The 557,594-nt window shown below is 41.1% G+C and overlaps 2 protein-coding genes and 1 pseudogene across 5 annotated transcripts; 1 reads left to right on the top strand and 2 right to left on the bottom strand.

Moving 5' to 3' along the window:
* Nucleotides 1–98,976: 98,976 nt before the first annotated feature.
* Nucleotides 98,977–282,372, top strand: EPS8 (epidermal growth factor receptor pathway substrate 8). Of its 3 annotated transcripts, XM_056134553.1 has the most exons (23): nucleotides 98,977–99,192; nucleotides 149,277–149,337; nucleotides 211,012–211,091; nucleotides 212,660–212,736; nucleotides 225,089–225,139; nucleotides 226,659–226,726; nucleotides 228,324–228,485; nucleotides 231,136–231,285; nucleotides 234,217–234,299; nucleotides 234,722–234,858; nucleotides 239,940–240,013; nucleotides 241,664–241,790; nucleotides 244,228–244,316; nucleotides 244,662–244,736; nucleotides 249,900–250,048; nucleotides 253,241–253,424; nucleotides 258,693–258,823; nucleotides 261,378–261,474; nucleotides 262,313–262,456; nucleotides 273,564–273,786; nucleotides 278,093–278,273; nucleotides 279,044–279,173; nucleotides 281,106–282,372. In XM_056134553.1, the coding sequence occupies exons 3-23, from the start codon at nucleotides 211,033–211,035 to the stop codon at nucleotides 281,217–281,219; spliced, it is 2,505 nt and encodes an 834-aa protein (XP_055990528.1). In that variant the 5' UTR covers nucleotides 98,977–99,192; nucleotides 149,277–149,337; nucleotides 211,012–211,032; the 3' UTR covers nucleotides 281,220–282,372. The 3 variants fall into 3 exon arrangements, with proteins under 3 accessions (XP_055990528.1, XP_055990530.1, XP_055990529.1); XM_056134555.1 differs by lacking the exon at nucleotides 225,089–225,139; XM_056134554.1 differs by lacking the exons at nucleotides 98,977–99,192; nucleotides 149,277–149,337 and adding an exon at nucleotides 175,076–175,260.
* Nucleotides 128,830–128,925, bottom strand: LOC130042495 (uncharacterized; annotated as a pseudogene).
* Nucleotides 282,373–295,556: 13,184 nt separating the features above from the next.
* PTPRO (protein tyrosine phosphatase receptor type O) lies at nucleotides 295,557–542,547 on the bottom strand. 2 transcript variants are annotated; one of them, XM_056134615.1, is made up of 27 exons: nucleotides 542,324–542,547; nucleotides 411,607–411,880; nucleotides 403,184–403,342; nucleotides 399,996–400,148; nucleotides 396,634–397,077; nucleotides 393,772–393,933; nucleotides 388,454–388,650; nucleotides 382,382–382,502; nucleotides 381,854–382,047; nucleotides 380,604–380,715; nucleotides 373,217–373,368; nucleotides 370,560–370,680; nucleotides 355,228–355,367; nucleotides 351,097–351,229; nucleotides 348,648–348,768; nucleotides 344,987–345,055; nucleotides 342,570–342,653; nucleotides 335,042–335,077; nucleotides 331,467–331,548; nucleotides 316,098–316,188; nucleotides 315,285–315,361; nucleotides 314,298–314,432; nucleotides 313,952–314,074; nucleotides 308,103–308,257; nucleotides 305,804–305,939; nucleotides 297,140–297,259; nucleotides 295,557–295,979 (listed from the first exon to the last, which is right to left on the bottom strand). In XM_056134615.1, the coding sequence occupies exons 1-26, from the start codon at nucleotides 542,399–542,401 to the stop codon at nucleotides 297,155–297,157; spliced, it is 3,654 nt and encodes a 1,217-aa protein (XP_055990590.1). In that variant the 5' UTR covers nucleotides 542,402–542,547; the 3' UTR covers nucleotides 295,557–295,979; nucleotides 297,140–297,154. The 2 variants fall into 2 exon arrangements, with proteins under 2 accessions (XP_055990590.1, XP_055990591.1); XM_056134616.1 differs by lacking the exon at nucleotides 335,042–335,077.
* Between the last annotated feature and the right edge of the window lie 15,047 nt (nucleotides 542,548–557,594).

The raw sequence follows: 557,594 nt of genomic DNA, 5'->3' as shown, positions 1-557,594 counted from the left end.
CATAGTCTTCATATATATATACTGGAGCAATAGCACAGTGGGTAGGGCGTTTGTCTTGCTAACCTGGGTTTGATTCCTCCGCCCCTTTCCGAGTGTCCGTCAGAGCCTTGAAACTCCCCATGGCATATTTGTTATACCAAAAACAGCAACAAGTTTCACAATGGAGACGTTACTGGTACCCACTCAAACCAATTGATGAGTAATGGGAGGACAGTGCTACACACATTGCTTATATATATATATATATGTATATATATATACCACAAATGAATGCAGGCATTCTATATCTGTCCCTTTCCTGACTCATTTCACTCAGCATGATGTTACAACCGCGTTTTCTTTCTTTCTTTCTTTCTTTCTTTCTTTCTTTCTTCCTTCCTTCCTTCCTTGCTTTCTTTCTTTCTTCCCACCCTTCCTTTCTCCTTCCTTTCTTTCTTCTTTCCTTTCCTTTCCTTTCCTTTCCTTTCCTTTCCTTTCCTTTCATTGAATCACCATGAGATGCAGTTACAAAGCTTTCATGTTTGAATTTCAGTCATACAATGATCAAATACCATCTCTCCACCAGTGCACATTTTCCACCACCAATGTCCCCAGTATTCTTCCCCCTCTTCCATCCTACCCTTCCTCTTGCCTCTATGACAGACAATCTCCCCCATACTCTTTCTATTTTTGAGCATTATGGATTGCATAATAGATAGTGAGAGGCCATCGTGTTTGGTCCTTTATCTACTTTCAGCACACATCTTCCATCCCGAGCGATCCCTCCAACCATCATTGCCCAACCCTGCTGCCTTCTCCCCCAGCTCATGAGACAGGCTTCTAACTGTGGAGCAACATTTCTGGCCCTTGCATTTACTGTCCTTGGGTGTCAGTCTTATGTTATTTTATATTCCACAAATGAGTGCAGTCCTTCTATGTCTGACCCTCTCTTTCTGACTCATTTCACTTAGCACGATACTCTCCATGACCATCCACTTAAAAGTAAATTTCATGACTTTGTCTTTCTTAGGGCTGGAGTTATAGCACACCGTGTAGGGTGTTTGCCTTGCATGCAGCCAACTGGGCCAACTTGGGTTCAACTCCTCCGCCCCTCTGGGAGAGCCAGGCAAGCTACTGAGAGTATCTCGCCCGCACGACAAAGCCTGCCAAGCTACCCGTGACATATTGGATATGCCAAACACAGTAACAAGTCTCACAAAGGAGCCATTACTGCGCCCGCTTGAGCAAATCAATGAACAATGGGAGGACAGTGACATCTTTCTTAACAGCTGCATAGTATTCCATTGTGTAGATGTACCAAAGTTTCTTTAACCAGTTCTCTGTTCTCAGGCACTCAGGTTGTTTCCAGATTCTGGCTATTGTGAACAGTAATGCAATGAACATACAGGTGTAGATGTCATTTCTACTGTGCTTTTTTGCACCCTCGGAAATATATTCCCAGCTTTGGTATTGCGGGGTCATATGGAGGCTCAATTTATAGTTTTTGAAGTAATGCCCATACGACCTGGTTTTCATTATCATTTGTTCCACTCCCTCTTGGTGCCAGCTTCACCCCACTGTTCATCAGACTCCTCGTGGGCACACTTAGGATCTCTTCAGTGGCTTTGTCTTATCACTGCCAGAGGTGAATGTCACTTAGTCCAGTGGTTTAATACGTTAGTGCATTACCGATGCAAAGGAACAAAAGAACTGAAAATCACGTGACTCAAGCAGGGCATATGGCTTGCATGTTGAAGGCCCTGGGTTGATCCTCTGCACAGTTTATCCCCAAGATCCCACCCTGTATAAAATCAAGAAGCCTGAAAAGAGAAAACAAACTGATGGTAAAACAGAGAAAGAGGAACATTCATTGCTTTGCCGCCTATGTGTGTGGGTGAGGATATGCTGGTAACTTTTTGTTCTCAAGACTCCCCTGGTTGTTCAGATATTAAAATGCTCAAGAGGATTGGGTCACAATCAGTTACTTAGCCTGCAATTCCAATTTAGTATCATGAATGCAAGTAGTTAAAGTGACCACATTGAAGAAGAAAATTTCATATCAGTAAACTTTGTGTGGGTCTAGAGTCTCTCCAGCTGTGCTGGGCTATCTGGATTCCTTTGTGAGGTTTCCAGGTGACCGTGGGGGGTGCAGACCTCAAGCACAGGGGCCCTGTGTATTCCAGGCATTGAGCTCTCCTCTGTGCTTTGTATATAGGTTTTGTTTTGTTTCTGCTTCTAGGACACACCTGGAAGTGTTCAGAGCTTACTCCTAGCAATGCTGCTGGGACCACACAAGATGCTGGGAATCGCACTGGAGTTGGCTCCTATGCAAGGCAAGTGCCTTAATCCCTGTGCTATCTCTCTGACTCTATATGCATGCAATTTTAAAAATAGATCTCAGCATTTCTTCCTTCATGATAAAAACTGTTAGGTACTAGAAGTTGAAGAAATCTTCCTTAAAATATAGTATCTGCATATTCTGTTGCCTGACAGAATTGGTGACTAGGTCAGGTTTAAGATGGGAATGTTTGCATATCTCAAAAAGACATAAGTGATGTAAAGAAAATTACAGGACTGTGATTAAGACCATGAGACTGTGAGATTATAAAAAAACAATTTCAATAAGGCTCCTAAAGAAATTGGGAGATAGATATTCCTGATATACTGAAACTCTGAGAGAACAAGTTGGGAATGTTTTAAATCATAAATGCCATGGTGATTGTTATCAGCAGTAACAGACTTAAACAATTGTAAAGAAAAAAATAGTGAATGAATATTTGTGAAAATCCAAATATTTTACATATTGGCTCTTCAAGTGGAATAGCCATTTTTTTAGCAAGTCATCAGAACAGAAGCATGAAAGCATGATAGGGCTAGAGAACTGTAACATAATTGAATTAACATGTTTGCTTTTATTTGCGGCAGAGTCTCCTGCCCCCGTGCCTGGCTGTCCTCACTGGGGCCCCTTGGGGGGGGGGCGGCGGGTGGAGTTTCCCTTCCTGCCCTGAGCAGAGCCCCGGCAGCTGAAGACCTCTGGAACTAGCCACAGCCATGCTGAGACCACTCTCCACACGTTCGGATGAGCCTCATGCATGACGGAACCAGCAGAGGAACCTGAGCATACGAGATCCGGGGCTGAGATCTCCAAGCCTGTTCGGATCGGGACTCAGCCTCCTCCACCCAGATCCCCCATCTTCCAGTAGGTAAGTGTTACACCCACCAACTGCCCCCGGTGCCGTGTTATCCCATCAACGGCCAAGACCCAGAGACTATAAAACACAGCTCCCAGAAACGCGGCCACAAATAATAATAACTTATTATCTAATTCTTACCCTTGGAGAATCCGGCAGGAGACCGAGAGTATCCTGCCCGCATGGAAGAGTCTGGCAAACTCCCCGTGGCTTATTCAATATGCCAAAACCCAGTAACAATGATGGGTCTCATTCCCCTGACCCTGAAAGAGCCTCGAATGTGGCACTTTCTAAAATCTCAGGGCTAGGACAAAGGAGACGTTACTGGTGCCTGCTCGAGGAAATCGATGAACAACAGGATGACAGTGACAGTGCTTTTATTTGCAAGATTAGCACTGTAGCACTGTCCTCTCATTGTTCATCGATTTGCTGGAGCAGGCCCAGTAACATTGTGAGAGTTGTTGTTACTGTTTTTGGCATATCGAATACATCAAGGGAAGCTTGCCAGGCTTTGCCACGTGGGCGTGATACTCTCCGTAGCTTGCTGGACTCTCTGAGAGGGGCGAAGGAATCGAACACAGGTTGGCCCGGTTGGCCGCATGCAAGGCAAACGCCCTACCCCTGTGCTAGCAAATACAATATCAATAATAATTGGGATAGATAAACACTGGACTAAAGCGAATTAAGCAGTCTACTTTTTTTGTTTGTTGTTTTGTTTTGGGACCACAGCGTGCTCATGGCGGTTACTCCTGGCTCTGCACTCAGGAATTACTCCCGGCAGTACTCAGGGACCATATAGGATGCCGGGGATCGAACCAGGGTCTGCCGCATGCAAGGCAGTTGCTTCACCCACTGTACTATCACTCCAGCCCATAGGCAATCTACTAATCAAAGTACTCACAAGAATGAGACAGTGTGGTCAGTTGGTATTTCATAGTGTACACTGGTTGGTAATGGTATCCTATCTTTAAATGAAAAAAAGAAATCATAGTCGCTGTGATTTACACTTCTTTCAGTAATCGGTATCCATGTGAACTTCCTTCTGAAACCTCACCCCCACCAGTGACCATTTCTCCCCTCCATTGTCTCAGAGAAGCCCCTCCCCCCACCAATTACTCCCTTCCCCTCTCTTGCTTCCATAGTAAGCTCAGTTCCATAGACCAACTTGCAGCTTCTGTTGCTTTCAGCCATTTGTTACCCGTCTACTGTGCTTTTTTACGTCCCAAGTAGGAAAGAGACCATTCGGTATCCGCCCCTTTCCTGGCTAGCTTCACTCAGTATGAGTTCCTTCCTTAGCAGCAGATGACATGATTTCATCTGTCTTATATACATCCAAGTGATGTTCCATTGTGTATTCATACCCTAGTTTCTTTATGCAGTCTTTTTCTTGGACTCTTGGGTTGTTTCCAGGTATGGGCAATTGTGAATAGTGCAGCAATGAATAGAGTAATGCATATGTACTTTCTCAAGAGTTTTTGGGCCCTTGCAGCATATGCCAAGAAGTGGAATTTTCTGGGCCAGTTAGAGGCCTAATTCTTATTTTTTTTTGAGGAGTATCCAGGTTAAGGAATTGACTCCTTAATCAGTGTGAGCTTGCACTCACAGATTGCCATTTTACATGCACACAGACGTATTTCCTTGCCACCACTAGATGGCAGTCTCTCCACATGGATCGCTCCATCTAGAATTTGCTGCCTCTCCTTTGTAGAGATTTTATGTGTAATCTGTAGGGATTGATAAATGGACATTTTCATTTTTCAACAAATACATGAAAATACATGCTTATGCTTATAAAGTATTTTGTACACACTCATGAAAATGTGGTATTTTAATTATAAAAAAAAACCATTTAATTTCTTTATTAGCGCCTCACAACTGTGGATAAACATCCCAAGCAGTTTTATTCTGATCAGCTGCGTCTCACTGTTTTAAAGGAGGCAGAAATTTCCTGCACCTGTGAATTTCCTTTTCCTTTTAAGTTCTTGGAGGGGTGAGTGGTTTGGGCCACACCTGGCTGTACTCAAGGGCTGCTCCTCCCTTTGTGCTCAGGGGATTGTATGCAGTGGTCGGCTGGGAGCAAGACAAACACTTTAGTCCTTGTGCTATTTCTCCATCCCCCTATCCTTTTTATTTTTCAATCATAAACTACTGAAAGACATGCTCTTGAGAAGTCTGCACATAGAGAAATAATCACACCTATAGCACATTGTTTTGCTTTTATTCTTGATTGAGATCTTCAGGTCTGCACATGTTATCCACAGAAATCAATGTATTGGAGGAGGCTGAGGGTCACACCCAGTGGTGCTCAGGGGTGGCACCCGGTTCTGTGCTCAGAGGCTTGGGGGGATCATCTATGGGGCTGGAATTCAAAGCGTTGTGGTGGCCCTGCAAGGCAAGAGCCTTAACCCCTTACTAGCTCTTCAGTCCCATGGCATTACTTACTGTGCAGATCGCTACCCTCCCCTGATACAAATGAGCTCTACCTTAGCGAAGACCGAAGCATTAGCCAAGAGGTGGTGAGAGAAGGAACAGACCTGGGAGGAATGTGCATGTATGTGTGTAGGCATGTATGTATGAAGGCATGTATGTGTATCAAAAAGATGCAAAAAGTCTGAAATAATGACTCTGGGGATGTTGATACATTTTTCTAAGATTCTAGAAAACAACAAATCTGGGAGCCAGAGTGAGAGTGGGTAGGGTGCTTGCCTTGCGCGTGGCTGACTGGGGTTCGATCCCCGCACCCCACATGGTCCCCTGAGCCCCACCAGGAGTTATCCCTGAGCACAGATCCCGTAGTGAGTCCTGAGCATCATGAAGTATGTCAAGAAAATAAAAATAAATTAAATTAAATTAAAATAGCAAGTAGCACAGCGGTAGGGCGTTTGCCTTGCAAGCGGCCAACATGGCCAGCCCGAGTTCGATTCCTCAGCCCCTCTCGGAGAGCCTGGCAAGCTACGGAGAATATCTAGCCCGCACGGCAGAGCCTGGCAAGCTACCCGTGATGTATTCGATCTGCCAAACACAGTAACAACAAAGTCTCCAATGGAGACGTTACTGGGCCCGCTCGAGCAATTTGATGAACAATGGGAGGACAGTGACAGTGACAGTGAAAATAGCAAGTCCTGTGGCAAGATTAAGAAAAAGAATTCTCTTTCTTTAAAACATCATAATTTGCAAAGTTGTTCATAATACAGCTGTCTCCGTCATTCATCCAATACTCCAACAACAGTCCCACCACATGCATACAGACATATTTCCTTGACACCAGCGTGAGCTTTCCTCCTGCACGATCCCCGGTTTCCCACGTACCCCTGGCCCCCAAGCCTGACCACTGAGCAGGTACAAATTTACTTCAAATTGCATGCTATAACAAAATGGAAAATGGAATTAGCAGAAAAGAGATCAATAAAAGTCAATTTGTGATCGTTGCTGCGTCTCACAGTGGTGTGACTGAAGTCACCCACTGAGGATTTCCTGAGCTGGTTGGTGCTGGTTGAGCCTTTTGTGTTACTGTTTTCATTCAGTGAGTTCGGTGGGTTTTCCCAGCAAATTTGCTGGGCTCCTACTGGACTGTTAGTACCGTGAAACATGCAGGAGGAGGCGTCTGGCCCCAGGAGCTGTGGGGTTGGGCCGTTCATATGTGGGAGGAGGTCAGGAGTGGGGCTCCTGGGCCCCTCTGGAAGGGGGGAATCTGCCCGCCCCCATGCCAACAAAGCCTGCGTTGTTTCCCTCTGAACCATAGGTGAGTGTGGTCATCTGTCCTTCTTGTCTTTTTCCCTCAGGTTTATTTTGCTCAACACGATACCCGCCAGCAGCATCTAAGTTCCACTTTTTGTCATCAGCTGTCATCACTCAAGGTTGGCAATGGCAGAATCTCCTTTCCTTCAGCCATGGCTTTTGACGTCCCCCTGGAGAAGGGACACTTGGCGTTTTTCACTGCTCTTAGCCTCTAACATATTACAAGTGTCAACACATCTTAAATCTCCCCAGTTGTTTTCTCTTCCTCTATTCCTTTCTTTGGTGAGCTGCATGACAAAAACTGATTCCTCTCCCTCTTCTCTCTGTTTCATTTTAATTAGAGGATGACTTATCCACCTGGCATTACGTTTTCAATTTACAATACACAGAATTCAGGAAGTGAGTCAAATGTGTTAGACTCAGAGATGTTTTTCTGTCAGATCAAGTGGGTATTTTGCTTTTGAACATGTGAGGTACATATCTAATGTCTAATTTAAGAACTGAGTACGATGTACTATATATATTAAAGAAGAGGGGGGCAGAGCGATAGTACAGTGGATAGGGTACTTGTTTTGCACACAGCTCACCCAGAGTTGGTCCTCAGGATTCCTTAGGGTCCCCTAAGCATTACCAGGATTAACTCCTGAGCACCGCTGGGTGTGACCCCAAACAAAAACAAACAACCAAGAAACCACCTATATATATGCACACTGTAATTATTAAGAATTTTAACCCACAAAATACAATCTTTATAAAAAAATTTTGAAGAAAGGTCAAAATTTTAAGCCCCAACAGTTTTCACCTAGGAGGTATCCTATATAAGGGTTTGCCTTAGTAGAGTCTAAAACCTCTGCAGGCAAAGAAAGATGGCGGCCGCACAGGAGCCTTGTGGACAGCAGGTTTGAGCCAGGGGTGGGCGGCGGCAGGGGCCTCATGGGAAGGGGGGCGTTCTGGGCCGTCCTTCACACCCGACCGGGGTCACCAGCTGCCCCCCACGAGCAGCTCTCCGGCACGGCCACGGCCCCGGAGGCACAAGGACTTAGCACAGAGAGCCAGCCGCTTGGAGCAGAAAAACAAATGGACTATGTGTTAAACCGGCACGGCCACGACTCCAGAGCACAGAAACCAATCTCTTAACTATCTAACTTTTAATAGAAATTCTTCCAGGGTTAATAAGTAAAACAGCAGAAATCCAAAACCGCGCGGCCGCTATTGTGGCCGCGCGAGGACATCATTTTATTCTTAAACCAAGCTGTAGAAAGCAAATCATTTCACAATGCTGTTTCAGCATATCTGATTGGGGGCGGGGGGGGGTCGTAAACTCTAAACAATAATTGTACATCATCTATCGAAACAATGTATCTAGTCAAAAGTAGATAGAGTATAAACTAGAACACATCTGCCTCACAGGAATTGGGAGGGGTGGGAGGTGGGGTTCTATTGGGGTTCACGGTTAAAAAATAAGTATTGGTAAAGGGAAATGTGTTTGATACTTACATGACTGAGACCTAAACCTGAAAGCTCTGTAACTTTTCCCACAGTGATTCAATAAAGAAATAAACTATTAAAATAAATAAATAAATAAATAAAACCTCTGCAATTCTCATCAGTTTTCCTTGTGAGGTTTTATTATTCTGAGTTCTCTTACTATTGTGATGGTGCTCAGGACATAAGCAAAAATAAATAAAGTGTGTTTTTGTTGTAAACTACCCACCGATGTCAACTTTCATCTAAAAATTTTTTTTATTATTATTATTATTGTTTACTTTCTTTGCATTGTGTTTAAGGTTAAAAGGTTAAGCATTTTTCCTTTTCATTGACGTGAACACTTGGAACTGCAGATAGACTTGGAGGTTTGAGCCCTTGGTATTTCAGGGACTTACTGGCTGATTAAGAGAAACTCCTAATGCTGCTGTTGCTGGTTCACAGTTTTCGTGGGTCCTCTGCAAGTTCATTATCTTCTTTGTGCCCTTAATCCTCTTAAAGCACAGCCCTCACCACTTGTGAATGCCAGGCCATTCTAGGAGGCTGAATGTTTCCCTTTATCTGCTGCCTATAGGAGTGGTGGAGAAAAAGAGAATTCAGCGAAGAGTGCAGGGAGTCTAAGTTTTACACCAACCCAAGAAATGCGGGTACAGTTTTAGAGAATTAAGTATCTTCAATCGTTAGGACATTCCAGAGCATAATTTTAATTTAAAACACTGGAAGTCAGTGTTTAAAATGAATATCAGTTGCTTTTCAATTATTTTTTCTCATCTATTCAAACTTAAAAAATAGCACCATCTGCGCCTTTTAATTACTATTTGGTGTGAGTGTAATGTGAATTTCAAAATAAATGCGACTGTAGATTTCTTTTCAAAACATTTCCTCTAGTCCAGTCAAAGAGCATTTGTGGCACACTGAAATAGAGACCTTTGCTTAGAGTCTGATGACGCAGTCAGAGAAACACACAATTATGATCTATCAGAAAATCGTTTCTTTAGTGCTTCTGTGTTCTAGGAAGTGTTTTTAGAGGTTGGGGCTAGAGCGCCCTCTTTTCTCTCACCTCCTCCCTCCACCCCACCCCCCACCCCCACACACAGGTTCACCAGTCTGAAAGAAGTCAAAATCTTTGGTCCAAGTAACATTGTTAATTAATGAGAAACTGAATTGATATTTTTGTACTGTGACACAGACCGTGTAATTTCTTTAACACTGAAGTCATAGAGTTGTGCTCAAAAGCATTTTGTTTCTTTCCAAGTTCTAATATATGCCATATGTCATATAGTTGGTCAGGCTTCCCATAATTTTCAATAGGAACAAAAACCCCTTGTTCGGGATGATCATTAGCGCTAAACGTGATCGCTTGTCAAAGACCCTCTCTGGGTCATTCACCGGACCCAGAGAGAACTTTGAGGATGAGCCAGATGGAAGACCAGTTCTCTCCTTATTAAAAAAAAAAAAAAGTCATTCCAAACGTGTATTACATGTATTACATCATTAGAGAGTGCAGTGTGTTTGCTGTTCTCTTGTGATTCTGGAAGGCTTCAGTTGCCCGTCCTGAGGTAACACTTGCCTCAGGAGTATTGTTCAGCAGCCCCTTCTGTGTAAGCAAATCTCGTCTGATGCCTCCAGGTGCGGTTGTGGCCTCTTAACTCTGCCTCATTCGTGACTTCAGCAACTGCATAAGGCTTTCCTTCCTCATATGTGACTGATTTTGGGGAATGCACTTGGGCTTTGCAGGTGGGGTTTTCTCTGAGCTCCACTAGCTGGGGATGGACACAACAGAGGACGTGGCAAAACTTGGCATATGTTCCTGAATATCACCTTTAAAACTTTTCAAAAATCTGTACTGTGGTTTTTTTTTCTTTTTGGGTCACCTGGCAATGCACAGGGGTCACTCCTCATTCATGCACTGAGAAATTACTCCTGGTGGCGCTCAGGGGGCCATATGGGATGCTGGGAATCGAACCTGGGTCAGCTGTGTGCAAGGCAAATGCCCTACCCACTGTACTATCACTCCAGCCCCAAATCTGTACCAAATTTACCAGTTCTTCAAATACGAAATAATGGGGCACATCACTTCTTTTCACTTGAGGGCCACCTCAGCGGTGCTCAGGGCTTACTCCAGCTCTGTGCTCAGGGCTCATTCCTGGCAGGACCCCAGGGTTCATATGTGGTGGCAGGGATCCAACCTCACTCCACCATGTGCAGAGCAATCCACTACTTGCTGTGCTATCTCACAGGCCAGGGAAAATCGCTTCTATTACCATTTCATATCCCAACCCTTCCATGGTACATTTAGGAAATGCCTCCTCAGCACTTAATTGGAAATGCACAGGCCAGGGGTTCAGTGGTGAGCAAGTGCCGATTTTATCAGAAGACACGCGTGATCAATAAGCACTTGTGAGAGTTAAATCATTTCTTCCGATATTAAGAAATGTGAAAGAAACGTAATGGAACAGTTGAAAGAGGTATAAGAGCGATGCTTCTTTAGAATTGATGAACGGAACTGACATTGGATGTGAAACCTTGAGGATGAGAAGAAATGTAGCACTTTTGCTTCAGAGCATCCGTTTATCATCCAGTATACAGAAACCTGGTGATAGGTATTCTGAGAGTATATAGAGAGAAAAATAAGGTCAACACACTTGATCCTTGCCCTCTGCTACCCAAAGTCCAATGAGAACAAAGAGGCAAGTTAGTAACTTTCACTCACAGGAAGAATTAGGTCAAGAAAATGAAGAACCTTGTAGTCGAGGTGACATCCAAGTGTGGCTCAGTGACTTCCTGACCTGTGCGTGTGTGAGACACTCTGCTCACAGGGGTGCAGGAATTGCCCGCTCTAAATCCTACTGACACCAGGGAGCACTGCTGGGCAGCCGTTAGCCTCATATCGCACTAAAGATCAGCTTGGGTTTCAACATCTAAGCATCTAAATTCATTTTCTTTTTGTGTTTTTGGACCGCACCTGGTGGTGCTTAGTACTCACTCCTGGCTCTGCACTCAGGGATCATTGGTGGTGGGGCTTGAGGGACCATATGCAGTGCTGGGATCAAATCTGGGGTCTGTCATATGCAAGGCAAGCTCCTTAGAGCCACCTTGCCATGCTACATCCTATCACTCTGGCCCATGAACTCATTCTTTTTTGGTTTTTTTTTTTTTTTTTTGCATCACACCCAGCGATGCACAGGGGTTACTCCTGGCTCAGGTACTCAGAAATTACTCCTGGTGGTGCTCGGGGGACCATATGGGATGTTGGGAATCGAACCCGGTCGGCCGCATGCAAGGCAAAAGCTCTACCCGCTGTGCTATCACTCCAGCCCCCTGAACTCATTCTCTATGTTTTATCTTTTTTTACTTATTATTTTGATCTTGTGTTTTCTCTGAACTATATCCACCACAGAATACTGATTCATAATATCATTCCCCATATAGAGGCACATAATACAGACATTTAAGAATAGGAAAGATGAGCCAGAGAGATAGTACATGGGTTAAGGCACAGCATGTGGCTGACCCAGGTTTAATCCCAGGCAGTGCATATGGTCCCCTGAGAACTGCCAGGAGTGAACCCTGAACACAGAGCTGGAAAACAACCCTGAGCACAGTCTATGAAGGACATGGTAGAGCTCTTCATGCTTAAGAATGTCCAAGTTGGTGTTTTGATCTGCGTCTCCCTGATGATTTTATCATGTGCCTTTTAGCCATTTCGATTTCTTCTTTGAGAAAGTTTCTGTTCATTTCGTCGCCACGTTTTTTGATGGGGTTGGATGTTTTCTTCTTGTGGAGTTCAACCGGTACTTTGTATATCCTTGATATCAACCCCTTGTTGGATGTGTATTCGGCGAATATCCTTTCCCATTCTGTAGACTGTCTTTGTATTTTGATCACCGTTTCTTTTGAGGTGCAGAAGCTTCTTAGTTTAAAATAGTCCCATTTGTCTGGGAGGAATCAACCTCCCTAACTTCAAACTCTACTACAAAGCAGTAATAATTAAAACAGCATGGTACTGGAACATAGGCAGAACTGCAGACCAATGGAGCAGGGTTGAATACACTGACATCTCCCCTCAATCATATGATCATCTAATCTTTGATAAAGATGCAAGAAATGTGAAGTGGAGTAAGGAAAGCCTCTTTAACAAATTGTGCTGGCATCACTGGATGGCTACATGCAAAAAAAATGGGCTCAGAACTCTGCCTAACACCATGCACAAAAGTAAGATCAAAATGGATTAAAGACCTCAACATCAGATCAGAAACCATAAGATACATTGAAGACAAAGTTGGCAAAACCCTCCATGACATTGAAGCTAATGGTATCTTCAAAGATGCCACGCCACTAGCCGAGCAAGTGAAAACAGAGATAGATAAATGGGACTATCTTAAACTAAGAAGCTTCTGCACCTCGAAAGAAACAGTGACCAAAATACAAAGACAATCTACAGAATGGGAAAGGATATTCGCCGAATACACATCTGACAAGGGGTTGATATCCAGGATATACAAAATACTGGTTGAACTCCACAAGAAGAAAACATCCAACCCCATAAAAAATTGGGGCAATGAAATGAACAGAAATTTTCTCAAAGAAGAAATCCGAATGGCAAAAAAGCACATGAGAAAATGCTCTACATCATTAATCATCAGGGAGATGCAGATCAAAACCACAATGAGATACCATCTCACACCTCAGAGACTGGCCCACATTCAAAAGAGCAAAAGCAACCGATGCTGGCGTGGATGTGGCGAGAAAGGGACACTCCTTCACTGTTGGTGAGAATGTCGACTGGTTCAGCCCTTCTGGAAAACAGTATGGACGATTCTCAAAAAATTAGAAATTGAGCTCCCATTTGACCCAGCAATACCACTCCTGGGAATATATCCCAGAGAGGCAAAAATGTATAGTCGAAGTGACATCTGCACTTGTTTGTTCATTGCAGCACTCTTTACAATAGCCAGAAACTGGAAGAAACCTGAATGCCCAAGAACAGATGACTGGTTAAAGAAACCTTGGTACATCTACACAATGGAGTACCATGTAGCTGTTAGAAAAGATGAAGTCATGAAATTTACATACAAGTGGTACAACATGGAAAGTATCATGCTAAGCGAAATGAGTCAGAAAGAGAGGGATAGACATAGAAAGATTGCATTCATCTGGGGGATATAAAGTAACAAAGTATGAGATTAATACCCAAGAATAGCTGAGATCAGCACCAGGAGGATTACTCCATAGCTTAGAGGCCAGCCAGGCATTCTAGGGGAAAGGGCAGCTCAGATAGAGAAGGGAGCACCAAATAAAGGGTGTTTGGAGGATCCTCCCAGGAGGGGAGATGCATGTCGAAAGTAGACTATGGACTGAACACGTTTGCCACTCAATGCCTCTTTTGCAGACCACAAGACCCAAAAGGAGAGAGAGAACACAAGGGATTGCCCTGCCACAGAGGCAGAGGGGGATGGGGGATGGGGGTGGGGGGGATATTATCCATAGTGGTGGAAAATGGGCACTGGTGGAGGGATGGGTATTTGATCATTGTATAATCGAAACCCAAGCACAAAAAATTGTAAATCTACAACTGTACCTCATGGTGTTTCACTAATAATAAAAAAAAATGGTCCCATTTGTCTATCTCTGTTATCACTTGCTTGGCCAGTGGTGTGATATCTTTGAAGATACCATTAGCTTCAATGTCATGTAGGGTTTTGCCAACTTTGTCTTCAGTGTACCTTATGGATTCCAGTCTGATATTGAGGTCTTTAATCCATTTTGATCTTACTTTTGTACATGGTCTTAGGCAGAGATCTGAGCCCACTTTTTTGCATGTAGCCATCCAGTTTTGCTAGCACAATTTATTAAAGAAGCTTTCCTTGCTCCACTTCACTTTTCTTGCCCCCTTATCAAAGATTAGATGATCATATGTTTGGGGAGAGATGTTAGTATAGTCAACCCTGTTCCATTGGTCTGCAGCTCTGCCTTTGTTCTAGTACCATGCTGTTTTAATTATTACAGCTTTGTAGTAGAGTTTGAAGTTAGGGAGGTTGATTCCTCCTGTTTTCTTTTTCCCAAGAATTGCTTTAGCTATTCATGGGGGCTTATTGTTCCATATAAATTTCAGGAGTGTTTGCTCCATTTCTTTGAAGAATGTCATGGGTATTGTAATAGGGATTGCATTGAATTTGGAGACTGGTCCACATCCAAAAGAACATAAACAACCTGTGATGGTGCGGATGTGGTGAGAAAGGGGCCCTCTTTCACTGCTAGTGGGAATACCGAGTAGTTCGACCCTTTTGGAAAAGAGTTTGGACGATTCTCAAAAAATTAGAAATTGAGCTCCCATTTGACCCAGCAATACCACTCCTGGGAATATACCCCGGAGAGGCAAAAAAAAGTATAGTCAAAGTGACATCTGCACTTGTTTGTTCATTGCAGCACTTTTTACAATAGCCAGAATCTGGAAAAAATCTGAGTGCCCAAGAACAGATGACTGGTTAAAGAAACCTTGGTACATCTACACAATGGAGTACTATGTAGCTATTAGAAAGGATAAAGTTATGAAATTTACATACAAGTGCTACTACATGGAAAGTATCATGCTAAGCGAAATGAGTCAGAAAGAGAAGGACAAACATAGAAAGACTGCATTCATCTGGGGAACATAAAGTAACAAAATAGGAGGCTAACACCCAAGAATAGCCAAGATAAATACCAGGAGGTTTACTCAATGGCTTGGAGGCCAGATGCACACTCCAGGGGTAAAGGCAGCTCAGATAGAGAAGGGAGCACCAAATAAAGGGTGTTGGGAGGATCCTCCCAGGATGGGAGAAGCATGCTGAAAGTAGACTAAAGACCAAACATGATTGCCACGCAATTCCTCTTTTGCAAACCACAGGACCCAAAAGGAGAGAGAGAACAAAAGGGAGTGCCCTGCCACAGAGGCAGGGTGGAATGTGGGTATGGGGGGTGGGAGGGATAATGGGATCGTTGGTGGTGGAGAATGGGCGCTTGTGGAAGGAAGGTACACGATCATTGTATAACTGAAACCCAAGCACAAAAATTTGTAAGTCTACAACTGTACCTCATGGTGTTTCACTAATAAAAAAATTTTTTTAAATGTCCAAGTTGGAACTGAAGAGATAGTGTAGTAGGTGGAGCACTTGCCTTGCACATGGCCAACTTTGATTCAGTCCCCAGCAGCCCATATGGTCCCCCAAACACAGCCTGGAGTAATCTCTGAACACAGAGCCAGGGGTAACTGCTGAGAACTCCTGGGTATGACCCCAAAACAAAAAAAAAGTGTAAGTCGGGTCAGAGAGAGAGTAAAGTGAGAAAGGCGCTTGCCTTACACATGGACCACACTGGTTCAAGACCAGGCAGGACTGCCGGCATTGATCCCTAAGCACAGATCTGGGAGCAAGCCCAGAGCACTGCCAGGTGTATCCCAAACTTCTACAACCTCCCCCCCCAAAAAAAGAATGTTTAAGTTATTAACAGTGTGTATCTTAAGTACCTTGGTCTATTGATTTTTCGTGAAATTTTCTTTCACCCACCCAAAATCAATAGCCCAAAATAAATGCATATGCCTATACAAAAGGTAAATCATTTGATTAACTTAATTATTTTTTAGTGTTACAGGTTTATTTCAGAATAGTGGAGGCAGGGTGGACTCTGCATAGTCCACTCTTGCCTGCGTCCCCCACCCAGTAAGGGAACAGGGCAGACTGTGACCCAGAATGCAGAATGGTTGGGGCTGGGGTTGGGCAGAAGGCAGGGATACAGGGAACATAAACTGTATACAGGGGCTGGAGCCCAGGCTAGGCCAGATCCCATGAAAATTTCTGCCCTAGGGGTCCGGAGCAATAGTCCAGTGGGTTGAGCACCTGCCTTGCATGTGGCTAGCTGAAGTTCTGTCCTTGACACCCTCATATGGTCCCCCTGAGCCCTTCAAGGAGGAATCCCTAGGTACCACCAATGTGTATACCGCCCTCCCCACCCACCCCACCCCCAAATCCCCAGAAAGTCAAGCTAAAAAGAGCACACCTATTACATCCTCAGAGACTACAAGAGGTTCATAATATGAATCTGGTTCCATAACAGATAGAATTGATAACCATAGAAGGAAGAGACCGTAAATAGAATTCGGCCCCTTTATTGAAAATCAAATATGTGGGCTTTACACTCAGGCAGATCTTTCTCGGGAAGACCAAAGAATAGTTTATATAATTATCATTTTAAGGGAAATGAAATAAAGCAGGTGCATAGTTTTGCCTTTTACTTTTATCAAAGAGGAATGCGGTGGCCCTGGAGATATAAGACTGTCTCATGTAGATTTTTTTACTTTCTACATCTGATGGAATATCCTGAAAGCTCTGTTCTGCTACATTTTAATAGTAACACTGAGACTATATCAAGAATCTCAAAACTAAGCCTAGATCCAATTTTTAAAATGACACATTGAGTATTAATTTTGCAGGTCTCTGCTTTAAGCTTATCGCAATATTAACTGTGATTGTTTCCAATATTTTAAAAGTTATTTTCCTAGCAGAAATAAATTGAGGATCACAGTTCATATTCTAGGAAATTGATACCCACTTCTAAAAATCCATTGTCTCGGCAGAAAGGCCACGACTGAGTAAAATTGTCTATTTGATCATTTCCCTTTGAAAATTGTTGGGGAGTTTTTGTTTTCTTGTTTTACTTTCTTTCCTCCTTAAGGACAGAAAAAAACTAATGACACACTGACAGTAGCTTAGATTTGCCTGTCTAATCGGCATTTTACCTATACACAGGTGGTGAGCTCATTTGATTCTATAATGCATGAGATGAAATAAATTATATACATTATTACATAAATGTAAAACATATGCATTACAATATGGTGTGGTGCGAGTTATTATGCCATACTGTATGTCTATGTAATATATGAATAAATTATACTAAATAATTATTTCACCGTATAATGTAAGAAAGTGATTTCTTATTCCCTTTAAACATTTGAGGAGAGTTAAAAAGTTGCCTGATTCAAAGTTTTATGAATTGGGGCTGGAGCAATAGCACAATGAGTGGAATATTTGCCTTGCATGTGGCTGACCTGTTTTCAATTCCCAACATCCTATATGGTCCCCTGAGCACCACCAGGAGTAATTTCTGAGTGCATGAGCCAGGAGTAACCCCTGTGCATCGCCGGGTGTGACCCAAAAACAAAAAAAAAAGTCATGTGGATTGTCTTTTGAATTAAGTGGATGATCCCGAATTAACAGATAGATACTGACTATACACTAATCACTGAAGCATTTTAAATGCATTTTCTCTCCAAGACCCTTTCACTCCCCAAGGGGTAGACTTTTGGTCCCTTTCTTTGACCCTAGACAGATCATTGTGACTTTTTCATGTAAAGGTCATAAAATGCTGCCCATATTCACTTCCTTTTTCTTGACATTTCACCATTGGTACTTTGACTGTGCTAGGAAGAAACCCAAGAAAGTGCTGGCAAGACCTCTGCAAAGAGGAATCAAAGGCCCTGGCCACAGCCAAGCTCTCAGCAGACAGCCAGAACCAAGTTCTTCAGCACAAGCATGAATGAGCCACAGTGAAAGTGGATTGTCGGGGCCAAAGCAATAGTACAGCAGGGAGGGCATTTACCTTGCATGCTGCCTTATAGATGGGGATTTGATCCCCAGCATCTCATAAGGTCCCCTGAGCACTGCCAGGAGTAATTCCTGAGTGCAGAGCCAGGAGTAACCCCTGAGCATCACGGGGTGTGACCCAAAAAGAAGAAAAGAAGTAGATTGTCCATCACCCATGCAGCCACCACTCTTGCCACAGCACAGAGCAGAAATGAGCTCCCCCAGCTTTGTGAGTGGAATTATTCATTGTGTTCTCAGCCTATAGGTTCTGACTTGGTTTGTGATGCTGCAACAGATCATTGATACCGTGACTTGAAAGTTATATATGTGATTTTGGGAAAGAGTTCTCTGGGTTCCTTTAAATTATCAATCAGGAAATTCCAAAGAAGTAGGCATTTCCTCTGCAGATAGTATTGTTGGAAACCCTAATATTCTCACCCTGCCTAACAGAAATCTGACATTATTGTTGATTTTTGTTTGTTTTAATTTTGTTATTATTATTCTTTTTGGGCAACACCCAGGGATGCTCAGAGGTTACTCCTGGATCTGCACTCAGGAATCTCTCAGGAACCACACTTGACAGTGCAACAGGGGACCATATGGAATGCTGGGGACCATATGGAACGCCGGGGATCAAACCCGGGTCAGCTGTGTGCAAGACAAATGCCCTACCCACTGTACTATAGCTCTGACCCCTGTTTGTTTTGTTTTTGAGCCATACCCAGTGATGAAGTTCAGGAGTTACTCCTGGCTCTGCACTCAGGAATTACTCCTGGCAGGGCTCAGGGGACTATATTGGATGCTGGGGGTTGAACCTAGGACAGCCACATGCAAGGCAAGTGCTCTACCAGCTGTACCATCTCTCCAGCTTGATGTCGTGCTTTAAAATGTCCTCATGGGATAACCACACATGTTAGGGGAAGGGGGAGCTCAGAAAGAGAAGGGAACACCAAATAAAGGGTGTTGGGAGGATCCGCCCACGATGGGAGAGCATGCTGAGGGTAGACTGTCGACCAAGCATGATTGCCACTCAATGCCTCTTTTGCAGACCATGGCACTCAAAAGGAGAGAGAGGGAAATGCCCTGCCACAGAGGCAGGGTGGGATGGGGGCTGGGGGGGGAAGGGATGCTGGGGTCCGTGGTGGTGGGAAATGCGCACTGGTGGAGGGATGGGTGTTTGATCACTGTATAATCAAAACCCAAGCACAAAAATGTGTAAGTCTACAACTGTACCTCATGGTGCCTCACTATTAAAAAATAAATAAATACAATTAAAAAAATTTAAAAAAATAAAAAAATAAAATGTTCTCATGAGGGCTAGCGAGCACAGAAATTAAGATGTTTGCCTTGTACTTGGTCAACCCCTGATCCATCCCTGACACTCCATATGATGGCCTGAGTACTGAGCAAGAGTGATTCCTGAGCACAGAGCTAAGAGTAAACTCTAAGCACTACCAGATGCTACCCCCAAACAAACAAAAATAACAACAAAGAACTTTTACATTGATGGGGAAGACGAAGCTGCAGAAGAAGAGATAATGCTTAAAGTGAGAGCTATTTGAAGAAAAGATGTAGAGAAAAGTCCTGGGGAACCCTGATATTTGAGGGCTATGTTAAGAGCAGTGCTTTTTAGGGTGGGTTTTTTTTTTTGTTTCTCTTGTTTGTTTTTTGGGCTACATATGGCCGTGCTCCAGGATCACTTCTGCAGGTGCTCAGGGAACCGTATGTGGTGCCAGAGGTTGAACTGGAATGTACGAGACAAGTGTTTCACCCACTCCAGGTCCAGCAATCTGCAGCGTTGGCAGGAAAGAGGAAGTGGTGGAATAAACAGGCTTGGTGGGAATGAGGAAGCCACAGAAAAGGGCCAAAAGATAAATAGTGGCTGAGCAGGTTCATTTCCAATCCCACACGGCTCACACAGCTGGGGCAGCACCGTGGCCTTGGGCCCAAGCATGGACCTACTGCCCTGAGTGGTCCAGTATCACTGGGAGTGGCCCCCGACTTGTCTTGCCCGTGGCTGACCCAGGTTCAATCCCCAGTATCCCAAATGGTTCCCCAAGCCCCACCTCGAGTAATTCTTGAGTGCAGGAATTTCCCTTAGTACTACTAGGTATGGCCCCAAAAACAAACAAAACATTTTTTAAACGTGTATAGAAAATGATGTATTACAGAATCAAGATAAAGATTAATTTATTTTATATAGGATACATATTTAAAAAATAGGGTATAAATCTGCCTTTGAAGAGTTTACCAGGATAGTTGAGAAATAAACCATATGCACTTTGGTACAGCAGTAACAGAAATTTCAATTATATTTGAGGTAAAGGTAAAGGTAAAGGCCCTCCCGTTGATCGTCGATTTGCTCGAGCGGGCCCAGTAACGTCTCCATTGGAGACTTTGTTGTTACTGTGTCTGGCATATCGAATACTCCCGGTAGCTTGCCGGGCTCTCCGAGAGGGGCGGAGGAATCGAACTCGGGTCGGCCATGTTGGCCGCTTGTAAGGCGAACGCCCTACCCGCTGTGCTATCACTCCAGCCCATTTGAGAATATATGAAAATTGAAAGACAATTATTAGTTGCCTAAGTGAGGTGGCTGGATCCGGGACTCAATTGTATCAGCTAGAATGTTAGAGAGCAAGACAGGGACAGAGGGATCTATGTGTAACTGAAATGCATGTGTATAGATTATTGTTCATCACTGTCACTGTCACTGTCCTCCCGTTATTCATTGATTTGCTCGAGCGGGCCCAGTAACAGTGTGAGACTTGTTACTGTATTTGGCATATCAAATACGTCATGGGTAGCTTATTCACTTGATCACTTGACTTCCTGTTAATCATCGATTTGCCCGAGCAGGCGCCCGTAATGTCTCCATCTGTCCCTGTCGCGTGCTAGTGTAGCCCAGTGGTGTCTGTTCATTCTAGGAACACGAAGAGCCTCAAACCGATCGTTCATGATCTTGATGAAGAAGTCTGACCATCTGGTAGGTGGGCGGCCACGTGGTCTTTTGACGTCTCGTGGAATCCAGTCGGTAATGGCTCTAGTCCAGTGGTCGTCTCTAAACCTCATTACGTGACCAGCCCATCTGATTTTTGACGCCTTGGCAAATGAGACAGCGTCCCTGTTTCTTGATTGTCGACGGAGGTCAGAACTCTGGATTCTTTCTCTCATTTGAGTGAAACGTGATACTCCAAGCATAGCTCTTTCAATTCCTCTTTGGGAGATCTTAGGGTCTATTAGTAGCTATTAGTAGCATTCTCATCCTGTTTGCATAGGGTAGCTTATTATTTATATAATATTAGCTCTGTACCCAATGGAGCAAATAGTATCATCAAGATCAATACAGTGACAAAAGGAATGGGGATGTGCTGGCAATTGTAGAGCCTGTGGCAGTCATAGTAGAGCATCTCTGAAGGCATGTTATTCAGTTGGTTGATTACCCAAAGGGTTTAAAAACAAGTGGGGCCATAGCTCACAGGGCTGAAGAACATTTTTTTTAAAAATTTTATTAGTGAAACACCATGAGGTACAGTTGTAGATTTACAAATTTTTGTGCTTGGGTTTCGATTATACAATGATCAAATACCCATCCCTCCACCAGTGCCCATTTTCCACCACCATGGATAATATCCCTCCCACCCCCATCCCCCCCATCTCACCCTGCCTCTGTGGCAGGGCATTCACTTTTGTTCTCTCTCTCCTTTGGGGTGTTGTGGTCTGCAAAAGAGGCATTGAGTGGCAAACATGTTCAGTCCATAGTCTACTTTCAACATGCATCTCCCCTACTGGGAGGATCCTCCAAACACCCTTTATTTGGTGCTCCCTTCTCTAGCTGAGCTGCCCTTTCCCCTAGAATACCCGGCTGGCCTCTAAGCTATGGAGTAATCCTCCTGGTGCTAATCTCAGCTATTCTTGGGTATTAATCTCATATTTTGTTACAGAACTTTTTTTTGTATGTGGGATCCTGGGGCACATAGTATAGTACCCTGAGCACCACCAGGAGTGAGCTCTGAGTCAGGAGTAGTCCCTCAACACCACTAGGTAAAGTCCCAAAGCAACAATAACTTTTTTTTTTCTTAAACCTGAAGGGTCAGAGAGTTAGTACAGGGTGTACAGCACTTGCCTTGCATGTAGCAGACCCTAGTTGATCCTTGATACCACAAATGGTCTCCTGAGCACTGCCAGGACTGATCCTTGAGGACTGCTGAGTTTGATATCAATACCCCTCTCCCCCCAAAAACAATACTTGGAAAGAATTGAATTTTAAAATTCTACAGAGAGGTAAATTCAAAATAACCATGAGGTATGCATTGTTTCCAAAAATGAGGATTTTAAACATTTCGTTAATAATCGTGGTGTTAATGAACCATCAACTTTGGGCAAATCTAGACCAAATATCTGGTCATTTTTCCAGATATTTTATGCAATCCGGATATTTTATACGACCCAAATTCTCCATGTAATGTTCAGCCCTTCGTTTCAACTATTTATATATTCTTACAATCATTTTTACAAACTTCCTTAGCACTTTCATTCATTTTTACTGTGAAACCCCCCCCCCCCAGAGGTTATTATTTTTTTCAGCCTAGCATTTCTCCCATGGCACCATTCTTTTTACAGATGCCGGAATTAATCTTACTGTCCTTCGGTTTAGCTTAGCACCGGGATGTGATCCCAGGACTTGTCTGACTAAGGGAATCTCCAGATTCATTGGCTCCCTTTCAGAAGATCAGCAGATGTTTCTGTTAACATTGTTCCTTAATCTCTGGAGTCAAAGGCAGAATAGATAGAGGCAGAATTAACTACATACTCAATTACTAAACCAGTCTACTGAAAAAGAGAGAGTAAACAATTCCTAAGAATGTGAAGAAACACAAATCCCTAGAGTTAAGAAAGGCTTACCCGTGCAGTATTTTTCTTTAAAGTTTAATTTTAGCATTGGGTGGGAGAGCTAGTTCAGCAAAGTGGAGCCTTTCCATCACTGTATCATCCTGTTATCCCAGCTAGCAGTGATTCCAGAGCGCAGAGCCAGGAGGAAGCCCAGAGCATGGCCAGGTGTCCCCCCACATCCCCAAAGTTTAATTCTAACATCTTAAGCAATGCACTGCCGTAACTTTGGTTACCAAACCAGTAATTGTTCCAGTGCATCGACTTTTCAAGGACTCACGTCAACAAGCCTGAAAACTATAATTGCTTCAGTGACTCAGATGCTAGCTTCATTATAATATTGATTAGGTGATTCTGTTTTGATTGGTCCTAAGCCATGCATCTTTAGAGAGCCTGGATTTTCTTTTGAAACAGTATCAAAGGATCTTAGCTTTATCACTGCTTACAACAAAATAAGGCCTTCAGCTAGGGAGGGGGTGCTAGGGAGTGTGTGAGTTCTTGGGTTTGTTACCCAGCCTTCAGTGATTTCTAAACTTATTATAATATGCTGCAGTGGATGGGCAGATGTCTTAATGTCTTTACATATATACATAATTGCAACTGGGGCTGAGCAATAGTACAGTGGGTAGAACGTTTGCCTTGCACACTGCTCACCCGGGTTTGATCCCTGGCATCCCATATGGTCCCCCAAGCACCGCCAGGAGTAATTCCTGAGTGCAGAGTCAGCAGTAACTCCTGGGCATCGCTTGGTGTGACCCCCCCCCAAATAATAATTGCAACTTATTGAATTTATTTTGAATTTATTATTTGGGGGGGTTAGTCATATATTTTTCAATGTATTATCTTACCTGTGTATAAATATATTATTAGTATTTTTAACGTTAAAGCACTAATACTGCTCAAAAGTTTGTGTTTGGGATGACACCTGATTTTGTGCTCCGGCATGTCTCTCCATGCTACAGGACTTGAACCTAGGCCTCCCTCATTTGTGCTCAGCCCACTAGGCCACATCTGTAGCCCTTCTCCAAAGTTTTCAAGAAGTGGCTGGAGGTCACTGAAGAACAGCAGAAATGGAACTGCAGCTTTCGGAGGGATTGGAAAATTTTAAAAAATGTGAATCACTAAGAATCTGCATCGCATCAAAGACTGTTCATATCTGGGGTTCAAACTCAGTGATTTATAACTCTGACATATTTAATGGGGCAAATATCTCAACCCATGAGAGTTTTTTGTTTTGGGACACACCTCGTGGTACTCAGAGTTTACTCCTGGCTCTGTGCTCAGCAATCACTTCTGGCAATGGAGTGTTGAGGAATGAACCCAGGCTGGCCACACGTCAGGGCAGTGCCCAGCCCGCTGTTTTGTCTCTCTGGCTCAATCATGTAGCACTGTAGCACTGTCTTCCTATTGTTCATCGATTTTCTCAAGTGGGCACCAGTAATGTCTCCATTGTGCAACTTGTTGTTACTGTTTTTGGCATATCAAATACATCACAGGTAGCTTTCCAGGCTTTGCCATGCGAGTGGAATACACTTGGTAGCTTGCCGGGCTCTCTGAGAGGGGTGGAGAAATTGAACCTAGGTCGGCCAGGTCGGCCGCATGCAAGGCAAACACCCTACCACTATGCTATCGCTCCAGCCCCTGGCTCCATCATAAGTTTATTTTTTCATATAATAAAAAATTTTTTTTAAACCAGCAAGTTCGTTCTTTATTTTGCTTTTTGAGTCACACCTGGCAATGCTCAGGGGTTACTACTGGCTCTGCACTCAGGAATTACAACTGGCAGTGCTTGGGGGACCATATGGGATGCTGGGGATTAAACCCGGATCTGCCGCGTGCAAGGCAAACGCCCTCCCCACGCTCCAGCCCCTCGTAAGATTTTTTTTTTTAAACTGGGGCTGGAGCTATAGCACAGCAGGTAGGGCGTTTGCCTTGCACGTGGCTGTGCCCAGGTTTGATTCCCAACATTCCATATGGTCCCCTGAGCACTGCCAGGAGTAACCCCTGTGCATCTCCTGGTGTGACCCAAAAAGCAAAAAAAAAAAAAAAAAAAGATTTTTTTTAAACCATGGTTTCCTTTCTCCAATTCTATTGGCACATGGCCTATTGAGCATTTCTTTTTAAGTAGTTGTCCTACTCCATGGTGTTCTGAGAACAGCCTCTCAGCAGAGACGAGACAGATTTTGTACTTGCTATGAGCTTGCTGGGCAGGGCTGGCACACAGCCTCTGTGCAAGTCTGGTCTGAGGACGGAGAGAAGATGGGGAGGAAGGCAGTTTGGGCTTGGAGCCTTATCGACCACAACGCAGCTGAGGGAAGAGTCATCCGGGCAGAGGGGATGGATGGACGTCCTTGAGGCTCCGTTGTCTGGGAAGGGAGTCCTTTGTCTTTGCAGGCTGCTTTTCTGAGCATTTCCGCAGCACCTACTCCTTGGACGGAAGCCACCTGGGAGGTGCAGGGCCTCAGCTCATTTAGGGGGTGGGGCGGACTTGGAAGTCCGGCACTGAACCTGGAGCGTAATTTACTGCTTTCCCCATAGTGAGAAATTCTGTGGGACAGTATCCCTGCCACCTCCCCCAAGCCTGCAACCTCAGAACCATGAATCGGCTTTTTCTAGATAGAACGTGTCAGTCTTGTCCTAACTCCAGCTTGCACACACCCTTTCTTGCTGCCTTCTGCCCTCCATATCCAACTCTTCCCCATCTCCCCTCTTTCGTCCCTTGTACTGGCTTTTGGCTTTGCTGCCTGTGGCAAAGACTCATTCTGTTTGTTTATGTTTGGGGGCCACACCCGTGATGTTACTCCCAGCTCTCAGCTGAGGGGTGGCTGGGGTGGGGATCCCTCCAGGCAATGCTCTGAGCCACTGGGTGGCTGAACCGGCCTCCTGCGGGCACATCCTCTGCTTACACCTTTCTTGCAGTTGCTCCAGCCCAGACCAGCATCACTTTTGGCTTCAGGATCTGCAGTGTTGGACTCTACAAGGTGCCCCTCATGTTCCAAAATGCTGCATGTAGATCAATCTTGCTTGAAAGGCAGGTGTGATGGTATTATTTCAATGAAAGAAAAGGAAGGAAGGAGGGAGGGAGGGGGAGGGCGGGAAGGAAGGAAGGAAGGAAGGAAGGAAGGAAGGAAGGAAGGAAGGAAGGAAGGAAGGAAGGAAGGAAGGAAAGAATTCCACTTCTAGTGACTTCCAATGTCACATAAAGGAAGCTTTTTGTATGTTCTTCTTGTTCAAGAGATTTCCGGATCTAACATCAATGTGACTTTCAATTTTTTTCTCTGCAAAATACTCTGATACACACTCTTAGTGTCTTTGCAAGTAACAGAAGGACGCAGTTCTGTTCTGAAGTTTTCTACCTCAAGGAGCTTCACTCTAGTCTTGCATTTATCTTCTCAGTCACGTGTGCTTCCAAACCCTCTGTCTCAGCTCCAAGCTCCGTCATATGTTCCTTCCTACATGGAACCTTCCTCAAGTCCCTAAACTGGACGTGTGCTAACTGCTGACATTTGCTTATGACTGAAATATGCCTCTGGTTTGTTATGAAATCTGTGTTAGGAAGGGTAGAGATAGGAAGACGTTAACGATGTATTTAAATAGGTTTTCCAAAGAAAGATATGTTATTTCGTTCATGTTGACACTGTATTCTGTAACCCAATTGGAAGGCATAAATTCTGACTATGAAGAACTCTTAACCTTTAACTTTGAAAAATGGAAATAATAATTTCCAAAGAAATGTTCTGGTGTCATGCAGTTGTGGTATTATAACAGTCAGCCATACAGCAAATGTACTGGCTATTGGAGATGATAAATAGAGAAATGTGAATGTCACTGCAGTATTTCAGGGAGTGCTTTATGTATTTTGGTTTTTGAGCCACACCCAGCTGTGCTCAGGGATTACTTGGTGCTACACTCAGAGGTCATTCCTGGCAGTGTTGGGGGAACCATATGGGGTTCCAGGAATCAAATCTGGCTTGGCTACATGCAAGGCCATGCCCTATCTGCTGTAATATCACTCTGACCCTTCAGTGAGTACTTGAAATAAACACAAAGGAAATGGTTTATTCATGCTGAGTTACTGTATGAATAGCCAAAGAACACTTAGAGTCTTTATGAAGATTTTTATGAAGATTCTGAACCAGAGAAAAAGCATAAAACTCTACAAGTCTGCCAAAGAAAATAGTAAAAGAAACAAAAAGGAAGTAGATCGTGTATACAGGATGATATAACAATGCCTTTGTTGCGTTTGTTAAGTTATGGCTCTGTTGGCACTGAACTTAAAGTAAAACAAGTGTTAGAGGAGAAGGCAGTTGGGATAGAGAAGGAAGCACCATGACAATGATAGTTGGAAACAATCACTCTGGATAAGAACTGCATGCTGAGGCGCATATGCTGCCTGAGCTCATGTGCTGCTTGTGCCCATGTGGCCCAGCACATGTGGTCCCTGAGCACATGTGTCGCCCGCATCTCCCCTCTTGAGATGTGGACTTTCATGCTTTTGTGTCTAATGCTGGGATTTGTGTAGAGGCTCTCTCCGCCCTTGGAGAAGCCCGCGTTCTCTCTTGAGCGCCTCTCTCTCTCTCTCTCTCTCTCTCTCTCTCTTCCCTTCCACACCTTCAAAAAAACCCTCCAAATAAAATCTGTTTTACTTTAAAAAAAAAAAAAAAAGAACTGCTTGCTGAAAGTAGGTAAAGGAACAAACATGAGGGGGACATTGGTGGTGGGAAATGTACACTGGTGGAAAGATGGGTTTTGGAACGTTGTTTGACAGAAACCCCATCATGGACAACCTTGTAACTGCATATCTCACAGTGTTACCATTTTTAAAAAATATGGTAAAATATTTGGAGAATAAATAAAACACTATTGAATCAGTCGCTGGCCATGGCTTTTAATTTTCTGTTGAAAAAAGATGCCAAAAAGGGCCAGAAAGCTGGCACAGCTGGCAAGGTTCTTGTTTGCCTTGCTTGTGAGTCACGTGGGTTCAGTGCCTGGTACCCCGATTGTCCCCTGAGCACTGTCAGGAGCGGTCCCTGAGTGAAGAGCCAGAATAAGCCTTGAGCACATCAAGTATGGGTACAAATCAAACGAAAGAGATGCTGAAAAAATTAAAACTACTTTTGTTTCCTTCCTCTGAATCTCAGCGGCACAAACCCACATCACTTTTCTAGCTGTTATACCCCAACCAAAGTCCAGGGACACTGGACTCCTAAGGGCTGGTCTCCATTGATTAGTTTTATGTCACCCCAGCCCCTTGTACATGGACGAATGAGAGAAAAAGGATGGAGAAAGCAGTCATGACAAATGGAAGGAAAGGCAGTGATCAATCAACTGGAAAGGGGAGAACAGGGAACTGGAGCCTGAGAAGAGCTCGTAAGAAAAAGCATCCAAATGTGAGGGGCAAGTTTGGGATATGGAAGAACCGTGAGAAAAGAAGCTGAGCCACTAGACGCCAAGTCCCAAAAAACTTCTAATGAGCTTGGACCTCACTCTGGAGCCCTGGGCTGTCGTTCAAGAAAATGGGAAGATAAGACTTGTGTTGAAGAAAAGTCCTTCTAGTGGGGAGTGAGGGGCTGTTAACATGTGTCAGACAAGATCCTATCAGGGCTTGTCCCAAAGCCAACCAGCAGGGATCAGATGGAGCAGGGCGGGGGCGCCTGCCACGGGAGTGGAAGAGAAGGCCAGGACAGCCACTTATTCAAGTGACAATCCAGCGTGACAGCAGTCCCTTAGGAGAGAAAATGAGTCCTGCATTGGGACTTAAAAGGAGGAGAAAGAAGGGACTTGTAAACTAAAAGGAAGAAATGTAATCCAAGAGTGAGTGAGTAGGAGGCAGAGAGAGCTGACAATACTTTACTCTGCGCTGTGTCTTTGTGTTGGGTTGGGGGGCACCTTCCTTTTCAATTGCTTTTCCAGACTTTCAGGATCTTTTAATGTTCAGGCTGTGGGTGAAGAGCACTTTGAGAATCTTCTCTCTTTTCCCAACCAAAAGGGCCCCTTGATCTGGTGGTACATGTTTGATGCATTTTTTTTTTTTATCCCACGTAGTTCATTCTCATACCCTTTACCCAGTTAGAAAACTCAGAAAGAAACCCAGTAATGCCAGGAGGTCATTCTAGCAGATTCTTTTTTCAACAGAAAAATGAGACTAGCTTGGAGATTCCAGAATTCTCCAAGGGAAACACATTTTCTCTATTTGTTGTGTCAAATTGTGAATGTACCTTTTTTGATTGAATACCAGTATGAATTTTGTAATTGGGAATTTGCAAATTCCTGGGTACTTATCAGAATCTCTGGGAGGAGAGAGAGAGAGAGAGAGAGAGAGAGAGAGAGAGAGAGAGAGAGAGAGAGAGAGTCTGATAGTAGGTTTTGGGGCCCACCAGACAGTATTCATGGGCCACCTCTGGCATTCTGCTAAGGGATGCCTGACAGTGCCCAGGGATCATATATGATGCCACAATTTGAACCAGGGCTGTAGCCACTGCCACACGCTTTTGTACTCTCTCTCCAATCCTCTCGGGCTAGAGTGATAGCACAGCGGTAGGGCGTTTGCCTTGCACGCAGCCAACATGGCCAACCCGAGTTCGATTCCTCCGCCCCTCTCGGAGAGCCCGGCAAGCTACCGAGAGTATCTCGCCCGCACGGCAGAGCCTGGCAAGCTCCCCGTGACGTATTCAATATGCCAAACACAGTAACAACAAAGTCTCCAATGGAGACGTTACTGGGCCCGCTCGAGCAAATCGATGATCAACAGGAGGGCCTTTACTTTACTCCAATCCTCTGCATGGAAAAAACGGGAATGGGGGAGTTGGGTCCACACTCAGCAGTACTCAGGGCTTACTCATGGCTCTGTGCTCAGGGATCATGGTTCTGTGCTCAGGGATTACCCCTGGTGAGCTCGGGAGACCATTTGGGTTGCAGGGGATTGAACCAGGGTCACACACTGCATATAAGGCAAGTGCCTCTCCCACTGAAGTATCTCTGAAAATGTTTTTATAGACAAATGAAGCCTTGCTTCTGAAAAGAGTCTCTCTAAAGCACTATACTCTTTGAGAACAGTGCTTTCTAACGGAAGTAACTAGAGTTTTGGACAGCAATGGTAGTTGATGTCTAAAAGTGAAAAAGAAGAGAAAACATTTTTATTTAACTGAATAACAAACATTTTTCCACTCAAAAAAAAATCTCTGCTTGAAAAAAATAAAAAGGTTGATCCCCAATACTGAAAGAGAAAAACAGACAGGGAAAGAAGAAAGAAAGAACTATGATAAGCTCATAGACAATACAGAGCATATCAGTACCTCAAGATTTTTTACTTTATCTTATAAAAGAAACACTTATCTCTTGAGGGTTGCAAGTAAAATATCCACATGAATACAAATTTCAGGACATCTCACCCATTCTGCCCTCTATCAGCACAACTTTGAGAAAGTACCTTTGTTCATTGTTGAAGTGTGTCAGATGAAAAAGGACTCTCCACAAGGCACTTCCCCCAGTGCTCATGGGTGACCCTGCCATAATTGGCATGTGACATGCTGAATTGCCCTTCTCACAGTCAAGAATAAATTTTAAATGCATTCATTCTAATCATAATATGGGGATCCTGCTAGAGTCAAGATCACTTTCTAGTTTCAAACACCCAGATATTCAAGTGCCCAACAAATACGTATGTGTGAATTTTTTTTTTTTCCCAGTCCTGTGCAACCACTCTGGGGAATATCCATCCACATTTTGAATAGTGCCAACTAGATGCCTGCCTTCCCTCGAGGCAGAAAATGAGATGCTTTTGACGATAGGAAACTTTCTGTTTCGGACAACAAAAAGCTTCCTTTGGAATGTATCTGAAGATCTCGAGACCAATACTCAATTCATCTACGACACACAGTCCAGAATTTCATCATATGAATTCTTAATACAGGGATCATCGTCTATAGATGACAAACAAAGCCACAGCTGCCAAGTTCTATGATTCAGTCATGAGACAATTTGTTGAAACCTTTCCCATGATCTCAGTATTCTTGGACTTTACAAAGTGAAAGGCTGAACTGCTAGAGAAATAAAATGAACTAATTTAAAGACAAAAAATTCAAATCATTCTTAAATGCAGGATGGTAATTGGTTTAAATTTAACAATGTTTTGAGAGTTCTTTGTATCTTAGGTCTGGATCACAATCACGATCACAACCATCCTGTTATTCGTCAATTGCCTCGAGCAGGCCCCAGTAACGTCTCCTTCGTCCTAGCCCTGAGATTATTTATTTATTTATTTATTTTATTTATTTATTTTTAATTTTTATTAGTGAAACACCATGAGGTACAGTTGTAGATTTACAATTTTTTGGGCTTGGGTTTCAATTATACAATGATCAAATACCCATCCCTCCACCAGTGCCCATTTTCCAACACCATGGATCCCAGTATCCCTTCCACACCCATCCCCCCCATCCCACCCTGCCTCTATGGCAGGGCATTCCCTTTTGTTCTCTCTCTCCTTTTGGGTGTTGTGGTCTGCAAAAGAGGCATTGAGTAGCCCTGAGATTTTTTTTAAAAAGTGCCATATTCAAGGCTCTTTCAGAGTTAGGAGAATGAGACCCTTCATTGTTACTGGTATTTGGCATATTGGGTACGCCATGGAAAGTTTGCCAGACTCTGCCCTGTGGGTAGGTTACATTCGGTAGCCTGGTAGTTCTGGATATGAAAGTAAAATTTACCAACATTTTAATTTTCTGTATTTTGATTCCTGAATTATTATAGATGCTAATAAGAGAGTCTGGCTGTGCTGTGTATAGATGAAGTGTTGTATAGTATTTTTTCACTTGTTTTGGGTAAACAAACGTTACCTGATCACTCTGACAACAACAGAAGAAATGATTTTATTTTATTTCGGGGTTTGGGAAGCATACCCAGCAGTGGCCAAAGTGCCATATGTGGTAACAGGACCAAACAAGGCAAGTGCCTGTAACCCTTGTACCATCTCTCCAGGCCCAAATTCTCAGTTTTAGAGCTTCACTAGGAGAGAAGTTTCACAAATACTTAGCATCTTTTACATCCGAGTCGGATGTAAACACTATACTGGTGGTTCTTTTTCAATTTAGGTTAATTTCAAATGAGAAGTGGATTAGATTTTTGCTTTTATATATCAAATTAAACAAGTTACCATGGATTTAGTGGCTTAAAATGCCATCCATTTACTTACTCTCTATTTTGTCAGTCAGAAATCTGGTCTTGGCAGAAGAAAACCTGAGTTCTTTTCTCCATTTTATGAAGCTAAAATCAATGCATCAACTAGGCTGTGTGCTTATGGGGACCTACAAGTTCTTTTCAAGGCGAATTCTGTTCTCTTGGCTATAGGAGTGATTTTGCTTTTTCTTGCTGTCTGTCAGAGGGAAGCTGCTCCCAACTCCTAAAACTGAATGTTTTGGCCACATTCATCTTCAAGGCCAGCACTAAATCCTCTTTACTCTTCCAATATTTCTAGAAAGCTTCTATTCTCTTGCAGTCTCATCTGATTAGATGAGGACACCTTGGGATAACCCCCTGTCTCATTGTCAACTGATTTGAAATAGAGCTGCAACTGCAAAAGTCCTTCAGAGTACTCCCCAGATTAACATTTTGTTGAAATAACCCAAGAAGATGTGTGTACACCGGGGACCAGGAAATCTTAAAGACAGCCTTAGAATTCTGCCAATGGGCTCACCAGTCTCCAATTCAAGTGCTTTCTGGGCTGTGTTGTCACGTGCAAGTTTGACTGAGGAATTAATGTGCTTCCAGTCTGGTTCAGGTAGCTGACAGGATGTACCTTCCCTTGGGTCTCGAGGACAAAAAGATTTTGGATTTTTGCTGACTGCCGCTAGTTGTCACCCACTGGTATCAGAGATGCTCTCCAATCCCCTGCCAGGTAACCCTCTGCACAGGCAGCTCAGAACATAGCTGCTAGCTGCTGCTTCTTTTTCTTTTTTTAATGAATCACCATGAGATACAGTTACAGACTTATACACTTTAATGATTATGTTTCAGTCATACAACGATGGAGTACCCATCCCTCCACCAGTGCCCATTCTCTACTACCAATGTTCCCAGTATCCCTCCCACCACCCCCACCCCATCTCCTCACCCCTGCCTCTGTGGCAGGCACATTCACTTTTACTCGCTCTCCTTTTAGATATTATGGTTTGAAATACAGGTACTAAGTGGCCATCATTTTTGGTCCATAGTCTACTTTCAGCATACATATCCCATCCTGAGCGAGTTGTCCAAGCATTATTCACTTAATGGTCCCTTCTCTATCCCAGCTGTCTTTTCCCCAAGCATGTGAGGCTGGCTTCCAAGCCGTGGAGCTATCCTTCTGACTTTATCTCTACTATCCCTGGGTATAAGTCTCCCATTATGTTATTTTATATTCCACAAATGAGTGCAGTCCTTCTATATCTGTCCCTCTTTCTCTGACTCATTTCACTTAGCATGATACTCTCCAGGTCCATCCACTTATCTGGAGGCCATGAAGAGGATGTCTTCTGCAGTTCTGCCAGCGCAGACTCTTAGAGGACACAGAGTGACCTCATGTGTAGTCTTTGGTATAGAGGCAAGTTCATTGTCTTTTCGTAGTCAAGGATGGAGATTATGTAAAAGTTACAGAAAGTGACTCTGAGGGTCACTCAACTGTGTGTCTGCCACAAGTCTATGCCAAGAGCAACAGTGCAAGAAGTGATGAGTAGCTTTCAGGTTTAGGAGTGAGAGAGGAGGTCTCTCACACAGAGCTCAAAGGGTCTGGGTTCTCTCCCAGCTGTCCTTGCCCAACGGGGCCAGCGCTTCAATATGAGGGTCCGAAAATGCAGGTTTGTTTGGGCCCTGGTGTACTGGGGATGATCTGAGCCATCCTGGTCAAGTTCGGGGGTCTCTACTTTGAGATGCTCCAGAGTCCTGTGGGGCAGGGATGGCCTGGGGGTCGGAGGCATACATGACAGGTTCCTGAACTATCTCCCCAGTCCAGTTTTTTTTGTTTTTGTTTTTGAATGCAGTGAATGGGGCTGGGGGCATATATTGAGGTCCAAGTTGCTGCTGTCAGGACATTAGCCAGTGGTTCAGAGTATCTGAACTCAGACTCTATCTGGTCACAGGTGGTCTGGGTTTGAACTCCAGCTCTCTCATGGATTGACTTTCTAGCCCAAATTCCTCTTGCTAAAGAAAACTTTAGTATTTCTCTCAAGGTTCTTTGTGAAGATTAAGGAATCCTTTAAACTGGAACCTGACTTAAGAATTCAGTTAGCATGAGATATTATTTTGTCATCTTTAAAAATTTCTTTCTCTATAACTAAATGAAACCGATATATTTTTCTTTTTTTATTGAATAACTGTGAGATACACAGTTACGTTTTTCATCATTGGGTTTCAGTCATACAGTGTTCTGAACTCATCCCTTCCCCAGTGTAAGTTTCCCACCACCAATGTGCCCAGTTTCCTTCCCACCACCCACCCCCTGTCCTGCCTCTATGGCAGACACTTTCCTTCTCTCTCTCTTGTGCTCTCTCTTTTTCTTTTTCTCTCTCCTTTTAGCCAAAACCTATATATTTTTCTTGATGTGAGGCTTTTGATAAACCTACCCACTTCTTGCAGCCTTATGGCATCTTCTTACTTCTTTAAATAAGTACAAAGTAGTCCCATTTAATCTCTGTTCACAGATGATCGTGCATATTATGCTTCTTCCAATACTTATGTTTTTAAACTATTAATAAATAACTTAAAAAAGTATACATTAGCAATAAATTTGATGATTTTTTTTACTTATTTCTTGTTCTTTAGCTGAGATGAGTAGTAACTGTGATTTAGAGATGATAGAATCTGGGGCCAGAGATACCATACAGTGGGCAGAGTACTTGCCTTGTATGAAGCTGCCCCAAGTTCCATCTCTGGCACCTCAGATGGGACCTGAGTCCCATCTGACACCTGAGCATAGAACCAGGAGTAAATCTTGAGCACCCTCAGTTGATGCTCCCAAACAAAACAAAACAAAAGCCCATGATAGAATCTGATGTGTGTTGATTATTTAAAGGAACATTACTTGTGTGCACATGTACAAATATATGTTTATATATACATACATACTATATATGCTGTGTATATGTTTACACACATCTGCTTACACATATATACTTTATACATAATTCAACTGTATTTATAGGGGGTAATCATTAATAACATAACCAAATATCCAAACAGACTGGGAATTTCAACCGTCTGCATATTGGAGAGAAGCTGAATCAACTTTATGGAATTAAATTGAGTTGCACCAATTCTGTGCTCAGCTCTACACGAAGTTCCGTACAGGAACAAAAATGAGATAAGCCTCATTTTCTATTCTGGGAATTACAGTGTTGCTAAGGAAACAAAACTCATCCATATTAGACAGACATAATATAAGATGACATAGGATTGCATTACAATAATATAAATGGGTGTATGGGTATAAATGATATAGGATCCCAAGGGAGGGAGGGGGTTAAGGGAGGGATTGCTTGAGAGAGTTGAGATAGATTTGGATTATTAATAGAATTTGGAGAGGGAGAGAGAAAGTAATAAAACTCAAGTTCAAGGATGGGACATGTTCTGAGGTTTCAGTTAGGACTCATTTTAGCCTCTTCATAAGATAACAAGGAAAGCCGAACAAAGGATTTATGTTAGGGAGAGATGAGTCAACTGTTTAATCTCTCAAACGTTATCTAGTTTCTCTCATTTCTCACAGTCTATGAAAGAGTGGAATGCAAGTGTCCATTTTATACAGGAAAAGAAATTGTACAAATGTGAAGAGATGTGTCACATAGTAGCATTGTTGTACCGTGAAGTACTAACATAGGAACCATGGGATCCATTTTTTGTTTTAATCAGAAAATCCCACTAAAAGCTGTTTCACCGTTTTACAACGTCAGAAAATTGTGACTTACATGAAGTTACAAACAAATCTTGGCAATACTGTAACAGGACATTAATTTCTTAATTAAAAGAGATTACAAAATATTAAATGCTTCCCCTCATATGACAATTATGTCAAATTGAATTTTTTCCACCCTCCTTTGGACTCCCACAACAAATATTTGAATAGAAGGCATGATGTATAGGTAGCTATATTCTCTTTTATTGTTGTCTTGGGGCCACATCCCATCACTGTGCTCAGGGCTGACTCCTGGCTCTGTGCCCAGGGATCACTCCTGGTGGACTTGGGGAACCATATGGGATGCCGGGGATCTAACCTGTGTCTGCCACATGCAAGGTAAATGCCCTACCCACTGTATTATTACTCAGCCCTGAAGAATGTATTTTCAGTTGTTATTTATTTATTTTTTGATTCATGTTTTTGGCCTGGCGGTGGTCAGGGCTGACTCCTGGTTCTATGCTCAGGGATTTTCCTGGTTTAAGAAGAAGCACTGGGGAATGATCCAGGGTCTCCTGTGTGCCAGTCAAGTGCCTTATTCCCTGTAATATTTCTCCAGACCCTTAAGTGGATGTTTTTATGTTGGGCCAAATAATATAAAAGAATATTATTAGTTGAGAAAGATAATGAATAAATGTTATTATCCAGTTGTTTATGATCTTCTTATTTTTAAGAATCTCTCAGAAACCAATATTTTTGCAATGAACTAGTGGAGTCGATAGATTGAAATGGTTAGGTGCTGAAATCAACTTCTAACTGTAACTTCTTCGTCTAGTAAATACAAGCCCATCTAGTTGGCATAAAGTAGGGCATGCCATATCTTTTTGGCTGCTTTAGTGCATCTTGAATGTGTCTTCTAGCTGCAAAAGAATTCAGCTCATAAATTCTCCTTGAAGCTGTGAAAGCCAGAGTGAGAACTGCCTAATTTATTCCTGTGATCAATATTGATAGTGACATCAAATAAATGAATTTGATCTTTCCTTTTCAATACTCAAGGATGCAAGTGATGCAGTCTTAAGGAGTCAGAGGAAAAATAACTATGGAGGTAGGGAATCCAGGTTTCTATCTCATAGTGCTAGAACATAGATTAGCTGTCATTTGAAGTCCTGATTTGTTTTTAAATCAGACAGGAGAGGGATGGCGCTCCCTGCCACGTTCACTTTATATGAAGGTTGGCTCCAGAGGGTTGCTTGGTTTTTAGTGCGGGCTGTGGACTACCCCAGAGTACCAAGCTAAGGAAGCAAGTGGGATTAAATTTACTTTTATTTGATTGACAGTCTACATGTTTATGTAAGACTGTAACATCTGCTTGGGGGGCATAGTGATAGTACAGTGGGTAGGGTATTTTGCTTGCATGCATCTGACCTGGGTTTGATCTATGATACCCCATATGGTCCCCTGAGCCCCTCCAGGAGTGATCCCTGAGCACAAAACCAGGAGTAAATTCTGAGCCCTGCTGGGTGTGGCTTCTCTTCTCCCTCCCTGCAAATATATTTCCTTGTATATTCTTTCATTTTTCATTCACAGAAATGCTCTTTGTGGACCGAGCTATTCCTCCACTCCTGACCATTCTTTTTTTTAAAAGCATTTTATGAAATACAATTATTTTAACTTTGCACTGGCATCTGTGTTACAGGTTAGAACCAAACTGAAGTACGATGAAGGTATGGAAGGCCCAAGGGGTGAGAGGTAGGTTGCCATAGTTATTGACCAGCAGTGGAGGTCTGGAGGTGACTGGAAAAATCCACAGGTTTCCTTCAGCATTTTAAAGCTAAGAACAAGGAGCATGTGGGAAAACAAGTTAGGACCCAAGAAATGCCACCATAGTTTTGGACACAATAGGACCCTGAGGCCAATGTGAAAATCAGTGGATGAGTTAGAGGTTAAGCTGGAGCACAGCACTGGGGCCAGAGCAATAGTACAGTATGTAGGGCGTTTTGCCTTGCACATGGCCGACCTGGGTTCAATGCAGGGCATGCCATATGGTTCCCCCAAGCACTGCCAGGAGTACACTCTGAGCATCACCAGGTGTAGATCCCACTACCTTCTCTCCCCACTAAAAATAAAGATGAAGCATAGCAGGTTGGAGATTTTCTGAAGTTCCATGTTTTGCTCTGGCTGAACCTAGATGAGTGCTCTTCATTAAAAGTGTTCATTTCCCTCATCAGTCCATAAGCTACTTGGGGGAAGACATTATGATTTACTCTTCTATATGGTCTAGTGCATGATTTTTATCTAGGGACTCCAGCAACTATCTTATCTGTTGTAGATTCAAAGATAAATTAGTTTCAAAGTTAAATTTGTGAAACCCATTGAGAATTTAATTTGGAGATATGGGGGTAATGGGCTTTCAAGGCATCCCGGAGGAAAATGGGCAGTAACTGGTTGGAGTGGAAGATCCAAGATTTAAAGGAAGTAGATAGGATGACAGATATATTTATATAATATCCAAATAAAGGTAAAAGGCAAATAATTATGTGTAAATTTTTTTTAAAAAAGCTAAGTATAGGAATGAATATAGATGGGTACTAATTTTTATTGAATCAACATATATTAATCATTTACAATGTTTTGTTAGCTACAAATTTATGTAGAAATGCTAAAGTAATAAGCATTTCTCTCTACTATTAATGATTTTCAGTAGCGGTGAGACACCAGTAAGGAAAAAAAATATATATATACACATATATATACATGTATGTATGCACACACACACATATATATATATACACACTTATGAGAAATAAGTGTCTCTAAGAAACTGGGTATGACTTGCAATACTATAAAATGCTTTTTAGAAAATTAGGAGAATCCAATTGCCACCATGTTCACGACTGGACTCCACAGGCTTGACAAGACTCATCCATGAGTGAATCTGTTGAAAAACTCAGGTATGGGGATTTTGTGACAGAAATCTCCAGGCTCCGATGGGGTCTGGGGTGAATGACCTCCTCCCTTCCCCCTGTTCTTTTGGGAGCCTGGCAGTCATGCCCGTGAACTGCCTCTGGCACCGTACAAGCTCATTAACTGGCCATGATTCAGAAACTCATTAATAAATCTCGAAAGAGATCAGCGAGCTGCAGAGATGCTTCTGAACTCCAAAGTCACCAGCAACTTAAAAATTTAACCTCAGATGTATCACCCCATTAAAATTTTAGAATACCTGGACTGACATCTCATACTCTGCATCATTGATATACCAGGAGTAGCACACCATATTGGAAGGAATGTAAAGTAGAAGGCAACCAATCTTGAGATATACATATATATATATATGTATATGTATATATATATATATATTAACACAAAGGCTTAACCTGTAACAACATGTTAGTAATCTCTTATGCAAGAACTTAATGACTCTAGGATGTGTTACAACAATCTCCACACACTTTTTTTAAGTAAATCTTTTTTGATCATTTTTAGGTTGACCTTGAGACCACTCACTACTTTAGGGGGCTGGAACCATAGCACAGCCAGTAGGGCGTTTGCCTTGCATGCGCCCGACATGGCCGACCTGAGTTTGATTCCTTGCCCCTCTCGGAGAGCCCAGCAAGCTACCAAGAGCATCTCGCCCGCATGGCAAAGCCTGGCAAGATACCTGTGAAGTATTCGATATGCCAAACACAGTAACAAGTCTCACAATGTTACTGGGCCCGCTTGAGCAAATCGATGAACAACGGGAGAACAGTGACAATGACAGTGATCATTTTTAGCGAATCAACCATAATAAGCAATACTAAATAAGTCATTTGGGCCTGCTATTGGGGTAGGCTTGGGTGTTGGTTGGGAAAATAGGAAATAATGGTGGTGAGAAGGTGTAATGATGGTGGGATTTGGTGTTGGAATACTGAATGTAATAAATCACTGTGGACAACTTTATAGAAAAAAAATTTAATTAAAAATGAGGATAAAATAGGGTGCTGGAGAGGTGGTACAATGGGTAAGATGCTTGCCTTGCATGTGGCAGACCTAAGTTCCATCCTTGGCACTTCGTATGGTTCCTCAGCCTTCCAGGAGTGATCCCTGAGTGAAGAGCCATGAGTAAGTCCAGAGCACTGCTGGATATGACCTCTCTCTCCCAAAAACGAGAAAAAACAAAATAAGACCATCTTGCTTATGGTAAGATCATTGATCATCTTTGAAAATGCACTTTTAGAGTAGAAGTAAAGCAGATTGTGTAATGTGTGCCCTGTGCTAACAGAAAATACATATGCATTTATATATATTTATATATTTTTGTAAATCTGTTGTTATTAGGTACAACACATGCTAGGAAAAATGCATACATTTCCATGTTTCTTTTTCTTCAGAGAGAAAGTATTGTTTTTGCCAAATGTAATCTAAGCTAAGTAATAGTAAATATTTAATAGAAAATAGCAAATGTGAGCTAAGAAATCTAAATATTTCATTCATTATTTATTTATAAAGATGGGCCTTTATGGCCATGTTAGTCTATGGTTGGAAAATCCTGTGTAAGAAAATTGTTTGGAGAGACACTTCTCTTTTTTTTTTAAGAAAAAAAAGTCACAGAATTATCTACAAGGTCCCATCTTATTCACTATTATTATTATTATACTGTCTTCCCGTTGTTCATCGATTTGCTCGAGCGGGCCCAGTAACATGTCCATTGTGAGACTTCTTGTTACTGTGTTTGGCATATTGAATACTCTTGGTAGCTTGCTGGGCTCTCCGAGAGAGGCCGAGGAATCGAACTCTGCTCTGCTGGGCTGGCTGCATGCAAGCCCTACCACTGTGCTATCGCTCTAGCCCCCTTATTCTCTATATAATAAAGTAATTTTAGTTCTTGTTTTTATTTTGTTTTGTTTTGGGGTCACACGCTGCAGTGCTCAGGGCTCACTTCTGGCTCTGAGCTCAAGGATCACTTCTGGATGGGCTTGGGAGAACATCTTGGGTGCCAGGGAGCAAATATGGGTCAGCCACAAATGCTATACCTACTGTACTATCTCTTTGGCCCAATAATAAAGTACTTTTTATCTTCAACATGGACTTAGTTATCCAGGAGGATGCTTCAGTAGGATTGTTTCGGGTGAATCACAATTTAAATTTTATTTATTTATCTATTTATTTATTTTTGATTTGTGGGTTACACCCAGCAGAATATAGGGCTTACTCCTGTTTCTGTGCTCAGGGATCACTCCTGACAGGCTTGGGGGACCATATGGGGTGCTGGGGATCGAACCTGGGTTGGTCATGTACAAGGTAAATGTACTACCCACTGTACTATCTCTCTGGCCCAACAATCACCATTTTTAAAGATTTGCATCAAACACAGAGGATCCATTTGGCTCACTGAAGTTTGAATCCATTTGGCTAATTGCAGTTTATTGTCACACTATCTGACATGAAAAGGAAGTTCTCCATTTCAGGTAGAAGAAATTCTATAACCTCTCAACGGGGAAACAAAAGCCGCCTTTTCCATAAATTACTAGGTATTTGGAAAGGTGTGGAACCTGCATGCAAAATGGATTGCAGCACACTGAGAAAAATAGAAGTTATTTTTGTAGCTGCCACACCAGCCCATGCTTAGAGAGGTTATCTGTCACTGCACCTGAGAACCTGCAGCCCAGATACGGGTGTGTGCCCCGTGCCCTGAAAATACCAGCAAGTCAAGCCTTTTTGTGTATATGAATGAGGATCCTCTTTGAGGATATCATGAATTAAAGGCTGTTTTTGGAGCTTGTGGAGGTGGGTTTTGGGCCACACCCAGTGTTGCCTAGGATTTACTCTTGGTTTTGCTCAGGGATCACTTCTGGTGGTGCTTGGAGAACCATCTATGAGGTCAGGGACACAACCTGTGTTTGCCTTAAGCAAGACAAGTTCCCTTAGCCCTTGTATTCCCTTTCTTTGCCACACAGTTGTGTCCTGAAGTTCTGCTTTGAGCAGTGATCAATCAGGGAAAGAACAAAGTTTGTCAAAGAGTTAACCCCAATCTGAAGATTTTTAAACACTCAAAGTTTCCATAAGGGGAACGTCCCTTCTCTTCAGCGCTCATGGTAGAGCTCTGATGTTATGAGCTAGAGACCGGAAAAAATAGAAGAGAAAAGGAGGGAACCCAAATAAAGCTTATTCTCCGCCCACAAATAAGGTCACGTGTGTTTATTTTTCTTTTTGGGTCACACCCGAGATGCACAGGGGTTACTCCTGGCTCTTCACTCAGGAATTACTCCTGGTGGTGCTCAAGGGACCATATGGGATGCTGGGAATCGAACCCAGGGCGGCCGCATGCAAGGCAAATGCCCTACCCGCTGTGCTATCACTCCAGCCCCGGTCATGTGTTTTTAAAATAAGTATTTTGAACTCTTTCCTGAAGTCCAACTGAGTTCCCACCAATAAAGTGCTTTGTCTTAAAGCTGTTACAGGCAGTAAATGAGTAATAGCCATATTTACCCTACGCTGTTGCTAGAGATGAACTTGAGAAAAAAAAAGAGGGAGGGAAGATTTATAGAACAGAGAGAAGAATGTGTAGGTGGATCTGTATATTGATGCTTAAACCAGCAACCGTTCATTAATATGTGTGAGTGACTGTGAATGAATCTGTATAGAACTGATGGTTTAAAGATGGTTATATATTTGGTCTATATATGTACAGAGACATCCACATTTATGATTGATAGCTGGCCTCTGGGATATTAGGTCCAAGGTATTATCCTGGGTTTATAAAGCTGAAACAGTTATTTCCTTACTGGCTGCATTATGTCATATAGAAATAAATGTTCTCTTAGGGAAAGGAAAATTGTTGTATAGGCAAAGGAATTTGTATGAGAAAGAGACTCAAAATCTGTGTCTTAAATGAGAGAACGAAGTGACATTCTAATACAATGCCCTTGTCAGGATGCATTAGAGAAAATTTATGTCACTGACAAGCCCAATAAGGAAGCATTTGTATGCTACTGACTGTTGGTACAATAAGTTTTTGGAAATGAATTTAAGAGTGGGGAGGGGAAGAATGAGAAAACTGAGAAAAGACTATAGAAAACAACCAATAGGAAAAATGAAGTGCTTCACCATGTGTAACGATTCCTGAGTATTATACCATTCGCTTCTCAGTGATGAATCTTAACCGACATAGTCTCTGGTACTTTATTCAGAGCATTCAGGTGCTCTTTTGATGAAAGTCATTACCTCTGACTTAAGCCAAGAGCTCGCCTCCTCTGTGGCAATTCAGCTGTTAGCATCACGGAGTGTAGGTAAATGCTATAGAAAGAGAAGATGTCCTGGCTTCAGAATAAGACGGAAAATGCATGGAGCTCCACGGAGATCATGCTACAGTTGGAATGGTCATTATTTGTTGAGTAGATGGTTTAAATGAAGTTCCATGCCCAGAATCCTCATGCTACTATGAGTTAACGGAATTAAGAAATCTAAACGCATTTCAGAGAGTTTCAGAATGGAATTGATAGGTATACTCCCTACCACAAACACCTGGCTTTTTAGGGAGAAGCTGTTCTTCTTGGAAAATGAGTCTTCTCAACCCTTTCCTGCCTTGCTCACTGGCTACAGTTGGCCGCTCTGGGAGTAAGGCTCTGGCTGGAGCATTGGACCACTTAGAGGAACTCCCTTCCGGAGAGAAGAGAAATTTAAGAGGGAGCAGAGTTATGAGTCATATTTGGCACAGTCCAAGGAGTGCTGCTAGGAAGGTGGGTTTTGTCAGCCAAGAAATGAGGGAGATTAAGTGAGAGTCTCAGCAGTTAAGCGTTGGGGATTACTTGGCCTACATATATGAGCTCAAGTAAACTGTTGATAAATGATTGATTAACTCATTGATTGGGATTTTCTCTAAGTTTTAGAAACTGCTCATAAATTGTGGAAGTTAAGACTGGATTTGGGGACCAGAGATGATATAAGGGTTAAGATGTGTGCTTTGCGTGTGTCCAACTCCTGTTAAATTCCTGGCCTCACATGCTCCCCTGAGTATCACTGGGCATAGCCTAGAGTCCCCTAAACCACACCAGGTGCAGCCCAGGGAACACCACCCCCCACCTCCATCCCCAGCACTGCCTAGCTGGCCCAGGTAGTCTTGACATCAAAGGGCCCAAGCACTGCTGCATACAGCCTTAGGCTTCACTTTGAACTGCCTAGAATCATTGGGGGGAGGGCAATGATCACCACTTGAGAGACTTCTAGAAAGCAAAACAGAGCAAAGCACAAAATTACATTGGGAGGACACAAAGGTGCATAGAATTACTGCCTTGAAAATGTATGGTCATGAGTTCTGATTCCTGGTGGCCCACACGTGGCACCTGATACTTCTACCTGTCATCTTGGATTGTCTGCCAGCCTGGCATCACGAGTGCTTTGTAGCCACATCACAGCCTGGTACATATAAGCACCAAAAAAGAGGGAAATGCTTCCCGCTGAGTACCACAGCTGAGGAAGAGGTGTGTGAGCACCACACACAGGCAGTGTGGTCTCTGAGGGGCATGTGATAGGTGCCACAGCGACCCCTGGGGAGCACCACCACCAGAGGTTGTGAACCTCAGCTAGGAGTGACACAGTTCATGTGCAAGATCCACAAAGAAAGGAGTACAAACCTGGGTGAGCCCTGCAGATGGGTGTGTGAGCACCACAACCCCGCAGCTGGGCGTGTGTGAGGCGCCTGGTTATCACAGCAGCAGCAACACCCTCGACAGGAGACTTGTTGGGGAGGGAATGAAAGAGTAAACTATAAAAAGTAGATTTGGGCAGCTGGAATAGAGCGGGGATCACTTAGTCAATGATGGTTGGAGGGATAGTTTGGGATGGAAGATGTATGCTGAAAGTAGATAAAGGACCAAACGTGATGGCCTCTCAGTATCTGTATTGCAAACCATCCTGCACAAAAGTAGAGAGGAGGATGGGGGAAATTGTCTGCCATAGAGCAGGGGGAGGGTTGGAAAGGGGAGGGGGGAATACTGGGGACATTCGTAGTGGAGAATGTACACTGGTGGAGGGATGGGTGTTTGATCATTGTATGACTGAAACTCAAACATGAAAGTTTGGTAACTGTATCTCATGCTGATTCAATTTTTTTAAAAAGTAGGTTTGGGGACTGGCATGGTACTACCACAGGAAAGACACTTGCCTTGTATATCGCCAATCCTGGTCAATTTCTGGCACCACGTATGGTCCCCTGAGCATCAACCAGGAGTCCAGCCCTAAGCACAGAGGCTGGACTAGTCCTTGATCACTGCTGGGTATGGCTCAAAACAAAACAAAACAAAACAAATTTTTAATTAAAAAACAAATTAAACCAAAACTTTTCTTTAATTAAAAAGAACGAATAATACACTATTGTTGTTATTTATACACTACAGTGCTCAGCAAACAAGTAACTTCTGCTAGAAAGGTATAAAACTTCTCTAAATGGTAATGATAAAAAGAAATAGCAGAAACTACCCTGTCACTAAGCACTTATGTCTTGGGAGGACAAGACATGCCCATGAGGGGAAGGAATACTGCATGATAGCCCTCCACCAGCTCCAGTTACTACTTTTATTTCTTTTGTGTGCGTGGTGCTGGGCTGCAACCCAGAGCCCCCAGTGCTGGGCTCTGTCCCTGCTCCAACCCCAGATTCATTGCCAACAGATTCCTACTCTCCAGAGACTTGAAAGGCAAAACTTTTGCTTTTGAACTAGCTTCAATTTCCTCTATCTTTCTTTTGTCTTCTCCTTATCCTTTCCATCCTGATGGTTGAGATGAGAATGTGTGGAGTCTCATTATCATTTGAGAAACACAATCTAAGCACCTGTGGCCGTTAATTGTTGCTGGCCCTCTGGGCAAAAAGGCAGAACTCAGATTCACGATCATGTTTACGATCATCCTGTTGTTCTTGTTCATCAATTGCCTCGAGCAGGCACCAGTAACGTCTCCCCTAGCCCTGAGATTTTTTTTTTTTAATTTTTATTAGTGAGACATCATGAGGTACAGTTGTAGACTTACAAATTTTTGTGCTTGGGTTTCAATTATACAATGATCAAAAACCCATCCCTCCACCAGTGCCCATTCCCACCACCACGGATCCCAGTACCCTCCCACCCCCAATCCCCCCCATCCCACCCTGCCCCTGTGGCAGGGCATTCCCTTTTGTTCTCTCTCTCTCTTATTGGGTGTTGTGGTTTGCAAAAGAGGCAATGGGTGACAATCATGTTTGGTCTATAGTCCACTTTCAGCATGCTTCTCCCATCCTGGGAGGATCCTCCCAACACCCTTTATTTGGTGCTCCCTTCTCTATCTGAGCTCCTTTTTCCCCTAGCATGTGTCGCTGGCCTCCAAGCCATGGAGTAAAATTCCTGGTACTAATCTCGGCCATTCTTGTAGCCCTGAGATTTTAAAAAGTACCACATTCAAGGCTCTTTCAGGATTAGGAGAGTGCTCCTAATCCTGAAAGGACTCAGATTATAAACTAGATATGGGTTGAATACTGCAAGAAGAAGGTAATGTTCTCTGAGGCCATTTTTGGGTTTTTTTTTTGTTTGGGGGCCACAACTAGCTTTGCTCAGGCCTGACTTCTGACAATGTGCTCAGGGATCACTCCTGGTGGGCTCAGAGACCTCGTGGGGATTCCAGGGGTTCTGCTCAGGTTGGCTGTGTGCAAGGCAGGTGCCCTACCTGCTATACTATGGTTCTAGCCCTCACGCCATTTTTGAGAAATGAATGAGGAGTCCAGTTCTGCTGAAATGGGTCCTCAAGGAAATAAAAGATATTGCAGAGATAGGAGCCGGGGTAGTGGGCAGATTGTAAAGGAACTTTAGTAGGATCTTACTTAACCTGTAAGCAATGAAGTCTTTTCTACTTAAAGATATAATTCATACTAAGCAGGCTTTAAGAATCCTGGATTGATGTATAATATGGCAGGCTGGATTGAAGATGTGATAAGGTAAGTAGACTCTGCATTGATCCTGATGAGAACTAGAAATGAACTGACCATTCTATTCAACTCATTCTTTCTTCTCTCTCTCTCTCTCTCTCTCTCTCTCTCTCTCTCTCTCTCTCTGTGTGTGTGTGTGTGTGTGTGTGTGTGTGTGTATGTGTGTGTGTTGGAGTACAGGGTGAGAAAGTATGACACAGAGGTTTCTTTTGATGACAAATTCATAGTAGAGGCAAACTAGAACTCAGAGTTCTTGCTCATGGTTTCGGACTGTTTCCCTGAGGAAGATGTTGCAATAGCCAGAACTGACAAGTATGGGCCTGACCTAGACCCTGCTTCAAATGACATATTCAAGAGGAACTGGCTGGAGAGCAAGAGCAAAGGAAGGTGTGGATGGCAATTCAGAGCACACTTGTTTCCTTTTGCTGCTCTCACAGATCGCCACAAACTCTATGACAGGCCAATTCACATTTATCCTAATGTTCGGGGAGGTCAGAGGTTCAAACAGTTTCCACTGAAGGTGTTGTCAGGGCTACTTTCCTTTGGGATTTATGGGAAGACGTTTCCTATTTTTTTTCCAGTGTCTAGGGGCTTGTCTTTGGTTCTTTGTGGTTCCACTCCATCTTTCAAAACCAGGAGTGGCCGATTGAATCTCTAGGTATAGCATCATGTACCACAGACACTTCCATCTCTCTCTTGGTAGTTATAGAATCCTAGTGATTACTTTGGGTCACCTCTATATATGAGAATAATCTCCATACATACATACATACACACACACACATATACACTGCACTGCACTGTCCTCCCATTGTTTATCGATTTCCTCCAGCGGACATCAGTAATGTCTCCATTGTGAGACTTGTTGTTACTGTTTTTGGCATATTGAATACGCCACGGGGAGCTTGCCAGGCTCTGCTGTGTGGGCGGGATATTCTTGGTAGCTTGCCATGCTCTTTGAGAAGGACAGAGGAATCAAACCCGGGTCAGCCACGTGCAAGGCAAATGCCCTACCCACTGTGCTATCACTCCAGCACAAGATATATACACTCATATACAAAATATATACACACATACACATATAAGTATATGTATGTGTATATATACACATATGCATATATATGGCACCTACATATTATACATTATTATAGATATATAATATGGTAATAAAATTGATTAAGGATAACTGCAAGATTTAAGGGAGGTGGTGGTGGTAGTAGGGGCAACTCCAGACTCTGCGTAGGGTTATTTCTTGTGCCACATACTAGATTACTTTCAAGCACTTACTTTAAACCCTGTACTATTTTTCTCACTCTAAGACTGTTGTACCTAAAAACAGTAAAGACAGTGATGCCAATGACAGAAATAAGAACGTTGAGAAGGGAAACTGATATGTGGGCCCATCATCTTGAAAAATGTTGACTTTCAGTTAATGATGTTCTGTTCAAATAAAATTTTCCCAAAAAGGCAATTATTGAGAACTTAGAGTAAGAAATGTTACATGAGTAGTGTAATGATGACTGTGATAAGATCTTTTCCATAAAGGTAAAGGTAAAAGGCAAAGGTAAAAGGTAAAGGTAAAGGCCCTCCCGTTGATCGTCGATTTGCTCGAGCGGGCCCAGTAACGTCTCCATTGGAGACTTTGTTACTGTGTCTGGCATATCGAATACTCTCGGTAGCTTGCCGGGCCCTCCGAGAGGGGCGGAGGAATCGAACTCGGGTCGGCCATGTTGGCCACTTGTAAGGCGAACGCCCTACCCGCTGTGCTAACATCTTTTCCATGTTCTTAACTTTTCTATTTGCATATTTCAGTGTCTTCAATGTTTTGCAGTAACACATAAAGAAGATATGGATTTTTGCTATGCACTATAGAGACTCTTGTTATAATGACTATGTCTTACCATTTTGGAATTTACTTTAAGATATATATGTAGTTTTTGGACCACACCCAGCAGTGCTCAGAGCTTACTATGTTCTCAGGGATCACTCCTGACAGGGTTCGAGGAACCATATGGGGTGCCAGGGATCGAACCTAAGTCGCCCATGTGCGTGGCAAGCTTCCTCCTCATGCTACCATCTCTCCTCCAGCCCCTTTAAAATAATTTTTCACATGCACGTAGTTTTATATTATTTATCATACATAAAATAAGGTTCTAATGTAATGGCATCAATATTTTAATGAAGTCCTTTGCAGCTTCAGATAAAACCCTTTTACATTGTAGATATTTTAAGTCCAGAAGCAATTTTCTTTGTAAACTAAAATCATAGCAGTTGGCCGTGATTCAGAACATTTTCAGATAGTTCACATATCACTAACAGGCACCACTGTAAATGTTTTTATTATTCCAAATAGCATTCCAGAACCGATGCCAATACCTTATCATTTTGAGAAATTGATTTCCCAAGTGTTTTGAGCCTCGGTTTTCTCCATTTTTTGTTTCCTCCTGTAATTGGCCAAAGCAGTGCTGTCTGGATGCAAGAAAAGAAAAAAAAAGTGAAAAAAGAAGCAGTGCAGTAGTGAGGGCTGAAGTGGGGAGGGTGAGGGATGGGACCCGGTGGCTGAGCACATGCTTGCAAATGTGAGCTCCTGGGCTTGATTCCCAGCCCCACAGAGACACACATGGCCTGGGAGATGATTCAAAGAGCTTGAGTTCATGCTTTATGTTATTGTGCCCAGGCTTGATCTGCAGTGCTGCCTGGTATCCTCAAGAGCAAGAAATACATAGGTTTGAAGTGTATTCACAGAGATGTCACTGTCACTGTCCTCCCGTTGTTCATCGATTTGCTCAAGCGGGCCCAGTAACGTTTCCATTATGAGACTTGTTGTTACTATGTTTGGCATATCGAGTACATCACGGTTAGCTTGCCAGGCTCTGCCGTGCGGGCGAGATACTCTCGGTAGCTTGCCAGGCTCTCCGAGAGGGGCGGAGGAATCGAACTTGGGTCAGCCATGTTGGCTGCGTGCAAGGCAAATGCCCTACCGCTGTGCTATCACTCCAGCCCATTCACAGAGATGTACCATAATCAATTTTCAAGCACTTTGTGACATTATTAATGGCTAATCACCATTTCCTCCTCCCTTTTCCCCACAGGTCTAGATATTCAACAAACTTTCTATCTATAGTTTTGTCTGTTTTGGACATTTCATATAAATAGAATTAGACAAAATATATTCTGGTTGGCGTTTTCACTTAGCTTAATAATAAATATAAAATATAAATATATAAAATAATAATTTTTTAAAAATTGTGTGTGGTGCCAGGGACTGAATCCAGGGCCTTATACGTGCAAAACAAGTGCTGTACCACAGAGATACATCCCTGGCCCTTCTCTTAGCATAACGTTATCAGCGTTCATCCATGTTATAGTAGGCCTCGGTACTTCCATTTTAAAAATAGCCAAATATTCCCTTTTTGTGTGTATCACAACTTATTTATTCATTCCGCAGTTGATATGCATTTGGGTTTGACTTTGGGACATTAGAAAGTCATGCTTCTGTGAACAGTCTTGTTCTTATGTGGATGTATATGTATGTTGGAGTAGGTTGGCTCTATCCCCTGTTAACTCTATGTTTTGTATTTTTAAGTCCTAATGAGCTGTTTTTCAAAATGGCGTCATCATTGTCCATTCCCTCAAGCAACGTGCAAGCATTCTAATTTCTTCACATGGTCACTACCACTTGCTATTTTCTATCATGTTAATTAGAGCCATTCTATTGAGTTGAAGGGGCGTCTCCTGTGGTTTTGACTTGTCTTTCCCTGATAGCTAATAATGTTGAACATCTTCTCCACATGTTAGCTATGTCTGTGATTTATTTCATAATTAGAAAGAAAAAAAACTTTGCAAATTTAATCTTCATGTAGATGCTGATGGCATACAGATCCTGTTAACATTGATTTAGGTTGGTGTTGAAAATATTTTAAATGTACTTTTTTCACATAGTTGAGGCAAAGCTGTACAGAACGTGAATTAAGAACAGTGTCAATCAGTGGTAGAAGCTGTTAAGTAGAGTGTTAATGTAATCATAGAAAAATATAAAACTTTCATTTCACAATTAGAAGGAAAGGATGTCAGCTTCATTGATGGGTCATTATGCATTCCACTTTTACTCAATGAAATCCTAGCAAGGCAGTAGAATTAGAACACAGTGAAACAAGAAGCTGGTGGGTGCTCTTCTACAAAATTTTAAAATTAGTGATAAAATCTGGAACAGAAATTCCCAGTGGAAAACTCTGTGAAATTTAAAAAAATAATTAATTTAGAGGCCAAGTATTGATTTTTATTACAGGTTGTTTTGCTTCAGATTCACTTAATAGCTTGAGAAAATTTCATTATTAGGTCAAGAATTACATGAATGCTATCTTCTGTTCCATGAGTAGAGTAACAATGTCAGAAAATGATATGATAGTTGAACTTACAGAGAGCTTTGAAGTCATCGTTGGTATATTTGGGAAAATTCAAAAATTCTTGGTTTTCTGAAATACTCTCATTTATTTCTGATATTTTTCCTGGAGTAAAGGAAATGTGCCTCTTTTCCTGCATATAAGAAAGAAACATTAGCACAAGTATTGATTATGGTAAAATCTCCTTAGCATATGACAAAAAAGATACTTCCTTTACAGTTATGGATGCAAGAGTAGCATGCCTACATTTGGACATGTCTAAGTATCATCAGTTCAATTCATATGAAACACACATAAAATAGTTATTTGCATCCTGAATATGAATAAGGAAGGAAGTAAAATGCTGTCATACTTTTCTTTGGAAGATCTTTCCTGCTCTGCTAACTAATGTCTGCTTTGGTCAGATGTACTTGCAGATGAAAGGAAGAACCAGCCTCCGGCTTATTTGTCTGATAAAAGAGAAGGCCAGCGCAGGTCCAGGTCCAGTGCAGAGTCAGGACTCAACACGACAAAGAAGATGGATTGCTGGCCGCTCAACCAACGCCCCTGCCTTCAATCGGTGACATTTACTGCAGGAGAAACAGGTGAATAAACATATAACTACACAGAGTGACCAAGTCTAAAATCTAAACCTCTGGGCTGGAGTGATAGCACAGCAGATAGGGCATTTGCCTTGCGCGCAGCAGACCTGGGTTCAATTCCCAGCATCCCATATTGTCCTCTGAGCATTGCCAGGAGAAATTCCTGAGTGCAGAGCCAGGAGTAAACCCTGTGCATCGCCAGGTGTGACCCAAAATAAGCAAAAACAAACAAACAAACAAACAAACAAATAGAATCTAAGTCTGTGGGGTTTGATGAAGTCAGAGAGAAGGGCACCAAAGCTCAATTCTAGTTATGAAAAGCTTCTGAAAATACACAACTTTCAAGTGTGGCAAGGCAATAGTACAGTGGTTAAGGTGCCAGGCTCGCATACTGCAGGCCTGTGTTCAATCCCTGGCATCTCATTTGAACCCCTGAGCCCTGTCAGAAATAATTCCCGAGTGTAAAGCCAAGAGTAACTCCTGAGCATCTCTGGGTGTGGCCCAAAAACCAAAACCAAAAAACAAAGGACAATCCTGTGGAATACCTCAAAGAGTGAGTTTCAGAGGCAAAGGCAGGTCAGTGTGGAGAAATGCTCATCATCTGATTCATTTGAAGTTGAGAGGCTGTGTGTGGTGACACAAGGTGCCCGAGAAGACGTTAGTAACAGGGCTGTTTCTGATTTGCCTCTGTGTGCTCTACCACTGATCCACATTCCCGGCCTGACTTTCTTTGTGAAGATGATAGGAAGCTATCAGAGATTTTTAAAAGCAGAACATTGATGTAAGCATTGTGATTTTAGATAGCAAGATGCCAAGAACCCACGAATTAAAGTAAGGTCATATTAACTTTCAGTGACCAGATTATGGGGACCATAATGACAGATGTTCATCTGCCTGATCTGTGTGGCAGCTGGTGTTCTTCGTCCACACTCTACCTGGACTTTTCTACTTGGTGTTTGCGGCCTGGGCATGTTGCCAACCAACCGTCACAACGTACCTGCCTTGTTAGACACAGCTGCCTTCTGTTCACAGCTTTGGCAGCCCTGAGAATGAAGTACAAACTTCTGCACAAATCCCAGTCCTTGTCTTTCCTGTCTGATCAGACGGCACCTAGGTTAAACACATGTTCCAGAAGCTGCTTGCCAATTCCCACCAAAACCATTTCACATGTCTCCTTTCTTGGGAAACGAAAGTCACCCACTTTCAGCCTGAGAGATGGGAAAGTTCCTTCTCATCTCCAGCTCTCACCTGCTGTCCTCTCAGTTACTGATCTGCAATTTTCCTAGTGGGTAGCTGATCAACCTGGCAAATCTCTGTCCCTTTCAGGGAAAACACCATTCCCACTGTTGTTCTCAAGGGTATAATCACAAAATTTAGTCTCATTTGACTATAAAAATGGTTCTGATGTGGCCAAGCATGAGAACTTCCAATTGTAAGTCAGACAAGATTGTTAGGAGGATAGAATGAATGAACCAAGGGTGCAAAGAAGATTGTGAAGAAGTAAGAAGGAGCCTTGGGACAACGGTGCAGGAATATTCATAGGTGGTAGGGGTGATGTAGTTACAAGTTCAAATAGAAGAGATAGTTTTAAGGATAGAATGAGGTATGATATATAAGTCCAAATCAAACCAAATCAAATCATGAATGGCCCCTGAGCACAGAGCCAGGAGAAAACCCTGAGCATTACAGGAAGTGACCCAAAGAACAATACAAAGATCTATAAAGTTTTGTTACAGTGCCTACCTATGTATAAATAACACTATTAGTGATGATTACTATTACTGTCATTTGTGAGTTTGTTCCCTCCTTTTCTGATGTGTTTTGCATTGTTCTTCACTATTATTTTCCTAATAATATCAAAGTATATCTACAATAGTAGTGTTTTTGTTTGATTTTGGGCCACATTTGGTGATGCTCTGGGATAACTCCTGGCTCTGCACTCAAGAATTACTCCTGGTGATGCTCCCAGGAGTAATGGAATGTCAGGGATTGAACCCGGGTCTGCTGTGTGTGAGGCAAATGCCCTACTCACTGTAGTATCTCTCCAGTTCCATACTATAGCAATTTAAAGTCTCTTATGCCTCTATCGTAGTTGGGACTATCAATTTGTTTGCTTTTTTTCTAATCCTGTTTTCTGAACATTTCTGACTTTGTTATATCAAAAAGGATCTGATGTTAAAACCTGAAGCAAGTTTTTAATTGTAACTGCATTTCCGAGTGTTACTTTTGGATATTTGAAAGCACTCCTCGCCCTCGATGCATTGTCATAAATTAATAAGCATTCTGTACTTCATGTAGCTTGCCTTCCCATTTCCCCTTCATTAATTTCACGCAGCTCCATTGGTAGGCTTTGCAGAGAGCTTTGCAACTTAATGCAGCTGTTAACGAGTCCTCGCTCTGCTTTTTGCAGAAGATAGACATGCAGATGGTAATAGGAATATACAATCTCATAAGTACTGTAACACCATCTCTATTTGATTTAGTCAAAACTGGTAGCATAATGCATTTAGTAATAAGTGTAGGAAGGGTGGGGAAAAACTTCATGAAGAGTGTTTGTTTAAAGCTAATTCTTGGCCAACAGAAGCTCTGTACCTATTTTTAAAAAATACTTTCATGCATTAACTTTTAATTAAAGCACCAGGTTTTGCAAAGTTATTCATAGTTGAGTTTTAGACACAAGTGTTCCAGCATCAGTCTCAGCAGCAGTGCCAACTTTCTTCCACCCATGCTCCCAGATTCCTTCCCCCAAACCCCCAACTCCCCAGCCTGCATCTTAAAGTCTGAGTGTTCAAGTTTGGGTCTCATGATTTCAGTGTTGTTGACTCTGAGATTTGACTTTTTACCCATGTCATTCCTTACACTGCCTCTCCTTGATCCCTGCCCCCAATTCTTCCCATCTGTCTCTTCATCTCCACCACCTCACTTCAGCGTATATCCTTGTCTGTCCTTTTACTCCCTGCACTTTGGATACAGAAAGCTCTGTACCTGTTAAAAGCGGGGAGGCAATCCATTTTTCTCTCTCCCTCTCCCCACCCCTCACCCCCCATTAGTGTGTGTAGGTGTGGAGACGTGATCAACATGATGGCTCTTTCAGGAAACAGAACAGCTCAGGAAGAAGGGAAAGAGAGAGGAAGGTACAGGCCATGCCGGGGAGGACTTTATTATATCTGACCTTAGAAACTGGACTCTGCACTGGAAGCAGTGAAGGAAGGTATTCAAGGGGCCCGGTCATGTGACCTCATTTGTGTTTAAGAGCCAGCTTGTCTGACAGCAGTCTGGGTGGGTGGGTGGGTGGGGTTGGCTTAGAGTGAAGCTGGAGATAGTTTGACCTGTAAGGAGGGCTATGTAATGGCACAGCAATGGAATGAAGATGGCCCAAAAAATATTTATCGATGGCAATGAGAATTAAAAGGCTCTGACAAAAGAAGGTAAAGGATATTCATTTTTTTTGCTTTTGGGGTCACACCTGGCAATATACAGGGGTTACTCCTGGCTCATGCACTCAGGAATTACTCCTGGTGGTGCTCAGGCAACCATATGGGATGTTGGGAATTGAACCCAGGTTGGCTGCATGCAAGGCAAATGCCCTACCTCCTGTGCTATCACTCCAGCCCCTGATAAGGGATATTTCTTTCTGTATCAATATTGCAAACCATAGTGCCCAAAAGGGGGAGGGGAGAGCGAGAGAGCAAGAGAGCGAGAGAGAGAGTGAGAGAGAGAGAGAGAGAGAGAGAATAGAGACAGGCAGGGGAGAATCAGGGGATGGGAGGGAACCAGGGACACTGGTGCTGGGAAATGTACACTGGTAGAGTAACGGGTATTGGAACACTATTTCACTGAAACCCAATCATGAATAGCTTCATAATGGTCTATCTTACAGTGATTCATTTCATTTCATTTCATTTCATCATCCTGTTATTCGTCGATTGCCTCGAGCAGGCCCCAGTAATGTCTCTTTCATCCTAGCCCTGAGATTATATTCAAGGCTCTTTAGGAGAAAGAGACCCATCATTGTTACTGGTATTTGGCATATTTGGTACGCCACGGGGAGTTTGCCAGACTCTGCCCTGTGGGCAGGCTACATTCGATAGACTGCAAGTTTGTCCAAAGTAGGAATGAGATAATAAGATGTCATAAAAAGATGTCTTGATAAGATGTCGCACGGCCGCGAATGTGGCCGCGCGGTTCTGGGAGCTGGATTTTATAGCCTCTGAGTCTTGGCCGTTGATGGGATTACACGGCGCCAGGGGGCCAGGTGGTGGGTGTGACCCCCGCCTACTGGAATTTGGAGGATCTGGGTGGAGGATGCTCGACTCCAATCTGAGTAGGCTTGGAGATCTCGGCCCCGGAACCCGCGTGGCTTTGTCTCTCTGCCAGTACCTTCATGTGTGCGGAGAGTGGTCTCAGCATGGTGGTGGCTGGTCCTGGAGGTCTTCGGCTGCCGGAGCCCTGGTCGGGGCGGGGAGGAAAGCTCAATCCACTCCCCTCCAAGGGGCTCTGGCGAGGAACAGCCAGGCGCGGGGGCAGAAGACTGCACCGGTCTCGTCCGGGAGCTGGATTTTACAGCCTCTGAGTCTTGGCCGTTGATGGGATTACACGGCGCCAGGGGGCCAGGTGGTACAGTGATTCAATTTAAAAAAAAAAGGCTCTGGCAAACATGAGTATATTTATAAGACACCCATGGGGTCTGTTTACCTGTGAGGTGGGTGAAGGGGATCAACCCTGAAGGATTTAGGAAGAGGGACAACGATTCAAATTTGGAATGGGTGAGTTTGAGGCTCCTGAAGGAGGGCCGGATAGATATGTTGGCTCTTAGGAATGGAACTCAATAGAGAACTTTGACCAACCTACCAGGAGCTGTGAGGGGCAGAAGCAACCTTATCCCAATTCTGTCCACATAGAAAAAGGTGGCAACGTTGTGGAAAACATGTGGACACTTTTGTGTGGGTTAGACAAAGCCCTGGGGCGGGGCAGAGAGAAGCAATATCGTTACAAGGTCCAAGGAGGGAGTGCCCCTTTGATGGAGAGTGCTAGAAACTCGCAAGAGTTGATTCTGCGGTGGAAAGACATGGCCAAAGCAAAGATCTTGTCATATTTTATTCTCTTTATTGCTCCGACTGCTCATGCCCAACCTTGCAGGTTGTTGTAGAACAATAACCGACAAGCAATATTAATGATGCTTGTAAAACCAGAGAACAGAGAGCTCTCTCACAAATCAAGGAAATAAAATGGCCTGTTCTTCTCCAGCTGCAAAATGATAAATAGGAAACAAATCTGCTAAGTTAACAGTATCATGAAATCTTTCGATTTCTGCGAAATCTGAGTTCAGCCTCCTCATAAAAACAGAAAGTTAATTGAAAAACACCTCAGTTGGCCTTATGCTGAACTAGGACTTTATTACCACTGCATAATCATTTCTATTGGCTTATTAGAAGTTATCTGCTCAATTCCATTTAATTCTCAATAGAAATATTTCCTGTTATAGGTAACTTTTATTATTGATTTTTACTGCACTGAGGAGGGGGGGTGCTCAAACCTGGGGTCTCATGCATGCAAGGTAGGAGCATTGACCTGGACTTCCATTAGCTTTTTTTACAGAGACATAATTGACATATATTGTTGTATTCATTTCAGCTATACAACATATTGAGTTGATATTGGTATGGGCTTGGAGTGATTATCACAAAATTTTTAGTTGGCATCTCTCACCACACAAAGCTAACTCTTTTTTGTGATGAGATTGTGTGTGTGTGTGTGTGTGTGCGCGCGCACGCACACGTGCGTGCACGCGCACTTACACACAAACCACATTTTGCTGTGCTTAGGGCTTTTTCCTAGCTCTTCACTAAGGGATAACTCTTTGCAGGCTTGGGGAACCTGATGGGGTTCTGGGGCTTGAACTCAGGTCATCCTTGTGCAAGGCAAAGTGGCTTACCCATTATATTGTCTCTCTGACCCCATGAGGAGAACTTTAAAAATCTCCTCTCTTGTGAACTTTCACCTGTGATTTTCAGAATTGTTATCGCTCTGTACAAAATATCCCATGACATTAATTTCAAGTTGGAAATTGATAACCTTCTATCTTCTTTGCCCACTTTGGTTACCTCTATACCCACCATCAATCTCTTCTCTGTATCATCAAGATCCTCTGTGAGCTGTATTGTGGATTCACTACCAGGATCTCACCATTCTACAAAGAAGTAATCATTGATGTCAAGAGAGGGGTTCGGCAGGGTGATACCATTTCACCGAAACTCTTCAGTGCTATCCTCGAGAACATGCTATGACTGGAATGGGAAGGAATGGGAGTGAAGATAGATGGTCGGCAACTACACCACCTCTGCTTTGCTGATGACATTGTTTTAATAACACCAAACATCAGCCAAGCAGCACAAATTCTGGCCGACTTTGACCGTGAGTGTGAAAAGATAGGACTACAGCTGAATTTTACGAAGACAATGTTTATGAGAAACAGCCTTGTTCCTAATGCCCCATTTGCTCTCAATGGAACGACCATCTCCGAATGCAACAGCTATGTGTACCTAGGTCGAGAAGTCAACATGACAAATGACCTGGCACCCAAGCTGTGCAGGAGGAAGAGAGCGGCTTGGAATGCCTTCAAGAGCATCGAAGAAATAGCTAAGCGGACGAAGAACCTCCGCCTCTGGGCACATCTCTTTCATTCCACTGTTCTTCCTGCATTAACATACACCTCAGAGACCTGGACCCTACGCAAACAGGATGAGAACGCTATTCGGGTCTCTTGAAAGAGGAATTGAAAGAGCTATGCTTGGAATATCACGTTTCACTCAAATGAGAGAAAGAATCCGGAGTTCCGACATCCGTCAATGATCAAGAATCAGGGACGCTGTCTTGTTTGCCAAGGTGTTGAAAATCAGATGGGCTGGTCACATAATGAGATTTAAAGACGACCGCTGGACTAGAGCTGTTACCGACTGGATTCCATGGGATGTCAAAAGACCGCGTGGCCGCCCACCTACCAGATGGTCAGACTTCTTCATCAAGATCATGAACGATGGGTTTGAGGCTCTTCATGTTCCTAGAGCGAACAGATGCCATTGGGCTACACTAGCATGCGACAGGGACAAATGGAGACATTACTGGTGCCCGCTCGAGCAAATCAACGATTAATGGGAAGTTAAGTGATTAAGTGAATCTCTTCTCTGTATCTGTGAGCTCTTAAAAATGTTTCCTGTGTATAAAAGAGATCACATGGTATTTGTCTTTCTCTGCCTGACTTTATATTCACTAAGCTTAAGATCCTTAAGATCCATTGTTGTTATATGGGGCTGGAGTGGTGGTACAACATGTAGAGCATTTGCCTTGCATGTGGCAAACCCAGGTTCGAGTCCCGGCATCCCATGGCCCCCTGAACACTGCCAGGAATGATTCCTGAGCACAGAGCTGGGAATAAGCCTTGAGCACTGCTGAATGTGACCCAAACAACAATAACAAAAATAACCATTGTCATTGCAAATAATACGACTTCAACCTTCTGAGTAACTGAATAATATTCTATTATGTATGTATATATTTCACATTTTCTTTATCTATTTGTCTATTGATCATCACAAGTTGTTTTCAAATTTTGCCGGTTGTAAATAATACTATAGTATATATTGGTGGTGATAATACCTTTTGAATTATTTATTTTCCTCTATGAAATGCCCAGAAGCAGGCATTTTATACAGTACAGAAAGTAGGGTGTTTGCTTTGCATGCTGCTGATGTTGGTTCAGTTCTTGGCACCCCATATGGTCTCCCACCCCGCCAAGAGTGATCCCTGAGCACAGAGCCAGGAATAAGCCCTGAGCACCTCCAGACGAAATCCCACATCAAAACCCAAAAATGCCTGGAAGCAGAATTGCTAGATGATGTTTTTGTTCTATTTTTGATTCTATGAAGAACCTCCAGAATGTTTTCCATAGCGGCTATACTAATTTACATCCCAACGAGACACAATGGTTCCTTTTTGCTCATTGAAAATGGTTCTCTTTTTCCCTTGTCTGCATTCTTTAATCATAATAGCCATTCTAACAGGTGTGAAAGGATATCTCATTGCAGTTTCAATTTGCATGTTTTGATGACTAGCGATGTTGAGTGCACGGTTTCATGTATATACCTGTTGACCATGCACACAGGTCTTCACTGGACAAAAAGGTCTATTCCTATATGAACAGACTGGGTTATCCTTTGCTATTGAATTGCATGAGTTTGTTATATGTTTTGTGTATCAACTCCTTTACAAATATGACTTGAAAATCATGATCATGATCATCCTGTTGTTCGTCGATTGCCTCGAGCAGGCACCAGTAACATCTTCTTCCTAGCCCTGAGATTTTAAAAGAGCCACATTCAATGCTCTTTCAGGGTTAGGAGAATGAGACCCATCATTGTTACTGGTATTTGGCATATTGAGTACGACATGGGAAGTTTGCCGGACTCTGCCGGGGGGGTGGGGGGGGACGGATACTTTCGGTAGCCTGCCAGGTTCTCTAAAGTAAGAATGAGATAGTAAGATGACTTAAAAATATCTTCTCCTATTCAATAGCAAGTCTTTTCATTATGTTGATATTTCCTTTGCTGTGTAGTTTTTTATTTAGACATAGCCCAACTTGCTTAATTTTTCCTTGATTTTCCTTGCTTTGATGTTAGATCCAAAAAAACCATCATCAAGACTAATGTTCTTATTGCCTATATTTTCTTATAGGAGTCATAGGTTTTAGGTCTTACACTATTTTTTTTAGTTAGTTTCTATGTTGTGGTATAAGATACTTGTCCAGTTCCATTCTTTTGCATTTATTTGCTCTTTTGCTATAAATCAATTAACTACATATGCACGAGTTTTTATCTGGGCTTTCTGCTCTGGTCTGTTGATTTGTGGGTATGTTTTCATCCAAATACCACACTGTTTTGATCACCATAGCTTGAAAATAGTGAGTATGAATGCCTTTTTTTAAATGTGGGGGTCCCATTTGGCAGTGCTCAAAGATCACTGGCAGAGCTCAAGGACCATATGGAGTGTTGGGGATCTAATCCTGTTGGCCACGTGCCAGGCAAGTGCCCGACCCACTGTACTATCTCTGTGGTCCCTTTTTTTTTTTTTTTTTTTTTTGCTTAACATTGGTTTGGCTACTTGGAATCCACATCATTTTTAGGATGGTTAATTATTTGGAAAAGTACCATTGAAAATTCCATATGGATCGCTTTGAATAAGTAGAGTGTTTGGATTTAACATTTCTTTAATGTTTTACCTGTTTTTTTTTAATTTAATTCCCCTTGTCCTCTCTCACTGGCCAATTATTTATTCTAAACGACGAGCATGAAATATCTTTTTGTTTTTTCCTATCTTCCTCAATTTATCGTATCATATCTTATAGTTTTCAGTGTACAGGACTTTCACCTGTTTTAGTTAAATTTATTTCTAAATATTTTATTCTTTGTTTCCTTTTGCAGTGCCAGGAATTGAAAAAATTGATACAATTGGTAATAAAATGTTGTTTTAATTAACTTATTATCATTTGTTATTGAGATATAGTAATATAATATTTATATATTGATTTTACACCTTGCAACATCATTGAATTTATTAGTTCTAAACAGTTCTTCTGTGGTCTTTAGGGTTTTTCTACTTGCAAATTTATATGCTATATAAACACATGAGAGGAGCAAGAGTCGAGTCCTGCTCCTCTCATATTTAGGGCCGGAGCGATAGCACAGTGGTAGGGCATTTGCCTTGCACGCAGCCAACATGGCCGACCCGAGTTCGATTCCTCCGCCCCTCTCGGAGAGCCGGGCAAGCTACCGAGAGTATCTCGCCCGCATGGCAGAGCCTGGCAAGCTCCCCGTGACATATTCGATATGCCAAACACAGTAACAACAAAGTCTCCAATGGAGATGTTACTGGGCCCACTCGAGCTCGAGCATAAATATAATTTGCAAATAGTGTTAGCTTTTTTTTCCTTCTGTAACCTATACATGTCCTTTTTTCTTTATTTGTTCTAGGTAGGCTGCCAATACTGTGTTGAGTGAAAGTGGTAAAGAATGGGCATCCTTAGAAGAAAATTTTTTCCATTTTTACCAGTAGGTATATTTGCTGTATACTTGTAATTTATGTACTCTATTATGTTAGGGCACATATAATATCCTTTATATTTTCTCTGGTCATATAGACAAAATGACGAATTTGTGTTAAGGTGCTTTTCTGCATATATTTGGATGATATATTATTTTTTCTTTTGTTTTATCAGTGTAGTATATCACATTATTTCATTTGTTGTTTTTGAACCATCCATGCATCCATAAAATAAATTCAATGATCATGACTTACAATTCTCTTCATGCATTTCTAAATTATTTGCTAGCATTTTGGGTTTTTTTTTTCTGGGAGAGGATGAGTGACCTACTGTGGTCATAGCTTACTCCTGGCTCTGCACTCAGGGGTCACTCTGGCATGCTTAGGGGACCATATGTGGTCCCAGGGATTGAACCTGGGTCAGATGTGTGCAAGGCAAGTACCTTTCCCTGTGTACTATCTTTCTGGTTCCTCTTTGCTAACATTTTGTTGAGCATATTTTGCATCTGCGTTTATCAAGGACAGTGTCCTATAATTATTTTTAATTACAACATTCTTGGGCTGGAGCAATAGCACAGCAGATAGGATGTTTGCCTTGCATGCGGCCAACCTGGGTTCAATTCCTTCCCCCCTCTAGAGAGCCCGGCACACTACTGAGAGTATCCCGCCCTCATGGCAAATCCTGGCAAGCTACCCATGACGTATTCGAGATGCCAAAAACAGTAACAAGTCTCACAATGGAGACATTACTGGTGCCTGCGCAAGCAAATTGATGAACAATGGGAGGACAGTGCTACAGTGCTACAACATTCTCATCTGGTTTTAGTATCACCACTGATTAGGCTGATTGAATTGTGCATAAATTCCGCCTTACTTTTTTTTTCCCATTTTTTATAATTTTATTTATTGAATCACCGTGAGAGCAGTTACAAAGCTTTCGATTTAAGTCTCGGTCATACAATGAAACACCTGTACCTTCACCAGTGCCCACTATCCACCACCAGGTTGTGGTGTACCCCCATCTCACAACCTCCCCCTACCTGTGGGGCAAATGATTTCCAAATTACTCTCTCTATACTTTGATTACACTCAACATTTTGACACCACACCCACCATTATTAGTTGGGATGTTACCCCAACACTCAGATCTGCCGAAAAGGCAACAGTAGACAATTTATTTTCTATTACTGGTTATGAATAACATATGATGCTGTGTGGCTGTAGTAGTGGCCATGCGATTTTAAAATTCCGAAGTTGCAACAATTAAATCTGGAGGGATTTCTTGCTAAAACCTGCTAGGTTCTGAGATTTGTTCCTGAGTCTTTGGGATTATGGCCATTAAGCAGCTTGATTAGGAGCCAGAGAGGCCGATTGTGGGTGGTGACTCGGGGTCTTGTAGGGATGGGGAGGAAAGGGCTGGTTCCATCCCCATTCCATGAGGCCCCACGTGTCTAGTCACTGAGGGCCCAAACCTGACTGTCCAATGACCTCTGGCAGATGGCGGCCACCGAACCATCAAGAGGGAGCAGGCGGAGGGACAGCACCCTTTCCCCCCTGGGGTGGCCCAGCGACAGCAACCTACAGAGCAGTTCAAACGCATTTCTGCCAAAAGCTGCTGGATTTCGAGATTTGTTTCTGAGTCTCTGGGATCATGGCCGTTAAGCAGCTTGATCAGGAGCCAGAGAGGCCGTTAGTGGGCAATGACTTGGGGTCCCGTTGGGGTGGGGAGGACAAGCCCGGCTCCACCCCCATCCCATGAGGCTTCACGTATCTCATCACTGAGGTCCCAAACCTCACTGTCCAATGGCCTCTGGAAGATGGTGGCCACCAGGCTGTCAAGGGGGAACAGGCGGATGGACAGCACCCTTTCCCCCCTGGGGTGACCCAGCGACAGTAACCTACTGCATGGCCCACACGCATTTCTGCCAAAAGCCGCTGTGTTTCGATATTTGTTTCTGAGTCTCTGGGATCATGGCCATTAAGCAGCTTGATCAGGAGCCAGAGAGGCCTTTCGTGGGCGGCAGCTCGGGGTCTTGTTGGCATGGGGAGGAACGGGCCAGCTCTACCTCCATCCCATGAGGCCCTAAGTGTCTCATCACTGCGGGCCCAAACCTGACTGTCCAGTGGCCTCTGGAGGATGACGGCCACTGGGCTGCCAAGGGGAACAGGCAAGGCATAAACCTATTCCCACCTGGAGTGGCCCAGCACCAGTATTCTACTGCAGGGACCTGACACATTTCTGCCAAAAGCCGTTGGGTTTTGATATTTGTTTCTGAGTCTCTGGGATCATGGCCGTTAAGCAGTTCAGTCAGGGACTAGAGAGGCCATGCCTCCAATTATATAGCTGAGTCGGAGGTGGTTTGTGGGTGTGTCTCCCACATACCTAACTTTCGGCCATTTACTTTCTTGGAAAACTATGCCCTAAGGTTTTGGGGTCTGGCCAAAGGCACAGCAGCAATTGGTATCTAGAAGTCTGAAGGCGCCATGAAGCTGCTGATGCACTCACCTCACAGGTACAGATTGACCTGCTGGCGGCACCATACCTGCCCCTGGAATATTTCTTGCTGAGAAATAAGAGTTAACCTTTACTAACTACATTATCAGAATGCATAATAATTGATAGATTAATTTTTCACGTTATTTTATGCAATATTTCATACTGTTTTTGGAGGGAGCCCTCCTGGCAGTGATTTTGAGTCCCAGCACTTCTTCTGGAAGTGCTTAGTGGTCAGAAGTCACTAGGGCTATGTCTGATAGTAGTTCAGGGGCCAAATAGTGCCAGGAGTTTGCTCAGTGCTCCACACATGCAAGGCATATTCCCTGCTCCAGAACATATTTTTTAAATAGAAATTCCTGTCTAATTAAAAATACTTTAATTAAAACAGGAAGCAAAAGGAAGAAACATTTCTTAGTCCTTATTAGCATTTTAAATAACACACAGCTATTGTTTCATGGTGAGTTTGTTATGGCCTATTTTCTAAGTGAAAAAACATTCCTTGAACACATCTTTAGTCTTAATTCTGTTGCTAATCTTATTGATCTTCAAAAAGTTATCTAATATACTTAAGCTATAATTTTATTGTTTGAAAAATGTAACAAAAATAACTTTTTTGGTACACATTGTAAGGTAAAGGTAAAGGTAAAGGCCCTCCCGTTGATCGTCGATTTGCTCGAGCGGGCCCAGTAACATCTCCATTGGAGACTTTGTTGTTACTGTGTCTGGCATATCAAATACAAAGAATATGTCCCAGAATAACTAGGGATATAACTCACGGGTCAAACACCTTGTGTATGTGAGTCTCCGGGTTCAATATCTGGTACCATACATGAAAGAGAGAGACCGTATATGTATTATAAAACCTTCTTTAAAAAAGAACACAATTCTGGGTTCAATTTTTTTCTTTTTTCCTTTTGAATCACCATGAGATACAGTTACAAAGCTTTCATGTTTGAGTTTCAGTCATACAACGATCGAACACCCATCCCTCCAACAGTGCACATTTTCCACCAACAATGTCCCCAGTATTCCCCCCACCACCACATTCCACCCCTCCCTCTGCCTGCATGACAGACAGCCTCCCGCATATTCTCTCTCTACTTTTGGGCATTATGGTTTGCAGTACATATACTGAGAGGCATCACATTTGGTCCTTTATCTCCCTTCTGGAACGATCCCTCCAACCATCATTGACTTAGTGATTCCTGATTCTGGGCTCTATAATTAGAAATCATTATTGATCTGAGCTCCAAATTAGTAAATATTACCAACTAGCTTTAAAGTTATAACTCTTGTACTCAAATGCTCTTCCCCCAAATATAAAAGAATATATGGAAGAAGTATAATTTGTCAAATATAAATTTGCAGAATTTTTTGTTTGTTTAAGGGAGCAGAAATATTGCTTTTATTTTTTTTTTGCTTTTTTGGGTCACACCCAGCGATGCACAGGGGATACTCCTGGCTCTGCACTCAGGAAGTACTCCTGGCAGTGCTCGGGGGATCATATAAGATGCTGGGGATCGAACCCAGGTCGGCCGTATGCAAGGCAAACACCCTACCTGCTGTGCTATCGCTCCAGCCCCAATATTGCTATTTTCAATTAAGGCTGTAATATAGGATATTTTTAAGGTCCCGAATTTTGGTAATTTCTATTTTTAAATGGTGTATATTTTCATTGTAGTTTTTTGTTCTGGGGGGGGCCACAGCTAGCCATGCACAGACTTACACCTGACTCTACACTCAGAGTCACTCCTGGCGGAACTTTGGGAACCATGTGGAGTACCAGGGATCAAATCTGGAGAGAGAACGGTCAAGACAAGCACCTTACCTGTTGTACTATCACTTTGGTCCCATTTTTTGTTGTAGTTTTTAGTTACAAAAACTCATTATCTCTAGGATTCGCTGTGTTACATGATAAAGAAAATTCCTTGATAACAAAACATGGTAATAGGATAAAATTGTCTTTTTAGTTTTGAGGATTCAATATGACCACATACTTTGGACATTTCTTTTATCAAAAGGAAAATTTTCCAGGTTTTTGGGCCAGACCAGGCAATGCTCAGGGGCTCACCCTGACTTTGTGTTCAGGGATCACTCCTGACAGGACTCGAGGAAGCATATGGGGTGATAGGAATCATATTCTGGGTCTACTACATGCAAGCGTTTTGAGACAAGTGGGGTGGAAGTAAGAGAGAGAGAGAGAGAGAGAGAGAGAGAGAGAGAGAGAGAGAGAAAGCGAGAATACTCTCAAGAAAGATCATAGCATTCTCCAGATTGGTAAAGACAGTATTAGTGCTTTTTAAAAAATTTTTTTTAATTAAAGAACTGTGATTTGCACAACTGTTAGTAGCTTTGCGTTTTAGACATATAGTGTTCTAGCACCAATCCTACCACCTCTGTCAACTTCCCTCTACCAGTGTTTCCAAGTTTCCTCTCATCCGAGCTTGTGTCTTTTGTGAGGTTATTGAAGCCCTGTCTCTATTCTTGAATGACCTACTTTCAGGCTTCTTTTTGAGGGAAATTATTTCAGCAGATTATAATAGGATATTTTAATACAGCCCAAAACAATCCTAATTGATTCAGTGATCTTGTAAACAACCTACACAGTGCCTGAAAACTAGCATGTGTTTAAAAGCTTTCGTTATTACTTTGGTGAAGAAAAGAATATAAATAGAAGTTCATTGTAACAGTCATTGGCTCCCAATAGCTATTTGGAACCCTCCTTGTTTCTTTGTAGAGAAATCTAAAATGTTTTGTCCCCTTTTAAAAAAATAGGGACCACATATGACTTTATGCATTTATGTATTTTATGGAACCCAAGGAAGGAAACACCTGGAAGGAAAGTTCTTTACCACTAAGGTATGTCCCAACCTTCACAAGTGCTTAAATGGAATAATTTGTATGCCTAATTTATGTTTTTTACTGGACTGTGATTTTTCTTCTCTACTTCGCATAGTCCAGTAGAGAGTGAGTAGCTGCTAAAAACACCAACGGTCAAGTCAGAGTATCTAAGTTGCTATGATCTGAAAAAAAGTAGTCATTACAATTTCTGAGGACTGTTCCCTTTTGGAATATGTTATGTACTTAAGGGGGCTGGAGCGATTACACAGCAGGTAGGGTGTTTGCCTTGCACGCAGCCAACATGGCCAACCCAAGTTTGATTCCTCCATCTCTCTTGGAGAGCGTGGCAAGTACCACACAGCAAAGCCTGGTAAGCTACCTGGGACGTATTCAATATGCCAAAAACAGTAACAACAAGTCTCACAATTTGTTGTGAGATGTTACTGGTGCCCGCTTGAGCAAATTGATGAATAACGGGAGGACAGTGCTACAGTGCTATGTACTTAAGGAAAATAATACAAAAATCAGTGAAATTTATGGTACTTTTATTTATTTTTTTCACTTTTGAATCCTACCATGGAATATAATTCTAACACTGACTTAAAAATGAAAGTAACTTAAAAAATTTGAAGGCGTTGGTTTATCTTTACCGAGATTCCTCTTGGGAAATAGAAGTTAAAGAAGTCCAGTGATGTTTTTGTTCAAAGGTAATAAGCAGGCTGATGCCAAGGTGATGCACAAAGCTTTTATTCAGTCTAATTAAATTTAATTTATGTGATTTAAATACTTGCAGAGACATTTCGAAATCATGACAGATAATTCAAGACTCTTCAAGTTTTGTACTATTAGGGGAGAATGGTTACCCGATTCAAAATATTCTTACTTCAAAATATCACATATTCTGAAGCAGTGAGACATGAGGTTGATGAGGGGAAATCAGACATTAGTAGTAGCTGAGGATAGCTGAGAATACAGCCCAGGATACTTAGGGAAAAGAGGACATGGAGGTTGATTGGCATGGACAAGTCACAGGGTTTGAGTTCTAAATATTAGGTCTTTTTTGTTTTTGTTTATTTTCAAATTTTATCTTACTAAAGCACCATGATTTACAAAGTTATTCACAGTTGGGTTTTAGACATGCAGTATTCCACCACCAATCTTGCCTCTGTGTCAACTTCCCTCCACTAATGTTCTCAGGTTACCTCTCCTAACCCCCCACCCCACTTCTACCCCAGCTGCCATCTCAACAGGCACCCTTTAAAATTTGGTTGGTAAAGTTTGAGTCTTGTGATTTCAGTGCTGTGACTCTGTGGTCTGGATATTTAGCTCTATCAGTCATTAGCACCACCAATGTCCTTGAATCCTCTAGATCCTGCCCTGATTGCTTCTCATCCATCTCTTCCCACACCCACACACACACTCTCTTTCTCCTCCCTATGCTTTGGGATCAAGTAGATCATTAGATCATGAAAATGTGGTATATATATACACAATGACATACTATGCAGCATAAAGAATGTGAAATCATGCAATTTGCTACAACATGGATGGAAGTGAAAGATATTATGTGAAATGAATTAAGCCAGGAGAAGAAGGATAAACACAGGATGACATGATACTTAAGGGTAACTGGATGATGAAATCCAGTGGTTTAAAGGGGAATGCCTATGTTACATTCGGGGCACCTCAGAGGGGGTCAGGTAAGGCCCTCCTTGCTCCAGGGGACCCAGCCCCGGCAGCCAAAAACCTCCAGAACTCAACTTCCTCCATGCTTATGGCTGCTTTCCACATGCTTGGATCGAGACTCACCCATGAGTAAACCTATCCCTGGACTGCGAGGCTGCAAAATCTCATACCTCACACTACTCATACTCCAAGAGTAGCGTACCACATTTGATGGGGTTTAAAGTAGAAGGCACTCAATCTGAGAGGGAAATATATATATGTATATATATATGTATATATATATATGTATGTCTACACACACACATACACATACACATACAAGGTTCAACCCTTAACAATAGATTAGTGATAGGAGGGCTTAATGGCCCTTGGGTGAAATCTAACAGTTTTCACCCACTCTCCCCTAAGGAAAGTTTTTTGGAGCATTTTCAGTGGTTTACTCATAATAAACAATACAAAATAATTTATTTTGGTACTGCTTTGGGGCAGGGGTTAGGGTTCAAGAAGGAAACATCCAAAATATGGTGGTGGGAAGGTTTGTAATGGTAGTGGGATTGGTGTTAGAATATTCAATGTAATCAAATATTGTGATACTTTATAAAAATAAAATTTAAAAAAAAATAAAGGGAATGCCTAAACATTAGGTCTTGAGGGAAAGGAAGGATCTGAAGATCAAGTCTATTCTTTTCCCCTTGTTGTTCTTAGTGTAATGCTTGGGCAGTGCACATGCATGCCGGTGTTGTTCATACTTCTTGTTGTGTGGGCTGGAGCGATAGCACAGTGGTAGGGCATTCGCCTTACAAGCGGCCAACATGGCTGACCCGAGTTCGATTGCTCCGCCCCTCTCAGAGAGCCGGGCAAGCTACTGAGAGTATTCGATATGCCAGACACAGTAACAACAAAGTCTCCAATGGAGACGTTACTGGGCCCGCTCGAGCAAATTCTCTTGATGGCATGTATCTGGTTGTGATCTTTGCATCCTCAGCCTCATTGATCCCTGGGGATCGCACACTTGAGTTACAGTGTGCGCTCCTGTGCTCTCTGGGGTCAACCTTGCTGAGTGTGTTCATGACCATCGTTGGTGGGAGTTGTGGTTGTGTTCACACATGAAAGCTGGGCTTTGTCCTCCTGACCTTGGTACCGTTAGCAGTGATGCTTACCAAGGATTTATTCAAATGGTTGCTGCACTCACATCTGCCTGGCCAAGGGAGGTTAGAGACCACAGACTCCTTTGCAGCTTCCAGCTTCCTCGACAACAGAGCTTCCAGAACCATCCTCAGTGTCTGTGGACAGCACTGGGATCAGACTCAATGGGTTCACTCTCGCAAGGCAAGTGCTTTTGCCACAGAGTCATTTCTCCAACTTTCTTCCAGGACACATTGAATTCTATGAACAAGTGTTCCTTAGGACTAACCAGGAGAAAAGGAAATGGGAAAGAAAATAATTTGTTTGGACCATGTTTCTCACTCAAAACACTCACAAAAGCCTGTTTGGGAGCAAAAATAACTTGCAATTTTCTACCTGCTTAAATTTGTATAAATTACTTCCCCCTCTCCCTGCATTTCTGCTTCCTCAACTATAAAATGAAGATCATAAGACACTTCACAGTTCTTATGAAGCTGACATAAAAAATGAGTATGGATAATATGCCACAGTATAATGTGATATAAAAATCACATGTGCACATTATGCATAAATATGATACATTTAATGTAATCCTCATGTATACACAGAACATCTCAGACTTATTCAACAGATGGTAATTGAGTACTTCTTTGTGTTTCTGCTTTAGGTACTAGGAGTACATAGGTGAACTAGATGAAGGCTACATTCTCGGGGATGATTTTTTAAAGTGTTCTTACTAGATTACCTTTAGCATACATTTCTTTGTGTGCTTGTCTGTTTGAGGACACACCAGCATGCATTGGCACTACTCTTGACTCTTTGCTGAAAAGGAACTCCCAGTGGTACTCTGGGACCATGCAGTGCCAGGGATCGAACCAGGATCTCCCATATGTATTACACACTCAGCATGTTGAGTAACTGCACCAATTCTAGCATAGATTCTTATTTATAAACTTAAAAAGTATAATTTGAAATCATGAAATATATAAGGAAGAGTACAGGATACTGAAAGGTGATAAAGTGATCTGTATGATACAGTGTGTCAGAACAGTATTGTAATCTACTGTGTCTAATAAGAAAAAAAAAGTGAATAGCGCCTGCCCTGTAGGCAGTCTGGGAAGCAGGAAGGGGCATTGGTGAGGGGAAGTGGACACTGGTGAAGGAATTGGTGTTGAAACTGAAACTGAATCATGAATAATCTTGGAACTTTATAATGCACGGTGATTCAATTAAAAAAAGAAGTATGTATATATATTTATGTACATATATTTATGTATATATACATAAAGGGCTAGCAAATATTCCTAAGGGGAAGTGATTACTGATTTTAATAAAGAACAGGTTGATTCCACTTTATTTAGAATTTCCTATGAAAATATTTGCATTTCTTGGTTGTAGTGGACATGAGACTACCATTTTAGAGAATTTTGTAAAGAAAAAAGGAGAAAAGTTGAGTAGAAAACATAAAGAGGTATAAAACATGAAAGATTTAGATCAGAACAGGGACAGAGTGAAGTCATTAGGGGTAAAGCAGGGGAAAAAATCATTGTATTACTTGGCAGAAATCATAAAAGAACAAAATTAAAATTGCCTCTTTAAATTATGCAAGTATTAAACAAGCAAATAGCAGTAACATAACAGGAGCTAGAAGCTTTCGAAGAGGAAATAGCCTCAGTAGGAGCTAATGAAGACTGAACATTAGATACAATTAAATGCTTTTCGTAAGAGTCTGAAGCTATCGTATGGTGGGAAGGCGTTTGCCTTGTAAGCATCTAACTCAGGTTTTATCCCTGGCATCACATAGGGTCCCCCAAGTCCCCCAGGAGAGATTCCAAAGCACAGAGCCAAGAAGTAAGCCCTGAGCTCAGCCAGGTGTGCCCCTCCCCGCAGAAAGAAAAGAAAGGAAACAATTGGACAAACAAACAAAAACACTATTTAAAAGTCTGTAAAGAAAGTTGAATCAACTCTGTGCTGGATGTGCCTGTATATTTCCAGGATATTTATTATTTATGAAAAGTCAGTGAAAAGCTTTGGGAAGAACAAAGGAGCATAAATGGTCTTGCAACAACAATTATTTACATTAAGAAGACAGGGAAGAATTTGTTACCCATATTTTAATCCTTTCAAAACACTATATTTATATATATATCAGTATAGATGTGGTAGAAGTAAAAAGTAATCCATAAAGTGACACTAAATCTAACCGCGTCGAAAATATTTTGGTATAATGGACTGGTTCTTTTTGTTTTCATTTATGCCTCAAACCTAAATGTTTTTTTAGCAAGTCAATTTTTGAGCCTGAAGAGATCCAAAAGGCTACAGTTGTTTAGAACTTTCAGACATCTGGAAAGTTATTCTGGCAAGTACAGTCAGATCCATTAACAAAACAGATGTTTTCCACTGTGGTGAGACTAGCACAACTTTCTTATGTGTATGGCATCTGGTCCAAATATATTTCAGATCTAAGATTCCTCCTCTTCCAGGCTCCTGAGACCACAGTGCTTTTCTAAACTGCCAATGAGAGCATAGCTCAGGCCATTTAATTGTTTGAAAGTCAATGTTTCACCATAATCTTTTAATCTCTTGTTTTATACAACGAGAGAGAAAAGTTATAAAACTGTAAGTCGCCTCTCCAAACCCCTCATTAAGAAGCTGAAGCTGGATTAAAACCAACTGTTAATCTTTGGCAGGAGCTCTGGGAGCTAAGACTGGGGAAGGACAGGAGGTCACTGAAGAGAGTAGCAGCATGATGTTCGGGCCTTTTCTCCTAGAAAAAGAAAAAGGGAGTTTCTTCCCACTGACCATTTGGAATGAGAGTTGGAAGTGCAGGGAGATGGGTCTTGTTAAAATGCCAGAAACTCCTGTGCCCAGGCCTCTAGGAAATGGACTCATCCAAAAACTCATTCAGAGAAAAGTGTTCCTTTTAAAGTGAATGAATGTGCTGTCCTCACTCATGGATAAATCCTCACTATTAGAGCATGCATTGCAGATTCAAGTTTTTTCACCTTTGTAAAAATAGAAAAACTTACACATAGGAGAAAACTTAAGGGAGCTGCATCTTGGCATCACTCTTAGAGATGTATTTGGGGCCAGCTGAAAGGAAATAGAAGCACATCTAAACTAGGGCAAACAAAAAAGTCCTGTAAAGCAAAACAACAATATCAATGTACATCAAAATAAGGACAGCCTGCTGAAATGGAGGAAGGTATTTGTATGTCCTATTTCATTGAGGGATATAAAATACACAAAGAATCCACAAAACTCAACCAGAAAAGAAAATGGAAAATGTGAACAGAGGATCTAAACAGAAACACAACCAACTGACATTTCCATGAAAAAGGTGTTCATCCTCTCCTGTGTTGAGGCAATGCAAATCAAAACCACAGTGGACTATCACCTCACGCCCATGAGAGTGGCCACGTGTTTAAGAGCATGTGGAGAGAAGGTTTTGTTGGGAATGGAACTTGGTGCAGCCCACTATGGAAAACTGTAGAGAGATTCCTCCAAAAGTTCCATTCCTAAAGATAGAAATTCCAAGGGATTCAGTTACCCTACATTGGTGTATTTGCCCCCCAAATAAAGTGATATAAGACATTATGAGTAAGTCCTTGCAGGGGACCTGGGTCTAGCTCAGATCCAGCTCCTGCCGTGGAGGTACAAAGCCCAGGGTTGAATCCATAGCATCGCTTCCTGGAAGCGTGCAATCCTGACGCACTGCCATGGGGACCCCCAGCACCACAACTAAGTATGTACCCCCCAGGGAGCACCACAGAAAGTCTGTGACACTCCCACCCTCATCATTGAAACAACAATAAAGAGAAGGGAAAGGAGGAAGACCAAAATAAAGTGAATCATTTGCAGTCATCACTTGGCAATGAACTGTTTTATCCTCAAAGATGGTATATTCTCAGACCATGAACCATTTTCTTGGCTTGCCAATGATATTTTCAGCTTTCTTTTCATTAAGAAAAAGTACAACCTTTTTGGTGAACAATATGGACACTTCTCAAAAGACTAAGAGTTGAGCTTCTATCTGACCCAGCAAATTCCTCTTCTTGGCAGCTCCCCTAAGGGCCTAACACACTCTATTCAGAAAAGATATTTGCTCCCGATGTTCATTCACCATAAATATGGAAATCTGGAAACAACCAAGTGTCCCAGAAAAATGACTAGATAAAACAACTCTGCTACATATACACAGTGGACTACTACTTGGCTATAAGAAGAGACAAAATCCTGTGCTTTTCCAGTTTGTTGATGGAATGTGAAGGGGGTCATACTCAATAAAGGCATCCACGAGAGTGACAGAGACTGAATGATCTCTGTCATGTGTGGGATATCAAGAAACAGAGTAGGGCAATAACGGCAGGCCAAGAACAACAGCAGCTGAGAAGGAGTCTACAGATAGGAGGTTACCAGGGCAGTGAGAAAGAAAGGGAATGTGGGGAACCCTGAGCTAATAGTGGAGGGAAACAAACCCTCTTGTGGGGGACATGGTATTGGACTGTTTTATATATGAAACGCTTTCATCGACAGCACTCTAAAACGTAAATCATGATAACTAAAATGTAAAAAAATTAGGAATTTTTCAATAGTACACAGGTAGGACACTCACCTTGCGTGTTGCTGACCCAGGTTTGATCCCTGGCATCCCATAGTCTTCCTGGGGTACCACCAGGAGTTATCTTTGAGTGCAGAGTCAGGAGTTACCCCAAACATCCCTGGGTAAGGCCCAGAAACAAAAAAAAAATTTAAAAACAGCATAAATTAAAGGGAAAGCAAAGGAGTTCTTTGTACCAAATCATATAAAAATGTCAAAAAAAGAGCAAAATAAACAGTTTAAATTGGATTAGAATCAGTCAGTGGCCAGAGCAATAAATAGTAAAGTGGATAGGCTTGATCACCTATGATCCTCTACCATAAAATAATAAGTGAGTCCCACCATAAGTGATCTCACCATAAATGAGTCTCACCAAAAGTAATCCCTGAGTGCAGAGATGGGAGTAAGCCCTGAACACTTCCAGGTCTGGCCCTCAAACAAAGAAACAAACAAGCAAACAAAATCATTAGTCACTATGATTTGAAAGTGTGGCTTAACTACATAGAAAAATGCTTCAGTGGCCCTATGTCACAGCTGAGTATTCCAAAACGCTTTATCATTCCAAAGCACAGTCTGTAAAGGCAGAAGGTACCAATAGCCATTTAGCATCAGAGACCCAGAGATTGCTGCTCCTTAGAGAAGGGTCCCTGTGGTCACAGATGTTGGTGAGGTCTCTCCTTAATGGGAGTCCATCCAGATCGTCCAGGCTCAGGAGTGTTGGGAATGTTCTGTCTGGGTGCTCTTCCTTTGTGTACAGTTCATCGACTTGCCCGAACCACCACTATTTTAAACGTTGGGACGTGGATTTATGTGTGTCAGGAAAACAGGTGAACAGAGTCCGTTGTTGATGCTAGGCAGCCACGGCTTATTTTCAACTTCTTATTAACATTATAACCTGGTTCGCTTATGATATCATCGCCAGGCTTGCCTGCTCTCATCTCTGTCTGAAACTTGCTCATCAGGAATTTTGGAGAGAACGCCTTTGAACCTGAAATGCTTTAATTATCACTTGGCTGCAGAGAATTGTAAGCTCGAAAGATACCCTGCTTTCGTGAGGAAAATAAAGATCTCTTTAGGAAGATTATTTGCATTTGTCTAAGAGCACGCTGTTCATCCATTGTGGGGGGAGTGCCCAGAATAGAAATGAGCAAGGAGAAGAGATAGGTGGAGTGGACAGCTTTCTAATTTCTTTTGAGATGGGTTCTCCAAGTATAGCTTATTTTGAAGTGCTTTTGATTATCCAGAACTGGTATCTACCAATTTGGTAAGTGTGAAAGCACAGCCCAAAGCCAAAAAAAGAAATGAAGTTGGTCCTTTCTCCAGCCCCCCTCTCTCCCCGTCTTAGAGCCCAACTTAGAGATAATTGAAAATTGTCATTGTGAGGATAGGAAAAGGGACAGCTATAGATAAAAAAGGTGTGCAAAAGAAGAGGGTGTGGGGGGCTGGATGGAGGTTAGATGAAGTTCAGATGAAATTTCCGGGATTTCCATGGCACTTGCTTTAGAGCAGAAAGAGGAAAGGAGGGTGAGGAACAGAAAGACAGAAAGTTGGGGCCCAAAATGAAGTGAGTCTGTATTAAATAGAAAGAATTCGGGAAGCAATATTGGTGATATTATATTGGGATGTTTTTGTTGTTGATGATGATTTGGGGCCACACCCAACAGTGCTCAGGGGCAACTCCCAGCTAAGAGGTTGAAGTGTGCAATGGTGTGACTCAGCTTTAAATCTCTCTGTTTTTGGTGTGTGTGTGGGGGGGGGGGGCACATTCGGTGCTTGTGGTGTTGGGGTCAAACCTTGGCCATCACATGTAAAGCCTCGGCTCAGTCCTTTGTGCTAGTCTCTGGCCCAGATAGATTCTGAAAGAAACAATGCATCTTTTCTCTAGTTGACTGCTCTTTTAAAAATTTGTTTTATTTTATTTTTATTAAATCACCACAAAGTTGCTCATAATTGGGTTTCGGTCATACAATGTTTCAACACCTTTCACAAGTGTATATTTCCCACTATCAAAATCCCCAGTTTCCCCTCCTTCTCCCCCCCCCCCCCGCCCCAGTCTGCCTCTACAGAAGATATTTTTCTTCTTCTTCTTCTTCTTCCTCTTCTTCTTCTTCTTCTTCTTCTTCTTCTTCTTCTTCTTCTTCTTCTTCTTCTTCTTCTTCTTCTTCTTCTTCTCTCTCTTTCTCTCTCTCTCTCTCTCTCTCTCTCTCTCTCTCTCTCTCCTTTTAGGTATTTCAGTTTGCAATACAGGTACTGAGTATTTATCATGTTTGTCCTTTTACCTACTTTCAGCACACTCAATTCCTGTCTAGAGTGATCATTTCCAATTGTCATTGTCATAGTGGTCACTTCTCTGTTCTAACTACCCTTTTCCCCCCACTTGTGATAAGTTTCCAACTGTGGACGAGTCCTCCTGACCCTTGTTTCTACTGTCCTTGGGTAATAGGCTCATACTTTTTATTTTATATCCCACAAATGAGTGCAGTCATTCTTTTTTTTTTTTTTTTTTTTTTTTTATTTTTTTTTTTATTTTTTATTAGTGAAACAACATGAGGTACAGTTATAGATTTACAAATTTTGTGCTTGGATCTCGGTCATACCACGATCAAATACCCATCCCTCCACCAGTGCCCATTTTCCACCACCAGGATAATATCCCTCCCCCCCATCCTCCCATCCCCCCATCCCCCCCTGCCACTGTGGCAGGGCATTCCCCCCTGTTCTCTCTCTCCTCCTGGGCGCTGTGATCAGCCAAAGAGGCATTGAGTGGCGAACATGTTCAGTCCAGTCTACTTTCAACCGAGTGCAGTCATTCTATGTCTGTCCCTCTCCTTCTGATTCATTTCACTCAGTATGATACTCTCCATGTCCATCCACGTATATGCAAATTTCATGACTTATTTTTCCTGGTGGCTGAATAGTATTCCATTCTGTAGATGTATCCTAGTTTCTTTATCCAGTCATCTATTTTTGGGGCACTTGGGTTGTTTCCAGATTCTGGCTATTGTGAACAGTGCTGCAGCGAGCATGGAGGTGCAGATTAGTTGCTTGTTCTTAATTTTTTTCTCAAGGAAGGAGGATAGGATAGAAAAGAGAAAAATAATTGAGATGAAGGGTTTGAATCCAAGTTGACATCTTTCCTAATCTATGAAAAAGGAGCCAAAGCCAGATAAAAACTAAAGGATATGAACCTCATAAGGACAAATGTCTCAGACAGCTCTGAGAAAGGGTGAAAGATCTGTTGGATTAAACACAAACAAGAATAAATCAGCCCTTCATTCTTATTAAATAGCTCCTTAGAAGTGTATTAAGTTAATGTTTCCACCTCATTTCTGGTGTGCACTCCTCCATTTGTCTGCCCCGAGAGAAAATTTCCAGCGTGCAGAATTGTAGCATCCACTGGAAATAACCTTCCTGACTCCCCACCCAGCCCCTCACTTTTCTCCATGATTGATTCTCCAGGATGATGGCAACAGGGTTCCAAGAGCCCCCCAACCCAGAGGGCTCCACTGGGGTGCTCTCTTTCCCTCGTCCTGGTTCAGCTTCTGGCAACAGCAGCTCCCTGCAACATCCTCTCCTGCCTGCTCTTTGTGTGGGTCTTTGCCCCCTGCAAAGGCCCCGAGATCCCTCCCTAAAAGTGCTCTTCCCTCTGTGCCCTTGTGACTTCACAGCAGGATGACTGTTCTAAATCTCACTTTCTGAGGAGGATGGCAGGGACTTGGGACCATGCCTGACTGTGTTTAGGGCTTACTCCTGGTTTCTGTACTCAAGGATCACTCCTGACGGTGCTCAGGAGACCAAATCCGGTGCCACGGATCAAACCCACAGGGTCAGCAGTGGCGTGCAAGACGTGCTCTATCTGTTGTTCTAATGTTTCAGCCCCTACATGTCACTTTTCTAGTGACTTGCTAAGACACTGGACACTGTCACTCTATGCCTCACATTCTCATCTAGAAAGTGACAAGAAGAACCCGAAGTTTCCTGAGGTGGAACAGGGAATTGAGCTTGCCCTGGTGTCCTTAGGAAAATGCACTTGCATCAGTAGCTATCATTATCTTTCTGGACACTTTGGGAGTTCGACTGTTAACCTACTCCCTCCTTCCAAGATTCCACCCGTGCCTCCCTTTGGTCTTCCTGCCCCACTTCTCTTTCAGCCACTGTGTGACTGTCTCCCCTCCCGTCCTAGGGTCCCCCCTACAGTACTGAGCCTGCTCTTTGTGTGGGTCTTTGTTTTCCACTTGCACCCTCACTTTTCTGTGATGGAAAATTTTCCTTTCTCTACCTCTTTTGGTTTTGGGGCCATACTCAGTGATGCTCAGGAGTTATTCCTGGCATTGCAATCAGGAATCACCCTGACGGTGCTCAGGGACTATTTGGGATGCTGGGGATAGAACCTGGGGTACCTGTGTGCAAGTAAGGCCCTTACCGCTGTACTATCACTCCAGCCCTCTCTTTAACCCTTGACCTCTAACGTTGTCCTTAGTGTTTGCCTTCTTCTGGCCACCTTTCCTTTCTTCTGTTGTTGCAGTGACCTAGCACCACACACACACTTGCTCACATGCTTTAGTTGTGACATTCACACACATGCTCACTGCAATTTGCACTCACTTAGTTCTTGTGCTTGCACATCTTTTAGTTACGGTGCTCATCCAGAGATGAGGTAGAGTATACCCTTTAGGTGTGCTTTCACACACCTGGCTTCCAAATGCAGGAGCAAGAATATTTAATACACTATTTAATATTTAAACAGTATTTAATACTTTAATACACTTTGTTTTGACCGTGCAGCAGAAAGACTATGACTGTGTTTGGCGCATGTGGGCAAAACCAGCGATTAAACTCATGACCTCATACTCATTAGGCAGATGTGTTGAACCATAGAGCCAGTGGTTGGCTTCAGCATTTTGATTTTTAAATTCACAACTTTGTTATTTTTGGATGTGTAGAATATTAACCTAAACTATCTTCACTGTCTGCTTCTGTCTGACCAAACTATGTCCACATATTTAAGGAAACAAAGACTGATCATTAGTTCATTTGTACTTTTTACAATGTTTAATGAATACCCAATGCCAAGCATATATTTTATTTCTACATACTTTCAGAGGTACCCTGATATTGTCCTTTATGTTATCCTTTATACCCGGGTGCATGCTGGGTCCTGCTTCACCATTTCTTTGACAAATTGTTACCTATGCTTTATAACTCAGCTCAAATTTCTCCTCATTCCTATATTCAGTTCTGCCAGCACCAGGGAGAGAGCAATAAATTTAACTGAAAAATCTCCCTTTCGCAAAATTTACATGAAGAAAACAGACCATGAATAATTGAACAAGATGATTTCAGATTGTGTTAAGTGCTGTGAAGAAAAAGGCAATGGAAGGAAATAGGGAAAGAGAGACCAGAGAGGAGTGAGAGGGAGAAAGAGAAAAGGGGGGGGAAAGGGAAGAAAGAAAGGGAAAAGAGAGAAGAATAGAGAGAGGAAAGAGAGAAAAATTTTGGGAAGCATTCATTCTTCAATAGAATGAATTATTGGCTAGAGCAATCTTGCTATTGTTATTGGACCACACCTGCCTGTACATGGGGCTTACTCTGGCTCTGTGCTCAGGGCTCACTTCTGGGAGGATTCAATGGACCATAAGGGGTCCTTAGAATCAAACCAGTTGGCTACATGAAAGCAAGAGCCTTACCTGCTGTGACATTTCTTCACCCCCCAGAGAAATCATTACTGGTGAGGTAGCATTTGAACCGAGACCTGAATAGTGTGGGAGAGCCACAAGTCATGCCCAGAAGAGCATTCCAGGATGTGGCAACAGCCAGTGCCAAGGTACTGTGGTAGAAGTGACTCACAGCACTCTCTCGAGGAACCCTGGTGGTGGAAAGAAAGGCCTCCTTGGGGCTGGCCTCCTCTGCATGTGGGGTGGGATCCTGTGTCTCTGAGCTCTGATGGTGCCCAAGGGGGCTGCCATGTTTGCTTGTATCTAATTTCTATGACCTGGCACCCCAGCTGCGCAGGAGAAAGAGAGCGGCTTGGAATGCCTTCAAGAACGTCGAAGAAATAGCTAAGAGGACGAAGAACCTCTGGCTTTGGTCACATCTCTTTGATTCCACTGTTCTTCTTGCATTAAGATACACCTCAGAGACCTGGGCTCTACAGAAACAGGATGAGAACACTATTTGGGTCTCCCAAAGAGGAATTGAAAGAGCTATGCTTGGAGTATCATGTTTCACTCAAATGAGAGAAAGAATCTGGAGTTTCAACCTCCTTCGAGGATCAAGAAACAGGGACGCTGTCTTGTTTGCCAAGGTGTTGAAAATCAGATGGGCTGGTCATGTAATGAGATTTAGAGATGACCGCTGGACTAGAGCCATTACCGACTGGATTCCACGGGATGTCAAAAGACCGCGTGGCTGCTCACCTACCAGGTAGTCAGACTTCTTCATCAAGATCATGAACGACTGGTTTGAGGCTCTTCCTAGAACGAACAGAAGCCATTGGGCTACACTAGCACGCGACAGGGACAAATGGAGATGTTACTGGTGCCCGCTCGAGCAAATCGATGATTAACGGGAAGTCAAGTGATCAAGTGATCAATTTCTAAGGCTTCACCTCAAGGAAAGACTATTATTCTTCCTTTTCATAGCTCCAGAGCCTGGCTGTTGCATGTGCTTGAACCTCTGCTGAATGGATAAGGGAGAGGCCATGAAGATGCTTTCTTATAGCTGAGTCATCTGGTTGAGTTTCTGGCTCCCCGCTACTCTCTCTGCACGTGCTATTGATCTTTTATCAGCTTTAGCTACTCCCCTCTTGGAGCCTGGCAACACCGCCTCCCCTATAGTATTGATTTCCTGTCTTGATCCTCCATGCTGGCCCCCCATTACCTTACATGATCCTGCATCATCTGTGAGGTCACGCCCTCCCAGGGCCTTCCTTGGGGGACCAGGGGAAAGACTCGTACTGGTAGCACTAATAAATGAGGCAAATGGGCAGGGCGGGGAGTCTGAATTCACAGGAAGCTGGAAGGAGATTTGCAAGTTGAGCAGCAAAGAAAAATACTGGCAACTGATATGATTATCTAGAAATGTTTCTCTGAAATTGCATCTTGGGGTTTTAGAAATGCCTTAATATCCGTTGTCAAAACCATTTTATTCTTGTGCAAAACTGAATAAACTTTATGGATCGTTTCCACATGCCCGAAATTTCTTATGTCAATAGAACTTGGTTTCACAATGTCTGCCTCTGAACGAAGGTGACATTTGTCAAGTGAAACTCTATATTTCTCATTTTTGGGTTTTCTAGATCATGAAGTAGGAGAGTAGAATTTAGGTAAATTGTAACAATCTCTGGGGCTGGATTGATAGTACAATTCATACAATTCATATTTTTCTTGCACGAAGTCTACCTGGGTTTAATCCCCGGCATACCATGTGGTCTTCTGAGCCCACCAGGAGTGATCCCTGAGCACAGAGTCAGGAATAAACTGGGTATGCCATGCCTCCTCCAAAAAAAAAAAAGAAACACCAAATTACAGAAATCTTATAAATGGTGAATATAGGTGGAAATCTGAAGAAAATATTCATTCCTAAAATTGTTGAAATAGGCGTCATTAAGAATGGGAGTGACCACTTGGGCATAGTCCTTTGTTTTTAAGGGCCACTGTCATTAGATTGGGACCAGACAGACATAATTTCCTTACATTTTATTATCTTAATCTCACCTGTAATTTATACTGTAGGACATAATGTAGCATGTTCACAAATTCCAGGGGTTGGAACATTTGCGCCTTTGGAGGGTCATTCTGAGGACCGTTTTGACTAAGAAGATAATCACAGAGGAAAGCAATCAGTTTCCAATAAACACTTAAGAATGAAAAAAAAAAAAAAGAATGGGAGTGAAATCTACATATCTAATCCCATAATAATTTAGGGGCTCTTTGTGTAAAATATATTTACTCTCATTTTATGTGAGATTATGACCCTTTGGTTTTCTATATTGGTAAAGTCACAGCAGATGAAAGATGCAGAAATTATCAAGGTAGGGAAGCAGGAAGAATGCAACTTGCAGGAAGAAGGCAGAGGGCTTGACGCGTGGACTTGGCTCCTCTCGTGCCCCACAATCCCGGGCAAATGGCACAGTTACCCCTTGGCACCACTGGCAGGCCAATCAAGCTTTCTCTGCAGGCTCACATTAAAAGACTGCAAAACCCGAAGCCCTTCATTTGTTTTCCGAACTGCATCTGGTGGCAAAGCCTGGCGTGACTTGCATTCATTTGTTTGGTAGCAATTCTGTTTCCCACTGATAGGAGGCTACTCAGGAACTTCACTCTAATTTGTGTGAATATGTTTGGTTGCAGCAATAATATGTTCATTATAGGCCCTGTTGGGGTGTTATGAATCCGTAAGCATCATGCTGTCTCTTTAGAATCCAAACAGCTGGTTGAAAGAACGGGAGAGAAGGGTTGCAAATCTGTTTAGGTTGTGTATCCGAAATCCACGTAAGGACAGTGAGGTAGTAAAGGGGTTAAGGCGAGTGCCTTGCACATAGCCAACCCTGGTTCATTCTCCAGTGGTGTCACATGTTGTCCCCTGAGTTCTGCCAGGAATGATCCCTAAGCACACAATCAGGTAAAAGCCCTGAGCACCACAGATGTGGCCTCCAAATAAACAAATGCATATAAAATAAGACATGCTGTCCCTAATGAAGTGGGGGAAAGAGGAAATGACCAAGAAGTTTTGCATTTTCAGTTGTTGTAGTGTATCTGAGGCCTACAGAATAAAATGCCAGAGGCCAGACGACCCTATGGCCTCCTTTTTAGGAAAGTAGAGACTAGTCACAGACATCACCCCCAGATACACAGTGAACTCATTCCTCTCAGCTTTTTGCCAAAGATGTCACTGTCACTGTCACTCCCGTTGTTCATTGATCTGCTTGAGCAGGCCCAGTAACGTCTCCATTGTGACACTTGTTACTGTGTTTGGCATATCAACTACGTCACGGGGAGCTTGCCAGGCTTTGCCATGCGGGTGTGATACTTTCAGTAGCTTGCCAGGCTCTCCAACAGGGGTGGAGGAATCGAACCTGGGTTCCAAAGATGAGAAATGGAAAAAATTGTGAAACGGAAAAAGTTGTGTCTGCTTTTCATGCTGCCTGACTTAAATAATAAAACTTCCAGAGGTTGCATAGTAAATTCATTCCTCTCCACAGTGACAATGGACTGGAACAATAGCACAGCAGGTAGGGCATTTGCCTTTCACATGGCCGACCTGGGTTGGATTCCTCCATCCCTCCAAGAGCCCAGCAAGCTATCGAGGGTATCTCACCAGCTTGACAGAGCCTGGCAAGCTCTCCATGGCGTATTCAATATGCCAAAAACAGTAACAACAAGTCTTACAGTGAAGATGTTACTGGTGCCCTCTTGGGCAAATTGAAGAACAATGGGATTACAGTGCTACAGTGCAGAGTATCTCACTTTGTGGTGATGGGTGGGGAGTTCACACCAGAGGTTTTGCATTTTCGGTTGTTGCAGTGTATCTCACTTTGTGGTGGTGGTGGTGGTGGTGGTTGGGAACTGAGGGTTCGGAGGTCACACCTGGTGACCTGGGGCAGAGCCTGATATCAAACCCAGTCTCTCATTCATGCAAGGTGAGTTCTTCTCGACTGTTTCGAAATATTTGCAATTTGTTGTTGTTGAGGGGCCACACAATGGGGAGAGGGGGTCTCAGGAGGACTTGTGCCAGATCAGGACTCAGACTCCGACATAAAAGGCATGGGCTTTAATAAATGAACCACATTGAATATTTTTACTCAAATGTTCATTGTAGAAAAATTCTCATGAAGGCAAGAAGCATTCACGGTACATTTAGCAATTCTCTGTGTATGTGTGTGTCTTTGAAGACAAAATTAGACTTGGGGGATTTGGTTATTCTTGCTGTGCAGGATTTGGACTTTTGCAATGATCAGGGAAATTAACTATAAGGTAGTTGCAGTTTTCTTGTGCACTGATGCTAGCTTTTCAGAGATGTGAATTTGCTGGCCAATGTCGAATTCTGAGTTAACCTACAGAATTGGGTTTATCAAGCTTGTGGGGTTGGGAAGTTGGAGGGGACATCAACATTGGGGAAGGGTGACTGATCCTTGGTGGTGAGTGTGGTATCAGAATAGTATAGGAAACTTTATTACTCATGGTATTATAAATCACAGTGTCTAGATAAAAATTAGAAAGGAAAGCAGGTTCTTTGCATTTCAAAACTTTCAAATATATAGTTGGAGTATTCCCCACCTCCAGTTTATTTTAGTTTGGGGACCACATCCAGTGGTGTTCAGAGGCAACTCCTGGTGAGATGTTCGGGGATCACTGCCAATAGTACTTGGGGGAAATATGTGGTACTGGGGATTGAACCTGGACCTTCAGCATGCAAAGCATGTACTCAGTCATCTGAGTCATGTCCTCAGCCCAATATAATTGGAGTTCTATTTTTGCTTCACCCACTCTTCCCCATGGGTACGAGGCTCTGCTCTCAAAGAAGAAAACTCAGTGCCAGCTTCAGGAGAGTGAGTCTGTGTGAGCAGGCCAACAAGCATACCCAAGGGGAACAGTTAACCAGCTGAAGGGTTACTCTAGCTCATAAATCTAGACATATGATACTGCTTTAGACATAAGAGGTATGAGAATATAAAAATTAGCTTCACTCTAGCAGGAACAATAATGAATATTTACAATATTCATAGTAGATTATTGTCTATTACCATGTTAATGTTTTGTGTTATAATATAAGACTATCTAAAAGTTCAAATCAGAGAAATATTTTGACTGAAATAGTGACAGTAAACTCTAGCCACACAATACCACCTCTGCCCCTAAAAATATGCTTAAAATGTTGTCTAATTCCCCCCTCCCCCAGATTTTTATTTGTTTGCTTTTGTTTGAGGACTAAACTCAGCAGTGCTCAGGAGTCATTTCTAGCAGTCGTTTCTGGCTGGGGTGGTGGATGGGGAAGCATATGCAGTGCCAGGGATTGGACTTGGGTCCTTCTGTGTGTACTCCAGCCTGCTGAGTTATCTTTTTGCCCCCTTTGCTATTCTTATTTATTTTTTTTAATCAATTTCCACTGGGGCTGGAGGATAATACAACAAGGGAGTTTGCCTTGCATGCAGCCAACCCAGGTTCGGTTTCCAGCATCCCACGTGGTCCCCTGTGAGGGACAGAAGTGATTCCTGAGTGGAGAGCCAAGAGTAAGCCCTGAGCACTGCCAGGTGTGGCCCCCCATAAAAAAAAGATAGATTAATTTCCATTGAACATTGGTTTAGAATAGTTTGAGCTGTACATCATTAACATGTTGATCTAGACAAGCACCTTTTTCTGACTGGGACCCCCTCTTATCTTGTTTCCTTCCTGTGTGTCCCTCCCCCAGGTCCTGCCAGCTGCCTCCCCCCACCCCCAAGCTCTTGGCCCTCATTTATGTATTTTTTCCCTTGGAATATGCTGGGGAGTCAATGGGGACCATATGGTTTGTGACTGTGATTTGTGGGTCTGGGTTCTAGTTTCCATCCTACTCAACCTCCAAGGTTTGGTTTCTGTAGACCATACCAGGAATCCCCTCACCCGCCCAGCAATCTTCCTCTTCCCTCTGGTAAATTCCAAACTGTCCTCTGCGTCTAAATGTTTTTGTTTTCTCTGCTCATCTGCTGTTTATATTCCACAAGGGGTGAAAACAGGCAGCATTTATCTTGCTCTGACTTAATTCACTTAGCATAATACTCTTAGGGTTCATCCATATTGTAAATGGCAACACTTTGTCTTTCTCTTTTCTTAAAAAAAGAATATAGGTGGGTCCAGAGAGATTCTACAGTGAATAGGTAGCTTGCCTTGCATGTGGACCCTAAGTACAGCCAGGAGTGATTACTGAGCACAGATCTGGGAGTGAGCCCTGAACCTCTCTGGGTGTGACCTAAGAACAAAAACAAACAAAAGACTTTAGGAAGGTAGAATTCCATTGTGCCTTCTTTATCTTCTGGGTCCGGCCACACCCTTAGAGGCTGTTACTGTCTCGCTGCTTTGGACTGACCCGTGCAGAGTTTGAAGAATCTATGCATTGCCAGGGATTCTAACTGGGCTCAGCTGCATGTGATGAGGCAAGTGCATTATCCTGTACTATTTCTCTGGTTCCTTCTAATTCATTCACTGTTACTCTTTTTTTTTTTTTGGATAAATCAACTCAAACTGCTTAAGGCATTGCAACTTGCTGCTTTCTGTCCCTCTCCAAATAAGAATTACACACCTTGATGTCATCTAAGTTTAAAGTTAATATCATTTATATATTTTTTCCAACCATGAGATAGAATTTCATTGCACAACTATAACATAACTTAAAATTTATGATTGAGGGAAGATTTATTTTTTCTCATGGTCATTTTCTCTCCCCCCCTTGATTTACATATCTGCTTTGTTTCTTAGACATAAGTATAAAAAATTGAAAAAAATCTCTAAATTTCATTAGAAAAAGCTGTAAATAACAACAGAAGACCTAATTAAAATGGCAAATGTTCTGTTTTTCAGAACAAGCAGTACAATTATTTCAAAAAGATAAAAACAAGTGATGTCTCTTTTGCATTTTAATATAATTGGAGTATTACTAATAAATAGACTGGTGACTCAGATTTGATAATTCAATCTCCCTCAATTGTGCAGAAGCACTAGGATTTCTGGAGGAAATAAGCCTTGCCGTAAAAATAAACTTTCACATTTGAAATCAAGAGCCATGTACCTATTTCTTGTTCAGACAGAATCGATCTATCTGTATAGAGTTCACTGGTAATTCAAAGGTCAGAGGTATTAGCAAGTAGGCATTACGGGAACTTGACCCCTGGTCTATAAGAGAATGCAACCTGATTACTTTGACCACAAATTAGAGCAAACCATTTTCTTGTCGTTCTATCCTTCTGCTTAATCTTTTTCATTCTTTCCCTAGATTCCCATTTCTCTTTATTAGTATTCCCCTACTTTCTATTTTCTTTCTTTTTATAGCCCTTTTCACCTGCCGGAACTAGACTAATAAGTAAGATGAATGTCTCTCACCCACCTTTCTATAAGACTGCGATTTGTTTGTGTTAGTTTCCTTGTTCCATCCTTCTTGCCCCATACAGGCAGCCACAATCCTGGATTTTTTTGGATCACTGTTTCCTTTGTTTATACATTAGTTTTTGACTTACGCGTTCCTAAATGTATAGCACTGTCATCCCATTGTTCATAGATTTGCTCCAGTGAGCCCCAGTAATGTCTCCATTGTGAGGCTTGTTGTTACTGTTTTTGGCATTTCGAATTACCCCACGGGTAGCTTGCCAGGCTAAATATATATACTTCAATGGTTCTTTGTAAGAGTGGCAACTTTTTGTGCATAATGTTTTGTGGCCTTCATTCAACTGTTTCTCAAAGTAATTTCTACTGGTGAACATCACTTTTTTCCTCTTCTGTAGAACATTCTGTGATCTGGGGGCCAGAGTGATAGTACAGTGAGTAGTGCATTTGCCTTGCATGTGGTTGGCCTGAGTTCGATTCCTGGCATCCCAGATGGTCCCGAGTACCACTCCCCAAAGTAATTTCTGAGTGCAGAGTCAGGAGTAAGCCCTGTGCATCCCTGGACATGACCAAAAAACCATAACAAAAAAAGAATATTTCATAATCTAAATATAAAGAATTATATCTTCTTTTCAAGTCTGTACGTACTTTAAAATTTTCACAGGTGATGTCTTCTTTAATCCCTGAGTTACATGAAAGTTGGCTTTTACATTCCTCTTATTTACGTAAGTGGCAACTTGTTGTGCATAATGTTCAAGTTAAAATTTTTTACATGACCAGCCCATCTGATCATGTAAATCAGATGGGCTGGTCATGTAATGAGATTTGGAGACGACCGCTGGACTAGAGCCATTACTGACTGGATTCCACAGGACGTCAAAAGACCATGTGGCTGCCCAACTACCAGATGGTCAGACTTCTTCATCAAAATCCTGAACGATCGGTTTGAGGCTCTTCGTGTTCCTAGAATGAACAGATGCCATTGGGCTACACTAGCACGTGACAGGGACAAATGGAGACGTTACTGGCACCCGCTCGAGTAAATCCATGATTAACTTGAGTGATCATCGAGTCAAGTGATCAAGTGATGAATTTTTTTTATTTTAGTTTAGGTCATTATGGTGACAGGGTTATTTAAGTTATTTAAGTTTTATCCATATTTATCCATATTTAGTATCCATATTTAGTATCCATATACCAGGTTACTGTACACCACCACCACCAAAGTGCTCATGACTTTCCCTCACTATCCTTATGTCATTTCAGGTCTGATCTTTATTTCCTTCTTCTCTCCCTCACTGTTTATTAATAATTTTGTAATCCAAGGGCAAAATAAATATACATATATAATCAAGGGGCCTGACAGATCAGTACACTGACCCAGGTTAGTGTCTTTGTTCACTACGATCTACTTCTTTGGTTTTTTTGTTTTGTTTTGTTTTGTTTCTTTTTGGGTCACACCCAGCGATGCTTAGGGGTTACTCCTGGCTCTGCATTCAGGAATTACTCCTAGCAGTGGTACTGAGGGACCATATGGGATGCCGGGGATCGAACCTGGTTCAAGGCAAATGCCCTACCCCTGTACTATTGCTCCAGCCCCTACTTCTTTGTTTTATCTATTACACAGAGTGACATCATCCAGTTACATTGAAATCTTTAAAACCTTGTCTGACATTTATTTCAAATTCATTGTCTTGTAAGTAGGGACTATAATGCCTAGATTAGGGATCAGCAGTCTCCTACCACCTTTTTTTTTTTTTTTAGTGGCAAACTATGAATGATTGGTGCATCTTAAATGGCTGTAAAACATAAAAGAATATTTGGGGGCATGTAGAATTATAAAAAATTCAAATCCAGTGTATAAATGAAATTTTATAGGATAGATGACCACAATCACTTGTTTCATTATGATCTGTGTTCCTGAAGAAGCAAACGGTCATTGAAATTATCCAGCTGTACATCTAAGACTGTGTTCTTGCTACAGTGGCTGTATTGAGAAGTTGGAATAGAAATCACTGTCTATTTACCATCTGGTCCTTTACAGAAGTTTTTCAACTCTGATCTAAACAATAAAAATTCTTTGAAATTTAGTAAGGTATGCTGGTTAATTTTATATTTCTAATGGATTTGATGAGATTGTGTTCTCTAATTATTGTGTGGCAACACATTACAATATCCAAATTTGTGTCTATATTTATATTTTTATAATCATGGAGTCATCAATAGTCATTTAATTGTGTTGAAATATTCAAACTGATGGTAGATTTATTAATTTCTCCTTGTGGGTTTTATCAGTAAGTGGTGACCCACATTATCCTCAATAATACTATTTTTATTACAGTCCATTGTGTATGATAGCAATATAGTGAGACCACTCTCCTTTTTATTATCATATATGTGATTTATCTGTGCCTTTCACATCTCTATGTTTACAATATATAGTTTTGTATATATATGTATATATGTACATATCTTTTGGCTTGGTTTTGGTGATTTGGGGGCCACATTCAGCAGTGCTCAGGGCTTATTCTGGGTTCTGTGCTCAGGGATCACTCCTGGTGGTTCTTGAAGGATCATACATGATACTGGGTCAGTTGTGTGCAAGATAATATTCTCTTGCTATGCTATCTCTCTGGTATCTATCTATCTATCTATCTATCTCCTGTTAGTGCTTAGAGTGTACCAGGGAATGCAATGCTAAGAATTGATCTCAGAATCTCACACATGCAAGACACATGCTCTACCAGTTAAATTATATTTCTAGTCTTTTTCTATATTATCTGTATAATCTATATATTTTTTAGCTTTTGGGTCACACCTTGCTGTGCTTAAGGCTTACTCATGACTCTGCACTCAGTAATCACTCCTTACAGGCTCACAGAACAATATGGGATCACACTTGGGTCAGTGCACTGATCTGTCAGGCCCCTTGATTATATATGCATATTTATTTTATTAAAATTTTTATTAAATAACCATACATTACAAGGTTATTCATGATTGAGTTTCAAACATACAATATTCCCTCAATTACACTTTTAATCCTGCAGATTTGACATTTTCATACTATCATCAGCACTTACATTGCATACACACTATAGCACTATAGCACTGTCCTCCCATTGTTCATAGATTTGCTCGAGTGGGCATCAGTAACGTCTCCATTGTGAGACTTCTTACTGTTTTTGGCATATAAAATACTCCAAGGGGAGTTTGCCAGGCTCTGCTATGCAGGCGGGATACTCTCAGTAGCTTGCCAGGTTCACTGAGAGAGACAGAGGAATCGAACCTGGGTCAGCCATATGCAAGGCAAAATGCCCTACCTGCTGTGCTATCGCTCCAGCCCACTGCTATTGCTCCAACCCACACAGCGAGATTCTTTAAATTATTCCAAATGTTTATCAATTTATTTTTTCACCATTTTTTTCTTGTATCTCAAAATTACATTTGGGTCACTTTCTTTATTTAAAAGTATGCTTTAAAAATCACCTAATGAGGTCTTCACCGGGGCAACTCGGAGAGGGGCAGGTTGAGTTTCCCTCCCTGCCCCAACAGAGCCCCGGCAGCCAAAAATCTCCAGAACCCAATCGCCGCCAAGCTCACGGCTGTTCTCTACAGGTTTGGACAAGCATCACCGATGAGTGAATCTGCAGAAAAACCCAGACATGTGGGACCCTTGACTGAAATCTCACTCAGAGCAGGAAAGAGCCTCCTCCCCACGTCTCCCAAATTTACCAGTAGCTTGGCAGTCGCACCCACAAACTGCCCCTGGTGCCATATAATCTCATTAATGGCCATAATCCCAGAAGAGAAGAACATGAGTGAATCTGTGTATAATCATATTCTAAATTTTAGGATTATTGGATTTCTCATACTCTACACCACTGATATACCAAGCTTTGGGGGGCACAATTTGGGATTTCCGACGGAAACATTTGAAATGTGGTGGGAAAGTGTAATGGTGGTGGGATTGGTGTTTGAATATTAAATGTAACGAATTACTGTGAACAACTTTTTAAAATTCCACTTCTGAATACAATTTCTCTGGATACAAAATTCTAGGTTGACAATTACTTTTTTGAAGCTGGTAGAAAATATCCTAAGAAAATTACTTGGTCCAAAAAAAAAAAATTACTTGGTCCACTCATCTTTCCTTTGTAAGTAAATTTCTTTTTTTTAATTTAATTTTTTTTATGAATATGGCCTTTTCCTCTGGTGTTTTGCTGTTGCAGGATAGCATGTTTTGGCTTGGTGTTTTTTCACGTATGTTATTTGATACGGATTTATGTTATGCTTTCTTAGTTTTTCTTTTCAGGTACTCTATTTGACACGTGTATATTGCAGCACATCTACTCTTGGAAAATTCTTTTTTTACATCAATCTTGAAACATTAGCAGCCATAAGAAATAAAGTGTGATGTTTCTTCACCTCTTGCCTCTACTCCATTCTTAGAAGTTTCTCATTCTGAACTTCTGATGAGATGAATGTTATCTTCACATTCTGCCTTCTTTATCCCCTAATCTTTATTCTTTTCCTATTTTCACATCCAATACTATGTTCTGAACATTTTATCCATCTCTAACTTACTCTTTCCCCCCCTTCAGTTGTGTCTATCCTACTGAATTAGAAATTTAAACATTTTTTCCATAAATTCAGGTGGATTTTTAAAATGTCTACCCTCTTATTTTATTTATTTATTTGGACACATCCAGCTATCTCAGAGGTAACTCCTGACTGCACTCAGGAATTACTCCTGATGGTGCTCAGGGGACTGTATGGGATACTGGGGATTGAACCCTTGTTAACCTCATGCAAGGCAAGTGACCTACCTCCTGTAAGATCGCTTCAGGCCTTGTGGAGTTATTTTTAGATAAGCTTTGCATGGGGGAGCACACTTGGTGGTGCTCAGAACTTATTCCTGGCTCTGTGCTCAGGGATTTTTCCTGACTTGGATGACCATCTGGGGTGCGAGTGATTGAACCTGGTTAGCCATGTGCAAGAAAAAACGGCCTACCTGCTGTACTAATGCTTGGGCTCTATTTTAAAATAACCTCTTATTTATATTTTTTAATTTACTTAAACAACTAGATCATAATTTTTTTTGTCTCATGAATCGATATGTTTGTTCTTTTGACTTTCACTCATGGAGATTTATTTATTTTTTTCTTATGCTCTTTGATTATGATCTTCTGCTTGAATGGATTTTAAATTGTCAGAAATTCTGGGACAGAAACTTAAAGTTACCTTTTTCCAGAGAGGATTTGCATAAACATCTGTTAGGATCAGGGACCCAAAGACCTGACCTTAAGCTGATTGCCTTTTTGGTGGTTGACTCCCATATAGGAGTTTAAAGATTAGCCTGCAGGTGCTTTGATGCTTATCTAAATGATTATTGCTCACCTCACCTTTTCCAGTGAATTTTTTGTTTTGTTTCGGACTGTTAGATATTTTTTTCATTTCTCAAAATGGGCAGTGTATATCAGAGAATGTTTTATGCTGAATCAATCTAAAGAAGTTTTCTACAAATATTTTGTAGCTGGATAAATTTTTGGATAGTTTTACTTTTCTGATAAAACTTAAATAAAATTTTATTACAACTAGTATAATAATATACACATACATGCATATATACATATATAATTTGTACATTATATATGTACCAATGTCCTTTGTTTCTATTTTATTGATTTTCATTCATTTTCTGTCTCACATTCTCTCTTTTCTGTTTTTATGATCTCCTTAGAGTTGTTCTCATCTCTGCTTAAATTTAGACTCAATTAACACTTTTAAATTGTAATTATTTGACTCCAAGAATATTTGTTGAATGAATGACCACCTCACATGGAATCTCTAAAGGAGTTAAGGTCTTCTTTTTAAATATTTTCCTCAAATAACAGTGGTGGAGAATAAATTCCATTTAAAAAACAGAACTCCCAAATCCAAAAGATTTATCCAAGCATAATCATTGTTGTATATATTTATTCACTTATTTTTAATTAAGACTTAAATTTTTAAGAGTATTTTTAGGTTTACAGGAAAAAAAAGGAAGGTATAATGTTTTTCCAGGTACACCTTACCCCAGTACATACACAACCACTATCAACATTCTCTACCAGAGTTGGATATTTGTTACAATTGATGAGCCTGCATTGACACATATTGTTGTGATTATTTCTGTTATAGAAGCTTTCTATTTTGTCATCTTTTGGGAGTTGGGTCAGCTACATAAGACATAAAACATAAGAAAGGTCATCTGTGAACAAAGACAGTTTTTTAATTTCCTCATCTGTATTCTATTTTCTTTTTTTGTCTTATTGCAGTATTAAATACTCTAGTAGAGTGTAGGGAAAAAGTTGGATGGTTCACAATCCTCTCCTTGTACTTAGAGCAAAGTTTCATGGTTCTCTATAGTAAGTATGTCAACTATAGAATAGTTTATTTATATTAAGTTATGTATATTAAGTATATTAAGTATAACCTTTTTATTAAGTTATGGAACTTCCCATCTATTCTCGTTTAGTTTTCTGAGTGCTTTCTCCTTTACCCACCCCCTTGCCCCTATCCCCCATTGGGATTAGTCAAATGATTTCTCTACATCGATTAATGGTCAGCTTTCTGTTGTTGTTAGCTTGCTGATGTGATGGATGATATGAATTGGTTTTTAATGTTGAACCAGTTTTGCATATCTGGATTAAATCCCACTTGGTCATGTTGCATAATTCTTTTTTTTTTTATAATATTGCATTCAATTTCCTAACATTTATCAGAGATCTCTCAATCTATGTTTACAAGAGATATTGGTCTGTAATTTTATTTTCTTGTAAATATGTTTATAGTTTTTTCTTTTTTGTTTTTGGATGACACAGGGCTTCCTCATGGCTCTGCACTCAGGGATCACTCTGGGGGTGATATGTGGTGGCAGGAATTAAACCCAGGCTGGTCTTATGCAAGGCAAGTACTTTACCCATCATATTTTCTCTCCATCCCAGTTTTTCTTTTTCAATTGCTTTTGCTTGGATTTGGAATGATGGTAATAATGGCCTCATAAAATGAGCCAAGAATTACTGATTATGCATGCATTTTAAAGAATTACTATAATTTCTTCTTTAAACGTTTGATGAAACTTACAGGTGAACCATCTGAGCTGTTGTTTTGTTTGGAACACTAGTTATTCATTCAGTTTCTCTGAGAATCTGTTCTTCAATTACTTTATAAACCTCTTTGAATTGTATTTTCCCTCTTTTTCTATTTTTGAGCCACACCTAGTGGTGCTCATGGCTTACTCCTGGTTCTGTTGGTTCACTTCTGGTGGGTTTGGGTCTTGGGGATTGACTGCATGCAAGGAAGATGTCTACCAGCTGTACTATTGCTTTTGTCCCCTATCTGTTTCCTGTTATGGACTGTTGATTAATTGTATATTTGAAGCACTTGGTCCATTTCATCTACATGGTCAACTTTGTGGACCCAAAGTTACTTCGTAATATTCTATTCATTATTCAGTTATTGTTCATTGTAGCACTGTAGCACTGGCCTCCTATTGTTCATCGATTTGCTCAAGTGGACACCAGTAACATCTCACAAAAAATTTGAGACCTGTTGTTACTATTTTTGGCATATCGAATACATCATGGGTAGCTTGCCAGGCTTTGCCATGCGGTACTCTCAGTAGTGGGCCGGGCTCTCCGAGAGGGGCGGAGTTATTAAACTCAGGTTGGCTGCATGCAAGGCAAACTCCCTACCCGCTGTGCTATTGCTCCAGCCCCAGAGATTTCACAGCATCATAAAAATAAAAAATATTATATTTTTTATCTGGAATAATTTGTGATGATTCCTTAATGTCATTTAATATATAAACAACAGTTAAATTTCTTTGAAAAATCTGAGAAATCTCTTCGGAGTTGACTTATTTCGATTCTTTGCTCCTTCCCTCACCTACTGATGATCTGGTCACCATTGCTTTAATTGTTCTTCAGTATATCCTTCTGGACCCAAGAATTTTGGGTTGTTTTCTGTTTTCTTTTGTATTGCGAAGAGAAGGATTTGATGGCATTTAATTATACAGAAAGTGTTAATCATCGCATTAAGTATGGAACTGACTATCGTGGAGATAAAGAATACCTCGAAGTTGACTCTCTAGCCCTATCGATTGGTTAGTGTGCTTTGGAATTTGAAACTGTGACAATTATTATTTTTTAATTTTAGGGAATCTCTCAAGCAGTGCTAGGTTTTCCAGAGTGGGGTCTTCACTCTCTCTCTCCTGATGATACTCAATCAAGCACATCTGACAGGTCAATAGACATCCTTGAGAGGCAGCCTTGCTTGTACCTTGTAGTGCTGTGCCCAAGCAGGGGCCAAGCAGGGATAAAGCCCAGTTTCTGCTTCATTCATGCAAGGAATGTTTCCGCAAACATTAAGTTCTCTTCATTGCCCCTCAATAAACTTTGTTACATTAACCCATTGATCTCACACATACTTTGTGTCTTTGTGTATATTTCCCCCCGCCCCAAATTCTGTGATATGATTTACTAGTCATTTGGAAACTATTGCTTCACTGAGTTGTACGGATCTTGTAAGTGTTGACACATTTCAATAAGCTGTTTTTATAAACTTTTCATGGCATCAGTAGTAAAGTCCAGTCTTTCATTTCTGAGGTTAGCAATCTGTGTCCTCTTTATTTCTTAGTTATCTGGCTAGATATAATTGTACTACTAATTTTTTAAAGAAAAAAATTTTGGTTTTAATGTTCTTCTTTTTCCATTTTCACTGATTTCTATTTCACTTTCCTTTTTCCATTTTCCCTGATTTCTATTTAAATTTACTATTCTTCTTTTTATAGTTTCCCAAGGTATAGACAACTTATTGCTTTTTTGATTTTTCATCTTTTCTAATTCGATGCTATTAATTTTCCTCTAGGTACTGCTTTGGCTGCAACCTGCCAATTTTAATAAGTGGTATTTTTGTTTAGTTCAATATATATAATTTTGTTTTTTTGGATCATTTTGTTTTATCTTGAGATTTATTTTTTGATCCATGTGTTATTTATAAGTGCTTTATAACATTAGTCCCTATGTATTCTTGAACATTCAAGTTACCTTTCTGTTAGCGATGATAGTTTATTTCTATTGTGGTCTGAGAGCAGATATCATGTGATTTGTGTTCCTTATTTTCATGAATGTGTGTTTTTTGAGTCAGAAAGTGGTCTACCTTGGTGAATGCTTTCTGTGTGCTGTTCTTAGTACTCTACATAGCTCAATTAGATGTACTTGTAGATTGTTATTAATTTCAACCATATTCTGATTTTCTACTTGCTACATTTACCTGTTATCTTAGTCCATTTTAGTAGAGTGTTAGAAGATTACTTAATATTTTGCTCCAAATATTTAAAGGCTTTCAGTATCTATAAGACATGAGATTAATTTGGGGGTTATTTCTAGGAACAGAATCAGCACCAATTGTATATGTTAAGGGATGTTGACTTGTTATTCAACCAGTAATAGAAGCTTTAGATATATCAGACCTGGTTCATAATTCTGGCATCAGTGTTGGCTTTGGCAAAAGGAAGGAAACACCTGAAAATCATTTTCCTAACATTGAAAGAAACTAATCTATAAAAACTGTTTGGTTCTTGGCATAGTTAACTATCCCATAAATAGTTACATCACTTGATCACTTGACCTTGGACTCCAGACTCAAAGGGACCGGAAACAAAGATCCTCTGCATTCTTCAACCAATCTCCAGTGATCCAGGGATCACACCCAGAAGGCCCACCCTGCTGGAGCCAGATAAATACCTCATCAGCCGACCTCCACTACCTCCACTATCCAGCCTCCTCCACGCTCCAGGCTGCTTTCTGGACACTTAATACCCATTTTTCATTATTACTGCACCATATTTGATGGTGTTCAAATATGGTTTGAACCATGGGGACACTTGGAAGGGCAATTAGAGGCCATTCTAAAAGCCTCTATCCCTCTCGAACCCAGCAAGCTACTGAAAGTATCCCGCCTGCACAGCAGAGCCTGGCAAGCTACTCGTGGCATATTTGATATGATAAAAACAGTAAATACAATGGGCTTCATTCCCCTGACCCTGAAAGAGCCCCCAATATGACAGCGTTAAGAAGGATGAGGAAGGAGAGGCTGATAAAATCTCAGGGCCGAACTAGGCTGCCAAAATGAAGGACTAAAATGACTGTCTGTACTTTCAACGCACATACTGATTAGCATGAAGATTTTAATTTCCATCTTGAATGGTGCAATTTGTCCTATGCTATCTTTTTCTGTGCTTCACAAAGCAAGTGGATACATTCTGTTTCAATCAAGTTTACTGATAGCCTTTCATGGACTTCTGGGCACCAGTTGACTTCAAAAAGTTGAAGCGATACAGTTGTGACAAATGAGGTTCCTTTGAGTGAGAAAATACCGTGTTCACTGAGAACAAACGTGCTCTGCAGACGCTCGGAGGGCTGCCTGGGAGGAGGATTGGTTCGAGTCCATTCAGCATCTCTGGGTGAGGAAACCTAGGCTACCTCTAACCACACCAACTCCTGGGCCATACAGTTTGCTTCCCAGGCAGGAGTGCAAAGTGGATCTGGGCTTGCTCTCTGGAGTTGAAGACCTGCAGTTGGAGGCACCTAGGAGTAAGGGGGAGATCTGGGGTGCCAACGGCTGACGCGCAGGAGTTGAGGAAAAGTTGAGGGAAAGGAACTGAGGAAGGTTGAGGAAAGTGAATGGGCATGTGACTGGAGAAGAAAAAAGGTGAAAGGGCTTGAGATGAAAGCGGGAGGCTGGCCTGCGGTCTGGGGCGACAGATGTCCAGTACTCCACGCCCTCTGCCCCCCACCCCGGGCTGCGGCCGGGAGTTGAGGAAAAGTTGAGGGAAAGGAGCTGAGGAAAGCTGAGGAAAGGGAAGCATGTGACCGGAGAAGGAAAAAGGTAGAAGGGCTGGAGAAGAAAGGAGGCGGCTGGCTTGAGGTTTGGGGCAACAGGTGTCCAGTCGCCCGGGGCAGTGGCCAGGAGTTGTGGGACCGCGGGCGTTCCTACCCGCGGGGCGAACCTGTGCGCTCTCGCGGCGGCCCACCGGCCCTGTACGGGCACTTGAGGGAACCTGGAGGCGGCTCTGGTGGATCGCGGCTTCGAGTCCTGGTCGCTTCTCCCCGTCGCCTCGGGGGGCCCCGCGCGGGGGGTCAGCCCCGTCAGCCGGGCGCTCGGTCGCCGCCGGGAGCCGGAGCGCGGGGCCGCGAGGCGCGCGCTCGCAGTGGCGCGCCGCCGTACTGAGCATGCGCGGCGGGCCGGGGCTAGCGAGCGAACGAGCGAGCGAGCGGGCGAGAGCGCGAGAGAGGAGCGCGCGGGCGGGCGGCAGCTCCCGCACTCCACAGGCGGCGGCGGCGGCGGGCGAGGCGGGGTCGCCGGGCGCGGGGCCGGCTCTGCGCTGCGCTCGCCCGGGAGAAGAAGCGCCGGTGCGTGGCGGGGCGCGGACGGCGGCGGGGCCGGGCGCTGAGGGGAGGGCGCGGTCCCGGCTCGGGGGCGGTGTCTCCCGGTCGCTCCCGCCGAGGCGCCTGCGGGGGGGAAAGCCGCGGCCCCCCGGGGCGGATCCGAGGTAAGACGCGACCCTCGCCCGGGGCGCCCCCCGCGTGGTGTGTGTGCGTGTGTGTGTGTGTGCGTGTGTGTGGGGGTGTCCCCTGCGGCTGCGGGCGTCGGGGGGCGCGGCGGCGACCGCCTTTGTGTGGCGGGGCGCGGGGCGGGGAGCGGCACCCGCAACTGGTGGCGGGGCCAGGTGTGCGGGGCGCCCCGGGGCCACCTGCGCGCGCCGCTCTTCGGGGAGGCTCCCGGCCGCGGCCGTCCCCCTACTTCGTCCCCCTCATCAATCCCACCCACCCCGGGAGGCGGCGGCGGCCGCGGCGGGGTCCCTCCAAAGTGACACTCTGTGCCAGGGCCCCGCCGTCGCGCCTCCCCGCGCTCGCAGGGAGCTCGTGGATTTTTGCAGAGTTTCTCAGCCCCAATTCCTCGACTTTCCCAGCAGGGCTTTGCTCATGCACCATCATTATTTATTTATTTATTTATTTTTTTACTTTTCGGGAGATGATGGCCTTTCTGGGTGTCTTATGTCAGTGAGCACCTTCGGGGGGCCGCGGAGGGCGCCCCAGTGTAGAGCCTGCTGCCTCTATCCCCACCCCGTCCCCACCCCGAAGCCCACTCCCGATCCTTTCCTCTGAGCGACCACCTGTGTGTGAGATTCGGGCACCAGCTGCTGCGTCTCCGGGTGCTTTTCCCTGTGCTGTCTCCAGGTGCATTACCCTGTTCTGTCTCCGGGTGCTTTGCCCTGCTCTGTGTCAGGGTGCTTTACCCTGCTCTGTCTCAGGGTGCTTTTCCCTCGTCCCTGCCCGCAGTGCCGCTGCAGGAGTCCGGGTGGGTAATGGATGGGAAATCCACAAACGTCCAGGGCGCTAGAGCCGCAGGCTTCGGAATTCCCTCCTGCTCCAGAGATTTCAGTGAAATGCATCCATGCAGCTCCGGGAAGCGTTTCAATTCCAGGCTTCGGGATTTTCAGAGAAATGACAGATATCTTAGACGACTAAGAGAAGAATCTGGTTGCAGATGCAAGTGCTTAGATTTTTTTGGGGTTGGGGGGGGGGGGGCTTTGTTCTGTTTCCGGGAAAGGGTGATTGAGGCTTCTGAGAAGGCTTCCTCAGGTGGAGATAAATATATGAAACAAAGTATTTGTGTTGTGGACGCCTCCATCGAAGAACGGCAGTCTTAGCACAGTGGCAGTGGTGTAGGAGTGTGCACGCTAGTGATTTGTGTCATTTAGATCCTGTAGATCTAGTGATTGAGATCAATGTGGTCTTTACTACACTCCATGTTATCCGTTCTCACCGAGCGTACAGTTTTCTGTTTAGAATTGGAATTTTCTGGACCTGCTGAGCTCTTAGGTTGCTGAGGTGGAATGCTTTTTGCTCGTGAGCTCAAACTTTTACTCAGAATTTGAAAAAAATTTTTTAATGCGATTTATAGACTTGCCACAATGAAGTGTGATAGAATGTATCACACCTTTCATGGAAGCATATAGAATTCATAGACTTTTTAAAGTTCTTCCAGTCATTCACTTCATAGGAAGAAAAAAAGAAGAAACTTGCTTTTAATTTCCTCATTCTGAAAATAACCATTGTTCACTTAGTACATTCTCTTTGTAATATTTTTTCTCCTCCCACTTTCCAATGTCATTGAATATATTTATGTAGTAATTTTAAGCCTTTCATTAACAGTGGGGGCACTTTAAGTTTAAAAGATATTTAGGGCTAGATCTCTTTAAAATGCTTTATTCTTATTTGTCTCTGATTAGGGAGTCCAATGTCTCATTTTGAACACTTGTTTTTAATCAAATTTAAACATTTAATTGTTTTTATTCCCAGCATTTCCTACTTGATTTATAATTTATGCCAGTGTTTTTAAAAATCAGTTTTTTTCTATGCCTTGTTACTTTTTGCTTTCAGTATTATAGATACTTTTCAGATTTTTGTTTTTTTCTTATTCTGTGGCTCACCTCCCCCCACTCTCCAAATTCTGTTCAATATACATGTCTACCCATTACTTTATATTCTTCTTCTGGCTTTCTGTTTGCTTCCTTTGCTTTAATTCTGTAACAGCTCAGTTGAAATGCCATCTATATTAGAATGTAGTATACAGAAAATTTTTTCCCTAGTTTTCTCTTTAAATACTGAAATTGGATTGGATAAGTATTTTAGCTTTGATTTGATATTAAATATGGTTTAGTTTTGCTGAATTGCATAAACATACTTGATCGTTATTTGAATCATCCCAATGCCTAAGTTAATGTTAGCTTAGAAACTAAGACATCTGCACTATAAGAGGAAAATGTGGAATTTCAGTTGAAGTACTGTAGCTCTCACTACATGCCTGCTGGGAATTACTGCATGAAATTGTTTGCAGCTGTCAGTGACTGAAAATATTTTCTTAAGAAAAATTCTGTAACAGAATAGTTGCAAACATTTTAAGTTCTGTGTTTTCTCGCTACATTGTTAAGTGGAATTTTAAAATTGTATTTTTAAATTATAGATTAATTTTAGATTTACAGACATGGTATAAACAGTGACTTCTCTTATATCCTAGAGCCAGTTTTTTTGTATATTAATTTACCTTATGTTAGTATTGTTATGGTTAATGAACCAGTATTGGTCAGCACATTGTTATTAACTGAAGTTAATTTGTTTTTAATCTAATGTCCCTTTTTAACTTTTCTTTAATTTTAAAATGGAAAATTTTGTCCCTCTCCTTTTTGTTTTTTCCTGTTGTGATGACTGATGGTTGCCTACTTGATTGCTGTGTATAGGACATCACACTTTGTGTGGCATTGGGGGAGTCACAGATAGCAGTGTCTTCAGATTGTGTATAGCAGGCCAGGTGAGTCAGGGATCAAACTTGCACCTCATGCCTGGGTCCCTCCGATATCCTTTTTTTCCCCCTATAAAAAAAAAAGTGTGTGTGTGTGTGTCCAATATCCTTTTTTTACCTTTTAAAAAAATTGTGTGTGTGTGTGTGTGTGTGTGTGTGTGTGTGTGGTGCCAAGATACAATCCACAAGAGTGAACCTTGCATTCTGCCCCATCTCTGACTTCTGAAGTTCTTTTTCTAGTCCAGCTTTCATCATGTAGGATACAGCCTTAAATTTTGTGGTCATGTCTTCTTCAGCTCCTCTTCTTGGTGACAGTCTTTAAGTTTTTATTTTTTCAGTGACCATGACAGTTTTGAAGGGGACCAGTTGGGCAGATAGCCATCCTATTGCATTTAGTTCATTAAACCCATTCTGTAATCTTCAGGAGGGTTTATTGTTTTTTTTCGTAGTGTGCTTTGGTTTGGAGTGGGGGGGGGGAGGTGAGCCACAGAATAAAAATGCGTATCATCATAAAGGACACCTTATACCAACAGGATTTTTACCTTTGCTCTTCGTCACTGGCCGAGGTAGTGTTCATTAGGCCACTGTACTGAGAAATTACTCTTTCCTTCTTCCTTTTCAAATTGTACTTGTAGCAGGAAGTCACTGCACAGACAGGCCATCCCACACTTACGGAGCGGAGTGTTCCAGTACTCCTTGATAGGGAGTATCTATAGCAGTTACTAAGAATTCTTTGTCATAGCAGATTTCTCTCTTCATTTATTTACAGAACCATTTTGTTTAAATTTTAATTTGAGCTCATCAAAACATTTTATAGTTTGAATTATAATCCAGTATTGTTTTATTTTAATTATTCCAACTTTACCCAATGACCTTTTTTTTTACTCACTTTCAATCATTAAGCAATGACCTAAACTCATGGTGTATATTTCCATTTCCCCTACCAATTTATATTTCAAAGGAATCTGATTCATGGGGTTGATGATGGTGGAAATGGCATTGGAAGCCAAGATCTGGGTGCTTAGTGGATTTGTAACTTGTGGGGTGCCATTGCTTCTAGACCAGGCCACACCAATGTGTGCACAAAACTGTGTGTGTATTTACACAGTTATGTATACAACCATGTGTATTTATATTAAGCGAGGTAAGGGTTTCTGTAGATGACTCTTATTCATTATCAGTAGTTTTCAACCTTTCTACACCTGTGGATTGGCTCTGTCTTTTGAAAAACCACCGAGATCTGTTGAAAACCACTGACCTGTGTCATTTTGCCTTCTCTCCGTGTTTATGATTTCTAAACACATCCAAATTTGAGAATCTGGGTCTCTACCATCTTCCATCTTTAGAACTTAGTGGCTTAATTCTAGTCACTGTGTGTACAGTACTGTAATTGACAACTTATACCTCTTCAGTAGAAAGTGGAACATCAACTTTATCAACTAGAGTACGGTGTATGTGCAATTCCTTTTGTTCCTGTGAATGAAACTCCCCATTCTCTGCCCTTTAGGGAGATGTTGTTGATATTTGTAATATATTTAGATCCTTTTGTCATAATCTGCATTCCATTTTCAGTGCTTCTGACCGTCTAGATGATTTTTAAACATTAACATGCACTAACCTTCATTTGCTCGAGCAAAACCTTCATTATTTGTCTTCTGAAGTTTCATGGGTATAGACAAACAAATAATTTTATGTGTTCATCATTATACTATCACAGTATCATATGCAAAGACTTCAACACTTTAAGATGCCTTCTAGAGATGGAGTGATAGTACAGTAGGTAGGACGCTTGCCTTGCACGAGGCTGACTAGGGTTCAATCCATACGGTCACCCCAAGACCTGTCAGGAGTGATCCCTGAGTGCAGAGCCAGGAGTAAGCCCTGAGCACTGGTGGGTGTGACCCCAAGCCCAAAATAAATGACACCTCTAATTCTCTTATAGCACACCGGTAGGGCGTTTGCCTTGCACGCAGCCAACATGGCCGACCCGAGTTCGATTCCTCCGCCCCTCTCGGAGAGCCCGGCAAGCTACCGAGAGTATCTCTCCTGCACGGCAGAGCCTGGCAAGCTCCCCGTGACATATTCGATATGCCAAACACAGTAACAACAAAATCTCCAATGGAGACGTTACTGGGCCCGCTCGAGCAAATCGACGAACAACGGGAGGGCCTTTACCTTTACCTTTACCTTTCCCCACTTTTACTTTATCTCTATTTTTTTTTTCTTTTTGGGTCACACTCGACGATGCACAGGGGTTACTCCTGGCTCTTCACTCAGGAATTACTCCTGGCAGTGCTTGGGGGACCATATGGGATGCTGGGAATTGAACCCAGGTCAGCCACATGCAAAACAAATGCCCTACCCGCTGTGCTATTGCTCCAGCCCCACTTTATCTCTAATTTTGCCTTTTTATAATAAAGTGGAATCACACAGCATCTTCACACTGGCTCCTGTCACTTAGCAATATGCACACACAGACAATATTCTTAGTATATTCATTTTTTTGTCTCAATCCTATATAAATGTATCGTAGTTTGTGTATCTATTTTAGTTTGTTGACAGTCTTCTTGGTTGCACCCGGGTTTTTATAACTGTGGATCAGGCTGCTGTGAATGCTCATGGGCAAGTTTTGGTGTAAGCATTATGCTTACTAATTAGTTGGGCATAATTTAGGAAGTGCATACAGGGTCATATGTAAAGATTATGTTCAGAATTGTAGGTTAGTGACAAACTGTTTTTCATGGTGGCATATCAACTTGCATTTTCACTAGCAATAAATATTTTCTGTAGCTTGTTTTCTTCCATAGCGTTTGGTATGATCAGTTTTGTTATCCATTCTAACAGTTGTATAGTTCCTCCACTACTGCTTTTTTTTTATTTTTTATTTTTGTTTTGCTATTGGGTCACTCTTGGCAGTGTGTAGTGTTTACTCCTCCTTCTGTGTTCAGAGATCACTCCCGGTGTGCTTGGGAAGACTATATGGGGTACAGAGGTTCAAACATGTGCCAGTCTCATGTAAGGCAAATGCCTTGCCTGTTCTACTATCTCACTGACCCCTCTACTATTGCTTTAATGTGTTATTCTATGATCACATTTGATCACGGTATCACGGTCCTCCCGTTGTTCATTGATTTGCTCAAGCGGGCCCAGTAATGTCTCCATTGGAGACTTTGTTGTTACTGTGTTTGGCATATCGAATACATCACAGGGAGCTTGCCAGGCTCTGCCGTGCAGGCAAGATGCTCTCGGTACCTTGCCGGGCTCTCTGAGAGGGGCGGAGGAATCGAACTCGGGTCAGCCATGTTGGCTGCATGCAAGGCAAATGCCCTACCACTGTGCTATCGCTCCAGCCCATCACATTTGGTATTAGGTATAATTTCACATGCTAATATTTCTCTATGTTTTCTTTAGTATGATGCCTATTTTAAAATTCTGTCAATTTTGAAAACAAGATCATCTCTTACTGAGTTTTGGGAGGTCTGATATTTTGCTATAAGTATTTTATCAGATATTTTGCAGGTATAAAAGACTGGTTTTTCTGTTTTTCTTTACAGTGTTTTTTTCAGAACATGTTTTTAATTTTGTAAAGGTTATCAATTTTATAGGTAAGTTTTTGATGTTGCATTTAAAAACTCAACCTAGTGGCTGGAGTGATAGTATAGCGGATAGGGCGTTTGCCTTGCACATGGCTGACCTGGGTTCGATTCTCAGCATCCCATATGGTTTCCCAAGCACCGAGCACTGCCAGGAGTATTTCTTGAGTGCAAAGCTGGGATTAACCTCTGTGCATCACCAGGTGTGACCCAAAAAGCCAAAAAAAAAAAAGTAAAAACTCACCCCAAACACCAAATCCACCTAGATTTTATTCTGCTTTTATTTCTCCCAAGGACCTATAATGATTGCATATGGATGTTTAGTTGTACCAGTACCTAGTAAATGGAATTTTAGAGTCAACTTCTATAAATTTGGATTGAAATGAAAGTGTCTTTTATTTGTTTTAATAAGAGAGTGTGAGTGACTGTTTTCTGACAATTTATGTGTTTGCTCTTTTTTTAGATCCACTTTCACTGGTGCTCAGGGGACATTGTGGGGTCCAGGATTGAACCCAGGGTTCTTATATGCAGAGCTTTAGCCCTAGTCCTAGAAACTATCTGTGAGAACCTGGTTTCAGGAGTTGAATCTCTTGATTTTATGTTAATTAGTGTATGTATTAGATATGCCCAAAAAAAACCAGTAACAACAAGTCTCACAATAGAGACATTCCTGGTGCCCGCTTGACCAAATCAATGAACAAAGGGAGGACAGTGCTACAGTGCTACAGTGTATGTTTATTAGACATTTGTTCTGACTAAAATCTGTATCTTTTGGGGCTGGACTGATAGTACTGCAAGAAGGGCACTTGCCTTGCATGTGGCCAACCCCAGCACCCCATGCGGTCCCCCAAGTCCTGCCAAGAGTTATCCCTGAACTCGGAGCCCCCCAACCCCTCCTCCACCCCAATAAAAATCTGTATCTTCTAATTGTATTATTGCTACAAAAATCTTAAAGGACATTGCAGAAGATCCATTTTTTGGTTTTGTTTTGTTTGGGGGCCATGCTGAGGGATTATACTTGGTTCTGCCCCCAGGGATCATTCCTGGTAATTTCTCAGGGGACCATATGGAATGCCAAAGATTGAACCTGTGTTGGCTGCCCGGAAGGCAAGCTCCAGCTCCAAAGACCCACTTTTTTTTGTTTCAAGTGGAACCAGCCATATAATTGATTGCAGAGCTAAGGCTAGTTTACTCTCACCCAGAGATATGATTTTACAGCAGTGCACTTCCACTAGATTTATACCTTTGGGAAGTTCAGACTCAGAAACGGAAGTTTCTGAGTCATTCTTGGTTCATTTTGCATTCATTTGAAAAATGCTTATTAAATATGTACTGTATATTGTACAAGATGACTGGGAGTGAAGCATCATGTAGTGAACAAAAGAAGGCAATTCCCAGTCTCCTGAAATTTGTAACTATGAGAGAAGTCCTAAGGTCTCCAAAAGATTGCGTGAAATCCAAAACCATCTACTTTTTGTATTGGACTGTTCTTATCCAGGGGACCCAACTGAATTAGACTCCTAAGTGACACTCTGTCACTTAACCAACAACCCCTATAACCAATTTCAACTCTAAAGCTAGGGAAGTCCGGGAAGAAATTAGAAAGTAACCCAGGCATTCCTCCCATTCTGAGTCAGAACTAACAAGGGCCATAAAGAATGTTTGGGATTCATCCACCAAAATCTCATAAAACTTAAGAGGGCCGAGGCGTCTGCGTACTAAATTCATCTTCAGATCTTGTATTTGTAATTTGCCCCTGTTGGATTCCTGATGAATTCCTGGAGATTCTTGGTGAGTTCCTGGAGATTATTCTTTGTGGAAAATGGAATGTTGGTAGGAGGTGACACTTATCAGCTCTTGAAAGCTATCTCTGGAGAATTGTCACTGTCCTCCCATTGTTCATCGATTTGCTCGAGCAGGCCCAGTAACATTGTGAGACTTGTTACTGTGTTTGGCATATCGAATACGTCATGGATAGCTTGCCAGGCTTTGCCGTGCGGGCGAGATACTCTTGGTAGTTTGTTGGGCTCTCCGAGAGGGGTGGAGAATTGTAAAGCTTTATTTTTCATAAAGAGGATTTTGGAATAAGAACTGGCAAGTTTTATGCTGAGAAGAGGTAGATGATAGATGATGTATCTCATGCTACTCCTGTGTCACAGGTGACTTTTTTGGGGATACAGTTCTTTTGACAAACACTTGTTTACTGACACTGAGGCAAGATTTATTTATATTGTACACCACAGTGACCATCAAAAAGCATCTAGAGAGATCTGACAAATCAATCAGCAATTTTTTTTTTTTTTGGTGCCAGTTGTTAGATTCATGATCTCTTGTAAATCTTATATTGAGAGTGTTTGTGTGGATGGTTTGGGCCACACCAATTGGTGTTCAGGGGATCAGATGCAGTGCTGAAGATAGAATTGAGGTGGTTGAATTGCTTTTTACCTCCTATGCTCTCTCTCTCTCTCTCTCACTCTCTCTCTTCCTCTTTTAACTCTTTTTATTTTGTGTTTTTAAAACACCATACACTGCTTTAGATGATTGCTGGCCTAAATGGGAGTAACCCAAGGTTGTGTGTGAGAACCATAAAAATCTTATAACACTTTAACTTTTTTTTTACCCCCCACCCCCATTCCATCGACTCCGAAGAATGAGGTATTAGAAGTTGTTTGTGGTGAATGAAGTTTCTTTAAAAAGTGGAAACTGGAAGAGATTATAAAAAATACGTAATGGTAGCTCTAACCAATTGAACCGTTTCCCCTTCTTAATTATCAGTTTCTTGGGGGAACTTAATCCCAATTATTCATAAGCACAGCACATGAATAGACAACACCATTATAAAATGGTTATTGAGCAAAGTTGGCTTTTCCTACCATCCAGTTGGCAGGGTTCTGTTTAGCCTTTGTCAGAGGGGTAGAGTGCTTCTTCACAGAGCCTCTCTGTCCAAGTTTTCTTATCTAAACCTGAAAATGATAATAGTACCCTTTGACTCAGCTGTTGCATAAGTATATATATGTAAAAAAAAAAAGAAACAAAAACATTCATATCCCCACACAGAGGAGAAGAAAGACTGACTGTGGCTGGACTGTGGATTCAGAAAGTGTTTATGAGGGGATGTGATTTTTGGGTTTTCTAGGATCAGCTTTTGAGGTCAAGCATGAGACCGTGAGATGGGACTCCAGGGCGTTCCAGGCAGGAAGATCAACTGGCTTGTGGAGTTCCCAATGGGTGGGCAGGTTGGTCAGCAGCAGAGCCCCGGGATTCTTAGAAAGGACTCAATGACCCTGTGTTTTGTTTTTATTAGTTACAGTGGGGCATTCATCACGCTATCGTAAAAGAGAAAACAGATAACAGACCTGTTTCAAGAATTGCATGGGTCTTTAAAAAAAAAAAACTCATGTGACTTTCTAAATACGGTCCTTCATGTAGTAGATACATTCTTGTGTTCTTGTTCAGTCTTGTGATAATACTCCAATGGTCTTCCTAAGAAAGCGGACTCATGGCAGTGGACTCCAGCTTAGCTGTAGCACACTTGCTTCGCATGCTTCTTGGTCCCTGGGGTCCATCTCCAGCCCAAAATGAAATAAAAGAGGACTTGTGTGTTTGGGGTGAAATCAGAAGCCCTGTCTGAAACTGTTCTTTTTTTTTTCTTTTTAAATGTAGGAGTACTGCTATTTATTCAGCCACTGATTAGCTGATTGAAATGGGCATGAACTCCACCTTTTTTTTTTTTTCAGATTTTATTGAAACTGTTCTTACATTGCATAGGATAGCAAGTTCAGAGTGTGCTGCCCTGCAGAGGAGACAATTAGAATTGACCCAATTAGAATTTTTATCAAAATCTGACACTTTAGGAATTGGCTAAAATAATTAAAATGAGTTGTTAAGTGATCTGAGTTCCACCGCTGAAAATTTGAAGCTTTAATATAAAGGAATAGGAAAAGGAACGAAGAAGTGAGGGAGAAAAATCTGTAGAAGGTGTTTTTACTTAGTAAGAAAAAGCCCTCTAGGGGCTGGAGCTCAGGTCCTGGACATCCTTATAGTGTCTGCTTCTTGCATGGAACCGCTCACTGCCTGAGAATATCAGGGAGGGCCCTGGGCTCCTAAGCACTGCTTGAAAGTACCCCCCACCCCTCACCCCTAGCAGATGAAGAAATATTAAAGTTTAGAATCGTTTGATATTTTTGTATCTTCGTGATTTGTTATCTTTGTAGAATTACAAAATAAGTGTTTAAAACATAAGCTTTTTTGTTATTTTAATTTTTCAATTTTTTCTTCAAATTATTAAAATGTGTTTTGTTTTTGTGTTTGTTTCTGGACCACACCCAGAGGTTACCAGGGCTTACTCCTAGCTCTGTGCTCAGGGAATCACTTCTGGAGTGCTTTTGAGAATATCTGGGGGGCCAGGAATTGAACTTGATCTTCTCTGTGCAAGGCAAGTGCCCTATCTGCAATAATATCTCTCAGCCCCCAAACAGAAAGGTTTTAGTGCAAGACTGGAGCAATAGCACAGTAGGTAGGGCGTTTGCCTTGCACGTGGCCGACTAGAGTTTGATTTCTGCATCCCTCTTGGAGAGCCTGACCAGCTACCGAGAGTATCCCGCCCACACGGCAAAGCCTGGCAAACTCCCTGTGACATATTAGATATGCCAAAAAGAGTAACAAGTCTCACATTGGAGACATTACTGGTGCTCTAGCAAATTGATGAACAGTGGGAGGACAGTGCTACAGTGCTACTGTAACAGCCTGATGCTTGGCTGTGTTTCCTATTGTTGAAATTTATTCTGAGGTTTTCCACTTTCCAGGGTGTCTTGAAATAAACAGTTTAGTTGACTTCGATCTTGAGCAGATCAATAATGACCATGGAGATTTTCCCTCTCCACCCCTTGTCTTCCTGTTTCTCTCCTCCCTGCCCCCTCCCTCTAGTTCCAGCTTCTGGCATTTCCCCGCCAACTCTCAAAAGACTTCCAAGTGAAAAAAAAGTCTTTCTTAACTTTGTTATCTTTCCAGTTACCATTCTAACTCGTTCTCACTACTTGGTGAGATTGCAGACTTGGCCAGGGAAATCAGAATAAAGGAGACATTCATGGTGAGAGGACAGTGAAGGTGATGTTTAGGCTGCTAGGAGATTTCAAACAAAGGAGTAATTGAGGCGCTCATAACCTTCATTTTATTTGGGTTGTAAGTTAATTATTTTGGAAATAGTAAAGGCTCATTATGAAGATAATGAAATCTTGTCCAGAGTAAATACATTTGGAATGACTATAACTTCATAACACCATTCAGTTTTTGTACTAAATAACAAAGATCTATCCATCATTGTTTTGCTTGTGTATTCAATATATGTCATGTTTCAAAGGTGGTAGTTAATGTTGTAGGGAACTTTGTGTGATGAATCCAAAATGTATGTCAAGGAAAGTCACATACTTAAAAAAATTATATAGAACTTCCCTGACTTCCTAACCGTGTCTTCATACAGAAATGAAGTCCTTTCGTTTTCATCTCCTATGTATTCTTACTTACCTCTGTTACCTCTAGTTACCTCCATTTTCTTTCTTTGCTAGTGAATGGAAAATTTAAAGTATGTTTTGTATTACAGAATAAGACTTGAAGTTATGGGATGATTTAACCCGATGATTACCAGCAAAGTTTTGTATTAATTGATATTTTTCAAAAGCTTTTAGGTGATCAAAAGAAAAGACTTCAAGCAATTGGGTAAAGAAGTAAAATGATTAGGAAAACTAGTTGGCAGAATCTGATAAATAATAGAAAAGAGCTTTTTAAGAATGCCTAGCTGTAATGATTTCAGTTTTCCTTTCTCCCTTTGCTAATTACCTTCCTCTAAGTTTTTGCTGCTGCTGTCAACTGCAGCAGTCATTGAGTAGTTTTCTTGTTAAAGGAAAATTGTAGATGATGTGTACCAGATATGTAGGGAATACAAAAGAATGTAGATTGAATTGTCCTTTGCAGAGGAGGATAGTTTTCTTTGTTATGGTGGTGACATAACAAAGATCTTACTTGTTCCATTTCATACGAGACAGTCTAGAGGACTAGGGTTTGGCTAACCTGTTATAGGCTGTTTCACTTAAGTCAAACAGCCTTATCTAGTAGAGCTATTTGCTTCTGTAACTATATTAAATAATACGAATATTGCTTAGTAATGACGGTAGACTGTAAAAAGATGGGCGGTATTGTTTTTGATCATTATTCCACAGTATTAGAACCCTAAGCTAAAAGAAGCATAAGGTAAAGGTAAAGGCCCTCCCGTTGATCGTCGATTTGCTCGAGCGGGCCCAGTAACGTCTCCATTGGAGACCTTGTTGTTACTGTGTCTGGCATATCGAAATTAGCACTTCTTTTAAGTTTTTATGCTTCTTTTATTCGATTCGATAAAAGAAGCATAAAAACTTAAAAGAAGTGCTAATTTCTTGGTAAAAGGTGAAAGAGGAGAGCAATAAAGGATACTTTCCTTATCTCTCCCTTCTTCCTTTCTTTAATTTCTCTAATTTCTGAGTGAGAATATTGATAATTTTGTATTTCTTTGCAATTACTGACAGTGGATTTATAAAATAAATCTTTCCAAATTATGCATAATTTTAGGAACATTTGTTATGCACATTTGTTATTTATAAACAGCTTTGGGAAAATTTATAGTTTACCACTACTTTTGAAAAACTTTCAGCTATTAAGGTTAATTTAGGCTCAGATCAGACAAGTATGGTTTGTGTTACTTTTATAGACACTGCTTAATTTTTTTTTCTTGGAAACTCTTAGGAATGAAGAAACTATTCATAAAATGAAGTCATACTAAAGATTTAAGTCTGGTTGTAAACTTTTAATCTTCACAGATGATGAAATATCTCTTATCTTGTATTTGGAATGTGGGTAACTTTAAGACTTTCAAATGAAGTATACTGCGTTTGCATTTTACTTACAAGGAAGAAGAATGAGGACTCTTTCTCTTTAGTGCAGCCAAATGCTTTCTAACACACCTCTCAGATTACACACCATTGAAAGGAGCCCCACAATGGGGTTGGCTCATGTGCTTCTAGTTAGCTACTATGAATGAAAGATTCATAACTATTTTCAAAATCATCTTTATTTACATTGCAGAGAGCTTAGTTTGTTTGGTAACAGGATCAAGAATCATCTTAAAAGCCTGAGCTGGAATATGTGGATTGGGCCATGTTCGACACTATGTAAAAAATAATCATTTCTGTACAAAGAAGGCGCTTTGTAAATATACATCAGTGCGTTGATTACTCTGCTGGCTGTAGAAAGATAAGAAAGCCCGAGTTTCCCCCGTATTTGGTGATTTGGTTTAAATATTTTCATAGCTCTTATAAAATACCCTGCTGACCTTTCCTTGATCTTGCATATTGCTAGCGTATTACATGGAGGAGGAAGCCATGGAGCTTGCCAGACAGATGATTGGATTTCCCCGGCAACCCTGTGACCTAATTTTCCTAGCTCTGTCTGTCTAACTGGAGAGTTATAGCCATATGCTGTTAGCTTAAGTAACAGTAGATTTGTGTACAAGTTTAGAGGTTGGGGAAAGAAAGAAGGAGGGACGGCCATCCATAAATCCATCTCTGTGGTTTGGCCAAATCCATACCATAGAACTAAGCATTCTTGTCTGAAAGAACACTTAATTCATTATTTCTCCATTTAGTTATTTATGTGGCTTAAGCTAATTATTACCAAAGTCTTACTTAAAAACAGAACAGAACTAAACACCAGTATAAACAGCAGGTAGCACTGTAGCACTGTCCTCCCGATGTTCCATCGATTTGCTTGAGTGGACCCAGTAATGTCTCCATTGTGAGACTTGTTACTGTTTTTGGCATATCAAATATGTCACAGGTAGCTTGCCAGGCTTTGCCGTGTGGGCGAGATACTCTTGGTAGCTTGCTGGGCTCTCCAAGAGGGGCAGAGAGATCGAACCCAGCTCCACTGGGCCAGCTGTGTGCAAGGCAAATGCCCTACTGCCCTACCGCTGTGCTATAGCTCCAGCCTCCCCCCTCCCCCCCAAAAAAAAACCCATCGAAACAGTATTTTTGAAGACTTTTAAAATACAAGATAGTATGTGCTGGAAAAGATGGTGAAACCATTTTTATGCTTTTCTTCTGTAGTAAATTAGTTTGTGTTTTTGGTACCATGTATCCAACTATTTAAATAAGATGAGGTGATTTTTCTCCTGTTAAGTAATTACGAGTACATATAATTCATTGTTGATTAAAGTCATATAAGATTTTCACTCTTTATTAGAAATGTTACAAATGCTACTGCAATCATGAGAATTTTAGATACCGAGATGGATCCATTTGACTGCACACTGACTTTAGCTTGCCATCTTGTCTCTATAGGCACTAGCTAGACATAGATAGGAATATATGTTTTCTCCTCATAGTTTATATATGGTCCATGTTATATACTGTGTTGAAGTTTGTTGTACTGAGGGGTTGGAAATGCAGTATGGTGGACAGGGCACCAGCCTTGCATGTGGTAAACCCAGGTTTAATCCCAGGCACTGGGGCTGGAGCCATAGCATAGCAGGTAGGGTGTTTGCTTTGCATGTGGCCGACCCGGGTACGATTCCCAGAATCCCATATGGTCCTCTGAGTACCATTAGAAGTAATTCTTGAGTTAATCCCAGGCACCACAAAAGGTCCTCGTGCCGACATTGAGTAAACCTTGAACTTAAAGCCACGAGTAAGCCCTGAGCACTGATGGGTATAGCCCCCAAACAAAAGACCCCAAAACATAAAAATATTATGATTAGATTTACGAAACTGATACACATTTATGAATGACAAAACTGATACACATTTGTGTCAGCTAGATTTCCTTGGATCCCACTTTTTTTTTTCTAAAAAATACATCATATAATCAGAATAACTTATATGGTCCTACAATATCATGCTTTTCCCCCCCCACCTGTACCATGTTCTTACCACACTGTGTCAAGTCTTGAGTGGGCTGTTAATCCTAGTTCTAAAAACATTTCACTTTATCCATTTTATTTGAACAGGTAGTTGATCTGATTCATATCTCTAGTAGTACTAGATTACATGAATGTATCTCATGCATTGTCTGTTTCCTGAGGATGATAAAGAGAGCTTCTTTGACCTCACCTTCACCTTGTAATGTTTTCCTTGTCTTAAATCGTAGTAAGAGAATCGTTAATACTTTCAAGTAGTAACATTGATTGCAATGTGCTTTAAATAGTTTAGATTGTTGTCTCCTTTTAATATGTGTCATGGAATCAGTTTAAAAATACCATTCTTGTGTGTCCATGACTATATCAAGGCGTGTCCACTGTGACTGATCTCTTGGAAGTTTATTTGACCCTTGTTTTGGTGTTACGCTTACTTGGACATTCCTCTTTTAATGTTATATGGCTGCTAAGACTCTTGACTAGTTAGTGACTTTTGTTTCCTCTTGCTCACTTTCTTAGTCAACTCACTGTTGTCTAGTATCTGAGCTCCCAGGTTTAAGTCATCTGTAATCTTACAAAAACCAGACGAAAAGGAAATGTTTAGTTTTGTTTTAAAATCTTAACTTGATTTTGCTGTAGCATTTACTTGTAAGCTGTTAGAGGACATAGATAATGTCTTTTGCTCATTATTGGATTTTTATCATCTAGAGTTTCCAGTATTTAGTATATTGTTTATAATAATCATGACTGTTTTCTCTCTCTCACACACACCCTCTCTCTCCCTCTCTTTCCTTCTCTCTCTCCCTCTCTCTCACTCTTTGTGTGTGTGTGTGTGTGTGTGTGTGTTCCTTTGACTCTTGTGGTGCTATTTTTCCTGATTTACGTAGTACTTTTACTGCATTTGCCATTTATTGTTTCCAGGGGATGATTTTCTCAAGGAAGTTCTAGCTCCCTATATTGATAGCAGAGTTAGTCACTGTTTTCTGTTACCACAGTTAATGGTTTTGCTCATAACCTGAATCCTCACAAATGGAAAAGTTTCTCGGTTTTCTCGAGTGCCTTTTTTTTTTTTAACTCCCATATTATTTCAGGCTTTATCATTTTCCAAGTTTACTTCGCTCATTCATTGTTTCAACTAGAACACTCACTCACTTCTTTAGCTGATACCCTTCTCTTGAGCTCCAGCCTGTTCTTTCTTTCTTTCTTTCTTTCTTTCTTTCTTTCTTTCTTTCTTTCTTTCTTTCTTTCTTCCTTCCTTCCTTCCTTCCTTCCTTCCTTCCTTCCACCTCTTCCTTCCTTCCTTCCTTCCTTCCTTCCTTCCTTCCTTCCTTCCTTCCTTCCTTCACCTTCCTTCCTTCCTTCCTTCCTTCCTTCCTTCCTTCCTTCCTTCCTTCCTTCCTTCCTTTTTTCTTTTGACCGAATCACCGCGAAATATAGTTAACAAGCTTTCATGTTTGAGTTTCAATCATACAATGATCAAACTCCCATCCCTCCTCCAGTGCACATTCTCCTCTACCAGTGTCCCCAGTATCCCCCCCTCATTTCAAACCCTCCCCCTGTCTCCATGGCAGACAGTTCCCCTATATTCTCTCTCTACTTTTGGGCATTATGGTTTGCAGTAAACTGAGAGTTTATCATATTTAGTCCGTTATCTACTTTCAGCACATAAATCCCATCCCGAACAATTCTCCAACCATCACTGTCTTGGTGATCCCTTCCCTATTTCAGCTGTCTTCTCCCGAAGCTCATGAGACAGGCTTCTGACTATGGGGCAGTATTCCCAGCCATTGTGTCTACTGTCCTTGGGTGTCAGTCTCATTATGTTATTTTATTTTCTACAAATGAGTGCAGTCCTTCTATGTATGTCCCTCTTTTTCTGACTCATTTCACTTAGCATGATACTCTCCATGTCCATCCACTAATAGCAAATTTCATGACTTCATCTCTCCTAACAGCTGCATACTATTCTGTTGTGTAGATGTACCAGAGTTTCTTTAACCAGTCATCTGTTTTTGGGCATTCAGGTTGTTTCCAGATTCTGGCTATTGTGAACAGTGCTGCAATGAAGATATAGGTGCAGATGTCATTTCTACTGTGCTTTTTTGTACTCTCGGGATATATTCCCAGAAGTGGTATTGCGGGGTCATATGGAAGCTCAATTTCTAGTTTTTGAAGAAATGTTCATATTGTTTCCCAAAAACAGTCCATTATTTCTCACTGTACTCAAACATAGCTATTTTGCTTTACATTTCTCAAGATATATTTGTTGCCTTTTCCCTAACCTGCTTCCCTTTCTTTACCTGTTCCTGTCATTAGGACCACAGTTTGCCAGATCTTAACATCAGGGATCTGTGAATCCTTCTGGGCTCCCTTCTCTCCCATATTCAGTATAAATAACCAGTTTTCAAGCCCTCTGGTCTCTTATTCTAAAATTACCAACAAGGCACTTCCTCGTTCCTTTTCTCACTGTTAATCGTAAGTACTTCGTTTAAAACTTCACTGGTTCCCTTATATTTATTATATTCTGATGCTCCCAAGGGAGTGGCACCCAACCCAGACCCAAACCCAGGTGTTTTCCAACCTCACCCTTCCTACGTGTTGCTAGAGTGAGCCAGGGATACTGTTCATAGCCTACTTGGTTGGGAGGCACTTTGTTTGCTTGCTTAAAGAAAGTAGATTTCCAAGGGGTGGGGCTGAGTAATTTTTTTTTAATTTCATAAGGGGGCGTAGGCCAAGTAAGTTTGGGAATTGCTTTGGACAAAATCAACAACTGTCCAGTTGGTGTACAGGGCCTACTTCTGCTTTAGTGCTTAGGGGATCATATGGTGCCCAGGGGCGCATACATGCTGGGAATCAAACTCTGGCCTCCTGCATGAGCATGTGCTTAGGCCATTGAGCTCTCAGACCCCTCACCCTGTGATTCTTATAGTCCACAGCTGCAGTCAAGAATCATCGTTCCCCTGCCTTCACGCTCCTGTAACTTGGCACATGCTGTTCCCTCTTTCTGGCACTGCCTGCCTGTGCCATCTTATCTATACTATCTTTCATTTGGTTTAAAGGTCACATTCTCAGAAAAACCAGCCCCTTCTTTGTGTCTAGTAGTGTCTCATGTATACTTTAAAGTACTAACTGTTACCTTTTTTGTATTTATTTTCCTCTCTAGTCCGTAAATATTGAAAGATAGAATAAGTGTCCAAATAAATCATCTTTGTAGTTCTTGTGCCTTCACATAACTTTGGGTGCCCTGTTTGCATTCAGACTCTGCTTTACTGTATTCATCGAAGAATATAGAATTAGATTCCTTTGGTCTAGTGAGATTCTGTCTTTCCTCTGTCATACCAGCTGTGCTTGGAGAGCCATGTAGCGTTGGGGATTGAACTGGGGGGTCAATTGCATTCAAATCAAGCTCCTTAACCCCTTCTCTCTCTCTCTCTCTCTCTCTCTCTCTCTCTCTCTCTCTCTCTCTTCTTTCTCTCTCCAGCCATTCTATTTACCTCTCTTTTGCCATTCCTTAATGTTTTGTGCCATAAAGGGCTCTTGGTTGACCTCCAGATTCTGGAAACATGTCTCTTAGCATCCCTTCTATCATTGTGAAATTTACCGTATATAATTTACAAGTATACCACGTTGTACTTTTTTAAATAATGAGCCTTTGGGTTTTGATAAAACTCTGGCATTGGGTTATAATAATAATTCTAATCTTTTGCTTCTTGATACCACCCTTCACAACTCACCTTCCCACTTTAAAAAAAAAGAAAAGCCCTACGGTGTTATCCAATATTTTTATGTGCTATTAAGATGACTTAATTTGTTATCTCAATTATTTGAAAAATCTCAGTTATTATAAAGTGACCTGTGAGTAATCAAAATAGATGATAAAGAACATCAAAATATATTTGATTTATAGGTATAGACGTCAGCAATTTTATTTTGCCAATGAATAAAGTAAAACCAAGATAAGTCAAGTGATTTGTCCTTAGTTCTATAAGTAACTCATTGCAGACAAGTCATAATATCTAAAAAGTCTAAGCCTTTGAATATGACTATACTGATATGCACTGATGCTCTCTTAAACTTGATTGGGCAGTTGAAAATTTATTCATTCAAAATGATTAGCAGTTATTTTTTATTAGTGCTAGTACTAGACTTTGGGGATACAGATGATAGTAAGGTGATCTTCCATGGCCAAAATAAATTAAGGAATGAGGGAGGTGTATAAAATGATTAAAATGATAACTACAATAATTGGTTGACATTGCAGGTACAACACTTGGAAGGCACAGCTTTAGAATGACCTTGTTTAGGTTTAATTTAACCCCAGAACATACCAGAAGGAAGAAAATAGAAGGTTAAGGTGATGTACAAAGGGGCATTTAAACAGTAATGTCAGCAGAGAACTGACAGGCTGGGAAGAGAAAAAAGTATATGTGGGCGGGAGCGATGATAGCACAGTGCTAGGGCATTTGCCTTGCATGGGCCGGCTCCAACAAGCCGGGTTCGATTCCTCTGCCCCTCTCGGAGAGCCTGGCAAGCTACCGAGAGTATCTCGCCCACACGGCAAAGCTTGGCAAGCTCCCTGTGATGTATTGGATATGCCAAACACAGTAACAACAAGTCTCATAATGGAGACGTTACTGGGCCCGCTTGAGAAAATCAATGAACAACGGGAGGACAGTGCACATTTTATGTACTGTGAGATTTTATAATACATACAGGGAAGAGAATGCAAAACCTAGCATAAGGGGGGGAAAATTGCTTCATATATCAGTATACTTAAAGAATGTTATTACGCATTATACTTGATATTACATTATCTAACCATGAACCAACCCCTGAAATTGGTGATGAGTCACAACCAAAGGGTGTTGGAAAGTGGGGAGATGATGTTGGGTGAAGGGCACAAATAGCTATAGGATAGATGAACTATATGGTTCTGATAGATTATATTGATTGTTGTTAACAATATTATTTACACTGAAAGTTGCTGAGAGTCAGATCTTAAATATTCTCACAATACAACCAACAAGGGTAATGGTATGAGGTCATTTAGGTATATTGTTATTCTTGTAGGCAATTTTCATATATGTGTGCTTTATGCTGTATAATTTAACAAAATTTTATGTCGACTATATCTTGATAAATCTGGGAGAAAAGGAAAATGGTTATGTTTTATTCAAAATTGGCAGTAGAGACTTAAAGAAGACTGTTAACTGAATGTTATTCATGTCTTATAAAATACTGTACTAATAAATGAACTATTGTGGCATGTATTTTAAATTTGTGTACTGCATTGTCACTGTTACTGTCCTCCCATTGTTCATCAGTTTGCTCGAGTGGGCACCAGTAACATCTCCATTATGAGACTTGTTGTTACTGTTTTTGGCATATCAAATACGCCATGGGGAGCTTGCCAGGCTCTGCCATGTGGGTGGGATACTCTCGGTAGCTTGCCGGGCTCTCCGACAGGGACAGAGGAATCGAACCTGGGTTGGCTGCATGCAAGGCAAATGCCCTGCCCGCTGTGCTATCCCTCCAGCCAAATTTGTATAGTAAGGGAAATAATTTAGAAAATGTTCTTTTAAGAGCTTCTCTGTGAGTGTGTGATAGGAAGTGAACTCGGGCCTTACCCACATGAAGCTTCTGCCCCACCCCTGAGTCCAGCCTAGCTCAAGTACTACTTCTATCAAAAATCAATCATTTATGTGGAAAAACTGCATGAGCAGGATGATTGATTTTATGACTTATAGTACTGATAAGCTATTATTTGTTTAGTTACATAACTCATCGTATAAACATATGTGTGTGTGTATATACATATCTTTGAACTTATTTTTAATTGGGGGGCTTCATGGCATGCTTGGAGGCTTGGGAGCTCCATCTGAGAGCCTTAGCAGGTGGACCTGAGGATGCAGGGCTCCCTGGACATATGGTGTTAGGAATTACCTGGTTCACTTTAGCAGCACTCAGGGAATTCAGGGCTGTCCCTGGTGATGGTGCTCAGAGGACCTTATGGTATTGGGGACTGAACTGAACCTTTTCACTATCTTTCTGAAGCCCCCCCCCCCCAAATAACTGTTTTAGAACAACTTTTTATCTAATGCTAAGACAGGACCACCTGGCTCATTGTAGAATCTATAACATAACTGTCCTGAGTGAGTATTGAGCAGAAGTCTTACAATGAAAATATGTTATCTCAAAACATTCTAAAATACATGTCCTCAGTCAACATTGCAGATTTGATTTAATCCTCAACTGATCTGAATTGATGTGGAATTATAGTGGCTAAGGTTTTTAATTTTCATAATAGGACTGAGACATAAACCCATCTGGGAATGCGAGAATTATATCCTACTCATAGGTTGTCATAACTCTTGAGTACTAGTCTTTCTACTTTTTTAGGTTTAATCAATCCTTTATTCCTTCCCCACGAGATGGTACTGTTTAAAAATGTTTTAAATCTCCTTTCTTTTTTTTTCTTTTGGTTCAGGTGTAGAAGAACTTCTCTTCTTCCTAGAAGATATCTATCTTCTTTTAACTGTCTGACCTTACATTTTGTGTTTTTAAAGTTTGTTTTGTGTGACTTGTAAATATTCTAACTATTCCCCAAAGTCAAATTGTTGATAAATTGATCCCTGTTTCAGTTTGTCTTCTATGATCTGAATTAGAGAGTGATGGTTACACATTTCTGAAGTTAAACCAAAAAAGTGGAATGCATGCAGGTCAAAAGTTATACCGTGATGGAATAGTTTTGCTCTTTTTAAGGTGACAAAACATTATTTTGATTTGTTGGATTAAAGCTTGCACTTTGGTTGGTGTCCAAAAGCCAGAGCTCTCAGTGGGAACTGGATTAGAATCCACAATTTAATGGAAAGCAAAGCTTTTCCCTGCCAGAATGTTGACCCTATGCTTCGTCAACCCTCATTTGTTGTTTGGGTAAAACTTACTCACATTCAGTGGCTTAATGCATGACATTTGAAAACAAATTGTGATCTGGTGAAATTTGAGTTTTTTAATTTTTCTGTCACATGAGTAAATTGAATTTGACAGAGATATTTTCTTCAAATTCATTTTCACTGGTTAAACAAAAGAGTGGAAAGAATTTGGGATAACTTTTTTGTGATATGTCATTTAATTCATGATTAAATTATACAAAAATGGTATTTTTATCTCTATTATATTTTGAATTTACCTCTTCATATTGGTACAGGTATTGCATACAGTGAGTTAGCTATGTAAGTAATTCAGTTCTGGAGAAATTTTCTATCTCATTAGAAGGCTCCTTTACTTCCTATCTTAAGCTGTTGGCAGGCCTGTTGCTTTTACATTATTAAAGTTAACCCTCACCTTACTGTTATTTGCTTAATAACAGTTCTAGAAGCTGTTTGCCCCACTTTCTTGTTTTGGGATAACTTTATTATTTTCCTAAACTGTTAACCTCCTCGGTGATCTCTCCACCTGCCTCAATCCTGCTTCAGTTTTCAGTTCATTTCGATTACTTCTTGCAGGTCAATTCTGCTTGAGAGAACTCAGGTCATATCAATCCTTTATATAAACTACCAACAAGAGCAGGTTCCACTAGAATCTCCGTAGCCTGGTTGCTTCCTTTCATTTGAACTTTTATCCTTGCTCTCTTCTACAAGTTACTGTTAGCCTACGTGAAGTAAATACTAACGCTTCTACCTAAGTTTTTTCAGTTGATTTTTTAATTGATTGAAGTATTGTGATTAACAGTATTGTTAATGAAGGTTTCCTGTGTACATAGTTCCAACACTACACCCATCACTAGCTCACCTTCCTCTCTCAAGCATTCCACTACGTCTACCTTTCAACCCCTTCACCCCCCACACCCCCACAAATTTAGTTGTGTGGATCATTTCTCTAGGTGCCTTGTTTTTGACCTTTTGCTACCTTTCTGTGTATCATTAAGTGTCACAGAAGAGAGACATCATTTGTTATCTATTTCTTTTCTTCTGTCTGACTTATTTAACATGGCATACTCTAGTTTCTTCCGTGTCAGGTCTTTGTAATTTCTTACTTTCAGTATGCAGATAGAATCTATCACTCAAGGTCCACTTTCTCTGCCATTCAAGAATGTTTTCCTTTTCTAGTATTTCTTCCATGTGCTTTCTCGGAACATTTTTGATATTTGTTTGTATCATGATACACACATACACACACACACACACTCACACACACTCACACTCAGAATAACAGTTGTCTTACCTCCTAGGTGTTTAAGCATCTCCAAGGAAATCTGCATATCTTTTGTATCAGTCTGGAATGGTGCTTTTGTGTGAACTGGAAGCTTTAGATATGCTTGTGAAATACTGGAATAAATGCGTTTCTGTCTTTTGGATCCTGTCATGAGTTTTGTACCAGTGACCACTCAACTCTCCATCTGAAGAGGGAAATTACTACACTGGCCACAGTTTTTACTCAGCCTAAATTTGAGATGCTCTGAGAAAGTTTAATCGTGGAGGACAATCATAATGTACTCTGTCATTTAGGATAAAACCTCTTGGCAAACATGCCTGTTTTTCAAGTTCTTAGTCTTTCAAATGTGGGCTATGATTATTCCCTTCAGACATCACACCAATTTAATAAGTGAACCATTGTTTTAAAGTACTTTATAGCTTACTGCAGTGTAGTGAGAATATTTCAGCTTCAGATTTTCCTTCTTCATCCTTTCCATTCTGTCATTCGAGCAGAGTTTTCATGGTTTATTATGCAACACATAAATCGCTGAAGATGACAGATCTGTCAGTTATTTGTATTAACTGCACCCTTATGAAAAGGTCCCCAAAGCCATGCTTCAGTGTGTTGTCTTACCAAGATCTCTTGTAGTTATGAATATTTTTAATGATGTGAATAATGCTATCCATTCAGTTCTAATTTATCTTTACGTACTTTTCTTTGGTAAGATGAATTGGGTTTACTGGTGTTTGTTAGAGAATTATTCTGTATTCTTGATTTTGGTTTTATAATGATTAAAATTGAATCAGTCATATGAAAATTACAAAAATTATGGCAATAGATTTTGGGTTATTATTCAACTCCTAATGCAAAAACATATATGTAGGTATATATCCCTATAAAAATATTTGAAAAACAATGAAATGTGGGTTAGTCAGAAAGCTCAGGAATTTTGTGCTGTGCTCAATTTTATTTTACTCTGTACTAAGATACTGGTGGAGGATGCTCAATAGACAAAGGACTGAAAACATGTAATTATTATTTAGAGATTTCTATTGTATAAGGAGAAATTCAGTAGAATCTTGAGTGTCCTCATGGCATGTGTAGAATAATTTTATAAAAATTATTTTGAATCATACGTGCATTTTATGTATGAATGTCTTGAAATTATTTTGCTTTCCTCAGGATATTTTTTTATGAAAATGCTTTATTCGAAGTTTTGCCAACAAAGTATTCATGCCATATTTATGTCATTTTTTGAAAGTTGACCAAAAACTGTAATATTAGACTACTTATTTTACTTATATTCAGAGTGAATCTCTTATTTTCATGAAAGTACATTTTTTCTTTTCTGTCACATGTAAACAAGTATGCCTTTTATTTTAATAAGCGCTAATGAAACTTACAAAGGTACAATTGATATTTCATATTGATAGAGGAATGGCATAACATTTTATCTGATTAGTTCTTATTTTCTGTTCATCTTGATAACCTAACCATTCATCAGTTTTGGACCAAAAAAATTCCATAGGAAGAGAATTCCTGTTCTTTCTTGCTATTTCATGCCATCTTGGTTAATGGAACAGAAAAATGATATCTGAGGTGACAGGGAGAAGTTAGATTTAAATTGGGGGAGGAGGGACTCTGGCAAAAAAAGTCTTTTATTAAAAATATAAATATTTTATAAGGCAGTGTTTTTTAATCATTTTACATGTTTCAGTTGAAAACTTTGTATACAAAGAACTCTTTTTCATTGTAATTATGAGCAAGTATAGCTATGCCTAATTTTAATTCTTTAAATGCTAGGGACTTAAAATTTATCTGTAAAATGTTAAAAAATAATCTGACTTAAATAGTATGTGTCTAAGGAATGGATGTGGTTCCTTTAATTGCTTTTTCTTTTTCTGCACACTGAGAGATGTGTGAACCTCGAAATTTTAGTCTTTCCTCACGGTTGTATCTTATTTTCCTTGGCATCATTGTTAAGGTGACTTCATGAGGCAACTGTCAGTACTGCTTAATGTTGCCATCCACCTAATAAGGTCTGGGAAAAAGAAAACATATTTTTTTTTGGTTTCTCTATGGCTCTATATTGATGGCCAAATTACCGCTGTGATGAGAGAGATTATATTTGCTGCATATATTAATACAATAAATTATTTTTTATCCCTTTAAAAAAGCTGACTTCTGAAGATTGTTTCTTGAGGTATCAAGAAGCCAAGTAGTGTTTTGGTAGGGGCTTTTGGGGGGGATGGGCTGGGGATACCCAGACCCTTCCCTCCCCAGCAGTGCTGGAGTCCTCTAGGGCCACACTTGGTGGTGTGTGTGGGCCTGTAGGGCTGCTCCTGGTGATGCTTGGGGGATTCTTGTGGTCCTGGGAATGGAACCCAAGTCAGTGATGCTAGGCAAGCACCCTACTTCCTTTCCTCTTGCTCACTCATTGAGGTACACCCAGTGGTGCTGAGGGGGTCCTAGCTCTGTGTTCAGGGGTTACTCTTGGCAGGTGGTGCTGGGGATCTAACTGGGGGTCATTGCATGCAAGGCAAGCCCTCAGCCTGTCTATCATCTCTTTGGCTCTCCAATTGGCATTTAAAATGCAATCTTTGGGTGGCCAGTGTAATAATATAGTGTTTGGGGCATTTGCACGTGAGGGCACATAATTGGCCCTCATTCATCTCCTGCACCATATATGATTACCCCAAGCCCTTCCAGTGTGACCCCTGAATGTAGATCCAGAAAGAAGCCCTGAATGTTGCCCTAAAACAAACAAATAATTTATGAATTCCAACCATCCTTTATTTTTCCAGGATTTTGTAGCTACTAATTATGTAATCCAGAATAGTCTCAAAATTGGGTATCTCCAAGACACTACCAACTCTCCTGTACATTAAGGTTTTTTATTTTTTTCTTTTTGGGTCATGCCCGGCAATTTACAGGGATTATTCCTGGCTCTGCACTCAGGAATTACTCCTGGTAGTGCTCAGGGGGCCGTATGGGATGCTGGGAATCGAACCCAGGTCGGCCATGTGCAAGGCAAACACCCTACCCACTATGTTATTGCTCCAGCCCATATGTTAAGTTTTTTGTTTTAACTTAGGTCAGTTCTGAACTACAGTGGCAGAATAGTATTCTAAGCTGTAAAATGTTTGCCTTTCCTTGAAATACCTTTTTAATTGGATGTAAATCTTAATTTCTAAAATAATAACTAAAATTAGTTAGATTTTATTTTCTGTGGGATAGATCATTCTTTAGTATTTTTTTCTACTTGAAATGATTTTACATTGGGATATCCTCGTGGGAAACTCAGATTTTCAGACAGCTTAAAATTGACAAATAGGTATTCTGACAGATATTCCTGAAATAATTGATAAATTATTACAACTTCCACATTATCATGGCCATGTTTAATAGAGAACAAGACATTACAATTTAAAACAAGTAGTCTTGGGGGAGAGCTTTGTTTTTCAAAGTCCTGAGCATGTAATCTTTATGATTTATTATAGATTTTTTCCCCTCTTTTTCTTTGAGGAGTACATACCCAGCTGCACTCAGGTATCAGCTCTACCTTTTTGCACTCAGATATCAGCTCTACCTTTCTACCTCAAGGCATCACTCCTTGAGCAGGGGTCCCTAGGTGGTGCTGGGTATTCAGCCTTGGGTTCGGTCCCCAACATCACTGGGTTGATTATGTGCAATGCAAGCAACCTTACTCTACTCCCCAGCTCCTCATAGACTTATATAGAGAAAAGGTCTTTAAAGAGCTGATGGTTTACAGTTTATCTAAAATTAAATCTTGAGTATGACCCTTTCTTTGCTATCTGGCCTCTCTCCTACTGATGATACCAGGATATACTTTGATTTGCTTTTCCTTAAAACCTTTTTTACTTAAGCAGATTGGTGGGGTCTGGGGGATGGGCCATAGATACTCAGACCTTTCCCTCCCCAGCAGTGCTGGAGGCCTCTAGGGCCACACTTGGTGGTGTGTGGGAACTGCCAGGGCTGTTCCTGGTGATGCTTGGGGGATGCTTGTGGTCCTGGGAATGGAACCCAGATCAGTGATGCTAGGCAAGCACCCTACTTCCTTTCCACTTGCCCAGCCACTTTTAACTTTTTTTTTTTTTTTGCTTTTTGTGTCACACCCAGCGATGCACAGGGGTTACTCCTGGATCTGCACTCAAAAATTACCCCTGGCGGTGCTCAGGGGACCATATGGGTTAGTGGGAATCGAACCCCAGTCGACTGAGTGCAAGGCAAATGCCCTACCCACTGTGCCATTGCTCCAGCCCCGCCACTTTTAACTTTTAACTGACAAAATATTTTTACACTGGAGATTTGTACATGTACTGTGCTGAGTAGTATTATGAATTAAAAATGAATGTCATGGTTCAGTTTCACTGTAGTTTCACATGTTCAATTTCACTTGGGCAATTTATATTAACTTTGATAATCAGTGGTACAATACATAAATAAAGATGACATGGGGTAAATGTGTTGTATATATGAAATAATGAGTCCGGATTTTGTGACTGAATTCTAAACCAGAACACTAGGAATCTGCAATAGAAAAGCTGCACTAAAATATCATTCCAGACTGAGCTGGAGAAGGGAGAGTGCTACACAGCCTATGCCTGTGTAGTCCTGTGTATTTATTGTCCAGTTTTATCATCCAGTTGAGAGTAGCATCAATCCTTTTAGAAATACTGCTTCAAGTTTAGAATCCCTGAGTGGTTTCCAATAAGGAACAGAGGCCTCTTTTTTTGTGAAGCCAGCACAGTTCCTGTGTAGCAGGGTGGTTCATTGCCTTGCATGTCAGCTCTCTTCCTGCGTCTTTGCCCCAAAGATTCATTGTTGAAAGACTAAGACACTGGTCAGGCTCTTCCTACAGAGTTGGGAACCCAACCAGATGTGCAATCATTTAGAGTTGTCAGGTACTGGGTTACGTATTTCATTGCTTTACCATGTAATTATTATTTGGAAATTTTGTTGTTTGAGCCCAGTCATCACTGTCTTATATCATTAGTATACATATATGCCCCCATTTATCCTTATATTTGACTATAATTATATTTCCTTAAACAACTACCTTTGGGCTGGTGAAGAGGTTTGAAAGGGAGAGAGCTCAAAGTACCTTGCAGACGCTTTGTTTGTAGGAGGTCCAGGTTCCATACTTGAACTTCATGGTCCATTGAGCGCTGCCTGTACTGACCTCTCCCCTCACCCCACCCCCAAATGATGTGCTGGGAATTGCCCTTGGCCAGAATGCGGCCCCCTTCTGCTGTCTCTCCTGAAATTTAAGAAAGCACGAATTTCAGTTTCCTGCGATTTAATTTGTTAATGCTGCTATCTTTTAAAATTGGTAGATATTAAACACAGTAGTATTTATTATACTGTCTTTTTGTTCTGTGTTGAATCAGAGAGCTTTATTTGGTAAGAGATAATTCTACTTCGCAATTAAATTAATAGATGTTTCTATTTAAACCTAAATAATTATTTAAAACATAAAACATGTTTATTGGCACAATTTTTGGGTATCATGACCTTCTATTGGATCCTGTGAACTCTGGTAAAAAATGTAGTAGCAATGTAATAATAATTCAAATTATAAAACCACAAGCCACTTCCAGTAACACAATTTATATAAGAAGTAAATTAGGTAGCATAGAAAGTAATTTTTCTACCTTTTATTTAAAAAATACGAATATAAATAAATACCATATAAATGCTTCTTTATTTGTCAGCCACTCATACATGGTAAGCTGTGGACATGCAGGTATTTATTTTCTTTCATTTTCTTTTTTTGTCCACACCTGACGATGCTTGGGGCCTACTCCTGATGGGCTCAGGGACCGAATGGGGTACAGAGGATCACGCCCAGGTTGGACACATACAAGGCAATGCCCGTCCCACTGTATTGTCTCTCCAGCCCCCATCCAGGTATTTGATCACTGGTTATGTGTGACACTTAAGAACAGGGACATTCTCCTACAGAACCATTTTCATATTACAATTGTTTTTCAAAAGAAAATGAAATTTATTCAGTAACTTAATTTAGAAATCCTATAAATCAGAAATTGTGGTGACAATTTAACACGCTCCACTGAAAAATATGGAATGGTTCACTAATTTGCATTTTAGGCCATGCTAATCTTCTCTGTATGGATCCAGTTTTAGTCTATGTGCTGCTGAAGTGAGACACCATAAGACAATTTTTTTTAATGCTGATTTAATTTTATTAGTACTTATCTGGCCCATTGTCAGATATGTACACATGGACTAAAAGTGCCTTTGATGGCTTTTGTTGATTGTGCTGGGGTATATCTAGATATTTGTTTTGCGTTTGGTTATCCTGCCTCTTCAGGATTAACATACTCTGATCTATACCTGTGCTATTTAGTATTGGTCATCACCAGCTCTGTGCGACTATTTAAATATAAAGAGATTAACTTTGAATAAGAATAGTCATTTACTCCCTCCAAATTAACCCATTTCAAGTAGTCAGGAGCTATTTGGGTCTTCTGGCTTGGATAGCAAAACTTACATTATGACATCAAGTTCTACTGGACAAAGATAATTTGCCTCACCTTTTACTGTCTTTTATGAAATGTGTCTTTTGAGGAGTTTTGGGCGTCTGCTGACGAGTTTACATTATGAACTTGTCTTTTTTCTGAGTCATTAGATTCTAGTTGGGACAAATGCTTTCTTCCATGAGTTTGCTCTAATTTATTTTGCCCATTTCCATCCTTCTTTTAAAACATAACAGACACATATCTGATAGAGAGCTGAAGTCTTAATTCCCTGCCCCTGGGATGTAGACAAGGGTTGTGACAGCTAGCCAGGAAGTGAGGAGGAAGGTCAGGCTATATGATTTCAGACTTGATAATTTTTTATTGGGGTGCTTACCCGTAGATGCAGCCAGTATAGTTTTGAAGCGCTTGCCCACTACCAGCGAAGTTACATTGTTCATCCGGCCAGAACAGTGGCTAAGACCCTAGACAGATTGGTGTAGAGACATGCTGAGCTGTGTGTGGTCTGAATGCACCCAAATGTGAGAACCAGCACTATATTACTGTTCTTTTAAACTGTTCAGTTCTCAAGGAATTAGTACATAGCAATAGATAAGGAACACATAGGGTGACCACTTTTGATAGAAGTACACAGCGGTGATATATCAAGAGCAGCACACCGCATATGATGGGGTATAAAGTAGAAGGCAACCAATTTGATCTACCTATCTACTATCTGTCTGTCTGTCTGTCTGTTTATCTATCTGTATGTATGTATGTACACAAGGCTCAATCTGTAGTAACATGTTAGTAATCTTTTATACAAGGGCTTAATGGCTCCGAGGTGAGCTATAACACTTTTCACACACTTTCCTCTAAAGAAAGCTTTTTGGATCATTTTTAGAAGATTCATAACAAGCAGTGCAAAATCAGTTATTTAGGATCTTCCTTTGGGGCAGGCATGGGTGGTGGTGGGAAAATTCTAAATAATGGTGTAGGGAAGAAGTAATGGTGGTAGGATTGGTGCTAGAGTATTGAATGTAATAAATTATTGTGAACAACTTTATAAAAATAAAAAATATTGAAGTACACAGTGGTGTGTGCATTCAGAGTGGTGTGTACATTTCTTATTGAGTCACATTAGGAACGGTGGTTTTTCAGATTGAATGACATTAGGAGGTCTATACCTTCAACTGATTTTTAGATTTTTTTTTGTCTTTTGTTTTGCTTTGTTTTGTTTTTGTCCTTACCTCGAGTGTTGGGATACTAAGGGCTTACTTCTGGCTCTGTACTCAAGGATCACTCCTGGTGGGCATCTGGGGACCCTAAGTAGTGTCGGGGACTGAACCTGGTTGGCCATACACAAGACAAGTGCCTATCTCCAATTCTCAGGAGCATTATAAAGTGTCAGCGCGGAAGGGGTGACTTTCCCAAATCCCAGAAGGCATTGACTGAGAGACTTTGGAAAGGCTCTGCACCTGTCCACCCGGGTGATGTTGTCCACAGGCCCTGTGAGATGTCCTGTGTGTATATCTTAGCATGGCTGCTCACCTGACATTTGTGACAACAGCCCACAGACCTGAACTCTGGGTAGCTTCTGAGCACGTGCTCTTCAGGCCGAGAGAGAGGACCCCGGCTCCTGAGACCTTAGTTTCCAGGACTGGGAGGAAAGAAGTGGGGTGCAAAGTGTCTGAGTAGGCTCCCTTAATGATCCCCTGGTCTTGTCACATCACCGCATCTGATAGCATATGCGCAGCCAGGCCTCAAACCAGGAATGATATTATTGTCCTCAAGATTTTCTTGGTGGGAAGGAGATTTCATTCAGATATTTTTATTCAAAATTTCAGCAAAATTTTCCAGGCAGTTTGCTTGGAGCTCGCGGGGTTGGGTGTTGAGGGAAAGGCGTCGACTCATAGTTCTGGAAAAGGGTGTGAGAGTTAATGTGGATATCTTTTCCCCCTGTTTGCATACACGGCTGTTGCTGTTTGCTCAGGATCTAAAGATGGATGTGCATGTTCCTACTTACTACCTAACCAGTCTAGCCAACTACTCGCTCCTCACCCAAGCTACTAAATAAAACAGGCGTCTGTGAGTGAGCGAGCGGGTGACTCATCCCGGAGTGTCTCCCTGCCATCCCCACGCAGTGTTTGGGATTCAGAACGATGTGGTGTGAGCAGACCCAGGATTTCCATTCCTGCGTTTCCTTTTCTTGCCAAGCACATGACCCCTGCCAACTCCATCCTTCCCTTCCGTTGCCTGCAGTTCTGCTCTGGAGCTCCTGGGAGTTTATAGAACGGGAGACTTTTAAACCTCCCCGCTCCCCCCGCCATCCCAAACGGGACAAGTATCTTAATTGAGGTCAGGCTGACAGCTATTGTGACAGCATCTTCCCCTCATCCTGCTGGCACAGGGAGAGGAGTCATACAGCAGAATGGTGTGAAACTGTGTACCCAAACAGAATCCATTGGGATAAAGCTAATGACCGGTTGGAGGCACAACGCAGTGACTCCTTTGCCAAGCTCTGTTGTTCTGCCTGGTTCCAAGCCAGATGGCAACCTGGTGGGTGAACCTTCACTTTGGCCTTTTCCCCAGCCCCCCCTCAAGTGCTGAATAAAATGCCCAGCTGTCCCTTCTCAGGCAGGAACTATCCTGTGGAAACAAATAATTGTCCTCACTAGTTCTTGGTATTTTTTTTTATGATTTTGTGTAGATTTATAATGATCACACCATATTGCTAGTTTCATTGCGAGTATGAAAGCATCCATTGGTTTTTATAATTCAAGAATGAAATCTATTTCACGCCCTCATTTTAAGTAGCAAAAGAGCTTCACAGGGGAAGTGGAGAGGTTTGAATTAGGTTGAGGTAGTGTAGTTCCTGCACTGCTCATAGTTATTTTGATCCCTGGAAGCACTTCCACTGAGGTTTGCATTAAAAATGGTGTTGGTACCTTTTTCTTTTTAGCTACTCCCCCCCCCCCCCCAAAAAAAAAATCATGGAACAGAAAAAAAAAGCAACCAAGGTCTCAATCAAAGAGAAAAGAGCCCACTGCTTTTGAGGTACTCCAAGTTTTTATGCCTGAAATATGCTATATTATTAATATGCCTTACCTGAATAATGCCAATAGCATTTACAGTTGCTCTGATTTGTTTTCTGGTCTCGAGTGTAGTTGGAGGTGTATGAAGAAGGAATATCAAGAAGGAATTCTGACAAAGGAACAAAGACTGGTCATTGCACAGAGCTGCTGTACAGATCCCAGCATTAATACTAGTTTTTCTTTCTGTGATTATGGTACATCACAATTTTATCATTGTTACATTGAAAGCATTGTTCTAATTTTATTCTTTGATTTTTGCTTTAAAACCTTTTGAAAGTAACAGAAAAAGTCTCAATTTTTTGATGTTGTTTCTGAGATACATAAATGTTTCTTTTTAAACCAAACTCAATTACTTTGGCAAATGGGGTATCCCCCCTTTCCAGATTTTGTTCATTATGAGAACAAAGTCCTGTATTCCCTTCCTCTCCCCCTCCTCCTCCTTCTCCTCCCCCTCCCTGTGCTCTTCCTCCTCCTCCTCCTCCCCTCCAACCTCCCCTCTTTCTCCTCCCCTTCTTCCTCTTCCTCTTTCTCCTCACCTGCTGCTGCTTAGGGCTTAGTCATGGTTCAGGGATGAGTCCTCACAGTATTTGGGATAAAGCTAATGACTGGTTGGAGGCACAAAGAAATGAGAAATATTGAGGATCACACCAGGGCCAACTGCATGCAAGGCAAGTACCTCAGCCTTCGTACCATCTCTTAGTTCCCTTTCCTGATTTCCTAAAGATTCAGTTCAAACATGTATTTGCATTTCTGTAAGACACATTACTATAAATAAATGGTTACCTTACAAATACCTCTTCCATCATGAAATAGATGAAATGAGGTAACTAATATTGTTAATACAGTTAGAGAAGGAATGATAGCCTTGCATTACAAGATTATGCAATGAAATAGGAAATTCAAAAGTAGTTTTTAAGGTGTAAAATGATTAACAAATGTAAGAGATTATGAATACTGCTAAAACAAATAACTTTTGATATTTTACTATTACAACATATTATTAATGTCTTCACAGTATTAGCTTTGGTCACCCGTGCTATGTTACACATGGGATAAATCATGGGTAAACATTTCCCTATATTTTCCCTATTCCAACCCCTTGATAATGTCCTGGATTTGCTGGTTCTTTTTTCTTTCCTTTCCTTTTTTTGGGGGAGGGTGGGGGGGTTTGGGCCATACCCAGGAATGTTCAAGACTTGCTCCTGGCTCTGCACTTAGGGATCCTGGTGGGGCTTGGGGAACCTTATGGGGTGCCAGCAGTCGAACCTGAGTTGACTGCAAATGCCCTGCCCGCCATACTATCACTCTGGCCCCTGAATCTGCTGGTTCTGAGTTTTGCCTTTTCACATTCCACAGTTCTTATAGAGAACTGTCTCTGTGTCTGGCTTATTTCACCTGGCATAATGATCACCAAGTTCATTCATATTGACACAAGGGGCAGGATTTATTTCTTACCATTGATTGAAAAATTTTTCTGTGATGTGTGTGTGAGAGAGAGAGAGGGGGAGAGAGAGGGAGAGAGAGAGAGGTGTATACACACATGCTTATTTCACATTTTCTTTGTTCTGTCATCTAAAGCTGGACACTTGGCTGTTTCTTTCCTTTGTGAATGGACCTAGGGGTGCTGCTCTTTTAGATGCTGATTTTATTCCTTTGAATCTATATTGAGAAGTGGAATTTCTGGCTCCATTTAAATTTTGCAAGGAAGTCCGTGTTATTTTTTGTATGACTGCACTGATGTAAGTGAAGTCATACTTTGTATACTCTCTCCCAACAGAGTTAAGTATTCTCTTTTCCTCCTCGCTAACACTTGTGTTCTTTTTTTTTTTCCTTCCTGTTTTTTGGACCATACCCAGCAATGTCAGGTCTCACTCTTAGCTTGTGCTCAGAGATCACTCCTCACAGTGTTCAGGGGACCATGTGGGATAGTGCGGATCAAATCCATGATGACTGTAAGGCAAGCATCCCTTGTACTGTATTATCTCTCCACCCTCTTCTTAACCTTTTTTATAGTTTTAATTCTAACAGGTATGAAGTGATATCAAGGTGTGATTTTTCATTTTCCTGATGGTTAGTGGTGATGAACATCTTTTTCTTAATCTGATGGTCATTTGTATATTATCATTGAAAACAATATATTTAGCTTGCATGTATTTTGGTTATTGATGTCTCATCAGATACATGGTTTGCAAAGATAATTTCCTTTGCTACCATATGCCAGGGATATTTTACCTCTGCTTGAATGCTCAGCCCAGTCCAGGAGGACCAACCCTGCTTATGGGAGACTTTTAAATGCCTCGATTCATTTGCTTCTTATAGCAAGCTTCATTTGTGTTGATTCTCTATTAACTTTGTATCTCAGACTCATTTCTAGGTCTCTATCTTGCTTGCATGGTGAAAAGCTTAAATAAGAAAAGGGAAAGTATTTGAAGTCACAGAGGAGAGAGGAAAAGTGATTTGAGCATGCATACAAGTAGGAGGGAAAGAAAATATTTATTCACAAAGCTGCAAACCTTGTGCAGGCATATCTTGTTTTGTTTATAGCTCTCTGCACTGCCTAGCATTGAACCTATCTAGAAAACATTTATTGGATGAGTGTTCTGGGGACACACTGAATTGTCTGCTGAGGCTGGAGAGCCACTTTTATGGGACCTTCTAAGGACTGGAATCACTTTGGTTTTGTTTTTTGCTGTAATCCATATTTTTTTTTCTGGATAAATTACTTGGGTTAGTAGAATTGAGGTGCTGGTGTTAATTTTGTGGACTCTTGAATGTGTATCTAAGAATTTAGTCCTGGAATACCCTTTCTCTGAATCCTATCAATCGTATCACCTCCTAACTCCCCCTTTCTCCCCACCACACATACACCTCACTGGTTCTAGAAGCCCCCTGGGGGCAGTATCACCTACTCAGGGAAAGACTGGGTTAGTGTATAGAGCCAGGCTTGTTTATTAAGGACAGTTGCTCCTGCCAGCTCGCAACTGATGCGGAGTTGGAATTAGGGCAGGCCCTGGCAAAGGCTTACCCAGCACCACAGTGACAGGTGTGTCCTCTCCAGGTGGAGATCACTGTCACTCTTGGCTCCCTGCCTTTTCCTTATCTGTATCCAGGTACACAGTGGGCTTCAAAAGATAGAGTCCAATTCGCTAGGTGATTGTCCTCAGCAGGAGGAAGCAGGCAAGTTATCATGTGAAATCCTGGATGTAGCAGGCAGGAGGCCAGACTTGAGACTTGAGGTGCCTGAAATGTGAACATCCTCCGGTAACAGATTGGTTTTCCTTAGATGAATTGCTGTGGTCAGTCTTCATTTTGTTTACCTGGGGAATGAATTCTTTTAGGCTTGCTGGTGTCTGAAACCGCCACTAAAATCCGTGATTTGGGAAATGTAGAAAACACAGAGGAATAACCACCCATAGCCTATGTAAAGGTAATCCCTTATTATGCTTGTCTTTGATTTTACTGATCAGCACGGTGTTACATATTGCCATGATGAGAATTGTTCTCCTCCCACTCTTATATTATGCATTTTCTCTTTGTTATGATCTTTAATTCCCTGCTACTAGTATGGCTAAGTCCAGAAAGAGTGGAAGAGGTAAATGAGAGATTTTTTTTTTACGTTTCTTAAAAGGAGATTATTTGGGATTGAATCAATTGTACATCCTAGAAAATATAATTATAGTGTATAATCTAGTCTTCTAACAAATGGCTATTGAATACCTTAATATGCCGGTACTTTAGAAACAGTGGTGAACAAAGTCTATTTTCTGCTCTTGAACTTTCTCTCTAGGGGAGGTAATAGAAAAGCAAGGAAGAAATTTAATAAATCATATGTGAATGCCATCAATATAAGTGCTACAGTAAGATATTCTTTTGAAAATGCATTCAATGGAGCATGTAGTGTTAGAAACCAGAATTTAAAAAAGAAAATAAGGGCTAGAGTGATATTACAGTGAGAGGGCATTTGTCTTACACACCTGAGTTTCATCCCTGGCAAACCATACGGTTTGAGCATCACTTGGAGTAATTCCTGAACATTGGCATGAGTGTCCAAAATTCCATACCCCCCCGAATAAAATTCTTTTAATATTTTTTGCATTTTGGGTCATACCCGGTGATGCACATTGGTTACTCCTGGCTCCTGCACTCAGGAATTACTCCTGGTGGTGCTTGGGGGACCCTATGGGATGTTGGGAATCAAACCTGGGTTGGCCAAGTGCAGGGCAAATGCCCTTCTCGCTGTGCTATCACTCCAGCCTCTAAAATTCTTAAAAAATAAAATATTCTGTCCAGTACTTGTATTTTATGGGAACCTAAAGAAATGGATCTAAGAAAAATGACTCATGTACTAAAGGACTTTTACATTGCAGTGCCTCAAATCTCAGTGTTTCTTATGCTAACTTCCACAAGAAACTAAGGCATATCCTAAATAATCAAGTAATATGTCATGGCAACAGTGAAAGCAGTGTAGTTCAGATATGTTCCGCATTTTCAAAAGACACAAGGATAGCTTTCAGAAATTTGGTTAAGTAAGCCTTCAATTCCACCTAGTATCAGTTGTCTTAGTGTTTGCTTTTATTGGGATTTTGGCATTAATATTCGCAAGGACATGAAATGCTGATTGAAACGAAGATGATGTGTTTTCATATTTTAGGTTGGCAAGTGTCAGAGTTATATTCCATCATAAAATCTCGGAGACTTTATCTGCATTTCTTCCTTTTGCCTCAAAACATTTTTCCATATTCCTGCAAGAAAGAAAAACAGAGAAAAGAAAAAGCTTAGATCCTTGGATACATTGGGTATTATCTTCACCTGCCATGAAAATTGCAGCAGAATAAACTGTCGTATTCAGTCGTTTCATTGAAACTATCATGATATATTTTATTTTGTTTGGTAGCAGATGCAGGAGATGATAACTTGTTTATACCTTGTTTGAGTTTTGCAGTTCCAGAGTGAAAAAAAATACCAGGAAAATTGTGGAATCACTCTCCCCAGAGATCTTTAAGAAAAGGTGTTCATACACTTTAAGTACATGAAATTGCTTGTGTAAAATTTTGTGTCCTACTTTAAAAAAGCAAGAGGTGTAAAAACCCAGCCTTACAAAATTGATATTATTAAGAGTTATTTGTTTTCTAATTTTGTCAATTTAGTTTTCCCACTAGGTGAATTGATTTGATACTAAACTAATGCAATTGTGAGTGTTTGACTTATGAATATTGCTTACATAAGACCTTGATTTATATTTGGGAAACAATTGCAGTTTTCAAAACATGCCTGCATTGTCTCATTTGAGCCTTAGTGATCTTACGGGACATGGCTAGCATTTTAATTATCCCCATTGCTGATGAAGAATCTGAAGGTGAAGTATTATAAAGCTTTCTGGTGATTTGAGTTCAGTGGTAGAGTTTGTCACAGACTTTTTTTTTTTTCAGCTTATTTTAGTTTGGGGACCACACCCTGCAGCACTCAGGGTTTGGTCCTAGCTCTTTTCAGGGATCATTCCTTTGGGATTCTGTATGTGTGTGTGTGGGGGGGGGGGGGTTGCGGGGGGAGGGAGGAGCATGTAGGGTGCCTGGAATTGAACCCAGGTTGGCCATGTGCAAGGCAAGTACTCTCCCTACAGTGCTATCTCTCTGGCCCTATCACAAACCTTTTTATAGCTAAAATTTTGCTCTTTTAATATATGTGGAGCACTAGACTTGTTTTTTTAATTTTTATTAGTGAAACACCATGAGGTACAGTTGTATACTTACAAATTTTTGTGCTTGGGTTTCAGTTATACAATGATCAAGTACCCATCCCGCCACCCATTCTCCACTACTACTGATCCCAGTATCCCTCCCACCCTCCATCCCCCCACCCCACCCTGCCTCTTTGGCAGGGCATTCTCTTTTGTTCTCTCTCTCTCTCTCTCTCTCTCTCTCTCTCTCTCTCTCTCTCTCTCTCTCTCTCTCTCTCCTTTTGGGTCCTGTACTTTGCAAAAGAGGCATTGAGTCGCAGTCATGTTTGGTCTATAGTCTACTTTCAGCATGCTTCTCCCATCCTGGGAGGATCCTCCCAACACCCTTCATTTGGTGCTCCCTTCTCTATCTGAGCTGCCTTTTCCCCTAGCGTTTGCGGCTGGCCTCCAAGCTATGACGTAAACCTCCTGGTATTTATCTTGGGTATTCTTGGGTGTTAGTCTCCTATTTTGTTATTTTATGTTCCCCAGATGAATGCAATCTTTCTATGTCTATCCCTCTCTTTCTCATTTCGCTTAGCATGATACTTTCTATGTAGTACCACTTGTATGTAAATTTTATGACTTCATCTTTTCTAACAGCTACATAGTACTCCATTGTGTAGATGTACCAAAGTTTCTTTAACCAGTCATCTGTTCTTGGGCACTCAGGTTTTTTCCAGATTCTGGCTATTGTAAAGAGTGCAGCAGTGAACAAACAAGTACAGATGTCACTCCGACTATATTTTTTTTTGCCTCTCTGGGATATATTCCCAGGAGTGGTATTGCTGGGTCAAATGGGAGCTCAATTTCTAATTTTTTGAGAATCGTCCATACTGTTTTCCAAAAGGACTGAACCATTCAGCCTTCCCACCAGCAATGAAGGAGGGCCCCTTTCTCACCACATCCACGCCAACACTGGTTGCTTTTGTTCTTTTGGATGTGGGCCAGTCTCTGTGGTGTGAAATGATATCTCTTTGTTGCTTTGATCTACATCTCCCTGATGATTAATGATGTAGAGCATTTTCTCATGTGCCTCTTAGCCATTCGGATTTCTTCTTTGAGAAAGTTTCTGTTCATTTTGTCGCCCCATTTTTTGATGGGGTTGGATGTTTTCTTCTTGTGGAGTTCAACCAGTACTTTGTATACCCTTGATATCAACCCCTTGTCAGATGCGTATTGGGTGAACATATCCTTTCCCATTCTGTAAACTGTCTTTGTATTTTGGTTACTTTTTTTTTTTTTTTTTTGAGAAGCAGAAGCTTCTTAGTTTAAGATTGTCCTGTTTGTCTATCTCTGTTTTCACTTGCTCGGCCAGTGGTGTGACATCTTTGAAGATACCATTAGCTTCAGTGTCATGGAGGGGTTTGTCAACTTTGTCTTCAGTGTACCTTATGGATTCCGGTCTAATGTTGAGGTCTTTAATCCATTTTGATCTTACTTTTGTACTTGGTGTTAGGCAGAGATCTGAGCCCACTTTTTTGCATGTAACTGTCTAGTTTTGCCAGCACAATTTGTTAAAGAGGTTTTCCTTGCTCCACTTCACATTTCTTGCCCCCTTATCAAAGATTAGATGATCATATGTTTGGCGGGAGATGTTAGTATATTCAACCCTTTTCCATTGGTCTGCAGGTCTGCCTTTGTTCCAGTACCATGCTGTTTTAATTATTACTGCTTTGTAGTAGAGTTTGAAGTTAGGGAGGTTTATTTCTCCCATTTTCTTTTTCCCAAAAATTGCTTTAGCTATTCGTGGGGGCTTATTGTTCCATATGAATTTCAGGAGTGTTTGTGGAACATTAGACTTTTTACTAGACTTTTTTGGGGGGAGGTTTGGGTTTTAGGTCACACTCAGCAATGGGTTATTTCTGGCTCTATCTTTGCACTCAGGAACTATTCCTGGCGGTGCTTGAGGAACCACATGGGACGCTAAGGATAAAACTCTGGTCAGTCATATACAAGGCAAGCACCTTACCTGCTGTACTGTCTCTCCAGACCCCAGACTTTTTTTCTTTAACGAGTTTTTATTTTTAAATCTGTAAAACAGTGTTTTGTCAGATCTTTTGGACTCATATCTGTGGGCCATTTATTTCTCCTTCCTGCAAGCTTAATGAGAACAGGGGAGGAGAAAATTTATTTGTGGCACTTTCCAAGTTTTGTCTAATCAGTTGCCACTTTCATAATAATGCAGTGTTGGAAATGACATTTGGGAATTCTTAGATCAACTCAAAAATGCTTTTTTAAATAAAATTACCAACGTGATTTTACTGAACTAATTTGTTGCTCATAAGGTCATGTGGTTTGAGGTTAATATTGGTTACATTTTCAGGAAGCAGGGAGTTATTTTGTTACATATAATCACATTAACTACATATATGCCTTATCCACTTTGGTTGAGCACTGATAAATACACATAACAGAGATCCCCAAACTAATTTGAAGAAAACATTGCTAGGAACCTACTTTTTTTTTTTATGAGCAAATAGAAAAACGTCCACCCAGTTCGTCTGGAGTCATTAATGCCCATGCTGAAGAGGTCCAGCCTCCATGTGGGCGCTATCACCCACTTTAGGAAATACTGAATTAACAAGAAACCAAATTAAAATCAGCTCATTAGGCCTTAGATCGGAGCCACAGGTTTTGTAGGGTAAGTTTTTAAAACTTTAAAACTTATTAACTTTAAGTTAATAGGACCAAATGAGCACAGTAAATAAAATCTTGGAAGAAAAAGCAGATCTATTATTGACTTACTACATTTACTGCATATACAGTACGTACTCCCTATGGAGTATTTACAGGTGTTGGAAAAGAACAAAGAAGAAAATAGTGCCTAGTACATAATGCTTAAACTTGAGTATGTTTTGGACAAAAGGAGTGATTTTAGAGGGGAGTAGTGAGTCCAGCACTGGAGTGACTTAATTCAGTATGAAGAGTACAGGGGAGTAAGAGTTTGTGTGATGGGGAAGAGTGGTTAGTGTTTGATTACCTAGACGGTAAAGGACCTCGAGTTCCAAAGAAGTATGAATAGTTCTCAAAGGAAGGGATTGCAGAGCTCTTTTATACCAGCACTTTTGTTTTCCAGTTAAGGGAACCAAAGGGGTTAGTCAGATTAGTTAATAGAAGAACTGAGACTGGAACCTGGATTTCTTGATAGTTTGTTTGGTAACGTGCTTCCATGATCTTTGTAGGATGTTTTTGTTTGGTTCTGCTAGAGAAGGCAGCACAGTAAAAGCTTTGCTTATTCCACAGTCTAAGAAAAAGGATGAAAGGGGTAAGTTATTTGAAATAGGAGAGCAAATGAAGCTTATTTTGATAATTCAGGCGTGGGGTAAAGCAAACTGAAAGATACCAAGGAATCAATAGTGACTAGAGTTTCATGCTGGGTCTTGAGGAGGAAGAAGCAACATTAAAGCAAATGAGTAAATTTGTAAAGTAAACTTGTTCAATTTTGACTGAATAAATTAAGACAGCAAGAAGTGTTTTATGAGGCAGATAAGGATATGGGCCTTGTACTCTTAAGTTATACTTCACAGGTAATGAGAATGACTTGTAGAATAGCATGCAATATTTCTCTTTTCTCACAGTGCAAATCATGGGCATTTGATTCTAGAAAATCTCCCTCATTTAAGAAAAATGTTTTCTGTTAGAACTTTCACTGGATGAAACATCTGGCTAACAAACTGGTGTGGGCAAGCTTGCCTCTAAAAAACCTTTCATTGGTCATCTTGTGTAATGTATGATTCTTCTTTTTTTTTAAAAAATGAACTATCAGTGGATGTATAGCACCATGTACACCTTGGCATTATGAAAGATGGTATTATAGCCATGGTCCAAATGACTTTATGATGTGATCACATTTATTGTTACCATTATATTTCAGTTGAGTAACATGAAATAGTTTCATTTGTGCAATACATTTGTACAAGTCATAAATATGTATTTTTAAACTTCTTTGTGGGGGTGAAACCAAATGTAATGACTGTGGATGTTTCTTATAAGAATGAACCTTAGCTACCTATATGGTCCTCATCTATATGGTTTGTAAGATTTTTTAATTGGAACAGCATCTTAGTTTTCCCTTTCTTTTGATACCTTTTCTAATATATTTATTAATTCCTTTACTTAAAAGAAAAAAATGTGTTTGGCCAGATGCAGTGGTGTTCAGAGCTTTCTGAAGAGCCTCCGGGCTCTTAGAGGTCTCAGAGGACCAGATAAAGTACCAGAGCTTGACCCCAGATGTTCTGTGTGCAAGGCAAGCAACTTACCCACTGTACTGTCTCTGGCATGAAAGATATTTTAAAATATTTATTAACTTTGTCCATTTATTACCAGTTAATTTAAACATTTGGTTCTAGATTTTCCTGTTGCCTGTTTTTCTGCATTCATAATTTGGCATTTTAATTATTTGCTTAAATTTGAATCCAAGTTTTGCTTCTTCATAGTTAAATTTGCAAATTATTCATCTTTTCTACGTTTCAGTGTTCTCTGTTTTGGGGCTATGCCCGTCAGTGCTCAGAGCTAACTCCTGGCTCTGTGTTTTGTGATCACTATTGTCAGGGCTTGGTGCTGAAATGTTGCTGGGGATTGAACCCAGGTTGGCTGTGTGCAAGACAAGTGACTTACTCCAGCCCCTTAAAATTCTCATCTTAAAATAAGAACTGTACTATTACCTAATGGACTTGGTGTTGATAATTAAATTGTCACATTTGTCAAGTAGTGGAAGAAGAGCTTTGTACATGACAAAATAATCTGGTGATCAGATATTAGCTGATGTCACTGGTACGTATCTGTTTCATTCACACTGCTGTTCACGATTCATCCTTCTGTACCTTGGATCTAGAGTGGCATCTGCAAAATTCAGTTAATGTGTTAATAACTGATTGAATTGGGTACCTTACGGGGTAGAGTCTGAAGGTGCCACAGAGTGTCATAGAGTGAAATGGGAAAAAGGCAGCTGTTATTTTATAAGTACTGTTGTCACATTCACTCAGCTTCAGTGGGGGTGAAAATTTCCATAGCCACTAAGACTTATTATTACTGATCTCAACCTGGTGTCGTAAAGAAACCATTTTGGCCAATGAGTGTTAGGAGTGACTAATAGGATCCCAGTGGCTTTTACATAAAAAAAAAATACATGCTCACCAAACACCTCTGTTGCTTATATATGACAGAATGAAAGACAAGGCAGGTGCAGATGCCTGAGTGAACTACATGGTTGGGACCTGCCTTAGTTGGATGGAGAAGACAGTTTCCCCCTTCCCTCCTCCCCCCCCGCCCCCGCATGGCAATATATTTCTAGTCTTAATCCCCTGGCTGCCAAGTGGCCGCATCCAGATTTTCTTGGTGCCTGTACTGGCCATGGACCAGAGAACCTTGAGTCACTCACTGAGTGGGCTTGTGTCTCAGTTTGCAGATGGAAACTCTCTGACTTCCAGCTCAAGATGAGTAACCGTGTTACTGACCGGTGGGAGGTGCACACTGCATTGTCCTCTTGGAGTTCACATAAGAAGCGCAAATTCAAAAGTGTAGATAGTATGTGTTTTAAAACACTTGCCTGAGAGCAAGATCCTGGCCCTTATGAACTTGAAGCCCTCTAGCCTGTGAAGAACACTGTTCACATCCCTCATCCGGGTGGGTTCTCTCAGGGGGGCACCCGCTTCTGCTTGGGAATCACCTGAGAACTGATCGCTGATGTTCACTTTCTTTGCTGCCCCTTTGAACATATGAAGTCTCTAAAACTGCAGTTTGAAAGAAAAAGAGTTTTTCCCCGCTTTTCCTGTCATTACTAGTCCATGTAGATGTGCAGGATTTAATGGTTTTGGGACATCATGATTCATTAACTACTCTCTCTCTCGCTACAAGGGAGGTATTTTTTTTTAATATTTTTTTTTATTTTATTGACTCACCATGAGAGCATTACAAAGCTATTCATGATTGGGTTCCAACACCCAGCCCTCCACCAGTGTAATTTCCCAGCACCAGTGTCCCCAGTTTCCCTTCTGTGCCCCCAGATCAGCCCCCACCCCAGCCTGTCTCTATGACAGGCACATCTCTTCTCTCTCTTTCTTTCTCTTTTTCTTTCATTTTAGGCATTATGGTTTGCAATGATGGAGTTGCTGAGAGGTTATTATGTATATCCCTTTACCTATTTTGAACACTCAGTTTTTGTTCAGAGTAGTCATAATGGGTCTTCTTCTACCTTAACTCCCCTCCACCTTCACACCCTTGTGGTAATTTCCAACCATTGACCAGTCTTCCTGACTTGTTTCAAGGGAGGTATTTCTATTTGACCTACCTGGAAACAGACTCAGGTTGATGAGTACTTACTCTAATGCCAGTTCATAAGTACTTATAAGTACTGTGTGACCTAAAGTCACACAGTCAATGTCAAAGCTGGTTTTCTGGTTTTTGTTTCTGTTTTGGGGTCACAGCCAGTGGTCTTCTGGAGCTATATCTGACTTACAGCTCAGGGTACTCTCCCAAAGGTGCTCAGGGGACCCTGCAGTGCTGGGGATTGAACCCAGGCCTCCTGTCTGTGATGCCTACACTGTAGGTCTTTGAGCCATTCCCCCAGCACCAGGCAAAACTGTTTCAAACTTGGGAAAATAGTCTCACTCATTAGTTTATACTGGTTTCATGGTCTCTGATGGGAGTTTGTAATCATACTATGTGACGCTTCCCTTCTGGTCCCTTTTGTGCCTCAGAAACTTCCTCATCTTCCTCTTTAGTTCATTCATATGTGCATTTGTGTCTGGTAACTCTTAAGTGCCCTTCACCTTTCGTTCATTAGTAGGAATATAGAATTCGTGCAATAAGATTCTGCAGCTTGTTCTCCCCCCCCCCCCCCCTGCATGGCAATATTTCTAATCTTATCAAATTCTTTTAGTATGACTTTTACCTTCAGCTCTATCTACTAAATCATCTCAGGGTAACATCATGGTAGCATTGAAGGACTGCTGTATGCATGAAAATACTTTAGTGGGAAAAATGCAAGTACTCCCCAAAGGAAAACCATGTTAATTTTTAAAAGCTCATTATATAACATCTAAAATGAGCTCCAGGGACTTTGAGTCTCTTTGTTCACATTTGCAGAAATAGTACAGGGATTAATACAGTCACCTTGCCTGCAGCCAATTTCAGTTTCATCTCTTCACCTCTAGCACCCTGTATTGTACCCTGAGTACTACCCTGAGCACAGAGTCTGGAATAACCCTTGAGAGCCACCAGGTGTGACCCAGTCCCCACCCTCCTGTCTGTTTACTAACTAGTCCTGTGTTCAAGGATTGGAAATACAGTCTGGGTCTGGGTCAAACCTGACTCCATTGTGACTTTTGCTTGCCCAGGGGACTTTGGTCATGTTTTATGACCACTTTAAGCCTAAACACGTATAAAATGGGGGTAATAATATTTGTCCCAAGATAAATATTGTAAAGGTAATGTGAACTGAGCTGTATTGACATGCTTAGTGAGAGCCAGACACAACATGCTAGTCCCATTCTAGAGGGAAGGCTTGAAAGGACCCAGGGGTCTTCTTTGTGCTGAGTTAAAGTAATCGGCATGAATGTGCCCTCGGTGGACTGAGGGTAAGAGTAAGACCGCAGTGAAGGTCTTCTGTGGTTCTCATCCCACATTGGTGGGTTCATTTCCATCACTGTTTAATTCTGTACTGAACAGACACTTGGTCAGCACCAGCTACTGGAGACACAGGGAAAAGAAGTCTGTCTCTTTAAAGCGTATAATATTTTGAAGGATTTTAAAAAATTTTTATTTCATTTTAATTTTGTTTTTTATTAAATTGCTGTGAATAACAAAGTTATTCCTTATTGAGTTTTCAGGCGTACGGTGTTGGAGCATTAGTTCTTCACTCATGCCTCTTCCTTCATCAATGTTTCCAGTTTCCCTCCCTCCCCCCAGCCTGCCTTTCTGGTGGGCAGGCACTTTTTCCTTTTTGGCACTTGTGTTTGCAGTAATGTTACTGAAAGGGTATCATACATACCGCTTCTCAATTCAGCACCCGGTTCTCATCCAGAGTGACCACGTTCCCCTGTCATTGTCCCTTCCCTGTCCTAACACCACTCCCCACACTGTGGCAAGAAACAGTTCCTGTGCCCTTCATTTCTACTCTCTTTGGGCATTTTTCTCCTACTGTGTTTCTGTATAGCCCACAAATGAGTGTGAGTATTCTGAGTCTGTTCCTCTTTCTCTTACTCAGTTCACTCAGCATGATACCCTCCAGATCCATCCATGTAGCAGCAAATCTCATGACTTTATCTTTTCTAACTGCTGTATAAGTGTTCTATTGTATATATGTACCATAGCTGCTTTTTCCAGTCATCTGTTCATGAGTACTTTGGTTGTTCCAGGTTTTGGCTCTCGTGAACAGTACTGCAATGAACACAGAAGTGCAGATGTCTTTTCTGCATTCTGTTTTGGGACACTTAGGATCTATTCCCGGGAGTGGAATTCCTGAAAACTCAATTTGTAGTTTTTTGAGGAATGTCGTATTGTTTCCAAAAACAACTGGACCAATCGACATTCCCAACAGCAGTGAAGGAGAGGTCCCTTTCCCAGTCATCCATACCAGTACTGGTTGCTGGTGTTCTGTTTGATGAGTGCCAGTCTCTGTGGTGTGAGGTGGTATCTCACGGTGTTTTGTTTTGCTTCTTCCTGGTGATTTAGTGATACAGATGATTTTTTCATGTGCCTTTTGGTCATTTGTATTTCTTTGAGGAAGTTTCTGCTCATTTCTTCTCCTCATTTTCTGTGATACTGGTTTTGTTTCTTGAATTTGGTTGGCTTCCACTTACTTGCCCATCTAATTTGGTGTGTTCCTACTGACATTTCAGTATTGAGAAATTTGGAGTTGTTGCACAGTCTTTGTTTTCCTCTACCTTATGGATTTGGGTCTGATATTGAAGTCTGTAATCCATTTTGATTTGACTTTTGTGCATGGTATTAGGAAGAGGTCTGAGGGTCTCAGTTCTTTTTTTTTCCTTCCTTCCTTCCTTCCTTCCTTCCTTCCTTCCTTCCTTCCTTCCTTCCTTCCTTCCTTTTTTGCGGTCACACCGTGCAATGTTCATGTGTTACTCCTGGCTCTGCACTTAGGAATTACTCCTGCAGATGCTCGCGGGACCATATAGGATGCTGGGATTGAACCCGGATCAGTCGCATGCAAAGCAAACGCCCTACCCGCTGTACTACTGCTCTGGCCTGAGTATTGCCATTTTGATAATGTTAATTTTCCCAATCACTGAGCAGTGTTTCCATTTCCTTATGACCTCTTTCATTTCTTTTTTTAATTAGTGAAACACCAGGAGGTATGGTTGTATCTTTCATTTCTTGAAGCAGTGTTTTGTAGCTTTCTTTGTATATATCTTTTATACTTTAATTAAGCTGATTCCTAGGTTCTTGATTTTTCTGAAGCACAATTGTGAATGAAATTATCTTTTTAATATCACTTTCTTCTATCTCACTATTTGCATATAGAAAAGTCATGGACTTTTGTGTGTTAATTTTGTAACCTGCCACTTGACCCTACAAATCTATTTTTTCTCAACAATTTTGTGGAGTCTTTAGGGTTTTCTAAATATAATACCTTGTCTTTCACAAATAGTAAGAACTTGACTTCTTCCTTCCCTCTATGAAAGCTCTTAAGTTCTTGTTCATACCTAATTGCTATGGTAAGTATTTCCAGTAAAGAGGCAAATTCTTGATAACTAACTGGTTATACAAAGGATCTCGTAGCTTCAGTGTATGCAAGGATGTCTTAGCTCATCAGAGTAGATATGTTTTCCAAATTGTCATTTCACCTTGGGAGATATTATTGGTGTTTGGTGAAAAGTGAGTCTATTACTAACTAGTATAATGGTAATAATAATAGCAGTATCATGGCTGGCTGTTGACAATGAGAATATTAGCTATTGCATATTAAACATTATATAATAGAGTCAGTTCTAGGAAGTATATACCACTTTTGTAGTTTATATAAAAGGTCAAACATATTGAATGTATATAGTGATTCAAATTGATGTATTAAGTAAATTATGCTTACCCCTGACAATAGGTTTTCAAAAGAGAAAATTTTGATGATTTGAGAAATTAACTTTCTGGATCAGGGATTAAATGTTTTCCGTTCATGTCCTTTTTTTGCCTGAGAAATTTTTACATCATCCTATACATGTGGGAATATAAAATAACTGTACAAATCAAACACTGTTTCACTATTGGTATCTTATTTTCACTAGCTTTTAATAAAGATGACACATAAATTGCACCTGGAGAGATGTACAACAGGTGTGGTGCTGGTTTTGTACATGCCAACCTGGGTTTGATCCCTGGCATTCTATAGGATCCCCAAGCCTACCAGGAATGATTCTTGAGTACAGAGCCAGGAGTAACCTCTCACCCCCCAAACCCCACCCAGGCCAAAAAATAAGAAGAAAAAGAATGACACATACATTCTTTAAACATGAATAGTAAATTTTCATTGTATTTTATAATGTCTATATTTCTAGGTCATTTACATAGCGTACACTTTGAGTATGAATCTACAATTTGTATATCTGGGTTGATTACTGTATTTAGTTGTGAGACTTGAGCAGAACACACTTTACTCAATTACAAGTAGGAAATAATTGAATATGTCTATTTTACTTATGATTAGTGGAATGTCCAGCAATAAAAACTCAGAATGGCATTGTGATTAAAAACAGGCTCTGGGGCCGTAGAGATAGTACCGTTGGCAGGGTGCTTGCCTTGCATGCAGCCTCGGTTTGATGATCTTTGGCACCTTATATGGTTTCTTGAGCCTTGCCAGGAGTGATCCCAGTGCTCAGAGCCAGGAGTAAACCTCAGGCATCACCAGGTGTGGCCCTAAAACAAAAACAAAACAAAAATAAGGTAAATGGAATAAAATAATTTCAAGGCATTTAGAGTTAGACTCTGTTGGAAATTTTAGTTGAAGTCTTAGAATATTACTTTCTTCAGTCTTTTCCAGTGTTCCTGCTGAGATAAAATCAGAAAGTTCGTTACAGTGTTCATCAGAGTAGTTAATATTTGAGAATTGCCTTTTTATTCATCTTCTCTACATATATTATTTTGAATTTATATAAAAGGAGAATAAAAAGTATAAATAAAAGGGAATGAAGTGTTTGTGTTATAAGCAAGAGCACTGATTGCATGTGTGCTGTACCCTAAAAGAAATAAATGTTTAACTTTAATTTCTTTTCCTGTGCAGGATATCCTTAACCCCTCTCTCATTGAACTGAAGTGGATAAGAACTTACTTTCATTTTTGAGGTGAGTTCATGTGTAGAAAGAGTTTATTTACTTTGTGTGTGTATGTGTGTGTGTGTGTGTGTGTGTATGTGTTTTAATTGATTTTGGTTCTGTGATTTACAATACCGTTAATGATCGTTTTCCTGTTACATAATTTCATCACTACACCCATCCCCAGTATAGCGTCCTCCCTTCAATTAATAGCAGCCTGATGCTCACTGGGAAAAAGAGCCATTTGCAGGTAATGCAGAGAACTCTTCCAGTTACCCACAAAATCTGCTCATGTGGGACAGAGGTGACATCCCCCAGCTGGGTGTGGATCTGGGTGTGGAGCTGCTGGTGCTTTTGGTAGAACTTCTTTGTGTCAGTTTATCAGCTTCTAAGATGAGTGTTGGCTCTATTTACCCTCCATATCCATGTTGTGAGATTACAAGATTCTGGCTATAAAAATGTTACATTAAGAAAAATGTATGAAACAGGAAGGAACTAATATTGTGAGCTGTCACAGTGAATGAGCAATTAGTCTCAGAGTATGTACTTTAATATACTTGTAGCCTAATGTCATGGAAGAGTAGTATGGTTTGTGGGGTGAAAATTGACAAGTCTACAAGAAGTGAAGACATAGCAGCAGAAGACACAAATGACAAATTAAACCAATTAGATGTTCTTGAAGGCATTTGAATTTTTAGAACTATTTTCTTATTACTAGGGAATAGTTTAAAATCATCAACCCATGGGGGCTGGAGCGATAGCGCAGTGGGTAGGGTGTTTACCTTGCACGTGCATCCCGTATGATCCCCTGAGCACCGCCAGGAATAATTCCTGGATGCAGAGCCAGGAGTAACCCCTGTGCTTCACCGGGTGTGACCCAAAAAGCAAAAAATAATAATAATAATAAAAAAATAAAATCATCAACCTAGAGATCATTAAGAATGTCTTTTCCATGTGAAACCTGTTTGTTATTTTCAGCAAGTGTGTGTGGGGTGTGGGGGGTGCAGGCATAGAACACAGGGACTCCTGTGTGAGGGGGTGCAGTATATCTCAGAGCCATATCCCTGGCCTCATTTGCAGTATTTTTATATTCAGTATTTTATATCATCTAGTCATTTTTTAAAAAAGAGATTTTGGTTTTTGGACCATACCTGGTGGTGGTGCTTAGGAAAGGGGTGGGGGGCGGGAACAGGTGGGGTGGGTGGTACCAACATGACCCTGAGCTTTCCACATGCAAACAAGCTCATTCATCCTTTGAGCTAAATACCTGGCCTGTTTCTTACATTCTTGTTGAAGAAAAATAGTTAGTGTTTGTTTTACTGAGCAATACTCAGGGATTACTTCTGCTGCATGCTCAGAGATCGCTCCTGGCAGTGCTTGGGGGAAAATACATGGTAACTGGGATAGGATCAGAGTCAGCCTGTTGCAAGGCAAGTACTTTAACCCCTGTGGGTATCTCTCGGTGGAAGACAAATATTGTCTGGATTTTCCCTTCTCAAGTTTAGCCATTCCTCTGGATGCCTGTGAGTGCACAGAGAGCAGTACATTGGAATCCCTGTTTCTTCTAATTCCATCATTTCCCCCTTTTAACCTCCTTTATTTCTCTTGTTCTTGACTTTGCCAAGCATATGTTGAGTTTTTCTCACATCTTTATTCTTGCTGTCCTAAAATGTATACCTACCTTTCTTTTGTTAGGTGTGGGGAGGATTTGGGCCACACCTTGCAGTGTGTGCTTGGGGGCTTCTCTTGGCTTAGCGTCACTTTTGGCAGGTCTCGGAGACAGTGTATGGTGCTGGGGATGGAATTTAGGTTGGCTGCGTTCAATGCCAGCACCTTAAATCTTGTACTGTTATCTCTGGTTCTCTTATACCTGCACTTTTAAAAGGTGCCAGGGTAGTATTAATTAAATGTGATTAGGAACTGTATCTTCTTCCAATAATTGTTTTGTATGGGCTGGAGCGATAGCACAGAGGTAGGGCGTTCGCCTTACAAGCGGCCAACATGGCCGACCGGAGTTCGATTCCTCCGCCCCTCTCGGAGAGCCCCGCAAGCTACCGAGAGTATTCGATATGCCAGACACAGTAACAACAAAGTCTCCAATGGAGACGTTACTAGGCCCGCTGGAGCATTGATCTGTATCTCCAGGAAAGAAACCAGGGCCAGATGAAAGTGGCATGGCTCTCTTCCTCTCCTGTCAGGGGGATGGGATTTGATTGTAGCGTGGACATCCTCTCCAGTGGGATAGCTTGGTCGGCTACTAATTTCTAATGTCGCAGTTGGTCATCATTTCTGTGTTTCCAGCTAGAAGAAAATGTTACCTTTCTCTTAGGCAAGTTGCTCACTCCGTCCCCTGCTAATTGACTGAGGGGGCTGTTCAGGCCCTTCTCTAGTGATTCATGACCTCACTTTTCATCATCAGAGCTGGCTCAACAGTTTTAATTCTCCTGAGGCCACACTAACCTCTAATTTATTGCTTTCCTGAGTCATCTAGCAACTGCATTTGTTTCTTTTTACACAAATTGCAAATCACATTCTTTTGTAACATTAAGAAATGTTGTTTCTTACCTAGTAAACAATGAGCTGATTTCTTTGGTCTTTAAAAAAAATAATTGACCCGTAGGAAGAAACAGTTGTAGGAGGCTTTGACCAATGCTTTTTCATTTAGATGGTGTAGAATGTAGCAGAAAGTCCTGGGTTCATAGTCTTTACCAACTATTACTTGGAAATATTTTGGTTATATATTTTCTTTGTGCCTCACAATTTATGATTGTTAAAGGGGTATTGGAGTACTAGATAATATAATTATTAGGTTTAAATGAGATTGTATATAGAAAGTGCCTAGAGAAACATATAAGAACATTTAAAATATATTTGTACCCCATATTCATAGCAGTCTTCAACAGATCACTGAATAAGCTATGGTACATGTACTCAATGGATTGGTACACAGCCATTAGAAAGGTGAAATTATATCTTTTGATGCAAAATGGGTAGAATATGATTTTATTTGGTTCTGTAAAATAAGAAAGTAAAATATAGTTTCCAGATCATTTTACTCATATGTGGGTTATAAATAACTAAAACAAATAAATTGGCAAAAACACCAAAATGAACTCAGACTCAGGTGGAAACCATGGTTGTTACTGCAAAGAAAGGAGACAGGGTGGAAAGAATGGACAGAGAAGTCATTTTATTTATTTATTTGTTAATTTTTTTTTTTTTGGTACCCAGCGATGCTCAGGGGTTACTCCTGGCTCTGCACTCAAAAATGACTCCTGGTGGTGCTTGGGGGATCATATGGGATGCTGGGAATAGAACCCGGGTTGGCCGAGTGCAAGGCAAATGCCCTACCCGCTCCAGCCCCCAGAGAAGTCATTTTAATAGTGGAAAGACACTAGAACTTTAATAGTAGGAGTGATAAGGCTTATATACACACTGTCACTGTCACTGTCCTCCTGTTGTTCATCGATTTGCTCGAGCGGGCCCAATAACGTCTCCATTGGAGACTTTGTTGTTACTGTGTTTGGCATATCGAATACATCACGGATAGCTTGCCAGGCTCTGCCATGCAGGTGAGATACTCTTGGTAGCTTGCCAGGCTGAGGTGTATATATTTGCAGTGTCCCTATAATTCCCTAATATCATAAACCAATGATAATCAATGCCTAACACAGCATGGTTTATACAGTATCACTGTCACTGTCACTGTCCTCCCGTTGTTCATTGATTTGCTCCAGCAGGCACCAGTAACATCTCACAACAAATTGTGAGACTTGTTGTTACTGTTTTTGGCATATTGAATACGTCACGGGTAGCTTGCCAGGCTTTGCTGTGCGGGTGAGATACTCTCGGTAGCTTGCTGGGCTCTCTGAGAGGAGTGGAGAAATTGAACCTGGGTTGCCCGTGTGCAAGGCAAATGCCTTACCGGCTGTGCTATCTGTCGCTCCAGCACAGTTTATACTATATACATTGAGTAATTACTGTAATGGCTGGTTTCTCCTCATTATTATTATTGGCTTTATTATGTGGTAAAAATCTAAAGGAATGCACGAGAGAGCTTCACAAACAAGCTGGTTGATACAAGTCTTGTTTTTTTTCTGTAGATCACCTTGAGAAATTTTGTATGCTTCTGGGTTTTTAACTCCACATTCATCTTTGTTAAGGTTACAAAGTCCAGGTCTAGAGATGGGTGAGTCCAGCTGTCTGGGATTATCCTGTAGATAGATGGAAATCGGTTAATTGGTCACCAATGAATGGTTTCTGGGAACAGTGTTAGGATTTTTTGTAATGCAATTTAACTTTAGACTTAACTACTTTCAGAAGGAGGCAGTTGTTTAAACTACCTTTGAAAAACCAAGAAAAAGAGTATTGACTATTTTCAAATCTGCCTCCTCCCACTCCTGCTCATATTTGTTTGTGTATAAGATTGAAAAATACCTGCCATAAACCCATACATTTTTTGTTTTTGTTTTTGGGAAACACCCGGTGGTGCATAGAGTAACTCCTGACTCTGTGCTCAGGAATCACTCCTGGAAGACTCAGGGGACCATATGGGATTGAACCTGGGTTGGCTTTGTGCAAGGCAAATGCCATACCCTCTGTACGCCTGTACTATCGATTTGCTCGAGCGGGCCCAGTAACGTCTCCATTGGAGACTTTGTTGTTACTGTGTCTGGCATATCGAATACGTCACAGGGAGCTTGCCAGGCTCTGCCGTGTGGGCGAGATACTCTCGGTAGCTTGCCAGGCTCTCCGAGAGGGGTGGAGGAATCGAACTCGGGTTGGCCATGTTGGCTGCGTGCAAGGCAAACGCCCTACCGCTATATTTATATATAAATATATATTTATTTATATATATATAAATTTTATATATATGATTTTTTTAAATTTGGTATCAGTCGTACATTGCTCCAACACCCATTCTTCCACCTGTGTACATTTCCCACCATCAATGTCCCCAGTTTCCTTCATACAACACTCCCCCTCCCTGGCCCTCCTCATCCCAGCCTGCATCTGTGGCAGACATTTTTTTTCTCTCTTGTCCTCTCTCTCTCTCTTTCCTTTTGGTCACTATAGTTTGTAATATAGGTGCTGAGAGATTCTTGTGTTTGTTTCTTTACCTACTTTCAGCACACAGTTCTTATCCAGAGTGATTATTTACAACTGTCATTGTTATAGTGGTCCCTTCTCTATCCCAACTTTCTTATCCCCCAGCACTTGATGCAAGCTTCTTACCAAAGACCAGTTCTGTTGGCCCTTCTTAGTACCATCCTTGGTTATACTCATACTTTGTTTTTTACGTCCCACAAACGAGTGAAATCATTCTGTCTGTCCCTCTCCTTAAGACTCATTTCACTTATCTTAATACTCTCCATGTCTATTCATATATAAGCTAATTCCATTACTTCATTTTTCTTGGTGGCTCCATAGTATTCCATTGTGTACATGTACCATAGTTTCTTTATCCATTCATCTATTTTGGGGGCACTCGGGTTGTTTTCAGATTCTGGCTGTTGTATATAGTGCTGCAATGAATATATAAGTGCAGTTTTTTTTTTTTTCTGCAGTGTGGTTTGGGCCCCTGGTGTGTATTCCCAGGAGTGGTATTGCTGCCTTGTGTGGAAGCTCAATTTCTATTTTTTTGAAGAATACCTATGTTGTTTTCCAAAAAGACTAGACCAGTCTGCATTCCCAGCAATGAATGAGAGTTTCTTTCTCCCTGCATCCATTCCAGCAGTGGTTGTTCTTGTTCTTTTTGATGTGTGCCATTCTCTGTGGTGTAAGATTATATCTCATTGTCATTTTGATTTGCATCTCCCTAATAATTAGCAATGTAGAGCCTTTTTTAAATGTGCCTTTCGGCTATTTGAAGTTTTTCTTTGAGGAAGTTTCTGTTCATTTCTTCTACCAATTTTTTGTTGGGGTTGATTTTTTTTCTTGGAAAGTTCTACCAGTGTCTTATATACCTTTGATATTAACCCCAGAGGATCATTAAAGATTTAAGATTTTTTTTTTTTTTTTGCTTTTTGGGTCACACCTGGTGATGCATAGGAGTTACTCTTGGTTCATGCACGCAGAAATTACTCCTGGTGGTGCTCGGGGGACCATATGGGATGCTGGGAACCGAACCTAGGTCGGCAAACGCCCTACCCGCTGTGCTATTGCTCCAGCCCCTATTTAAGAATTTTTATGCCATGAAACAAAAGAAACTTGAAGAAATGAATAAACTCCTGGATTTCTATAACCTCCCAAGGCTGAACCAGGAAGATTTGGTATATTTAACAGACCTATCACTCTTGAGAAAATTAAAATGGTAATCAAAAATATCCCCAAAATAAAAGCCCAGGCCCAGATGGATTCACTAGTGAATTCTTTCAAACCTTCAAGAGGACCTACTGCCAATCCTTTTCAAGCTTTTCCAGAAAATCGAGGAAACACGCCTAGATTCTATAAGACAAATATCACCCTAATACCAAAAGAAGCCAGGGCACCCCCCAAAAAAGAAAATTACAAGTTGATATTTCTGATGAAAACTGATGCGAAGATCCTCAACAAAATACGAGCAAATAGAATCCAAGAACTCATCAAAAAGATCATACACCGTGACCAAGTAGAATTCATCCTGGGCATGTAAACTCGTTTTTCAAGAGCCACTGTGTAGCGTGACTTAGTGTTAACCAGGTAACTTTCTCTTGCCCTCCTCTTTATTCTGTCATTCCCACATGCATGTGCATAGGCTGCAGAAGTTTCATAACAATACCTCGAGTGGCTGCTTGCTGTCCATTTGGGGATGATTGAAATTACCAACTCTTCCTTGAAAGCTAAGTGGAATTTTCTTATGCACAATTCCAAGAAAGAGAATGTTTTTATTCAGACTGTATTCTAGCTCTTTGAGCTGTGGTATGAATTCACACGTGGTGAAAAAGCCCTCAGTGAGTGAAACATTTAAAATGGTGAGAAGCTTATTTTAAAGTGTCCTATGCTGAATTTAGCTAATCAGAATTCTTTGACATGAAAGAAGCATTTCCAGGATGACAGAATTCTGTTTGGGGACTTGATTAACCAGGAAAAAGCTTGGAAAATGGTTTGTCCAGAACATTTTAATTAGTCTCTTCAAAAAGAATATATTTTTATATTATATAAAGACATGTCTTTAAGATACTATAAGATTTTTCCTCCCTAATTCTTTTTGCCTGAACTTTATTTCTGAAATCAGTAAATGGAATGTTTTAAATGTCATATGGAAGCTGGCTTTTGGTCTCTTTTTAAAGCAGTACTTAACATCTAATTGATCTTCTGTGCTATTGAAGATTTTATTTACATGTGGATGAGGTAGGTCATGCAGTTTATCTCTAATTTTTTTAATTAGAGAGGAGGTGTAACTATTTTCTGAGAAGGAATAAAGGAAAAATGGAGCTGTATTCTAATTTGAGAGTATAGTTATTAGGGGACAGTGTTATAGAAACAAGTGCACTATAGCACTGTAGTACTGTCCTCCCATTCATCGATTTTGCTCGAGCAGGCACCAGTAATGTCTCCATTGTGAGACTTGTTATTACTGTTTTTGGCATACCGAATACGTCTTGGGGAGCTTGCCAGGCTCTGCTATGCAGGCGGGATACTTTTGGTAGCTTGCTGGGCTCTCCGAGAGGGACAGAGGAGTCGAACCACGGTCAGCTGTGTTCAAGGCAAATGCCTTACCCACTATGCTATCGCTCCAGCCCAATAGAAAAAACAGCAAGTAAAATATTTATAAGAGCAGCCACAGACCAACTAATACTTACTTTTATAGTGTGCCTAGTTGTCAAATTGACACTTTTCCTCAGTAACATGGAAGAAAATGTAGAAAAGGTTTTACATGTTCAAAATCTTCCACACTTTCTGCAGACTTGAACAGTCCAGTTACAGTGTGTCTTTCTTTTTTAGATGATCTCCAGGTACCTCAGTGCAGAGACTCTGCATTGGTTAAATTAGCCTTCCAGTTTGGAATCAAGTTGAAAGGGAGGGCTATGCTTTCCCTCCTAGCGGCACATCTTTCTTACCAATAGAGGAACTGGAGCTGTCTTCCCTTCAGAAACCATGTGAACAAACCATGTGAGACTAGAGAGTGAAATATTGAATGTACAGAAAAACCAGCAATATGGAATTCTATATCCAGCAAGATTATCCTTACATGCTCTGTCAGTTCCCCCTGGGTGTAGACCTGGTAGCCCCCTGAAGTACCAATGATGTGACCCAAATGGGGAAAATAAATGAAGGTGAAAGAAAGATGTTTTCAGTCAAAACAACAGTAAAACAAACAACCGGAAATCTGTAACCATATGCTGAAGAAATGTTAAAAAAAATATGGCTTATTTTTTATTTTCTTCATTGTGTTTTTTAAAATACTTGTTTTGGGCCACACCTGGCAATTCTCAGGGGTTACTCCTGACACTGCACTTAGGAATTACTCCTGGTGGTGCTCTCAGGCCATATGGGATGCTGGGGATCAAAGCCAAGTAGGCCATGTGCAAGGCAAAGACCCTACCTGCTCTATTTCTCTGGCCCCAACGTACATTATTGTTGCTCAAATATTTTGCTACTGAAGTTTGATATCAGAATATATTGTGCTTTAAGTATTCTAGAAATGTTACCTCTGGCATGGCTCTTTTGAGTTGTTTGCTTAAAATCTTAAATATAATTTTTCTTATGTAATCAAAGCAAGCCACAAAGCATACAAATTGGATTGAGTTTTCATGTAATAGCCCAGTGCTTGATTCAACCAGCTATGTTGATGTCAGGAATCATGCCTGACCTTTGAAATTCCATTAATGAGTCAGAACTGGGCCAATGTTCCTGGTTATTGTTGCTACGTTTTTGTACATTCTTTTTTTTTTTTTTTTTTTTTTTCCCCTTTATTTTATTTTATTTTTTTTAAAGTTGTAGATTTACAATTTTTTGTGTACATTCTTTAAGGTTCTTAGGAGGAACAGACTACCTTTCCATGTATCAGGAATAACTTTTAGAAGAGTCATTGCTGTAGTTTCTTTGTGCTTTGTCTCTTCTGTTATTAGTTTGGCAGAAAACACTGTGAATTATGCATCCCAGATCACTCCCAGGTTTGAAACTGGAATCTGTGAATTGGTTTCTGTGTCTCTTTCAAGAGTTAATACTATGGTGATGAATAGTTCTTAGTTTTGTGCTTGGCATGATTCTTTTGGTTTAAGTCACCTGTATTTTTTTACTACCAATTGCACTTCTGCAACAGTTAAATTTCCTGGCTTTAAAAAGCAGGCTATTAGCATGTGAAACTAGTTATTTAGTAGAATTAACTACATCCATGCTTTTAATCCATTGATTGTTTCCTTTCAGTGCTGACTAGCAGGAGCTTATTCATTTCACATAGCTTTAAACCTTTACATTATAATCAGAACTGGTGGAGAATTACTATCCTATTTTACTGCTGTAATTTTTTCATTATCTGTGGATTCATTGTAGAGAGAAGAGGAAAACTAACAAAGGCATCCCGATAAAGAAGCTAGACTTCTCCATTCCTGCTTTCAATGTGTCAACAGTTCAAAAGCTTAAAAAAATTTTTTTTCCTTTTGTTTTCTTTTAAATACTTTGCTTTACAAGCTGGGCTGCAAGTATCTACAAACATCAAAAGAAAATGTTAAGGTGTTTCAGCTAGATTTAAGCTGCAACACAAAAGGGCAAAGGGTACAAACAAAACAATTTGGGATAGTATACTGAGGTGTTTCTATGGAAATGTGCTCTACTGTATGAACAAACTGCAGTTATTGAAAGCTTCCTACTTGGGTTTCATGCTCCTGTAGCAATTCCAGTTGAGTAATATCCTGGGTGTTTAGATACTAATTCTAGGGGGAGAAAAAAACCAGAATTCCAAAAGACAGAGTCTTTGTGAAAAATTTAAATAGTACAGCTGTAACTATTTTTTTAATAAATTAGACTAAACAATTAAGATTTTCTAAGTAGTGAAATGATGATTTCAGAGAGCTGATCAGCTTCAATCTCCAAAAAAATATTGCTTACTGAATAAGTCATTTCTAGTTAAATGATTTACGGAGTCACAGGCAACAAAGTTGGAATTAGTTCAATTATGTTTTCTCTAACTCCTGAGTAGGCAGTGTTTTCCATGTAATTAGTTTGGATTGAGGAGATTCTCTTTTTTTGCATCTTCTCTTTTACATTTTACATGTTGATAAAGTTATAATAATCATGTCTGCCTTTAGAATGGCTAGAGGATTTTATTTATACCTAATTTAGTGGACACTACACAGCCGACCTAAGTGAGTCTTTCAGTCTTGCAGGAGGCAAAGGAAAAGGGGACAGCATAACTAACCCCTATTGATAATAGAAAGAAAAGAACATTATAGTTTGTCACTTCTAAACCTGCCTCTGCCATATTAGTATTTTGAGGAATGCTCACTATATCACTAAGGTTTTCAGAGAAAGCATTTGAGTGTGGAAATGAATTTCTTTTTGGTCTTTGCTGTCTTTTTATCCACTTGCAGATTTTAACCAAACCTGGCACTTCCTCTTGACTGATTTTTTTTTGGGGTGGTATATTTTGGGCCATTTCTGGCTGTGCTTTAGGGACTATATTTGGTGCTAGGGATCGAACTGGGGTCTGCTGCATGTGAAACAAGTGCCTCATCCTATCTGCTATTTTTCCCACGCCTAACATTTGTCATCATAGAACTTTTGTCATAGTTCTTTTGCTTAGACTATGGCACGTATTGAAGCCAGAACTGCCTCCTTCAGGTGGTGTGTTTAATTTGGGGGTACATCTGCAGTGCTTGTGGGTCATTCCTGGTTCTATGCTTGGCCGTCACTCTTGACAGTGAACAGGGCGGTGGGCAGTACCAGGGAGCAATGCAGTGCCATGGATCAAACAGAGATGCCCAGCCTGTTGAGCTACCTCCAGTCCTGGGGGGCTTGTTTTTTGTTAGTGTTTCCACGACAGCCACAGGGATGGATTTTATATCCCACAGATGACTACAAAATTCTTCGCTCTCTCCTCAAATTTCATCACTCTATTCATGACAGTAATTATCCCTCTCATGTCTCGCTGTTTTTCTACTTGTATTCATTGTTCTTCAACATGTCTTTTATCTTTAAGAGACTTTGGATCACACCGGATCCCTTTTGCTTTCTCTTATTCTTAGTTTCTTGGTGAAATATTCTTCAGATGTTAGTTGCTCACAAAATTTTTTTAAACTTACTGGAAGAGTAAGGGTAATTTGCTTCCTGAAACTTTCATTTGTTTAGTTTTTAAGACTAACCCCTCACTCCTATAAAAGTACTTTAAGTTTTTATTTGTACTTAAGTATGATTTTTTTTAGATATATGCTATGCTCAGTATCTATGCATATGCATGATTCTTGTATGCTTTAGTGAAACTATTCATATGTGTGATAATTTCTTATAATTATATAATTTATTATAATTAATTATAATGTATTGTAATTCCTGAACTAATCCACATACTTATGTAAGAGACACATTTCAACAAATGCTGAACACATATCTTGTAAATAATGAATATTTATTGATAAAACTCTTGAATTTTAAAAATATTCATATATATCTCTTAATATTTATTCCTCATCCATTTTCACTCTCTGGTGTTGACTTGACACAGTTTCAGTGAGATTCCTACAGGACTAATGATACTGAGTCACCAGGGGATCACCATTTGACTTGAGTCATTGATGTGACCACATTGTATAACTTGATACAGCAACAGAAGTATGAGAGTTAAGAATACTGTACAAATACAAGTGTTGTTTATATAATTTGTGCATTTTTACACACAGACACATACTTTTCTTGAGGTCTTATGAGTTGCAGGCAGTGTCAAGGTAGTGAGAGATTAAATATGTTGCTGCTATAATAATCTCAGACTCACTGAGTAGAAATTGGATTATAGTTTTCTCAGATAAATAAAATATCTGGTGCGGATCTATGGGTTTGAGGTCTAATACAGTCTTTCTCATTGGGGGGCATGCTATCTGTTGTAGGTCTCAAGGTATTCCAAGGGGGCCGTTGGTAAAAGTCACATAAGTGGAGGACATGGGACAAGGGCAGCTACCAGTGGGACCATGAGACCACAGGAAGGAAACAGGTTGGAAGGGGGCCATGGTTGGAAACAGTTTGAGAAAGGATGGTCTAATGGATGCCTCCACCAGCCCCTCATGAAATGTAAAATAGTATTGACCTTGAAGTAAATGAAGGAGATTATTTTTAATGTTCCCAAACAGGATGTCCAGGAATAAAATATCTTTTTTAAATGTTAAATTTTATTTCACTGCTAAATAGATTGTGATGACATTTTTTATCATTACATGCTATTTTAATGTTTTTGGGTGAGCTTTGAAGATAGGCTTCAAAAATAAAGCAGTGTATATTACTGCAGATTCCAAAATGTCTATAAACAGATCCCCTTAAAAATGAAGAAATTGCAAAAGAATTTGTGTAGGAGCAATATATGTATATGTTTACGTGTTTTTTAAATGAGTCATGTAAAAAGTACTTAAAATCCATGTGCCTATTACCTTCTTATTCTCCCATGGCAGCCAGATTTCAAAATAGAACTACAGCTGATTTGAAATAATACTTGTTTTTAAACGTGGATGGTTTGATGAAATGTATTCATATCCAGAAAAGCGACCTTGTTCTTTCTTAAACATAATCTTTCCCAATGCTGTAGTCAGTTGGGAGGTGAAAGAACTTCCAAACAGTGCTCAGAAGGCCCATGGGTCCTTTCTGGAAATTCTCTTCTAACTTAGGCCTGAGGCTTTGGTGCCCTTTGGGCTTTGCAATTCCAACTGGGGGACCAAATCGAGGTCTCACCCATATACCATCTCCCAGCTCCTGTTGAAAGTGAATTAATAAAAACTTTGGGTAGCAGTACACGGTAAAGTGCAAAATTTATTCTCATAGTCTGAAATAAGGATTCTGTTTTCATCTCAAGTTCTCAGAGTTCATGAAGGACTGACTGATTGTCTCCTATTTTGATTTCCTGTTAAGCCACAGAACTTTTATGTCGTTGCTCTAATAGTGGAGTCAATAAGAAGCAAAGAATGACAATAGACGTTCTTCTTGTGGAGGAAGGCTGCAGTGTCAGTATAGCCAATGTAATAATCATCTTAAATTATAGTTCAAGGTTCACAGTGAAAAAAAAGACATACCCTTTTGGCGATGGAAGAGGTAAGCTTAGGTATAAGCTTCACAAGTATAGAAGGATTTTTCTTGGAAGTTGGTTAGCAGGGCACTCTTGACTTTGGGTGAAACATAGTTAGTATATTCTAGGCAGGGGCCTGGAGAGAGAACAGAGATTAATGCCTCTTCCATGCATATGGATGATCCTAGTTTGATACCTCTACCCCATATGGTTCCCTGAGAACAACCCGGAATGACCCCTGAGCATAGAGGCAGGAGTACACCCTGCACCAATGGGTATGAACCCCTGAACCCCGAACAAACAAATAGACACATTTGGGTAGGTATATAAAAGGATCAGTAGCCATGTGCATCAAGTTAATGAAAAGACAAACTGTTGTAGTTTTTAACATGGGGACAGTCTCTGCAGTGGATCTGCATCTCTGCTTTTTTTCATTGAGAGTACAGAAATGACCTCATCTACTTAAAAAAATAAGCATAGACATAGAATTCCATAGACATAGAAGTCCACATTTTTATGTTTTTACTTATATATGCACAATAAAAATTTATGCTGACAGTTAATAGTAGTCCTATTAACTGTCTAAGAGATTAACTGATCTAAGAGAAAAAAAAGGACGAATAATCAGCAAAGAATACTTTATGATGTTAAAGGGAAATGGTTTTAAAGAGAGAAATATGTGTGAAATTTCTTTCTCTGTCAGATTGGATAGGGTTTTAAAATGAGTGATAGAGAGTTTTTTGTGTGTGTGTGTGTGTGAGAGAGAGTGACATCTGTGGAGTGAAGGGGAGGCAAGAATTTCCTGCGCCTACTTTGCTTTTCCTGGCTGCATCTGCTAAATAATCTGAAAAGATTAACAGGAGCTTTGTTCCCATTCAACTCAAGTGTTCTGTGACAAGGGGGAGCTTCCACGAGGAAATGAAGACAGATCTGAATACTATGTTAGTTCATTCCACTTGAGAAGGAGCAGGCAATTGCTTTGTTTTTATTTCTTTTATTTTTTTGCTTTTTGGGTCACACCCAGCAATGCTCAGGGGTTACTCCTGGCTCTGCACTCAGGAATTACTCCTGGCGGTGCTTGGGGCACCATATGGGATGCTGGGAATCGAACCCGGGTCGGACGCGTGCAAGGCAAACGCCCTACCTGCTGTGCTATTGCTCCAGCCCGGCAATTGCTTTAGAGTCAGTTTTTTTTGTTTAGTTTTGGTTTTGTCTCACCCAATAGTCTCAGGGACTGTTCCTGGTTCAGTGCTCAGGGGTTACTCCTAGCAGTGTTCAAGGGACCATGGGGTGCCAGGGATCAACTGCCTGGGGTTCCTCTGGCTCTTCCTTTTTCTTTCTTTATTTTTTGATTTTTTTAACTCCATGGTATTTATTATTATTATCATTATCATTATTATTTAATCACTGTGAGCTAAAGTTACAAAACTTTCATGTTCAAGTTTCAGTCATACAATGATTGAACACCCGTCCTTCCACCAGTGTACATTTTCCAACACCAGTGTCCCCAGTAACCCCCCCTCGCCCCACCCCTCCACTGCCTCTGTGGCAGACAATTTCTCTCTTACTTTCCTCCACTTATGGGTAACTTCCTTTGTCTTTAGAGATAAAGATGCTTCTTCTCTCCGAACATGAGGAAACCTCTCACCTGAATGTCTTAGAACCCATTTCAGGAGTGAATGGGCTGGGGAAAGGTCAGAGGGGCCCGGCTTTTTCTGGTATTTTCTAGACACCTGCATCCTAGAATATTTAACCTGACACGTAGCACATTGGGATGGGTAGTTGGCGTCCTGACATTATTCATTCCTCTGTCAGACTCTTACCCCACCCATTCTGTCAATTCTAGAAACACTAGGTTGTACCGTAACTCAGTACATCACTTTCTCAGTCTTAAATATTTCTATGGAAACTTGACAAAAACAGGTTAATGATTATCAACAACCTGTAAACTGAATCTCTTCACCTGGAGAATATTTCTAGGTGTTGGCCTCTGAGCATTGTCAGAGGAACCAAGGGTTGAAGGGCTCAGTGATGTCATCGGGTGTTCTGTGACTTTTCCAAGAGGCCCAGGCAACGCCTGGGATGCAGGTCGTGGGAGTTTCTGACTGTGCAGCTTCCAGGTTTGGGGAAGGAGATGTTTCTTATGTTTAGTGTTTCAGGTTATAAGGGGAAAAATGAGAAGTGTTAATTTGGAGACTTGTGCCCAAATATTGGAGGAGGCAAGGAGAATTCAGGGTACAGACTGTGGTACAGGTAGATGAGAGAATCTTAAAAACTATAAATTGGTCTGGCATTTAATCCCAAGTGGATGTACTGTACATTTCCACAGCAACAAGTTGTTTATCTCACTCCCATTTCTGTCAGCTACAATAAAAGCACAACCGATGTGTTTAAGAATGAATCTACTGTCGTTAAACTTGGCCTAGTTATTTACAACAGTGCAGCAAGAATAGTAATGGACCATACGAGTTCTTTTTAAGGAACTTTTAATAATGAATCTCAGATTAGAACACAAGTTCCCAAACAGATCTGGCCTGCTGCCCCATTTTCAGGAGAAGAAAAAAGAAAGAAAGAATAAAAGAAAGGAAATCACTTCGTATTGCCTACATTGGGAAGCAGTGGGTTTGACTTTTAAAAACCCCAGTAGGTTGGGAACTGAAGCCAATAACCTTTGCCGACTGTACTTACAGACTTTAGTAAATTTCGCTTTTCTTGAGATCCTGCAAAATATGGCAAGACATAGGAGTCGGTCCAGAAGTGACCTTCCTTACACCTCGTGGGTGAGAGCACTGTGGGGAGCATACTGGGATGGTGTTTGAAAGGGGATCTTGACAGTCACTTTCCTAAGCCAACTGCAGTTTCTTAAAGTTGCTTGGTCATATCTGATTCTGTGCCTCCCCATTCTTTTATTTTTTTTAAATTTTTAAATTTTTTTAATTGAATCACCGTGAGATACAGTTACAAAGCTTTCATGTTTGAGTTTCAGTCAAACAATGATCAAACACCCATCGCTCCACCAGTGCACATTCTCCACCACCAATGTCCCCAGTATCCCCCCCCCCCCCACTTTCCAACCCTCCTGCTGCCTCCATGGCAGACAATTTTCCCCATACTCTCTCTCCACTTTTGGTGCCCCTCATTCTTTTTTTTTTAAATTTTTTATTAGTGAAACACCATGAGATACAGTTATAGACTTACAAATTTTTGTGCTTGGGTTTAAGTTATACAATGATCAAGTACCCATCCCTCCACCAGCGCCCATCCTCCATCACCATGGGTCCCAGCTTTCCTCCCACCCCCCAATCCCCCCATCCCACCCTGCCTCTGTGGCAGGGCATTCCCTTTTGTTCTCTCTCTCTCCTTTTGGGTCCTGTGGTTTGCAAAAGAGGCATTGAGTCACAATCATGTTTGGTCTATAGTCTACTTTCAGCATGCTTCTCCCACCCTGGGAGGATCCTCCGAACACCCTTTATTTGGTGCTCCCTTCTCTATCTGAGCTTCCTTTTCTCCTAGCACATGTGGTTGGCCTCCAAGTCATGGAGCAAAATTCCTGGTACTAATCTTGGCCACTCCTGGGTGTTAGTCTCCCATTTTGTTGCTTTATGTTCCCCAGATGAATGCAGTCTTTCTGTGTCTATCTCGCTCTTTCTGACTCATTTCGCTTAACATGATACTTTCCATGTAGTACCACTTGTATGTGAATTTCATGACTTCATCTTTTCTAACAGCTACATAGTACTCCATTGTGTAAAAGTACCAAAGTTTCTTTAACCAGTCATCTGTTCTCGGGCACTCAGGTTTTTTCCAGATTCTGGCTATTGTAAAGAGTGCTGCAATGAACAAACAATTGCAGATGTCACTTCGACTATACTTTTTTGCCTCTCTGGGATATATTCCCAGGAGTGGTATTGCTGGGTCAAATGGGAGCTCAGTTTCTAATTTTTTGAGAATCGTCCATACTGTTTTCCAAAAGGGTTGAACCAGTCAGCATTCCCACCAGCAGTGAAGGAGGGTCCCTTTCTCGCCACATCCACGCCAGCACCGGTTGCTTTTGTTCTTTTGGATGTGAGTGCCCCTCATTCTTGAATATGACATTCCAGACCAGCCTTGGGAGCAGGGCCAATGTCTCCAGCCATGTCCTATTATAGGGCAAAGATTCTTACTCAGCTCATGTGAATAATAATACTGGTAGGAAGATGAGAAAAATGGGAGTGCTTGCTAATGAGTTTCCCAATTCAGGACAGGTAAATGCTTCAATGTTACAAAGATATCATTTGCCAAATTGTTCTAAGTTCTAGGAAGTTGTGTTTTTGTTTTTGTTTTTTGGTGGTGGTGGGGCCTCCAAAGCACATGTCCAAAGAACCAGGGCCCAGTCCTGCTCATGCTTGGCCAAGAGTGGGGCCAGATAGATCAGTACTCAGGGTCTTCAGTGTCCCCTTAGTACCAGGGATCAAGCCTCATGCCTCTGGGATGTGTGTTCCAGCTTTTAACTGTTTCCCTGACTCCAACTATAGAAACTTTAAGGGAAAAAGGTTTTCTTAAATCTGGTAACCAAAGCATTAAGGAACCTACAGTGCTTCAAACTAATGTCATAAAATCAGAAGCATCCATATAAGTTTATTCAGTCTCATGTCCTTAATGCTTTGTTGTATTTAGTTCACTGTTTTGTGAATCCCTTAGCTTCTTCATTAGCTCTTGAACTCTCAGTCCCAGGGACAGTCCCTGTAACTGCTGATACCATCTTGGAGTATTTTCCCAGTAGCTGATTGTAAATTCTTCCAGGGAAGAATCACAGTAAAACCTTTGATTAAATGACTCAAAAATAGTCACGGTTGGAGTTCTGATAAGAATTTTTGAGATAAGGAAATTTAGTTATATCTCTGGCTTATAACAATTTACAGTAATAATTGTACAGAGAAGTAACAAATATCTTTGTCACAGTGCTTCCCTTCCAATTTAACACACCAAATAAATCCATGTATTTTAACATCTCTTTTCACAGGGTGAGAATTTGAGGGGGGGCCCTCTAGGAAACCTCAGAATTAGTTGAGGTCAAAAATTCTTTATTTAGAATTTGATTTGGGGGTTTTGCTCAAAATCAAAAGGTTTTGACTTACAACTAAATAAGGCTACAGATCATTATGAAATAATATGCAATCATCTATTTAACCAAAGTTAAAAATAAACTTCTTTTAAAGACAAATATAGAAGGTTGTGAAGGAAACTTAGCTCTTTTCGTATTAACTTGGTTTTTTTCCCCTTAAGCAATCTGCCTGATTTAAAAAAAAAAAAAGTCACACAGGAAATTATTCTAAGGCACACCATTTTAGTTTCCAAGGCAAATACCTTAAAAAGTAATGAAAATACAGGAATGGTGGTGTTTTTAAAGCTATCATTTATTGCTTACAGTTAATCAGGTGCTCTGCTGTGCACTTTATATGCATTATCTTGTTTGCTTGTTATAAAATTTGAATTTCATATATATATAACTTTCATACATAACTTTTAGTATATACTAAACTTTTTTATTTAATAGACAAGCAACCAGACTTAGTAACTTGGCTAAAGTGCTACTGTTGTAAAAAGGCTGATACTTCGACTTATTTTGCATATGAACCCAAGCTCTTAGCAGCTATATTCTATTGCTAATATAAATGATTTGATTAAAGTCATGTAGTTCTCAGTTGTGTTGCTGAGTGGGGTTGGCAGGGGATATCATAGTTTTAAAGATCCGTGACTCTTTTGGCCACCGTATGCCACCGTGTTATAAAGGTTGATCTAGGAACTAGAGACAGGGGATATCATAGTTTTAAAGATCCGTGACTCTTTTGGCCACCGTATGCCACCGTGTTATAAAGGTTGATCTAGGAACTAGAGACAGTACAGTGGATACGGTAAGTTGCCCTGCACACGACTGACCCAGGTTTGATCCCCAGCATCCCTTATGTCACTTAGGCACTGCCAGGTATAATTCCTGAGTGCAGAGCCAGGAGTAACTTCCTGAAACACTTCTGGGTGGAGTCCCCCAAAACTAAAACCAAAACATTTTATAGCTAAGATCTAATCTTTTTATAGCCTCCTGTCAGGAAGACAAGGTGTTAGAAATTGTTACCAGTTCTTGAAACTGCAATCTAAGAAGATAAAGAATTGTCTTGGAAAGCCCAGATTTCTATCAAAAAATATGTTTGAGAGGAATTTGCCCAACCATGGTCTGAATACTTCTCAATGAGAAGACTCTTGCTAAGTCTGCTGTCTGGGCAAATTGTAGTTGAAGGAGTTAAGTCACTTGTGTAAAACTGCTCTGTTTTCTGGTCGTTTACTATCAGTATGGCTGGCATTCAGCTTGAGGTCATGTTGAGGCATTGTTGAAAAGACTCTCCTGGATGTCACCATGCCTCTGTGTGCCACGGACAGTGCTGGTCTAGCTAAGCGTCTCCTGTTTATTAGTAACATACAAACTTCAAGGATTATTTGATGTGAAAATTTCATTCCAGATTTTATTTTCAAAAGCTGACACAGCGGTATCATTTTAATAGCTCTGTACTCAGCTTTTTTGAAATGGCTACTCTGAAAACAGGCATTTCATTTGTTTATTATGATGCCTCCTGGCTAATTTGCCTACGCTGCCTACTCAATATTAGTTTAGTAACTGCACATATGATTAGTCTTCAGGATCTTTCCAAAGAGACATGCTTTGGAATGAAACATTGGCCTTTCTGTTATCTGGGCACCATGGGCCTGCAGAATGGACTTTTTTTCTCTTTCCCCAATCTGCCTCCTTCCTCCCGTCCTTCCTCATTCCTTCTCAGTGTTCTAGTGTATGATAGATAGGAGTTAAGTCTCTAGTAAGTAAGTAAGTAAGTAAAGGCCCTCCCGTTGATTGTCGATTTGCTCGAGTGGGCCCAGTAACGTCTCCATTGGAGACTTTGTTGTTACTGTGTCTGGCATATCGAATACTCTCGGTAGCTTGCCGGGCTCTCCGAGAGGGGCGGAGGAATCGAACTCGGGTCGGCCATGTTGGCTGCTTGTAAGGCGAACGCCCTACCCGCTGTGCTTATCAAATATGATCATTTCCTGCCCATATTAGAGATAAGATAAACTTAACTCTCAGAAGGATATTAAGTAACAGCATTTTCTCTCTGGATGATACTCAGCAGCCCAGGATCACTCATGATTGAAATATGCTTCCATAGTCTGATGACTTGTGTTTAACTTTTTGTGGATAGGACTGATTTGGGGGATCCTCATGGTTCTACGTGCCAAGAACTTTTATCTTCCTGTCTCAGAAATTCTTTGTACCTTTTATGTTTCGGGCCAGAGCAATAGCATAGAGGAGAGGGTGTTTCCATGCACGCAGCCAACCCCAGTTTGATTCCTCCGCCCCTCTCAGAGAGCCCAGCAAGCTACCAAGAGTATTCTGCCTGTTCGGCAGAGCCTGGCAAGCTCCCCGTGGCATATTCAACATGCCAAAAACAGTAACAAGTCTCACAATGGAGACGCTACTGGTGCCTGCTTGAGCAAATCGATGAACAATGGAAGGACAGTGCTACAGTGCTATTATGTTTCAGCAGAGTCTTATTTAAATAATTTCCCCTAGAAATTGGAGGCTTAATATAAAGTCCTGTTTTATGAAAAGTGTTGTGAGATGAATTTATACATGTCCTCATAGCAGCTAATAATTTTTTCCTCATTTTTAACTTGGTTTGCTGATTCTTTGGTAGTTTTATTTTTCTGAAAATTTATCACTATGTTGAAAAGGGTAAATAGCCAGTGTCTTTGCCAAAAATCAAATTAAGTAGATTTTTATCTTTAAATTTGAATTAGGAAAACATGAGAGAATCTGATTTTGATTTTAGAAAGTTGTCTCATTGATCTCATTACAGAGATGAGGCTAAAAAAAGTTATGTGCCCAAATTATTCACTGAGATATTTACTGGCATACTTTTTATAGACGGGTCGGCCATGTTGGCCGCTTGTAAGGCGAACGCCCTACCCGCTGTGCTATCGCTCCAGCAATAGCACAGCGGGTAGGGCGTTCGCCTTACAAGCGGCCAACATGGCCGACCCGAGTTCGATTCCTCCGCCCCTCTCGGAGAGCCCAGCAAGCTACCGGGAGTATTCGATATGCCAGACACAGTAACAACAAAGTCTCCAATGGAGACGTTACTGGGCCCGCTCGAGCAAATCGACGATCAACGGGAGGGCCTTTACCTTTTACCTTACTTTTTATAGACAAATAAGCCTTAGGTTTCCTATTGCTGGTGGTTTTGCACTCAACACTTTTGTGTGTTTTTGGGCCACACTTAGTGGTGCTCAGGGGTTACTCCCTGTTCTATACTCAGGAGTTACTCCTTGGTGGGCTTGGGGGAGTGCATGGGTGCGAAGGATTGAATCTGAAGTTACCGCATGGAAGGCAAGTGCCCTACCCACTGTACTATCTGTACAACCCCTCAACAGTTTGTTTTCAGTTGTCATTCATTAATAGAAATGAACATCTGTTTTCCTTCAGGTTTTTCAATTTTGTTTTCTGTTCATTTTTTAAAATGAGATAATATTGGCTTACATCACTGAATATGTTTCAGGAGTGAAGGTTTTCCCCTCACCTCCACAAAAGTAAGTTGCCTTCCAACTTTCACCACTTAAGTGCCGAAATTTCCCATCACAATCTGTGTTGGCTTTTTAATTGAAATTGCCAAATAAGATCAGGACTTATTGGTGTAGGTGTGTAATTCCTAGATTGAAAATGGCACTTAAAAATTGTAGTCTGGACCAGAGAGATAGTACAGTGGGTAGGGTGCTTGCCTTGCGCACTTAGCCGGGCGCTTGCCTTGCATGCTCAACTGATTCACCTTTGATGATAAATTTTCACTGATGCCTCTTAGGTTTACTCTTTTATCTGCCTCATCAGTAGCTCAACTTGATTCTCCCCCAAGTATGAATATTGTATCTCCTATTATATTGTATCTCCTATTCCTTCTCTACATTGTTAAGGCATTTAGGTATTCATTCTGCTCATGTGTATTTAGCTAGCTAAGCTTCTGTTTAGTTGAGATTTGGCAATGCACAGTTTCGAGTTTGTCTTTGAAACTTCTTTTGAATTCTGTCAAATCATCGTCATTCAACTTTCTTAATTTTTGTTGGAAGTAAAGAAGGAGAAGCGTTGGTTTAGTAAAGACAAAGCAGAAAGTGACTCTTAGGGAGGAGTGAGTTGAGACAGTTGAGGAAGTGAGGCTGAATTATTCAGGAACTGCGAGTAAGGTTTTGCTTCTGTGTGTGAGATGAATGGATAAAAACGTTGCCGGTCCATTCTGCTTGACTGCCCTAACAATTTATGTGAGTGCCCTCATGTCGTTTTGACTTCCATGACCTTAGCAGATAGGGTTTTCTGTAGTTTTTCTGTGCCCTTGTATCTGTGGTAGAGAAGTGTGTAAAGTAGGGTCATATTAGCAGTAAATTTTGCATGTGGGTAGGTGTGGTTTCCAACTTCCTTCAAAATGTGCAGTAGTCATATGTCACATTTCAAATATGGATGTATCTTCTTGCTACGTCTGGTAAACTTGCCTGCTAAGAAGTATAAGGGCATCAACATACATTCCTGAACTTACTCATGTGCTTAGGAATGGTGATGGTTTTAGTTAGTGTAGTTTTTATGAGTATTCTGAGCAAGGATTAATCATATACCAGCCTGTACTAGGTTAGCCTCTTATACAACTATCATAAAAAAAAACTCTCTGAATAATTCAGAACTAAAGTGTTTAACAGGATATTATACCAGTTAAGTTATTGTTAGGGAAGTGACTCTTTTAGTTTAATAATTCTATTTTAAATAGAATAAATAATTCTATTTCCAAACAATATTTTTAGCATCTAAGAGACCCTTGGATCTCAGAGCCATTATCTTAAAAATAACAGGAGCTGGAATTGGGATATTCTCAAAGGTCCCTTTGGGCTCTCAAGTTCTACTTTAAGTCACAGTGTTAAAAAAAAAAAAGTCACAGTGTTGCCTTGCATTTTGTGATCATATTATTTCTGCCCATCTCGCCAGAGATTCTTTCAGCACTTAACGCTGTTCTCCCTTTTGGAGTCAAGGCTTTATTATTCATTTCACTCTCTAGTTAGCACTGCCCCGACTCCTGCTTTTTTTCCCTTCTGTTGCTCCTCTGTCTCAGTCTGGGTTTCCCAGGACACAGACTCAGAGAGGGAAATTTGTGCGCCGGAAGTTTATTAGAAAGTACTCGGGCCGAAGCGATAATACCGTGGGTAGGGCATTTTCCTTGCATGCGGCTCACCTGGGTTTGATCCCCAGCACCCCATATGGTCCTCCAAGCACTGCTAAGAGTAATTCCTGAGTGCCGAGCCAGGAGTTACTCCTGAGCATTGCCAGGTGTGACCCAAGAAGCAAAAAAAGAAAATAAGTACTCTTGGGATTAGCCTCCATGGGACTAGGAAGACATGCTTCAGGCTGCCAGGCGGTTCCAGTGAGGAGCCTGCCGTGGACAGCTCTGAAGCTGCCAAACCCTTCACCCTTTTTTTAGCTGTGGACCAGGAAACAGTCTCCTGAGCCCTAGGCCTGGACATTGGCTGACCTGGGGTGGGAGCTTGTGCTTTCCTAACAAGCTCTAGATCCACTCCCCAGAGAGCTGAGAGTTGAGGTTGCTACTGGCTCTCTTGCAGCAGCTGAGGGAGAGATTCCTTCATTTCTCTAAGGGAGTCTGGGGGGCTTGGTCCAGTTGCCACGCCCATTTTTTTTCCAATTTTTTTATTGGGATCGACACCCAGTGGTGATGCTTCACCCAACTAGCAGGGCCCTGACTTCTCAGTGCTGTCTACACTGCCTGTACTCGTCTACAGTGCTGCCGACCAATGCTGCCGTGCTCAGGGCTCAGCTGGTTGGTTCTTGGGGGAGCAGGGGCATGCCGTAGTGGGGACCAGTCTGTCAGGTGTGTGCCAGGGCTGCCGTCTTCAAGGTGATAAAGATGTTTCAGAATGGCCTGGGGCAGGGGTCAGGATTTCCAAAAATAAGAAATTGCAGGGCAAAATGGTTGGGAGTTTGTGAGATGGGAGAAAAGGAAAGTTGTTGCGGAATTGATCATGGGAGATAATCAAAGTATCGCATTGATTACTGCTTTTCTCATAGGTCTTTAAATCCTTGTTTGGTTTTGTTTTTGAGCCACACGTGGTGCTCAGAGTGTACTCCTGGTTCTGTGCTTAGGCACCACTTTTGGCGGAATTAGGGGCCTTTATATAACGGCAGACTTGGACCCAGGTTGGCCATGTATGAGGAGAGCTTGTTCATCACTGTGCTATCTCCTGGGCCCTCTTCATAGTGATGTGTCTCCTTTAAAAGTTAAGAAAACATGTTAAATACTCCAGGTGTGCTGTATAGATAAGTGACTGTTACCTGTGCTCATAAATTCCTTTTGGTTTTAGTAAAAACTACTTGTCTTGTTCAGTCTACCATTCTTTTCATATGCTATTTTCTTAATCCATCTCATTAATGTTTATAAGTTTGGGGGTGCATCTTCATCTGTTATAATACTATCCCAGTATCTAAATTTTCGCACATCTCATTTCTAAGTTAAAAATTTATCTTCAGTGGAGATTGTTTTTGTTGTTGTTGATGTTTAGTTTATTTATTTATTTTTTTTTACTAACGTGGAACTATTCCTGGTGACCTTGCTTGTGGAGTGTTTTTTTAAAGTGGTTTTGTGTTTGTTTTCTCCCAGGTGCTCTAGGGATAGCACAAGTCCAAGTTCAGATTTATTTCTTTAGATTTCTTCTTCAAATAAGATTCAAATTTCCAGACTTGCGTCTGAGGGTTTTAATTTCTGGTTGGAGTATTACCACTGCCCTTGCTTGCGGATGGTCGGAGATGATCCACTGAAGTCCCAGTTTTGAATAGGACGTACAGTCTTCTGTAGGCTGCTGTGGCTGTGGTTTCACGGCAGAGCCACAGGACCACTTTATACCCATGTTTACCTCGGGATCAAGGCTGCCACACACACTTGCTCAGGCTGGATCTAGTTTTTAGAAATGTGGGGCCAGAAATCTCACCCAGCTGTGCTCCCCGAGAGAGCCATTCCTTCTGACAGCTTTTCCTGGAGGGGCATCTTCCCTGAATTCAATCAGACCTGCACACCTCGACTCCAGGGTTGCTCCTGGCAGCCACAGGTGGTGGCGTCTGCCTTTTTGCTCACCATTTTAACCATTTTAGTTTTGATTTAGAACCAGGGGGTTTTCCCGCAAGGTGGGCTTATGTATGTCATCTTTCTCATTCTATTTGATTCTTTTCCTTCTTTTCTGCATGCATTTCGATTGGTCACATGCTGCTCCCAGAATTGTGACAAGTTACTGATTAACCTGTGTTCCTCAGGTTCCCCCTCTTTAAAATGGGACTAATAATAGGGTTTTAGGGTCGGGGCTTAGTTGAGATCGGATAGTACATGCTCCTCTGTTGGTGTTATCTTTACTGCTCATGCCGTTCACAGCTTGCGTCGTCCCTGTAGGAAGGGTTGTAAGTGTGCTGGTGGCTGTTGACTTGCTTCCCAAGAGGAAGTCAGTGAACGCCCTAAAGAAACCAGAGGAGAAACTTTGTTCAGTCTATTACAATGCTGAAACTGAGGAGGCCGGAGAAACTGAGCAAGTCCCTCCCTTTCTGCTGATGAGCCAAAGGTCACTTGGCTCCCACAGAGTGAAGTGAGAGGAATGTCCTCTCATTCTTCCCTGGAAGATCCCAGCGAGGGACTTCGCTGGCTTTGCGTGGCTAGGTACGTTGGAGCTATCAATTGTTTTCTTTGCTAAGGAAGACTCAGAAGCAAAATTATTACAGGGATCATTTGTGCACCTTGAAATATATAGAAATACCTTTAACTTCCATTGTTTTCAATTTCTTTCCATTTGGTATTTCAAGTGAATTCTGAATTTGGTAAAAGTGGTATCTCAGGATTCTGTCTCTTTGCCTTCTGGACTCTGCCTATGGAGCTGGGAACTTAGAAACTTTCCTTCCCTTCTACCAAAGTGTTGAAGAGAATGCTTTTTCCTCCTGAATTATAGCAAAAAAAGGAAATGTTGACTATTAAAAGTTGAGAAAGCTCAGTCATAATATATCATGTTTCTTAAAATTACTTTTGGGGTAGATGCCTGGGATTATACCCAGGGCTTCATACATTAAAATTACTTTTGAATTACTCTAATATGCATAATATTGTGATTATCCTATAAATACTATCTACTTCGGATTGTTTATAAAATGTTAGTTGTACTATGAAAATTTAATTATCGACCAAGTTTAGCCTTCTCAGTTGTTATTGGCTTTGAATCCACGGACTTAACACTGCCAAATTTCTGTGTAAACATTTTTCTTGGGACTTAAAATATAGTGAATATGTGTATTTGAAGTCTTTTTTTTTCTTTTTTAAAGCCCATCTATATTAATGGAACTTGTAAATGTTTAAACAGTCAATTAATGGAAGTTTTTATAGAGCGACTTTTTTAAAAAGTCAAATTTTATAATTATATTTTAAATATAAAAATTGAGTTCAGTGACAGATATAATTCTTAATACATATATGGAGATCATTGTAGCTTTTATCAATTTGCTTGTTACATTTAATTCTGTTCAGGAGGAGATCTTTTGGTATTCTCTTAGCAATAATTAACTCTAAGGTTAAAATTTATTCTATTCAATATAAATAATCAGTAATATTGTGTCACAATATACTGGAGAACAAAAGTAAATAAATAGTACTGGAAAAGCAAAATCACTCTTGCACTTAAGTGCTGTGGTTATTACTGTAGTGATTCTTTTGAAATACATTCTTGGTTCTGTTGATTATGTTTTTCTATAATGTGTCTGTTATTTATTAAATACAAATAGCATATAGCACCATAAAGAGCATTATCAACTGACACAGTTTAACTATTCATCCAAGTAGCTAATGCAGCTGTAAAGCATAAACAGGTGAGGGTCTTTGATACTGATTTTTATTCTTTTGTTTTTGGAGGGGGCCATACCTGGCAGTGCTCAGGGCTTAGTCTGGCTCTGTGCTGGACTCAATGATCACTCCAGGCAGTGCTCAAGAAACCATGTGTGGTGCTGAATAGCATACCCAGATCAACTGCAAGCAAGGCAAACTGCCCTACCCCCTATACTATTGCTCTGGCCCCAGCCTTTTTATTCTTAACTTTGCTGAAAGCATTGGTCAGCTTTACAGGGCAAATTCCAAAGTAAATATCCATGTCATGTTGAGAAGGCTCACATATGTCTGAGAACAGTATGTGAAACATTTTGTCCTTTGATCCACTTACTCTGAACTTAAGGTAGATGTCCTTAGACCTAATTTACCTGGAGTGTTTTCAAAGAGGTTTCTGCTTTTTTTGGCAGAAAGATTTGGAAGCAGTTTCTTTAGGTTAAGTAAATCGCGTGTAAGAGATGACTGTGACAACCAGGCAAGTTGTTTTGATTCATTTTCTATGTAAATAATTCTGACACCTTGGAGAGGTTTTCTTCTTATTTTTCCTTGAGATGGTGTGTCACTGATTCGGTGGGAATAGTGGGAGTGGGGGAGAGCTCAAGGCTCAGTGGCCCATGCCTTGGCTGTGCTCAAGAACCCATATTTGATCCTCAACACCACCAGCCCCGCTCAGTGTGGTACCGCTGACTCCCAACATTGCTGGTGCAGAACAACACTACTTACCTGGGTCCTGGCATGGAACCAGCACGCCCAAGTGGCTGAAAGTCCCTAGGAGTGTCCTCTGGGTCCCCAAACCACCTCTACCCACCACCACTAACAACAACAACAACAGAATACAGCTTCAAGGACACAAGTCAGCTCATTTTATCTTAGAATTTCAAATACCAGTTTGTTTTGGTTGTATAAAATTTTTGTGTAGATCATATAAAAAATTACCACTTTTTTAAACAACAAGGTATACCCTATAATTCAAATTGAAGAAATTCTTCTATATTTTAGAGTATGTTTGTGTACATGGTTTTGTGGGACATGGAAAAATGGATTTTTCAGCTTTAAAAAATGATTGCATATTTTACTCAATAATTTTTTTGGGTTGGAGGGATAATACAGAGGGTAGGGCAACTTGTTTTGCATGTAACCAACCCAGGTTCAGCCCCTAATACCACATAAAATGATCCCTGCCAGGTGTGATCCCCAGGTGTAGAGTCAGGAGTAATCCCTGAGCACTGTCTGTTGTGCCAAAACAAAACCGAACCTTATCTGTGTACAGACTCATAGCAGAACTTGGGGTATATGACTAGAAAAAAATATGTGGTAGTTCCCCCCCCAATATATTTAAGCAATATTAAAGTAACTTGTAAAATTTACTTGTTAAAGTAAAACCTGAGCTGAATTCATTTATTTCTTAAGCTTGTCATGGGTCTCATATGAATTGTCCAAGTAGACTTTGTGTTTAGAAAAATTGATACACATTTTCTTCAATATTTAAGCAACATCTTGTCAGAGACTTAGAGGCAATTCATTTATATGATCCTAAAGATGAACATCTAAACATCAGAGGTGTATTCATGTATTTTTTCTCACCATATATATTTTTTTTAAGTTTTCAAGTAAAAATTTTGCAGATAACTTTTATTTCACTAATTTATTTGCCAAAGTAATTGACACAGTTTGTGTCCATTAGGTAGAGCTGTGAATATCAATCCTGGACACAAAGCCTGGAATTGTAGCTGGGCAAAGCCTTCCTGCTGCTCAGGCCTGGCGTTCCAAGGATGCTGAATGGAGTCTCTTAACTTATTCAGTCAGGATTTGTGACAATCTACTGGGCTTTCTTTGGCCCATTCATAATTGGTATTGCACTCCTTTGCTTAAAAATCTCCACTTCCCAGCATTTAAAATGAAAAGTCTGATATTTGACATCATTTGTAGTCATATTTATAATCCAGGCTTATTGGTCTTTATTTTTTGTGTCTCCCATGTTCCACCCTTTTCTTTTACCATAGTTAGAAATTGCCTTCTTATGTGTAATTTATCTTTTCCTTTAAGATCTGTGAATTACCCCCACTAAACTCCTATTTCCCCCTTTCAAAAATTTCAATGGAAAGTAGTTGCTTATTCATGTACTTTTCCTGAGTTGTTTCACGTACCATCTTAGGTTGTTTTTAGATGTTATATAATATTTTATACTTCTATAGAAAACTGGTAGACTTTTGGTGATATGCTGAGGCTAGCCTTGATCTCTGGTGATGTGTTGGATCTGATTTCATCTCCATTGCCTTGTATTCAGTAGATGTTCATAATAAACATTTTGTGATGGAATGAATAGAATGTCATGGGGGCACCAGAGAGATAGTCCAGTGGGTAGGGCATTTACCTTGCATGCAGCCAACCTTTGTTCAATCCCTGGCACCATATATGGTCCCCCGAGTTTTCCAGGAATAATTCCTGAGCACAGAGCCATGAGTAAGCACTACTGGGTGTGATCCTAAAACAAACAAAATCATGGAATGGCATGACTATCAGTTATTGGCCTCCAGATATTTTGCTCCTTGGTTGAAATGGACATTTGGGGACTGGGAAATCAATCAGAGATATGATTAAGTATGCCATGACGGACTAAATCAGGGTGATTTTCAGCTGGGAAAGCTGAAGGAGCAATCAGCAAAGCAGCTACATATATTTTTGATCATGTGTCACAATACTGATAAGAAAAGAATGACTCTTTCCTGGTCAAGGCCTTGTGCTGGAAGGAATTTGAAGAGTAACGAGTGACACAGGCTTTGTAGATAATGACTGTACTTCTGAGTCAGAGGACATTTCTTCTGGACTCATCGTAGTCTAGGAATAAATGTAGTCAGTTCTGCTGTAATACCTTGAAAATAAATTTGATACATGCTTTGATATTACACACAGTTTGAGCTTAATGGAAATATTATCACACAGTTTGAGCTTAATGGAAATTTCTCCTTTGTCGTGTGTGACTTTTGTCTGAAAAATAGGTGAATGTAGAAAATGTCAGTCACCTAGACAAACCGAGCTGTACACCTTTGGGCAGTCAGTTCTACAAGCAGAAAGCAGGTTCTTTTTTGAAGGTAAAATACAGTGTTTTATTATAGTTTCTTTGTTTGCTTGTTTGGTTTTTTAGGTCTGGGGACTAGATGCAGGGCCCACACATGGAGTCATGTGCTGTACCTCTAACCCATGTCTCTGGCCCTCCATCTTTATTGTTTTAAATTTATTTCTCAGCCATTACATATGTTTAATGTAAAAGAATAATATAAAGACCAGCCATTCTTTTCTGTTTTAGAAATTTCCTCATAGAAACTTTGAGTAATGAACGTCTAACCCCATTTTTTTATAAACCCTGTGATTTATCCCTATGATTGTACATCACATTATGAGTTTTAGGAATGCATAAATCACATTACAACAGAACCAACTTCCTAATGATAAAATACAGAGTGTGAGCTTTTGGTTCTCTTGTTATCGTTTCTTCATTTCCTCCTCCTCCCTTTTCTAACAGGGAAAGATATTGTATGGTTTCTAGAAGGAGAAATACAGCAGCAAACCAGTGTTGCTCAGAGGGCATAATTTTACCTCTTACCTCGTAAAATGAGAGGAGAGATCACGAAGCAAGTAGGGACTGAGAAATAAGCAGAGAAGCCTGTGGCCTCTTAAGATAACATGTATTTTATCCTAAATAATAATCATGTTTAACTTTTTTTTTTGAACTTTGCTATGATCCAGGCACTATGTTATCTGCTTGGTGTGTATTTTGTCAATCCACTGAAAAATCTATGGAGTTGACATCATTAATGTCTTTACATATGAGGAAAATGTGGCTTAGAGGGGTTAGTTTACTTGCCCAGTGTCACAAACTCATAAATATAAATGCCAGAATTAGTTCTCAAATCATATTTGACTTCTGGGTCTTTGATTATAGTGGTCTATTGGTGTATCTTGCAAATAACATATTATAATAACTTCCAGTTAAGTTCTTTTGTACTTAACTGTGACTGGTTGGCTTCATTGATATTTTAACCCCTGTGATCTAGAAATTGATAATCAGTCTAAGACATACACAGATCTTCAGAGGCAGAAAATAGCAGAAACTAATTCTGAAACCTAACTCAGAGGGTTTTTTGTTTGTTTTTGTTTTGTTTTGTTTCTGGGCTTATACATTGTAAGGGAGAAAAAAATAACAACGATCAGGAGGTGAGCTGAATTAGGAATAAAAAATGATTTTGTTGGAAGCTATTATAAAAAGTCAGAATTAAAAGCTGAGAAGTGATTGTGGAGAATGAACAACCGGGAATATTCAGCTGTATGTTAAAAAAACTGGTTGCCCGCATATCACAAGAATAATTGAATGTATTATTCAGTTTTTGAAAATGGTTGGAAAGCCAGCATAGGATATAGAAAAAGCTTTAAAAAGAAGAAGCGGCATCCAGTAAAGTTAGACTGACAATATATTCTATACTTATTTAGGCATTTCCCCAAGAAGATCATGTAAATTTATGTTGAGAGGGATTCATGTACAGCTGAGGAACCTAACATATATGTACAAATAAATGGGGGAAAACATCATCAGGGGTGCATTTTTAGTATGATAAAGAGAAAGGTGAGTGTAGGTCAAGGAGAAGCTCCCATTGTGCAAGGTCCGTGAACAGATGTGGCCAGCTGGTGCACCGGGATCCTTATCACAAAGGTATTTGTAAGGCTCTGTCTTGCTCCAGTCAAATCCAAAAGAACGCATCAAAGTGGCTAATCCCAGAGAGGGATTGTTACATCCTCTTAACTCCAAGCCATAACCCATTCTGCTTCTACTTTCATAACCCCAGAGAATCTTAAGTGTTCAAGGAATGAAAAAGGGGTTGGGAAAGTTGCTAAAGTTATTTGATTATAAATAATCTTGATTCTCTGAAAGGAGCTTCAGCCTGCACCAGTTTAATGTGATGTGACGTGACGTGACGTGATGTGACGTGACGTGATGTGATGTGATGTGAAGAGCCGTCTGAAGTCATGAGTATAAATTGGTTCTGTTGTGACTCTGGTTTAGTGGCGGGCTTGGGACACAGCTGACAGAGGGTAGGGTGACACTGGAAACCTTCAATAGGCATTCTTGGTGCTTGTTTCTTCACAAGAGATGTGCTACTTTTACTTTGGCGAGTTGTTTACTTCCCAAGGCCAGAACTTAATCAGGATTTGTAAACTGAAGGTTTCTTAAGAGCCAATTATACAACTAATAGGTTGAGGAAGAGTGGAATTGATGAGCGTTTAGGAACTTAATGTCAGGGGCAGCAAACTGTGACTAGTGGGCTGTTTTTTCTCATTAAGTCAAAAACTTGTTATTTGACATGTTCAGTAGGCGTTCAAAGAAGCAAAAATGAAGATTATCATAGGTGCTCCAGAAACCCCAAACATTTAGACCCTCGATGGTTATATAAAGTTTGTTACCCCTGACCTGAAGGATAAGCCAAGGAGCAAAAGCAGATTGGCCTTGTTGTTTTTAGAAATCAGATTAGGTCACAGAAGCTGGTGTCTGTTCCATGGAAGGCTACTGTTTCAAACACCTCTCTCTTCTGCCACCACTGCACTTGTGAAAAAATGGATATTTATGAAGTATCATTTTTAGAGGGGCTTTATATGCTTTAGATTTATTTCTTATTCCCTTGAAAGGTCTTATAACTATTTTACAAATGAAGAAAGTAGGATTGTAGAGATTTAGTGAGTCTAAAATTTCTTATTTAATAGAAAGTGGGATTTATGTTTGAGTCTCTGCACGAAAGCAAGTGCTAGACAAAAATTTATCAGCAAAAAGTCCTGAGTACCTCTGGGTGTAACTCCAAAGCCAAAAATAATAATAGTTTTATAGTAAGTACTGAAGAGATCATTTAGGGGCTGAGGTGCTTCTTGTATCAGCAGCTGTCTGTGACTTGGTCTCTGGCACCACATGCGGTCCCCTCTACCCCACCAGGAGTGATCCCTGAACACAAAGTCAGCCCTGAACACCACTGGGTGTATCCCCAAACCAAACAACAAAACATTCTATTGATATTAGAGATGGACATTTCTAGTAACTTGAGCTAGTATTTCAAATGAAACACTGAAGTTGCGCACATAAAAACATTAATTATAGCATTATATAATTTTATTAAAATTTGTATATGAATGATCTCTGGATACATTTTCTGTAGCAATATAAAGAAAATGTAACAATGGAAAAATTCCAAGCTGAACATTAAAAACAACTGTTAAAAGGAAAGATGTACCTTAGAATATTTTCAATATAAACTACAAAATAGAAAAGTCTGTTTCATTGGTAAGTGTAGTAGGCAGCAGTTAAAATTTTCAAACTTTTTAAATTAATTTTCCATTTTGGGTCACACCCAACAATTCTCAGGAGTTACTCCTGGCTCTGCGCTCAGGAATTACTCCTGATAGTGCTTGAAGTGCTATCTGGGATGCTGGGAATTGAACCCTGGTCAGCCACATGCAAGGCAAACGCCCTACCCGCTGTACTATTGCTCCAGCCTCAGCAGTTAATTTTTAAAGTTTTTATTTATTTTTTTAATTAAGCAGATTTTGTCCCATATGTCTAGTTGTAAAGTTTTAATATGATTTCAGGATGCTGTGAAAACATGACAGCAGGTTCCCTAGAAGGAGTCAGTTAAGATGAGATTCAGGAGTTGGGCAGGCAAAAACTGAGACAATAATGCTTCCAGCAATGTGACCTTGATGATGGAGAGAGCTTGGCATAATCAAAGGGAAACCAGGAGAGCTCATTGCCTCTCCTAACAACTCAGAGAACAGGAATGCATGTCTGGTTTATCATGGAGAATCCAGCTTTCTGCACAGAATCCTGGCCTACACCTAGTGAGACCAGCCAAGCAAGAGTTATCGAACGGACATTGCTCAGTGAGTATCTGAGATGCAGGATGAAGTTACTGCCCTCCCTCTGATGCCTCCCTGGTCACATTCAGGGACACAGATTGATGGTAATTCTGGGTTACCTCGTGGGCCAAAGACAGCCCAGTTTGCCGCGATCTTCATGCTGTAGCCAGGGTATCTGGATGAAACTTGAGCTGCTCATCAAGTGTTTTGAATCAGATCCCAAGAAGAAAGTAATGCAATTCATTAAAGGTAGTGGAACGAATATTATATTATTCCTACAGAGTCCATGTGTGACAGAGTGAGCATGGTCACATCTCTGAAGAGAAGCAGCACAGGGGAGAGGGTTCTGTCAGATTCTGGGTCTCCGGGTCACCATAGACTTAGAGAGTTGATCTCAGAGTTGACATCTCAAGTACCTCCTGTCTGAGGAACTTCCTATTCAAAATTATAACTGGAGATATTTTCATTTACCTGTTGGTATACAGTGATGGATTCAGAAAGTAGATGGGGAAGAATGATAGGGATATAAATTTCTGAAGCCTGTAAAAGTTGTCGGCGCCATGGAGAAATGATTTTTATGAGACGCACATCACACAGTGTAGGCAAACAGGGATTTATAACAATGAAAGAAAGGATAAGCTTGGGTTGGAAGGCAAATACCAATTAGAGACAGGAGGAAAAGAAAACATACCAGGGTTCTTTAACGTTACTCCTTGAGTTAAGAAATAGCTGATAAGTGGGAGAAGATAGCACATGCATAGTTGACTGAAAGCAAATTTAATGATGATAACTTTGTGTATGTTTTTTAAGTGTGAACTTTAGTAGTATCAGATTACCAGGGATTTAATGTGATTTCGGAGGGATTTTCTAATGGAGGACATAATTCTTTCCTTAGAAAAAGTATTGTTGAGGCTTTTGAACCCAGGTTCAAACCCAGACATCAGGTATGGTCCCTGAGCCCCACCAAGAGTGATCCCTGCATGTAGAGCTACCGATGGGCGTGGCCCCCAAACCAAAACAAACATTACAAAAAAAGATTAAAAGTAATGTTCCCTATTGGTGAGGAGAGTGACCTATAATTGTCTGTTTTGACCACTGAGTAAAGCGACTCCTCCCAGGTTGAGATAATAAAAGGATTTCAGTGGGTGTATTGAGAGGGGATTGGTAGTCCTAGGGCATATGGAAGACGTTCCACTGTTTATTTGCTCAAAAGGTTTGTAGGTATTCTGGTTACTGACAATATACCACTCAGCAACTTCTAGGAATAGGGGTAATTATAATCGCTGTAGTGACAATCGGTTTGCTGTAACACATCAAGTTAGGGCTAGAAAGGTGGTGTAGTGGGCAGGCGTGCATTTGTCTTGCATGGGGGTAGCCCAGGTTCAATCCCTGGTACCTCATATAGTCCCCTAAGTACTACCAGGAATTGTCCCTGAGTGCAACAGGCATTGGCTCAAAAACAAAGAGACAGCCCCCCCCCCCCAAAAAAGTAATGCACATCAAGTTAATGCTAAGTCTTAAAATTATAGATGCGTTTCTCTGTCCTATTTTAGGAGTGAGAGTGGTATGCACTGATAGTGGGCCACTCCCTGAGTGAGTTCAGGAATTACTCCTGACTTTGTGCTCAGGAAATACTTCTGGTGGTGTTTGAGGAACTATAGGGGATGTTGGGGATTGAACCCAAGTTGGCTCTGTGCTGTACTATCGCTCGAGCCCTTTTCTTTGCCTTTTGAGGTTTAACAGTCCTTGTTAACATCAGTTTTTAATTACTATTGATATTTGATAAGACAATAATAGACTGACTATAAAATATGAATAATTTTTTTTCAAAGTTGACCTTAGAAGGCCTTTCAATGAATAATTCAACGTATATACATATAAAGGTAAAGGTAAAGGCCCTCCTATTGATCGTCGATTTGCTCGAGCGGGCCCAGTAACATCTCCATTGGAGACTTTGTTGTTACTGTGTTTGGCATATTAAATACTCGCGGTAGCTTGCCGGGCTCTCCGAGAGGGGCGGAGGAATTGAACTCGGGTCGGCCATGTTGGCCGCTTGTAAGGTGAACACCCTACCCGCTGTGCTATCGCTCCAGCCCTGGAGCGATAGCACAGCGGCAGGGCGTTTGCCTTGCACCCAGTCAACATGGCCGACCCGAGTTCGATTCCCCTGCCCCTCTTGGAGAGCCTGGCAAGCTATCGAGAGTATCTCGCCCGCACCGCCCGCACGGCAGAGCCTGGCAAACTCTGTGACGTATTCGATATGCCAGACACAGTAACAACAAAGTCTCCAATGGAGACGTTACTGGGCCCGCTCGAGCAAATCGATGATCAACGGTAGGGCCTTTACCTTTTATATACATATATAACTATATATTTACCTTCTTACGAATGCTGATCTATTTCATTTTGTTCAGTAGATAGTTATTTCAAAGTTTGAATTTTGGATTGTATAAATTTGCAACTAAGTATTGCAGAAAAATGTAAAAAATTCCCTTTTATCGCTTCATAAGCCAAATGATTCACTAGTGAGAATATCTGTTTCAAATTAATTTGTTTTAATAATAACTTTATATAATTATTCTCTTATTTTGTCCCCTGGGTATACTATGAGGTCAGCTGTGGTAGAGAGTGAATCCTTTACTCCTTTTACAAATGATAAGATGAAGGATTGGGGAGAAATTATTTTTAGGCAGTTATGAGGATAATTGTTGGAGCTGGACTTCAAATAAAAAAATGGTCAAACATTGAACCAATACTGTTTCTCCTTTCCCTCTTCCCCCTTCTCCTCCTTCCCCTCCTCTTCCTCTTTTTTCTCCATCCTCTCCTCCCCCTCACTTAATCACTTAATCACTTAACTTCCCGTTAGTCGTCGATTTGCTCGAGCGGGCGCCAGTAACGTCTCCATTTGTCCCTGTCGCGTGCTAGTGTAGCCCAATGGCATCTCTTCGCTCCGGGAACATGGAGGGCCTCAAACCGATCGTTCATGATCTTGACAAAGAAGTCTGACCATCTGGTAGGTGGGCGGCCACGCGGTCTCTTGACATCCCGTGGAATCCAATCAGTAACAGCTCTAGTCCAACGGTCGTCTTTAAATCTCATTACGTGACCAGCCCATCTGATTTTCGACACCTTGGCATATGAGACAGCGTCCCTGATCCTTGATCGTCGACGGATGTCAGAACTCCGGATTCGTTCTCTCATTTGAGTGAAACGTGTTATTCCAAGCATAGCTCTTTCTATTCTTCTTTGGGAGACCTGAATGGCGTTCTCATCTTGTTTGCGTAGGGCCCAGGTCTCTGAGGCATATGTTAATGCAGGAAGAACAGTGGAATCAAAGAGATGTGCCCGGAGCCGGAGGTTCTTCGTCCTCTTAGCTATTTCTTCGACGTTCTTGAAGGCGTTCCAAGCCGCTCTCTTCCTCCTGCGCAGCTCGGGTGCCAGGTCATTTGTCATGTTGACCTCTCGACCTAGGTACACATAGCTGTTGCATTCGGAGATGGTCGTTCCATTGAGAGCGAATGGGGCGTCAGGAACAAGGCTGTTTCTCATAAACATTGTCTTCGTAAGATTCAGCTGTAGTCCTACCTTTCCACACTCACGGTCAAAGTCGGCCAGCATTTGTGCCGCTTGGCTGATGTTTGGTGTTATTAAAACAATGTCATCAGCAAAGCGGAGGTGGTGTAGTTGCCGACCATCTATTTTCACTCCCATTCCTTCCCATTCCAGTCGTCGCATGATGTTCTCGAGGGTGGCACTGAAGAGTTTCGGTGAAATGGTATCACCATTGCTTTTGTTAATTAGGATTGTATCTCTTGATCTTTAATAAATTGAAGTATATTATATCTTGCTACAAATAAAAAGCAGTGCACATATACATGTCTGTGCATCTACACAGGATTTTAAGGATGGTTCTAATATGCATTTGCCAGATATTTTTTCATGTCTCTGCACATCTCACAGAGGGAGCTGCTACAAAGTCTTTTTTTTTTTTTTTTTGGCAGGGGAAGTCACACCTGGCATTGCTCAGGGGTTACTTCTGACTCTGCACTCAGGAATTACTCCTAATGGTGCTCAGGGGACCATATCCAGTGCACAGCATTGAACCTCGGGTTGACTGCATGCAAGGCCAGTGCCCTCTCTGCTGAACAATTAATTGGGCCCCCCAGTCTTAACTCCCATACAACAGAGCAGGCAACTTCATTTGAGAGTTTATCATTCCTCAGTTGTTTTTCTATTAAAACATACCATTAAAATATGCTATTTTAATCATCTTCAAGCATACAGTTCAGTGACATCAAGAAAATTCAGAGTGAGATGTAACCATTGGTACCATCCATTTTCAAAATTATCTTCCTATTTCTGTTTGGCGATTTCAGGAGTTTTTTTTTTTTAAAATAAAGAAATCATAGAGTCTTGGGTTTTTTAGAATACAACTGGGAATGAACATTACAGACTCTGAATTTGTTCACCTGGCTTCCTCCTTTACCCTGCCTTCCTGAATGCTACATTAGCTACTCCATTAGAATTCAGTAATAGGATTATCAATCCCTCTATTGGCTTTTTCCAAAAATAATTGTCTAGATTTCTTTATGTACTCTACTGTCCCCTCATGATATCTCATAGTTCAGATGTAAGTATTAATGACATAATGTTGCCCCCCAGAGTGTTGCTGGTTTAAAGGTGATTTCTGAAGGTGAAAGTGCTCAGTTTCAAAGAGTGAGTTGATTTCAGTGGGAGAATTTCAGTCACTGTGTTACTTGAGTAAGTGCTATTCTTTAAGAAAACAAAATAACTTGCTCTTGGTCCTAAAATCACACTGAGCCAACAGGCTTCCAAGAGCACCTCTCTGGATGGGCTTCAGAACCTCTGAGTAGTGTCAGCACCAGAAATTCTATTTCCTTACGTGCTGCTTCGAGGGCTTTAACTTCTGAGATGGGCCTTCTTGTACTGTCCCTTAGTAATCTGAAGGTCATGGTGCTGTGATTTCTTTCCAAGTACTTTGTCTCATTAGATAACTCAAGAGTTTCTTTTTTTAGGTGTTTAGATTCAAAATATGCAGCCATTTAATATTTAAGGAGTGTCAATGATTCAGTTATAGGTAGGAGTAAAATCGTAATAGCTGACTTGACATATTACAGGATGGTCTTTCTATTGAAAGCAAAATAGTGTGAAAGTCAGATGTTTGAACTTCTTCCAGTGTAGATTACTCAAGAGGAAACAAACAGCAAGATTCAGTTTAATTGCTTGTTATTTTGAAGAAGGAAATGTTATGTGTATTTTTCTTCCCCAGGGACTGTGTCCAGGGCAGTATTATTTGGTGTTTTTATAATTCTGTGAGATGTTTTCAATGTTTTAAAACTAAAAAACAAGTGAGATTGACATAAATGCATCTGGACAGTGGAATGTTTCAAAGCTTATCTGAGTAATTGTTATTGTTTTAATTGTTCCTGGTATTATTTGTTCTCAAATTCCATTGATATCACAGTCATGTTTGAATTTATAGACTGATGTATAAGAAGGACACATGAATGTCATCATGGCTTATGTAATTGTACAGTGCTTATCCTTATTTGTCTGTGCATAATCATGTGTGCTTATGTATGTATGTGCTTGTGTTCTAGTAGCACACAGTGGGGTGGCAATTAGAAATCAGACACACATGTGACATATAATTGAGAATTAGTTTTTTACATTGACCTGTCTAGGTTTGAGACATTACTAGTATTAACTATGAATTAGACAAAGTGGGCTGGAGCGATAGCACGGCAGGCAGGGCATTTGCCTTTCATGCGGCCAACCCGGGTTCAATTCCTCTGCCCCTCTTGGAGAGCCCAGCAAGCTACCGAGAGTATCCCACCCACATGGTAGAGCCTGGCAAGCACCCCATGGCGTATTTCATATGCCAAAAACAGTAACAAGTCTCACAATAGAGACGTTTTGCTGCCTCCTTGAGCAAATTGATGAACAACAGGACAGTGCTATAGGACAGTGCTACTAAAACAATGAGACACATTGCCCTGTGTCTCGGTTCACTCATTTTAAAATAAAGAAAATAAGAGTAGAGAATTGTTAGTTGAACAAATGTATCCCAAGAGCATTTAATAATACTCAGCACATAAAATACTTGGCATTTATTGTCCATAACTAACTGTTATTTACCTCATGAATGATTGAGAAAGGAGAAAAGATTTACCTTGAAATGAAAGTGACTGTTTTGAAGCCAAAGGCATTAGTTAATTTTGTGCACTAAATCATCAAGTGCTTTGTCATGTTAGAGATTATGGTATAAAGATGGATATGCATCCATTGCAAAGGTTTATTCATTAGGATGCACCTAGGATTATCTGCAGTTGACTGCATTTAAAGTCTTCTCTTTAATGACCAGTTTATATTAAGTTTATAAATGGCCTCCTTTGGAAATCTGGTTGAATTTGAAAAGCATTTGTATTTTGTTCATTTTCTTTGAGACTTCAGTTTGTCTAATCAGTGTTAGAAAATGGCACTTGTATATAATACTTCCTTCCAAGAAAAACATTGGGTGTTTCAGGAAGTGATCTTGGTGAGTCAGAGGATAATACTTTTTCCTCTGAGTCAGTTCTTAACCTTCTTGATATAAATAGGCTTACTTTTACCAAAAGTTCTGCTTTTTGGGTCAGATGTAAAAATCATCATTAATACATGACCACACTAAACAGCAGTCCCTTCTTTGGCATTCTGCTCCCTCAGCACTGAAAAATTTAGCTGAGTTTGACTGTGGAAATTTAGATAAATTATTTTTAAAAGTTTCAAATTCTGATCTTCTAAATCCATTTCTTTTTTTCAAAGTAATTTTGCTCAGGTAGGAAGCATTTGTATCAAGTGTCAGGTGTGTAAATGTTAGAGGAAATTTGTAGTGGTCTTCTTAGGTTACTAAAAATCTGTGACTTTTGGAATTGGAGGAAATCCAGAGGTTACTAGACTCTAAAATCATTTTTAACACATATGCATACAAATCTAGTACAACTTAAGTGTAAGAATTTATTTGCCAAAAGCTACTACTAGTCACCAAAACCGAGATAGATGCAAAGGACTAAACCAGTATTTCTTTACCTACATTAAAAGTATTTATCATGATAAATAATGGTTAGATGGCTAGATGTTAATATAGAGTTGGTCATGGAAGATTATAATAAGGGGTAGAGAGTGAAGATTGAGAAATTTTCTAGAAGGGAGGTATAGATTAGTGTGGGGACTATTTAGGGTAACATAGGTGTGCCATTAGTGCATGATAGACAGGCAAGAGATTGGGTGGTAAAAATTCATAGGTGGCAGTGCTAGAGAGAGTATGGAAGACTGTAGAGATTATTTAGGGTTCAATTGTGCTGGGCCTTGGATGAAAAAATGAAGAATTTCCTATTGAAGGAGTCGGTATACCAGTGGTAACATTCTTCACTTTGATTATCCTGTATTTCTCTGGAGTTATATTTGACTGACTGAAAATGGGATTTTACATCAGTGAATTTCATTTGTAGATACTGTATTTAAAGAAAATATCTTTCTGTTGCTCCCCAAGTGTGCATTTTTTTAAAGGAAGACAGTAGCTGACTGCTGTTGAGTTGTTAAAGTGACTGAAGTCTGTTTTTGTGCATAATCATCTTAATTCTACTCTCATTTTCTAGTTGTGTAAACAGAGATTAGATTTGTCCAAGTTTACAGGGAGACAGCAGAATATGGATTCACATTAGAGCTCTCTGTCTTCATAGTATTTTTGTTACTGAACTGCAGACCAGTAAAAGCATGGGATGAATAGCACTGTTCTGTAGCACTGTTCTCCCATTGTTCATCGATTTGCTTGAGCAGGCCCAGTAACGTCTCCATTGTGAGACTAGTTGTTACTGTGTTTGGCATATCGAATACGTCATGGGTAACTTGCCAGGCTTTGCCGTGCGGGCGAGAAACTCTCGGTAGCTTGCCGCCCCTCCAAGAGGGGTGGAGGAATCAAACCCGGCTCAGCCTGTTGGCCGGCTGCACACAAACCAAACGCCCTACCACTGTGCTATCGCTCCAACCCATGGGAAGAATCTATTCAGTAATTTTTTTCCTGTTTCCAGCATCTCTGAAAACAGCACCCCGACTCATCTTCCTTTCTCTGGCAATATTTGGAAGAATGGGAAAGTAGTCTTCGGATGCTAGGATTTTGCCTTCAGATCACATTTACCTTCCTCTTGGGAGCTGCAATCATGCAGTCTTTGTTCCCTAAGAATTAGCTGCTGTCATTAAGTCCGCCTGGTTTATGAGGACAGTCTCTGTTAGGATTAAGACCTGTACTGGGGATCCTTGCTTTCTCCCATCAGTGGATTGATGGTTGCTCTCTTTTCTCAGTTTTATCTTAGCATTGGGGCTGGAGCGATAGCACAGCAGGTAGGGCGTTTGCCTTACAAGCGGCCAACATGGCCGACCCGAGTTCGATTCCTCCGCCCCTCTCGGAGAGCCCGGCAAGCTACCGAGAGTATTCGATATGCCAAACACAGTAACAACAAAGTCTCCAATGGAGACATTACTGGTCCCGCTCAAGCAAATCGACGATCAACGGGAGGGCCTTTACCTTTACCTTTACCTTTACCTTTATCTTAGCATTGACTTCATCAGTTGAAGTCTCTGATTGTTCTATGCTGGCCCCTCTAGTCCCTACAGGACTGTGCCCCTCTTCATTTAATCCTATTTCCTACGTGGCAGGGAAGCAGCCATGTGACTCTTGGCATAACTGGCTTTTCCCAAGGGGACAGCCATTGAGATTCAGCATGGCTCTTATAAACATTCTTGTAAATTCATCTTGCACTTACTAGTTTGAGCATGTTGTTCTGAGCTATCTGTTCCCAGGGATGAGAAGCAGCCAAATTGTTTTTTCCCCCTTTCCCAACAAAGGACAGAGTTCCTCCTGTCACATGCTTTCTTTTCGAGCCGACTTGGCGTTTATGAGAGTCATGTACAGCTGGTCCTCTATTGCTTATGTAATTTCTCCACCCTCCACAAGTGGGAAAATAGAATGCTTTTCTCCTCTGCTTTTGTTTCTGCTGGGTGGTCTGTACCGGCAAATTTCTGTAACAGGAAGCGGGTCACTGATATAATGAGTGGTCCTTTGTCGCTGAGCTGATGTACTGAACAGCAGAGAACTTTTGGAAATGGCCAAGTTTCCAGCTTAATGGGCACTAATTGGGAACCCACGAGTTTCAATGACACGTCCAAGGACACCGAATAAGGAGTCGTATTGGCAAAGGCAAGGAATGGCGTAGACATGCTGTTCTGTATTTCTTCTCTTCTCACAGAAAACCTGAATCAGGTTCATCTCTAGGGGATTCTTGTGGCGTGTCCTGCAAGTCTCAAGCCAGTGGAGTGGGGCTTGTTAGGGCTTACACACTCTTGGACAGGGATCGGAGTTGGAAAGACCAAAGGTGTCTTGAGAGGGATGGATTTTCCCACTCCATGGAAGGAAGCAAGATGTCTAGAGAGCAAGGCAGGAGGAGGGAGCAGGAAGGTGTCCGGAAGGCAGAGATGGTATGAGAAGCAGCTTCACAGGTAGACTGCTGGCCGGATCACAGGAGATTAATGCTCCACAGTTGAAGAGTATGCCTTCTGAAGGGTGATGGGAACCTCTGAGCAGGTTTAAGTAGTAGAACGAGGAAGCAAACAGATAAAATGTTATTTTACAGGGTTTATTTAAACTATACTGACAGTTAGCTTAGTGACTGGAAAATGGTTACTTTTTTTTTTCCCCCACCAGATTTCCCATCAGCAAAATCAAGTAAGATTATGTTAGAAAAAACACACATTCTTACGATGATTTGTTGATATTCCTGAGAGAATCCATTTCCCAGGAGGTTTAGAGGGAAAGTAGCCTCTTTTTTTTTTTTTTATCATTCTAGTAGATTATTTCCTGCCTTTAAATCTGAAAACTTAGAATCCAGTTCCTTTTCTTTCTTCCTTGTAAGTCATTTTGTAATAAGTAGTTACAAGTTATTGGCAATATGCAACAGTCCATTTAATTCTGGTAATATGCTTTGTGATTTAGGGCGAAAATAAAAGCTCTATTCATTATTTTCCTCTCTGTGGCAAAATTGTCGATTTTATTCCATATCTGCTACTTAGTAGCCCTTGGATCCTGAGCATGTTATTAAACTCTCTGGCTCATCTATATAGTGAGGTAATAATGGTTTCTATCTCATGGGCTTAGTGCTACAATTAAAAACAGCTAAATACCTGTAAGGCAATTATAATTGTGCCTGCCAAATGGTGCCGTGGAAGCCTACCTGTGCTCTGCAGAGCTTGGCTGTGGCTGCTGTGAGTGGGGCTCTGGGTTCCTTCTCCCAGGACACTGTTTTTTCATCATCTGACTTGTGATGGGGAGATTGATTCTGGTGAATAAATGGGGCCTGGTTTATTTAACAAAGAACTGCCATTAATTTGGAGGAATATTTTGGAGTAAACTTGTTCTTTTTAAGAGCCACACATTTCAAACCATACTTCTCCCAAGTGTCCCCTACCTCAGTGGTTAGGTCATTTTCCCAGTTGCTGGGAGCTGTGACTATGGGAATAGAAATGCATGCAAATATGGCAGACCCACACCTGTGCTCATTTTCTCTTCAAGTAGCCTCTTCCTTCTGACCTCAAAGAGCCTACTTCTCCGAACAAATTCATCTTAACTTCCTAAATCAAAATCCACCTAGTATGAGCCAGACTCTTAAAGACTTTTGGTGGTTCTCCCTTTCCTGGCTGACCCAAACACCCGACTTTCACTTATTAATTCACCAGTGAGAGTTGTTTTGCTCAATTTCAATTCCAGGTGCTGAAGTCCAGGAATGTAATTCCTGGCCAAAAAAATATAAAATAAAATAATTTTTTTAATAAATCGACACAGGCCCCAATGTGGACATGTTGCTGGTAAAAAAATAAAGTACCATTTCTGCTCAAGTGGAATGGTAGTTCACTTATTTTTTGTTCACTTTCTGGTTCATCATGTACAGATTTTTAAGCTTGATATTATAGTTAGCATTTTATTCATTTTACTGTTTTGTGTTTTTTTAAAACTCACACTGTTACCTCAAAAATTATTTAAAAAATGAATTTGTTCAGAATTATTTTTGTAGATTTCTTTGCACAGAGAGCTTTCTGTGCACCAGTCCTGAACCATTGAAACCACTTTCAAAAATGCCTGTTTTCATGTGCTATTTTTAATTTTTTTGATGGTTCACTAATTATTCTGAATCTTGATTCTTTTTTGTTTTGTTTTGGGGTCACACCTGGCAACGTTCAAGTTTCTCCTGGCTGTACTCTCAGGAATCGCTCTTGGTGGTGCTAGGGGACTATATGAGATGACTGGGATCGAACCCAGTTTGTCTGGATGTAAGGCAAACACTGACCTGCTGTACTAGTTCTCCAGCCCCTAATTATCCTGAATTATTTCTCCCACACTTTATTTAAACACCGTGTTTTGCAAAGTTGCTTATGATGGTTTGTTACAGACATTAAATATTCCAATACCAATCTCATCACTGCTGTCACCTTCTCCACCATTGTCTCCAGTTTTCCCACCCCCTTAAGCCTGCTCTCACATTAGGAGGCCCACAATAATATATTTTCTATTGCTTGTTACCAATGCATTTGCTAACAGAATGATCAAAAATTATTTCCTTAGTAGAACATAGTGAAAATTATTATATCTCATTATGGAGCCCTTGTCTGAGGGATTACTAAGATATTGTTGCAAGTTAAGCCTTCTGTGTTAATGTTTTTTTTAGTCAAGTTGGTTGGCTTCTATGTTACATCCCATCCAATATGATGTACTACTACTGGATTTCAGCGTGGTAGAGTTTGTCATGTGGCCATGAATATGGCCGCATGCTCCAGGAAATCCAGAATTTTCAACTGAGCAATACAACTGGAGTTAAATTTTTAACTGGGTAGCTTTGGAGTGTAGGCATGACTGTCCAAGTTTCTAGAAGTACAGGGAAGTGGGGAGGGGATAGCCCATCCTGTCTCCTAGAAGGCCTGGAGTTTTCAGTCATAGGTACCTATGTGCCTGAGTTTGGGGCAGGTTAATTTCTCTGTAAGGTTCAGTCCTGAGTTGATGGAGTCTGGCTAGAGGTATGGCAGCAACTTTGCAGTGTGGGAACAAACTCTGGGGGGATTCTGACCTGCTTCCCTCCAAGAGTGCCCAGAATGTCTCAGCTAGGAATGTGTGTCTGAGAAGTTTTTGCTGCTAGTTGATCTCTTTTGAGATTTATTTATCAATCTCTGGAACAAAGTTGGTTAGATGAACTTTCATGGCGATGTAGGTGACCTGTGGGTATGGTTGATAGGACTTCTGGAATTATAGGGAGGTGACAGGGAGGTCGCCCATCCCAACTCCACAAAGGCCTGGAGATTCCAGTCACAGGGACTTGTGCACCTGAGTTTTCGGCATTCATTCTGAATTTTAAATCAGAAAATTCAGAAAGGAATTTTTCAGAATGAATCTTTCAGTCCAGTACTTTTGGAAAGTTGATGGCTAGGTTTGACTGTGGCTGATTTTATATCTCAGGCTCCTTTCTTCTAAGCAATTAACAGAGATTGTAATACTGCATTTATCAGTATAAGTCAACTCTTCCATGCTGCCCCCACCTTTCTTGATTGTAAAAGTCCCCAAGGCAGGGACCTTGTCTATTTTTTTAACTGGTAACTCATTCCATATCTATAAATAGTTTGTCTGCATAGTCAATGTGAGCCATAGGTGGCTATTTACATTTAAATGTGAATTAACTTAAATTGAATGATTAAAAATTTTTAGCTTTTTGGTTACACTAGCCACACTTTAGATATTTTTCAGGTGCTTAATACCTTTGCTTAGCTTCTATACTTGAACATGTTTTCATAATACATTTCCATCATTCTTTTAGTTAATGGAACCCGGGTGGTCAGATAATATTTATATAGTACAAATGTTGAGTGAATGAAAAAGTGAGTACTGATACTGATAGGGGCCATTAATATTGAGTCTCAGAATAAACATTTTAAAAGTTTATTTTTATTTTTATTAGTGTTAATTTTCTTTCCTATCAAACTCAATGCTGCTTATCATGTAGTATTATACAGCAGTGCTCTAAAAAGTATTACCTGTCAAATCTTAAGATATGCTACAAGTTAACTGCAGGTCTTATTACTGAGAGGCATGTTACAAGTTAACTATAAGGTTTTACTACTGAGTTACCTTTACTTGTAACTTTCATAAACCCCTGATTCCTCATTAAAATGGGTTATATCTCTTATAAGAGATAAATATCCACTATAAGAATTAAAATAATATATTTAAGGTGATTGCTATAGTGGGTAACATATCAAGATGCATGTTAATAAATGAACATCGTTATGCCTACAGCAATAGAGATGTCTAAGTTTACCCTGATTTCAGGGCTATGAGAAATTACACAACTATTTTTTGCAAATTTTCACTGTCACAATTTAGCAGACTTTTTCCAAACTAGTATTATCTATAATAATAGCTTGCATTTTCTTTTAGATGTGAAATTTAATAGCCTTAATTAAAAGTTTTCTCTTGAGACTTAATTTCTTCCTTTAAATTTTATGTCTATGAAAGTAACCTCTCAAGAAGGTTTCACATTGCTTTTATGAGCAATTTGAAATACTCATATTAATGCACAGGTATCTATGACTTGTTTTTGGTTTGCTCTCCAAAGAATTTTCCCCCAACTATATTCATTTAAATGAGCTACTCTTTGAGGAAAAAAATTGAATGATTAAGGTGAATAAATTAGTGGATAATATGTTATATATCATTTACGCACCTAACTTGTGCATTTAAAGCTCTGAATTAATTTTTAGAAAAAATAAGGCTTTTAAAAAAAGTTAACAGTAGTATTTGTTTCCTGAATATTACCTTAGATTTTTACATTATAATGTTGTTTCTTCTTTGGAATTTGAAAACAGCCTTTGTTGTTACAATAACAACAGGTAGTTAAACATACACTACCAAAATATCAGCTGACTTTATTTAAAGAAATCTCTTTCTTTTTTTTGTGCTACTTTCTCTCTGACCACTGTGGTCCTTTATTTTTAGTGTAAACTTGTACTCATGTTTCTTGGTCTACCTTAACCTCTCAAGTTCATATTAGAGGTGACTTGAAGTTTTTTTCTGAGTTTTTCATTAACAATATTTGTCAATGTTTAGACAATGAAAATGCATTACAGAAAAAAAGCAGACCAGGCAATGCATTAATTTCACTCCTTCAACAATGGTATGATAGTAACGGGATTTTAAAAATTCAGAAGCACTATGAGACAGAGATTCTGAAAAAGTCATGAATGTTGGTAACTGATACACACTGTCCTCAGAAGCTGAAATCGAAACTGAAGGAGAGACACTGAGCAGCGGCCTGATTTTTACCTCTGAATCTTAGAAAGACAGACTGATTAGGGGGAGGCTGAAAATAGAAAGCGTAGCTTAGGTGTTTAGAGTGAGCTGAGATCCAGATACTTCGCCACACTCCAGCAAGCCGAAGTTTGCTTCTCTAGAGAAGGGGAACTAGATGGAGGCAGGTAACACAAAATACTAATCACAGAGACATCCTCAGCTCACTTCTTCCATGCATCTTGGACATTCAGGGATCTTTTTTCCAGGTAGACAGCTGGCATGTTGTTCTTCAAAGAATATGAGGAGTTATTGCAAAAGGAACAAGGATACTGATGGTGGTGGGTCTCCAGCATACTCTTGAGGCAATTTCCCAAGTGTCAGGTCCCACCTAGCAACATAGATTTTTATATCAGTAGGAAAGGGGTCTAGAGTTTGGGTTATACCTGACAGAGCTTAAGAGCTACTCACAGCTCTGCCTGAGTAGGGTTGGGTTCATTAGGTGAAAACAGAGGAGCATGCGCTGCTGGGGGTTAAAGAGGGCTTCCTGGATGAAGAGAAAAGAAGAAAATAGGCAGAAAGAGACAATGAAAAGAGAAAACAAAATGTTACCAATAATTTCAGAAAGATCAGAGAATATACTGCAGTGAGGAAATAAAAGGGAACATTATTGGAAGTGAAGGAAATACTAAAGGCACAAATATTTGTTTCTGAAAATAATTGATGATAGACATTAAAAATTAAAATTTGGGGGTGAAATTGAGGAACACTCAGAAAATTGAATAAAAATATTAGGAAATGGAAAACCAGAAAGAAGGAAGCAGAGAAAACTAGACTGAGTCCTTGATCACATATTGTGAACAATAGAATTTTTTTTTAAGTAAATGTGAAGATACTAGCAAAGAAGTAATAACATTCTCTGGAATTTAAGAGCAATAGTTTTGCAAATTTGAAAAGGACTATTGAGTTTCTAGTATGTTGAACTAAAAAGCAAACCTACATCAATTTATGTTATTTCAGAACATCAGAGAAAAATAAAGATCTCAAACATTGATACACCTCCATAAAGAAACAAAAAAAAAAGACTGAGAAGATGAACGACACTCGGTTTCCCAGCAGTAAAACTGGAGATTTCAATGTTCTGGTGAACAAATACTTTCTAACATAGAATTAGAAATCAGAACAAACTTTTGATGGTCCCCGAAGGCAGAATAAGCACATTTTCAGTGATGTAAAGTTTCAAAAATTATGTTTCTGCTACTTTTTCACAGGAAGTTCCTAAAGTATGTGTTTTTCCTAAGTTCAAAAATTAAGCAAGAGGGGATTAGGGTTTAGAGAATAAATATCTAAGAGAAAAATGAAGGGAGCTTCCATGCCTGGCCTCTGCCATCTCAACAGTGCTACATCCTCTGCTGGCTCATTTACCCTTCCCGGTAAGGTTAACGCCAACAACTTAACATCGCTGGGCCCTTTGGAACCAGAAGTGATCCCCCTCCTTTCCCAATAGGTCAGGGCAGCCATCTCAGGAAGTCCACCTCCACCTTTACCCTCTGCTCACTCATTTAACCTTTCAGGCCAACACTCACTCTTTGCAACCGTAACTCCATTTGTCAGTACTTATACTGTGAACCTTGAAGCTGAGTGTGTGCGTGTACACACACACACACACACACACACACACACACACACACACCTCTTCCTGTCTCTGGGTGAAATCTATCAGGGAAAGAAAAGAGCAACACCCAGCCTAATTTCTCAGAGATTCCCACTGTGGTTAACTAGAAAAACTACCATCAGTGTAGTAGAAGCACAGCTAACACAATGAGGAAAATGCAGAGCAGCCCTCCTGAGATTAGTGAGTGAAAATCATAACCTGGAAGGCTCTCTCAGCAAAGGGGAGCTATGTAAACTTTCAGAGAATGACTTTAGTGACACCATGTTGAGCATGTTTAGTGAGTTCAGAGAAACGGTGAGTTCAAAGAATACAGGTTACCAGCATAGCTCTAAAAAGTAGGAAGAAATGAGATTAAGTTACCAGCATAGCTCTAAAAAGTAGCAGAAATGAGAAAACTACAACCAGAAGTACTAGAAATTGAAAGAACATTATAAGTCCAATAGAAAGTTGGTTAGCAGGATAACTGCAACTAAGGAACAGGTAGGTAAGCTGCAAGATGAAATACAGGAAACCTCTAGAAAATAGTAGAAGATGGAAAAAAGTCTGAAGAGAAATGAACAGGATATTAGAGGACAATAGAATGAGTTCAAGAAGAACAGTCTGAGAATTTAAGAGCCCCTGAGAAATGGGAAGGCAAATTCTGTGAAGAACCACTATTTATAGAATTTTGCAGACTTGAAAAGTGAAGGTACCCAATGTGGTTTGAAGGGTCTCAATGAAAATAGGAAAACGTCGAGATAGATTTTTATCAGAGCGATTAAAGTTAAAGATAGAACATTGAGAGCAGCAGTATCATAGAAAGAGCTGCAGTAAGATTCACAGAGAATTTATCAAAGAAGATTCCGCCAGAGTCTACTAGGCTTCTGCCTGGGCCAAAGAGGGTGGTAGGATATGGTGGAAAAAACAGAATGAACCTCACCAAGAATACTCTGTCAAGCTAGGTTATTCAGATTTGAAGGATTAATACAAAGCTTCATGGGCAGGCTACAGCCTTGGAAGTTTATATCTTTGAAGCCAGTATTTCAAGAAACTTTAAAGGAGCTTCTTCGAAAGCCAAGGCAAATGTTTCCACACCATTGATGATGGCATTTGCTCATGGTGCTTATGGCTGCTCTTTACTAGATGAACGTAGGTCTGCTTCTGTCTTGCTAAGAGTTTTATACATTTTCAGTGAATTAATGTTTCATTTACGTTGATCCTTGATATATCTATTCAGATGATTTTTTTATATTTATAGAGTTTTTATGAAAATATTTTATGTTGATTAAGCATTGTCAATGGTATGTTTACTAACATAGTAACCCTTTTTAGGATAAAACATACTTTTATAGTCCTATTAAGATTCTCCTTTAAATTTTAAAAATTTACCTTACCCTTACAAAATTGTGTATCTGTAGGATTTGCCTATTTTGTATAAATTTTAAAATATAGTAGCAAAGAGTTATTTATACTATTAAAAATGATATACCTATAAAAAGTTTTGAGAAAAATGTCAATTTTTCATTGTTTTATATTTTTGTGGAATTTCAGGTGTTTAGTTTTATTCTTCTCTATGTGCAGGCATTACCATCTTCACACACACCAAAATTTCATACGTGTGATATTAAGAAACATAGGAAGGGGACAAATGTCTAAAGGCAGTGGGATTGAAAATTGTTTTCTGCAGAACTGAGCTTACCTGGGGGTGGAGGTGGTTCTCAGGACACTGGTGGAGGGAGCCAGAGTTGGTGATGAGTGTGGTATTGGCATGCATAATTGAATGTGTGATCATTAGTTTAAAAATAAGAGAAGGATAAAGGGAGTGGACTGACTAGCATTGAGCTTGGACCCACCACTAAAGCTGTGTAGGAATGGCTAGCATTCTGGAAAATAGCAGGGACCAGGGAAAGAGGCCTGTGAAGAGATTGTTTCAAGAGACGCAGAATATTAAAAAAAAAAAAAAAGACACAGAATATATTCATTTCTGATGGAGAGTCAAAGGATGAAGTTAATTCAAATATTTAGTGAAACAGAGGTTTCAAGGTAAAGATATTGATCAAAGAAGAATACAAACTGTACCAAAAACATAAATAAAAGAAGAAAAAAAGAAAGCAGTGTGCTATTTATTTCTAGAGCAATCAGTAGACTGAATTTTGGTCTAACAGAATTTGTTATAAATGTAATTTTGCCCTCGGTTATATGGCTTCTCACATTATTTCCTGCTTTATCCCTCATTATTTTTCTCTCAAATTATTCTCTGGCATCTGTGATTGCTTATAGTTTCCTAAATGTATCACGCCGACGCTTGTCTTTGCTCTTTTTTTGTCTTTAGGCTTGCTCAACTCAAGAAATACTGCCGAAGAAAGGCTTTCGGGACTGAACGTCCCCTTCTCGCAGGACGTGCTACCTTGCTTTCTGCCTTCTGCTTGCCACAGTGTGCTTTGTAGATGTTCCTTTTGCTTCTCGCCTCTGCCCCCCTGTACATTGCTGAGATCTTTATTTTGTCTTCTTTGATTGAAACCATCTTTGAGTGAGATTTTGTTCTCTAGAACCACCCAAATGAACTTTTCCTAGAACCTGATGCTGTCTTTACCTTGCTTATATTGTGCTATTTTCCTAAATCTATCTTTTGTTATCTATCTTCGCTTACTCCACAATTTCAAGAAAGTTTTGTTAGTCTTAGGTCTTCTGTGTATGGATGAGGGGCTAGGTACTTGTTTTCCTAGTGGGGTTACCTACCAGCTCTCCATTATTTTTTTTATTCAGGCATGGATAGATAATTACTGGCATTTCTCCTCCCCCCACCCCCATTTTGATTGTGCGTTGTCTCATGACTTTATCTAAGCACATATTGGAACTACCTCTATCTTTTAAAGATAAATGAAGAATAATATTTGAAAAGGGTGGATTTTTATCTTTGTGGACAAAGTGTAGAGTGGTACAGAATAACAGGAGTAAGGAGCAGATAAAAATGATTAGAGAAGTTCTCCTCATCTGTCCAGTCACACATTGTACTTGGGCTTATGAAGTTATACATGGTCAACTTGCTACGAAGACACTGGGTAGCAGCCCAGATGTTCCATTAGGGCACAGGCCTCCCCCCTGTAACTCTTCTGATGGCATTTGGAACTATAAAACCATGTTTTTTGCAAAGGGAACAAATCGAGAACGTGAATAATGTTTGGCAAGCTGGAGTACCTCTCTGACCTCTTACCTCATAAGCTCTGAATAGTAGGACATATGAGGAGGATGAGATTAAGTTGAGTAGTATCGTGTTTTTATAAACAGTCTGAAAAGGAGTTTGGGGGTGACATGATGTATTATACAGGATAGATAGAAAGTTGTATTTGAACAGAATTGTATTATTGTACCCAAAATGTCCCTTGTAGTTTAATAGTTTTTTCACATGGTAAAATCCTTAAGGAAGTAAATTTGTGTTCTTTGTAAAAGGAATAGAAAGGAGTGCCTGTAACTTTAAGGAATAGTTTCTTAATTGATGCATCCCACTTTGTGGTTTGTACCTATTTATAAGAATATGTTGTTTCACTTATGCTAACATATCTTATAAGCCGGTAGAAGGAGCTGTATTCAAGGCACTCAACCCCTTCCCTGTTTGGCCTACCACACAGCAGCGTCCTCTTCTCTGTAGAAGAAAGGCAATCATGTGATTAAAGTGTTAAAGAATCTCCCTGTTGTATTCTTCCTGTATAAATAAGGTTTTATGATTTGCTATTTTTAGTGACTATTTACAACACCATAATAAACTTTGAATTTGAGAGTTTCAGTTTTGCTACATATAATCTTAGGTCATTTTTTTTGTCTTCCCACCTTGCAGGGTTACCACAAGACAAGGAGAACCCTTTATCTGATTGCCTTGTAAAGTAGGTTGAACTGGACTAAGGTAGTGCACCTGGTCCTACTGCAGAAAATGAGATGTGGTCCTAAAAATGGCATAGAAGGTCCAGATTTCCTCAGTGACTTGGGTTTTGCACTATCTAATATGTGACAGTACTGTGATAGAGTTAAATTTTGGTACTTTCACACTAAGATCTGCAGAATATCAGTGGATATTAACCCTTAAGACTAATTACAGAACCGTAGATTGATGTTCACTTCTACTTGCTTAAAATGTTCTTTGGAAATGTGTTTAGTTGAAGATGGCTTGCAGGAAAAGTTGTAGTTTTATTCTCTCTCTCTCTCTGTCTCTCTCTCTCTCTCTCTCTCTCATATCAGATTGCAGTAAACCTTAATCCAATGGATGATACTTTTATAGGAAGAATGCTGTTTGGGCATAGATATCCACTGAGAACAAATGGCCTTATGGAGACAGAGCCAAAGTAGTGATACATTTGTAAGCCAAGGAAAACCAAAGATGATTTAGGAGGCATTAGAAGCTAGTGGAGGCAAGGAAGGATTTCTCTTCCACAGTATTCAGAGAATTTAGCAATGTTAAACACTCTGATTTTCGACATTCACTCTCAAACTGAAAGTAGATGTCTGTGTTGTGTGAGATGATATCTCACTGTTGTTTTGATCTGCATCTCCCTGATGATTAGTGATGAAGAGCATTTTTTTCATGTGCCTTTTGGCCATTTGGATTTCTTCTTTGAGAAAATTTCTGTTCATTTCATCATCCCATTTTCTGATGGGATTGAATGATTAATTGTAGAATTCAACTAGTGCCTTTTATATCCTTGATAGTTACCCCTTATCAGAAGGGTATTGGGTGAATATCCTTTCCCATTCTGTACTGTCTTTGTATTCTGCTCACTGTTTCTTTTGAGGTGCAGAAGCTTCTTAGTTTAAGATAGTCCCATTTGTTTATCTCTGTTTCCACTTGCTTGGTCAGTTGGTGTTGGAACATTGAATACCTGAAACAACTGTACAGTGCACAACTTTGTAAATAATAATGCTTAAAGCTTCCCCTCAAAAATAAAAACAAAGAACTTTAAAATAAAAGAGTAGATGTCTGTAAAGTAAACCACCGAATTTGTGATCATAATGTTCTGGCAGCACCAGAAAATGAATATAGTCATAAAAAGCCAAGCATAGAGAAAAGATTATAGTCAGAGGATCCCAATGAGACAGGAAGACAATGAGACAGGAGGACTATACATTGGTATGGTATTATAGATAGTGTTGGAGTGTAGAGAGGTAAATCGAGACAAAATAAGGAACTTGGAATAAATATTGATTTTGGTTAATAATAAAATATTAGTATCGATCTGTTAATTATGACCAGTATGCCATACTGATATGTCAACTCTGTGAAGTAGGTGTGGGATATTCAGGGATTTTCTGTAGTACTTTTGCAAATTTTCTGTGAACTAAAATAATTTTCAAGTATAAACGTAAGTTGAGGACAATGTAAAACTCCAGAATTTAGCTATTGTAGAACTCAGCTGCATATGGTGGTGGTAAGGAGGCACCTCAGCTTTAGCACCTGAGTCAAATGGCTGATACTTTTGCATCAAAGCTTCCACTGAAGTATGTGCCTCTTTAAGTGTCATTTTCTTATCTCAGTCATTAAGTCTATCTGTAAGTCCACTGTTAATAGTGAAAATAGTGTTATCAGGGAAATACCTATTTTAATAAAAGGTTCTATTCAAGATTGTATATATATACAAGTCCATGTGCAAAGAAAAGCTTATGCATCAGTATATTGGAGTCTTCTGTTAACTATTTCTCACCACAATGGTGTGCTTCAGTGGTCTTGTGAGGCCAAGGCAGAGTGGGGTGGGGGTGGGACTAGCAGTTGTGGTGCTTTCTTTCTCTGAATTTTATTCCCTTTCTGCCATATTAAATTATTTTTGTTCTGGGCCCATACCTGACTGTGCTCAGGGTTTGCTCCTGGTTCTGTGCTTAGGGATACATCAGTCCTGGCAGTGCTCAGTGGACCCTAGGTAGTGCCGGGGATTGAGCTGGGATTGACCACATGCAAGGCAAGCACCTTAATCCCTGCACCATCTTTCTGGCCCCAAGAAATATCAACTTTTACTGATCCAGTATTTAACTATATGTTTATATTAGTTTCATGGGTTAATTTCTATCTTATTTGAGTCAGTTTCTAGATATAAAAGCAGGTTTTGTATTTCCTGCCAATGTCAATCGCATGTGATATGCATATAAATTGACGTGGATTGTTTGTCTTTCTTTTATTATAATTAAATACATACTAAATGGGGTAGAGCTGGAGCGATAGCACAGCGGTAGGGCATTTGCCTTACAAGCAGCCAATATGGCCGACCCGAGTTCGATTCCTTCGTCCCTCTCGGAGAGCCCGGCAAGCCACCTAGAGTATCTCGCCCGCATGGCAAAGCCTGGCAAGCTACCCGTGATGTATTCGATATGCCAAACACAGTAACAACAAGTCTCACAATGGAGACGTTACTGGGCCCACTCGAGCAAATCAATGAACAATGGGAGGACCAACCAACTAAATGGGGGGGGGGAGAAGCCACTGATTTAGCTTGTACCTTCCAACAAAAATTTTATTGTGGGGGGTCAGAGAGACAGTACAGCAGGTAAGGCACCTGCTTGGCATGTGATTGGCCCCAGTTCAATCCGCCTATGGAGAGAGCAGGCCTAAGCATAGAGCCAGGAGCCAGTGGTGAGGAGAACTGGGTTTGGTTCCAAAACAAAAAAAGCAAAAAATTACAGAATAGTAGCACTATTGGTACATTAATACCCCCTTCCCTAATTCTCTCACCTTCTCAATCTGATCTGTTTTGTACTTTCCTTTAAGAAAAGTAGATTGCTTTTCTTGACAAAATGAAAGATTATAATTGAAGAAGAGTGAAAAGATCTGAAAACTGGGAAAGTATACGATGGTCTTAGTTAGCGGTATGATTTATTAGTGTAAAATTGGCTGTTTCAGCCAGGTCAGAGTTCAAATTCTGGTTCTGAATATGGTTTCTTGAATTGCCACCTAAGAAAATGGTTTAACTTATTAAAGGCTGTATCTCACCTGCAAAACAGAATAAGAAACTACCACAAAGATTGCCTAAGGATGGAATAAACTCTTGTAAAATGTCCTATGAAGGGGTCATACTGATTTTTTTTCATCTTCTTTTTGTTCTCTGCCTTTGGTTCTATCTCATCTAAGAAATAAGACATAATGTTAAGCTTTCAGGGCACCACAGATGTTTTAAAATATAGATTAATGCAAAATTTATTCCTCTTCTCTAGCACAATTTCTTCATGTATGAGAAGAAAATGAGATGGAAATTGGTTCTCTTTTCGAAAGTGAATTTGAAGGTTAAATATGCAATTGAACAGAAAAACTTACTCAATAATTAGTACTGTATAGATCAATGGTAACTAATGTACTTTTAAAAATTAGCATATTTTCCAATATTAACCCATACTAGGTACTAATATTAGTAGGTACTTTGAAAATAGCGTTTAATGTTTTCGATTTGCTTAACTTAAATCATGAATTTATCATTTTTGTCATAATTCACATTTATTATCTGTAGAATTAGCTGTCTTAACAGTAAAATTAAAAATGTCTAATCTTTCAGTAGAAGTTGATGATTCTTCTAAATGATATCAGTGGATCTGTATAGAGATATATTGGATATGGCTTTTAAAAGCCTAAAGGAAAGCAAACATTTATGATTACTTCATTTGCATGGTATGCCCTGTATTTTCTTTTTATAAATATTTGAAAACCTCCATATTGCCACATGAGCATCTGTGACAAGTGAAGCCATGGTTGCCAAATGTGAAACTTTCTATATTTAAAATTCACTTTAGCAAATTGCCTTCTTCTATTTCCTTTTTTAATGTTGTATTATTCTGACAGGTTAGAAACAACAAAAACAACACATAAACCATGCATTTAGTTGACAGTCATGAAGAATTAAACATGAAAAAGATGAGATGATATGGCTATCACTCCTCATTTAGACCAGCTGCTGTAGTTTTTAAACACACAGCAAATCAAAATTAGTTCAAGCCCTGGGGCTTTATTTTATATACTGAATTAACCCACTTGTTTTGAAAGAATACTTTTTTAAAATCATTTTTTAATATAAATGTCATGAATTACAAGGCTGCTAATAACAGACGTCCAGTGTTCCAACTTTAAAGCCAGCACTTGTTCTTTTTTCTTTTTTGGGTCACACCCCGCGACACACAGGGGTTTCTCCTGGCTTTGCACTCAGGAGTTACTCCTGGCGGTGCTCAGGGGACCATATGGGATGTTGGGAATTGAACCCGGGTCAGCTGCATGCAAGGCAAACGCCCTACCCGCTATGCTATCTCTCCAGCCCGAAAGCCAGCACTTGTTAGTGTCCCTTTACCCAAGATTTCCTCCAACTTCCAACCCTGCCTCCTTACAAAGGCATTTTTTTTCCTTTGCCTTCATTTATTTTATTTCTCTAATTTGGGTTTTTTTCTTTATTTTTTAATTTTAATTCTTTTGAGTTCATGATGATTTAGTACATTTAATATTCCAACACCAATCCCACCACCACTGCACCTTCCCACTACCATTATTTCCAATTTCCCAAGCCTTTCCCACCACCCATACCTGCCCCAGTAGCAGGCCCTGAATAATTTATTTTATGCTGCTTGTTGTGAATAATTCACTAAAAATAATCAGTAAAGGTTTCCTTAGGAGAAGGTGTGTGAAGATTGTTGTATCTCACCTTGGAGCCACTAAGCTCTTGTATAAGAGATTACAAGCATGTTGTTACAGTTTAAGTCTTGTGTTGATGCTTTCTTAATAGAGATCGGCTACCTTCTACTTTACATCCCATCCGAAGTGGTGTCCTACTCCTAGCATATCTATCAGTGGTGTAGAGAACAAACTCACTTAAAAAACAATTACTCATCATTGTTTGGGTCAGATGCTTACATCAGTCTTGACTCAAGGTTTTGATGGACATTTACTTCATATCTCCACCACCAAAATTCCCAAACCCTTGACTTATAACCAGTATGTTATGACAAGTCTGTGGTCTCATTATCCACCTCACTTCCCAGCCCCCCTTCTTAGCATTTTCATTTCTCTAGTCCAGGAACAAGGGTTTGCCATCATTTGCTACCTTCCGTTCCCTGGTCTTGTATCTTGGTATATCACAAATAAGTGAGAACATCCTGTCTTTGCCCTTTTCTCTCTGACTTATTTTGCTTAACATGAAAGAGATCTTCTTTACATAAACAATACAAATAAACCATAAAAAGAAACTTTGAAAGAAGTCTGTATATATCTCTCTTATTTGATCTTTCCAGCACTGAGAGCTAGAAAGAATTATCTATATTTAGCTGATCAGAAAATTGATAACAGAAGTTCAGCTGATTTTCCTGGGCTAGCTAGTGCTAGGAAGAAGTCTTAGAGATTCAGGCTTCTTTAATTGTAAATGCCTCTTAGCCCCAAATCCATGATATTCCAGACCACTTGTCCTGGCCCACATTTCCAAGTAATGCAGAGGTGAAGGGATACTCGTTATCGATCTTATAGAATGTAACAGTGTGACCTTAGTTAGCATCTTATAAAAGCCAGTTGTGAACTATTTAGAAACTTTGTAATCTGCTCTTAAGGCCAGTTGATAGTTTGAAATGAGCCATGGTGAAATATTTATATCATTGCTGTCAGTGAGAAGAACACATCAGGAATTAATTTTTCTCTTGAGAATTAGTTGACCACTAATTATATCAAAGTATAAATGGGAATAAACTGCTATATAATTAAATTTCATAAAGCAATACTTATCTAGAGTAGAGGTGAGTATATTATTTCTTAATTTAGAAATTATCTTGCCAACAGTGTACAAATATGGGCTCAATTATTGGGAAAGCTCTAATTAAACTTAAGTGTTTTGAGGACCTTTATAAACCTTAACATTTTAAAGCACTAGGTCAGGTACCAGACCTTCCCCAAATCATGGCAGTTGTCAAGGCTTTTCTATGAAGCTCATAAATTTAATTGATCAGTTGCTTGAATATTGAGAGTTAATTTTGGGGGCTGCCTCCTAAACTCGGGGGCCAAGACCACTCCTAGTGATGAAACTTGGCCAACTAATGCTTAGATACTATGGGTACTGCTGCGTGGGGTTCTCTAGGGATACTCACAATCTGAATCAAGTTCCCTTGTTAATAGACCTCCCTGTATTAGTCTGAATTTTCCCTCTGCGAGAGTATTTCATCGATTTGCTCGAGCGGGCCCAGTAACGTCTCCATTGGAGATTTTGTTGTTACTGTGTTTGGCATATCGAATCCGTCACGGGGAGCTTGCCAGGCTCTGCCGTGCGGGTGAGATACTCTCGGTAGCTTGCCGGGCTCTCCAAGAGGGGCGGAGGAATCGAACTCGGGTCGGCCATGTTGGCTGCGTGCAAGGCAAACGCCCTGCGAGAGTATATCATTTTAAGTTCTATATTCACAAACACTAGATTGTTGGCTTATGCCCCCTTTCTTTACCTTGTAGAGCCAGTACCTAGCCAGTACCAGGCACATTATTGTCTCAGTAATTGTTCATCTAGCTACTTCCCCTTTGTGTAATGTATAAGCTGGTGGTTGTCATAACTGCCTCTTAGTTATTAGAAAGACATAGTATCATCATGTAGAGGAAAAAACAACATCAGAAAAATAAGAAAAGACCCTGAAAAGTGCCACGGAACCCAGGGAAGACTTAGTCCCGAGGAGTAACCAAAAACAAGTCAGGAGTAGCAGGATTGTCCTGGAGAAGAAAGGCAGGACATGGGCTTTGGCAACTAGGAAGTCTCACTCGGACTCATCTTATTTTAAGGAAGTATGTTCAATGTATGACACAGATTAAAAATGGTTCTTGAAGTTAAATATCTGATATTAGTTTTTAAAATTGTTTCCTCATGAAAAATAATAGCAATATTGTAAACTTGATGAGCCAAAAATACATTTGGAGGGTTTTGTACATTGTGCTTAGAAGGAGAGAAGATGGAAAAGGAGAAAGGAAGCTATACACAGGGAAAAAGGCTGATCAGAAATTGACAGGAACTAACTGATTTTATTTCATGAGTGGTTGGGCTCTAGGCTATATTTTTCCATTTTATACTTTTTAATTTTTCCCAAGTGTTTAAACATTTAATGAGTCTCTAGTGCTTTTGCAAAGAAATACACTTAACATTTTGCAGGACTGATAATGATTTTCAACAGAAATTCAGAACAATATTTTCTTTTTTTTAATTAGTGAAACACCAGGAGGTACAGTTATAGACTTACAAATTTTTGTGTTTGTGTTTCAGTTATACAATGATTAAGTACCCATCCCTCCACCAGTGCCCATTTTCCACCACCCTGGGTCCCAGTATCCCTCCCACCCACCACCCCCCAATCCCACCCTGACTGTGGCAGGGCATTCCCTTTTCAGAACAATATTTTAGATTTTACTTTCATTCAGTCACCTACATTGACTGATTCAGTGTATTACTGTTAAATGCCACTTGGATCTTTGCTTATAAGTCCATATAGACTGCTAGTGCCTGAGTTCTTTGAGGGTGGGATCCTTATCTCTATTTCCAGTTTTCTTCTTGGAAAGTGACACATACTTGTTGAATGAATAACTTTTCAAACTGACGTCTGAAATATCTTGATCCATTTGATTGCCTCAATCTATTTCTCTTTCATTTTTCAGAACACAGGAGTGAATGCCACAATGAATGGTCATATTCCTAATCATCCCAGTGGTTTTGGAATATACCCATCTCAAATTAAGTAAGTTGGGTTGCTTATATTTAAGTTGGTAGTTTTAACTATATTTTAACTAAATGATTCATTTTTAATGTAAAAAACTTAAATGACTTTAATGTCTTAAGCTATAATGTAACAATATATAATTTTTAAAAAACTATGAATGTATAATTTGTGACACTGCATGTTACCATTTTAAGTTTATTGTAGTAAGAGATAAGTAATATCTATTCAGTCATTGGGATACAACAGAAAGATAATTTGTTCTGGTATTTTTGCATTCCATTTTGCATTTTCTTACTTTGGAGTTTTCAGTTTTTTCTGGAGCATTCTGTTGTTATTCATAAAATACTGACACTAGAGGAGAATTCAGTGTCATCCAGTCTGTGAAGATATTTACCAGTGTCAAATCAAAAAATAGACCAGGAAAACAAATAAGCAAAAAAATCCCTGTGGTTGCTTGTATAACTTGAAATCTATACCTGACTTAAGTGACCATTGCTTGTTTATTGTGAGTGGTATTCTTATTTTTTCCATTGATGGTTGTGCTATGTAGCATCTTCATCACATTCCAGAATCTTGTTTCACACGAGACAAAATGAATTAAAAAGTAAACCAGTGGACATTGGCCACAAAATTAAGGTTACGAGAGGGCAGAAGGGTGATGATGGGAGAAGAGGTGGATGATGTATTTTAAAATAATGATTTCTGCTTTATCTCGCCTTGCTACAAAGATTATTAATATTCACTAGTCAAAACACCAGGGAGGGACCAGGGAGTGCAGCAGGGAAGGCACTTGCTTGCCTGGCATGTATTCAACCCATATTCTAAGTCCAGCACCCTAGATGGTTCCCTGGTCCCTGTCTGGAGTGATCCGTGAGAATGGAGCCAGGAGTGAGCCCTGACAGCCAAGTATGGCCCAACAACAACCAAAACCAAACAAACAGCTCCCTTATCTTTCCCACCAGCTATTCAGCAAGAAAGCTTGCTCAACCCTTAGAGCCCCCCTTCATATAACCGCTAAGTTGTACATTAATAAAGTTTTTCTGTTAAAGAACTTTTGTTTCAAGTTCTATTTTTTTAAAAGCTCAATAAATGAAAGAAATAAATAATTCAAATAAAATGGTTATGTCATATAACTTTAGCAACAAGCTAGATTTACTAAAATAAAACTAGTCAAATTGAATAATAAGTGTTATTTTGGTAATTTTTAAAAATTTGTGCTAACACTGTTACAGTGTACCTTGAGTTATTAAGAATGTTTTATAACCAGGTGACAGCTCAGAACTCAATTCAGTATGGCATATTTGTGAATGTTGGTGAATATTCTTGACTCTGGTTCTGACTTGGCTTTTGAGAGGGAATTTTGACTTAGACCAGCCCTGATCCTCTCTAGGGCAGTGTTGTTTATATTGTTTCTTAGCTGCTCACAAAAACATATTCTGGCTCATTTTGCCAAATCTAATTGGTTTAAATTCAACATATTAAAACATGTGATTGTATATACTGGATGTTTGATGGGTAATTTTGAATTTTTATTGCTTTTTTTTTCTTGGACTTTAACCTAGCACAATAACCATTTTTTATTGCAGTGGCTACGGATCAGCACCAACCTTTTCCCAGATGGACAGAGACCAGAGTTCAAAAACAAGTGCAAAGGCCCTTTATGGTATGTTTGTTGATTTGATGCAGCATAATTCTAACTACTTTTTGAAAACTGTATTTCAGAGTCACTACTTGAATTTGTGCCTTCCTTATATTCTTTTTTTTTTACAATTTTTATACATTTTATTTTTAGAAAGTAGTTTATAATAGTTTATTACAGATAATATTTGAACACCCACCCCACCAGCAAGCATCTTCCTACCACAATAAGAAAGAAGTGTGTGAAGGTTGTTGTATTTTATTCTGAAGGCATTTAAGCCCATATATAAGAGAATACAAGCAAGTATGTTAAAACCAAACAAATGTGTGTTACTTTAGGTACATCAGTGGGCTAGAGTATAAGAGATCGCGTGGCCACAAATGCAGCCATGTGCTCCAGGGAATACTGCATCACTCTCTTCCAGGAGCTTTATTTTATAGTCTCTTAATCTTGGCCATTGATGAGATTACATGGCGCAGAGACAGTTTGTGGGTGTGACTGCCAACCTACTGAAAAACTGGGGAGCTGGGTGGAGGAGGTCCAGTCCCGATCTGAGCAGGCTTGGAGTTCTCAGTCACCGGTCCCGCATACCTGGGTTCCTCTACTGGTTTCTTCATGGGTAGGGCTTGTCTGCGCATGTGGAGAATGGCCTTGAGCATGAATGTGTCTGGGTTCTGGAGGTTTCTGGCTGCTAGGGTTCTCTGCTTGGGGCGGGGAGGGAAACTCAACCCACCTCCCTCCAGAATGCCCCAGTGAAGACAGCCTGGCATGGGGGCAGAAGATTTTGCAGCCTTCCTTATATTCTTAAGAATGAACTAGTGCCACATAAGGATTATTTTTTTAAGTATTCTATTAAAACTGCCACTTTTGCTTGCTCTCATGCATTTTGAGCTAAAGATGAAACACACTGCAGTGCTTCCTGAGTACACGGTAGCTGACCCCAGTCCTGCTGTTGGTTTTCTTACACAGTTACTTGTTGAAACTCATTGTCAGTGGTGGCTGACATTTCAAAGAACTCCTTATAGTTCTCGAACTTTGGGTAGTGAGACAGTATGATTGAGGTTGCATACAGACTCTTAGCAGTGCAAAATGAGGACTTTGTAGCAGTCCTTTCGAATTTCAGTGCCTTCTCTAGACTGTCTCATGTATAATTAAAACTTAAAAAAATTAATTATAGGGCTGGAGCAGTTGTACTGTACTAGGGTGTATGTCTTGCATGCAGCCAACCCTGGTTCGATCCCTGGGGATCCCTGTGGTCCCCTGAGCTCTGCCAGGAGTGATCACTGAAAGACTTCTTTTTTTGTTGTTGTTTGTTTGTTTTCTGGGCCAAACCACCAGTGCTGAGGGTTTTTGGTGATTAAACCCAGGTTAGCCAGTTGCAAAGCAAATGCTCCACCTGCTATCCTATCTCTCTCACCCCTTCAGACAAATTTCTTTACCTTTTAACTGTTCCTCAGATTTAATTAGCAATATAATGGTCTATAAATAAGAGTTGTATAAATCAGCACATTATATGGCTTAGGACAGTTCTTGAAAATCAGAAAATACTGTACATTTTCTGTAGTTAATGATATTGTTATTATCTTTATTGTCTAGGAATCAGTAGCATTTTAAACATTAGGAATACTTCTATTTTATTTAGATGCCATGATTTAGCATGGTAAAATGAAATAGTTATATATATATGTATATGTATATGCAACTCCAGCGACTGCAGAGTGAATGCTCGCTTACACCTCATCATAGAAAATCAAAGAATTCTAACCCAAGTATTTCTGACCCTCGGTATCCAGGCTGCTTAACTTTTTAGGACATTCCTCACATTCTTACTTTGGACAACCTGGCAGGCTACCGAATGTAACCTGCCCACACGGCAGAGTCTGGCAAACTCCCCATGGTGTACCCAATATGCCAAATACCAGTAACAATGATGGGTCTCATTCTCCTAACCCTGAAAGAGCCTTGAATATGGCACTCTTAAAATTCTCAGGGCTAGGATGAAGGAGACGTTACTGGTGCCTGCTCAAGGGAATCGAAGAACAGCAGGATGATCGTGATCATGATATATCTGTATAATATATATTTCCCCCTAAGCTTGGTTATCTTTTACCATATGTATTTTTTAATGGCTTGTCAATCTGTTTGAATAATTTTGTGACATTTTTGTGACAGTTCCATTTTGTGACAATCTACCTTGGCCTATTAGTTATCAATGATAAGTCCAGCGAATATATTTGGAAAATACTTATTTTGTAGTTTTTGTGTTCTCAGAATAGAGTTAATATAATTTGGATCCTTAAAGTATGGAACTGGCACTCTAGAGAACAATTTGAAAAATTGAAAAAAATTTTGGAGCGATAGCACAGCGGGTAGGGCGTTTGCCTTGCACGCAGCCAACATGGCCGACCCGAGTTCAATTCCTCCGCCCCTCTCGGAGAGCCCGGCAAGCTACCGAGAGTATCTCGCCCGCATGGCAGAGCCTGGCAAGCTCCCCGTGAGGTATTCGATATGCCAGACACAGTAACAACAAAAGTCTCCAATGGAGACTTTACTGGGCCCGCTCGAGCAAATCGATGATCAACGGGAGGGCCTTTACTTTACTTTTACTTTACTTTGAAAAACATTTTGTTTCAATTTTTTATTTTAAGACAGTGAATTATTAAGTGCTACTATGTGTAGTAAACCATAGTTTACTACAACTCCGTTTTCATGGCCTTTTACTCATCTCAAAGATGAGTAAGAGATGGGCATTGCTTATGCACCATTTTATATTCTCATAAATATAAAATGGTCTGTATATTCAGTGGGAATTAAAATTGCAGAAGTAATATTGTAACATATCAAAAAGAATCTTTTTTTTTATGCTTTTTGGGTCACACCTGGTGATGCACAGGGATTAACCCTGGCTCATGCACTCAGGAATTACTCCTGGTGGTGCTCGGGGGACCCTATGGGATGCTGGAAATCGAACACAGGTCAGCCGTGTGTAAGGCAAACGCCCTACCTGCTGTGATATTCCTCCAGCCCCTCAGAAAGAATCTTACATAATGGGGATGACCGGGATGGTTGTCCTGGATGACCAGCCATGGAAATGTTTTAATCTGGGAAGTAATAGTTTTTATTCATTTGGGTCACTGTAGAGCAGCTTTGAGTGGGATTTAAAATGTGTGGCTGAAAATAAGTGAGTCAGAGATCTAAATCATAAAGATAAATGAGACATTTAAATAGCCCTGACTTATTAATGAAAAGGATTAATAATCTCACAAACACTACAGATTTAAATGCTGTCCTCAGAGAGCTAGGGAAGGAATAATGAGTAAAAGGTGGGACTTATCTGTAAATTTTAGTGTTCACTTTTATGAAGTGCAGCTCCATAAAATGATAGATCTGAAAACTGAAAATATAGCTCTTAGCAGCGACTTGTAACATTATCCCACTATATATATATATATATATATATATATATATATATAGAGAGAGAGAGAGAGAGAGAGAGAGAGAGAGCAGTTGATGCTTCTATTCAAGGTGAGGTAATTTTTCAAAGCCACATAACTAAAAATTTCAGTTATAAGGAAGCATTGCTATTAATTTGGTAAGAGAAGTTGCTATTGTTGTGATAAGAGAAATCAACAGCATATTGGGAAAACCGTGTCTAGAGAGAGAGAGAGCTAGAAGAGGGAGAAATCAAGAAACATTTAAAAGGAAGAGGACTTGGAATATATTCTGGGCTTAAAAGTAAGAGGATTTTAAATTCCTTTAAGTTGCAAATGTTTCAGTCATTTTTGAATCTGATCCTCCCTCTTCTTTACCACTACATTGTATGAGAACACAGATAGTGTGTCTGCCTTCCATATTCCCCACTAAAAAACTCAAAATGAATGACAATTCATTGTAAAGAGTAATGGAGAAATATGTTCTTAATTCAAATTCTAGTAGCACTTGAGCCTCCTAGCCTGAAAATATTGCATATGAGTCTAAACTAATAGTAGTAGCAATTAGTAGGTTGGTAGAGAAAAATTCTGCCATATATATTTTGCTAAAATGCATCCATTATCTTTAAAATTCCCTCCACCATGACTAACCTAGTCAAATACATCTTTTGGGAGTTAATTTGTCTTCCTGAATGGTACATGAACTTTTGGAGGGACGAATGCTATTGCTTTGGTGAGAGTTTTGCATTACTGACTATGGTTTTCTCACTCTGTCAGAAGATTCATGTTACTTATCTTTTTCATGATAGCAGTTTTCAATTCTGACAGCATCAAGCATCATGCAGATCACCCCAGTACTGTGCGGGGAGAGGTAAGATGGGTTTTGGAGGTGTAGTGTTCTGTGGCTCAGCCGCTCCACTTCCGCCAAGCCTTGGCCATTTTTAGCAAATGTTTTAGCCTAATGGTTCCTGTTTCCTTACCTCTAGAATAGAGATGATGATAATTTTGTGGTACATTTCTCTGAGAAAATAGAAATAATAGCCTTATCGTGGAAGTAAAGTGGGGAGAGTCACTTTATTGCCCTTGGACCCAGATCACTCAAGGCTCTCAAAATCAATATTTAGATTTCTATGTACAACATGATCTAAATATTTCTATATTTAGATATATAATATTAATGTTAATATATATATTTATGTATCTAAATATAGAAATATTTAGATCATGTTGTACCTCTAATCATGGTGGTGTGGGGCTGGAGTGATAGCATAGCGAATAGGGCATTTGCCTTGCACACGGCCGACCCGGGTTTGATTCCCAGCATCCCATATGGTTCCCTATGCGCCGCCAGGAGTAATTTCTGATTGCAGAGCCAGAAGTAACCCCTGTGCATCACCAGCTGTGACCCAAAAAGCAAAAAAAAAAAAAGTTAATCATGCTGGTGCTTTGACAGCATCAAGAGGTAATCTTCATATGTATATTTTATATATATACATATATATATATTTTAAGCTTATGTTTCAGACATCACTAGAAATTTCTGAAATAAATCCTGTAGCTCTTTTGTAAACTACATCACTGTGACATAAATCTGCTTCTTGTAGATAGATGTAAATTTACTCAAGGAAGACAGTTAAAATATGCTACAGTTTTAATAATCCTGCTTTGTCATTGCTTCATAATTATTCCCAAAACTTCCAGAGCATTATGTGAAAGACTGTGCACTAGTAAAGTCACAGACAACACAGTCCAGCTTAGGAAAATACAAATTTCTTTATTTTCCACTTGTAACAGTGGCATCTCATTTGACTGCCATTTAGATATATATTTTCCATCACGCCTGTCTGCCAGTGTGGTTTTAAGCACTGTTATTTAGGTTCTTTTTTTTTTTTTGCTTACACCCAGTGATGCATAGGGGTTACTCCTGGCTCATGCACTCAGGAATTACTCCTGGCGGTGCTGGGGGACCATATCGGATGCTGGGATTGAACCCGGGTTGGCCATGTACAAAGCAAAAATGCCCTACATGCTGTGCTATCGTTTCAGTCCCCTCTTTTTTTTTTTAAGGAACCATGCAGCACAGTGCTGGGTGGGGGATAGGGGTCATACCCGCTGGTGTTCTGAGAGCCAAGCATATAACTTGTTAGGTCTGTGCTGTCCCATTTGACCTGTTTTGTTGGCCCCTTTAAAGCCATCGTTTAGGAAGATGCTTGTGTGGTGTATTAGACATTCCCTCTGCCAACTGTGGCCCTGTCACCCAGTAAGTGACTCATGCAGTCATGAGAATGTACAGTGGCTCATACTGTGATGGGCCGAGGCTGCATTCCTTAACCTTTATCCCAGTGTTCTCAGAGTCTTTTCCCTTTGGAACATTGGGGGCTGCTGGGGGTGGGGTTTGAGGGGGAGACTGGGTCTCAAGCCTGTCACTTTGTCCTGTTTCTAGCATACTTGCCTTTAGTTTTTCATATTGCTTTAGATACGTGTGGGCTGAGAACAAGATAGAAAACTGTTCTGTATAGAGAGTTGAGAGTCTCTCTTTAGAGCCTGTACTTTAAAATGTACAGATTTCCCTGTGCAGACATTGTGACATCTCCATCAACCACACAGAGGACTCATTTAAGGGTGAATTCTTTGCTTTTTTCTGAATAACTGAGCTTCTCCGAAAAGGAACTTCCTTTAAATGCAAGTTTGCTGAATTTTGAATATGACAGTTTACCATGTCAGCTGTTTAAAATTAGCCTTACCTCTAAAGACTCAAGTTTCTTAGAATTACCAATTAATAGTGTATTTTCATCACCAGCATTTGAAGTTTGTAATTGTTGGGCTGGAGCGATAGCACAGCGGGTAGGGCGTTCGCCTTACAAGCAGCCAACATGGCCAACCTGAGTTCGATTCCTCCGCCTCTCTCGGAGAGCCCGGCAAGCTACCGAGAGTATTCGATATGCCAGACACAGTAACAACAAAGTCTCCAATGGAGACGTTACTGGGCCCGCTCGAGCAAATCGACGATCAACGGGAGGGCCTTTACCTTTACCTCGAGCAAATTGTTGGGAGGCAAAATAAAATTGGATACCTATGATGAATAGTTACTCTCTATCTTTATCTCATTGCAAACTTAAAATGATATTAATATATAGAAAAGTATGTGCATGCTTTATCTTCTCAGATTCTATTTTCTTAGAGTTACTTGTAAATTTCAAATATAGTCTATCAACTGGACCATCAATTCTGTAATTGACTTTGCTATACACTTTTCTATATTTTTGCAATCTCTGACTATACATTCTACAAGTAGAATTTCTAAATATAGCACTTTAAAAAAATCATATCTCCCCATGTATCTTTTTGTGCCTATCTTCCTTTCTCTCTCCTGCACTTGGTTTTGTTTGAAACTAGTTTGAGAGAATGTTAAGACAATTTACTTGTCATATTGAAGGTGCTATCAAGGAGCGATAGCACAGTGGCAGGGCGTTTGCCTTGCACGCAGCCAACATGGCCGACCCAAGTTCGATTCCTCCGCCCCTCTCGGAGAGCCCGGCAAGCTACCGAGAGTATCTCGCCCACACGGCAGAGCCTGGCAAGCTCCCCGTGATGTATTCGATATGCCAAACACAGTAACAACAAAGTCTCCAATGGAGTCGTTACTGGGCCCGCTCGAGCAAATCGATGAACAACGGGAGGACAGTGATAGTGACAGTGATATTGAAGGTAAAGCACTCTTTGTTGAAGTGTCATAGGAGACATTTCTTGGTTCTCATTATTTACAATGAATGTTTTAATTCGATGAAAACAATTGAAATCTTTTTCGGTAGCCCTGTAGAACTGTTGTCCCGTTGTTCATCCATTTGCTCGAGTGGGCACCAGTATCATCTCCATTGTAAGACTTGTTATTGTTTTTGGCATATTGAATACACCATGGGTAGCTTGCCAGGCTTTGCCATATGGGCGGAATACTCTCGGTAGCTTTCCAGGCTCTCCGAGAGTGGCAAAAGAGAAAAAAATATTTTTTTTCATATCTAAAGAAGTAAATGGCTGTGGTAATAACATATTATCAGGAAATTGAACAATGGAGAAGTCAAACTTGAGCTTAATAGGAGTATTGCCAGAGTTTGGGACTCCAAAGACAGTTTGGTAATTTTCCCAATTTAGCTGAAAAATTTAAAACTTCTGTTTACATCTTGGATTAAGCTATTTTAATGATTTGTTAAACATACTATTAAAATCAAATTTTAAGTAATACAGTTTTCAAAAATGACCTGCTATGAGTTTTTAAAACAGGATTTTGGTTCTGATACTGATTTGTCAATCGCCTACAGTTGCCTAGTTCCAACATTTCTCAACCGGTGTCACATGACCACATGCCCTTCTCAGACCTCCCAAGGGTTACCCGTGTAAATGGATGAGGTCCGTGATACAGACTAGGGGATCAGCTCAGGACAGGGAATCACAGGAAGGAACCACATCAGGAAAGATGGAGGAACACTGTTCTAGATCATGAGAGCTTGTGATTATTACTCATTGATTCTTAATCATTTACCTTACCCACCTCTTCTCCATGGAAACCATGCACAGAAAATAATGGGAAAGAATTTTCATTTACTGTGGTTGAAAGTTTTTGCATTGTAAAGTAATATGAGATTGAGATCATTGTTCTCCCTAGGGAGAAATGCTTAGCACTTGCTTTTTATGTTTTTTTTAACCCATTTACTTGACAAATTCTTACTTTCTACAAAACACTTGTTTTCAAAGGAAAAAATAAAATTTTTATTATCAGTTGTTTCAAATTTATTAATTTGCATAAATAATACAGGAAAAGGGTATTGAGTTTAGATACTGAAACCTGCAAGTACTTATAGTGGTCAGCTTAGCAATTGAATAGTTGAAGGATATATGAAGTCCTTGGTTAATATTGTCATTTTTAGAGCATTTTTAGGTTCACAGCAAAATTTAGGGGAGGGGTCTACAGTGGTTATTCCTATATGATTAAACTGATTTATCTTCTACTATTAACCACCCCTACCTCCTACCCCTCCCCTCTACCACACTGGAATGCTCAATCCAATTATTGAACCTACTTTGATATATTCTAATCACTTAAAGACCTTTGGATCCGAAAATGAATGCCTCAATAATTCTCAATTGTTTCATAAGGAATTTTTATTGTTGGCTATTGAATTAATCTAATTCCATGTCTTTTGGATACTGTTTTTTTTTCCTGGTCCATGAAATTGAACTTGTTAGGGAGAATAATGCAGAGAAACCAGTAGTAAGTAGTATGTAGGATAACATTGGGTTGTCCTTGCTGCTCCCACAGGGAGCTTAGGTTTATTGAGTTACTGCCACAACAGTGCCCCTGAGGCACAGCCAATTCCATCAAGTACTAATAATCCTGTATTGCCTTTCTCTTTCCTTTATGTCATTTACATGGCTTATTTAGCAGTTAGACACAGGAAGACAGTTGATGCTATGATTTGTAAATAGGAGTTAATTAACTCCAAATAACATTTTCTCCTGGGCATCCACCATATTTACTTGACCTAAACCTCAGTTGCATTTACTTCCTAAGACCCCCAAAGCAGGGTCCCAACAAAGGGTCTGGATGGGCCCAGGGCAAGCTGTAAGCTACCCTGGCATCAAAAGGGGACAAGCTAAGCATCATCACTATATCACTGTATCACTGTCATACCATTGTTCATCGATTTACTCAAGCGGGCACCAGTAACGTCTTCATTCATCCCACCCCTGAGATTTTAGCAACCTCTCCTTACTTGTCTTTCTCAACGCTGCCATATTTGAGGCTCTTTCAGGGTCAGGAGAATGAGATTCGTTATTGTTACTGTTTTTGGCATATCAAATATGTCACAGGTAGCTTTCCAGGCTCTGCTGTGTGGGCGGGATACTCTCGGTAGCTTGCCGGGCTCTCCAAGAGGCATTTATATATTTTTGTAATTTATACATGTATTTTATATATATATATTTCCCTCTGTGATTTGTTGTCTACAGTCTGAACCCCAAGAAATTATGGTAATTGTGTGTGGTAATTATGGAAAATGGGTAGGGACTGTCTTATGATGTGTCAGTCTAGGAATATGTTCACTCATATGTGAGGCTCAGCCTGAGCATGTGGAAAGTGGCCTAGAGCATGGCGGCAGTTGGGTAGTGGAGGTCGACTGCCAGAGCTGGGTCCCTTGGAGCAGGGTGGGCTCTCACCTGCCCCCCTCTGGGGCACCCCAAGTGAAAACAGCCTGGCGCTGAGTCCAGTGGCATGGTGATGGGGGCCTCATTTTATGCTCTCTTCTGGGAGAAGCAGCCATGAGTTCTGGAGGGTAGCTGATGAGATTATCTGGCACAGGCAGGAGGTGGCTTTTGGGTGTGATCCCTGGGTCTCTGGAGATTGGAGGAAGCAGGCAGAGGATAAATTAAGAGCATGGACATGAACAAATTCTGTCATGATCCAAAAATAAGTAACTGAATAAGGACCCTGCTGGGGTTAGGAAAGAGTAACCTGGTCAGAGGACTGTAGTCTGGGATTTATAACGAGATGTCCCCAGGGAGCCAACCTTTAAGCTTTAATATATCTCTTACTGTGTTCATATGACATGACTAGAAATATTATAAGAAGTAAATTCACTATGATGATTTAAGTGGATTACTAGCTGAGGAAAGGATAAAGTAATACACCCTGGTTGAAATCCCGCCCTTGAGTGGATCTCCTACTAATCTAGAGTGCTGAACCCTCAGATAAGATTTTATCCTTGAGTTAATCCCCTAGAACTTCCCCTCAAGGAGTGACTTTACCTCTGTTGGTTGTTATGACAATGTTCAACCCCACCTACGTGCACCCCCACCCTTCATGAATTGTATATAACTATGCTGTAAGGGGTAGAGGACTTTGGGGTCTACGAGGAGACTAGGATGATGATACAATGATGACTGGGACAATGACCAAGGCTACGCTCAAGTCCCATGTGTGCACCATGCTTTCTTTTGAAAACTTACAGTAGTACAATCAAGTAAAGTTTGTTTCTAGCTCTAATACATACAGACTGTTCAGTTGTGAATTGAACAGCTTATATTACTAAAATCAATACTCTGCTACCAGAATTATTCAAAATACCATTTAACTATTTACTATTATCTCATTCTTACTTTTGGACAACCTGGCAGGCTACCGAATGTAACCTGTCCACACAGCAGAGTCTGGCAAACTCCCCGTGGCATACCCAATATGCCAAATACCAGTAACAATGATGGGTCTCATTCTCCTAGCCCTGAAAGAGCCTTGAATATCGCACTTTAAAATCTCAGGGCTAGGATGAAGGAGACGTTACTGGTGCCGGCTCGAGGCAATCGATGAACCACAGGATGATCATGATCGTGATTTAACTATGATTTTATTCTTAATTTGGAAAGAGAAAATATTATGTGTATTTTCATTAAAGAAATAATGTATAGTAGATGAATTAACATTCATACAAATGCTGGTGCAGTGGGTTTTCACCTTAATTACGTATTAGAATTTCCTGGGAATGCTATAGATCCAGTGCTGGCTGTACCCTAGAACACTTAAACTAGACTCTAGGGGTGGAATCCAGGGAGTAATTTTTAAAAATTCATTCACAAATGCAGGTAAAGTTGAAAACTTCTTTAAAAAAATGGTAAATATCATTAGAGTCTTTATCTTGAGGATTTATTTAGTTTCATTTTTGTTTTTATTGTTTAAAAGGTTTTGGTGAGTTTTTTTCTTTTTACCATTATAGGAGCAAAATGATTAATGTTGATAATTGTGCTTGAAACTGTGATTTTCATAAAGAGAAATGTACTCTGTTTGCCTTTGGGGTCTTTTTCCCAAATTTTTCCATTAAAATGTTAATACTAACCTTCCTTTTTGCCAATATAAATCACAGGACATGCTGCTTATTTATAATCTATTTTTATGACATTTTTTTACTTTAGAGTCTCTAAAAGATAACTTCCAGCAACAAATTTTATCTTATTTATTGTGTAACACTAGTGAGAAACTAGCTTAGGAATACTTTGTTGTTGGCTGGGGAGTGGGGGTGGGAAAGACAGAGAATTGGCTGTGTTTGAGGCTTACTCCTGGCTATGTGCTCAGGGATCATTCATGGTGGTGTTCAGGGAACCCTATGTGGTGCCAGGAATCGAAATTGGGCCAGTCGCATGCAAAGCAAGTGCCTCCCCCTCTGTTCTGCCTCTCCTAAAATGGATTCTTATAAATGGGTGTTTAGGTCCAAATTTAATATTTAATTTAAATTAAATTTTAATTTTAATTTAAAATAAATTTAATTTTTAATAAATGGCATCAGAGGCAGTCATAACAATTAGTCGGCATCATATTATTGACTATCAAATTATCAGTGTTTCTGTATTTCCATAAAGTATACTTCTGTGGGCTAGAGACCCTGTTAGTAAATTTCAGGATCAAATTCTTAGGACTTCATAAGAATTGCAAAACACACAGTGTTCTTGACCTTGCCCGCGTTTACCAATCTGTTATCTGAGAGAACAGCCACACACGTTTCCCAGGTGCCAAGCCACAGCTGGTTCTGTCCTACATGTTGCCACCATCCTTTGCAGTCCTTAGGTAAGAGCAGAGGAAGCAGAGCTCTCTCATGTTCAGAGCCTGCCACAGAGAGCAAGTTAGAATATGGCTAACAGTGATTCTGAAATAGTGATGTTTCTTAAAAGTGCCTTCTCACCAGTGTTCCAGAGTTATGTCTCAAATGTTACAAGTGTTTTCCCAACAGTTATTTACTTGTTAATTTCTTGCACTGATTAACCCAGACCTGTTTTTTTTTTAATTCTGGTTGTTGACTTTTGAATACGTAGACTACAGTATGTAAATTAAAGTTTATGTTCTCTCATGTTGGAATAGAAAATGTGAGCTGAAAGCAGATCATTGTTTTTTGATCACATTTTGATAGGACCAGATGGATCATACTTCTTCAGGTCATCATCCAAACAAAAAAAGAAAGGTAGCACATACTAAATTTTGTAGTGTTTGTTTATATTATTTTAATGCTGCAAAAACAAAAATAGAATATATTTGAATAACATCAGAGCAATATGAGGTATATGCCTATGTGTATGTTTTAAAGTAAATAGTAATGAAATAGTTACTTTCATAGGTGTAACAAAACAAAAATTTATCCAGGTTTGAAGGAATTCTAAGTGTTCACAATCTGAGCCTGTATATGTGCTTTATATTTTCCTCCTTGTCTAGTTTTATATTTATCAGAACGTTTTAGCTTCTGCTGCTAAGCAAAGGTGTAAAAGCTTCTAGAGTCACTGAAAGGAACATATTTATATTTGGAGAAAAATGATTAGAAGAAAACCTGCAGGATATGTGTGAGAGAAAGGAAGATAGAGGAAAGGAGAAAGAGAAAGGAAGGGAAGGAAGGAAAGAAGGATGGAAGGAAGGAAGGAAGGAAGGAAGGAAGGAAGGAAGGAAGGAAGGAAGGAAGGAAGGAAAGAAGGAAGGAAGGGAGGGAGGGAGGGTAGATTTCAGTGCAGTAGGGGAATACTTTTAAAATTAGTTTCTCGGTGCTGGAATTCTAGTAGAGCAAGCAGAGCACCTGCCTTGCGTGCGGCAGGCCTGAGTTCACTGAGTACAGTATGGCCCCAAAATAAATTAGACTTCAAAACAACATTTGATTTCCTACATTGTAATAAAACCCAAAGTGAGAATAAAAAAAATCTTTTGCTTCACAAATAGAGTCCTTTTCTTTCATAACATTCTGCTTTAGAAGAAATGGGGCAGCATTAAATTTATAGACAAGTTGTTTATTAAAAAGTAACAAATATGAAAATTGCCTCTGACATATTTTATTTTGATTATGCAGCATTAAAAAAAAGGCTTATTTTTTTGGCAGTAGTTTGGTGTGCTAACTTTCTACCTAACTTTCCCATTTCTTCCCTAATAATGTATACTTTCCAATTCTGACTGTTGCATTTGTATGTTTTGTAGTTGTGTGAAAATTATTAAGGCTTAATGGCAACCACTATGATTGAATCATGTTTTTAATCTTCTTCAACATTCTCTAAAGTTGGATGTTGTGAGCTGCTCCTTATATTCTCAGTTTTAATAATGTAGTATCTGACAGTGTGTGCTCTTACATTCTTTAACAGCCAAAGTGTACAAGCCAGGTTGTGTGTGTGTGTGTGTGTGTGTGTTATTGTTAGTTTTTAACTGACCAGTAGACTCCTAATTAATGAAAGCTTTGGGTGAAACAATTTCTTTTTTTAAAAAAATTAATATTCTTGATAACCAGAATTCTGAAAATTTTGTATGGGTCAGATTGTTCTTATATGTGATTTAAGTTTTCTGATGATGACTTTTAAGTTAGGACGTTTTCAGAAACACCATCTAACGGGGACTTGTCGGCTACAGTATTTATGCATGAAGTAGGCTGGCTTCCAAGATGGACAATAGATGCTGATAAGAAGTTGAGTCTGTTAGTGTGTATATAATTGCTTGAAAATGTCCTCTTTCAGAACAAAGGAAGAACTATGCACGGGACAGTGTCAGCAGTGTGTCAGATATATCCCAGTACCGTGTTGAGGTAAGGTGCCTTGATGCTTGCCAAAATTTAGAGGAGACTTTCCCTTTTAGCCGGCGCTCTCCCTTGAATCTCTCACTATTTGTTCCCTAGGTCTCTGCTCACTCGCTCGCTCTTTGAAGCGTGTCTTCTCTCTTAAGCACATATTCCTTTCCTTCTCTCCCACTCACATCTTTCTGAATGTTGTTTAATAAAAACTATCTTGCTTAAAAAGAAAAAAAATAAAGTTAACCTTGAACATAGTAAAAATCATGACTTTTATTTTATTCTTCGTGATACATTCAATATGCCAAAAACAGTAACAAGACTCACAATGGAGATGTTACTTGTGCCCACTCGAGCAAATCGATGAACAATGGAAGGACAGTGCTATACAGTGCTTATTTTATTCCTAAGATAGACTTTTGATCTTTTTCTCTTTGAGTCCTGCAAAACTCAGACACTACATGTAAAATTATCTTGTTAAGTTGGTTTTCAAGACAATAAATTAAAGTGATAACCATTCATCTATGAATGTCAGCTTTACCTAAGTGAAAAACAGGACAAAATCTTTTACTTTCATACTGTAGAATCGGTTTGAAATTGCCTATTACAGTTTCCATGAGTGATTTAGTTTCAGTTTAAAGTCATCATTAGTTCTGTTTAAACATAAGTTGTTTTTTTTTTCTCTTTTTTTCAGACATTTTCTCTTATTTATAATCTATTGAGTGACCTTTGCTTGTTTTTTTGGGTCACACCTGGTGATGCACAGTGGTTACTCCTGGCTCTGCACTCAGGAATTATCCATGGAAGTGCTCAGGGGACCATATGGGATGCTGGAAATTGAACTTGGGTTGGCCACGTGCAAGGCAAACACCCTACCTGCTGTGCTATTGCTCCATCCCCTGCTTATTATTGAAAGTACTAAAGTAGAGAAAGTAATTTTTAAAAATTTCTCTTTAGTTTTAGTTTTCTACCTATTGTCAGTGTGCATAGTTAAAAGTAAACAGTGTGGGGCCAGGAGATAGCTTAAGGCCCTGAGTTGTATACCTGGCACTGAATGAAGCCCATAGATCTGCAGAGTGTGGCACTGTGGGGCCACGCTACACTGCATCACTGGACCTGCCTACGAAACCCCAAGATCTGAATAGTTTGTCCCAAAGGACCCGGGACTAACCTCACAGGCACTGCTGGGTACAGCCCTAGGTATAATAAATGTAAAACATTCTGCTTCAGAGAGTGGTTGTGATAGAGTGAAGATTTTGACAGTTGCTACAGACTGGACTGGCTCTTTCAAGCTCCTTATAGATTCTCTGCAGTTGTTTAGCATTCAAGTAGCCAACATACAGTCCAGTGAGAGGGGAGCTATGCTGTTTAGAACCTGTTTTATTCACACCTATACTATTTCTTAGTATTAAACATTTATTATTAAAAGCAAGTCCTTTGCTCAACAAAAACCTACTGACTTTATATCAGTTAGATAACCCTGGGTTTTAGCATACTTTGTGTCTAGCCCTCGTCTCTTTGCTAGCTGATCTCAATTAATTTTGCTTTCTCTTGAAAAAATATGTCTCTGAGATTATAGGTATTATAAATATTTTTTCTTTCTACCAACCATAAGCATCTGACTACCTTTGTTCTGGACCGGAAAGATGCTATGATAACTGTTGATGATGGAATAAGGAAGCTGAAATTGCTTGATGCCAAGGGCAAAGTGTGGACTCAAGATATGATTCTTCAAGTAGATGACAGATCCGTGAGCCTGATTGACTTAGAATCAAAGGCAAGTTCATTCATTTATACTATTATGTTTACAAGAAAGTTCCACAGATATGCTCTGTGTATTAAGTTAGACTGTTTGGAAATGGGTGAAAATAACAAAATAAAATGTTAATGACTTAGAAAAAATCTATAAATTATAAGTACATGATGCATGCAAAATTACTTTTTTAATGTAGAGATGATGTTCATACTAATTTTTACATCATAAATGATGAGAAGTAGGAAAAACTACATAATGCTAAAATGAGGCATCTTTGGGGTGTTTGCCTTTATTATACACTTGGCTAAACCATAACCCAGTTAATGAATGAATTGAGATCAAGGAATTTGTGTGTGCGTGTGTGTATAGTGAGTGTCTTTGTTAATCTTTCCAACCCACAAGTTTCTTTTTTTTTAATAAGTAGAAATAATTTTGTTTCATGAGTCTTATAGAAAACACCATTAGTAACAACAGAGTGGAAGTCACTCTGTTTACAGGAAAACAAATTCATTGAAAGCTATTCTGAATTCAACATTCTTTGTGCCTGTTTGAAAATATTACTAAAAGAGCAATTTTGAACAAATCAGGACAAAAAATATTTATTATTTAAAACTGAGACCCTAACCAAACTAAGACAATGTAACTTGTCTTTGACCTGGAAAATTTCAATTTGCCTAGATATTTAGTGATAAATACTCACAAACATACTACTGGATAAGTGAACATATTTTTGACCAGCAAGTCCTTGTGAGTTAGAGTTGTAGAGCTCTTGCAGATGGCTAGAATGTAATTTTTAATGTTTATGAAGGTTGACAGTCACTCACAGAATTGGATGCTCCTAGCATTAGCAATCATTTAAGATGAAACTTGCCTACCAAATATCTTAGTAATACTTTTTATTAAGCATGTAAATTAACTCAAAAGGTCAAGTCTTAATTGCCAACAGTAAGAGATGGCATTGGGTAGCAGTAAATTAGAATGGGGAATCAAAATTATTTTATTCGCACATCTATAATGTGGTTTTTAAAATTAAATTGGAAATGCCTATGAATAAAAATGTGTAAAAGGAGGTTCTTTTCTTTATGTAACCACTAGCAGGTGAGATGAAAAGTTCAGCAAACTCTTCTAAAGAAGAACTTTTCTAAGTGTCAAAATCTAATAAGCATTGAAGCTGCTTGGTAAAAGAAAATAAATGTGGTCATTAGAGTATTCTAATAGGAGTATTCTAATAGGAGTGAAAGTTTGTCCCTTTTTCTTTCTGTGATTCTAAAAGAACAACCAAGCACAAGTCCCATCATCATAGTTTCAAGTAATTATAGAAAAAAAACATTGTTTATTTTACTTTTACAAAGATAGAAATTGTGTTTCTCTGATCTGACTTAGAAAACATGTTCTATTTTCATGGCACTTCCGTCTTGCTGCCATTGTTGGATCCCAGGAATCAGTACTTAGAATAAATTGATGGTATTATATAAATGCATACATGCTACCTAGTAGTTAAAGTCATTTTTAATGTGCAAGTTGTGAAGGATGTTGTATAAAGCACAAAATATCTAATTGTTGTCTCATAGCAATACTCACTATTTGTGTAAGGCCAGGAAAACACCTTAACTTACTTCATTAGATATAGAACGAAAAGTTAAATATTTTAGAAATAATTATTGGTCTGTCAGTATTTTGTTATTTTATTTGTATAACTCTAGATTGGAGAACATTTACTGTTATACTACCAAATCCTTAATCATTTTGAGTAATTTTTTTTTAAATACACCACATAGTTATTTATTTATTTATTTATTGCTTTTTGGCTCACATCTGTTGATGCACAGGGGTTACTCCTTGCTCTGCACTCAGGAATTACCCCTGGCAGTGCTCAGGGGACCATATGGGATGCTGGGAATCGAACCCGGGACGGTCGGGTGCAAGGCAAACACCCTACCCGCTGTGCTGTCACTCTAGCTCCTTGAGTAAATGTTTTTAGTGAGAGCCTTCTGACTTTGCTGTTTGACATTTTTGCATAAACCCCACCTATAAATAAATTTCTTCATCTGAGAGAGTCACTGAAAAAACAGACAAATGATTTTCTATTCTTACCCTGATATTCATGATCATTAAAGATTAAAAACTAAGAATGTGACTGCATTGTTCGGATGCCACGTAACCAAAGAAACAAATACCATGTAAGATGGTCCGTGCTTCTTCTTTTGCTCTTAACAATGTTCTCTCGGACTGTAGTGGTAGTACTGTGCACCGGGTACTTGATTTGCATGCAGCTGACCCAGGTTGGATCCCTAGCACCTCCTATCGTTCCCCAAGTCTTGCTAGGAGTGCTCCCTTGCCGCAGAGTCAAGAGCAAATCCAGAGCACAGCTGGGTATAGCTCCCAAACCAAAAGAAACACAAAAATTCTCTGTACTGCAGATTCTGACAAAATCATTAACATAATTCAATATTTAACATGCTAGTAAAGCATGCATCTACTCCCTCTGCTTGTGTTTCCATTTTTGTCATCCTTTCTTCCAGCCTCTATTGTTCTGGTTTGGTTTCTCCACCGCTGGTATGTACTAGTGATATTTGCACCTTTAAAAAAAGATGTGTACAGTGCCTATACTTGTTGGTAGAGTAGATTTTATGTATACAATAAAATTAAGCAATTTTTTTTAACTTTATAGAATGAACTGGAGAATTTTCCTTTAAGCACAATTCAGCACTGCCAACCTGTGATGCAGTCTTGTAACTATGATTCCATTCTTGCTCTGGTGTGCAAAGAGGCAACTCAGAACAAGCCAGACCTTCATCTTTTCCAGTGTGATGAGATTAAGGTAAAAACAAAGAGTGCATTTGAATTTCCTTTAAGCAGATGCCCAGTAGCTCTGAATCAGCTTCCTCAGTCATGGTAAGCTCTTAGGTACTAGATTTTTAATTTATTACAAGTTTGTAAGAAAAAAAGATTCCCTTGGTATCTTCCTGGAGATTTCCAAATCTAGTAGAGAGCAGATCACAGAGTATAAAATGTTGTATATTCCTAATAATTACAGAAGAAGTAGATAATGTATTCTTATTGAGTAGTACATTGGACTAGTAATTAAAAATTGATTCTTCAAAATCATGCTTTGTGAACAATAAATAATGAAGCTTTCCTATTTTATTCTTCATTTGTCACATGGCATGGGTTATTACAGTGAATCATTTAGACGTTTTTATATAGATTTAAAGTTCAGTAATTATGTGACTGGAATAATTACTCAAGATTTGTAATCCCCAAGCAATATGTGAAAATAGCTGAATATAGTTGCCAGTAATAACAGGCTGTATTCTAAAGATTTGTTTTCAGAGAACACTGTAATTTTCAAATAATTATAATTTGCCATGCTTTATGGACATTAGGTGTTATCTTCAACTTTAAATATCTTTATTGGATGAATTGATTTCTTGAAAAGGAGAATCAATTTGTGTTGTTGAATGGTTCATTGCCTTAGCTAGGATTTGTCACTGAGATAGTGTATTTTAAAAAATATAGATAGTTTTTATCTTAAAGAATTTCTGGATAATTATGTAAAGTATAACTTGATATTATCTGTATGCCCTTGACATTAACCTATAATAAATGAACTGAGATTAACTACAAACAGTATCTTATAACTTTCTTAGTTCTGTTTGTGTCATGATGACTTTCTAAAAATCTAACTAGGAAAGATTGTGGCATTTAAGTAATTTGTATATGTGAAGTTCTTCAGATTTTTACACAGTGCCTTCTGAAAGTCATAGAATACATTGGGTCCTAGAGAGATAGTACAGTGGGTAGGGCCCTTCCTTGCCTTGCACAAAACTGACCTGGATTTGATTCCCAACACGGCATATGTTCCACTATGCCCCATCAGGAATGACCCTTGAACATAGAAACATAGAGCCAGGAGTAAGCCCTCCGCCCCACTGGGTGTGGCCTACAAAAAAACAAAAACTAACAAGAAAATCATTAAAATATAAATATGTTTTTGCGGTTAGTTCTGTTAAATTGAAAGTATAATTAAGCTATATTTAAAATAGAAGACTAAGCTAAAACTTTCGAATCTAGTATTTTTCTTAGTACACTACAACCCCTCCCCCCACCCCTGAAACTTAAGAGTTATCTTGCTGAGTAGTTTTCAAATTTCCATTTCGAGGATAAATTTTCATTTTGCTTTTTATAACAGGGGTGGTAATACTGATGGGTCTGAAACTGATTTGCTGACTGCTGTTTTTTCTCAACTGAAATGTAAAGCACCATGACACTTTTATATGTGTTTCCTCATTGCCACATTATTCCATTTTGGAAAACATTTCTATTCTTGCCCCGTTGAAAATAAAATGCAGTGAAATAGAATGTGGTATCTTTTGTATAGGTCATACAGCAACATGGTTTTTGAGTTTGGAACTTAACCAAGTGTTCTGCCCAATCCTAGTAAAATTCTTCTTAGAAATAAGATAGCCACTCTGTCAGGGTTTCCTGCATCTTCAACTTTAATGCCCCTTATGTCATAAAGTTTCTGACATGATCTTTGTAATGTCCTGAAGTAGAGTGTTCTATCAGAATTAGGCTGTAGTGGGAGGCATTGGCATTCCCCTGGACCAGCCAATCCATCATGTACATCACCCTATTTCATTAATTATGAAAAAGCAGATTAGATGACCTTCCTTTAAGCTATAAGATTTATGGTGGTCTGTGCTTATGGCGAAAAAGACTATGCATGTGTGTATTTGAGAAATCCATATACAATTAGAGAGAGAACAAGCAATCCTCAAAGTGGAACACATCCTGGCAAGAGTTTTACATGCCATCACCTCAGGCTATAAATACCTCTCATCTCAGGCTTCAAAACCAAACAAAGATGAACTTAACTTGCTGCTGATGTTGCATTGATTTTCAAGAAAACAGAATTGAGTGTTCTTGTTAGGAAAGTACTGGCAATGTATTGTTTCAGGGAAGTTAATCTTTATCTGATGTGACTAAGGTATTGCTGGAAAGGGTGCGACTCAGTTAGCGTTTGCCCCAGAATCATAGCAGATGTATCCTGGACGGGACTCAGCGGCGCTCTGCCGCAGCTGGCGGGCTTGCTTCTGTAGGTTCCTGGTGCACATTGGACCCTGAGCATGAGGCGGGGAAGGTGTTCTTCTCTCTGTGAATGAGTGTATTTTCATTTCTTATCAGGCACTTATATTTTCAGCATGTGAGTATGCTTTCAGTACATGCAAATTCCTTCTTTCTTTGTTCTTGCGCCTAGATAGCTTTATTTTTTTAAAACTTAAGTATCCTCAATTGAATAATCATTTTCAACCTCTTCCAGTTTTAAAATCCTGTCATTTCAAAGTTGACCATCAAACAATGGAGAGAGTCATGTTTTGAAAGCAAGTTTAAAAAAATAATAATAAAACACTTGCAGGTTGAAAATATGGTGCAAGGGAGAAGGCGTTTGCGTTGAACGTGACTGACCCCGATTTGATCTCTGGCATTGCATATGGTCCCCTGGGCTCTGAGTGAGGAGTAAACATGAGCATCCAGCCCCCCCAAATATTAAGATCAGTTTTATATCTGTCACAGATTCTGGGCCAGAGATTGGCTCAAGTGAGCGCACCATGGCCCCTCTACACTGTCTTTTAGCTGCCAAAAGAAATTTCCTGATTCACATGGAAACGTGTTCCCTTTCCTTTGTTAATCTATGTGTCCAGACCAAAAGAAATCTCTGACCTCCCAAATATTGTGTCTTTCACTGCAGGCAAACTTGATCAGTGAGGATATTGAGAGCGCCATCAGTGACAGCAAAGGAGGGAAACAGAAGAGGCGGCCGGAGGTCCTGAGGTAAAACTTGTGAATGGGATTAAATTGAGGGGTGTGTGTGTGTGTGTGTGTGTGTGTGTGTGTGTGTGTGTGTGTGTGTGTTTGGGATGGTGGTGTTTTGTTTTCTTTGAAAGGTTTGGGATCACACTCCTTTGCTGTTCGGTCTTGCTCTGTTGCCCACTGGAAGTTGGTGTCTCACACTTCCAACGTAGTGCTTGGACATACTTGTCTGCAGGGAAGATCACACCTCTGAGGTGCTGGGGTCCGAGGAGCAGCACAGACAGAGCCCCCCTGGAATGGGGGGCTTACTCTTACGAAGCAGACATTTTGGCCACCTCCCGGGGACACCATTGTTTCTTCTTCAAGTTGAAGAATAAAGTTGAGAGAACTTTTGTGTCATAGACAGAAAGGGCAAACATTCCACTTGTTTTCTTCTGTTTCAGGATGATTTCCAAAGCTGACCCTGGCATTCCACCTCCACCAAGAGCTCCCGCCCCACTGCCCCCCGGGACTATTACACAAGTGGATGTCAGAAGCCGGGTGGCCGCCTGGTCTGCATGGGCATCTGACCAGGGCGACTGTGAGTATTTCTGTGAATGGATCTGTACTCAGCATTACCGCTGGGCTGCCACCTAGTTTGTACCTTCCAAATCTCATGCTGATTATAGAGCTGATGCCCCAGGTTAGTTTAAAACAATTAAACCAGACATGAAAGGAAGTGAATCTATTGTGAAGAGTATTAATGGGGAGTTTCAGCCATTTAACTAAGATGTGTTAGATTCTTTCATTGCAGTCAAAGTGATAGAAATAAACTATACTCCAAACAGGAAACTTTTTGGACTTTATTCGACTTTTTCTGTTTTTAGATCAGAATTCAGATTCTTCTGATTGTTATTTTACCACCTTCCACTTTTAACCAAGTTGGTTGCAACTCCGTAGAAAGACTCCCAGAGAAATAGGGGGGGTGGTGGACAAGGTTTAGAATCATTTCCATCTGGTAAACTTTTCAGATAGCACCTAAATGTATACCATCATTTGTTTCTAAAAACAATCCCAACACAGACCTACAGTAACGTTTTACTTGTCAGAGTTTTGTAAGGGCCAGGAATGTGGTTTGGTGCAGAACATGTGTCTTCAATGAGCATGGTCCTGGGTTCTGCTCCCAAAACTGCATGCCCCTCCCATGCCCCTCAGCACTGTAGTGGGGTAGCCCTCCTGGTAGAACTTCTTGGATTGGCCTCCAAATCATTTTTTTAAATCAATGATTAAGAATGGCATGGAATCTTAACTTTTTTTTCCACTTTTTATAGCTGGAAAATAGCTTCAAATGGGATTGCTTTCATCTTAAGGTCTAATAACTACTAACCCAGCAAGTTAGAGTTAGCTGAGGACTAGAGCCTGATGTTGTTCGACTCCTAGTTCAGTGAGACATCTTTCCCATCCTTTTTCTTTATTTTGTTTTTGGACCACACCTGGTAGTGCTCAGGGGTTACTCCTGGCTCTGTGCTCAGGAATTACTATGGAAGTGCTCTGGGGATCATATGCGAAGATCAAACGGGGTTGGCCATGCCAGGCGAGTACCTACCTGCTGCACCCTACCTGCTGTACTACCTCTGCACACACACTCACACACACACACACACACTGCCCCAAGATACCTTGCAGTGTGTTCAGCAATAGAACTTGGTTGCCAGAATAAGTGACACTCCTTTCCTTTGAGTCTCGTGAGTTGCTCATTGAGCTCCAGAGAAAGATTGGGTTTTTCCCTGCCAGCTGGGGCCCAGATGCTGATCTGGGCTTCAGCTCTCTCTCTGGGAAGTGGAGATATCAGTTCCCCAGTGCTCGGGAGCTGAAAACAAAATATTTGTATAAGCAGCAAGCCCAGGAAGGGAGCAGCATTTATAGTGGCTCTCATTTCTGCCAAATGGAATTCATTTGGGTTTCTGAATTGTCTTCTATTTGATTTATATTGCAAGAGAGTAGAAAGAGAAAGAGAGAGAGAGAGAGAGAGAGAGCAATTAGAGAGTATAATTGAGTATACTCTCAATTATACTTTTTGCCCCTGGCCTGCCCAGGCCGGAGCTGCGTACTCTCCTTTTGCCTGGGTAAACGAGGAGTGATTACACATTAAAGGATGTTCGTGGGCTCCCCGGGCAGCTCTTGCTGCCCATGTCCGTTGCTCTCGAGCTCCTTCTCCACCCAGGATGGCTGTTGCTTTGGACGAAAAAGGAAGAACAAGGGCCAAGCTGGTTGTTGCTTAGTTGCAGTTTATTCAGTCTCCTGTCTCTCCCAGCTCTATCCAGCTCCCTCTCTAAAACTCGCTCTACAACTCTCTCCATGACTCTCTCTAATCTCCCCAACCACTCTTACTCTCAGCTCTCAGCTTATCTCTAATGTGCAACCTTCTCCTCTAATTCTGTCTTTTCTTCTCTCCGTCTCTCTTTCTCCCTCAATCTTCCTCGGACTCTCTGTCTCGCTCAATCTGCTCCTTCTTCTGTCTCTCTGTGCCTCTCTCCCTGTGTATCTCCTTCTTTCTTCTTCCTTCTCTCTTTCAATCTTCTCCCTTTCTCTCTCCCCAGCTGCTCTTTTTCTCCTCTCTCACCACTCCTCCCCAACCACACCTCCCCATGGGAAGTGCAATCAAAATGTTTTTTCAGTCTTCCTGATCACCTGTAGTCACGAGGGCAAAAAAGGTGTGTTTCTCCTCTCCTTAGATCAACAACTTAATTAACATCCTTAATTCTCCTTCCTAATATTTATCATTCTGTATGGACATCGTAATAGATACTTTTAAGCTTGTAGGGTGACTCTCCTGGGGACATCTCACCACAGACTACAGTGCTCAGGCCGGATTAATCATTCCTGACCCCATCAGGGTCCAAATCTAGCTATTACTTTTTGGATCATGACAGAATTTGTCCATGACCAAGCTCTTAACTTGTGGTTAAGCATTATGGCACTTTGGCCTTGCCCATTTCGATGCCAGGTAGCTAGCTCACCACTTGCCCTGGGTCCATCTAGTCCCTCATTGGGACCCTGCTTTTGGGGATCTTGGAAGTAAGGGCAACTGTGGCTTAAGTCAAGAGAGCAGATGTCCAGGAGGTAATATCTATAGTCAATCAATTCCCAAGCCACAGGCTTGTCTTTTTAACTGTCTTCCTGTGTCCATACAAAAAGCAATTGCTCTGAAATAACTAACCATGCAAAGGACAGTAAGGAGAAGAGAAAGACAGTATTTACAAGTCAGAGTCTGATCAGGAGACAAAGGTAATTGACAGATTGGGGGAGGGGCAGTCAACAAACACGGGCTCCAATGGCCAGGAAGGAAGGGCAAACCAATGTTGTCCTACAGTAATCTATAGTACCTACAGTAATATCTCTCTCTCCCTCTCTCTCTCTCTCTCTCTCTCTCTCTCTCTCTCTCTCTCTCTCTCTCTCTCTCCCTCCCTCCCTCTCTCTCTCCCCTCTATCTTTCCTCTCTATATTTCTCTTTTTCCTTTTGGGCATTGTGCTTTCCAATATAGGTACTAAAAGATTGTTATGTGTATCTCTTTATCTATTTTCAACACTCAGTTCTTGTCCAGAGTGATCATTTCCAGTTATCATTGTCATAGTGGTCCCTTATCTATTTTAATTGCTCCTCCACCCCTTACTTGTGGCAAACTTCCAGCCATGGACCGACCAGTCCTCCTGGCCCTTTCCTCTATTGTCCTTGGGTATTAGTCTCATACTGTGTGGTTTTTGTTTGTTTGTTTTTTTGTTTGTTTTTGTCCCACAAATGAGTGCAGTCATTCTATGTCTGTCCTTCTCTTTCTGACTCATTTCACTCAGCATGATTCTCTCTACGTCCGTCCATTTATAAGCAAATTTCATGATTTCATTTTTCCTGTTGGCTGCATAGTGTTCTATTATATAGATGTATAGTTTCTTTATCTAGTCATTTGTTCTCGGGCGCTCAGGTTGTTTCCAGATTCTGGCTATTGTGAGTAGTGTTCTTGTTTTCATGAGCTTAGGATATGCTTGTTGTTATGGTTTCGGTGAGAGGATATGATTTTTATTTTGAGAGAACAAAGTTATCATCCTTCAAGTTGAGGAAGGACAATATGGACTTAAGAGGAAGGATAAGACATCTTATATTCCTCAGTTTTTTCTGAACAAATGTGTAAAAACATGTGTGCAACTTAATGAACTATACCACAAAGAGATAAAAGGTTATCTCCAGAAATTTCTGAGTTGTCATTGGATTTTGTCTGAAATAGTTCGTCCCATCTCATCTGTCGAAATTGTATTAAATTCGTCTCTCAGAACTTGTGATTGCTACTAGGTTGAAGAGCACTCATGCATCTGTCTAGATGTGGGCCAACTTCCAGTGGAAAGACCCCCCTGAAGTAGTGTCCTCTTTGCTCTGACGGTTCTGGCTGACTTGATCTGGGCAAATCCCTTCAACTCTACAGCTTGTGCCACTCAAGACTTGCAGACGTTCTCACTATGGCCTAGTGGTAGTGGGGCTCCTGCAGATCCTTCTGACCAGTGTCAGTGCCTCCTCCCTCCCTCATCCTCCAGATGGCATTTAGGCACCTGCCCACAGTTTTAAATAACTATATTTCAATGTACAGTTTCCTGAAATGTATTTTATCCAAGCTAGCCATATGTAAAATAGCAACTAATTGGCAAGATTTCATGAATTTTAATTATCATAAAACACTTAGCAGCCACTAATTAAGTTACATAAGACCCAGAGAGTTCATCTTTCCTGTTTTTGGCAAGGAGTCTGTGCACGGGTCAAGATCATCAGCGCAATGGGGTAACTGCACTGGATTTTTAGTATTATTGCAGTCATCTGTATTAGATATCCTGAGTTCTGGTGATGTATCAGGAGTTGTTTCCCCTTCTTGGTGATCGAGTTCTTTTTTTTCACCCAAATGCTTTGCTTGCATTTCATCTACTCAGAGATTTTTGTTCCGCTTGTCTGTGCGTAGTGCTAGAGATAACTGACTTACACTGCAAAAGATTTCACCCTAATGACCACACAATTAACATCCCGCCAACTGAGATAACTCAACATCCTAAATACTTTTAAGGCATTTATTCTTTAATTTGCAAATCCTGGATGCAGTTCTACTTTTAAAGCATTTGGCTTAAAATTAACGAGCCAGTGTTGGGGGTTTCAAGCTTAATTACAACTAGAATTTTAAGAGGCGCTTTGCTGTCAGAAACCCCAAAGGTGGATTGTCATCACACTGCTGGAATGTGTAAAAATGAGAAGCCGTGTTGCCTTGGATTTCATCACCGGCTACTTTTTAAGAAGTTGGTGTTGAAATGCTGGTTTGCATCTCTTTCTTGGGTAGAAATTAAATTAGGGTTGGTTGCATAGACCGCTGAGATATGGAAGAGGGAGATGAGAGGTGAAGTTACAGAATAATTGACCGTCTTGCAGGGGTTGAGGGGCAGTAAGTAGTTCAGCTCTTCTGAGACCCTCCTGTTAGTGGGGGCACAGGTGTGTGTTCTGGATGAGCCCCATCTAGGTAAGCCCCAGTTTGACGTAGCCCGTGGATGTTCTCCTTAGAGCAAAGGAGAGTCTTTCCTGTGCAGTTTTCACATTTAAATATCTTGGTGTCCAGAAGAAGCTGGTAAAAAGACTCCCAATTGTTTCCTCTTTAGTTGAGAAGTCGAGGCAGTACCCTGAGCAGGAGGAAACTCCTGAGATGATGGCTGCCCGGATCGACAGGGATGTGGTAAGTCCCATGTTCCTGTTGGCTTTGTGGGAATTTTTGTTTCGTTTGTTTGTTTGCTTTAAAAGAGAAAAATAAGCCCTTCCCAATGAAAAGGACCTTGATCTACATAAAGAAATTTTGTGGGAACAGTTTTCTTTTCCCCAGGGATGGTTATAGCTCCCAAGTAGTTTTTCCTTGGCTATTTTGCCTTTATGCAAATATTTCATAGAGCTGGGCTGAGGTAGAAGAACTAGCACAAGTAGTCATTTTCAAAGGAATACAGACTGAATTAATAAGAGTTTTTCATAGTTGTGTAAGGATTCAAATGCCTCTTTAGATATGTCCTTCCGACTTTTTTGTTTGGGCTGCTGGGCATCCCAGGCACCTGGGGCCACTCCCAGTGACGCAGGCTGGACTAGTCAGTGTCTGACCATAGCGAGGGCTGTGTTGGCCTGCAGCTTGGGGAGCCACTGGGGAGGCTCTGCACAGCCAGGAGTTCCACTCAGGGCCCAGCACATGGAGCTACCTTGCAGCCCTGAAAAACAATCCTATATGGCCTGAAAGAATTGAGTTGTGGTAATTTTAACATAATCATTTAAATTTTTTAAAAAAGATAAGGCTACATTTTCATTTCTGTTTGATACTTGTTGATTAATTATGTTCTGACTATGACTACTTTTTATAATGTTTCTAATTTACTCATTTGAGAACAGATATGTAGGCGAATTTGGAGTTTGGGACTTCATTTTTATGTCATACTGTTAACATACTTAAACTATTTTTAATTTGGTTTTAGGCCATGCACGGAAGTGCTCAAATGTGCATTGTTGGAGGCTGCCCTCTGTCCTTTGTACTATCTCCCTGGGCTTAGTTAAAATTTTGATCCTAATTTATAATTGTTATTTTTAAAAAATTTAAGTTTCACATTCAGTAGAGACAAAATTAAGGTGGCAGTGAAATGGGAAATATGAAATAATGAAAATTGATCTGATGAACAACAAAAATCAGAATTATTCATTGATTGTTTTACTGTATATTAATTTGTATTAGCAACTATTACTGTCAATTATATAGGTGTCTATTAGATTAGTACAACAAACTATATCTTCAATACCATGATTTAACAGTGCCAGTAGTGTATTGGTACATTAAATTTAGAAAGCAAGATTTTTAAATTCAGTATTCTTCTAATAAAATGGTTCTTAGGGGGCCAGCTAGATAGTTCAGCAGGAAGGTGCCCGCCTTGAATGCAGCTGACCTGTGAACCCCAGGTGGTCTCCAGAGCACCTGCAGAAGTGAGCACAACCGGTGTGTGGCCCCCAAACAATAAATAAATAAAATGCTTCTTCAAATGTTTCTCCTTTGTGGGAGAGCCTGGGGGGAATCAGCATAATTGAAAGTAATAATCCGAAGAAATGCTCTTAATGCTTCTTAATGACATCGAAAATAGAGCTAAAGAATTAGCTGAAGAAAAATGTAAATGCCAGACTTTAGCTATGGCTCTACTTAGTTCAGTTCTTCTTAGAATTACTTAAAATTTGTTCGTGAGAAGTATTTCTTTTCTTTCTTTTTTTAAAACTTTCTCATTTTTGGTTTTCTGACTAGCAGTGTATAGTCAAAGAAAAATAGTTTTGTTTGCTTGAGACTTTTTTCTGTTATTTCTTGTTCCAGCAAATATTAAACCACATTTTGGATGACATTGAGTATTTTATCACAAAACTCCAAAAAGCAGCAGAAGCATTTTCTGAGCTTGCTAGAAGAAAGAAAGTTAAGAAAGGGAAAAAGAAAGGACCAGGAGGTATGTTGAATTCTGCTCCCCTCTTTTTTTTTAAGGGAATAAAGAATATTTGTTATATGAACTTATTTTATTTCCCAGCACCTTTCTAAGGAGTAGTCGTTATATGAATATATTTTTAATTGAAATAACACTGCAATATAATATTTTGTAAGTTTTGAGTATGCATCATTAAGATAATCATGTGTCTACACCATATTAATTTCACTACTAATTGTTCAGTTCTGTCCTTTACCATACACTGTCCCTTTTGCCCTGACTTTTTGGGGAAAATTGTATTTTCTTAATCATCTGAAGACTATTCACACCTGTAATAGAATCAGTTTCAGTTGAACCTATGTCAGCCTTAAGCAAGGTAAACACCCTACCTGCCATACTACTGCTCCAGTTCCAGAAGTTCATTTTTTATTAAATAAAAGAGTGGACTGTTTTTCATATTAGTATGCTTACGATGTCAATGAAATTTAAATTTTTTATCACAAACACCAAGCTAATTTTTGTTAATTGATCATTGGTTTACAATAAGCATTTTTAAATAAATGATGAGCTTCAGGGAGTGATAGTACAGATAGTAGGGCATTTTCCTTGCACGTTGCTGCTGACCTGGGTTCAATCCTCACATATCCCATATGGTCCCCAAGCTCACCAGGAGTGATCCATGAGTGGAGCGCCAGGGGTAAACCATGAGAACCTCTGGATGTGGACCAAAAACAAAAAAGAAATACTGAACTTCAGCTATTTAAAATGTTTTAAATATATATATATATATATATATATATATATATATATATATATATCACGGTCACGGTCCTCCCGTTGTTCATCGATTTGCTCGAGCAGGCCCAGTAACGTCTCTATCATGAGACTTGTTGTTACTGTGTTTGGCATATTGAGTACATCACGGGTAGCTTGCCAGGCTCTGCCGTGCGGGCAAGATACTCTCAGTAGCTTGCTGGGCTCTCCGAGAGGGGCGGAGGAATCGAACTCGCGTTGGCCATGTTGGCTGCATGCAAGGCAAAGGCCTTACCCGCTGTGCTATCGCTCCAGCTATAAATCATAAATCTGGAACAAAATAACATAATTTGGAATAATAAAGGGAATAGTAAATAAGTATCTTTTTCATTGCACATGGCATCCCGATCATTCTCTTGTCCACAGATGTTATACGCTTGTGCCCTGTAGATTTAGATCTGAGTTTTTCTCCCCTCCGTGTGATCTGAAGTGCAGTATTTTGTTTCCTCCCATCTCAAGCCCCTATTCCTCCTGTTTTTACCTCCTGTCTCAAGCCCCTATTCCTCCTGTATTTCTCTATATAGAGAGACTATCCTATCCTTTTGGTCACCCAAATTCCAAACCGTATATTCTTCGATGAATCAATTCTCTAGCTATGGCCAACAGTAGTTTGTCTTTATTAGTATTTCTTACCTCCAGATTTTCTCCTTTTTATTTTTGTAAGTAGTTTCTGCTTTGAGCCATTGCCACTTTTACCCAGCTATCTAAGCAGTTCTCAAGCTTCCAGCCTGTCATTCTGTCAGGACAGCCGTGAAATTCTAAGGCTGTTACTTCTTTTTGTTACTTCTTTTTCTGCTGAAAACGGTGCTCACTCCTGTCCTGTGTACTGAAGTCCACTCTTTACTCTGGCGGTCAAGGCCATCCACTGCCTGACTTCACCCATTCCTCCATTCCCGTGTGTCTTAGCCCTTGGGTATGTTGGTGCATGTCTGTGGTAACTCATTTTTTGATACTTTTCCTTGTGCTATTTTTAAATGACTGTGCTTCTCTTATAAAGCTGCCCCTAATCAAACCTTTCAAACCCCATCTTAAAAACTACTTTCCCCATGAAACTTCTTTTAGTTACACATTTTCCCTTTTCATCCACATGTCATTCTTATAGCATGGACTTGATATATTTTTTACTTACATGATTCATAAGGTTATGTAAAATCTAAAGATTTAAAGGTTCTTGGGGCCAGAGGGATAGTACAACATGTAGGACATATGCCTTGCGTGTGTCAGGTTTGCTCCCTGGCACCCCATATAGTCCCCTGAGCCTGCCAGGGGTTATCCTTGAGCTCAGAGACAGGAGTAAGTCCTAAGCATCGTCTGGTGTGGCCCAAAAACAAAAATAAACAAGAGATTTTAAGGTTCTTAGTGGCAGTGTTTATGACTTCCATATTTTTGAAGTTCATGGTGACAGGAAAGATGGCAGGACACAGATTTAACGAGTAATTGATGAGACCTCAAGGTAGAGGATTTCATTCCAAATGTCGGATCATACTCGATTGTTGCAATCAGACTTTAAGGTATGGCAAAGCACCTGAGTGGCGCGCTCTCTGATCTGCTCATCAGACTTTATAGGAATCAATAAGTTTTCTGTTCAGTTAAGACCTTTTCTGGAAACTTTGCTCTTACTTATTCCTCTTCTTGTTTGTTTCCCTAGAGGGCGTCTTAACGCTGAGGGCAAAACCTCCACCTTCTGATGAATTTTTTGACTGCTTTCAAAAGTTTAAGCATGGATTTAACCTTCTGGTAAGGGAAATTATTTATCTATATAATCAGAAGAAACAAATGAAAATGGTTAATCAGGATCTTCCTAATTTAAAAAAGTGTTCTTGTAGGTATTTGGGGTTGTATTTTAATTTTCTCTTTATTAGACCAGATTGTAAAACATTTACCTAAGGGACTTCTTTTTTAAAAGGTAGCTCCTAATTTATAAACGAAATTGTTTTTTATCAGATTCAACCTTACTAGTCAGTATACTAGAGTAAAACTGGTAATAAAAAACTCCTCTTGAGTGTGTGTTGGACATTTTTGAATGGCTTTTTGTTCAGTTACATTGTTGTAATGTGTTTCTGCATCTTCTTCTTGTTACAGGCCAAATTGAAATCTCATATCCAGAACCCAAGTGCTACAGATTTGGTGCATTTTTTATTTACTCCATTAAATATGGTAAGATTTTATTATTGGGAAAAAGTTACCGTCTGTTGTATGTCTTTTCACTCCAGTTTCTATGTGGATTATCTGGACAATTTTTCTTCATTTCCTTGTTATAGGTAAAATTTTCCTGCTATCTTGAAAATATGAAATTTAGCTGCTGAAATAACCTTAGAATAACCTCAGGGTAATCTCCGAGCACTGCCAAGTGTGGCTCCCAAAACCAAACCAGAACTGCAATAGCAACAGAAGTACCTTCATTGAAATGTGATTTTTATCTCCTGAGCTGTCTCTTAGTTATTCATTATTGATTTAATGAATATTAATTGAGAGCCTGTTGTGTGTTTGGCATTGTTAGTGGTTCATTGGGAATGAACTTGACAAAAATTCTTACCAACTTAGATTTTATATTGTAGGTTGAGGGCAGTTAGTAGCCTAAATAAATACATAAATAATGCAGCTTATTAAAACTAAGTTTTGGATGGAAAAATTCACCAAGAAATGAGCATAGTGGGTCTTCCAGGTATGCGTGAAGGAGTTGTGGAGTATTAGCCTTTTGAATGGGTGTAGTTAATGCTATAACTCGCTAAGAAGGCATCATATAAGCAGATGAAATGGAGAATAAGTCATAGATTTCTGAGGAATTAGATTCCAGACTGCAGACTACTAATGTAAATGCTCTGAGATGGTAATGCAAGTAATGTTCTTGAAATAAGTACACATTTTGACTTGAACAGAATGAAGGAAAAATTAGAAGGTGAGGTTATCAAAGAGAAGAACATAGCTTATCAATCATTATGTTATAGGCGATTGTACTATTTTTGACACTGGGGGGATTTTCAGCAGAAATGATTTCTCTGGCTATAATGTTTAGCTATTTGGAGAGAAATGGGGTAAGAGACTGGGCTCGCTAGTAAGGACATCCAGGTGGGAGATTCTCATGGTTGGGTTAGGAGGCACTGGAGGCGGTAGAGCATCTGACTGAGGTTAAGATCTGGAGCAACACAGTTTTCTGAGACAGTGGGTGCGTTGTATGAGAGCTAAATTTTACAATTTTTTTTTACCTAAGTCTGAAGGTTGAACTCCTTAATTGAGAGGGGAAAGATGAGATAAAATGGGTTTTAGCAGAGGATCAGGAATTAAGTTTTAGATCTGTCAAAATTGAGCTATATCCAGATGAAAAAATTTGAATTAGTGGTTGATGTGAATCTGAGGTTCATACAGAGAATCCAGTCTAGAAATATAAATTTGATGTTCCACTGCATGTAGGAAGCATTTAAAGCTATAAAATTGGATATTATCACGTAGAGAAGATTATAGATGAAAAGCAAGGGTGAGTTGGGTCCTGAGCAGTTTTAGTTTTAGATGAATGTGAGAAACCTGCATAGAAGTTTGAGAAGAATCAGAAGTGAAGAGAAGGAAAAGGAGAAGCTTGCAGTATTCTGGAAATCATGTGAAGAAGTGTTTCCAAGAGATAGGCTAGAGCACCTGTGTCTGCTCAGTTGTGGGGATTGATTGCCCTCCAGGTCCAGAACAGCTCTCCAAAGACAGTGAAAGTCTAGGGCACGGAGCAGGAGGGGACTCTGAATTGAATTAATTCCTAATTATTATCCATTTGGCCTCAACTTCCTCATGAGGCCATACCTCAAGCCAGAGAAGTGTAGTATCCATCCTGCTGAGTGGGTGCTAATTGAAAATGAATTCAGGGACTTGGCTTTCTAGAAGTTGGAATATGATCGTGGACATCGGGAACTGTTAGCAATCTATACCTGGCATGATGTAACATGTGTATCTCACCATTTCCCCAAGAAAACTTTCTTCTCATACCTGTGTGTTTTTGTATAAATATGACTTGTGATGCTAACAGAATGGCACCTAGGGAAGAGTTCCGTTTATGAAGGAACTGCATGTTTCCATGAGTTATCCAGCAAAAGGCTACACCACTTGTGCCAGAGGTCATAATCTAAAATACACATCTTCCTAATCTAGATATTCAGGTTCCGGTTGTGCTCTTTCCTTACACAGTTAATGACACTGTCAGCAGTGATATGTTTTCCTCCATATTCTATATTTCTTTTCTTTGCAAATAGCACGCCTATCAATTTCTTTCCAAGTTGACAATGTCTTATCCTACAAGACAGCTGGGAGAATTAGCTAGAATAATACTTAAGAGAACACAAAGAAAAGTGCTGGGGTAGGGAAAAAGATGGCAACAGAAAGGCCAGGGAACAATGCTTGACCTTATACACAGACACCAAAGAAGACTGAACTACCAATCGCCCTTTTGTAAAATTTGAATGGGCCATTCCCTTTTTGGCCGTTCCCTTTTTAGTGGAGGGGACAAGAGAGGGGACTGGAAAGCAGACAGAGCTGCATTCTTTAAAATGTTTCCAGCAGGGAAGAGTTTTCTATATCAGGCAATAAAGCAGAACCGTATGACAAAGCTGGTAAATGGGCCGACCCTGCGAGAAAAGCAAATGAAAGCTGTATGAAGACAACAGCAGTAAGGATCATTATGATAGTGTGTGATTGCTCTCTGTATCATTTTGTTTCTCTTGTGATTGGGAATTGGAACTATATGAAGCATCATACATTTCACCAACTTTGATTTAGTGTATAGGACTACTTGCCATTATTAACATCTCTCATACTTATCAAAAGTGAATCATGTTCAGCCTTGCTTATAGAAGATCAGAAAGAAATATAGAGAGAAAAAGAGAGGGAGACAGTCGAAATGACAGAAAGGAAAATGAGATAAATCTCATCCTTCTTTCCCCAAAAGTACGTAGATAAATCCTTAAGTTGAGTATGAGATGAACTTTGTTTTACAAATATAGAGAAGTAACATGATCATTGAATGTCACAATTGGAAACTAAGAGATTAGGAGGCTGGAGAGATAGCTCACAGGCCAGGGCACTGCCTTGTTTCCCCCCAGCACTTGGGGGCTCCCAAGCTCTGCTGGGCTGTGAGCACCAGTGGCTGTAGATAGCCCACATCACTGGGCTGGAGTATTGAACTGTCCAGCCTTCTTGGCTGAGTATCTTTGGAAGCACGCCCCTTTCCCGCTGCCTGCTTTTTTTTTTTTTTTTGAGCGATAGCACAGCGGTAGGGCGTTTGCCTTGCATGCAGCCAACATGGCCGACCCGAGTTCGATTCCTCCGCCCCTCTTGGAGAGCCCGGCAAGCTACCGAGAGTATCTCGCCCACACGGCAGAGCCTGGCAAGCTCCCCGTGACGTATTCGATATGCCAAACACAGTAACAACAAAGTCTCCAATGGAGACGTTACTGGGCCCGCTCGAGCAAATTGATGATCAACGGGAGGGCCTTTACTTACTTACTCGAGCAAAGATTAGATGAAAACCCAAGATATGCTGTTGCTAGATAACGTGTACCAGATCTCTACTTGTATATTGAGTAATTCTTACTTTATATGCTCATCTAAACAGAACAGCAAGGCCAGGCAAAAACACAGAAATTGTACGGCTCATTAACAAAATTTATGTGGTCTTTTTTTCCCTTCTCACACCCTTGATAAGATCTTCCTTAGTTTTGAGTATTAGGGAGCATTGTTTATGAAGCACTTCCTTTTATTCATTCCACACCCTTCACAGATCACAAATAGACATCCAGACTTGACACAGTGCCTACACTCCTCAATGTTCTGCCCACAGAGTCCCAGACATTTTTCCTCGGATACAAGAGATAGGAAGGAACAGCTTTAGTGTTTACTACCAGCAAGGCAGAGTTTAGTGTCTTTAAGATCTGCAAGTGTCTCCCTGTGACCACAGCACTTGGGCTTACGCATATTCTTGGAAGACTGTGGCCAAGCACTTTTATTTACATTTCTTTCACTGCATTCCTGCTCCTTTCTCTTCACCCAAGGATTGCCTGATTCCTCCGCTCCTTTCTTCACTCTCTTCCTTTTCCCTCTTAGTCATCCCTACTTTTTTTCACTGAAATTCTTGTAGGACTTGGAAGTGAAATAAAGAAATAAAAATCAGTGTGCCTGGCAGACAGGGCAGATTTTATCTTTCAGACCATCCTCTCCTCTGTCATTCCCCCAGCACTGTGACTTTTGGTATTCAGAGCCAGGTGAATCTTGACCCAGACTCACATGAGCCTTCAGCCAATATGTCCCGGTGTAACAAAGATGCATAAATCAGTTACTAAGCCAAATAAATTGCCTTGTGCATGTGGATGTGCCTGAGAGTAGCACTGCCAGGTTCAGAAAAACTTCCCAGAAGATCTGGTACCTGGGTGAGTTCTGATTGCTGACAAGGGCCTTCTGGTAGACTGGAGGCAGAGTGCATCCATACACACAGCAGTAAAGCCGCAGCACAAGCTGGATGACCAGAGGAAAACCAACTCAGTCTGGAGCCATTCAAAAAAAATATTTTTTCCCTTTTTTTCTTGTGTCGTATCTCTGAAAAGGTAAGATTTTTATAAAAGGGCTCTGGTTTCTGCTGTTTGAGATAAGCACCATTCTTTAGCCAGGAAATAGCCTCTGAGAAGGAAGTTTGGGGCCTTTTTCAAGCATCCACCTATCATCATTTTGTTTATCAGAGAGTTGCACCTGGTTATTTGTTTTTTTGCGACTCATTAAATGATCAGTTTTTAATCATGACAGTTCCCTATTGTTAAGCTTAGGGAAACTACCATAAATTCAGGGTACCAGTTCTCATGCTTCTTTCACGTTTCTCTCTAGCTCCTTTTAGTTTTGTACATATATTTAGGCACAGCCATAGACTGTTAATATGAGCATCGTCCCTCTAATAATTCACTTCTAGAATCATATTTTTCAATTTTGACATAATAGACTTTCCAGTAGAGAAACATAAATTTTATCCTTTTTTAAAAAACAGTCGAGTTAAATCGCCGTATATAGAATTGGTTGGATAAGCATTCGTGTTTTTCCAGGGAAAGTACAGTCCATACGTAGCTAGTATGCAGAAGCCCTGAAAGCTGTAAAACTGTAAACTTCATACAGTAGATTATTAGACACTGATGGGCTGAATAAATGAGCTGTTTTTCACTCTGTAGTGCATCAAGCATAGAAATTTGATTTGAATACATAGAATGGTCATCATTCAGGCTGTGAGTTTTTGTCTCTACATTTTGATATATGTAGAAATAAATCATCATTTTGTTGCTAAGAAATGAATCATTTTCATTTTAGGTGGTCCAGGCTACAGGGGGACCTGACCTAGCCAGTTCAGTCCTCAGCCCTCTCCTGACTAAAGACACAATTGATTTCTTAAATTACACCGTCAATCCTGATGAAAGGCAGCTGTGGATGTCCCTGGGAGACACGTGGATAAAAGTCAGGTAAGCACACATCCTTTTAGCTTTTAATGCCTTACTATTTCAAGTACTGTTTTTTATTACAGATAAACAGATCTGATGATTCTGCCTCCTGGCTGCCTTCTTCGTGGAAAAGCCTAAACACTTAAAAAGCTATGTGTCTAGTGGATAAAATAAAAGTGTATGCAATATGAAGCATGACAAATGTTAGCACTAACTTGCAAACAAAATGCTGTTTTCTTGGTATGCCAGAAAAGTATTTGGAGAGGAGGGTAGTTAACTTTGTGAAGGACAACTAGCATTAATCTTGCTAAATGATGCTGTTAGGTACATGCCTAATACATAGACATGTATGTGCATGCACAGTGTTTACAAGGGCCTCTCACTTACGTTTTATAGTTACAGAGGCAGTAATAGAGCCTTCTTTGTAAATGAGGAAACTGAGGCATAGAGAGGTTATGTCATTGGCTCAGAAGCAGACAACCTGTAAAATGAACCGGCATATGAATCCAAACATTCTGATTCTCCAGTTCATGTTCGTAATTGTTTCTCCAAGCTCCTTTGCAGTGGACTGCAAAGTATTTCTGTGAATAGTGAGCAGAAAAGGGGCTTTCCTAGAAGAGAGAGAAGCACAAGTGAAGGTATAAAGCAGATAGTGAAGGGGTGGGGCTGGAGAGATAAGCCAGAGGGGAGGGCGCTTGCACTGCTCATGCCCCACTGGCTTCCATCCCTGACATCCCCGGGTCCCGCCAGGAGAGGTGCCTAAGTGCAGAGCCAGGACTCATCCCTGAGCATCACTGGATATGACTCCCCAAATTAAAAATTTCATGAAAAGGAAGTGAAGAAGGTAGGCTGTGAATGGAGGTTTATCTGTGCCACATGCAGAGTGGTGGGTAGTGGTGGAGAGGAGAGGGAGCAAGGCATTAAATGGGGCATTTAGAAATGGGCGGGCAGGGCTCAGTGACGAAGGCTCTCGTTGCTGTGCCAAGCGGCAGAACGTGGTGCGGTAAGCTGGGGAGAACCAGGACCTCCATGCCTTGCAGTGGGGTTCAATTCCTTACAGGTTTTTGCAAGGGCAGGTGGAAAGTGGAGTCTGGCAGGAACAGGGCTAAGGCGACTGGAGACTGGGAAGCCCCAGGGGTAATAATGCTTGGGAAGAAACTCCTTGTTCATCACTATTTTCCGGGGCAAGGGCAAGGTAGTGGATGAGAAGCAAGTAATGGGTCATCTTAAGAACCCTCCATGTCTGTAAAGTGGAGGCACTGGACACACCATTAACATTGCAGTGTCAGCCTTTGCTGAGCAGGCAAAGTTATACAATGATTTCTCATTTCATAGTATATGAAAAAGTAACTTTTTGCTTTTATTAATGTCTCCAAATCTTTTTTATTTTTCTCACTGAGAGTAAATCATTTGGTGTGATCACAGAGATGCTTGTCTCCCTAATGTATTTGAATGTGCTAACCTAAAATTAATGGACTGATTATTATTTTTCTCTTCTCTTATGATACATAAAGTATTCTTACTTAAATTTTAAACTTTGACGACTATCTGTGTTGGGAAATGGTTGACATATTGGTTTACCTAACAGATTTCTTTGAAAGCTGTTTTCATATTGAAAACATAAAATGTAAATGTATTATTTATATTGTCTGGCGCTTATATATACTAATATTAAAACTTTATTTATATTGTCTGGCGCTTATATATACTAATATTAAAACTTAATAACTAAATTTTTTAATGTTAGGTTTTATATAAGATGATTTTCAAATGAGTCTAGATGGGCTCTGGACTTTAATATTTTCTCATTAAAATTACTAAATATATCAGATCGTACAGTAAAAAATTATTCAGAATTTTACATTTCTTTGGTGTCTTACCTTGAAATGAGAAAATTCAAATCATGGTTGGTATTAGGAAATTAATATGCTAATTTAAAAACACATGAAGACAAAGAGTCACAAGGTATGATCTTAATATGGTGACTCATTTCATCATAGTAGAAATATAACATGAATTAAATTACACTATGAAAGATAAAGCAAAACAGGCAAGCAGAGTTGAAGCTATAATTCTCTACTTATTTTTACAGTTCAGAGATGATTAGGGTTTGTAGAAAATTCTTGCTCAGAGTCATTGAGTAATGAATGGGCAGTGATCATGCTTATAGATTCATCCAGCCTTGATTTTACAGATTAAAACCTTGCTGATACATCAGCATATGATTTTTCATTTTGGGCGGCTCAATAGTTTAAGATGTCATGGACCCAGTGTGCCGTGCGGCCCTCTTTGGGAAGGATTGAGATATGCATAATGCCAAGAGGTTTCACACCGAGTAAAAGAAAGTAAAGGAAAAGCTGAGTTTGAAGCTCGTTCAGATGCAAGAGAAGTTTAACTCTAAACTTCTAGCTCTCTTTGCCTTCACATTCCTTCCCCTAGTTTTTAAAAACCTGTGCCTGTGTTTAAAAATCAAAGTAGAAGGCCAGAGTGATAGTACAGTAGGTAGGGCACTTGCCTTGCATGTGTCAATCCAGATTTGATCCCTGGCACCCTATAGGGTCCCACAAGCTCAGCCAGGAGTGGTCCCTAAGTGCAGAGCCAGGAGTAGGTCCTGAGCACTGCCAGGGGTGGCTCTATACCACAAACAGAATAAAAAAGGAACTAACTGAAAAGCACTGTAGCACTGTCCCCCCGTTGTTCATTGATTTGCTCGAGCGGGCCCAGTAACATTGTGAGACTTGTTAACGGTGTTTGGCATATCGAATACATCATGGGTAGCTTGCCAGGCTTTGCCATGCGGGCGAGATCCTCTCGGTACCTTGCCAGGCTCTACAAGAGGGGCGGAGGAATAAAACTCCAGCTGGCCCGGTCAGCCGTATGCAAGGCAAACGCCCTACCCGCTGTGCTATTGCTCCTATTTTTAAAAAATTTTATTGAATCACAGCGAGATAGAGTATTGCATGATCAGTTTTGCAACTGAAAAGCAAAGCATAAAAAGCAGAGTTTGATCTTCCTTTTAATTCATTGGTATCGGATACTAATATAAATGTACTTAGTTCTTTTTGACTAATGGGAACGCGGAAGAGACATGCGTTATTTTGTTATCTGCTGGTCTGTCTGTCTGCCTGTGTCAGTAGCTAGCCTTACTGACAGTAATTCTGAGTCTGGATACCTTTTTAATGTTCTGTTTGTCTGTCTGCCGCCCTTCTACAGAGCAGAGTGGCCAAAAGAGCAGTTCATCCCACCGTATGTCCCGCGCTTCCGCAATGGCTGGGAGCCCCCCATGCTGAACTTCATGCTCCCCCCAGTGGAGCAGGATCCTTATCATCGGACGGAACCCATGGCCAGCGCCGCAGAACAGCAGCGGAAGGCCGAAGCGCAAAGACTGGCCGCAGAGGTAGTGTTGCATGTGGCTTTCGGTAGCACGCGTGATAAATGCTGATAAATCTGCCTGAATTGCCTTGTCTCTCCCTTTGTCCTCATGATGTTTACTCTTTCCCCCAACTGCAGCGCATTTCATTCCTTCCTGCCTCCCTCGGACTCATATGGTGCTCCCTGAGGCCTGCCCATCCTGGCTTTTTGAGTACAGTTTCTCTCCACATCTGGGAGCTGTCCTAGAGCTGCTTGGCAACTCTGCCATTATCAGATGTTCCAGACAGTTCCCTGACTCAGATCTTTGAAACCTGTTCATTAAGCTGCTCTTTTCTGAATGCTCCCTCCTCTTCCCCACCCATCCGAGCTTTAATTTTGGCCTAGTTTTAAACCCAGAGGTATTTTATCCACCAGTAGAAGGCCAGAGCTTCCTTAAGAGCCCTGTTGTGAGTCAAGTGATACAGATTTCACCTTGGCGCTCAGGTGAATCTTTTTCATCTTTTTTGTATCGTATCTTTTAAAAACTTGGTGGAGCATTAGAGCAGCTTTCCCATTTGGGTAGCAAATGAAAGGATTAGAAGTTGGGTGTATTATCTCTTCAGATTCCTTAAAAGTTCCTCTCGATGATTCTTTTTGTTCTATCAGAAAAGAAAATTAAACATTGCTTAAAGCTGAATGCGACTCAACAGGAGGATGAGAATCTGAGGAATTAGATAAGTGGGATCTGACTATGAAGAAGACACAGAAATTGACTCCTTTAAGTCATGTTTATTTGCTCTGTTTACTCTTTAGAATTTCCAGTTCTCTGTGGCTATTTGTAATGTGACCAATCTGGTATGAATGCATAGTTAACAAATCAGATTTGAGGAGAAATGTTGATACAAGTGACATTTCTTAAAATTGCACCCTTCAGCAATCATCATGACATTAGAGAAAATTGATTAAATTCTGAAACTTCAGAAACAAAGCACACTACTGCTTTGAAAATCATTTTTTTCTAGCATAATTTTTTTTCTTTTCTGTGTAAGGATAGCAGTGAATTCCATAGCTGACCTTCCCATTAAATGAGTGATAAAGAAATTAACCTCAAAGCTCTGGACATTGACCTGCCTGTATCAGTTCCTATCTGTATTTCATAGTTCAGACCTTGTCACTGATTCCCCTTTCTTCATAGAGGGCAGTTTTTAAAAAGAGGAAATGTAATCAAATATGAAATTATTATACTCTTGCTGTTGCTATAGTTACAGCTATTTTCAGATCACAGAAATTTCTAGCTTATAGTCTCCCGATATCAAATAGTCTGCTTTTAATGTATATCATAGAAATCCACTTTGGTGAGTTCTTTATGAGTCTCTGTATTTAAAAAGAGTTAGCTGGGCTTCCCATCTCAAAGTTTGCCTGTTCTCACTGAATAAGTCACTTAACAAGAATCATGGAGAATCTTTGCTCTGAGCTGTCATTTGTCTATTGTAAGCTATTTTCCATATGTGGCTTGAATGGCTTTTCAAAGGTTTTTCAAAAATAAAATGAGGAACAGGTTGGGTGCTTGCCCTGCATACAGCCTGCCCGGGTTGGATCCCCTCACTCTGTAGGTACCTCTGAGCTCGCCAGGAGTAAGCCCTGAGCATCACTGGGTGTGGCCAAAAATCTTTTAAAAAATGAAAAGTGAAGTACCTACTAGCAGTTTTAGAGGATTTTATGTCTTAAGATTTTGTTGCAAAAGAGGCCAATTACTGATGATATAAAAATGCATAAAAATTGCAGTCATTCTCAGAAGGGAACTTTGTATCAGACGTTATTGCTACTGTAATAAACACGCATAGAACAGGACCCTGATGATGTAGCTTCTAGTGGTTCTGGGTCCTTTGAGAAGCCCTGGCTGTTTCGAGCGGCAAAAAATGTGACAGGTCTTAGTGTCTTCACTTCCAGTGACACAGCAGCTGCCTGGAGCCAGCTTGTGTGTTCCACACAGTCGTTTGTCACTATTTCTCTTCTCCCTCTGGACTCTCACTCTTAACAGTAATTCCATAATGTGCTGATCAGAACGAGACAAAGATGTGGTTGATTGGAAGTTTCTTGTCATGACCTTTACAATGGCTATAAATAAAAATCGGCTTTCTCCTAGGGAAATGGTAAATTGAATTAATTAGTAAAAGGCAAATAAGGTTGCAAGGTATTTAAAAGTGTGCCTTGTGATTTTATATGTGTATATTACAAGGGCTGGAGCGATAGCACAGCTGTAGGGCGTTTGCCTTGTACGCAGCCCAGCCGGCCTGCCCGGCCAAGCCTGGTTCGATTCCTCCGCCCCTCTCGGAGAGCCCAGTAAGCTACCGAGAGTATCTCGCCTGCGCAGCAAAGCCTGGCAAGCTCCCCGTGACGTATTCAATATGCCAAAGACAGTAACACAAGTCTCACGATGGAGACGTTACAGGGCCTGCTCGAGCAAATCCATGAATAACGGGAGGACAGTGCAGGACAGTGCAGTGCTTATATTACAAAAGGACACCCCCCACCCCCCCACCCCCATCTAGTTGACTATGTTTACATGCTGCATCCATCATTCCATTTAACCTTTGGGTTTGTTTGTTTGTTTGTTTGTTTGGAGGAGGGAAAGACACATGGCAGTGCTCAGGGATTACTCCTGGCTCTGTTCTCAAGGATCATTTCTGGTGGGGCTCGGAGGATCATTATTTGGTACCTGGGATCAAATCTGGATCAGTTGTGTGCAAGGCAAGCACCCTCTGTCCTATCTCTCTGATCCTCAGTAAACTTCATTTTAACTTTCTTTGGCAGAGGGTATGACAATTGAAGTTTGTTTCTCTTAGCAGGTTTCAGTGATCTAATTTAGTGTTGTCAATGAAAGTCACTCTATGCATTAAAGTGTCCTTTTAGAGCTGAAAATTTATTCCTCTTACTGAGGTCACAGTTTCTAAGCACATGTACATATTAGGGATATAGTTTTACACCTTTTCAAAATACATGCACCCACCACCAGAGAACCATTATCTCTGTTTTTGGTTCTTCTGTTGTTGCTGTTTTCATTTTGGCTTTTGGATAGCACCCACCGGTGCTCAGGGGCTACTCTCAGGGGACAGCTTTCTTGGGGATCCCTCCTGGCAGTGCTCCAGAGACCGTGTGGCGCTGGGCATTGAACTGGGCCTCTTCCTTACAAAGCATGTATTCGAGCTCATTATCTCCCTGGCCCCAGTACCAATAGCTTGGTTTGAGGAATATTTTTTATTATTAGACATATCTTTAAAGACATCTTTAACAATAGTATAATATTATTTTTTTATACTTGTATTGCTGCTTTATGTATGCCCAGTGTTTCAGGATGGTTCCTCCATCATTCCAAGGTCCCCTGCTCCCTTTCCCAGACCCTCTGAGCACAGTTTGACCCCAGTACTAGTATCTTTGTACTCGGAACCCCTCTCATTCAGTCAAGGCTCTTCCACACTGGGATGGGAACTTCAGTGTCCCTGGGTTTGTTTGCTCAGGAGCTAAAGTATCTAAATGATGAAACTTACTCATTTCATGTACTTAGTTGCCTATCCTGATGTGTGTTTCAGAGTTCCCCAGTCTGTGTATTTTGACGTAAGCACAGGTCGGTTGGAAATACCCCTCCTACTTGGTGAAGAGTTCCCTCCTGCCCTGAAGACTTGTTCCTTTGAATTAATGACAGTAGATATGTATCCACTTCTCTCCTCAACTATCCTCAGCTTCAAATAGTTTCCCCTTGTGAGTCCAAACAGTTGAAGTAGCCAAAGAACCCATGTGTACACCCATGTGTACACCCACCCATGTGTACACCCAGCATACTGTATCTTACATAAGGAAACTGTTCACAGTCTTTAAGTCAGTATTGCTCTTTGTGTCTTTGTTTTCCAATATTGCTTTAAAACCCGGTTCTCAGGGGGACCGGAGACCTCAGAGAACCTCTGGGTAGTTTCTCTCAGGGCCAACTCTCCAGTTCTGTTAACTACAAAAATAAGTGACTCCAGCATCATCTGTCCTGAACTACTAGCCATCAAGATCATTGTGTCTTTCTGTGTTTCCTGAACAATAAATCTGATAAATCTAATGGTATTGTCACTTTAAAAATGAAAAATAACACCTGCATATTTAAAACAAGACAAGTTAGAGGGTGGTAAAATTTTAATATGTTGAATTTTTCATATGGTTTTCATGGAACCATATTTACTTTGCTAGGTATGAGGAGTGGTTTCTTACACACAGATGGTGAAAGTTAAGGGGTTTTTTTTGCTGCTGTTTTTATTTTTTAGTTTTGTTTGTGTATTTTTGGGGGGTGGCACCCTCAGCTCTGTACTTAGGAATTACCCTTATTGGTGCTCAGAGACCTGATGGGATGCCGGGGATCAAAACTGGGTTGGCCGTGTGCAGGGCAAATGCCCTACCTGCTCTGGCTTCCTACTGCGGTTTTTCTTTCTTTCTTTTTTTTTTTAATTTTAATGAATCATTGTGAGATACAGTTACAGACTTACAAATTTCTGTGATTACGTTTCAATGTTCGAATACCCATCTCTCTACCAGTGCCCATTCTCTACCCTCAATGTTCCCAGTATCCCTCTTGCCACCCCCACCTCTTCCCATCCCCTGCCTCTGTGGCAGACACATTCCCTCTTACTCTCTCCTTTTGGGTGTTATGGTTTGCAACATAGGCACTAAGAAGCCATCATATTTGGTCCATAGCCTACTTTCAGCACGCATCTACGATCCCGAGTGATTTTCACTGTTACTGTCACTGTCCTCCCGTTGTTCATCGATTTGCTCAAGCGGGCCCAGTAACATTGTGAGACTTGTTGTTACTGTGTTCGGCATATCGAATACAGGCATTGCTGTGCGGACGATACACTCTCGGTAGCTTGCCAGGCTCTCCGAGAGGAGCGGAGGAATCGAACTCAGGTCGACCAGGTCGACCGTGTGCAAGGCAAAGGACCTACTCGCTGTTCTATCGCTCCATCCCTGTGCTATTGCTCCATCTGGGTGATTTTTAAACCAAACTTATTTCACATGACTTATTGTAGTCTCACTCATACCCAAATTTCCCTTACTGAAATTCTTGAACCCAGTTATTTTCAGAACTTAAATTTCACTTTTGCGCCATTTATTCTTATTATAAATAGGACTTTCATTCTCCCCCAAAAAGTATCATCTCCATTTATTATCAAAATGTTAAATTATATGTAAATTGTTCATAATATAGTGGGGAGTTCTCTTGCACCGAAGCCAACTGTATTGGTGATTTGCTCATGTCCCCTCCTTTCTCTTTCAGCACCCCGGTGCATCTGAGTATCCTCCTGCTGATGGCTATGCGTTCAATAATATGTACCCAAGAGGGTCCCACCTGGACCAAGGAGATGCCGCTGTTGCTTTTAAGCCAACACCTAATCGCCATGTAGACAGGTAACATTTCATAGGCTGTCAATAGCTGGCTCTGATTTACTGCAAATAAAGGCACTAGTGTTTGCATTGTTGGCTACCTGCTGCTTAAACGCTCTGGCTGACTGCAGCTTGAGACTTTCTGTCTATTAATTGTTTGATCAGGTTTCATTGTTCCGTGAAAGAACTGGCTTTGATGAACCAAAGCTGTCTGGGCCTTTAGTCTGTTATGCTAACTTAGAGCAAATGCCTTTGAACTACTTACCCCCCCCCCCCTTTTTTTTTTTCGGAAAAAGATACTGTAGCAAAATCCATGAATGAATGAAGAAATAATTTTAGAAAGAAGGAAAGAATTGTTTGGAAACTCTTCTATAATTTGTTCCATATGATCTCTAAAGATATGTTCAGTTCTTTCATGTTTATTTGTATGCAGGGGGTGGGGGTTAAGGTGTTGTTCAGGCCATGCTCAGCGACCACCAGAGCTGTACACGGGTCCCTTGTGGTGCCTGGTACCCGCCCCGGGCCAGCCGCATTCACAGCAGACCTTAGTCCCTGCACCAGCTCTCTAGCCCCATTTCTATTAGTTTTAAAAGAAACAATTTCTCTCCTTCCCCCAACAAAGCAAACTTTCCTTTAAATGGGCATCATTAAAATATATGCAGAAGGTACTACGTGAAGTATCCTTGCTCGTCTGTAAAATGACCCTGTCACTTGGTAAACCACACACCCCTCTGAGGGATCACAGTTTAACTTGTTTGAAAGCAATTAATGTTTGAGAGAGGGGCTCAGCTCCATGCTCTCTCCTTGCAGACTGTGGATCTGTTCCAGATTAGCAACTGAGGCCACACGTGTCCATGCTAGATCTCAGAAACAGCTGGTCAATAGGAGAAATTGCAGATCAGTAACTATGGTCAGTGTGATACTGAAGTTTAATGTTGAAAGGACAAGAAAGGATAAACCGTAAGACATGGTCAGTTCTAAAGCTGTTTCTCAGTGCATTTGAAATCTGCACATTTACTGCTGAGAGGCAAGCAGAGAAAGGAACTGGCCTTTTGGTCTGTTGATTCAGATGGAGCATGGCAGAGACCTCTTGGCTTCTGTTGTAGTCCACTCCACTCCATCATTAGTGGTGATTATTTGCCAGATCATGGGCAACTTACCATAATCACTAACTTACCCACCACCACCTCCAAGAAATCTTAATATTATAAGTATCAACTAGAGAAGCCGTTCATGGGATCTTGAGTAAAGGTGACTTTAAACATTATAATGGTTATTTTGCCAAAATCTTTTTTGCCCTTAAAATACTATAGTAAAAATAGCATCCCCCCTGAATTATTTTTTGTCATTATTCCTGTTCCTCTTCTCCCGGAGTGTCTAAAAGGTAGCAAATTAAATCTAATAACAGGGCACACATGCCCACTTGATAGGGTAAGGACACCGAGAAGCTGTTCCTCTTGTAGAGACGTGTGAGGATGAAAGGGGTATATATAAGTGAAGGAGAGTATTGGGGAGTCTAGTGAGCCAGTCGCCATTATCCTGGTACCATCAGAGTGAAGAAACTATTAGTATATACTTGAGACAGCAAGTTTCATGTTTTGTTTTGGTTTATTTCTTTTTTTTTTCTTTTTGGATCACATCTGGCGATGCACAGGGGTTACTCCTGGCTCTAAACTCAGGAATTACTCCTCCTGGTGGTGCTTGGAGGACCACATGGGATGCTGGGAATCAAACCCGGGTCGACCACATGCAAGGCAAATGCCCTACCCTCTGTGCTATGCTATCGCTCCAGTCCCCTGTTTTATATATAAAATTATTTTAAAATTATGTTGTTAAATCTATTAATGGTCACTTATCAGCTGGAGCGATAGCACAGCGGGTAGGGCGTTCGCCTTACAAGCAGCCAACATGGCCGACCCGAGTTCGATTCCTCCGCCCCTCTCGGAGAGCCCGGCAAGCTACTGAGAGTTTTCGATATGCCAGACACAGTAACAACAAAGTCTCCAATGGAGACGTTACTGGGCCCGCTCGAGCAAATCGACGATCAACGGGAGGGCCTTTACCTTTACCTTTACCTATCAGCTAAAATAAATATTTGCTTTATTAAAGGAAAGTTTCATTTTAAGAAATAAGACTTTCTTTTTATTAGTACTAATTTGTTTTTGCCATAGATTGATTAACCATATATAGATTTTTTTTTAAAGATTGTTTGTAACTTTTTATTGTAGTTTGGGCAACAAGGTTATGGTCATTTGAAGGTTTATGGTATTGATGTACAAAGTTACTGCACCTCATCACTACAGAAGTATCTCTATCCCAGACCTTCCATCTCTGTCCCTGTTACACTTCTAGACTGATCTTCATTCTTTTCCCCACTCCACCACCCCTATAGCTTGTTCATTTCCATAGTAAGAAACCAGTGATTCTTTTAGTTCTCATACTCCAGTAAAACCCAAATTCTCTCCAAATAATTTGTCAGGATGTCTTCTAATAGGAATTGGTTGCTTTAATATTTTGATTTTAGCTTTGCGTAAGATCTAGTAGAATGACCACCCTTTTTCTTCCTTTCTATTTTTAGAAATTATGAGCCATCCAAGAAGTTTGCCAAATCCAAGTATGAGTTCATAGCAAGGAATCAGAGTGAACTCTCGGTGCAGAAGGATGACCTTTTAGAGGTAATACAGAATTTCACCTTAGTGATGCTGAATGAAGTGGAATCACTGGCTTGTTTCTCCAAACCTTCCTCAAAGAAGTATCAAAGTCAAGAAATTGCCTTTCAGTGTTGTTTTACCACATACACAGCAAACTTTCCATTCCTATGCCTATGTACAACGGAGGCTGCTTCGTCCCTCGCATGCTGTTCCGTGAGGAGGGGAAGATTGGACTCTGTGACTTACTTTGCTCTTTTCATGTTTTTCCACTTTATTCTTTTCAGAAATAAGGCCAATAGTCAATTTATATGTTCGGCATCGTAATATTTTTGTAAAAGAAATCACTTTCTACTTTCTATGCTAATACCTGGGCTCACTGCAAAACTTTCTCTCAGTGAAGGAGTTAATGGTCTCGAGAATAATCTACCTTGGTGGGACTCCCACATCTCTGTTTAAATGGCTCTAACATGAATCTCTTCATCTGCTTTACTATCTAATGTGGAAGGCTCACAGTCATTTTTGTGGCAGGGGAAAGAATGGCTCCCATACTTTGCCGGTCCATGGCAAAGGTAGAGCAGACTTTCCCAAGAGTGGAAGCTTACTTCTCCAGTACTTCAGATAACGCAAATAGGTATTCCTGGGCGCTGGTGTGGAACTTGAGTAGATTCGTGGTAGTGGCCCATTCCTGTTCCATACTCGCTATTCTTTTGACGTAGAATTATTCGGAATTATTCCGTTGACACGATGTTGTTTTCAAGTCAGTTTATTAGAATTGAACAAGTCTCTCCTGCTAGGAGTAAGAGTGGAACCTCCGCCATTGGTGGTAGAGAAATGATGCCTTCATTTGTATGTATTGCGCCAGATCCTCGATGATAGGAAGCAGTGGTGGAAAGTGCGCAATACAAGTGGAAACTCTGGATTCGTGCCAAACAACATTCTGAATATTGTGAGAACTCCAGAATCGGGACCAGGGCGTGCTGACCCACCTTATACACACACCATACAGGTGATTCTCAGGTTTCTGTCCAGTACTAACTTGTTTTTGGTTTGTTTTTACTTTTTGTTTTGTTTTGTTTGTTTGTTTTTGGGGCCATAACCAGCAATGTTCTGGCCTTACTCCTGGCTCTGTACTCAGGGATCACTTCTGGAGGGGATCAGGGGACCATTATGGGATGCCAGGGATTGAACCCAAGTTGGCCCCATGCAAGACTAGTGCCCTGCTCACTATACTATCACTCTGGCCCCATATGTTTAGATCTAATTTTTAACCATTTTTATGTTCATCTATGTAAAAATGGGATTTTTTAAGTGTCTTTTGTATATTGAATCTTTCTGAGACTTAAGAGTGTACAATTTGTACAGCTCTTTTCTAAGGTCCTTGAGAAATGGAGAGAAATATAGGGAAAAATTATGTGTGTATTTCTGAATGACTCTTCAGAATACTGCTCAAAATTTTTTTTAGTAAGTGACTGTTCTCTGGTATCACTTCCTTCCCCACCAACACTGCTTCTGAGGCTTGGAAGCAGCACTCCCAGATCAGTGCTTGGGGGGGCACTTTCAGTGGTTTTTATAGAACCGTGCAGTACTGGTGCTCGAATTTGGTCTTCCTGAATGCAGATCATGTGCTCAGTCCATTGAGCTATCTCTCTGTTCCCTGGACTTAATATTTTTACCTTTCTTAATTTTAAGACTAATATGTATGTACACTGTAGGTTAGATAGGTTAGACACTGTCCTTGCTCATAAAATAATTCTTGTCATATTGTATTTCCATGACACTGCCTCTCTCTCATTCACCCTAATGTATGAATTCCCTTCCTGTCACTCAAACACTTGGGATGCTGGACTTGTACCAGGGTCTCTCAGATCTGCCAATGGAGAGAGAGCAGATGGAGTATCACACAGACAGGTTTGGTGGTGACTTCTTTCCCTTGTTCCGGAGAGGATTCTTGGAAGTTCCAAAATTGAGAGCATCTGACTCAAGAACAGTGTCACAGATTTGGAGGAAACACATACATTATGCAGTAGAACAATAGATTTTTTTTGATGAGGGGGCAGGCTGGAGTGATAGCACAGCGGGTAGGGCGTTTGCCTTGCACACGGCCGACCCAAGTTCGATTCCTCCGCCCTTCTCTGAGAGCTCAGCAAGCTACCAAGAGTATCTCGCCTGCACAGCAAAGCCTGGCAAGCTCCCTGTGATGTATTTGATATGCCAAACACAGTAACAAGAAGTCTCACAATGTTACTGGCCCGCTTGAGCAAATCGATGAACAACGGGAGGACAGTGACACGTGTTTGTTTTTGTTTTTTTGGTTTTTGGGTTTTTTTTTTTTTTGAGTCACACCTGGTGATGCACAGGGGTTATTCCTGGATCATGCACTCAGGAATTAATTCTGGAGGTGCTCAGGGGACCGTATGGGATGCTGGGAATCGAACCCGGGTCGGCCACGTGCAAAACAAATGCCCTACCAGCTATACTATCACTCCAGCCCCAAGAACAATAGATTTTTTTGACAAGTGTAGCCTTAGTAAAATACTGACTGTCCAGACATGCTTATTTTCCTTCTGCCAAGACCACTCATTTAAGTGCTTCTGGCTTTTTGCATTAAAGCACAGTACATGTCCTGCACTTATGCAAGGAACTTTGATCTTAGGGAATCCAGATCAAGTTTAGTTTAAAATAAAGAATGAAAGTGATGGCCGTGTAAAGTCTGCTTGCTGTGCAGTGTTTTGGCTGGCCTGATGTGCACATGTATTTTGTACTTATTTTGTGTTCATTGTTTGTCATTAGCTATTGATGCCAAAGAAGGAGTTTGAGTTATTCAAGGTATGGTCTGCTTGATTTCCTATGGATGTTTGAAGTGAATTTTCTTTACTCATCCCTTTTTCCCCCTAAGTTCTTTTTGTATTCTGAGTTTATTTTTGATATAACATTGTTTCTGTCCAGTTTGTAAATGCCAATTCTTCATCTTTTTTTCCTCTGGCTGAGTGTGTTATAGAGTGGTAAAGTTTGGCTTGAAGTGCTCTTGCCTACATCAGTGGTGGCGTATTTGAGCTTTGAGCTATGTGGTCTGTCTTTAACATCTGAAACGTAAGCTATGTGACACACTCTTCAGCAGAGGATACTCCTAATTGCTGTGTCTGAGCAGAAAAGTTGATATTATAGATATCGGAAACAGTTATTGGACTGGAGAGAGAGTACAGAGGTAGAGTGCTGGCCATGCATGGGCTGACGTGGGTTTGATTCCCCGCACCACATATGGTTTCCTAAGCCTTGCCAGCAGCGATCACTACAGAGCCAGGAGTTGGCTCAGAGGACCATAGAGTATGGCCCTATGAAGGAAAAAATAAACTAAAACAAAAATAAAATCACGTATATTTGTTTAAATCTGTGCATGATTACTAGGAATGAGTATATTCCTACAGAGCAAGATAAGTAAAATTTGCCAAAACTGGCAGGTGAAAGTATTTTCCTCTACCCAAGATTTCACAAAGGAATTGAACCTCTCATATTTGCCTATTTCCTATATCTTTTTCTTCATTTTTGATCCTTGGTTTGAGCTGTCAGTTTACGTTTCTGTATCAGGCGTTGGCTTCTGTCTAAACTGAGCCAAAACTAGTTCACTCTGTATCACGTGTAGAAAATACCTTTGAAAGTCATAAAATTATTCCTCCCCCCTTTTTTTAGTGATCACGATTACAACCATCCTGTTATTCGCCAATTGCCTTGAGCAGGCCCCAGTAACGCCTCCTTCATCCTAGCCCTGAGATTTTTTTAAAAAGTGCCATATTCAAGGCTCTTTCAGAGTTAGGAGAATGAGACCGAGACCCATCATTGTTACTGGTATTTGGCATATTGGGTATATGCCACCGGGAGTTTGCCAGACTCTGTCATGTGGGAAGGTTACATTCGGTAGTGAAGATAATAGTTTTAGTGAAGATAATAGTTTTATTTAGAGAAATATGAGGAAAGCGGAAGAGAGATATAAAACTGAAAGAATACATGTCAGGGGAAACAGAGAGTGTATGTAGCTTGGGTTGAAACCTCGGTTTTCCTGTTTAATAGAACTTCATCTTACAGCTCTGTCAACTTTGTCAAACCACAAGTTTTTAATTGCTCACAAATTTCAGGAATTTGTTTTGTTACTTTTGCAAGTAGAATTTTATAGGGATTTGCTTGGGTTTTTTTTTTCTTTTTCAATTTTTTAACACCCTCTTTTAATTTAATTCAATTTAAGTTTTTGGGACAGCTATCAATACAGTGAGGTTATATAGAAATGTGTATAACAGTTTGTGTTTTTTAATTGAGGGGACCTGTTTTTAAAAGAAAAACTAATCTGTTTCTAACACCTCCTGAAAATTTGGTCCTGAGCCCAACAAAAACACAAGAGCCTATAAAATTTCAGCAAGCAAGTTTCACTATATGCTCTCTGGCATCAGCACTAGCCTAAAGTATCCCTATTCTCAAGGTATTTATAACACACACGCACACACACACACATACACACACACACACTCACACGTTACACTAGAATGAGTAGATGAAGATGGAAAAAAAAGTCTTGGAAATTAACATTTATCATTTTATATTTCTTTACAGTGTTACTGGGTTCTTTATCTAAAATATCAAAAGAAAAATCCCTTAGCATATTTCACAATAAAATAAGGATGCTGTCATGGAATGGACAGTGCAGTGGTTTGGGCACCTTGTAAAACTCCATGGATCATAAATATCAAAAGCAGTTCTCTTACTCATCTTTCCATTCATTTACTCCACAAATATTTGAACACCAGCCGACCATACAGGATGAAAAGGAAGATGAAAAGAGCAGATCCTCCCTAAAAAAGCCTTCTGTCCTGCATACAATCTCCAAGCCATCTGCCGTGCTTTAGATCCTCTCTGTGCCAGAGAATGGGGAGCTGTGACCCTTTCTCTTCTCACAAATGGCCACCCAGTTTCACACTGCCACTTCCATCCAGGGATCTCAAAATTTAGAAAACGGTGAAAGACCCTTTACACAAAGATCTTAGGGATTTCCCCATTCTGTACAGCAGAAAACTGCCTAAGGCTTCCTACCGTGAGCTGCCTGTCTCTCCCTCCTTCGTTCTGGCACAGAGCAACAATAACAACACGTGCCAGGGAGGCCAGTACTCTCACCCGAGCGTTGGGAAACGTTTCGCAAATACTCAGCAATTGAACCCCCATCACCTCCAGGACACAGAAAACTCAGGGACTGAAACATAACCTGCCATGATTCAGCCTGAGGTCCCCCACCCTGATGTCAGCGAGTGCAGGAGGAGCAGCACTTAGAAAAGGGGATGGCCTCACCAGGTTTGCCCAGGGTTCACAGTGCGATGCTCATGGCTGTGTTTGCCCGGGTACCTTCCTTTTATGCCCTGGACTGCGACTAAGGTTCGCCCCCACCATCCTGGATATTGGATTTTTGCCCTCCTGTGTGCTTTCACAACTTTATCAGTTCTTTCTTTCTTTCTTTCTTTCTTTCTTTCTTTCTTTCTTTCTTTCTTTCTTTCTTCTGTTTGTTTAGGAAAATAGCCCAAGGTCTAAATCATTTAGAAAATAGATAGCGACTAGAGGGAATAGCGGACTGCAGTGCAGATTATTCCAGGGAGCATCTCTGAGTCGCCTGTGCTTTCAGAAATCCCCATGTTGGATGTTTGCTGTCCTGCTTGGGTTTCTAGGAAAGGAGGAAGGGTAGAATGAGTGATGACCAATGACCGTTCCTGCTGGAGGACCCAGGCAGCCCAGCCCCCAATCCACACGCTCTGGCCTGAGCCTCTGATGGCAGCAAGCAGGAACCTGACACCCTGAAGGTGTTGATGCCACTCTCTGTCCTTGGGGGTCCAGGCTGTAATTGTCTCACATTTGGGATGATTTTTTTTTAACGGCTTTGTAAAGACAGCCATTCCCACCTAATGTGTTTCCCTCATGGCCCCAGCAAAGTTTTAAAAATAAGAGGGAGGGAGGTAATGAAGAAGTCACAAAAGATATGCAACATTTTAAAAAGATTTGAGACCACTGGGAAAAAAGAAATAAATGATTATGAAGGATGAGAAGAAATGAGGATAAAAGCAGGATTTTGTAGAATATTCTTGGTCTTGATGGTCTCTGCTCGGGGCCACAGTTGGCTACGCGGGCCTTCCTCGCCGCCTGGAACCCACTTGTGTCCTGAAGTTCCTGACATTTTTTTTTATTTCCTTCCCAGCCCTTTATCCAGGTGACTGCTTACCTACTGGAATTTTGCCCATAATGATTCTCAGGCTATATCTATGTCAAGAGCAGAAGCCAACTACCTTTCCCCTGTAATTACTTTGAGTCTTTTTAGGGACTTTAATTAAAGAAGTCTTGCTTATTATTAATTATTCAGTACATGTGCATGTTATTACTAGAGATAGTCACTCTACAACATGTATGTAGTTTGGAATCTCTGGTCGTGAATGGTTTTGTAAATTCAACAGAAATTATCTTGTCTTCTCTGTTTCTTTGCAAGAGACATGGAGATACTCGGGGAAAACAGTCTCCTATGATAGACCAGAAATGAGGCTCAGGTTCTGAGCAGATTCTTCATGTGTCTGAGGGTTTGAGTTCAGTTCCCAGAACAGTTCCCAGAGCAGTTCAGACCCCAGCCTGGGTTGTCAGCATCCCAGACAAGGATGCTGAGCCTGCTTCCACCACTAGCGGGCTGAGCAGTTTCCTGCCTTTCCTGCTGTGTTCTGGCTATTTGGTTGTAACGTCGAAGTGGTGATCTGGTGATCTCCAAGATCCAATCTAGATACAATGTTTTGTTCTCATCTACTTACCTGTTTTCCTACTCTACATCGAAAGTGGAAATATTTCCTGCAGGTGACAGTGAAGTCAGGAGCCTGTTTCTTTCAGCCCATGTTATCAGTATTCTGTTTCTCAAGCCTGGTCCAGAAGTTCAAATTCTACTGAGCAGAGTGATCTCCTTCCTCAGAGTGCCTTCCGAATCATTTAGAACTATTCTATTCTTTAAAGTGCCTTTTCTCTTTTTGTATATTTAAATTTTTTCATTTGAGTCGCTATGATTGGTAATATTTAACGGTAGGGTTTCATGCATACCACCTTCAACGCCACACCCTCTACCCACTGGCTGCTTCCCTCTGCCATTATCCCCATGTCCACCCCACCTCCACTCCTATCCCTCAGCCCTGGGTAAGCTCTGTTCTGTAGACTATTTCTGTGTTCTGCTGCCTTTAGCCATTGACCGTTTGATAAGGAGCTTAGTAAAGGAATAACAAGTGGCCAGAGTTCTTTTTCTTAAATCAATTTCCAAATCCCCATCAATTGATTTATTAATTAGAGAAGAGATTTCCAAACATATTTGTTCTACTGCTCCCTTTTCAAAAAACATCACCTAGCACCCCCCGCCCTCACCCCTTCCCCATCATTCGTAATCAGAAAAACTGAAAACACTCCTAATTTTACCCAATTACCCAACTACCACACCCACCCACTTTAGAAAGCACCATATCAGAGGTATGGTTTTTAGACAAGGATGGTTATGTTTTATTTCGCTTCATATGTTGGCATTTCCCCCAAATATTGCCTGTGATGATTCAAATAACACATGGTGCTCTCTCTGTCTCTCTGTCTCTGTCTCTTCGTCTCTTCCTCTCTCTCTTCCCCCCTCCCCCCACCTCCCCCCTCCTCTCTCTCTCTTTCTCTCTCTCTCTGTCCCCCCTCCCTCCACCTCCCTCCTCCTCTCTCTCTCTCTTTCTCTCTCTCTCTCTTCCCCCTCTTGCTCTTACTCTCTCATTTCTGCCCAGTCTACCTACTTTACACATGTAAAATGGTCAGGTTAAGGTTTGTTTAAGTTCGATACAAGTTAAAAAGCTAAAGATCACTAAAACACACTATGACATCTATTTCTTTTTGTGAAATCAACTTGTAAAGAATGTTATAAGTTTAATGTGCTGATTGTATTCTTCATAAGCTTATCAAAATAATATGAAACTATAGCTCAGATACACAGTTATGGAAATACTCTGCACTGTTTTTACTTTAGTGTGATTCTACATAATAGTTTTCCATGATTGGATTACAGAGAAATGGGAATTTTATATTTATAGGCTCCTTCACAGGTTGATTTCTGGGCAGGTAATTTTACTGTCAGAAACAAATGTGCTCATGTTTGATGTGAATTGTAATTGATAATATTTTAGTTCCATCTCCTGTGTTAATATTCTCATTTGATGTGATCTCCTCCATTTCTAATAGCAATTACTTGGCGAGCTATCAGAGGTAACCTGCGTTTGCTCCCTTGTGGCATTTCTTTTTAATACAATTTTTTGATTCAGTCTTTGGACTTAACACCATCTAAATGTTCCAGCTGTGCCTGTTTTCACCATAGAATTCCAAAGAGAACAAATTTAGAGGGAAAATGTGTAGGTTTAATTTTTAAGAACAATTCCATTTTAATGGTCTTGTTGGACTTACTCGTATAATTTCCCATCTGGCATGAATCAGAAGCTTATCTCTAATTAACTTTATTTGGTTCTGGAGAATTTCTGCACAGTGTTAGTGAACCAAACACAGTGACTCATTTTTACTTAGTAGTAGTAAAGCAAATTTGCTCGAGATCTAGTCATTCTAACTTCTTCCAGAGGAAGAGGGAAAGATAGTTTTAAGTCGAACTTTAAATATATTTGTGGGATGGTGCTGGGGAGATAGTGCATCAGATAAAGTACTCACCTTGCATGGGGTTCACCCGGGTTTGATCCCTGGCATCCCTTATGGTTGGTCCCCTGGGCACCACCAGAGTGGTGAGCCAAGGATAACCCCTGAGTTCCTCTTGGTATGGCCCCAAAACAAACAAAAAATTATCTTTCTATACATACATATTTATATATACACATACACACATACTTGTATAGATATTATCTATACATTTGTGGGAAATGAAAAGCAAGAGTTAGGAAGTGATAGATACAGTACAAAGGTAGTACTTCATGACTTCTGTTTGCCCATAGCACAGGGGTTTCTGGAAACATGGGTTTTCCATTGCTCATACTGAGAAAGTCTCGGGCAAACCAAGAAGAGGAGATAGTGATTTTTTTTTCTTTTAATATGGAGCCTTCACATTCTTGGTTCATCAAGATGACTCTGAGGTTGTTCATCAAGAGAAGCGGCAGGATGCCGCTTAGTTACCAAAAGTAACTAAGAGGCAGAAAATATCAATGGAAGAACAGTACTTGGGCAGTTACTAAGGGGGAGTGGGAAGGGTAAGAAGGGAAGGGACACAGAGAATAGAAATCAGGAGTCAGTAGAACTGATTCTTTGCCCTCTACCCCTAGTGTTGCGAATTGTTTTCCATGGCAAAAATTGGCTGCTATTTCAGAACAGAGTGTAACGGTTCAAGGAAGGCCCTTTCCCATTTTCCCTCCAGAGGCTAGAAATGTGAGGCAGGAAGAGGGAGTGAGGAAAAGTGCAGAGCATGAAATAAACAAAATTTGTAACATAATTCATAAAACATTCTCATATGGTTTTATATGGTTTCTCTTCATTTGAATCAGATCTATGTTGTTCTCTTAGGTGATTCTGGCAAAGTTGCACTTAGGACAGTAACTGATGAGTGAAACCGGGCACAGAAGATTTGGGGATCCTGTCTTCAGGGGGAGACACTGTGTGCAGTTTTTCATGATGTGATTTGATGGATACCAAAATGCTAGCTGTTCTAGCTTTTACGAAAGCAAAAACATGAATCATATCGTGGAATACAGAGCTGATGGCATTTCTTTGGTTTAAGTTTCAAAAGCAGTACAGTTTGACTCTTGAAATCCCAATGGGAATTCACTAACCTTCATGAAGTTATGCGTAAAGAACCTTCTTGGGAAGGAAACGTGCATGAACATGGAGCAGGCGACTTTGGTGTGTGCTTACCCCTGCATTGTGATGCTTGCTGTACTGTGATTGCTCCAGTATTTTATTGGCCCAAATATAGGAATTTAGTTTTGTGGGGAATAAACTCCTGTTGGGGGGTCAGCCTTCCTCTTCCCCTTCCATCTGACTCATCTGAAGTTAGGACTAGCTCTGCGGAGGCCAAACCCTCTTCCTCCTGCCTCTCTCTACTACCCCACAGCATTAGAAACACTTTCTCCCGGCCTGGCTGGACAGAGGCAGAAGAGAACAGAACATCACCAGGGCTCTGTGACCCCCCGGGTTTCTACAGGAGCTACCCCCAACCATGAAGGCCCTGACGGGGGGTGGTTGTGTGTCTTGGTTTTGGAGTGATGACTCTCCTTAGAAAGCAGCGTGTGGTGTGGGTGTGGTGTGGTGTGGTGTGGTGTGGCGTGGTGTGGCGTGGTGTGGCGTGGTGTGATTTTGTGTACCTTTGATCTCTGTGGAAATTTGGAGATGGCTTTTAAAATCAATGATTGCTTTATATTTGGGCCAGCATAGAAATTAAAAATAAATACTGTTCTAACCAAAGGATCAGATTCCCAAAGGGCCTCCTGTTTGCTTTCCTTCTGCGAATTCTGAATTTTAGAATACTTTAAATTATGTCAGTGCAGCATGTACACCTGACAAAAATTTTCAGTTATTTTTTTTTGTATCTTCCATTCTAACCACCCCCTCCTTCCTTCCCCTCCCCCCAACATAAGTACCTTTTGAGAATTTGTAGTTTATTACAGATTGTTTCTGTGTTTGTTACAGTTGTTTCTTTAGAGTTTTCACTGTTATGCAGTTTTGCAGTCAAAATGTACAGCCTAACAGTCATAATTTTAAAGTATTAAAATTGTAGGCTTGACAAATACAAAACCCTACATGACCCTTTTTCTAGTATGTCTGTGAATGACAGACATAAATATTTAAAGACCATATCATTTCTCTTACATTATCCACCCCACAAATCTCCCATTTTAGCAAGAAAATTTTCTAATTTTAACACGCTAGCATAAAATGAGGGCAGAGGGTTATTACTTAAATTACAGCAGCATTTTAATTGTTTATTTTAAGGCATAAATCTGCAGAAACATTGTCATTCATAATAAATTATTTGGAAACAATTAAACATTAGCGTAGCATAGCATTTAGAATAAAGAACAGTATTTTACTGTTGATCAACTTACAGTGCAATTAAAAATCATTGTTAGTGGGGCCTGAGAGGAAGTATAAGAGATAAGGTGCTGGCCTTACACACAACTGACCCCATATGGGTCCCCAGCACCCCATATGTTCCTTGTAGCCCCACTGGGAGTGATCCCCAAGCACAAAGGTAGTAGTATACCTTTAGCACCACCAGCGTGGCCCCATCCCACTCTCAAAATCATAATAAATGAAAATTAGAAAATAATCCAAATTTTTACCAACGTTCATCTGGTGCGATTCCAAGGCCAGATTTCACTTCTTGGCGTTTGTTACTATTACTGCTGTTCACTGTTGGTGTGTGCTTGTGAGTCCTTGACTCCTATTCTGATTTTTAAATGATGAGATAGAATTCATTTTTTGTTTGGAGCTGAACCTCACAGTGCTTGGGGCCTCTTCCCAGATTTCTGCTCAGCTGTTGTCCTGGTAGTGCTGGGGTGGGAGTGAGGTGCAGTGCAGTGGTGGTATCAAACCTGGCCTCTTGTCTGCGAAGCACACGGGCCACCCTTTGGGCCATCTCCGGCCCCACACAGAGCATTCTTCAACAGTGGTTTGGCTTTTTACATTTTTGGGTTGGTTGTTTGTTTTTGGGGGACCACAACTGGTGATGCTCAGGGGTTACTCCAGGTTTGTTTTGCACTCAGGAATTACTCCTGGTGGTGCCCAGGAGAAAATATTGGATGCCAGGGATGGAGCCCAGGTCTGCCCCAAGCAAGGCAAGGGCCCAACCCTCTGTATTACTATTCCAGCTCCTAAAAGGTAGTTCTTAATGATGATTTTACTATTTAGAGTTGGAGAGGTATGTTTATGGACACGTGCACACACACACACACACACACACACACACACACACACACACACACACACGAACACTAAGATTTGCAACTAAGTTCACAAGCAAGTGACCGATCTTGTCAAAGTATAATTCAATTTTCTCTCTCTGACTTATGTATCTATTTTTGTTCCAAATCATTGATTGTCTCGAATAGAAACAGAGAATGGAATATGGTCCCCGACCGACTGACACTCCCGCTGCGCCATCACCTCCCCCAACACCAGCTCCTGTTCCTGTCCCCCTTCCTCCTTCGATGCCAGCACCAGTGCCTGTGTCAAAGGTCCCTGCAAACGTCACCCGTCAGAACAGCAGCTCCAGCGACAGCGGCAGCAGCATTGTGCGGGATGCTCAGAGGCAGAAGCAGCTTCCGGTGGACCGTGAGTTTCTCAGGGAGGCCAAAGCCTCATCTCCTCTGGAAGTGTTGGAAGCTCGGTTGAGCCAAATATTTATTAGCGGGCCTTGTCTTTTAAAACTACTATTAACTATAAGTACTCGTCTTTTTATACTTACATGGAGCTTCATGGATTGCCAAGGTTTCTACCTCCAAAATCATTCCTTCTCCCTCTTCCTCATCTCTTTCTCTGAATATGAATATCTCCTGGGCCTCTGTTCTGATCTTTTCCCCTTATAAACATTTTTATTGCAGATGCTCTATCTGTGTGTCTTCCAATATTGCTTTGGAAGATGACTGTAGAAAAACCAGTGATCCAAATTTACCTTCTTAGCAGATCTCATCTCTGATACCCAGATAAAAGTATTTATTAACTTTTGGGCTGAGAGTAGATGATTGATTCTCAAAAGGATTCGAGTGAAGGTACAGCATGTAGAGCACTTGCCTTACACATGGCTGACCCAAGTTTGACCCCTGACATTCGTATGAATAATTCCTGAGCATATCGAGCCAGGAGTAATCCCCAAGTACTGCTGGGTGTAGCCCAATAAACCAAAAACAAACAATACAAAAACATTATCATTGAATCTCCATTTTTTCCCTGCTTCTTCTCATCTAGCAAATCAAGGGCACATCTCTTCAGTTGTGAGCATTCTTAATCAATGAAAAAAACATGAAGTTACTATGCATATTCTAGAAACCCTGGTTAATGCAGTAAATCTAAGTCCTTTCATACATTTCTTTCTTCCCCAAGGTCTAGACTGCTTAAATCACCTTCTTAACCATGTTGTGACTTTGCTAGAAAAAGTAATGGGAGAATGAAGTTTTAAAAAAGTAATTGACTCTATTAAAAAAAAAATTGTGTGCTTAAGTTAGGTTTGTGTATATTTTTTAAAGATAACATTTTTTTCAGTGACACTGAGGACATAGTTTTGAGATGAGAAAATTCTCCAACTGTTTTTATTCATCTCGAAAAGGAACATTTTCCTCTTCGATGTGACTTCTTTTTTCATTCTCACCAGGAGTTTGCAACATTCCCCTCCTTTGATACATCAGCACAGTTATCACTGACACCGTGGCACTTTTTTTCCAGGCCATCATAGACATCCAGTCCCATTTAACAGCCTGTGACTTGGGACAGTTTGTTCTTTGTCCCAATCTCAGAAACTAAGAATAAGCTAATGGGAAAGAGGCACAGTTAGAATACTTGCAAGATAGAAAACTCTCCTGATAATTGTGACTCATCATTTTCAGTGTCTGTTTTTCCTCAGCAAAAGGGTGAGTCTGATATATAACATAGAAACATCTTCCCAGGGTGTTTGTTTTTGTTTGGGGTCCATAACCCGTGGTGCCCAGGGCTTACTTCCGGATCATTCCTGGGGCCATGTTTAAGGCAAGTGCTTTCTGCCTGCTATGATCTCTCCACCATCCCCAAAGTTAACACACGTATTTGCTTCTTTAAAATCATAATTTTTTTTAGCTACTCATAAAAATCTATTTTTAAAGCTATCCCAGTTAAATTTCTTTTTACAAAACAGGTATTTTCTGGATCCTTTTTTCTTGAGTACATTTTTGGAGAAACTTTTTTCTAAATGAATGGTAGGGCTTTCTAGAACCAGATGGAAATGTTTGTTTATTGATAGTCAGATTTCTCTCAGAACATGACTAGTATGCCTATTCTCTGCTACTGCCTAGACTTCTGATAAAAGTAAAATACAAGGAACTGTGAAGTAATACTCATAAAATATTATCAGATGCTCAGGAACAAGGAACAAGTCAGCACACTTGCCCTTTAAGTGTAACAAGGGGCCAGAAGCCTTGTGTGGCCTATTCAAACTAACAGCTGGGAGCCCCTGTCCTAGGAGCTCTTCAGACAACTCCTCTTAGCACTTTTGAGGAGTCCCTTGCTTTGGTTATTTTGCATTTCTTCCATTTCCTTTGAAATGTGAGTCCTTTTATTTCAGTTGGATCTCTTGGAGTAAAGGCAGAGCATTGTCAATGAAAACCAATAGCAGGAGCAGATTCAAAAAGAGAATTCTGCTGTCTCTGAGAGTTCCTGACAGTGTGACCATACCTGTCCTCCTCTCCTGATCCTGTGGCCTTCTGCTGGATGGTTTGTAAAAGAAGAGGCCAGTGTCTTGCGGGTAGCATCCTTAAGGGTAGCAGTACACGCGGCCTGCCCACTGAGCCCTGCCCTCTCCCTTCTCTCTCTCTCCAGGTGTGTTCTTTAGACTCTGAAAAGTCTGAAAAGTTCCCTGAATACTGGAGGTGTTAAAAATATAATTACTCAAACAACATTCTGACTTTTTCACATGTTCACTTGTTTCCCAGGGGTACAAAACACTTCCTGAGTGAGACATTTTCCATGGAAAAAAACAAAGGTCTTAGAATAGTGTTTACCAAACATTCTCTTAGTGACCAGATCATGGTCACTTGCCAGGTTCATTAGTTAAGTGGATTTCTGTATCATTTTCTTTATTGTTACGCAGTCCTCAAAGGTGACATATAAATAATGGAACTATATGTATCTAAAATATCTAAGCACATTATTCCTGGTTTTATATGTATCATATGAGTAATGGAACTATATGTATCTAAAATATCCAAGCACATTATTCCTGTTCGTTTCTTCCCTGTTTTTCTCATAAGGGCATGTTTTTCTCATAAGGGCAATGTCTGTAGACATTGTTCCCATAAGTGTAAACGAGTAAGGGAGAGAGACAACAGTTATTTAATTAAGGAAAATTAATCAAAGTTACCCACCTAGCCCCCATACAAACAAACAAAAAAACAACCCTACATAAATTATGCAACTGATTTAACAGTAAGATTTTGATAGATCCTTTCTTCCTTTTGGACTTCCCTTTTCTTTTATAGTCATTTTAGGAGTTTTTGTGCTGATGCTTCTCAAAGCCTCTTAGGGAAGCTCTCCACAGGATGCTTCATTCATTCATTCATTTTGTTCACATTTGTTCAGTCCCTGCACTGTTCCAGGTAATGCAAATGAAACAGGTATAAATCTGTTTTCTCCTGGACCATATGCTTCAATGAAAGGAGATGAACAAGTTGTAGCTAGAGAATATTAGGAAATGCTGAGTGTTAAGAGGCTGCAGAGAGCTCTGTGGGCTGCATGCCTGTCTTGCTTGCAGGACTGGGCTTAAACCCTGGCGCTGCCAGGTAGTCTTTGAGCTCCACCAGAAAGGGCCCAAAAACACAGACAAAGAAAAGAGTGAGAGATTGAGTACACAGCACACTCCCCCGACGCTAAAAAGTGCTTCTGGAAAGGCTTGCAGTTGCGAAGAGTTGGGTGAAAATTACAGTTGGGGAAAGTGGACCCCGTGGGAATTGGGGAGAGCATACCAGTCCAGCTTCTTAAATCTGAATGTCACCAAGGAAACCATTGTAAGCCGCTGGAGAAATGGGGTCCAGACAGAGAGTCAAGGCCCAGTGGCACGGTGTGGGTTGTGTAAGGTTCAAGGTTGCATTTGAACTGTGATACCGAGAAAGGGACATGGAGAGTTGAACTTGGAGAGCATGAAAGCCGTGCCGGAAGCAGACACCAGATGGAGTGGGAAAGGTGGTTGGAGTTGGTTTGGGTTGAGAGGACTCGCAGGACTTGTTGCTGGGGTAGATGTTACAGAAAACCAAGGGGAGGGAGATCCCATCGGGTTTTGCTCACGAGCCAGACAGAGAGAACTGTCACAGTTTGGCTGGGAAGCCTGGCCTGGAAAACATCGTGGCTGCAGATTTCGTGCCTAGAGCCAGGCCCTTGTCTTGCATGCGGCTGCCCAGTGACAGTGGTTTAAGTCCCGACACTACGGTGTGGTCCTCGGGCACTGCCAGGTGAGGGCCCTGGCTCAAACAAAAAAAATACTCCCAGAAGATCCTTAGGTTGGAAACACTCTATTTAAGATATGTAACAGACACTAGGCATGTAAATTAATATATCAAGTCGAAAGTTGGCACGTAGAGTCTAGAGTCTAGGTACTGGAGAAATAGCCTTTTAAGTGGCATTGACAGTTAAACCGTGAGACAGGTGTCACTGCCCCTTGGTGGTGTATATTCAAGCCCAGAGCACACAGAAAGTCAGATGCAACCAAGGACTGGGACTTTTCCAAGTGAGGACAATGGAGGAGCAGAGCTCGGAAATGATTTTAATAATTGATCATGGAATCCATGCGGGCTGAGGGTGGGAGCGACGAAAGAAGAGAGACGTTCTAGACTCACGGCCCGCGGGGTTCAAGGGGTCACGGGCATTCAGGGAAAACCACCTCTTCTGTGTCTGTGTCCAGGAAGGAAGTCCCAGATGGAAGAGGTGCAGGACGAGCTCATCCACAGACTGACCATTGGGCGCAGCACGGCGCAGAAGAAGTTCCATGTTCCCCGGCAGAACGTGCCCGCCATCAACATCACCTATGAGTCCTCCCCAGAGGATGTTAAGGGCTGGCTACAGTCGAAGGGGTTCAGCTCCGTGTAAGTCTCATCTGAGTCAAACGTGCATTGTTTTCAAGTGGGTCACTGAGACCTCAAAAATGACTCTTAGAAAATGTCAGAGCCCAAGTTGCATTTGTTCCAAACTCAGGAAATGACCTGAGCTATTTATAGCTAGAAAAGGGGGAGGGGAAAACCGAACCAGAATTGGAAGCAGAAATCTCTCGCACACAAGGGCACTCGCTTTTCTAGATGGCCATGTCTGTTCCTCACTGGTTCCTTCCGCAGACTGCCTCTTCCTTCTCATTCTTCCTCTTCGTGTAACATAGACCTGGACGATTGTCTGGCTGACATCTCTGGACCGAATCACTCAGATGGCATGATATTAATCCTTGGGGAAATTTACAAACATCTTATGTGCGTTTGGTAAAATTCATTATTTAAATCTTGTTCATGGTCCAGAGAAATTGAAATTTTCTAAACTCGCTCACCAGCATGACTCAGAAACGAGGTATGTCCACTCCTGATAGTCACTAGGAAGTTATCTATTCTCTCTGGGAAACACCGAATTTCAAGAAAATGACACTAAATGAAAAGGATACTAAAACAATTCCATCCTAGCTTCGTATAATTAACAGCTTCTGGCAATCATCCTCAAAGATCTTTTCTATTATTACCCAGTCTAATGACTACAGTGCTGGGTTTCATGATTCATATACAACACTTGGGAAAAAGAGGGTGTAACAGCACCGGTATGTTTTCTCTGGACATTATTTCTGATATCCCGTTTTTCCATTTCTTTGATTTTGCAGGACTGTCAACAGTCTTGGAGTACTAAATGGTGCGCAGCTTTTTTCTCTCAATAAAGATGAACTGAGGACAGTCTGTCCGGAAGGGGCTAGAGTCTTTAACCAAATCACTGTCCAGAAAGCTGCATTAGAGGTGAGTACAACTGGGCAATGTGCATCTTTCTGCAACCCATCAGGAGTGTGGACAGCAGATTGAAGAGCCGGAAGTGACTGTTAGTATCCATATCAGTGAACTATTTCCCATTCATGCAGATCTTCACTGAATTTAACTTAGTTTTCATTATCTGTCTTTGGAAACCACCATCATTTGCAGAGGAATTCATTTGTTGTAAATTATTTTCAGTTAACATAAGTGCTCAAGTACGTGCTTGAGCATGCATGTAATTTTGGACACTGAATGAAAAGTCTGATGTTATTATGTAGATATGTTAACTATTTCTGTAGGAATTTTAATTTTGACATAATAATGAGTGTTTTCTTGGGAGAGTAAATGACTTCAGAGGCCATAACCCTTCTGCCTATCCTTAATTAAGGATAAGGAGAATATAGTAGGTTAGAGGTTATTGGTTCTGATAACCTTGTATGTCTCAGACCTGCTTATACATCTCAATCAGATGGAAACTGTTAGGTAGAGGTTGCTGAAAATAGGGAACCCTGAGTAAATGTTTAGGCACAGCATTTGTATGAAAGCAAGGGAGTAAATGTTTTCTAGACTTCATATACTTGAACTACCAACAGCTTTAGTCTCCCTAATGTGGACTAGTTAAGCGTAGAAGTTTCAAACTGACATCTCACAGTGTTCACGAAAATTGCACTTGGGCTGAGGTGAAAGAGGCTAGGCTTTGGCATGAAATCACAGTTACCTCTAGAAGGCTGATATCAATCCAGTGTTGAACTCGAAGTGAAACAGTGCTGTGCATCTTGTCCCTACAGTAGAAATCACATTTGCCTCAAAGCTCTTTTTCAATGGCATTAACTGATTTTCTCTATAGTCACCCAGGACTAATTATTGTATCTTTTCCGAGGTAGCCATATTACCATTATAGATTCCAATTTTGTTGAGATTCTATATTACTTCTCGTAGGTGTGGTAGGACGTCCCAGTTTCCTAAGACTCCTGGGTTCTGGTAGTACAGACCACCTCCTTGTCCCACCACCTACTTTCTTTCCAGTCTCCTGATCCCAGCTCTGTGCCTATGAATTGAGGTGGAGAGACCCTGCCTGAGGGTCTCATCTTCTCAGCACCTTCACACCCCTCACTTCCCAGCTTCGGTTACCTGTTACAGTATTCATTTCCCTGTTACAGTGGCCAGAGTTTTCTGTTGATGAAGAGACTGTGTAGAAACTGAAGATAGGACCTGGGGGAGAGAAATTGGCATAATACAATATTTTCAGATTTATATGAAAGGACTAAATATTCTTACTTCAGCTAGGGCCCTGATTTAGAATCTCCTAAAGGCATATCTTGCTTGCCCAAAGGAAAGGTTGTTGATAAGTTACCATTTTATTGTACACGTAAAGCCTTTCTCCAGGTATTCTAGAACATTCCACATGCACTATTATCATACTTAGGTGGAAGGTCTCATGAATGAATTGTCTCGAGGCACTTTATAAATGAAAATCATGTGAATGTGATTGTGTTACTGAAGTTCAGAAACATCACAGACTTGAATGACCACCTCAAGAGGTGGTCTTCTTCAAACATGCTAACCTCTCAGTGTCTGTATTGCAAACCATAATGCCCCAAAGTTGAGAGAGAGAGAGAGTACGGGGAATATTGACTGCCATGGAGGCAGGGGGAGGGTAGGAAAAGGGGGGTATACCGGGGATATTGGTGGTGGGAAATGTGCACTAGTGGAGGGATGGGTGTTTGATCATTGTGTAATGTGAAACATGAAAGCTTGTAACTATCTCACGGTGATTCAATAAAATAAAAAAAAAAAAAGAGGTGGTCTCCTCAAGAGGGTACTAGAAGAAAGCAAAGGCCTTTCACCCCTGCCATTTCTTGAGTGACTCGCAGCCCACAAACTCATAATCATTTTGTCTGCACTGTGTTTATTTTTCAGGATAACAGTGGTAGCTCTGAGTTGCAAGAGATTATGCGAAGGCGACAAGAGAAAATTAGCGCGGCTGCTAGTGACTCTGGTGTGGAATCATTCGACGAGGGAAGCAGTCACTAACCGTTGAATGGTTTACGGTCTCCATTGTTCTTGACATCGTTCCAACATGCTCTGTTTTAGGAAGCCGTGAAGGCAATGTCAGACTCTCATTTCTTGACACACCTAATTTATCTCCATAAAGACACAAATGCAAATTTAAGGAAGTGGAGGACTTGCTTCTGGGCCCATTATTTTTATTAATGCTGAAAACAATTTTTAAACAATTTTTTTCCTGGGGCAGTATTTTGCCTTTTCTTCTCAAGATCATATTTAGTTTTGGGAACTAAATTTTCACCCCCATCTCAGTGTCTATTCAGACCTTTGTGGATTGTGGTGAATTTATTTATTGTAAGAAAATAGAAATCTTGTCCCAGATTGGAAACTCTCAATGAGTGTAATTTTGCCTGTGACTTTGATGCCTGACCCCCTGAGTACGGCTTCCTCTCAGGTACCCTCTGCCTGCTACATCTCCTGTTTCAGATACTCAGTCATAGAGCCTTTAGATTTATGTAGGAGTTCTTTAATGCCAACAGTTTTTTTTTTAAATTAAAGACATTTAATGAGCTGTAAAATGCAACATGGCTTCAGACATGCAATTATAAAGCTCTGAAGCCTTCCCAAGACATTTTATTTGTCATAGCTCTGTTGATCTCAACTCCTTGTATAGCTTGTATTTTGACTTACTTTATATTCTGCTTAGTCTCTCTGTGTGTTCTTCTGTATGAAAAAGCACAAGTGGGAAAGACGTCAGAGATGAAACCTGCCACAGGAAGTTGCCTGCATCGGTGTGTGTTACAGTATTCTGCTTATGGAAGGCTTCAGTTTTGAATACTGATATACATAGTCAAAAAAGAAATTGGGGCCATCTTATGTGTTTATCTGTGTCAAGTTTTTCAGATAATAAGAAATACTTAATTTACACATACCTTAATCTTGTGCGTGATTCTAGAAAAAGAAAGATACTTAACCTCCAACAAATGTTATTTTTGGAAACACGATTTTTGTCATTAAATGTTATATGATTTCACATATATAAGACAGATGTTATGTAAGAATGGTGTATATTTTAACATAAATCCATTTAGAGAGATGATCTAGATGCATTAATTTTCATAGTGCCTTTTTCACGAGTCAGCTGGAAAGTCTGCAATAAACAGTATTTGCTGTATGTTAATCCTTGGCTACTGTTTTACTGGGGACAGGGATCACTGGTGTGTGGTTTGGGGCTTGGGGTAGAGTAGAATGGGAAAAACAGAGGTCTTCGCTTGGTAAAACTGATTCTCACTTCCAGTACTGTGGTTTTGTACACACACATCTGTCTATGGAGAGCTCCACAAAGCCTTCGAATTTCCATGCAATTAGAGTTGAAACCTACAGTTGCTCCCACTCCAGGTGGGGGAGAGGAGCTCGAATTGCCAGGGCCAATGAGTTAATTGGGCCAGAGCAGTGAAGCCTCAACCAAAGCCCCCAGAGAAGGTCTTTGGGAAGGACGGTGTGGGGAACTCAGGAGACTTGGAGAGAATGCTGTGTCTGGCAAGGCATGGAAGCTGTGTGCCCTTCCCCTCTGTCTCTTCTAGTTATATTCTTTGTAATTAATTAGTGATATAGGGGGACATGGGATTCCTAAGCTCTCTATGCCATTCTAGCAAATAATTGAACCTAAAAAGTGTGTCTTGGATACACCTAATAAATAGCACATTGGTTAGAAGCGCATATAATAGTATGAGCTTTTGATGGGGCACCTGAGACCTGAGCGGATGGTTGCAGGAACCTTTGGTCTGTAGATGGTCCTTAGGCAGAGGGTCCAAGTAACTGCCCGGAACTTGAGGCCAGTGTTTGAGAGTGGTCTTGGGAGACTGGACTCTATGGAATCTGATGTTGTTTCTGGATGGACAGTGTCAGAATTGAGTTGAAATTGTCAGACACCAGGTGAGATTTCAGAATCAGGTATTGATTGGATGGTGGGGAGGGTGGGGGTGGGGAAAGGGGTTGCCAGCCCACAACCCTGCTGGAAACTGAGAATGTGATTTCTCTATTTCAGTCATCCCTAAAGGAGTATAGTCTTTTTTCATATGTGAAAAATTACACAACACACACTGCAAAATGCCTCTCACAAGTCACTTTATTTTGTGGTTCCTTTTGGGGAGGTAGGGGGCTGCCCAGGTGGTGGTCAGGAGGTCAGGGACCCATGATCCTTGGTCAGCTGGACTCAGATCAGTGTGAGGAGGAAAGCCTGCACAGTTACACATAATCTCAAGTCAACTGGAATTCAACTCTCAGACTTCTGTATATCATGCAAACTGTTCTCCCCCCTCTGATATCAAGGACCAACGTATAAATATATATAAACACACACATATATATACATATATGTATACACAAATACATATATGTATATGCATTAGATGTGTGTATATACATATATGTATATAGGTTTCTGTGGTCACACTGAGTGGTGCTCAGGACTTACTCCTTCAGCCTTCAGGAATCACTACTAGCAGGGCTCAGGGGACCATATGGAGTGCTTGGGGATCAAGCCCAAGTTGGCCACAATGCAAGGCAGGCACCCTCCCGCTATACTATTGCTCTAGCCCCCCAAGATCCATTTTTAACATGAGAGAATACAGAGTTTATGACAGTGCAGAATAGATCAGGTATTTCTCTCACTGAGCTGCAGCGAGGAACTTGGCGCTCATATCCTCCTAGGTGAGGGCCGTGTCTCTGGGCAGGAAGGGAACCCCAGAGCTATTTTACCAGTAGTGGTGGTTACACAAACCAGGAACATTGTTCTTGGTCTCACCAGTCATTTATTCTTGGAGCCTCACTTCAGGTAGGAAAAAAATGTCTTTGTGCATCCTGTCTTAGTTTTGCTTCGTAGTAGGAGTTACTTAAGATGTTCGTAGATCAGGGCAAAACCGGCTATTCCTGGCCCCAGTAGGATCCAGCCTAGACAGGGAATCTCTGGAACTCATTGTCATTTGATCTGGCCTGTGACTTACCCTTCAGCAACTGTATCCGGGCCTTTGCAGCTCCTGGCAGGCAAGTAAATACAAAGATCCCCTGGGCTTGCCCTGGAGCAAGAGTCAGAGCTATGGGACCCCAGGCAAAGACAATGCCAAGAGCTTCCAGCTGAATTAGAAAACATGGGCCTTTGCAAGAGAGAGGGTCTAGCCTGTTAATAATGGGTAGCAACCCGGGATTCTGCAGCCAGCACAGGAGGGACTTTCTGTGTAAAAGTAAGTAAAGTAAAGGCCCTCCCGTTGATCGTCGATTTGCTCGAGTGGGCCCAGTAACGTCTCCATTGGAGACTTTGTTGTTGAGACAAGGGAAGTTTTGTCATTGTTGCTGACACCAGTCTGATGAGAGGGCAGAATTTAGAATTTGTCTTGCTGTAGTGTGGGGCAGTACACTGGCTGGAGCGATAGTACAGTGGGTAAGTTGTTTGCCTTGCACGCAGCTGATCCAGGTTCGAGTCCTCCGTAACTCTCGGAGAGTCCGGCAAGCTACCGAGAGTATCCCGCCCGCATGGCAGAGCCTGACAAGCTCCCCGTGGCATATTCGATATGCCAAAAATAGTAACAGGTCTCACAATGGAGACATTACTGGTTCCTGTTCAAACAAATCGATAAAACAATGGGAGGACAGTGCTACAGTGCTAGTGTGGGGCAGAAAAGGGAAACAGGAAATGAATGACCTGCCAGGCTGTACCCGTGGGCAGTGCACAGTGCAGTGTGAAGTGTGTAGCAGTGAAGCCTCAGGCCCTGGGACAGATTCAGAGCACCTGAGGCATGGGGAACTGCCCAGAGCATGTGGAGGTGGGAGAGTTTGCAATTAACTTCTCTGATTTTACACAATTGGGACTTTTTTCTTGGCGTTCTTACCACTGAACATGAGTGCTGGGTCAGCTGGAGTCATTCTCCTGGAAGTCCCATGACAGCCAGGCCAGAGGACTAACCTGCCCAGCGGAGCCCCTCAGGGCCTCCTGTCCATCTGGGCTTGAGCTGATGGAACACCTTGATTTGATTCACGAGACTTTGCCTCTGAGCCAATAGCTTTGCGCAAGGCTCAGAACCTTTAAAGTGGGGCTGGCAAGAGAGCACAGTGGGTAGGGCGTTTGCCTGGCACATGGCCGACCCGGGTTCAATCCCCAGCATCCCATATGGTCCCCCAAGCACCGCCAAGAGTAATTACTGAGTGCAGAACCAGGAGTAACCCCTGAGCATAGCTGGGTGTGGCCCAAAAAGGAAAAAAAAATGTTGCAAGTGTTTCCTCAGGAATAGTCTTGTCATGGGGGGAAGGGAGCGTTGAAAAGGGGAGGAGAACTCTAATAACACAAAACATCTTGTGAAGAGGAATGGGTTTATTTCCAGAGAAAAGTTTCCTCAGAGAATCCTCATTGTGTGGCCGCCTCTGCCTGAATCCTGTGACAATGGGGGGTGTGTGTGTGTCGGGGCCAGGGGGGCGGGTGACGCTTGCTCTGCCATTTCACCTTAACCCATGTTCTGAGCATTTGACTGTGTCCTCACACACCCGCCTTGTCTCTGAGGCAGCCTTGGCCAAGGTTGTTCTTGTGCAGGTGAGCGTTAGGAGTACTCAGATCACCAGAGCCCACTGTTGCCAATGTCTTGGTAAATTTCCAGGGAGTGAGGGAGGAGCCTCGAGAAAAGAAAGCCCCCAACTCTCTGCTTGGCCCACCCCCGCCATCCAGGGTCAGGATTGGTGAAGACTGCTCCGAGCACCCACGTGACAAGCACATTCACATCCCGCCAGTCCCTCGAGTCAGGATCAAACTGCACCTGACGCCCACCTAGAGGGCTGGGCAGTTTCTTTTTAAATTGTGTTATTTCCCAAAAGCTCATTATCAGGGCCCCCAACTTCTCGGCCAGCAAACTTGACCACACCTGAGTCCCAGTAGCAACACAGTTTGGGGGTGACATCGGACTCAGATGAACCTCCTTCCTCCAGGCGGTGACTCGGGAACCCAGCGCCCCACCTCTGGACCTTGGAGAGAGAAGGGAGGCCAGCTCCCACTGGAGAAGGAAAAAGCAAAGGACGGACAGGGACATGCAAAGTGGCTGGTGGCTGATTTTTTAAGCACCAGAAAGTGTCGTTCTGTCAGCTGACAAACACAGCACCAGCCGGCAGCTCTGTTATATTCGCAGTGTCTGCCAGGTAGCAGTCTGTGCAGGCCTGGAAAGAGTGGTCGCTTTGGACAGCAGGAGGAAGTGTCCTAGGAGGTCGAGCTGGACGTCTGTTCACCCACAGGAGCCCGGTGGTAGCCAGGGAGTTTGAGGAATACATGCCGAGTGCAGGAATATCCTTCAGTGTGGCAGGATGGTCAGTAACGCTTCCAGGGGAAGGCTCACCTGTCATTCTCTTGGGCGTGCATTCACTGATGCTTTGTGGACTTCAGGGATGACATCCATATTACCGTTGTTGCTCTTAGACTTTCCTACCAGAATGAGACCCCTCCAGGCAAGGGACCTTGTCCCATTCATCTCAGCCTCCATCTATGCCTGCCATGGGGGAGTAAATGACTTTCTTGGAGGCTTAGAAAACAGCAGTTTCTCAAGTTGAAAGGCTGCCCTTTTGACTAAATACATTACCTGGAAATAAACCTATTCATTCTGTTGCTGTGGCTTGGTAAAGTGGGAAGCGAGGAAGATTGACTCCAGAAAAGTGTCCCTTGCTCTCTGCTTGGCCCACTTCAGCCACCAGCACTCAGAAAATGCCTGACTGGATCCGGTTGGTCTGAACTTCGGCACAGATATTGTGGGTCCATTGCCTTTCCCTTACAGAAAAGAATTCCAGGAGGAGGAGAAGTAGTGAAGCAAGGTTGTTTTTATAAATTAAAACTTACTTTGATGTGGACTGGAGCGATAGCACAGCGTGTAGGGCGTTTGCCTTGCACGGGTTTGATTCCTCTGTCCCTCTGGGAGAGCCCGGCAAGCAACCATGAGTATCCCGCCCACACGTCAGAGCCTGGCAAAGCTACTTGTGGTATTTGGTATTCAAAATGCGAAAAACAGTAACAACAAGTTTTACAGTGGAGATGTTACTGGTGTCCATTCAAGCAACTCGATGAACAATGGGATGACAGTGACAGTGACTTCGATGTGAAAGGATAGATGTAGTGTTTGAAAGATAACATAGGCTTCTCCAGAGTGGAAATAAACAAGCAGAGAAACACAAGCAAGAGAGATGCATTTTCAAGGGAGAACAAAGGCTTATAGAGAAAGCCGTCACTAGTTTTGGGGAGAAGCTCTTATAAGATTCTTTCATATGGGCTTTTCCTGGAGTGATATAGTTAATCTGGGTGTTGTCAGAGGAAAGCATTGTGCAGTTGATGGCCTTCTCATCATTTCATCCCTTACACAGTTGCTGGTCTCTTTATAATCTCATAGATGCTTCTATGGCTTCTTCTTTTCTGGGAGGTGCCTCAGTTTCTCCTCCTGTTTCTTTTGTGCTCCGGATTTTTATTTCAAAGGGATGTGGACTTCATGCCTTTGGGCTACTTCAGGGCTTGGGAATCTCTTGAGTTTTATTATTCCCCCAAAAAGACATTACTATCTGCTTGCAACAATTCTTGCCTCCTCTACTTTCTCAACGCTGAAGTTGAATGAGAAGCAGCATGAAGTGGTAGACAAGGAAGACCGGGGCAGGCTTTACAGAGCTCTGGTTGCAATCTTGCTTCTGCTGCATTCTAACCCAGCAGTTTTCATTTCTTAGCTCTGTTGACTCTCACCTTTTTTGCCTGTTAGCTGGGTATCCTTTGCTCACCATGTTCGGAAATTCAGGGTGTGCATCTATGAAGCGCGTGGGACCTTAGAAGGAAATTCCCATTGTTTCCCTGGACTAGGTGTAAATGTCTAAGGGAGAAAAGAAGCCAGTTTGGAGCAGCCTGCGGGGTGGCATACACATCGCATCTGCCCTTTCACTGAAACAGGGCGTTTGATTGGTCCAAGCTCATACCCATCAAACATCCTTGGTGTTGGAAAACTGCTTAGCTGTGTAAACAAAGGAAGCCACGGACTGATGTGCCAAGTGGGAATTTCCTGTACGCATGTGTGTGTGTGCGTGGGATCAAGCCGAGGGTTGAAGAGAGGGTGAGGAGCAGGAGAAAGGCCAGCGTGGGGACTCTCACGAAGGACGAGGGACCATGTCAAGGTTTGTGATGATGGATGAGTAGCCAAATCAATGGCACCTGGTGTTTTTGTTCTGGGGGCCCTGGAGCGGAGTATAGTGACTATGACTGATCCGACTTAGTATTGCAGAAGAGTTGCCTACTCCATACTTCTCCCCAGACTCGCATTGCTGTCATCAGTTCCGCCTATAAACTTGACCAAGGAGGATGTCGCAGGTACAAAGGGGTGTGTGGGCAGGGGGAGGGGGTGATGTATGTTGGGGGAAAGATTGCCTGAAACATTAACCAGTCTGAGGATGTAGGCCTTTGACACAAAAGGCCCTTGTTGGGAGCCAGGCAAACCACTGAGACGCAGAATTCCAGGCCAGGTGCGCTCGAGGCAGAGCTAGGCCCGGCCCTCACTCTTCTCCTGAGATGTGGACTTTAACACTTGAGGGTGCATTCCCCCATTCTGGGGAAATGGCTCACACATCCACATCTGAGTACTTTACACATTCATGAATGTGTGCTTTACTTTTTCTGTATTTTGGAGAAGCCCGAGTTATCGCGTGAACAAGTATTCTTATCTGCCGCTCTCTTTACCTCCTGGTTTTACTTCACTGTTGTGTGCTCCTTAAATTCTTTTCTGTGAGGGAAAGGCCTGAGTGAGGCATAGCATTGACTTTCCTCCCTCCAGCCTGAGTCCTCAGCTCCCCACAACATGAGAAACGGGGTGACAGGGATCAGCTTCCACCCCCTGCAGAACAAGTGGACTGCAGGCATAGCTTGATGTGGGCTCTTGGGCTGGCAGAATATGAGTGTCTGTCTCATCACAGACTCTCATCAGTCCTAAATGTCCCAGGACTCCTTCCCTTCTCCCTCTCTCCCTCTCCCTCTCTCTTCCTCTGTGTGTTTCTCCATCCCTCTTTGTCCCCCTCCCCCCTCTCTCCTCAAAATCTTATGCATGAAATATTTTGATTGGTGTTGACCAAAACCACAGAAATTGAAACTGCATCAGGGAAATACTGTGCTGACAAAATCTAGGGAGATAAGTGGAAACGTTTCAAAAATATTTCTAAAAACAATAAAAAAAAAAGCCTTCCACCCTCTCTCCCTCAGATAATCTAAGTTGTTCTGTTAGAAATCTATGTTCTGGTTTATGTTTTGTCCATTATTCCATTGTATCTCCCAATGATACATCTGACTTAAATCATCCAGTACTTGTCTTTTTTTCCTTCCTGACTTACTTTGCCTTGCATAACTCCCCTGAGTTCCTAATTTCATTTTTTCTGTCACTGAATAGTGTTTTGTGTACTTATCACTTCTTTATCCAGCTAACTCTCAATGGGTGCTTCAGCTTTATTCTCAACTATTTTAAATGAACAATCTACTTTAGGGTGCTAGGCAGCACTTAAAGTGTGCTTTAAAATTTCCTGCTTGGCTGGTTTGGTGGTGATTATTTTAATTTTTGTTTATATGCCAAGCTCTTAAACTTTTCCTTGAGCCTAAGTGGCAGTTTGAGAAGGTGGAGGTTGAAAATTCTTTTCTTCTAGAACTTCTAATATAGTTTGTCATTCTCTTTTGTTCTGCAAGGTTTCCTCTGAAAAGCCTAAGGATACTCTAACAGGGGCTTCTTTAGAATATGTAATTTGTTTTTCCTAAATTCCTATAGTATTACATACAAAAATGTAATTCAGGGAGAGATAGTAAAGTGGGAAGGGTGTTTTCCTTGTACACAGCTAACCTGGGTTTGATCCTTGGTGTCCCTTATGGTCCCATAAGCACCACCAGTGGTAATTCTTCAGTATGAAGCCAGGAGTAATCCCAATGCACCTCTGGGTGTGACCCCACCACCCACCAAAAAAAGAAGGAAAGAAAGGAAGGAAGGAAGGAAGGAAGGAAGGAAGGAAGGAAGGAAGGAAGGAAGGAAGGAGAGAAAGGAAGAAAGGGAGGGAGGGAGGAAGGCGAGAGAGGGAGGTGAGGGAGGGAGGAAGGAAGGAGGGAGGGAGGGAGGGAGGGAGGGAGGGAGGGAGGGAGGAAGGAAGGAAGGAAGGAAGGAAGGAAGGAAGGAAGGAAGGAAGGAAGAAGAGAGGGAGGGAAGGAAGGAAGGAAGAGAGGAAGGAAGGAAGGAAGGAAGGAAGGAAGGAAGGAAGGAAGGAAGGAAGGAAGAAAGGGAGGGAGGGAGGGAGGGAGGGAGGGAGGGAGGAAGGAAAGAAGGAAGGAAGGAAGGAAGGAAGGAAGGAAGAAGAGAGGGAAGGAAGGAAGGAAGGAAGGAAGGGAGAGAGGGAGGGAGGGAAGGAAGGAAGGGAGGGAGGAAGGGAGGAAAGGAGGGAAGGAGGGAGGGAGGAAGGGAAGGTGGCAGAGAGGGAGAGAGAAAGAAGGAAGGGAGGGAGGGAGAGAGAGAAAGAAGGGAGAGAGGGAGGGAGGGAGGGAGGGAGGGAGGGAGGGAAGGAGGGAAGGATTGCTTTTCCCAACAGGATTGTAGTATTCTGTTTAAGAATGTATATTTGTATGTTTGGATGCTTAGTTCCTCCCCCAAATTAGGAAAGCTCTTGGCTCTGTTTTCTTCAAAATAGGGTTTCTACTCCCGTATTCTTCAGGAGCGCTGGGATGCAGATATCATTCCTCTTGATGTCCCATAGGAATTATGCACTGTTTACATCTTTTCCTATTATTTATTACATAGTTCTGCTATATTTTGGGGGGGGGGTGTATTGTTTGTGATACGTCCCTCTGTTTCTTCATAAAATGTGAAGATTTATAGATTTTTTGAAGATTGAGTTAAACAGCATCTTTCTTCTGCTGTCTGTTGCCTTATGTGCTGCACCCCAACACACACACACACACACACACACGAACTGACTCTAATGGACTAGACTCATCCTCAGGTGCTGATGTCGGCGCTGAGGTGGGGGTTGCTGACTCTGCACCGTCTCTGTCCTCCGTTCCACACTCAGGATTTTCTCAGCTGCTTCACTCAAGTTCTCTTCAGCCCTCAGCGAGGGTCTAGTCATGCCTGTAGGTTTTGCACCCCGAATCCCACACAGGAGGAAAGCTGTCTGCATTCAGACTATTCTAGGCCACTGTCCCAATAGCAGAGGATGGGCAAGGACAGTGTTTCTCTGAGAGCCCGTGGATATGGTCCTCAAGGCCTTCTGCCAGTCTCTTCCTGAGGGAGCACCCACCAGCAGAGAGGCACTGCAGCAGTGATCCAATACCAGGAACGTCCCAGAACAGACCTGTCCCTCAAAAAACAAGCTTGTGCTGCCAAGGCCCGTGAGCTTTAAGCTCTGCCTAGCATCATAGATGCAATCCCAACAGTGACCAGATGGGGGTGCCACCTCTAGGGTCCTCCCTCAAAGGGCCAGTCCCAGTTGCCTGCACAGGCTTTGGTTGTCAGTCTCCAGCCCGGGCAAGGTCTGCATTGGTAGTCAGAGAATGTCTGCTGGCCCCAAACCAAAGAGGTACAAGGTATTTACCCCTTCAGCCTTGGCTCGTGATGGTTTCCTAGCTGTCTGCCCTGGTCTCTGCCCCAGTGTCCCACTGCCCTCAGAAAGACTTCATTTTCCACACCTGGCTGAGTGTGCTCCCCAAATGCAAGTGTCCCTCCCAAGGGGCTAAACCATCAATCTCCAAAGCAAGGCTCTCCAAGGCAGCCTTCTTCTCTCTCTTGAGTCATTGCGCCCAAGACAAAAGCCCGCTCTCCCCACCGCCTCTCTTTGTGAAGACACTACTCCAGCCGCTGGACTGATCTTCCCAGGAACTGTAGCGCTATCACTGTCATCATCTTGACAAATGCAAGAAGGAGGCAGTCTGGTGCCCATCACCTAAATGCCATCTCCCTTGACTGGGTCCAGGATATTTGGAAGGCTGGACAGGGTTTAGGCCACACCCAGTGCTACTCTAGACATTTCTCCTGGCTCTCTGCTCAGGGATCATTGCCAGTAGGGTTCAGGAAACCATGTGCAGTGCCGATGATTGAACTCGGTGAACATGTGCAAGACAAGTGCCCTACCCAGTGCCTTACTCCAGGAGGCCCCATTTTTACAGTCAGTATGTGACAGCGTGTTTGCTTCTCAGCCAATGTGAAGACGCTTTGCTACTTGTGAATCATTCACGCAACTTTAAATAGATATTTGTGAAATGGATGAATAAACAAATGACGTTCCCCTTCCTCCTTCAGACTTAGCACCATCACCTTTCTCCAGGTGATTCAGATGACAGCCTGGACAACCTTCAGCCCGCTCATCTCCTACCTTGGAACTAGACAGTTTATTATTTATTCCCTCTAACCAAGAGGCCCATCGGGGTCAGGCCTCATGACAGCACCTATTGCCAATAAAGCCTAAAGTTCTGCTGTTCTAGAAGGGAGGGCATCAGAGCCATCATCGTTTGATCCAGTTGCCTTCAAGTGCAACCAAGTGGGGCTATTAAAAATCAGGGCGGGGGGTAGTGTTTGTGGTTTTCTCGTGTTCTATTTTGGCTGCTTTATAAACCTTTGGCCAAGTGGATATTAGAGTCAGCGCAGGGCTTGGCCCCTGAGTCCGTGCCAGGCAGCAGGCTTAGAGATCTGGGCTCAGGCACTGCGCCAGCTAATTTGAAGCACATTATATTGGACATTTCCCGAGGTGGAAAGGAAGGCCTCCTTGCTAGAAAGCAGGAGAGATTTTGACTCTTAGGAATTGGATTGAGTAACCTTAAGTCCCTGGCCGATGGCCAGCCCTGCCGCCAGCAGCTATCATATGGTCTGAAAAATATTCAGGTCCAAAGTCTGTTATGTGTCCACACTCCAGCTTTTTGTTGTTGCTGTTGTTTTTAGGGATGCAGCACTTTTCAGAGGGGCAGAGACAGCTTGTAGAAGAAGGCTATTATAAAACTGGACAGTAAAAGTCTTACTAACTTTTCTTACTTTAAACGTGGCAAACATGTTGTCATGGTCTTTGAGAGTTGAGAATCCTGTGTTAGAATGGTTCCCCTTCACCTCACAAAGGCTAAATCAAATCCCATAATGTTAGTGCCGGATGGAAAGCTGTGTTAGCTTGTAAATTATCCCAATGGTACTTGCTCAATTAACTTCAAAACCTGACCTGTAGGAATGTGGTCTCAATAGCTGTCAAAGTGAAGTACTTTCTAATCTTCTATTCTTTCTCTGCCAATAAGGGATTTTAGAAACTGTGTGAATCAACAGCTCCATATTTCTACCAAGCACTGCTCGAATGATGAAGAAGCAAAACCTCCCTCCAGAGGTTCTGGTAACTTTCCCGCCAAATCCTGAGGGTGGGGTCCTGGGGCAGAAATGAAACTGATCAGTGTCCATGTGGGACAGAAGTAAATGGGATACTCAACACTGCTTTTCTCATCTGACACTTCTGAAATCTACATGATTCAGAGTTGTAAATTCAGTTTATGCTGGAGTAACTCCTGGAGCAATAGTTGTACAGTGGGTAAGTCTTATATGTGGCCAACCTGGGTTTGTTCCCCGGCACTTTATTGCGTTCCCTGAGCACGACCAGGAATGTTTCCTGAGTGAAGAGCCAGGAATAACCCCTGAGCATTGCCATGGGGCCCAAAAACTAAACAAACCCCAAACCGCAAATTTTCTAACAGGCAAATGTTTTTCCCACTCTGAGTCCATGTGTTTTGGTATCACCTTGAGCGGAGTGCTGGTGGCAGAGGAATAAAAGAATGTTCTGGTTAAGTGCTCTAGAATAACCTTCCTGTAGTTAAACTCGGGAACTCAGGAGACATTATCTTTTCTTTGGGGAAACTTGATCTGGTACCATTTGATCCCCGCATGGAAGGGGGTGTTCAAGCGAAACATGAATTATTTATGGTGCGCGTTAAGTTTCAAGAGAAGTAATGCTCCACCCTCGAGTTGTGTGGCTTTGCCCACAGTCGCCCCTGATGGCTCCCCGCTGTGCCAATCTAAGCCGGTGCCACCTGTGTTTGCCACCTCGCTCCAGCCAGGTGTGTTCCTGCGAATGGAGTGAGAGATGATTAACACGTCCATCGAGAAGGGGAAAATACAGCAGGGACCAGGCAGAGCAGGGAGGAGGGGAGGCGGCGGCTGCAGGGAGGGGTGAGAGCCCCAAGGGCTCATCTCTGAGGAGCAGAAGCTGCTGAGCCTCAGTGTCCGGCCATGCCCCCTGCAAGGTGAAACCGAGACTCGCTGGCCGGGTCTGGCCGGGAGCTGCGCCAGGAGCTGCAGTGACCGTGGACAGTGGGGCGCAGGGCTGTTCACTTGGCGTCCTTCACCGTTCCCAAAGTCCTGTGGGCCTGGCTTCGGGAGGAGGATGGGGACCAGGGGGCAGCAAAGGACACACGAGAGGCACCCAGGGAAGCAGCCAGCTTGTATTTACTTTCAACTCCTCCGGTTGTCCTTGGCCAACCCATCCCGTCACCTCTTATTTCTCTGGAAGTGACACATGGGAACGGGCTCCAGGGTGTCATTTGCGTCCACTGTGACAGCCGTCATGTCACCCCCGCCATTAGGTACTGTCCTCATACAAAATCGGAAGAACAAAATGTTACTAGTTACACGGGTTCAAAAAAAGGAAAGCGACAGCGCCAAGGAAAACAAACCAAACTGTCGGTGGGAATCCGAGGAGCGCTGGGCAGTCTAACCCTCCCACCCCACCCCTGCATGGCCCAGGAACTGTTCGAGCAGGCTGCAGTTCATCACTGTCACTTGCTAACTTCTCCGCGTGGGGCAGGGAAGCGCATTTTTACAGCCTACAGTTTTTCAAGAAATCGCTTCCCCCCCATGCAGATCAGCAGAGAAAGGGAAGGCAGAACCTAGGCACCAAGATTGCACGAACACTGCAGCAGGTTGGAAAGAACCAAGACTTCCTCCAACCAGATCTGGGTTGCTGAAAAAGAAAAGGAAAACCAAGAACAAAAACCCCAGCGTAGTGAGACCAGTCCAACAGGGAGGGCCCGGGGAGAAACACTTCAGCATGAATAAAGAAACCCACCAAGGACTAGAACAAGTAAGACAAGAATGTTTTTTTGTTTTGTTTTTTGTTTTTCCCCCTACTCTACTGTGAAGCTGAATTACAGCTTTTGCATTTGGAAAAAAAAAACACAGTTGCTCCGTGGATAGAACCTCCTTGGTCTCTTCCACTGTCACCTCTCCCCAACTCCGGTAGCTCAGTGTTGGTGTCCGGTGTGCCACTGGCCCAGCTGCCTTGAGGAAGAAATCTCTCCTTCCAGGTGGCCAGGCCTCTTTCCACCATGGGGTATAACCGGATATGGATAATTCCCGATCCTTTCTGGGCTACAGGCTTGAGCAGTTGTGTGAGCAAAGAATAATCCCATTTTTTCTGATAAAAATCACACAATACAAAGATTATTGCACTTAACAACAAGAAAACTCAGCCCCACCAGCCAACAGTGAAGGGAAGCGTCAGGAGTGCCGCGCTCCCATCCGCTGCGAGTGTCTGCACCTTTTAGCTGACTTGGTCCATTTTTCAATGTCCAGAATTGAAATGTCCAAAAAGACACTTGTAGGCTCTTTAAGGCTAAGTCTTCCTGGTGCGACAATGAGAGAAATGATCCCCTTGGCCACGTCCAATAAAGCAGGGGCTGTTTTTCTGAATGACTAGCCAGGCCCCCAGACTCTGGAAGCATAGGAGGATGGATGCAGATCATTTCCTGTCCTGTGAATATGAGAAGGAGGGAGAGAGAGTCAGTGAAGAAGTTCAGGAGAGCAGGGCCATGCATCAACAGTCTTGTAGCCGGAAGCCCGGTGACTTGTCCACCCACAGCACTTGGCCCCTCCCCTTGGCCCCAGCATCCAGGAGAATGTGGGCTGATCCTTCTCTGCATAATTCCTTCTTTCTAGCCATCTTAAATGGCTTTCCTAGTACCTGCAAATCTCTCTTTAACTCTTTATCCTTTCTACCTCCTCATTCCTCATGCTTTCTTCTCTCTCTCTCTCTCTCTCTCTCTCTCTCTCTCTCTCTCTCTCTCTCTCTCTTTCCTCTCTCTTTCTCTAACACAACATATAGTGCTCACCTATCTTGGCACCAATTGTTCCCTTTGTGCCTCCTCCCACCTCTGTGCTCTCTCCACCCTGTCCTTGGTCCCCCTACCCCAAACTCAATCTATCCAGACATTGGTTTACTGAATAGAACTGACAAATTCGTTGTTACTTCACCAGACACCCCCAAAATCTGATGTCCTTGTAAAAGTGCGTTCATGGGCATGTTATCAATGTGTTTGTCTGTTTGCTTTTCCTTTTTGGGTCACCCCTGGCGATGCACAGGGGTTGTTCCTGGCTCATGCACTCAGGAATTACTCCTGGCAGTGCTCAGGGGACTATATGGGATGCTGGGAATCTCGAACCTGGGTCGGCCACATGCAAGGCAAATGACCTACCAGCTGTACTATCACTCCAGCCCCACCAATGTGTTTTAGAGGCAGATAAATATGCGCCCCTGTAGGGGGCTTCTTGATGCTGCCCTCCTGAAATTACAGGAATGTTTGTCACCTGGGAGGAAACTACCCCAGCGCAGCGTCTTTGTGATCTCTTGGAACCCTGAGATAAAGCATTTGTGCCCCTCTGTACAGGGTTAGGTAGCAATATCCTGATTGGTCCAGAGTGCAGGAGGTGCAAATCAGACCACCCCGAGTGTGGCGAGCACCTGTCCTTCCTGCCACGCCAGGTGTGATGAAATTGAGACCCGCGAAGGCCCGTCTCTCACTCTAACCTTCAGTGAGGGTGAACGTGAGCAAGTTCCCTTGCCTTGGATGTAGCTCATCAACAGCCTTCCCCTTGTCCTAGAACAGAGCACCCCTGACGGCTCCTCTCACTTACTGCTACGGCGCTGCACTAGGACTTGCTCACATTCTCGTAGATGACATCGCTGATGCAGAACTGCTGCTTCTTCTTCGTCCACATGAGCTGCACACACTGATGGATGAAGATGTACTGCTCCTGCAGCAAAAGACAGAGAGCACGTGGGCTTCGCCAAGTCTCCCACACTGCAAGGCCACAGCAGTAGTCAATAGCACTGTCTGTCACTGTCCTCCCGTTGTTCATTGATTTGGTCAAGCGGGCATCAGTAATGTCTCCATTGTGAGACTTGTTTCTGTTTTTGGCATATTGAATACGCCATGGGGAGCTTGCCAGGCTCTGCCGTGTGGACGGGACACTCTTGGTAGCTTGCCGGGCTCTCGAGAGGGATGGAGGAATTGAACCTGGGTCAGCCTCGTGCAAGGCAAACACCCTACCCACTGTGCTATCGCTCCAGCAGTACTCAATAAGATGATTCAGTGTTGTAGGAAACAAGAGAACCAAGAAAATCCAAGAGAATAAACTGTACAATAGTTTTATTAACAGATTAAAACCATTACCAGTTAATTCTGGAGGCAATAAAGATGCTATTTGTTACCAGGTGCTTTTGAGGCATAAAAATCAGCTATTTCTTGGAAAGATATCCCCTGCTCATTGTTCGGGAGACTTAACATTGTCAAAATGGCAATACTACCGAAAGCATTGTATAAATTCAATGCAGTCCCTATAAGGATACCCATGACATTCTTCAAAGAAATGGAGCAAACACTCCTGAAATTCATATGGAACAATAAGCCCCCACGAATAGCTAAAGAAATTCTTGGGGAAAAGAAAATGGGAGGAATCAACCTCCCTAACTTCAAACTCTACTACAAAGCAGTAATAATTAAAACAGTGTGGTACTGGAACAAAGGCAGAACTGCAGACCAATGGAACAGGGTTGAATACACTGACATCTCCCCTCAATCATATGATCATCTAATCTTTGATAAAGGTGCAAGAAATGCGAAGTGGAGTAATGAAAGCCTCTTTAACAAATTGTGCTGGCATCACTGGATGGCTACATGCAAAAAAATGGGCTCAGAACTCTGCCTAACACCATGTACAAAAGTAAGATCAAAATGGATTAAAGACCTCAACATCAGATCAGAAACCATAAGAGACATTGAAGACAAAATTGGCAAAACCCTCCGTGACATTGAAGCTAATGGTATTTTCAAAGATGCCACGCCACTGGCCGAGCAAGTGAAAACAGAGATAGATAAATGGGACTATCTTAAACTAAGAAGCTTCTGCACCTCCAAAGAAACAGTGACCAAAATACAAAGACAGTTTACAGAATGGGAAAGGATATGTTCACCCAATACACATCTGACAAGGGGTTGATATCAAGGATATACAAAGTACTGGTTGAACTCCACAAGAAGAAAACATCCAACCCCATCAAAAAATGGGGCAATGACACAGCCGTACAGAGAGACCACATGGAGGGCTGGCTCCACAGCTCCCAGAGAAGCCAAAAAGAGCCAAGATCACCGGGAAGTCCCAGATGGGGTAGGTGCCGCATCCCGCCTCCCCCAGATGGAACCCCGGTGACCAGAAGCCTCCACAAGCATAGCTCGAGTATGCGGGAACTAGGACTTTTCCTCCAAACCGCCGGGATCTTACTGGCTACCAAATAACCTCTGATTCCGGAAGTCACGCCCATCTCTGTATATACAAAGTGATCAATGGGAAGTAAATCACCCAACGTTTCTCCCTGAAAATCAGAGTTAAGTTTGGAGCACGGCCACAGCCCCAGAAGCACATGGACTTAATGCAGAACCCAGCAACTTGGAGCAGAAGAGTGAACGGACTATGCATTAATCCAGGCCATCATGTCTGCCTGGAGGGGAAAGGGTGTTGCTCCCTTCCGCCCTCCTCCCTCTGGAAAGAAAGATGGCGGCAGCATGGGAGCCTTGTGGACAGCAGGTATGAGCGGGGGGTGGGGGGGGTGACAAAATCCTCATGGGAAGGGGGGGCGTTCCGGTCCGACCTTCACGCCCTACCCAGCACGGCCATGACTCCAGAGCACAGAAACCAATCTCTTAATTATCTGACTCTCAGTAGAAATACTTCCAGGGTTAATTAGCAAAATAGCGGAAATCCAAAACCAACATTTAATTCTTGAACCCAGCTGTAGAAAGCGAATCACTCCACAATGCTTTCTCAGCAAGTCTGATTTGGGGGGAGGGGGTAAACTCTAAATAATAGTGGTGCATCTTTTATTGAAACAATGAATCTAATCAAAGCAGATAGAGTGTCAACTAGAATTCATCTGCCTCGCAGGCATTGGGAGGGGTGGGGGGGTGGGGTTTTATTGGGGTTCTTCGTGGTAAAAAATAAGTATTGGTAAAGGGAAAGGTGTTTGATATTTTCATGACTGAGACCTAAACCTGAAAGCTTTGTAACTTTTCCCACAGTGATTCAATAAATAAATAAATTATTTTTAAAAAAATGGGGCAATGAAAGGAACAGAAACTTTCTCAAAGAAGAAATCCGAATGGCAAAAAAGCACATGAGAAAATGCTCTACATCATTAATCATCAGGGAGATGCAGATCAAAACCACAATGAGATACCACCTCACACCTCAGAGACTGGCCCACATTCAAAAGAACAAACGCAACCAATGCTGGCGTGGATGTTGCGAGAAAGGGACACTCCTTCACTGTTGGTGGGAAAGCTGACTGGTTCAGCCCTTTTGGAAAACAGTATGGACGTTTCTCAAAAAATTAGAAATTGAGCTCCCATTTGACCCAGCAATACCACTCCTGGGAATATATCCCAGAGAGGCAAAAATGTATAGTCGAAATGACATCTGCACTTGTTTGTTCATTGCAGCATTCTTTACAATAGCCAGAAACTGGAAGAAACCTGAGTGCCCAAGAACAGATGACTGGTTAAAGAAACTTTGGTACATCACAATGGAGTACTATGTAGCTGTTAGAAAAGATGAAGACATGAAATTTACATACAAGTGGTACAACATGGAAAGTATCATGCTAAGCAAAATGAGCCAGAAAGAGAGGGATAGACATAGAAAGATTACATTCATCTGGGGGATATAAAGTAACAAAATATGAGATTAATACCCAAGAATAGCTGAGATCAGCACCAGGAGGACTACTCCATAGTTTAGAGGCCAGCCAGGTGTTCTATGGGAAAGGACAGCTCGGATAAGAGAGGGGAGTACCAAATAAAGGGTGTCTGGAGGATCCTCCCAGAAGGGGAGAGGCATGTTGAAAGTAGACTATGGACTGAACATGTTTGCCACTCAATGCCTCTTTTGCAGACCACAACACCCAAAAGAATAGAGAGAACAAAAGGGAATGCCCTGCCACAGAGGCAGGGTGGGATGGGGGGGATGGGTGTGGGAGGGATACTGGGATCCATGGTGGTGAAAAATGGGCACTGGTGGAGGGATGGGTATTTGATCATTGTATAATAGAAACCCAAGCACAAAATTTGTAAATCTACAACTGTACCTCATGGTGTTTCACTAATAAAAAAAATCAGCTATTTATGTTTTTAAAAGCATGACCTCCTTTATACCAGAATAGAAAGTTTACTAAATAGGCCATTAAAACAGAGAGGCAAATTCTTCTTTAATTTAATCCTTACATTTTAGTTTAAGGATTAACTAAAATTTGAAACAATGGAATAAGCTACAGAGAAAGACCAATCTATGGCTTCACTCCAATGTGGACAGATAAAGGAACAAAACAAACCAGCAAACAAAACAAAAACGAGCTCTTAGACTACTAGAATGAAATAGTGGCTAGCTAAATGAAAGGGGATGGGATAAATCGGGTAAAACAGCCAACTGTTGATAGCTGGAAACCAAACTTTTGGTGACAAGCGTTATGTAGTATATTTAGATATTGATAGTACAGTGGCAGGGCATTTGCCTTGCGCGCAGCCAGCCCGGCCGAGCCAGGTTCGATTCCTCTGCCCCTCTCAGAGATCCTGGCAAGCTACTGAGAGTATCTCGCCTGTGTGGCAATGCCTAACACAGTAACAACAAGTCTCAAAATGGAGACATTACTGGGCCCGCTCAAGCAAATCGATGAACAACGGGAGGACAGTGACTGTGACAGATTTGAGTGTCTACTTGGAACTTGAATAATGCATGTTTTTAAAAGGACTTCAATTTTAAAAAAGAAAACAATGGGCTAGAGAGATAGTTCACTGGGTAGAACACTTTTCCTTGTACATGGAAGACCTGGGTTCAATCCCTGGGATGCCATATGGTCTCCTAAGCACTACCAGAAGGTATTACTGAGGGCAGAGCCAGGAGTAACTCGCGAGCATCACCAGGTGTGCTCAAGACCTCCATCCCCTCAAAAAGAAAATTAAAAAAAAATCCAACTAATACATGTTAAAAAAATACATGCAAACTGGAAGTGGAGGGGAAATATTTTTAGAATTGGTAAAATACTGACCCTTATGTTATTAAAAATTCTTTAAATTAGTGGTACACACCTGTAAATAGCAAAACAAAAATACTGACTGGAGAGCAGATATTTATTCCTATACCGAGTTCCTTTTATACCTAGGACTTAATTTTTAAAAACTATTAAACGCTTTTTGATTAATCTGGGGGAAATATTGCATCATAAGGAGCAAATTAACAAAGACCAAAATTTAGAAAATTTTAATTTTAAAACAAATTTTAAAAGGCCGGATTAAAAATACATTGTAAAATCTGCTTATAATCTATGAAATGAGCATAGCTATGAAGATTTGAGTTTATTAATCACTTTTTTCTTAAAGTGTTGATAAATCATATTGTAGATATAGAAGACATTATCACTGTCACTGTCACTGTCCTCCCATTGTTCATAGATTTGCTTGAGCAGGCCCAGTAACGTCTCCATTGTGACACTTGTTACTGTGTTTGGCATATCGAGTACGTCACGGGTACCTTGCCAGGCTTTGCTATGTGGGTGAGATACTCTCAGTAGCTTCCTGGGCTCTCCGAGAGGGGCGGAGGAATCAAATCTGGGTCGGCCAGGTCGGCTGCGTGCAAGGCAAACACCTTATCCGCTGTGCTATTGCTCCAATCCAGAAGACAGTATAAATAGATCAAAGTAAGCGCTGGCATATCTATAATGACACGACAGGCTTTAAAATGAGAGTTATGGAGTTTTAGGCAATTTGGAATAATACAGCAAAATGAAAGTGAACAAAGGGAATGTGAAGCTGGCTTAAGGAGACATAGTGCATGGGTGCGTGTTGCACTTGAATAAAGGTTAAGATGAGAAACAGCAACATTGAGCTATACTAACATTGAGAGTTAGTATAGCATACTTAATATGCTATATTGCACAAAGATGTTTGTGCCGTACTATATTAAGATAATCAGGGGTCTTCCCTGCCTTTCCTTCCCCAGAGTTTCTCTAGTATGAATACCTTTAGAAACAGTTCCCAAATGAGTCAAGATAGCCATAGGATTTTATACAGTGTTTTTGGTTTTGCTTTGTTTTGTTTTGTTTGTATGTCAACTTTATAGTAAGGATAAGTTTCGACTTCCAGCCTCTCTGGGTTGCTCTATCTGTCCCCTCTATATTTCACCAAGACTTGGCGATCACAGCAACCCTTAACTGAATCACCCCCTTTCCTCAACGCACATTCCTCTGCTGGCTCTTTGTCAAGCACTGAGCATACACAAGGTCAGCCATGACCAGAGTTTCCACCCACAACATGGCCAAACTTTGTGTCAAATGAAAATGCACCTATGCAGGGGCTGGAGCGATAGCACACTGGGTAGGGCATTTGCCTTGCATGTGGCCGACATGGGTTTAATTCCCAGCATCCAATATGGTCCCCTGAGCACCGCCAGGGGTAATTCCTACGTGTAGAGCCAGGAGTGACCCCTGTGCATTGCTGGGTGTGACCCAAAAAGAAAAAAAAATAAGAAAATATACCTATGCAGAAAATGTAAATAAAAGATTATTTACAGGCACTTCCCTGAGTGGCCCAAGAAGTCTAAGAGGCCAGTCAAGCCAGAAAGCCCCTATGATCTCCAGGGTTAGGCATTAGGAGAAAACTAAACAAGATATTTGATAAAAATGGAGCTCGCCCCAAACACCACCCCAAGGTAGCACAGTACATTTTCTCACACTGATCTCCAGGACACTGTTTCACGTTATGTTTATGTTGCAACAGTGCAGAAACTTCTTTCAGGTGAGAAAGTGAAGATCTGAAGTCAGCGTCCAGTCTGTGGATGGGGTCCCTACTTCTCCCCATGACTCTTGTGTGTCTGGTCAGGTGAGAAAAGGGGAATGCACACAGTCCATGTAGTAGGTAGCATCAACCTCAAGGGTATACCCAAGGAAGTGAGCAATTTATTTCTGCTATTTTTAGAGTTGGGTGAGGCAGTCTAGTGGCAGTAGGAAAATTAGAAGCCAGCTGTGGGAGGAAGCCTGGTACACACACACACACACACACACACACACACACACACACACACGAGTCAGAGTCAGAAATCAGCTGGATGATAACTCTCGCCTCTTGGAAATCATTAGCGTTGAAGTTTAAAGGGGTCTTCTGGAATAAGAAAGTTAAAAATAATTTTTTTTCTTGGTACATCAGAAAATTCTAAAGCAAAAAAAAATATGTGACTGAATTAAAGAAGAAGAAGGTCAGCAAAAATCCTAATATTCAAAATATAGGTTGGACCATGAAGAGCATAGGAATGAGGGGGAAAAAAATAAGTAGTAAAGGTAAATGAACAAGATGTTCCAGACTTAACCAAAGAGACATGAATAAATAACTTGAGCGAAGGAGCAGCCACGGCAAAACCTGGCCGGAAATCAAAAGACTGAAGCTAGAATTGATGGGAAAAATAAGTAACCGATGGTAACCTCTTGCCTCTTTCTCTGACTCTGAATTTTCCCGTGAGAGTTCAGGGAAAGGATATGGGACTTTAAAAAGACAGTTTCCCTGGAGATGTCAGTCTAAAATTCTTCCATAAACAGAGAAGCCAAACAATCAGAACTGGGATCGAGAAGATGAGGGAGAAACAAAACACTTTCTCGGTTTTGTAGAAAGGCACAAGGCAGAGCCCTCATTGCGTCTAGTTACCTCACCCAAAGAAAGGTAATGGCACGCAACACCGGACCAAGGGTTTGTGCTTAAGAAGGGTTTAAGATTCTACAGTTGGGAAAAGCAAATAGGTTATAATCAAAGTCTATAAAGTTAAGAGAGGTATAAATTAAGTCAATGGGACCGACAATTTATCAAATTCCAAATACTTAAGGAGTGACCCTTTGAAGCTCGGGGATTAACATACCTAATGGGGAGTTTTAATCACATAGTAGGATGTAAATTTATGGAAGTGAAAGCCAGAAATATGAACCGATTCATAAAGCACAGTTTAATCACTAAGTAGTGGGCTTCTCTGGGAACCAGAAACGTTTGAAACTTGTGAACCCAGGTAATGTTCAGGTCCCCGAAGCAGTCAATGAGAAAGTCTTAGGGCCTGATGTCCAAGGAAGTGAGGCAACAAGAAAAGGCCCCGTTTCCTAATTAACTGTGGCACATCTGAGGGTGTGATCAGAGCACTCTCGCAAAGGGATGAGTTCCTGCTTGTACCTTGGAAACGAGCACACCAAACAGCTCTGCCTTGGTCAGAAGGGAACAGGGAGGCAGGAGGAGAGAAGGTGGAACAGCAACTAAGAAACCGGAAGTGCCCAGAAGCAAGCCACCAACCGGGCTCTTTGATTTACACTGACATCTAGCGGTGTGTGATAGAAGAGCAAGAGGAAGCCGGGGCTGCTGGGTTTTTGGATTTTTTTTTTTTTTAATGTCTTGGAAAATTGCTAAGAGAGCAGGCCTGGGTATGTATGTTCCGCCCACACACGCTCCTTTGAGTAAAAAAGGATTATTGTGAGCTTGACGCTAAGAAGTCTCAAGTACGTCTGGGTGACTAGGATTATGAAAAAGCTATTGTGCTCGCTTCGGGCCCACACAGGTGCACACCCACTGCTGCTCTCTGGAGGGGTGAATCTGTCTGCTGGCTGCCACTCCAAACCCAGCCTGCTCCCAGGCTTCAAGGCAGGAGAGGGTGGGGGGTGGGGGGACGGGAGCGCTCACATATCCCGACTAAATTACTGGGCTGGGGTGTGTGCTAATGTTCCAAGAGCGGGTTCAACTGGCAGTGCTGGTAGGATGGAGACTTAGACATCCTTAAAACTACCATGAAGCCAGCAGCCGAACATTCAGCCCCTGTTTGCCATCACAAAATGAATTGGGACAGAGTCACAAGGAGAGCAAACTAATGGTTACACATATTGAATCGAATCTAGCATTTCAAATCGGAATTTTGGTCTCCTGCCTCCATCTGGCGACTTTTGGCTGCTGCCATCACTGAATTCTGTCCGTTCCAAGAGGTTTTATGCTGTCCCACAGACATTCAAGTGCTCTGGAGAAGTAAAGGGCCGCAGGCGGTGAGAAGAGCACAGTATGTCCACTGGCTATATCCCCACCGGTGTGGTACCCAGACGCCGACTGAACATGCCTAATCAACCTGGGGCAGCAGATGCGGAGGTACCAAAGACATAGTCTGAAAACATGAGCCTGAATAATGGCAAATACCTCAGTCAGGGGTCGACTTGGAAACGCATCCGGATCCCGTGCCTACCTCTGTCTGTACCATTGACATCCGGTACGAGCGCATTTCCGACACTAGCCCTAAGATGTCCACAAACTCGTGATCCCGGATGTGCTGTAGCAGCCGGTCCAAGGCGATGAAAGTTCCTGTCCGCCCAACTCCAGCACTGCAGACAAATCCAGATGCAGGAGAATCAGACACGGTTGAACACTAATTGGCAATTACGAAACATTACAGGAGACATGATTGGGGAAAAAGCCTAAACTTCCGACCATCCTTTCCATTTAAAGGATTTTTTTTAAGAACTTGTTTCCTTGCACTTTGCAGATATTGTCTATTTTGTAAATCAAAGCTCACTGGCTCTTCTCCCGTGCTCTTTTTTTTGGGGGGGGTCACACCCGGCAATGCACAGGGGTTACTCCTGGCTCTGAGCTCAGGAATCACCCCTAGCGGTGCTCAGGGGACCATATGGGATGCTGGGAATCGAACCTGGGTCGGCCGCGTGCAAGGCAAATGCCCTACCCGCTGTGCTATTGCTCCAGCCCCCTCCCGTGCTCTCTTATATGCACACAGGCACACACACACACACACACACACACAAACACACACCCCATCTATTCATTTTTTGTTCACAAAGTCCAAGGTGCTAGAAGATTCCGGATCATAAGGTTTTTCTATTCAGATTGACAGCTGGTGCCATTACCCTGCTCTCATATCTTTATCCCTTTTTGGCATCAGATAGTGGGAACATATTTATACCCCCCACCCCCTGTCTAATATTATGCTATAACCTGTGTACTGCCATTGTGTTATACTAAAGAACTTCAATGGAGTCTTGCTTATTTGGCAGGAAGGAGCTTCATTTCCAAAATCATCCCTCCTCAAGAAAAGAGTTTGGACCTTTGTGTTTGCTCACATAACCGCCCAGACAGTGGCTTTCTTTTGCAGTGCCTGAACAAAATTCTCTAGGTGAGCAGCCATAGCAAATCTCTAGCTGAATGTTTTCACTTTCCTTCCTTGGCAACAACTTCTATTCCTATTCGCTATGATTAGCTGTACTTAATCCTACCTTTTGTTTGACTACTAAGCCCCTCAGGATCCTTGGCAGCGCAGGGTAGTATCAGAGTTCTTAAAGACATGACCTGTCTGGGTGCACAGCCTGTCTCCTCCACCTCCTCTTGCACTTCTTGAGGGGTTTCCCTTAAGCAGCGCTTCAGAAGGTCCCAAGGGCCACTTCCAGTGACGTTTGGCCTGGCTGAGCTGGTCTCATGCCTCAGTACATCAGGGGCTACCAAGACCCCAAACCCTGGTGCCTGAGACACTCTGCAGTGCTGGTGATGGACCCTGGAATCTGGTCAGGCGAGGCCTATGCACTACCCACTGAGCTCTCTCCTCACCCCTCTACCTTCTAATTTCAAGAATGTGACTTAATTCTTGAACCTCTCTGTCCCTTGGGTTTCCACCTGATAGTGGTATAATAATACTTTATGGACTATAGGTTATGAAATCATCCTGTGATAGGCAAATCATTTATAGAAACCATATATATCTGATATATATATATAATCACATGATATATGATCATATGCTATATATCATCATATGATAAACAACTCATATATAGCAATCATATATATGACATAGATGATGCTGTATAGAAATCATGTAGAGCATTATCAATGTTTGTTTCTATTTTGTGAGGCAAGATTTTATTGAAACTTATTTCAAAAGATGTTAGGGGAGAGACAGAGAAGTGTGTATTGAAGAGAGAACACAGGTTTCTCCAGAGTAGAGACAGGCAAGAGAAGAAGCAAAGACAAGCAAGCAGGACACGTGTTCAGGGGAGAACACGCGCTTGGAGAGCAGCAAGCCTCAGTGTGTTAAAGTCACAATTTATTTTATCGTTAATTCAGTCCTCCCAGGTTTTATGTGGAGAGTGGGATTATGCACAGCAGGTAGATATAGAGTGTGTGTATGGAGAATAAGTGTGGTATATACCCCCCCAAAAGTGGGTATATATACAGAATGGGTATAATCAGAGATTATGCAGAGTGGATATATGTAAGGTGGGTGGTCCAGTGCATATATGCAGAGCGTAAGTGGAGTGTATATGTAGTGGGTGCGTGCAGAGTGAGTATATGTAGAGATTATATAGAGCGTATATATGTAGAGGGGTGGGTATGGTACAGTGAGCATATGAGGATGCATGTATCGTGGATGTATATAGAGTGGGTAGATTGTGTATACCATGGGTACATGCAGAGTGGTTTATGCATAGAGGTTATGCTAGAGTTCTCTGTAGAGCAGGTGTTATGTGGGCTGAGGTTACCTGCAGTGCACGATCATGGGGCCTTTGCTCTTCGTGGCATGCTGTCGAACCACGTGGACAAACTGCAGGATACTCTCTGCAGCATTCGCCGTGGGCACACCATGGTCAGGCCACGCCATGTAGTTAAAATGCATCACATCCTGCGTATCGTCAGCCTTTAGGAGAGAACCCCGAACAAGAATCAGTCTCGCAGGCAGGTTGGATGGCCCGGCCTCCCCTGAAGCTCAGAGGACCCTGGAGGAGACTCTGACTCAGGATGGAAGACCGTGCACTTCCCCTTGGCTTGGAGCAATGTGGCTGGCACCAAGCAGGCCCAGGAAAAGATACAAATGCTCAAAAGCTTCCAAGCGCAGCATCAACAGGCTAATCCCTCCCTGGAAGGCGACACTGAAGCCGAGTCAGGTTTGGGAAGCCGCCACTGAAGAGTTGTATCCACCTTGACCGCTGCGTTAGACACGGTGTGAGGTGTCACCTGGGATCCTTCGGTGTGGCCCTCGCCCAGCAGTTGTGGTCAACATACAAATCCCCCCTCTCCTACAAAGGACCCCAGGCCCAGGAAATGCCAGCTCCTGCTGACACTGAGGGCAGGCCCAGAGAGAGGGCACCTCCTCAGAGGGCCAGGAAGTCGAGGTGCACAGCTCACCCAAGCCAGGCGGGTGCTGTCATGTCTCTCCTGGGACCCCGCAGAATCCAGAGCTGTGTGTAGCCCTGAGGGAGGCCATGCCCTGCCCTCTCCAGCTTTCTGTGTTACTTCACAGGTTCCCCCCGAGATGGTGCTTTCAAAAATCACCTGGAGGACAAGCCCTGTCTTGGGGACCAGATCCCAATAAACTCCCACCTCAGTTTTCTAAAAATGATCTGATGACAGCATGAACTGGGATGTGAGGGTGTACACTGTGCACTGGGCTATGGGGATATACACTGTATGCTTAGCTGTAAGTGTGTACACCATGTACTGAGCTGTGAAGATGTACACTGTGCGATGAACTTTCAGTGTGTACACCATGCACTGAGCTATGAGGGTATACACCATGTACTGGGCTGTGAGGGTATACACTGTATGTTTAGCTGTAAGGGTGTACACCGTGTACTGAGCTGTGAAGGTGTACACTGTGGGCTGAACTTTGAGAGTGTACACCATATACTGGGCTGTGAGTGTGTACACTGTGAGCTGGGCTGTGAGTGTGTACATCACAGCTGAGATGGTCTCCAGTATGTACATCCTCACAGCCCAGCACATGGTGTACACTCTCATAGCCCAGTTCATGTGTATTCCCCCACAGCCCAGCTCACAGTATACACTCTCACAGCCCAGGCAGGATGGATGACCTGGCCTCCCCCTAAAGCTCAGGAGACCCTGGAGGAGACCCTGGCTGGGCTGTGAGCTGGGCTGTGAGTGTGTACACCATGAGCTGGGCTGTGGGTATACACATGAGCTGGGCTGTGAGGATGTACACCGTGAGCTGGGCTGTGAGAGTATACATGCTGGAGACCATCTCAGCCATGATCAGAGTTCTGTCCAGCTCCTTGCCTTGCTGCCTTCTGCCTAGCTCTGGGCAGCTGAGGAGGGGGAGGCATCAGTATATTTATCCTTCTTAAAGGAACACAGATACCAAAGACAGAGTACTCCATGAACTAATTACTCAGGGATTTGAATCTCAGACCAATGAGATGTGTGTCTTTCAAGAGTTATTCTTTTGAGTCCTTACCAATTATAAGCATAAAGATTAATTCTGTTCTCATTGGAAATATTCTACTCTACAAGCTCCCAAACTTATCTAGCTTACCATCCCCCCCTTTTTTTTTGCTTTTTGGATCACACCTGGTGATGCTCAGGGGTTACTCCTGGCTCTGCACTCAAGAATTACTCCTGGTGGTGCTCAGGGGACCATATGGGATGCTGGAATTTGAACCCGGGTCGGCCACGAGCAAGGCAAACACCCTACCCACTGTGCTATCGCTCCAGCCACATCGCCCCTTTTTACAAAGTTACTCTATGCCCCCTGGATATCTATCTCCTTTAAGTGAACAAAGAGAAAGCCCCCCTCGCCTCAAGTGTACCCATAGCCACGTCTGTGCACCCCATCTTTCCAGCACCCTAACCCACCAGGAGCACTATGTTCCTTTGGGGAAGCAACGTAAACCCACACCTCAAAAGTATCAATTTCATGTCCCATCTCTCAACCTTGCTAAGCACCTAGACTCCACCCAGAAGATAAAACACTCTATAATAATTTATTTTAGTTATTATTTATTCCAAGATGAGCCCAGAATTACTCTGGTGGGGTTCAGGAGACCATATGAGGTGCTAAGGACAGGACCTGGGTGGACACATGTAAGGCAAGTCCCCTACCTGCTATACTATTGCTCTGGCCCCTATGTTGTAATTTAGAAATAAATTCCAAAGAATTAGTGGTCTTGGGCAGAGTGCAATTTGTATAAATATAAGTAACTGTATCTATATCTCTAAAATACATAAGTAAGTACCCAGATAAGATTCATATAAACAGAAACAAGCCAACACTTCCAGTAGACCATGGCACCTGAGATCACACACTCACATTTTCCCCAACGTGCTCTCAGCCCTTTCTGTGACACACAGAGCAAGCACAAGGTCTGCAAAGATGCTGGTTCCATTCCCGGGTGCCTTCAGGAAGGAGGCGAGGAAAGGAACCCAAGTCTGATCAATGGTGCAGAATGAACCAAGCACAGAAGGAGCATTTAAAGATACTCAGTTGCTATCAGATATCCTTGATGGTCCAGAGAAAAGTTCCTGAAATGTTTGCCTATTCAAATATGGACCCCAATGGACACTGCAAAAGTCACATGTCCCTCCATTGCCAGTGTCAGGGTGACCCAACTAAAGGAATAGCAAGTCATGGGTCAAACAGGATTTTTGCTAGTCTGGAACTCTCTAGTTCTCACTGAGTTCAAGCTTCTCAAGAGCTGGAAAGTGACAAATTGTGTGACAGAGTCATTTTTCCTCCATTCTTGTTAAGTGAGAAAACTCCTGGCTCCTTCTGATACAACCTTTCCAGAAAGGTTTTCTTTCACTCTGCTTTTCTCATTATATATTTTCATCCTAGAGTCTGAAAGTTTCCTCACGTCCATATGGAGGAAACTGGAGTATAAACAATAGTGAAACAAACAGAACCGTTCACTAGCTCACATGATGGTCTTTGGCAGGAGACCCTTCATTGAGGGAACTCGCATTTTAGCTCTGTATGTTTACAGCTATAAGGCAGCCCGATGCTTAGAAGGGGTACATAAATACCTGGCAGAAAACACTGCTAGTCAGTGTTTTAGTCCTGTTTCAAGTCTTTCACGTGGTTATCCTTGAAATATAGGTCATCGGCTACGATCAAGGACAAGCTGTGAAGCACGGACTGTGCAATGATGGATATCACTTTTCCCTGTCAAAGGCACAGCCATAGGAACAGACCCTATTTTGTGCTCTGAACTCTTTTTTCTCCTAGATGAAAAACTTGGGAAAGACTTGGCCTATATTCCTCAAGCAATTGCCACTGGCTTTCCAGCTGAAATAGCCAAGAAAGAGAGCAGAGTTTACTCGGCATTCAGATTGTCAAATATTTTCTCCGATGGAACGTTTGTGATGCTTTTCAAGTGCTTTATTATTTTTGAAACCATTCATGCATTCATTCACCATCCTTTGATTTATTCATTCCAGAAAGACTTATTAAGCTAACGGCTGGGATTACAAGGATTATTAAAAAACAACAACAACAGGGTACTTGCTTCTGAAATGCACAGGACAGTGAAGAAGGAAGGCATGGAGAAAGAGAGAACTCTATTACCCGCTGTTCTGCTCATCCTCTCAGTGTTCAGTGATGGAGTTCTTCAGGGAGGCTAGAGCAGAGGGGGAAGGGGCAGAGACATAGAAAGCTAATAGTGAGGGGACAGCAGACTGGAGAGCTTTACTGAATGGAAAAGCACGGAGGGGACAGGAGGACATGGACATATGGCAGAAATGGAACAGCAGGAAGCACCATTACCATCGAACTGGGATTTGCCAAAAATTCCCATTGCTTTGTCTCAAAAACCATTGTTGCCCAAATCCCTTCCTGCCAGTGGTTAAGGAAGTGATTTATCTCATAAATGCAGACCTAATGAGCATTTCTGTTTCTGTTGCCTGCATATGGACAATCCTTGTTTCCGTGGTCTGTGTTAAGGCTCAGCTAACCTTCCCGAGTGGGAAGAGCAGCCGATTCTGTACAGTGGGTCCTCTGATCTCTTGCATCTACTCAAGCTTGAGGCAGCAGCAATGGAGCAACTAGGCATGATGGATTGTGTGGTCAACGGCAAGGCATGTTATTGAGAATACTGAAATTCAAAATACGTCACGATCTACGGTCACGATCCTCCCGTTGTTCATCGATTTTCTCGAGCGGGCCCAGTAACATCTCCATCGTGAGACTTGATGTTACTGTGTTTAGCATATCAAATACGTCACGGGGAGCTTGCCAGGCTTTGCTGTGCGGGCTCGATACTCTCGGTAGCTTGCCAGGCTCTCCGAAATACGTCATTTCTATAATAAAGTAACTAGAAATTCTTTTTCTTATTTTCAATCCTCCCTACGTGCCCAATGCTTTGGAAAAGTCACAGGCTTTACAATGAGGGTATGTCTGTGGTCTGTCCTCAGGCTGCGTCTTCTCAGCCTGTTCGGCAAATGATGAAGTGAGCAGAGACAGACACATTTGTGGAAATTTTTCTATTCTCAACCAACTAAGTTCTGTCCTTCAAGGTGCGGATCCGCATGAAAGGACCTCAAGACACTCCCTTCCCTGTCCTGTCTCTCAGGCACTTACAAGCCCCTGAAGAACTCCATCACTGCACACTGAGAGGATGGTCAGACAGGTGGGAGAGTTCTCTCTTTCTCCATGTCTTTCCCCTTTCATTGTTTCATTATTCTGTGCATTTCAGAAGCAAGTAACTGTGTTTTTTTAATGTAGGAGTACTTCTATTTATCCACCCATTGATTAAGCTGATTGAATTGGGCATCAACTCCACATTACCCCCCCTTTTTTTAATCACTGTGAGATACAGTTACAAAGCTTTCATGTTCAAGATTCAGCCGTACAATGATCAAACACCCATCCCTCCATCAGTGAACACTTTCCACCAGCAGTGTCCCCGGTATATCCCCCACCCCCAGTACCTGGTTTTTATAACCCTGAATCCAGTGGGCTAGCCCCGGTCCCCCAGCACACACTCATGTTGTTGAGAAAAATGCTTTTCCCAATGTCCCAGGAGGCAGGAACTCATTTCAAGAGAACTACGGCACTGTGCTAGGTGAGGCCTGTGAAAGTGTCAAAACCAAACCAGAACCAGAGAAGGCAGGACCCAATCAACCACTCTATGTGCATTGCTTCATGTTGCAAGTATGAGTGTATCTTGATGTCCCAGTGCCTGACACATTGTGGAGAGAGAACCTTCCTTCTTCAGTCCCTTGGGAGTAGTGACCCACTTTATTCTACTGCTCTGGGACCCTCAGAAATGCAGGGTCCAGTCCCCCGGCCCCGTCCCCATCCCCTCCAGGGCCCTAGGACCACATTGCACCTGGATGCTTCTCCAACTGCCATTTCTCCACCTGGGACCTTCTCCATCTGGGACCTTCTCCACCTGCCTCTTTTCCATCTGCCCCTTATCCATTAGTGTCCTTGCATGCTCTTCTCAGTCCAGCCCTTCGCCACAGGAAGGGAACAAGCTCCAGAGAAGAGTGCTCTTCTCTGGGAAGAAGCGTCCACGGTCTGACACTAAGGTGGCTGGGCCACCTGCACCCAGAATTTGCCTGTGTGGGGACGATTCCCCGCCCCCGGGGAGTGACTCACGTAGTTGATCCGGAAATGCCTGCAGGCCCAGTCGTCCTGCTCGTCCTCCGAGACCATCTCTACTGTGATGTCTCCGTAGGCGACAGGCTCCTCTGTGAAGGGCCAGTAGTGGTCACACTTCACCTGAGGCAGAGGGACAGGAGGCTTTTCAGCCACATGGCCAGGGAAGCAGCTGTTTCCGCCTCCCCGTCACTGCATTGGCAGAGCTGGCTCGAGGACCAAAGGCTGGAACCCCCGTAACCACCGACTGTCGGGGGGGGGGATGCTGAAGAGAGGGTGCAGGGTGGTGTGGGATACATAGGGACACTCGCCCAGGGCAGCGCAGGGAACAGCCCTGGGGACTCACCCGCCTCTTCTCGTTGCACTGAGTGAGCATGATGATGATCTGTGCCTTCTGCTGCAGGACCATCTTCCAGAAGTCGTTTCTGGTTTCGGGCAGTGGCCCCTGGGTGGCGATGTACTCCTGGGGCGAGTTGTAGCCCTGTGAGAGGAGCAGGTTGTCAGGGGAAGGGGTCACGGAGCCCCAAACCTGACAAGGCTAGTGCTGACTGGGGCTTCTCTCATAGTAACTGTGGCTGCTTTTCAAGTTTCCAAGGTAACTTGGGAGTTCATACTCAACGCCTTTTAATAATGTCGACTGCTGATTTCCTTTTCTTGAGATGGAGAGATGGAACCCAGGACCTCAAACATGCAAGGCCTCTCACTCAGCCACTTCCTGGCCTCACTACCCTGACTTTTTTTTTTTTTTTTTTTTTTTTTAGTGGGAAGATTGGGGGAGGTTGGCACCAGTGGTGCTTAGGGTTGACTCCTGGCTCTGTGCTCAGGGTTCACTCCTGGTGGTGCTCAGGGGACCATGTGCAGTTCTGGGATCAAACTTAATATCAGTTGTGTGCAAGGAAAGTACCCTGCAGGGCCACTGCAATATCTGTCCACGCCCTCTCTGTAACTTTTATAGCAAAGGTAGCTATCATTTTTACTGAAGTGCCTTTGCTTTATATCACTGTGTAATTTTCGGGCGTGAACTGCTGTCCACTGATATATAGGAAATTCACCCCGTAGAGGGCCTCTGTAGGCAGTTACACTCCCAGGGTGCCAGCCAAGCATATATTATTATCATTATCTACACTCACTAGTCCTTTAATACCCAATCTAGTACTAATCTCCGGCCCTTCTCTTCTATTCTTTACTCTGCAATGGAAGGTTGGACGCTTGTTTACAGAATTGAACTGTTGGGAAGGGGAAGGTGTTTTTTTGTCTGTTGCCCTCACGTCTTCCCCTGGCCATGTCTGCATGTGGAGACCTGATTCATCTTCATCTTTTTCTTTTCACTTACTGGAATGTAGTTGGCATTGATATAGTCTGCACCTTCCTCCTCGTTCATGCAGACTAATCTCACACGGCTAAAATCATCTGTCAAGGAGAAGAAAGGAAGCGAGAACAATCAGAATGGAAGGGAACGCTATCCTGGTTCTCCCCAACCACTCCCACACCCAGTTGGTGAGAGACAAGGGGGTCTGATACCTGAGCCAGATCTCACTCTTAGTTATCATTTATAAATTGCTCCTGAGCACTTTTTTTTTAACTCATCAGCTCACCTTTGAATGGTCTCCAGATTTTAGGGGGACAGGAAAGATGTTGCAGAATATTTACAGGAACTGAACCATCTGGGAGATTGACAGGAAGCCTAGAGAATGGAGCCTGACTTGATTCCCATATTTCTAGGGGCAGGCAAAGAAGTCACTCCCTTTGCGGGGCTAGCGAAGAGGGAGAGGTTTGCATGGGATTTTGGTGAATGGACTTTGAGTGAGAAACATCAAGCCTCATGTGTAGAAATTGAGGTTCTCTAATAATGACACCACTGACCTTCATCAAGAACCTCCCCAGGGGGAAAGGCCTCTTTCTAGAAATTTCCTAGCTTCCCTCTCCCCTTTCCCCATTCTCTCCTGTATCCCCACCCAAAAAGTGAGCCAAGAGGTGGCTTGTCCCATCACAGATGACCTATCCTGACATGGCAGTGGTCTGGAGGGGAGGGGCGGTCCAGGGCTCAGGGGATCTGGCCTAGGACTGGGTCCAGGGTTTTATCTGTAGGAACAGTCCTTCAAGCTTCAGATGGCATGAGCAGGGCTGGCCCTTCTGGACGTCTTACATGGTAGGATGTTGGTGTAGCGATTTTTGCAGCGGTTCAGTGGGAGATCTGCAGCAAAGTGTGGGATATCCAGTCCGATCAGTTTCAGCTCCTGCAAAGGATAGGGATGGATCTGAGATTGTCATGAACTGTGTGGGCAGGCTCACTGTTTACACTGGGGATTTCTGCCCTGTCGACAGCAGTTACCACTTCTCCTGGGCCCCCTGATACTGAGCCGCTCTCTCAGAGGACAGACGGTACCTCTACACCCTCACCGTAGTCAGTCTGCTTTGGAAAGTAAACTTGGGTAGAACTGAGGTCCATTTAGAAGCTTTCAATGTACCTGCTTGCTTTGGTGTCCTTGTACCCTCCAAATGTTTATGCAGTTCCACAGACCTTCGGAGGGAGAAGAATAAATGCTGTGGCAGGCCACTGAGATTCCCTACATGTCCTACAATCTTACAGAGCATTACTGCAGTAATAAGTAGGTAATCTACAGAAAACTTCATAATCAGGAGAAGGACACATGAATTATGTTCATCATGCTCAGGGTGTGGAAAATTAGAAAACAAGTAGGTTTCAGTTTCCTGGAAGGTATGAGGCAACTGAAATATGCATTTCACATAAACATTTTTGTGTTCTATGAGGAAATAGATCTGAAGGCAGTGAACTTTAGAAAAAGGAATAAGGGAGAGTGAGGAACAGAGAATGAGGAACATTCGCCTTCTTGCAAGATGGAGCATGGGCAGGCACTCAGTGTTTGGTAATGACATTTTAAATATGAACACAAAGTGGAAATGGATGGGGAAAATCTTTCAGTAAAATAAGAAAACCACCAACTATCTGTCTTTATGTGTCTACTCTCATTCCCTGTCAGGGGATTAGCAGGCAACTTTGATAATAACAGGCAACCATGACAAGCTTATGCCACTAGAAAGGGGATTTCTAATCTGGTATGTGACATGCCTTAGAAGGAATAAGAAATTGCAGTCAGGCCAACTGGGTTTCCCAAGGGTCATTGCTCATGCTGTAGTTCGTGTAAACAGTGCTCCCTGGAATTGTTCAGTGCACAACCAACACAGCAGACCACCCAGTGCTACTCCTGTCCCCGTTTGACGGAAATACTTGTAAACATACATCTCTCCCTCTACATACATCTAAACTTAAGGGTTAAGAAAACCCTTAAAAAAAAGAAAACCCTTGTTGTTTCATTTACTCATACATAATCTTCATAATTCCTCCCAATTATTACTTAAATGAATCATGAAGGACTTTCCTCTGGAGAAAGGATTTCAAGAGACTTTGAAAGACTATTTTTTTTTTGGCTTTTTGGATCCCATCTGGTGATTCTCAGGGGTTACTCCTCAATAACTCTGACCTGCACCGAGGAATTATTTCTGGACCATATGGAATGCTGAGAATCAAACCCAGGTCAGCCGTGTGCAAGGCAAACAGCCTCCCCGCTGTACTATCACTCCAGCCTCACTTTGAAAGACTTCTGAAAAGGACTGGAGACATTTGACTGTGCCTTGACAGGCTTAACTTTCTCATGCCTTTTCAGTCTTTAAATCTTTTCCTTTTGTATGACTATAGTTTAAGTAACATGATTGCAAGATTATCAACTGTAATGAGTTAGATGTCCGTAATTACTGCACCTCACCATCACCAAAGTACTTGAGACTCTCCACCACCGTCTTCAAGTTCCTTCTGAATCCCAGTGTTCTTCGTAAACATGTGTGTTAGAGGCCAAGTTCCTGGATCTTCTGTGGCTTTGACACAGAAGTGCCTCAGTAGCTTAACCGGGCTTCTGGGCACAGGGAGACAGGCCTGTAGCCAGCACAGAGCCCTGCTTTGCACTTCCTGTGATTGTCCACTTTTGACGTTTCAAAATCACATCACAGACTCTCTGGCTTACACTGAAGCCAACCTTAGAAATTATGCTGACTTTGATCTACAGTTCACAAAACCAGGAGTTTTTCATCTCAGGCAATCTCCTTGCTTGTCAAAGAACATTAAACAGAATTTGTCCTTGCTATTTCATAATGGGTTTTTCCATTTGAAAAGGTTTCCAAAGACAGATTATATTGTTCTCATAAGAAAACAAGACTTTACTTTTTGCAAGTTCCAACCACATCAGTGTCATTTGTAGGTTACTTTCGCTTGGCACCTATAAGCCTCCTTAAATGAAGCTTGAATTACTTAAAATACTTTGGCTATCTACTTCCTTTAGAGAGTGCCTTTATGGATAGTTTGTCAAAACATCTGGCTTATTTCGTTGTACCACTTATAAACTGTGGGGCCTGGGAAAAGAAACTCAATGCTCATTAACATCAGTTTAATTATCTATGAGATAAGGATAATCATTTCTCCACGTCTCACTGGTGGCTATCTAAAGGAATGATTCAATTCAGCAAATATGAATGCAGCACAATAAGATTGTGAAATGTCTGTTAGGATTCTTCGTTTTGCTTTTCCCGGCTCCATAATTTTTCCCTCCTTAGAGATTTATGCTAACAGACCTACCACTCCCCTGGTATGTCCCTGACTCTGAGGACAGACTGGCAAACCACAGGAAAAGGCCTCGGATTTGAAAGAAAGTGTGGAAACAGATTGAGGTGAAGGGTGGGAGCACATATGGAAGCTGATGAACTGGCTGAACTTTAATTGTGTGCTGCCTCCCTGCTGCCAATGCCCCCAGTTGATAAGCGAGGTTTAATTGGCTGAATGTTGTTCATGTAAACTGCCAGAGCTGAACTGCAGCAAAGCAGGAGCAGCACGTCTACACAAAATGCTTTGCAATCTTTTGTGATTTAGCTTGTCACTAAGTGGAAAATCAAATACTCTTTCTGGTTCAGTAGCTCTGCAGCTATTTCTTTCCAATCATATGGAAAGTCTAGAGACTCAAGCTTCATCAAGGCAAAATAGGAGGGGACAGCCCGAAACCAACACAAGCCACTTGTTTTAGAGTGAGTTGGGAGTGGGGGAAGGGCTCCTTATTCCTTGGTCGGGGTGGGTCTGATAGTTTGGATCTCAGATTCTGTGGGTGCTGGTGCTTTGGTGCATGGTGTACTGAGTGTGAAGTCCAGCTGTCACACATGTGAGGCATGCACTCTATCACTAGCGCTATCTCACCAGCCACATATATCATTTTTAAAAATTTTCTTTGGTCAATTTTATATTTTCCTAATACACAGTAATTTTGAATGGCTGAAATGTTGGTTCCCTAAAAGATATGGTCAGCAACACCCCAGTCCAGAAACACAGCAACCAGTGCACAACACCGGAGATCTCTCCAGGCCCCCTACCAAATCAATTTCACTGAGGCACCCCAGATGGAGCAGGTGCAGTCTCCCAGGCTACTCCAGATGGAATCCTGGCGTCCAAGAGCTCCCACAAGCAAGGCCCAGATATGTGGGTACCAGGACTGAATCTCCAGGCAGCATGGCAGCAGAGATGGGGCAGTCTCTCCTTGCCTCTCCACCAGCTCTGCAGACCAGCTGTCACACCCACAAACTTCCACTGGGCACCATTTTGGAGCATCAACAACTCTTGTCCAGAGACTCCCAATTGAATCCCAAAATAGATTAGTGCCCTAGAGATGTTTCTGGAACCCAACCATCTACAACCTAGGATCCCAGAAGTGTGAGGCCACAAAGCAACTTGTGAACTCTCATGATATTCAAAATGAGCAATGGAAAATAAATTATTGGGCATCTGCTCTTGGCAGGAAGGCATTAATGGTGGTGGGAAAATTCAGGCAAAACATAATGCCCCAAAGTAGAGAATATTGGGGAAATTGTCTGCCATAGAGGCAGGGTGAGGACAGGGATGGGGTGGGGGGAGGCAGGTACTGGGGACATTGGTGGTGGAAAATGTGCCCTGGTGGAGGATGGGTGTTTGATCATTTTATGGCTGAATCTTAAATATAAAAGCTTTGTAACTGTATCTCATGGTAATTCAATAAAAAAAAGAAAATAAAAGAAAGCAGTAAATAAAAAAAAAAAAGATATGGCCAACACTCTCCAACTCCAAACACATGAACTGAGCTTATTAGAAAAATAAGATTTTATGACGAAGCATCATGAAATAGGATTATTCTTTCTGATACAACTAGACCCTAAATCTAATAGGTGTGATTATAAAAAGGAAGAAGAGGTGAGAGATTGATGGTTGAGTTATTCCAGGGAGACGTGGATGCTGACACCAGGCCCAAGTCTCTGGAGCCTTAGCATAATGGAGGCAGATCCAGTTCCTATTCTGCCAGAATCCCAGCACTCCACCCATCCATATCCAGTTCCCACCATTGCCAGAGAAACAGCCTAGCTTCATGACTGATCTTGGAGAGACGCCGGAGAGCCACTGGCGTCTGACTGTCCCAACTCCAATGTTTCTGAAGTATGTGACCACGTATGCAGCCGCACAACACCTCCTAACTTCACAGAGCTGACAGCCCAATAGAAGCACAGGAAACAAGATAAAAAAAAATTGAGTAGAAATTCTCTGTGAGTGAAAACAATAACACAGAAGGCTCAACTCATATCTAATACCCCCGTAAATTCTCAGGCCATGACTTAACACCTTCACTTAATCACTTAACTTAACTTCCCGTTAGTCGTCGATTTGCTCGAGCAGGCGCCAGTAACGTCTCCATTTGTCCCTGTCATGTGCTAGTGTAGCCCAATGGCATCTGTTCGCTCCAGGAACATGAAGGGCCTCAAACCGATTGTTCATGATCTTCACGAAGAAGTCTGACCATTTGGTAGGTGGGCGGCCACGCGGTGTTTTGACATCCCATGGAATCCAATCAGTAACAGCTCTAGTCCAATGGTCGTCTTTAAATCTCATTACGTGACCAGCCCATCTGATTTTCGACACCTTGGCAAATGAGACAGCATCCCTGATCCTTGATCGTCGACGGATGTCAGAACTCCGGATTCTTTCTCTCATTTGAGTAAAACGTGATATTCCAAGCATAGCTCTTTCTATTCTTCTTTGGGAGACCTGAATAGCGTTCTCATCTTGTTTGCGTAGGGCCCAGGTCTCTGAGGCATATGTTAATGCAGGAAGAACAGTGGAATCAAAGAGATGTGCCCGGAGCCGGAGGTTCTTCGTCCTCTTAGCTATTTCTTCGACGTTCTTGAAGGCGTTCCAAGCCGCTCTCTTCCTCCTGCGCAGCTCGGGTGCCAGGTCATTTGTCATGTTGACCTCTCGACCTAGGTACACATAGCTGTTGCATTCGGAGATGGTTGTTCCATTGAGAGCGAATGGGGCGTCAGGAACAAGGCTGTTTCTCATAAACATTGTCTTCGTAAGATTCAGCTGTAGTCCTACCTTTCCACACTCACGGTCAAAGTCGGCCAGCATTTGTGCCACTTGGCTGATGTTTGGTGTTATTAAAACAATGTCATCAGCAAAGCGGAGGTGGTGTAGTTTCCGATCATCTATCTTCACTCCCATTCCTTCCCATTCCAGTCGTCGCATGATGTTCTTGAGGGTGGCACTGAAGAGTTTCGGTGAAATGGTATCACCCTGCCGCACCCCTCTCTTGACACCAACGATCACTTCTTTGTAGAATGGTGAGATCCTGGTAGTGAATCCGCAATACAGCTCACGGAGGATCCTGATGTATTGGGCTTGAATGCCCTGATTGGCTAGGGCTTCAATGACTGCTTCCGTCTCAACAGAATCAAAGGCCTTCTTTAAATCAATGAACGTTAAGCAGAGCGGCATCTTGAACTCCCGAGAAACCTCAGTGAGCTTGGTTATTGTGTGGATATGGTCAATGGTGCTGAATCCTTTGCGGAACCCTGCTTGCTCGCATGGTTGTCCTTCATCTAGTGTTCTGCCAATCCTATTTAGGATGACTCGAGTGAACAACTTGTAGATGACAGACAATAGGCAGATCGGGCGATAGTTGCCAATGTCATGGATGTCTCCCTTCTTGAACAGTAGTACGGTCCTGCTGGTTTTCCATTGGGACGGAACCTTGCATTCAGACAGGTAGCGAGTGAAGAGCCGAGCCAGTGTATTGATGAGTACTGACGGCAGGTTCTTCAGGTGTTCAGGTCTGACCTTGTCTGGGCCGGGTGCTGTTTGTTTCTTTACCGATGAAATGGCGTGTCGGATTTCAGAAGGGAGAACATTGGGAACGACATATCCATCCTGTGGAATTTGGTATGTCGGCAAGTGGACATGGCTATCGAAGAGATTTGAGTAGAAGTCATGGATAATCTTCTCCATTGCCGTTCTGGAGGATGTGATGGATCCATCAGGACGTCGGAGGGCAGTCATCTTGGTCTTATAGTTGGCGAAGGACAGGCGGGCATTACGAATACTTTTCCCGGCTTCTGCCGCATCTACCAGTACTTCTGCTCTTCTCTCTTTGAGGTCTTCCTTGATCGCATCTCTGCACTGGTTTGTGAGCTCGGACGTTAGCTTGCGGTTGCCTGAGGCATGCGCCAAACCACACTGGCGAATTAGCTCAAGAGTTTTCGAAGATAGGCGATTTTTTGTGGCTATCTCTCTCTTGGCGTTCCTCGCACATTCATGGAGGTGCTGAACCAGTCGATCGTATTCCTCGTCAATGTTGTCAACAATGGCATCTTCCCATGTTGCCGCAATAGTACCAAAGAGTTCCCAGTTGGTGGTCATTCTGGGAGTTCTCTTTTTGAACTTTTCAGCCCTTTCTCTCCGCTCTGTGAAGTAGAATTTTGCACGAAGGAGACGGTGGTCCGATCCCGTTCAAAATTTTGGGACAACAGCGACATCAGTCAGGCAAAACCGTCGATTGAATATGATGTGGTCTATTTCATTGTGGAATCGTCCACCAGGAGACTCCCTTGTCCATCGTTTAGATTCTGCCTTCTGGAACTGTGAGTTACCATGAATGGTCTTGGTTGACATGATGAACTCAGACAGTCTCTCACCCTGTTCGTTCCATTCTAGGCCACGGGTCCCAATGTGAAGTTCTTCAGCTGATCTTCTTGGTCCTATCTTGGCATTAAAATCACCCACAATGATCTTGTAGAAGATGTGGTCTTCTTTATAGAACTTCTCTAGCTCCATGTAGAACTTCTCGATTTCTCTTTCATCATAATGAGATGTTGGTGCGTAGACAACGAAGATAGAAACTGCAGGCAGTGAGCCACATCTATTCAAATGTAAACGTCCTTTTCAGGTTGCTAGGCATTAGAATGAATCAATGCTCTTGGCCAAGTTTGTGTTGCAAGGACACCGACGCCTCCAACTCCTCTTTTATCGCATGTTTCGAAGAACAATTGGACACTACTTCCACTACCCAGCCATCGCCACACTCCAGGACGCTTTCCGGACCCGCGTGGCAGCTCTGGCCGAGACCCACACACGACTGAAGACCCACAGAACAAGATAAGCGGAACTCTCTGAGACCTTGGACTCCAGGCTCGGCGGACCCAGGGACAGAGCTTCTCTGCTTGCTCCCACTGCCACAGGTGACAAAGGGATTCTAATCAGGAGCCCCACCCTACCCTGCCCTGTCTGCTTCCATCAACCACCCAGGGATCAAATTGTGCACAGGAGACCCACCCTACCCAGATAAATACCCCACTGGCAGACTTCCACTCTCGACACTACTTCCACTACCCAGCCGTCACCACACTCCAGGACGCTTTCTGGACCTGCGCGGCCGCAAGCAGCCGCGCAACACATCATAAGACACTAAATACCCATCTTCTGGAATTGTCGTACCATATTTGATAGGGTTCAAATATGGTAACACCTACAAGGGTGATTAGAGGTCGCCCCAAAAGCCTCTATCCCTCTCGGAAAGACTGGCAAGCTACCGAGAGTATTCCGCCCACACGGAAGAGCCTGGCAAGCTATCCGCTGTGTATTCAATATGCCAAAACCAGTAACTACAACTGGTCTCATTCACCTGACCCTGAAGGCTTCACCGACATGGCAGCACTGAGAAGGATGAGAAAGGAGAGGCCGACAAAATCTCAAGGCCGACCTAGGCTGCCACAACGAAGGAAGACAAACATGATCGTCTGTACTTTCAATGCACGTATGCTAGCATCAGATGCATCCATCAAGGACCTGATGGTACAAGCGCGAATGATCAAGTACGACATCATTGGTCTGACCGAGACAAGAAGGCACGAATCTCACCATGCCGTTTTCGACACTGGAGAAGAATTGTTCCTCGGACTTAACACCATTTAGAGATATATGTTGCTACAAACAATATAAAGTAAATTACTTGGGCCTGATAAGGGAACTGGCTTGGAGTGGTAGGAGAGGAATGGGACATCAGTGGAAGGAAGGGCACATTGGTGGTGGGACTGATATTGGAACACTGAATACCTGTATTGAAACAACTGTATTGTGAACAACTTTGTAAATCACAATGTTAAAATAAAGTGTCATACAAAAAAGGAGGAAGAGGCCATATAAAGATGAAAACATAGCTTAGTGATGTAACTATAAACCAGGCAATGCATGAAGAGGAACATGAAGAGGCAGAGGAGGAGGGAAGCCTTCAGAGGGAAGACAGCCAACACTTAGGGTTTGGTTCCTGAGCTTCTAGTATGGTACTGAAAGAATCAATTCTGTTGTTTTAAGTCTTCTTATGGCAGCCCAAGGATACAAGCAACCAAAACCCAAGAACAGTCCTGTGGGGATGACTGTGTGTAAAGCATGTGTCTTAACAGGTAAAGCACAGGCACAAATGCTATTAGTTTGTGCAGGCTGCTTGTAACAAAACAATGTAGACTAATGGCTTCAACAAAACTCTGTAGGCTGGCAAGGCTGGTTGATGCTCAGACTTGTCTTGGTGAGTAGGTGGGTACCACTTGGCAGGTTTTCCTCACAGCCTCTTCTTTGTGTACACCATTGGGGTAGGACAGCGGGTCCACTGGTGTGTCCTATAAGGACATTATCCCCATAAAGAGGATCCCATACTCATGACCTAGTTGAGCCCTAATCATTCTTCAAATAATATTACCTTGGGCAGGGGGATGAAGGGGTGGTATTAGGGATTCAAATGAGAAGGAAAGATTCCATTTGGTCTGGTCTATAACTAATACTATTCTCTTGCTGTGGAGAAGGCCAGACTAGTCAGATGAGCTACATTCATTATCTTGAATTGTCAATCTGTGACCAGTGACAGCCCTCAGGTGCAAGAATATTTCAAACTATTGAACTAGATGAGAAAATGACTAAAAGAGGGAAGAGAAGTCATACCATCAGTGGCATTATAGAAAAAAGACCATTGATGTAAAATTAAAGTGCCAGTGGAACTGGGCAATGTCATTTTCAGGAAAAAGCAAGAGGAAAGGAGAGAATTAGAACAGAGCCTTTAGTGAGGTTCTATATTTGTATCCTAAGGCAACTATAGCAAAGTAGGTTAAACTGAGTAGCTGAAAAGACAGTGCTTTGTTTTTGCTCAGTTTGGGAGGCTGTCTGTCTGAAACTGGGGTACTGTCTACCCTCTGTAACCTCTCTGGGAATCCTTGCTGGTCTCTTTCTGACTTTGGTTGGTTTGTGTGTGGTCTTTGGTGTCCTCTCCTTTGTACAACTCTACCCTGCGACTTCTCCCTGTGAGTATCTCTGTCTTGTCAGTGTTCCTGCCAAACTGGATTCAGAGTCTGTTCGCTGCCAGGTGGGTGGGCTTCACACTACCCCACATGCACTAATCTCATTGGCAGTGGCCTTCTTTCCAAGTAAGATCATATTCTGAGGTAATATTTGGGGGGAGTTAAATCCTTTTGGATGGGGAGGAAGATTGGTGTCAGAGATTGAACGTGAGTTTCTGCCCATGTACAGCTGAGCTCTTTCCCCTGGCCAACCACTAGGTCTTCAACTGTCCAAGCAGTTAGATCATAAACTTATATTTTGGGCATTTAGTTCATGCTCTGAAGGCAGAATTATTCATAGAATGGAGTGAATCTTGGGCAGATGATGATGACAGAAGGCAGCATGAGAAGGAAGCCTGGAAGTAGCTCATAGGGCCTGGTCACTGGGTGTTATTTTGGGTAGTACTCTAGTCAATAGAAAAATTACTATCACAAGCATTTGGGAACAGAGTGACAACCTAGATGCTAAGAAATTAATGGAGATAAAATTTGGACCTGGAGCAATGAGAGTTGCCTGGTGAGGAAGTGTTGGGGGAGGGTCCAGGTGACTTACTTCAACAACTGAATGGAAACACAGGACAAGACACTGCCAACAGGAGCTACTACCAGAATCAAATGTCCACTCTATCCATTACATGACAAGTAATGTAGTTTTCTTTGATCCTTGCAGATAGATGGCTGAACAAAAATAATGAGGGCTTTTGTTAGTATCCTGATCAAACACAAACTATAGAAATTAATGACAAATGAGCAATAGGTGGGCTGTCCTGGAAACTCTCAAATCTCAAACTGTGAAGTCTAATCATCAAAAGTTTTCCACATAAGACCTAATGAATGAAAAATTGAACTTAATCCTAGGTGTCCAACTCTCTCAACAAAGGATGTATATTTTCGTCAAAAGGTTAGTCAATCTCTCCAACATATCTGAAATTAGATGCAGAGTGAAAAAGGGAATTTATTCAATGAATACCAAGTAGCTTACCCACATAAGATTTATGTATGACTTACAACTGTATCAGTAATATATGTAAGTCTAGATATCAGTTTCAGTTTGCATAATACTTATAAATGATGCAGTTCAATATGATGTGATCTTTCAATGTCAAATGGATGGAAGCATTTCCTACTAATATAAAAAGAATACATAATATTCAGCCATTGGATCTGATAAAACCAGGGGAATCAGTCAACTTAATACCCTCTTGCATTCCCTTGAGAGCAGGAAACATTTTTTTCCCCCTTACACTTCTATTGAGGGCTGGAGCAATAGCACAGCAGATAGGACATTTGCCTTGCATGCGGCCTACCTAGCTGACCCAAGTTTGATTCCTCCGCCCCTCTTGGAGAGCCTGGCAAGCTACCGAGAGTATCTCGTCCGCATAGCAAAGCCTGGCAAGCTACCCGTGACGTATTCAATATGCCAAACACAGTAAGAACAAAGTCTCACAATGGAGATGTTACTGGGCCCACTCAAGCAAATCGATGAACAACGGAAGGACAGTGCTACAGTGCTAAGCTTCTATTGATTATCAATTTCAAGAAAGCTTGAGAGATGCTGTGGGAAGGTGTGATATGCACCCTGAAATCGGGTAGGGTAGGGAAGACTACACAGCTTTGTCCATAGATTAGGACAGGCTGACACTTGGCTATGGAAGTGGGTGCCAGATGAAACTGAAGACTTGGGAATGCCTGGGAAATGGTTAAAAATGAAGTAAGTCAGCTCAGTGAGCCTCTGTTTAAGCAAATGTGAACCAAAACATGCAATCTGAGCCTGTGACTTCAGTAGATGTTTGGATAGAAAGTTGTGCTTTATTACCGGTGCCGAGGTATTACAACACTAACTTAGCACTAACTCAGTAGATGACCTCTCAAACTCTAAGATGGGGGAAAGTGCTTCATAATAACACTAAGCATGTCCCCAAATCACAGTATAATATTTAATTTTATGTGTCTACTTGGTCAGGCGGTAATGCCAAGTGGTTTGGTCCAGCTTCAGCAGAGGTGTTCTGTAAAGGTGTTTTTTAAAAAATCCTATTCTTTTCATAAGGACTATAACCCTTTGTGCTCAGGGATCTGGGCCATTCCAGGAAGAGCTCAGCCAAGCACGGGTGAGTAGTGCGCAGAGGCGGGCAGTGGGCATGAGGTGCTGGGCGTTGAACTCAGAACCTTGTTACACACCAGGCATGTTGCTCTGCCACTTAAGTCATATGCCTACCCACCTTGCTTCCCACCTCTTTGGGTCAGGGAGATTGGGCCATACCTGGCAGTCCTTAGGGGATATTCCGGTCTCTGATCTCTGGGAGTGACCCCTGGGTGGTGCTCAGGGCCCACACATAGGGCCAAGGCTCTAATCAAAGTTAGCTGCAAGCAAGGCAAACATCTTAACACCTGTATGACTTCTCTGGTCCCCTATTCACTTTTATATGAAGCATATTTTTGAGTCAAGGGGATAATATGAGCAGGTCCAATACTTTTAGTGGAGGACCTTGAAAGAAAAGAGCAGCAAATGGCAGTGCCACCAGTTCCCCAAGGAGGAAGGATTCTGCCTTCAGGCTGCCTTTGGACTTGACTGGCAACATCCCCAGATGGCCCAGCACATGTCAGTCTTGTCGGCTACCATAACAAAATTAATCATTCTCTCTAACCTGATACATGTGTGCATACACACTTGGCACATAAATGATATATCTTTCCATCTTTGATCTTTTAGGAATGTGTCTCTCTCAAAGGCCAGGCTCCATGATTGGAAGCCTGCATCATGAGCTGAGGGAGAAGGCAGTTGGGATAGAGAAGGGACCGCTAAGTCAATGATGGTTGGGGAGATTGCTTGAGATGGGAGATGTGTGCTGAAAGCAGATAAAGGACCAAATGTGATGGCCTCTCAGTATCTGTATTGCAAATCATGATGCCCCAAAGTAGAGAGAGAATAAAAAGGAAAATGTCTGCCAAAGAGGCACGGGGAGAAGTGGGGAATGGGAGCAGAAGGGATACTGGGTGGTGGAAAATGTGCGCTGGTGGAGGGATGGGTTTTTGACCATTGCATGAACTGAAACTCAAACATGAAAGCTTTGTAACTGTATCTCACAATGATTTAATTAAAAAGAGAATGTGTCTCTTTACATATAACAGTCAAACAAGAAAGACACATCCTGTTGGCTTTTGGCTTCTCTGAAGAACCCTAATAGATGTATGCTACCAACCCAGGATGTACACAGTCCCACACTGAGTCAGGAGTTTACAAATGACTATAGTAATAGTCACTACTATTTGGGACAATATTACTATTTGGAACAATTTTTTGTTGGGTAGGACAGTTCCACTCATCACAGAACACTTATTGCCCCTATCCATATCCCCACGAAATATCACTAGAAGCTTCCTCCCAAGCTGTTAGAACAACTAAACCCACTCCCACACATTCCCACACCCCGCCCCCTCAGGAACTCCCTGGTTTGGGACCAGTTAGTACATTACTGCCTCCCTCTTAGATCCTCCAAAATGAGTCTGGTTGTGTTTAATTACACACTAGATAAATAAAAACTCCCAGTATATAATAAACCGCACATTCAGCATATACAAATTCTGCAGGTTCTGAAGCATCTGAGGAAACTGGTGGCTTATTGTTGAAAGCTCCTTGGAAGTAAAACTCCCCACTTTCAGGATTTATGTGGTCCTCATAAAAGCTGGCCTATTCTTAAGCGATTCCACAGCCAGTCTGAATGGACATCATGAACCAGACCAGTCAAACAGAAACTGCTGCTTTATATTTCCAAGTGCACATACAAGAGAGTCAAGAGTTTCCTTCATAAACCCTGGCATGGAAAATGGAGACTGTCATGAGGCCGATGGCATTCACAGTTTTCTGCTCTGGGAAAGAGCTTAGTTTGCACCAATAGAAAATGAGGGTGGGACAGAGAGAAGAAGAGGAAGTGAAAGTGCAACGAGGCCATCTCTGAGGGGAGGGACCATGTCTGCCTGCCCATCCTCTTATGGTTGAGCCCCTCCACACTTCCTTTGATGAGATCACTTAGAATCCTTGGAGAAAACTCCCTGTGACCTTGGTATCAACTCTTTGTGTTTCTGTCATTCACAGGCAAAACTATCATTTTACCAGGAAATGATTTGTGGATTTTTAAAATAATGAGGAAATTCAGCAGCAAAGCAACAGTTATTCTGGGGATTGGTGACATGAGCTGTCGGCAGTCTTGGTCGCCCCAGTAAAATCCTAGTGGTGCTTCCAAGAGCACAAAACCAGGAAGAAAAGAAGAGACCAAGACTTCACACATGGGTCGCAGCTTTCACCATCCCTGTCAGAATGACCTAGATCTTCCCGAATTCCGGCTTGCATTTGGTTCCAGAAAGTCTCCTTTCATCCATCAGCTTGTCCACAATACTGACCTTCTCACAGATCTCTAACTGAAATCCAGTTTCTGTTCTCAGGGAGGCAGCTTTGGAAGTGGCACCACCATTTCTTTCTTTTTTCTCAATCTTTCTTTCTTTCTTCCTTCCTTCCTTCCTTCCTTCCTTCCTTCCTTCCTTCCTTCCTTCCTTCCTTTGTCTTTTTTTTCTTTTTGGGTCACACCCAGCGATGCACGGGGGTTACTCCTGGCTCTGCACTGAGGAATTACTCCTGGCATGCTCAGGGGACCATATGGGATGCTGGGAATCAAACCCAGGTTGGCCACATGCAAGGCAAACGCTCTCCCTGCTTTGTTATCACTCCAGCCTGGCCCCACCATTTCTTACACCACTGCAGGCAATGACTAACTCGAAGACTCCAGTTGGCCTTTCCCATACCACAGATGTGGGATCCTTTGATCCTAGGGAAGGTTCTTCTCCTTCACTCCCTGTTACAACAGATACCCCAAGGTGACTGACGATGGCTTCCTGCAGGCCAGAGAGGTGCTTGGCTGACAACGAAAGAAATGAGTTGAGGAGAGAGCAGCTCCATTCTGCTTTCTTTTTGGAAAGTCTCGGAGCTGCTTCATTCATCCATGGGAAAGAAGACTAGGTGGGTTTCCCATACAAGCTCCGGGGTTTAGGAAGCCATCACCCATCAACAGGCCTCCTGACTGTTTTGAGCCATGAAAATCTTGAGAAGACCATTGCCTCCTGCAGCAAACCCGGTTTCCTTGACTCACGGGCTCCAACTCCATGAGGCTGCAGTTTCACTAAAAGGAGAGGATGCCTGGACAGAGCACACCCTTCCTCGACACACTCCCCAGCTTCTCCCGGAAAGGCAAACCCAACCTCACCAGGAAATATTGAGTAGCGCCAGGGGTCCCATGACTGTCATGTCCCATTTTCCTAGAAGACAGTGAGGATCTGTTCCCACCACCATGCCCACGTTGTGGGGCCAGAGTAGAGCAGGAACAAACCACACAGAAGATCCCAGACGTGGATGTCGGGTGTTCAGGCTCAGCTTGTTTCACCGGCACTGTCCATAGCTGGGGTCTCTGAGTCATGCTGGTTCATGCCAGTCCCTGCCCCTGCCCTCTCCTTCCTTCATCTAGACCAACCAAACCCTCCCCTGCTCTTCACAGCCTCCTTCTGAACCAGCTGATTCAACATCACTACCCTTGGGTTAGGACCCTGTCTTACACATCAATCCCCTGCTGTGTGTGAGCTTGTGTATTTGCGCTCATGCAAGTGTGCATGCATATACACACACGCGCGCGCATGCACACACACACACGCTGAAAGTAACACCAAGCCAACTTTTTTCATTCAACCATGTCCTCTCTTTCATAGGAAGAAGGAACTCTGAATCACTCACCTCAAACTGAAGAGAAAACTTGTAGTCAGAATCTTTGGCCATGTCCTTGATGTAGGCATCAAAGTCATCCAGTTGAACTGGGCTGCATCAAACAGAGAAATGAGATGTCAGAGATTCTGCTGGTCAATCACATGTTTCACAACATTATGGCCATTTGGTGGGAGAAAACATCTATGTGTTTTCAATTCTTAGCACTCGTTGTTGTTGTTGTTGTTGGTAAAGTTACCTGGCATTGTACACTTAAAAAGAGATATCATCTCAAGTCACAGAGAGAAAATGGACATCGATGAGCCACAGAGTGAGACTTTAGGAGACATTAATTCACTGACATATTTCTCTAGGAGTTCTAGTCCCTGAAATTGAGAGAAACTGATGTTTTGCTATTGATGTTATTAAATCTGTGGTTTTTTGTTCTGATAGTCCTAGAAAATTAATACACAACTAAACTGCTACTTAAAAAATATTTTTTAAAAAGGCATTTGATATATCTAAATTTCTAAAGATAGAAAAATGAATGAATGACAGTTCTTTGTGTGTGCTCTTTCTAGAAAACTGCTTTGCAAGAAAAAACAAAGGGTGAAGATTTAATGACCTACTGAGTACAACTTTTATTATACCAAGAGATCTTAGGGCATTTGCCTAACTGTGAGATTCAAAGTTCTTATCTATAGAGCACTGGAGACAAACATCCTCACTAGGTGGACCCATAAAATAGTAAAAACTCTTGCAAGTTTGAGCAGGTTTCATTTCTTTTATTTATTTATTTTTTGTCAAACCTGGAAGTGCTCCCGGGTCTTACTCCTGGGTCTGTGCTCATAGCTCACTCCTGGAGGTTTCAGGAGACTATATGTGGTGCCAAACATTGAATCTGGATCAACTGTGTGCAATGCAAGCACCTGACCCACTGTAATATCTGTCTGGCCCCTGAGCAGGTTTCTTTTAAAATTGAATTAACTAGGCTGCAGTTTTTACAAACCTAAGGAACTGCATTGTCTGCAGAGCACTTGCAGTATCCGTGGCTCAAAGCACGTGGCTGCAGAGGGCCCAGTGCCTTGTTTTGCTGGCACCATGCATGACTGTTAAAGGATTGCAATATGTCATTAGTATATTTGCAGCAACATTCTCACTTCCTCTTGTATGTGGATAAGAGTTAAGTTTTATTTCTTACAGTGTTCATTGTCACTTATGTCTCCTAGAGCTTGCTAAAGTGTCTCTTGGTGTTTCTACCAGTTTGCTCCTGAGATTCTCCAGGAAGTTTTTTCTGGTCTTTCATCTGTCCCTGTACCTTATCAGGGTTCAGAATTGACCTTTCCCTTGGTTTTGTTCCTTAGCTTATAACTGCCTGCCTGTTGCCTTGTGTCCTGTTAGCAAATGTATATTTATTTGATCAATGTTTAAGGTTTTGATAATCTAACCTTGTCAATTTATTTGTCCAAATTTTAGTGAACTTTATTATTATTATTATTTTAATCTTGTTTGTTTGTTTTGGGGCCACACCCAGTTATGCTCAGGGTTTACTCATGGCTCTGCAGTCAGGAAATACTCCGGGCAGTGCTTGGGGGACAATATGGGATGCTGGCAATTAAACCTGAGTCAGCTGTGTGTAAGGCAAGCACCCTACCTGCTATACGATCAGTCTAGCTGGATTTTAGTGAACTTAAAAGGGTGTTATGCCTCCCAGATAATATGCATAGACAATAAAGTTTCTACATAATAAAACCACACTAAATACCCCTACTATCTCACTCTGCCATCCCTAAGAAAGGTGGACAACTCGACTCCCTTCTCTATGTCACTAAGAACAGCAGTCAAGGTGAGACCTAGGAAACAATGGGACCATGACTAGAATCAAGAAGGAGGGTCCTGGTCCAAATTCATTCTTGCCCATTCATTCTTGCCATCTCGCCACTAGAATAGCCAGACATGGCAGTCCTGCCTGGAGTGAGCACTTGGGCTCTCCCTGAGCAGTGTACTCACCTCTATGTTGGGTTTAACCATTCTGGCTGTCATGAGAGCAGGGAGCATCTATCAGAGTGGATAGTTATGGGTTAGTCAAGCAAAAGCAAGGTGAGAGGAAAGAAAAGAAGGAATAAAGATAGAAATAGGGAATCCAAAAGTCAATGTAAGGACAAGAGGAGATCAGGAAGAAGAAAAAGCAAGCTGAGACGAGGCAAAGACAAGAGAGACCAAGATTTAGAGGGAAATGAGGGAGAGAGGAAGAGTTAGGTAGAATGAAAATAGAAGAGGGGCCAGGAAAGGGAAAGTGAGTGTGTTCAGAAGGGTATAGTGTGGATAGTCATGGGGAGGTAGTAAGAGTGAAGGAGAAAAGATAGAGAGAAGGGAAATAGATGAACTGGGAGTCTTTAATGAAATGACTTTTAGAGAAGGAAGATTTGGCGGAAAACAAGAAGAGGGAAGCTGGTTTGACATGAGGTTTAGGGCCTGTGGGCAGGTACCTCATCCCATCCTTCCCCAACTTCTCCTGCATCCTCTTTCTCCTTCTCATCTCTGTCTGGCTTTTGGAGTACTAGGTCCTGGCGGGCTCTCTCCATCCTCTGGCTCCTGTAAGCCTATGCCTCTTCACTTCACTGAAGCACCCAACCAAAAAGTTTGGGGTATCAAAGTCTTGTTTCATCAAATCACTTCCCAGCTGCCCATGCCTCTTCTGTTTAGGCTGCTCTGCTCTCTCTTCCTTCCACCAATCAAGACCATTGGTGTAATCTATTTGAAATAGATTTAGGAAATAATGATTCTCTCAATATAGAGTTGAAATCATTAAAATTATGTCACTCCAGTATAAATAAAAATCCCTTTTACATCAAAATTCTTTCATATTACTCCCTCCATGATTTCTTCTCACTAGCATGGATATTACAGAACTGGTTAGAACTGCTAATTTCCTCCTTAAATTAATTTACCAATAGTCTATTCTAGGCAAGTAGCAAGCATAATTTATATTTATAGGAATGGTGCATTCTTTAAATGTAGAGTTTTAACTAGAGACCTGGAGGGGATAATCTAATTGGGCTTTTGAAATCAACTGATGGTAATTTTCACCCATCAGAACCATAATTCTTGTGACTTAACAGTTCAGTCAGTAAGTGAAACCAAATACTCGCTAATTACCCTTTTCTGCTTATTATAGAGATTTCCTGAGACAGTATTCCTCTCTAAGTATTTACTGCAGCATCATCAAATGGAGTAAAAGCCTTTCCCTGCAATTAGCACAGACTTGCGAAATGCCAAATGCCAAAGCTTAGCACTTGGATGTAGCTAAATATTATGTCCCACCACTCCCCTTCAGGTTTAGAACAGTCGACTTCCTTCTGCAAGACTCCTGTAACTCTCAACAACCCATCCTTTTTCACATTCCACAGAGTGACACTGTTCCTTAGTCCTCACGAGGTCTCTGGGATATGCTAAGTGACGGACAGCATCCACATGTGTGTGTGTACACTGCTGTGTAACAGATTACCTCTTAGAAGACAAATCTGCACTTTTTGAGACTCCCTAATTTGGAATGAGACCATTATTAAGAACACTTTCATTTAAATGAAATAGCGAGGAAAACTTACTTAGTCAGTTTCCTCTTCTTTAAACCATTTTTACTCCTGAGAATTAAGAAGAAGAAAAGACAAATTTATCTGGGCAAAAGAATTGATTGACATAATTATAAAACTTGAAGAGCTTTAAATAATTACATCCTGCACCTCAATGTTATTTAACTTTCTTTAAACATACTTTAGTTTAATTACTTTTTCTTAAAAGAGAAGCTACTGATAATTCCAGATTTTTTTCCAATGTCCTATAAACTGAATTCTAGTAACCTAACTTCTTCTTCCTAGTTGTTAAGTCACTAAAGTATTTCATCATAAATAAGCAGAAGTATCTGCTGCTTGAATATTTCAGGTTCTAAAATCAGGAAAGAAAACTGGAGAATAAAAGTGAGAAATAATTTTGTAAGTCTATAACTGTACCTCATGGTGTTTCACTAATAAAAAAAGTGAGAAATAATGAAAAAGAATGGATATGTTGGGTTTTTTTTCTTTTCTTTGGGTGGGGGTGATGGAGTTTGGGGCCACACCTATAAGTTCTCAGGAGCTATTCCTGACTCTGTGTTCAGGAGTGACACCTGGCATATAGTTCTTAGGGAACTATATGCAGTGCCAGGCATTCAAAATGGTGCTGGCAGGATGCTAGGTAAGCACCCTCAGTCCATGTATATTTCCTTAGTCCTATGTCAGTTATTGATTTCTTTATGAAAGAGTAAAATAACCTTTTTGGAGCATTTCTGTCAGAAATGTGAATTTGTACCCAGTGCTGATATTCCTTATAGGAATCTACTATGCCTTTATTCTTATTCAACTTTTAACATCAGTTAATGGTTGAATTAACTTAAAAAGCTAGAGTTTTACCTAGTACCTGCTTGTTCTTAGTTAGTTACTAGTCTGTAAGCCTGCCCTGATGCCCTCTCATATAGTGCTAACATATATGTCAGTTAATTACATTTTAGGGGGGTGCTCATTGTAATCCAATTGCAATGCTCATACAGTAACAGCTGAAACACTTCGTTAATTTTTTATTATACTATGCAATAAATACATAAAATTGAGGGTGAGTGACAATATTTACAGGTAATTTTCAAAGGCCTTGACATATTGGTGGAAACACCCAGACTTTCAGGAAATAAACAATATTGAATCTACAAGTTATGATCTAATGAAGCTACGTCAACATCCTTATGCTAAAAATAGTGAATATCTACAAATATACCCCATTTCCATATCCTTTAGCAGAATGCAGCCTCCTGCCTCTGCTCCACACCAGCACAGGTGGGTTCACATGTGTTGCCACATAGTACGCATGAGTGCCTCCTGCTAAACTGCTCTTTGCCCATGGTCCTGAGCCTGGTTAATGGAATCCACGCTTCAGTTCATAAGTAGATGCTTGTTGAATTGCATTGAAATGCCTTGCTGTGCGTCCCTCACCGTTGGCTGTAATGATTTGTTATGGGATTGAAAGTTCCGGCTCATGGGTGGTGAGGGGAGAGGAGAGTTTTGGTGGAGAGGAAGTAAAGCAGGATGAAAACGGGAGGGAAAGAGCCGCCCAGAAAGGGCAATCTAAGGATCTCAGTAGCTGTCATTTCTTCCCATGTTGGGAGTTCCTGTTTCTTCCTTCATGCATCACCTGGCATCCATATTTGGAACTTAGAGGGGAAAGATAGCCCCGTTTTTACTTTGCCTCCACCCTGTCCTGTCCCAAACCAAAATACACAACAAAAAACACCCAGTCTGAGGTAATATTGAATGGAGCTGGAGGAACTGCACCCTCAGAGAGGCACTGAGGGACCTAAAGAAATGCCTAGTGAGGGGCTGGAGTGATAGCACAGGAGATAGGGTATTTGCCTTGCAAGCAGCTGACCTGGGTTCAATTCTCAGCATCCCATATGGTTCTCCGAGCACCTCCATGAGTAATTTCTGAGTGCAGAGCCAGAAGTAACCCCTGAGCATCACCGGGTGTGACCCAAAAAGCAAAAAAGAAAAGAAAAGAAAAGAAAGAAAGAAAGAAAGAAAGAAAGAAAGGCCTAGTGACAGCTAAGAATGAGACTGAGTGGTAAAACACATGCCTTGCTTGTACAAAGCTCTGACTTCCATCCCCAGCACTGTTGGAAGTGACTCTGAAGCCCCAGAGCACTGCAGGCTAGGTCTCTTTTAGAATACCTTGGTACCAGTGCTTGTGACAGTAGTTTAGTTAACTGGAAGAATTCCACGTTTGTTTTGTGTAGGAGAAGCCAATGGAGTGCTTTATCGAAGCCTACTGTCAGCACCAACAGTGTGGGGAAGGCCAGGAGGCCAACCAACGTGTTCTGTGACTGGGAGTGAAACGAAGGGGGGAAGTGTCCTATCCAATTTTGTGGGAAACTGGAAGCAAATGGACGTGGGAGGTGACAGTGGGGAAATTCGGTGCTGTGATATTAAGCTGCTACTATGCGACATCTGTGTCCAGAGATGAGTCACAGAGACAGGCATGCTTCTCTCTCATTCATGGGCTGAATGAGCTTTAAAGAGAGTACACCCTTCTGTCACAGTTACGGGAGTTACTCTGCCAAGTGTGCGTGTTCCTGATTTGTGCGCAGCTTTCATGGATCCCCTTAGGGTTTGCAAATTCCAGATTCCAAAGGCTCCTGCATCCTACCGCCGTGGCAGAACAGAATGATGAGAGTTCACAGCAGTACACAGACTTGACCTACATTTTCTGGAATGTGCTAATTCTAAAATGAAAATCAGAGGAAAGAAAATCACTTTTTTTTCTTTTTGGGTCACACCTGGCGATGCACAGGGGTTACTCTTGGCTTTGCACTCAGAAATTACTTCTGGCAGTGCTTGGGGGACCATATGGGATGCTGGGAATCAAACCCGGGTCAGCCGCATGCAAGGCAAACACTCTCCCCACTGTACTATCTCTCCAATTGCAGAAAATCACTGTTAAACATGTAAAACTGCTAAGCAACTTTCATTTGGACACATTTTTGAAAAATCTTGAGTGTGTATGATTTGACTGAATTTTGTGGACAACATTCGAAGGATCACCTTGTTTTCAGTTTGTTGTTGTTGGTTTTTTTATCACACCCAGTGGTGTTCAGGACTTACTCCCAACTCTGCACTAGAGATCACTCCTGGTGGGCTTGGGGGAACATATGAGGTGCTGGAGGGTCCTACCCAGTTCTCCATGCATGAGGCGAGCACCCTACCCACTGTACTATTGCTCCGGGCCCTCAGGGTATCATTTTGTCATTGAAAAGATTTTCTGTAAAACTTCTGAACTCGCTTATCAGACATATATACTAACAGTTTTGTTTTTGGTTTATTGTGTCACATCTGGAGGTCCTCTGGGCTTCCCACTGGCTCTTTACTCAGGGATCACTCTGGTGGGTTGAAGAGTGAACACAGAGTCTTGGGGGACCCAACCCAAGTCAGCCACATGCAAGGCAAGTGCTCTTCCCATCATTCAAGCTCCTATAAACAGTTTTTATGAACACAGGAGCAAACACATCTTCCCATTTTCCCACTAAGGGGTAAACCCTAACAATTTCTGTAAGTTAGATGGATCCTTCATAAGTTTGTCCTGGTTATGACAGTCTTGGAAAACTGGCCAGCTTGGAAATCCTTCTAATGAGGGATAGGAGGCAATGGCAAAAACATGGGCTTTAAAATGATGAAAAATGAAAACACTTCAAACTCCAGATGTCCCCAATTTCAGAAGCACTCTTTACTCTTTCATGAGCTACTTGGAACTCATTCCCCAATCTTAAAAATGTCTTCAGAGTTACTGCATTCTCCTAGCAGAGTATGTATTAGGCTTGTTAAATGAAGCATGGCTTCATACTCCAGTATCAATTCAAACATGTAGACCAGAAATGTATAGGGCATGAGGATGATCTGGTAGTAAATAGAACCAGGACTTTATCTCCCTGAATCCAGAATGAATTCATGCAAATGAAGTTGTTTCTTTCACCAAGAAGCACCAGCTTGAGACTGTTCTAGTCAGAAATCCTGGTAGATGTGCTCCAGTCTTATGAATAAGCCAAGAGAGCATGGTTCTCCATGCTCAAAAATATCCCAGTGTCACCATTTCCACACAAACCACCAAGGTCTCATGACGAGGTCAGCCACCAGACAGGCACATCTCTCCAAGGAGGTGACACTTGAGAGAGAAGGGTGGTGTTAAGAGGCAGAGGGCAGTGGGCTCTCTTGCTGGTGGTGGTCTTTAACAGTGGTGAAGACAAGGCCATCAGAAGGAGGCTTGCAAATGATGGGTTAGTCAATGAAAGCTGGCAAGAGATCCCCCAGTTTAGCTGAACGAGAGAAAACTAGCTAACAGAAGGGAATTTGGGTGAGTTGGAGCATACCACATTGAATTGGAAGGAGTAGGATCCATGAGTTTTACTCTATTTGGGGCAGGAGTTGAGTACTCGGGAAAACTGAAGGTCACACTGTAGTACTTGTCTAATGATGCAGTGCTGCTGGGGAGACCAGTATAGCCCCCTAGTAAGACTGGGGCAACTCATACAGTGGCTGGGATTGAACTCAGGGCCTTGGAGATATAAGGAAAGTGGCCCCAGAGCTTCCTTTGGTTTATCAGGCAGAGCATAAGCCCAGGCGGGTAACAGTTGATCATACTCTCTTTCTGCCATGCTTGGAAGGTTGTGCTTGATGGAAACTGACACAAAACTTGGGACTCTGTATGCTTCTTGCTTTCCTCACATCAGGGCATTTAAAGCCTCAGCACCATTGTCCAAACATGAACAGAGTGTTTTCCTTACCTAGATTTCATCTCGGGCTTTCAGATCGGTGTCTGTTTATCAGACACTGAGCGAGGCCTTGTCAATGGGGCCTAGTAAGAAAGTCTACAGATAAGCAGAGACCCATCTGAAAGTTTACCGTTAAATGTTCTGAGAAAACCAATGTGAGAAAATTAGGTAGAGTAATGAACATAATAATCTCTATCTCTTTCTTTGGCTTGGTATCAATGGTGAGCTCGGAAATGGTATCTTCGTAAATACTGCATTAAGAAAGTGTTCTCTAGCATTCTATTGAAAATTATAAGTGTATGTTGAGTTAAAATAAGGTGGCGGTTAAAAGAAATGGGTGTCAAGGACAGTAGAAACAAGGGGCAGGAGGATTGGCCCATAGTTGGAAGCCTGCCTCAAGTCCTGGGGGAGGGCAATTGGGATAGAGAAGGGACCTATGATGATAATAGTTGCAAATGATCACTCTGGATAAGAACTGCATGCTGAAAGTAATTTCAAGGAACATACATGATACTTCTCAAAACCTATATTGCAAACCATAATGCCCAAAAGCAGGGAAAGGGAGAGAAAGAAGAAAAATGCTGTGTGTGTGGTGGTGGTGGTGATGGTGGTGGGCGGTGATTGGTGGCAGGAGATGAACTGGAGATATTGGTGGTGGGAAATGTATACAGGTAGAAGGATGGATGTGGGGACATTCTACTACTGAAACCCAATCATGAACAGCTTTGTGATTCAAAAAAAAAAGAAAGAAAGAAGAAACTATGACAATAAAAAGAAAATGCTTGCCTGGAAATCAAAAAGGAATGTGGGATAAAATTAAAAGGACATTCATTTTTATGTCTAAATTTTTAATATTTTATATATATCAAAAATAATGCTTTGTTGGGAAAAAAGAGTAATGGTGATCGATAAAAACATTTTGCTTTGTCACATATAATTTTATATTTTTCCTTATAAAAAAACAACAAAAAATAAAAGAGATGAGTGTATATTACTACTACTGGTACCTGAAACTAAGCCAATATAAAATACTTAAAATTAACTCTGGTCCACTTTAAAGTATGTTTTAAAAATACAGAGTTGACTCTGCTGTAACTCTATAATGAAAATTGTTGTAAAAAACCCACTTGGGTGCTGGGACATGTAAGGCTAAGTTCAGTCCCTGGTATCTCCCTTCTCCACCCTAATCACTGCAGTACCAGGAGTAGCTCCATTGCCCCTGAGTGTTGCCACATCTGGGTCTTATAAGAAACCCCCAAAACTTAAGAATTGTGATAGTCCATCAGTCATCATCTTCATCCGATGCCTCCCTCTGACTTATTACTCATATGTCAGTGTCTACCATGACACAAATGTTTCCCTTTGGTCTCTCTTTTTAAAATAAAATGCAAATGAACTATCTATATTGTAAGGGAGTCTTTCAGTGTTGGTTTTTACTTTCTCCATCCCTAATTTGAAATCATAAACATTGTCAGCTGCATGCATCTGTTCCTCCACCCTAAGAGGCTCCAAAGACCAGAGGAACACTTGTCTTTTCGAATAAATCATTTTCCAGACTGTATTCCAGCTTCCTCCCTCTCCTGCCTATGGTCAACCTCCATTCCACAAAAGAGTTTTATTGCTTGTTTTCCAAGTTCCTTTTCAAGCAGTTCCCATTCTGGGTTGGATTGCACATTTCAAGCATATATACCAAAGACTAATATTGGGTATGGTAAATGTTTTTGTCAGTTCTCAAAGAAACCCCTATCTTTTTACCTGTGACTCAGGGGGAAGAAATAGTCCTTCTAGATACTTTAGTCCACAAATTCTATACTATTATTTTAGAAAGACTGAAAAGGATATTCTATCTTAAAAATAATTTAAATGAATATAAATTATTTATATTCTACTAAAAGTTATTTATTCTCTTTTTTTGGGGGGGTGAGGGTTTGGGCCACACCCAGTGGTAGTCAGGGGTTACTCCTAGCTCTGCACTTAGAGACCACACCTGGAAGGTTCTGGAAAGAGGTGAGGGCAGCAGAAATTGTGCTGTGGATGGAAGTTGGGTCAGCCACATGCCACAAAAATGCCCTACCTGCTGTACTATTGCCCTGCCCCCCACATTATTTCTTCTTGTTAATGAAAAGAAGAATTGACAGAAAGCTACTTTTTTTTCCCAGAGTCAGAATGGATTTCAAAGACCTAGAATCAGTTCATGGAGAGTCAATTGGTTGGGACCTGCATTGTCTCTCTAGCATGTGAAGACCATCTTTTTAGTCTCATTTCTACATTCTGAAGTGGATCAGATAATAGTCTCTGCAGTCTCATGGGGATCATTGCCCCAGGTAATTATAGAATGAGGTTTGCACACAGTCAGTGCTGGGTGTCTCTGAGTTACAATTATTATAACAATACAGAGTTTCTCTAATCTAACTACCTCAGCCTTCTTGGAAGCATGAAAGTCCAGAAAGGACAGTGATATAAGGAAAACGGAAGTGTCATTTACCAAGAAGAGTGACCAATGGGCCAACTCTAGGAAGAAATGAATGACTCACAACACAAGGAAGAAAAACTTGCCTAGAACATCCTAAAAAGAAAACGTAACAGGGAAACCACAAGAATTTTGGTACCATTAATCATTAACTAGTGTTAGCATTTTGGTACTGCTAAGCTGCTTCCACCCATTTGATTCAGAGTTTATGATACTACCAAACATATATCAGACTATCAAAGAAACTTTCCTTTTGATTTACTTCTCAAAAGCTAACGTTCAAAGGCTTTGTGTTAGATAAACAGTAAAAAATTTCACTTACCAAGGATTAATATAAAATGCCAAAAGATAATCAGTCCAAAGACATGAGGGTAGCAGGGTTAAGAAAGCAAATATACTCCTACGCCTGTGAGCATTAATAGATAACAGATGTAAAGATGAAAAAGTGGCAAGAGTTAGTAACAATCAACTGTGAACAGTTATCAATTACTGACTGGGGTCAATTAGAATGAAAAGTACCATAATTACAATGAGATTTTACTCCATTCTGCGAAATTTAAATGTGAGAGTTTACGGGCAATAATGTTGACAAAACTCAGTTCTATTCACACATGATCTCACTGTAATCAAATACTCATATTTCAACTTATTTTGTGTTCATTAGCAGCTATTGGGTGATCACATTTTGCATTCAGTTCAATGAGGCTCTTAAATGCCTCATTAGTTACTTCTTAAGTATTAGTCCTTGATATTACCTTCTGATGCATGAGCCTTCTGGGAGAGACCCTGTAACATCATTTAAGAGCTAAAAAAAGCTTGTCTGAAGAAAGAGAAATGTTCCGTGGTCACATATGCTGATCCGGCAAAGACTATATTTTTAGACACATTCTTATAATGTAGCGTTACTAGCTGTGAATTTTTATATTCTAATTTAAACTAATACATGATGTCTAAAAAATAATCTTTGAAAGAGAGATTTAGCGTGACCTCCAGAATCACTCATTCAAACTAAGTAACCCTTCCGCTCTCCAGAATAGAATCTTGCTAAACCTCAGTTAAATGGGAGCAAAGTGATTTCATTTCATTTTAATTCTAACTCAGAATTTGGCTACAATTGCCAGATGAGAATGCAATTTCAGAAAATCAAATCACTTGTAAAAGAGAATAGCTATTAATACAGATTTTTAAATATCCCCCGGCGACTTCTCTAGCTATTCTAGAGTCAGGGGGAGAATGGTGTCCCCTGTCCCTTTGTTACAAATCTCCATGGGCGCAACATGTGCAGAAAGGTTTTATACCCTGCATGCTGGCAATACTGTCTTAGCCAAGTGCTGCTGGAGAATTTTCTTAGGTTCCCACTTTCATTGAGATGCCAAGATATAATACTGTTAACGATAGCCTCACGAATAAATCCTTGAGAATATTTTTGGTTTCAAACAAAGGTCCTGAAGTGAACTCTCTTTTGCTTCAGTTCTCTCAGACTATGTCCCCCATTATTTAGGGACTGGGACTGGCTGTGCCATTGCTCAGGAGAAGGCTTTCTGCAGACGTTCGTCAGAAAGAGTCAGTTCCCAGAGGGGTCCCTCATCACTCTGCCTGACTTTCCTAAAAAAGGGGCCTGATCTGTGACAAACATTCAAGAGTCTCTTATCATGGAGACTGTGTAAACTGGTTGGACAAATTTAGAAATGTTTTCTAGTTTTTCACCCTGGTGGGTATATAGGTCACTCTTTCTTCATAGTTGGATGAAGCATATTTCAATAGCAAGTTCCGTTTAGATTAAAATGGGAAAAAATAGCAAAACATGGCCCCTGGTTTAAAAAAAAACCCTATCTCAATTATATTTTTAACTGAAGAGAGCACAGATGTCAACTCCAGGAAGTAGATTTTATTTGAAATAAACCCTTCGCCCACAAAGGATTCTGTGGAGGAAGATTGCCCATGTCATCTGTCTTTTTTATTATTATTATTTATTTAAAACTGATCAGTGAGGGACTAGGAAAGTAGAAGATATAAATACTTTTCAGGAATTATTATGAGACACTAGTTAATTAATATTAATTATTAATTGACAAATAATTAATATTAATTAATATCAGTATTTAAATATTAAGTAGTGCCATCTTCCTATGAAAGCATTACAAGCTGGTGGGGCTCAGTGTGTACACAGGATCATTACCTCCCATGTCTCACTGTTAGGCAGAAAGTCAACCAATTTAATTAATGTCACTTTTTCAATTCTGAGAATACCTCCTTTCACCCACATCGAATGCTCAAGCATGAAAAAAGGTGGAACCAAGTTTTGTCAGAGGACTTTCTGATTTGGAAATTTTTATTTGTCAGTCAATGTGAGAGCCGTGGGCCCAAGTGGGAGAAACCCACGTTGCACTGACAATGTGGGTTTGAGTGACCCTGCAGCTCTCCTGGGTTGTCGGCGGGCTCCCAGCTTCCATGCACCGTGGGTGGCACCTGCATTTAAATCCTTCTCTTGGTAGAGTTACAGGCTATTAGTTTGAATGTTGTAATCCTTGGTTTAACTTTAGAAATCCTAAGAACTGGCATTTTCTCTACTTGACTAAGGTTATGTAACATACTCTGAAGCTCTAACTTTTCAAAGTCCACAGGCCAAAGAAATTATGAACCACACAAAGGCATCTGGACTCAGAAGGTAGGAAAATCACGTTAGGGGGAGTGCACACAGCTTCACTTCTGAGAGGCTAGTTCTGAACCCACACTCACCAGTTGTATGGAAGCTTGCCGTCCCTCTCCAAGGATGCAAAGTTGACAAAGGTCCCAGCGCCACACTCCCTGTGGAAAGAATCACAAAATCAAAGTCACCACATAATATGACACTCTCTTCCCTCGATCTAAAAGAGAGGTTTCACTGGCTTCTCAGCACAGCATAGCATTGTGTAAAAATAAATAATAAATAAAATGCTAATATAAGTTTCACATGGTGCTCTTTCATACACAAAGGGAAAAAAAAAGAAAGATAAAACATTTTCACAAGATCACATACACCCAAGTTACATTTCAGACGCAAAGAATTTGCTTCACACTCTTTCCAAAAGACATTCGTGATCCTGGTGCAAATATTTAAACTCTCTGGGATAGAATATACATACACACACACACACACACACACACATATATTTATAAGGTCTTCAAAAGTAAGGTCTAGATATCCTTCTAAAAAATGAAGGGTTTCCATTTTCAGTCTATAACTTTGCAGGGCTTAATTGCTATTTCAAGCTAGACTGTTTCCCTCCATCCCACCCACCAGTTATTTCCCTCTTGGGATGCTCATGAATCACTTGAGTTGCTAAGCTTAAAAAAAGTGATAGGTTTTCAAGTGGACAGACTTTTGCTGTGCCAGGCTATTAAGGTCGCTTAAGAATGTGTCAGCAAAAATGCTATTGACGAGGTGAGGAGACACCTCCTTACATGTAAGACACACTTACATGTAAGACACACTTACATGTGACAGAGACATGTAAGGCCCTGAGTTGACTCCCTTGCAATGTGATATAAGCCCTGGTGATAAACCGAGCCCTCAGTTCTGGAACTAAAATGTCACCACCACACTGAGCATTGCCAGGAAAGGCTTCTGGATCCCCTGAGTACTGAAGCTTGTGGTCTCTATTAAAAAAATACAGTTGTGGACTAGAGTACAGTTGAATACAGTAGGTAGAGTGTTTCCTTTGCACAAAACCAATTTGGGTTCAATCCCTGGCATCCCAGATAGTACCCTGAGCACTTCCCAGAGTAATTCCTGAGTGCAGAGTCAGGAGTAACCGCTGAACAGTGCGAGGTGTGCCCCCCCCCCAAACAAAAACAAATAACATACAATTGAGGTTTTGTTCAACATAACTTAAGGCCAAAGTCAAAGGCATTCGTGCACCTGCTCCATCTTTGGCCTGGTCTGGACAGTCACAGCTCAGGTCTCTAATTCTTCCCTTTATCTGAAATCGGGGGCTATTCAGAATTAAAGCAGCAATTTGATGTGATTAGCACACTGCTAATTATAATCCCTTCACTTTTTTTGCCTGTTCTTATTCATACCCTAAGAATAGTTTTCTTCTTTCTGCTGTTGTATTCTATTGCAAATGATACATTGTTAATTAATTTTCCTGTGTCAATTTTCAACACAAAAGAATTCATTTTAACCTCTCAGTCAAGCGGTCTTGATCTGGGGTTTAAGGACAGGGTTTAGAGTTCTGTAAAGGTACTTGGGGAGAAGAACATTTTTATTTTCACATTAACTGAAATTTAGCAGGCTCTTCAATTATTAGGCAGTAAGTCACAATATCATCAGTACTTATAAGATTTGTTAATAGAAAGTACAGCAAGTTTTCTATACTTGACTGGGGTCAGCTGTATGTAAGACAAGTGCCTAAATCCTACATTATTTCTCCAGCTTTAGGAGCTTGTTAATTTTTGTTTTCTTTTTGGGTCACACCGGTGATGCACAGGGGTCACTCATGGCTCTGCACTCAGAAACTACTCCTGGCGGTGCTCATATGGGGTTCATATGGGATGCTGGGAATCGAACCAGGTCGGCCGTGTGCAAGGCAAACGCCCTAACCACTGTGCTTTCTCTCCAGCCCCCTCGTTAATGTTTCTTACACGTAAGAATGATGTTCAGAGATCTATACAAAGGTTATGTGATGGGGCTGGAGTGATAGTACAGAGTGTAGGGCGTTTGCTTTACACAAAGCCGATCCGGGTTTGATTCCCAGCATCCCATATGGTCCCTCAAGCACCGCCAGAAGTAATTCTGAGTGCAGAGCCAGGAGTAACCACTGAGCATCGCCGGGTGTGACCCCCCCCCCCAAAAAAAAAAAAGGTTGTGTGAGGATTTCACCTCAAGGAGCGTCATTGAAGTGCTCTACACTCAAGCGAGTGCCAGACTCATCTCCCTGAGTCTTCCCAAGATTTAACCAAATGCCAAGCAACATTAAAGAAGCTTGGTTTTCCTCTAAAGAATCATTTTAATTTCTTTTTTCTACTTTCATGATTTCTCATTTTGAATCTTTATAGTACAGGTAAGTTTACAGTTTTAGGTATTTTTTTTTGTATTTCCTGCTAGATTCTAAGTTATTGGACAGCTTAGATATCTGTTTTTTCTTTGAGCCAAATGAGGCACCAATAAATTAACATTGGATAGATACGTGTATTTGTAATAGTGAATCAAAACTCTGAATAAGAGGAAAGCTAACACTGGGCAGAAAAGAGTTTGAACCAAATTCCTCAAACCCTAATGTACAGCCAAGTTTAAACCCAAATTTCCCAAACCCAAATGATACATCCGTTTTTATAGGGGAATTGATGGATTGCTCTGAGACTGTGAAGACAAGCAGAGTGTACTTGAGACGAGCTTGCATAACAAGTGCATGGGTGGGCAAAGAAATAAGGACTCACCAAAATCATAAATCAAAAGCTTTCCTAGCTGCAAGATAAGCAAAACCATCTGTAACTCAGAGTAACAGGAAAACAACCAATAGGAACGTCTAATGGACCTGATCATAAACTTTACAAGAGTTTTCTGGAAAAATCAGTTTTAACATAACTAACTCAAGGAGGTATTTTTTCCCTATGTTCTTTCCAGTAGACTTCATCTATATTCATTTTTTTGCATTAATCATCTTAAACAGGGATAGATCTTTCTTTTATTCTAAAATATGTTTGAAAGTATCTGCATATAAGGAACAAAGCCCTGTGTAAGGGCTACTTAAAATGACAAGATTGATAGTACTCCTATTACTTTGTGTAATTAAACAAGGCATTATCATTTCAATGCAAATGAATTTCTAACGTTACATTTAAAATTCTACATAGGGGGCTGGAGAGATAGTACAGTGGGTTGGGCAATTGCCTTGCATCCGGCCCAATCTGTGTTTGATCCCCTGAGCCACATATGGTCCCCTGAGCCCACAAGGAGCGATCCTTGAGTATCGACCCAGAAGTGAGTCCTGAGCACTGCCAGGTGTGGTTCCAAAACAAAACAAAACAAAAAAGACAGTAAATATTTCCACAAATGACAAAGTAATGTCACTGGTTGTTAAATTCTAGTGCTTTGCGGATTGTGAACCCAAAATTTATTGCAGCCAGGAGGGAAAGAAGACATATTTTCCTTTCCTTGTGGCAGGTCTGATCCCCAGCACTCTGTTGGTCCCCTGAGTTCACAAGGATAATTCCTAAACAAAAATCCAATGAGTAACCCCTGAACATTACCAGGCATGGCCCAAAAGCCTAATTAAAACCAAAAGTCCATGTAGAAAACACACAGATATAGACAAAGGGAACTGAAATCAAACTGCATTATCCAATTTAGCCCTAGAAAAGCCATCCAGGTTCGATAAATACCTCGAATGCAAAGGTTGAGGGTGACGTAACTCACCTAGCCATCTGCAGATGCTTCTTCCTGAGAATGATCAGAGTAACTAGCAACAATCCAATCAGCAACGTGCTAAGGATGGCCAGGACGGAGATGACCACTACATTGGGATTCATCTCTGGAACTAAAGAGACAAGGCACATGTCTTCAGTACAGCTCCCATCACAGGAAACAAATAGAACGATTCATTGTTCTCCGTCTGATTTGGAGAGTGATCGACTCTGGAGGATCCTCACACCAGCATTAGTGCATCTCCAAGCTGACAAGGACCTCTTCCTGGTCAACTATGACCTAATAAAGCAGATGGAAAAATGGGGCCCAGAGGCTGGGGAGAATTGAGTTCATCTCAAAGACCTACATTTGGGATGATGGTAGAAAGAAAGTAAATGGTGAATAATGTCCTGTTACAGAGTTTTAACACATTCGAAACCAGTCTCTGGAAAGCACTTCCGTGCACTATCATCACTTACCATTTTCAGAAACATAAAGAGTTTATGACTCTGACTTTAAAGTCAGAAAGCAATTGTCAGTTTCACAAACAACTAATAATGTATATGAAAAAGGCATTAGCAAGCTCCCATCTGCTGCCCCACTTAACACATCGCTAGAAGCAGGCATTCTGATAATCTGTGACCATATGTTGAGAGGTTCTCCATCTGTACAACTCAAAAGATTAAACCTATTCATAAGGTGACAGGGCCCTTAAGAACAGTGTTGTGTTTCTCTCAGAGACTTTATACAAGGATTGAACTACTATGGAATTACCCATCGTCGAGTTCCTGTGGCACATGGACAAGTAGAATAAGAGGCAGTCAAAGATCTATGTCAAGTGCTTTATATTAAACAATGTGAGCCAGGGAGTAAGGGGGGAAATGACACCATTCTCTGCATTGATCATAAAAGCAGAAACCGGCCAGTTTTTGGGTATATGGATCAGTTTGTCACCAGTTCATGGGCTGATGAGTGCTTGAAAAGAAGGAACATTAGAGTCACTATTGGAAGAGCTCTAGTTAGTTTCCATACAACCATGTGGGGCAGTTTTGTGTCTGTCTCACTCTATTTAATTTTCTTCAATTGCAAATAATTCTAATAATACCGCCTGTCTCACTGGGCTGCAGCACAGATGATAAGGAATAATTATCATTAAAAAGATAGTTTTGAAAGGGTAACAGGGGCTGAAGTGATAGCAAAGCAGATAGGGCATTTGCCTTGCACGCGGCTGACCCGGGTTCAATTCCCAGCATCCCATATGGTCCCCTGAGCACCGCCAGGAGTACTTCCTAAGTGCATGAGCCAGGAATAACCCCTGTGCATTGCCGGGTGTGACCCAAAAAGAAAAAAAAAAAGAGTTACAGATATAAAATGAGAGAGTAGTAATTTGCTTTTAAAGTGTGTCCTTTTCTGAAAAAAAAAAAAAACGAAAACAGAATGAGAGAGGGAAGGAAGGAAGAAATCTACTCACTAGTTATCCCTGAACCCAGCAGTTAAAAATACAGTAATGTTACAGAAATGCAGATGAACCTAGTAAGATCTGAGAAAAATTTTAGTATGGCTGGCTTCAGACTGACAAATGGTGGTGGTGGTAGTGGTGTGTGTAAATGTGTGTGTGTGTGTGTGTGTGTGTGAGAGAGAGAGAGAGAGAGAGAGAGAGAGAGAGAGAGAGAGAGAGAGAGAGAGAGAGAGAGATTATATTTAATTTCTTGATTTCTTTTCTGTTTGGTTGGAAGCTTTCCCGCTTTGATCCCATTAACTGAATATTACTAGTATCAGTCCAGGGCCAGGATTCAAAGAGAAGAACCAAGGTCACGAGTGTACAGTGGCCACTAGAAAAAAAGAGGGCAAGATGGAAGATAAGGTCATGGCAACAACTAGCGAGCAGATAGCAGAGGTTGGAGTTTTGAGCCCTTTATTTCTAAACTTCAACACTGTCACTGTCACTGTCCTCCCATTGTTTATCAATTTGCTCAAGCGGGCCCAGTAACATTGTGAGACTTGTTACTGCTTTTGGCATATCGAATATGACATGGGTAGCTTGCCAGGCTTTGCCGTTCGGGCGAGATACTCTCGGTAGCTTGCCAGGCTCTCCAAGAGGGGCAGAGGAATTGAACTTGGGTCGGCCATGTTGGCTGTATGCAAGGCAAACACTCTACTCGCTATGTTATTGTTCCAGCCCTAAACTTCAACATAACATGGAAAAATATGTATCCTTATCCCTGTTTGACAGGTGAGAAAATAGAGATTCAGGGAGAGTAAACATTTGTCCTAAGTCAGAGAGTTAGTCCTTGTAGTTTGGGATTAAAACTAGAGGTCCCTTCATGAGAAAGTTGGAAATTTTGCAGTGGGACCTCAGTGTCTTTATCAAAAGGATAAATTTCATGGTCTTCAAAAGGAAATGTAAGAAAAATTGGGGACTTTATCCCTCCCCAAAACACCGGGTCACAGAGGGGCTTACCCATTGTGGAGACAGCTATGAATGTGGGGACACTGGGGCTGCCGTGGCTGATACTGGTAATGCTGCAGTTGTACGTGGTGGCGGGCAGGAGGCTGGAAATGGTCACAACGTGAGAAGACACAGAAACAGGTTCCTGGGGACAGAAAAGATGACGAATAAGATAGTGTGGACATCGCCATGCTCTTCTGTTTTCAGAGTTGAGCAAGTCACATATGGAGAGAGCCACTGAGTTAAATGATGAGAAAGAAGAGTGCAAAGTGAGCTTCCTTCCATCCTTCCTTCCTAGTGGCCACTCTGGCCAGTTTATAGGTCATGGATGTTTAAAGGCAGATGCTTCAATAGTTTAATAATCTAAGAGAGATGTAAAGGTAAAGGTAAAGGTCCTCCCGTTGATCGTCGATTTGCTCGAGCGGGCCCAGTAACGGCTCCATTGGAGACTTTGTTGTTACTGTGTCTGGCATATCGAATACTCTCGGTAGCTTGCCGGGCTCTCCGAGGGGGGCGGAGGAATCGAACTCGGGTTGGCCATGTTGGCCGCTTGTAAGGCAAACGCCCTACCCGCTGTGCTATCGCTCCAGCCCCCTAAGAGAGATGGTGGATCTAATAATCCAAAACCAGTTTACACTCTATTTTGCTTATCTATTCACTGAGTTATGAGTACATTCTGGCCCTTCTCTCATGTAGCACTGTAGCACTGTCCTCCCATTGTTGTTCCTCGATTTGCTTGAGCGGGCACCAGTAACGTCTCATAACAAATTGTGAGACTTGTTGTTACTGTTTTTTGGCATATTGAATATGTCACAGGGAGCTTGCTAGGCTTTGCCGTGTGGGCGAGATACTCTCAGTAGCTTGCCAGGCTTTTCGAGAGGGGCGGAGGAATCAAATCCGGGTCGGTCATGTCGGCTGCATACAAGGCAAACACCTTACCCACTGTACTATTGCAAACACCTTACCCACTGTACTGTTGCTCTAGCCCCATGTTGATGTAATTTTTTTAATTCTTTTTAAGAGCTCTGTGTCCATTGAAAGGACCTATTTGTGAATAGGTCTTATTGGCCTCCGATTTTCAGCTAGTACAAAATCTACTACAGTGAACAACTTTCACAAATATAAGAAAATTTGTATATGTACACTCACTTATTGTATGTGCAGCCATACACACATTAATATATAAAATCTGTGTGTATGTATATGTAAAAACAAACCCACAGACATATTAATATAACTGAATTTCTGGGTCCAAAACTTGTACCTTTTTAATTTTAAAGCAATTTTTAAATCATCTGTAAGGAGATTTTCCAAGCTTTCTATGCACTATCAAAGTGTGACAATGTCTGTTATCCTACCTTTCTTCTAACACAACAGGATCACCAACTCTCACAATCATATTAGTGACTATTGTAACTTGTGATCATTTTATTGCATTTCCTTCACCATGGGTGAGGTGGGTCATTTTTACGTCTTCCTTTATAAGGGGGTGCTGGAGTTGCTGATTGTTATCTTATTTGTAGCAGTTCTTTAAATACAGCACGTCCACTGTCAGCCTTCTCAAGTTCTAGCAAAGACAACGTGACTGAGTTCTCGAAAGAATTCATTATTACTCTTTGAATCAGTACTTCAGAGAGGAATTGCAGTACCAAAAGGTGAATATATATGTGTGTGTGTGTGTGTGTGCGCACGTGTGTGTGTGAGTGTGAGTGTGTGTGTGTGTGTGTGTTTGTGAGGAACCTCTATGTTGTTTTCCAAAGTGACTACACCAATCTCCATTCTTACCAACAGTGTACGAAATTCCTTTTTCTGCCACACCCAGGCTAAGCATTGTGGCTTCTGGTCTTCTTGATGTGGGCCCAGGAGTGAGATTTCTCATTGTGGTTTTGGTTTGAGTTTCCCTAATAACATGGGATGAACATTTTTTAATGTGGTTTTGGTATGAGTTTTCCTAACAAGATTCACTAAGCATTGTTTTCCATGTGGTCATCTCAACATGAAAAATATGACAGCACTGATTTGAGAAGTTCATTGCAGCACTGTTCACAATAGCTAAGATCTGGACAAACCCAAGGTGTCCACTGACATGTGAGTAGATAATGATGTATATAGAAACAATGCTCAGTAATTTTTTAAAAATAAGTGATGAGATTTTACAATCAGTTAAAACCGGGATGGAAATGGCAGATTTTATGCTAAGTGAGATCAATCAGAAGAAGAAAGACATGATTTCACTCCTCTGTGAGACAGTGGTGAGATTAGCAACCAGGACCACTGGAAAGGGTTATCAGCATAACCTTAAAACTCCGCAATGGGCTGGAGTGATAGCACAGCGGATAGATGCGTTTGCCTTGCACACAGCCAACCCAGGTTCAATTCCCAGCATCCCGTATAGTCCCCTGAGCACCACTGCCAAGAGTAATTCCTGAGTGCAGAGTCAGGTGTAAACCCTGTGCATTGCTAGGTGTGACCCAAAGAGCAAAAAAAAAAAAAAAAAAAAAAAAAAAAACAACCAACCTCCATAACACTCCTGCCTAAACAGAGGAAAGGTATGAGGATATCTCTTACTCTCATCTCTTTATTATCCTACCTCAGGACATGAAAAGCAGCTACTTATCACTTTTTACCTTACAGGAAGAAATACTGTTTCGCTGAGTTGTAGAGAAGAAAAATCCACTCCCAGCAGAGAAATTATGTTCAAAAAGGACCCTCAGAATAGGAAACAGATTTGGCTGTGCAGTGCAGGTCAAAAGGGTGGTAATTGGGAAAAGGCAACCAAAGGTGAGAGAGAGGAATCCAATTATCTTAAGCCTCTGGTGGAAAGATTTGTACTTCCCAATAATACTCTTTCCAATCTCAGGACCCTCATTACATAAAAGATATCCAGTGCTCATGTCCGCGGGATTGGTCTATATCCTGGCCGTGTGTCTGAGCTCTCGAACTTGTCCTCCTTCCTCCGCGTCTGGATGGAAGGTCTGTTTTCCTCTGGCTATGTTCCACAGCCCTAGAGCTCTGGGCTTGTCTTCGTTCTCTCACTCAGTGCTCATCTGACCTGGTCCTGGGGAATCCAGATCACCTCTCTCAGCCTTTATTCTCCTGAACCAAACTATTTTTTCTTACTATCCAGCTATAGAACCTCCTTCTACATTTTGTCAGTACTATGAATCTCTTGAGACTCCTATGTTTGTTTGTTTGTTTGCTTTTTAATGAAACACTGTGAGATACCATTACAGACTTACATACTTTCATGATTATGTTTTAGGCATACAATGGTCGAGTGCCCATCCCTCCACCAGTGCCCATTCTCCACCACCAATGTTCCCAGTGTTCTTCCCATCACCCATACCCCATCCCCTCCCCGCCTCTATGGCAGGCATATTCCCTTTTACTCTCTCTCTCCTTTTGGGTGTTATGGTTTGCAATACGGGCACTAAGTGGTCATCATGTTTGGTCTATAATCTACTTTCAGCACGCATCTGAAGCTCCTATGTTTTACTTTTATTTTTATTCTTTTTTTGGGGGAGGGGTTAACACCTGGAATGTTCAGGAATTACTACTCCCAGCTCTGTGCTCAGGGTCACTCCTGGATACAGTGCCCCAAATCCACAGGGATCGGCCCTGAGCTGGCAGTGCGCAGGTCCAGTTTCCTTTCTTTCCGTGCTCTCTCCAGCCCCTGTGCTGCATCAGCTATTCCCACACCGCTGCAATGAGACGTTCTGGAAGGAAAGGATTCTTCCACCCCTTTTAATTCTTTACAATGCTTTTCATATAACTGGCCATCTGCCTATCTTTATTACATTTTATTTTATGTAGCTTTGTCTCCACTTCCTTGATGAATTTAATGACCACAGGAGGAAAACAAATCCCTTTAATTTTTCAGCATGGTCTGGAATAGCTAAGCATTAGGGGCCAAGAGATAAAGAGGAAGAGCCGAAGACATTTCAGGGTGACAAAGGGACTTTCATAAGATAGTTGGGGCGGGGAAGAAGGGGCACTGGTTAGTTCCCATCACTCAAACACAAAAGGACCCATCAACCTTCATTTTCTACAGTTCAAAGAAAGAGAAGCTTCAATTTTGCTCAAATCATGAGCCTGCATCAAAATTACCCCCCCCCCCATAAGGAAAATAAAAATGCACAGTACCTGCATTTTTGTTTCCGGGTTGGAGCCAACTTGCATGCAGAAGACTTCGAAGAAATCAGCCACCCCCTGTCCCACCCACAGCAGAGTCACTGACGTCTGGGTTTTGTTCACAGCGAAAAGTGATTTCGGAGGAGCCGGTTCTGAGCAAGGAAACAAGTCTTACATTTTAATTGAACACTTTCTCTCTTCTCTCACTTAGTAGCTAGATAATATAGGGGGAAAAAATCCAAACAGAGGCAGTATGATCATCTCAAAGATTTCTCTTGCTTTAGAAATATAGTCTACCAGCAAGATAATCTTCTCATTTGGAGGAAAGAATATCTTGCGATTTTTTTTTCATTTTACACTTCTCTTTTCAGAATACTTCTGTTTTCTACTTCAGCTTTATTACAGACATCCTCTATTAATAGTTTCTTTGTTCTAATATGTCTTCTGCACTGAAGTTAGAATTGCCCTGGCAATGCAAAACTTTCTGAGCATTTATTTTTTGCTTGTTTTGGGGGGTCACACCCAGTATCAAGGGTTACTCCTGGCTCTGCACTCAGGAATTACTCCTGGGATGCTGGGGATCAAACCTGGGTTGGCTGTGTGAAAGACAAATGCTCTACCCTCTGTTCTATTGCTCTGGCCCCAAATGCAGAGCTTTCTGAGTAAGAAAAAATTCTTTCTTTAAAGGCTGAGAACAATGAAAGTGATGTGAGTTTTTTTCTGATGGAGGAGAGGCAATCTGGTCCTTCGCCAACAAACTGCCTCTCTTTGGAGCTATTTGGAATAATTTAGAAGAATGGTTTTTGAAATTTCTGTCAAAATTCAGAGAAGTAAAACTAAAGTAGATGACATCATTTTTTATTTTTCTTTTCCAGAGAAGAAGGATGGCAGGACACTGGGTATTTAATACAATGCTCCATGATTGATTTCTTGATCTTCCTCTTTTAGATATTTTAGCTTGATCAATAAGTGAATCCATTAGTCAAGTAAGCCCTGTTATCTGAGGTCCTTTATACCCCTCTACAGTAACTAAGACACCAACTTTGCTGGCTTCAGACCAACCCCTCGTTAGTTCCCCAGTTCTAGGAAGTGATCTACAGCCTTGTTCCCCTATTCCAGGTTCTCTCCCAGCCCCTTTAGGTGTTGCTTTTTCCTTGAGTTCCTCCAGGTCCAACCTCTTAAGCCAGTGACACTGCCACCTGTCATCAGATACTTGACATTGGTGTCTGAATACAGCATACCATCCCACCAGTTTCTCCAGGCACTGGTCACCCACATGACCCACAAATGTTGTTTGTCTCCTGCTCATTGAGAAGCTTTATGATAAATATATTCCCCAAGGGATCCTAGGGAGGAAATTCTACTCTGCTGTTTTAAGGGAAAGAAGGAAGTTTTTCCAACATTTTGGAAGTGTAGCTGTCACTGAATTGTGAAGGACTTCTAGTGAATTTTCATTACCAAAGAAAATATCAACCCAAGGGGTGTGTTCAAACATTAGAATTGTGTTGTACAGCTATTAGACCCATGGATTCCTTGAATGCCTGCTCCATGGCAAGTCCGACTTAAGAAGGGCTACAGGCATGTACAATAGACAGCCTTCCCAAGACTCAGTCTGCAGAAAGAGTGAAAACTAGCTCATGAGTCATTTTAAATATTAAATATGTTAGAATGGTATTGCTTTGAATCTATCAGCATAAAGAAGGATTATTCAACTCCATATACCCCATTCATCCAACCACCCCCATTAATTAATAATGGAGCTACTTGAAATATTAAAATACACAGGTGGCTCTCAGATTTTGATTCTATAATCCTGAGTTCGAGTATCTATCCTGATGTAAAAGTCTAGAAATCTTGGCTGAAGGTGGTCGAAGAGCCCCCATGTGCTGTTTCTACACTGAGAGGACAAGGACTGTTGAGTTACCCACCTCAGGGGGGCCAGGCGCCTTCCTGTCTACCATTCTTGGCCTCAAGAATAGATGTTGACTATGGCTACTGACTGGGACAATTCCATCTCCCAGAAATAATAACATCCAAGCCTTTGCTTGCTTGCATTTTGATTCTTGGGTCATACCTGGTGGTGCTCAGGGCTTCCCCTACCTCTTTAGTCAGGGAATCAGTCCTAGTTGGGCTCTGGGGACCATATTCAGTGTCAGAAATAGAACTCAGGTTGGGTGCATGCAATGCAAGCACCTTACCCATTGAACCATATCTCTAGATGGCTTCTGTCTCTATTGCGAGTTGAGTTGTATTCTTTAAATTCCTATGTTCAAGCCCTAGATCCAGTACCTCAAAATATGATTCTAATAGAAATCAAAGATTTCATGAGGGGAGGAAGTGCAAATGAGACCATTGAGTCTTAATCTGCTCTAAGAAGATGGATGCTTGGACAAATGGACACCTAGAAGGGTACAGAATAAAGACCAATGAGGGTTCAGGGGGAGGCATACATGAAAGACCTGGAAGACAAATGTCACAGGAACCTTAGAATGACATACCTTGACTTAGGGATTTCTAACCCCCAGGACTGGGAGGAAATGAACTTCTGATATTCAGACTCTCCGTCTGTGGTTCTTGATTACAGTAGCCCATGATAACCCTTCACTACTGTTCAAAGTACCAGGCACAGCCTAGTTCAAAAAAGGGAGGGAGGGAGGAACTGGGTGTTGTTATGAAGAGCAAAGGAGAGTTCAGATAATGGACCAAGAGACTAACATAAAGATCTTTGTGGAGTTGGAGGGAGAGTACAGGCGCTAAAGCTGACACTGGTTCTGGTTTGATCCCTGGCACCACATAAAGTCCTCAGAACATAGACAGGAGTGATTCCTGAAGCAAGAAGCATGAACCAAAATGGCTGTGTAGTTAGGAGAATGTTCTGGCTTTCTGCTTTTTACATACACACACTCTCTCTCTGTGTCTCTCTCTCCCCCCTATCTCTCTTTCTCTAACTGGTATAAACCTCTTTTAAAAATCCACTCCTGGCCTCCCACCTATTCTATAAAGTCAGATTTCCTTTTGGATAAAATAATTTTGGAGCCTGAGGTATCTGATGTGAGACTCTGAATAAAGGAGTGATGTTCTCTGCTTTACAAAATGATGTGTTGAAACAGCATTGTTGGTTTATCAATAATCCCTAAAGGTTTCCCACCATTGCTGATATGGTAGTCACCAAGTTAGTTCACTCCTTTTCCTTTCCTTCTCTTTTTCCAAGTGCTCACTTGAGCTGAGACACCAACTTGATTGCAGAAGAAAGTACTGGCAGAAAACCCGGGGAAGAATAGGGAGCTACTATTTCCTTTATGATTCTTTATTGCTTTTCAGGCTGGAGCGATAGCACAGCTGGTAGGGCATTTGCTTTGCATGCGGCCGATCTGGATTCGATTCCTCTGCCCCTCTCAGAGAGCCCAGCAAGCTACTGAGAGTATCTCACCTGCACGGCAAAGCCTGGCAAGTTACTGTGACATATTGATATGCCAATCACAGTAACAACAAGTCTCATAATTTGTTGTGAGACGTTACTGGTGCCCGCTCAAGCATATCGATGAACAACGATGTTACAGTGTTACAGTGCTATTGTTTTTCATTTATTTTTAGGAGGCTTTCCCACATGGCTTAGGGGCCACCTGTAGTAATACTGGACTAAACTGGTCAGATTGTCAACGTTTGCTTGGGGTTGGTGGTTTCACGCCCCACCTGGGACATCATGATGATGCTCAGGAGACTCAGAGTTGACCCTGCCAGTGCTGGGGATCAAGCTTGGGACCCCTGCTCAGCTCATGCAAGGCATGAACCATGGATCCCTGAGCTATTTCCCAGCCTGTTTATATTTCCTACTTTAAAAAACATGAATGTGTGGTATTGATAAGAAGAATTCAAATTCATTCACACCGATTGACTTGTCAAAATCCATTTTCAATGGTCAGCCTTAGTGAGAGCAATTTGCCAGTATCTTTGTCAGGCACAAGGATGGTGTCTAACATTGACATCAGTCATTTTTGATTTTCCTCAATTTAGGCAGCACTTTAGTAAGCAGGAGAAGCCGTATAACTTGATTCAACCTCCCCAAAGAAAACAGCTGTCATTTAAACAGGACCAGGGGCTGGAGTGATAGCACAGCGAATAGGGCGTTTGCCTTGCACGAGGTCCGACCCGGGCTCAATTTCCAGCATCCCATATGGTCCCCCAAGCACAGCCAGGAGTAATTCCTGAGTGCATGAACCAGGAGTAACCCCTGTGCATCGCTGGGTGTAACCCAAAAAGAAAAAATAAATAAAAAATAAACAGGATCAGCTGTGTCAACTATGTTCAACTTTGCCAAAATCAACATCTGAAAAAGAAAATACTATTGGAAGGAAAATCAAAAAGGTGGGTAGGAAAATTATGCACCGTGGCTCACAGTGAATCATAGGCAATAAAATTAAGGGAAATTCTTACACAAAACCACAGAAAACTTGGTTAGATATGAAGCTCACTACTGATTCTCTTGGTGATTCTGGAACTTTCCTATCTTAGCTAATTGGAAAATTTCAAAATGACATTAGAAAATATATTTAAGAAACCTTAATATTTATTATTAAATTATAATTAGGCCTCATTTCATAAACAAGATACTTTTTCTCATGAATTACAGGTACCTATTATTTCCATTATATTTTAAATAAGTTTTTTATGACTTACTGACAATAAATGGTAGTATTTTTTTCTGGAATCATTAGGTATATTTATGATTTCATCAGCTAAGTAACTTCAAAAGACAAGTACCATTTTTTTAGAGAAAGCTCTCATTTACCATATTTTCATTTCAAGACAAAATATCTGAGTTCCTCCTTTGTGGGTTCCTTTTCCATGTGATGTTATCACTTTCCATGCCATGCTCTGTTTAGTAAAATTGTACAGATTGAAACAATCTTAGAAAAAAAAAGGCACATGACCTAAATTGTAGTATTAATCTTGTTACCTTTACTCTAAGCTCAGGTAAGAAAGAAATCCTAGAACATGGAGGAAGATAAAGGCCTTTAGCCCAGACTGTCCTGTTATAGATGAGGCCATGAGAACCTGCATCCCAGGCTGCCCCGCAGAGAACTGTGTCCCTGCAGAGAACTGTGTCTGAAAGAACTAGGCTTTAAACCTACTCAAGGTCCTTCTGACAGTCAGAGGTCTGCTGAAAAATACGGTGCTTCCTATCACTCCCGTGCAACCTCGGCTCAGGAGGACTCTGCAATTGTTTCTTTGTCCAGCAAATTATCTTCTTTTTGTTCTCCTCTTCCTTTTCTTTCCCCTCCCAACTGACTAGAAATCTTATTTGAGAAAAAGGAAGAGTAGGGAAGCCAAGGCATGGGGTTTATCAAGGAGGAAGCCCAGGAGAAGTGGCAAACCTGCTCTTTTTATATTCTTTTCACTAGGAGGTGGTTTTCTAGAGTGGGCTTGTGTGTTCCAATCAGCACCAGAATCTCCATCCTTTGGAATCATCTAGAGTCTTCCTAACAGGCTGGAGGGAAAACAGTGTCTAACTTGCAAGTCACAGGAGAGCAGAGAGGAAAGTGCTTTGAAAGAAGCCTGAGGGTGCGTGGATGGTGTGGATACGGCAGTGGCTCTCCACTCGGAAGGGAGAGGCTTGAGGAGAGACATTGGTCCCTTCAGGCCTGGGAGCCACATCACCGGGCGGTGACAAACTTAGTGGCCCTCCCTGGGAGAGATGCTTCCCTGGGGCTGCTGGTCTACCCGCAGTAGAAACCCAGGCATCAGAGCCATCTGCCAACGTGCCTGTGAGAAGCGGGACCTGCAAGGTCCCTCCTCGCCTGCTCAGCAACGGACCCCCATCTCCCCTTCATCTGCTAATCTGCTCAGCCACATTAAGGCTGCGCCCCTGCTGACCCTTGAATACTCTTCCCTCTGGCTGCTACGTGTCCCTTCCTCTGGCCTCCTAAGTATCCCTCCCAGCGCTCAGTCTCTTGTAGCTGCAGTATCAATCCCCTCACACTGTGGATTCACTTTGCTTTGTCTGTTGATGTGCTTCATCTACCCACTTACAGGTACAAACACGAACTTGAAGCCAGCCAAGGAAGAAGAGCTCTCAGACCCTCCCGGATCCTGTTCTCTCCTCCTTATCCTAACTGTTGTCAAGAGTTCTGTTGTTGCCACTGGCTCTGTCTTCTGCTTTCCTCTCCTCAACTCCTTGAATTATCACCCCTCCCCCATCACTGTACTTCCTCTGCCAACTCTTTTTCCTCATCCTCTGCGCTTAGCAGCTTCAGGCTGTCCATTCACATCGGGACTGTTTGCACCTTGGTGCTCGCTTTTCACCTTCCTGCTCACACGTTCACACATCTTCAGAAACAATTGCTGCTGAGTTCCCCACCTACAGTTGAAGTTGGGGGTGCTTTGATCTGCCCTTCCTTCCTTCCTTCCTTCCTTCCTTCCTTCCTTCCTTCCTTCCTTCCTTCCTTCCTTCCTCCCCTCCCACCCTCCTTTCTTTCTTTCTTTCCTTCCTTCCTTCCTTCCTTCCTTCCTTCCTTCCTTCCTTCCTTCCTTCCTTCTTTTTTCTCCTTCCTTCCTCTTTCTTTCTTTCTTTCTTCCTTTCTTTTTCTTTCTTTCCCTCCCTCCTTCCTTCTTTTCATCCTTCTCTTTCTTTCTTCCTTCGTTTTTTCTTTCTTTCCCTCCCTCCCTCCCTCCCTCCCTCCCTCCCTCCCTCCCTCCCTCCTTCCTTCCTTCCTTCCATCCCTTTCTTTCTTTCTTTCTTTCTTTCTTTCTTTCTTTCTTTCTTTCTTTCTTTCTCTTTCTTTCTTTCTTTCTCCTTCCTTCCTCTCTCTTCCTTCTTTCCTTTCTTCCTTCCTTTTTCCTTTCTTCCTCCCCCCTTCCTTCCTTCTTTTCATTCTTCTCTCTCTCTCTTTGTTCCTTCCTTCCTTCCTTCCTTCCTTCCTTCCTTCCTTCCTTCCTTCCTTCCTTCCTTCCTTTCTTTTTTCTTTCTTTCCCTCCCTCCTTCCTTCCTTTCATCCCTTTCTTTCTTTCTTTCTTTCTTTCTTTCTTTCTTTCTTTCTCTCTCTCTCTTTTGTCTTTCTTTCTTCCTTCCTTTTAATTATTACCCTCATCTTCTCTGTTTCCTGACCCCCTCCAATTCCTATTTTCTGCCCCAAGTTTCCCTAGAACCCAAGCTCCTTACTCTAGCTTCCCACTCAGATCTGTCTTGAAGACTTAATCAGCACCTTCAAAATCTGAAGCAACTGAACCTGAACTTCTCTCCAAACCTGTCGCTCCCACCTTCTCCCCACCTTCATAACTGCACCTGTGTTCTTCTGATGGCTCAGGCTAAGCTCTGGGCAATGCAGAGCTTTAGTTCTTCCTACCTTCATGGATAGAAATATGTCCCATCTGTTCCCTTTTCTCTCATCAACCCCTTGCAAATCCATATTGAATATGCTCTTTTTCATCACCCTCACAGCTACCTCCCCGAACCCAGCCATGATGATCTGTCTGGGTGGAAGCACCGGTGCCCTAATGTTACAGGACCATGAAATGTACCAAATGTCTAAATTGGAATGCACTGGGGAAGAACACAGTGCTCATGAGGAAGACCAGTTTCTCCCCCAGATCTGTAACAGGTGGAAACTGGTCTCACCAGAGGTCCCTGAGAGACGTGATCAGCTTTTCTGACTGGCTCCTGCTGCCACTTTTGCCTGACTTATCAGTTGCACCTAAGGGAGCCTGAGAAATGGATTAATCATGGGGCCCCTAAGTCTCCCAGTGAGGACCGTCACTCCACACAATGCCACTTCTATTCCCAGACTGGTTTCCTTATTGGCTCTTGCCTGCAGACCACCTGCTCCCCCCAGGCACTCGGCCACACCTTGTGGCCTTCCTCCCCACCTACCAGGTCTACAACAGCTTCAGGAGGTCCATACCAGGCTTATAAGCCCCACAGATTTTTGGTCACTTTTCAGCTCTGTCAGGTTTACACTGAAACACCAGTTTCCCTGTGATGCTCCCCTGCCGCCTACAAGAATCTATACCCCCTTCCCTCCATCATGCTTTCTCCTTCCCTGCTTGGGTTTTGTCCTTCACACACCACCAGGTGATAGTCTTATGTTCATGTTTATTGGCTCTTTCTCCTCACTAGGAGAGTGGGGCCAGGGAGTGTAGCACAAAAATAAATGCTAGAAAAATATTTGCTGATGGAAAATTTATTTAAAAAATTCATGTATCAATTATTATATTGACATTTCTCTGAGTAGATAGGAAACATTTTCTTTTTTGTTTCCTTTACTCCATCCATCTGTCCTTCAATCTGTCTATATCAATCCATCCATATATCATCAGTTTTCATCCATATTCTTCCATATTCATCCATCCATCCATCCATCCATCCATCCATCCATCCATCCATCCATCTATCCACCTATCCACTCATCCTTCCACCCATCCACCCATCCTTCCACCCAGCCATCCATACATGCATCCATCCAGTTTCTTTCTTTCTTTCTTTCTTTCTTTCTTTCTTTCTTTCTTTCTTTCTTTCTTAGTGAAACACCATGAGGTACAGTTATAGACTTACAAATTTTTGTGCTTGGATTTCAGTTATACAATGATCAAGTGCCCATCCCTCCACCAATGCCCATCCTCCACCACCACGGGTCCCAGCATCCCTCCCATCCCCCATTTCCCCCATCCCACCCTGTCTCTGTGGCAGGGCATTCCCCCTTGTTCTCTCTCTTTTTTTGGGTCCTGTGTTTTGCAAGAGAGGCATAGAGCGGCAATCATGTTTGGTCTGCAGTCTACTTTCAACATGCTTCTCCCACCCTGGGAGGATCCTCACAACACCCTTTATTTGGTGCTCCCTTCTCTTCTCTATCTGAGCTTCCTTTTCCCCTAGCACGTGTTCCATCCAGTTTCTTACCTTTCTCTCTGACACCATGCCTTCACACTCTTTGCTCATTAAAACAATATCTTTATACTCTTTCTACTGAACTCATGATTTTTGGCCAGGTTAGGGGGATGACAAGGAGAATATTCATGTAAAGGGTGAATGAGTGAGGCACTCCAGGAAGCTGTGACTCACAGCACTTAACCCACTTCCTACTGAAAAGAAGAATAATAACTGTCCAAGAAGCTGTTTCCAGAACTGTAGGCTAAGTGAACTGAGATACTGAGAGTGAGTCCCTGCGAGCAATGCAGTGGAAAGTTGGGTTTTTAGGAAGTCAGAAATTGCATTTTATCTAAATATATACCTTTAATGCTAAGCAGCTAGAGAGAGAGAGAGAGAGAGAGAGAGAGAGAGAGAGAGAGAGAATGGAGAATAGATTGCAATGTCCCCTCAGACTCCTAAACTTGGAAAGGTTTTTGATTTCCTCTTTTCTATAATCAAATTAGGTTGTAAAGATTTCTACACTTTATAAAAGCCGATATGATGGAGATGAGGAAACTAAGCCAAGGCCAGTAAACCCCAACTCAGAACAGGAACAGAAAGTCACAGAAAAGGGCATGAGTGGCTCCCTACACTGTTAAATGCATTCATAGAAAAGCAAATATTTTAGAGAAAGAGTATACCCCAAATACAGAAAAACAGAAACAGTGAATGATAAAAAAAAATTAATTACTGAATTGCTGTTTCTGGATCCAGTGCGCTAACGCACACACACACACACACACACACACACACACACACACACACACTCACACTCTCACACTGGTCAAATCTATTCATGTTCCAATTTGTCAGTGGAAGGCCACCCACTCAATTACCTCCAACTTTCTCCTAGAGCTAAAGCTAAAGCTTTCTGGCTCCTTCCATGGAACCACCAGGCTGAAGTGACTTTTGGACAAAAGGCGAGTGAACACACTGATCATGCCTCAGGGGTTCCCCTTACCGCTGTGACCGTTCCTCCTTCCAATCATCTTGCAGACTGTTCCTCCCCTACTGGGTCTTGGAATTCCGGAGAGGTCCTTGAAGGCTGACCAGGGCCTCTCTTCTCTACCTCTGTCCTCTGGGTGATTTTGCTCTCAACTTCTGATTTCCAGCCCAGCTTTCTACCCTGATCTTGACAGAGTAAGCAATAATTTCTGTACTTGCTGGTACTCCGACATGCCCTCAACTCTCTTCAACTGTCTTTGGTCAGTTTGCTGATTCTTGGTCAAATGTGCTCCTCCTCCAGTGCTTGTATTTTGATTGCAGTGAATTGCACCATGAGTCGTCCTTGTTACCAAGTCTAGGACATGATCTAAATTTCTTTTACTTTTATTTCCTGTTTTGACCCCATCGGAAAATCCTTTAGGGCCTGGGAAATTGGCTTAAGTGGTGAGCACGTGCCAACTATGTGCAAGGCCCTGAGCTTAATCCCAGGATCACCTGTGCCCTTGAGTGCCACCGGCTGTGGCCCTGTGAGTTCAGTGCCAGCCATAGCACTGAACCTGCCTGGTGTACATTAGATGGGATGGTTTCCAAGCACCCCAAGCTTTTCGGGGATGTAACCCCTGCAAAAAAAAAAAGTCGGATGAATTCAACCTCCAAAAGAGCTCCTGAAGGTCTGCTCCAGGGCTTGGAGGTCGGCCTCACATGCTGGGGGAAAAGGCAGCTCAGATAGAGAAGGGAACACCAAGTAAAGGTTGTTTGGAGGACTCTCTCAGGATGCGAGATGCATGCTGAAAGTAGACTGTAGACCGAACACGATGACCTCTCAAAACATCGATTGCAAACTACAACACCCTAAAGGAAAGAGTGAGCAAAAGGGAATGCCCTGCCACAGAGTCTGGGTGGGGGAGGGGGAATGGGTTGTGGGAGTGGGAGGGCTACTGCGGTCATTGGTGGTGGAGAATTGGGACTGGTGGAGGGATGGGTACTCGATCATTGCATGACTGAAACACAAGCACAAAGGTTTGTTAGTATAGAACTGTACCTCATGGTGATTCACTAATAAAAAAATAAATTTTAAAAAAAGCTCCTGAGAACTTCCCATTTAAAAATAACTTAATTACCAGGTTTCTTTTTTTTTTTTGGTGACTGGACACTTTCCCTTCCCTCTTCCTCTGCTAGCCCTCCCTTTATCCAGCTGCCTGTCCTTCTTTCTGCCCTCCCCTGCTGTAATACAGTACCATCTCCGTTATTTCTACTTTCACCAAAGTTACTATTCTCGTGGTATATATTTGCACTAGAATACCATTTTTATTTTTTATTTTTTTATAAAGGGGCCATTTCCATCTGGCCAGGCCTAGGATGCTCAGGAACCATCAAAGTTACACCCACTGGTGCTCAGGAGAGGAGGCAGGTGGGGGTCTCACTCATGCAAGTCCTGTGTTCTGCCACTTGAGTCACTCTCCTGGCCTTACAAACACTCTTTTTAAAGCCAGGATAAAGGTTTCCTTCACAGATCTCCCTGCTTTCATTGCTGACCCAGTAGCCCTTTCTTCCACCAAAGAGCTTTTTTAAAAAACATTTTTTTAACCTGCTATTTTTTTTTAATTAAATCATCGTGAACTGCAGTTACAAAACTTTCACATTGGAGTATCGATCATACAATGATTGAACACCCATCCCCCCACCAGTGCACATTTTCCATCACCAATGTCCCCAGTATCCCTCCCCCAACCCCGTCCTACCCCTCCCCCTGCCTCTATGGCATACAATTGCCCTCTTTCTCTCTTTACTTATGGGTATTATGGTTCAAAATACAGATTACAGATAATGAGAGGCAATCACGTTTGGTCCTTTATCTACTTTCAGCACACATCTCCCATCCCGAGCAATTCCTCCAACCATCATTGACTTAGTGATCCCTTTCCTATCCCAGCTGCCTTCTCCCCCAGTTCATAAGGCACCAAAGGGATTTTTAAAATTATGTCAGATTGTATATTAGAACATCTCTGAAGTTCTTCTCATTGCACTCAAAGGAGGGGCTCAGCTCTAAGACCTCTGAGTGCTGTTTGACCCAGTCAGCACCTAATCCTCTGCCTATTATGATTTTTCTCAGTCCCACTGTGGATTATCCTTCGTCATTATTCAGTCTCTGTCAGTTCCTCGGACAAGCTTTTACTACACAGTCACCCAGACCCACCAGTTATTTGAACATTTTGAGCATTCTTAATAACATTTCCTCCTTCACTAAATCTCAAGCCCCTGTTAACAGAGAGTGAAACCACTTTATGGGTGAGTTATATAAGTGGTCTGGCAAATTAGAAAATTCTCATTAGTATAGATTCATTATCTATACTAGTATATACTGTATATATTATCTATATTATTACAATATATAATCTATAAAGTATAGATTCATTATCTATTTACTCATTTATAGATAATGACATCATCAGTGTCATTCACTGAAATGAAGTGACAAGTGAATAGTCCATTATTGTAAAGTTATTGGTGTTCTTGCTACCATGCCTCATTCCTATTTCTTTCCCCTCTTATTTTGGATTAGAACACTGATTTTGTGAAGAACTCATCAAACCCCACTAAAGTTAGTCCCGAGTACCAGGCAGGCTCATCACAAGCAGATGATGAGAACGGCTGCAGGTCAAAGCTACGGTCACATACAGACCAACAAGTTCTTTTAAATGTCCGATCTGAGTGCATTTATATTAACTGCCAAAGGGAGCTGCTATCACATGCCACCAGGGTGTCACAAAATTTCTGGCAACCTACGATTATCAATGGGATGACTAGCTCAATGCCTTGCTCTTGGTCTATGTCTTCTTATGGATCTTTTATTGGACTGATCTTTATATCTACAGAGGACAAAAAGCAGAGACTATGGAATTGCCTGAAAAGCAGGAATTTTTTTTCTTAATGTAAACATGGTACAACAGTGGACACTGACTTTCCATAGTCCCAGAATTGTAAACATGGTACAACAGTGGACACTGACTCTCCATAGTCCCAGAATTCAAGTTTTAACTGAAAGGGATGTAGAGTTGATTGTCAGCAGAAAACTGAAAGCCGCAGGTCATTTTCAACAGGACCAGTACTGACCCCTGGAGGGTGTTTGGAAGATCTACAGGGAGTCTTTGTAAGCGTTCACAAGGGAAGGTTGTAAGTGGACTTCTGTAAGCAGCAAGAAGATCTGTTCTAAGTTTGCAATGATCAAGAAAATGTCAAGCACAAATAAGGTCCCATGTTCTACCTCACATGATGTTCTAACATTACATCATAAGAAATACACAGTAAGTATAATTTCAAGCATTTTACCTGTAGTGTTATTCAAAACTTTTTTGTGTAAAACAACTATGAATAAAGTTGTCACCAAGAATATTTAAATTCAATTAAGATGTGATTTAAAACTTACTCAAGGATTCACTTTCTACTCCCAAAGTGTCAAGTTAAGACCATGTATTTCCAATAATTTATTTTATACTTAGGGATTTAAGTTTTGAAAAGCAAGCACAAGACAGAAAAGATCAAGAACTTGAAGATGAAGATAAATATAACTACTGAGTGGAATAAGGAAATATTGTGAGTTTTATAAATTTCTTTTTGTTTGGGACCACACTCAGCAATACTCAGGGACTGCTCCTAGCTCTATGCTCAGGGGTCACTCCTGGTGGGCTCAAGGAACCATATAGAATGCCTGGGACAGAACCCAGGTTGGCCACATGCAAGGCAAGTACCTTATACTATGTACTATCTCTTCAGCTTCTTGTTTGATATTTTTCTAAGACTTTTGTTTTGCTTTTTTCTTTCATGGCCATAACTGATGATCCACAGGGCTTACTCTTGCTTTTGTGCTCAGGAATTCCTCCTGGTGGTGCTCATGGGACTCTATGAGATGCCAGGGATAGAACTCAGCTCAGTCGCATGCAAGTCAAAGACCTGACCTGCTGTACTATCTCTCTGGTCCCTAAGACTTTTCTAAAAATATTTCACTGCCAATAATATTGCCCATGGAATTTAAGCTGCTAATTAGATACCCAAAATCACTCTTATAGCTGCACTTACAACTGATTATAACAGATGATTTAACACATCTGAAAAAGTGATGTCAAGAAATTAAATCCAATGTCAAAGTACTTTTTTTCCTTTTAAAATTTCAAAATATAAAACCAAGGAGCTCTTGACTGTGAAAATTACATATATAAATGCATTGATTTGGGTCTTGTACCTCAGACCCTGAGTTTTACCCCATGTTTTTTTTTGCCAGTCATCTTCTTTCTCCTGCTGTCAGTTATAGGATGTATCTAAGGAACAGAAGCCAAATACACCTCAAGGCCAGACTGTGAAACGTAGAAGAAGCATTTTTGTGACACATAATTTTGTGATGCCCATTTCATAACTACTTGGATACAAGTTTGAGTTCAACGCAAGATTATTTTACTTTCCTTATTTTCTCTCATCCACAGTTGACTACTTTTCTTGGCATGTTATCTCAGCTTTAATTAAATTGACGTATCTTTTTCTCCCATTCTATGAACATATGTCTAGTTTTCTATTCCATAACCTACCTTTGGAGTCCTTCAGACTGATAGTAGCTCATTAGGTACTATTGAGAATTTGCTAATTTATTTATGCATGCTTTTGTTCCTTTATTTTTAATTTTAGTTTTTTTTTTTGAGTCACCGTAAGATGCAGAGTTACAAAGCTGACCATGCTCGGGTTTCAGACAAAAAGTGTTCCAACACCCATCCCTCCACCAGTGTACATTTCCCACCACCAATATCCCCAGTTTCCCTCCTGCCACCTTCCCTCCAGCCTGTCTCTGTGGCAGGCACTTTCCTTCTTTCTGTCTCGGTCTCTGTCTGTCTGTCTGTCGTCTCTCTCTCCCTCTGCTTTTGTTTTTTATATGAAAGAGTTGATTCATTTCTTCCTTGTAAACTCAAATTTACTCATTTTGTTTATGTGTGGGCATCAGGCAATCCGTTATTACATTAGAATGACTATATTTGGACATAATACATAGGGTCCATATTATTTCATTAGGAATTTGTTTTCTTATCAAAATCCTAATTATGCTTGAAGTAGGATATCACATTAATTGAAAACAAATATGTGGGTTTTTTTTATCTATTGCAATTCAAAATGTAAAGAGAACATTACATAAATTTATAGGAGAAGGGAATGATATCTGACAGGGTTGAGGTTACGTCACTAGGTAATCTCTAAGGTTCTTTTATCTCCTAAGTCCTGAGGCCCCTTGCTTCCTCTAATCTCCCCAAGACTGGTGAACTCTCCTCTGCCTTCATAGCAAACATTCCCAGGAACAAATATGGAGTCAAAGCCGTCCTTTTGCAGTACAAATGTGTATGTTGCAGTTACATCGAATATTTTTCTATTTTTTTCATAGAAATGAAAAGGCGTCAATCAAGAGATGCAAACATTCTCTGACCCAACAAGATGACTTTCCCCTGTGTGCACACACTCTTACCTAATTTGACCAGGCGTAGCTGGGATGTATTACTGCCTCTTTCTGTGCAAGCAGTTACTGAGAGGTTGTAGATATCTCCTGGTGGCAGGCTGAGTATCGAAGTCATGACATTGCGTGTTACCTGCACAGCAGAGAAGAGAAGGCTTTGAACTGCTACTAACCCAAACTAGAACACTACCCAAGTGATTCTAGAAAGATTCTTGCTCTTCTGTCCTGCAGTCTACAAGTGATTACGACTATACATGTGTTATTTGATATGAAAATGTTTCAAATTCTTCAATTGAGTCAAAAGCAAGGTAGCCTGTTGCCTGCATACAACACATTTTAAAATGTAATTTTTTTTAAAAGTCCCTTATTTGATCAGTTATGACATATACTTCCTCATTCACGACCTATTTTAGAAAAGACATCTCTGGCTTGCTATTTTCAGGTTCATTGCTTAGCTCTAGTGGAGAAGCTCAGAAGCAGCAAGGCATCCTAGACCCCTGGCTTTTGGGGGGAAGGGGCACATCTGGCAGTGCTCAGGGGCCAAACCTGGCTGGGTGCAGGTGACCATAGGTGGTGTCAGGATTTGAACTATTATTGCTGGATGCAAGCCAAGTACCTTAATGACTGTCCTATCACTGTGTACCTGCACGTGGCATTTTTACTAAAGAACCTTATTTACTTATTTTTCAGCCTCCGCTATAGCAGGTGTGGAACATGCAACCTGGTTCTAACCAACAGATGCTAAGCGGAAGTTGGCCGGGCAACTTCTTCAGTTCATAGCCTCTCTGTGCTAGGTCTCTACATCCTCTTGGTCACCTTCTGGAGTATGCGTGGGACAGTGATGAAGGTTCAGCCATGTGGATGAGGATGAAGCAGAGGGACAGATTAAGCAGGTTGGAAGAAGCTGGGTCCCTGGATGATGCCTTACAACAGATGTGCCTTATGAGTCCCTGACTAATGTGGGAAAAACAAAAACTTCATGTTCTTCGAGTCACTACCTTTCCTAGTTCTTAAAAACTCATTACAGTAGTTTAGTGTGTGTCCAATAACACAGTGTCAAAAAGCATAATACCTCTGGAAAGAAAGATGGCGGCCGCACGGGAGCCTTGTGGAAAGCAGGTTTGAGCCGGGGCTGGCGGGAGCGGCAGGGACCTCATGGGAAGGGGGGCTTTGTGGGCCGTCCCCCACGCCCCACCGAGGTCGCCAGCTGCCCCCCACGAGCGGCTCTCCGGCACGGCCACGACTCCAGGGCACAGAAACCAATCTCTTAACTAGCTAACTTTTAATAGAAATTCTTCCAGGGTCAATAAGTAAAATAGCAGAAATTCAAAACCGTGCGGCCACTTAAACCAAGTTGTAGAAAGCAAATCATTTCACAACGCTGTTTCAGCATGTCTGATTGTGGGGGGTGGGTCGTAAACTCTAAACAATAATTGTGCATCTTCTATCGAAATAATCTATCTAGTCAAAGTAGATAGAGTATTAACTAGAACTCATCTGCCTCACAAGAATTGGGAGGGGTGGGAGGTGGGGGTCTATTGGGGTGCGGGGTTAAAAATGAGTATTGGTAAAGGGAAATGTGTTTGGTATCTACATGACTGAGACCTAAACCCAAAAGTTCTGTAACTTTTCCCACAGTGATTCAATAAATAAATAAATTATAATAAAAAAAAATAGTGGTGTGCCATGCTAGGGGAAAAGGCAGCTCAGATAGAGAAGGGAGCACCAAATAAAGGGTGTTGGGAGGATCCTCCCAGGATAGGAGAAGCATGCTGAAAGTAAACTATAGACCAAACATGATTGCCACTCAATGCCTCTTTTGCAAACCACAACACCCAAAAGGAGAGAGAGAACAAAGGGGAATGCCGTGCCACAGGGTGGGATAGGGGAGATGGGGGTGGGAGGGATATTGGGATTCGTGGTGGTGGGAAATGGGCACTGGTGGAGGGATGGGTATTTGGTCATTGTATAATTGAAACCCAAGCACAAAATTTGTAAGTCTACAACTGTACCTCATAGTGTCTCACTAATAAAAATAAAAATTAAAAAAAAAAGCATAATAAACTAGGAGAAAAACGTTCAGCAAGGTGGGGCCCGAGAAAGACAGAGTACAGAAGGTTAGGCTTCTTTTTGCCTATGGCCATGCATATGGCCACAATGGCTAACATCCTGGATAGGATCCTTGGCACACCATATGGCCCCTGGACACCATTAGGGGTCATTCCTGAGTGCAGATCCAGGAACAGCCCTTGAGCATCACAGGGTGTGACCCCCAAACAACAACAATAACAAAAACTCACCATACCCGATCTACTCAATTATTTAGTTGTTAGAGGTCTATGGAGAAAGATCTAAATACATCTACTCTGGTTTTCTTGAAAATGCTTGTCATCCTGAAGAGAATGCTGAAATCATAACTCTAAAACAAAGTCAATAATCAATACTATAGTTACAACTCCTGTAACTCACAATCAAAGATTAAAAGGTAAGCTCTGTGAAAGGAGGAATTTGATATTTGTTCATTGTTCTATTTCTACAGCTCAGAACAGCTCTGACAGACAGAGTTTGATAGACACTTATTTAATATCTTGATAAATATTTGCTTAATGATTTGCAATAGCTGTACAGATCTGTTTGGATGTCCTACTCTGAAATTTAAGGAAACATACACTCTTTTTAATTTTTTTCTTTCCTTCAGCAACAACCATCCAATGCAACATTCTAGAATGGGAGAGATCAGTTGTGTCATCCCCATATGTCCAGCTAATATATAGCAGACTGTTGAAATATTCCACAGAAGTGATTTCTGGAGCAACAGGAGCTGTGAAAAAGGAAAGAATGCACGTCAGCATATCAGAGTAAAAATTCTTGAAGTCTTTCTCATTAAAGCATGCCATGCCTTAGAGTGAATTTAAGGAACTAATATATTACTGCATGATGCTCCTGGGGTCCCCTGGCCCCTCTGGGTGGCCTGGAGGAGGCTATGGTAGAGAGAAGGCATCAGTTTTATGGGAGCCACATGGCACAGCCAGATTCATGTAGTACAAACAAAACAAACAAACACTGTCCTCTCGTTGTTCATCGATTTGCTCAAGCAGGCCCAGTGAGGTCTCCATTTTGAGACTTGTTGTTACTGTGTTTGGCATATTGAACATGTCACAGGTAGCTTGCCAGGCTTTGCCATGTGGGCGAGATACTCTCAGTAGCTTTCCGGGCTCTCAGAGAAGGGCGGAAGAATCGAACCCAGTTCAGCAAGGCTGGCTGCGTGCAAGGCAAATGTCCTACTGCTGTGCTATCGCTCCAGACCTCATGTGGTACATTCAGGATAAATGAAGGCATTAAGGTCTTATTTACAAATTTTGTAATTTGCAGAATCTTAGAATGTCTGCTTGTTTTGTATGCTTGCTGTGACAATGTCATTAGAAATTGATAACCTTATTTTTCAAGCGATAGCACAGCGGATAGGGCATTTGCCTTGCATGCAGCCAACCCGGGTTCGACTCCTCCGCCCCTCTCAGAGAGCCCGGCAAGCTACCAAGAATATCCCTCCCACACAGCAGAGCCTGGCAAGTCCCCCCACGTGGCATACTCAAAATGCCAAAAACAGTAACAAGTCTCACAATGGAGATGTTACTGGTGCCCACTCAAGCAAATTGACGAACAATGGGAGGACAGTGCTACCGTGCTACATTTTCCAAGCAGTACCTAAACTTTGGAGTCATATATTTTGTTGTGGCAAAGATATTTATGGGAATATAGTCATATCAAGGAATAAAACGACAGGATAGGCTGGAGAGATGGCACAGCAGCAGGTAGGGCGTTTGCCTTGTCTGTGGTCCAAATTGTGTTTGATTCCTTGCATCACATATGATTCCCCCAGCCCACAAGGAATGACCCCTGAGAGCAAAGTGAGAAGTAAGCTCTGAGTACCATTAAATATAAACAAAAACGGACAGGACACATTCTCACAAATGACAAGGTAATGTCACTGACTGTCTCAAAAGTTGAAGCAAGAAGGGGAAGGAGAAGCATGTTCCTTTCATACACCACAAAGCTAAATTCTCTATTATAAAAGATCTTATTGATTTCTTTTGGATTATTACACATTTACATTTAGTTTTATCCCAGTTTGAGGGCAGTTTTTCAGAAGTTTTCTGCATTCTGAAAGCATATTTGGATTAATTTCAAAGTACTGTATAATTCTGAAAACTTAAGAAACTACATGAGAATTTAAATCCCAGTACATACTGGTTTAAACACATTCAATTCAAGGATTCAGCAGAACAAAGTATTTGGAGGATAATTTATACAAACAATAAAGAATTATTTTCTTAAATATGGCACTCACTAATAGAACAACTATTTGTAGCTGTGGTTTCAATGTGTCACCAATGATTTATGACACAAAAAAGTAAAACACATGCTTCTTCTCAGGTGAAGTGGAGATGACATTTATATGTTTGAAAGTACAGTCTTGAAATACCTACCATGTATCTAGCAAGTAATACAAATCCACATCATTTTTCAGAGTATTCTAAGAGAATAATAAGCTTACCTTCTTTAATAACTTCTTATCATGTTTCTGTGTATTTCAGTATATAAAGTTCCTCGGACATATATTTCTTTAAGGACTATATTTATGCGAATTTGAAAAATCTTATTGAAGCATCATGATTTACAAAGTTACTCATAGTTGAGTTTTAGATGTACAATGTTGTACCACTGATTCCACTACCAGTGTCAAGTTTCTCCACCAATGTTCCCAGGGTCCCTCCATGATCTCCCCCTGTTCTCCTTCTCCTTCCAGCCTGCCCTTTTGTCTGGCTCTTCTCTAAGTTCGGTTGTTAAATGTGCGCTTTCTTGCTTTCTGTGTTGACTCTGTGGTTTAGCTATTTGACTCTATCATTCCTTAACGCCACCTTTGTACCGTAACCCCGTGACCTGGCCCCGGTTACTTCTCATCTGTCAAAGACTATTTTTGCATGTTCTGATTCTCACGAGGACAAGAAACGTTTAAAATTGCAAGGAGGTGAAAATGTCTGCCTTAAAATTTTTATATTATGTGTTGCGTTAAAACCCAGCAGATTGCTGAAGGACCACGAGGGGGCACTGTTTCTTCATTAAACAGGAGCACAGTAAGCATGACTTTCCTTGGAGATAGGAAAGCAAGCAGCCTAACAAGGAAAACAGAATTGAGATCTGAACAAGCCCCACCTTATTCAAACATTTTACCCTTATTTCTTTGAATACTATACACTTCAGCAATTTCAATTACCATAGAAATTGAAAGCATGGGAAAGTAAAATATGAGATCTTTGCTTGGCATGTAAAATGCTACAGGGTTTAAGGTGTCTGTTTGCATTGCATGTGGCAGACCCCAATTTGATTCCTAACACTAGGGAATATGTTCCCCTGAGCACAGAAGCAGAAAAAAATTGAAATGGAACTGTTAGAAGAAAGGCATGCCTCCTGTACTAAAATTTCAAATAGTTCAGAAAGTATAAAAATAAAAGTCAGATATTAGTATGAGTCATGTAATCTAATTTAATTCTCATAGCAATACAGCTGTTGTACCCATTGTTTAGAAGTAAAAATTGAGATTCTGAGTCAGTAGACTCAGATAAAATCATAGAGCACTAAGATCACAAATAATAAAACAAAATTAATTACTTTGTTCGGAGGGGCACATCTGGTGATCTCAGGAGTTACTCCTGATTCTGCACTCAGGAATTCCTCCTGGCAAAATTATGGGACCATATAGGATTCCGGGGATCAAATTCGTGTCAGCTGTGTGCAAGATAAGCACCCTATCAACTATACTATAGCTCTGATCTCAAATTTTATTTATCTACTTATTGCTTTTTAGGCCACATCCAGTGGTGTTCAGGGCTTAACCCTTGGCTCTACACTCAGGGATCACTCCTGCCAGGGCTTGGGGGACCTTACTGGGTGCCAGGGTTTGAACACAGGATGGCCATATGCAAGGAAAGTGACCTACTACACGTACTATGACTCCAACCCCTTTTTATTTATTTTATTTATTTGGGGTGGTTGGCAGGGCACACCTGGCTGTGCTCAGATCTCACTGCTAGCTCTGCAGTCAGACGTCACTCTTGGCTGGGATGATTGAGGTGCCGGGGACTGAATCTGGGACAGATGCGTGCAAGGCAAGCACCCCATCTGCTGTACTATCTCTCTGGCCTCACACCAGATTTTGTGTATCCCAGAAAAAGGGAAAAAATTCCCAAAGACCAAATCATAGTCGGCTCACCTAGGCAAGTAGCTAATTAACTCATTTGTTAGCCACTTTCATACTCAGAATTACTATGTCTACCTACCTACACTAATCCTCGCCTAGTTCCTGTTCGTTTCAGTGTAACTGAAACTACTTCAGGCCAGAACTTCAAATCCTCTAAGTCACTGCCTTCTGAGACCCTACCCAAACTGACGAAGCAGAAGTGAGTCCTGGTTCGCTTAGCTAGTGCTTAGGCAATACGGAGGCAGTCTTTGAAAGAGAACACAGAAGCTTGGGACTGTGGAGATCATTCACCTCAAGTTCCTTAATGAGGAATGATCAGAGTCAAGGCATGGGGGGGGGAGGGGTTCAAAGTGTTAGATGGGAGGTGTGGGGAGCCAGATTGCTGCTCTTGCAAAGCATTCTTGGTATAATTTTTTTTAATACCAAGACAGCGAGATTTAATTAAAATGAAATATGCAACTGATATAGTCAGAAGTTTCATGCAGGACTTGTCAAATGGTATTTCTTCATTTTTTGGAGTCCCTTGACTTTTCTATTCTCTCAGTTTAACAAAGGGAAGTAGATGGCACCTACCACAGAAAAGGAAAAGTGTAAGGTGACTGTTGAAAATTCACCAACATCAATGTATTTCTATTTCTCTTTTTTTTTAAAAAAAGAAATCTTTCTTTTGGTTTTAGAGCCACACTCAATTGTGCTTGAGGTTACTCTGGCTCAGAGATCATCCTCTGAGATTCTCAGGGGATCAAATGGGAGTGGTCTGGGTGGAGGATCCCTGAATATACATCACACTCCAGCCCTTTGACGACTCCCTTCCTTCCTTCCTTCCTTCCTTCCTTCCTTCCTTCCTTCCTTCCTTCCTTCCTTCCTTCCTTCCTTCCTTCCCTTCCCTTCCTTTCTTCCCTCCCTCCCTTCCTTCCTTCCTTCCTTCCTTCCTTCCTTCCTTCCTTCCTTCCTTCCTTCCTTCCTTCCCTCCCTCCTTTCCTCCTTCCAACCCTCTCTCCCTCCCTCCCTCCTCCTCTTCTCCTCTCCTTCCTTCCTTCCTTCCTTCCTTCCTTCCTTCCTTCCTTCCTTCCTTCCTTCCTCCGTTCCTTCCTCTCTCTCTCTCTCTCTCTCTCTCTCTCTCTCTCTTGTTGGACCTTCAGGGGCTTCTCCCAGTTCTGTGCTTGGGGTTCCTCCCAGCAATACTCAGGGAACAATGTGGTTCCCTGGCATACACATGCAAGGCAAGTACCTTAACCTCTGGACTATCTCTCCAGCTCCCCTCTGTTCCATTTTAACTCAAAAATGTGAACAGAGCAAACTTAGATCAGAGAGAAAATATTTTGTTAAAGTTATTCTTCTTTATTTTTATGTAGGAGTACTGCTATTTATTCAGCCACTGATTAGCTGATTGAATCGTGCATGAATTCCACCTTACTTCAAAAAAAATTTTTTTTATAATTTTATTTATTGAATCACTGTGAGAGCAGTTACAAAATTTTCGGGTCTAAATCTCGGTCATACAATGAAACACCCATACCTTCACCAGTTCCCATTCTCCACCCCCAACAACCCCAGTATACCCCCATCCCACACCCTCCCCCTACCTGTGGGGCTGATGATTTCCACATTACTCTCTCTCTACTTTGATCACATTCAATATTTTGACACCAGACCCATCATTATTATTTGAGATTTTACCCCAACACTCCGATCTTCTGAAAAGGCAACGGTAGACAATTTTCTTTCTATTGCTGGTTATGAATAACATACGATGTCATGTGGCTGCAGTAGTGGCCGCACAATTTTGAAATTCCGAAATTTTAACACTTAAATCTGGAGGGATTTCTGCCAAAACCTGCTGGGTTCCCAGATTTGCTCCTAAGTCTCTGGGATCATGACCGTAAAGCAGCTTGATCAGGAGCCAGAAAGGCCGTTCGTGGACGATGACTTGGGGTCTCGTTGGGGTGGGGAGGATAGAACTGGCTCCACCCCCATCCCATGAGGCCCAACAAGTTTCATCACTGCAGGCCCAAGCCTGACTGTCCAGTGGCCTCTGGAGGATGGTGGCCACTGAGCCACCAAGGGGAAGCAGACGGAGGGACAGCACCCTTTCCCCCCTAGGGTGGCCTGGCGACAGAAACCTACTGCGGGGGCTGGACACATTTCTGCCAAAAGCCACTGGATTTCAAGATTTGTTTCTGAGTCTATGGGATCATGGCCATTAAGCAGCTTGATCAGGAGCCAGAGAGGACATTTGTGGGCAATGACTTGGGGTCTTGTTGGGGTGGGAAGGACAGAACCGGCTCCACCCCCATCCCGTGAGGCCCTGCGTGTCTCGTCACTGTGGGCCCAAACCTGACTGTCCAGTGGCCTCTGGAGGATGGGGGCCACTGGGCCACCAGTGGGAACAGGCCAAGGCACGAAACCTATTCCCACCTGGGTTGGCCCAGGATTGGTAACCTACTGCAGGGACCGGATGCATTTCTGCCAAAAGCCTCTGGGTTTCAAGATTTGACTCTGAGTCTCTGGGATCATGGCCATTAAGCAGTTCAATCAGGAACCAGAGAGGCCATGCCTCCAATTATATAGCTGAGCCGGAGGTGGTTTGTGAGTGTGTTTCCCACATACCTAACTTTTGGCCATTTACTTTCTTGGTAAACTTTGCCCCAAGTTTTTGGGGTCTGGCCAAGTTATTCTTCTTTTTAAGAATATTTTTCTCTTTTATCTTCTCAGTACAGTGCTACTTAGAACCTCGTGGTTCAAGCTAAAGTTTCTGCAAAGTCTTGGTTCAAGCACCCAGGGTTTGTGCTTCTTTGATGAACTTCCTCTTTTCCTTTGCGACCTTGGTCATCTCTATGCTCTCAGCTATATAATGATGTACCATATAATTTAAAGCATTGAACATCTAATGCTAATAGCCTCTTTGTTTTCCATTTTTGTTGGTAGTTTGCTTGTTTTATTTATTTATTTTTGGTGTCTTTTTTTTTGGGGGGGGGGGGGGAGAGGTCTTTTTTTTTTTGCAGGGAAAGGGGCATAATCAGTGGTACCCAGAAAGTACTCCTGGCCAAGCGACTACTACTTTCTCAGGGGTCACTCCTGGAGGGAATCCAGGGAGCCATGTGGTGATGGGGATTGAATCCAGGCCTCCTGCATTATAAAAAGAATGTGCTCAGTCTGTTGAGTTGTCTCTCCAGCTTGCTAATGCATTTTTTTTTATTAAAATAGCTATGATTTGTGCCACATCTATTACTAAGTAGTTTAGTAAATTGGGACGTGATTATGAATAATAATTTTAAATCCTTATCATCCCTATTTTACAGATGACAAATACGAAGATTTGCAAAATTTACTTGTCAAGCTTACAAGTGATGTAGTTTGAATTTCAGATTCAAACTCAGGTCCTCCTGTTTCCAAAGCTGTCAGCTTTAGAAAATTGTATAATTAATAAGGAAATGGAGACACTCTGGCAATGATAATTATTCAATGGGTCAAATCAATTGAGTGCCGAGTGCAGCTGAAAGATTTACCTGCCGCATTTGAATTCTAATCAATTCCAAACAGGACCCTAGAAATCAAGGGCAATGACTCAGAATAAAAACTCAGGGAAGTGGCTCACTTCAAAAAGACATTTTAAATTGAAAAAGATTATCTCTTAAATAATAAATTTTCATAAGCAAGCAGTTTACCTCCATGAAACTGACATTCAATCAATGAGCCAGTCAGTGGATCAGACAGGCTCTTTTTGGAGATGTGTTTCTCAAAATCTCTGCAGAAGAGGGTTCGTGACCCCAGAAGTACTTCCCACATGCACCCACCTGTTATATAGCTGATGGTAGAGCTGTCACAGCAGCTCAGTTCTGGGTCTCCCCACGTCACCATGGTAACTCGGAAGTTGTAGTACCATGCTGGCAACAGATTAGCGATTCTCTGTAAAAAAAAGGAAGGGGACAAAAAGCTAAGGAGTGGGGATGGGACATCATGTTTTTGAAATATATTTACTTCTTATGAGGTCATGAAGGAAATTAGCAATTTTTATATTCCTTTCTATGTCCTTTAATATTTCCCAAAGTTTCCATTAAAATCCTTCCTGGAAAGGCATGTGATGTCAATCCAGTGATTATGAAAATACAATTTTCTACAGAGATTCAGTGATACAGAATCAAATAATTTTAAGCTGGATTTTACTCCCCAGTTTCCTACTCATTTACACAGTGACATCAGACTTCTCCATAGGGGACAGTGCCGCTGCACACACCGATTTCTGAGGATCTCTTGTCACTCTGTCCTCTCCTAACTTGGTCTACAAGCATGTGTTTTTGTCGGGCAACAATGAGAGTTGTCATATGATCAGAGGGCCACTGTCACTCAGAGACTGGTAGGTAGCCAGCATTTAAAAACTGTCCTGGCTGGAGAGATAGCACAGCTGGTCGGACATTTGCCTTGCATGCAGCTGAGCCGGGTTCGATTCCCAGCATCCCATATGGTCTTCCGGAGCACTGCCAGGAATAATTCCTGAGTGCATGAGCCAGGAGTAGTCCCTGTGCATCGCCGGGTGTGACCCAAAAAGAAAAAATAAAAAGCAACTATCCTGGTCATGGAAAGAACACCCTTTACTTGCTCTCTTGCAAAGCATCCTGATGGTCTAATTTGATAGTTTTTTTTCACTGATGTGTAAGTGTTATGGCAAGAACAGTCATCCTTAGGATTAGACTGTGTCACCAACAAGTGAATGACTAAAGTCTGGGTATTCTTCCTCAGGAGCAGTGAGAAATGAGAACTACTTTGCAATCTACTGAAAATTCTGAATTAGCAAATAGATTTTATTCAGGGTAAACACAATCATTTCTTCCACGTTTCCCCACTCTCAAACTCTACCCCCACCACTCTCTCTCAAAAACAAAATTTCAGAAGCAAAGTCCATGAAAAAAAATCTTAAGAGTTGCAAGCTACCTGTGTGCATTCTCAAAAGATATCATTTACAGGTCACTTTCCCCGCCCCCTTTGCTAATGTATAAAGGTGTGCTGGTTTACAGTGGAAGCTGAGAGCTGGTTCCCTGGAGCTCACCACGGAGGCCGTTAAGGAGACCGTTGCTGCTATTTCATAGTAGGTTGTCCATTCAGAAGTCATGGTTGCAGGGTTGAAATAAAACATCTCCACCACGTATTTCCGGAACACGCCTAAGTAAGGTCTGGTCCAACTCAAAACCACTGCTGTAGGGCCCAGTGGATAGAGCATTAAATCCTTTATTCCAGTTGGAACTAGAGAACAGGGATACGGGGAGAGGAAAAGCCAAGAAGGAATATGCAATATTTTAGCAATGGCTTGAAACTTTATATAGCCAGTCTCAACTATCTAAGAAAACCATTGAAAACTAAACATAGGTGCCCCCAATTCCCCCCCCCGCCCCCCCGCCGAGTGTTAAGCATTCCTGAGAATGTCCCCCAGATACACAGCCACTTATCACTCTGGCGGTAGAATATGGGGAAATAAGTATGATCTGCTCAGTTGTGATGACAATGACCTGGCTTTGGACTTTGGACTCCTTCAAACAGTACTCCGACCAGATGATTATTCTTGTGTCTAGAAACTTACCGATGGCAAATGTCACAGGATCTGAAGGTGGTCCAATCAAAGGGCCTTTTCTGAGGTACATCACAACCTGGTACTGGGCCCCAGGAACCAGATTTTCAATAATAGTTTTGCTTGAGTTCACCTTCAAATCAAACATCCAATAAGACTGATTTAGAGCTGGGCTTTTCAAGGCTGAAGTGGTATTCAGATAGTCATTGTGGATCCATGGATATCTTTGAAATTCAGGTTCAAGTCCTTACCCATGCTGGGGAAGGTCAGCTTTCAAACTTAGAATGATTTATAGTTTGTGTGAACACTGAAGGGGACCCAGAACATTCCAATTCCATGGCTGGATTTAATAAGCCTCATGAACTGCTTTATCCCCATCACTGTCAGTCGTAACTGTGTTCACAGGAGACACATCAGCCTTTCAACATAATCAAATCAGCAATACTGTGAGGAGATTCTGACATCCTAAATTGTGGTGTCAGCTGATTATACACAATGGAATGTCTTTAGTCTCTCCTCACTTAGAAGCATAGAGTATCTAATTATAGAGATGGAAACGACCTCAGAGATTATCTAGTCCAAATCTCTCATTTAATAGATGAAGAAAGAAAAGCCAGGGATGGCCAAGGTCATGTATTTAGATTCAGTGGTGGGGTGGAAACTCTACTTTGCGACCTCTACTCCATGCTACAGTCTGAGCATTGAGATAGAGTGGAAAACACTTTGCAAGGCTCTGGTGACCTCAAGAAATAAGTTTGTAGAGAATGTTTCACATTTAGATGAGCTCTGGTTTACAGTTCATTTTTTTAGACTTTGGAAGTGTGACAAATGCTGTATAGAGAAAAATGGTAAGAATAGATAGATGAATGAACTGTATTGGTTGGAGTCAAATGTTGGTATGCACAAAGATTGATGATTCAACTAGAAGGTTAAGAAGCATGCAGACTAGACATTTAACTCCTCTAATATTTAGCCAGTCTTTCTTGCTGGGAAGAACATGGATTTTCTGTTGGGATTGCCAAGGACCAAATTCTGATTCTATTTTCACAGGAAAAGGAATTTATAATCCTAATTTATCTTCCTCATTGATTAAGTACAGATAATTGTTCATATACCTGGGAGTTGAAAGGATACATATATCAGATCAATAAGTCTAACAATACTCATCAATTTTCCAACCTTTAGGTTATTTAAATATTGCAAAATTGATGTAAAAAAAGCATGAACCAACAGAGATCAGTATTATCCACCATACAAGCATCTTTAAAAGTCTTACGATGATTTTAACATAGTATTGAAGATATGTTATGAATTATTCTGTATGGTACCATAATTAAGCCCAGAGCTTCATACATGCAAGGCATGTGTTGTACCAGTAAGCCACATCCCTGGACCTAAGATGAATATTAAACGTTTTCAGTACCAGAGACTGATCCTCCACCATAGAATTCCTTGTTATGGTGAACTGGTACAACTTGCTTTACATGTTAGGAGGAGAAGCAGCATAACAAAATTTCTTTTCCAGGGGCAAACTTGGGCGATGGGCGATGGGCGATGGGCACCTGCCTCAGAGTGCCATTTGAGTTGTTTTGATTTGATAATATTTTAGGGGAACTGGAGGCCATGGTGGAGAGAAGCCCACACTAGGGGTGGGATTGATGTTGGAAAATGGAATGCCTGTAATAACTGTATTATGAACAAGCAGCTTGGTAAATCACAATGTTACAATAAAAAATTTTTTTTAGAAAATAAAGAAATTTTTTCAATAATTTGACCTAATTTGACCCAAATGAGAAGTTCGATGCTTGTATAACAGTCTCACCCTTCCCTTCCTTTATATATATATATATATATTAGAAATTTTTGCCCATTTTAGAATTTTGCTCAATGCCATATTGATAAAATTGACCAAATGGATATTATTAGTTTGTTTCTCCAAGAAATGCTCTGAATAAATACTTGCATAATCTGTGTATAACTAAGCAGTGCTATTTACTTTTGCAAAAATACATTTTTTACATGATAAAACCAGCACATGTTCATTGTCAAAACAGTTCACTTAGCAAAAGAACAAATGAAATAAATCAACTCTTTTGGTCCTTTCCCCACCATTTTCAACATTTTGGTGGACAACTCTCTAATTCTCTCTCTCTCTCTCTTTCTCTCTCTCTCTGACACACAAACACACACACACACACACACTACACACATATACACATGTACATATACACATTTGCATGCATGCGTACACACACAAACATATCACTGAGTCCACTGCAGTTATATTATCCATATTGCTTCAAACTATCCTTTTAAAATTTAAGAATACATGAAGGCATACTATTATACCTGTAAGTGCTGAACGACCTGATTAATTACTCATTTACTATAACAGTATATAGAGTACAACACCTGCCTCAGAGTGCCATTTGAGTTGCTTTGACTTGATAATATTTTAGGCAATTATTGTTTAGCCAAAGGGCTATCACAAACACTTAATATCTATCATAATATAGTCTTCCTTAGAAAACTAGTTTCTTAAAAGTAAAAAAACTCATTTCTATATTTCACATTACTAAAAACTTCAGAGACAACTGTGATACTAGACTGACTTATCCTGATAACAAATCAAATACCAAATCTCCCCCCATTTTTAATAACTGCTGAGCCACCATCTTCTACCTACACTTCTATCACTTTGTACCTTCTTAAAATTTGTCCAGGACCTTCTTGGTATGTGTTGCAGGTGGGAAGGAAAAATGGTCCTGCAAACTACTTACTAAATAGTGGATGTTTTATTCCCTACAGGGGCACCCTCCACTCCTCTAGCAATTTTTTTTTATCCCTCCTTTGATCACTATTTTCTCCTATCCTATTCCGGACTGAGTCTTTATTCCAGAAAATTTGGTCCAGCCCTTTGTCTCTCCAACTGTGCACTGGTACTATTCCTCCTGAGCTAAAGCAGCAGGCGGGACAACGCGGCACAGAGCTGAACTGTAGGACAGACAGTTAGATAATAGGGTGGAACTCAATGATAGCAGGGTTTCTTTGCCTCTGAAACAGTCTCATTTCTACTTTCTGTGTTCCTCTTCCCATTTTTTTAATACTCAATTGTAGTTATTCAGGCTATCTTGGAAAACTTCTAGAACTTCTCCCTTGATTCAAAGAGAATTTAGCTAGGTTTGTCTAATAGCAAAACTATGTTATATATATTCACCGTCACTGTCTTCCCATTGTTCATCAATTTGCTCAAGTGGGTCCAGTAATGTCTCCATTGTGACACTTGTTACTGTGTTTGGCATACTGAATACGTCATGGGTAGCTTGCCAGGTTTTGCCGTGTGGGTGAGATACTCTCGGTAGCTTGCCAGGTTCTACAATGATAAGTAATTTCTTGTGCAGCTAAGCCTGGACACTGCATTAAGCCCTATTATCTTTTGGGGGCCATACCGAACAATGCTTTGGGAACCATGTGGTACCAAGGATCAAAGCTAGGGACTCCCACAAAAGCAAGTATTTCAGTTCTTCAAGTCATCTCCCTGGCCCGAATCCTATTATGTGTATTACAATTTCAGTGTCTCTTTTTGAGATGGAAAGACTCTGGAGATCAATCAAGTTGTATAGAAGGAAGAGGAGGAGGGTGAAGTCATCCCACCCGCAGTTCTTACAATGGCCTGCAGGCTACTGGAAGGACACCCAGCTCAGGGGTCAAATTCCTACCTGCCCTCCAAAGTGTGGCCTCCTTCGGGCCTGTAATCCCTCACAATTTAACATTAGCATTTTAAGAAGGCTTTGCCAAAGTGCACTTAAATGGGCCTTTTCTGGCTCATTTATAATTTAGAATCTATCTTTAGCCTTTGGCTTTAATGCAAAAGCGAAGTCATCTGCATAGTAGGTGACTGGGAGCATCAGGTTGTCATCGCAGAAGGGAAGCATGTATATTGGTTTCTGAACCACACCCAGTCATGCTGTTTTTGACGCACACCCACTTCTGGCTCTGCACTCAAGAATCAATGCTGGTGGGGCCCAGGGGACCATATGTGGTGCTAGGGATCGAAGCCAGGCCATCCACCTGCTCTGCTACCACTTTGGGAAGCTTAGTTTTCTCTCCATCTAGAACTGGTTGTCTTTGTGGGTCAAGGAAGGACGCATCTCAGCTTCCCTGTGAGCTGTGATGACTACTTCATCAGTTTGACACAGTAACTCTTTAATTCAAGGTAAGAAGAGGACTTATTTTCAATTAAGGGCTTTCTCGGCCCAGAAAGCCTGTAAAATGTGCCCGAAACCATGGCCCCAATTCCTCTCATAGGCTTAGAATTCTCATTCTCTTTATTTCACAAAGTCAAAATTTATGGGCATGAACAGAAGCATTCCAAGTAGCTTTTATATAGCAATTTTTTTTTGAGTGGTGTATACACCTGACTATGCTCAGGACTTATTCCTGGCTCTATACTCAGGAATCATTCCTGGCAGTGCTCAGGAGATCGTATGTGTGCTGAGAATCAAACCCAGGTCAGTAGCATACAAGGCAAGCATCTTACCTGCATCTGGCTCCTACAAACTTTTTTTTTCAAAATACTATATTTTCTATTTGTTTCACTCAAATGTGTCATTTAAATTCACTGTCACTGTCCTCCCATTGGGGCTGGAGTGATTGCACAGTGGTAGGGCATTTACCTTCCACGCGGCTGGCCAGCCGAGCCTGGTTCGATTCCTTCACCCCTCTCGGAGAGCCCGGCAAGCTACGGAGAGTATCATGCCCACACGTGCTATCGCTCCAGTCCATGATTTACAATACTAATGTTCATGATGGTTTCTCATGCACATAATTCCAGCACCACACTCATCACCTCTGACCTCCTTCCCTCCCCCAAGGACCCGACACTCCTCTCCTTCTGCCCTTTCTCCCCACAACCAATCCAAGCAATTCAACCCGTTGTTTCCTGTGTACCTTGCTGTGTATCTTTAAGTCCTCTTTATGAGAGAGATCGTTCTGTATCCATCATTTTGTTTTTCTTTTAGGGAAGGAATTACTTGTAAGATAACATGAATTGATAAAAATTGATTTCATGAAGTGATAAAGACAGATTTTCAGAAGCTAGGTTTGTGCTCCAGACTTCCTGGGAGTATTTGGAGCACTGGGGGCAGCCTCTACTCTCAGGACTATTAGTTAGGACTGGGCACATCCACTGGGGATGTCCACTTCCTCCCAGAACCCCATTGAGTACCTTCTGTACCCATCTCTCCTTCAGAACCCTTCTGATTGTGATTAGCTAGAGGGAGCATTTTACTGCCTGTGCTCAATCAAGTAATCTTAGAGAACACTTCTCTTTAAAGAAAAATAAGCAACTGCACTGACGTATCTGAATCTCACACTGAAAAATGTCCAGAGGGCAGTGGTACAGCAGTGACATAGCTTGGTAATAAATCCTAAACACCAACTGTCCCACTAGCATAGCAATATTTATTAAGCCGCAGCCACACTTCTCAAAAACAGTTTTTGAATGATGTTTCCAGGGAACCTTCTCAAAAAGAAAGAAAGAAAGAAAGAAAGAAAGAAAGACTTCTCAAAAACAGTTTTTGAATGATGTCACTTGTTCAGTTAAAATGACAATGACAATAATAGTCTAGTTAACAAGTTAACCTTCCTCTGGGGGTCTCTCCCCTGGGGCACTGTTAAGATCTTTTGCAAGTTCTTGGGTCCTGAGGCAAGGAGTCCCTCTGGCTCCTTGGGCTCTTCGCTGACCCGTGGCTACTTGACCTCCTTAGGCAGAGGAACTGCAGAATTACACTCCAGCCTCAGGAACTCGGTCCTACCGACCTCTGGCTCTCACTTAGAGTAGAGGAGCTTGCAAGAGAAGGGCTAATCAGAATGACGGGAGGTCTCCAGCCTCTACTGTCTGGCACGCACAGGCACGCAGGGAGTTTTCTCGACTTAAGGACCAAGGTGAAAGGGAGCGGAAGATGACTGGCTTGCAGGGCTCAGGGCAGGTCCTTGTCAAGCCGCTCGCAGGCACCCGGCATCGCAGCGCACCGGCTCCTGGCCCCTCCCGAGCAGGGTAGGGTCCCACCCCCTCTCCTGTACCTGCGTGCAGTACTGCTTCTCCAGCCGCTGGCTCTCCTTCTGCTTCTGGCAGGTGAGCGACACCACGGACACGAGGGTGCCGTTGGAATTCTCCTGGGATGACGTCCAGGACAGCAGCGCCGTGGTGGGGCTGAGGACTCGCACGCTCACCTGCTGCGGCTTCTCCGTCAGTTCTTCGATCCACTCCCCTGCGGGACCTGCACGCGGCCAGGCGGCCAGGCAGAGACAAGGGAGGAGGGTTTGCACCGAGCCTCAGGGACAGGGGAGCCTAGCAGAAGAGAAACTCTCCCGGGCCTGAGCCACCTGACAGGGGGCAAGGCGTTAGCCCTGCAAGCGGCCGACCTGGGTTCGGTTCCCGGACATCCCATATGGTCCCCCAAGCACCGTCAAGAGTAATTCCTACGTGCAGAGCCAGGAGTAACCCCTGAGCATTGCCGGGCATGAGCCAGAAGGAGAAGAAACTCTACTGTAGCTCCGAAGGTGAGGGCTCAAAGAGTTGGAGTGCACGTGGAAACCCCAGGTTGAATCTCTGGTCCTGCAGAGTGCCCCAGAACAGTGCTGGGTGTGTCCCTTCTCCCAGGCGCGCGCGGAGATCTGCAGATCGCAGAGTCCTCCAGAACACTGCTGTGTGTGGCCCCTCTCCCTGGTACACACACACACACACACACACACACACACACACACACACACACACAAGCACGAACGCCCACGCAGACAAACACATATGCACACTTTCCTCTTAGACATTGAGAGTAAGGCTGGGATCACAGTCTCCCAGAACACTGCTGGTTGTGACCCTCTCCCCGGTACACACACACACACACACACACACACACACACACACACACGCACGCATGCACGCACACACACAAGTACACACACACTTTCCTCTTAGAGACTGAGAATAAGGCTGGGACACAGAGTCCACCCAGAACACTGCTGGGTGTGGTCCCTCTCCCCAGTGTATACACACACACACACACACACACACACACACACACACACACTTTCCTCTTAGAGATTGAGAATAAGGCTGGGACACAGAGTCCACCCAGAACACTGCTGGGTGTGGTCCCTCTCCCCAGTGTGTACACACACACACACACACACACACACACACACACACACACACACACTTTCCTCTTAGAAAGACATAGAGAATAAGGCTGGGACCAGAGGGGTTCGGAGCTCTGCCCCTTGCAACCACCTACACAAGGACAAACCACCATGGCAGACCTGCCCAGCACAGCTGCTCCACTGCTTCTGCCACAGTGGAGATTATGCTGTAAATTCCACCCGAGAGAACAGCTTCTCTTAACAAGGAGGGAGTGTGGCATTTCAGCAGCGACTAACTAAAAATTTCCTTCTTGGCAGGGTTTGGATGCTCTAGGAAGTATGCTTTCAGATTCAAATTAGCCCTTATTATAGTCAATGAAAGAAAAAAAAATTGGCAGGCACAGGGGCCAAGGCACAGGGTGTGAGTCGACAAGAAACGCGCAACAGGCTGGTTTGATGGTAGAAGCTGGTAAAACCTGGGTGATCCTTTGAGGGACTTGGGTGGGTTCCTCATTATCAAATATCTCCTGAGATGTGCGCCCCCGGAGCCTGGTCCTCAGAAATTTGGAAAGGGGTTATTTAGCACAGTGTCTAAGACAGAGGAAGGCCTCCAGAAATGACAAGGTGATTAGGTAATTGTTGTGTTCAGAAATGCCCTTTTGGAATGCAAATGTGTAGCTTCCTTTTGTTGGCTTAAAGGCGCTTGATTCTTGCATTGAAAATTGTATCCTTCCCTGCATCCTCTGCAGGAGAGGAAGAATGGGGGGTGGGGGGGGCATCTGACTTCTGGTAAAAGGTGCTCTGAAAACTATAACAATGCAAATGCTGACGGAGCCTCAGCCTGCTCAGCCTGTACCAACTTCGTTTCAAGTTTCTGGGTGTCCACTGCCCATCTTAATCCTTCCCTGTCTGTAACAATCAGCACCATCAACAATCTCCTTTGAGCAAGGGACCTGAATCAGGGTAAGAACTACTGGAATTCAAATGAGAACATTTCCTTCCCAAATCCATGATCTTAATTGCTGAGCACAGCTTCCTGAGTATTATATCAGAAAAAGAAAAAGCACTGGTTTGGAGATGGTTTGGTGGCACAAGGCTCACTTTTGATAACTATTAATCACGCAATATCAGGTAAGTGATTTAACTTTTTTGAATCTCAGAAAATCCCAGTCATTTCATCTGCCAAATGGGCAGATCTAGAACCAAAGACTTGAAAGAACTTTAGAGATTCATGACCTGATTTTACAGAGGAGGAAACTGAGGTCCAGAAATATGGATGACCTATCCAATGTCAAAGAGTTGGTCAGTGCTTAGGATCCAGTCAGGATCCAGGCCTAGTCTCCCATCTCCTGATCAGGTTTCGCGACAACTTCTTGGTGACATTACCTGTTGAGCTTTATCACAAAACTATCGTTGGATTTAGTGACATCAGCTATGTTAGGGGGTAATATCATTGTGAAAGATTATCACTTTATGAAGACAACCAGGGTATTGAGAGCACAGAGGAAGTGGGAGGAAACACACACACACCCACACACACACACCACAATTATTGAATGGTTTCACATTAGGGCTGAGGCTGATCTGATAACCAACCCAAGGTCATTGCAGTCTATATAGAAATGAACTTGGTTGTTACCTTCCTAAACTCTGATGCTTATTCAGGAAAAGCCAGTGAGCTTACTGTATCTCAGCTTTTTTTTTCAATCCGAAGAAAAATGCTTCCTTCTGAAAAATGTAAGCCTTCTGGGGGAATCATGTAAGGTTCTACTAAAATTCTTCTCTCTGGGGAAAGACTTCAACTACATAAATGTAAATCATGAAGCAACTACATAAACATACTCTTTTATGTAGTGGACTGTATTAAATCTTAAGGCCAAAGCTTAACATTTCAAAGGTAGAGAAGGTTTGGTGAGGAAAATGAACTTTGACTATAATTTGGCATATGTATGACTGTGAGAAGTTGGGGGCACTTTTGGTAGATAGAATAGTTTTATTTATAATAGAGTATTTTATTTTAAGTATTCTGTATTTGATAGTATTATTCTTTAAAGCCAGGGTACAAACACAGTACTTCTGCTTAACTCATTATTGCTGAACAGAATATCCTAAGCACTAAAAATATCAATCTTGGCAGACAAAACCCAAAAATTCTACTGCCCCACATTTTTCTAGATGAATAGTAATAAGCACTCTGAAATACTCCTGTTTTTGAGAAATTTTCACACATTCCCAACAGCTCTAGAAAAATAGATAATCTAAAAATAGAGCAGAGTGCCGGATGTATGAAAGTAGCTCCACAAATATTTGTTGTAAATACAACAGAATTAAATGAGCAAATAATATAACCTAGCCTCAAATTTCAGATTTGGTACGGGAAGCAAGAGGTATACAATTCACACACACACACTGCTGTGTGGTGCTCTATGGAATGCAGGAATGCAGCAAACTCAGGGAAGGGAAAAGTCAGCCTGGCTGGAAGAGTTGGAGGAGTTTCATGGAAACAGAGACTATTGCTCCGGACCTCTCCTGGCAGAGAAAGAAATTTTTGGTTAGTGAAATGTTTTAGCCAGGAGAAAACTGAATGCTAAAGCTTTGTTCTCGTTCTTAAATGATCCCATTTCAAAGATTTCCCTAACTTCAAAGACACTCAAGGCCATTATGACCATCTTTCCGGTTCTAATGGATCAAGTGTCCAAGGGATCTTTCAAGACTTTGAATGAGTGATGACAACTTTTGATTTCCACAGTAAAAATTTCACATGGGACATCTTCAACATTTGTGATGTTTGTAATGACAAATAAGAAGCTGTATGTAATGAGAATTATGAAACTGTAATGAAAATTAAGAAAATGTGATTGGGACTGAGAAGCTGAAACTGACCCTCTAAATTAAAAAAGAAAAGGGAGGGAGAAGCATTCCTTTTATGACTCCAATTAACAAACTTAAGGGCCCACCAACTCACCAGATTTCTGGGAGTGTAGTGGGCCTGACAGATTTATGGGAGTGTCCAGGAGACGGAGACGTTACCTGAAGGTCGCACTAAATGGGCAAGACATACTGACATGGGCTGTTTTCTCTTTGAGCGCCTGAAGGACATACCATGTGGAAAAGATGCATTCATTGTGCTTTGCCAACTACCTCTGTATCTCCTGTTTCATTGATAATAATGTACGTATTTTGTAGCTCACCTTTAGAGGATAAAAGTGAGTCCCTCTCAGGAAATGGGGCTCCAATTCTCTTCTGACTTGGGGTTCTCAGCGCTGAGCCACTGTCCTATCCTGAGCTGTCTCTCTCTGTTCACTCGAGGCTTGTGCCAACACAACACTGTTGTGTTTTAATTCTATACCTTTGCTTTCCGGTTCTATGTAAATATTGGGAGTGGGGATTCACACTGCCATCTGGGATTCAGCCTCACCCCAACCATCCTTTCTATGTGTAGCTTTCAGAAGGGCTGAATCACCTAATCTGCTCTCCTCCAGCACCCCTCTTGTTTCTCCATCTGCACATTTTTGATAATTATTTGACTAATCGTGACATTTGGTAAAGTGTGTGGCAGTTATCTTTTTGGAAAAGCAATTTTTATCCATTGTCTCCTGTTTTTTTTTTCTTTCTGTGGATTAGAGTCACATTTAATTCGTGAGAAGCTAAGTAATAATTTTTAGCCTTTGAACTTCAGATAAGTTGAACTAAAATCACTGCGGGTACACATTATTCGTACAGTGATTAGTGGCGAATTATTGCTTGCTTATTAGACCTTACTTCAGAATTGGCAGAAGCGCCCTTAGGACTTGTTTGGGGTTTTAAGGACGTTCTTGTCATTGTCTTCTAATTTCATGGTGACTACCTGCATCTTACTCCACGTGAATCTTCATAATTCTTTTAAGCACCTGCAAGCTTGTTCCCCTAATAAGACTTTTCACAAAGTCCAAGAACATCAATTTTATTATGAAAGTAATATTTCTCAAACTTGTAACCTTGGAGAATTTGTTGAGGCTAGTGTGGAAGGTCAGTTTAATAAATGTTCAATTATCCAGTAATGAAAAAAGGATCCTCATGTGAAATCTGGGGGTAGATTTGCTGCTATTAACCAGACATCTATTTGTTGGCTGTCATCATCTTTTGAATACAGGTTCCTCCTGACCTTGAATAATTCTTAGCATCTCTAACATTTGATGAATAATTGATGCCTGGGCATCATTAATCTTACCAGTTGCATTGTCCCAGTTCTGTAAGTGCAAAATAATCTCTTTGTTACTTACTGATATAAAAGCTGAGAGATTTTGCTGATTGGCTTTTTCGAGGTTCACAAGATCCTGAAGAGCTAAAGGTTGTTACAGATAACTTGTATTTTCCAGGCTCTTTCAGTTCTGCAACAAATTCATGTGCTTCTTCATCCACTGTTAAATATTCAGTAAAGTTTTCTACATCATAAATAAAAAAAATATACATGAATGGATACCTGGCAGGGTCTTGACTAGAGATAACTCAGCTTATCACAAAGAATATTTTATGCTGTCTTCTGCCTCTTGTCAAGTTTAATTATAACTCTAAACTACAGATAGTGTTAAGGAAAGATGTTAAGAAAAGCGTTATGGAAAATTGTTTTTCACAATACATTTTTACAAATAGTTAAACTATGCTGAAAGTAGACTATAGACCAAACATGATTGTCACCCATTGCCTCTTTTGCAAACCACAACACCCAATAAGAGAGAGAGAACAAAAGGGAATGCCCTGCCACAGAGGCAAGGTGGGAAGGGGGGGATGAGGGGGTGGGAGGGATACTGGTATCCGTGGTGGTGGGAAAGGGGCGCTGGTGGAGGGATGGGTACTTGATCATTTTATAATTGAAACCCAAGCACAAAAATGTGTAAGTCTGTAACTGTACCTCATGATGTCTCACTATTAAAAATAAAAAAAATAAATCCAGGAAAAAATAAATAAAATAAATCCAGGAAAGAAAAACATCACATCAAAAAAAAATAGCTAAACTAAGAAATGATATCCAAATCAATGAACTCGGGGGTAGGCACTGACTCCCTCTTCTGCAGTTATACCCAACAAAGCAAAATGCACGAGATACATGCAAAATGTCAGGACATCCTTGACTTTCAAGAAATTCTTAATTTTTTTCTTTGCTTGGGGAATCACACCCAGCTATGCTCAGAGCACACTCCTGCTGCTTTGCTCAGGGATCACTCCTGCAGGGCTCAGGGGACCATATGTGGTACCTAAGATCAAGCCCATGGCAGCCTTGTGCAAGGTGAGCGCCCTCCCCACTAGACTATTGCTTCTGCCTCAATCACTGATTTTCTTGCTTGAATATAAGGGAAAAAGATGACCAGCAACAAATATCTTCTGGTCTGCGAGGTCACAGAAAATATTCCCAAATGCCTCAAAACACACTGACATTTTTTTCTGATCAGAGAAATTTCTTCCGGATGTATTTTCTGACACATATAATGCTTTCTTTCCTCTGCTTCTAGAACTTCTAAAAGTTGAAATGAGTCTTCCATGGCCGCAGAGTCCATCTCCTGCTGCTTCTCCCTGCTTTGAAGCTGTTGTCATTAGCCACTGACTCCAGCCATCTTCAAAAGAGCACGTTGCAGTCACATGAAAGGACGATTGGACTTTCATGGCAAAAGACATTTAAAAAAAGTGGAAGTCATAAGCCCTGCTCTCCACAGACTACATTGAGAAACACAGAACTGAAAAATGGATGAAGGGGAGATGTTCTAATACAAGCAATTCTAGGCAAATATTAAGATTTTTTATTCATATAATTGGAAATGACAATGGACTTTAATTTTATATAGTATTGGGGTCTGAGTAATGGGTTATTATCTTATATAGGAAACCCCATTTATTTTGTATCCAATTATGTTTAATATTAGGGACACATACTATGATATATGAGCTTACATGGTGTTAATGCCCTATGTTCAAAACCAACTGTCATTTTAATTTTCAGATTCTTGACAACTTGACAACCTTTGCTCTCAAACAATTAGGCCGGAAAGTAGAAAATGAAGTGTTATATTAAAAACAAAACAATTAATAACTATAAAGATCTACCACAAAACAACCCAGATATGATTCATGATGCAAATTTACTGACCACCATGACCCCTTTCATAATTGAGTGGGCTAGATGATCAGGAAAGGCTCTCAGAGAACATAGTCATGGCAGAATAGCCATAGTGAGATAACCACTGGCTGTATATTTTCTTGTTTTTATTTTCAGCTCGTTTCATAGAGTGAGTGATGTGGGTCTCAGATGAGCACAACCCAGGGTTAAGAGTAGCTAGGGAAGCAAAAAGCCTACTCTTAGAAAAGTAGACATTTTATCAGATTCTTTTGTTGCATGCTTTTCTTGATACTTTCCCCTGCATATATATATATATATATATATATATATATATATTTTCATTGAAAATGCTTAGATCTTTAAAATCTTTGAAAATGTAAGTGCTCCCTAAGTGACCTGGGGTTTGGGACACATTGGGCAGCAACACTTTTACAATTGCCAGGCCTTTCAACTTATGAAGCGCTCAGACCTGGAGATTCTGGTCCAAGTAACTCATTTCTGCTTTCTACTATTAGTCCATATTGAATACTTAATTATGTTTTTTCTCTCCCTCCCTCCCTCCCTCCCTTCCTCCCTCCCTCCCTTTCTTCCTTCCTCTTTCCTCCCTCCCTCCCTCCCTCCCTCCCTCCCTCCCTCCCTCCCTCCCTCCCTTTCTTCCTTCCTTCCTCTCCTACTCTCTCTTTTCTCCCTCCCTTTCTTCCTCCCTTCCTCTGTCTATCTCTCTCTCTCTTTTTTCCTTTCTGTTTGATTTTGGGCCAAACCCAGCAATGCTCAGGAGTTACTCCTGACTCTGCACTCAGGAATTACTCTCAGTGGTGCTTGTGGGACCACTTGGGATCCCGGGATCGAACTTGGGTTATCTGTGTGCAAGACAAGTGTCTTACTCTCGATATTATTGCTCCCCCAAATCCTTTTCTTCCTCAGCCATTTTTCTTTAGAGATTGTCTGCCCTCAATCTTCTGATAATTAAATTTTAAAAAGCTTTCACTTCCTGGCACCTTTTCTTTTGTCTCTGATTTGTCCATTCCCTTACCTTCTCTTTCTATGTGGATATGAAACCCATCGAAGGCAGTGGGAGGCTTTGGTGGGAGCCAACTCAGGATCATTTGCACTGGGAAGAAAGACACCGCGTTGGCTGCTGCTCTCTCTGTCCTGCTGAGGGTGCTGTTCTCATCATACTTCGTGGGGAGCACCTTGACGAAGTCCTCATCACCCTCAGGAGTGGCAGAGGCCCCGTCCCACCAGTATGGCTGAGAGGTTGGATCATCATCACTACTGTTAACTTCAGGCCAACCAGAAGAAATGTTGCTCGGGGGAATTTCAGGCATGTCTCTGGAAAAGTGAAAGACTTTGTCTTTCTCCACAGTGTCTTGGGCTCTGATGAATGGCTCCTCCGGGAAACTGCCACTCTGCTCTTCCCAGTTGTTCTTGTTCAGGTTTATAATACGGACAGAGATATTTCGAGGTGGGTAAGGAGCTGTAAGAGAGTTGTATTCCCAAGTTATTATTAATTGCAATGTTGCAACACAATCTACTAGTGAGTTAAATATCCATGAAGATTTCCTAATTAGAGTTTAATTTTGCTTCTACAATACAGAAAATGTGCAGTGACAATAATTGTGGCTTAAGCACACATATGGCGATTCAGTGCATCTCACTAGTCATACTTCGATCATATTAACAGTGACACTGTGCTTGTTGAAAGGATTGCTTTACTACTCCCAAAGGAGAGCTATGGAAATATTTTTCAGAAACAATTTATCACAAACTCCCTTAAAAAAAACAACAACAACAATTGATTGTCCTTGTGTCTCTCTTGTGAAAAACCAACTCTAGTGTATTTATAATCATTAACATAAAAATATTCCCTATGGCATAGATGCATTTAGAAGACCTATATATCTGTATTGTATTTAAAAACATAAACATGTGTTGGAAATAAGATGTCACTCCTCAACTTTTTAAATTGAAGTGTATGAGGACAAGATGAATTTTTAAATATTTTTAAAACATGTTTTTTAAAATTTTTCCCCTAGAGGTAGAGAAATGTGATAGGTAGAAAACTTGTAAGAAAGGTGGACACCTATAATAGTCCCATCTATCTTTCAAATAGCAGCTCAAATATCAATTTTCTCTTCCATAAGCTTCAAACGATATCTCCCTCATTGATTTTGCTCTGTAACTCTGTGCTCTTCTCAAACATTCCTCACATTCTGCCTTGCCTCTATGCCATCTTGAATGGCACATCCACATGTTCTTGAGAACAGAGACAATGGTGCACCAGACCATCCTCATCTTTTATAGTGCTTAGAATAATTCCCAGGTAAAGAGTATATTTCTTTAAGGTAAATGTATAGGCCCTCCCGTTGATCGTCGATTTGCTCGAGCGGGCCCAGTAACGTCTCCATTGGAGACTTTGTTGTTACTGTGTTTGGCATATCGAATACTCTCGGTAGCTTGCAGGGCTCTCCGAGAGGGGCAGAGGAATCGAACTCGGGTCGGCCATGTTGGCCACTTGTAAGGCGAACGCCCTACCGCTGTGCTATCGCTCCATGCTTTGGACTAATCAGCGAGAATCATGACATCTTAGAACTTCATTTTGGAATGGTTTCAGTAGCTGTTTATAATGACCCATTCAAGTGTTCCTATGAATGGGCTTTCCAGCATTCCTATGGAGTGCTTAGGCACCTTAGGCATATAATGTCACATCTGTAGGTATTGGTGATGAGTACTTACCACGTATATATACACACAGTATATATATATATATGTGGATTATATATGTGTGTATGTTGTGTATACACACACACATATATATAGTCCATTTATTCTTCTACATGTCTACTCCTCCATCCATTGGTTGCTATTGGTTATCCATGCACCAATCTAGCATCCATTCATAATCTGCTAATCCACTCATCCAATTTTCCTTCAATAGTACTTCATATTAGTGATGCTATTAACATTAAGCACTGCAAGTTTTCGATACAGTCTAACCCCAGTATTTTTCTTTAATAATCTGATAATCTCTACTAGAATATCTACAATTTGTTTTTCTTTCACATGGCCATTTTACCATCTTATAGAATAATTGATGTCCATTTATATATGTTACTTAAATGTAACTTTGGTAGTATCATGTACTACTTTAATTAAAAAAATATGAATCTATATATTGGGGCCAAGCCTCACACATGAGTGAAGTCCCATGAAACCCAGGTAATGCAGGACTTTGTGACCTTAGACTCTGGGCTCAATGGGACCCGGGAGGAGAAATCCTCTGCCTGCTTCCCCCAATCTCAGGTGACCCAGGAGTCACTCCCATAAGCCATCTCCTGTGGGCACCAGATAATCTCCTCACTGGTCACTCTCCAGAATTCATGGCTGCTCCTCCCGGAAGGAAACATGAAATGAGGCCCCCATAACCATGCCACCAGACTCCACGCCAGGCTATTTTCACTCAGGGCACCCCAAAAGGGGACAGGTGAGAGCCCTCCCTGCCTCAAGGGACCCAGTCCCTGTAGCCAACCTCCACAACCCAACCGCCACCACGCTCCAGGGCACTTTCCACAAGTTTGGGCTGAGTGTCACACATGAGTGAACATATTACTAGACCACACAGCTACAAAAGCTGCCATCATAAGACACTCCCTACTCATTTTCCATAATTACCACACCATATATGATGGGGTATAGACAGTAGGCAACAGATCATAGAGAGAAATGTATATATATATATAAAATGTTTATATATATATATATGACTGGGAACACCTGTAAAGGCGATTAGAGACCGAGAGTATCCTGTCCCCTGTCCTTGAAAGAACCCCCAATACACCATCAGGCTACTCTAGCACATGACAAGGATGAATGCAGGTGTTACTGGCACCTGCTCAAGCAAATCGATGATGGGATGACAGTGACAGTGACAATGATATATTGTATTTCCAATTTATATTGGTATTTATGTTGACATATTTATATATTGGCATAATTTTGTAGCTACCTCAGTTCCTTTTAAATTGATAAATAAGGTAAGGTAAAGGTAAAGGCTCTCCCGTTGATCGTCGATTTGCTCGAGCGGGCCCAGTAACGTCTCCATTGGAGACTTTGTTGTTACTGTGTTTGGCATATCAAATACTCTCGGTAGCTTGCCGGGCTCTCCGAGAGGGGCTGAGGAATCGAACTTGGGTCGGCCATGTTGGCCGCTTGTAAGGCGAACGCCCTACTGCTGTGCTATCGCTCCAGCCCCAACAAGTATTGATAAATACTTGTTTTATATTAATAAAATATATTTTTCTTAGCCTTAGAATGAATTTTTCTTTGAGATATAGAACATAATATACAACATACAATTACATTTTTTCACAATTTTTAATTCTGCAGAAGACTTACCAGTTCTGTGTTGCTTGGGTTGATGACTGACACCACTATATTCTACAAGAGTACTTTTATTAAAAGTTGCCTCAGATACCAGCTGAAAAGTGATATTACTATAACATATTCCTGGAAGCCAGTGATTAAATACTGTTTTTCCCTTAAAGAAATCTGAGAAGATAAAAATATATTAAAATTTTGATCTCCTAAATGCTGCACACTTCTAAGAAGCTATAAACAATTATGATTAAGTATCTGGAAACAATATTTTCTTCAACTTCTGGTATGGTCAATACTAAAATATTGATAGGAGGCTTGAGATAATATTTGAATCTTTAGACTTAATCCTGAAAGGTTTATAATTCAAAAAATGCTGAGAAGATCTAATGCAATTTGGAGTTAAGTCTTTACTATCAGAACATTTGGTGTACTGTCTGAAAAAGATAACATAGAAATTGGGGAGATTTGAGTTAAGCTAGCCTAGTTTAAAATGAAATTCTAGGGTATTTTACTGCTTTATGATTTAAAAACAATTTTATAAATCTTTTTACTCGACCAATTGTAATAACTAACCTGCTTTATTTATTTATTTAGATTTGGATAAATTTATTAAGAAGTATGTCTTTCACAAATATTTAAAAAAATTGAACTATAGCATATTGGATCACATATATATGTATATATGTATTTTTTCTTTTTGTGTCATACCCAGCGATGCACAGGGGTTACTCCTGGCTCTTTGCTCAGGAATTACTCCTGCTGGTGCTCAGGGGACCATATAGGATGCTGGGAATCGAACCTGGGTCAGTTGCATGCAAGGCAAACCACCCTACCCATTGTTCTATCATTCCAGCCCCTGGATCTTATATTTTTAAATTTGTAGGATTCTAATAAAAATCTAGCCCGCTTTAGAAGTATAATGATTTATCTGCCAACTGGCAGGACTTATTAAAAAAAAAAGGAAAAGGAAAAAGGAAATAAAAATTTGGACTTTATTTGGAAAACATTAAAAAGCCCAGTAAACTTATAAATGTAATGCAAATTAGGAAGAAATAAGAAAAATCAGATAACTATAATACTTATTGAATTATAAGCCAAAATAATTTTAAAGAATAATTGACTTTAAAAAGCATAATAATAAATAATTGACTTTTTTTGTAAATTCATTATTTAAAAAATAATATTGAATTACTGAGAATTACAAAGTTTCAAAATTATTAATGATTGAATTTCAAAGGTGCAGTGTTCAGTCTCTGATCTCTCTCTTTACCAGTGTCCACTTCCGTCCACCAATGCTGCCAGTTTTTCTCCCAGACTCCCAGCCTGTGTCTGTGGCAGCACTTTTTTTTTCTTTTTTTCTTTCCTTTGGTAAAATTCATGACCTAACTCAACAAGATTTCCAGTGTTCATTTTACAATCACTTATGAATTTGTATTTGCATGTGATTAGTAAACAAATAAGGTCCTATTAATTAATCAGCGGGTAATGCTTTTATTGAAAATAAAAGAAGCAAAGCTTTGAGTCTATGCTCATTTAATTTTTAAAATGTGCGTTTCTGGGTGTGTGTGTGTGTGTGTGCAAGGACCTGAACCCAGAATTTGATGCATAAAAAGCATGTGTTCTCCCAATGAGCTATATCACCAGCTCCCAATTATTTATTTATTTATTTATTTTTTCTTTTTGGGTCATACCTGGCGATGCTCAGGGGTTACTCCTGGCTCTGCACTCAGGGATCACTCCTGGTGGTGCTTGGGGGACCCTATGGAATACTGGGAATCGAACCCGGGTTGGCCGTGTGCAAGGCAAACGCCCTACCTACTGTGCTATCCCTCCAGCCCCACCAGCTCCCAATTTTTTTTAAATTATAAAGATATTTACTATAAATTTACTATGTTTTTTATTTTAATGATTTATTGGGGTGTTAGGGGGTTAGAGACTTATGGATATCAAACCTAGGGCTTCCAGACATAAAATATGTACTTTAGTATTTTGAGTCAGTTTCCCAGCCATGACTATATATTTTAAATGATATTTCATTTTGTAAGGATTCATGCATCAAAGAAATTTTTAAAAGCAGTGCATCAAAGCAACATCTTTCTTGATACTGTAACTTAGGTGTTTCTGTATGATCCTCTACCTCACTGTATAAGTGCAGTTACAACCAGTCAAATTTACACCCATATTCATGTTCCTGAAGGAAATGTTATGGTGTTATATCCTGAAAATATTTCAATTTCTCTACTTCAGTTCACTCTTCTACAGCTGAATGCCTTCTCCATCATCTCTCTCTCTCTCTCTCTCTCTCTCTCTCTCTCTCTCTCTCTCTCTCTCTCTCCCTCTCCCTCTCCCACACCTCCCAGTCCTCCTCCACTTCTCCAGATAGCCTGCCAGAGAAGCTGATTGGATTCTTTTGAAATATTAATTCTTTTGGTTCTCTACTCTCTGAGCCCCAACCCCTCCAATTCCTACGAAATCTGTATAAACAATAAAACCTATTTTCATATTTTAAGTAGTTTGGCTGGTATACATGAAAGAATTAAAGAAATCCTTTTTATTTTTCTTTTTTCTTGTTTTTGGGAGCAATCTTGGACCATCTCTGAATGAAACTTGGCAAAAAGTTTCCCCGGAGCTTCCCATTCTAGAATTGCTCTTCTAACACACCCAGAAAGAAATAGTTGGGAAAGATGCTTTCAACTTAAATCTTGAGTTTTTATTTTTTGTTTGATTTTTTTTGAGGGAATGCAGAGCCTCACCCATTGGTGCTCAGGGCTTACTCCTAGTTCTGTGCTCAGGAATCAGTCCTGGTGGGTCTCAGGGGATAATCTGGGGTGCTGGAGATTGAACCCGGGTATGCCCCATGGAAGACAAGAGCTCTATCCACTGTACTATTGCTGTGACCCAAGTCTGAAATTACTAACAAATTATTGCACCAGATATTCTACCTTGGCAAAAACTACTAATAAGTGAAATGTTTGAGTGTTTCTTGTGTGTATGAATGGCCTACAACTTCAGCCTAATAAAACATATATACATAGACTCCCCAAACAATATTTCCATGAACCAGTAACTATTTTGGTGTTAATCTGTGGATAAAATAATATAATGAATTTTAACGCTTCTCTGGATGTAAAAATTGAGACCATCTGGCTAAAAGTCATGTTGAATATGAAAGTCATCATTTCTTCCACCTCCCTTTTACCCCTTACCTTTATATAGCATTGTCCGGAAGTCTTTACCTTCCCAATAGCTTATGTTTACTCTTGTGAAAACATTATATTTTTCTGGGTAATGAATTTCAAACAGGACTCCTGTTTCAGGGGAAGGTTTATAGTCATATATTGAAACACTGGTTACAGGTAAAGGTTCTGCAAAAAGAGAATGGGGGGAACAGTGAAAAACTATCAATGCTTAGGAGTACCAGTGCTTACACCGATCACAACCTAACACGTATTGTTATTATTTGGGGCAAGTGCTAAATTCAGTACTCGAGAGTCTTACCCTTTGCAATAATTACAAAATTACATTTAATAGGGTGTTTTTGTCTTTCAAAAAACTTTTTTGGTTTGCTGTTTGCAGTAACTTTGAGATTAAGAACAAATATTGATATCACCATTCAACAGATAAAAGTAATATATGACTTTAAATTACTATCGAGAGGCAATTTAATATGGTGAGTGTGTATATCTCCAGAGTCCTTGTTTTAACCATATTGAGGTATCATGATTTATAATACTGCTAATTCTCCTTTTCATGCATACACTGTTACAACACCACACCCATCACCAGAGGGCCACTTTTATCTATCAGTGTCTGAAGGACCTCTTTTATTCTTCCTCTCCCAAGTAAGCTTATTTCTGAAAAACAGAAAATCTCGAGTTTTGATGTCTTTGGTTATTTGCTTTCCATTTACTATTTCCAACATTTGAGAGTGATTTTTTTTTTGATTGTGGAGAGGGTGACACACACACTTATAGGTGAATAAAACTACCTCCCTGAAATTCCACAAAAATGTAAATCAATGATAAATTATAATTTTTTTAAAAACTGTCTTTTTTATAGGCATAAAAATTTTAAAAATGAATAGTATAAATAATTATAAGATAATATATTTTAGAATTCATGTAAAATAGATAAATCATACAAATAAAATTTAGTAAGAGTGAGGAGAGGAGAATTAAAAATATTTAAAGGAAAATCTAAATATAAAAGTATAAACTTTTTTTAATCTTAAAAAGGGAATACTATGTTAGAAAATATATTATAGAGAATGCCTAAGCATCCGTATTAATAAGTAAGACATTATAATAAAAATAATTTGATGCAAAAATTCACCTGAATAGGCATGGAAAATTCAATATAAGTGAAACATTAATTCAATATTGGAAAAATAAATATCATAAGCAAGATGAAAGTAAATAGACATTTCTTAAACTAGTTAGGGGCAAAAATGCCACAAGTGAATGTCATATTCAGCGGCAAAATGCCAAATGCCAAATCAATGTCAAAATGTCTTTTAACAAAGTTTTTAAAATGCTTTTTTTCAAAACTGGTTTTGAGGCTACAGATTCCCTAACCTGTTGGCTGTCCATAAAGCTTTCCAATGTTCTTTCAAATCTGAATGAAAATCTCACTGGGTAGAGTATTCTTGGTGAGGTGTTCACATCATTGAGTTTCTTTTATTATATCCCACCATTCTCTTTGCCTGTGCAGTCTTATTTGAAAGAGCTTCTGCAAATTTTATGGGAGACCCTTTGTATGTAAGTTTTTTTTTTTCTGATCTTGCTGCTTTCAGTACTCTGCCTTGGTCTCTTATCATTCCGAGTACAATGTGTCTTGGTGTTTTTCTACTTGGGCCTACTTTTTACTGAGACCTTTTTGGACCGCTTGGATCTGGATGACTGCATTTCTCGACTGAGAGCTCTGTATCTATGGTTTCTTTAGTGGTTCTTCACTAAATTTGTCTTTAAGGACTCCACTGATTTTTATTTTGTTCCTCTTGAATGCATCTCTTAGTTTTTCCGGTGTACTGTTTATTTATTTTCAATCTCTCCCCCCCCCCCCCCCGCCCATTTTCAGTTGCTTTCTAAAGATCCTGGAGCTTGACAATTTTTCCCTCAGATTTTGCCATTCTGCTACCTAGATGCTCTATTGAGTTGTTGCTCTCATCTACCATAGTCTTCATTTCCGTCACTTCTGACTACTTTTCTCATTTCTAGTCTCTTCTTGTGCATTGCTTGACTACCTATGCCATCATTTCTTTGAGCTCATTAAACAATCTCCACATGGTGTCACCAAGTCAGTTTCTGAGAGCTTGGTAGTGATAGAACCTTTCTTTGCTATTATTGTCATTCATTGAGCTTGTGGACGTCTATGTGTTCTTCCCATTGTGTTTCCTTATGCTCTGAGATTAAATATTTCTAGTTAGCCCCCATGGGGAGTCTCTCAGGATTAGACTCTGTTGCTCTTTTTCCTTTCCTTTCCAGTCTTCATCTAGTGACAGGAGTGTTACTGTGACGAAAGTGCATAGTATGACAAGTGTTGTGGAACTATCACAGCTCCATGGTTCAGGATACATCAACCAGTGAAGGCAGTGAACAGAGAGTCTGAGACAGGGAGGTGGGCTGCTCAGAGGGTGGAGGTCTGCATGGAGGCTGCCAGGACCCACTCAGGAGGGGAATCCAGGTGTCAGTTTCATAAAGGCTCCAGGCTTGTTCCTTTATTTACTTTCAGTACACAGTTTTTCCCAGAGTGATCATTTCCAACCATCACAGAGGCAGGCTGAACAGGTGGGGGGTGGCAGGAGGGAAAGTGGGGGACATTGGTGGTGGAAAATATACACTGGTAGAGCAATGGGTGTTAGAACATTGTATGAAACCCAGCCATGAACGACTTTATAACGGTATCTCATGGTGCACCGTAGCACTGTCTTCCCATTGTTCATCAATTTGCTCGAGCAGGCCCAGTAACGTCTCCATTGTGAGACTTGTTGTTACTGCACTTGGCACATTGAATACGTCACAGGTAGCTTGCCAGGCTCTGCCGTGTGGGCGAGATACTCTCGGTAGCTTGCGGGGCTCTCCGAGAGGGATGGAGGAATTGAACCCAGCTTGGCTGGGCCAGCGACTTGCAAAGCAAATGCCCTACTGCTGTGCTATCACTCCAACCCTTCTCATGGTGATTCAATAAAAATAAATTAATTTAAAAAAATAAATGAAATATAATACTAAAAATACCAAAAATAAAAAATGGCCCCAGGATGCCAGGTGAAAGGTTAGCCTCATCTGGAAGGTTGAATGAGCAGAGTGTCTGTGATGTGGATTTAGGGCTGCTGAGATGGTGGACATCAGGCCTCCAAATTCCATGTTTTAACTTTTATTTACCCAAGTCAAAAAAGATTTAATTTTACAACAACATACCTGGAACAGAAAATATGTTTTACCTCTGACAGTGCTCATGTGATCATTGTGTGTGTATGTGTGTGTGTGTGTGTGTGTGTGTGTGTGTGTGTGGTGCATGTTGTTCTGTTAAGAGACTATAAACCATCCCGTGCTTTGAGAAAGATAGCTTATAGCATCTATCAAATTATTTTCTATAGGACTCTAAAAGCCACTTACTTCTCCTTCACAAAAATTTCTAACTGCTCATTAAAGAAAAAACCAAAATGTGGTTGGTGTATATTTGTGTCTCTTACTCTGACCACTCCAGCTAATGATTTGAAATGACAGACCCACCCTCTGAAAGGGTTTTACTGATTCATTTTTCTTGATAAAATAAGTGTTTAAAATAATTTGGTCCAGATACAACTTTTGTCAGCAATTTTGATTCAAAATTTCACATTTGAAAGGACTTTTAGACTCCTACGTGAAAGTACAGTCTTAGCTAAAATGGCATGCTTTCTCATTTTTAGTTTCAGTTAATATATGAAACCAACATTTGATTACTCCTTTCAGTTAATAGTTGAGGTACCTACCACTGGCTAAGTATCTTTCAGTTCATTCCTTAGATTCCATACCTAATTTTGCTTTTGAGTAAAGAAACCCAAATAGGAATAAAGTTGCTGGTAAAGCTTTGATCTTTCCTAGATTTTTCTCAAAGACTAAATGAATACCTCTCAAGTGTCCTACCTGCTATACTATAGCTTCTGCCCCAGTACCTTAATTTTCAAGCAACAATTTTCATTTGTCATCTTAGCATAAAGAAGCCATTCTTCTTTCTCAAGTGTGTGAAATATATTGGAGAGCCTCAATTATTTAAGTATTTATAGATGAGTAAGAAGAGGCTGCTAAAATCTCAGAGCTGGAAGGAATACAGATGTTACTGGCACCCGCTCGAGTAATTCTACCATCAATGGGATGACAGTGATACAGTGACAGTGAATAGACATTAGAGCCTAAGAGTGAGCAAACTCTGAAACTGTCCAAGAGACATATTTGTTTTGATTTTATGTCTTGACATCTTTGGCATTCTTTTTCATCTTCACCAGAAAGCACTAGAACAATTGCAGAGAAATAGCCAAGGATACCTCCAGGGTTGATGGCTGTGTCACTACTCATTTCATCAGTACTGGCATCTAATGCAAAACCAAGGACTCCAACAAATGTGCTCTTTTATTTTTGAGAACAATAAGAGCATTCTGGGAGTAGATACTGCAAATGCTTTCCAAGGTTTCAAAAACAGCTTTCCATTAAGGAAAGAAAAGTGCATCATTCACTGACACACTAGAATTTCCAACATTAGAGCTAAAAATGTATTTTGAGTCAGCGTGCTCTTCAATTCCCTCTTATTTCTTAAAAGAGAGGAAGCTGAAACCTAAATGTCACCTCACACTTAATGTCCCCAATATTTGTGCAATTATCTCTGGTCCTTGTGTTCATATCCAATTATTGCTTTCAAAATCCATGATCAAGTAATTGAGTCTTCAAAAATGGAATGGAAGGCAAGAGACCAAAGAAATCATAAATTAGATTTTTTTTCTCTTAAGAAATCAATGCAAGTTTTTTTTAATTTTTTCCCATTTAAGATATAAAAAGCTTCAAGGCAGAGCTACTCCCCACTCAAAGAAAAGGCTGAATCATCCCCAGAGGGACCAGCCCCTCTGCAGAGCAAAGGACACATCGACTGTTTGACTGTTAGCTGCAGGGAGAGGAGGGCCCCATGGAAAGAGAAGAAAAGGATGCAACTATGATTTTGATGGATTCAGAAAGTCCAGTTTAGAATGGTTCTGTCTTCTAACTACTTGTGGTACATAGATTAAATTCAAAGTGCATAAAAAATGAAATAAAACTGAAACCCAAGTGGACAATGTACTGAACAATGCAGATGTAGAACAACATATAAAAGTCCCAAGCCACTGGTTCAAGAGAGCTGGAGTTCCAGGCGTAGGGGTAACCCACCCCGTTCCTCTGTCTCTGCTTCTGGGCCTCATCAGGTGCTCATCAGAAGCAAGGAGGCAAGGAAGAGCCCAGTTATGCATGAAATAATTGGTATCTCTCAGTGACTTGGAGAATAGTCACTCACTCCCTTGGGTCATTCTTAAATATAAATCAGAAGCGTTAGGCCCTGGTAAGAGTCAGAGAAGTGTTTCCTCCCAGTTCTTAAGCCAAGACATTCCCAGCCCCTTTTTGAGGGAGGTGGTCGAAATAACAACTGCTGTTCCTGGGAGTAGACAAGAAACTCCCTTGCACATTTAATAAGACACGAAAACAAAGCCGAAATGAGCTACTACGAGGCAGAGGCAGGAAGATCTCAGGTTTTCCACAGTTGAAGGCTAGCATTTACCTTGTAGAGTAGAGAAAAAGGCAGCAATTGTGGGGATGTCCCACTAAGGAACATAGGGTTGCATAAATCTGATGCTGGACCTGGGAAAAAGCCCTGCCACCCCTATCTTTACCCAACCTGTGCTAGTGCACAGCACATTCTGGAGGGCATTCAGTTTTTGCTAAACTCTGCAGGTATTGGGAAGACTCAGGAATTCCACTGTTCTACCACTGTTACCACTGTTGGCACATTACTGGTAGAATTAAAATCTGCGAAGTAACTCACACCTTAAACACAGCTTCACTACAGAACAGACTAGATTGACTCCACACCCCTCCCCCAGGCCTCCTGCAGTCTAGCAATATGGCAAATTGAAATTAAATCCAACCACATAAATAACTACATGAAGTAGAAATGACAGGAGCTTGCATTTTCATAATTGTCTATGTATTTCCATAATTGTCTGTGCTGTCTCCCAGAAACCCACTTAAATAGGAAGACATAGGTAGGCTGAAAGTAAAAGGGTGAAATAAGAATAGTAAGAAAATACTTAGCCAAAGAAGACGGGAAAGCTTATATTGCTATCAGACAAACAAAACTACAGTACGAAGCATATGGGTGGGATAAAGAGGAACTTTGCATGGGGAAAATAAGCAGGTCACTGAGAAGACAGAAACCTTAAGATAATTTGTACCTAATGGTGCAACAACATGAATTCAAAACAGGCAAAGCATGAATGAACAGAAACAGAGGTATCTACTTACAGGTAGAGAATTAGACACATGGGTACCAATCAGTGTTAGAACCAGTTGGTTGAAAATCAGGTCAGATGTGGCAATCACACTTGTACAATGAGCTAATGAGGCATGGAACCTCACCCGTCATATGTGCACACATGAAAGCCCATGGAAAGAGAACACAGTTGGGGCTACCAAACAATTTTGAAGCAACTGAAATCTACAAATTCTGTATTTTCATGACTATGGCACTTTACCTAGACATCAATAACAAAAATGATCTCTGCCAAATTACCACATTTTGGGGCCTCTGGCCACACACTGCTAATCCCACATGTTACAAAAGAAAGAACATATATTTTCAATATTTTAAAAGTTTTGAAGCTCACAGCCTATGCTTAAATATCCAGGAGATGTTCTAGAAACTGTTGAGCATTTGTTTACTTACCAAATTCTTTCCGATTCATTAGCTAAAAGGGCTGAGTCTTGCAGTTTTGTCTGGGGGGGGGAGGGACTAATAATAATAATGAGTGTGGAGTCAGCACTGTTTATCATAGTTTTATTTGGTTTTGCATCTTGACCTCCTCCTCCCTCCTTCTGGCTATTTATTCTGTTACTTGCTCACCTTAATTGAAAAAATATTTATCGATCACCTATTAATTAATTGTAAGGTTCATGCTGGGTGCTTATGAAATTAGGAAGGTGAGTAAAACAGTTTCTAGTTTCAAGGAGTCGTATCAATATAGTCATTCTATGTCTCGATCTGTGGCTTGGATCGAAAACTCCCCAATTCTTTTCTTTCTAAAACTTGTTCAAATAGCATTTTTCCACGTGACTTCTTTTACTTCAAGAGGTCCTAGATACGTGTTCATTATGTCCACAAACCTTAAAGGTTTTGGGTCTGTGCCATTTATAATTTTTAGGACTCAATACTTATTGTGGAACTCAGCCAAGAGAAACTTTAATTAATTTGACATATGTGATAAAAAAAAATGTGTCCTTTAGCTTGATTCCAGGTTCTTGGTTCTTGGGGTTTCTCTTTTCTTTTCATTGTGATAAGGACATATCACAATGTACTTTTCCGTAATTATAGTTAGCATGATCACACATAGCTGGCATTTTAAAATGTGAAGCCACTGAAAAAATTGCACCAAAGAGAAATGAGTAAAAAGAACTTTGCTGAGACATTGAATTTTTCTAGTAATAAAATATATCACTTTTAAGATAACAATTTTCCTTCCTTACCACAACATAAAAAATAGTCACATCTCACTATTAGATTAGGTATTAAAGTCAGAGAATAAAGTAAAAGTTATGGTTAGTTAAAATTACTCCTAAAAAAATTTCAGGAGTCAGCATTAACCCTTTAAGGCAGGAAATACTGAAAGTTCAAATGCCACTGTTTTGTTTTATTTTATTAAACAGGCATTTCTCTTGGGCAGAACCCAGAGGTGTTTTGGGGGTGAGACAGGGAATAGCAAATGATCATGAAATTTTTTTTCTCTTAGATAAAAAAATGTATAATTGATAAGACAAAACCAAATTAAAACAAAAAAACAGGGCCTGAGAGATAGTACAGCAGGCAAGGTGCCTGCCTCGCATGCAGCTGACTTGAGTTTGATCCCTCTGCACCCTATATGGTCCCTTGAACACACAAGAATGATCCCTGAGCACATAGAGAGGAGTAAGCCCTGAGCACAGCTGGGTGTGACCCAAAAACAAGAACAAAAATATATGGCTGAATTTGAGCAGTCTGAATAGTGACTATAAATTCTTGGTATGAAAACCAAATCTCTAAATATGAGAATGCGTTCTGAAAAAATGCAGGCTTAGTTATTATCAGCCTGTAAATTTACAGAACAGAAAATTATGTAGTTCACTCATGAGTCTAACTTGTCAGTCTCAAATTATACAACCTGACTGATATTGTTGAACAAAAGAGTTTTGCTATAGTTAAACATGGAATGTTGACAACATATTGTTTTTATTATGTGTAGCAGAACTTTGAATCTGTGTCACTTGACTTCATGGCAGTTTGTCTTGCTATTTTATGTGGAAGGAACATCTTCAGTGAGAACCACAAGGAACACACCCAAAGAAGGAACAGAGAGGACAAGATTATGCATGATGCTTACTTGTCAGCACAGTGATGGATCGGGATGGCTTGGTGACCACATTTCCATTCACCACGACCAGAGTGATGATATAATAGAGGCCGTGATAATTGGCCTTAAAAATAACAGGAGGAGGCAAAGTTCTGTTGAATTCCTCAAATTCAAAGAAGTAATTTTTTGATTCACCCGTTATCTTCACAACATATACAGAAGATGGGTTCATGACATCAGAAGCTTCTAAAGAGACAACGATGTTATTGTCATCTTGAACAGTTACTTGGAATGTCGCAGCATTCTGTTTAAAAAAAAGAGAGAAAAAAGGAAATGGAGGTCAAATTCAGATCCTTAGCAGTAAGATCGTGCTGTGATCATTTTTTCCCCAAACTGAAGTTTGTGATAAGTATTTTCATAAAATAGATCTATTTTAGTTACACAAGACAGAGACGAAGACAGACAGACCATACAGAGCCAGATCCAGAGCTCAAGCAAGATAGAGAAAAAGAGAGAGAGTGTGTGTGTGGGAGAGAGAGACAGAGAGAGAGAGAGAGAGAGAGAGAGAGAGAAAGAGACAGATACAAAGACAGAGAGAGACAGAGAGACAGAATGTGACAGAGAAAATTTCTTAAGATTCATGATCTTTCCAAAGTTTTACTTTGAGGATTCTTCTCCATCAAAGAAGATGATTCTAGTTCATGGGTTATGTTATAAACCATGAATAAACACAGAATAAATACTGTGCACATAAATAAAGAACAAACAAAAGGAAATCAACTTGGAAATTCAGTCCCAGAGAAATCTTGGTCCTAGCAGTGCTGAAGGATTTTCCTGGTGGGAAGAAGCATTTTATTTTACGTTCGAAGGAGGAATGCTGTGGTGTTCCTAAAACATTCTAGAAGAATATTCCAAGACAATTTCCCCCTCTCTCATTTCTCACCTGCCAGTCCTAAAGTAAAACAACTCAAGACAGAGAAACCTGTGATAATTCTCTTCACTGACTGTCCGCAGACTGAGGAGATAGCTCAAAGGGCTGGAGCACACGCTGTTCCCGTGAGAGTCCCAGTTACAATTTCTAACCCTTCAGGTCCCCCAAGCAATGGTGGGAATTCATGGGTATAAGGACAAAACTGACTCCATGACAGGCAGCAGAAATGAGAAAAATCAGGGAGGCCTCAGTTCAGTTCCTGGAACTGAAACAGTTTCAGTTTCCCAGAAATCAATGTGTAACTAGCCAACTTGAACCCACCTGGAAAGTCCCTGGGCTCAGCAAGTGGGCCCAATCAATCACAATGTGCCAGAAACCATGGAGAATGTACCCAGCAACCACAAGCCTATCAGAGTCCAACACATGCTCTAGATGCTTGCCAAACACCCTTGTTTGGTAACTAAGATTTTCCTGAAACAATAAAGGCACTTACTGCTTGTGTAGTCAAAACCTATATAAACTGCTTGCTACTTGGAGTTGGGGTTTCTTTCAAGAGACCACTCTGTGGGTGAGATAGTTGACCCCAGTTAACTGGAATAAAACTCCTTTTGCTTTGCATTTTCTTATGTGTGTCTTCACTTGAGAATCCGTAAACCCGGGAATAACGTGGAAAGCCAACAACTGGTTGAGTGAAATCTCCCTGTCTTCATATCATTGTTTATCAATAGTCCTGAAAAATCACCAGTATAATTTGTTTTTCTCTTTCTTCCTGATCCGTTTCCAGACCCCAGAGGCTGAGATAGTGTTTCAGCTACCTGACTTACGCACTTTCGACCGCTGGATGCTGCTTTTATCTTCTGGGCATCAAGTATCCTGGTTATGTTCTTTTACTCTACTGAGCCCCAGATTTCACTTCAATGAAAGTGGGACCAAAAACTGTTGAAACTTGTTAAAGACTTTCAATGACCCAGATGCCATGGCAGGCAGTCTGGAAGCTGAATCATTTCATTTACTTCTCAGATTGACCTCAGGAGTCCGGTGTTATTTTCTAAGTTTGTAACTGAGGAAACAGAGGTTTGGAGAGATGAGCTCCTTTGCTCAAGGTGGCGAGGCCTCTAGTTTGGGCTCCTTACCAGTGACCCACTTAAGTGCCACCACAGAGTATTGGAATCCCTGCTGGCCCTGCACCGGAACTGCCTGGCTTGTACCACCCAATTGAGGTCTAGGAAATAGGATTAATGCTAGTACCAGTCATGAAGCAAGCATTTTCCCAGGTGCCCCTACATTATACCCAGGAAATCAGGGCAGGTTAATTTGTCAGGGCACCAATAAGAAGGCAGTCGAGGTTTGAGTGGATCTCAGCAGATCACCTGTGTGAAAAGTCATCTATGCAATTTCTTTTCTCTTGGATCCATCGTCTCCTGGAATCTAGATTTAGGAGAAAGTTTAGGAGAAAGTTCAGGATGTCTGCTGCAGGTATGGCATTTCTGCTAAGTAGCAGATCAAGAGAGAAAAGTTACAAATAATAAAAATGGATCTGGTACACTTAGTTAAGGCCACCACTGATGTACTTAGCAGGAAATTCAGGAAAATTTTTTTTTTCCTCCCTCTGGAAACCAGTGAATGATGTAGGTGACCTTGCAGTGAAAATGTTTTCAGTGAAATTTCCTTTGCTGATGAAGTTTAATATAGAAAGTTCTCTGGTCCAACACCCTCATTTCACAGTGGAGAGGAAAGTGGTGCAAATGTCACACAGAGCTAATTGATGTCAGGGGAAGATCTAGGATCCTCATGATCTATGCCTCTGGGTGTTTCTCTGTCCTGCCCTGAGATAGAGGTTCAGGTACTTAGCTGCAAGGAAGTGGGGGTCGCCTGTTCCTAGCCAGTGCTGGGGGAGAGAAGTTACTTAGAGACACAAGAATTAGTGCTAAAAAGGAAGAACACAGGACTTATTTCTAGTGTATGAGAAGGAGGAGTTATGCACATCAACAGCCCATCATAAATCTCAGAGACTTCTGCTGCCTCCAAAAATACATCAACTATTACCTATTATTTTTCAAATCTGGGACAGGCTTTATCTGGGAATGTTATGTAATGTTTTCCCTTTTATCCGTTTCACCAGTCCAGAAAAATAAGTTCTATTATTCTGAGAGGCTGAACTCATATGTCTTTTATGCAGCTTCTTACTTTGGACTTGATCTCTCCCACTCCCGATCTTTCCCTTTCTTATTCCTCATTAGAGGCTTGGAGTAGTTCAGTGATGCATAGCGTTTTGGCGAGGATTAAATATTTTTTTCCTAAAAATACAAGATGTATGAAATCCATAAATACTGCTTGTATTGCAAAGGTGTTTAGTTGTTCTTAAACATTTAATGACCTTTAAGTTTATAGCCTCTGTAAACATTCACTGAGCTTAAGTGCCCATATTCACTGGTTGTTTTAACCATGGGGCATCAGAAAATCAGGCGTTCATTAATTCAACAATGACCACACTTTAGCTCAGTGCTAACTTTGTGCCAGAGATAACGAGAAGTGTTGTCAGGACAAGTGGTAAGACAGGGCACCTGAATGACAAGACTTCAAACTTGAGGTTAAGTGAAAGATTCAAACACACAATTGTAATGTAGCCTGAGTATTACAGATGTGAAAATCAGTTCAGTTCATCCCTTGTGCTTTTTCTGCCTATCTATAATTCCTTTCTTAGCTAGCCCCTCCAGATCTGAATCACTGCTTTTATCCACACAATCAAGCCCCTTTTGGGTCTTGGTGGGGGGGCACTAATTAGGGAACCATACTTCTGGGTGGAGTAGGAAGTATCTTGACTCTCTCTGGGTAAATTCCAGTATCTGGTTGCCTCTCCATGAGGAATTTTAAGGGAAACACTTGTGGATCAAGTCAGCCAATCAAAATTGTATCCTATAAATGTTTAGACTAGGAACTTGTGGGAAGGAATGCTTTTGTCTTGATTTTCAAGAATAGATGAACTAACACAAAGCTGGAGATGTCTGAGTCTGTAAACACTGCCCTGTGAAGATAGTCCTTGAGGGAGAGGCTCTGGTCTTGGTGTCCCAATGACCAGACTTTGCATTTGGGTAACATTAGTGAATAAATTCCAGCTTGTTTAAGCAGGTCTTCAACACTTTGAACCAAAGGTCATGGTTAATACAAGAGAACTAACTGTTCAGTGTTCAGACACATAGAAAATGGAGCAGCTAGTTCTATGTCTGTAGGTGGAGAGGAGGGAAGATGTCAGGGTTCAAATGATGCTGAATCATGGAAGCAAAAGCCCTTTAGGATGGCATTTATAAATGGAAGAAAAATATGTTCCGAGATACTATGGGATATATGAGAAAATAATAGGAGTCTCATTATAACATTTTATAAATATTTACAGATACATTTTCTCATCGGATCCAAAAATCTCCCATTCAGTTGTCTCAAGTCATTGATGAAAACAATAAATAATAAGAAATGAGAGGGTTTCTGAAGTTTGTTCTATTTTGCAAGTGGAGGGGGGTTCTGGGACTCAAAGGAATGATTTAACTCCATAGTTTCTGTTAGTCTGAAGTCACAAGATGTGGAGATTCTGGAACCAAAAATGGTTCTCCAAATGCTACCTTTATGCTCATCCTTAACTGATGGTGAACTCGCTCAACACAAATCTTCACTTAATCTCCTAGATGCTCCAGAAGAATGGAGCATGAAAAAAAGAAGAAAAGAAAATCTGAAAATTTCAAGTCAGGCAGATCCCTGAGTTCAGATCCCGCTTAAGTCATTGTCTCTCATTTTCATTCTTTGAGCCTCAGCTGCTTCAAGTACATTATGGGAGTACCAAAACTTTATAGTCATTAGGCTTTTATGGAGGGACTAAGAATATAAGGTATTTTATTTACCCCCCACCCCCAGGACCACTATTTAGAATCTCCGCCAGAAAACAAGAGTGAATTGCTACTGCAGATGTAGGATCCTTGCCATCTTGTTGATTTTTCTTTGTGTAAGTTTCAGAAGTTGTTTCTCTTTGGGCCACTAGTACCAAGATTTATATAAAGTTCAATAACCACTTGGACTCTCAGTTTGTCTACTCATCATCAGTGCTCTGCTTCTCCTTTCTGGGGCCTCGTGAATGAGAGCTGGGGACTTTGTTTTTCTATGGTGTCTGTGTGTGACAGCCTGTGCTAACCTGCTAAGCTGATGGTTACCATGGGAACGGTTGGGGTCCCACTGTGCTGAGCAGTTGGAAGAAGTACAAAACAGTGCAGGTGATGACTGGCTCAGGAGGAAGTGGCCCCAAACCAGCATCAGGCACAAAATCCATGCGTTCTCAATAGCACAATGAACAGATGAATTTGAAAAGCAAGTCACTTTCTTCTGACTTGATGTGCTATGAAAAACAGGGGTTCCTGACAGGTTAATTCTGCTCATTTTCATCAGAGGAAGCGCTGACGAACATAATTTTACCTGAATTGCTCATTCTCCATCATCTGTCTTTTCGACCTTTGCCAGGAGTTTCTGAAATGGTTTCACTTCAGAAAGATGCTTGTGGAAATGTCGCTGTCCCACTTACTGAGAGATAATGTGTGATGATGGTAGCGATCATTTCCTTTGCAGTGGATGAGTTCAGTCACATTTCCCCACAGGCACCAAGTGCTCTCCAACTGCGACACCAGTTAATTAAATCCCGTTGCCAGCTAACAAGAGAGCGGTTAGCCCACCAACACAAGTGCACAGTAAATTTAGAAAGGACCCTCTGCACCTTTTCTGAGCTCTGCTCTTTAGCATCTCTCCTCATCACAGTGCGGGCATCAGCCACCACACAGCTGTCAGACCTTGACAGTAAAGAAGTTCCAACAACCTTGGGACTCTTTGCTTCACCAAGAAGACAGATCTTTGCCTATGTGAACACATTCTATGTGGCTACCACCTACACGGGTAAATTAAAGTTTAGAAATTCAAGGAGACAAAAGCAATAGTTTATACACATGCTTTATTCAGGGCAAATTTGTGCATAATCCTTCAAGTTTAAATTTTGTCATATATTTGGTAGGGAGAATAATATGCTTAAGAAATGTGGTTCCTCAACATCCAATAAGAGAGAGAGAACAAAAGGGAATGCCCTGCCACAGAGGCAGGGTGGGATGGGGGGATGGAGGAGGGTGGGAGGGATGCTGGGATCCGTGGTGGTGGGAAATGGGCACTGGTGGAGGGAAGGGTATTTGATCATTGTATAATTGAAATCCAAGCACAAAATTTGTAAGTCTGCAACTGTACCTCATGATGTCTCACTAATTAAAAAAAATAGATAAATAAATAAATAAGTAAAAAGAAAAAAAAAAAGAAATGTTGTTCCTGTCCTGAGGGTGTTTAACATCTACAAAGGAAGACAGGAAATATGTGATTGGAAATGCTGAATGACAAGTGGAGTAGCACTGCATGTGACTAAGTAGAGGGTGCTAAAAGAGCCTCTGGAAGGTGACCTAAGATGGAGAAAGAGGGAATCTTTTCAGCTAAATGTAGGCTATAGCGTATGTTGACCTGGTGGTGTGATAGAGAAATAGGATCTACGACACAGGGTGAAGGATCTGGGGGAAGCACAATACACCTGAGAAACCAGAATGGCATCAGAATGGCCAGCATCAGAGTTAAAGCTAGGTCGTGGGGGTCCTTGTGAGAAGGTCCCAAGGCTATCAGGGGAGTTAAAGGGTCAAATTCAGGTTCTGTGACAGAAGCAAAATTCATGATGTTAATTGTTGGCTCCAGAATTCTTATTGGGGAAAGATTTCAAGAAAAAAATACTTTGATAATTGTTCTTGGGATATCAGGAGGCATGTTAATGCCGTGGGCAGAGAGATCTGTGCACAATCAAAACAAAGCAAAACAAATCGCAGATAGTCCACTGGTACTCAGGTTACTAAGTTAACAAGACTTTATTCACAAGTCGGGAGGAGATAGAGGAAGGAGATTAGCAAGAGCAGGGTGGAGAAGAGTGGCGAGATGGGGCTTTGCTGAGATGCACAAGTGGCCTGTAGTGATTGAAAATATCAGCTGGGTAGAAGGTCAAAGAGAATCTCAAGATTGGAATATAAAATGCTGGGTTAGAAACTAGCATTTTGAAGAGGAAACCTTTCTCCACCCTCTCCCAAGCTCAGTCTCCGTGTGAGTTTGCTTTGTGTGAGTGGGTCATGGTGGAACTTGCTGAAAGGGCTGCCATTTCCATGCACCCATAGCACACCCTGATGAAAACATCGAAGCAGATTTCCTGAACACTGTAGCTGAAGGAAGAGAAATTATGGGAATGAAAACCTTCCCTCAGATGAGCAGATATCTTCAGGGGGACTTGACTTTGAAGCAGGGTGGAATGTAAAGCCACCTTCATTCAAGACTCAAGGGGAAGAAGACTCTGCTAACAGTATGAAGAGCTAGTCAGTGAGACATGAGAAGTGTGGCTGAAGTATCGAGCAGAGAAATATTGGGGCTGACTGAGTGTATGTTTTCTGGGTTAATAGGGAAATAAATCCCTACTCTTATTATTCACTATCAAATAAAAAAATATATTTGCTAGCATAACACCCAAACTCTTCATGATCTGTGCCATTAAACCATTCCAAAATATCTGCCAAGTTTCTCAGTCAAAGTTCCATGAATACCACACATTAGTTGACTCCCCACTCCATTAGTCCTGGGTACTTTTCCTGCCTCTGTGTTTCTATCATGTTTTTCTTCTCCCTGAAATACCCTTCCTCCATTTGAGATATGCACTTGTCTCTGACACTGGATCTCTATCAGAACCACCCTCTTTATTAAGCCATTATGATCACCCCAGAAAGAATTAGTGTCTTTTTTTTCTGTAACAACCCCCCCTTCCACCCCCAGCCTTCCATCTAAATCTCTTTCAAGTCATTTCTTTCTGTACAAGGACTCATTCAACCCTAGGGTTGTTACTGCCCTTTCAGTAGAAAGTGGAAATAATTATAAGTTAGTCTTTCTTTTCAACAGGTTCTTGCTACCCTCTCCTAACTATATACTATTTAGAACACCCATCCAAACCATTTGAAGTTAACATTTTGCATATTCATCTTCACAATGTTAACTCAAAGTTGTCACAAGTTTTTACTTTTCATTGCCCTAGTACTATGTTCAGTCAGCAGGGATGCTATTTTGAATTACAGAAGGCTGGAATAACAATCTGATATTTATGTTTTATAAATGAGGCTCAAAAATATCTTTGTCTTTGAGAACAGCTGTAAAAAGACAGTATGCAATTTACTGCACCAAGTGAAAAGATTCCTTTCTTTGGGAAAGAACGGCATTTATGTCAATTATGTGTTGGCATTTGGTAGGGAAAAATAATGATTTTACACTTGCTAATTGGCATTTTTTATAAAACATTTTCTTGTTGTTCTATATAATATGAATTCTAAAAGATGAAAATGGGGATAATTAAAATAATATTTATGAGGTGATCTTTTCATTAAAATATTTGGTTTTGTTTTTTCGCCACACCCAATGGTGCTGGGGGTTTACTCCCAGTCCTGGACTCAGGAATGACTCCTGCTGGGCTGGAGGACCATATGGGATGCCTGGGGTGCAGGGATTGAACTCAGGTCTGCCACCTGAAAGGCAAATGCCCTAGCCTTCATACTATTTCTCTGCCTCCAATCATTATTTTTTTTCTTTATGTTTCAGAATCTAGTGGTAACAACCAAAAGTTGCCATAAGATTCTTTATATAGGCATTTGAATCTCTTTTTATAACTTCCCCACCACCTTAAAGCTTCTGTTTTTAACTGCAACAATTATTCTCAGTGGCCTGACACAATTATCTTATGCCAAGTTATAATAATTTACACTGCTTACTTTAAACAAAAGATCTTTGTTTGCAAAGCTTTTATCTAATTCATAATGAAGATTTAACAAGATCACAACATGCAGTGCTCTCAGCAATAGCAGAGTATGGCATCTCTGTGTTTTTCAAAACCAGTGTGAATAGGTTTTAAGTGAAGCACACCTTCTACTTTGAACAACGTGACGCAGACTTAAAGTCATGTAGAGAAAGGCTGTATGATTACATTAGCATGTGGTTCATTTTTAAAAAAGATAACAAATAAATGATTCAAGCAAAACAAAAAAACATTGAGACTGTAAGACCAAATTACCAGTCAACATTAGGGAAGTGAATGAGTCAATGAGGTAAAAGGGGTTAACTGGTGAAGAATAGAATTAGATGGAACAAAATGTTGTGATACAGATGCTGGTTTATAATGATGCACATCTCAAGCACATCTACTGTCATCAAAATAACTTCAGTTCTAAAGAAAAATGCTTATAATCAATATTAATTTTCATTTATTCATAACCCTATTTCCTCTTCTCAGAATCATATGCCACTTCTCCCTTCCCTTGCACCTATTATCTCTCTCCTCCCAGTTTTACTGTCATTTAATTGCTTCTAACAATCTTCTTTGTGCTTTGTTTGGTTAATTCTGTATATTCATTTCCTGACAGATTTTAACCTCCCAAGGATATCGAACCAGGTCTCACTTATTATGTCCCACAGAATGTAACATAGTGCATTGTTATTTGGAGATTAAAATTTGTGCATTTAAACTCTCCAGATATCCACCCTACAATTAACTGAGACCTCACCACATAATTTTGTGAAATCTTGTCCAAACTATTTACCTGTCAGAATTCCATCTTAGAGTTCAGTTTCTGGATTATTAAAGCGAAATTACATTGCTGTATTATAGATTAAGAGCCAAGAACCATATATATATATATTTATACACACATATACATATATACACATACGGTTATGGTTCTCCCGTTGTTCATCGATTTGCTCGAGTGGGCCCAGTAACTTCTCCATCATGAGACTTGTTGTTACTGTGTTTGGCATATCAAGTACGTCACGGGTAGCTTGCCAAGCTCTGCTCTTCAGGCGAGATACTCTCGGTAGCTTGCCGGGCTCTCCGAGAGGGGCGGAGGAATCGAACTCGGGTCGGCCATGTTGGCTGCGTGCAAGGCAAACGCCCTACCACTGTGCTATCACTCCAGCCCCTGTATTATAGGTATTAAAATAGTACCTGGACACAGAGAGAGATATCTTAAAATGAAGCAAAGGGGTTAGTGAGGGAAGGATGTAATCAGATAAGAGACACTAATAAGGGAATAGGAAGAGAGAATAGAAGGGAGACAGAAAAACAAAACTGTAATTTAGGAATAAGAGTAATCCTGAGGGGCTGGAGAGATAGCACAGTGGGTAGGGTGTTTGCCTTGTAGTCGGCCGGCCCAGGTTCAATTCTCAGCATCCCATATGGTTCCCTGAGTGTCGTCAAGAGTAGTTCCTGAGAGCAGAGCCAGGAGTAACCCTTATGCATCACCGGTGTGACCCAAAAAGCAAAAAAAAAAAAAAAAAAAAAAAGAGCAATCCTGAGTCTGGAAAGAAGCACAATGTGTAAGCTTCTTGCCTTGTATGCAGCCAACACAGGTTTGATCCTTGATATCCCTTCTGTTCTCCCAAGCTCTGCCAGGAATAGTCTTTGAGCACAGAACCATGAATAAACTCTGAGCACTGTGGGGTTCAGACCCCAAATGAAAAACAAGAACAAACAAAAAAGAGTAATACTGAACAATGAAACAGTATTTGAGCAAGACTGGTACTTCGCATCTCTTCTGGCCAAGAAGTCCTCTGTGTTACTATTTAATACTCAATAGAGATGAAAAACAAGCTATAACCTTTGGTGATCTCTTTTCTTTCTCCACTATCCATCTTCCTTCTGTTCCCTTAGACTCTTACCATGTGTTTCTGAACGTCAGAGAATATATTCTTTTTTTTCCCCTTAAATTTTTATTAGTGAAACACCATGAGGTACAGTTGTAGACTTACAAATTTTTGTGCTTGGGTTTCAGTTATACAATGATCAAATACCCATCCCTCCACCAGTGCCCATTCTCCACCATCCCCAGTCTCAGTATCCCTTCCACTCCCATCCCCCATCCCACCCTACCCTGTGGCAGGGCATTCCCTTTTGTTATCTCTCTCCTTTTGAGAGCTGTGGTTTGCAAAAGAGACACTGAGTGGCAATCTTGTTCAATCTATAGTCTACTCTCATCACGCATTTCCCATCCTGAGAGGAACCTCCCAACACCCTTTCTTTGGTGCTCCCTTCTCTATCTGAGCTGCCTTTTCCCCTAGCATGTGTGGCTGTCCTCAAAGCCATGGAGTAATCCTCCTGGTACTTATCTCGGCTATTCGTGGGTGTTAGTCTCCTATTTTGTTACTTTATGTTCCCCAGATGAATGCAATCTTTCTATGTCTGTCCCTTTCTTTCTGATTCATTTCGCTTAGCATGATACTTTCATGTAGTACCACTTGTATATGAATTTCATGACTTCAGAGAATATATTCTTGAAGATTCATAGATAAATCATTAATAATTCCTCGGCTGTTGTGGGAACTGCCAGGGATTTCTTCCTGCAACTGCCCTTGCAGATCTGTCCATCCACTTGGCTCAACACACGCCACAGTGGTTGAGTATCAGCTCGGAGCGTGGACTCTGTGACCCCTTTCAATTCATAATTCTGAAGAGTCATGGATTAGTAAAAGCTGAAGCTATGAGTAATTTCTAAGACTATTACAAGACACATGCCAGGTTTACTTTTAGGTCATAAGAATCCAGGCTCTGTCACTGTCACCGTCACTGTCCTGTTGTTCATCAATTTGTCAAGCGAACCCAGTAACGTCTCCATTGTGAGACTTGTTACTGTGTTTGGCATATCGAATAGGTCATGGGTAGCTTGCCAGGCTTTGCAATGCAGGGGCGAAACTCTTGGTAGCTTGCCGGGCTTTCCAAGAGGGGCGGAGGAATTGAACCCGGGGTGACCACGTGCAAGGCAAATGTTCGCCCTACCCGCTGTGCTATAGCTCCAGCAAGGATCCAGGATCTGTTTTCTTCAAAATGACAATTTCTTCAAAATCTTTTACTCCCTCAGTTTAAGCTTAGGGGGAAACAAATCATGTAATGCTTACTGATAACATTTTATAATCCTTTAAGATAATTCAAAGCAATATTTAAAAATACACTGCTGTAGAATTTACAACAAATGTGATTAATTATGTGTATTTAGTATAGAGCAATAGAATGTTCTGTTTCGTTGGAATAAATACCATTAACCTGGGCCATTTGTTTAGTTGATTAATGTGTCTACTTCTTTGTGTATTCCCTTTAGCATTCAAAATGGAAAAGAGATTTTCACTTATCAGGTAATTATAATTAAGCCCATACTAACTGCTGTAATTAAAGAGAGAAAAGAATACTCACAATAGTAGTCTCTAGCATATATTAAATGCCTAGCATATGCCAGGGCTTTCTCTCAGTGCTTCAGAAGAAGTATGCTTAATCCTTAAAACAATGCTTAGAATGTATTATCATTATTTTATCAATAACCAGGACTAGAAGCCTGGGAATTCAAATAGAAACAATTGAAACAATAATTTGCCATGCTTACTTGCTGTTATCTGCATGACTGTTCGCAGGGGAGACTAGATTTAACTCTTACAAAGATTGATTCTAATTAAACAATGATAGTAAAAGCGTGAAATACTGTAAGGAGATGCACACAGTACAACGGAAGCAAGGCATAGCAATAGGTGATGCTGAGGTTGCAGGGAAGAGCAGGGCTCAGCTGGGAAAGGGGCCCCACTGGGAAGGAGGTATCTCAGGCTGGGGGTGAGATCAGCAGTGTGGTCAGGATCATGAAGATCATGGGCAGGTAGTTGAGGCCTTGTCCTACAGTCATTTACTTAGTCTTCTGAGCAAGAGATGACTGCCCTTGGTATGACTTTTAAGAACAGGAGAGAGCAGTAGAACAGAGCCTCAGTTGGAAGGAGTAAAAAACAAGGACATGATGGCATCTCATTGTCTGTACTGCAAACCATAATGCCCAAAAGGACAGGGAGAAAGAGAGAGAGAGGCAGAGAGAGAGAGAGAAGGAAGAAAGAAAGAAGGAAAGAAAAAGGGAGAAAGAAAGGAGGAAAGAAAGAGGGAGAAAGAAAGGAGGAAAGAGAGAAAGAGAAAGAAGGAGAGAAAGAGAGAGAGAAGGAGAGAAAGAGAGAGAGAGAGAAAGAAAGAAAGAAAGAAAGAAAGAAAGAAAGAAAGAAAGAAAGAAAGAAAGAGAGAAAGAAAGGTGCCTGCCATAGATGCAGCGTGGGGGGTTGGGTGGAGAATGGGTGGGAGTGATACTTGGGACATTTGTGGAGGGAGATGTTACACTGGTGGAAGGATGGATGTTGGAACATTGTGTGACTGAAATCAGTCAATCGATTTGCTGGAGCAGGCACAGTAACGTTGTAAGACTTGTTACTGTGTTTGGCATATCGAATACGTCATGGGTAGCTTGCCAGGCTTTGCTGTGTGGGCGGAATACTCTCCGTAGCTTGCCGGGCTCTCAGAGAGGGGCGGAGGAATCGAACTCGGGTTGGCCACATTGGCCACATGCAAGACAAATGCCCTACCCACTAAATGATCTAAAATGATGGTGTAAAAAACCTTCAGGCAAAAAGAAGAAAAGAAAGAAAATGGTAGGTTATAGTGTCATGGAAGCAAGACTGACCTGGACTTTGTGATGGCAAAGGAAATAGCCTAAGAGGAGAAGGAGTGGGGGAGCCCTGGCACATGATGGGTGCCCAAAGAATGTGGACTCGCTGCCACCAAGGCCTGTAAACATATGGGGAAACTGAGGGTAAAGTGGGGACCACCTGAAGGCTGGAAGAAGGCTCACTACACTCAGGTCTCCTTGAACCAGCCACAGTGTCATTTCCATTAAAATGTTCCCCCTCTCAACCTACCAATTTATACCCCCCCGTCCCCTTTTCACAGGAGGAAGCAAAGCTCCTTACAGCTTATTTCTCTGTGCAAGGAAGAAGGCAGTTAGACCAGGAAGCTGCCAGGCTGCAGGGAAAGGTACTGTTTTACCTAGGGGCTAACAGACTGACTGCAGTGCTGAGATTTTTTTTTTTAATAACAAGAGAACAACAACAATACCAACAAGAAATCAAGTGTTCTTTATTTTCTTTCTTTATTTATTTTGGGGGGCTGGAGCGATAGACAGCACAGCAGTTAGGGCGTTTGCCGACCCAGGTTTGATTCCTCCGCCCCTCTTGGAGAGCCCAGCAAGCTATCGAGAGTATCTCGCCCACATGGCAAAGCCTGGCAAGCTCCCCGTGACATATTCGATATGCCAAATACAGTAACAACAAGTGTCACAATGGAGACATTACTGGGTCTGCTCGAGCAAATTGATGAAAAACGGGAGGACAGTGCTACAGTGCTACATTTACTTTTTTGCTTTTTGGGTCACACCCAGTGATGCTCAGGGGTCACTCCTGGCTCTACACTCAGGAATTACTCCTGGTGGTGCTTGGGGGACCCTATGGGATGCCAGGGATTGAACTCGGGTTGGCCACATGCAAGGCAAATGCCCTCCCACTGTACTATTGCTTCAGCCCAATTGAGAGTCTTCTTATTGTATTTTGTCACAAACATGTGAGGGAAAAACATTTTATAAGTCAGGTAAATACATCCAGGGTTAAGTTGAGAGGTGGTTAATGATCAGGCATTGGGGCACCATGCTGTGGACACTTCTTTGTTAAAAAGGACATGAATTCAGAAGGCTTAGGATGGGGATCAAGAGTCTGCTTTCCCCATAAACTTAGACTGCTGGTCCACAGAGCACAATTTGAAGAGTAAGGCCTTAATTTTCTCTGAGTATTAACTCGGGGCTGTAGACAGGGAAGGCTCATTAGTGAATCCCTGAACCAGAGCAGTTAACACTTCATGAGCAAGGCCATCCCTCTCCCTGGGGGGCAGGTGCAGTTGTCTGCAGTGACTCAGTGGACAAGACTATTTGCTGATCACCCTTTGTGCGCCAGCATCTCTGTGGAGGTTGTCTTCCACCACAGGCACAGTGAGTAAGTGAGGCTCTGAGATTTGAAGTAAAATGGGCTGAGGGTGCACAATATCCACTGTGCTGCACACAGGTGAAAAATTCTCGGACTCTGGGGGGTCACCCTGGGAGCACTGTACTGCTTGACTGATCCGTCTTCAAATTTCAATAATGGCTCTATTACCTCACTGGATTCATCAAGGATTATGAGCCTTGGATTCACCCAAGTTTGAATTTCAGAACTTGGCGTGTTTTTCATTCTTCAGCAGCTATGTTTGGGAGCCATTAAAGATACACATGGGAGAAACTGAAACCCTTGTGGTGCCAGGGATTATGCAAGGAGCTTCTACGTGCAAAGCATAATATCCATCCTTTGGGCTATTTCCCCCTAATTTTGTATTTTATTTTCTGTTTTTTTAAATTTTATGTTTAGAATTCTTCAGAGATGACATGAAAGCCTTCTGTTACATGGTAGGTATTAGAAGGATTAGAGATATGTATATTTGAATAAATGCTGTGTAAGTGAACTTTTCAAGACCAGTCTTAGGAATCACCCCAACTTTCACAGAGTGACTCTTATCAGGCAGCTAAATGTGACTCTTTTCACATCGAAATGGTCTATTAAAGAAACAGAAAAGACTAATCCAGTGATATATCCATACCCTCCCATGGTCACTGCAGCATTCCGAGGAAGAGCCAAGAGCTGGGAACAACCTGAGTTTCTAAATAGATAAAGAAAAAAAAGAGGGATGCAGACAAAATGCAGTAATAATTCTGAACTATTTTAAAGAAGATACAATCCTGCCATTTGCAACAATATGAATGGACCAGAAAGCATTATGCTCACTGGAATAAGTCACACAGAGAAAGGTGAACCGCATCAATGCATAGTTCTTCCATGAGTGCAGGTTGCTGGTACCGTTTTTCTTGCTTTCCTACCCTTCCTACAATCAAGGATTTCTTCTTGATGGTGGAAGACAGAAGATAGAAGAGGCAAAACTATAATTCTGGATGAAATCTTCTAAATAAAATTTTGGAGGGAAAGTTCCCAGTATTGGGGGAGGGGTGGAACTCACCCTCTAAAGCATACAGTTTAGTCGAGCTGCGTTGTGATATGCCAAACAGCAGTTCATGAAATATTTTGGCATTTTAGTGTGTAGTTAAACGCACACACAGTACCCCTTTTCTACCCAAAACTTTTGGCAAAGATTCTCTGGAAGAAAGCAATAACAAACTTGACAGAGATTTGTAGTTTTGAGGATGTGATGGTCCCTTTCCGGGAGGAGCCACCTGGCGACATAATTTTGGTTTTGATCGGTCAGGACAGAGTTCTTGAAATATCTTGAAGTGAGTAAGAACCTTAGATTCTTGGAGAGACAGAACTGGTCAGTGGGGACTACTCAGTGGATCCCCTCTTGAACTGCAGTCACCTGGTTTCCTCATTAGCATACTAAAGCCACACCCCACATGACATTTCCCACGCATGTGATTTATATGTCTAGATGTCCTATGTTATCTCTACGTCCACCAATCCCCCTCATAAATAGGCATGTGTTTTCTGACAAACAACTAAGTGCATACGGACTGATCTGACCCAGTCTCTCCCCTCAATATAAAGCCAGAACCTCCCACTTCCTCTCTTTGAAGTTTGCTCCGTCTCTATGATCGTGACACATGCTTCCAGATTAAGTTGTTTTCTGAAAACTTTAAAGTCCCTCTTTGACACTTCCAACCATCATTGTCATGTGGTCCCTGAGCCTGGAAGGGGTTGCTCTGGATGGGAGATGTGGACTGAAAGTGGGTAAGGGACCAAACATGATGGCCTCTTAGGATATGTGAAGCATAATGTCCAAAAGGTGTGTGTGGGGGAGATAGAGAGAGAACAGAGAGAAAGAGTGAGAGAGAGAGAGAGGGAGAGAGGGGGAGAGAAAGAGAGGGAGAGGAAGGGAGGGAGAGGGAGAGCGGGAGGGAGGGAGAAGAAAACTACTGGCCATAGAAGCAGGCTTGTGAGGGAGCCTTGGTGGGAGGGATATTGGCAACACTGGTGGTGAGAAAGTACTCTGGTGGAGGGGTGGGTGTTTTATGACTGAAACCTGGTCATGAACAGCTTTACAGCTTTGTAACTGTGTATCTCACAGTGATTCAAATAAACACATGCCCCCGCTACAGTCCCTCTTTTTCTACTCAATTGTGCATGTAATTTTTTTCTGGATGACAAGCATCTTAGAGGTTAAAGAAATTAAGATGCAGCATATGTTAGAGTAGTTCTATATTGCTGTAGTATTCCTGGAGATTTGTAACTCAATTGTTATAGTCAAAGCAGTGAACACTATGTTTTCCCTTTTACAAAGGATTTTTTTCATTTTACAAAGGACTTTAAACAGCGTTTTGAAATGGAAGCAACATGAGTTTATGACATTATATAGGTTTCAGGCATATAACATTAAAAATAAACATCTATGTATACTATATTATGTACACCAGCCAATTTGGAATTTTTTGAAAACAGATATCACTCTATCTCAATGACAATGGAAGCAATTTTCACTTGTCTCTATGAGACAGCTCAACTGGAATTATATTTCAAAATAAAATAAATATTTCCTGAGAAGAATGACGTGAAATCCAATTTCTCTTGTATAAATGGCAATCCTCTTGAAATGAACCTGACAGAAGGTATTGAGCCATTAGTTTCTAAAGAACTAGTGATCTAATATATCTATAATTGTCGTTTTTGTTTGCAGACAGTAAGATATAACCCACATAAGTAGCTGGGATATTTAACTCTGAAAAATCTTCGCTTCCTAGATATATTTGTGTGTGTGTGTGTGTGTGTGTGTGTGTGTGTGTGTGTGTGTGGTGGTAAATAATAGTTAAGGGCATAAAATTCAAGAATTAATGTTTAGATTCATGCATCTGTAAATCCACTAAGAATTCATGAGTTGTCTCAGTGTCATAAGCCCTTCATTATGGAGTCTGTTACTTCATTATTAGCATTAAACCTCTGTTAGTGCGTCTTGCTAATCCAACATTTATCCATATTTCTTGGTGTAAAGAAAGAAAATAAGCGAGTGCTGATGTTGTAAAAACAATTAAACTCATACACGCAATAGCATTTGGAACAGAGGAACAAATCCCTGCTGGGTCTGATGTCTTGTTTCTCACCCACATCACTTCTGTTTTATTTTCTGCAAATGGGCAGGAATTGAGCAACAGGGACCTGCTGTGCTTTTTATTTTTCCTTCCTAGAGTACTGAAGCCCAATTTTGGAGTGGATATGCGCTCTTTTATGACATTTGCATTTTCTATCTGCTTTACCTTCGAGAAATTCTTGAAGAAAGAGCTCAGTATGGGCATTTATTGTTGGGATTATATTTCACTTGCCTTAAGAGTTGTGTAGGAAGAACCAACAGTCAATTGTGTTTATGTAGCTGAAATCTTACTCTTCTCAGCAACCAGGGCCGAATGTAGATGACAAGAAGCGAATTCCAAAGTGAACCCTGGAGGCTGAGCCCTTAACTGTGTGTCCCTATGCAGGGATGGGGGAAATGCAAGGGATGGGATGGGATATATGGCAGTTATCCCTAAAAGTAGTAATATGGCATCTTTACAGGCATTCCTTTTGGAAGGGTGTGTGTGTGTGTGTGTGTGTGTGTGTGTGTGTGTGTGTGTGTTGGTTATTTTTGTTTTTTCTTCAAAGCTTGGACTGAACCCAGTGCTTTACACATGAAGGCAAGAGTTCTACTGCTGAACTAAGTCCCTGGGCCCTAGAAGGTTTGTTTTTGTCCTCTGATACTAATAAATAAAAGGAAGTTCAACATACCCTGACCAGTTCTTTTCTAACTTCATACAAGGAGAAACTTTCTTCCTATGCTCCTTATCACTGCAATGTGGTGGGCCGTGGGACCATTGAGGGGTTTTCTGCTCTGCCTTTGGCCTCCAGGTCAAGAGGTAAAGGCTGTCTAATTCTCCTATTACTGTAGCTAGGACAGTAGCTGCTGCTCTGAGTACATGGAGGGAACTTATTTGTTCAAGAATGGAACAAAAATTTTTTGATAGATCTGTTTTTTATTATCTTGCTTCCATTAAGTACTCCCTTCCCCCTGAATTAAGCTAGGAGAGCTTCATTACAAAGATGTGAATATGTTAGTAAAATTTTAGCCTCAACTAACAAATTTTATATGGCTTTAAATGCAAAGCTCATAAGTTTAAGGAAAATGTTTAGAATTATGTATTCTCTTTAATCTAAGAACACTGGGAATTGATGGAGAAGATGCACTGCTGTTCTGTGTTGTTTTAAATAGACTGATGCCATATTGAGGAGACCTTAATGTGCTGACCCACTACTAAAGTAAAAGTAAAGTTACTAAAACCTATAAATTAAGTAATTTGTATTTACAAATGTCAACTTTGCTATGTTTTCTCTGTCTATAAAAAAATTAGTTTGCCAAAATTAGATTTGGGTGATACAAGTTTCAGCCAAAATTTTTCTGTTCCTCTTATTCTGACACTTAACAGAGTTTTCTTCCACACTCATTAAGAGCCTACCTCAGCAAAATAATAATTAATATTATTGAGAATAGCTTACAATGAAGAAATTTGGAGAACTTTCTCATGGCAGTACAATTTCACTCATTTAATCCATGTGTTATGGGGTCATATTCAATTGTTAGTAAAGAGAGAGAAGAAATCTTGCTAGATATAGTTCCATTTAATATTAGGTTAAGTCTTAAAGATAGCTGTTACTCAACCATAGTATCTTAGAAACTACATGCTTTGTAAACAAAATCCAAATAATGTCATTTACATGCTAAATGTTTCCTGGGCACCCACACTTTGTTACCTATTAAGTCTGTGTAACTCAGCCCCATAAATGAACCCATAGAGTCCACTATTCAAAGATGGAAAGCATATAACCCCCAAAATAAAATTAAAAAACATCAAATGAACAATTGAAAATAATAATTCATTTCCATGACTCTTAATGTTTTAACCTAAGAAACAGGTGGTCATGGCACAAAACTTAAAGATGTCAAAAACATTAATAACAAAGAAAAATATTCTTCCTAACAATTATAAAATTCTTCGTAAATCAGCCAGAGATAATCACTGTGACGCTTGCTTATTTTCACCATGTTATTTTTATTTAATAAAATTGGATAAAAATGCTCTCTAACATGATTATATCTTATAATATGGGGGAAATCTTTCTATATATACCAGTAAACATTCTTTGTATTTATTTGAAATGACTATATTCTACTTCTGCTCTTCTCTCTTTGAGGTCTTCCTTGATTGCATCTCTGCACTGCTTTGCGAGCTCGCACGTTCGCTTGCAGTTGCTTGAGGCATGCGCCAAACCACATTGGCAAATAAGCTCAAGAGTTTTCGAAAACAGGCTTTTTTTTGTGGCTATTTCTCTCTCGGCGTTCCTTGCACAATCATGGAGGTGCTGAACCAGTTGATCGTATTCCTCGTCAATGTTGTCAACAGTGGCATCTTCCCATGTTGCTGCAATAGTGCCAAAGAGCTCCCAGTTGGTGGTCGTTCTGGGAGTTCTCTTTTTAAACTTTGCCGCCCTTTCTCCCCACTCTGTGAAGTAGAATTTTGCACAAAGGAGACGGTGGTCCGATCCCATTTGGAATTTTGGGACAACAGTGACATCGGTCAGGCAAAACTGTCGATTGAATATGATGTGGTTTATCTCGTTGTGGAATCGTCCACCGGGAGACTCCCATGTCCAACATTTAGATAAGCCTTCTGGAACTGTGAGTTACCATGGATGGTCTTGGTCAACATGATGAACTCAGACAGTCTGTCACCCTGTTCGTTCCATTCTAGGCCATGGGTCCTGATGTGAAGTTCTTCAGCTGATCTTCTAGGTCCTATCTTGGCATTAAAATCACCCTCAATGATCTTGTAGAAGGTGTGGTCTTCTTTATAGAACTTCTCCAGCTCCATGTAGAACTTCTCAATTTCTCCTTCATCATAATTAGATGTTGGTGCGTAGAAAATGAAGATAGAAACTGCTGGCAGTGAGCCACATCTATTCAAATGTAAACGTCTGATTTGGGTTGTTAGGCATTCGAATGAATCAACGCTCATGGCCAAGTTTGTGTTGACAAGGACACCAGCGCCTCTGACACCTCTTTTATCGCATGTTCCGAGGAACAATTCTTCTCCAGTGTTGAAAACGGCATGATGAGATTGGTGCCTTCTTGTGTCGGTCAGACCAATGATGTCGTATTTGATCTTTCGCGTTTGTACCATCAGGTCCTTGGTGGATGCATCTGATGCTAGCGTACGTGCATTGAAAGTACAGATGATCATTTTTGTCTTCCTTCATTGTGGCAGCCTAGTTCGGCCTTGAGATTTTATCGGCCTCTCCTTTCTCATCCTTCTCAGTGCTGCCATGTTGGTGAAGCCTTCAGGGTCAGGTGAATGAGACCCATTGTAATTACTGGTTTTGGCATATTGAATACATAACAGATAGCTTGAGAATGCTATTCGGGTCTCCCAAAGAGGAATTGAAAGAGCTATGCTTGGAATATCACGTTTCACTCAAATGAGAGAAAGAATCCGAAGTTCCGACGTCCATCGACGATCAAGAATCAGGGACGCTGTCTCGTTTGCCAAGGTGTCAAAAATCAGATGGGCTGGTCACGTAATGAGATTTAAAGACGACTGCTGGACTAGAGCTGTTACCAACTGGATTCCATGGGATGTCAAAAGACCGCGTGGCCGCCCACCTACCAGATGGTCAGACTTCTTCATCAAGATCATGAATGATCAGTTTGAGGCTCTTCATGTTCCTAGAGCGAACAGATGCCAATGGGATACACTAGCACGTGACAGGGACAAATGGAGACATTACTGGCGCCCGCTCGAGCAAATCGACGATTAACGGGAAGTGATCAAGTGATCAAGTGACTATATTCTACATTACGGTGCTGTAACTTTACTTATAAAGTTACAGTCTTATAACTAGAAAGTTTGCTAATTATAAATTTCATAGCTATACAAGCAGTCCTATACTTCTCAGTTATTATCATGTAAGCAAGTGTTAGGTCACCACTGGTCTGAAAACTATGATAAGATAGCACATTGATGGGGCTTGAGAGATAGTCCAGAGGGTAGAGTGCTTGTCTTCCATGTGGCAAACCTGGGTTCCATTCACAGCACCTCATATAATCTGAGTCCTGTCAGGATTCATTCCTAAGTGCAGAGCCTAAGTATCAGCCAGAGGTGGTCCCAAGACAAACAAACAAACAAAAGATAGTATATAGATTGAGGATAAGTATTTAAGTTGTTTATAGCAATCTGCTAGTGTTTATGTATGCTGCCATGTAATACTAAAAACAAATAATAAAAAATGTGTATGTCTGCTCTAACTTAATTTTATACATTTATTAATGTGTGTGGAAAACCTTACAATGCATTCAAAGAGTGAAAAGTGAAACCAATCTAGCTAATCTTATTAGAACTTCTTGGCATGAAAATCACATCTGAGATAATGGCTGGCTGATAGGAATGTTTGCAATAATAGAGCAACGAAAATTGATGAGTCTGGGTTATATTTTGAAAAGCATGTGTTCTTCTGTCTATGGTGCCAAACCATCATTTCTTGCTAGGATTTGGTTTCTTCTAATCTTGGAATGATGTTTATTTTGGTGCATCATTTCTCAGAGATTCTGATTCAGAAAATAGAAAGAAAATGGTGATATAATCGTAGAGAATATTAGGAAAAGAGGAAAAATAATAGTGGTAAAAGGTATTAAAGATAGATGCCAAGAAAAAAGAGATTCTTTGCAAATCCATTTACTAAGAAGTTACAGTGAAACCTAGCTAAATGCCAAAGAACAACAGATTTATATACCATTCAGGGAAAACCTGCATTAATGTTAACATTAATCAACAAATTCTTTGTAACTGAGTGACAAAATGTCAGGAAGAGACAGCATCATAATGCATGATATCAGTTCAGTTGTACAAATTTTTCTTTTCAATTTTTATTTATTTATTTAATTTTTGCTTTTTGGATCACACTGGCGATGCACAGAGGTTACTCCTGGCTCTGCACTCAGGAATTACTCCTGGTGGTACTCAAGAAACAATATGGGATGCTGGGAATGGAACCCCGGTCAGCTGCGTGCAAAGCAAATGCCCTACCCGCTGTGCTATCTCTCCAGCCCCCCAATTTTTTAAAAATTTATTTATTTATTGAATCACTGTGGGAAAAGTTACAAAGCTTTCAGGTTTAGGTCTCGGTCATGCAAATATCAAACACATTTCCCTTTACCAATACTTATTTTTCACCACGAAGAACCCCAATAAACCCCCACCCCCACCCCTCCCAATGCAAGTAAGGCAGATGGATTCTAGTTAACACTCTATCTACTTTGACTAGATTCATTGTTTCAATAAAAGATGCACCATTATTATTTAGAGTTTACCCCCCCCCCCCCCAAATCAGACATGCTGAAAAAGCATTGTGAAATGATTTCCTTTCTACAGCTGGGTTCAAGAATTAAATGATGTCACGTGGCCTCAATAGTGGCCGCACGGTTTTGGATTTCTGCTATTTTACTTATTAATCCTGGAAGTATTTCTGCTGAGAGTCAGATAATTAAGAGATTGGTTTCTGTGCTCTGGAGTCATGGCCAGGCCGGAGAGCCGCTCTTGGGGGGCAACTGGTAACCTTGGTAGGGTGTGAAGGACGAGCCGGGAATGCCCCCCTTCTCATGAGGTTTTAGTCACCCCATCACCACCGGCTCATACCTGGCTTTCCACAAAGCTCCCAAGTGGCTGCCATCTTTCTTTCCAGAGGGAAGAAGGCGGAAGGGATCAACACCCTTTCCCCTCCAAGCAGACATGGTGGTGTGGATTAACACATAGTCCGTTCACTTTTCTGCTGCAAGCTGCTGGACTCTGCATTAAGTCCTTGTGCTTCTGGAGCCATGGCTGTGCCGGAGAGCCGCTCGTGGGGGGCACCTGGTGACCTTGGTAGGGCGTGAAGGACGAGCCGGGAACACCCCCCTTCCCATGAGGTTTTAGTCGCCCCATCACCACCGGCTCATACCTGTCTAGCCCCCAAATTTTTAAATACTTTATTATTTGTTTTCATTTCAAGATAGAAATATTTTGTAAAACTATCCCAAATCATATAAAGCTATGATTCATTTGCCTTTATTTGAATGATTAACTTTACATATTTTTTCAAGATATGCCATAATTTTTGGAGTTACAATTACTCTGTTCTGGTAGTGGGAAACTCTATTACCTCATCTTAGTTTCCTGCCCACATATTAGAATTATGGAGATGTATCATATCTAACAGTGACTGAATAAGCGGCTTAGGGAAATTGAGCTGGAGAGAAACTGGGAACATTGGTACCTTTGGGAATTAAACCAGCAGAAAGTCTACTCTTGAGTAGAAAAGACAAAAGCTAGAGTCAGGGTCTACAACATACATGCTAATTCTTTGCAACATTTTTATTATTTATGCAATATAAATATGCTGACTACAACTCTTGAATTTTTAAAAGCACACAGCTGTAGACAGACTATAATTTAATCAAATTCTTTTTTGTTGTTCGTGTAGGTTCGATCACATCTTCATTCTTATTACTAGTTGTACATCGAAAAGGCTTCTAATTAAATCTTTGTACACATTCTATAACTTTTTTAATTCACAGGCATTTCACAGACAATTTTAGTATTTGTTTAATGATATCAACCCAATTTGTTCAACCCAATAGTCAAAAGACTACTATCAATTGCCTTTATTAATTACAGTAGCAACTACAAAAATTGAGTGAGGCGGAATTTCATGTATATGTGTGCACAATATTTTTGATATTGCCAATTGTGCAATTCTTGCACAAATGACCTCTGCAAATTTCTTTTTTCTCACAGTCTAGTGATCCTTGCTGCTTTACCATTCACTCACTCTGAAAGAAAATAAACAAGGGATGCTTACTTATCTTCAGTTTCTTTATCTTTCTTTATATGCAGATAAACCACCCAAGTAAATGTACTTTTAGTGTGACTTTGATGCTTGTGGATCAAGTTCAAAGTGCTGAAAAAGAAAAAGCAGTACCAGCTTCTGAAATAGGTGAAAACAGCAATGGTTATTGGATGGGAAAGGACTGTGATGGAGGTGGGGTAGATGGGTTGGAGGTCTTCAGGAGAATGGAATGCTACTGGAACTTTGGAAAGGGGAGTGGTGAGTCCAATACCATAGATTTTTGGTAAAGGGAGAGAGTTTGTAGAGCTCTGAAACATAAAACATTTAATCTTAAAAATATGTATATGTAAAAAGGAAGTTGTTTAGCTCAATATTACAGTGAACTTGAACTTGAAGTAAAGATGAATGAGTCATAGAATATTAGCAGATGAATGAGTCATAGAATATTAGCTCTGATTTCCATGTGACAATATATAGTACAAATATGGAGGAAGAGCATGCAATCTCCCAGGTTGCTGAATCAATCAAAAAAAAATTTATTATATAAGGCAGTATAAAGCACAGCAGGTAGGGTGTTTGCCTTGCAAGCGGTCCACGCAGCCAACCAGAGTTCGATTCTTCCGCTTCTCTCTTAGAGCCCGGCAAGCTACCAAGAGTATCTCACCTGCCTGGCAAAGCCTGGCAAGCTATCCATGATGTATTCGATATGCCAAACACAGTAACAAAAAGTCTCACAATGGAGACGTTACTGGGTCCACTCGAACAGATCGATGAACAATGGTAGGACACCGTTATTAAAGTAATATATAATTTTTAGCTCATATTTCAAAATACCAGTTCATACAATGGCTTATAATATTAATATATTTCCGAAGGTAGAAAGCTAAATGTAAGAGAAATGATCCTTCTGAAAATTATCTGAATGTGTAGAAGTATAGACACTCACAAGTTTCTTATTACATTTTACCTGCTTGTAGAGTTATATCCATGTAAAACCTATTTCACTGAACCATTACAATTATTTAAACAGTTAAATTTGTGATTGCTTCTTAAAATAGCTATAGATCTCAGTGTGACAATTAGGTTGTTCACCTACTAAAACACTTTAATTACAAAAGGAGATAATTTCACTCAGATCTTTATTGTGAAATCACTGAAAAATGGATGGGAGAGAAAAATGAAAGGTTTCATGAGATTTTGAGTGGAGAAAAATGGTTACATGGTAGACATTTACTAAAGAGTCGTGCTTTTTTGTTGTTGTTGCTGTTGTTGTTGTTTTGCTTTTTGGGTCACACCTGGCGATGCACAGGGGTTACTCCTGGCTCATACACTCAAGAATTACTCCTGGCAGTGTTCAGGTGATCATATGGGATGTTGGGAATTAAACCTGGCTTGACCCCATGCAAGGCAAACGACCTACCCACTGTACTATTGCTCCAGCCCCAAGTCTAGTGTTTTAAGGCAAATTCTTTCAAGGAACGTGAACAAGCTGGTTATTCTGAACTTTGTGATGACAAGAATGATTTTGCTTTCCTTCTCTCTCAAACCCTGATAAGATCTCCTTATCCCATGTTTGTGTTTGATCCCTGGCATCATACTAAATTCCACTGGTGTTACCCTGGGGGACCCCACAGTAGCCTTAGTAGACCCCACTGGTGTCACCCTGAAGGTCCCCATCATTGATAACGCAGAACCAAACCAGCACTGCATCCTAAAACCCTGGCTCTGAGCTCATAGCCCACCAAAAAATTTAAACAATGGCCCCCAAGACCTTAGATACTACTTTAGGAGCTTCTTTCCCAAACAAAACAAAACAAAAGCTCCAGTCTTTGGGAGACTGAAGACAAAATCTTTGTAGGCACAATTTTGTTATTTAGAGTCTAACACTATATTATTCAGGCAGTGATCCTGTATCAAAAAAGAAAATTCCAACTTTTCCAGAAAGACACTAACCTGGATTTTTGGAGTAAGCTCTTAAGGAATTTAGACCTGTGAACAAAAACAAATGTAATTCCTTTGGCTTTTGAGTGACTGAAAAATTTGTAATTAATTAAAATATTTTAAATTGAGATCTACTTTAAAATAATAAACATGATTTTAATGAACCAACAACTTTACTATTTCTAAATTCTCTAGGCAAATGTCCTCAACAAAGTTAATTCTTTACTAGGATTATTTCCAAATTTGACTCCAGAGACTGGAAACATAGTATAGCAGGTAAGGCACCTACATACAATTGACCTGGGTACAATCCCTGGCATCACATATAGTGCCCTGAGTTCTGTTAGGAGTGATTTCTGAGCACAGAATCAGTATGTCTTGAGAACCACCAGACATGGGGGGAATAAAACACCAGAAAACACAGACAGACAGACAGACAGACAGAAAGACACACACACACACACGCACACACACACATGCACACACACAGAATTTGGGTCCAATAATTGTCTTCCCAGAAAATAATAACACAGAGAATAATGAAATAACAACTAATGAAATAACAACATTTTCTTACTATTTTATCATGTGGGTATCGAATTTCAGTCATAAGACAAATCAGAATGACTTTTACTGAAGAGAGAGAGAATATTGAAAATAGCAAGATCAGAAAAGGAACTTACAAAGAAAGGAAAGCTCATAAGATTCACAGGAGAGCTATGAAATGGGTTTCTGTGAGCCAGAAGAGAATGGTGAGATATACTGAAAAGCAAACACAAACCAGAAAACTCAAGGAAATAAACATCTCATCAGGAATACTCTATCCAGCTAGTTTATCATTGAGACTGGAAAAAATGACACAGAAGTTCAAGGACAGACAACATTTTAGGAAATTCATAGTCTTAAAACCCATTGTGGCCTGGCTGCACCAAGGGGGAAAGGGTGTTGTCCCTCTGCCTGTTCCCCCTAGGTGGCTTGGTGGCCACCATCCTCGAGAGGCCATTGGACAGTCAGGTTTGGGCCCTCAGTGAAAAGACACGTGGGGCCTCTCGGGATGGGGATGGAGGCGGCCCTTTCCTCCTAGTCCCAACGAGATCCCGAGTCACCGCCCATGAAAGACCTTTCTGGCTCCTGATCAAGCTGCTTAAAGGCCATGATCCCAGAAACTTAGAAACAAATCTCGGAACCCAGCAGGTTTTGGCAGAAATCCCTCCAGATTTAATTGTTAAAACTTTGGAATTCCAAAATCTCGCAGCCACTACTGCAGCCACGTGACACAATATGTTATTCATAACCAGCAATAGAAAACAAATTGTCTACTGTTGCCTTTTCAGTAGATCTGAGTGTTGGGGTAAAACCCCAAATAACAATGGTGGGTCTGGTGTCAAAATATTGAATGTAATCAAAGTAGAGAGAGAGTAATGTGGAAATCATCTGCTCTGCAGGTAGGGGGAGGATGTGGGATGGGTGTATACTGGGGTTTTGGGGGGCGCAGAATGGGCACGGGTGAAGGTATGGGTGTTTCATTATATGACCGAGACTTAAACCCAAAAGCTTTGTAACTGCTCTCATGATGATTCAATACATTAAATTATAAAAAATAAAAAAAAAGTAAGGTGGAGTTCATGCCCAATTAAATCAGCTAAGCTAGTGGCTGAATAAATAGCAGTATATCTACATAAAAAAAAAAAGAAACCCATTTGTAAGAAGCATTAAAGGAGCTTGGTTTTTTTCCTTTTTTATAATTTTATTTTACTTTATTTATTTTTTTATTATTATTAGTGAAACACCATGAGGTACAGTTGTAGATTTACAATTTTTTTGTGCTTGGGTTTCGATTATACAATGATCAAATACCCATCCCTCCACCAGTGCCCATTTTCCACCACCATGGCTAGTATCCCTCCCACCCCCATCCCTCCCATCCCACTGTGTCTGTGTCAGGGCAATCCCTTGTGTTCTCTCTAGGAGCTTGTTTTTAAAGATAAGGCATACCTCCCAGCACTTTGTCATTGAGTATGGCATGCATCATGGATGGTGCTTCTAGTTGCCTTCTACTAGATTCAGAAAGATCTGTTTACTTTCTGCTTACTAAGGGGTTTTACACTTTGTCAATAGTAAGTTAGTATTTAATTTACATTGAATGCTCTATGTCTATTCAGATGATTATTCTCTCCACAGAAATTCTTTTTACATTCTTTAACTTATTAATGCAGACACTTAAGCATTATCTATTATATAATATTTTCTAACATAATGTCAATATTTTTTACTATAAGACTAACACACTTTCATACTTTTATAGGTCTGCTCAGTTATACTTATTTGTTTTGGGGGACACACTTGATTATGCTCAGGGTTTACTCTTGGTTCTGTTCACCAGTCCCTCTGGCGGGCTTGGGGGCCGTATGGTATGCCTGGGATCTAACCTGAGTTGATCATATGCAAGCCAAGTGCTCTACCTGCTGTACTATCGCTCTGGCCCTGGGTTTAAAATTCAGATCTTCCTGTTCAAGTTTTCTTACTAAATTGAATATTTGTAGGATTCACCTATTTCATAAGAAATTTAAAATGTATTGGCATGGAATTACTCATACTATTAATTTTTAGATGTGGATACATGTAAAAAAATAAAAGCATATAGTTTTTGAAAAACTACATGCACGCTAGTCATGGGGTTGGAACAAAGTATTTATAAAAAGTATAATTATCAGTATTGCAAATCACGATGCCTCAACAAAAATTATAAATGCATGTTTAAAAAGAAGCAAACTGACAAATAATTTTTCCTCTGCGATGTAAAGGATGTAAAGAATTTAGTTTAAAAAATTCCCACTGTGTAAAAAATATAAATGAAAAATAATAAACAATACCAACAAATACCTGGGAGGGACTATTTTTTGATTTAGCATATGAAAATCAAACACTTGGAACAGAGCTTTCATTCATTCTTTTATTCACTGAAATTCAATTTACAAGGTGGCTGATATTTTGTCTATCAATAATGCCACACCAATACAAATTCTGATGAAATTGAAAGGAAATATTAAGCTACAAGAATAAAGACAGCACCAGAATGAATAAGGCCTGAAGTGTCTCCTAGCATGTGACCACATAGGAATGGCTCTCAGGTTGACATCAACTTTTTCAAAAACATACCGTGTTTGGATGGGCAGATGCTGGAGAGTTCAGACAAAGGGCTGGTGGGGAGCCCGGCCACAGAAGCCAGCAACAACTCATTTACAAGGGTAAAATAAACTACTCCAGGAATAAAAATCAAACTCCGATGTGAAAACATTCTCCATGATGAAATATTAGAAAATAGTTCAATTAAAGCCAGGAAGTGGAAAATGAAGAATATTACCATTCATCATTTCATTTTGTGTATATGCACACAAAATGAGACAATATAATTAAAAAGAGTTTTCAAGAGAGATAGCTACCCTTTTTTAGGGGTCTGACTAAGAAAAATTCCTAGGTAGGTAATTTTAAAACTACTGGAACTAATTCAAGAATTTGATATAGCAATTATGTTCAACAAAGACATGTAAACATTAAAAGTTTTTTCTGTATCTCAGCAGGATCCAATTAGAAATTTTAATGGAATGTGTGATCTCATAAAAAGTGGAAAACAATGAAAGAAATACTTTAGTGCACGTTTGGTAAACATCATGTAAGTCCTTCTAGATGAGAACCACACATATGAAGTGAGATATAAGAAAGATGTTAGTAAAATGGAAAAATCTGATTTTAGGGTAGAATAATAATTTTGGTGATTATCAGTTTTCTTCAAGTTAATGTGTAAGCTAATTGATTCCCAAGTAAAAATTTACTCCACTACAGAAAAGAAAATAAACCTTTTTTGTAGAACTTATAGAACTTAAGGTGGTGATTTTGTTTCTATAAAGAAGTAAATATATGAAAAATAGGGCTGGAGCGATAGCACAGCGGGTAGGGCGTTTGCCTTACAAGCGGCCAACATGGCTGACCCGAGTTCGATTCCTCCGCCCCTCTTGGAGAGCCCGGCAAGCTACCGAGAGTATTCGATATGCCAGACACAGTAACAACAAAGTCTCCAATGGAGACGTTACTGGGCCCGCTCGAGCAAATCGACGATCAACGGGAGGGCCTTTATATGAAAAATTGATGAATAATTTGAAGAAAACATTCAATTATCAACACCTATGCTGCAAAGTTATAGCAATTAGAAAAATTTAGTATTAGTAAAGGGATTAACAAATTAAGAATAGGAATGGAATCAAGTAGATTGTACAAGAGAGAGTACAACAGGTAACAAGCAACACAGGTAATGCCAATCACATCTGGGTGCAGGCTATATAATCCACCCCTAGTCCCACCCCCAGCCCCCCCAAAAGAAAAAATCAACCAGCTTCAACAAGTTGAAAAGCAAACAAACATTATTAGAAGGGTGGGTGAAAGAGAGGAATCAAAGGCCAATGAAAATGAATTTATTCAATCTCACACCTCTTGTAACTTGAGAAACTAAATCTGCACAGCAGTGATAACTATAGATTAGGAAGGTAGTACTGGATATCAAGAAAAACCAGCTGACCAGCGGGTGACATTCCATCTGGGTGGATGGCCTGTACAATGGGGTCCCAGCTCATCCTCATCCTCTCCCGAACTTCAGAGTGGCCTCAGCTTGGGAAACATTCCCTACAAACACCACACACTTGTCAGCTTCACTAAGCTATTTCCCCAGCTGACACATCTTGCTTTTATTTTTCCATCTCAGCATATTTTGTGTCTCTCCCATAATAAGGGATTCTTCTCAACAGACTAGTTTTCTCATTCTGTGTTCCTATTTCCAAATCATTGTGAATCCCTGAAGGATCAAGACTATCTCTAGTTTTTCTCTAGGATCACCCCACGGTAGAGACATAATAGATTATTATAAATGACAAATGAGTAGATATCTAAACGTATTTCCTTCCAGTTTCCATGGATAATTACAGTGGATTCTGCAGTCTTTAATAGCTCCAATCTCACTTTGAGCAGAATCATATAATATGTTTAAATGTTAAAGAAAATGGGATAGTTTCATCATTAATCACTGTCAATTTTTTTTATTTCCATCTTCATACTCTAGTGAGAAAATCTCTTTGGAAAAAATTACCTTGTCAAGTGTGTGACATTTGATGTTCTATAAATATGAGATTTAAAATAGAATGCTCTCTATGTAAATAAGAATTCACTGAAAGATAATTCATCTGCTACATTTCATAGTCATACACTATTCATTTGTGACTATTCAGTTAGAACTTAAAGTGCCAGAGAAATGCTGATAATGGGAAACACCGTGGAGAAAGTTAGAAGTGCTTCTTCTTTTAGGCCCTCTTGCTCTTAGCCTGCCCTACTTTAAAAGGCTAATGAATTCCCTTTTGATGACCAGACTCTTCTCTAACATGTGCACTTAAATCACCAGGGGCAGGAATGATAAAAGCAGAAGGACAGTATGGAACTACAATGAGTTTTCTCCCTGGCATCATCTCTGATCATCAGTATTCATGGCATTGGCTCTGAGTCATCTAAGTAGGCTAGAGAAGTAATTAGGATATTGACAGGCAGAAGCAATGGAACCTATGATTATCCCATTACTTGCCTTTCTCAGCACGATGTGGTGAAAGCAAAGAAGCAACTCTAAAGCCAACTACAACTGAACTTATTACTGCAGAAATGCAAAAATAATAACAGCAAAATCCTTCTAGTTCCCCCCAATTATATTCTAGATCAGAATGAATCAAAATATTAGTCTCTATATTAAGGTTAAGGTAAGGTCTAAAACTGTCTTTATAGAGGGATATATATATATATATATATATATATATATATATGAAACCAGCAGAGGAAGGAACTCAGCTGTGCGGGATGATCCAGGGCTGAGATCTCCAAGCCTACTCAGTTTGGGAGTGGGCCTCCTCCACCCAGCTCCCCCACCTTCCAGTAGCTACATAGTTACACCCACCAACTGCCCTGTAACCCCATCAAAGGCCAGGATCCAGAGACTCTAAAACCAAGCTCCTGGAAGCGGGCAGCCGCATTTGCAGCCGCACGACCTCTTATTCTCTAGTTTTCACTCTCAGAGAACTTGACAGGCTACTGAGAGTATCATACCCGCCTATATGCCTGACTAGGAACCCACCTATATCACCTGTAAAAGTGATTAGAGGCTGCCCCAAAAGCTTCCATCCTCTTGGAGAGCCTGGCAAGCTACTGAGAGTATCCCGCCTGCACGGCAGAGCCTAGCAAGCTAACTGTGGCATACGCGATATGTCAAAAACAGTAACAATGAATGGTGCTCATTCCCCTGATCCTGAAGGAGCCCCCAACATGTCATTGGGATGTGACAGGGATGAATGGAGACATTACTGGGCCCGCTCGAGTGAATCGATGAACAATGGGGTGATAGTAATAGTGATAGTGATATATATGTATATAATATCACATACCAAAAACCTCTGATTTTCAAAAATATTTAAGTGTCTAGTAACTTCGAGCTATTTTCACTTGCTGGTCGATTACGGCTTTAAATATAACACAAATCTGTGTGTATACTTTGACAAGAAATAAACCACAATTAAATATGGAGACTATTTCTATTACAATCTATTTTATGTTTCACCAGTTTGTTTCATATACCTTAAGTCTTTGCAAAGGATATTTTAAAAGAAAATTAATGACATAATTTGCCAGATAAATAAATATTAAAAACGTATGGAAGTCTTGTTGACTGCAAAGGGCAGCGTCTTATTTTATCCAAGGTGAAAGAAGTACAGGAAGGTTGGCGGTTTAGCCCAAGTTCAAGATCCCTGAGACATAGCACAGCAGGTAGAGCATTTCCCTTACATGTAGCTGACCCGGGTTCTATCCCCGGCATCCCATATGGTCCCCCAAGCACCGCCAGTAACAATTCCTGAGTGCAGAGCCAGGAGTAACCCCTGAGCATCGCTGTGTATAACCCCCCTCCCCTCCCTACACACACACACACACACACACACACACACACAAGAATCACTGGTGACAAGTAGGTTAGGCACTTTTTCTTAGATGAATACACTTTTCACCCAGTGAAGATGCCTTCTTAATTTGTTTTCTTTTTTCCCTAAAAAAAAATTCTCTTTTTGAATGTTTCACATTTTGTCTTTCTCATCTTAGCAAAGGTAAACAAGTAAGCAATTTTCTTTGCATGTCTACATGCTTATAAGTATAGAATTTAGGGAAAGAAAACATGGACTGATGCAGAGAGCTGGCATAAGCTGGCATAAGCTCATGTCAGGGAGAAAATTCTTTGGTCTCCAGCAACAAGGGTGCCATGTTTTAATTCCTCACTGTCTTCTCAAACACTAACATGCTCTGTGCTTCCTTTGACTAGCCACTATTGATTCTCTTTTAAATACTGAATATCTTTCAGTATTTACCTGATAATACCTAATCACTCAATTACTAGAGCCAACATTTTCTACAGTGTATATACATGAGTACTTGGGAAATACGTGAATACCCTGGAATGAGCAACAACTGAGATAACACTGACACCACCTCCACGCAATTGAAGCAAGTCACTCAATCACTCAAAATACCATTTCTTCCCCGAAAAGATGAGAAGGAGAATAATCTTATAGGTAATTTTTTAAAAAAGATTTAAAGTCTTATATGAAACAGTGATGGCCCTTCTCATTTTTTATTTTCTAAACAATCCCATGAGGAGGTAGCTGGTCAAAGAACTGTAGCTTGGAGAGTAACTAGACCAAGGTCATGGGTCTAGTTACCAAAGACTATGTTAGAACACAGCAAAACGATTGGCAAAATTTAATGTTCACTATATGGATAGTAGCTGTATTGGCAGTTGGATTATCAATTTTGCACATATTTGAAATTTGTCACAAAAATGCTAGAAACAACAACAGCAGGATTATCATTTATCAAGTACTGTCTCTGTGCCAGGTTTTAAATGATTTTCCTGTTGAACCCTCACAACCATCCTGTGAAGTGGGAAGTACTACTGAACCCACTTCACAGGCGAGGAAACTGACATAGTTTGTATCTTTCCTATCCTCACAGATCAAATGGGTGTAGAGCTGGACAGTGGAACTCCAGAATTTACCCTTGTAGCCACCAGGCTATAGATTAATTATTATGTTATGTGTGAGGAAATTCATCTAAATGGAAAAATAAAGACTCTGAAAATTGTTAATTTTGGAAGGGTCCCATACCCAGTGATACCCAGGAATTACTCCTGGCTCTGCACTGAGAGGTTACTCTTGGTGGTGTCCAGGGGACTATATGGGTTGCTGGGGAATGAACCTGGGTCAGCTGTGTGCAAGGCAGGTGCTCTACCCACTATAATATCTCTCCAGCCCCTCTGGGAATGATTATCTTAAAGATACTTTTAATAGTGGCATGGGTTTCTGAGAAAACATGCTAAGATGGGACAGGACATCTGAGCTAATTCTCATAGGATGCAATAAGAAAAAATTATAGTTAGTAGGAGAGTCCTCACCAGAGATACGCATGGAGGATTCAGACACTGGTGACTGTAGTACATGAGGGATAGGTATGAGGTACCTATCGGTTGTACAAGATTGACTGATGAGGTATAATCTGCACGTAGAGGTCCCATGACATGCTATGGAGCACTGTTTCTAATATTATTGAAGACCCACTACATAGTTATAAGGAAGGGGGTGGGTAGTAACAATAGAATTAAATTTTTTTAATTAGAAGAAAACCATTTTGGTATTTGGACCGTACCCAATGGTGCTCAGGGGTTTCTTCTGGCTCTGTGCTCAGGGATCACTCCTAGAGAGGTTTGGGGGTGCCATATGAGGTGACAGCGTAAGCTGTATGCAAGGAAGAACCATTCCCACTGTACCCACTGTATTATCTCTCTGGCCCCATGAGAATAGAAAATTTGAAACTCAATGAGAGAACCTGAATGACCTGAATCATAGCAGCCATCCTAGAAGTTACTGACTCAATTGCTCATTGAATGCATGCTTGGATGCGCATTGATCTGGATGAATTACGTTAAATAGTGGGATTTTTCTATGAAAACACAACAGAACTAAAACAAACCATGCCAGCTTTTACTTTTGCTTTTGCTTTTCTGTTGCCATATACACTGCCACTCAAATGCTATGCTTACAAAGAAGGTTAAATAAACGTAGTGAACCAAGAACTTTTCTTCTCATGGTTTGTTTATTCATCAGAAGAACATTCCCATAGGTCAAACTTTGAGCTTATTCCTGCATCTCTTATGACTGAGATGGCTTGAAGTGCACCTGAACTGCGAGGGGAAAATGATCGTGCTTTTACATCCGTTATGTTGTTGGCTACATTTCTCAGGTGCAATGAAAAATCTATTTCCAGGGATCTTGAGAAAGGATGGAAGCAATCTGAATTACTTCATCCTCTGGCATGTGCTCATTTCCAGCAGTTGATAGATGCCATTTTTTAATGGGCAGCTTTACTGCTACATTGACCTTTCTCCACAGCACCCGAGTCTGAAAACTTAGCTCATATCAATTAGGCCCTCTCTTATCATGACCAGAGCATCTTAGGATGATAAATGGTCTTGTTGGCACAAATGATGTCAAAGGAGGCTTTTCTCAGTGAGAACACGAGTATCTGCTAAAATTCATAGCTGAGCTGTGCCTGTTTTGCCTATTCTTTGTTCTTATGCTCACCTTTGTTCCTTTAAAACTGCGTCAGTGTTAAGCTCCTGTGTGCTTTTGTTTAAAAATCTAGTGGATTTAATGTGCATTAGCAATGCTCCAAATTATGCATCGTAAAAGTATACATAATCTATCGTGCAAGATCTTACATAAGGCTTTCAAAAGCATCACATTTTCCTACTTTTACTACATTTACTACTTTGGGATGTACGTACTGTGATGTTGATCCATGTGATCACTTGTTGAATGACCTTGTGAGCAAGACCAATCATACCTATTCATCAGAAATCTATCATTCAAACCAGAAAAACAGAAAACAACAATGCCAATAGGAATTCAGGAGATGAGACAGTTCATTATTCAACAATCATTTACTGATATCATCTCTGCCAGGTTCTGGGGAGCTAGTGTTAATTGATGTCACTGCACTTGCAGGAAAGTTCATATACTTAATATATTAGTCTTTGATTTAACCTAGAATAGGAATACTTTCGATAGTTTCAGTATGTTTGCATTTTAGCAATAGAGGATCCTCTATTTATATTTTTTAATTTTATTATTATTTTTTTCTTTTTGGGTCACACCCAGTGATGCTCAGGGGTTACTCCTGGCTCATACATTCAGGAATTACTCCCGGCAGTGCTCCAGGGACCATATGGAATGCTGGGAATCAAACCCGGGTTGGCCGCATGCAAGGCAAACTCCCTACCTGCTGCGCTATCGCTCCAGTCCCAAGAGATCCTCTATTTCAAATCTCTTTGCTTGTGTTATGAAAAGGTCTTCTCCATAAGAAGGACCTCAACCTTGTGCCTGAATGGAAATCAGCCCACTGCTTTCTTCACAGAAAAAAAAGTCTTACTAATAAAAGTAGCAGGTGAAATTAAGATTGTGCCTAGTGACAGAGATAATTCAGTCTGGCACAAACTCCTTTCTTCATCTGCACTCTTCAGCAAGGTCCTTACCCTGCTGCAGAGTTGTAAGAAACAATTTGCAGTTGGGGGTGCTGTCCAGTGGTAAAACACATGCTTTGCAGGAATGAGATCCTGGGTTTGAGACCCATTATATCCTAACTCTAAAAGAAAAAAAAAGAAGGAAAGAAAGGGAAAGAAGTAATTTGCAGGTGGGCAGCTAGTCTTCTGATTTCACTGTGGATCATATCACCCTCGATTATATTCATACTCTGAGCATTATAAACTGTGTACTCCATTCACCAAAGCTTTCTTGTTTTGAGTGTGTGCATGAAAAAAAATCCTAAATCTTTATAATAGGACTTGGAGGATCCCAACTCACCAGCTCAGACTATGGACACAGACACAAAAGAATCTACGTGTAACTAAATACAAATCATTGGTCATATTTCTTTATCACAGTGGTTGAGATTCAACCATCAGTTTTTTTCTGTGTGAAAGAATTGGCATGTAATTAATATCGACTATGTACTTCTCAAGCACGATATGTGCATAGATCTCTGGGGATCTTGATCACAATGTGATTCTGAATTAGTTTAATAAAGGGTCTTGGTCTTTCATTTTTAACAAGCTGGACAATGTATCATGTTGAGTGGTTAAACTTGCTATGTATGGTCTTCACAATTCATGGCATATAGAATTATAGAAAATTGGATTTACTCCTCAATATATTCCTCTGCTATTTTCATAAAGGTATGAAGATCCCAATTAACTGTTAAATTCAAGATTTTTTTTGCATAAGAGTTATTAAAAACACATAAGGAGGAACCTGAGGATGAGGCTTACGTGGTAGAACACATGTCTTGCACATGTGAAGCCCCATTCCTAATTTGGACATGTGTTCTACCATCCCCAGTACTGCATGGTCTCAGAGGATTGTCATCACTGGCCTTATGAGTCAGAGAGATAGTACAGAAGTTAAGGCACTTGTATATGGCTGACTCTGGTTCAGTTTCTGACACTGTATGTGGCCCCTGAGTCCAGTGAAAAGTGGTCCTTGAACACAGGGGTTGTGGCCCCCAAACAACAGTAACAACAACAAAATAGAATGGTTTCCACAATGAACAACAGCAACCAAAAACTCACAAGTAATAAGCATAACATTTTCTGGAAGTTTAAATTTGCTCATGTTGACTTCTTTTTAACCTTGTGCTGATTCTTGTAATTGGACTGTGTAAGGACAAAAGAATTGACTATTCCAGAAAGCTGTTCAGATAACACCATATGTAGCATTTAGAACCTGGGGAAATAAAGAAGGTACATACAGGATGTGGGTATTTAAGAACAAAAAAATCTTTAATTACATCAAATCTATATAAATGTGCAGGGACAGGAACTTAAGGTTTCCAGGTCTTATATGATATATTGATTTTCTGTTACTGCTTATCTTTGGTCAACCACTGACCACAAGGGCCAATTCATGAAGGTATTGAAGGAAAAAACCCAGAGAATCTCAGAGCTGTTGCATGCAACATAAAGAAAAGTCAGTTTCACTCAGCTAAGTCACAGAAAAGGAGCATGTTAACCACAAGAAAAAGACTATAAAATCAGAGCCAGGAGATAGAAACTCTACTCCTTCTCATCAGAGCTGGTCAATAAAGACCTTGAAAAGTGGACTCACAGAAGGGAGCTGAGATTTAGAGTGACCATTAATCATGGCATGTGGGAAACATTAAATAAGTCAGAGTCATGATTCATTCATTCAACGTGACAAGGACGTGACATTGGGAACCGTTCCAAAGTCTTAAGTCTGCTCCTTTTAGTACTGCTCCATAAGATCTGTTCAATGAATCTGAGCTAGACACTTGCTGGGGGCAGAAGATACAGAGTAGAATAAGAAACCATCCCTGCCGCTGCAAGTTACCCTGATCATTAGGATGACATACAATTAAATTAGAAACTGAACTATGTGGTAGATGTTGTCTTCCCATGTCTGTGTTATACCGTTCCTGATATAAGTTCTCCATTGTGATCTGATCCAAAGAGAGCTTTTATATCATATTACAACAGATTTTCCTTTTTGCATTTTTCACCACTTGAGATTATATATATATATATATATATATATTTATATATATAGGCACAGAGTGAACTTCTAGTTTCATCCTCCTAAGAACCCCCACCCCTTCCTCCCCTCTATCCCTTCCCGTCCACTCCTCTCCCCTTCCCTCCCCTCCCCTTCCACCCCCCTCCATTTTTGGAACTACACACTTGGTGGTGTTCAGGGCTTACTCCAGCCTCTGTGTCCAGGGATCATTTCCGGTGGGGACTAGGAAGACCATATGTGGTGCCGGGATTGAATCCAAGTCAGTTGTTTGCAAGGCAAGTGCACTCCCCACTGTATTCTCTCTGGCTCTCCTGACAGCTTTTAAACATGAAGGCTGGAAGTCAAATTTAAAAACTTCTTCAAACTAAATAAACATCTTCTTTTTTTCAAAGAAAAATAGAAAGGTAAATAATTCTTAGCACTGTATTTTTACTTTATATAATAGATATGTGGGCTGGAGTGATAGCACAGCAGGTAGGGCGTTTGCCTTGCACGAGGCTGATCTGGTCCACCCAGTTTCGATTCCTCCACTCCTCTTGGAGAGCCCGGCAAGCTACCGAGAGTATTGCGCCTGCACGGGGCAAAGCCTGGCTGGCAAGCTAACTGTGACATATTCGATATGTCAGACACAGTAACAAGTCCCACAGTGGAGATGTTACTGGTGCCTGCTTGAGCAAATCGACGAACAATGGGAGGAGAGTGTTACAGTGCTATAATAGATACTTGCATAATAAAGTCATCTCACTTAAAAGACCTTCAGGGCTGGAGAGACCATTCAGGAGATAAGGCCCTGGCCTTGCAATCTGTGCAGTCCAGTCCATCCGCAGCTTAATGTCACGGCACCACACTGTGGAATCCTGAGCACTGAACAAGGAGTAGCCCCTGAGCACCTGGGTGTGGCCCAACGGTGCCAGAAAAGAAAAGAGAATTTTCATTTTTCTAATACTTGATTTTAATACTGGAGCTTTGTTATCCAATCAGTTTTAGTTCAGAATTTTATCAACGGTTGTGGCTTTATCTACATTAAAATTAATACAACATTGAAATATTCATCTATCAATAACATTTTTTATCAATAACTTTTTAAATAATGGCTTTTTGAAAATTGAATCACCATCACATACATAGTTATAAAGCTGTTCCTGATTGGGTTTCAGCCATACGATGTTTTAACCCCTGTCCCTTCACCAGTGTACATTTCCCACCACTAGTGTTCCCAATTACCCTCCCTCCCCGCTCCTTCCAGCCTGCCTATATGGCAAGCACTATTATTCCCTCTCTCTCTTTATCCCTCTCTCTCTCTCTCTCTCTTTCTCCCTCTCTCTCTCTCTCTCTTTTTCTCTCTCTGTTTTTCTCTATCTTCTTTTGGGCATTATGGTTTGCAACACAGATACTGAAAGGTTATCATAAGAAAAACCTTTATTTATATGAGCTAGAGCAAAGAGGGGCAAAGGGAAATCTGGAGAACATGGAAATGAATTTTTTATTTTTGCCTTTTCATGAGCAAGCTGCTGAGAAGCATGGAGGTCATTTAAAACACTTTGCCTTTGGGCCTCAGGGTGGGTCAGCAAAGAAAACACTTTCAGGTTATTTATGGATTTTCAAAATAAAAAATAAGTGAAGTACATTGGTGCAATGAGAGCAGAGTAAGCTGTCTCTAGATTCTGTCTAGAGGGGTCGTCTCCCAGAGTCCTCATCTTAGCGAGAGGGAATTCACTTTCCTGACAACTTCTAAGCATGAATGTTTTCAAGATTTACCTCTTTGGGTGGATCTGTCGAGTTTATTTCTGAAGAAACATATGGGTCATTGGACTTTGTACATTCTATGGTAAGAGTTCAGGCCTGAAAAATAATTGGGGAGCTTGGGAATAATTTAACAAATAAGGTCAGGCACAGATTCGAGAAGCATACATTTCAAAATATTTGTACTAGATAGCTAAATGTCCTTCCTTTTCCAAGAAAAATATGATCACACCCATTTCTTCCCTTTTGGTGCTTTTACAAATAAATTGTTAGTCAACATTTTCTTGCCTCTCTTCCAGGTATTGAGATCATTGAATTTCTGGCCAAAGTAACTGTGGGGAGTAAAGGCTATCAAATAAGGCAATTCTGATGTGACTGAGAAAGTGGAGTCAATTAAAAATTGAAATATATGCTGTCAGAGGTCAGAATTTGACCTTTCAAACTCTTAGGAGAGTTCCCTCCAACGAAATGGCTCACCTCCAGTGGAAAAAGACTAAGTGTTAAGTTCAACAGGTAAAATAAAATGGTTTCTATGCAGCATTAGGGTAAGGGATAAGAAAAGAGGAAAGGAGAGATCTTTTATATTAAATTCATAGATTATTATCGAGCAGTAAACACTTTTAGAGGACCTGTTAGAGGAAGGACCCTGGGCACAGGGCTGGAATATTCTACCACTATAACAGCATCGTTTTGTTTGTTTTGTAATGAGTTGTTTTGTTGAGACTTTGTTGTTAATAATGGGACTAAATAACAGTTCTATGTAATGTAGTACTGCCTAATTTTATTTTATTTTATTTTTAAGTCACATCTGGCAGTGCTCAGAGGTTCCTCCTGGTTCTGCTCTCAGGAATCACTCCTGGAGGTGCTCAGGGAACCACATGGGATGCTGTGGATTGAACCTAGTTCAGCTGTATGCAGGGCAAGAGCCATATTCAGGGTACTATCCCTCAGCCCCTGACTGCTTAATTTTATACTCTCAGCACTTTTATTTTTTTGCTTTGTTTTGTTTTGTTGGTGGTGCTGGGAATGAAGCCCAGTGGCTCCACATATGCAAGTAAAGTTCTCCACCCTCTGTGGCTCCATGACGTTCAGTGTTCTCTGAGCTCCATCCTCTGCCAACAGATTTATTTTATTTTATTTTATATTTTGCTTTTTGGGTCACACCCAGAGATGCTAAGGGGTTACTTCTGGCTCTGTACTCAGGAATTACTCCTGGCGGTGCTCAGGGGACCTTATGGGATGCCAGGGATTGAATACAGGTCAGCCATGTGCAAGGCAAATGCCCTACCCGCTATACTATTGCTCCAGCCCCCAGCATTGATTTTATTCCCAAACTTGTGATCAAAGATTCTAAAGCTGAACATTAACACAATTCCTCACTTCTACGAATGTGATTTGTATATCATTTAAAATTTCATGAGCACACTTAAAAGGCAAACAGAAAACCAGTATTTGTTAAACATGCATCACAGTACATGAGTTTACTTTTGGATGTTGGTATTTTCAAAAGGAACCAGCAGATTTCTATGTTTAGACAAGTCTGATAAACTTTGAACTCGATCAACAACTTTGCAGAAGTTGATCGAGTTCAAAGTTTTAAAAAAAGATCAAAGAGATTTCTCTCCTAATTACTTTGCAGTTTTAATTTTAGATCTACTAGATATTTGGAAGTATTTATTTGGCGCTTTGACAATTCAATTTTCAATATGTTACTTAATCCCAATCTAGTTGTCCTAAACCTTGTATTTACTGAAATAAAATGGTTTTTTTTCACTTTAGAACAGTCTTAATTTAAAATCATTTTAAAATTCACTTTGGTATAAAAGAATAATGTGATATTATAAATGGATAGTATATTCTTAGTCAGGGCTAGAGCGACAGCACTGTGGGTAGGGCGATCGCCTTGCACATGCCTGACCCAGGCAACTAGGGTTCGATTCCGTCACCCCTCTTGGAGAGCCCGGCAAGCTACTGAGATTATCTCACCCGCATGGTAAAACCTGGTAAGCTACCTGTGACGTATTTGATATGCCAAACACAGTAACCAGTCCAACAATGGAGATGTTACTAGGCCCGCTCGAGCAAATCGATGAACAATGGGAGGACAGTAACAGGAACATTCTTAATCAGAACATACAGTTATCCTCTATAAAAATCACACCTAATCATTAATTACATCAAATTGCTGACTATTGTCTACTATCTTTCAGAAATTTCTAAAGGTATTTTATAAAATCTAATATTGTTTCTGGCAATATTTAGCACTTAAAAGAGTAAACTGTTCAGAGAAGTACAAAGATAACCACCTACTCATTTATAAGAAGATATCTAAAACAATCACTTGGGTTTGTTTATTGCTTCAATGACTCACTAGTTATAAATAGGATGATAACAAAATGGAAAAGTCACAGAAATGTTAATTAAGGGCTTTCTTTATTCCCAAAAAATATTCCCAAAGCAGCAGCAGCAAAACCATGTCTTCATAATAAACTTATGGTGCCTTCTCCAGTGACCCTATGGTAGCCTTTATCATAAAGAAACATTAACATTTTAAAATTTTATTAAAGAATCATGACTTACAAAGCTATTGATAGCTGAGTTTTAGCCATATAACGTTCTAGCACCAACCCCACCACCAGTGTCAACTTCCCTCCAGCAATGTTTCAAGTTCCCTCCCACCCACCACCCCCTCAGCCTGTCACCTTGATGAGCAATTTTAAAGTTTGGTTGCTGTAGTTTGCATCTCGTGTTTTCGGTGTTGATGCCATGGGTCACATATTTTGCTGAACCTCATTCTGATAGCTAGATAATAGAAGTGCTAATGTAAAAAGTTTTCCTGGTCTAGAAATATGTATGAAATAGTCCGACTGACGTTATGTATTGGTTTAAGGACTTACTAAACACGAAAGGGGAGTGAGGTCTGACTTCGAAAAATTGGCTTTTCAAAAGAAGCAGTCCCCCTTAGGGTAGGAAATAATAACACTGCATTCTGAATTATTATAAGACATTTGTCAAATGCTATTCTCAATATAAATTCTAGTATTTTCAGGAGAAAGACTAATGGGTTCAGCCATATCTGAGTGACACCCCCTTCCCCCATCCCCTGCCCTCCTCCCCCACGCATTTTGCAATTTTGCTGGCAGGTAGGTCTGACTAGGGAGCCAGCATCCTTCTGGAGAAAACAAGCAGTAAACATGGAGAGAAGTGACCTTGGCCACTCAGGAGCCCTGACCCTCCCCAAGACTTCATGGTTTGCTGCTTTCTCAGGGATAATTATTTTGACTGCTTTTAGACCATACACGGCAGGCTGTTGCTTGGCCAAAAGATCCCCCTTTCCCCAAGAAATTTTAGTAGGGCTAGGTTAAAACACACACACACACACACACACACACACACACACACACACACACACAAGGAAAATGACCCCAGAGTTTTAAATCTTTGCAGTCACTCTGAGAATCAAGCTCTTTCTCTAAAAGGAAATCATATGAATCACTTTTCTATTAGAGTGTATTCTGAATTCCTAATTCAAGCATCCCAAAATCTGAATTCAGTAATCTGCCACCCCCAAGCTATGAGCTATGTCTTTGTCAAGAGTAATTGTCTGAGTGGGCTCCTGAAACCAGCAGGGACACTTGCCTCTGAAAAAAGACAGTTGCAAACCTCTTTCTGGAAAGTTCCATGTCCTTTTCGACAAGGAAGGCAGAATTGAAACCTGGATGGTCAACTCTGCTGGTGTCTGCCATGTGTACAGGAAGTAATAGACATCACTGGTTCTCCTTTCAGTCTTTCTGATGATTGTTTGATTATTTGTCTAGCCTCTGAATCACCCAGAGAGGTCCTGGAGGATTTCCGATTGTGCCTAACAGTGATAAGCTGATATTTAGTATTGCCCTTTATTTTTTTAAAAATTTTTATTAGTGAGACATCATGAGGTACTAACTCCATGTACAAAAGTAAGATCAAAGTGGATTAAAGGCCTCAGCATCAGACCGGAATCCATAAGGTACATTGAGGAAAAAGTTGGCAAAACCCTCCATGACATAGAAGCTAATCTTCAAAGATGTCACGCCGCTGGCCAATCAAGTGAAAACAGAGATAGACAAATGGGACTATCTTAAACTAAGAAGCTTCTGCATCTCAAAAGAAACAGTGACCAAAATACAAAAGCAGTCTACAGAATGGGAAAGGATATTCGCCAAATACACATTCGATAAGGGGTTGATAGCAAGGATATACAAAGTACTGGTTGAACTCCACAAAAAGAAAACATCCAACCCTATCAAAAAATGGGGAAATGAAATGAATAGAAACTTTCACAAAGAAGAAATCCAAATGGCTAAAAGGCACATGAGAAAATGCTCCACATCATTAATCATCAGGAAGATGCAGATCAAAACCACAATGAGATATCATTTCACACCACAGAGACTGACCCATATCCACAAGAACAAAAGCAACCAGTGCTGGCACGGATGTGGTGAGAAAGGGACACTCCTTCACTGCTGGTGGGAATGCCGACTGGTTCAGTCCTTTTGGAAAACAGTAGGAACGATTCTCAAAATATTAGAAATAGTATTGCCCTTTAGATCACCCATCTTAAATATCAGATGTGTCCAACAAGTTCTTTGGTCAAGGTTGAATTTTCAGGTGTACTGTTCAGTTAGTAATCTAACAACTCACTGACATATTAGAACACTATGAACAATAGTCACTGTTGATTTTGTAGAGTTTCTACTACCCTACTACTTTGCTTTCAACTTCTCAGTTATTCTTTTCCCTTTCTAAGGGTAAAATATATGCCCAGGAGATGCAAAGAATAGATATTATTTAAATTAAAATCTGCTTTCTTTAAAACAAACTTGCTTATGTCATTGGAAAAAACCCTGCACATAACTGTAAATATTTATTTTATATGTAAATATTTATTTTATATGTAAACAATGGAAGCAAAAGTCCACAAAAAAGGTAGGCAAGTAATTAACTTTTATTATGTATAATTATATTAATATAGTAATAAGAAGGTGGTAGAACATTTAAAAATCTGAAAAATTGTTTATTTGTAAAAATAAGGAAACATTTAAAATTGTCAAACATCTTTTTTTAATTCTCTAAATATTTATGTTATTGAATAGGTAAAAAGATATTCATGTTGTTCAGGATACATATCAGATATCATTTTTATAATAAACAACTTCATATATCTCATAGCTGTTTGCTTTCTCAGATTCTAACCTAATAATCTAACAATCTCTCCTTATAAAATTATTGATATAATTCTTTAGGAAATCAGTTGCATGACATCTTTATCTTCGTTAAAAAAATTAGCTGTCAGGGACACATCATTCTAGGTACCAAGATTTAAGTCTTCTATATTATTGCTGAAAGTGAGGAGCTATATTAGCCATAAAAGCCAACAATATATCCATCAATAAGTAACGTATGGTTTCCGCCTCAAGCACAGGGAGTGTCAGGCTAGAAGTCACATAAGCACAATGGTGGAGGTGCAATGGCTTTGTACATCAGAAGCTGAAACATTTATACTTGTGTACCCATGTTACATAAATAATAAACATACTTTAAAAAAAAGAAAGCGAATGTACCAAATTTCAGACTTCTGACCACAATATTTTGTCACACAGCCTACATTACTATTAGCATGTACAACATTTTTATCACTGACAGGACTTTCTATTAAGTGATGTAAAGCAGAATTATTGAGTCTAATTTATAGAGCACAGCTATTAAATGAACTAACAAGGTTATCTTTGCAACCATATTTGTAAAGTATTAATAAAGTTAATTTTCACCAGAAGTATATGTAACGTTATTGATAGAGAATACAGGACCATGTTCAATTTTTATTTTTTTCTAAAAAAAATAAAATTTGCTTCTTTTATACTTCTAGCAGTCTGTTTTTACGTAAATAGGTGAAAAAGATTAAACATTCCAGCCCTAACAAGTTACAAGAAGATATTTTTCCATAATCAATTTTGTATCTTTAAATCAGAAAAATAACTGAATATATAAAGCACATGGGGCTGCATTGATAGCACAGAGGGTAGGGCGTTTGCCTTGCACACAGCCAACATGGCTGACCCGAGTTCGATTCCTCTGCCCCTCTTGGAGAGCCCGGCAAGCTACCAAGAGTATCTCGCCCGCACGGCAAAGCCTGGCAAGCTACCTGTGGCATATCTGATATACCAAATACAGTAACAAGTCTCACGATGGAGATGTTACTGGGCCCACTCAAGCAAATCGATGAATAGCAGGAGGACCATGACTGTGATAGAGCACATAAACCCATAAATTGTAAGTAAAATAATGCTATTTTATATATTATTTCAGTTTAATGAAGGGTTATAAAATTATACTTAGGTAAATTTAATTTTTTAAAAAATATATTATTTTCAAACATTATTACCCTAAAGAATCTTTAATAATTCAGTGTTATTTATGATATCTATTGCTATTTCAAAAACATTAGCAGACTGGAGAGATAGTACACTGAGTAGAGCACTTCCCTGGAAGTGCTCTACCGCATGGCCAACCCAGTTTCAATCCCTAGCATCCCATATGGTCCCCTAAACCTTACCGGGAGTGATCCCTGAGCTCATAGCTACAAGTAAGCACTGAGTACTGCTGGGTGTAGCTCAAAAAACCCCAAACCAAACAATTATCAGGATTCTTTCCCTTTGTATGCCCACCTCCAAAAGACTTTAATTCAACTGTTTATTCAAAGAAAATCTTCAAGTACTAGTATTTTTTTTCTAAGATAGATCAAAGCTATTTTTTTTATAATTAGATGAATAATTTAAAGATACTACTACCCCTCTTGGGATCTATTTGGCTTTGTTCCTTGGAGTATCATCCATACTCCAAAGTAGAGAGCAAAGGGAGGCACGTCTAGCTCAGGGTGACACCACTCCCTTCTTCCAAGACCTCACTCTCAAAGAAGACGATTCTTATACTTTGGAAGTTGTAAGATTCCCTAAGAAGGGTGGTTTGATGCAAAAGAGGATGACCCTCTAATGGCTGAGGGGCATAAATCATAAATCAAATGCAACGTAGCCTCAATCTCTTAGTTCCAAAGCTGATCCCCAAACTCCATTTCCCCCACCCACATCATAATACACCCAAATCCTACCTTGCTTCTAATACCAACAACCTCTTGCTGTCCCTCAGGAATATACCACCAGTGAGGTCTGTACCAACTACCAATCCCAACCCTTTGTTTTTATGCGTTCATCCTTCTAATTTCTTCACAAAGGAGGCCCCCTACCTAACTCAGTTATTTCTCAAGCATTTACTCAAATGCATTTAGTGACCCCTAAATGACAATCAAATATGAAATAATCAAGATGATCATCATTTTTAAATTCAAATGTTTATATAAATATGATGCAGGAGTCACCATACTAAATATAAAAAACTATACATTCAGCTTCACCATCACATACATTCACTTTCAACCATCAGTAACAGGAAAACTCCATTATGAGATTTGCATACTAGAATTATAATAATTCACCATTGCTACATGTTGAGAAAATGAATTTTCAATGGTAATGTATTGAATTAAAACCTTACTGCTTAAATTATGCAGTTGTGATGGGGGAAATAGACATGGGGTTTAACTTCTTTGATAATTCTGATTAACATTTATTCTCACATCAAAGATCAAAGATCTTGCTGCATTTAAATAAAACACTTTTTCACATGTATCTTTCCTAGTTGTGTTTATTGATTTACCATTCCCTGTGTTATTGACTTAATACACTTATGCAAAATTATCTTCTTTTTTCTTATATCTGTAAATTTTTCTCCCCTTCTAATTGATTGTCCCTATGTTTTCATTATTCTTTATACAGTAACAGGTTGGTGTGCCTTAATCCAGCAGGCAACATTGTCGTGAGACTTTCCCCTTAACTACATTTCCCTGAATGTAACAAACTTAACTCTAGTGACCCTTACTCTGAGAGAAAAGGAAGAGAAATAGTTTCTTTTTTAATTTTTGTTCTTTTTTTTTTCTTGCTTTTTTTGGGTCATACTCAGCGATGCTCAGGGGTTACTCCTGGCTCTACACTCAGAAGTCACTCCTGGCTGTGCTTGGGGGACCATATGGGATGCCTGGGATTGAACTTGGGTCGGCTGTGTGCAAGGCAAAAGCCCTACCCATTGTACTGCACACTGACTTCTGAGAAATAGTTTCTTAAAACAGATGAAAGCACACTTCCATGAGTTGTCACTATAATAAATTTGACCTTTGCACTCCAGTCTAGTGCTTATAAGTATTGAAACTGTTCTAAAAATAGAGAAAAATACTCCCCCTGACTTTTTACTTTTACCTATGCTAGGGAAAAACCCATGTACTGACATATGATTCTAAGCAGGAATGAGCAATACTCCACTGGTCCCTGTGAGTTGCCAATAACTCTGAGCCTTTTGTTGTCAGCCCTCTTAATGCTGGAATATCTTGGACAAATAAACTGGCCCAGTGAATTCACTGCAATGCTCAGTATAGTCCTATATTTATTTGGCTGAATGACTAGATACTCTTCTAAAAATTCTAATGATAATTTATTTACATCATCCGTGTTACTTATTAAAAATGCTATTTTAAAATGATGAGTCTAGCAGGTTGATATAGAAATCTCATGTACTTAAGAAAAAAAAGTAATATGTTTTATTGGATTCTTCTGTGCCAAATTACTGCTTTCTAAGGACTTTACACTTTTATCAGCCCAAGAAAATTGATATTATTAGTATTACCACTTTATAAGCAAATAACTTTAAACCTAAAGAAATTCATTGTGCTAGATATCCTTTAAATTGGAATAAAACATTTTACTTTTTCTAATGTTATTGTTTTTTCTTTTGGGGTCACACCTGGCGATGCACAGGAGTTACTCCTGGCTCATACACTCAGGAATTACTCCTGGTGGTGCTCAAGGTACCATGTGGCATGCTGGGAATCAAACCCAGATCAGACAAGTGCAAGGCAAATGCCCTACCCGCTGTGTTATCTCTCCAGCCCCAACATTTTAGTTTTATACTTCATTTGGTAAAAAAAATCTAGATAGAAAATTCATTTCCATCAATGTTAAAATTTTCTTAGATGGACATTTTAGAAAGAACCATTATATATCTTTTTTTCAATACTATATCCATTTTATTAAACATAAGTATTATTGAGTCCATTAAAAAGGAAATGCTCAATAATATAGCCCTACATTGAGTATAAAGGTAAAGGTAAAGGTAAAGGCCCTCCCGTTGTTCGTTGAGCGATAGCACAGCGGTAGGGCATTTGCCTTGCACGCAGCCAACATGGCCGACCCGAGTTCGATTCCTCCGCCCCTCTCAGAGAGCCCGGCAAGCTACCGAGAGCATCTCGCCCGCTCGGCAGAGCCTGGAAAGCTCCCCATGACGTATTCGATATGCCAAACACAGTAACAACAAAGTCTCCAATGGAGACGTTACTGGGCCCGCTCGAGCAAATCGATGAACAACGGGAGGGCCTTTACTTTTTTTACTTTACATTGAGTGTTAAAGTAAAAATGACCACATTTTCTTTTTTTTTTTTTTCAATATAGATCACAAAAAGGACAGCGGTGATTCTAGCTGACAAGTGGCAATTACTAACATCATTAAAAATCTTGCCACACTGAGAACCATTCAGGTGTATCCAAAGGAGGAAATACACATATGGCGGATCCAAAATATCAACTCTTTCTTGGAACAATAGTGTCTCAATTGCAGAGAGTGAAATGAGATGATTGTAAAAGAAAACACTAAAGAAAATAACCTTTGCTTGAGTCTGGGGCTTTAAGGAGATCAAATCAGTTATTTCCTCCCAATCCCCTATCCCATGCCATCAGTGCTGGCTCTCTCTCATCATTTAATTTCCTTATCTTGTAGGTGCAGTGAACGTTGAAATTGCTAGGAAGGCAAAGTGAATGAGTCTTATAAATAAATAGATAAATAAATAGACTCAAGTCTGACATGACGATCAAAGAAAAATGTGAAGGAATAGTCATCACTATGCTTTCCTTTTTGGTTTTACTTTCCACTTCTTTTGAAATCTTGTGAAGTTTAATTTTCATAATCATTGGGTATAATAAAAGAAAAAAGAGGGTAAAGATGTTTTGAGCAAGAGGAAAAATTAGAAATGCTAGCTGTAATTGCTGAGTTGCAAATTGATTGAGGATTATGTAAATATAAATGGATTAGATAGTATATATGTAGTTAATTTTAATTGTCCTCACTGGGCCTTTAAATAGATGGTATGCTGGCTGATGAAGCAAAAGGCCTCTTTTGTCTCTTGTTTTTCATTCCTCTCTCAATACCCAGAATTGCCCAGAGACTAATTTTTCACGTGTATATATGAAACCCTTGGCACCAAAACCCAGGACCGCATACATAGTGCAATACATACTCTCCACCCAGAGCTACCATACAACAGAGTCTCAAGACTACATTTTTGAAGTGCTCTTTGGACTAGCTGCTGTAATAATCTCTAGGGATTTAAATAATACTTTCAGATATGGCTATCAATGGAATTGAGAATGACACAGTAATTTTGTCTTTATGTTCAAAACGAATAAGCCTTTAAATAAATTGGATTATGAGTAGAAGTCTCACTGGGGTCTAAACTGACATTTGTCTTTAGGATTTTCTAAACAATGCTCAGTCAATGCTCAGCTTTCTAAACAAAGCAGCACTGGGCTGAAGGTCAGATGCAATTCTGCTGTTCAGTGAGAGGTGAAGCTTATCTGTAGGCAAATGATGGGAGAATTCTGGGGCTCAGTGGGCGGAACAGCAGGAATATCCTTCATTCCAGGAGCTAGAGTCTGGAAAAATCACTCCCATCATGACTGATTAGTGAAAACCACAAATGCCGCAAATATTTTATGTGGCACACCATGGAATATTTCCACATCTCTGTTAAGCTGCAGTTTTAATCAGGATAACACTATTTCATCTCTAAATCTATACCACTTCAGTGGTGAAGAAAAAAGAATGAGGAAAAAAAAACCAAAATGCTGGGCTATTTTATTTTATGAGGATAAAAAACGTTTTCTTAGTATAATAGTACTAATCTTTATCCTTTTTTGTCTAATGTAAACCGAAGGTCAGAAAGTTAACTGAATATTACAATACTTCTTTCTGTGTCTCGTCATTTGTGCACTCTCTCTGAGCATACTCTAAATTGATAATATTTATATTTCACTGGAACATAATTTAAAATCCTTGAGGAGACAGTAATAATGACAGTCTAGGACCCAAGTCATTATTGCCTTTGTTTAACCAAGGAAGTTGACCAGAGGAAAAACACATATAGAATAGCCTAATCGGTGAAATGAGTGAACAAGAGGCCACAAGGCTAAAAGAAGAAAGTTTCAAACCTGTACCTAAATCACTTTTTAAAAGGATAGCATTTCCAGATGGACATTGTCAGTATGACTACAATAAAAATTGAAGCTGATCACAGCTGTCTCTTGAACTGAGCTTGCCTGGTGAATGATTGATTTGGCTGCTCCAGAAACACGAATTTCATTTGAAGTTTCATGGCTTCTTATATCCTTCCTGAGTTTACAGAAACTATTTCCCTGCATGTATCTTCCACATGTTGTGTGATTTATTTCAGCAGTATCCATGTGCAAAGGCTGCATATCCAGTAGTCAGCAGAGATGGATTGTGTACATAATTGTGACCATTACAAATCAAACCATCTTCTAGGTGTGTCATTGAGAGTTATGGTGGTCAGAATTGTGCCATGGATGCAGGACACCTCTAAGTTCTGTATTTATCACCACCCTTATGGTAGGCAAAAGACAATTTGACTGAATGACAGATTAAAATAAAATAATCAAACTAAATGCTCAAAAATTATATAATTCTGGTAACTTAAAATGAAATAAAGTTTTCCTTAGCAACTACATAAAAACATCTGGAGTCTGGACCCAAGCCCACAATTGCTGTTGTCATAGTCACATCCTCTTCTAGTGATTTTTCACTGCCCCTCATCTCCTGTTCTTTTGATTCTGGTAAGAAGATTTTGCCCCATCCATAGTGTTGAAATGGAGCAGTATATTACCAACTCATCTTCTAGTGCAAAAAAAATCCCCTTGTCTTTAAGAAATATTATTTATAAGAATAATAATTAATCAATTTTGAATAAGTCAAAATGAAAAACAATCTCTTTGGGGCCTCTCCTTCTCATAAAATGCAGTCAATAAAATGCAGAGTCCAGTTAGAATAAAAATAACATTGAATCATAGTTTACACATTCTTTTCACCAAGAGCATCACTGGCTTTCTTTACCTTCACAGATACTATATTATTAAATTTTTATCTAATAAAAGGCAAACAGAAAATAATGCATTTTTTACATAAGTTTGAATTTTTATTGAGATTATGTGGTTTAAAATAGTATAATAATGCTTTTTCAGGCACCATCTATTGGTAGAAATGTCATTTTGTTCAGGCTTTATGGAAAGCAAAAACTAGAAATAGAATCCCATATGACCCAACAATGCTACTTCTTGTCAATCTATCCCCAATCACAAAAATGTTAATTAGAAACGATGTATGCACACCTATGTTTATCACTCCACTTAACACAATAGCCAAGACATGGGAACAACCCAAATGTCCAACTACAGGTGAATGGATCAAGAAGTTGTAGAATACTGTGCAGCTCTAAGAAAGAACAAAATCATGCAATTTGCAGCAACGTAGATGGAACTAGTGGATAGCATTTTCCCACATACGATCTAAAGCCATACAGGACTCTCAATGAGAGTTTTTGACTAGTATGAGATATCCATAACCATACTAAGGTTGAAAAAAAAAGATCCAAAGCTCAGAAACAAAATTCTAGTTGACCAATGCAATTTTAATGTCGGCAAATGAGCACAGAGGCCTTCCTAAACTGAAAATGCAACAGTGATTTATTAGGTAATATTTACAATATATTCATGGGAATGTGACAATAAAGTGATTGGACTTATTTCTTCCCTTAAATATATGCACATATTTATTATAAATATATAATCATGTATAAAGGTAAAGGCCCTCCCGTTGATCGTCGATTTGCTCGAGCGGGCCCAGTAACGTCTCCATTGGAGACTTTGTTGTTACTGTGTCTGGCATATCGAATACTCTCGGTAGCTTGCCGGGCTCTCCGAGAGGGGCGGAGGAATCGAACTCGGGTCGGCCATGTTGGCCGCTTGTAAGGCGAACGCCCTACCTAGGGCTGGAGCGATAGCACAGCGGGTAGGGCGTTCGCCTTACAAGCGGCCAACATGGCCGACCCGAGTTCGATTCCTCCGCCCCTCTCGGAGAGCCCGGCAAGCTACCGAGAGTATTCGATATGCCAGACACAGTAACAACAAAGTCTCCAATGGAGACGTTACTGGGCCCGCTCGAGCAAATCGATGATCAACGGGAGGGCCTTTACTTTACCTCGAGCAATCATGTATATATTTATGTGGGTTGGAGTGATAGCACAGAGGGTAGGGCATCTGCCTGACACAAGGCCAACCCGGGTTCAATTTTTCCACCCGGAAAATCCGGGAAGCTACCGAGAGTATCCCGCCTGCATGGCAGAGCCTGGCAAGCTCCCCGTGTTGTATTCAATATGCCAAAACCAGTAACAACAAGTCACAATGGAGACATTACTGGTGCCTGCTCAAGCAAATCAATAAACAACGGGAGGACAATGCTATATATATATTTATTTATCTAACTCTGCTGCCTGCATTGAGATGTACAGACCTCAAGCATACAGAAGTGAGTTGACGACGTAGAGTAGAATTAAGACCTTGAATCAACAAGATCTTATTAAACATGATGAGTCATTTCTGATATTTCTTTTTGTTTCAGCTTATTCACCTGTAAAATATTATTAGTACCCACCAAAAAAACATTGACAATTTCAAGTCATAAAAAGGAAACACTGGGTGCAAAAGTAATAATATACTGAAGCCATGCTTTATAGTACACACAATTTCTAAGGAATCAATGTCCTAATTATGTAAATGGCACAAATAAAAAGAATTTTCGCTAGTAGAAACTTGGGAAAATATATGAAATTCACTAATAAAAATCCATATGGCTTATGAGCTTATAAAAATGTCCAATGTCATGAATAACCAGAAATTAAAGTAATATGCTACTTTTCCCTGATGAAATGAGCAATTATTTTCACAAGACAATATTTGAGACTATGGAGGGATGCTTTGTATCAACTGATCTAATGCTATTTGTTTTATATACCAGGCACTTGTTTAAGAAGTAAGGATAGTTCTTGGAATTCTGAGAGGGTGAGTAGGTGACCAATCCTGGCCCTGTCAAGAGGAAATCTTGCCTTCTCCCAATTTGTATCACTATGACCATTAGTTTAGGCCTGGGATTAGAATAGAGTATGGCCAGCTCCCAAGAGATAACCCAGCTGTGAGAGAGTACAAGAACTATGAACAGAGCCAGCAAGTGTAATTCAAGAAAAACAGTTATCAGAATATTGATTGGAACTTCTGCCTGAGATTTACTTGCACTGTCGAGCTGGCACCAGTAACATCTCCATTGTGAGACTTGTTACTGTTTTTGGCATATCGAATATGCCAAGGGGAGCTTGCCAGGCTCTACCATAGGGGCGGGATACTCTTGATAGCTTGCTGTGTTCTCTGAGAGGGGCGGAGGAATCAAACCAGGGTCAGCCACGTGCAAGACAAATGCCTTACCTGCTGTGCTATCACTCCAGCCAGATTTGCTTGCATTCAGGTATATTTTTAATTGTACATTCATTTTCATCATCATCGTTTACCAAACTGTTAATGAAGAGTTTCATGCAAAAAAAACCCCATTCCAGCACCACATCCCCACTAGAGAGTCAGCTTCCCTTCACCATCATCCTAGCATCTGCTCCCACACTCTCCACCGCCTTGCCTAAGTTCCCTCCTGGATGACCAATTCTCAGTTTCTGTTGCCTCTGCGCATTTATTATTCTCCAATTTTTGCAGTTAGCCTTTCACAAGATAACCCTCCGAGCTGTGAAGGCATCCCCTGACTTTTCCATTTCAATCAAATGAGAGAACTTTCATGGGCCCTTTTGTACAAGGTAACTTCAACCAAGAACTCACTGGATAGCCACAGATGCAAATGTAAGTCCCATTTGGCATATCTAATCTAATAAAAATGTTCCAAACATATGAGAGTGAGAACCAACATAAAACAATGTCTTTAGCTTTTTAAGAAGGTCTGATCTGTAGGACACTGATTATAATCTGTACAAATTAGAAATAAGTACAAATGAAATGTCTGTGAGAATAAACAAAAGACAAACAAGCTACCAATCATTGTTAGAATGAATCAGGAGAACAGAATAAAAAACCCAACTGATAAAGGTGAGAAATATGATTGGTGAAGAGATGGAAAGAAAGATGCATCTCACCTAGCATGTGAATGCAGTGAGATGAATCAGCTCTAAGACCTGCAGTCCAGCATTGCACCGGCAGTCAACAATAGGACCGAGCTCAGTTTGTGTTCTGACAAAATTAATATGACAAAATAAAAATACATGTGCTATAAAAGAAATGTAAGCATTTATCAGCTGATTATTTAGAATATTCCATATCTATATATTTTTATTTAAAGTATTGTTGTCAAAAGCATAGTGATTTGACAGTTTATGTAGAGAACTCTCAGGCCCTAAAATAAAGTTCAAAGACTTCAAATGGGAAGGACTGTCCTGAAGCATAATACTGTAGACTATTAGTTCAAATAGAGTCTCAGAATTGTCGAGTTTTCTAGTTGGAATTTCTAATTAGTGCAGCAAACAAATGTCACAAAACCTTAAGTCACAAGGAAGATTTTCAATTGGGTTTTCTTGTTGTTCTGATTAAACAAGCTTAAGTCCCCAAAACTCTTTTCATGTTCAAAATTAAAGATAATTCAGCTGAATAAATACCAATTTGCCTTCTCAGAACCGAAATGGTCTTCATAGTGAAAAAAAAAATCCTAGACCAGTTTTCTGTTTAAGAAGCATGACCCATAGCAGTATTCAACGAAATAATATGATACAATTTATACGCTAATGAATTTCAATTAATTTTTAATTAAATGTAGGAAATTGAATGTTCAGGAAAAACACAAAGTTATAGTTGACAAGAATAACTGAGTATGCAATAGATCTTTTTAATCAACTCCACAGGATGTGTCTGACTTATTTACAGAGCAGAGCAAAGGAAAGAATAGTGTAAAATCCTACCTTTGAAATATTTTATAGTTCATTTAAAGAATCACTTTTTGACATGTAGTGAATTCTGTTATTGGGATGTATATCAATTTGTTCTGTAAAGCAGGATTGTTATCTCTGGTGGAGTATAATAGGCTATATACTATAGTAATGGAAAACTTGTCTTGAGACATAATACTATAAACTATTCCTTCAAATAGGGTATCAAAATTGTCAATATTACAGAATTGTCAAAATTACTCTAGACAATAATAAATGATATAAGCAGACACTATGCAAACTCATCATCAGCTCAGTCTGATACTAAACACATCATAAGAACACAAATATTTCAGGAAATTCATACAGATGGAGGGATATAACCATCTATGTCACAGCCACTCTGCATTGTGATTCATTCAATCAATAAAATATTTATTAAGTTCCCTCTGCCATAGTTAGAAGCATCATCTGCTAACCAATTACAAACATTCTTTATATTGACCTCTTTCAGTTGGACATGGACAAGTGAGTAATGTCAGTCATGGAATTGTAAGGGAAAAAATCTCTCTTCTCTGTCTCTCTGTCTCTGTCTGTCTGTCTGTCTGTCTCTCCTCTTCTCCCACCTTCCCTCTAATGGCTAACCACTTTGAAATGATGGCTGGTCTACTGAGCTCTGGTCTATTGAACTGGATGGCTGTTATGGAAAGATGGTCGAGGATCCTTATATGCCCAATGGCCAGAATGGCCAGAAAAGTAAAATCAACCTACCTTGCTTTTATATTCAAGTTTTGGAGTTCTCTATTTCCACATTATTCTATCAAGAGACAAGCAAAAATAGTCACCACAGGCACCTATGTTTTAGTGAAGACACTTAGATTCACTGACTAGAATGAAAGTGACACAGGAGGAGGGATTTGTATGTGTCTTGTTCGTGGCTGTTTCTAAATTAAAAAGGTGCCTGGTACAAGATGGATGCTTATCTAGAAATACATGTTGAATAAATGAGGAAGAAATTGAATGAGCTCATTAAAATAGTGAGACTTTACAGAATGGAAATGTGCAAAGATGGATGAGAGCCAGAATGAGCACAGATCCCTAGTCCCTAGTTCTTAGGGTGCCAAAGAGAGGAGAAGTGAGATGCTCACCAGAAAGAGACTATGGAGAAGCTAGAGTTAACCAGGCACAGAATGGCAGAGGGGGAAGGATATTATGTTTCAAGAAAAATGAAAAGACCATAACCAAGAATTTCCTGAACTGTTGCTTCCTGGAACCATGGACGAAAGAGATAAAGGCAGGACTAAGAGATGACCAGCTTTCACTTAGGGCAGGAACCACAGGCACTAGGAGGAGGGCATGTTCCTGGAGACAAAATGGAGGATGACTGTGTTCACAGCCTTGGAAGTCTTGGTAAGGATATGAGGAAAATAGGGAGATAGTATTTGAAGGGAGTCAAAATTTTATTTATGGTGCTATAATGAAAATAAAATGAAAAAAATTTCAAAACTACCTAGGAGTTTGTTCAAGGTGTTGTTCGATATGTTTCTACCTCTAAACCAGTGAATTGTACACAAGGACGAGAGCTTGGCTACTTGCTTTTATTTTCTGATTAAAACTAAGACCTGAGTTCTTCCAGAGTGAGCTCATGTTGTCTGCATGAGCTGCACACACCAACCTTCAAGAGAGTTGGTGCAGTGACTTCACTGATCCTGAAGCGGTAGATAGAGAAAGCACAGAATGAAGTGGAAGGCATCTCTTACTTCCTTGTCAGGGTCTTTTTCAACAAACTTTGCAAGAGATTTCTTCCTAGTTAATAAGAAAAACAAACTTGCTGTTCTTAAGTTATAATATTTTTGTATTTTAAGAACAGGTAAAGATGGAGACTGACCCATTTTTCTTTTGCCTGTAACCATGGAAAAGCTTAGCACAAAGTGGAGCTGTTTGAAGTAGTTGAATAGGACAGCATGTGTATTCATCCCCTGGCTATGCTTCTTTTCTTGGTTTTCTTTTTGTTTCTCACCTTTTCCTCACTTAAGTTATCCTATCATGTTTGATATTTGCATAATGGATTACTGTAAAATCTCTTTGCACTAAGTATTATTTAAAACAGTTCTGACCGCCTTGTAGCTCTGATGAAGTAAGTAATAATAAACAATTTAAATTTTATTTAATTCTCACAACTCCCCAAGGTAGGTATATTGTTCTAGAGGAAAGATGAAGTCACTAAAAAAACCAATGTTCAGAGTTATTTTTCTTGAAGTACAGCTGAGCTAGTATATAAATAACAGACCTGGAATTGAAATACCCATGTACCTTCCTTCCATTGAACTCAGAGGATCAAAAGCCAAAAGCAAAAAGAGAAATTGAAAGTACACATGGGGAAAAGATGACTTGGGGTATCAAAGAGTCATTCTTTAACAGTAATTGGTCAAAACAGAGGGGAGGCATTAAGAGACTGTTTCTGAACATTTAATCTTTTATGGACAACTGATCTCGCCAATTCAATAAGCTATCTACAAGTGTGTTACTTGTAACAATGTATCCATGGTGGATTATCATTCACTACATCAGCTGTCTTTCCATTCTCCCCCTCCCAGTTCATCGCCCCCAATCCTATGGCCACTGTGTTCTTTTTTCTTGCCTTTCTCATACTTACATCGCATTAAAGATGGAAGCAGCACACATCCAGAGATTTTTTTTCCTTGTCCTCGTGCTAGCTAGTTTATAGATATTATGTTTCAGGTTTATTTTTCAGAGTAATTAAAAATAGGACTGTGATCAGAGTCATTTGCATGATAATTCATATTTCTAGACTAAACAGGATTCCATTAGTAAAATTTAAGATTTCAATAGGTACATGTTTGACTATCTTGGTGAATGGGTTTTCAGAACTTTCTTTGTATATTATTTACCTCTCTCCCTGATCCCTATCTCAACTAATCCATGTCTCCCATGCTTCGCCCCAAATGACATAGAATCTAACTGAATATAAGATTCACAACGGATAGGACTTTTGGTTTTATTTTCAGGTCCTAAGATGACAGATTGTGCACAGCTAGTCAATAAAGGTTGGTTGATGGAGAAATAAACTAAGACCAAAGTCACAAAGTCTATGTTCTATGAGTCACTTGGACTTCCTAAAGAGACTTCTCAAGGTTATACATGTTCTCACTTCTTAAAGGTGAAATTGCTTTTCCAAACCCAAGGCCACTAAAGTATGTCTTTCTTGGGGAACACTGGAGACCAATTATAAATAATCTAACTGAACTATCTCATCCTTTTATCTCTGATTCACTCTATCAGCTTGAGACGGTGGCTTTTCAATGAGAAAGAGCTGGCTAAGAACCGAATGAATTCATTTTGTTGTTGTAAATGGAGTAAATGAAATTCATCTTGCAGGGTTGTGCAAGGAGGAAACAACACATGTGAAAGCATATTTCACAGGGCTTGGCACATAGTTGTTGCTTAGCGAAAGCTCGTGTCTGTTCTTCCCTGGTATAAATAAAACCAGTTGTTAGGCATACAAATATTATCAGTTGCTTAGCTCTTGGTGGCTAAAGAAAGCAAATCTAATTAAAAGAAATGCAATATTTGAATTAAAGTAACTGATTGGAGGCCAGTGTATCAGAGGACATACATATTGATGAAAATGTCTTAGAACTTAGTGATGCATTAAAGAGAAAAATAAGCAAGGGAAAAATAACCCCAAATTATGCTAATACCGAGCCCCTGGATATTTAAAAGTGCTAACTCTTTCCAAGATTGCCAAATCAGTTATAGAACTCATCCACTTTTTTATTTAAAGGACTCAAGAACTCTCTTTTTATTGTTTTTTGAAAAAAAATTATTCAAGACTTTCTGATTTTCAAAGCTTACTGATAGTTGAGTTTTTTTTGTTTTTTTTGTTTTTGCTTTTTGGGTCACGCCTGGCGATGCTCAGGGGTTACTCCTGGCTCTGCACTCAGGAATTACTCCTGGCGGTGCTCAGGGGACCATATGGGATGCTGGGATTTGAACCTGGGTTGGCTGCGTGCAAGGCAAACGCCCTACCTGCTGTGCTATTGCTCCAGCCCCTGATAGTTAAGTTTTAAGCCTACAATAATTTAACACCAATTCCTTGACCAGAGTCAGCTTCCTTCCACAGCGTTCCCAGATCCTCTCCCCACCGCAATCCCTACTCCATCCCCACCTGTCAACTTGACAGGTACATTACAAAGTTTCAGTGGTTGCTCTGCTTAAGTCTCATGTTTTCAGTTCTTTTGAACCTGTGTTTTGAGTTTGTGGCTATACCCCTCACTCATATCGCTGGTATAATTGAAGTCCTGATGTCCGATCACCCATTACTTCTCATTCCAGTCTTTCCCCTTGATTTCTTCTCTTCTCCGTCAGTCTGCTCTCTAAACACTGGGATTAAGGGTGATCTAGGCATCTCCTTTTACTACAATACATGTCCTTATCCAGTATCCTATAGTCTACAGATCAGTAAGATCATCATGTGTTTGTCTTTCTTCTTCTGACTTACTTGACTCAACATAGTATTTTCCAATTCTAACCATGTTGCAGCAAATTGCATGATTTCATCATTCCTCCTTAGCTGCATAATACTCCATTGTGTATATAAACCACATCTTCATAATCCATTCATCTGTCATTGGACACCTATGTTGATTCCATATCTTAGCTATTGTACTGAGTGCAGTAATGAATTCTAAGTGGGTGTATGTCCTTTTGAGAGATTGTTTTTGGGGACAGATGTCCCAAAGTGGAATTGTTGGGTCATCAGGCAGTTTACTGAGATGTCTCCGTACTGTTTTCCAGAGGGCTTGTACAAGACAACATTCCCACTAGAAGTGGATGAGAAGAACTCATCCAATTCTATGGAGAGCAATTACAAAAAATAACTGTGTGGTCCTTCTATAATTTCATTGTTTTTGATTATACTTCACAAAGAAGGTAAAGGATTGAGTCTGTTTTATATTAAATGTTCAAAAGAAAGGCATATACTAAGAGGAATAGAGGTGCTAATAAAAATGCTCCCTTTTTGTTTCAGGTTTTTTTGGGGGGGGCATGTCTGGCAATGTTCAGGGGCCATTCCAGGCTCTCCACTCAGGAATTGCACCTGGTGGTGTTCAGGGGAACCATATTCATATGGAATGCCAGAGATTAATCCCAGTTTGGCTGCATGCAAGGCAAGTACCTTACCCATTACACTATCTCTCTGGCCTTTTAAAAATGCTTCTTTGACTTGTGATTTACTTTTTCCTCTACTGAACCGTAAAATTCCAAACAATGTTGGAGAGCGATCCTGGATCTGATGATGAAACCATTCACTAGAAAGGAACTAGACACCTGATCACATGCCCTCTGAATTTCTGTTGCTGGATTCTTTGTTCAGTGAAGTTTCTTTTTTCCTTCTCCATAATAACACATTATTTCCCTTATTATCACATTTATCTTAAGAGTCCTAATTTGAATATAAATTTTTGTAGTTAGTTATCAACTCTAAGAACTATGCTAACAAAATTATTTCTTTTCATTAATTTCATTTAAAACTTTAATAGTTCGAGGTGGGGTGGGGGCGGTTGAGACACTAGTGAAAGGAAGCAGATGCCCTGATGTAGGGCATGGAGTTAGAATATTATATGCAGAGTCCTATCATTTAAAATCGTAATTATTGTAAATCATGGTGACTAAAATAAAACATTTTTAAAACATAGTAATTCATGAGAGGGAGGTAGATACATGGGTGATAGGTGTGATTGGAATTATGTGCATGAGAAACCATTATTAATAGTATTATAAACCACAGAATCTCAATAAAAATCTAATTCAATAAATACAAGTAAACATATAAAAGTAAAATATAAAAGATAAAGTAAAAATATGCTAATTCAGTAACATATAATGCTATATAGTATTATTTATGATTTACGTTTTCCCAAAGTTAATCGCACCTGCCTAACCGAATTATTCTCTCATATTAGGGCGGGGGAATCCTCAGCAGTGCCCTTGAGAACAGTGTCAGGGGCCTCTCCTGGATGTGTGGATCTGGTGCTTTGGCACAGTGCTCCTCAGATGAGGCAGTGCTGGGGTCTATGGGGGACACAACCTTGGTGCTCAGAGGGAACAGTGGGTCAAACTCAGCATCTCAAACATTCAAGACTCAAGCTTCCATTCTTTAAAGATATTCTCTCTCTATCCCTCCCTCCCTCCCTCCCTCCCTTCCTTCCTTCCTTCCTTCCTTCCTTCCTTCCTTCCTTCCTTCCTTCCTGCCTTTCTCCCTCCCTCCCTCCCTCCCTCCCACCCTCCCCCCTCCTTCCCTTCCTTATTCATTTGTTTCTTCCCTCCTTCCTTGTTTTGGAGTCACATCCTTCAATGTTCAGGAATTAATCCTAGCTCTGTGCTCAGGGGTCACTCCTAGCAGTCTTAGGAGATCATATGTGGTATTAAGGATCAAACACAGTCTAGGCCACATGCAAAGGAAGTGCCATATACTATTGCTCCAGCTTATAAAGGAATTTTTAAAGTGACAATTACAAGTATATGTGTTATTCCAGTGAATCTATTGTAAAAACTTGCACACACAAACATCAATTATACACATTTGAACATTTGAGTCGATATATTTGTGTGTATCTTCCTACACATTTTTATCTCCCACATCATATCCATTCAGATGCATTTTGGTTTGGGCCCATAGGCAATTGTGCTTGGACATTTGTATATAATTTTTAAAAAATTTTTATTAGTGAGACATCATGAGGTACAGTTGTAGACTTACAAATTTTTGTGCTTGGATTTCAATTATACAATGATCAAATACCCATCCCTCCACCAGTGCCCATTTCCCACCACCACGGATCCCAGTATCCCTCCCAACCCCCACATTTGTATGTAATTTTATGAGAACACATCTATAGTGGCACTCTCTTCTGGAAATAGTATGCTACACACACACACACACACACACACACATACACACACATACACATTGTTGGTGATCTGTGTTCTCAGTGATGAAAGTATTCATGAGGAGTTAGACGCCTGCCTCTGTTTATAACTGTAAGTAGTCCCAAAGGCCCGATTACTTTGAAACAACCAGACACTTGTCTTGGTCCACGGCTTAATCAATCTCTTCAGGTATACTAGAATACCCCACTTTCCAACACAAGGACTTTCATCAGCAATGTGTGCAATCTTTAATTCTGCATCCCTGTCATATGTTCAGTTTTGCAAACTTTACTGTGCTAAACTACAAGCAGTAAGAAAATATCAAGATTTTGCTCATAAAATTAGTCAATGTAAGAGGTTAGAGAGTTTATCCCAAGAGGTGATCAAGGGATGCTTTTGAATTATTCATGTTGGAATCAGAAGAATGGGGACTTCTAAGGAAAAGTAGACATTTTATACTCTCTTCTCTCTTTACTTTCTCTGTTTACAGTTCTCTTTATAGAACTTTTTATATTACCTGAATCCCAAACAATAATAGCCACCATGTTGTTCTGCTTCTTCCTCCCCTTTGAGAAGATGTTCCTTCCACCATTTTGTTTTTCAAAGGTCAAGTTATTAATTAATTTAAACCAATTCCTAAACGTCCTTCTTTTTTCTCAGACACTTGCCTCCTATCATCTGCCCCTGCTTTTCAGGTTCAACTTCTCTCACAAAGGCCAGTGCTAACTTCCTAGTTCCTTTTCTCAGCACCTCTTTTCATTTTCATTTCTGTGTGGGGCTATGATTGATGAAATGCAAAGGGAACAGGGAAGAGTATTGTGAAACTATGCTATGCATCCTGGGTTTATATATATAGATATATACATATATATATACACATATATGTGTGTGTATGTGTGTGTGTGTGTGTGTGTGCATTTCTGTGCCAAAGGAAAATGTGAATGGATAATAATGCTACAGAAAATTGCATTCAAAAAAGTGAAGGCATGACCACTAAAGGCTCTGATCTCTTAGACCTGAAAATAGTCAGTAGGTAAGAAAGTAAGCCAGCCTGAAAATGGGGTCCTTTCAGTAGGTAAGAAAGTAAGCCAACCACAATTTTGGCAGAATGTGAAATAAATAAAGAGAATGAATAATAAATAAGAGAGATGATAAATAATAATCAAGATGTTGGTACTGGCTGAGAGATTGGCCCTGGAGTTCATTCCAGTAACTCACAGGATTAAGCCATTTCATAGACTAACATCGATCCATTGTTGGGGTGGGGGTGGAGGATTCTATTACCGGTAACACTTAATAGAGGGCCTGGTGAATGGACCAAACTGGCCATTTCTTATCTATGTAGATCTCTCTCTGTCTCTCTCTCTGTCTCTCTCTCTCTCTCTGTTGTTTTTTGGGTCACACCCAGCTATGCTCAGGGTTACTCCTGGTTCTGCACTCAGGAATTACTCCTGGCAGTGCTTGGGGACCATATGGGATGTCGGGGATTGAACCCAGGTCTGCCACATGCAAGGCAAATGCCCATCTCTGCTGTACTATCGCTCCCGTCGCTATGTAGATCTCTCACTCCAACTACTCCTGATGCAAATTTGTTCCACTTGATGATGCTACTCACTTCATCATGATTCAGTCTTATACTACCTTCTTTTTGGCCTAGTCCATGTAACTTTTCCATCCTGATAGAACTTCTCAGCACAGTGGTGTGGGATATTTATAGGAACATTCTTGGCCACAATGTGTTCACAACTAGTAATGTATTGCATAAGTTCTAAAACCTAAGTGATTGAGTGAGGAATGAATTCTTCCCTTATAATGCCCAAACTTTCAATTTTCCAACATATTTCATAAACACTCCAAGAGACAAAACTAAAACTAATTTTCTGGTATTTTATCAGTAATACTACTTTAAACTTATTCTTTCCTCTTTGGGATGGGGGTGAGTGCTCAAAACCACTGCTCATTATACTTGTTTTCTAAGATCACACTCTCAAATAAAAAAAACAATCTTGATTCAAATCTTGGTCTGTGGTTCTACTTTGGGGTCAAAAATCTAGATTAAGATAGTATTTGAAAATGTTTTTGAAATCTACCTTTATCTGGAGACTTCACATTCTTATTCAGAGCATAAAATGAAGGCACAGTTCATTCCTGCTGTCAATTCCCTCAGTCTGAAAAACCATCTGGCTGAATCTATGGAAAACAGGTGATATTGGGAGGGAAGTCACTTTGTTGGATTGTCGGGAGATTGAGTAGTTAATCTCAGATTGCGAGATTGAACATGAAATTCTTCCAGAAATGGTTCAGTGTTGGCACAATGCTTTCAGGTGAAGAATGAAATAGGATAATAGACAAAGTTGTGAGAAAGGATGAGTTTGCCATAGCAAATGACTATAATCCCCTTAATGTGACTGCAGGCACTACTGGGGTGATATGGCCAGATCAAAACTTTGTACTAATAAACTGGGATCCCTGATAGGAAACTAGAGGAAAATGGTCTCAACTGTCATTAATTCTTTTCCTTTTACTGTTCTATCACTCAGAGAATTCTTTTTACCTGGCTCTTTAAAGAGTCAGGGGGAAAAAAAAAACTGTCAAACTAAACCTTTCCTTAAAAAGACATAAATATAGGTCTCTTTTTCTTTGATCAGCAGTGAGAACAAGAAAAGAGGTCAACGAGCAAAGATGCTTTTCTAGGGTGGTAAAAAGCTAGAACACCTCATTTGTATTTCATTTTTAAAATAGAATTTAATATGCGGTTATGAAACATAGAAACCTTTCAGCCAGCTTGAGCCATAGTTTCAGAGAATAAAACTATTTAAGGAACTTTATTGTTAGTACCTCACATATATGCTCCTTGACAAAGACTTTATATTTTTAAGCCTCTGAACCCAGAGCATTTTGGGTAAAATGCTGAAATTTCCACTAAATTTATGTTAAAATTGGAAATGTTATCTGCCCTACCCTCAAAGCATATAGTATATTCATCATAGTTTACTGTTGAATATTAGTGAACTTTTCTAAGCAACAAGCTATCATTTTAGGTGTTTATTTATTTTTTTATTTTTGGCATTTGTAAATGGCAGGGCTCTAAAAATTTCCATAGGTCTTTCAAAATGTATAATTTCCAACACTTTAAAATGGGGGGGTTGAAACTTCTATATTTTTTCAACTAAAAACAGAATTTTAAAAAATAAATCTAGATAGTAGATGATGATGATCTCATCTATAGCATCCAGATAAAGTATAGAAAATATATGTGCACTATTTATTCTTCAATTTATTTCATTTTTCTAGAATCTCTCTTAATAAATGAAAACCTCCCTGGGTCATCTATATATTATTTTCTAACATGATGGAAATTAATCATACTCCCTCTAAGAAGTCAAAACTTGAACATTGCTTTTTATGGTTAAAAATAACGTGTGCTCAGGAGGAAACAATTCACTCTGGTTTGTATTCCCTGAGGCCTCTGCCTTGCCTTGGCCGGCGGTTGTTCTATAATGAGCACTGTTCACAGCTAAGTGGATCTCCTTTCGCGTTCCTTATAGGGTGTCGTGATTCCCATAAATCAAACAGCAAGATTGGAGAAATAATCAGGCATGAAGAAATACAGCTAAAGGTCTTGGGATAACCAGAAAATCCTCTGAATTCTGCCATAACATCAGTAACAAAAGAAATGGTCTTATAAGACAGCTATGGTCTGGGAGATACAATTTGTAATAGGAAAGCCAAGTTCAGATTTTTCTGTTTGGTTTTACGGCTAAATATTAGTGTTTCAGTATTGTTATTCATGAACAGCTATTGTTGGACCTTCATTCATTCATGTGCACATTTGTTGGTTCAGTCATTCATTTCATCAGAACCAGAACGTAGTGGTGTCAGGCTACATTCCAGGCACAGATCTGCTCGGGCAGCCTGGCTCCTGTCTGCTGAGAGGTGTTGGGGGAGAGGCAATGAGAAATACCATCAAAGCACCATGAAGCGAAAAGGAACCAGCATTTTAGGTCTGCGTGGTCTGAGGGGAGCTTCCCCGAGGAGTGGGTACTGTGAGTGTGTGAGAAATGCTTGTGAACACGGAGGCAGCCTCTGGAGAGGGGGAGGATTCTGGATCACGTGAACGCAGGGGGAAGGAGGAGGAGATGTGTGAGCCAGTACTTTCTCCCTTTTGACTTAATTCAGCTACAGAGACTCTCAGGAACCATGAGGACCTCTCCCAGTGATCCTTGGCTAACTGAACATCGTGTGGTTTTGGGAACGGTGCATCAGGGCTATGCTGGCAGTGCTCAGGGGCTCCAGGATTGAATCTGGAGTGCATGGGGTCCATGTGTAGTCGGGGATAGAAATAGAACCTGGAATGGCAACTTGCACTTGCAAAGCATGAGCCTTAAGGCCAGTATGATCTCTTGGCTCCCTTTTGATTTTTTTTTTTTTTTTGCTTTTTGGATCACACTCGGTGATGCACAGGGGTTCCTCCTGGCTCTGCACTCAGGAATTACTCCTGGCGGTGCTCAGGGGACCATATGGGATGCTGGGAATCGAACCTGGGTCGGCCACGTGCAAGGCAAATGCCTTACCCCCTGTGCTATCACTCCAGCCCCTCCCCTTTGATTTTTAAGAAAAGTTTTAATCATCTCTTACAAACTCTACTTCAACAGAGCATCCTTATTATTGTATTTGGCATATCTTCTCAGGCCACTATCCGAACCGGTCTGCACTGGCTCCAGTGCTCAGAAGTGCTAATATCTCCCGGCCCTTCCTCCCAGCTTTTCTCCTTAGCCTTCTTGATGACTGTGGGTCTGTGCTCATTTTTGTGAGTTTCAGAAGGTCTGCATAGAAAGCAGGTATTTCTCCAGTTCCTCAAGAGAACTGCAAAGCTAGAGTCACCAGAAATAAATATTTCTGGCAGATTTGGGGTCCTGCAGTTAGAATAGTATGTGGCTCTTTGACAAATCCTAAAAATGATTTAGTGTATATTTACAAAATTACAAGGGAGTCTTCTAAAAAATATTAACCCAGCACCAAGGCTAAAATTATACATGCACATATATTCATTTCTATAAGAAATATATATACATATGACAAATGCCTATGCCAATTCACTATGCCCTAACTTGTTTGGTATCACTTTCTCTTAAACTGATTGTTTTTTGCATTTTGGGAGCAATAGACTGAAGAAAATATGAAGAAAAGTAAGCATGCTTATTCTCTAAACATACAAACATGGGTACAAAACACATACTTTCTGAATATGCTCATGGGCCAATATTTCAAGTTCTTTCCAGAAAACAGCTCAAATTAATTTATCTCTGAAAATTTTGTATTGTATTTGTGTATCAGCGTTTTTACATTTTCTCTCATCTAGCAATAGCACAGCGGTAGGGCATTTATCTTGCATGCGGCCGACCCGACCCACCCAGGTTATATTCCTCTGCCCCTCTCAGAGAGCTCGGCAAGCTACTGAGAGTATCTCGCCCGGCAAGCTCCCTGTGATGTATTCAATATGCCAAACACAGTAACAATGGGTCTCACAATGGAGACATTATTGGGCCCGCTCGAACAAATCGATGAACAACAGGAGGACAGTGACAGTGACAGGTAGCTGAGAAAACTTATCCCTGATAGTAAACAAGAAGGATGAAATCCACATTTATGAATCGGTGATTAAATCTTAGTCATTAAGCTATGTAAAATGACTTGTGCATAACAGTTTATAAAAATTGTATTTTGGATAACTACAACTTCACCTCTCAAACTGCTTTCTCAGCTTTTGACAGTTAAACATCACCCTCCAAACAAATGGAGTAATTTGCTGGTATGTGATACTAAAAAAGCAATAGATTAAATAGGTAAGGGGGGAAAATGTGAAATGGTATTCCTAAAATCGAGACGAGACTCCAAGTAGACTGGGGAGCTATAGAAAGCTCTCGAATTTCTACCATTCTCAAGATCTGCTTAATCAAAAGTTCTGAAAATTCATGCTCAGGGGAGCCACTGAGAGGCCAATCTTGGCAACAAAAACTTTTTCCTCCTCTCCTACTGCTGACTATCCCAGCACAATTCCACATCACTGTATCACTGTCATCCTGTTGTTTGTCGAGTTACTTGAGCGGGCACCAGTAATGTCTCTATTCCTCCCAGCCCTGAGATTTTAGCTGCCTCTCCTTACTCGTCTTTCCCAATGATTGGAGGCTCTTTCAGGGTCAGGGGAATGAGACCTGTTATCATTACTGGTTTTGGCATATCGAATATGCCACGGGGATCTTGCCAGGCTATGCCCTTGTGGGCGGGATACTCTTGGTAGCTCGCTGGGCTCTTTGAGAGAGAAATATTTCTCTCTATGATTTGTTGCCTAATATCTGAACCCCATCAAATATGGTGTGGTAATTACAGAAAATGGGTAGGATTTTTTTTCTTATGATGTGTCCGGAAAGTGGCCTGGAACGTGGCAGCGGTTGGGTAGTGGAGGTCGGCTGCCGGGGCTGGGTCCCTTGGGGCAGGGAGGGCTCTCACACGCCCCCACTCTGGGGTGCCTCGAGTGAAAACAGCGTAGCGCAGAGTTCCACAATAAAAATCCAAGGCAGCAGAGCAACGTCCACATCTTTACTCTATAATTATGTGTGTTTCTGCAGAGCCCCTGTGCCCACTTTACTTAGCATTTTAGATATGAATCTGAGAACAGCTTCTCATAGGTACTGTAATTACTTTTACTTTCATTTTTTCATGTATTTTAACTAGATCCCATGTAAAACATCTGGAGACATTAATTACTGCCTGTCCTATAAACTTAGACTCCAATTTTCCCTGTGACAGTCATGTCATTAACTGACTCACAACCAACTCTAATTAATCAACTGACAAATATAGAAGGTCCACCTGCAATGAACCAGCTATAGCCCGAATCCAGCACAAAATAATAACCTTGGCATCAAAGCCTGGGAGAATCCTGGGCATAGGGCAGAGAAGACAATTCATTTATTTCTCAGGTTAAATGACAGAGGAAGACAATATTTTTGCTGTGTTTCAAAATCTATAACTAGTTTATGTTCCATGTTAATTTCAGTTTATAAGTAATGTGAGAGTCTTGTGTGTCCTTCCCAAGCCATCCCTAACCCCCAACATTCATTAATTTAGGCAAGGTCTTTTGAAACCTTTCACTTTGGAGAGTTTAGCATACTCTTCCTGTTACATTCCACTCTACGGAATTACACCACTGTCCTCTTCTTAGAGAAAAATAAAGTTCCACCCTAATCATCATGGCTTTAATTATTCTTTATATCCTTTCCCAAGACAAGCTGTCAAATCATATATCTAATTGTTGTCAAACTGGAGGGGTGAGGTGTGGGTGTTACAACAGGAAAGCATCTCCAACTAAGTGTCTCCTAATTAGTTCCACGGTGGACTTTAGAGTCTCTCGGATAAGAGGCAAAGAAAGAACTAGAAAGTAGGTAGTATTGGAAAAATGACAACTGCAATAAATGGCAAAGAGTGAAATTGTCAGAGTTTACTTTCTTTGGGTACCAAGATTTTACGTTAATCAAAGACCTCAAATATTCAACTGTATTCAAGATGTTAAATGACACCCTACATGATTCATTAGGAATGTAGGCAACCATTGATATACTACCAATACTTGGCACACAGAAGAAGTGTTGAGGATTATTTAATAAATAAGATATCTTTAAAGAAAACTTGTGATTTAAAGAAATCTGCAAAGTGATCTGAAAAAAACTGATTTTTTTGAAAAAATCAGTTCAGTTTGCAAAAACTAAAGATGGCTAAACATATATAAAATCACAGATAGTACACGTCCACAGCATATGTAAGACAAAACAAAATCACAAATTTGCACATGCACACAGCATATGTAAGACATACTATCTTCCTACGGATTGCCATTTTCATGAAACTAATATTTAAAATAAAAATGTGAACTTGAGCTTTTGCTGTTTATTTTAACATTACGAGATTAGGATGAGGGACTGCTCAACTGTAAAGTAAGACCTTGGCTCCAAAGAAGAAAAAGACAAAAAAGTGAAGCAAAGAGAGATTATTCGCGAGTTATAAAGTATTGTCACACTTACAATGTAATAGTTTTTTTCTAATTACAAATATAATAACATTTTTATCATAGAAAATTTGGAAAATGATCTTACCAACGTCAAAAACCAATACAACTAGTTTTCTAAAAATCATTTAATATTATAATCTGCATTAAAGTAAGGGCAACCTTCTTTTTTCATTTAGCAATTCATCATGAAGATTTTCCATGTTACTGATGCAACATTATTTTTCCTGCTTGCAAATTATAAATAAGGCATCGTTTACAATCTCTAGTTGGAAATTTAGACTGCTCCCATTTTTTAATATTCTAAGTATTGCTGCAATGAACATTTGTCACAGGTATCACTAAATTCATCTTTGACTTTGTGTTATCTTTGATTAATCCCTGAGAATGGATTTCTAAGTGAAATTACTAGGTTAAATGTATGCATACTTACAAGCCTTTTGACTTTTCTTTCTTATTTTCCTTTCTTTCTTTCTTTCTTTCTTTCTTTCTTTCTTTCTTTCTTTCTTTGTCTCTCCTTCCTTCCTTCCTTCCTTCCTTCCTTCCTTCCTTCCTTCCTTCCTCTTTCTCTCTCTTTCTCTTTCTTCCCTTTCTTTCTTCCCTTTCTTTCTTCCCTTTCTTTCTCTCTCTTTCTTTCTTTCTTTCTTTCTTTCTTTCTTTCTTTCTTTCTTTCTTTCTTTCTTTCTTTCCTTTATTTCTTTTCTTTCTTTCTCCCTCCCTCTCTTTCTTTCTTTCTTTCTTTCTTTCTTTCTTTCTTTCTTTCTTTCTTTCTTTCTTCTTTCTCTCTTTTGTTTATCTTTCTTTCATTATTTTGGTTTACAATACTATTAAAAATGTCTTTTTATTGACATAATTACAACACTACCCCCATCACCCCTCCCCAAGGTCCCCAGACCCTTTCCCTCTTATTTCCTTCCAACTTGACTGTGGAATTAGTTTCCCCATTATGTTGCCTTTGGATCATTGTTGTAAGTCCCACATATGAGAAAGATCATTCTGTGTCTGTCCTTCTCCTTCTGATTGACTTCACACCTATCCTCTTGTTTTACCCACATTGCTGCAAATTGTATGATTTATTTTTTTCTTAGCACTGGCATTCCACTGTGAATATATACTACAACTTCTTCTGTAGTTGGGCATTTGGGTTGTTTGCATATTTTGGCAACTGTATAAATTGCTGTGATGAACAGAGATGTGTATATATGCTTTCAAATTAGTGTTTTTGTGTTTTGGGGATAAATGCCAAGAAGTGGTATTGCTGGGTCATAAGGGAATTCTATTCCCATTCTTTTAGAAATATCCATATTGCTTTCCATGGAAGTTGAACATTTTTTATTTTCAATGCCACTCATTTTAGAGAAAGTTTATAGGGTTCCTGTGTCATTGCCAACAAAGAGAAGTAAGTTATTTAATTTGGGGGACTTTGGAAGATGTTTTGTTTTCATTTTTCATGCTTTATTTTTATTGATTGTCTTTATTGGAATAATTAATTCCTTTGCTTATTTTTCTATTCAAACATTGCTCTTTTGAGTTGGTTTTCAAAAAGCACTTAATACATGCATTAGAATATAGTAAATGCATTAGAATATAGCAAATTAAGACACCTGTCATACATATAGCAGTAATTTTACCTTATTTTTTTGGCTTTTACAATTATTTATATTTAAATTGGATAGACAGAAGGTTTAAAATTTTGTGCTTTTATAATTATTATTTAAAATTCTTCCACATGATATAATTAAATTAATGTTCACCTAACATTTTAAAAGATATTTGACAGCCTTAATTTGTATTCCAGGCTTTATTTTGGAAATTATTTAGGTATTACAGATTTATTTCCTTGAATTTATTATGACAGGCTAGAATTGGTATTCACAGGGTTGTTTTCTACTTTTGAAAATAAATCATTGACAGATTCAGGCATGAAGTGGATTGAGATTATAGGAAAAGAGAGCAACATGGAGAAAAACATTTACGTTTTTCTTTGAAATATTTTAAATGTTTTGACAAGCTTAATTAAAGATCTTAAATTAACACAAACTGTCCACAATTTATTCAAAGAACTTCTGTTACAGAGTGATATCATTGAAATACCATATCTGAGAAGGAAATAAACCAAAAATTTTATTGTTATTAATATGCCTTTTTACTTAGAACTTAACACATTCTGTGGTATTAGTCTAGATTATATCACCAATATCTATTGAAGAAAACTTGAAAGGCTGGAAACTACTTTCAATTTCATAAACAGATGTGCTAGAGCAAGTGGCTGAAAATCACTTTTAATTCCATAAGTGGTTCTGCTGTGGCAAATTAATAAGAAAGAAACCATGAGCTAATGCAATGGGTGGTTGTTGCATAACATTTATTTGTCCTTGCTCCTTCTGTAGAAGTTCAGGTTTATTGAGTTACTCCCACAACAGTGCCCCTGAGGCACACCCAATTCCATCAGGCACTAATAATCCTATATTGCTTTTCTCTTTCCTTTATGTCATTTGCATGGTTTAGCAATGTCCATTTTGTATAGACACAGGAAGACAGTTGATGTTATGCTTTTGTAACATGGGAGCTAATTGAATCCCAATAATATTTACTCCTGAGAATCATATTTACCTGATTTAAGCCTAAATTGCCCTTACTTCCTAAAAGGGGGATCCTAGTGAGGGAGAGGAATGGACCCAGGGCAAGCTGTTAGCTACCCTGGCATCGAAAAGGGACAAGCTTAGTGCCATAAGAAGTATCATAATTAATAGCACGGTCGTGTAACAAGCTCTGTCATGACCCAAAAAGAAATAACTGAATTAGGACCCTGCTGGAGCTAGGAAAGACAAACCTGACCTGAGAACTGTAGTCTGGAATATATAGTGCAATGTCCCCAAGAAGAGCCACATTTAAGCTTAATATATCTTACTGTGTTTAAACAAAATGACTAGAAATATTAGTAGCACTATAGCACTATCCTCCTGTTCATCGATTTGCTCGAGCGGGCACCAGTAACGTCTCCATTGTGAGACTTGTTGTTACTGTTTTTGGCATATTGAATATGGGTAGCTTGCCAGGCTTTGCCATGTGGGCTGAATACTCTCGGTAGCTTGCTGGGCTCTCTGAGAGGGACAGAGGAATCGAACCCAGGTCAGCCGCTTACAAGGCAAACACCCTACCTACTGTGCTATCACTCCTGCACAGAAATTTTAGTAAGAAGTAAATTTACTATGACTGTTCAAATGGATTACGAGCTGAGGAAAGGAGAAGTCAATATACCCTAGATAGAATCCTGCCCTTGAGCGGATCTCCTAGTAATCTAGAGTGCTGAACCCCAAAATGAGATTTTTGTCTCCGAGTTAATTTCCTAGAAGAACTTCCCTTGATGGTTTTGCATTTGTTCATTATGATGGTAATGTCCAACCCCACCTACGTGTACCCCACTCCTCCCTTCCTGATTTCTATATAACTATTCTGTAAGAGAAAGAGAAAGAGAAGGGAAGAAAATAATGATGCTGTAGGAGAAAATAACTATGCGGGAGAAGAAATAACTATGCTGTAGGAGAAAGAAGCTGTAAGGATGAGAATAAGAATGAAATAAATGGTCACTGATTACCAACAAGCCTGTAGCCCCTCTTCCTCCATTTCCCCCATTCCTCCATCCTTTGTTCTTTGCCATCACCTGACCAGGGGAAGGGCTCTTGGCCACCAACCGCACGCATCCGACGTACCCATACTCTTTGAACTCACAGGTGGTTATACCAACTGTAACCCACCAGGTCCAAGAAGTATTCTGTCCACTTCATCTTATTTTAGGGGAATAAGAATCATGAAGGGTGTGAAAGAATTACCAACAAAGATTGACCAAGAATTACCAACGAAGAAGATGGAGAAGATACTGAGATGGAAGATGCAAGTCAGACTGGGTGAGAGAAGAGCAACAACCCACCACTTTGGGGTGTGTTAGGTATGAGCTGCCTGCTAAGTCTCCAGAAAGAAACAGACTGCACAGCTGTAACTCCACTATGACTTCTTTTGTTTTGTTTTGTTTTGTTTTGTTTTGTTTGGGTGGGTACACCTGGCATGCTCAGGGCTTACTCCTGGCTCTGAACTCATTAACTGACCCTGGCAGGGCTTGGTGGGCTATAACAGATTCAGGGGATTGGACCCAGGTCAGCTGTATATAAGACAAGTGTTCTACCTGCCATACCATCGCTCTGGTCCCTCAGCTGTGACTTCTGGGGAGAACTCAAACAAAATTATTAACCCAGGAGTCTTCAACTCAATGTGGTGTCAAAAACCATGAGTTATAATCACTGTTAACAGAGTTTGACTCCTTATGAATCATCAATGGATCTGATTGTACAGCAACTGCAAAGCAGGGGAATGGTTGCAGGGAGCGTCCGTGAAAAGGACCATTAAACTCCCTCCCCTCCACAGCTTGTAAAATCCCTCACAGGGTTTCAAAGTAAAAGACAGCACCCAATGTGACTCTGCTAGTAAAATAGCTTTATTGGCTGCCCTCAAGACTCTGTTTTCCTTCATCTATAATGTTCCTCACATTCTGTCCTCTTCTTTAACTCCACCAGATGTCGACCCATTTTTTTAGCTCCCCCTTTCCTGTAAGGATTTCGTACTGAGTTGTAGACTTGCTCCTCATTATCTTGTACCGATAACTGAATTCCTGCCTCACAAGCATTTCCTTATGCATTTTCTGCTTGGAGCAATGTTACTGAAGGTTGTTCATGTCAGCATCCTGAGGAGCTGAGGTCATGAGTCGGTCCTAAGTATGTGCTCAGAAAATGAGTTCTGGCTAAATTTAGCAGTGCTAACCATGTGCTATTCTCAAATACTGAAACATCACAACGTCTGTCCCCTGCTTACAGTAACAGCATGCATTGTTTGTATATTGATTACCTTATTTCTAGTCCCTTCATTAAACTTTGCCACTAATGTGCCAATGTGTAAACTTTCCTTTTGTTCTGGATCACCTTCATTTTTTCGCTGCAAAATATTTTCTTGACTTAGAATTAAAGCTTAAAGTGTTAATAAAATTATCCCATTGGTGCTGCTCTAAATGGGTATGAAGAGATAATGCATGCAATAGAGAAGGCATTGATGGGGTACTTGCATAGGGTTGACCCTGGCTGTATCAGCACGTGTGGTCCCCCAAGCACAACCAGGGGTCCTTCCTGAACATAGAGTCAGGAATAGGTGCTGACCACTGCTGGATATTGCCCCTGATCCTCACTTCAATAATAATAGTAAAATAAATGAGTATGGAGTGTGATACCTCATCTAGCATTTGTTTATTAGCTTTTACCATATCCTAATCAGAGAGTGACAGAAGAGGTATTTATAGCACACACACACATACACACACAAACTCACACACATACAATCTCCCCAGCAGGTTAAAAAAATAGGAAACATTTCAATTAATAAGCTTAAAAACTTTTCCTCTAACACAGTTTTGTTGCTAAATCAATGAAATGGTTCACATATTTTAATTGAAAGATCTAAAAATATCTTTTGTGTAAAATCTTCTTCAAGATTCATATAGGTTTTTATTACTATTATTTTTTAATTTGTAAATCATACCAGCAGTACTAAGGGGCTATTCAGGGGTTTGTGTTTGGGGGTTACAGCATGCAAATTCTGGACTCCAACTCTTTGAACTTTCTCCCTGATCTGAAATGCTTATAGGTATTTTAAAAAATACTTTTTACAAATTGAAAGAGGCTTGTAAATTTCAACTCAGGTTTTCAAAAGGCATTCAAATGTATCACCTGATAATCTCAAGTTCTATGTACATATGTGGGTTGTAACTATCATGTGAAGCTTTATTTTAAAAGAATTGTGCCAGAATTGCTTGAAGATAATTTGTTACCAAACTCTGTTTGGTATAAGATTAGGATGTTCAGTATGATTATGAAGATAGGTTAAAATTGAATAGTCCAAACAAATACATCTCATTTCTTCATGACAGTTTAGCAAACTTCTTTTGGGTATGAAAAAAAAAAGTAATGCACAAATAAATAGCACAGAGTAGGTGCTATGTATTTGTATATGGCAGTTGAATTATACTTGATAACATTTACTAAAAGACTACAAAGTATGATATTACAAAATGTAATCCTCTGTGTCTGAAGGTTCTGCACTACTCTCATTGATTTTGTTATCTGATGCTATGTGCTCAGTTCTACTCACATCAGATTTGTCACTGCCAAATATGATGTCTTTGGATCCATATAGTGCATTAGAAATTTCCTTCTTTACTAAGCCTTTGACCACTGTTTTTGTGTGGTATAATGTTTCAACTCATAATCACCAAGTGTGGAACAGTTCTAAGGATGCTCAGTATTTCCAGTGAGGTGCTGGGAAATTACACCAGCGGAGGGGTGTTTATTGGAAGACTGTATGACTGAGATATAATCATGAACAATTTTGCGATGCTCTATCTCATGGTGATTCAATTAAAAATTAAAGACAACATTTCCAGTGAATATCAATTGATCACTGTGGCTCATCATCAGTTATTGTAGAATTAAGGCCAGGGATCTTTAAAGGGTTGGTTTCAATTTACTCACAATGTACTTGCACTTAGAAATTTCACCTTCTGATTAGCAGTGGCTGAGAAGACAAATTGTATCCATATGACACTGGTGAATATATTGCTGCTTTGTGTACCTTTTAAGCAGTATGACAACCAGAATCATATGAAACAGGTCATGATGATTATGCAATAGAAAATGTTTTGGGAGCAAAAATAATAATATTTTAGTATAACATTATGAATCAAAATTTAAACTCGACCCAGTAAGTACTGGTTGAACTCCACAAGAAGAAAACATCCAACCCCATCAAAAAATGAGGTGACAAAATGAACAGAAACTTTCTCAAAAAAGAAATCCGAATGGCTAAAAGACACATGAGAAAATGCTCTACATCATTAATCATCAGGGAGATGCAGATCAAAACAACGAGATATAATTTCACACTACAAAGACTGGCCCACATCCAAAAGAACAAAAGCAACTGGTGCTGGCGCGGATGTGGAGAGAAAGGGACCCTCTTTCACTGCTGGTGGCAATGCTGACTGGTTCAGCCCTTTTGGAAAACAGTATGGACGATTCCCAAAAAATTAGAAATTGAGCTCCCATTTGACCCAGCAATACCATTCCTGGGGATATACCCCGGAGAGGCAAAAAAGTATAATCAAAGTGACATCTGCACTTGTTTGTTCATTGCAGCACTGTTTACAATAGCTAGAATCTGGAAAAAACCTGAGTGCCCGAGAATAGATGACTGGTTAAAGAAACTTTGGTACATCTACACAATGGAGTACTATGTAGCTGTTAGAAAGGATGAAGTCATGAAATTTACATACAAGTGGTACTACATGGAAAGTATGCTAAACAAAATGAGTCAGAAAAAGAGGGACAGACATAGAAAGATTGCATTCATCTGGAGAACATAAAGTAACAAAATAGGAGACTAACACCCAAGAATAGCTGAGATAAATACCAGGAGGTTTACTACATGGCTTGGTGGCCAGCAGAACACTCTAGGGGTAAAGGCAGCTCAGATAGAGAAGGGAGCACCAAATAAATGGTTTTGGGAAGATCCACCCAGGATGGGAGATGCATGCTGAAAGTAGACTATAGACCGAACATGATTGCCACTCAATTACTCTTTTGCAAACCGCAGCACCCAAAAGGAGAGAAAGAACAAAAGGGAGTGCCCTGCCACAGAGGAAGGGTGGGATGGGGGAATGGGAGGTGGGAGGGATACTGGGATTAGTGGTGATGGAGAATTTGCACTGGTGGAGGGATGGGTACTTGATCATTGTATAACTGAAACCCAAGCACAAAAATTTGTAAGTCTACAACTGTACCTCATGGTGTTTCACTAATAAAATTTTTTAAAAAATTTTAAACTCAAGTCTAATAATCACATCAACACCCCCCTCCACACACACACCCACTCTGTTAGCAACATGAGGGTTTATAGAAGCCTCACTGTGAAATAACCACTTTATAATCTCAGGAAAACATGAATGACAATCTCAGCAATGATCAGGCTATGAATGAGCAACAGAAAATATTTTTACACTCAGATAGGTGGAAGTTTTCATCAAGGAGTATGACAGTAAAATAGCACAAGTGGATCAAAATAAACTATATATATACAAAATAAATTATATATACAAGATAAATTGCATATATACCCACATGCATATAACTCTTTAGATAGATATAGAGATATAGATACACACATACACTTTGTTTAGTACAATTTGTCCCATAATGACTACAACTTCTCTTTGATGACATGTCCATTTGTCTCACTGTTCTCTGGCACTGAATTATACATGGCTGGTGTACTGCTGCAGTGATACTCAAGTCACTGTCCCTGAGTGTAGAGGGACAAACTCTGTCAAGTAGCTATCAATCATTTGAAGGTAGGAACAGTGTTTGTAAGCAACTATCACCCAATGCCCGATGGGTGATTGAGATCCAGGCATAATATTCCTGCTAAGATGTTCAGATATTGCCATTTATCCAGTAACTAATAGAAATAATGTCTAATGAAAACACTGAACTTCCTTATTCTAGAATGGATGGATCCACATGCAATCAGTCCCCAATTTTTTTTCCACTTCTGGGTTTTTATTTTATTTTATTTATTTTTATTTATTTATTTATTTATTTATTTGCTTTTTGGGTCACACCGGGTGATGCATAGGGGTTACTCCTGGCTCTTAACTCAGGAATCGCTCCTGGCAGTGCTCAGGGGACCATATGGGATGCTGGGAATTGAACCCGGGTCGGCCGCATGCAAGGCAAACGCCCTACCCACTGTGCTATCACTCCAGCCCCTGGGTTTTTATTTTAACAAAAATGTACAAGGCGATAAATACACCCTTATGTTCATTCCAGCATTATTTATGATAACAACAATACTGGAAACCCCAAGTGTCCAATGATGGATGAGTTGGTAATTAATAGACACAGTTAAATACTACTCAGCAATAAAGAAGATGAAATTTCCATAATATTTAGAATTAAATCCAAAGTTCACTATAACAAGGAAGAATATGATTTACTTATTCTCTGGATAAGAAAGAAAAATATTAATTTCTTTGAAATAAATTATTATAGCAGATGATCTATAAGAGATATTTAGGGGTAATGAGTAATATGAACTTATAATTTTCTGTTACTAGAAACTTCAGAAGCTTTTATTTATTCCTGAGAATTTCTATTTCTTTTTTTATATTAAAATTTTTTCTTTTTAATTATTTTTAATGACATCATGAGGTACAGTTGCAGACTTAAACATTTTTGTGCTTGGGTTTCAATTATACAATGACCCATCCCTCCACCAGTGCCCACTTCCCACCACCACGGATCCCAGTATCCCTCCCACCCCCCATCCCACCCTGCCTCTGTGGCAGGGCATTCCCTTTTGTTCTCTCTCTCTCTTATTGGGTGTTGTGGTTTGCAAAAGAGGCAATGGGTGACAATCATGTTCAGTCCATAGTCTACTTTCAACATGCATCTCCCATCCTGGGAGGATCCTCCCAATACCTTTATTTGGTGTTCCCTTCTCTATCTCAGCTCCCTTTTCCCCTAGCATGTGTGGTTGGCCTCCAAGCCATGGAGTAAAATTCCTGGTACTAATCTCGGCCATTCTTGGGTGTTAGTCTCCTATTTTGTTACTTTATGTTCCCCAGATGAATGCAATATTTCGATGTCTATCCCTTTCTTTCTGAGTCATTTCGCTTAACATGATACTTTCCATGTAGTACCACTTGTATGTAAATTTCGTGACTTGGTCTTTTCTAACAGCTACATAGTACTCCATTGTGCAAACGTACCAAAGTTTCTTTAACCGGTCATCTGTTCTCGGGCACTCAGGTTTTTTCCAGATTCTAGCTATTGTAAAGAGTGCTGCAATGAACAGACAATTGCAGATATCACTTCGACTATACTTTTTTGCCTCTCTGGGATATATTCCCAGGAGTTGTATTGCTGGATCAAATGGGAGCTCAATTTCTAATTTTTTGAGAATCGTCCATACTGTTTCCCAAAAGGTCAGCCCCAAATTTTGACTCTGCCTTTCCTGTACTAAGGCAAACGCTCTGCAACCAAACTAACTGGTTGAAGAAGTTGAAGCCAGTAAAGAGGACATTGATGCAATGGAGAATCAGAAATTGTTTCAATTTATTGCATTTTTAGTAGGATGGGTTGAATAAATAAGATTTAATACAGCCAAATAATAACCCACAACGAAGTTTCTACAACCACTGAAAAATCCAGAAATAGCCTGGGTTTGTTTGAGAAAAGTATTTCACAATTATTTGCATTGTGAGATTAAGAATTAATGTCTATAATAAAGGAGAATCTCAAAAACAAATATGCATTTTTCATTTTGTTTGCTCCCTCTGAGCTTAGTGTTTAGGCAGGTAGTTCATTTCTTATTTACCTGTGTAGCTTTACCTCCTCCTTCCCCAGTTTCATTTGTCTACTTTTGGGTATTGGTTTTTGGACCACAGATAGTGGTGCTCAGGGCTTACTCTGGGTTCTGCACTCAGTGATTACTCCTGGCAGGGTTTGGGGTGCTGGGTATCAAAGCTAGGTTGGTTATGTGCAAGGCAAATGCCCTAGCAATGTGTTATCTCTTTGCCTCCGTTTCTTTATAAAGTAAGGATCATGTTAAAGGTCACATTTGAGAGTTAACATGAACTTCTTGAGTTAAAGTAAATGTAATACAAGAAAGATAAAAGAAGATAAAAGAGGAGGAACAAAAGTCAAATTATTGTAAGCTGTGTGAGAGTCTACCACAGATGGGAAAAGCAGCAGAGGGTAAATAAATGGTCCTTCACTCTTAACCCTGAGGACTCTGTTTTCCTGCTTTTATCTCAATTTAGTCACAGACTTATTCTCTGCGGAAATCTCTTCCCAAGGGAAACAAAACAGATCAGTGACCACACACGACATATTCAGTTGCCCAAAGCATGATTTGATGGTAGGATGGGTCCTTACCACTTCTTTAAGTACAGTTTAACTTGCCTTAGAAGCAAGAGAGAACAGGAGTTGTAGTTAGCAAGTGGACTTAGCAAGTGGAAGAGAGAACAGAAATACCACTTAGTTAACAAGTGGTTAAAACTAATCTGGTGAACTTGGGTTCATAAAGGAGGAGTTTGAAGTTCTTCTCGCCATCTAGGAATTAACTCAAGATATTCAATCTATTTGGGTCACATCTAGTGTAGCATAATGAGTTCTTCCTTTAATGTAAACGTATCATTTGCATAACGCACAACTTCATCTGCTCCTATTTTCCTAACCCAAGGTCCTGCTTTAGTAGGAGATGGATATCAAATATATTTTCAGTTATTTAAAAACCTCATCCCCCCACCTTAAGCAAGAAAAAACTTATGCAGAATGAACAGACTTGATTTCCAAAGGATACTGATGCATTTCAAATGGCAATATTTATACATCAGAATGGCTTTTACTTTTTGAAAATAAAGTATTCCCTAACTAAAGATTATTAAAACACCTTAATGACAGTGGTCAGCTTTGGAGGGAGGGAAAGGAATATTGAAGAAAGGAAAAAGACTAGGGAATCCAGAATTGAAGTTTTCTCAAGATCCCACTGAAAGGGGTGGGAATGAGCCAGTGTAGGGAAGATAATGCAGTGAAAAGTAGCTCCAGAATTCTTTGTGAAAACGGAAATTAATAAGCAAAGCTGGGAAAGTGAAGTAGAGCAGAAACAAAGCTTATGTGTAAAAAGTGAGTACTTGTAGAAGAGAAAACATACACATACACACACACACACACACACAAGCCAAAACACAGAAATTGATTTATGTATCAACCAATCCCTTGTAATTTCAGTTTTTAGATCCCAGGCCTGATATAATAAAATGTAGTATATAAATTTCTCCTACCAGAGAGTTCAGGATTCCAGTGCTCAGCAACATAATAGACATAAAGTGTATATTTACATATACAGTATATAACGTAGCACTGTGTTGCAGCACAAAATTATTTGATCTTTTCTTAGTTAGCTAAATATGATTGCATGCTGAGAATTCAGAGCAAATCAGGGAGTTGAGGGAGTGAGTTTTGGTGCAGGACTTAATAAGTCCTGCATATCACCACATGTCCTTTCCTGGCAAACAAGGGTAACTCCCCTGGTAAGTTGAATAACAGTCAAGAACCTGGATTTCTAGGCTGAGGTGTGAAATGTGCTCCCACCCTCCTACCCCATAGATTTCTGTCACAGCACTGCTTTGAGCCATTGTGAATTGTGATAGAAAACGCCGCAATTACAAGGAAATAGAAAATTGATAAATGAGGCTGTAAACCAACACATTTAAAAACCCACAAAAATCAATTATGGTAAATATTTCCAGAAAACCCACCTGACATTCCTATGACTATAGTGATTTATTTGTACAGAAAGAAGCCAAGGAAACACATATTCCACGTGGGAAAGGTACCAATTTCATCATAATGAATATTCACGAAGGTACTAATGACCTCTCTCCTTTGCATATGCTTTGAGCTTTATCTTCTAGTTAATGTGGAACGCATCCTGTAGCAGGCTTTATGCTCTAGACTCAAGCCCCAATATGTTTAATATGTGGCATTTCTTTATTCTCTTGTGGATTTTTTAGGGAGATTGTATTTTTTCCTTCTCTGTTGTATAGCGGCCAATCGCAAGACTGGTCAGAACTATAAGAATAATGTGGATTTAACAAGAAGGCCTATGTAAAAGAGTTTCCCAACATTATTTCAACTTAGCTCCTCTTGGCATCACTGATTTATGAGTGGTATAATATTTTATATGAATTAATCAGAATGACACCACATATCTATGAGTTTACAAATTCTGCCATAAGGAGGAAGTATGATATCACTGTAAAACCTTTGATCTCTTTGAAGACATGAGTAACAGTGATGGCATTTGTTTGCCAAAAGTCTTAAACACTTGGCAATTATTTCTCCCTGTGTCAACCTAAATTAGATCTTGAACTATGAAAGCTTTCACTTCTATAGTATGAGTCACTTTTGTTTTCTCGGTTAGTCTAATCAGCCACTGACTCATATATTGCTTCTTGTCAAGTAAAGCTTCTAAATTCCATGGGTTTTAATTCACTCTTCTGTTCTCTTACTTCCACCTCGCGTTAAGTTTGCTCTCTTGTCTATTAAGTCACCATTCACCCAACCTTACATTCGCTTGCTTGGCTTCCTGAACTCCCAACGTAAGATTTCACGTTTATCCTTGACAACTCTCATCTCATTTTCAGCCTATAGCTCTGGCCCATTAACATGTTTTTGAATTCAGATTCTGTCACCCAACATAGTCATTATCTTTTATATCTGGGCAAGTTGAAGGAGGTGTGTTTAATTTGTAGCCCAGGCAGTGTTGCACAGCTGTTCTTGGAAAAATAGAGCATGATTAAACACCATGTGGAGGAGAGGTAATTACTTTCTTTTGTCCCTGGAGAAGATACTTTCAACGTCTTGCAAAACTAAGACATTGAGGAAGCTCAAGAAATTAATCTTCTAAATATTTATTTTCATTCCGTATTCATTTCAAACTTGATTCCATACAGAAACAAAGTCCTAGTTAATTTTGTTACGGGAGTACCAATGTTCCCCCCTACACATTCTCAAGGTCAGATCAGAAATTAAATTTCTACCATCTTGAATTTGCAGCTTATTGCTTCATGTTTCAAATAGTCACATTTTCAAGGTATTTCTAGGTTGCTTTGAAACATTATTTGTAAGTGCCAAATTGATAATCAAAAGCGGATAAAATGTTTTTAAGTTTGCTGAATCAGTTGAGCTTTCTCAAGTTAGAGTTTGAAAATTCTGCAAATTTTCATCTGTAATAATAATAGTACATTATTTTTATACCAGGTTTACATTTTAAAAGTTCCAAGGCCTTACTAATACCCGTTGAACATGTAAATCATAATTTTTTTTAAATTAGGAGGCCATATTCTGACTGTCTCTCTGCCTCTCTGTCTCTGTCTCTGTCTCTCTCTCTCTCTCTCTCTCTCTGGCGACACCTAGCTATACTCAGGTCTTACTCCTATCTCTGCCATACTTGGGTTTGAATCTGGTCAGCCACATACAAGGAAAGAAATGATACCTACTGTACTATCTCTCAGACCCAGGACATTTTTAATTTTTTGTGGTTTCTATCTTACTAGTTCCCAACTCACAATTCATTTTCCAGTGAATGTTAAAACTTCATAAACTCTATCAGAGAAGAAAGTGCATGTGATAATAAGAGACAAACCTGAATAATTCCTCTGCAAATATCAGATATTTCCATTTGTTCCCTCAAGTCCTGATACAGTCAGTAAATTCAGCACAAGAAATATTTAGAGACACAATATATTCAGAAACTTGTAAAAGAGAAATGAACTTTGAATGATAGACTATATGTCATTTATTTTACCTTTATTAGTAAATATCACATTATCATAAATTTGGCATGTAACTTTAACTCCACAATTGGTTCCCTTATTTCTGTTGAATCAGGTTCATGACTCATTTTGCATTTTCATTTGTTGGTCGCTTTCACAGCTCCTAGTGAGTACAAAGTCCTCAGTGATTTTGCAGGACACCATATAAAATGGAGAATGGGATATAGATGCAGTTCTAGTTTGCACACAGGTGGTATGAGATAGTTCCTAACGGCTATATTGTTCCAGAGGAATTTGGTATGAGAACAGGGTAATGGAGGGGAGATTATCCTCTTTCCTACAGAACTCTGATTTAATGTTGAACATTGGGGTTAATTCAGGACACTACAGGACAGCACATACAGGACAATAAAACTTAAAGAATTCTTTTCTTATATTGGCCAAATATACAATTAATTTCCAGGGTTCTCACCAGTGGTCTTTTGGGATCTAAGGGCCACTTCCGGTGGTACTTGATTTTAAGTGAGAAAGCAGATGATTTAAGTGAAAAAGCAGTGAAGGCCCTACTGGCTTAGAAGATGCTCTTGTACTTGTGTCAGTTCTTAGTCCATTTCTGAATTAAAGAAATGATTACTGCTCCTTACTTCAGTGACCTAAAAGAATGCAGTTTGGGTGTGGTATCACCTATATGTAGATTTATTAGTGATCCTGGTATCTCTCTGTTAGAAATTATCTCTTTTTTTTTTTTTTTTTTTTTGCTTTTTGGGTCACACCCGGCAATGCACAGGGGTTACTCCTGGCTATGCACTCAGGAGTTATTCCTGGTGGTGCTCAGGAGGCCATATGGGATGCTGGGAATCGAACCCGGGTCGGCCGCGTGCAAGGCAAACGCCCTACCCGCTCTGCTATCTCTCTAGCCCCAGAAATTATCTCTTTTATTCTCAAAATAAAGATAAAAACATCCATTCTTTTTATTTTATGTCAGTCTTTTCTATTTTCATGACCCTTCAGGCCTCTAATACAGAATAAAATTTCCAGGTTCATTCTATTTTTATCTGGAACTTACTGCCATGTAGATAGACCTCTTATACATGTGACTTGATTTTGTGACTTTTTCTTAAACACATTACTTAATTTACTTGATTACCTTCCCTTTGGTTTTCCAATGATGCGTCCAGTCTTGAGAAGAACCTAGAGTGGTGGCCACTTTCTCCTTGTATTCTAACAATTATTTGATGATTGTTTGACAATGGTATGAAGCATGTCACGGTGTGCCTTTAGGATGTGTTTTCTGCTCTGCTCAGAGATCTGCAATCTCATATTGCGACTCACACTTCTGTATTCTTTTATTTCCTGAGCAACTACTATTTGTCATATACTCTACTGGATGTACAGAAGACAGTAGCAAGCCACACTGTTTCTTCCTTCACAAAACTTGTATTTTACTGTGAAAACCAAAGTAAAGAAAAGATTTCTAGTAAGCAATACATGAATGAAGGACATAAGCAAAATACTAATGGTTTTAGCAAAGTAAAAGGGAGGGAGGGTCCACATTTGATGATGTGGTCAGAAACAGCCTCTTGAATGTGTTTATTTTGTTTATTTTTGTTTTGTTTTGGGGAAACACCCAGCAGCCCTCAAGGATTACTCCTGGCTCTGCACTCAGGGACCACTCCTGGCAGGTTCAGGAGACCAGATGGGGTTCCTGGGATCAAAACTGGGTCATATGTAAGAAAAACACCCTACCTCTGTATTATCACTCCTGCCTGAATATGTTCATTTTAAAGTGGAATCATAATAGAGAGAGAAAGATAATGTATTCACTTAAGGAGTTCGAGGACATCTGACATCCAGGAAGCAGGACAGACAAAGACTCTGAGTCAGGAAAATGCTCCGGGAATTTTAAAAACTCTATAAGGTCAGTGTGGTTCAAGCAAAGCTCAAGGGCTGGACATAATGAGGACAGGAAGTGAAAGCAAAGTCTGAGCTGAGAGTTCTGCAGTGATTCTGGACATGGAATCAACATTTAAAAAAATCAAATTTATTACAGTAAATTAAAAAAAATTCAAAACATCAATGACAGGGGCCAGAACTATAATACAGCAGGTAGGGCATTTGCCTTTCACATTGCTGATAGGGGCTTGATCCCTGGCACCACATAGGGTCCCTGAGTCCTGTCAAGACTTATCCCTGAGCACAGAAGCAAAAATAAGCCCTGATCACCACCAGGTGTGGTCCCAAGCAAACAAAAAACGAAACCAATTAAAAAATCATTGTTAAAATATTCATTCAAAATATTCACTCTAAAGTTAATCTACAGAGGCGCTGATAACAAAAAACTAAAGACCTGAGAGACTGCTTGAATAAATAAAAACATACACCCATCTTTAAATATTATGATGTTAATTGTATACACCCTAATCTATTCATTGAAATCAGTTTGGGGAGGTTAAAAGAGACAAATAAAAGAAGTACAGTTTTAACTCTAGTGATCTCTGAATAATATATCCTTTCAGGATATTCACCGAATACACATCTGACAAGGGGTTGATATCCAGGATATACAAAATACTGGTTAAACTTCACAAGAAGAAAACATCCAACCCCATCCAAAAATGGGGCAATGAAATGAACAGAAACTTTCTCAAAGAAGAAATCCGAATGGCAAAAAAGCACATGAGAAAATGCTCTACATCATTAATCATCAGGGAGATGCAGATCAAAACCACAATGAGATACCATCTCACACCTCAGAGACTGGCCCACATTCAAAAGAACAAAAGCAACCGATGCTGGCGTGGATGTGGCGAGAAAGGGACACTCCTTCACTGTTGGTGGGAATGTCCACTGGTTCAGCCCTTCTGGAAAACAGTATGGACTATTCTCAAAAAATTAGAAATTGAGCTCCCATTTGACCCAGCAATACCACTCCTGGGAATATATCCCAGAGAGGCAAAAATGTATAGTCGAAGTGACATCTGCACTTGTTTGTTCATTGCAGCCCTCTTTACAATAGCCAGAAACTGGAAGAAACCTGAATGCCCAAGAACAGATGACTGGTTAAAGAAACTTTGGTACATCTACACAATGGAGTACTATGTAGCTCTTAGAAAAGATGAAGTCATGAAATTTACATACAAGTGGTACAATATGGAAAGTATCATGCTAAGCGAAATGAGTCAGAAAGAGAGGGATAGACATAGAAAGATTGCATTCATCTGGGGGATATAAAGTAACAAAATATGAGATTAACACCCAAGAATAGCTGAGATCAGCACCAGGAGGATTACTCCATAACTTAGAGGCCAGCCGGGTATCCTAGAGGAAAGGGCAGTTCAGATAGAGAAGGGAGCACCAAATAAAGGTTGTTTGGAGGATCCTCCCAGGAGGGGAGATGCATGTCGAAAGTAGACTATGGACTGAACATGTTTGCCACTCAATGCCTCTTTTGCAGACCACAACACCCAAAAGGAGAGAGAGAACACAGGGGATTGCCCTGCCACAGAGGCGGGGGGGATAGGGGGATAGGGGTGGGGGGAATATTATCCATGGTGGTGGAAAATGGGCACTGGTGGAGGGATGGGTATCTGATCATTGTATAATCAAAACCCAAGCACAAAAAATTGTAAATCTACAACTGTACCACATGGTGTTTCACTAATAAAAAAAAAAAGAAAAAAAAATAATATATCCTTTCAGTAAAAGCAGGTTACATCTTTTTGGAAAACAGACAATGATCTTGTATTTCACATATATCAAAATTGTCAGGGGTTCAGTTTCAATGGATAATTAGAGCAGGAAGAGACCAAATTCTGAATGCCTCTAAAATTCAACTTGAAGTGCACGATTATATAACCTGCTGATGCTCCTTTTGCTACTACTCCATAAAAATCATTAGGAGGGAGGAACATAAATGATGGGAGGATGCCAAGGGTCTTTCGGAAATGTTGTGGAAATTGAGCTTGAAATCCCCAGCAGATGTAACCAAAACTGAACAGAAGTTCTGGCAGTAGCAAACTTTCCAAGTTGGCCTGGGATTTGTACCTGCCACCAACAACTTCTGTTCATATTAGATCAGCAACATCTGTGACGTGAACTCACTCGGATAAATGAGAAAGACAATGAAATGGAGCAAGTAGCATGAAAGGGTTGACAGCTTTCATTCCTGGGTTTAATTTCTTTTGCAGCTCAGGAGAACTTGTACAGTTGCGTAGCATTGAATCCATTTCTTTCTACAGTTTGGAAACTGAAGGAGAGATTCTCTGAGAACCCTCCTAAGGGAGGCACGCTAACCATCTGCAGTAAGAAGGGAGCTGGGACATGGTCTAAGAACTCTGTGACTGAAGGTGGGAGTTGGGATTACTGTTTGTACCATGACAAACAAATCCTGGAAACTGTCCAGATAGCACAGTGGTAGGGCATTTGCCTTGTGCACAGCCAGCCCAGCTGAGCCAGGTTTGATTCCTCTGCCCCTCTTGAAGAGCCCGGCAAGCTACAGAGAGTATATTCAATATTCCAAACACAGTAACAACAAGTCTCAAACTAGAGATGTTACTGGGCCCTGTCAAGCAAATCGATGATCAACGGGAGGACAGTGGCAGTGTCCTCTGACTACCCTGCGTTCCTTTAGAGTTGATCACAAGTAACAGCTGCTAATTTCCAAATGTTGTCTTAATGTTCTTATCTATTTTGCCGAAACCATTCTGCACCTTTAAAAGCATCAGCCAAGTCACTGCACACGAAGCAGGATGAGCAGCAGAACCACCTTCAGCATGATCTGAAACAAGCACCCTCAAGCACCAGTCGTTAGTCGTTAGTCGCCAGTAGCAGTCAGAAGGGTTGTCACACAGTAATTAGAGGTGAAGAAGCCTGATTGTAAGGAATAGGTTCTTTTATTAGTGTCCCCCAGCAGGCTGGGTGCTAAAGGAACAAAGACAATCACTTGTCTGCTTCAAGAGAACAACTGGAGACCTCCAGGACCTGCTGATCCTCTGTATGGGGCCAGTGTTTGCATCTCGTTGACAGCATGGAACTGCTGTCACCTCAGTGACATATCTCACCAAATACATGCCTGGCCTCCCCAAAGTCTTTCAGAAAAAATGAATGTGAATAAGAGAGAGATATGATAGAAAAGCATCAAGGAAAGAAACAAAAAACAATTAGTGGGCAAGGAGCAGAGAGATCCTATAGCAGGTTGGCTCTTGCCTTTGCACACAACCGACCTTCGTTCTATTCCTGTCAACCCAGGTTTTCTGAGCCTGCCCGGAGGGATCGCTAAGTGCGGGGCTAGGAGTAAGCCCTGCACCGCTGGGTGTGGCCCCAGAACAAACAAAACATGCTAGTAATTTACGTTTTTGCACAACTACTAAAATTAAGTTATGTGGGGGAGATTTGGGCTTAAGGAATACACTTAGATCAGTGCTTGGGGTTTGCACAGGGAACCATATGTGGTGCCAGACATTGAAGCTGAGTCCACTGTGTACAAGGCAAGTGCCTTACCCCCCTGTCCTATCTCTCTGGGCCATAGAAATAATATTTATTTATTTATTTATTTATTAGTAAAACACCATGAGGTACAGTTGTAGACTTACAAATTTTTGTGCTTGGGTTTCAGTTATACAGTGATCGAGTAGCCATCCCTCCACCAGTACCCATTCTCCACCATCCCTAATCCCAGTATCCCTCCCATCCCCCATCCCCCCATCCCAGCCTGCCTCTGTGGCAAAGCATTCCCTTTTGTTCTCTCTCTCCTTTTGGGTGCCCTGGTTTGCAAAAGAGGAATTGAGTGGCAATCATGTTCGGTCTATATTCTACTTTCAGCATGCACATAGAGATTATATTTAAACATTGATGAGTTTGGTAGTCCTAATGGAAGGACAAACTGATTTTCGAAGAGGTCAGGAAGCTCACTCAAGGTTACAAAGGAGAGAAAACGTGTTATTTGATACAAAGTCTAGTGAACATTCTTATACTTCATTTAGCTACTAAAGAGCAGGAGAAGGAGAGCACTGTCCAGAGAGTGAAGTCCTGTCTCACTCCTGTGAAGCACTTCCTCACAGGAATAAACCCTCAGCATACCCATCTTTCGTTTAATAGGCATTCTCATTGATCATAAAAAGCAGAAAATCCAGCTAGTAAGAGATTTCAGGGGTAGAACAATAGTACAGTGGACAGGACATTTGCCTTGTACACAGTCAACCCAAATTCAATTCTTAGTATACCATATGGTTCCCTGACCACCACCAGGAGCAATTCCTTAGTGCAGAGCCAGGGGTAACCCCTGAGCATTGCCAGGTGTTATCCAAAAAGCAGAAAGAAAGAAAGAAAGAAAGAAAGAAAGAAAGAAAGAAAGAAAGAAGGAAGGAAGGAAGGAAGGAAGGAAGGAAAGATTCCAGAGTTAAAAAAATATATGTCAATGAGAATAGGCATTTTGTTATATTGCATTGATTTTCTTATATACTTAGGTCAAAATCATATAGTAATCACAAATTGCCTCTTACTAATTTATTTTGCGATCATTCTATTTGCCATTTCTTAAAGTTTTGTTGGAATAAGCAATAAAAAAGTGTATTTGTTATATGCCTCCAGGGGCAGGTTGGGATTATGATGGAAAGTGGGTATATGGGTGGAAGGAAGGTCACACTGGTGGCATTGAAACTGTCCTCCCATTGTTCATCAATTTGCTCGAGTGGGCCCAGTAGCGTCTCCATCGTAAGACTTGTTACTGTGTTTGGCGTATCGAATACATCATGGGGAGCTTGCCAGACTCTGCCATGCAGGTAAGATACTTTCGGTAGCTTGCAGGGCTCTCTAAGAGGGGCAGAGGAATCAAACCTGGGTCAGCTGGGCCGGTCGCATGCAAGGCAAACCCCCTACCACTGTGCTATCACTCCAGCCCTAAATGCTTTGAAGCAACTGTATAAAGAGTAACTTTGTAAATAATGGTGTTTTTAAAAAAAAATCAATGAAAAAAAAGAAATATTTCGTCTTTGCCATTAATAGAGAAGCCAGAATAAAGATTAAAGAGATTTTAATAGCAACAAATGATAAAAATGTTTGACAACTCATACCTCACACCACCCAGAGTAGCGTACCACACTTGATGGGGTTTAAAGTAGAAGGCAACTAATCTTAGAGGGAAATATTTTTTATATATACACATATATATACTCATATATATTAGCACACAAGGCTCAACCTTTAACAAGAAGTTAGTGATCTCTTATAGAAGGGCTTAATGGCCCCTGGGTGAAATACAGCAATCTTCACACTTTTCCTTAAGAAAACTTTTTGGGAGGATTTTCAGTGGTTTTTCATAATAACTAATACAAAATAAATTATTTTGTTTCTGTATTGGGGCAGGGGTTGGGGTTCAGGATGGAAACATCCGAAATATGGTGGTGGGAAGGTGTAATGGTGGTGGGATTGGTGTATTCAAATTTTGTGAACTACTTTATAAAATTTTTTTAAATGATAAAAAATATTCCTATGAGTAGAATGAAGAAAATGGGAAAAGATAATTTGTTGATGATGTCAACATCAACAAAGGTTCACCTTGGTGAAATATTTCTTTCTCTAAAACATAGTCACAAGTATGGCATAGTATTTTATGTAAAGAGCAATATAAAATGTTTACTGTGTATCATGATTTCCCCGTGACATTGATAGAAATGTCCTTTGGTTTGATTAAAATTCTGAATTTTACTTTTATTTTAGTAGTTATTACCATCTATAAAATTTTAACACCCAAATAACAAAGGGCTTCTTATTAATTCAATGAGTCTCTGAACAGCGTTTTCGCCTCTAACGATCCCAGGCAGGCCTCCAGTCTCCACGTACGCCTGTCATTTTCTGTAATTAAAAGTACACAGCCATATTTATGCATTCTGCCTCCTAGCAGCTGCAGTTAGATTAACTGTGAACAAAGAAAACATTTTGACACAGTTAATTATATGGCCGTTCTCCTTTGCTAGCAAATACCAGCTACCTCCTCAAATGAATCAAAGCAGTTTTTTGTTATTTCTTTTTACATAATAATTGCAATAGCCACAAACCCTATTAATTTATACTTGCAAGGAGTTTTCACCCTAACACTTCAATCTAATAAAGATTAAACAATCTGGTCACTCTTCATGAAGATAGATGGATTTTATTTGTGGGGGCAATATTTCCAGCAATTTTTTTTTAACTTTGGGTAAAGAGAAAGATGAGATCAGGACTTTACTTTACCAGTTCCATAAATTGGAGAATAAAAAGAATATCCCTGATCCAGTAATGAGAAAAATGTTGATTCTCAGGAAGTATGACCAGGCAGTGGACTGGAATAGACTGGGGTCTGAATTTACTCTGCAAGGCTGAGGAGACTGATGAGGCAGAGGAGGGTGATTCAGAATCCTCTGCATGAGACATGCAGAGCACAGGGAGATCCAGGGGCACTGAAGCATAGAGTTAGCATATTCTAGAAAACTCAGAATGGCCTGTTTCGAACTCAGATTGACTAATGATGGGAAAGACCATTTCTGGTCACTGTCTTCAGCCTTTGTAGAAAAAGACCCTGGACACCCGCTGCAGACCATGGTCTCAGGAGAACAAGCTCTCAGTCCAACCTTACGAAGGCTCATCTCAGATGAAGGTGCTGGAAGAAGGCAGAGGAATATTGCCATCCTAAGTCAGAATTGCTAGAATGTGTAAACTCTCTGTCTCAGTCTCAGTCTCAGTCTCTGTCTCTGTCTCTGTCTTTATCTGTCTGTCTGTCTCTCTCCCTACTACCCCCCCATGTGTGTGTTTGTGTGTGTGTATTCCATTTTTCCTCTCCCAAGTCCCTTGCAACTAGGAATGTCAAATCAATAGGGTTGAAGCTCACACAAACTTAAGCAGTATTTTTCAACCTCTTCCCGACCGTGGCTGCTTCCAGCCTTGTTCCTTCCCATGACCCTCCTATTTTACCAAGTGGCTCCGTAGTCTCTTGTCATGCCCTCTCCTCTCATTTACATTATCTTTACTTTTGACCTCCTTGGAATATTCTGGAAGGCCCACAAACGGAAAGGTAGAAAAATGCTGGACTAAATGGCAACATATTGGAGCCATTCTGCAGGCAGGTAGAATGTCTGTGCTTGTAATTATATAGAGAGAAGATTCATTCTACTGATAGTTCCATAAAATTCTATTGAAATGTCCAACACTGGTTTGAAAATTTTTTGAGGTTCTGAGAATGGGCTTTGGAGTCAAACCTATTTCCTCAGTCATTTCATATTTCTGAAGCACTGTTTCTCCCATTTTCAAATTAGAGGTTATCTTAATTGTCTCATTGGGCTTTTGTGAATATTCAGTACAAAGGATATAAGCTGCTTATTACAGCATCTAGCAAGATCCCTTTAAACAATCCCATTTCTTATTACCTTATTACTATTAATACCTTAAGCTGGAAGAACATGCTCTTTCTTGTTATCCCTATCATAAAATTAATGACTAAAACTACTTAAATTCTAAACTTTTCCCTTTTACTATGTGTGTATAAATTCTATGCTTAATGGATAGTGTAACCTTCAATAGGTTCATGAATATTAAGGTCAACGTCTGGTAAAAGACTTATTAGAAAGGAGAAAACCAATGTAGATAATGATGTCAGAAATCAGATCTCGCTGACAGCAAACAATTTCTTTTATAATCAAATTCCTCAGGAGGTAGATAATAGGCATTTATTCCTAACACACATTTTCTGTGTGCCTTATGGGAATTTACTATGCAGAGAAATATTTAGAGTTTTGTGTGGATGCATCACTACGTTAAATGAAGTTTCGCTAAACCTGTTGAAGTAAGCTCTTTTTCCATTCCCTTGGCCGAAGCAAATTCTTCTTTCTTTAGGATAACCTGAGTTAATCTAATGTCTCAGTGATAGAAGACCCCACCTTTCCCTCTCATCTGTTACACTTCTAACAATTTCATCCTTGCCCATTCTACACCCAGTGTTTACTCCTCTGATGACCTGGTTTCTGTATGGATAGCCTCTAACTTTCCCTTAAAAAATGGGAGTCATTAAAATGGAATGAGCCTGGAATACTCTCTATTGGCAGATCTGTTCCCAGGGTGATGGAATAGGCTCAGACACTCAGGATGTACATGAAAACACTACATAAATTTGCAAAAAGAAAGACCCATACACACACCCCGGCAGGTTCTTATTTTCTGTAGAAACAAGCACTCTGTCATCATATGCTTCACACTTTCTCTGTATCTGTATGTGCTTTGTTTCCCTAGAGCTTATTCTTGTTGGAAATCTCAGTATGTATAGAGCTGAGAAAGCATGAATGTTTTCTGGGAATGGCAAAATGCATTTGGTGGGGGGGAAGAATCCTTTTAAAGTAAATAAGATTTGGAGTAAAATCCATACAAGTTACATATTAAAGGGATTCCACGAAGGCTAGAGCAATAGCACAGTGGGTAGGGCATTTGCCTTGCACGTGGCCAGCCAGGGTTCGATTCCCAGCATCCCATATGGTTTCCTGAGCACCACCAGTGGTTATTCCTTAGTGCAGAGCCAGAAGTAACCTCTGTGCATCACCAGGTGTGACCCAAAAAAGCATTAAAAAAAGGGATTTACACAAACCATCTAAAGTCTAAAAGGATGTTTTATATATACTGGGGAAATCCAGAAAAGCAAGGCTAGATCCTGGTACTTAAGTGATTATCCTCAAAATGCTTTCTTTTCTTAAATATTTTTTCTTTGTGCTGACTTCACCATTTAAGTTGTTTATAGCTGATAGAAAACTGTTCCCCAAAGCTGAAAGTTTTGCTCCTTTTTCCAATTTTTCAATCTCAGACAAGTGTAAGTTTCCTGTGATCCTCTAATCTTTTCCTTCACTTGATCCATCTACCTCTGGGCCAATTTATACACCGGATACACTGATTTTCCAGTCTGACACACATTTCTATAATGGAGGCAGGAAGCTGGCTGACGGCCCACCAGAATCCCAAGACTACAAGGTCCAGATTCATGGCAAGGTCCAACTACTTACTGGAATACGCCATTTGCAAATTAAATTCTAGACTTATGAATGCGGAGGGTTCAAAGGTTGTTTCAAGACCTCTTTTCTTTTTATTTCCAGGTTAGTCTATACCCCAGGGACCAGAGCACACTTGCATGAAATTATTCTATCAAGCTTGGGAGTCCAGAAGTGCTGCTCTCAGCTTCTCCACATTCTTCACACGGTTGACTCTGTGCCAGAAACTCACGGCTGCCAGTACTTTCTTAAGTTTCCACTTTGTATTTCCAGTTAAAAATTACGGTGGTGGTGGTGGTGGTAGTGGTGGTGGTGTGTGTGTAGGGGGGGTCATGGGGGGATGAGGGGGTAGAGGGGTATGGATCAAGACCGTATCTACTAAATGTTCATATTTTAGGGGGATTCAGTCCTGAATTTGCTGTAGTGAACAGAAGAATGCCAAGCTCAAAACTTAGTGGGCCAATTTCTGTTGTATGCCTGCAGCTCTCATTGTTATCGATGGGAGGTGTGTGTTTGTGTGTGTGTATGTGCGCACACTTACATGTGTGTGTGAGAGAGAGGAGAGGGAGAATGGAAAAGGAGAGAGAGAGAGAGAAAGAGAGAGAGAGAGAAACTGGGGACAGAATTTGATGGTGTTTAAATATAGATAGCTCTGCCATAGGGAAAATCTCTTCTTGTGTGTCTGGTACAACAGAAGCAGTCTTTTTGCAGTTGGTGGCTGTTTCTCCCTCAAATGAAAAAAAAAAGAATTTCAAGAATTTCTCAATTAGAATATCTGATGGCAATAATTTCACCTCAAAGATTTTGGTCAAGCATAGGAAGTAGTACTTAAACTCTAAACTTCTCTTATTTTCCCAACTGCAAACTCAGACCATATTTTAACAGTTCTTTGCAACACCAAGCTTGATTGTTCCCTTATCTGGGCTATCAATCTGCTATTGACTGATGTACAGCTAACTGGGAGCAGTATGGGAAGTCAAGATGCTCCTAAAGGGACATTAAAAACGTACACCAGCAACGTGCTCACATCCATGCATCCTGATCATCAGCAGAGCAGCAGGGCACAGAGGCAGAGGGGCTCCAAGCCCATCAGGAGGACACGAAGGATTCTGGGCCTCCTGGTCACTGACTATGGGCCAGCATCATCATCTGATCTTCTCACATATTAGTATGAGCTCCAGCTGCCTTCCAGTCTCAAGTGAGAATTTCTCATAGTTCAAAGAATACTCAACCATTGATCATTAGAAAAAAAATATTTCACCTAGATTGTCAGATATACTTTTTATTTTATTTTTGGGGGGTTACATCTTGATTTTTCTCTCTTGGGCCACACTTGAGTGTGCTCAGGACTTAATCCTACTTTTATGCTCAAGGATCTTTTCTGCCAGGGTTTGGGCACTGACCATATGTGGTGCTGGAGGTCAAATCTGGATTAGCTGCATGCAAGGCAAACACCTGACTTGCTCTACTATTTCTCTGGTACCTGGAATACACTATTTTAAACATGCAAGTTCTTTCACAATATTCTCCAAAAGTATTTTTACTAACCAAGAAGTTTCAGCAACTGATTCCATTTCAACTACTGCACTATTTATCCATGCATTGATTTGGAAAACACTCCTATTTCCCTTACAGACTTAAATTGGTCAGATCTCTGAAGCTTCCACTGATTCCACTCTAAGTAGAATTGAATGTCCTCCTAACTCCAAAACTGAACTACAAAACTTATATAAAACAGGTTTAAACTATACTTTACAGTAATGGGCTAGAGCGATAGCACAGCGGAAGGGCGTTTGCCTTGCATGCAGCCAACACAGCCGACCCGAGTTTGATTCCTCTGCCCCTCTCGGAGAGCCTGGCAAGCTACCGAGAGTATCTTGCCCGCACAGCAGAGCCTGGCAAGCTCCCAGTGACATATTCGATATGCCAAACACAGTACCAACAAAGTCTCCAATGGAGACGTCACTGGGCCCGCTCGAGCAAATCGACGAACAACGGGAGAGCCTTTACCTTTACCTTACAGTAATATTTGTCTGTTTTTCTCACCACACTAAAATAATCTTCAAGAAAGCATTTATGAAGATACACTATTAGGAGCCAGAGCAAAGGTGCAGTAGATAGGGTGTTTGCCTTCCACACAGCAGAGTTCAATCACCAGCACTCCATATGGTCCCCCAAGCTCTCCCAAGCACTGCCACCAATGACCCGAGTGCAGAGCCAGGAATAAACCAAGCACGGAAGGTGTGACTCCCCACAAACAACGCAAATAATTATATGAAAAAAGAAGAGCAAGAGCGATATACAACAGCTAGTACAACTTCCTTGTATTTGGCTGACCCAGAACCTTCATATGGTTCCCTGAACCACACCAGGAGTGGTCCCTGAGCACAGACAGAGCCAGGAGTAAGTTCTGAGCACTGCTGGATGTGGCAAATCCCCCAAAATTACAATAAAAAAGAAGATACACTAATAAAGAATATGTCATTTTTGCGGGGGTGGGTGAGTTTGAGGCTACACCACTGTGCTCAGGGTTATTCCTGGCTCTGAGCTCAGGGTTCAGAGGAGATAAGTCTTATGGACAATATGCAGTGTAGAGGATCAAATTGGGGTCAGTTAGGACAGCACAGCATAGATTGCTTGCTTTGCTAGTGGTTGACCAAGATTAGATCCTAGCACTCAATGTGATCTCCGAACCCCACCAGGAGTTATACCTCAGCACAGTCAGAAGTAAGCCTTGAGCACTACAAAATGAGAAATAAAAAAACAAACCAAAAAATGGGGTCAGCCACATGATAAGCATGTACTTTAACCCCTCTGCTATCTCTGGGACTCTGTTTTTGTTTGAATTTTGGGAGCTGACTCCGGGCGGTGTTCAGGGGACTATGTGATGCTTGGATCTAATTATATGTTTTGATCCTTGAACTATCTCTTGAGTTCCCAGAGTGTATCCTTATCATCATACTCTTCTAAAAAATAGAGGAAAATACTCTCCCTGACTTTTTACTTTTACCTATGCTAGGGAAAAACCTATGTACTGACATATGATTCTAAGCAGAAATCAGCAATACACCACTGGTCCCTGTTTGTTGTCAGCCCTCTTAATGTTGGAATATCTTGGACAAATAAACTTGCCCAGTGAATTCACTGCAGTGCTCAGTCATGGTCATGGTCATGGTTATGGTCCTCCCGTTGTTCATCGATTTGCTCGAGTGGGCCCAGTCACGTCTCCATCGTGAGACTTGTTGTTACTGTGTTTGGCATATCTAATACATCACGGGTAGCTTGCCAGGCTTTGCCGTGTGGGTGAGATACTCTCAAGTAGCTTGCCGAGTTCTTCGAGAGGGGCGGAGGAATTGAACTAGGTTGGCCCGGTTGGCTGCGTGCAGGGCAAACGCCCTACCCGCTGTGCTATCGCTCCATCCCTGAAATAATATACATTATTATTTTATAGTCTGTAGCACTGTCCTCCCCTTGTTTATCAATTTACTTGAGTGGGCCCAGTAACATCTCCATTGTGAGATTTTGTTGTTACTGTGTTTGGCATATCAAATACGTCACAGGTAGCTTGCCAGGCTTAGCTGTGCTGGTGAGATACTCTCGGTAGCTTGCCAGGCTCTCCAAGAGGGATGGAGGAATTGAACTTGGGTCGGCCAGGTCGGCTACATGCAAGGAAAACGCCCTACCCACTGTGCTATCGCTCCAAAACAAATATAATATGGGGTATCATTGGGATAAAATCAAGGTATTAACAGAGATCACTTTCTAGAGGTTGTGGGAGAGCATTTGTTTGCTCACTAGATTGTTGGTAAAATTCAGTTTCTTGCACTACAGGTCCGAGGTTCCTCTTTCTTTGCTAACTGTCACATGAGACTATTCATAGATTTTAGAGCCAACCTGGTTCAAACTCCCATTCCTTTATTGTCAAAGTCAGAGTTATCTGTGTATCTCCCTGATCATTCCACATTCTTCTAGTGTTAAGGGTGTGATTAGATTGCATCTAACTCAGAATTCCAGGATAGTCTCACTATTGGAAATTCCTTCTTGAAATCACACCTGCTAAATCTCCTTTGTCATATAAGATAACATATTTCTAGGTTCCAGGAGGGTTAGGATGTAGATATTTTGTGGGGAAACAGTTCTCTGCTTATCTAGAGAGCTTAGTTTTATTTTTTGAAGTAACATTTTATTATAGCATGTAAAGTTTATGTGTGCATTGCTAAAAATTAAAATATATATCATTAAAGTTCTACCCTTTATTTTACATCTGTCCTTTTAAATCCCAATTTTCCCCCTTCTTATCTGGCAGCTACTTATGCTAAAAGAACTAGAACAGTTTAAGTGATCAGTAAATAGTAATTTTGAGTGACAAATAGATGAGGATTATAATAAATGTTGAGGTTTTTGAGTGAATATTATAATGATCTTATAGAGTCATAAGTTACAAATGATAATAAGATAATAATATCTCATTCTTACTTTGGACAACCTGGCAGGCTACCAAATGTAACCTGCCCACACAGCAGAGTCTGGCAAACTTCCCGTGGTGTACCCAATATGCAAATACCAGTAACAATGATGGGTCTCATTCTTCTAACCCTGAAAGTGCCTTGAATATGGTACTGTTTAAAATCTCGGGGCTAGGGTGAAGGAGACGTTACTGGTGCCTGCCTGAGGCAATCGACGAACAGCAGGATGATCGTGATCGTGATAGAGTCATAAATTAGTCAATTTGACAGTCACTTATTTATTGCAAATTTTGATAAGATTCTTAGGTACTATATTTTCTAGATCTTTGTTTTATAGAATCATACAAATGAATTATAACCAAATAACTTTCTAATTTTTAGTATACATCATAAGAATTGTAGTAAAGGCAACATAAAGTCACTCATGATTTCTATCTCTTTTATTCTTGTAGCTACTTACAGAGATATTGATCATTTGCATGAAGATTTAATGCAAATTCATATCTTCATTATGAGAGCATTTGAGTCCTTTTTGCCTAACATTATGAAAACTCATAGAGAAAAAGTGGTAGGTAAAACATAGTCCCAGTATTACAGAGTGCAGACTACAGAGTAACGGGGAGATAGAAAACTTAAAACTAATTACATCATATAATGGTCAGGTAAGGAAAGAGGATGTTTGGCGATAAAAAGACAGCTAACACATAACAGCAATAATCTGTTGGGTTTATTAATATAAAGGCCCTCCCGTTGATCGTCGATTTGCTCGAGCGGGCCCAGTAACGTCTCCATTGGAGACTTTATTGTTACTGTGTCTGGCATATCGAATACTCTCGGTAGCTTGCTGGGCTCTCCGCGAGGGGCGGAGGAATCGAACTCGGGTCGGCCATGTTGGCCGCTAGTAAGGCGAACGCCCCACCCGCTGTGCTAGTCAGGGTAATTAATATAATCTAGTTAAGAATATAAATGTGGGGCTGGAGCGATAGCACAGGGATTGGGCATTTGCCTTGCACACAGCCGACCCGGGTTCAATTTCCTGTATCCCATTTGGTCCCCCAAGCACCGCCAAGGGTAATTCCTGAGTGCATGAGCCAGGAGTGTGGCCCAAAAAGCAACAAATAAATAAATAAATAAAAGAATATAAATGTATAGATTAATACAGCTACTAGAATGGAGCTGAATCAACAACAGACATATTTTCAAAGCTAAAAACATGCATGAAAAAATCTAGAGTAAACCTGAAGAAAATAATTTGATTTAATAATTTAATTATCAAGGATAACAAGACTGTTTCCTGAGGAACAAACAGAAGTTTTCCATAGAGACATAAACAGATGAAATGTGAAAGAGAAATCAGCCCTTCTCCCCAATTAAGAGAGAAGATTAAGGTACGGATTTGTGGATAAAAGTGGTCTTATTAAGGCCTGGGCAAGAGTAGGCTCATATTGGTTTTAAGACTATAGGACAAAGAGACTTCTAGGCAGAGAGAGGGCCAGAGGATGGAGAGAATGATTTTTCACTTTGGAGGAACTAAAAAGCATTATGAATGATCACTGCTGCACAGGAAGTGCTGTGAGAGGAAGAAATAAAACTGAAGACCTTATCAGAAACCAAATCAGGATGAACAGAGTCCAGGAAAAGGTATAAATTTGTCCCCCGAAACCATGGAAAGTCACCTATGTGTTTAAAAACAGGAAGTGAGATAGCAGGTTTCTATCCATTAGCTTTCGACTAATGGAATTAGTCAACCGACACCCAATACACACACACACACACACACACACACACACACACACACACACACACCAACACTAACTTATTCTAAGAAAATCTGCTTTCCTCCAACAGGCTTGGTATTCAAAACATGAGTTTGAGGACATGGGTGCCTACATCTCTGTCAGAATGTGGAGGCCTTAAAAGCTGGAAGAGAAGAAAGAAAAAAGCATGCAAAAAACCTGGAAGCTAAACTCAGCATGTTCCAAGGCAGATGCTCAGCACCTGTGAAATGAGACTATCATGTTGGCACAAGTTTCTGATTCACACTTCATCTTTGAACACTGCTGGAAGAAACTCATTGAGAGGGATTCAAAGGGAAGAAGCAGAGGAAAGGATGGCAGAAGAAACTCTGGTCAGATTTGATGTCTGAGCTGAAAAAAAAAAAGAAAATTTCCTGCCAGATTCCTCATGACATCTCCAATGCTCCTTGGTGTAAATAAAGAAAATAGAAGGAAGAAGGGCTGTGAGCAACTTTTTGCAGGATGTAACTTTTAGATAAGTAGCTTTAAATAAAATAGTTGACACATGGGATTTGGTAACGTCCCTTATTACAAGGTATAAACAGATTGCATGCTAGTTATAGGAAGATATATTATCCTACACAAGGATCAAAACAGCCATCATTTTCTGATGTTTGACATATCTATACCAATGGTTAATAAAAATAATTAAAAAAGGACAAAGGGATAATTTATTTCTATATAAAGTCACTGTGACTGTCACTGTCCTCCCATTGTTCATCGATTTGTTCAAGCAGGCCCAGTAACGTCTCCATTGTGACACTAAGGAAATTATAGTTGAGGCATAAGAGATGGCAAGATGAAGTAAGAAACACTGGATAATGACTGGAAGGTGGGAAACTGAATGCATTCAGCTAAAATCACTTCACTCCTCCAGATCCAACCATGTTTTATCATGCAGTGAACATCATACCCTTTTTCAGCCTTGGCAACCCAAGTGGACACTGATGGCCCCGATACCACAAGTTACGGAATTCTTTCTGACTGGGAACATTGCATCAAAGCATTCCAGGATTTAGCATGGTGGTAGGGTGCCGGGGAAGAGAGATAGATGCTGGGATGATGGTCCATCTGGTGAGATGTGACTTGTCAATCTCCCAGATGGTTTGTGAAAAGAGAGAGACTTGATGATGAACTGAGATCAGCATATGAAAAGAGCCATGAATTCACAAACCTTTTTTAAAATTCCACTTTTCCCATAGAATATTTTGAAAACATTGAAGAAATCCTATATGATCTGAATGTTTAAACTTGTAAACAGGAACTATTTTATTAAAATAGACCACACTTGCTTTCACTTCTTTTAATAGGTGTTTTATTAAACTACTACTTTAAGTGGAAGAAATTTGTATTACTCTTACTGATATATTTGTATATCCAAGCTTTATAAAACTTTATTTCTGTCGCGACATGTGGTCCCCCAAGCACCCAACCCCAGCAGCAGTGATCCCTGAGTGCAGTCAAGAGTAAGCCTTGAACATAGTTGGGTATGTTCCCACAAGAAAATCAAACAAAACAAAATAAAACCTTCTCTAGGTGTTGTCATAGAATTCAGCTATTCTGGATTGTTCCACTGGAAAAGAGAACTCTAAGAAGTTGGTACAAGTTTGTAAAATATATTAAATTACTTAAAGATGGTGTGTTGCCACCCCTCTCGGAGAGCCCGGCAAGCTAGCGAGTGTATCTCGCCCGCACAGCAAAGCCTGGCAAGCCACCCGTGACATATTCGATATGCCAAACACAGTATCAAGTCTCACAATGTTACTGGGCCCGCTAGAGCAAATTGATGAACAAAGGGAAGATAGTGACAGTGACAGAAAGATGATCTTCTCTTTGAATTTAAATTTGTAAAATTGTATTTAGAATAATTTCAGTGATGCTCATTCATGACTTTGAAAATGATGTACTCTACAGGACATTTCCCACATTTTTGATATTTTTAAAATTAGCAGTGTTCAAAAGTAGGAATTTGTTTTTTGTTGGGGAGCTAAGCCCAGTAATGCTCAGGAATTACTCCTGACTCTTCTCAAGGGTCATTCCTAGAGTGGACTGGGGGACAATAACAGTTGAGAATCAAATTTGGGCCTGCCATATGCAAAGACGTAACCTACCCCTATATTATCTTCTGGCCTCCCAAAATACAAATTTTAAAATGCTGCTAATTTTTTTCTTTATCTCCTGTTTCTTTCAAGATATTAAACATTTTTATTTTCTTTCAAGATATTAAACATTTTAATTTTCTTTCAAGATATTAAACATTTTTATTTTCATCTCCTAATTCAGTTAGAGCAAGATAATGATTAAAAATCTCCTAATTCAGTTAGAGCAAGATAAAGATAAAGATAATAATTCTGGAAACTTACATAAGAATTCTTATTTTAGTGGCCAGGGAGACAGTATAGTGGGCAGGATGTTTGTCTTCCATATGGTTGATCCCAGCACTCCATATGGTCCCCTGAGCCTACCAGGAGTGATCCCTGAGTTCTGCCAGGAGTTATCTTTGAGCACAGCTGGGTGTGACCCCCAAACAAAACAAAACAAAATTTCCTGTAGGAACCAAGGAGATAGTAAAAAGGACTGAAGTATGTGTCTTGAATGTAGGAGGTCCTAAGTTTGGTCCCTACTATTACATGGCCCCCTCATGCATCACCATGTCTAACCCTGATAGCTTCCAACACCTACAGAGAAACCCTTCAAAAATGAGTTTACTCCTATTCAAAAGCTTTCCTGGGAACAGCAAAGTTTTGTTTAGCTTTAATTCAATTTATGTAAAATGGCTACTTCTGGGAGTTAATGCAAAGACTTTTCAAATAAATCGGGCCTATTAATAATCTATAATATTTCAAACACTTTGTAATTTAGAAATAAAACACTTGGAGAAGAGTGCCAAATTTGACCTTGTAACTACCTTCATATTCAGTTGAGATGTCAAACATTTATAATAGTCATAAATCAAAGTGCATTTGATACAGGTTTGGTTGTGTGTTTGTTTTAAAAATTCCCTGCATACTATCATGCATTAGAGTACTTTCTTGCCACTAGTTTATTTTTGTTAAATGTGTGTGTGTGTGTGTGTGTGGTCATTTGTCAATTGCCTCGAGCGGGCCCCAGTAACATCTCCTTTGTCCTAGCCCTGAGATTTTTTTAAAAAAAGTGCCATATTCAAGGCTCTTTCAGAGTTAGAAGAATGAGACCCTTCATTGTTACTGGTATTTGACATATTGGGTATCCCACGGGGAGTTTGCCAGATTCTGCCATGCGGGCAGGTTACTTTTGGTAGTCTGCCAGTTTGTCCAAAGTAGGAATGAGATAATAAGATGTCTTCCGGGAGCTGGGTTTTATAGTCTCTGAGTCTTGGCTGTTGATGGGATTACACAGTGCCAGGGGGCCAGTTGGTGGGTGTGACCCCTGCCTACTGGAATTTGGAGGATCTGGGTGGAGGATGCTCAGCCCTGATCCGAGTAGGCTTGGAGATCTCAGTGCCGGGACCCACATGCCTCTGTTCCTCTGCCAGTACCTTCATGTGTGCGGAGAGTGGTCTCAGCATGGTGGTGGCTGGTTCTGGAGGTCTTTGGCTGCCGGAGCCCTGGTCGGGGCGGGGAGGGAAACTCAACCAGCTGCCCTTCAAGGGGCCCCAGCGAGGACAGCCAGGCTCGGGGGCAGGAGACTCTGTGTGTGGTAGCAGGGATTAAATCCAGGGCCCCAAATATACAAGGTAAGTGCCCTGCCACGGAGCTACCACCTTGACCCCTCATTCGTCACTATTTTATTCTTGTCCACTAGAAAATTAACAAGGTGAATAAGAGGAAATTCTGATTAGAGAAGTAGTCATTTTTATTGGTGGGAGACCCCTCTCCTGCGTTTAGGGGTGAGTGGGGGGGGGTGTACCAGGGCTACACCTAGCAATGGAAAAGCATAATTGGACATAAGGCTTCAAATAAGTCCTCTACTTCTTCAACCATATACCCAGCCCCTACATGAATAGTTTTTAGCCAGTATTTGTGTGGTGTGTGGGTATGGGGGGGAAGGAAGCTCCACTGTCTGTCTTAATGGAATTCAGACTTGCTTGTAGAATTAGTAGATAGGAATTCCAGAAATCTATTGGCTCAAAGTAAATGAGCTCTATAGTGCGGGGTTTGGGGGAAAATACAAAGTTGACAAACACAGCCAGACAGTCTTATACTACTTTAGAGATGCTCAGGGGAGGCATGGAGTTTGCAGTAATAATAGCTGGTAGAGGGGCCAGAGAGATACTACACAGGGAAGTGTGCTAGTCTTGCACACAATCGACCTGTGTTTGATCCTTGGCATCCCTGAGAACCTCCAGGCGTAATTCCAGGAGTAAGCCCTGAGCATCAGTGGTGTAGCCCTCAAAAATAAATAAATAAATAAATAACTGGTTGAGTGTATAGAGGGGTGTCTAACAGTGGGCTTCAAGACCTCAGAGATAGAGATAACGCAGAAGAACTTGGATTCCACAGCAAATACCCATAAGGTACTCAGAGAAGTCCCTGAGGGACATTTGACAGGGAGAAGGGCAGGCTGCTTGGGATTGGAGTTGAGACTCTAAGGGCGGAGCATGTGTGCAGAGGAATAAAACCTGAGGAAATGTTAATGAATGGTCACAGCACCTGGCATACAATTGTTGCTCAATAAATGCTCACAGAGGTGTTAACTAGATTACAGCTAAACATACATGAAATGATTTGTGATCATAGATGTAAAAATAAATACACGACAGAGAAGCTTGACTATTGACTATGAAGTTGGGTGAAAAGCACTCCTTTTTTTGTGTTTTTGGTGGGGGTGTCACACCTCACTGTATACTATGTTCAAGACGTTCAAGAGACTATTTGCAGTCCTGGGAATGGATCCTGAATCGGTCATGTATGTGCATGTGTGTGCATATGCAAGGCAAGTGCCTTACCCACTGCACTATCTCTCCGGCCCTGAAAGTCATTTTTCACGGAAATGTTTTGATGAGTGTGTAAGCAGTGGGCTGGACCTGAAAATATTTGACCATTAGACAGAAGCCTTCATAAAATTGTACATATCGTCATTTGAATCATATACTCAAGCCATGATGACAGATGACTCCGAGATAAGTTGAGGTTCCTTTCTAAAATGGAAAATAAGGTACTACAACAGTGTTCCTCATTCAATTTCCCCACGTGGCTCCTTTCCACCTTGGGTCATTTCCTGTGGGCTTCCATTTTATAAGCTGGCCCCTAATCTCCTGTCATGACCCACCATTTATGTGATTTTCACCTGTGGACCCCTTGGAATATCCCAAGGGCCTACTGGGAGTCGTATGCACCCTAGTAGAGAAATACTGCACTTCAGTAATCACAGCCTTCTATGACCCTCACCATAGATTTGGGCAATTGTGGAGTGGGGGACAAGAAAAGCCTGCTGTACCAGAGCAAAGAAGACAAGATGCAATTATTTTAATCATATCATGCAGCGACACTGGGCTTTACAGTGTACAAAGTGCTTTCACAGTTGATCTCATTTAGACTGCACAGTAATCCCGGGAGGTGGAAGTGATTACAACTCTCATTTTTGCAGAGAGGTGAAGAGACTAAGTGAGTGTGTAAGAGTCATCCTCCCCCCCTGCTCTGCCTTATTTCATTGATAACTCAACATCTTTTTCATCAGACTTTCTCTAACCTGAGGCGGATGTGACATTTTATTAAATATCTATTAAAAACACACGGAAATAGGTTTATTCAAAACTTCAGCTGTCATTTTGCTTCAAGGTGATGGAAATCTCCAAAGGCAAGGCACCCTCCTTAGTGTAGAGAGCACGTTGTCAGAGCAGTCTGCTCCTTTACAAATTACCATGAAACAGATTGAGAGCTAAATATGAGAGGCTGTGCTCTCCAGTTAGGCAGAGACCTCATTTCATTCACATCAACTTCTAGACAGATGAGACAAGAAGTGGTGGAAAATTCTTCTATTTTTTTCTTCACTCATGGTAGCACACACTTCCTGGCTCAAGGTAGAGACAATTTGGGGGTTGGGGGGAACAGAGGGGATGGCATGGTGGAGTGAGCTTGCTTATTAACTTTCTCAGCAGGACACCATCTCAAAAGGTAATTGTCATATTCTGGAACCTTCCTTCCGTGGAGGCATAATCATTTTCATAACTTTCATATGCGAGTTTAATGTCTCATGGACAAACAAGAAAAATTCTAAAAAGGAAAAAATAACACATGCTTGAGGAAACAAGTAAGCTCCTTAAAACGGTGTTAACAGTTAATATGTTTTTTCCACACCTTTTTGTGGATGCTTTGCTAATTTAAAGGAAAAGGAAAAGAAATAAGACTCTTCTCTTCAGGTATGCCTTTCTCTTTCAAAACTAATTTCACCAAACAGTCAGAGATGTACCAATGGGCCTCTTGGGGATGTGATTTTTTATGCAACTTGACATGCAAGTAGTCATGAGTAATTAATTATGTCTTCTATTTACACTTTGTCAGATAAGAGTATTAAACAGAGGAGCTGAGAGGAACACAGAGCAGTACCATTAATCTGTTTAATTTGCAAATCTAATGCAATCAAAAGGAAGACATTAGTGTTAAAATTGTTTTTGTCCAGGTGGTATCTTTCCCTGAGGAAGGGAAAGACCCTGTCTGAAGTGTAAATGACACATAAAGACCTATGCAAGCTTCTAAAACCTAGGCAAAGCTTTGCTGGGTGCTTTAGCCCTGGGCTATAAAAACTCTGGATATGGGAAGCATAGTGTCTCCACTTCAGAAAATAAACCGGGTTGGAAGCTGTGCATATCTAACAAAGTGCCCTGGTCTAGAGTCTTGAAACTGAAGAAGGAGACCGACTAAGGGATTGTACAGGAATCCTCTGACAATCATGCCCTGGGCCTGGGAACTTGCAGCTGACTGAAAGGCAGAAGAAAGGCGCAGCACAGAAGACTAGGTGAGCCAACTGTCCCCAAGATTGATCTGAGGCCATCTCCGTCCAAATGGTAGTCACCAGCAAGTCACTTGGGCTCGGGAGATTTCTACGTTAAAAGGAAGAGATAAACACTACAAGCTAGTGAGTGGGGAGAGAAAAACCATCTAGGAGGTTTTATACATAATTGCCTGGCAGGGCATGTAGAGTTCTGTGGTTGAATAGATCCAAGGACCTCTTTGAATCTCTCTGTAGCCCAGGTCTCCCATCAGTGGAACGGTGAGAATGATATATAAGAAAGACAGACCAAGAAAGGATGGACTTTCCTGAAAGGGATGAATTCTTGGGCGTCTGAAGTCCCTGGGTCAGCCCCAATTAACAGCAGCCATTCAATAAAAATCGGTGATGTTCAGAAATTTCCCCCCACTCCTTCCTCCTCTTCCTCCTCCCCCTTCTTCTCCTCCTCTTCCTCCTTCCTCCTCCTCCCCCGCTCCTCCTCCTCCTCCTTCTCCTCTTCCTCCTCCTCCTCCTTCTCTGCCTCTTTCTTCTTTTCCATTTTCTTTTCCTCTTCCTCTTTTATCATGATAGTGAAATTTAGAAGAATCTATCTATTTCTACCTAATCTTGTGTTGATTGCTTATATGAACAGATGAGGTGCTCCTAGTAGAATCTTGAGTGCTGAGTTGGAGGATATTTATTTAAGAATAAAGACATGTAGATTCTCTCTTTACTTTTGACTAGAAAGACATAATTAATGTGTAGTTTTAAACAGAATTTTGCAAATTCTACAGAAGGAAACCGGTAGTGTATGTGTGTGTGTTGGGGGGGGAGGGACACCTCTATATTAATTATTATTACTACAGTAAACCCAGCAGTATTTTAGTCACGCACAGGATATACATTTGAAAGTATGCTGACAGTTACAACATGTTTCCAAAAATAAATCCATTTACTTTTCATTTATCTCTAAGAGTGCATACAGATTAATGCAGAAACAACATGATCCAGGGGAATTTAAGTCTAGGGACTAATTTACTGAACTACCCAAGCAACGGAGGATTATTTTATCTAATTAAGACAGAGCACACGTATTTAGAATTAAACATTTGCATCTAACAGCAAATTCAGAACTATAAAAGCAATTAAAGCTAAAATGAGGTATGATCATTCTTTTCAGCACAGCACTGCTGAGCTGAAGCTCATTTTAATGGTTGCTGGGGTAGTGGTAGCACTACTGAAAAGAAGGTGATGAATAGAAACAGTCCAGCTCTGGACAAAACCACCTCGCAACCTCACTTTCACCCACTCACCCTTTCCAGGACAATCCATTCTCTCTCTGGTTTCAAGACACTTGAATATGACTTGTTTTCTCGTGTTCCTCCTTTGTTACTGTTTTTTTCATTCTTAAATATTTCCACAGCCCAGTGGTGGTATCTGAATTCAGTCAGACCAGATTCATCTTAAAATGCCTATTCTTTTATGAAACCATCACTTAATCAAGTCAAGGGGTTCTATCCCCTATGAACTAAATTTAGTCAAACAGAGTCTGTCTCATTGATATTAGTGTTAACAGACTCTTTTTTTAAAATCAATTTTTATTAGTGAAACGCCATGAGGTACAGTTGTAGACTTACAAATTTTTGTGCTTGGGTTTCGATTATACAATGATCAAATGCCCATCCCTCCACCAGTGCCCATTTTCCACCACCATGGATCCCAGTATCTCTCCCACTCCCATACTCCCCATCCCACCCTGCCTCTGTGGCAGGGCATTCCCTTTTGTTCTCTCTCTCCTTTAGGGTGTTGTGGTTTGCAAAAGAGGCATTGAGTGGCAATCATTTTCGGTCCATAGGCTACTTTCAACACGCATTTCCCATCCTGGGAGGATCCTCCAAACACCCTTTATTTGGTGCTCCCTTCTCTATCTGAGCTGTCCTTTCGCCTAGAATGCCTGGCTGGCCTCTAAGCCATGGAGTAATACTCCTGATACTGTTCTCAGCTATTCTTGGGTATTAATCTCCTATTTTTTTTTACTTTATGTCCCCCAGATGAATGCAATCTTACCTCATGTTGATTGTATAGTGTATAAAGATTTTGCCTTTTGTCTTGTGACATGTTTATGCTATTTCCCCTTTTATTACAGACTTCTTAAGGGCATAAGATTATACTTTCTATTTTATTCCTTTCTTAATAATTGTTAAAAGAATGAAACAATAATACTCTTTTTATCAATCAATAACATATAGTTTTTCCTATCTCCTGCAATAGCTATTTCTATGGCTCAAACTTTAAAAGATAGCACAGCGGGTAGGGCGTTCGCCTTACACGCGGCCAACATGGCCGACCCGAGTTCGATTCCTCCGCCCCTCTCGGAGAGCCCGGCAAGCTACCGAGAGTATTCGATATGCCAGACACAGTAACAACAAAGTCTCCAATGGAGACGTTACTGGGCCCGCTCGAGCAAATCGACGATCAACCGGAGGGCCTAAAGTTCTTAAAATACCTCTAACCTGGTGTTATTAGAATGCCTTAACACTTGGTTCTTTCCAGAACTCAGTAGATGATTCTCATAAGAATATATAATTTAATATACAACCTGTATCATGGTGCATTTAAATTTGCACCGAACAGGGTTTTATTGAGATCTTTGCAGATTTATCTATTTTTGTCACATGCTCTTAGATATCCTTAACTTCCCTGCAAGTGTAGACTTTGAAAGACAAAGTAAAGACTTTGAAAGACAGTCTTCAGAAGAAAAAAGCTATATCTGTCAACTAGTCAGTTAAATACTTAGCAGAGTGCCAAGTACAAAAATAAAACATAAAAAAACAAATTAAATTTCATAAAATTGTTTAACTTCTTGATAGAGACTTATAAGAAGTAGCAAAGAAATTTTCCACACGTACTTTGCCCTGCCTGCCCCAGTACTATTACATATCAAAACATAAAAATCTAAGAAAGGAAATATCAAAACTTACAAAATTTATACAAGTATAGTTGTAAATTATAGATGATTCCCTATTCACCAGTTATATATGGGCTGATTTTTACAAAAGGATATTTTAACAAGCTTCTATCATGTGCATAAATTCTTAAAACCACCACCATGATCAAGATAGAGAACCATTCCATTGTCACAACGTGTCTTACCCTTTTACAGTTCCATATGCCTCCTCTCCTCCCATCTAATATTAATTTTTTCCAAACACCAATTTGTTCACATTTCTGATAGTTTTGCTATTTCAGTTGTATAGCGACATAATGATACTGTATGCAATCTTTTGAGATTAGCTTTTTTTCCCATTTAGTATCATTTTATTGATGTTAATTCAAGTTATTTCAATGATTTATTCCTTTCTCCTACTTAATAGCATTCCATTATATGTAAGTTCCATGATTTGTTTACCCAGGAACATATTAAGACATATTTTGGGTTATTTTTGGATTGGGACAAGTATAAATAAGCTTTTGTTTTTGAAGAAGATAATTTCAATTCTTCTTATGTGGTTAATTCACTGTATTTAAAATACAAGTTTTCAGAAGTGGATAGAATGAGTTAGGGACCTGTGATTATACACTACATCAAATATATGAGTCAGTATATACAGGAAAGAACAATTATCTCTCCATGTTTCTCCTGGCCAGCATGCTATATAACTGTTATCTTGGCACTGTGATTCTTCACTCTCAGAAGTGGCCTGTTTGATACAATAAATTAGAAATCACTGAGCCTCTGATGAAAGATTCCAGGCATCACTGTTAGGCCTGATCACTACAATGCAACTGCATTTTAGTAGGTTGTTGTTTGGAAGTGCTTGTGAATAGCCGTGGAATGACATTTTGGGAACCAGGAGTAAAAGACACTATTTGCAATGTAAACCTAACTTGTTGAAGGGTGTCTTCTTCCTACAGTATCCTTTACTGCTAGAAATTGTTGCTTCTTAGGGGTCAGTCTTTTGGGTAGGAGCATCTTCCAAGATCAAACTTAATTAGCCCCAGGATAAGACAGTATTCTTCCTCACCACTGCCAGTTTGAAAATAATGAAAGGGATGGATTCACATAGATCGGATTTAGATAACAAGCCAACCTTAACGTCAGTGGTTACAACCCCTAAGCCCCCAACATGAACTTAACTTTGACCTCATGTTAACTCTTTGATAATTCTATCTAGTCCTGAGGTCAAGTAGGAGGACAATATTTCCCTTTCTGATCATATGGATACAAATGAAGTTGCTTTTCTTTATGAACAGTGGATTGGAGTGAAGATGGCAGAAGTGGCTATGGGAAGGACAGTGTTCCGGGCAGCCACTCTAACATTTCACCTCTGAGGAAGGAAGCACACTGTCCAGTGCTACTTAGCTAGCAAAGAACTCCATCAGCATTCAATCCTATAGACGGTTTCCACAAGAACATACATTCTTTAAGTTTTAGCTGGGAGGAAATGGCAGAGAAATGCCTGCCAGTCCTGCAGCTGAAGTTTTTCAATGTGGTTAGCTCCTAAATAGTCATTTGTACAGTGGGAGTCACACTACATCATCTATACAGCTGATGATCCTGACACTTCACGGTCATGATCAGTATCTATGATACTCCATGTCTTTAACTGATGTCTTTAGCAAGTCTTTAACTACAACTGGGAATTAAATACTATTTACACACAGACCTCTAGCATAGTGTCCTAAATTGCAGATGGCTGAAAATGCTTAGATCTTGAAAGAAAAAAAAATGAGCGTAATACATTTAAATGAAAAGAGCATGTTAAAATAGTAGGAGGGTTTGAGGCCTCTTTTACTTTTTTTTTTTTTACATACATACTCTGATACGCAGACATAGGAAAAAAAATCTGGAATGTGATTCATCCAGATGGTAGTTATTTTGGAATGATGAGTGTAGGAATGACTACTCTTTTCTGTCTGTTGTATTTGGTACATTTTCACAGTGAACATGCGCTAGCTTTTGAATTCATAACACATTATTGTAAAACTCGTGCATGGTGATGCATGCGGATTCAAACTGACTTAAAGCTTTCAAATGAAGAATTTCCTATTTCAGAACCACAAGAAGCCATGCAGTAAAAAGGCTAATTGAAGGCCTCAGCATAGCAACAAGAATTTCAATAGAAAGATTCTCATTAAGTTTCCAATTAAACTTCAAAAAATAAATAAAAAGATGTCACATCAATCAAATCCAAAACAACCTTAATATACAGCTGTCTTTTGTTAGTTGCAAATACATAGAACGTGAACTGAAGAAAGAAACCTGGAATACTTCTAAAGGTTGACTGAATTCTAGCAGATTTAACAGTTTTATTTAATTAAAATGGAACAACTCAGAAGTTTCTATAAAGCAGTCCATAGTATTTAATTCTAAGTCCTTGCAATTATTTTAGCATAGTTTTGACAATCCCATATTTTAAACATTTCAAATTATAAGTGTCTAACCAATTTAAGAGAAGCCTATATTCATTTCCAAATTAAACATCGTAAGTTAGAGGAAATTCCCATGACAATGAAAAATAAACTTGGCCATATTTCTTAAATAGTTGCTTATATATAACAGCTACAGCACCAATATATTTCATAATAAACTTTTTCTATAATCCTTTAATGGAGGGTGGCATGATTTATTTAATAAAACATTACAGAAAACATGTAATTCCCCTGTCCCTTTGTTATTCCACCTTATTAGCATGAAAACACGCAGCTAGTCTTTTTTCTTTTTATGAGTCAGGAATTTTCAGTATATCCTAGTGTCCAGGTATTTCTTATGTTAATAATACTGGTTGTAAATAGGATGTACTATTGTAAATAGGATGCTTATAGTTTGTGGTATTTGACAAGAATATCTTCACTTTAATGATGACACTTTAGTTTGTCAGAGAAATATCAAAGAATAAATCCCATAACACTAGAATATAATTTTTTCTGTTTCAATTTATTTATTGTTGTGGTTGAAGTAACATGGTTACAATAGTGGTTTTATATGGACCACAAACTTGACATACATAGGAAATTCTTGGTTTAACCAAACTATGGTATGTGATTGTCAGTCTAATTTTGATGCTATTGTGCAGAAATAGCAAGAGAACCATATAAATGTGTTCTTAGAAATTTCCAGGACTTTTGTTTTGGGGCCACACCCAGAGGTGTTCAAGAATCATATCTTTTGGTACTTGAGGGACCATATGTGGTGCTGCAGAATGAACTGGAGAATGTCCCATGCAAGGAAAGTCCCTGAACCCCTGTACTTACTCTCCCCAATTTCCAGAACTATTGATTTGATATTGTAAAATATTATTAAGCCAAAGAAAATATTTATTAATCATATAGTTATTGTCATCTAAATATTTATAGCACTTCTCTTTATTAAAAACTCCTGGAAAGGGAAACCTCATTTAGCTATCAATGAGGGTATATAATGAGATCACTGTTTCACTCTTATTTACTCTAGAAATTTTGATTTTTCAACAAACAAAACATTAAATTCATAGAAACAATACAAATAATCCAAACTTTCACACTTATGGCAATAGTTTTGAGGTGAATCATAGAATCACACCTTTAGTGGTAGATGAAGGAAGGATCTACATGTAGTATAAATATACTTGCCTGTTGTTAATATTATATATCTAAATTTTGTATATTAAAAAATCAAGAAAAAGTTCTCACCCATTAAAATTTTTTCTGCAATATACCAAGATGCATTAAAAATATATATCATTTTTCAGAAATAAAGAATATCATGTTTTAATTATTAAAGACAAATAATAATTTCACTGAATGTCAGTTAGCTGTGTGATTTTCCAGGAATGTCTCTTGAGTCCTGAACCAATCTGGGTATATTATCATGCACAGTGAGTAAGAGTAAGGAAAAAATTTTTAATTATCTTCATTTTGATGTTTCAAACTGCAGAGACATTGAGATTTTAAATATTCATGAAATAACTTTGTTTTAGAGGTTAAAAGAAATTATGTGCACAATCCATTAATAAGATAGAGAACAAATGTTCAGAAAAATCAGGCGTTTCTTTGTTCTTTGGACCACACCAGGTAGTGCTCAGGTCTTATTCCTGCCTCTGTGCTCAGGGATCATTCCTTGGGTTACCATGTGGGATGCTGAGATCAAACCAGGATTGACCACATGAAAAGCAAGTTCCCTATTTGTTACATTACTTATCACTCCAGTCCCAGAAAAGCTAAGTTTTTACTTTACTACAGATAAGAATTCATCACAAGAGGAATCCTTGCTTTCTTCGGCACAAGATATTGTTCTCAACGAATTCCTCTAACCTAATGAAATGGCAAAATGACAATGTCTGTGAGGAACCTTATCCTGATGCTAATAAGAGTTTGTTCCTACTTGTGATAAGACTTCTGCTCATTCCACAAAATCAACACAATGGCCTCTTCAGGTCATCTCTACTTTTTGACTGCTCACAACTCCCCCAAACTGGATGCTGCTGCTTGAGATCCCACTACCTTCTTCATCTCAATGCAGTTCATTCCCTACACATCCATCCTGTCTTCTTGAGGATATCTCAAATTCCGTTTTCCCCATGTCACCTGCTCACACCACATCTATTCAACAAATATTTCAACCATCTGCCATGCACCACAAACTCTTCCAACAGTGGGTCCCCATAAGCATTCCAGTAGAGAAGGCTAAGCAATGAAGGTCTGACATAACATTATACAGTAGTCATGAATTTTACGAGAAAAATAATACGTAGGTTAAAAGAGGTAGCATTTTAGAAGTATATGGACTATCAATGTTGAGGAAGTGTCCTTGGAGCAGAAATTGAGTTTGTTGAATGCCTACAAGGTAGTAGGCATTTTTCTGACATTAGCATGCTCAGTTGCTTACAGTGGTTCATTATGGGACCACCTTGGGCAGGACCATTTCCTTCCTGTGGTTATTGTAGCAGTGAGAAAGATGAAGGGAAATAGGCAGAAAATGTGATCTGGTGTAAACTGCTTGAAGTGGTATGATGAGGGGCAGGACAGGGATGGCAAATAAAGATTGAATTTATTTTTTTATAACTTGTCAGGACTGTTGGCAAACCAGTTATGGAGATGAGAGCGACAACTAGAAAGAGCTCATCCCAAGACCAAAATCAAAATAGTTGCCCAAATATGGAAACTTTTACTTCTCAGCTGACAGTAATTCCACCATTTGGTAACAGTTGGCAGTAATATTAGAGATACGAGCTAAGTACCAGTTAAAATTTAAACCAGATGGTCTTTGAAAAGTATAGTTTTATGAATCAATCAAGTATATTGAACAAAAAATATGGTTCTATTAAATCACTTGCTGAGCAATAATATTGGAAGATAGTGTTAAGATAAGCTTCCCATATTTTTAGTTGCCAAAAGTAGTAGAAAATTATAGTACATGAATTACCAAAACCAGAGTCAGAATAACCTATAAAGCAAGGATAACGTGCATAGTTTTTCTTCCAAGACAGTTTCCTAAACATCAGTTCTTGATATGAATATTGGAAGTGATTGCTCTTTAAGCGAATTATTTTGATTCTGAGATGAATATGAGATCTAAATTATAGTTGATCATGTTACTATTTTCCTTGTCATTTAGGCTACATTACTTAATTAAGAGAGAGATACAGAAAAATGATTACCTAGTGCACAAGCACAGGCGACATTTCTTGGTATGTACTCAGTTATTCCCATCAATCATTTTTAGAAACAGAATTCTGCCATTCAATTCATTCAATTCTGGAAAAGCTCCACACTGACTCTCCCTTCCCAAGAGACACTAAATATTAACAAACTAAAGTTGTTAGAAATTCTGGTACACAAAATGAAGTAATAGTAGTTTAAACAAAGTTTAACAATGTATTTCCTCCATTCAACTCACAGAAATGTCTTCCTATTTTCTATAACAAACATTAACATTGCTCATGATAATGTTCCATGGAGCATAGAGTGGAAGAATCTATTCTATGCATGCTGTTATTGTTCTGCCTCTTTAACTTTGATTTGCCTATTTTTAATGTTATCTTTCCTCCTCTTCTTATTTTGGTGCAAGTCACTCATGTTGTGCTTATGGTATTCGAGGCACCGTAAAAAGTGTTCTCAAATCATTATCCCAATGAGTCCTCACAATAATCTACCAAAATCAACATAGCAGGTCATTCAAAAAGTCCCAGAGAGGTAAAATCATTTTCCCACATCCTTTACCGGTGAGTGACTCTGCTGAGAGTGCCCCAGTGGAAATCAGGTCTCTCCTGATGCCTTTCCTCTTATCAGTAAGTGACCAGTTCTTGACCCTTTAACCTAAAAAAAGCCACTCCCCCAAACATTCTACAGAGGCCAACCATCTATAAACTTCCCAATCCAAAGATGTTTTCCAGAACTTAATTTTAACCATAGCTCTTTGTTGAACCTAATGCTGTTGGCCAATCCTTTCCAATTGAAATTCTTATTTCTGTTTTTAAAAAAATTCTATTTTTCTTTAACGGCAGAGCCTGGCAAGCTACTCGTGACATACCTGATATGCCAAAAACAGTAACAATGATGGTCCTCATTACCCTGACCCTGAAAGAGTCCCCAATGCCCCATCGAGCTACACTAGCATGCAACAGGGACGAATGGAGACATTACTGGTTCCCGCTTGAGCAAACCGATGAACAACGGGACAACAGTGATACAGTGATTTTTCCTTTAATGCCTCTCTGGCTACTGTTTCTTAGTCTTCCTGAGTTTTCTATGATATATTCGTGCTCCATAAGGTCCTCTCCTAGCCCACTGACGTCTCTCCCTGCTTTCTGCCAAATATTCATATCAGACTCCACTGGGCATTTCAAATAAGAAATCTTCCACTAAACTCATCACGCCTTGTGTCAGGCTAGGTACCAGTATGTTTGCTTAGTGGAAATTCTAGGAATACAGTATCTTTAATAAAAGAGTGATGGTTCCAAGCAGGGATGAGACAGTGTCCAGGGAATAACAGCACTGAAATACTATTATCCTAAAGGGATGAAAGAAGGGAGTTTCAGGGACTTGTTCTAAGCTTTGCATGAGGGTTAGACAACAGTGTGGGCAGAGAAAGTGAAGTCACTGTCTAACGGGGACTGGCCATGGCAAAACCTGGGGAAAAAATATTCTGTTTTTCCTACCTGTCAGTCATCTTCTAGTTTCTCCTATGAGTTCAACTGACTCCAGGCCAAAGCTTAAGTAAACTGAAAGAAGCAGTTCCCACAGGGAAGCTACCTGGTACAAGCATGGTGGAGAAAGGTGGAAACCGAGTAAGAAGAGACTAGACGCATGGTCCTTAGGTCACATGTTGTTGTAAGGTGCACTGTTTCAAAGATGTCTGCTACCTAGAAAATGCCTGGGACTTCTCTCTCTCCCATTTCCCACATCTAATCAATATCGTTTCAATTAGCTAGCTTGGAGGTACTTTTTGTTTCTGTTGAAATAACATCGGTTTATAACATTATAAGCATAGTTTCCAGACCTATATCAACATCTTTATATACTCTATATTGCTGATCACTAATCTACTTTGCCTTAGAATTTGGCTCATTTAGTAGGATACATGCACTGCATGTACTAGACCCTGAGTATTAGCTTGGTATGAGACAGGAATGGCCAGGAATGGAGCCAAAATGAAATTAAATTTATTCTTGTTTGGTTTTTTTGAGGGTGCACACCCAGTGGCGCTCGGGGGTTATTCCTGGCTCTGTGATCAGGTATTACTCCTGGAAGTTCTCAGGGGATTGTACAGGATGCTGAGATCAAAAATGGGTTAGCCATGCACAAGGCAAATGCCCAACTCGCTTTACTATCACTCCATCTTAAAATTAAATTTTCTAAGTAAAATAAAAACATTTTTAAAGCTTGTCATCCATCCTTTATTACACAATTGATTTGTCTAACTCCATTTGCTCAATTCGCTCCCCTTTTCTACTGGTAACATTATTTTGTTTTTGTAATCTTGGAGTTGGTTGTGGTTTTGTTTTATTCATTTTCCTTTGTTTATCTTCCACATGTAAGTAAAGTATTGAAGTGAACATTACAATTTGTCTTTCTATGACCTAGTTTTCTTCTCTCACATTTGTCTTTCTGTGACTTATTTCACTTAGCATAATACCTTTCAGGTCAATGTCAGTACTTCTGAAAATATAAGGATTCTATCCTTTTCTGAGTTTAGTAGTCTTACATGATGAATGTGCACCCCATTGATTTTATTCACTGATCACCATATTGATGCCTGTCATCTCTTAATTGGATCACTAAAATAATCTCCCTGAAGTTTAATTATTTCCTTTCCTGCTCCACTTTTGAGACAGCTTTTCTTACTGCTGTTTTAAAAATGCCTATCTCGAGGCCAGACAGACAGTGCAGTGGTTAAGGCTTATGCCTTACACGTGCTGACCCAGATTTAATCCCTAGCACCTACAGGAGATCCCTGAGTGCAGAACCAGAAATAAGCCCTGAGAACTTCGGGGTATGACCCCCAAACAAGAAGTCCATCTTAACCCAGGAGCGATAGCACAGCGGGTAGGGCGTTCACCTTACAAGCGGTCAACATGGCCGACCCGAGTTCGATTCCTCCGCCCCTCTCGGAGAGCCCGGCAAGCTACCGAGAGTATTCCATATGCCAGACACAGTAACAACAAAGTCTCCAATGGAGACGTTACTGGGCCCGCTCGAGCAAATTGATGATCAACGGGAGGGCCTTTACCCTGATGAAACTCTTTGAAGCCCTCTCTACTGGCAAGTATACCCTACTTCCTGGTAAAAATACTGGCGTCTCCCTGGTCTGTCTCTGGTGCTTCATTTCCTCCTATAAGTATTTTAATTTTTTTAGTGATCTGGTTTATCTCTGTCCATGTGGCCATATTTTTAATCTGACTTTGTGCTTCAGGACTCAGCTTAAACATCATTTTATTAAAAAAATGTTCTCAATCCATGGCAACGATTAAGGCTCTTTTCTCTGTTACAAAAAAAAAAAAAAACCCTGACCACATTTTAACAGCATTTTCTTTTTCTCTGTCTATTTCCCACTATGCCATCTGCAGGGATTCAACTGATTGCTTTCTATCTCTGCACAAACAACATCTACTACAATTCCTGGCACACTGAAGGTGCCCAGTGCATTTCTGATGAGCTGAATGGAGCTGGACAGTAAATCATTGTCCTGAAATCTATAAGACAGACATTATTCAAGAAGAAAAGTAAGTTCTTGATGCCAAATTCGTAAGATGTGTTTTCAAGGAAACTAAAAGACAGAAAAGATTAAGCTTACCAGCTAAAGCCAGGATCGACCTGCCTATTGCCAGGTGCTTTTCTGAAAGTCCCCCCCCCCCCACTATCCCAACACCACTAGCTGCAGCTCTAGAACCCCCCTCCTGAGTATCACCCAGTGGTCCAGCATCAACAGCATCAACAGGGCCCAAGCATCAGCACAGGATCAGACCAGCCTCTCACCCTCACCCTCAGCTCCTTATACTGAACCAACAGTACAGCTGTCCAAAAAATGCCTTGCAAGAACCTTTGGGAAGGTCCTCCTTATCCCCCTACCAAAGCCAGTGAACAAAGCCCAATCCAGAAAGAAAGCCCAGAGAATGAGGAACCAGGCCTTAGAAAGAATAAAAACATAAGGACACTGACGTCTCTGAAATTCTCTTACATCTGATTCGTCCATGCCAATCATAAGCTCTTATGGGTTGAATCAGTGTTCTCTTTGCCCTTAACCTCTCATGTAGGTTAAGGGCAAAGAGAACAAGAACCAAAGATTCCTCTGCATTTTGGTCAATAAAGAAGTCATGAAGAAGTACAGGATTAAAGACCTAGCACAGTTACAGGATTTTCTTCACTCACATGTAAATATTTCTTTTTAAAGTAGGTAAGGAGTGAGAGAGAAAGCAAATATTTTAATTATCTGAAAAAAAAACAGTTTTGTGAGATAATACATCCCCCCAAAGAAGCATTCTTCATTTAAATCACATATACACAAATATTAAAAATATCACTCTAGAGTTGGAGTGATAGCAGAGCAGACTTGTGGTCAGCTCAGGTTCAATTCCCAGCATCCCATATGGTTCCCTGAGCATCACCAGGACTGATTCCTGAGCACAGGGCCAGGAGCAAAACCTGAACACTGCCAGAGTGTGATTCCCAAACAAACAAACAAACAAAAATTAAAAAACAAACTGTTCTGGTTTTTGATCTCTCATTGTAAGTAAACTGCATTATAAGTAAACTCTTTTTATTTGGTAGCAAAGATACAAATAGCCAGTTCACTTAATTTTATTGATTTTTATTCAGTTTTATTTTGGGTGGTCAGACCCAGCAATATTCAGGAGCTACTCCTGGCTCTGTGCTCAGGAAACCATGTGATGCTAGAGACCAAACCCAAGTCTCCTGCATGCAAAGCATAACCTATCTTTTAGGCCTCCTTCTGTAGTTTTAACCCACTTAATCATAAGAACAGTTTTGTTAGAAAAATGAGCTACACAACATTCCTATTTAGGAAAAGTGAAAAACAAATATAGATTATTCCATAAGGAAACAAAATTATTTGTTTGTGAATAGAAGGGTGGCAATATGTTTAATTTCAAAAACATTTCCATTTGATTTTTTAATCTTTCTGATATTTACTTTCTGACAAAAATTAACACGCATATTTATAACAAACAACTGAACTCTCAAATTTAAAGTTCTATTTCAGATTCTATTTATGAGTTATTTTTCCAACCATATACCATCTTTCTGTCTTTATTTAAATTTCCTGACTAAAAGAAAAAAAACAACAATTTGATCAAGAAATCTCTACCACCTTATTTCAAACATCTTTTGTTTATTTTGTGATTTTAGTACAGACAGAAGCAAGAGACTCCTCTTTTAGGCCTTTTAGGTAATGAGAATGCCTAGGGAGATTAGAAATTTTCTCTGATGAACTGAGTCCTAAATGAATAAATTGAAAATGGTTTTCATGATACAGGGATGAACTATGTTTCTACTCAGACAAATACATTTGAAAGCACCAATCTGGTGTTTTCAAACTGGTTCTCTGATGATCTAGAATAAGCTTGCAAAAGGACAAGCTTCCTAATGATAAATAATTATATATTAGCTGCATTAATTAGTGATTGCAGGGTGCAATAGAGGTGTAGAATAAGCTTATCTACAATTCTTCTGTAGGCTAGTGAAAACAACACGGAACCTGGTGAAACCAATAATACCAGAAGAGAAGAGGCCAAGCCCCTATGTTCAGCCTTCAGCCTTGCCCCAATCCATTTGCCTTCTTGTCCTCTCAACTTGTTCACATCCATCTTGTTTATGTGAACACAAACTCATCTGAGCAGAAACAGTTGATACTAATGAGCCTCTAAGACCAATAATGACAACAGAGTCATTATTGTGTTGGGACCTTGGATTAAACATCCCCATAAATATAACAGGAAGGTTTTAGCAAAGAATTCACTTTGTAGCACAAAAATCTGACCAAAAAAATTAGCAGATTTCTTGTCAAGGAATGAGTGAATAGTTGTGGGATCTAGTAGGCACTGGCCATAACAGAAGGATGGTATGAAAAGGAAGAAGAACACTGATATATTTAGACTGGGAGCTAATGGTGTAAGTGGCATGTAAAGGTAAGGAAGGACATTTCTGCAAACATCACCTTGATGTTTTAATTAATAACATAAAAACTAGTTGAGATAACAATGATGAACAAATAATAAGAAATATTTGGAAAAAGAACACATTGGTGTTTTAATGTATGAATTTAATAGGTTCTTTAAATAGTGGCTGGCAAATTTTTATTATCATTAATATGATTAGTAATTACAACTTACTCTACTTTATGATTATTTTCTCAACTTTTCCTTAAAGATATGTTCACAAATCAAACCTATAATACTTAACAATGCTATCAGAAACCATATAATGCTAAAATTTTTAATCCTTTCTATTAAACTTCTGCTGCACATCTAACACAACACAGGAGGCACAACAGAAGCCAAAACACAATAAACATGCTTTTATTTTTTTAAAAATTACAACAAATTTGGAGTAATTATATAAATACACCTCATGCTTTCCCATAAAGTTTATCACTGTAGAAGGTACTTTTCTTAAACTATAGCACTGGAACCATATTACTGAGGCATTAAATTAAGAAGAGAATGAGAAAAAAATGTCTGTGGTTGTTGCCGTTTAGTCTTTCATTGTACAGACTGCTGCCAATCATGATGTTTAACACAGGAGGCCTAACTGCACCCAGTACCAAAGATCCTTGTAAATCCTCAAGGCTCAACTTGCAGTTGTATTCATGTTAGCTTACAACCAATGTACTTTTAAGTTTAAATAATTATTTTTGTTCTAGCTACTGAGAATATCTCGCCCGTACGGCAGAGCCTGGCAAGCTACCCGTGATGTATTCGATATGCCAAGCACAGTAACAACAGAGTCTCCAATGGAGATGTTACTGGGTCCGCTCGAGCAAATCGATGAACAACAGGAGGACAGTGACAGTTCCAGGCAACACTCATCAGGAGCAGCTTCTGGCTCAGGAGTCTGGGGTCCACGTATTTCGGCCATTGAACCCAGGTTACCTGCATGAAAAGCAAGCACTCCAGTCTGCTGAGTTATCTCTCCAGGTCTTAAGTCTAAACATTTGGTGGTTTAAATGTTTAAATTTCATATTTATAACCTATAAATAGTAAAGTAAAGGCCCTCCCGTTGATCGTCGATTTGCTCGAGCGGGCCCAGTAACGTCTCCATTGGAGACTTTTGTTGTTACTGTGTCTGGCATATCGAATACTCTCGGTAGCTTGCCGGGCTCTCCGAGAGGGGCGGGGGAATTGAACTCGGGTCGGCCATGTTGGCTGCTTGTAAGGCAAACGCCCTACCCGCTGTGCTATCGCTCCAGCCCGCAATGCATTATTAAAAATAAAGTACAAATATTGTTTTTAATCACATATACATATGTGTGTTTTCACAGGTGCATAATGAGGTAGAGATATAGTGTTAATTTTTTTTTTCACAAAATAGAAGAAAAGCAAACAGGGAAGCCCAGTAGGAAGGATTGTCACCCGATATCCTGTAGACACCCAGCCCAGCAAACCATCTCCAGCTAACTGAGGACATCACATGTAAACTTCTAAAAGGTTAGCACTAATGTGGATCAAAGAAGAAAATGTTCAGAGGAGTTAAAGGTCACCAATTTCATTGTGAGGATGATCCAGGCTACTCCAGAAAGATGAAAGGATCAGGTTCATCTTCCAACATTGTCTAGAATGTGAATGGAATTTCTCAACAAGAAGAGCAAAACTGTGTGTGTGTGTGTGTGTGTGTGTGTGTGTGTGTGTTAGAGAATGTGGGAGGAGGGAAAGTGGAAAAAGCAGTCAGGACCTGAAATGAGATATTTCCCCAGGAGTAGAGTAGTATGGCCAACATCCAATATTTATGCCTTATAGAATTATGTATTGTTGTAAAATATTTCAGGAAGTAAATATTAATTTAATTTTCAAATTTACTGCTCTTTGATTACATATGAGGTAAGAGCAGAAATGGAAGGAAACACAGAGGAGACTAAGACCAAGAAAGAAAGAAGGATTCATGCCAAGTCTATGAGTTTAGGGAAACATTCCAGTTGACTACTAATGAGCACCATTTCAGAGAGAACAGAATTTAAATTCCTATGATATCATATTCTATAATTTGCTTTTCAGTTGACAAAATAATGATATCAAATGAATTAAGACAGGAAGCAATTTTCATGGAGAGGCTTAGTAAGAAAGGATAAAAGTTCCATGAGAGAATTTGCATTGTTTTCCCTGGAATGATGGGGAAATTTGTGGGAGTAAGACTTACTAGATGAATATTTCACTTATATTCACATGTGAATAGGAGACTTTTTATATTGGTGGATTCCAAATATATCTGATAATAATAAAGTTATTTGATAATGATAGTTATTCTTCATAACTTTATCATTTTTCTATTTGTTTATATATTATCAATATTTACATAAAAATTTACATTTCCATGGCCAAGTTCATGCTTATTCAACATTATTTGGGCAGATATAAATTTCATAACACACAGTGGGTGATGAACAATTTGAGATGCTTCTTTTATGTGACCATCACTAAGCCATGGATCAGAAATGAGGTACAAAGAGCTTCTGTAATAAGGCATATTTAGACTCCCTCAATGAACCTGCTTATGGCCAGTTGTATAAATGAAAATTTTCACTCTATACCACCTCTTATATTCAGTTATTTGTTCATGATTTGTGGAAAAGATTAAGCTACAAATCCAGCTCAAATTTGAGTTTCTTTGACTTTTTCTCCTTACAGATTTTCACTATTATATGGAGGATATTTTTATAGGTACTGGAAGATTTACAGACACAATGAGAACTACAGAAATTTTGAGGGAAAAGGGACATGGTTTGTTTCTAATCAGCTCACATAGAGATAATACAAAGATATAATCTTCAAGTGGGCCATTTGGTATCTAATAATGAAACTTTTTTTCATGATCCTATCACCAGCAGCCTATCATACATCTATTCTGGACTTTAATTGCAAAATTATCTACAAATTATTAAAAAAAACTATACCATGTAACCAATTTACCATGTTACAAATGATTCCCAAACTGTAGGCACATTGTATAGTGCGTCCATTTTACCACTTTGAACATCACCTGTCAATGAGCACAAAAAAGAATGAAATGAAATAAAACAAAAAAATTGCTTATGAAAAGACTGAAAGACATACTGTGACACATAGTGAGCTCTGAGTAAATATGTCTGTATGTATACTCACCTTCCTGTGAAATACTTATACTCAGAGGAAATAAATTGCAGCATTATATAAAAACCAATGACTTTCTTTGTCAAATTATCTGTCCCATTATGTTATTTCTTTTTTTATTTTTATTAGTGAGACACCATGAGGTCCATTATGTTATTTCTTTAAAGGATAAGTTTTGTCAATGTCTTTACTATGTAATACAGTTTACCATGAGTGATATTTACTTGCAAACGTGCAAGAATACATCTACTGTGTGTAATAGGAGGGACTTTTGTTACATTCACCAAGCCACTCTTCCTCCCTGACCATATTATTTTATTGTCATATCATCAGATTTTGATTAAAACGTTTGTCACCTCTATTTTAAGATGCCTACACTCCCAAATTCATTCTTTTTCAGTTTCTGGATTCCCATTCATTGTGAGGATTTCAAAGAAAAACCCATGGCTGTGCCAGAGGTTGGGTTTGGATCCCATTTCATGTGGGTAAGTTTTAGTTATTAGTTCATACAAAGAGAGTGATCCTGATTTTTATTTTGAGTTCATGACAAGTGTTACATAGCTATAACAGGCATGACGGAATTTAATAAACAGAAAAAAATCTATAGAAGAAAACGTAAGTCTAATCTATTTGTGATGTCTATAAGAACAGCTTATTATGTTCCTGATCTTAAAATTGTTGATGACTTAAGGAAATTGGGAAAACATGTTAAATATAATTTAGAATCTTACTTATGCACTTTGGTAATGGTTTCTCCCTGACGTGTGATCTTTCCTCTTTTCCATGAGAGAAATAAAAATATAGACTAGAGATAAGTAATCGTGCTTTCCATCCATGAGCTCTGTCCTACTCTCTCCTTGTCAAGCATTGAAAATTAATGGTTCGTGCTATCAGAACGTGACTCTGGAAAGGGAAACCAAACACTTGCACCCAGTCAAGTCCCCATCCATTTAAGATCCAGGTCGCCAGAGGTGCTGAAAGGAGAGCTCCAGCTCACCTGTGGAAGTCCTGGAGTTTGCTTTGCAGCGGAGAGAATTTAAAGAGACCCACCGAAGGCAAGAGAAGAGCCAGTCATCTCCTAACTACACGCCGTCCTTACGGAAACATCTAGCTGCAACATCTACTACATTTCAAAATGCGTTCTTGCCAAAGTAAGAATCTGGGCGTAGCACGCTTCACGTTGCTCAAAGTAAAACCCTGTAGCCGCCTATGTCAAACACGACATGAGAAAGTTCCTTATCCACGTCCACCCGCCCCTGCCGCGGATCCAGAGAAGCAGCATCTCTGCAGATACACCGGGATGGGGGGAGAAAGTCTAGAGACTTGGTCCAGAGGCTTCTGCCGGTGCCTGGAGGAGGACTAGGGCCGGGGCGTGCTCTGCAAACTCCAGTTGGCTTTCCGGGGGTGGGGTGGGGGGGGGGGTGGGGGGGACCACTAAGCGGTGGCCTCGAGCCCCCCTGGGCGTCGGTGTGCAGACACCGAGCTCAGCCCCGCGTGCAGAACTGCAGCGGGAGGTAAAGTGAGACAAAGCGGCGGCCGCTCGCTCGGGGGTCGGGAGGGCGGAGAGGTGAGGGCGGCGATCGGGAGCCCGAGTAACCCGACGGGAGGGCTTGGGGAGGGGGACGCGCCGCCGCCCACCCCCGCACCCAGCCCAGCGCTGGCCGCGGGTCCGGCATGAGTACAAAGAGTGCCCGGCGGGAGGGAGCCAACTTCCCCCCTTCGCCCACCCTCCCGCTGTCCCCCGAGCACAACAAAGCGTGCGGCCAGGCTGCACCCGACCCCGGTCCCCAAGACCCCCCAGGGCCAGAGCGGGGACCCCGGAGCTGGGGGGAGCACTAGGTGGGCTTCCCTACCTCGAGCAGCACAAAGAGCCGGAGCAGCAGCGGCAGCAGGCGGCGGCCCGGGCGAGTCCCCGCGGGCAGGTGGCCCATCGCGGCGCGGACCCGGGTGGCAGCTCACAAAGGCGGCCGCGGGGGGTTGCGGCTCAGACCCCGGGCTCCGAGGCGGCGCCCCGAGGACGCATGTCGCCTCTCCCTGGGCTCTGGCGGCGCCCGGAGTCGGCGGCGGGTGGGGATGCGGTGGGCGAGGCTGCGGCGGGCGGCGGCGGGGGGGCGGCCGGGAGGGATGTTCTCACTCCCGCAGGTTCCCCGAGTGGCCGCGGCCGCTCCGCCCGCGGCCCCGACGAGCCCCCGCGCTTAGACTCCGCCCCGATCGCGACCCAGGCTCGGAGACTCGAGAGTTGTGCGTGTAGGGGGCTCCCCCCTGGCTGCTCTGGAGTGGGGCGGGGGCGGGGACAGGTCCCCCACTTCTTCTTCTTGCAGCTATTTTTAGCTGCGAAAAGCCCCCATCCCTCCCTCTCACCGTGACACTGGGCGGAGAGGGGTGCACAGCTCATGGGGGCGCTTGTTAGTGGGGGACAAGCCTGCGCGCCTCCTTTCTCCCCCATCCCGTTAGAACACAGTCATCTTCTGCACCCCACACTCACCTAGGAGGAAAGTGCAGGATTCCACACAGTTTCCCCCTCGGCATCAAGAGTCCCGGCTGATTTCAGGGACTGTTCTTGGATGCCCAATCCTGCCTGTCTGTCTGTCTGTCTGTCTGAGCACAAAAGTGGGGGTGAGGGTCAGTAAGGGCACATAAACAAGATACCGTTTGGGGCTTCAGAAGCAAAGAAACCGTCAAACTTGTCTAAAGTGGTTATGCCGTTTTTTTTTTTTTTACATTGCCCACCAGCAGTGGATGAAGGCGGGAGGGGGTGTTCTCCAGCAACCAAGTTAGGGTTCTTTGTGGGCACTAAACAGGTCTGCTCCCCGGTGCGGGTCCTCAGTGGCACACTCTGCTCCCCGGTGCGGGTCCTCAGTGGCACAGGTCTACCCAGATGGGTCTGTGGCAGAGAGACACAGCCATGCACACACCTCCACAGCCACAGGGAAATGAGCCCGAGTAAGACTAAGGTCGGCCAAACGGACCTATGTCAACTCCTGGATCTGACTCCAAGCATAGCTCTAAAAGGCCTGGGAGAAAACTAGGCAAATGGTTTAAGGAACTTTTCTGTATTATGAAAATTTGATATCAAACATACTACTTCAGGCGTGAGACGTAATAGTTCAATATTGATAACTATTATAAAACAAAGACCCTCCGTCCACACAGTATCCATTTTTTTTTTCTTGTGGTGAGAACTTGTAAGATTCCCTTAGCAACCCTGGAATACACAACACAACACCTGCTTCATTCATCCCCACAGCACACTCATTTCATAACTGGAGGCTTGTAGTCTGTATCTTTGATTGCCTGGTGGATTCCCTCATTCCTAATGACCAACCCTGTGGCAGTGCAGGGCTTGGGAGCACCAAGCAGTGGTCAGGGGACTAGGAAACCATTCTAGGTGATACTAGATTAGCTGGGCTGGAGTGATAGCACAGCGGGAAGGGCGTTTGCCTTGTAAGCGGCCAACATGGCTGACCCAAGTTTGATTCCTCCACCCCTCTCGAACAGCCTGACAAGTTTCCCCCAAGGCAAAGCCTGGCAAGCTACCCGCGACATATTCGGTATGCCAAACACAGTAACAATTGTCACAATGGAGACATCACTGGGCCCGCTTGAGCAAATCAATGAACAACAGGAGGACAGTGACAGTGACTAGGTTAGCTAGACTGGAAGGTTTATGCTAGAGCCCAATCATTAACCTGTGACTTCTTTTTAATTTATCTTTTAATTTAAAATTTTCAGATTTGGGGCCATACCTCCTGTGCTCAGAGCTTATTCCTGCACTATCTCTCCAGTCCTAACCTATAACTTTCTTAGAAGTTCAGACAATTCTTCCCCACTCTGTGTCGCCAGTTTATTTATCTGTCCCGTTGATTCTTGTGCATATTTTCTGGAAAATTTTATAGAACTATGGGGCACATGCTTTCAATACGGGCCATTTCTTCTAACATGTAAAGGATGCAGCAGGAAACTTACTAATCATAGGTCTTCCTATCTGTCTTTGAGACCTGCATGGCACCAGGAGACTGGCAAAGGGACTTTGGTCATGAATGGAGAAGTTCCGGGCAAGGTTCTGCATTGGTTGTGCAGTTAGGGAGTGGTGGCAAAAGAAAGAACCTAAAGCTGCCAGCTTTTGCCAAGGGAGCAGTGTGAACGGTGGATGTGCTTGTGGCTGATTGAGAAGGGGCTTGGTTGACAATAGTCATCACTTGCAAAATATTCTCTTTGCTGAAGGCTTTACATATACAAACTAAGATCATGCCTGAATTTATGTGTGGCATTTGTCTAGTGTCCTCTAGACGCTTTATCCCCCTCCTGGTGCTCATTTTAGTGCCCTGTACTTATTATCTTTGACATTCTATTTCTCCTGGGAAAACAGTAGTTGCTTCTCCTTTCTTAATTCATGGGCTATATGAAAAGTTAATTCTTGGGACTGCACTTGTAAAGGCTTTGGTTGGTATATTATCCTCTGATTCTGAAGCTCCTGAAAGCTGCATTCTATTTCCACCCACTCCCGAAAGAGCCATTAAAGCAACCTAATGTCTAGAACTAAAGAAATGTTGGGGCCACTGGCAACATCACACTCCGAACACCAACAGTTTGTCTTTTGAGTAGAGTTTGAGTTCACAAAGTGTGTTTGTGCTATAAGCTGTAGACATATGAGGCTGTTCGAGTATGTGGGTGCAAGTACGTGTATACATGGATCAAGGCTTGCTGGATGCATGTAAGGCCCTGACAAGCAGTGCTACTCATCCTACATCATTCTGTAAATGCAAAAAGACCTTTCACAGCAATGAACATTTTATATATAGGTTTCTCTAGCTCTCAGAAAATAGTATTTCTCTTATGAAATGAACTGTCTCTTAAGAAACCAAAAGAAAGAAGCAATCACAGGTTACCTATTTGGGAAAAATTTTAGTATTCCCAGACTCCCCAAATAATCTCCATCACATATTACCAATAACACATAAAATCTAAAACAATACAGACAAGTAATTAAAGGAAGAGTTATATGACAAATAAACACCAACCTCACAGTTCACAGGGCGGAAGCTTGGCAGTGCTGCTCAGAATGTTGCTTCTTCTAGGACAACTGCCACAAAACCCACAGCAAACACTATTTTCACTGTTTTGCCTTTGGTTGTAAAGCAGAAATCCTCTTTAGGTTTCTTCTGGTTAGTAAAGACAGGTACTAGCTTATGCCTTGCTCATGATTCAGAGAAACATGAACTTGCAAAAAGTGGAGCTTACCTATAATCATATTTTGCCATGATAAGGGTCATTTCTAAAATGTACTTGGTTCTTTTTGCATCTGCATACAGAAAGAAATATGAACCACTTTGAGGAAATGATTAATGCTAGGCAGTAAAACATCTTCCCTATAAAGTATTAGTAATTAACATTATTAATATTCTATGAAGTGACATTGTCAACAGGAAGTGTTCTCTCTGTAAAAAAAAAATAAAATAAAAAAATTCCATAGCTTCTACTAGATAAAGTAGTTTCATCTGTTCTTATTGCACCTAAAACTGTAACTTCTTGTGAATTTTCCAAGGAGAGATTCCAAAGAACTTGACTGTTGGCTCATCACCATGTGGGGATTTTAATCCATAGAACACGCTGTGCATGTCTTTGAACTATTGATTGGCTTTCTGTGCAGTACTTCCGGAGCACAGAAAATCCTATTGCACTATTTTCTAGGCTCCAAGTCAACAAGAATGGCCATGGGTGACATATTATACATACAGGCAGTGATGCTTTGCCAGCTGCTTCAAAATGTCAGTTCTGATTTCATTATCTCAGCAGTACCACTAGCTGACGGTGCCTGAGATCACTCCTCCCTGCTACTTCTCTCTGATTTTCTTCAGTAAAACAGAACCAGGGTCAGGCCTGGAGGAGAGGAAATGACATCTAATATGTGTCTAAAGACAGACATTTGAAAACGAAGTCTCATAGATTCAAGTGAAGCTCTCTACCCCATTTGGAAAAAATGAGGTTGTTGATGGAAAGACTAGAATTTGGTGGGGTTTTTATGTGTTTTTTTTTTGGTTGGGGGCTATACCCAATGGCTAACTCCTGGACCAGAGATCACTCTAGTCAGGCTCAAGGGATAATATCAGGCTCTGGGATAGAACTTAGATCAGCTGTGTGCAAGGTAAGGGCTCTTCCCACTATCCTATCACTCCTGTCCTAAATCTGATGGATGCTTTGTTCTGGTTAGGAACAGCCATTTCTTCCTGTATAGGTGGAAACTTACCCACGCTCACACTCACATCTATCTCTTCATAAGAAAGAAGTATGGCCACTGCAGCGCATGGGGCTGTGATCCCTGGGAGAGGTTTAATGAGGAGTCAGATAGAACTCTCACAGTGCCTTGCCAATGAAGCTCAATCCTGTCCTCCAGGGACCCACTCTAATGTAGTTCAGAGTGTTCAGTCCGGCTGCCACTACTGAAATCGCCTCTAAGACTGTCAGCAGTTTTCATATTAGAGAGTTGTATTTATGGGGGCTGCTCAATGGCGTATCGTTTACTTTATATGGAAGGCAGGAAAAGAAAAAACTCGAGCCATTCATCTCCAGGTTCTATTCCAGTTCTTGAAAAGCACCAATAATAGCCATGCACTTTGTCTCCTGTGTCTCACGTATTGCAATTATTATAACGGATGGACTGGAGTACGTGTGTAATTTGCTCTTACAATCAGGTGATCAGGCTGCATTTTGATTTTCAATTTATTTGAGCATTTGTTTTAGTTCTTCTCTTGATGAACACTGGTTTCTCGCCTAACTGACATGTTGACAATTCATAAAGTCTGTGTCTTTCAAAATGAGGCTGATTGACAGCTCTCAGGTGAATAGCATGTCCCAACTGCTGAGACAGATTACTCTTGCCACACTTGAAGAACAGTACCATGCAGAAGGTCATTTTTGCACCGATGTGGAGGGGTTTCCCACTTTTTCTCTTCTCGGATAATTCTAATGAAGGCATCTATCCTTTAATTGACTTGATTCTCACACGATTCTAAAGAAAATCAAATAAGAATATTGCTTTACAGGGTATAGAATTTTTTTTTGTAGTGTCAGGGATTGAACCCAGGTGCATAAAGGCTTAGCTTTGCCCCTGAACCTCACCATCAGTCCCAGCATACAGATTTTATAACTCAGAATCATCTGCTTGAAATAGAAAACTAAAGCAGATATTCATCTCTGGACTCAAACTGCAGGTTATAAATAAAATCTAGAAGGCAGTTTTTCACTTGCAGATATTAATCCTTATTTTATTTTCTGCTACTATTTTCTTTAAGGGTCTTAAATGATGCTAGTATTTTCTTTGCGTACCTTAAATTAATATTGAATTTTATGAATGAGTATCATGAATTATCCTATTTTAGGGAAGAGCAGTAGCACAGTGGGTAGGGCATTTGCCTTGCACGTGGCCGACCTGGTTCAATTCCTCCATCCCTCTCTGAGAGCCTGGAAAGCTACCAAGAGTATCTTGCCTGCACAGCAGAGCCTGACAAGCTCCCCATGGCATATTCAATATGCCAAAAACAGTAACAACAAGGTTCACAATGGAGATGTTACTGGTGCCTGCTCGAGCAAATCGATGAAAAAACGGGATGACAGTGCTACAGTGCTACAGTTTATATGTGACAGTTTTTAACTCATGAAATTCTTAAATAATGTTTTTTTTTTTCTGAGCACTCTAGATATTGCTAGTGTTAGAGCACATTCAGTTTCGTTAAGAAGTCAGTTTGGAAGCAAGAGATTCCACAAAATGGCCAAATTCAGAAGAGATTTTGCTTGAGTAGGTAGAAAGGTCAGCTACGGAGGGTCTTCCTTATCAGAGTCTAAAAAGGCAGAACCTTTTTGATTTTTCCCCCAAATTTTATTTTAAGAAAGCACCTTCATTTATCAGTTTTTTCCAGGGTGGAGCTTTAGACATGCCACATTCCATTATGGTTCCCACCATCAGTTCCATCTTCCCTCTACCACTGTAACCAGGTTCCCTCTCCCTACCCCTACCTTGCCCCTAAAGTCAGCCATCACTACAGGCACCTTTTTAAAGTTTGTTTATTAAAATCTGGGTCTCATCATTTCAGTGTTGTTGACTCTGTGGTCTGGATATTTAGCTCTATCTTTTCTTAATGTATATTGACCCTTGCCTCCTGTTGCCTCTCATCTGTCTTTTCCTCCCACCCACACCCCCATCTACTTACTGTCTTTCCTTCTCCCTGTATTTTAGGACCAACGGCGATCGGGTAATTCCCCCTTTGAACCATTTCCTTTTCACATTAAGTTACTGTATTACCACATATAAGTGAAATCATCTTGTGTTTACCCTTCTTTTTCTGGCTTACTTCATTTGACATGATATTTTCCAGTTCTATCAATGTTGTTGCAAATTGTATAATTTCATCATTCCTTAAAGCTGTGTCATATGTACTGCATATATATCCCACATCTTTATGATCCATTGATATGTTATTGGAAAGCTAGATTAATTTCAAATCTTAGCTATTGTACTGAGTATTGCAATGAATAGGTGCGTGCATATGTCCTTTTGAATGAATGTTTTTCTCTTCTGGGGATAAATAGTCCAAAGTGGAATTGCTGGGTTGTATGTAACTCAAATTTAAGTTTAGTGATAACTCTTACTGTTTTCCATGGGGATTGAACTAAAAAGCATTCCCACAGGCAGTGGCTGAGTTTCCTTCTTGCCACATCCTTGCCAACACAGATTATTATTTTGAATACGAGCCATTCTCATTTGCGAGATAGTATCCAATTATCTTGATTTGGACTTACCTTCTTTTTGCTTTTAAAAAGAAGGTGTGGGGGCTGGAGAGATAGCTTAGCAGGTAGGGCGTTTGCCTTGCACGCGAACCACCCAGGTTCGATTCCCAGCATCCCATATGGTCCCCTAAGCACCACCAGGGGTAATTCCTGGGTTCAGAGCCAGGAGTAACCCCCGTGCATTGCCGGGTGTGACCCAAAAAGCAAAAAAATAAAAAATAAAAAGAAGGTGTGTAAGTACTTTTCATTGACTTTAAAGCTGGTAAATGCACGAAACAGACACAGGATCTTGAGATGATTATCATCTAGTCACCCAGTTATCAGATATATCCTGGATCTATTTTTTTTAACTTTTTTTTTCTTTTTGGGTCACACCCGGCGATGCTCAGGGGTTACTCCTGGCTCATGCACTCAGGAATTGCTCCTGGCGGTGCTCGGGGGACCATATGGGAATCGAACCTGTGTCGACCATGTTGGCTGCGTGCAAGGCAAACGCCCTACCCGCTGTGCTATCGCTCCAACCCCTCCTGGATCTATTTTGACATTCCATCACCATATACTGGTTTATGATGGTTATTCCTTTCTTCAGTACCATTTTTCTAATCTTGCCCTTCCTATTTCTCATTGTCTCTATCACTATGATTTACCTAGTTTTCCTTCATAACCACGCTTCTTGACTAATTTGAAGTGTTCATATCCTTCAACGGAGAATTTATCTAAGCTGGGCCGGGGAACACATATCAGAACTTCAAATATAATGTATAAGCAAAGCAAGACATATTGTTTGCTCAGTGGTAATTGTATTTGCTGACCTTCTTTTCCTTCCCTTCCCTTCCCTTCAAATTAAAGATGAAATGCAGCATTTGTTATTTACTGCATATGACACAGATTGTCTACCTATTTGGCATTCAAAAATGGTTGTGAACACATAATTAGGAGAAATTCACTCCTGGTGATTTCCAGGTGCTGTGTAGAAAGCATGAAAAGGGTTGATTATCAGTTTTGAAAATATCTGCCTCAACTGCTCAGGTATAATAATATTGAATTGACAATTTATTTTATGACACCAAATTAATTTTAATCCAAGGGAAAGGGGGTGACTATTACTATAGTCTGAAGAAAAGAAGGAAATGCCAGAGAGAGGCTGGTGTCATTACCCATCTTACATAAATCTGGAGCAAAACTTTAAGAATGTTGGATTTCTTATGGAGAAAATTCTAGCACCCTTGGAAACAGCATTCTCCATAAAAGAACATGAATCAAAGTTATAGATTGATTCCATGAGCCATACCAGTACCAATATTCTATAGTGGGACTACAAGAGCAATTTGGGAAAGGTGTTTGAATGTAGAGATTTCATCTGCTTTGGATGATCATTTAGTAATGCAGAGAAATTATGAGGGTAGGTGTTTAACTATGTGTAAGGATGATTGAGTGAAATTCAATCAAGGATCAATATTTCTGCCAAGTCTATGGCCATTTTCTGTTAACTATCTTACTCCCTGGTGGTCATTTCCAATCCTTCCCACCCCTCTGCCTGCAGACTCGTCCATTTCTTAGACTTCACCTGCTACCTTACAGAGGAAACCAAGGTTATCAGGTGACTACTTTATCATCTCCTCAGACCATTAGTTTAACTCACCATATCTTTCCCATATTTGTCATTAAGAGCAAATAATTCTCTCAATAGCCATGTAATGCTCAGTTTACCAGCCCATTCTTTGCAGTTTTCCCTAGTGTCTTATGTTTAATCTGGTAAGTGATTCAATCTCTAGTATTTTAACAATGTTCGTATCTTTATAATGAAGGTAAGAAAAATTTTGCCAACTCACTTATAACCTCATCCATCACCTTTAATTTCTCTTATTTTTATATGGTTTTGTTTTTTGGCCCACTCCTGTGAGGACTGACCCCTGTCAGTGCTCTCAGGGATCACTCCTGGGGCCCATGGGGAATCATATGGGCTACTGAGGATCAAACTCTAGTTATCCACATGCTAGGCAAGTGCCTTACCATCTGTACTATTTTTCCAGCTTGTTTCTCCCTACTTCCTAACCCCCACCACTGATCCTTCATAAGTGCTATGAATACTCTGTCTCCTTTTTTCCCCAACCTATTTACACTAAAACACTCACATAAAACCCCGGTCAGCATCAGATTATTAAATACTCTCACTAAAGTTGCTAGGGAGTAGATAGGATGCTCCCTCTTTCCCAAAACAGTGAACTTTGTCTTATCATAACCTGTAAACACTTGATTTTTCTTGTCTCTGACTATTTTGAAATCTTCCTTGCTGTGTCATTTCCCTTTCCCTGTCTATGTAATGCTGAAAATTTTAAGTCTAAACACTTCTATTCTCCTATTTTTGCCTTAGTTAATCTAATCTATGGTCAACCTTCAATTCCCTACCTGGATAGGAAACATCATAACACTTCAACCTTCATAGAATGCTCTTCTGACTCAATCATACCTGGAGTGCTAATTGCACACTTAAACCACCAACTCAGCTTAAAATAAAAAATTCCGAAACTGAACTCATTACTACCCTAAGTTTTTCACTTCCATTAATGATACCAACACCAAACTCCCTCATACACCAGAAATCACAGTACCATTCTTGAAAACACCTTCAACCCTAATACACCAAAGTAATTTAATTCATTGTCCTAGGATACTACCTTTGAAATAGTTCTTTCTTCTCCCAAAAAAGAAAGTATCATTGTCTTTTCCTCAAACTGTCCTAATTATGCTAATCCTATTGTGGCCTTCTTGATTACTTCTAATTCATCTTAAGGCACAACAGAAAAGTATTTCCAGTTGTAATCAGTTGAAACAAGCTTTGGAGACTCAAATCTGGTCTCTCTAGCTCCTTTTTATTTATCTAACCAATGGCTTCCTCATACAGTTGAGGAAAATCTTTGGACAATTTCCATGAACAACATGGATTTGAACTGTGTGGATCCACGAATACACAGATTTTCTTATAAACGAATAATGCAATGCAAAATTTATATATTTCTCTTCCTAAGATTCTCTTAATCACTTTTTATCTGCTTTATTTATTATAAGGCCACATATATTATCATATAATATATAAAATATATTATAGATCCCGGACGAGAGCAGTGCAGTCTCTGCCCCCGCGCCTCGGATGTTCCTTCCCGGAGTCCCTTGGAGGGGATCGGGTTGAGCTTTCCTCCCCGCCCCGGCCAGGGCTACGGCAGCCGGAGACCTCCAGGACCAGCCACCACCATGCTGAGACCACTCTCCGCACACCTGAAGGTACTGGCAGAGGGACAAAGCCACGCGGGTTCCGGGGCCGAGACCTCCAAGCCTACTCGAATTGGAGTCGAGCATCTTCCACCCAGATCCTCCAAATTCCAGTAGGCGGGGGTCACACCCACCACCTGGCCCCCTGGCGCCGTGTAATCCCATCAGCGGCCAAGACTCAGAGACTATAAAATCCAGATCCCGGACGAGAGCAGTGCAGTCTCTGCCCCCGCGCCTCGGATGTTCCTTCCCGGAGTCCCTTGGAGGGGATCGGGTTGAGCTTTCCTCCCCGCCCCGGCCAGGGCTACGGCAGCCGGAGACCTCCAGGACCAGCCACCACCATGCTGAGACCACTCTCCGCACACCTGAAGCTACTGGCAGAGGGACAAAGCCACGCGGGTTCCGGGGCCGAGACCTCCAAGCCTACTCGAATTGGAGTCGAGCATCTTCCACCCAGATCCTCCAAATTCCAGTAGGCGGGGGTCACACCCACCACCTGGCCCCCTGGCGCCGTGTAATCCCATCAGCGGCCAAGACTCAGAGACTATAAAATCCAGATCCCGGACGAGAGCAGTGCAGTCTCTGCCCCCGCGCCTCGGATGTTCCTTCCCGGAGTCCCTTGGAGGGGATCGGGTTGAGCTTTCCTCCCCGCCCCGGCCAGGGCTACGGCAGCCGGAGACCTCCAGGACCAGCCACCACCATGCTGAGACCACTCTCCGCACACCTGAAGCTACTGGCAGAGGGACAAAGCCACGCGGGTTCCGGGGCCGAGACCTCCAAGCCTACTCGAATTGGAGTCGAGCATCTTCCACCCAGATCCTCCAAATTCCAGTAGGCGGGGGTCACACCCACCACCTGGCCCCCTGGCGCCGTGTAATCCCATCAGCGGCCAAGACTCAGAGACTATAAAATCCAGATCCCGGACGAGAGCAGTGCAGTCTCTGCCCCCGCGCCTCGGATGTTCCTTCCCGGAGTCCCTTGGAGGGGATCGGGTTGAGCTTTCCTCCCCGCCCCGGCCAGGGCTACGGCAGCCGGAGACCTCCAGGACCAGCCACCACCATGCTGAGACCACTCTCCGCACACCTGAAGGTACTGGCAGAGGGACAAAGCCACGCGGGTTCCGGGGCCGAGACCTCCAAGCCTACTCGAATTGGAGTCGAGCATCTTCCACCCAGATCCTCCAAATTCCAGTAGGCGGGGGTCACACCCACCACCTGGCCCCCTGGCGCCGTGTAATCCCATCAGCGGCCAAGACTCAGAGACTATAAAATCCAGATCCCGGACGAGAGCAGTGCAGTCTCTGCCCCCGCGCCTCGGATGTTCCTTCCCGGAGTCCCTTGGAGGGGATCGGGTTGAGCTTTCCTCCCCGCCCCGGCCAGGGCTACGGCAGCCGGAGACCTCCAGGACCAGCCACCACCATGCTGAGACCACTCTCCGCACACCTGAAGGTACTGGCAGAGGGACAAAGCCACGCGGGTTCCGGGGCCGAGACCTCCAAGCCTACTCGAATTGGAGTCGAGCATCTTCCACCCAGATCCTCCAAATTCCAGTAGGCGGGGGTCACACCCACCACCTGGCCCCCTGGCGCCGTGTAATCCCATCAGCGGCCAAGACTCAGAGACTATAAAATCCAGATCCCGGACGAGAGCAGTGCAGTCTCTGCCCCCGCGCCTCGGATGTTCCTTCCCGGAGTCCCTTGGAGGGGATCGGGTTGAGCTTTCCTCCCCGCCCCGGCCAGGGCTACGGCAGCCGGAGACCTCCAGGACCAGCCACCACCATGCTGAGACCACTCTCCGCACACCTGAAGGTACTGGCAGAGGGACAAAGCCACGCGGGTTCCGGGGCCGAGACCTCCAAGCCTACTCGAATTGGAGTCGAGCATCTTCCACCCAGATCCTCCAAATTCCAGTAGGCGGGGGTCACACCCACCACCTGGCCCCCTGGCGCCGTGTAATCCCATCAGCGGCCAAGACTCAGAGACTATAAAATCCAGATCCCGGACGAGAGCAGTGCAGTCTCTGCCCCCGCGCCTCGGATGTTCCTTCCCGGAGTCCCTTGGAGGGGATCGGGTTGAGCTTTCCTCCCCGCCCCGGCCAGGGCTACGGCAGCCGGAGACCTCCAGGACCAGCCACCACCATGCTGAGACCACTCTCCGCACACCTGAAGGTACTGGCAGAGGGACAAAGCCACGCGGGTTCCGGGGCCGAGACCTCCAAGCCTACTCGAATTGGAGTCGAGCATCTTCCACCCAGATCCTCCAAATTCCAGTAGGCGGGGGTCACACCCACCACCTGGCCCCCTGGCGCCGTGTAATCCCATCAGCGGCCAAGACTCAGAGACTATAAAATCCAGATCCCGGACGAGAGCAGTGCAGTCTCTGCCCCCGCGCCTCGGATGTTCCTTCCCGGAGTCCCTTGGAGGGGATCGGGTTGAGCTTTCCTCCCCGCCCCGGCCAGGGCTACGGCAGCCGGAGACCTCCAGGACCAGCCACCACCATGCTGAGACCACTCTCCGCACACCTGAAGCTACTGGCAGAGGGACAAAGCCACGCGGGTTCCGGGGCCGAGACCTCCAAGCCTACTCGAATTGGAGTCGAGCATCTTCCACCCAGATCCTCCAAATTCCAGTAGGCGGGGGTCACACCCACCACCTGGCCCCCTGGCGCCGTGTAATCCCATCAGCGGCCAAGACTCAGAGACTATAAAATCCAGATCCCGGACGAGAGCAGTGCAGTCTCTGCCCCCGCGCCTCGGATGTTCCTTCCCGGAGTCCCTTGGAGGGGATCGGGTTGAGCTTTCCTCCCCGCCCCGGCCAGGGCTACGGCAGCCGGAGACCTCCAGGACCAGCCACCACCATGCTGAGACCACTCTCCGCACACCTGAAGGTACTGGCAGAGGGACAAAGCCACGCGGGTTCCGGGGCCGAGACCTCCAAGCCTACTCGAATTGGAGTCGAGCATCTTCCACCCAGATCCTCCAAATTCCAGTAGGCGGGGGTCACACCCACCACCTGGCCCCCTGGCGCCGTGTAATCCCATCAGCGGCCAAGACTCAGAGACTATAAAATCCAGATCCCGGACGAGAGCAGTGCAGTCTCTGCCCCCGCGCCTCGGATGTTCCTTCCCGGAGTCCCTTGGAGGGGATCGGGTTGAGCTTTCCTCCCCGCCCCGGCCAGGGCTACGGCAGCCGGAGACCTCCAGGACCAGCCACCACCATGCTGAGACCACTCTCCGCACACCTGAAGCTACTGGCAGAGGGACAAAGCCACGCGGGTTCCGGGGCCGAGACCTCCAAGCCTACTCGAATTGGAGTCGAGCATCTTCCACCCAGATCCTCCAAATTCCAGTAGGCGGGGGTCACACCCACCACCTGGCCCCCTGGCGCCGTGTAATCCCATCAGCGGCCAAGACTCAGAGACTATAAAATCCAGATCCCGGACGAGAGCAGTGCAGTCTCTGCCCCCGCGCCTCGGATGTTCCTTCCCGGAGTCCCTTGGAGGGGATCGGGTTGAGCTTTCCTCCCCGCCCCGGCCAGGGCTACGGCAGCCGGAGACCTCCAGGACCAGCCACCACCATGCTGAGACCACTCTCCGCACACCTGAAGCTACTGGCAGAGGGACAAAGCCACGCGGGTTCCGGGGCCGAGACCTCCAAGCCTACTCGAATTGGAGTCGAGCATCTTCCACCCAGATCCTCCAAATTCCAGTAGGCGGGGGTCACACCCACCACCTGGCCCCCTGGCGCCGTGTAATCCCATCAGCGGCCAAGACTCAGAGACTATAAAATCCAGATCCCGGACGAGAGCAGTGCAGTCTCTGCCCCCGCGCCTCGGATGTTCCTTCCCGGAGTCCCTTGGAGGGGATCGGGTTGAGCTTTCCTCCCCGCCCCGGCCAGGGCTACGGCAGCCGGAGACCTCCAGGACCAGCCACCACCATGCTGAGACCACTCTCCGCACACCTGAAGGTACTGGCAGAGGGACAAAGCCACGCGGGTTCCGGGGCCGAGACCTCCAAGCCTACTCGAATTGGAGTCGAGCATCTTCCACCCAGATCCTCCAAATTCCAGTAGGCGGGGGTCACACCCACCACCTGGCCCCCTGGCGCCGTGTAATCCCATCAGCGGCCAAGACTCAGAGACTATAAAATCCAGATCCCGGACGAGAGCAGTGCAGTCTCTGCCCCCGCGCCTCGGATGTTCCTTCCCGGAGTCCCTTGGAGGGGATCGGGTTGAGCTTTCCTCCCCGCCCCGGCCAGGGCTACGGCAGCCGGAGACCTCCAGGACCAGCCACCACCATGCTGAGACCACTCTCCGCACACCTGAAGCTACTGGCAGAGGGACAAAGCCACGCGGGTTCCGGGGCCGAGACCTCCAAGCCTACTCGAATTGGAGTCGAGCATCTTCCACCCAGATCCTCCAAATTCCAGTAGGCGGGGGTCACACCCACCACCTGGCCCCCTGGCGCCGTGTAATCCCATCAGCGGCCAAGACTCAGAGACTATAAAATCCAGATCCCGGACGAGAGCAGTGCAGTCTCTGCCCCCGCGCCTCGGATGTTCCTTCCCGGAGTCCCTTGGAGGGGATCGGGTTGAGCTTTCCTCCCCGCCCCGGCCAGGGCTACGGCAGCCGGAGACCTCCAGGACCAGCCACCACCATGCTGAGACCACTCTCCGCACACCTGAAGGTACTGGCAGAGGGACAAAGCCACGCGGGTTCCGGGGCCGAGACCTCCAAGCCTACTCGAATTGGAGTCGAGCATCTTCCACCCAGATCCTCCAAATTCCAGTAGGCGGGGGTCACACCCACCACCTGGCCCCCTGGCGCCGTGTAATCCCATCAGCGGCCAAGACTCAGAGACTATAAAATCCAGATCCCCATCTTACTATCTCATTCCTACTTTGGACAAACTTGCAGGCTGTCGAATGTAGCCTGCCCACAGGGCAGAGTCTGGCAAACTCCCCGTGGCCTACCAAATATGCCAAATACCAGTAACAATGATGGGTCTCATTCTCCTAAAGAGCCCTGAATATAATCTCAGGGCTAGGATGAAAGAGACGTTACTGGGGCCTGCTCGA

This window comes from Sorex fumeus, unplaced genomic scaffold (genome assembly GCF_029834395.1).
Source record: "Sorex fumeus unplaced genomic scaffold, SorFum_2.1 ptg000100l, whole genome shotgun sequence".
Classification (NCBI taxonomy): domain Eukaryota; kingdom Metazoa; phylum Chordata; class Mammalia; order Eulipotyphla; family Soricidae; genus Sorex; species Sorex fumeus.
The sequence above is the reverse complement of the archived record's forward strand: the minus strand, read 5'-3'. Positions and strand labels throughout refer to the sequence as shown.

Excerpts from the sequence above, each read along its gene's own strand:
- EPS8 (XM_056134553.1), top strand. The coding sequence starts at position 211,033 with ATGAATGGTCATATTCCTAATCATCCCAGTGGTTTTGGAATATACCCA. Across the intron at positions 244,737-249,899 it reads TATTTACTCCATTAAATATG|GTGGTCCAGGCTACAGGGGG; the intron begins GTAAGATTTTAT and ends TTTTCATTTTAG. Across the intron at positions 250,049-253,240 it reads GACACGTGGATAAAAGTCAG|AGCAGAGTGGCCAAAAGAGC; the intron begins GTAAGCACACAT and ends GCCCTTCTACAG.
- PTPRO (XM_056134615.1), bottom strand. The coding sequence starts at position 542,401 with ATGGGCCACCTGCCCGCGGGGACTCGCCCGGGCCGCCGCCTGCTGCCG. Across the intron at positions 388,651-393,771 it reads ATCTCTCAGCTTTTATATCA|GTCCCGCAGGGGAGTGGATC; the intron begins GTAAGTAACAAA and ends GGCCGCGTGCAG. Across the intron at positions 314,075-314,297 it reads AGTGCAACGAGAAGAGGCGG|GTGAAGTGTGACCACTACTG; the intron begins GTGAGTCCCCAG and ends CCTCTGCCTCAG.